Below are 576,716 nucleotides of genomic sequence, written 5' to 3'. Positions count from 1 at the left end.
TGGCTTGCCTTCTTCTAGTTAAGGAGATATTCGTTATTCGGATGGATGTATTCTAAATTCTCCTTCGAAGCTTCAAAGTCCCATCAACGCTAATTTATCAGGTTCTATGGTAATTAATTGATTCTATCTATAATCTATCTGCTTTATACATGGTTTAAACGACTATAATGTGTATGCCTTTTTCTAGTTAAGGATTCGAGCATATTCACTATCCGGTTGGATTTATTCTAAATTCTCCTTCAAAACTTCAAAGTCCCATTAAATTTGGATTTCTATCAACGTGTTTTATCTATAATCTATCTTCATCTCTTCAATGTAGAATATTAGCACGAGTTGGCTCGCCTTCTTCTTTAGTTAAATACTTCAGCTAATTATAGACTAGATTACTTTATCATCCGCTTGGAGAAATATTTATTCTATTTCAAAATCATAGACACATCTCCGTAAATATTTTCATATTGTCCACGTGAGAAATTCGGCTCAGTTATCTCTCATTCTTATATAATTTTATTGTTCATGGGAATATATGCATAGAAAAAAACGTGATGCGACTCTAAAAGAATAGACTGCTTTTTAACGAATAGACAAGATAGTGAATTAAAGCCTTCGCAAATATCTCAGAACTCTATGGTACAGCATTCATTGAATTCACAGAATTAATTGTAAAAAAGATTGCTGGAAACTTCAGTGCAATTCGGTTATTTCAGGCTCATCGATGTATTTGAGCAGGAATATCAGTTGCATTGGTATCTAAATAGAAATTGGTATTTATTTGGTACTTGCTCTGTTATGTAGGCCGACACATTTTATCCTATGAATTCTTTGTATCAAAGAATACTGAGAAATTTGAGAATTTTAATTTATTATCACTACAATCATTATCATCATCATCTTCTTCTTACAAGGATTAGTCTCTCTTGGCCTGTACCGGCATCCATTTCTTTCTTGGTCTTCCTATGCCTCTCTTTCCTTCGGGTTTGTACTCCCATGCTAATATTGGGAGCCTATTGGATGGCATTCTCAATAAATGAGTAGACCAATTTTCCCGATATTCCTTCAGAATATCCAATAGCGGTTCTACATTCAATCCAGCTCGTATGTTGACATTCCTAATTTTATCCAGTCTACTACAACCTTTGACCGCTCGTAAAAATCTCTTTTCAGCAGCTTGCATACGTGATTCAGTTTGTCTGTTTAAAACCCATGCCTCGCTACAGTATGCTATTATCGGTATTGCCATTGTTCTGTAAAACTTCAGCTGCTGGGCATCTTGTCTCGTTCGCCTTCCTCTAGCTCATCTTATAGTGCCGCAGACCGCTCTGAATCTCCACTTTTCACCAACATCTTCATCCTTATCGAATGAAATGCGGCATCCTAAGTAGCTGAAGTCTCTCACTTGATCTCATGCTTCATTGTCTATCACGATTTTCGATCTGACTGGCCACTTTCCTCTGAATGCCATTATCTTGGATTTTTGAGGTGAGATTTTCAAGCCGAAGTCCGACCCAATTTCGTTTAGCTTGAAAAGAGCATATTGTAGTTTATCTTCCGTGTTGAAAATGATCACAGTGTCGTCTGCATATAGTAGAGAATTCATAAAGACATTATTGCAGAGCTCTATCTCTGCGTCAACATAATCGATTCCAAATGTCTAGAATCTCAACAGTGTATTTATATTGAACAGAGTCGGGGACATTGAGCACTCTTGTCTTACACCTCTATCTATTTTTATTTTTCCCGTTTTTCTATTATTGCCGGACGATATTTTTTAATATCAATATTATATATTATATTACAATATTTTTAATATTTCATTTTTTTATAATTTCTTGTTGTCTCTAGTTTTACTAGAAAAAATAGTCTTATTATGAAAGAGGATTACAAATAAAAATATACCGATCCTGATTTTTTTCTTTTGTTGTACGGTTTTGTTGTACATTGTATTGATTCAATGTGAGATGTAAATTTCATAAACTTTATATTCTTCATAAGTTTAATAAGTATTAGGATCTATTTGATAGGAAATATAATTATGTAAAAGTAGAAGCTATTATACTTACTAGTAATGTGATTATGTAGTTGAACAAATACTTTAGTGAATAGCGTGTACGGATTGAATAATATCTTGGTCTGGTAGTTTACTTATCTGAGTTGTTAATACCAACCACAAAGTTTCTGGTTCCATTCACTGCAAAGCATTTCATTTTTCCCACTCCAAACCACCTCTAATTGCATACACATCACTCATAAAATTGCAGACCATTTGTTTGAATTCAACTGTTAAATGATGGAAACATTCGGCTAGTCCTAGTGTGTTACATGAATTGGTTTTTAGCAAGAAATTTATTTTTTTATTATCACAATTATTAAATATTTGGAGCTAATGTCGAACTGTAGAATATTGAAGTAATGTAGTCTAACCTCTGAAGATCATCTGAAATTCGTACACAGTAGTATACTAATGAATATTCAATAAAAAAATCTGGTGTGGCGCACTCACACAACTTTCCTTGCCGTTATGAAAATTGATCAACTGACGCTAGCGTTCCCGCACATATCAAATCTACTATTGTAAGATCTGAGACAGCTGGTGACAGGACAATAGCGCTGCAGACACTCGAAGTCTGCTATCTCTTCATAGTGAATGATTTAATAGAATCAACAGTTGCAAACAGTTTGCAATAATTGAATAATCTTATTTTCTCGCATTTCGAGCTTATTTTCAATTTTAGGTGAAAATGTTACTGAACATAAATTGTAGAGATTTTCATGTAGAGAGATTAGACCTTGAAACGTATAGAAATTTAGAAATTGGGGTACCTTAATTTTTTTCGGAAAGCAATACTTTCCTTACCTATGGTAATAGGGCAAGGAAAGTAAAAAAGAAAACTTGTTCAATGAGCTAACAGTAACACTATAATTCTATATGCATCCTGGAGATACAGACAGGCTACCTTCATTCACTTGAAAGACTAAATAAGGAATAGCCAAATGAACGCCAAACTCTATATATTCTGATTTCTTCAACCAAAGAGTTATTATCAAGAGTATATATTTCTCTATGCACATCGTACCGTATTCTAAAATACGATCAAAGTAGAACTGTATTTGAAAGTGTAATTGAATTTATTGCCGATTCTCAATATGTCAATACAAATATGTATCATTCCATTTAACTTCTGATTATTCCTAGATATAAGATCAATAATACATATTTTTACTCTTAATTATAACAATCTATTTGTCAAAAGTAAAATGAATTTTTTGAAGCTTTCAAATCTTCACAACAGATAATTAAACAAAGGGAGCTGTTCAATACAACCACAGTGTACTGTACTCAATTAAAATTACATGTAATTTATGGGGTAAGTGGGTTGAGTAGGCTATCCATTTGAAATAACTCATCAAATCTCCACTCAGTTTTGAATGAGGTTTTATAATTAATGAGTTCCAACTTAACCTACAACTGATGGTGATCCCATGAGCATTGGGATCTAGGTTGTCTATCAATAAAACCATTCAAGGAGAATATACAACAACTACAGTTTATTTTTCAATTCTTTAATGGATAATGTCCTACAAAATCTATGTGGAACAGTGCTTAGTTTACTTTCAAATAAGTTTGCTATTCATGACAATACGATATTCTTTAATATTCGGCAGTTATCAAGAGTCTTTCCATGCAATAAGTTGAATGACACGTCGAGTCTGTTATCAGTAGGTCTATGATTGTTGTCAGTTGACACATCACTTTCTACAGCGCAGGCGCACTATAGACATGAGACATGATCAGTATCCAATTATTATGAGCGGACCGCAGCGCACTCATGAGTTTCACTTCCTTCTGCAGTCATTTCTTGGCGGTTGGTTGTCACTAGGCACTGAATGCACTTTGCACGGAACATAGTTTGTGGTGTACAATGTATACTATTTGATGCAAAGAGACCACATATAGTTTGAAGACCGATAAGTATTGAGCGATATCTGATTCGAATAAACTGCATATACTTTGATGCAATAAGTAGTGTACAATGTTGTATAAGAATAGGGTATTTGATGTTTAGAGACCTCACGCTGATCCTACGTAGTGCATTCTCGCAGGTCATGCAAAGCATACAATAGATGACAATTTGTTATGGACTGTCAATAAAATATTAGGTGAGAACCTAATCAAATAGGTACTATTTGAGAATCGAAGTCTCAAATTCAGGTGCCATGTAATTCTATATAAACCTATCAATTATTGGAACCAGTTATCTTTAGAATCTTATCGGGAATTCATATTATTATATGAAAAATGTATATTCATATGAATAAACTCTATTCATTCATGAAGACAACAGTGTAGTAGTACGCTATCCTTCATACAAAGAATGATTCTCCAAATTTGGTAATCCACATGGGAGGCATTAAAGAAATATAACATTTTTCAATGCATCACAAAAAAGTGATATGCAAACACGTTAATTTTCCTCTTTAGCAAAGCTACATAATATTCAAGTAAATTACATATATTCGAGACAAAATTCCATGTTTTATTGGGTAAAGCAAGGGTGAATAACAGTAGCAGCATTAAAAAATCAGTGAAGTGATTGATCAAATAAGCAGGAGAAGCAATGACGAAACATTACCAATACTTAATAGCTTCAGTTATAATAATGTAAAATAAATTTCAAGTTTATTGCTGCCATGCATCTAATCCGAAAACTTCTGCTACCTACTATAAACATATTGACAACAGGGAGAATAACTTCTTCTTCTTCTTCTTCTTCTTCTTCTTCTTCTTCTTCTTCTTCTTCTTACTCCTCTTCTTCTTCTTCTTCTTCTTCTTCTTCTTCTTCTTCTGGTGCCTATCCGGTACCGAATGTTGGCGATCATTCTGGCAATTTGTTGACAGCCGCTCTAGAAAGTTCCGGGGTGGGCACTGAAGACCATGTTCTCAAATTCTTCAACCAGGAAATTCGGTTCCTACCAATACCTCTCCTGCCAAAAACTTTACATTTTTTAACAACTGATATTTCCTCAGTTCCATTCCTCATAATGTGTCCCAGATACTCAAATTTTCGACTCTTGACAGGGTACATTATCTCTGTCTTCTTATATATTGAGATGTTGAAGAACCCTGTTGTTGGAAATTTTGTCCATCCATGATAGTTTCAGGATTCGTCTATAGGTCCACATCTCGAACGCTTCAAGTTTCTTTGTTTTTGTTCCAGTCAGGATCCAAGACTCAACTCCATACAACAAAATATATAACAATGGAGGAGTATAATTTTCAGTTCAAGGGTCAAATTATGCGACTTGAATACTTTCTACATGATTTTGAATACCGCTCTTGCCTTTTCAATCCGATGGTCCCACTGCTCATTCAAAACTGTAACCAGTGTATCTGGTTACAAAACTGTAACCAGGGTATCATCAATTTCAATTCAATTCAATTCAATTTATTTTTTATTCACGTATCATACAATTTTAACAACACAATTACAATTATAAAATGAATAAAATATTAGAACCCACATAGACTATTACGTCAGTGTGTGGGAGCAGTTCTTAGGATTAGTTGTGTTACAATAAAAAATATTGGGCTATAAGTATAAGATACATACGGTAAATGAAATAAAAATAGATTATATTTAATATATTTTTAGGATTAATTATATAAAAAAAATCAATTTGAATTTGAGAAGGAAGAAAAGATAGATCCATTGGAAGAAAATTAGACAATCGGTTTGTAATAATACCTATTTTATAATTTATTAATAATTATTATTCTCATCACACCAGAACAGCCGGAATCGCTTTTTGCAAAATGTATTTGGTAAGAAAAACAGATTAAAATTTGAATTTCAAACATAAGGTGATTTGATTAAATTCTCTGCATCCTGCCATCCAACATACATTAAATATTCAGAAATTCTGTGCTTTAACACTACAGTGACTCGGCCCGCCCCAGCCTCAACTATTTCTGGAGGAAGGTTTCTATACAGCCATTGCGAAATGTAAAATGAATTGTGCCTTTGCAAACTGATACTAATAGTAGGATTAAATAAACGTGACATTGTTTGGTTTCTGGTTAGATGACAGTGTTGAATCTCTCTGAAAAAAGTGTCCTTATTATTGAAAATGTAAATTACTAAAGTTTTTATGAAAATCTGCCTAACATTCATTACTGGAAATATATTGAATAGTAGATTGGTGGGAAAACGCTGGTTTTTTTGTAATATTGTTTCAATTATCAACCTCTGGGCGACCGACAGAGGCTCCAAGACCGCCAATGACGCACCTCCCCACGCCAGAATGCCATACTGCAGCAAATACTGCACATACGCAAAGTACACTGTCCTGCAGCGATCCACAGTAAGCACTTGGCCCAGCCCATCATATATGGGTAATATATGTAATATATTTACACATATGAAATATATGTTGGCACTCTCTCCACTACCCTACTATCAATAGTAAATTGCAAATTGTCAACTTTTTCTTTACTAATTATCATTGTCTTTGTTTTGCTAATAACTTCGAGAATATATTTTTTACTAACTTCAGTGACTTCTTCCATTAGCAGTTTGAGTCCTTGCGGGGTGTCGGCAAAAATTACTGTATCATCTGCATTCCTGAAATTGGTGTGAATCCCTGAAATGGTGTGAGTTGGTGTGTGGAGGGAATTCGCATTCCCTAAATCAGTGGTTTTTTGACAATTTCTTAGTCTTTTTCATTCAATATTCCTGAAATTGTTGAATCTTTCTCCATTCAATAGTACGCCGGCCTATTGAGACTAACTAGAAGGAATAATAAGTGCCACTATCCAAAAATAATTATTCAAATTCAAATGTATTTATCCTTAATGATAATTACAAAGTTTAAAACTTAAACTCGAACTTATCAATTTGGAATTTCGTTTAAAATTATCATACATATATTGACAAGCATTTGGATGAATGCAATATCTCTTTTTTCCATCCGTATAGCTGAATATTATAATCCGTGAAAAAATTTTTTCAAGGAAAACCCTTACATTTAGCACAGGAAAAAATGAAACAAGGGAAATCCTTGGATCATGAACCAAAATCGAGTTTACTATTGCGAAAATGAGAGTGAATTAGAGTAGCAACAGGAGCAGCGTAGCATCAGTGGAGTGAATCTGGGACATTGATGAACGCGAGGCGATCAACATGACTGATCCCTCGAGTGACGATCCGGTAAAAAGTGCGACCAACACCAGACTGCCTCACTCACTCCTTACTTCTCACTCCTCTCTGTTACTCCTTACTCCTCACTCTTCACTACTGGCGCTGGACCGTTCCGTTCCACTTGTGCGGAATCGCCTCAGCCACCGCTCATACACTGCTAAGGTGAGACTCACTACAACCTGGCAGAATTAATCCTTATGGATAACATCAATATGCTTCCCATTGCTGTCAGTCTGAAGTGAGTGTCTCTAGAGTAGAGCTGTATATTGTGGTGAAGTGAGTCTCGTTGTAGAACTGTAGGCTGTACAGAGACAGACTACGGTGCAGCAGTGCAGTTATTCAGCAGCTGATCTGATCTTTTTCAGAGGCTGTTGCGTCATTCGTAGATCACCCGCCTCTCTACCACCACCCCTCCCCCTCCGACACTCGCTGACCAACCAGCTCTGTCTGTAGTTAGACGTCAACATTGACCAGTGTAGCCGATTTTACCCCGAATCCAAATAAAACGTATACATTAAATGCTCTAGAACTTTGGACCTGTGTGGAATAAGGGGTTTTCCTTTGGAAACTGAATCATACAGAGTTTTACATTCACCGGGTCGTGAAATTGAAAGTGGAGTTGAATTTATTTGGGAAAAATTGCTTTAATTTCGATTTTTATTCTTTAAAAAATCAAGAATTTATGAAAAGGATCAACACAACTTGTTTCAAATCAAACTGTTCCAGATTGAATACTTCCAGGAGACCTTAATTCTTGCACAGTTTATTTGAAGTCTTCACATTAGTTCATCGCTTAGATAATTTGTCATCTTGTTGTGAGACCGGCACTCCCATTATTTAATCTCATTCTATGTTCAACTTCAACTAAGTTACTCACTCGTATCGTATAGGCCTAGCTTGTAGCACCATCGATTTCATAAACACTGCTTTTTCAATTAATTTGCACTAAAATTTATTTCACAATTTATGAATAGAAACAAATAGATTGAAAATAAAACAGATTATTGACTTTCTAGTCTGTTGCACATTGCTACATAGCTATATCACAATAAATTCGATCAATCTTCATTTAGAAATAAGACATAATTAGGCTATCATTTTCCTGAAATTTGTGTTGAGTTAAGCTCATTCATCTGAATGACCCACTTATCCATGCATGAGGGGATTATTGATTCATAGCCTTAATCTAATTACTTTTCAGGTCTGAATATTTTATGAATATGGGATCGGATTATACAAGATTATAATTAATAAATCGTGGAGGAGAGCTGGTGATGTGGTTGTTATGAGGAAATTCCATCACGGAGTGGTGAGCGAGTTAATTCTATGATTTGTTGAGCTGACAAGAGAAGATGTTAACAAGATAGTTTTTGAATTCAAATAACTGCACGCCAATTAGTTCTGCAGTTCTGAAGTAGCATGGCTCTGTAAATTATGGCTTTGCTATTGTGTTGCCAGCTAACAAACAAATAGTAGGTAGTGAATGAATAATGATTACTTGAAAGTAATCAGTGATTGGACAATTATTAGTTCCGTGAAAGCAAAAGCATAGAGAGGAAATGCTCATACCTTTCTATACACATCTTTCTGTATACCTTTTTACATGGGGAGTATTGTACGGTAATAAGAATATGGAAATACCGGTATTAATAAAAACAATATAAAAACTTGTAGTACCATCTGCTATTAAAAACTTTAAAATATTTTAACGACTACTTGAAAATGACCTATGGTCGAGACTAATCGTTAAAATATTTTAAAGTTTTTATTAATAGAGGGTATTAAAAGTTTTTATATATTTTTTATTAATATGTACAAAAGTAGCCCATATAAGTGAAGTGTTTTAAGAATATGGAATATACCGTATTCACTATATTCACTAAAAGATTATACATTTCAATGAAGATATGGTAACTAATTGATATATATATATATATATATATATATATATATATATATATATATATATTTACTATTTAATTATTTCTAGTGTCTAGAGATATATTGTGCAGAGAGAACTTCAAGATTCTTCCAAAGAATTTTCAGGGATGACTGTGCTAAGAAGTAGTCTCATGTTGAAAAACAAGTTATGTTTGGGTAATGGCGGTGCTACTTTTGAGAATTCCTCTTCTACTGTTTTTCAATGCATTCTTCTAGATTTTTCAAGTAGATTGGAACTTGGAAGGGTGAAATGAGGGTTTGTCCTGAATGTTTGAGATGTAAGTTCTGTGAATGATTTGTTTCAAAGAACTAGACTGAAATACAATAGTTCTCATAGCTTAATCACTTTACGCGGAAAATGATATTCATTTTGAAAATGGACACACATTTTTTCAACCCCAACCTACATAGTAAATATAAACTTTTTCGAGAACTGATAAATAGGAAACGTTCATATTCGGTACAGAGCAAAGACCTTAAAGATGCATAGATATCTCTTTAAGGTCTTTGGTACAGAGGCTCAACAACGGTATAGAAATGTTTTATAGAAAGATAAAACCAAAATCAGCGTTTTGCAACGTTATCCTGCGTGGCCTCAGTCAACTGGTGGTTGAATCGAGCCTAAAAGTCTGTATTTGGCTATTTGACGGAAGGAAGCAAGCCCAAATGGAGAATACAGGCGAGTGAAACGAGTCTTCTTTTCTCATTTGTAGCTGATTCAGCAGGATAAGACGAACGAAGCGAGCCTGCCGGCCAGTAAGCTATAAATGGTTTTAATAATATTTTTCATGACTAATAAGTCTGAAATTAGTAGGCTATTGCCTATTGGTGGGATGAATATGAGAAAAAATAGTGCACAATGAAAAACTTATTTCAATCAAAAACCACTTCATTATTAATTTTCATTACTTTATAGTTTCAATCTGTACTCATCAGCCATTCAAATTCCTTGAGGTGAATACGCTATCAATCTTCAATTTCAGTTCAATAAAATGTTAATAAAAACATAGAATAATTATAATTATTGATAACCGATACATTAATTAGTTATGTTTCCAATCCTTGAGTGCACTTTCACCATCACTGCTCTTGTTGTTAACATGTGCAGAACAAATTGCTAAAGCCTCTCCTGTAGACCACGCATGTGACTCATTCATATAGAACAGGGCTCCATTTTTCTATCACTTATTTCCAAATTATGTAAGGCAAATGGGATTGTGCTCAGTGAGTTAACTTACCTCCACAATCGACCTAGAGCCGTTTTACAAAGTGGTGCAAAAAGTGACACAAGATTTACTAACTCTTGATGCCCTTTCAAATAACGCCAAAGATTCCTCCAAAATCTGCTGTTTTTGAGCGTCTTTACTGCGTTTTCAAGGCTTTTTCAAGAACTAATTGACAGAAAAAGTTCTATTTGGACCAGAAGTTCAGTTAGGGTCTAGAAATGTTATCTTGTAGTCCGGGCGCAAAAAAAATGTCATTCCGTGGTCATTTTTGAGTAACAACCGTGGAAGATGTCTCAATTTCTTCGTTAGGTCTAGCATAATAAGGATCGTGATGATGATAAGTCGAAATCACAGGCAAACACCTCGGAAACAAGAAGACCGCCAAAATTTTCAGGGTTTTGCTATATCGCTTGTATTTCAATAACCGTTCAAGATATTCAACCGTTTTATTAGACGAAAATATTTTAAAAATCTTCCTCTACAATTTATATTCTATAAAATTTTCCTTTAGAAAGCATATTTTTCAGTTATAACCTTCAAAAGCCCAAAAAAAAATTTCTAATTTTTTTCAAAATTCATTCCATTATAACTTTTTTGTGCAAGAAATACAGAGGAATTTTAAATCTATGAAATTTAGAGTGTGTTTTTAACTTTGGAACGATATATCTTCATGCGCTGTACGGCAAAAAATGAGTTCTCCAGCGCCCTCCAAAGAAAACCCTGCATGATTTCGGGTGCGTTTTTCCATACCCATGAGGTAACAAGTTAGAACTATAGAATCGATTTTTCCATGACTACTTCAAGATAGAGACTTGAAAATGGTCTCAATCTCTTCGTTACAACAATACAAATAAGAATATTGATGATGGAAACAATGACAATATTCGACATCATTGAAAAATACAAGATGGCGGTCATTATTGACAAAAATTTTTATATCACTTGTTATTCAGTTATTGTAAGAAATATCGGACACCAAAGTGTTTAGAATTAACCAAACAATGATGTTCAAGAGAATCATCTCATTTCGACCACTCTATCTATTATTTATTCAATTTCAAAAACTTGAAACATACATTTTTCGTGGACAATATTTTACTTTCCACTCTGTATATTATGTGTTCACAGTATTATTGGCACAGTGTTGTAGAGTATTTCCAAAGCTTCAAAATGACATCTGGTTGGAGGCTGTAAGTCCATATTTTACGGCTGGAGCGTAATCGGAAAAAGAGTAACTAAAAAGTACTGTTTGCAGCGGAAAACACGCTTTTTCCACCAAATGCAATTCCAACAATTAGAAAACCGTGTAACTCATGACTCCTTGAAGGTACAGACTTGGGAATGGTATCAATTTCTTTATAATGATGTGTAGGAAGAGAATATTAATGATGGCAATCTTAAAAATGATTGTCATCATGAAAAAAAACAAGATGGCGGCAAAAATAAGTCGATTTTAAAGAGATCGTCTGTAATTCTAATAATGTCGAGGGTATCGGATCAATTCAGGATTACGCCAAATTTATGCCCAAGGTAGGCGGTTTCACTGCGTTTTTCCTAGCGTTTATCCTGCGTTCTCTCAGATTTTTCAAGATCTAGTTGAGAGATTAAGTACATAGGTTCAGCAACGGTATAGAAATGTTTTATAGAAAGATAAAACCAAAATCAGCGTTTTGCAACGTTATCCTGCGTGGCCTCAGTCAATTGGTGGTTGAATCGAGCCTAAAAGTCTGTATTTGGCTATTTGACGGAAGGAAGCAAGCTCAAATGGAGAATACAGGCGAGTGAAACGAGTCTGCTTTTCTCATTTGTAGCTAATTCAGACGGATAAGACGAACGAAGCGAGCCTGCCGGCTAGTAAGCTATAAATGGTTTTAATAATATTTTTCATGACTAATAAGTCTGAAATTAGTAGGCTATTGCCTATTGGTGGGATGAATATGAGAAAAAATAGTGCACAATGGAAAACTTATTTCAATCAAAAACCACTTCATTATTAATTTTCATTACTTTATAGTTTCAATCTGTACTCATCAGCCATTCAAATTAATTAAAGGTGAATACGGTATCAATCTTCAATTTCAGTTCAATAAAATGTTAATAAAAACATAGAATAATTATAATTATTGATAACCGATACATTAATTAGTTATGTTTCCAATCCTTGAGTGCACTTTCACCATCACTGCTCTTGTTGTTAACATGTGCAGAACAAATTGCTAAAGCCTCTCCTGTAGACCACGCATGTGACTCATTCATCTAGAACAGGGCACCGTTTTTCTATCACTTATTTCCAAATTATGTGAGGCAAATGGGATTGTGCTCAGTGAGTTAACTTACCTCCACAATCGACCTAGAGCCGTTTTACAAAGTGGTGCAAAAAGTGACACAAGATTTACTAACTCTTGATGCCCTTTCAACACAGTCACAAATAATGCGTTGCTGTTTTTTTGAGGGGTAATTTTGTGGCAAAACAGAGTAGAGCTATCAAACACCTCTATTAGTAGGCCGGGTCAAAATCAACAATGAACACGGTTTTGTAAGTTTTTGACGGCGAGAAGACCTTGGAACATAAATGTCATTTACGCATTTTGCATTGTTATGAAATCCATTTTTTGCTATAATCTAAACGCAGCTATTAGACTGAAGAAAGTCAGCAGAGCCGCAACTGAATTTATTTGAATGTATATCTATCGGATAAAAATATTGAGAATTGAGTCATGTGACAGCTATTTTCGTAAGCATATTGAAGAGACTGTTATTCAAGAATTGTAATTAGTCCAGTCAACGAAATATTATAGAGGGAAAAGTTTGGAACACAATTTTCGACCCCGCAGCTCTTTTAAGGATAGTAAGATGGTAAACATATCAAAAGTCCTCACTCCTACCCCCTGTGCTAAGGGGGTGGGGGCGGTTTGAAAGTACCATATTTTGGTTTTTCGCACATATCTCGAACAATATGCGTCTTTAGAAAATTTTTGTCGGATACAAAATTAAAGCTTACAAATTAGCCTACAAGTTTTATCCGAAACATTTTCCCATATCGCTCTTAGTTTTCTAGGTATGAGCTCATTTTGAAGAAAAACACTTCCGGCTCCGATTTGTTCATCTTTTTGCCTTATAACTTGTAAACGATTGATTGAACACATCCGTGCTAATCATGAGCTCATAGAGCATCCATCATATTCTCTTCAGTTTAATGTATTATTTCATTTTTTACGCATCTCCCTACGATTGTTTGAGCCGCTATAATGTTGAGAATAGAATTTTCAGTTTAACAACAATACTGTAGATCAATTGACAGGGAAATTTGGAGGGAATGTTTGGAACACAATATTTGACTTCGCAGCTTTGTTTGGACTACTTGGAAGGTAAACATGTCGATAGTAATCACCCCCCCCTGTGCTTAAGGGATGAGAGAGGCAAATTTATCTAGCTTCATTTTTGTTCAGTAAGTCATGTCGCTGAAATGCTCTGTTTCCAAGATACATGCGTGTAAGCCAGAAATGAAAAAACGAAACTTTTAAACCACCCTCATCCCTTAAGCACTAGGGGGGGGGGTGAGTACTATTGATATGTTTACCTTCTAAGCCCAAACAAAGCTATGATTTCTTTCCATATTCAGTCAATGCCTCCTAATATCAGAATTATCAGCAGACTGCGTCCTTGAAATTCTTGAGATATCAAGTCTTGGGGACCCAAAACAAAAACGTCAGCAATTTAAAATGACTACTGACGACCTTTTTTCGAGTTCTCAATTTATGGGAGCGGGGGGCGGTAGGAGTTGAATTTCACTAAATTTATGAGTTCATGGCATTGAGGGGGGTAGGCACCCCTAAATATTGATATTGCATTAGTAGATCTAAGCCATGAGCTTAGAACTTACAAGAAATTATTGTTAAATTTACCATACAAAATTACAGATGGTTCAAGAGAGATAAACCATTGATAGGCCCAATCATTATTTCCCAAGTCCATTGTTTTCCTAGTCAGTCTGTTGCTATTCATTCGTCTTCCGTTTTTCATTCAGTACGGATGGATTGAATTAAATTAACTCAGTTGAAGGTGAAATATGGATAGAATATTATAATAGAATATATTATTATCCGTATTATTTGTAAAAATAGACTAGCCAGTTGAAGAAAAAAATGAAAAGAATCCATTCGGAAGCTCCAAATTTAATTAACATGCATTAAACACCTATTGTAATATTATCTCTACTAAATAAAGATGGATATTTTTTACGGAAATTAATTATTTTTGAAAGATAATTTTTTGATAAGTTTTACTTTGAATAAATTCCTGAATAATTGAATTATCACTTCTCTTAAGCTAATTCTAATGTGTAACATATCTCTTTCAATACGTTCTAACAATATTACACTGCAACCTATGTTTTTAAATACATTAACACAAAAACCAATATTCTTCATGCAGTTGATATAAAAATGTATTATCCATATTCCTCGATTTCTGGGTGATACCATCTCGAAATACTATACAGACCAATAATTGAAATTAATATAGAGCAGACATGTTTGTGATAAATCAATTCACACTCAACATTCTAACAAAAGATTATTACCAAATTGATCCATTCTGGAACCAGTGAAACCAATAATGAAAAACTCTGCTATTTTGATGGGCTTGAAGTGGGTAACAATCATACTAATTTAACGGTGCTCTTGGTGTTATACAGAGTACTGCAGTCTGGCATTGTGTTATCTAATAACACCAAGAGGCTGTAGGCCTATAGTGGTCCATTCAAACCTCATCACACTGTATAGGGCTGCTGTACCGTAAGCCACTCTTTTTCTGCCATTTTCTTCATTTCAACTATTATGTCACTGCTATGTACAACACGCTGCAAGTCGTATTTCAGCGTATTTTGCAATGAACGATTCTTGTACGGATACTGGCAATCATTGATAAAACATTAAAGATATAAGCAGCAGTCACCTTCAAGCTTCACTGCGGCGACTACGATAATCGGGTGGACAATTCAATTCCATTTTAACTCCAATCCATTGAAATTTTTTCTACTCCACATGTGAAACAATAGGAAATGGCGTTAGGAAACAGTGTACACTTTTTTCTAGCCTCAGTAAATGCATGGTTCCGATAGGCAATAGGCATATAATCACACAAATTTGTTTTTTCTGGTCATGTAGAAGTGTTTCACAACAGAATTCCACATCTGATATCTGAACGAGTTCTGGTTCTGGGACAGAAGGTGTTTTTTGTTTTTCGAAGTTGGAAAATTTCTGAGTGATTGAAAATTAATCAGTGATTGATTCATACTATTGCATCACGTACTAAGTGGAAGGAGCATATAACTTGGAAGAAACCCATTGTCTCTGTATATGGACATCTTTGATCTCTGTTTTGGAGAGTACCTATACAGTAGAGACTTCAACACGAAAAGCATGAAACAAACATGAATATTGGTTGTTTTAATTTGGACAACAAAATAATAGAATTTTTCAGTTAATTGATCAAAATTATTTGTTGACAATAACACCATAATTAATTTTTTAAATAGGATATCATGATACCAGCTAGCCAGGAACCTTAGGAACCAGGTTATTTGTAGCACTCACCTAAAATCGCATACCGTTTTTTAACCAATTTTCCATCATCATCCTTTCCACTAACTTCGCTCAATCCTATCACTGATGTAAATGGATTATTTCAAATTTATGCAATTATTAACAATTGAAATCATTTAGTCAATAATTTTAAAGGGTTTCAATGTATATAATAAGATCATTTCATATTTTAGGTCATACTCATGATACATTTTTTACATAAAGTTTATTTTTCCTAAATTTTATTACCTTTCTTACAATATTTTGAGTTTCATAGTTGTAAAAGTTACAATTACTTCATAAAACAATAGTAACTTTCAAGAATACGAATGTTTGATGCATCAAACTCGTAGTTTGTATACTTGAAAAAATCTATAAAACATAAGTTTATTTTTCTTTCGGAGGAGACGATCAGCCGTCGGTCCCGACTAACTAAAAAGTAGTCTCATCTCTCATCATCATCCCTCTCACTCATTACCCTCGCACAAGCCTAAGAGCTTATGTGGGCATCATCCTCAATATTATTATTATTATTTAAAAACGTTAATTTTTATAGAAGCTGGAAGTAGAACTAGTTGGGTTGAGTAAGTGAAGCCTAGCGAAATACTTCCTGGTTTCTTTTATGATGGTCCTCTTATAACACATCCGAACTAGTTGTTCATTTGTTGATGATATGAGATCAAGAAGAGGAAGGTATGTGCAGTCAACTTATTAATCTAGATACTGATCAATCTTGATTCCATGGTCCAGTTACATTTGGCCATAATTAATCAATCACAATTTATGTTATATCATTCATAATTACTTCTTGTATAATAGGAAAAGCTGTAACTGAAAACCCAATCTTATAATCTACAATAATAAGATTCTGGTTCAACCGGTAACAATTGAACCACTATTCACTCTAATTGCATAATCTTAGAATGTCTTAGTTAGTAGTAAACTGTTGTTTGTTGATACAGTTGTACTTTTTTATTGATAATTTCGACAAGTTATATTTCAAACTAAAATCATAATTTTATTTGATTCTTCACTATTTATTTTCACTTCGAAGCATGAAAAAGTGAAAGATAATACTGCGGTACCTATTTGAGCCACAGTGAAAGTGAAAATTTCCAGGATGGCTCTTGAGTTATTGAGTTTACACGGTTTTATTGGCGACAATAATACGGAAGATGGAAATTTAGAAGGAGTAACTGGCACAGTTTATGGACAGCGAGTTGTTCTCAAAGGCAACTAATTCAATAAGATACTTCGGTTTATAACTTCATCTTCTATGAAAACAGCCCGATTTCCAACTATTTAGGGAGTTGGCAATAGTGATGATAATAATAATAATTATACTTCATTAAAATACTAGTTCATTGGATAATACTGTACTATCCATTTCTATTATTTTCACAAGTTTAATTCGTATAGGCCTTCATCGTTTCAATCGTAGTTATAGTTTCAATTCTAACTCACTCCTCTGCACAGGACACTAGTCTACTATCTTGATAAATATAGGATATTAAATAAAATATTATATTTCTAACGAAGTCTGAAATTACCTCTTTTGTTGTAAATGTATGTTTGAATCAATTGAAAAATTAAAGATTGACTTGTCTTTCAGTTCCAGCCATGACTCTGGTATTCAATAAGTAGGCCTACAAATGCTGATACGATTACAGTTGAAAATGTAAATTTGTAGGGGAATCAGTGTACCGCTACAACAGCTACCTACTGTGATTGGTTGAGCTTCAACTAAGTACCTTTTGTTTACAGTTTCAAGTTCATTCTATATTTAAGAAGTATTTATTTGTAGTACTTTTTCGCATTATTAATGAATTATTGTTATTTTTCAATCGTAGAGTCACTTTCAATTTGAAAATATTGATTCCACAGACCATGATACAACTCAAACAAAATCAAAGCTACCTACTACAACACATCAATGTGAAACAACATTTTCATAATAGCAACAATATTTTACAAATCTAGTTGATGATTTTATACATGAAAATTAATATAGTATTTGAAAAATTGTTATTTTGCAGATTACCATAACAATGATGACACAACCGGTAGCGGTACACACGTGTAGCTTGTGGAAACAATTATCACATTGGAAAATCATTTTGAATTTTTAGATAATATTGCATTTAAAGGAGATAGGCTAATAGAAGGGTAGGCCTATATTCAAACAAGGGTAGAAGAAAATTACAAATAAATTGTGTATTGACTCGACTATAGTGACGAATTGAACCTACTCCATAAGAACGGTAGGCTCCTAATACAAGCTACTGTAGAACGTGATTGTTGTGGGACCTAGGGTCAAATTCAACAAATTTAGGTACTTTTATGCTGTATACTTGTTCTGTTTCGGGTCCTAGAGTCATTCTCATTGAAGTTGAGAATGGAACACAGAGTTGAGTAGGCTACCTATGTTAGTAAATTACTCCTATGTTACATTGATGAGGATAAAAATATTCGTATCGCTTATGCATCATAAAAAATCACACAGTGGTTTCAATTGCGCCAGTTTTTATTTCTCTATTTGCGCGTAAGAAGCCTTTCCCACAAGGTGACCAATGAAGCTGAACGCATGAGGCATGAGCTGGTTGGCGTTGGACGCAACTCTCATTCTCTCACTTCCTTAATCACTTATCGATAGATAGGCTGCCGCCACGCAAGACCCAACTCGTCAGTCTCAGCTAGAGCCTAGAGGCCTTCTAATTGGCATTATTTTCAATCAAGCCGATATGCACTACTGTTTACGGCCAACCAACTCATTTATATTAGCCAATTTTATTACCTTGTACTGAGGATGTGAATCAATAAATTGGGGCTTGTGGAAGAGAAGATGAAGTAATATAGCTTATTAAGAAGTTGAAAAAGAAAAAAGTTAAAGAAGTGGAGAAGAAGAAGAACACGATGACAGGAGAGAAGAAATTACGAAAGTTGAATGGAAAGATCGGGAGTAGAAGGATTATTAGAAGAATTGGAAGAAAAAGGAGACGAAAATGAAAGAATTAAGCAGAAAACGCATCTAATAAATGTTTATAAGGCAATGAAGAAAGAGGAGGGCGAGGAGGAATATCAGGAGAAGAAAGACAGGAAATGAAAGAGGATGGGGAGATGAAGGAGGATGAAGAGGAAAAGGAGGAGCAGGAGGAAAGGGGAAGGATGAGGCACGATAGTAATAAAGATGGAATTGTAAAAAAGCACGCGAAATGAGATGAAATTGGGAAGGTTGGATGAAAAAGATGATTCTAGCAGGAATAATCTAGAGAAAGCTAGGCTACATGAGAAGCATGAGAATGAAAAGTTGATTGAGTGTAAGACGTAGAAGAAGTAGAAAAAAGACAAAGAAAATTGAATGAAAAAGATGAGATGATTATAAGAGAATGAATAGGAATAGGAAGAAGGATGAGGAGAAGGATTGCAAGAGGAAAAAGGAGGAGAAAAACGAAAAGAAAAAGATGAAGCTAAAAAAGGAGCATAAGAATCAGGTGAAAAATTAAATGGAGATAAAGATAGAGAATGGAAGGAAAATTAAATAAAAAAGAAGCCAAAGATGAAGGAGAAATAGAAGAAGATGGTGGAGCAGAAGATCATGTGGAAAAAAGCCAGTTCAAGAATGATTTCAAAAGTTGATGAAAAGTGATAAGAAGTTGAGAGTTTCAAGAATTATAATGAAATGGAAAATAGGAAGAAGGAGAATAAAACGAGAATGAAAAGTTCCTCTCACGACATATTTTGCTCGTTCAGCTTTACTGTTTAATATTTGCTTTGACCACTGATAAAAGTACAAGTAATTGTAGCACTCACGAGAAAAAGAAGTAACTGAACTGGATGTGTTGAAGTAATAAAACCTTGGAATGGGTTCTAAAACTACCGTGCTAATTATTATTCTACTACACTTTCGGAATTTCTCAACTGTTCGCTTTTTTCTATTATGGAAGTCGCATGAGCAATACATATTGCTTGAAACACTACTTTTAATAATGTATTGCAAAGAAACCAGTAAACCGATGAAACGTTGCTTTATTGTATTGATTGGATCACCATAAGCAGTTGGTAAACCATTGTAGTAATATTATTAATTGAGATTGATCGAAATGAAGGACGACTAATAATGTCGCGAGTAAATCTGTAGTGTTGTAAGATCTGAATTGAAAGTTCAGGAGAATGCATACTTTGTTCAATAACTCGGTTTTTTAGCTTTTTATGAAGTGGTTCTCCTGACTCTTGGAAAGGGAACTTAGACTATTACGAAATTGGTTATTTTAATAGAAATTATTGTGGAACTTGAAGGTTCCACAGTCGATTAGGTTAATGCGACTATATATAAATCTAAATATTAAAGAGTGTCATCCTATCTTAGGAGATTTGGTACTTTAAATAGCAATCACTCAGCTAAATATCAGTGAATAAGAATCAAAATGTTGAATTGCTAAATATTGGCAGAAACTGAAATAACTAAACTACTGTTTTTGGAGATTTTTTAAAATAATACTTGCTAGTTTAACCATAGGCTATTCAGGTAATAGTATCTTTTAGTAGTTAGTAACCATGTTCCACTTCAAAGTTATTACAAATTGAAAGTAATTCAAATAAAATTCAATTCAAATTGACAGACTATTGTGCATGGTTATTGAAGATTGTTTAAACTATATGCCTAATCAAGATTCATGAGTAGTTTCAAAAGAAAGTAGGCTACAGTTTTATAATTATTCAAATATAATTTGATTTGAATTGACCAACAACATAATCATTGAGAATAATAATTATTGAATAATATTCCAATACTGATTGAATATCACACATTCGTAAGCAACCATTCTATTTCAAAGTTGCTAGGATTGTCGTAAATTGAGACGTGACGCGAGTCTTCCAGATGAGTTAATATCATAATATGGCCATATTATGATGTTCACACATGCTAGCTTCGTCTCATCTAGCAAACTGACGTCATGCCATGTCGTGAAATGTCACTTTTTAATTCAATGATCCAAATTGAAGATATCATAACAGTTTCTCTTCAAGTGTATGCCAATTAAAAAGTTGAACAACATTCGCCAGTACTCTTATCACTAGAAAGTGCACCACCTTGCAATAACAATTAAACATCGGAGCAGCCAGCCATCAACTTATCACCTGCACCAGAAATTCCGAAGAGGAAATTGAGAGCCGCAGAAGGAAAGTGGAGAAGATTGACAGATAGGTAGACGCACGCGCACTCGCCACCCGTCTACGTAACCTATTATATCGGTTTAGCGGCCGGTTATCAATTTACAGACCAAAGAAAATTTCCGGAGATGGGTCCGGCCGGAGAGTCGAGCAGTTTTCATTGCGAGAAGAAAAGCAAGAGTACTATAGTGAGATTCACTTTAATTCGTCAGCATTCCTTGAGAATAACATTATTGCTTCTCGCTCTACCAATGATGACAGTTTGAAGTGAATTTCACAGTAGTAGGAGAAAGAGAAGGGTGAAGTGGATGAAGGAAGAGAAGGGAGCATGGTGTGAAAGAGATGAGAAGTTGGAGGAAGAGAAGGATATGAGGGTGTGAAAGAGATGGAGTGATTGGGAAGGGTGGGAGCGCGACTAAAGAGTAGAAGGCTATAAATGGGTCCGTTGGTCGCGGTCCTCAATCTAGTAACGTTCTCCATGTTCCGCCGTCCAGTGTCTAGTCGCAAGTTATGAAGTGTTTGGTGTACAGTGTAGCGTTTTCTTTTCTCGACAGGCGTGTGCTGTTTACGCCACTCTTGCTGCTAGTGCTGTTTCTCGGGTGCGTTCTGTCGCGTAACGTGGACGCGGTCACCAACAATGCATCTACCACAGTGCTACCAGTGCTCGATATTGATCTCGGCAACCAGTCATCCGCCCAAGACATTGTTAAAAGACCTGAGAAACGTTCTTCAGCCGCTCTATTGCCGCTACCCTCTTCCTCATCAGTGATACTCAAAGACGACGATGTGTCGGCTATGGATCGCATTGAAGTGCCAATCATCTACCACACGGGACCACATCTCGGCAAAAACTTCATCCCCTACAACCATAAACCCGACTACAACCATCAGAACTTCATCAGTATCAACCCTGGATTAAAACCTCTCTATAATTCGCTCTCAGATCAGGGACCCCAAGTGTTCCCTCCTCAAGGAACCCCCTCCAATTTCCCCCACCTCCAACAAGCCTCGTTCTCATCCTTCGCCCCAGCTTCCTTCAATTTCCCTTATGCGACCCTCTCAAACCACCCGGGCGCAACCAATAACCACCCTGTCTTCAGGAACTCAGCCGCATCTCAGAGTGACAGTTTCGATAAGTTGTGTCCGGCTAGCAAACCTTACCCGGTTTACATTGAGAAAAAAGTACCAGTGACTGTGGAAAAACGAGTGCCCTACCCAGTGAAAGTGCCATACCCCGTTCACCACTATCACTACGACAATATCAAGCACAGGAATATTGCAGCACCACCAGGATATGAGCCTGGCAAGACTCCTCCTCCCTCACCACCCCCTGATGATGAGGATGCACCAATTAAGGAGTCTGATGACAGGGTAGTGAAGGGAGTTGGCGGTTTGTTTCTAGGGGGTGATAGTGGCGGATTCAAAGGTGACACAAAGGAGGAACTGTATGAAATGTCAGAGGAAGATCAAGATGAGGATGATTATGAGAGTTACGATCAAGGAAGATTCGATCCACCACCACCGCCTCCACCAAAGCCAAGCAACTACAGGAATGACAGGAGACCTCCCAGACCAAGCCCCCGAGCTCAACAACAACGCGGAAGGGATGCCAGAGGAGGGAGGGACTTCAACAAACGCAACCCCAAGTCAGCCGGACCCGAGGGTGGTTTCTCGAGGAACGCCAACGTCAAAGCTCCACCTCCACTGCCTCAATCTCACCCTGTTCCTCAACAACTGAAACTATCCACCAGGAAACCCCGTCAGGGCACAGCGAGAAAACCAGAACCCGTTCAAACCCCCATACGCCGCCATGATGAAGATATGGACCAGCTGGAAGAAATCAAAATTCAGGCCACCACCCAATCACCAGAGGAACTCATTCTTCTACCAAAACTCAAAAGGCCGGGATCCACTTTGTTGGAAACGAACATCGAAACCAACTCAACAAACGCTACGAGTACAAATAATGACAATAACAACAAAACAGAACAGTGATTTCCTCCAAGTTTTGTGAGTGTGTGTGTGTGTGACGTTGTAATAAGCTACTGTTATTGTCTCTGTTATTTTTCAAATTTGTTGAACTGTTATTGTTATGATGTTGAATGAATGAGCGTTGAGGAATGTATATTTTTGCAATAAAAATAAAATAAATTCGATACTAAAATCAGTGATTTAATAAGTGGAAACTGAATTTCTGGTACTGATAACCAGGGAGAAAGATACTTGTTAAATAATTCTTTATTCATTCATTACTATTATTCGAATATTTTTTCATCAATCAAGAATACAAATTATTGAAAAAATGTATCAAAATATTCTTTTGAGAACGTAAATGAAATTTATTAGTGTACGATTCCCGTGAGAATCTTATTAATACGATTTTGGGCGAGAAAAAAGATCAAAGTTATTACTTTTGTGATTGAAATTTGCATATTAATATTGAAAACTTGTAGCTCAAACCTGTACTAGTACAATTCGAACGGTTCTAATACAGTTCAATATGGTGTTCATTTCAATTGAAAAGTGCCTTATTGAAAGTTAAGAAAACACTATTAAATTCACTGAATAAATCAGTTTGTGTGAAAACATTCAAGTATATTGGTTTCTAGGTAAGAAATTCAGTGTTTCACTTCACCAATTTGTCTGACCTAGAGGGAGATATTTTCAACACGAAAAGTGCATAATTATAATTATAAATGGTAAAATTTGAGTGATTAAATATTCTCCAAAATCATAATCATCCTTTAAAGAGTAACTCAATCCATTTCTATAATGATTGAGGCAAATTGAATCATCATAAGTATTCCAAACATGTTAATCAATTTTACATAAATTTTCTGTCTTGACAGCATCATCCTATTGAAATTCTTTGAATAATGGTACCGTAACATCTAGTCAGTCTACTAAATCAAATTCCTGGGTCATAGGTTCGAATCTCAACATGGTTGTTTAATAATTACTCTAATTTTATTAGCCACGCTACGTAGACTAGCCTTTAAGACCAGCAAAAAATAAAAAGCAATAAATATAGGCTATAATAAAATTGTTATAACCACTAATCATACACAGTTGAAATTCACTCAATTGATTTACTGGATCTGTTATTATATGAATAAAAAGAGAGGTTACTAGAGTTTGATAATGGTGTAACAACCGAAACCGGTATCTCGTTTTTCAATGAATCTGTAGTTAGACAAGATCTGGTCCCGCTTGCACATAAACCTGTCAAATGTTAATCATGATTAAATTCCACGAGAACCAATCAGAGAAGGTTCTTCTGAGAAGAAGGCTTCTCTGATTGGCTCTTGTGGCATTTAATCATGATTAAAAGTTAACAGACTTTTGTGCAACCGGGTGCTAGTCTTTCTATTCAGTATGGATAACTACCACAAAATCACCTTCACAACTACTCAGAACATTTGTCATTATCGATTTGGTATAAAATGGATTCATCTAGTTATATTTTTTGGTAGTCAATGAGGAAAGAATGAGTTGTGAAATTGATCAATCGAAAATAATTTAGTTCACCGTCTTGTGGATGGAATGATTTATTATTGAAATTGAATAAATATAGCTTTTTAAAAATTTTCATATTCTACTTTGAAAAACGCATGTGAAATTTAATATCGATAGTTTTAAAGTTTACATATCATCAGTATTTCAAAAGAGGTAGCCTTACGTTATTTTAATGAGTAAACAGTTAAAGAGAGAAAAATGTAATTTAAAACAATACGTTTCTCGATCGATTTTTATCATTCAATAATTGAAGTTAATTTTGTATGATATTATATGCTTCATATATATTACTGTAACCCGCTTGATTTTTTTCTGCTACGGTTGATGATCGAAACTGATAATGTCATTCATTATTGTTAACTTGCAATCCACATGCCAGTTCTAGCAATCAATTTGTGACTCACTGTATGAAACTTTGTCGCCTTCAACAACTTATCAAGCGAGTTTTGGAACTAATGAGGAGAAGGAACTAATGAGGAGAAGGAACTAATGAGGGCCATAGGAAGATAAGATTACATTTATTGTAATGTGTCACATTCCGGGCTTAAACCAGCAGCTGATCAATTTCCGTTATAGGGCCGATATGCATAGACTAAGTTTAAAGTCAATCTGAAAAACTTGTGATTTAAAATATGGTCGTATTCATTTTAACGTAATAATGTATTTCAGTTCACTACAATTTAGGGCTATTTGAGTGTTCAGTTATAGAAAATAACTAGTAGGTACCTTTCTAATATTTTTTATAATATTTACAAATATTACAAGTGTACGTACTAGATATTTTCTATAATTGATCATTATAATATGTTACATTTAGGCTGGCCACTAACAGTAGGACAAGCATGATAAACATGTCATTATAAATTGTTGTGTCATCACAGCAAAAGGCTTCGAGAAAAATTAGGTTTGTTATCTCAGTTTTTTTGTTGTTCATTTTTTCTTAGCTGCTCTATTTGAGGTTGAAATATTTTTCTGTCATTATAATTTGTCATTTTCCAGTGGTTTATTTATTGTAATTGGCTGATTTTCATTAGAATCCTCTCGGTGATGACAAAACATGCATGATGAAAATGTGTGTGTGCATGATAAACATGCATGTCCTACCGTTAGTGGCCAGCCTTGGCGTTGAACCACCAGGGCCCTGTTGTAAGAACAAATACAAGCTACATCCTACTAGAGAAGGCAATGACTATATAGAAGAGAATATCAACAAGTAGTATTTAGCTGCCGACCGTTTATCCAGGTGCTGTTCTGAAAACTCTCAACTTTATAAGCTGAATTTGATAATTTTTGGCTTATACCGCATCAAATACACTAAGGGCCGGTTTCCGAGCTCGGGATTTGGCTAAGTTCTAGACTTTAAACAGCTGGAGTCAGAGAATTGGCTTTCCGAAACAGGGCGTAGTCGTAGTCATTGTCATAGTAACATTTAAATTAAATTTCGAAAGACTAGAAAATTGAACACAAAATAAAATAAAGAGAAAATATTGTAAAGTTTCAGCTATTTTGAATTATTTAGAAATGTTTAGGAATGTCAAGGAAAAACGTTTCCAATTATAGAAATGAGAAAATTAAAACTGCGACTACGCCCCGTTTTGGAAAGCCAATTTTCTGACTGCAGCTGTTTAAAGTCTAGAACTTGACTAAATCCAGACCCTAAATCACTAGTCACTAATACACTAGTAGTGCATACATACGTAGTAGTGTATACAGTGTATACGTAGTGTATGCTATACAATAATCTTACGGTACTTAACCAGCATTAAATAATTATCGCCATAATACAGAACTTGATAAAAAAGCAGGTGAATCGTTTATTTCTGTACAACATATTTTATTTAAAGCTGAGCTGTAAAATCAATCTCTCAATAGGTTAGAAGATGAGTAAAAACGTTCATACCACAATCCTCTACATACGACTAAAAAATTCAAGTACGTAAATACAAGAAATTTACACTAACGACCGATTAGAAACGACAACAAATAAATACTATAATTTATTAACTTGCAACAATGGTTTTTAATTTCTGCTCTAGGTACTTTACACGTGTAACGAGTTTATCATTGGGATTGAATTCGTAATGCGGTATTGTCATCACTGTGTAATTCGAGTTTGAAATTAACCTCACACATAAACTGGCAAGACCCACCAAGTCCGTTTCACCCTTAGTAAGGTCGTGGAAATCCAGAACTACGACAGCTATCCTGAAAATCACAAGAGAAAACATATTATAATATAAAAACTAAGAATAGTAGAAACATACAAGAATAACGATTTATAGAGAATCGGCATATCCTTGCAGGCACTTCTTAATGCTTCATAAAATTTTCTCCGAAGATATTTTTACAATGAACGTTGACCAACCTTCATCAAAAATTTGACTCACTTTAAGATCCGTATTATGAAATAAATCAATTTTGGATTCCATCATAAACTATGATTATTAATTCACTTAAAAATAAAAGACTATAGTAGCAGTCTATTTTTCGAAACTTTTAGATTTGAAAGTTACTCACTTTGATAACGAGATCTTTCGGCTGAAAGGCCAGAACGGGGTCCTTCGCCGTCAAAGTGAGTAACTTTTAAACCTGAAGTTTCGAAAAATAGACTGCTAGTCTTCAATTTATAAAACTTTCAAGTGAACTATGAAATTGTTTTACAATTTCAAGGAAGTAAGAGTATTCAAAGACAGACTAGAGGAAAAAAATTTGCTTGGAAAATGATAGTCTTTAAATTAAAAAAGAGATGATTGGACCTACTCTGCATAAATTCATATGCAGCTTTTGTTGTAAAAGAAGAATCTGTTTGGAGCAGGAAATAATTTATTTATTCTTCAAGTTTTTATTAATAGAGATCCTTTCGGATGCTCTGCTCGTCGTGATACCCAATGCCGTTTGCTATATATACAAAATTATAGGTTATCTTATATGTAATTATAGGTAATCTTTCCATGACAAGCAAATTGTGAGACCAGGAAATGAAACTTTCATTAAATAAATGAATATCGAGTGACTTGGCTGGCTCTGGTCTGGTGTCAGGATTTTCAGGTTGCACTTGATCAATTTCAGTGCCACTTACATGACTTTACTGTTTTTAGGACCAACTTTTTACGTGTCCACTGGGTTCTTGAATTTTGAAATTAGTGAATTCTGCTCGTTGGTATTGAAGAGACCCGTGCAGTCCCCACCCTTTTTCCTTGCCCAGTGCAGGCATACCAACCTTTTTAAAGATGTTCGACAACTGCAACACCCTCGCTGGACCACACAATTGAGTGCCAACATTTCCTTTCTTCACCCTCCAATTTTTAATTTACCTACTCTTGCAATTATTTCACCGAAATCTACCCGAAGCAGCTACACAAATCTTACAAGTATTAAAATATTGGGCTTTATTTTAAGCAGCAAATACATAAGTATTGTTTTGATAGGAAATAAAAAATAGGATACTTTGAAAGAATAAACAGTACTTCAGGTACAGGAAGTATGGAGACACTCATATAAATATATATGGAGACATGTATATGGATCCTACAAAGTTAAAATCTCACTCATTATGAGTCATTGGTCCTCCCGCAATCATTTTTTTAATGAATGATGTATCATTGAATCATTAAATGAATTGAAAAAATACGCACAATCAACTCAATAGGGAGAGTCACACTTTTAAACTACAGTTAGAAGTCCAAAACTACTTCCTTGCTAATGCTGATGAGTAATAAAAAAGTATGGAATTGTTGGTACTGTTCTGATGATTGTACTAGTTTCAAATGAAGAAAATGTTTTTAATAATACCTTTTTCCCTTCCGCACGTTTCCCTTAGTTCTATCGATTACTTCACCGGATTTCTTATCTACCAACGGTAAAGGATTGAAGTTTGAGTCCATAACGCATTCTCCATCTGGAATTTGAGAAATCTATATAAAAGCGAAATGGCACTGATTCATTCACTCACTCATTCATTCATAATATTAACAGAACTAAAAATCTACAGGACCAAATACGTTCAAATTTGGCATGAATGTTCAGTTGGCCATCTAAGAACGGATTTGAAGAAATTCCAATCATACGCACGAAATCTGCGTTTTCCAGCGTTTTCTCAGCTTTCCAAGAACTAATTGACAAAGAAATGTTCAAACTTGGTATACAGGATCAGCTGAGGTATATAAATGTTTTATTGGTAGTTAAATTCCGCCAAAAGTCAAGATGCCTAAGTTCCGCCCAAGATAAGAGTTTTTTGAGCGTTTTTCGTGTGTTTTCTACACCTTCTCAAGAACTAATTGATAGATCATCTTCAGATTTGGTACAGGAGTTCAGTAAGTGTCTAGAAATTTTGTCTTGAGAGGACTTCAGAATAACGCCCAATGTTACGCCCAAGATGGGCGGTTTTACTGCGTTTTCCTTGCGTTCCCTAGCGTTTTATCACATTTTTCATGAATCAATAAAATTGAGAGAGAATGTTCAAACTTGGTACAGAATTCAGCTAGGGCCTGGGAATTTTGTCTTGAAAGGGCTTCAAAGTTACGCCAAACATAGGCACTTTTACAGCGTTTTTCAAGCGTTCCCCGGCGTTTTTAAAGAGGTTCTTTTCTAAATTTTTTCATTGAATTTTCAATGCATTTTTCTACATTTCTCAAGCAAATTCATACTTGAGAGGGTTAGATGTGGGTGTTTGTCAATGAATGAATGTTTATTGGATAATGTTTTCTCTATTCCAGTCAAATTCGCTCTCCATCATTGCACAATAATATATAAATGATAATATTTCTTTTGAGTTTTTAAATTATTATGAATTCATTCTAGTTTTTCTGCTCTCTTAGTATTTCACTCTTAGTACTTCTTCTTTTGGGATTGAAATTTTTTTTTTCTAGTTTTTCATACATTTCATATGTTTCTTTTTTCTTTATTATATTTTTTCTATTTTCGACTGAATCTCAAGCCACAAAATTAATTTTGGTCAAAATTATAGCCGACTGATTACTCGTTGCCATCGCTCAAACTACTTAGTTTTGCTGGTAACGCCAATGATAATATTATAATCGATTTTTAAATGAAAATATTTTAATTTTTTGTAATGTATTGTATATAAAAAATTTTATATTTTTCACATTTGTAAAGTTTGTTTAATGATTTTGGCAATAAATATTTCTTTCTTTCTTTCAAATCAAAAATAAATGCTCGCGATGCGCAGTAACCTACTAGCACTGACAACAAATGAGTACAGTATATCTGGTGTAAACCCAGCAGGCACTAAACAGCAAACAGCAGTAAACAGCTGCGGCAGCCTTCCTTCAAGAAAAGAGCAGCTACATCTAGCTCTGCTATAGACAAAAATTGACAGATGTAGCTCTGATACATAAAATTAGCGTTAAATCTACTTATAGCAGAGCTACATGTGGCTCAAATTTTATATAGCTGTGCTTTAAAGCAGAGCTATATAGCTCTCCAGCTACATAGTGTAAACGTAGCTTTAGACTGAAATACAATAATTCTCATAATATCCTAACCAAGTCTATAATTGAAAAATAGACTAATACAGAGTGTTTCAGAGAAACGGGAAATTTTGAAAGTTAAACAGGGTGTCCACGTACATTTCACGTTTTCCCGGTTTTCCTCGCTGGTTAAAACACATGATTAATACGTGAAAATGAAGGTAGGGTTGAGGGGGGGGAGGATTAATGAGGTTACTCAGAAGGGGGGACAATTTGGAAAAATATAATATTTTTAAATAAAAATTTCAAAAGTGCACAAGTATGTTTTTCATCAAAATGTAGCACCATTATACGATTATAACTATTTCGAATAACATAAAAAAGGCAATTTAGAAGAAAAACGAAACTCCCTAACCTACCCTTTACCCTTTAAAACATTATAGTCCAGTCACTACCAGTATAAACATTGGTGTTTGCAATATGTATTGTAGTATGATTTTTCAATATATTGTTTGGATACATTAGAGAAGTCTAGAAGCAATTTTTCATGCAAAATTTCCAATATCTTCCAATTCAATATCAAAAGTGATTTTGAATTATACATTTGAATTGTAGCAATCAGAACATATTATTGATTGAAAATTCATTAAAATTTATTGTTTGTTGAAATTTTACTCGTTTTTATAACTCATAACACATTAGATACAAGTGATTCCATTTTATTCCGAATTTTATAATCTAAAAAAGGCAAGAGCAAATTTAACTGTCCGACGACTGGATTTGGTGGAAATAAGCTGAAAACTAGAAAATGTACCGAAAATACCAGGGGTTTGGTATCTAGCAGAAGGAAATTTTGGATGCAAAAATTGGGTTCTGGACTTCTCTTATGTATCCAAACAATATATTGAAAATTCAGAACTACAATATTATATTGAAAGCACACCCCCTTTTTCATGTCTATATTGACTGGACATTTTAGGCTCTGAAAAACCAATGTATGATTTGATTTACTATCAATAATTTCAACATTGATAATACCTACACCAGATACGGAACTATACCTCAAATGGATATAAAGGTATTTACACACATGCCGAACCGAACCTCGAACAGCGTAGCTAAATCATAAAATCCGCTGTGCAGCGAGCATTAGCCATATGTTTCATAATGTTAACACTCAGCTGTTAAACAATCGCCGCGCAGTTCTCCGAACCGTTCGTCGTCCCACTAGCCGCTCTTTTAACCGTTCTCCACGCCGTTCGCTGAACGCTGAACTTTTCAGCCAATCAGAGCCCTCGATTAAAATTTGCCGTGCAGCTTTGGTCCAATTTTGGCTATCTATCACAAGTGGAAAACATGTGAATACTTCCGCGAACATCAATACAGTACAGGCCTCTTCTCATAATCTATATTTTGAATAATTCATTGTCATGAATAATACATTTATTATAGGAATCTATATATAATATTTAATTAAAATATTGTTGACCAAGAACTCAGTATCATGATAATTATTTCCTTTTAAAATTATAATCATTTTGTTATTTTTAAACTAATAATTAATTTTCCCAACTAACCATAAGTTGACTAGTATAGATTCTGTAATTTCCATATCTTATTTATTTTAATGAACTTTTCTTCCTTCCCCCCATTTCTCCCTTCCCTTTTTTCCTCATCACTTCTCTTCTCTTCTTTGCCTGCCTATTACATGGGAAACCACAGTTGGCTAGGTATCTTCCTCTCTTTTTTTCTCTTCTCCAACACACCCAACCACAAAGCCCATGGTTTTTTATATTTGTAACATTTTATTGTGTTTTATTTGTTTCGTAATTCTATGTAATTTTGTTTTGTCTTGTTTTGTGTGTTTTTAATAAATTTAAATTGAAATAAATAAATACTACAGCATATACTAACTCACAAAAAGTGACACCTTTATAAATATTTTCCACTTGCCATCGATTTTTTTTTTGGTAAGAACATTGAGCATTGTTATTTCACGATAAATTGGGAAGAGTTGAATAATTTCCCCCAAAAGGTATCTGGTTTGGTCTATGTTTTGGCAACCCAAAAACACTTACTTAGGTGGATAGGACCTTTTTAAGCTCACCAATCTATACTATAATAGAGTAAAGAACTGGCTTATATTAGTACGGGATAGGAAAATTATGTTTGATGCATCATCACGTCTGAACTACTGAACTGATAAACTTGAAATTTTGCATATAGATTCTTAATTAACCGAGGATGGTTATAGGCCTGTTTTAAATTCTTCAAATTTTCATTACGTCAAGTTTTCAATTTGTCAAGTTTTAAAATAGACCCTTGCAGAGCACGGGTTACCTGCTAGTCAATAATAAAGTTTTAATCAAGGAATAAGGGAGTGTTATTTCCATCTATTTGCAACACTCCACAGCGTTTTCGGCCGACTGTAAAGTGCGTCAGTCAGTCTTATCAGTGACTTGACTTAATGACTTGAATGAGGAAGGGGCTGAAAAAATTATAATTGAATAAAAATATCATAGTGATTTACAAGTTACTGATGCAAATATAAACACATCAAAGAATGCGTTTTTTCGCATTGCGGGTACATAACGGGTACATTGCGGGTTTTCGCATTGGGCGAATGTGCCTGTTGTTTTTACCTAGATTGTATTTGCATATGAATAATTAAAAACAAAAACATTAAGCAGATGAAAACAGTTTATCCAATATGTTGCTTATTTGAAATGACCCTGATCAAAACCGGATAAGCAAGGTGGATAATATTAATTTTTCGTGATTATAGCTACTCCGAATACTTTTGTTACCAAATATATTATAATATCCTAGAGCCTATCGATTAGAAATGGATGATGAATTATTGATTCACAAGAAAGTATGATAAGAGAATCCAAATCAAATAATATTCTAATCATGTTTAGAAAAAGATCAGTGTTAAGGTGAAATAAAAAGATGTTGTCAATTCCACAAAGTTTTTATTTGCGTCCAAACTAGTTTCGATGCACTTGGCATCATCATCAGTGGTAGACTGAGGAAACTGGAAATTTTATAGGGGGAGGAAACTCAGTTCAGGTGTGACAACACAAAATGTGATTCAAATATTAAAACCAAATTGAATTATAAGCTAAATAGACTACTGTAGTATATGTTCTAACATAAATTATGGAATCAGATTTAAGAATATGGAATATAGTTGATATCAAATACAAAAAAAAAAAAAAAAAAAAACTTAACCTAGCTGATTTGATATGTAGGCTATGTGACCAAAATCCTTATTACCTAAATATGACTCTTATATTTAGAGCTATTATCTATAGCCAACCACAATAATTTCGGTGAAATATAATTATTATGAATCTAAACAAAACAGTGTTAATCGAACATCAAAAAAATTATAATAAACCACCAAAACAAACATAACTTATACCTAACTTTTCAAGAATTCACTGTACTGTACATAGCCTGGAGCTATAAGAAAATTGTGTGATCAATCTGTTAATCAAACATAGCCTCCAATGGAAATGAAGTATAAATAAAAATAAACTAAACCTGGAATTGACAACATCTTTTTATTTCACCTTAATATGGAGAAATTCCACAACATCTCTGTGCAAAGTGTTAATTTTATAAAAGATCAGTGATTGGAATATTATTAAGTCTTGAAATTATTTAAGATATGATTGACACTAAGAAAACTGATGATTTGAAGCCGAAATTAGTAGAATAAATTAACAGTACAGATGTTCCATTATTAAAATTGAAAAAGATTCACCATTTGACAGGATTTTATTGTTTGAATTTGCTGAGCGGTTCGCTGCACGGCGCGCTGCGCAGCGAATTGCATGGTTCGCTGCGCAGTTCGAGGTTCGGTTCAGCATGAGTTGACATACCTTAATAATGAATATCGAAAGAAACCTCCTCGCTCCGATAAAACCTATCGTTATATGGCTCAGTCAAGAGGCTGAGTCGAGGGTGGCCGGGCGCCCTAGAGGCAGTTTGGCGTCCCCTCTCTCAGCGAAAGGACCAAACCTCACCACTGCTCAAAGAAGGGCAGTCATTTGGGCAAAACTTCTTGGGAGAGGTGAGGCTTTTGACCCTGCGAAGTTTCGGAGAGGCAAAAAGAAAAACCCAAGAGACCAGAGATGGGTGAAACTTCAGGTACAAATGTGGGTTAAGAGGCTGAGTCAAGGGTGGCCATGCGCCCAAGAGGCAACTTGGCCGCCCCTTTGTTTGTTTGTTTGTTTGTTTGTTTGTTTGTAATAACTTCTCAGAGACTCTTAACAGAGTATGAGAATTGTCAAAAAAAATGCTTGTAAACATTACTTTCAATAAGAAAAAATACACATGACACATACTCACACACATACATACACACAAACACACATACAAACATATCAACACACAAAGGGCCCCTCCCTACACATATTATATTCCTGTGTGGTATAAAATACACCTTCCATCAATAACTCTTTTAACTTCTTTCCGAATAAATTGAGATCTTCAACGTTTTTCATATCATCATGAAGCTTTCTAAAAAATTTAAGACCCATATATGTTGGCTTCTTTTCAAAAAGAGCTGTCCTATGGTAAATGGAAGCAAAGTCTCCTCTATTTCTGGTTTGATACCTGTGGGAATCACTATTTCTAACCGAAGCCTTATTTCTCCTAAAGTACATAATCACCTCATAAATGTAAAGAGAGGGAACGGTGATAATGCCTAGCTCCTTGAAATGATTCCTGCAAGATTCGAGAGGCATAATTCCTTTTATTGACCGTATAGCTTTTTTCTGCAGCCTGAAAATTCTCTCCAAATTCTGACAGGACCCACCCCAAACAACAATGGCATAGCGAATATGTGACATAATTAGGGAATGGAAGACTGCCATTGTCAGTTTGGAATCATTTAACCTTCTAATCTGTCTGAGTGCAAAAACACCTGAGGAGATTCTATTACAAAGCTGATCAATATAGTAATCCCATGATAAATACTGGTCTAAAGCTACCCCTAGGAACTTAACAAAAAGAGGCTTGTCAACATTTGTATTATTTACCTGGACATTAATATTATGTGTTGGCCTAGAGTTATTCTTATGTCTAAACTGTAAGTATTGTGATTTCGATTCATTTATTCCAAGCTTAAGTTGTTGAAGGTAGGCTATGGCATTCATGTTTAAAAAAGTGTCAATTTCTAAAACATTCACATCTTGTGATCCACAAATGTAGGAAGTGTCGTCAGCATATAATAGAACTCTACCCTGTGATATAACCTGTGGTATGTCATTCACATACAAAAGAAACAACAATGGTCCAAGGATACTTCCTTGTGGGACTCCTGCATTTACTGCTAAACTATTCGATAAATGTTTCATCAACTGCCCATCTTCCACCCTTGAAATTTCAACAACTTGAGACCTATTCAGGAGATAGGACCTGAACCACTCTAGCTCAATACCTCTCACACCCACTTTCTCCAACTTCTTCATCAAGATTTCATGGTCCACACAGTCAAAAGCTTTGCTTAAATCCAGGAAAACTCCAACAGTCTTTTTCCCCATGTCCATCATGTCAATTATGTCCTCAAACATAGATTGCCGTCTTCGTGGATTTATCCTTCTGAAAACCATGCTGCTCCTGCGCCAATATTCCATTCTGCACAAGATACTCAACAAGACGAATTAACATGCATTTTTCAAACACCTTGCCAACAGAATTTCCTAAAGTGATCGGTCTAAAATTGTTTGCCACATTTTTGTCACCACCCTTGTGGATAGTTACTATTTTTGCCTCCTTCAATTTATTGGGGAACACACCATTCTTTAGTGACTCATTTACTAGATAAGTGAGTGGAGTTAATAAGTTCTCCTTACAATACTTGATCACCATTGTCGACATTCCATTCAGACCGGTAGACATTTTTCCCTTCAAACCAATCATAATCCTATCCACCTCTTCTTCTGAAAAAGGAGCAGCTATAAACCTGTTAATTGGGTTTACTTGGTCACCTGGAAGAGATGCAGAGGAATTTACACTGTTTAATGGTACAGAGTTATTAATCTTTGTGCCAGCCTCCTGAAAAAACTTATTTAAATAGTTTGAGACCTCAGAACCTCCTGTTAGTACAATTCCCTCATCCGTCACTACTTTTCCTATGTAAATGTTCTCATTTTTTCTCAATGCACCACGCTCCTCATTTATTATCCTCCATACTGAACGATTTAAATTTTTGGACTCTCGTAATGAATCTGCAATAGATTTACCCTTAGCTATTTTAACCTCATTTATATAGACCCTCTTCAAATTCATATAGTGTTGCTCCTTTGCATAGTCTCTACTTTCCATCATGCGTTTGTATGCAGCTTTTAAATCATCCCGCAACTTCAAGAGATTATCGGTGATCCATTTATTTTTAATGTTCCCTCCACTAACTAGGACTTTTTTAATAGGACAGCAAACGTTGTAATGATAATTCAAAGTTTCTGTGAATGCTGAAAATTTTTCATTTAGATTATCTCCACTATAAACATCATCCCATTCTTCCCTAGAAAGATGCACATTTAGACAATTAAGGTTTCCATCACTTACATCTCTCGAGCTTTTTGAGACCACTCGACTTTTCTCTGCAGATCCATACTCATCACTCTGCACCCTTAAAGATTGAAATGTATGGTCTGATAATTCAGAGTTCTTTACTACAACAGTGCTATCTACTATATTTGTTATGATGTTGTCGATAATTGTCCGAGTGTCTCTAGTGATCTCAGTAAATTCACAAACTTTTATTGTGAGGTCATTTTCGGCAAAGAGGTCTCTAAAAGCATCGCTCATTGGGTTCTTTACATGAAGATCAACATTAAAATCTCCTGCTATTACAATTCTATTATACTTCTGTGTTAGGTATTGGAGAACTGTATCCATCTTGTCATAAAAATCATTCCAATCTCAGTTTGGCGATCTATATACTCCAACAATAGCAGTTCTCTCTTTACCCTTTCCTATAACTACAGATGTAATTTCAAAATTCATTTCAGTTGAAAAACGGCTCAAAAATGACAGTTTCTGAGCTCTAATGTTATTCTTTAGCAGTATTCAAACGCCTCCACTCCTATGCAGACTTCTACAATAACTAGCACTTATTTTATAGCCTTCAAAACTCAATTGAGAAAGTTCCGCTTCCTTGAGGCCGTGTTCTGAGAATATTACAACATCTGGATTTTCCACTCTTAGAAAGATATTAATTCTATCTACTTTATTGCTAATGTATTGGATGTTCTGGTGCAGAATGATGCAACCCTCTGACACAGTAAAGTCTCGAATTATATGGGCGTCTCTAAAAAATCATTTCCCAAAAAATTATTCAAAATCGGGATACTAGAGCCAAACATACTAGCATCTCCATTCGTGTTGCAATCATTAGTTACTAATTCATGATCTAGTGTTTGTCTTCTTTCTCTGGCTTCAATTGAAGGAGAAAAACTATCATCCGAAATTGAAGACAATGATAAATCTATTTCTTTTTCTCTGAAAATAGCTGGTTGAACGCACCCCGTTTCCGATTCAACTACTTTTTTAACTCGTTTGTTAACACTTTTTTGCCTATTACATTCATATGCAATCCATGGATTGTGTGGAATCTTCTTGGAAAATTGAACAGCTCAACCAATTTCAAAGAGTAAGTTTTCGCAATATTTCTAATCCCCTCATTGTACAATCTCACTAGTCGGTGTATGCAAGAATCCCTGGGTAGATCATGTCTGAAAGGAATTGTACAAAGGACAATATTAGTGTGACTATTCGTGATTATAGTTTCACCAATCCTTTCAATCATCTTCCGTACTGTATCGCAGTCATCAGAGGCACTGATACTGTTAGTACCAGCCAGGAGAACTATGAAATCGTTGTCTGTGAATGCCTTCACCTCCTGACTAGCACCAACAGCATCCAACACAAAATCCAGAGGAGCCCCCGGATACACATTACCCGACACCAGAAATCCCGATCCCACAGAATTATGTAGCATGGAGGGAACAGACCTTCCATGACTTGCTGAGAACAATAACACCCTCCTCTTCACCGTTCGTGACGATATAGGCGTAACACCCATCTTGATACTGCGTGACAACGTAGAAGACTCATCCCTTCCACTCCGCCTCACCCCATCAATACCCAACACTCGATACCCACCCCTGAAATTAGACCCATCACTCACCAACTCACTCTCACTCATCCTCTTAGTCAGCCCATGATTCACAATTTTTGTTTTTGAGGAGGAATCACTCATTTTAAAATTCTTACTTTTACTTATTTCTGAGATTTCACTGCGCAAGGCTGTATTATCCGCCTCTAAAACCTGTATTGTAGTTTTCATCGAATCAACTTGATCCAGGAGAGATACATTTTCTAATTTTAGCTCGGCAATGGTATTAGTGAGTTCTCCTTTCTGTTTTTCCAACTTTAGCTTTAGTTCATCTACCTCATTAGTTAAAGATTGAACGAAATTGATAAGGTCGTCCCTTTGTTGAAGAAGTTCGACCGACCTTACTTCGAGAATATCGATGTTCGTCTTAGAACCTCTAAGATTAGGAGTATTCACTGCCATATCGCGAACACCCGTATTAAAAGTAAAGTGACTCACATCTCCAGAGCAGGAAGGTGATAAAGGAGTGGGAGACTTGGCAGAAGGAGGGGCGGTAAACCCGTCACTGTTAACCAAAGGTGAAGCCGGTGCAGAGGACTGTCCTTCATTATCAGTTATTACTGAACCCTCATTAATCGAGTCATTAAAAAGCTGATTTAATTTATTTTCAGGTGGAGAATGGTTATGTAAGTTGTTAACATTGATTTCTTCAATCTTCGTAGCATCTTTGTCGGTTTTCAAGGTAGCCTTACAAGACTTAGATAGACAACGCCATTGAGCTAGACCAGATGTATTAAAACCTGTTAGTCTATACGAAAAATCTCTAAATGTGAGTTTAGGATTACCCTTATTAGTTTTACTTAAGATGATATCATCCATTTCCATTCAAAGATCGAGTTTAGACGATTAGTTAGTACCGTACGATACTGTCGCTCAGCAGAAAGTGAATCAAAAGAATGAGTGAGAATAAATTAGTAAATTCTGTAAAATTGATAGAAGGATAAAAGTCTTACGTTTCGAACTTGCAATAAACAATTACTACCGAGTTAGCCCAATAATCAAATAGAGTCCAATCCAAATAGGAAGAGTGAAACAGACTGACATAGGATGTATCTGCTATTAGAGTTAAAAAATGAAATTATGAGAGCAATTTAAAGCGCTTAGAACGCTGCTGAGTCAGAAGAATGAAGTAAAAGCAACAAGATATTGGTACCAGGGGGTATCAAGGTGACTAGATTGAATCTTACAGATAAAGTGTAAGAATATATTTTGAGTGATAAGGAAGTCTACTACGTTTATAAAGATAAAATTCGGGAAGTAATACTTTGAGCTAGAAAGGAGACAATTCAAAACAAGAGACTACACTACTCTATCGCACTGAAACAAACGAATGATTAGATAGTTTGCTTTCTTTTGTATGAAATAAACAGTCAATAATTCAGAAAAATGTATTTCCGAGTTACCGTTAAATAGCTTAGCCCTCCTCTCACTCCAAACAAGTAAGAATAGTTCGTTTCAAGCTAAAGCGGCGCTTGTGAATCCAAATATATACATCGCGCGTATCCCGTCCAGTTCCGGGACAAGCGCGACAGATATCCTGAGCAAGGCCGCACAGGGTTTACAAAATTATTCATCCGTATACGACGCTTACAGGGACAGACTTGGAACACATTGAATTTGTTTGCCAGTTACAAAATAGAAATAATTTATAAAATAAATAATGACTTTATAAAATTGTTCTTTATGAGAAGCAGAGCAAGTAAAAAACGATAAGTGAAAAGACTATTGTGAACTATACAAGAACAGTACGATACTAGTAACAAAATTAGAAAAACAAAACTTGAAAAAATATCTGAGAAAATTTATTTACTGTTATGAAACTGTTTGCATAAGCGAAGAAAAAGAAAAGGCTAATTACGTTGTTTAATTCATTTTGTATTAGAAATTTTCAAAAAATTTCAATTTCAAAAAAGATTTTATTTCAAAGAAACATAATAAAAAACAAATTACAGCTGTACAAAATAATCATACACTTGACAATGAATAAGGTACACTGAAAAGAGTCTTAAATTAAATACAAATTAATATGAATAGGAAATAAAATTTTCGCATAGGCATTGCTGCCTGTGTGCGAAAATGAGTCCAAGGTAGGTATCTTTATTGGTTACTCTTGTACAATATATACTTATTAACTTATCAACTTATTATTTTTTACTCATTTACTAATAACTACAAAAATGATAAAAAATTAAATGAAGGAAAGAAATAAGCCCCAATCCCCAACCGTTCCCTATCAAAAATTGTATTCGTAAATATGTGGTAATTTTACATATATAAATATATATAAAATGGTACAGTAACAATTATATTATATATGTATTAATAAATAAAATGATTATTCATATTTAAGCTGTACTAAAAATGAATCACCTGCCCACTCTATCCCAGTCCCCGATTAACCCCCCAAACCCCGACCCCAGTTGCAGAAGAAGAAACACAGAAAAAACTCGGCGAAACACATTCACACAAACACACACACACACACACACACACACACACACACACACACACACACACACCCATGAAGCCTCAATAGGATTATTTTGAATAAAAAAAAATATTTAAAATATTTTTTAAGATTGTTTAATAACAATTATTATTTTTAAGACTAAACTGAATTCATCTAGATTACAATCTAGAATCTGTACTCCGAAGTGATCAATCTCTCACAGCACTCATCTCTTCCAATACTCGAAATCCACCTTTTGACAGCTATTTTAAATGAAGATATCGTATAGTTGGCGAAATCCGCTGGAGCTATTGGAAGATGTTTCACCAAAACGTGAGCTATATAGTAGGAGTTGGTAATAAATATAGTTCTATTTACTCTAGGCATTTGAATATTATACTGTACTGCTCTCCTAGTTGCATGACTATGTGTAATGGTATTGAATATGCTAGCATGATTCTTGAATATGTACGATGCCAAGGTTCTAACAAATAATTGTCTGACATCAAGCACCTTCATATCCTCAAACACTGCGTTGGATGGGTAATCTCGACGCCTTCCAAGTGCAGATTTTATTATAAGTTTCTGGGTGGTGAATAGTGGGTTCAAAATAGATCTGTATCCTCCTCCATAAGCTAGAATTCCCCCTTCAATAATGGACTGTACAAACGCATAGTAGATTGTTTGGAGTTCATTCCTATTCAGATATTCTCTGAGTTGCCGAAAAACATAAATCATTTTTCTCAGTCTACTGTTCAGATAAGCAACATGTGCAGTCCAATTAAGTCTGTTGTCCAGAATGACACCCAAATACTTGTAAGAGTTCACCCTTCCAACCGATGCACAGGCACAAGAGTCATTTTCAATGTTCCCACATGTATGGAGTTTGATTCCTTCAACTGATGTGTCACTTGAGTCCCGAAGGGAAATCGGCATTATCTTTGTCTTGCTAACATTTAGTGTCAGAACATTATGGTCAAACCATGACTTCAAAGTGGCTAAATCACATTTTGCCCTATGCAGTACAGTTTCCCAATCAGGTCCCCTAACAAGGACAGCAGCATCATCCGCAAAAAGGTAGATCCTACTATTTAAGTTCACTTTTGCAAGGTTATTTACATAGATTAAAAATAATAATGGACCCAAGGTGCTACCCTGGATAACTCCATATTCTACCTCTTTTAACTGACTGTTTACTCCATTTATGACAGTTAACTGCTTGCGGTTACTAAAGTAGGAATTGAACCAATCAAGTGGAACTCCATTTATCCCCATAAGTTCCATCTTTTTAAGCAATTTTCCTCTATCAACGGAATCAAATGCCTTAGCCAAGTCCAAGAATATTAGAGCACTCTTTTCATTGTTACCTATAGCCAAATTCAGGTCTCTAGTTATAGAAAAGAGGGCATCTGAGATATTTTTTGATTTTCTGAACCCATATTGGGAGTTAGTTAGTAATTCATTACTTTCAATGTATCTTGTTAATTGATCTTTTACTATTTTTTCAAGAATTTTAGAAAATATGCTGAGCAGGCTGATTGGACGAAAGTTTGAACTCTCTCTAATATCTCCTGACTTGAACAATGGGACTACTTTTGCTGTTTTTGTAGGATTTACATATGAATTCATCTAGTGTGGAGAAAAACAAATTGCATGATGTATTTATGTCTTGAGAACTAGTAACATTACTCCAAACACACTTGCTGATTAACTCATGAAGAGTTTTTTTGTCAATATATTTATCTTCTTTTTTTGATGAATTGATTCTTGGGAATGAAATTTCTAATACAATACTGAAATGGTCGGTTACATCAGTCATGACTACCGCTGTTTTTAGACTATCACAGGTCTCGTGTCTGACAAAGATATGGTCTATGCATGACTTACTGTTTCCTTGTACCCTCGTATATTTATCAATGCCGCTCATGAAACCATTTTCATACAACATATCAAGATATCTTTCTGTTTTATTATCTGCTTGTAGTATATTGGCATTAATGTCACCCATCAGAATACAGAAGCTATTTATATTGAAAGAGTTATAATAGTTATGCAATGCTTCGGTGAATTCATCCAGATCACTGTCGTGAGTACGATAAACCGAAAGAAGGTTTATATTTTTTCCCTGGAATGATATATCTATACTTAAACCATACACGTGGGCCAGCTCCATCTGTCTACATTCATTCACACTCACTCCCTCCCTCACATACACAAGCACTCCATCATTTCTGTTTCTCCATCCGCTTGTTTTGAAAACCCTGTAACCCTCTAATTGAATACCCGCCGTATCATCCCCCAACCAAGTTTCTCCCAGCATTATCACATCCCATATTACGTTACTTCCTTGTAGATAAGCTATGAAGCTATCGAAGTTTTTATTGAAGCTTCTGATATTCAAGTATATGAACTTTAGGAAATGTTCACCATTGGAAAAAACGTTATTCACCTCAAAAGCTTCAATACTTTTACATTCAATAATACTTTTACATTTAAACCTACTTCTTATAACACGAAGATATAATGCACTATTTATCACAAATTAAATTGAAATTGATTTTAGAAGATGAGGATTCTATTCAATTACGGGAAAGATTGAGTATGAAATTGAAAATAGATTTTTTTATCATGAATTTACTCAGAAATACTTTTTAAACTGTTATTACGACTGTATTAAAAAAATAAATAAATAAAAAATAAATAAATCTGTAACTAAAGTAAGATTAATGGATCCAGTTAAAATAAATTTTAAAATGCGTTTATCAACTATAGAAATTTACGTTAGTACAAGGATTGATAATAATAATTACGGTATTAGACTAACATTTACTAAATGATGTTATTAAGATTGAAAGTTATTTTAATATTTAAAGACGCGAAAAAATTAAGTTATAATTAAGGTTATGAACACAATATTCTACTTCAATTTCTGAAAGCAAGAAACGAAAGGAAACTGGCTATCTTATCTGAGACGGAGCTTCACCAAAAACACAACCGTCCGCTACCACTGACTTCACTGAACTGCCTTCCTCAGTGGAAGGACCTGCAAAGAAGGCCAGGAGTGGAATTCACGTAGGTCACGAGGACTAATCAGTCTGGAGAGACTGCCAAGCATATCACACTGGTTTGCGACAAGCAACCAGGTGATGAATGGGATGTTAGCAAAGGGAAAAACTCCTGGTTCTTGTAAAGGGCACAGATATTGGTTTGCCTAACATTCTACTCGGTTGACGTGTGAGGTTCTTTAAACCTTTGGATCCTTGAATCCATCCCTTAAAAAAAATAGAAATAATGCATCATCCATCACTAATACACCACTCATCCACTGGCTAAATTTCAACTCTGTCCTTGATTAATATTCGATTAGCTAGTTGACGGAAGTGTCAAAAAATTCCAGTATCTCGACAAAATTCTCGTACATTTCCCGCCCAAATGAAATTCACGGACAATTCCCGAAATTCCCGGTTTTCCCGCCGCGTGGACACCTTGTTAAATAATTTCAAGTAAAACAAATGTATAAATAAAGATTTTCATATCATTCAATAGTAAAAATAATGCAATTTTAGAATAAATAATACCGTTAAATTTATTTTTTGAAGATGACACCTTGCAGGTGTATTCCTTTCTACGCAAACATTCCTGTAGTCTCTTCATCACATTGTCCATGCATGGTTTGACGTAACATTACAACTGGAATTCGTGAAATCGCTTCTCGAATTTTGGCTTTCAATTCTGCAACAACGGAAGAATTGGAAGCCAAGATTCGTGAAGCAATTTCAAATTTCAAGTGTAATGTTACGTCAAACCATGCATGGACAATGTGATGAAGAGATTACAGGATTGTTTGCGTAGAAAAGGAATACAGCTGCAAGATGTCATCTTCAAAAAATAAATGTTACGGTATTATTTATTCTAAAATTGCATTATTTTTACTATTGAATGATATGAAAAACTTTAAAGATTTGTTTTTCTTGAAATTATTTAACTTTCAAAATATCCCGTTTCTCTGAAACACCCTGTAGAATAGATAAATATTTATCAATCCTGTTAAAAGTAAAGATTTTGCAACCCTGCATTACATATTTCAAAGAAAACTGGTTATTGAATCAAGCCTGGAAGTCTCTTTTGACTTTTGAATGAAGGAAGAAAGCTCAAATGAAAAATGATCCTATTTCTGGACGAACCAGCCGGGGGTCTAGGGGGCGGAGCCCCCAGGCCAGACGGTTAAGGCGGGCGAAGCGAGCTTGCCGGCTAGTAAAATTATATAATATCTTATTCGAGAATGGCTCTGAAGAAGCAAATTGGAATATTTGTAGATTGATCTAGTAAAACAAAACGTGTATCACCTCAAATCTGTCGCACTAGTGGAACTGTTTTTAAAATTGAATATTTCAAGTTTTATCATTCTAAGCCAATATCTTTGGTGCAAAGATAACATCTTTTAAACAAAGCCTAGTTGAAAAGTGACCGTAGCTCATATGCGTTTTTCATAGTGGAATCATAACTTGATTCTATGATGCATGTTAAACCACCCAAACGCAACATCTTGCCTGATACCTTTAGATCATAGCAAGCATACTGTTCATGTGAAGGTACGCGGCGGTAGGCCTACACCGTACCGGTACCTCTTCACATCTTAAAATAAAAAGTCTAGCCAATTTATCTAAAAAAATTTAGACTATAATTATTCATCTAAAAACTCATACTCATTACTTTACCTTCCATTTTTAAAATAAACTGTTATTAATTGGAGAACTAGTAAAAGTTTTCTTTCCGGTAGTTTTCTTTCAGGACAAATTATAGACTAATTCCTGATTTTCTCCTTGTCCATGTATTTAAAACACTTTTTTGAGGCTAAATTTAAAAAGTTTTCCCGGGGGCGAACCACACTTTTTTGGTGAATATTCACCAATGACCCCCAGGAATATTGCGTACCGGAACCTATATTGTTTCAAAAACAGCAATGGCAAAGAGGATACAATTTCAAATTTCAAGATTTTATTTTTCTATGGTACTAGGTTTGATAATTCATTATTATCATCATCATCTACATTTAAATAAAAAATACAACTTATTGAGTTTTTGTTTGATGATGGAACAACTCTTAGGGCCGGTTTCCGAGCTCGGCATTCAGCCAAGTTCTACACTTTAACTGGCTTTAAATTCTGCAGTCAGAAAATTGGCTTTCCGAGTCAGAGTGTTGACGTAGTCGAGGACTCTAATAGACTCTGGAGTTTAGAGATCACGTTAGATCCTGCAGTTTATAATTTCGCTTTCTGAGTGAAGGTCTTATAAGTCCAGGACTTGAATTAGATTCTCGCCTCTTTCCAAGTCGAGGATTTATCAAAAATCGTTAAGTCCAAAACTTAAAACAGCGTAATTTTAAACCGTCGACTGGGGTAGGGTTTAAATTTAAGTTCTAGACTTAACTGAGCAAACACAATTTAGTTATTGTTTTGGAGTAGATGAAAAGCCAAATAGATGTCATGGAATACCTAAATTATTTGGATTAGTCCATCTAAATTCATAATTTGTAGTTTGCAAGTTTATTTTGCAATAAAATTGTATAAGAATTATGCGTAAAAAACTAACCTTATTTTACAAATGTGACATAACCTAAAAATGTTCAAGAAAAATAAAACAAGGATTGCCTTGGAATTTGAATTACAATCTGAATGTTATTAATAAATGCCATATTCAACATATTATTATAACAATAAAAAAATATTATTTCAGTATTTTTTTCAAAACAAATACGTTTTCAAACTCAATAGCCTAATGAAATTTTTATTCTAAAATCACTGGTTAGGATCAATGATCAATAATAGCATAACGTAAAATTAAATGTTTATTCATTCATCTTTCAAAAGGTTAGGTTTTGTTTTGAATATGCCTACAAAGAAATCGAAACGTATTTTCACAAAATAGTTCGGAGAGCATGCTCATTTGAATTATCCCGCTGCAATCAGCTGTATTCGTTTTGCTATAATGATACAACAGCAAAATATTGTGAGTTTCCCTCATGTTTACTACATTTAAGTTCTGGACTCAAATAAGTCGAGAACTCAATAAACCCCGGAGTTTGGAAGATAAAATCGTGACTCAGAAAGTCGATTTAGACCGAGCGCTTATTTCGGTCCTGGACTCTGTAAGTCCAGAACTTATAGATCCCGAGCTCGGAAACCGGCCCTTAAACATATCTGATTACAGTGTTCAATTAGATAATTCCTAGTATTGGTACTACCATAGAAAAATATGGCATACGAAGATATTTTATGGTATAGGTCGTTTGTGTTCCAAATTTCACTGTTAATTCAAATCGATTATTGTTGACTTTTGTTTATTATTACAGTCTTAAGCGGGTGAGAGTGTATGGGCACAGTATGAGAGACCACCACAAACACATAGTTTCACGAAAAAGAACTACGTGGACATTCGGCTTAAACAAACAGTGAAATTTGGATCATAAACGCCCAATATCTCCTAATGCTACCTTTTCTCTATGGTATTACAATGTGATTCAGAGTTGTATTACTAGTGTAAAATATGATGAATGAGTGTGCAACTTTACTAACCGATCATCAGACCCATGTCAGTCTTGATGTTGGAATTCATGTAGAACGACGAAGGCAGCAGGTTGGTCATTGTGTCGATCACAACTGAGGCGAACATCTGCTTCTCCTTACTCCGAGGCACGTCTACGTTGAAAACGTCCGACTCTGCATCCAGGTAAGGACCTAAGAGCAGCGCAGCAATCATCATAAATTGGAGAACCCTATGTACTATATTCATGGATATCGAAGAAAAACTCTTCTTTAATAAGTTATGTAATTCAAGTATGTAGGTTAGGTTTGCCTTTAAAATTCACCCACCATTTATCACAAAAGTTGACATTTTGAATAAAGAAATTGAAATAAGTATGATTCTCATTTGAACTTACCTTTATACTTGTCAATTAATAACTTGGCAGCTGCATTGAGGTTTAATAATTTCAATTTTACAGCCACACCAATGCCTTCTGTGAAAAAACCAAAGAAATGATAGTGAGTTTGTGTTTTTATTATGATTCCAAATTTTTAAAGTTTAATCAAAGTTTATCAGAATTTCCAACTCATTACTACAGTGGAGTGTTTGAATTTATGTCCTATATTAACATTCTAAATTTTACAAATTTTTTGTTGATTTTTTTTATTATTTTGAGACCAAAAAATGTCTGTTTGAATGTGCTGACGAATCATAACCTCTTTTTGACTATTATTCTCAATCGGAATTCGTGAATGGGATATAAGACTTTCTTATTTCCAATAATTTCATGATTATGAGTTTTTTCGTTATTGAATAAAATAAATAAATTTCAATTAGAAAGTGCTATAAATAGAACAGAAACTGAATTATTATTTCCATGATAAATGATTGAGGATAATTTATAAGACGCCATGGTACATGATTGAGATAATTAACTGTTAAAAGAAATGGTACAATTGATTGATAACAATTTAGAAAAAATAAATTAAATCAAATTTATTCTCTTCAACACTTGTATTGATGTATATTGTACAGTAAATACAGTAGTACTACAGAATAACATAAAATATTAGCATACCATAATAAAAACTATAGTAACAATTATTTTTTGTTCAATATATGATATTAATAAGAAATACCCTTACATAGGGTATGTGTGAGTAAGAGTGAATCTGGACTAATGATTCAGATGAAATTTGTATGAAAAATAACTGTAAAGATGATAAAGAATAGAGAGATTTGACATGTTCTTGAGATCAACACAGAATTTTACCGGAGCTTGGGAACTTCCACTAGTTTGTAGCCTACTTGTTGCATCTTCTAGAATAAATTGGGTATAATAACTCTATAACCTATAAACAGAGCTAATGATATTTTCGGTTTCATCCCTATTTCATTTAACCAAAAATTCACAATTTTTTATACACGTTTGCTGCATCAAATTCTCTGAGTTTGTTGGGAATATTCCTGAAAAGCATATGTACTATGTAATACATTTTTGTGGATGAATTTTTTTATGATAGGTGTTATTATCCCTGAAATTGTTGCTGCTCGGGTGGGATATGTGTGGGTGTTTCCAATGAAAATATCAGTCTGGTGCTTATACATATAAATTAGTGCATTTATCACAAATAATTGCCTGATATCCAAAACATTTAAATCTTTAAACAGGTCATGTAAGTTAATTCTACTGTCACTCTTCAGTGCTACTCTCAAAACAGCTTTCTGTGCTACTTTTAAAAGTTCTAAATTAGTTTTATAGCATCCACCCCATGAGTTTATACCACTCTGTATTAGTGACTGAACATATGCAAAATATATGTTCCTGAGTTCCTTCTGATTCAATATGTTGTTGAGCTTGTAGAACAAGAAACTATAGCCTTACGAACTCTGTTTCTGATGTATGCAATATGTGCTGGCAATTAAAGTTGTCGTCAGACATTAAGAAATGATGAAATTTTAAAAATAATTTATCATTAAAAAATCCCGGTTGTACAACAGCCGGTTAAATTTCAACCGTGATTAATTCCACGAGAACCAATCAGAGAAGGCCTTTTCGATAAGACAGCTTCTCTGATTGGTTCTCATGGAATTAATCACGATTAAAATTTAACCGGCTATTTGCAACCGACAATAAGACTGTATCATGATTAATTTATCAATTCATGTGATTTGATTGTTAATATCAAAAAACCATTTTTGAAATTCATAGAAAATTAATATTTTATGTGCCTTTTTTTATAAGTCTACTGTATAAGAAGCTAATAGAGCTATTCCAATTTCTCAATAGGGTATATTTTCATCTAAGAATTCAATTGGAAACTAATCATCTCCAAAAGGAGTCATCAATTAAAAACTGTTTCAGAACTTGGGAGGAATGGTAAATAGTGCATCAAATCAATGCCAATAGAATAATCAACTAGGCGAAATTCACTAAAATTCTAAAATTAATGAATGGATTTTATCATGATATTTTAATTTATTCACAATATTCCAATTTCAGTTGAATTCAATTGAAATTTGATTCAATTGATTAGTATTCTTATCTCATAAATTATTTGCTAGGTTAGCTGTAATATTCTCGGATGTATTGTGTGAGCAAAGAAGAAATTATTAGACTTGATATATGGAAAAATCTTGAGAGACAATGTGATTCTAACTGAATGAGTACCTGGCCTACAGTTGGTGAGTCTCTGGATGAACGCTGGATCGAGAACTGATGAGATGTGTTTTTCAGTGGCCTTGTTCAGAATTAGTAGGGACCACACCACATCCAACCACAAAAATGGTGTCGATAGGTCAGATGCGTCCAAATGGCTTTCCAACTTCTGTGAGTAAATTGAATAAGTAGATCAGAAAACTTTAAAATACGATTATAAACTCTAAGTGAATGGAAACTATCAAACAACACTAGAAAATCAATGAAATATAGATATGCATTATGACGAAGAGTCATTTGAACTAATTTAATTGATAGATCAAATTGATAAAATACAATTAAACACGTCTGGAAATTTAGTGGAGAATACTTCGATATTTGATTAGTAATTTAGGATTAATAGGAATGAGCTTCAGTGAACAGTGAACAATATTGTATTACAACATTGTACTGTAAAATTGAAATACTTCCAAAAATACAGAACATTAAGTAAACTCATAAAAAACATTGAATTCTATAAAGGTTTGTTTTATAATTGAATGAAAGGCTAATTAGCAAGCATAATATGTATTAATAAAAAAACTTACAGTAAATAAAGCTTCTGCATTGGATGGAGTATGATTCACAGCGCCGAGGGTTAAAAGGAGAGAAACTATGTCTTGTGTTCTACACAAGCCAAAATTGTTCATTGCCCACGAACATAACGAGTCCATGAGTTCTGGAAAATGAAACACAGAAATTACTTTCCAGGTGGAAATATAAATTAAAAATAATAATTGAGAAGATGGTGATAATATTAATATAGTGTGACTTTGCTAGCTTAGGTTTTCAGGTCACGCCTGATCAATCAATGAGGTGAGTGTGAATTCAATGACTAATTGGACAGTGAAAATTTGATAGGTCACGCTACTGCAGATTTTCATTATAGAGGTTGAAACTATAGAATAAATTGGTAGGCAATAGCTAAAATTATATAGCAATAATGGGTTAAGTTATTCTCCTAGTTGAAAACTTCAAAAAATCAAAATTTGATAATATTAATTGAATTTCTTATAGAAACATGGGGCCCCATAAGGAAGAAATAATATAAAATTAGTTTTTTTCAACTCTGTAGTTGAGATACTTTGCCCGTAGCCTATATGGGCGAAAATATCACCTTAGCTTTACTTGATTCATGTTAAATCAGTGTGAACTAACTTGACGATTCGACTTGCCTTGCTAAATACTGGAATGATTTAAATTGGATGGAAAATGTATGTTTTCTTTTTACCTCTGTCTTTATATCGTAGCATTCCTAAACTGGTACAAATCGAACCGAAAACTGCTGATCTTCTGTTCTCGGCAATACATTTACCAAGATCACCACACACTTTTACGAATAATACCTGAAACCAAAGTCATGACAGTAATCAATTTGATACATTGTAAGTTACTGTAAAAATAGGATAATATTGCTTAACATGTGATAGTATTAACGAATCTAGTTCCATTAAATATGTAGTTTGACTATTTTTTACATGAGAATCATGAAGTGAGTTCTCCCCTCAAAATCATATTCGTTGTACCGACATCTTGAAGATTCATCAAGAAATGAACTACAACTCACCTCATCGAAGAAGTTTAGTTGACAACACGCATACAGCACATCAGCTGCTTGTTTGATATTGAGTGGCTCGTCAGTTTTGCCCAAATTGAAGGCAAGCGACCTCAATAGAGGCAAAGACCTCCTGCGTTTCAACGACAGCGATGTGAGCACCTGCAATCAAAAATTCAGATTTATCATTAAATTTATCATGTATCATTAATCAATCATTTATCATTATCAATCATAATCATTATCAATTTATCATTAAATTTAGTTTTTATTAGTGAATTATTATAATACAGTACTCATATGCTATAATGCTTTCCGATAATCCTAACTTACTGAGATGAGTTAATAAGTAAAATTGCAATGCTTTTAGTGAGATTCGCGTTTTAGTCAGTGGATTTCATAGGACAACACACTTATCACGTTTCTTTTTCCACCACCTTCTATAGTATACAGCTGTGATCCAAGTCATCCCTGGTTTATTCTATGTCATATTAACGTTTCTTTTTCCACCACCTTCTATAGTATACAGCTGTGATCCAAGTCATCCCTGGTTTATTCTATGTCATATTAATGTTGATTATTGTTAAAACTGATTAATTCTATCTCAAATGTATTATAAATATTCACCAAGAAAATATATCATTCATGATTAATTAATACATTTCCATAATTGAGATCAAATAATCTATATTGATTTATGAGATATTGATAGTATATTTCTGCATAGCCTACAAAAAATTATGTCAATTCGGCAACGGTGCGAAGTTGGAGAAGGATAGAATTATCTGCTTTGTCTAACGACAGACAAGGATAGCGAACAATGTTAATCAGATGCTGACTGATGTCGAACTTGAATCTCACTGTAGTATTGCTCAAAGCCGTGAAGACATGTCTATTTCCCTAGTGCAAATAATACTATGGATGAAATGCAACTGCAGAAATATATTTCAATTCATATAAATACTATACAGTTAAAGAAATGAATTATTCTCAATTTTGGTATTGAAATGGGTCATCAAAGTACTGTAATTTTCACATAAATAAAACTGAATCTTAATTAAAGACTACGAAGGTATCGCTAAAAGTTGATTCATTCGAATGTTTCATTTCTTGTAATTTTCTATTTTATTGTGTATTCATCAACTTTGTAAAATGCATCGTATAATCAATAATAATGCTTGAGAATGTCTTAATTCAGGGACACAAATTCAACCATGAGAGCAAAGCATTTCTATCCTATTTCATCATGTACATTGATCATCTTTGGCAGTGGAATGAAAATAAAATTGGGAATTATTATTATTTAAGGCGCACATATTTATCCATAAGAAGAATCACTACTATTCTATACCTTAACTATTTATAGTAGTGAAATGTTAAATATATTTTTAAACCGTCATCATTAAGGCAAGTAGCATTGGAATAGGAACAAATTTGCAATTTTTATTATCAAGAAGCTCAGATTCGACCATGAGGAACTAGCATCTCTATTTTATGCCTTGATCATTTGTGGCAGTGAGATGGAAATAATTTGGAAAACATCATTATTATGGAACACAGATTCGACTATGAGAAACTAGCATTTATATTTGATGTTATTTTATACGTTAATATTATTTCAGTATTATGCTATTTTACTATTTACTATTGATTTAATTTCCTATTGAATGTAAATATTGATACCTTGACCATCTGGGGCAGTGAGATGGTGCTAATTAGTTTGGCAGCCTCGTCATCCCCGGCAACACCCAACACGACTCCAAGGTCGTTGAGTCCGCCACCGCCCGAAGAGAGTTTCTTGAGTGCCTTGGCCGACACCTCCTCGGGATCGCCCAGCTGCTGGCACAGCCTAATGAATCTGCTATCGCCTTGAAAGTCAGCTATCTTCATTTTGCCCTGATTGGTCAGTTCGGCCAGCTTTGAGACTATCTGTATCAAAAAGAAAAAGTGGCGCCATTATATTACGAATTAATAATTTATTTATTCAATTAGGTGCAGTTACAGAACTTTCAGGTCCTCCCCATACAGAAAGCTTGTTTTGTTATTTGTTTCTACTCAATATTTTTTCATTATTTTTATTTGTCAGTACTACATTACTTGTTTCTTTATTCATCTATTTATACATCTACTTATTTATTCAATCAATTGGTATATACATTTATTTACATACCTATTATTTAATTAATATAACCAAACGCAATAGGATATTCTCTACCTTATTCTTTTCTTAAGACACAATAAAAAACATGATAGTCTATACATCCCGCCACTCTTGGTGTTATGGATATTAAGAATGTTTGATTAGAAATATGATTAGTTTCATATGAATTAGATTTAAGTAGGAAAATTTAGGTTAAGTAATTTGTTCTATTGCAACCCAGCGAACGCACAGACACATCGATGTCTTTGTTCGCTGATTCCACACATTTCAATATTATCATTGTGAATCTGTTGAATATGATGTTTAGGTTCAAGTAATAGACAGTATTGAAATTGATATGTAATTTATATAATGGATAATAGAATAGAGCTTGATTTGATTTGAATTTAATATACACAATAGGCTTAAATCCAAACTTATAGCAAAAAAGAACGAGAGAAACTGGTGATTAAGGTAGCAGTGTTTTGTCTAGTTTGACAATTGATCCTCAACTCCCTGCCAACAAAACAAGGCAGTGAACCATTTTTTAAAGTATGTTTTGCCGCTTCAAATCAAATTCGTAGATTGAAATAAAATATAGGTTGGCGTATTATCCAATGACTTTTTAAAATGTCAAGGCTCTCATATATTTCATTTGAAAATGTCTCTTATGAGTTGAAACATTTCTTACAGATTTTTCACCGACATGACACGATGTTCTCCGATTAGGCAGGCCATTGTCAGTAATAGAAGTGTGTTTGTGGAAAGGGCTAATCAATCAGATTAAAATAAGATACTACAAAAAAAGGTTAGAACCCATTTACCTACATATAGGTTCCATTTGTATTTTGAAAAATGTTGATTGGGTCAAAGTTATAGAATTATTGAACATTAATGGAGGCGCTACCTTGCAGATCTTTGACAGAACTAATGGACTTGAGTATTAGACAGGGAATTGAATACGGCAGAAGCGAATTCGACCAGACGAAACAGCGCTTTATGCTGTGGGTTCAGTCTAGCTAACGTTCAAAATTACATGATTTTTAATGTTGGAGTATTCGAGAAGATAACAAACATATTAAATTAATAATCATTCATCAGACAAAGAATTGTCAAGTTCCAGTATCTCTGAATTGAAGGGGTTATAATACAAGGGGTCCAAGTGACATATTGTTAGTTTCGAGAAAATTGAGCCCAAAGTTTTCTTACATTAATTAATTCTTCATTCATGAAATGAATATAGAAATAATATTCACATATTCCTATAACTATTCAGTATAATTTTACCAAATCAAACGTACAGTTTCACGTCTCAAATTGCTCTCCTTTCTCAATTATCAGCTTAATAGTGATAAAAAGTATCACTTGTACCCCTTGTTTACCAAACAAAACTCTATTGTCTAGCTACACATAAATCTATCAAATTTACCAGCAATTGAACAATGATTAATGATCTCATTGCAATATTATCCGATTCGCTAATTGGTTCTTGAAGTATCTTTTGCTTGGTGACATGGCTTAATTAAGGTTAAATTTAATTTGATGGATACAAGCAACCGTTGTCCTGTAAACAAGGGATCCAAGTCACTTGGACCCCTTGTTTAATCAAATAAACAACTGTTTGAAAATGAAGTTTAAAAAATTTACACCAGTCAGCACTGATTAGACTTACGCTTATACCTCTTGTATACTGGATTTTTATCACTTTCAGCTATCGATTACTGTAGCTAACTCAAAAAAATGTAAACTGTCATTTGGACCCCTTGTATTCTGACCCCCTCAATTAATTTAAATAGCTATGTCTATTAAAGATATAAATTTAAATACCGAATTCCAGTCACATTATAGCTACTGACATGTCATCATTGATCAACTGAATTATTATTCTACCAAATGTAAAAAAAGTAAGTCAATATTTTAAACCTTGAGTGCATATTTTCTTTGGATTCCGATTGTTTCCGAAGCCGCTAAAAGTTCTTGAGAGGTTGAAGCAGACTCGATCTTCTTTTCGAGTCTCTCATCATCAGAAATATTTTTCAATGTATTGAAAACTGACGTAGTGAGTTTACGATTGATTTGCTTCACTTTTTTCTCGGCGTCTGGTTTTTCTGAATTGCTCTGTGAATCAGAATCTGAAAAAGAAAAACTGTATGAGGTTTGTAAGTATTGATTCACGAAAATGTTTTTTTTTTTCATTGAAATAAGAGATTTGATTGAGTTCCTATTTAATCAAGTTTGAAGGATAAAACGGGCATGTACTTCAGGCTAGTTCAGCTTTATACAACATATTTGAGCTATTATGACTCTATCTATCCTACAAGTGTGGGTAATGGTTAAAGTAGAATGTATTCCACCACAAGTGCTCTGTTGGCCCTAACCAGCAGGATCCAGAGTGTATTTGAGGATGGTGATTCACTTGCTCTTTCAATGTGTGACCTCAGCAAGGCCTTCGATTGTGTGCCTCATGAAATACTCACAAACAAACTTGAGAGATATGGTTTGGGTGGCACAGTGCTGAGGATGATTATCTCCTACCTGGAGAACAGGAAGCAGGTGGTTCAGCTGAGTGGTGCCACATCAAGTATGCAGCATGTCAAGCATGGAGTCCCGCAAGGATCAGTTTTGGGCCCGTTGCTGTTCATATTGCTCATGAACAACTTCACAAGCAGTCAAGGTGCAGTACTCTTTGCGGATGACACCACATTGATTTCCAGGGGCTCCTCGTTGGATCAGGTGGAGGTGGAGTGTTCCAGACTCATTGAAGAAGCAAAGCTGTGGTTTACTGCTAATGGACTGGAGCTCAATGAGGAAAAGACGAATGTACTGATGTGCACATTGAAGAGGCAAGCAGCTGAAGTGGAGCCAGTCAAACTGCTGGGCTTCTGGATAGATAGAAGACTTAGCTGGAATTACCATGTGAACCGGGTATGTGAGAAGCTGTCTAGTGATCAACCTCCTGAGAAGGTTGAGACATGAGGTTGACCGGAGATGCTTGGTGATGGCATACCATGCACAGTTTCAGAGTCACCTCATGTATGGGGTGCTGCTGTGGGGTCATGCTCCAGCTGTACAGAATATCCTACTTCTGCAAAAGAGAGCATTGAGGTTAATGTCGTTTTCAGGCTATAGAGATCATTGTCGTCCCATGTTCAGGAGTTTTGGTGTTCTCACCATCTACAGCCAATACATACTGAGCTCGCTGTTGTATGTCAAGAAAAATCAAGATAAACTACTCAAGCGGAGTGACATACACAGCCACAACACTCGACATGCTGCCAAACTGGAATTACCTCGATGCAGTCTGGCGGGGACCTACAGCAGTTTTCCTGCTCAGGCCATTCGACTTTTCAACACACTGCCGAGGGAGGTGCAAGACATGCATATATGGAGTTCTGTGCTGCAGTAAGAAATGGTCTGCTAGATAGGCCTCTGTATTCCCTACAGGAGTGGAATGCCTCTTTTTGAGGTGGCTGCTCCTCCACTACACGAATGACCATTTTGTGGTTATTACTACTTTTGAAATGACACTGCCGATCTGGAAACCCCAGTCCTGGGCAACGACCTCAAGTATCAAAGTAAGTATTAGAGGTATACAACAATATTCAACTCAAATTATGAATTCAGGATTAAATTGATCTGCTAATAATGGTTTATAATGGTTATCATTTTAAATCATACTTAGATCTAAAATCATCAATAAAATGACTGTGAAAACAAAATATGCTCACCTTTTGTCCCATCAGACGAATTTGAAGTTGCTGATGCCGCTGAAGTTGTAGCAGCAGGATTAATTGCAGTTGAACTTCCATAAGCAGAATGTTGAAGGATCCTCAATGCTCTATTCAAGTTTCTGTAGTGAATCATCATAGTTCTCTGTCGGAACACCAATCTTAAGACAGAGCTACTAGATTCTTTCCTGAACCAAAGAAGAATTAAAATTGGAGAATTAGTTTGATTTTCATAGTGAAAATGAATTTATATTAAAATATAGTAGCCTGCACATGAGCATATCAAGACAATAAGTCTAAATAAACACTAAACCTATGTACATACATAGGCTTATACATCTATTGACAGTATGATGTGGAAGCTTTGCAAATCTTCATTTTTAAAATTCAACATTTTGTACAAAAAAGGTATTTTAAATTACTTAGTATTACTTTGTAAATAATATCACTAAGAAAACCTTAAAGTACATAATTTATGAGAGTAGAATATTTTGTTGACCTAACCTAGTAAAATTACCGGATTAATTTATCTTTTTAATATTGAAGTCAGAATCTTATTTAAGATCTCTATATTACAAGAATTATAATCATACAAAACACAAAATATAATATAATCACCTTTCAATTAAAGAGAAAAATTACATTTTTCCATAATATCAACTGTGAAAGAGGACAGTTCAATGATGGTGTTGGTGAGATTGAGTATTGAGGTTGGAAAACACAGAATCACAAGGATAAAAAACAGCTGTTCAAAAAATCCTTAGAGAATGTTGAAGAATAGAGTACTTAATAATGAGCGACCTTATTACTCAGTTTTATCATCATTTACTGTATAAAATTTAGACAGAAACTTATAAGTAGTAAACTTATATAATCATTTTCAAGTTCATATATATTTTCCAGATAATTCTTTTAAAACTTAAAAGTGAACTGAGTAAAACTTGAGGAGTCGCAGAGAATTGCCAGCCCTCAAACCACCATCACAGAATAGAGAATACCTATTTCTATTATACCCAACGAGCTAAAATAAAATATAGTAAACTATAGAGTGGCTGAGTGGCCGCTATTCCTGTTACGAATTGAACATGGGCAGCCATGACAGAGAAAGGCAAAAGCGGCGGAAAATTTGAATGGCCCTATTGATATAATGGAAACTTGCATAAAAGACAAGGTGAAATCCCGTGCAAATCAGTTATATTTTAATAAATACTACATTGAATTTTCATTGAACATTTTAAATATATGTATTACAGTTGTTATACATCCATACATTTAATTGTCTGAATTGCTTTACTTGAAGCCTTGGTGAAATTAATATAGCCCAAGTTACAGTGTTAATACTGCTTAGACGTACAAGTACTTTACTAAGTTGAAATGCCATACCGTAACTGCAAAATTATGATTTTAGAAATTGGATTATCTTTTATGCTATTTTGAGTGGGGAATTCGAAAAATCTAGTTTATGAAGACGTTTCTTTGATACCAGCTTACGGTACTTATCTACATTACCTCTAAGTTCAAAACAAGAAGGCAAAGTATGAAAGTCAAAAAAATAACAAACTAAGGCGGAAGGCTGGTATTATAGTGAGGTCCATGTTAAAATGACATATTTGATCAACTTTGGTTTTGCTATCCTTGTCTATCATTCGACAAAGACGGTGGTACTATCCTTTTCTAGGTCCACAACAATGACAATTATGTTTTTTACACTGTAGAAATATAATTAGTTAATGCAGAGAATCGGCATCGCTATTCTTCTATCTTCATTCACTGCTATTATAACGTGGACCACACTATAGACGGTAATATTTCTGTCATATGCAGATCATATGAAATGTTGTAGGAAATCATATTTTCATTTTTTTTCATGTTACCGTCTAATACTATTACTATCTAATACCAGCCTAACATGATCATATAATATTAGCTGATGTCTATAGTTCATTCCAGTCAAGTTTGCAATATCATCATCATCGTAAATATAATAATTAGTCATAGAAATCACTTTAATTCACAAAAACACACCTATTCCTGCAGTGGCAGACTGGCAATAGAGGCTCTTCTTGCCTCTCTCTGTCATGGCTGCCCTTAGTTCGCCGTGCATTGATTATAAATAATTATATTCTCTATATCAATGTCGCCGTGTAGCACATTGAGTGCGCTGAAAGCACACCAACAGCCGCTCTATGGTTTACTATATTTTAGCTCGTTGGTTCTATGCTTCTTCACAGCCTTTACGATTTCCATGCACTGTGACTGTGATAATAGACACTAGAATTCTTTTCATTTCCTTTTTAATGGTTCAATGGTTCAACGCTCAATGTTTAATAGTTCATGCTTTACGTGTGGATTAATTTAATATTTGTTTCTCTTTCTTCTGATGTTTTTTTCCAATTGCTATATTGCTAATTCATAAATAATGTAAAAACTTTAGAATGTAGTGGCCGTGTAATTCATTTATTTATTTTTTCTTGTTTCAGGATTTCTCTGAGTAAGAATAAAAAATTGAAAGATGTCAACAAACAACCTATTGACGTAAGTTTATATAGCCAAATTATTTAAATATTTAAATAGGAATTATTAAAATTTGTCTATTATAATACTGGTAATGAACTACAAACTTCTCAAATTTTTGGTTGGGATCGAATTAGGTTGTTATTTTGAGCACAAAATCACTAAAATTAAACGGCGGTCACTATTGTTTTTAAAATAAACTAAGTTCAAAGTAGCACAATTTCACATGCATTTAACCTATAGTTAGCAGCCATAAGCAGCTAAGGTTTGGAAAAGCTTTAGGTTAGAAAAGTTTTGGTTAGGAAAGCTCAGGTTAGGAAAACTTAGATTAGTGATATAATTAATTTGATAAATTCGATAATCAAAATGGCTGCTACGTATAGATTAAATGCATGTAAAATTGTGCTAATTTGAATTCAGTTTATTTTAGTGATTTTGTGCTGATTTTATTTTAGTGATTTTGTGCTGATTTTATTTTAGTGATTTTGTGCTCAAAATAACTTACTAAATCGATCCCAACCAAAAATTTCATGAACGGTATTTTGGCACTAGACGTACACTTACACCCAAAATAATTGTAACTAAATGTATTTTGAAATATACGAGGCGCGAAATCAATGTGTTCAAAAGCTTAGTTTTAATGTGGTTCATTAGAAGACAGAGGTTTTTCTTGATGAAAACTTGGCTGGACTGTAATATTGCCTACAGTTTATATACTATATTTTCACATTATTTGACACAATCTATCCAGGAAGACCTGGAATTAATCACAATAGATATTTGGATACAAGATAATTTAATATCCCTTCTATAAGTAATTTTGTATTGAATTAGGTCCAGTTCATAAATTTGATTTCTGGCTGGGGCGAAGTACCGTATACAGTGTCCTTATTATCATTAATAAAAATATCGAACGCAGCACCATTATGCAATGTCTGTAAGTTATACTGTGTTTTGAAAAATATCAAAATATCATTTTAAAGCAAACCCCCTAAACTACACTTTGGAGACAGTTTCGTATCTAATGTTGTTATTATTATTGATGTTGAAAATATCGAATGTAGCACCATTATACAATATTAACTGTATAATGATCTCAAATAATACTGTAATATTGCCATTTAAAAGCAAAAACCTAATCTTTAAAACATCATTGAAGAGAACCGTTTAGATTTTGAAGAAATGTGTGTTTTGATGTATACTATCCATAATATATGGACACTAGATACGGAATTGTTCCTGATTTCTGATACTTGCTCTCAGATTTCAAAACACCTACCATCAGGTTGATTTTGCTTTCTCACATGTGTTTTTTACATGTTCATGAGTTTCATGACAGATATTATTTAAAATAACTTTAATTATAATTATTGATTATTGTTTTAAAACCATCAAATTGTAAAAAAATATTATACAGTATATTTTGCAAGTATCAAGGCCATTACACACCTAGCATAGTCTAGCTAAAAATACGTCTCCGGAAAACAGTCGTATAATTAACGCTATGCTGGTGTGAAATGAACAGATTGTTTAACATTAGAAGATATGTTGGCTACGTCTTTCGAAAACGTATTTCTAGCCTCACTACGCTGGGTGTGCAATGACCGTTATACACAAATTCAATTCAATTTTCATTCGATCCATGACCAGTCGTCTTTACACTGGATAGATTACGTCATAGAAATTGAAAAAAACATAAACGTTCATAACATATATGTGTTTTTATTCTATTTCAGAGCTGAACAGCTGGTAAACCTTAAATCCAAAACCGACAGAGATCTCCCTCTTATTGGTGAGAAAGAGTTCTCTCCAACCAACTCTTGGCTGGAGAAAAAGCAGATTGAGAATGCTTTACTTGAAAGAAAAGCTCTCATGGAAGAGCAGCGGGTTGAAAAAAGGTAAGCATTCAACAGTAATCATAATACATGAATTTATGTAAACCAGGAAGAATAATGGACCCAGTATTGTCCCCTGGGGTACACTGAAATTCCGTGGCTGGTAGTCTACTTCATCATATTGCCTCCCGTTTGAGAGGTAGTGATCATCCATTGTAGAGCCTTTTCATTGATTTTCAGCAGCACTCCAAGGGTGTCAAAGGCTTTTTTTTGAGGTAGCCTAAATAGATAAACCTGATACAATTTTACATTCTGCTGAACTTATTGCACTGGTAGCCTACTAGAAGTGATACTTTTGATTCCAGTTCACATTCTTTGAGTATCTCGTTTGTGATGTCATCATATCCTGAGAAGCTATTAGATAATTAGATACTGAGATTGAGACTTCTGAGTAGCTGATCTAATTTGTCTTGCTAAATGGTTTGAAACTTGTCAAAAATCTGTGCACAAATTTCTCCACAGATATTATTAGGAGTATCACCTGATGCTGTCTCCGTGGGAGGTTTGGGAAGGCTGCTTTCATGATAGGAGTCGACTATTATTTTATTATTCCTTTAGTAGTGTATCTACCTTTTAGTTTTACTAACTTTTAGTCATTAATTATAACTGGCTGTTTCTGCAGCCAATTATTTGTTTTTCTGCCTATAATATCAACATTTACTCATATCCTTTTTTCAATCTGTATTTTTCTCAATTTAGTTTAATATAATATCAAATTTTCATAATTTAGTTTATCGATTTTAAATTCAGCGAATTACGCCAGGCCCTCACAAACACAGGCTTTTGCCTACATGTGAGTCTCTCATAACGTAAGGGTATATATAAATGTACTGTAACTGTACTGTATTATTTGTAAATTGTGAGAATAAAAATTTGATTTGATTTGATTTGATTTGATTTGATTTTGAGATTCAGTATTCAAACTTTCCTAACTGTCAATTGCAATTCATTATTTTTTTTCAAGCAATAACCTATCTTGTGCTGTATGGATGCCGGAAGTTGCGAAAGCAAAAGTATTAAAAAGAGTGGGAAAGCATTGGGAAACGTTGGGTCATAGCTTGGATGGAAGCACTTGGATTTATCCCGAGGAAGCGCTTCACTTGTTGGAAACAGTGAGTATTACTTTTTCATTTCATTACTGAATATATAATTTGCTGTATTGAGCAGTAACATTTTTGCATCAAGTTGTATAGTGAAATAATAATAATATCGTGTGACCTGGCTGGCTAAGGTCTGGTTTCCGCGTTTTCAGGTCTCACCTCATAAATTTCAAGAGTCTCTTGAACACATGACCTAATGATTGCTTTTACTATCCTTGCTGTATATACTACCATTGGTAAGGAAAGTATTGCTTTCCAAAAATAAGGTTCCCCAAATTCAAGATTTCTATACATATCAAGGTTCGTTCCCCAAGTCTGAAAAGTGTAGGTTTTTTATGTGTGTATATTTATAATATCTGTGAGCACGGTATCTGCAAACCTAATTAACGGGTTGACCCGAAGAAATTCATTGAAATGCAGTAACAATGGCAGAAAAAGGTGGATAATATTAGTAAGAAATTGAGCTTAAAAAGTTTAAAACCAACGTTTCTCTGTCAACTAAAAGCAATAATTTTTACCCATCTTAGAATCTCTTAATGTAATTTATAGTTTAAATAATTCGGTCTCCAATTCAATCTTGGATAAAATGTTGGACACAACCTCCTGATAAGAGGAGGCGAGACAATCAATCAACTGTTATCGATAGCCTATAGTAAAGTGGATTTCTGTAATATGCGCTCAATGTTTTTAGTTTGAAACATTTTATGATGACAATAAAATTGGTGACATAATTCATTTAACCATTAAATGCATGACAAAGGTATAGAGATCTAAGATCCTATAGGTAAAGATATCCTATATACCTTATATAGGTAAAGGATCCTATATAAAGGTCTAGAGATCCTTAGATATATTCTAGATCTAAGGGTGGTGGGATTTATTTTTTCAATTTTGTTGGCAGGAGGAAACGTTATTTCCGGCTTATATGAATCATTTCGGTTTAAGGCTGTCCAAAGGCTAAAAATAAACTTTCTACTAGTGATATTTTTCAAAGTTTTTCGATTTGTATATCATCAAGCTATCAAATTGATAAAGTTTTCTCAGGAAAACATTTTTTTTAGATCATTACTTTTTGAGATATGAGCAACTAAAGTTTAAATTTTTGGGACAGAACATTTCAAATTCGGCAAGAGATAAATTTTTTATGGCATTGTAGATTGAATAAAACAAAAATTATCTAAAAATATCAATTTTTGGGAATGTTATTCAATTTACCAAAAATAACTTATAGTTGAGTAAATTGAATAATCTCAAAAAATGATATTTTCAAATAATTTTTGTTTTATTCAATCAACAATGCCATGAAAAATTTATCCTCCAAATCTCATGGATTTATCTCTTACCGAATTTAAGGTGTTCTGTCCCAAAAATTTAAACTTTAGGCACTCATATCTCAAAAAGTAATGATCGGAAAAAATGTTTTCCTGAGAAAACTTTTTCATTTTGATAGCTCGATGATGTACAAATCAAAAAACTTTGAAAAATATCACCAGTAGAAAGTTGATTTTTAGCTTTTGCACAGTCTTAAACGGATATAGATCAGTAGTTGTTCTTCAAAACCCGGAATCCTAAACCCCGCACACACACATCGATTTTTGTTCGTACAGTATTTTGACGTCATTACAAATTCTATTAGATTGAACAGATTATTGCAAACATATGATGTTTAAAAAATCTGTTGTGGCGCACTCACACAACTTTCCTTGCCGTTATGAAAATGTATCACCTGACGCTAGTGTTCCCGTGCATCTCAAGTCTAGGTCTACTATTCAACGATCTAAGCCAGCTGGTGACAGGACTATAACGCTGGAGACACACGAGGTCTGCTATCTCTTCATAGTGAATGATTTAATAGAATCAACAGTTGCCAACAGTTTGAAATTTAAATAATAACATTTTCTCGAATTTCGAGCTTATTTAAAATTTTAGGTGAAAATGTTACAGAACATGAAATGTAGAGATTTTTATGCTCAATCTTTTCTATTTGGAACTTTTTGTTTTAATTGTATCTGAAGCCTGATAATTGGGAATCTAAAATCAAACTTTACCTAAATGGGGCGGAGCTCCTGAAATTTTTACAGATATGGGACTTGTGGCAGTTGATAGAGCTTAACGATGACTATTTTATGTATGAATTTGATCAAAATCGTTGGAGTCATTTTCGAGAAAATCGCGAAAAACTCTGTTTTTGACAACATTTTCGCCATTTTAGCCGCCATTGCATACTTGAATTGCATTTGATCGAAATTGTTCGTGTCGGATCCTTATAGGGGAAGGACCTTAAGTTCCAAATTTCAAGTTATTCCGTTAATTGGAAGATGAGATATCGTGTACACAGAAGCACATACACTCATACACACACACACACACACACACACACACACACACACACACACACACACACACACACACACACACATATATATAAATACATACATACATACATATCAATACCCAGAAACCACTTTCTTGGGCTCAGGGGACCTCGAAACGTATAGAAATTTACAAATTGGGGTACCTTAATTTTTTCGGAAAGCAATACTTTCCTTACCTATGGTAATAGGACAAGAAAAGTAAAAATGAGTTCCGTCTAACTAATCTGATAGAATTCATAAGGACGGCAAAATATCGTATTAACAAAAATCGATGCGTGTGTGCGGGTCTTAACACGTTATAAACGAGCGTAAATGACTTCCCACTAATTACTAGAGCCTCGAGTCGTTGTCCGTTTGTGGGTTTGTTCGACGATTATTTTCATAGCTTCCATCAATCGACTTCAATTTTTCAACACATATTCATTGAACTATTATACAGATTGAGTTTAAGAACGAAATTGACTCACTTCTTCGCCCAGCAGCTTATGTTTGTCTCAGATACAGAGTATTGGCCAGCAACGGTCACAGTTATCACATAGTTATTCAAAAGTATTCTTTGAGTATCTATAGTGAGGTCCACGTTATAATGGCAGTGTGTGATTTGCAATGGTGTTGCTATCCTTGTGTATCATTCAACAAAGCAGATGGCGCTATCTCTTTCACGCATTGCAAGGTTGCCACATCGTTTATCAACAATGTAGAAATTCAACTAATTGACAAAATAGGGTTAAGGGTTGGGTTTTATTTAGTTTATATTTAATAATGTTTCATAAGGATAGGTTAGGTTTTTGCTTTGAAATTGCAATATGCTAGAAGGGGCTAGGGTCCAGGTAGAGTTATGTTTTTTGTTGTTTCAAAGGTGAAAGGATAGGTTAGAGGGTTAGGAGTTTGTTTTGAAATCCAAAGTATTGAATGTGAAAGGGTTAGGGGTTGGGTTTTTTTAAGTTATATTTAATAATGTTTCATGAGGCTAGGTTAGGTTTTTGCTTAAAAATTGCAATATTCTAGAAAGGGCTAGGGTATAGGTAGAATTATGGTTTTTAATATTTCAAATGTGAAAAGATAGGTTAGGTGGCTAGGATTTTGCTTTGAAATTGGAATATGCTGGAAGGTATTACGGGTTTTTACCAAGATTTATGTTAATTGATGTTTTAAATATAAAAGGTGAGGTTAGGGGGTTGGGTTTTTGCTTTGAAATGACAATATGCTGACTTAGTTGTAGTGTTTTTAACATTAGTTAAATAACTACCGTTATATTTTTTCAATTATATAATTGAAAAGTATTCTTTCTTTTATTAAATGAAATGATGATAATATGTTGATAATATATCGAATTTAATTTATCGATGATAAATCATCATTGGATAATAATATCATCAAAATGGAATGACGGCTCCAGTTACGGTGCTCGGTAACCATCATCACAAAGAACATTACATTCAAAGAACTGACTGAATGGAACGGGAATAAACCGCTACTAACGCATGCGCGATACGGTGCTGTCTGAGACAGAGAGTGGTTTGTCTTCGCCCTTCTTGAGAGTATAAAGAAAAGCGTATTAGAAAGAAAATGTAGTGACTTATCATCCAGCTGACAGCTGATATGTGTTTTGGGAGTATCACACAGGGAAGGCAAATATCGTATTTCAGAAAATCATTCGGTGACGTATAGCCAAATTATATAACATAAACTTGTTCTGACATGCAAGTTTCCTGTTTCTGATTTACAATTATCAAAGCATTTGGATAATACAAGCATTTTGATATTCAAAAGCAAAACCCTAACCCCCTAACCTCCCCTTTCACCTTTCAAACCCTTAAGGTTTCATTATCTTTTACGTCGTGTTTGAATTCTTTACAGTTTGGCTATACGTCACCGTATTATTTTCGGGAATACGATATTTTGCTTTCATCACACAGACTGTCTGTCTTTAATGCACCGACACGTGATTTCAGCTGTCTGTCTTTAAATTATGATTCTGTCTTATTTACCCAAACGGAGTGAACTATGATGTGCTCTGTATAATAAGAGAGAGTAGGGTTGTCTTTGTTCGCATCAAAACAAGTCAACTTGTGGATTGCATACCGAAAAAACGGGAATGATTTAGATCTCCAAATTTTGCACATAGATTTTAAGAATATCAATCTCGTGCACCTCGAAGCCCAAATTTCAATTTTTCCTTCTAATTTTTCCAGAATTAATGTTCAAATTTCATTCATGGAACATGAATTCTATGATAGCTAGTAGATATTTCAATATGTGAATTGAAAGAAAGGTCTGGGCTGAATACTACTCCAAGGTCCTTGAACGACTCCACCTTTTCCAATGGAATGCCATTTATATAGTATACACCTGCATGAGTGGAGGACTGCCGAGTGAAACTCATGAATTTACATTCATTTTTAGTCCATTTTCATCACACCATCTAGACAAACTATCAATATTCCTCTGCAAATCATAGCAATCTCTTTGATAATTGATTTCTTTATATAATATTACATCATCTGCATACAGAAGGCATGAATATTCACTGATGGTAGATGGTAGATCATTAATGAACAAAAGAAAAATAGAAGTGGACCAAGGATAGAGCCCTGAGGAACCCCTGATGTACACTCAAAGCATTCTAATTTGAAATTGTGAATCTTGACATACTGTTTTCTTGCTTCCAGATAACTCAGTAGAAGATTAACCATTGTTACACAAAATCCTAACACTTTGAGTTTCCGTATCCGAAGTCGATGATTTATGGTATCAAACGCTTTTGATAGATCTGTAAAGATAACATCTGTACGACCCTCCATGATCCAAAATTTGTGAAACCTTACTACTAAAAACTATAGGATTGGACACAGTTGAGCGACCAGGCAGAAATCCATGTTGCTCAGGTGCAATAATCCTCTGACCCTGCTTATAAATATCGAATACAGGAGCTTCTCAAAAACTTTCGAAAAACAATTCAAAATTGATATTGGTCTGTAGTTTTTAATATCATTCCTATTCCCAGACTTGAAAACAGGAGTAACTCTTCCATTTTGAAGGAAATCTACCCGACCTTATAGCCAAGTTGAAAATGAATTTTAATGGCTCTAAAAGGACTGCAGCACAGCCCTTGACAATAAAGGTTGGAATCGCATCAGGACCCTCGGAGCAGCCCGACCTCAGCCCATTGATAGCAGACAGAATATCATTGGAAGAAACCATCCCAACTCCCCCCCCCCATCCAACAATGAGCACCCAGACACCTCCGGAATCCCCATTGGCACATCAGGTGCATCAGCCTCATACACAGATTGAAAGTATCTAGAAAAACCATTAACCATATCAGCCCCAGAGTAAGACTCTCCGTCCAGTGTCATGGTTGACTCCACAAAAGAAGTTTTTCTTTTTGAATTAACGTATTTCCAGAAATCTTTTACATTATGTCGTAATCCATTTTGAACTCTAATCAAATACGGCCTCATAAGATAGTGTGCCGTGCTACCAATTTTTCCTTTAAACGGTTGGAATAGCATATAACACCTATCACACTAAGGAAAGTTGTCGGCTCCAATAAAATAGATACTTGATAAACTGTGAATGGATCTATTGCCTATGAATGAGAAATCCAGTTTTCAGAGCAAATTAACTTATAATCTTCAGATGAAAATACACAAAATACATAAAGAGAAAATATGTTAAGACTAATTATTTCAAGTAACTACGAGCTAAAATACTTATCTAGTTTACAGTTGAAACACAGTGGCTATTGGCTTTACTATACAAACAGCAAATTATGCACAAAAATTTATATAAAACTCAATTTAAAACATTAATAAATTTACTTAAACAGACAATAATTCAGAGCACAAAATTATACAAGCAACAGCCAGCCATATATTCAGAAGAAGATCAGAACAGGAAAAGCAAAGTTGAAAGTCACCAAACCAACGCCCTGTTCAATATCGATCTCCACAGACACGTCATCAAAAAATTATAACTTATAAGTTTAGAATTCACATTCTACATCTGTTCTCAATAAAACTTTAATTTGAAAATGTTATTTTAAATTTATATATATATATCATCTCTATTTAACTAAACCATTTATCTTTTTAATTCTGTCAACCCAGCCTCGGTGACACCATGGAACAATGCAACAAACATTTACGATAATAAATTCTCCGTCAAAAAGTTTGTCCGTCTATTGATAACTCTGACATTTACTATAAAGTTCCATAGATCTCGAATTGAAGATTCGATTTAAATCTGAGAAGAAAAATGTAATATTACAAATGTAATTCGATTTTTCAGGGATGCGCGTAAAGTTTTAAATTTATTATCATTTTTCTCTTTCTTGAGCACTTATTTTTTATTTTAAAATCTGATATGATATCAGATGTAAACCAAGGAGGATACTTATTATTTAATATATTCAACCTCCTCCTTGGAATAAATTCATCAAAATTTTTGTGAAGTACTTCATAAAAATTATCTACAGCAGAGTCAACATCACTGCAACAAAAAACAGAGACCCAACTGCAATCGCGGAGTCCGCAATAGAGGCCGAGATAGTCCCCCTTGGAATAGTCATACGAATATTCGGGTGAACGTTTTGAGTGGAGCTCTGACCGGGCTCTCACCGCATATGAGGTTTTTTCTATTAGATTATATATTTATAATATTTAAGTATTATATTATTGTATTAGAATTATCGTAACATTAGAAATTTGACTATGGTCAGTGTGCACTGTAGAAACTCTTTGATGTGCGGTGGTACCGCAGTTTATGTTGACAATAGGTTATACTTGGAAGTTAAACCAATCGACCTTGAAGTTTTTTGTACAGATTCTATTCTTGAATTATCTGCTGTGTCATATCAGCACAAATCAGTCATTGTCTTATCAGTTTATAGACCACCAAGTGGTGATTTAACCATTTTTCTTGACAGGTTGGAACAGTGGCTCAGTTTTCTTTGCCAGTTTCATTGCCAAATAATAATGTGTGGTGATTTCAATATTCACCTTCAGGAAAACAGTCCCACTGAAAACCGTTTCACCATTCTCATGAAAACTTTTGGCATGTTTATAGCAAACATAGCACTAACAAGGAAAGATTCATGTCTGGACTCGATTGTCACAACCTTGAATTCATGGGATTACAACATTGAAGTGGTGGACCCTGTTGTGGCTGATCATCATGCTCTAATCATGAAGGTCTCTGGTCTAAGTTAAGCTGTAAACAATATGCCTGATTGGTTCTCCAAATACAATTCACTCATAAAAAGATTGATGAGTCAAATGTCGCGATCTTAGTCGGAGCACTGAAAAGAGTAATCTGGGAGACTTCTATCGGTGTAAGTGAATCTGCTATGGCTTTCAGTCTGTTCTTCAACAAGTTCATGAGCATATTTGATGATTTCTTTCCTTTGAGATCAAAGCGGCCTTCTGTATTTGTAGGTAGAAAATGTAATTTAAAAGTAAATTCTAGAAATTTGTGGTACACACCGGAATTAGCCAACATTAGAGCTCTTGTTATTGTTGCTAACAGTCTGTTCAAGTCTGCCACGTGTACTGAGATGAAGTCAAGATACTACAATACATATCTCAGAGCCAAGAAAGTTTATCATCAGGAAATTGTTGAAGCCAAGAAATCCAGTATTGATCGAACTATACGGAATTCTTCGAATCCCTGTCAGGCAGCCTGGAATGTCATAAATAAATCAAGAAATAAACAATCTCCACTGACTAAGAGTGCCAATCCAGATGAGTTTAATAACTTCTTTGTCAACTCTGTAAACCAGATCATGGAGGCATTACCAGGATCTGTGGAAATTGCAGTCAACAGAGTCCCATTTCACACCTGCAGGATTTTTGAATGGAAACAAGTAACCGAAATGGATTTGATAAAATTTGTTCAAGGATACAAAAACTCAAATAGTCCTGATGTTTATGGCATATCAACAGCTCTATTAAAGTCCTCAATAGCATCAATAGCTTCTCCTCTAAGTGGTCTGATTAACAGCTGCCTGAAACAGGGTGTTTTTCCAGATTCATTAAAGATCTCCAGGACTGTAGCAGTTTTCAAAAAGGGTAATCCGGAAGAACTGTCAAACTTCAGATCCATATCTATAGTACCGGCATTCTCTAAGATCTATGAGTCGGTAATGTTTACCCAGCTCTCTACCTATTTCGAGGAGAATCTGCTTTTCACAAGAGATCAATTTGGATTTCGCAAAGGAAGATCTACTACAGGCGCCGTTCAGTCCCTGATTGATTCTATACTCAGGGCAATGGAGAACAAGCATTCAGTCGCCATGACCCATTGCGACCTAACCAAAGCATTTGATTGTGTCTCCCATGATATATTGCTTGGAAAACTTGTGATATATGGTGTTGGTGGAGCCACCAGAAAGGATTACCTTTCTGGACGTACCCAGGTGGTTACTCTGGATGGAGCCACATCTGGGGCACTACAAGTGAACCATGGAGTTCCCCTAGGATCTATTCTGGGCCCTCTTCTTTTCCTGATCTTCATAAACGATCTCAGCATGGATGGAAAAGCATTATTGTTTGCGGATGACACCACTCTTGTTGCCCAGGATGAAGATCCCCAATTGGCAATCCTCAGGTCTGCCCAGCTGCTTGAAGAGGCCAGTTCGTGGTTTGGAGCAAATAGACTGTGCATGAACCAGACTAAGACGCAGAACATGTTATGCACTCTGAGACGCAGACCGCCTTCCTTTGGTGAGCCAGAGGTTAAGATGCTTGGTTTTATGATAGACGCCTCACTGTCATGGGACCAGCACATCAACATGGTTTGTAACCGGCTCTCCAAAGTGACTTACCTGATGCGCAAGTTGAGGAGCATTGTGCCAAGAAGCTACCTGGTGACTGCTACCATGCTTTGTTCCACAGTCATATTAAACATGGGATTGTGCTGTGGGGACATGTGGGTTGTGAGAGGATTCTGCTTCTTCAAAAAAAGGTGATCTGCATCATTACATTCTCGTCATACTTGGAACATTGCCGGCCACTGTTCAAAGAACTACGGATCCTCACAGTCTTCAGTCAGTACCTGCTTACCTCGTTATTGCTTCTAAAAGAACAGCTACATAAATTTCAAGTGAGAGGCCAGGCTCATGATTATTCTACTAGAAGACGTGATGATATAGACCTGCCACAATTGCGATTGGCCAGATCACACAACAGTTTTCCAATTCGCACCCTGAAAATATTCAACAGGCTCCCATTGTGTCTCCGTGAATTGGAAGATAAAAAACTTAAAAATGTGCTTCGAGATAAACTCCTCAAACTTCCACTCTATTCCTTGAGTGAAGAGGAGATCAGTCGTCTTATTTGTCTCTTTGACATGCCATCTCGATAGTTTGTGTAAATTTTATGAACGTTTGAGTTTTTAATTTATTTTGACGAAATCTATCCAGTGTAAAGACTGGTCATGGATGGAAAGAAAATTGAATTGCAATGATCTTCTCACTGCGATAAGTACTCCACCCCCCCTGCGACTGCCATCACTCCCTCCTCTATCACTCCGATAGACAGAGTAGCGGTCATCAAAAATTTCACATAAACTTATTTTTAAAACTTAAGAAGTGTCCGTTGTGGACTCTGCAAAGAATGAGGAAATTCGGCCAAAATTTAACTTGGGCGAAAGAAAGGGGTTATTTATTAAAACGGCCAAATAGCTGTTGTTGCTTTTCCTAATGTAAAAATATCTTCCATAGAAGTAAGGCGCTTTTCCCATGAATCAAAAGAATTATTCTTAAACATTGAGATTCTCAAACATTGAGAAAATAGAAGGTAGCTTTCGAAAAAAATATTGGATAATATGCATAACAGCTCGTTGACTGTCAGTATTCCTCATTAATAGCATCAATGCTCCCCATTCAAACAATGCTGACACATTGATGTGCAACTTACTATAATTTGGCTACTTGAGATCAGATGAAGATAATAATGTTGATGATCGCTACTGTTTCAATTTCAATCATGTTTGACATTTTTACTTTTGATGCGAGCTGTTATTATTATGTGAAATAAGCTCTCATTGAATGAAATCATAATCATTGAAGTCAATTTTACTAAGGAAGCAATTTTTGTTCGAATATGTGTGTTTGTGGATATGTATGTATGTATGTCGGACGGATCTCGAAAACGGCTCTAACGATTTTGATTAAATCAGGTATATAGTGGGTTTGCGACAAAAAACATTATTTTGGAACAGGTCTCAACTCTGGGATGATTCGCTGAAGTCCTTGAGAAAGGATTATTGGTCCCTCAAGTAGCAGCTGATCAGAAAAAAGTTTTCCATATTCTGTTGAAAACGTAAGAGGGTCTGAGCAAATGAAAAAGATTATAATAGCTGTAGTTGAGTTACCAAAATTGGTGACCTTATTTTAAAACATTGCAGTATTCTGAACATCTGGAAGAATAGGTTCAGAAAGTGATCGGATGATCGGTCTGTTAATCCATAATCCGGACTAAATACCACGAGAATCAATCAGAGAAGCCTTCTATTAAAAAAAAAACAGTATATTCTCATGAAAATTAATCCTGATTGAAATTGAACAGGCTTTTGTGCTAATTGGCCTGATATTTTCATGTTTCAAAATCAGCTAAAAACTAAATCGAAAAAAACATGATATTCCATCAGCTGCTTCTATTTCCTTTCATTCTTTTGGTTCAAGCTAAGATCAAAGAACAAAATCATATAATGGTAGTTAATAAACAAAGTGATTGAATAAACTCAATTCCGATTTATGCAAATTCACATTATTGATCCCACTTTAATATTTATGATAGTAAAGTTTAGGACATGAGAAATCAGCCACAATAAATGTTATACTAACTATTATGAATGGACTTTTATGTATGGATAGACTTCCATGTAAGAAAGAATCAGTGGATTGGCTGCTTTTACACTTTTGGATAAGTGAAACGAAAAGTAAGCGACAGGCTATGCCAAAAATTCCAGAATAAGCAAGAGATCCATGGATACCAGTGTCATCAAATTCCGAATCAACTCAATTTAGAATTTATTCTTCAATTGCATCAAGCAAAATCATAAATAACATGATCACTGCTAATTTGATAATTGTACTGTTGGATGCAAGAAGGGCTTCAAGTCACTCAAGCCCTTTTTGCGTAAAACGCTTAAAACCAATTCCAGCTGGTTTTCTGTACATGCCTGCTAAATCTCGTTTCTGTATCTTTAAAACTGACTGTTCTATTTAATATTTTCTATTTAATGAGTTACTGTTCAATCAATATTTATTGAATTTTATAGTAATCAGAACAGTTATTGTATGACAATGATGATGATGATGATTTGGACATTCCAAGTGATGAAGAAATAATAATAATAGCACATGAACAAGATTAAGATTTTAAATTATTTCATGACTTGAAATATATGTATTTTCATTTCAGTTGACCATCTAATCAATTTTCCATCTCATAATCAATAAAAATTATTATAAAACACATTTTTTTGTGTTCTTATTTCATTTTATGCAAGAAGGGCCTGAAAAGATCTTTTTAAAATGATAATTACTCATTATTTTACAAATAGAATTCTCAATACAAAAGAAATAATGAATAGAAAAAATATTAAATTTTAATGCAATGGTTACTTAAGTTATACATCTTGACTGAGAATAAAAAATTATTCTGTTCAAAATGTTTCAGTGCATTTTTCTCAAAATCTAATTTTTGGACTCGGGCCCTTCTTGCATCCAACAGTACAATTGTTTTCAGAGTATATATTTTCCTTTGTGTAAATTGTGAAATTCGATGGTTAAAAGTCGTCAAAACAGCTGTTCATATGAAATATCTCGACTATGTGTTCGTTTTATAAACTGCTCTTCCTACCTACCTCATGCACGAGAAGGAGTTTACAAAGTCCATTTCTCAAAGATGGAGTAGACACCATTAGTTTCCAAGGAAAAAGACTCATACCAGTTGATAGAACTGATAAATAACTATACAGGGTATGAATTTGAAATAAATCAGTCAAGTCATTTTTGAGAAAATCGTGAAAAACATGGTTTTTTAGTAACTATCCGCCATTTTTCTCAAGAATATTATGGAGCTCCTGCAATTTTCCCAGAAATGAGACTCATGTCAGTTGATAGGGCTTATAAATAGCTATCCATAGTATATATGTGAAGAAAATCGTTAGAGCCGTTTTTGAGAAAACCGTGAAAAACATGGTTTTTTAGTAATTATCCGCCATTTTTTCCGCCATCTTGAATTGAATTTTTTATTGTCGGGTCCTCATGGTATAAGGACCTTAGGTTTAAAATTTCAAGTCAATCGGTTATTAGGAATGGAGTTATCGTGTTCACAGACATACACACACAGACCAACACCCAAAAATCATGTTTTTGGACTCAGGGGACCTTGAAACGTATAGAAAATTTGAAATTGGGGTACCTTAATTTTTTTTGGAAAGCAATACTTTCCTTACCTATGGTAATAGGGCAAGGAAAGTAATAAAAACAGATACGTGAAATCGAATAATAATACACTCTAGATTTGACACAATTCATTTCCGAAAAACAATATATATTATTTGAGACCTACAATATAGGGAAAATAAAATTAAATCTTTAACAATTGACTGTAGTTGGTACAGCTTTCAAGTCCTTCTCACATCGTACGGTATAGATTGTACCGTTCTCAACAATTCTTATCTTTATTGTACCAGTCTTGTCCACCCAAACATATTTGAAGCCAAATTCCTTTTGAAGTTTTCTAGCTTTGGAGAGAAGTATTTTTCGTGGAGCCGTTGAAGAAAAGTTAATATAAAGTGGGTGGGTGTCACGTTGCATCGCCATGTGCAGCCTTGGTCGACAGCTTGTTTACAGTGCGCTTCTGCTGCATAATCTGGTGCGTCCAACAGTGCGTCTTCACTATGATTGGTGGCGGATTTCGTGAATCAGGTCGCTTTTTAAGACGATGACAGCAGTCAGTCTCTTCTGCACCCATCTGCACACCTACAGCTTGGCAAGTTTGGAGCACCACCTTTGAGACGACCTCCTGATCTGCGACTGGAAAACCGTGTATCTCCAAAGTATTTCAAGTATTTCTCCAAGGTATTTCGTCTTCCATACTGCTCCAGATCGTCGGCTTGCATCGACAGGTCATTAATTTTCTGCTTTAGAGCTTCATTTTCAGTTTGCAGAGTCCTTATTATTTGCTGCTGAGATGCGATCAATTCTCCCTCTCTGTGTAACAAGAATTTCAGCGTTGTTGTCGAGTTTTGCATGACACGAACCGAGGGACTCTTGTCATTTCTCGAAGCTGCTAGTTAACTTAAGCTGGGTTTACACCAGAGTTATTAACAAAATGATAACTTAATCCTTATAGATTCTATTAGATTGAACGGAACTTGACAAACACATGAATGTTCATCATGTATGATAGGATATGTTCGATCTAATAGAATCTACAAGGATTAACCTATTTACACTTTGTTGATAACTTTGGTGTAAAGTACCTTTACAAGTTTCTGTTTTTAAAATCAGTAAAATAGGTTATGATGGAGCTCTCCAGCCCGGGGGGGGGGGCTGTAAATGCGACCGTATAGTCTATAGTCTATGCAAACCGTAGATTGCAGCATTGCTCTTATGGAGTAAAGTGCTGCCACATTTCACACAATCCACAGAGCTAATTGTTTAAAAGATAAAACAAAAAAGAGAGTCCAAGTCTTTTTGATAGAATTAGCATAGAAGCGGCAACAATTTCCTCCTATTGATATAGGCTATACTAAAATGAAATTGGTCATGAAGCCCACTTGCTGCAAACTAATGTTTGCACAAACTATAATAAACCTACATTAGCATTAAACGTGGTTGGTGGACAGGGCCTGAATATCAATTATATATTATACTAGCAGGTAACCTGTGCTTCGCAAGGGTCTTTCTTAAAACTTGACGTAATGAAATCTAGAAGAATTCAAAATAGGCCTATGTACAGTGAGTCAGGCATTCTATCAGGGCTCGAATAATTTTGAAATTTCAATTAATTAAAAATGGAAGAATATAATAGTTTCTTTATGTAAATAACAACACCTTCATAGAAAGACATATTAACTGCATGCGTTTTCATATTGCCGATACAGCATTGATGAAACTGTAGACGTTTATTTAGCACTTTGTCTCAAAAATTGTTCTAGCTGAAAAATTAATAATCCATGCCACGTGTAGGCCTAAACATTTTCATCAGGAAAACGAAGTTTCAAAACTATGTTTTTCAGGTAGAAAGCAATATAGAAACAGATGTTCCTTTTTTAATTTCGATTTGGTGATTTTTTAATGAAATCGAATGTACCATTAATGAAATTTAAACATTAATTCTGAAAAATCTAGAGGAAAATTAAAATTTGGGCTTCCAGGTGCACGAGATTGTAATTTTCAGAATCTATGTGCAAAATGTGGAGATCTAAATCATTCCCGTTTTTCCGGTATGCAATCCACAAGTTGACATGTTTTGATGCGAACAAACGAACACACGAACAAACACAACCCTACTCTCTCTTATTATATAGATTATAAATTCAATTATTATTTATTTAAAGCGATATAAAAATTTAATCAATTATTTAAACATACAAAAATCATACAAATCATCAGACACATGATCTAATGAGATCAGCTTCAATAAGCTTTTATATTAATTCAAGTGATTAAAAAAACTGTTGATTTTCATTACGAACAAAACATTTTATCAGACAAAACATTTTATTTTTTTATTTTAATTGCAAATAATGTATATCTTTTACATATCAAAGTGCTTAATGATATTTTGCTTGTAAGTTCATATCTTATTATAATATAATAATTCAATTGTAAAGATGATAAATAGTTTAAAACAAACTATTAATTTGCAGTTTGTCATGAATAGTGAAGTAGATGAGATAGATAATTGTTTTTTTTATTTATATATATTTTTCTGAAATTAATCATCAGTCAAAATGAAATTTATTCATCCATCTAAAACACGTGTTGAAACCTAGTCTTTGATTGTGCTCTATTTTTCAGAATAGCTTGGAACTGATCCTGTACGAAGTGCCGCTTAGTATTGAAAGAGCATACTCCACCCTCATTAACGACAAAACTGGTTGCAATTTTGACGAATACAGAGTCTACTCACATCTGCTTCGCAATGGCTACCGGCTCTTTAGACACTCGTCCTCAGTCTCGGTGACACGCTACGAGAAAAACATGCAGCTACAACAGCACTCACTCACCGATAAAAGTCTCTACACCGCTGACTGTGATAACAATAAATCAATAGTTGAGAAAGAGGCGGCATCGGTTGTAAATAAGGAACCCGTTTCCTCGTCCAACGTGTCCATGGATAGTGTTGTTGAATATGAAAGTTTATCAGGAACTGTTGAAAACAGCAATATAGCTTGTAAAAAGTTGGTGAGCTCAGTCTCAGATAATCAGCCAGCCGATAAATCATCGTCCGAAACTGGCAATGTTGTCGATCTAGAATTGGATGAGCCAGAGCTATCAGTTGTAGAAACTGAGCCGACTCCTCAGGTTGCAGGCAACGATTATGACAAAAATGAGGTAATAGAATTGAGTAGTAGTGAAGATGAAGAATCGAATAGTAGTGAAAATGAAAGTAATAATAAACATAAAGCAAGTGGTAATGATAAAGGAGAAGAAGAAGAAGATAGCGACAACGATAGTGTTGTAGAAGTTCCTATTAAAGGTAGAGAAATCATATATGCAGAGATATCTTCTGATGAAGAATGTGTTAACGAAACGGAAGATAGAAATCGAATCAGTGAAAAAGTTATTGAAGAAATTGTGAATGAAGAGGAGGAACAAAATGAGGACGAGAATGATGAAGATGAAAGTGAAAGCAACGATGAAGATAACAGTGATTCTAATGATAGTGATGGAGCCAATTGGAAACGGAGATCTCAACAGCCCAGTTCGGCAAAGGGATCATCTCAAGTGGATGCCTCTCCTAGGGGTTCATCTCGAGTAAATATCTCCCTTGCTGGATCATCTCTTGAGAATGCCTCTCCTGCGAATTCATCTCTAGTAAATTCCTCTCTTTCGGAATCATCTCAAGTGAACACCTCTCTTGCGGTTCCGTCTCAAGTGAACGCATCTGTTGCTAGTCAATCTAGCAGCATTTCAACCGTACCACAACAAAATCCCATCCCCGTTCGTACTTCTTTCGTAACAGTCAATGAGTTCTTATTCCCGAGACCTGATAGACCCAAATACAGAGTTGTCATTGACACAGGAAACAATGCATTGAACGAAGAAATGAATCGATTCTATGAAGAAATCGAAGTGATTGACCTTGACAGTGACAAGGAAGACGAATCTGCCCCTGTAGTTGAGGTGCGGTCTCGTAACTATATAATGGACAAGTTTTTTGTGTTGAGAGGAAATTCTATAAAATTTATAGAGCCTAAAAAGTATTTGCCAGTTGGTGCCAAACCGAGCAGGAGTAATTACAGTATCCATTACACATTGAATAATAGGCCTGTCATAATAAGTGAAAATATTCATCAACCAAATAGGCAGAATAGTATGTCCCAAATTAATATACATCGCGAGAGTAGGATGAGGTTGGCTGAAAATGTGATTGTCCGAAAATCAAATCCATCTCATCAACAGTTACTGAACATGAACACACCTTCCAATCGATTTCAACCAATGAATGCCCCTTACAATCCAATGAATACTCATCAGCAAATGAATGCTCACATGACCCCAATGGGAGCACCACCAGCTCCATTCATCAACCATCCTGTTATGGACGAATTCAATAATTTTGCAAACAGCATAAATCAGATGATGACTTGTATAGTGGATGGAACAGTCAAGAATCAGTTCGAGAAGCAGCTTCAAAATGCTTTTCGAAGCCAGCCGATCCATTTTCAACGACAGATACTAGATGTCTTCAGGAAGCATAACATTGAATTTCAACAGCAGGTAAACCAAGCCTTCAACAATCAAGCCATTCAATTCCAAAATCAGATGCAACAGAACTTGAATAACCAACCCACCAGTCTCCTCGGTGCCCCTCCATTCCCACCGCTGATGGCCAATAATGCCAACTTCCCAGTTCATAACAATTTTCCTGGCGTTCATGTCAAAAATGAATACAATTACCAACACAACAGTGGTTTTGGTGGCTCCTCAATCCCACAGAACACCTTCCTACCGCTGATGCACAATAATGCCAACTTTCCAGCTCAGATCAATTTTCCAAGCGTACACGTAAAAAATGAAAGCTACAATAACTCGTCAAATGTCCCAATCCCCATCACTCCTCAGCAAAATGCTAATCAGAATTTCACGCCTGCTGAAACATCAAGCAATTCTTGTCCTTTCAGTAACCCTCAAGATCTATTAAAAAACTTGATGGGTATTCGCGGGAATAAAGGAAAAGTTAATAAAAAAAGACGTCAGTTTATGAAACGTTTGAAACAGTTCATTTCCGTTGCAAAAGGAGATTCAAATTGTGTAGATCTGAACCCTGTTACTGTTAAAAGTGAAAATCTAAACAATAAAGCTAAAAATGATAAAATAACAAAACAACAAATAATTAATTTGTTGGGAGATGATCTTTCATCTCACATAATCTTCGACACAACGGGTGGAGATCCGGCTGTTTTTGTGGAAGATATTCCCCTCGTCACATCGCCACCCAAAGCAAAGACACCAAATCGAGCAACCAGACGTAAGCGGAAACAAGTTTTGCTCAATAAGCAAAAAAACATGGTTTCCAAAAGAATAAAACCTGATCCAGAGTCTGCTGGCGAAGTTACAATAATTTCTGATTCAGGTCAAGAAAGAAACGCGCCGTCGCTGAGGCAAAAGCGAGGTAGGTATTTCGGGCTTAGAAACGGTAGTCTAATGAGACAAATGAGCACTTTCGGTGATAACGACGTAGCCCATGCTGACGTCACTCCAACGATCAAGTCGGAGATCGATGCTGTTATTGTAGACGATGATGCGGTGTGTAAGACTGAGCCTGTTGAAGAGGTTGACCGAAAGCCACAAATTGAGAGCATGGAAATAGTGGAACCGGAAAGTGAGGTGGCCATGATTGATGTGAAACAAGAGCTTGTAGATGCAAACATGGCGGATCAGGTTGACGATCAGACGAGGAGGGATCCAAACTCTTGTGATGATAGTGATGATGCCGACAGTAACGCTGTGGAGGAAACTTGCGACGAAGTATCAGCTGGTGATTGTGTTGAGAGCGTGGATTGTTGGGCGCAGTTGAAGGAGAAGTCGCCCGCACGCGTACTGTTTGAGGTCGACAGTTCGAGTGAAGAAAATACTGGTGAAATTGCGCCACTGCTCAAACCGTCAGATTGCCAGTCTCTGGGTAAGTTGATTGTATTTCTAGAACTTTCAAAACTCGCTTAGTAAAGGTGTGATCTTCTGCATTCCTTATGAATAAAAGGTTTAAACTACTTGAAACATTAATGCCGCATCTACATGTTGGTCCAACGAAGGCCAAAGTCGGTCAGAGCCAATGTTTGGTTTGCCATTGCTGGCCTTCATTTACCTACGTTGAATTACCAGGCTGGGCCTGCGACTGGGCCAACATATTATAGATGCGGCTTTTTAATGAAATATAAATCATAACATATAAACATATGTTACATATTAAATGTAAAAATAATAATATAATCATGATGAATGCTTTCCATCCAACCAATTATGAGAGTTTGAGGTGAATTTCATTCTCATAAGAGACTTTGAGAAGTGAAGTGTTGTTAAAATCTTAAATTTTGACGCAGAGCGAAGATTTACATGCAACTCAAGGATCATTATATTTATTTTATTTATTCAATGATTCATAATTACACAACTTGGGCTGAAACGCCCAAAACTGTTCCAATTCTAATTTATACAACAGTCCAAATGTAGCTAGGTTATGTGTCACTTCAAAATTCTTCAATTACACACTCAATTTACAATTCAAACATACAAAATCATTTTTAATTAAAAAAAATACTTCTGAATTGAATTAAATTAATTGTACAAATAGTTGGAAAACTCAAACATTGATAAAACTTATAAAATTTTGAGACCGAAAAGACAAACACTTGTTGTTGACAAACACAAGACATGATACACTTGCTTTATCAGATCTCTCACCAGTCGGTTCCAATGTAGGTCCAGCCTCTAACCTCTAACCTTACCGTATGCAAAACACTGCGATTCGCATGACGGCGATGGCAGCGACAGAATGTTCTATGTTTTAGCATTTAAACGGTGGTTGAATGCTTGCTTGAAATGGTCGCCTTGATGCGAATCGCAGTGGTGTGCTTTATCCGTCGATCGCCAAGCACCAAATACGGTCATACCAAATTAATGTTTCTTGAACGATGTCAAACGGAAATCGACTAATTTTTTCATCTTCCACTAACTTTACGGTGCAGTTTCAAAAATAACAATTATTGAACAAAGTAAACGGAATTTTTCCGACTGTTGAAAAAATTCAATTTTTCAGTTCCAAAGAAAGTCAGTTCTATTTACTGTTACAGTTCAGTTGATTACAGTTCGCTTTTAAAGTTGTATAGTAGATTCTGTCTTATTCCGTCTATTCCAATTAACTCGATTGTGCTTATCCTAGATGTATCTTAAATTTTCAGAAAGTGTATTGAAAGCGTTGCAAGTTGTTGGAACAGCTTCTTTTGCAACTGACAGCATTGAAAGACTGAAGATTGCTTTTGATGTTTACTTGCCCTCTACTTGTTTCAAGAAGTCGGCTCGTGGTCTACCCAACTACAGGCTAGTGATTAGAAGGTGAGTGCATAACCGGGTGTTTGAAAATGAATGACGGGGTTTCAACATAATAGCCGATTGTATCAAATTCACAGCCACGAATCATGTATATCAAATTATAAACTCAGTTTTACGTAAGTGTTGAATGTGAGCACCATTCTAACATTCAATACTCGGCACACATCAAAACTATATGGGAGTTCTTCCCAAACTTGGATGAGTGTCTCACTAGTAATTGCTGCAATAGCTGTTTCAATTATAGTTGTTGATTCGGTAAGGTCAGATGGCAGTGGAGGCACACACTGGATCATTGATAAACCCCCAAAGATGAAAAAATCATACATCAGATGACCGTGGAGGCCTTGAGAAACAATCCCCGTGATTAGTCTTCTTACGGCCAAACCAGCGTTCGGGTAAAGGTATATTAAATCAATCGTGCACCGCATTATGCCAGTGAGGCGGTGCACCATCTTCTGAAGGATGAAGCTGTCTAGTTCATCCTGTGTCGATTTAGAGAAGAGTCATAGCTATAAAGTATCCACATGAAGTAACAGAAACAGTTTTCTGTCGGGATATGGCACACTAAAAAAGTGATTAAAAGTGCTTAAAAATAAGCACTGATACCTGCAAACAAAAGTGTTTAAGTTTCTCGTTCACTCGATTTATGGCTTGTGGCTGTAAGTTTGATGTAGTAAATTTTATAACATGTTGAAACCCCGTCATTCATTTTGAAACACCCGCTATAATAGAATTATTTATATACGTGCCTTTTTGTTTTCTGTAGAGATGTGAAATTCGATTTCTTAATATGTATATAGGGCCGGTTTCCGAGCTCGGCATCTATAAGTTCTGGACTGTAATGTAGCCGATTAATTGACATGCATTTTCACAATCCGAGAGCATCCATTGTTTAAAAATTAAAAGTGTCGACGACGGTGAAAATTTATGACAAGTAAAATTGGACTGGAAAATGTATGCCTCTTGGCAGTCGGTTACGAGGACGGGACCTGGAACTATCTACAGCAGATAATCGGGCCCGGCTCTACCCCTCTGTTCCGTGACATCATTTTCCTGGTTCAGTGAGTTGCTAATATCATCAATTTCATTATTATATATTATTCATCTTTTTTTATTGAAGGCAAATCCTGTAATTATTCTCTTGTTTGTTTAAAAAGTTTTCTTAATATTATTTTATTTAAGTTTCCAGTTTCATTTTGAGTTACAATTTAATTAAAATAATATTAAGAAAACTTTTTAAACAAACAAGAGAATAATTACAGGATTTGCCTTCAATAAAAAAAGATGAATAATATATAATAATGAAATTGATGATATTAGCAACTCACTGAACCAGGAAAATGATGTCACGGAACAGAGGGGTAGAGCCGGGCCCGATTATCTGCTGTAGATAGTTCCAGGTCCCGTCCTCGTAACCGACTGCCAAGAGGCATACATTTTCCAGTCCAATTTTACTTGTCATAAAATTGACACTAGTTATTATAATTTCCCAACTATTTATCATTAACAAAGTTATTTTCCAGCATGAATGCAATCTGTCCATCGTCAGAAATTTTATAATGTGGATTTTCCACCAAAACATCTTCAGCATTTTGTTCAAATATTATATTAGGCACGCTGGCCAATGAAAACATAAATTCAAAATAAAGGAACTGTAATACAAGCGAATATTATAGTTGATTTTACAAGTGTAAAATTGTTTTTATGAAACATAATTTTACAGGATTGTAAATTTTAATTTATAAGTCCTGTAATACAGGCCCTGTATTACAAGGATTCTATGAAACAGGCCCCAGGACTAAAATAAGCACTCGGGTCTAAATCGACTTTCTGAGTCACGGGTTTCTCTTATAAACTCCAGGGTCTATTAAGTTCTCCACTTATTTGAGTCCAGGGGCCTGTTTCATAAAACCCTTGTAATACAGGGCCTGTATTACAGGACTTATAAATTAAAATTTACAATCCTGTAAAATTACGTTTCATAAAAATAATTCTACACTTGTAAAATCACCTGTAATATTCGCCTGTATTACAGTTCTTTATTTTGAATTGATGTTTCCATTGGCTAGCGAGCCTAATATAATATTTGAACAAAGTGCTACTTAAAATGTTTTGGTAGAAAATCCACATTATAACATTTTTGACGATGGACAGATTGCATTCATGCTGAAAATTACTTTGTTAATGATAAATAGTTGAGAAATTATAATAACTACTCAACTTACATAACTTATTATAACAGTTATGTGAGTAGTAATGTTTCAAAAAAAGTTAATTATCAAATGTTAATAATTGAATGAACGACATTAATTAAATTTGTTTAATAAAAAACATAAAACCTTATGGACGTGCATTTTCTGAATATTTCCAATAACGCTTTATTGAGGACAGCTCAATCTAAACCGTTCATAATATTGATAAGTTTCCTGCATCATATTGTATGAAATTCTGTTCTTGAAAATTCTTGGCCTACGAATAATAACATAGTCATCTTTACCAAAACTAGAACTATTACCTTCTATAATCTACTAAAATCTCTACCTACTACTACCTACTAAAATCTCCAATAATATTCACTCATTTTACAATCTTCATGCATTCAGTAGAAACGATTTTTCAAGTATTCCTGCAATTCATGATTTCCACGAAACATTTGTTGGACTCAAATACATCCATCCCTTAGATTAATGTGAATATATCAGTCTTTATTATACATCAGTACAACATTCTTGAGAAAACACCTTTGAGCTGAGACTGATGTTCTCTTTCAATTGGTAATTAATAATCTTTTTGTGTAGTTGAGAAGTGTATATTGTGGTAATTATTCATATTTTCAAATAAAAAGACTAAGAAACTGTCAAAACCACAGATTTTATTAAAAGTGGAAAGACCGGGTTCAATTGTTACACCATTGTCAATCTCTGATAAACTCTGGTTTAGATTAGGTTAAACTCAGGTTCATCAGAGATTGACAATGGTGTAACAACCGAAACTGGTCTTTCTACTTGAAATAAAATCTGTGGTTTTGACAATTTCTTAGTCTTTTTATTTAATATTTGCAATCCCATGAAGAGCCTTATTGATATAATTGATGCAGTATTATCATAATAAAGGAAACATCAAAAGCTATGAGAGAAAGAACTCACTGCAGTCTGATGTTTAGTGGACCATACTTCATAGTCTCAATATATTTTGTCTCCCATTACTTCAAAAACGTTAACTTATATATTGTTTTAAAATCGCTTCAACAGTGTGGAAATGATCACATTTTTTTGTTAGTTTTTTGTGTGACTTTTGTTTTAAAATTGTTGAAAATGTTCTCTTCAGTCTAAACTTCCCAAAAATATGACACTTTGCTGGTGTGTCGATTTGTGAATAATGACAATTCACTGAATTAAAATCAATACCATGTACGAAAGAAAATATAGTGAAATGATCATAAAAGGACATTTTGCCTTCAAGAAAAAGGCACTATGATTATTAATTCCATTGTGATTTTTAAATTTTTCACATCTTCAATCACTCTTTTATCATGTATAATAATAAATTCATTCTTAGAAACATTCATCATTAAAATGATTGGGATAAGAACAAAAACACAAAAATGTTAAGCTATTCATCTTCCATATATTTAAAGTGAAACTCAACAACATTATCTAATTCAACACTTAAGCTTTCATTTTCATAATAATTATTAGAAATGACAATTATTTTTACGGGTGTATCAGATAGCTCTTCTGACTGATCATTTTTTCCTGCTCATTCAAATAATAAATTCTACCAGGGAAGAAGGAACATAGAGATATAAGCAGTACCTCCTATATCCTACCTATATAGGAAGTCCTGATTAAGTAACTTAACAATTTAATAAAATTATATTATTAATAATAATATTGTGTAAAGGGTTGCCTTTTTTAGAACCTACGCATAACAATAATTCAGCTATCTCTTGGTGTGTTCTGATTCCCTGTTCAAGAACTCTACATTTAAATGTAAGTAAGCTCAAATGTCAAGAAGTAATTTGTTGTTTTGTTCACTAGCATATTAAAAAATAAAATCCAGGGCAGCACAAATTAATATATAAGATAATCACAGCTAATAAATTAAGAATGGGATGTATGAGTTCAATAAATGCAGACGATATGGCAATTGGAAAAAATTTATTTGCATAGAAACCATGATAGAATACAAAATTGTATAAATGGGCAATCAATTCAGTAAAGTGAACTTTTTAATTTTCCTATGCATCAGAAATTTTGATCCAGTATCTTTGGACACACTGGCGTTATACATTGCGATACAAAAGTGAAAAAGGTAGCATGTATCATTTTGATAGTTTCGACAAACATCATACTGCTTCAGTGCCTTCCTATCTCGTAAGAAATTACATGGCCACAAATCCTCGTGCTGTAAACTAAGGTTTGCACAGACTATAATACAGTACTTTTCACATTTATTGAAAAATTATTGGAATGGGATAGGAAATATATCATTGGAAGCGACAAAGAAAAGAGAAATGAAATGGGAATAATACTCAAAGAATATACATGAATTACTCTCCTCAATAACACCAAAACTATTACATAAATATTTTTTAGAGATTATAAACAAAAACGAAACTTCTTATCAGTTTATCAACAAATTCACCATGTTATATGGTTTATTGGACAGTATTTGGAAAATATTGTTTATCACAATTCGGGTTCGGGAGAGACACTCGTGAAGATGTCTCACTGCCTAGTCATTGCTAAAAGTAAGTGCTTTCATTTCAAATTTGTTTTAAATTCAAAGTTAGTAATTCTATACATTCTGTCAATTCTAATAAAACTACAGTAAATTAAATGACATAAAATTTGTCTGGCAATGTGATGCTTGAAACAGTTCAAGACAATAAAAATATAGAATATATTGAAATAGAATACTATAAAAATAAACAGCAGCCTATTGCACTCCCAAATAATTAGAAAACCGATTAAAAATATACGTTGATGCTTTATATCAAAAAGGTTCGTAGACTCTACTTTATGATATAATGAATTATATGAGAAAAATACTGATCAAATTCAAGTCATTTCGTCAATCTGGGTAACTAGAAGAACACTACATATAAAATTGTGACAAATAATTTTGAACAAAATGTTGAAAATCAACATCAAAAACATCATTTGTTCTACTATATTATGGCAATAATTGAGTACTATATATTATTGTGGAAAGAACAAATTGAATTTGGATCGAAATTTGAAGCTTTGTGGAATAAAACAGTATTGAGCTTCTTGTTTCAATTTGGTAAGACCAAAAAGCACTCCTAATCATTATAATCATTAGTTATGATCATTTTAATTACCAGAAGGAATTTCCAGACGAGAAAACATTGTTCTCGTTTACATTGTAAGAGTTTTGAAATACCTTTCTACAGTGGAACATTTTTCATCACAATAGAAATAGCGCAAAAACGCAGCTACCATTGTTATTTTTGTTGATTAAATTTGTAAGAATTAAGTGACTTGTGCACTCTCAAGCCAAGAAACTGGCGAGTTCTCCGATGGTCAATGGATTTAATTGATCCTGTAGAAAAGGAAAACATTCATTAACAGCGGATTAAACGATTTGATTAGGATTTAAACAAGTGGCATTTAGTAATCATGGATCATTGGACTAGAGATGGGCACATTTTATGAAAATGATATGATAACTGTCGCATGTGAATATTTTTACAGCATTGCCACATTTGACGTGAGCATGGGATGAATCAAAATGTTACAAAATATATTGCTATAAGCATAAATGAGTACCAGATCTTGATAGGAACATAACACAGAGTATTTCATAAACAAATATCAATTTGGAGTATTCATAATAAATTATTCAGAGAAGGGAAACAGAGCTTTATTTAGTCTTGTTTTAAAAGAAAACAAGTGTTTGTTCAAATACTTTGTTGGGGCAAAATAGTGTCGTAATAAGCGCTGGCGGTATTTGCGAGTTCACGTTGAAAACGACAGCCTCCTATTTACTATGCTACTGGTTATTTGCTATGGTACTGGTACTACAGCTCATACTAAGCTAAATAAAAAACTTCTATGATGTGATCAAAAAACTATCAATCTCTACTATCGAATAAAAAATCAAAAACGTTACCTTCAATTTTCATAATTCGTCCTTAGTCTTTTCCGATTCATGTAACAATTTTTTGAGGTTGTCTTCTGCATTCTTCATGTATTTCACAAAATCTTTCGCCTGGAACAAAAAAGTTGAATTTTTAAATTCAAGTAGAACATCGAATTAAATTGAATAATACATTTCTGTCATATCATGATTTTGATTGAATGGAATGAGTTAGTGTTGTGTTAGAATTCAGATATATTTCATACAATTTCCAATATCAATATGATAATCTAGAATTATATTGTAATTCAATTGTATAAACAAGTTGGTTTTTATTAATAATCTCATATTTTCAATGTTATTTTCTCAAAGAACTTACGCTTAGGCAATTCGCTAATCGTTGAACGATGAACAATTGCAATGAGTAATAAATTGCAGGGAATCCATGGCCAGTTATTTGCACTATATCTGATCACTTGAATCATTTCAAACCTTTAGCGTGGTTCAAAACTAGTTAGTCCAGTCAAATGGTCGTTTTCAGGAAACAGCCCCGAAAGAATTTTTCTCGACGGTTCTATATGTATTTCGAATCTGAAATTTGCTGACACGCCAGAGGGCGGCTTCATCCCCAAAACCCCCAAAATTTCGGACTTTTTTCAATTTTCCCATTTTATCTCGTAAACCTTGAGTTTCTCAAGAAAAATCATTCTGGACAAAATTAGAAAATAAAATTTCCAATAAACTGAGTGGGCGCGCAGGATTCTACCATTTTTGGTTCCGGAGCTACAAATTTTCAAAAAAGCGGTATTTTTTAAGGGGTTTTCAAAATTATGCAAACCTACCACTTCTACCCTATACAACTTGGATATTTTTCTAGTATAGATGAAAAACCATACATCACGTGAAAGAACAATTCATTATGATCAGGATTCCTTAGGAGATTTCGAATTCAGTAGAGGTGGGAGGGGGAATACACCCAAAAATAGAAAATCATGTCCTACAGCCAAAATACAAATTTTTCATTATAATACCTTTCAAGGCCTTCCTAACAAAAAAATACATATTTAGGCTGGAATCATCTCACTAGGGCTATTTTCTATGAGAATCGCCCGCTAGAAACATTTAATTTCAGTATTTCCTAGTGGGGGGGGGGGTACGTACGTCATAAGGATACGTCAAGGATCAAGACTTTAAACACTTATAACTTTTGACAGAATGATCAGATCTCCTCGTACTACAGCTCATTCTTCTCAGTTCGTCGAGGCGGTTCAATGTATCATAACTGAAATTTGATGGAAAAATCCTCTTTTAGTGTATATTAGCCCCTATTTCTTCTCATCACCAGTGTTGCAAGGAAGGCACTATACAAGAGACATTTCAATCATTTAGCACCAAAATTATATAATCTACTTCCTGAAACTTTAAACAGATTAATCATCCTAGAAAGTTCAGAACAATAGTACACAATTGGTTGATGAGCAAAGGAAGACAGAACATAGAAAACAATATTTCAAATAACAACTAACCACCTAATGACTTACTAAACACTAACTAATTATTAATAATACGCACAAAAAACTAACAAAACCTACTCTAGAACATGGTACGCCATAGTGGAGTAGGTCAATTTCCACACAGAAAAAAGTAAACAAGTAGAGGACACATTATAAGATTTTTTTGTAACCAACTACTATTGTATGTAATATTGTAATTTATCTAATATTTTGTGTAATTGATGTTGTAGTTTTAGTTTTTTTTGGGGGGGGAAATAAACATTTATTTATTTATACACAGAAAAATGGCCAATTTCTATATTCAAAACTGTGTATCTCGGTAAACCGAAATGATAAAAATTAGTACTTGGTCTTGATTTGAAGAACAGTATCTCCTCTTTCATGTGAGGTAAATGAATTTTGTAAACATATGATCGTGAGGTAAGATACGTTTAATTCAAAAAATCGAGAAATTTGCGATATTTTCCTCATTTTTACAGTCTCGACAGTTTTTCGATAATAAACAGTCATGCAAGATGGGTTTAAGACAACGTAACTTATAGAGCATGTAATTCTCTTTAATTTGAGACCAATCGAAGTTTCTATCATGTATCTTACTCGTTTTTACTTTTTCGATTTTCTATCTGAAGTGTTTCACAAGATAAGCAACTTTGAATATGCGAAAAAATTTTGATACGTTAATCATTTCCACAGTCTCGCATATTCAAAGTTGCGTATACTTCAGATAAAAAATCGAAAAAGTAGTCAAGGTTGTAGAAAATTTGTAAAAGGTTGTAGAGGTTGAAAAGTTGTAGAAAATAGCTGAAAACTGGAAAATGAACCGAAAATACGAGGATTTTGGGCCACCCTGTATCTAGCACAAGGGAATTTTGCATGAAGAAATTGGTACTGGACTTCTCTCATGTATCCAAATAATATATTAAAAAATTAGAACTACAATATATATTGCAAGCACACCCCCTTTTTATGTCTATATTGACTGGACTAATAGCATTTTTGTTTGCATCAAGTAAGATCAATTTTAAAGTAATGAAAAACACAGCTGGATTCAAGTTGACCTATGTTTGTGTACATTAATCGACATCAACAGCATCACAAATTTTAGGAGCATTGAAAATTTATACTAGAAGGTGTTCAAACATCATAGCTAGAAAATTAAATTGGTATTAAATCATTATTATGATAAATTATTACAGTATTGGCATTAAAATTAAATTATTTTTTTTTTAAACCAGCTTGAGTGGTGACAGTTATACTACTAGTAGTTCTGTGAACAGTAGACCTCGCGCACAGTATGTTTCATTGACCTGTTGATATGTTTTCTCAAAAATTCATAAATAATTTATGAATTTAAAATGTCTAGAAAAAATCCTAAATAAACATAGAGCTTTCTGTCCTATCGTACCGTGACGTGTCGTCCCGGAATGTGAGTGTGAGCGCTGTTATCAGGTCTGGCTGCCATCGATACGCCAATCAAATCAACCCATCATTCTGTGTTGTCGTGTTAGCGAAAAATCGGTGTGTTGAAATTAACAAAATAAACTACCATAATGCTGATTTCCTACAAACTTCATTTCTCACTTTTCATGATTTTAGGAATCAATTTCTTTTCAATAATATTTGTTGCATTTTTAATCATCAGATTAAAAAAGAAAAATGTAAAAGAAGTTTTCTATCAATAACTCCAAACTAGAATCATGGCCTCAGCTTGTTATGGAAAGACAAAGTTAGTAGACAACACTGTCTACTAACGTTGATGGAAAGATACATTTTCAAGATGTTCGATGTTTTTGAACGGGTAGTATTATAGTTCACTAGACAGCTGATTTATATGATTTATGATGAATAATTCTAAAGTCTGATTTTTACGGTAATATTGACGTTCAAAGGAGACTCCTTTTCCTTTTGTATTATCCTTAGAATGCAAAATTTCCAAAAAAAAAACGTCTGTATACGTCGACGCGAAATTCAAAAAGGAACATACCTGTCAAATTTCGTCAAAATCTATTGCTGCGTTTCGCTGTAAATGCGGAACATAAATATGAACAAAAATATTAACATATAAACATAAAGAGAAATGCAAAACCGTCGACTTGAATCTTAGACCTCACTTCGCTCGTTCAATTATAATTTTCTGTATTTCAAAAGAAGTGTTAAAGGAGATGATGTTACCTACAGTAACTATATAAACACAGTCTGGCCATTGACTGTCATCTAAAGGTATGTACAGACGTATGCGCCACGAACACGCACATTTCACTTATAAACAGCTGTATCAACTATATCTGTACAAATACAGATATAATAAGCATAGCATCAGCTCACGAAAAGTGGAATGCGAGTTTTGTCATTATATTTTGAGTTTTCGTGGCGCATAGGTCTGTACGCATCTTTATATAAATCCCTCGTGCTTTGAGCTTCACGCAAACTAAATCTAAAACATAGTTCCGATAATGTATTTCCTGACAATTCAAATAAATTTACCCTGTTTTGACAATTCGTATAACCTATTTCACTCGAGTTCTCAACACTATGTTCTCTAATATACAAATAAGTAGCCTATGTTATTATTGCAACTGACCGTCCTTCCACCCGAATAGTCAGCGACGGCTTTGTTGAGGTAGTGGAAGTACTTGAACGTGGGATATCCTCTGACGTCATGCGCCTTGCAGAGCGACACCTCCTTGGTGCAGTCGACGGCACCCAGCACCATGCGACCGCTGTCAGACAGCTCGGCCGCCGCACTTACAAACTCCGGCTTTGCGCTCTTGCAGTGGCCGCACCCTGGCAGCATCAAAATTAAAACTACAATCTACACATGGAAATTAATGAGAAATTGAATTTGTTCAAATGCTAATTAATGAATAATTGTTATCAAATGAAAATCCAAATTAAATGCTGTGATCACCCCGAAGACTTCTGCTAGGTACTGCAAATATTTACAACAGGGTTAACAGCTATAGTAAACGCAAATTGGTGAGGCGGGTGATGGTGGCACCATCTCTGACTGAAATTGGTAGATTTCAAGCTTCAAATTATATGTGTTATTCTAAATATTGGAAATGTGTCAATAATATGACAATTTTGCAATTAGGTTTTATTTATGATTTATAGAAAAACAAACAAATACTTATCACTTGTCTAATTACAACGGTTCAGTAAAGGCTTCAATTGGTACTATTCATTTTATCTTTTTGGTATATTTTTTACTTAAATGTGAAAATGTAAAATTTACATGAATATATGACTGAATTTGAAAAATCTTGAATAAAAATATTTTTAATGAGAAGTCAGGTTATGATGACATTTCAAATGTAAACAAACACAAAGCAGACGAACTTTTTTTACTGCTTGAAATTTACCAATTTCACGGAGATGGTGCCACCATCACCCGCCTCTCCAATTTGCGTTTGCTATAGATAGAAATTTAATAAGAGGTACTATTCAAATAATATTTGCCAGCCCGGGAAATATTTCCATCTGTAGACTGGCTGGCCGCTAAGGTTTCGTATAAAATGGGCGCTGCTATTCAGAGATTGTCAGTTTGGTGTAATGGTGAGCACACCTGACTGGCAATTAGGAAATACCGGGTTCAATTCCCGGCCTGGCAAATATTTTTTGGATAGTAGCACTCACATAGTTTCCATCTAGCTATTTACCTTGTTGTCAATATTTGCAATAGCGGAAGTCTTCGGGGTGATTCACAGCATTTAATTTGGATTTTCGTTTGATATGATAATAAATATAAAACTCAAATATCCAAGTTCAAATTAAATCAATATCATATGAAAATAGCCTACTGTTATTTCTTGATGATATGGATTGGATTTTTAATAATAGGTTGACAGATGAGCATAGTGTTTGAATTATGAAAAGTGTGCACAGAATGCGCCTTGGTAGGTTTCTTTATTTTACCGAAATTCTTCAACTACAAGTTACAAAAAGAAAACACTTGAAAAGTATTTTCCTTTTAGAGAGTATTTCAATAACATAATTGGTTGGAAAAAATTGTATTCGCTCAAATAGAATACAAATTGGAACTATACATTGAAATAAACCACAAATATTTCAAACTTTTGGTGTAGTAGTGAAAAAGATATTGAAGAAGATTGCTTCAAGTTGCCACTTGGCAGATCTTTTATATCAATACGAAGAATCAAGTTTACGTTGTTGATCATTAAAAAAAGTTTCAATAAAGGGATTGAAATGCAGTTTTCTAGAAATTTATAATGGTGTAAGTCAAGTAACAACAAAGAACAGTTTCTCGTTACTTCAATAATCGAATAGTTGTGACAACTTTGTATTTCTATTCAATTATTACAAATGCTACAAGAGTATCGAATACAAAGTAAGATGAGATTAACTACTAGAACTAACTAGATAGTTACTATAAGTTTCATATTGATGATTGTAATGACGCGAATTATCGAATCAGTCATTGATCATCTCACAAGTTCTTGTAGTCCAAAAAATGATACCCAGAATTTTATAAGCAATTCTTAGTGATGTAAAATTCCCGGGAATTTAAGGGAAATATTCCCAAAAATTATAAATTCCCGGGAATTTATGGAATCTTGAGGAAATTTATGATTTCTTTCAAAAAAAAAAATGACCGTAAAAGACGTTTTTTGTTACACATGGTCTCAATCACCTGTTATACAACAGATTTATTTAAGAAATATAAGGACGAATAACTTATAAATGGTAGTAAGTTCAAAGAAAACAGTAATTTGAAGCTCATATACTGAAAGGAGAAATAAACACTCAATAAATCATTCAATTGCATCACTATTATTATGCTACTTTCATGTCTTACAAGTTGAATAAGATTTTTTTACTTACGGTACTAATGTTGTATTACCCTTAATACTACCCTTGAAAGAGCTACGGGGTCAAAAATTGTGTTCCAAAATTTTCCCTCTATAATCTTACATTGACTGGGGACTATACGAGTAAAAATACAGTGAGTGAGTGAGTGAGCAAAAACAGGCTCAAAGAATGATGATTATATCAATGTAAAATGTGGCTGAGCTTGATCAATATTGAATAGAATGATGATTTATTGATTATATTGATGTAAAATATGAGTGGGATTGATCAATTTCAATTATTTTTAGAACAATTTTATAAATTCCCTCAAGTTCCCATAAATTCCCTTAAATTCCCAAAATTTCTTTGCCTCGGAAATATTCCCGGAAATATTGCCAAATCATAAGTTCCTTCCCACTGGGAATATTCCGATCCACATCACTAGCAATTCTTGATGTTTATTTTACTCGTAGACTTTTTAAATACAACGTTTCTTTCTCAATGATTCTGTACTGTACTTTCAACAACAGACTGCACTTTTATAGACTCTTTCTCCTTTTAATTCATAATTACATCCCAAAACATCTAGAAAACAGGCAGGAAATGAGTCACAAAACATACAAACATATATAAGTTATATAGCGAATTATTTATTAACTCAGCACACCTCATTCTATTATTGTTGATGCAGCATAGTTGTAGTGGAAGGTAACTTTGTATTTAGTGCGGACATAGCGTACGGTTCTCTATCACAAAATAGAAAATTATTGTAACATGTGATTATCAAACAAATTCATTTTTTAAAAATACTATTTGTTCAATCGCAATCTTAACTTATATAAAATGCACAGATAAAATGTGTAAATTAAAACATTTAAAACTTCGTACAAAAGTAAAGTACTTGAAAAATACTGAAATACTATATAAATCATTTGAAAAATACTGACAAGGCGCATAGAACATGACCAGGGAGTGACGTTTCTTCCTGAGCTCGGGCTTGTAGTTGTCTAGGTTGAGATGGAGTACATCTGACGGCTGGTCGGCCCATTCCTGGTCGGGGGGCGGCGGGGGAGGTGGCTGCTGGGGGCTGCGCATGAATGCCACCAATTTGTCGGCTTCGCGCAGGCTGGGCGTGTCATAGGCGAAGGCCCCCGTCTCAAAGTATTTCATGGTCGGGTAGCCGGTCACCTTGAATTTCGACGCTAGCGACGGCTCTTTGGTGGCGTCTACCGCTGCCAGAACACCCAACTAAAATAAATTGTCTTATAATATTTGTTTTATTTTAGTTTTTTATACAACAGTTTCATATTGAGGGTCTTTAGCGCATGAGTTAGATGTAGACTTAGGCTCAACTCACGCGACTCAGGTCGAGAAGAGACTCGACTCTAGACGAGAGCATGTGTTTCCAAATGGTGACACTCAGACCAGTCTATTCTACTCTCCGCGACGTCACCATTTGAAAACACATGCTCTCGACTATAGTGAGGTCCACGTTATAATGGCAGTGAAGAAAGATAGGAGAACAACGTTGCCAAGTCTCTCCATTTTGCCACTGAGTGTACACATCTGTTACTTAATTCATCCCATTAAATTTGATCTGATAATAATCATCATTTCCTGGATAAAATAATCAATTTAATGTCAAATTAATCAGGGATATAATTTTTTTTCATAATTTGATTCAAAAATTTGCTTCCATAACTGAGATCAGATTTCATTTTCATTCAAACCTGAAATGGCAGCTACTTTAAAAAGCTGTGATACACCAATCTGAATTTTAAAACAACAGAAATAAAGTTATTTGGTACGTATTCTTTTCCAATTTCTTTTAAAAATAATATAATAATAGAAATCCTATTGAAAATAAGTAATTTCAATGGAAATAATTCTGAAATAACATTTCAATATTATTTATACCGGTGCGAGTAGGTCCAACGTGTAGGCTAACTGAAGCATGAATGAAGTCTAGGATGGTTAGTTATCAACTTTTAAAATGTAATTCCAGATATTTTGATTTGTGTTTCTCATACGGTAATGTCTAAAATGGATTTAAATGTTCTAAAAATACATTTTAAATCAATTATACGACTTGTGTAATAAAGTATTTTGATAGAATGAAGAATAAAAATGGCGGCTGAGAATTTTTTGTCTACTTTTGTACAGTCACTGTCAAAAGTAAAGATAAAATATTCTGGAAAACAGACAACATTGCAAAGCTAGAGAGAGATAGCGCTATCTGTTTTGTTGTATGATAGAAAAGGACAGCAACAGTATTGTCAATCATACACTACCATTATAACGTGGACCTCACTATAGAGTCGAGTCCCTTCTCGACCTGAGTCGCCTAAATGTGAGTTGAGCCTTAAACATCTCACGAGTGCTTTAAAGACCTTATAAAACTGTTGTATACACTATTTTTATGTACGACCATTCAAGCAAAGTATCATATTGCTGACTTGTTGTCAGGTTAGATATCAACCTATCAAATCGAATCAATTTATTATAAGAAAATAGGCCTAACAATATAAAGCTACTCAGCGAGAGTGAACAGTAGACTTGTAATACTGCAAACAAGACAAACAAAACATTTCACCAACTAAGAACATGACGTACTGAAAACTTGATGAACTGAAAACTTGAAGTACTGAGAACTTGATAAATTGAAAACTTGACGAACTAATAGCTTGATGGTCTAAAACCCTGACAAATTGAAAACTTGATAAAGTGAGATCTTGACGAATTGAAGACTTGTCTAACTGAAAGCATGATTTAGTGAGAACTTGATAAACTGAAACCTGCTGCCAGCATCAGAAACCGTGTTATAATGTTCAAGACGTTGCATAAAGTGCTCATTATAGTATAGTTTTGTAAATCCATAGCAAAAAGACCCCTGTTAGGGGATTGACTGTGATATTGTAATGTTTATATTGTAACATGGTCGTACAGAAAATATTGTATTGTTTTGTAAGTTGGTGTATTTTCTTGGAAGTGCAGAAGGAAATTCAATTTATAGTAGGTACAGTTTTTAATGATGATCAATTTATATAATTCATGTTTCATTCATGATGTTTGTAAATAATAGAACTGATGATTTTCGAGAATCGGAAAGAAAGGAAACTATTGGAAGACTGACATCTAAATTGATCAAATTAAAATATTTGTGACTTGTATTGTTATAATAATTAATCAATTTTAAAACTCCTTTCATAAATTCTATGATAAATCCAAATTGACAGTCAATTCAATAAATTTATTCGGAACAGTCAGAACTTCTTATTATAAGACGATGTTATTTGAGATGTTATTCTACTGTAAAATATACTCTGATAAGGTATGAAGGGATATAATGAATGTGAAGAACCTATGCTAGTACTATATGATACTGTAATTATATATTATTTATTTTATAAATTAAGTATCTTAGTAAAATAAAATCCTATTCCATTATAATACGACGATTGGCTGTTTCCAAGATTTTTTTTAGAGAAATAAACTTTTTGATAGTACAGTTTACATCAACTTGCATTTACTACAAAAGATTCATAACAATATTTGCAAAACATTGATTTCCTTTGGTAGATCTGAGAAAATAAATGCTTAGGTTACCTTCAACTTCTTGATTGTGGTTGCTGCTTTATCGTATTCTGGCTTCAGTTTCTTACAATGGCCACACCATGGTGCATAGAACATCACCAGAACTGAAGGATTGCTCTGAAATCAAAACAAATACAGTATAATTTCAATAGTAAAGAGTTATACATCATGTATGCCCCCTGTGGGTTGGAGGAGGTTTGAGTCGAACATCATACCCAAGAATGTGTTGAAAACCAGAATTCACCCATAGAATCCCTGCTTGTCGTAGGGACCCCAAGGCAACTCCAGAAGTTGCCTTGCCTTCAAACCTACGGGATCTGCCCCATCAGGGCAGTTTCGGAAGGGCAAAAAGAAAAACCCAAGAGAACAGAGATGGGTGAAACTCCAGGCAATGTGGGTCAAGAGGCTGAATCGAGGGTGACCGGGTGCCCTAGAGGCGATTTGGCGACCCCTCCTTCAGTGGAAGGACCTTCAAAAAAGCCAGGAGTGGAACTCACGTAGGTCACGAGTCTGTGGGTGGAGAGGCCAATACTGCTCAAAGAAGGGCGGCCATTCAGGCGAAACCTCTTGGGAGAGGTGAGCTTTTGACCCTGCAGAGTTTCGAGGAGGGGGGCAAAAAGTAAAACCCAAGAGACCAGAGATGGGTGAAACTCCAGGCACAAATGTGGGTCAATAGGCTGAGTCGAGGGTAGCCGGGCGCCGGGCACACTAGAGGCATTTTGGCGTCTCCTCTCTCATCGGAAGGACGTACAAAAAGGCCAGGAGTGGAACTGCTCAAAGAAGGGCGGCCATTCAGGCAAAACTTCTTGGGAGAGGTGAGGCTTTTTACCTTGCAAAGTTTCGGAGGGGCAAAAAGAAAAAAACCAAGAGACCAGAGATGGGTGAAACTCCAGCCACAAATGTGAGTCAAGAGGCGGAGTCGAGGGTGGCCGGGCGCCGGGCCTCCTCTTATACTGTCCATCAGAGTAAATCCTGTCTGTATGTCGTGTCAGCGAGATATCGGAGTGAAAACGGCTAATGGCTGTTGGGGTTGGTGTATCAAAAATGCTAACATCAAAAGCTAATCTCCTTCAAGACATACTGGCAAACAGGACAGCCCAAGTTCAAAGCAGAGAAAGTTAGAGATTTAATACTATGTTATTTTAGTTATTAATTGCATGCGTTATTGCACGCAATCAATAGTTCATTCATTTATTTATTTATTCACAATGGAGACAACGGGTTTCCCCAAATATGTCTCCTTAACAATAAATAATGTACAGATACAAATGAAAAAAGAAAAATAATGATAAAAATAATACGAACTTATGCAATAATAAATAATACAAACAAGAAAAATACCACCTAATTCAAAAAATGAAAAATACAAAGATTTCAAATACTTATAAAAAAAGTGAAAATAAAACAAATTGAGAATTCAAAATTCCAAAACTTATAAAAATTAAAGATATAATAACAAATAATGAACAAAAAATTTATCAATAGAATAAATAACATTTATAACTGAACGACGTCCCAAGCCATATGCTCATCCACACTGATACACAGACTATTTATTTGATCAGATCATGCTTACACAAGATTTAATATTATCATAATAACACCGGAATATAGCGCGAGAAACCCAGAAGACATCTAGGCGCCCAGACAAGCTGTTATAAGTTCTTTGCATCCTATTTAATAGTACATAAAAATTGCATTCGATGAGGCATGCGTTTTATAGTCTACACTGCTGCTGATGTTTTACCAAGTTACATTGAGATATTGAATTGCATACGTCATTGCATGCGATTTATAATCCAATCGACAGCTGATTTATGATGAATAATTCTATAGTCTGATATTTACTTTAATATTGGCGCATGAAGGAGGCTCCTTTTTCCTTTTATATTATCCTTAAAATGCAAAATTTCCAAAAACCTTGCATATTCGTCGACGCGCAACTTAAAATAGAATAGAATAGAAAAAAACGTTTATTAAATAAATAAGCTACCTTATGCGAGCCTCAAAGAGGCTGCTTGACAAGGTACTATTATACAAAACATGTAAATTCAAATATAAATAAATATACATATATCAGTGAACTTTATTTTTACTTAACAGTTAAATTTACTTACCTGTATGGTCTTAAGTTAAGACCTGTAAGGTCCTTAATAAAAAGGAACATACCTGTCAAATTTCATGAAAATCTATTACCGCGTTTCGCCGTGAATGCGCAACATATAAACATTTAAACATTAAGAGAAATGCCAAACCGTCAACTTAATCTTAGACCTCACTTCGCTTGGTTAACTAACATACAACTTGGGAGCACAATAAGCTTCGGTTGACGTGTGGGGTTCTTTGAACCTTTGGATCCTTGAATCCGTCCCTTCAAAAATAATAATTTCAATTTATTTCATTTAAAATTACATAGTATCATATACATAGTGTTTTGTTGTACAATAATAATAATTTTTTTTTTATTCAAATTTTTCTCACATTACATGAATGATAGGTTTTACAAATTGAATTAAGCATTATACATACAGGGTGATTCATAATTATGGTAAAATAATTCAATACGTGATAGTAGAGGTAAAAATAAGAAAAAAGTTCTTATAAACATATATCCATAAACGCTTCATTAGCGAGCTATACAGGGTGAAAGATTTCGCCGAGAATTCAGTTCCTCTGGTGAAATACACCGATGCTAAATTGTTTGGGGACTAGTTTTTGAATAACTTATGCTATATTCATATGGAAAAATATCTGAAAAATTGAATAAAACTAGTCTGGAAGCTGTAGTGTAAGTAGTTTTTGAGAAAAAAAGTTGAAATATGCAAAAATTCTAAGTAGAAAAACACAGACTTCTACGTTTGATACCCAATAACTTTCTTTAATGACCAGTAAACAAATAATTTTTCGCAATAAAAATTGTAGAGAATTTAATTCTGAAAAGAATCATGTAAGCTGTGTAAACTAAATTTAAATAAAATGTATTCTTATGTAGTACATTACATCACAAAAATTTGTTGTTTTATGAGGAGAGCAGTAATAACTCATAGGTTGTAGCTGATTGCGATAAAACATGGATTTCAATAACAGCTGTTCCAAAACAGCTGATTTATTCTGTTTTAAATAAGAAAATATTTAAAAGAAATTATCAGCTGAAAATTATTTTCAGAAATATTTTAGCTCACTGTTGAACAAAACAACTAACTGTAAGTTAGTACTGTAATCGCGCTGTGTTTTTTGTTTAATCTATTAACCAGTTATTTGTAACCATTTCACTTTGATTTTGAGTTGAGTGTTAACTTTTTAAAAAATGGCATGTAAATTTAGACATTATTCATACTCCGAACTAGCTGACATGCATTTAATGTATGGAATGGGACACTACTGTAATAGTACTAAAGCAAGACGTTTGTATCAAGAGAACTTTCCTAACCGAGTATGTCCAAGATCAAGGTTTTTTGCCACTATTCATCAACGTCTGTCTGAAACAGATTCTTTGATATCCAAAGAGCACATTTATGCAGGCAGACCCCGATCTACTATGACTGTTGAGTTAGAAGAACAAGTTCTTAATGAAATGCATGAACATCCAGAGAAGAGCACGAGAGAATTGTCAGTGCAGTTTAATGTCAATCAATCTATTATTTGGAGGATACTAAAAGAGCAACAATTACATCCATACTACCTCCAGAAAGTTCATACTCTATTGCCACGAGACTGTATTCCCCGTGCTGGTATTTGCCGATGGTTTTTAGTAAAACTTGTTAACCCAAACTTTTCAACAACCGGTTTATTTACCGACGAGGCACACTTGAAAAGAACAGCTATCGTTAACGTCCACAACCTACATCTTTGGGAAGATGAGAATCCTCATGCCATCAATCCTAATCGTCCACAACATCAGTTTTCAGTAAACATTTGGGCAGGAATCATAGGAGATCATCTACTTCTGTTCGAGCTTCCTCCCAGGCTTAATGGCATAATCTACTTAAACTTTTTGAGAGAGGAGCTATTTATCTTACTTGAAGATGTACCTCTTCAGTTGCGCCAGAACATTTGGTTTATGCATGATGGAGCTCCAGCACACTTCAGTGTTGCTGTTCGTGAACACCTGAATCACAGCTTTCCAAATCAATGGATAGGCCGAGGTGGGCCACTACCATGGCCAGCTAGGTCACTAGACTTAAATCCTTTGGATTTTTATCTTTGGGGACACTTGAAAACCTTAGTATGCAATACTCCGATTAATACCATTGAAGAACTCCAATTAAGGATTTTGAACGGAATAGAGATTATAAAGCAGACTCCTGGAATATTTGAACGGGTCCGACAATCGATGAGAAGACATCTGAACATATGCATTCAGAACAACGGAGGTCACTTTGAACATCATCTTTAGTCTTTTGGTATAAGTTTAATGTCATTTAGATAATATGTTACTTTCATATAAAAATGAGACTTCTCATGAAAAACCGAATATTTTATTTGCAATCAGCTAAAACTTATGAGTTATTAGTTCTCTCCTCATAAAACAGCAAATTTTTGTGGTGTAATGTACTACATAAGAATACATTTTATTCAACTTTTATTTAAATTTAGTTTACACAGCTTAAGGGCACGCCACACCAAGCTCGCTACCGCGGCGGTAGCGAAGTTTTAAAAATCGCTAGCCATGTATTCAGGTTGAGCGCGCCACACCGAGTTCGCTACCGCGGCGGTAGTACGGCGCACTACCACCTACGACCGCCTGCTAGGCGATTCAACAAAAGTTCGCTGAGAGGTAGTACGGCGGACAAAGCGAGCTCAGTGTGGCGCGCTCAACCTGAATACATGGCAGGCGATTCGAAGAGGTAGCGCAGTGCTGAGTGCTGTAGTCACGCCCTCCCCCCGCTACTAGACTCACTACTCGGAGACTACCGCTAGCGGACGTTTTTCGGTGTGGCGTGCTCAGCCGAGAAAACTACCACCAGCGGTACTACCTCGGCGGTACTGGCGAGTCCTTTACATGATTCTTTTCAGAATTAAATTCTCTACAATTTTTATTGCGAAAAATTATTCGTTTACTGGTCATTAAAGAAAGTTATTGGTTATTAAACGTAGAAGTCTGTGTTTTTCTACTTAGAATTTGCATATTTCAACTTTTTTCTCAAAAACTACTTACACTACAGCTTCCAGACTAGTTTTATTCAATTTTTCAATATGGATTCCATATGAATCCAGCATAAGTTATTCAAAAACTAGTCCCCAAGCAATTCAGCATCGGTGTATTTCACCAGAGGAACTGAATTCCGGACGAAAACTTTCACCCTGTATAGCTTGCTAATGAAGCGTTTATAGATATATGTTTATAAGAACTTTTTTCTTATTTTTACCTCTACTATCACGTATTGAATTATTTTACCATAATTAAGAATCACCCTGTATATCATCTTATATGTATCATACATGAAGTGAGAATCTATTAAGATTTCCTATTATAATTTTGTGCCTAATTTTAGCTTATATTGGGGCATTGTACATACTCAGAGATATTTTTGCAAGATTTGAATTTATAGATGGAAATGTTTTAGGAAATACGAATTTGTAGATGCGTTTATTTTGTGGTAATAATGTAAGAATTATATTTTTATCTATTGAATTGTGGGGTAGTAATTTTTCATTTCTATTTTTACTTGTTTGTAAGTGTCTAGATGTTGTAGATGATTCGGTAGAACTATTAGAATGCATGGTACAAAATATTCTGCAGCTTTTCCTATTTCAGTGAAGTATTCTTATTGTGTGTGTCTGGTGTTGTATCTGTTTTCATTGATACGTCGATAAGCATTTTCAAAATAGTATTTCAGCAGTATTATATAATTGTACAGGTTTCTGAATGAGAGCAATTTTAAAGTGTTTGTATCCACTCCTTGGAAAAATATCCTTTTGAATCAGCTGACTTACTGGGTTCAATATATAATTGGGTGCATGTCCGTAGACAGTTATACCATATCGTATTTGAGATTCAACCAAGCTGAAGTAGACTGTTCGTTTTGCTTTCAGAGGCAGTAATTCTCTCATTTGGTAACACCTATGTGCTATGTACCACAGTTTTTTTGCCAGCATCTGGGAATGGGTGTGCCACTTCATTTTTGAGTCAAAATTCAGTCCAAGATATTCAACTGTATCTGAGTGTTTAATTTTCTTACAGTTGCATGGATTGGAAGTGGTGAAGCATTTACAGTTAATAATAATAATAATAATAATAATAATAATAATAATAATAATAATAATAATAATAATAATAATATAATAATAATAATAATAATAATAAACATAATGTACAATTACTAAAACTTCGGAATCGACTTATGTCCAAAACTGCATTTAATACATTTTTTTTTGCAAAATTCAATAGCTAGTTCATGTATTACATGATATGATTATAACAAATGCAAGACATTGAAATAATGGTTTCATGGACTTTAGGAATTGAAATATTCTGCTTTAATATTCATAAGACAATACTATGGACCGCATGAATTTAAAGACAATATTCTCATGAACGGAGACCTTTAAATTCATAAGTGAATACTATGTGCCGCATTAATTTATAAACAATACTCAAGAACGAGCTCATCTAATTCAGTTAACTCTGTCCGGCAAGCAAGTACTAAGCTTGATGTGATTATTTGCTGGCAATCATCCAACCAGTCAGAAGCTAGTAGATGCACATGGTTGTTATCAGGCAACAGAATCAAACGTGGCTAAGTTCGTTCTTCAGAATCATAACCGGCCCTGAATCATTGCCGGCCAGGATACCGAGTTGACTAAGGCGTTGCACCCTTCAGTCCGCTACTAATACTACCTAATCGCGGGTTCGAATCCCGCAGAATCCCATTGAATAGGCATAGACGTTTCAACATCTCATCAAATCACCCTCGCACTTCCCATTACCCACGCACAATCAGAAAGCTCATGTGGGCATCATCCGCAATAATAAAAAGAAAAATAATTTAAAAAATCCTACTCCTGCTAATATTGACTATTTCATAGCATAAATTGTTCAATCCAATCGTACTTTTCATCAACATCAAATATTACTTTATGTCTCTCATAAGTTTCATAAGAATATTTAGAGTATATGGTGAATAACTGGATACTGGAATAGTGTTAATGTATTGGAAATTATTACTTCAAACACCAATGGCAACAAAAAGATATGTTCATACGTGCAAGCAAGTAGTAACCTGAAATGAACACCATACTCGATATTCAGTATCCATTTATACCAACATTTTTCAATAAATTGAAACTTTGTCAACTAAATTGACTACTACCTCAATAATTTTGTTGTATTTTTTGGGGAAATAAATTTGATTTGAATATCACCGACTATCACACTAACATGATGTATGAACAAGACCAATAAATAACTATTATTACCTCGATAAATTCACTGAAAGTGTCAGTTTTGAGATGAACGACGTCAGACTCCTCGTCGGCCCACTCGGGAGGGGGCACGACGGGGGGAGGAGGGCGGGGGTCCTTCATGAACGCAACTAGTTTGTCCTTAGTGTTATCTCCCTCGTATACCATCTTCTGTTGCCCGTTTCTGAACAAAAAAAACATTCAATTAACAAATGAACGAATACTAATATTCATGTTCTTGATTCTAAAATAATCTCAGTGGTCATTCATAGTTTATTTGATTTATTAACAAAGTAATGTTAAAACAATGTGAAGAAAATAGCCAATGAAAAAAGATAACTGGGTGATATAATTTGAAATTGTGTTGGTACAACATCTTTGTAACAAAATAATAGCTGAAACAAAATATAAATCACCCTTCTTTCATGTACCAATTTGTTCTGGAAGAATAGAATAGAATTACTTTTTTATTTGTTGACATGGCGAAGTTTGTACAGTAATGTCCACTCTATCACTTGAAGACGTTGTTAGCAGAAAATACAAATACAATACAAAATATACGGAGATAATAAAGAAATAGAAACAAAAATGGCAATTTGAGAGGATTTTATAATACAGTGAATTCATAGCAATATTATAACTTTGGTACTGTTACAATGTTTGATTAAAATTAGGGATTAAAACAGTTTTTGGTTATTCCTGTAAATTCATCCCGTATTTTATTTATTCACAATAGTTGTTTAATGAATGGACCAATCAAACCAACGTCCACTAACACAATATGATTTAATTCATAGATGAATCACTACGTGTTAGACGTGTGTGCGACTCACTCGAAATAGATGAGAGTAGGATATCCAGTGATGTTGTACTTTGTTCTAACAATAGCGTTCTCGGGTCTGTTGATGTCGATGGCTGCCAGCACACCAACCTCCTTGGCTTCAGTGGCGGCCTCCGAGTAGTCCGGCTTCATCTTCTTACAAAATCCGCACCACGGCGCGTAGAACATAATCATCACTCCACGCTTCTCCTTTTTCAATAATCTTTCCAAACTCTGAAATTGAAAAAATGCATTATAATGGCCATGAAATCAATGAAATGAGATTAGATGAATCTCATGGATACTACAAATAAATGAGACTTATTTTCATGAGTAAAGCTACTGCAGCATTCGTGAGAGAATGCGGAACTTGTAAAATTATATATCAAATTGAAGATAATTTGATGCTCTACAAGTTCATAATCAGCATGGATTTTTTCCATTGATTTTTTTAATGTCACATTCAAGATTGGAAACTATAAAAGATACAGAAAAAGTTGTTGGATCAATATTAGCCTATAGGAAATTATTTAAACTTCATTTTTTTATGGAATAGTTATGTCCGTAAGATGCATAGATTTCGAGTTATATGTGAGAAACCAAAAAATAATACCTTTTAACCACCCCACCCACTTAGCACAGGGGTTACGGGTGGGAACTTTTGGTATGTTTACCTCCCAACTACCCTGAACAGAACTGCGGGGTCTAAAATTGTCTTCCGAAGTATTCCCTCTATAACCCTTCGTTGACTGGACTATTATTATGGTAGAAAAGTTTTTATGAAGAGACCTGTAGATTGGGAAGATGCACGACATCAACAGCAGCAGGCTCTTCTTCCCACGGCAGATCTCCTTTCGGATCTCTCATGAAATTGACCAGACTGGCAACGGTCTCCTTGCGATCGTAGTTCTTGTGGAACTCGCCATCCTTGTAGTGACGCATTTCTATCACCTCAGGACTGGCTTTCATCTTTTTGCACAGCTTTTTGCCAGTTCTGCAAAACATTATCACATCAGAATATGGTTTTCCATGAACAAGAGTTGCAAAATTCACAAAAGTTAACAGTGCTTGGAAAGATTCAAGCTCTACATGAATATAGTCCAGGAAATGAATGTTCAAAAAAGGATATAGAGGGAAAAGTTGGGAAGACAATTTTTGACCCCACATTTCTGTTAAGGGTAGTAGAGGAGGTAATCATATCAAAAGTCCCCACCCCCTACCAAGTGTACTAAGGGGGAGGGGGTGGTTTAAAGGTACCATTTTTTGGTTTCTCGCATAAAACTAAAAAACTATGTATCCTAAGGACTTGACTGTCATATAATAAAAAAATCTTACAGAATTTCCTACAATATTCATTCTACAACTTTTTTTATATCTCCTCTAGTTTTCGAGATATCCGCACGTGAAGGTGTGACCATGTGACATTTTTGAAAAAATCACGTTTGCCACCAATTTTTTTATATTTTTGCTCTTATAATTCTTTAAAAAAAGGAATTTGGAGGGAATGTTTTAAACAAAATTTTTGACTTTGCAGCTTTGTTGAGACTGGTTAGGAGGAGAACTTATCAAAAGTCCCCATTCCTAACTCATGTGCTAAGGAGATGGGGGTGGTTTCAAAGTTGCATTTTTCAGCGTTTTGCTTCCACGCTCATATATCTTGAGAACAATGGATTCCACCGACATAACTAACTATTCCAAAATGAAGGTTGATAAATTCTCTACACTTTTTGTTCAGTGGAAGTTTGTGATATTCCCAACAGTTTCCGAGATATTTGCTATTGAAGGTGTGTACAATTCGTATAATAACAGGTTTTTATCCAATGTTTTGATCTTTCAGGACTTATAACTCTCCAACAAGCAACAATGCATCATAAAAAATTATGCTTATCGTAGGTTTGTAGAGCATTAAATTCTCTTTGAAAAGATTTATTATTTCACTATTCCAATGTTTCCTTTCATTGTTACAGCAGCTTCAATGTAGGATGTGAAATGTTAAGCATATTTTTTTATGATGCTCTGTTCAATGGGTTACAAGTTGTGAGAGTTATAAGTCCTGAAAGATCAAAACATTGGATAAAAACCTGTTATTTTACACACCTTCATAAGCAAATATCCCAACATAACTAACTATTCAAAAATGAAGGTTGATAAATTCTCTACACTTTTTGTTCTGTGGAATTTTGTGATATTCCCAAAAGTTCCCGAGATATTCGCTCTTGAAGGTGTGTAATAATTGTGAAATAACAGGTTTTTATTCAATGTTTTGCTCTTTCAGGGCTTATAATTCTCCAACAATGCATCATGAAAACTTTTGCTTATCGTAGGTTTGTAGAGCATTGACTCTTTGAAATGATTTATTATTTTACGATTCCAAGTTTTCCTTTCATTGTTATAGCAGCTACAATGTAGGGGGTGGAGTTTTCATTGCTGCAACAATTGATCGTTTGACAATGACATTTGAAGGGGGTGTCTGTGATACAATTTTTGACTTCGCAGCTTAATTTGGACTAGATAGTAGGTGAACATAGCAAAAGTGCGCATCTTTATTCCTTCTGTTGAAGGTGTGGAACCGCTGAGTTGACACTTGTTGCAGCAATGAACATTTCACCCCCTACAATGTAGCTACTATAACAATCCATTTTTGAATTGTTAGTTATGTCGGTTGAATGCATTGTTCTCAAGACATGAGCGTGGAAGCAAAACGCTGAAAAATGCAACTTGTAAACCACCCTCATCCCCTTAGCACATGAGTTAGGGATGGGGACTTTTGATATGTTCTCCTCCTAACCAGTCTCAACAAAGCTGCAAAGTCAAAAATTTTGTTTAAAACATTCCCTCCAAATTCCTTGGTCAATTTGTCTATTGTTGCAAAAATTGAGATTTCACACTCAACACTAAAGCTGCTGCAAAAGGTGTAGGGAAATTCGTAAAAGTGTGAAATTATACATCAAATTAAAGAGAATTTAATGCTCTATAAGCTCATAATCAGAATGAATTTTCCCCGTCAATTTTTAAAGAATTATCTTCTTCTTCTTCGCCCATTGTGCCGTTTTCACGGTGTTGGAATGTTGCCTCGGACCCACCTCCTCCATTGGTCCCTATCCAAAGCCATTCTCCTGATTTGATTCATGGTCTTGCCTCTAGCTGCTGCAATCCGTGAAACGTTTTTCTCCCAACTTACTCGCGGTCTTCCTATCGGTCTTTTACCTTGCGCCCTGGCCTCCATCTATTGACGAGGCTTTCTTTCTTGAGGCATTCTCACAAGATGACCATGCCAGGAGAGCGTTCTCTCTTCTATAGTTGTCTCTATAGATTTAACTTTCAGCTCCTCCCTAATACAGTCATTCCTCACTCTATCCCTTCTAGTTTTGCCTACTATTCTTCTCAGACATTTCATCTGCACTGCATTTATCTGACTTTTTTCGTTTTTATTTAAGGTCAAGCTTTCGCTTCCATAGAGAAGGATGGGCTCTATGATTGAGACATAGACTCTAGCTTTAACTTCTCTACTCACTTCAGCCTTCCCAAAAATACCTCTGCTGAGTGAGTAGTATGCCTGTATAGCCTCCCGAGTCCTATGCCGTACTTCTTCCCTCAGCTTGCCAGTGCAATTAATATTTGTACCTAGATACTGGAAGTTGTTGGTCTGCTTCAATGGTTGGCCCTCGCATTCAACATGTATTGCCTCTAACTCCTGTTCTGTCCTCCCCACCACCACCATTACCTGACTTTTCAACCTTTTAAAGAATTTTAAGAGCAAAAATAGCGAAATGGCGAAGTAGTGTATTGGTTCCCATCTACAAGGGTAAAGGTGATGTCCAAGAGTGCAATAATTATAGAGGCATAAAGCTAATGTCTCATACAATGAAGGCTTGGTAGAGGATTATTGAGAAGAGACTAAGACAAGAGACCACAATCAGTGAGGAGCAATTTGGATTTATGCCAGGAAGAGGAACAACAGATGCAATATTTGCTCTCAGGCAGCTGTTGGAGAAGGCAAGAGAGCTAAGGTCTCAGCTGCACATGGCATTTGTTGACCTGGAAAAAGCCTACGACAGGGTGCCCAGGCAAGAGATTTGGCGAAGTATAAGACGAAAAGGTGTGCCAGAGAAGTATGTTCGATTGGTGAAGGAGATGTACAAGGGAGCCATCACTCGAGTGAGAACCAGTGTGGGAAGGACCCAACAGTTTCCTGTGCAAGTTGGCCTTCACCAGGGTTTAGCACTTAGCCCATATCTGTTTGATCTGCTCATGGATGTCGTGGGTGCTGCAGTCAAGAGGCCAGCACCATGGTCCATGCTATTTGCAGATGACATCGTGCTCTGTGAACCTACCAAAGATCAGTTGGAAGAAAGGCTGGAAAGCTGGAGGAAGACTTTGGAGGAAAGGAGACTGAAAATTAGCCGATCAAAAACAGAGTACATGGTATTGGGAAACAATGATGGGCTACCCTTACAGCTTGAAGAAAACCAACTCCAACCAGTTGCAAGTTTTAAGTACCTGGGTTCAAGTGTACAGAGAGATGGAGGGCTTGATGTGGAAATACAGCATAGAATAAATTGTGGATGGATAAACTGGAGAAAAATGAGTGGTGTTCTTTGTGATAAGAGAGTGAATTGTCAAATGAAGGGAAAAGTGTATAGATCAGTTGAGAGGCCAGCTATGCTTTATGGAACAGGAACATGACCCATTTCAAAGAAACAGGAACGGAAGATGGAAGTGACTGAGATGAGAATGTTAAGATGGATGTGTGGGGTTACAAGAAGAGATAAAATAAGAAATGAATTGATCAGAGGCACTGTAAAAGTTGGACCACTGGGAAAGAAAATGCAGGAGACAAGGATGAGGTGGTTTGGGCATTTACAGCGACGGGAGGAGGATTATGTTGGACGAAGAGTGCAGGATTTGGTTTTGGATGGTGTGAGAGGATGAGGTAGACCTAGGATGAGGTGGGGAGATAGAATAGCGGCTGACTTGCGGGAGAGTGGTTGGAGGAGAGAGGAAGCATTGGATAGGGCTTTGTGGAGAGGCAGACTAAGAGGAAGGAATGCCGACCCCATTTAAATGGGATAAGGCACAGCCAAAAGAAGAAGAAGATAAGAGCAAAAATAAAAAAAAAAATGGTGGCAAACGTGATTTTTTTCAAAAATGTAACACCTTCAATAGCGGATATCTCGAAAACTAGAGGAGATATAAAAAAAATTGTAGAATGAATATTGTAGGAAATATAATAAAGCTTTAATTTATTATATGACAGTCAAGTCCTTGGGATACATATTTTTTTTAGTTTTATGCGAGAAACCAAAAAATGGTACCTTTAAACCACCCCCATCCCCTTAGCACAGGGGACTTTATAGGTGGGGACTTTTGATATGTTTATCTCCTTACTACCCTAAACAGAACTGTGTGGTCAAAAATTGTCTTCCCAATTTCTCCCTCTATAACCTTTCCTTGTCTGGACTAATAACTGAGTATCATTTTATTTATGATGAGAAAAATGTTTCTCAATTCTTACTTTTGACATACCGTAACTATATACTGCGTACACATATTCGTGCTTTCAACCCGCACCGAGCACGCTCCTCCCTCGTACCGCCTTCGTACCACCATCGAACCACAGTCGGACCGCCCACGCACCCATCATGAACGTTACGGAAGATGTTAGATCTTCTCGCGTTCCCCGGTCGAACTACTCTTGCTCCCCGGTCGATCATCAATCGCTCTGCTGGAGTGACGTTCGGTTGCGGAGCAGAGCGAGAGTCTGTACGCACCTTTAGAACTTACGAAATGCTAATCCGTTGTTTTGTCATACGGGTGTTTACTTCAAGTTCAAGAACCAAACTCCTTTAAATACCATTTAAACACCAAGAATTACCTCCAATTGATCGAGAGTCAGCTATTGGTGAGAGATTAGCTAATTGGAGGACATACTGATTGATGGCCGTTTTCGCACTTAAACGATTTCTCGACGACTCTGCACGACACAAGACAGGAAGCTCTCCGATTGGCTGATTATCAATGAGTCAACATAATCTGCCAATTAGAGAGTTTCTATCCTGCCCTGCCGTCGAGAAATCAGTAAATGTTAAACCGGCCGGCCGCTAAATGTCTGCCAAAGATCGGAAAATGTGAAAACGGCGATGGCAAACTATGAAAGGATTATGGTGATTCACAGTAAGGCTATATACCATACTGCAATTTAATATTTGATAATACCTATCAAAAGAGTCAGAGTAAACAATTTTAACAAAATAATACCTACCCAGAACAATCAACTAAAACCATTGTTCCTTCGCCCCTTACAGTTTCTGCAGCTTCATTCACCACCTTCAAAGATTTCTCGGCTACCTTTGGCGATGAAATAAAAGTCAGTAAAACATTAGTTTTTGTTCTGAGCAGTTGTTTCAACTCCTTATGATCCGACATGTCGATTAATGCTTTCTGTTTCTTTTTTGCGTTGCATCTAAAACTACTGTAAGACACAAGTAGTAAAAATACCTGAAAGTAAAAAAAGGATTAACTTCTAAAAATGCAAGGATTAAAAAATTGTATTTTTCTACAAGAAAACTCAATGCTTTTAATTTCATGAAATATGTTTCTTTTATTAGCAATGTAACAAAGGCAACATGGAGGGTTGTTAAAAATACTCTGGGTAGCGTACTAATAAAAGGTCGAATTAATGTCCTGTACTCAAGATGGGCTCCAGTGTGATCTCTGATCAACAGCAGGTAGCAAACTCATTTAATTAGTATTTTAATACAGCTGCTGAAGAGTATATAAACTTGTCTTCCAAGAACTCTGCAGGTAGAAGATGATATAAAGGGTCTTTGATGCTCCTCATAATGGGTCTAATTCAAAGAGAAAATTGGCTTTCCAATTCACAGAGATAACATGCGTTGAGGTACTCACTATTATTAATAGTTTGAAAAATGGCAGGTCATCAGGGTGGGACGAGATTCCACAATTTGTTTTGAAACGAACTGCTCATCTTATTTCAAAACCACTCTCACATGTTATTAATCTTTCATTCAGAACGGGTGAATTTCCTGATTTGCTAAAATTCTCATGAATAAAGCCAATGTATAAAAAAGGTGATTCACATGAGATGCCCAACTTCAGGCCAATTTCTTAGTGTACTGTGATTTCAAAATTATTTAAGAGAGTAGTTCATATTCAGTTTAATTCTTATTTTGAGGTGAATAATATTTTCTGTGGTTTTCAGTTCGGATTCAGGAAGGGTAGTAGAGATATCGATAATGCTGTGTTTGGACTGAATAATGAAGCTCTTAGTGCTTTGGATGGATCTCAGAGAATACTTGGTATCTTCTTTGATCTGTCTAAGCAAAAGCCTTATAGCGTTAATAGTATGTCAATGAACTCTAGTAAAACTAAGTTAGAGCCTTTTCATGCTCAAAGGACTCAGGGAAATTTCCATGTAAAACTTAGAAGCAGCCACTTTTCTGGGGTTGTTATGAGATAGTTATATGAAGTAGAAGTCACACACTCTCCTGAACTTTTGAAGAAGCTGAGTAGAGCAACTTTTGCAGTTGGAGTAATCTCCACAGTTGTTGATACAAGAACAGCTTTAATTGTGTATCATTCTTATTTTGTATCCCATCTCCGCTTTAGCAATATTTTTTGGGATAAGATATCTGAGTTTGAAGCTATTTTCAGGGCTCAAAAGAAGGGTTTGATGCGAATCCTTGGCCTGACAGATACAGTAAGTGTTTTTGTAGACCCATATTTAGGAAACATTACCTTCTCACAGCGCTAGCTAATTATGTACCGTATTAGAGCTGGCTCTTTTTATGTTAAGAAACAGGGACCGTTTAAGAAACAGGGACTCTCTCTCAGAGAGAGTGCTTCTCCTGGTATATTTAAGAATAAATTGAATGCTTTTCTCATAAGAATATATCCCTATAAAGTTGCTGATTTTTTTGAGAAACTTTCCACTGTAGCTTGCTAATATCAGTATGTTTACTGTTAGTAGGTGCTCATTTTTTATTAAGCTATAGGTTATAATTTATTATTCATATTTTGTTACAATTGTTTCCATTTAGAATAGTTTTGTGATCTTTTAAAAATCACTGGAGCTCTGCTCTGCTATTTATGTAAAATTATTTTAAAAATATATAAACAATTAAGTTATGCTCTAAATCATATCTGTTTTTTTTTCAAGTTCATTAAAAATCTTTAGCCGACTTCAATAATCATCAAACACATCTACAAAAGCCCTACTAACTGCCAATTAGCCTACTAACTGAGAATTAGCGTAAACTGTGAGGTAGAACTCCAATGAATTAAGATATTAACAAGTCTAGTTTGTTAAAACGGTTTTCTGTAGATTACAGAAAATACCAAGTGGTATGCTATAGTTGAAGAATATTTATATTCAAAATGAACGTAATAATAGAATATATATAAATTTGGAAAGTTTTAGTAAATTTGCACAACATAACCAAGAAAACGCCAAAATTGCAGTAATACTCACCAATGGAATAAATAAGCCTTGAGGATAGTTCATATTAATTCTAGGATTAACTGAAGTCACGAGATATTAACATCTCATTAAATAGCACAACATATAATTATTAAATAATTACAGTTTATAAAATCATCAATTAACCATCACGCCGGTTAACGTAAACATGAAAGATGAAAACATTCAACAAAAATCAGAAGGAGAGCGAATCAGAATTCACCACACGCCACAAGACAACCACTGCCACAACGTCTTGCTCGAGTTCTCTTGTCAACAGAAAAGAAAACAATCATGAATTTCTCTCAAATTATCATTATAAACATTTGCATAATTGCAACAAATCATTTTTTCTAATCATTTCAGTTCATTATCATGTTTTTTTAATAAAATTTGAACACTCTCCAACGTTATAATTTTAATAAAATGTAGGTTTTTTTAGGTTTATGTGACTGCCACGTACTTTGGCGGCAAGTTTAAAAATTAAAATCTGATTCAAGGCAACAGCAAAGTTATTCCAAGAGGTATTGGCAGTAGGTATTCCAGACAATGAATGCTCAAAAAGGGTATAGAAGGAGAAGTTTAAAAGACAATTTTTGACCCCGCAGTTCTGTTCAGGATAGTAAGGAGGTAAACATATCAAAACATCAAAAGTCCCATCCCTACCCACTGTGCTGAGGGGATGAGAGTGGTTCAAAGGTAGGTACCATTTTCTATTTTGCCGTATACAACTCGAAAACTATAGATCTTACAGTCATGACGAACCTATACGAAATTGAAGTTACATAGTTTCCTACAATATTGATCTAACCATTTATTCTATAATCTATTCTTTACTCTTCGAGATATCCGCTCTAGAAGGTGTAACATTTTTGAAAAAACACATTTGCCTTAAATTTTTTGCTATTTTGGTACTTATCATTTTTTAAATACCAATGAAAAAAATCCATGCTCATAATGTGCTTATAGAGAGAGCATCAATTTTATGTACCATTTAATTTTAAAGCTTGTTCATTTCCCCACGACTGTTGCAGCAGATTAGTGTTGAGTGTGATAAGAAATATCATCAGTTATGAAATATCCCAATAGAATTGAATTCTCTTCAACTTGTTGCATTATCTCACTATTTCATGTTTCCCTTTCAATGTTATAACAGATTCAATATGAGTGGTGGAATTTTCATTTCTGCAAAAATTTATTATTTTAGACAATGAAATTAGAGGGAAATTCATGCTCCGTAATTTTTGACTTTGCAGCCTTATTAAGACTATTATTAGGAGGTGAACTTAACAAAATTGCACATCTCTTCTAGTCGTTCTGTTAAAGGTATGAAACCGCTACGTTGACACTAGACTTAGTTGCATAGTTGGAAATTCCCCCCCCCCCATATTGAATCTGCTATACCAATGAAAGGAAAAATTAAATAGTAAAATAATATAAAATAGGTATTGAAGAGAATTGAGTGCTCTAGAAACCTACAATAAGCATTCATTTTTACGATGCATTGTTGGAGAATTATAAGCCCTGAAAGAGCAAAAATTGGATGAAAACCTGTTATTTTAACACTGAACAAGAATTTTAGAGAATTTATCAAGCTTCATTTTTGAATAATTGAACGAGCGTTAACGAGTTTTCACTTTTGAATTACTGGACTTGTCTGTTTGTATGTTCTACAATAACTTGAGAAAGAATTGATAAATCAACTTTAAATTTTGAACACATACTCTTCAGACCTTTTTATAAGTAAAGTTCGTTGAAAGAAATGACTCACTCCTTCGTCCTTTTTCAGGATATAACAAATAACATTGAAAGTGCATAAGATAAAACATTGTTTTGATTGATTCATTGATAACATCAGCTGAGGCTATTTGGAAGCTATCATGCACAGACAGACCTTGATGCGCTGACACTTTCAGCTGGTTAATATACAACGTGATTTAAAACGTTAATACATCAACAAACTGATACGGGTTGAGATATCAATGTGCGGTTTCCACCATATATTTTTTCTTGGAACTCTATATCGAAATCATGTATCACATGACCACCTTCTCATTTGAAAAATGAATTTGGATTTATATGAGGAAGATGTTGAAGCTACAGAGTATTTTTTCATTTCAAATAGGATCCTCAATGAAACCTACTGTCAAATTATTCTTGTATAAGAAATATTTAATTATTTCCATGATTTTAATCAACTCTGTATAATTAAAATTTGCGGGTTTCAAAGATTACAATACAACAGTTATTTTTGAGCGAGTTCTCAAACCCAGGGGGTCACTAGTATGTTAATCATGACGGTTGAACGCATTTTTCTCAAGATATAAGTGTGTAAGCAAGCACTTGAAGAATGCAACTTTTAAACCACCCTCATCACTTTAGCAAAAAGGCTAGGCATGGGTACTTCGATTCATGTTCACCCCCTAACTGGTCCCAACAAAGCTGCAGAGTCAAAAATTGTTTTTAAAACATTACTTTGTCAATTGGTCTATTATTGAAAAACTGAAGATATCACACTCAACACTAAAGCTGCTGCAACAGTCGTGGGGTACAATTCAAAATCTCCTTGGGCGTAATAAATTGTGTGCTCTGAAGCTGTGACCAGGTAGAGCGTTCCAACTCATATAGATTCCCAGGTACACCTGATAACATTGCTCCTTGTATTTTAAAAAACACCTCATTTTTAGTCATTATAATCTAAAAAAAGGCGAGAGCGAATTTTTCTGTCTGATGACTGGATTTGGCGGAAATAGCTGAGCATTGGAAAATGAACCGAAAATATGAGGTTTTTAGGTCACGCTGTATCTAGAACAAGTAAATTTTGCTTGCAAAAATTGGTTCTGGAATTTTCTCATATACACAAAAAAATATATTACAGAATAAGAACTACAATATATATTGTAAGCACACCCCCTTTTCTATATAGACTGGACTACAGTTCAAATGTCTTGACCAAGATTAAAATTCGTGTCATGCGCATAAGTGCGAGATAAACCTGTTAAATTTGACCTGTTAAATCATGATTAAATGTCACAAGGACCAATCATAGAAAATTTCTTTGTAAAAAAGGCTTCTCCAATTGGTTCTTGCGGCATTTAATCACGATTAAAATTTTTTAATTTTGACTTTTGTGCAACCGAACCATTGAGTTGGCAATGAACTATTATTATAATACACCCACAACACTGGCTTATAATTTTCTAGGAATATAAACTTATAAACAACTTGATATAAATATTTTTTTATTTTACACAATCTATGAACAGATTATTTCACAGTCAAATTTATCATTATAATTAATACAGAACAATAGAGGTACAAGATCATCAACGCTGTCTTATTGACTCACTCAGGTTCACATTATAATAATTATCAACATTTATGAATCACGCATAAATTATACATTCAAACTAAGTACAATCTAGTTATTCGACAGGATGCTAGGGTGAGAATCAATCAAAAAGCTAGTAGGATATTAAACTTTATCAAAAATAGATTATTAACAAATATGAAAAATGATAAGAGATGGAGTTGATGTAGATACGAAGAGATGATACATTCACAAGTGAGTTCAATAATAAAATGACTAAATTCGTAATGTCTAAGTTTGTTCATGCCAAACAATGTGATCAGCTCATAAGCCCATGATAAATATTTATTAAACGATAATTGATTCTTGAAAAATGTAATTTATAAATAGAGAAAAATGTCTTGAAATTTTGAAATGACTGCTCTTATATATTCTAACTCTCAGCAGTTAAAAACGACAAAAGTATAGAAATATCTTGTAAATTTAAAATAATATTCTGAATAATTGAATTCCATCTTTATTGTAATAAAAAGTGAAGATAATTCATAAATTAAATTGTTTAATTATAGGAAGACGTATGAGCTATTTTGTAGACAATATTGTTTGAATATGTTTGGCATTGTTAAAAGTAATGGTCAGATATAAGAGTGTTATCACAGCTGATATACAATATTAATAAAATATAATAAAGTGTATTATTCTATAAAACTAAGAACTTAACATAGATAAGAGTAAATGAGTTTCTAAAAAGATATGACAAAAATTAGATATATCGTACGGTAGTTGTAGACAAGTTACAATCAACTTGTAATTTCATTGAAATTATCAATTATAATATCAATTTCAGTCCATTGCAATAACTATAACCAAATGCCACAAAAATATTACATTGATTAGAGAGCAAACATCTATTTAAGTTTAAATAACTCGAGTAAGGTTTTTAAATAGAGAACACTTTTTCAAGTAAGTTAAATTCAAGTAAATAGAAGAGAAGTTTAATTCAAAAAAGGATATTCATGTTGAAGGTTTTTCTAGATGTTAATATTAATACCAGCTTCAATAGTATCATTATTCTGTTGTATTTGGCACATTGGATGCATTTGTAACACTATCACAAGAAATATGTAACTCTAAATATTGATCAATCAATTGAATTTTATTCCTATTTTCAGTAGAACACAATATTATATATGAATAGAAAGTATCAATTTTATTCCTATCTTCAGCAAAACATAATATAAAAAAGCAATCTAGAATGAATCGGAAGTTGCCCAGTAGCCTACGAGTAGCTTTAAGCACATGTGATGTAGTTTCAATTAAACGACCAGTGAAGCATTATTGAGTGAAATATGAGGAAATATTTTATAGAGTTATGAGTAAAATAAATTTCAAAATTTACATTTTTCCATCCAGTAACCCCATAATATTGTTAATAGAGTTGATCTTTACTTCCAATATTTTGGAGATTGATGTAGTTAGTTTACGACCCCCAAAGTTCACATGATGATGAAATCAATGCTTAGTTGAGTATATTCATAAATTTTCTTCAAAAAATTAATAAAGGGGAACTGAATATAATTCTATATAAATTATTTAAATTGAATTATTAAAAAAATTGAATTATCCCTAGTCATATTTGGATTTGATTGTTTTACAATCCAATAGGAAAGGTACACCCTTTAGATTGATTACGGCCAGTTCATGAATTTAATATCTGCACTATACAATAATAATAGTGAAAATATATCCATTCATAACCCACAAAATTCCATTTACACTTTGATCAATATGACATTTAGACTTTGGTCAACATGAGTATCAACATATTCTGTATAAAAGATATTTTGAAAATATTTATACTATTTATAATACTTACATAATTATGTCACATGGAATTTTGACAATTATATCAGTATTCTAATTGGAAAATACGACTTGTTTATTATTAATAACCATTCGCACAACACTTTCACCAGCTTACAATAATAAAAACTCTTCACGGTACTGGTGACTTCATTCCAAGTATTAAAATATTGTTCAAATAAGAGGGAAATATCGGATAAATGAAGCAGACGTTCGATTCTGAATAATTATTGAATAATTGAAGAGTTATTGGAATATTTTGTCATAGTTAAACAACAGAATATAAATACAAATATTTTATAGAAGAATGTACAATCATTCATGACAAGATCACCCACAAACTGTCGTTCCATTGATGTTTTTGGCTTTGAAAACTTGTGACATACAACTTTTGAAACTTGGACTCGAAATGAGAGCACTCTAAAGACAGACGTTGTCTTAGCGGTAGTTCACATGGTTGTGAAAATAGGATTTTGCTTTGGAAATGTATTCAAGGGTTAATAATGAATTTCATTAGTAGGTACATGTGAATGTGTTTATAACATTGATATTCGATCTGGACAATGATCGAATCATACAAGCAAAAATAATAAGATTTATCAAATATGTACATATCATTTCATACTCACATGTAAGTTCAACATAATCGGCATTACTGAATACGAATGCCAAAAAATATGGAACGTTAATATATGTACGAATCGTTTTTCGATAGAATAATTACTATAATAATATCAATGTAAGTACAGTAATCGATCACACATTATAAAATATGTTTTTTCTTCAGCCTCGCTGAAGTTTTTACAATAAGAAATTATTGTTAGTTTAGATGAATCTGTCTTACATATTACAAATGCTAAAATGTAATCAAAGCCTAAATGAATAACTATAAAATGAGAATGAACCAGCAGATAAAATAAACAAGAAATCTATTTTTTTTAAATAAATGGAATGTAGAAGTACATAGATAGGACAATTACCTGGTTGAATCAGGTAGGTACAAGAATAAAAATGGAATGTAGCTTAATCTGAAGAAGGTAAACAATAAGAATACCAAAGCGTTTGAGATTATTAAATTATTGAATGAAGAGGAAAATCATCACAGTTGAAAAATATTAGCGAATGATCAAATCGTTGATAAGAGGCGGTTTCTTATTACTGTATTGAGTTACAGTATTGAAGCTACCAATAAAGTAAAAAGAAGGAATCTTGAAAGTGGACGGATGATGTGGAAGTTGTGATTAAATTCAAGAGATTTGTCAAATTGTCACAATTTTCCCTAATCCTTAGATGCAATATCAGTGTAAGCAAGTAGAGTCATTGGAAAGGCCATACAGAGGTATAAGTCAATCAATTCTTCAATTAATAATCATTTCTCTGTTTTCTGCTGTATCTGTAGATAAATTCATAATACTATTGAGTACTCATAAGTATTTTTTCTATTATCAATTCTGTTTGAATCGATTCAGAAATTTACAATTTTGTGAATATCTCTTCACTTTTATTCAATTCAAAAACTTACTTTCATTTCAATCGGGGAAAATCGGGTATCTTCAAAACTTGAAGATCATTCTCTTGGTGATGACAGGACATTCTTTGCTAAAATGAGTCAAATGAGGTGCTGTGATGGAGAAAACTTGTTCATATGTTCAGTCTTAGAAGTTGTTAAGTTTATTTAGGATATAGTACAGAGCGTAGAGATATGATGATACTAGTATGGACCATTCATAATATACTTCCTTCATGCCCTGACTTGGAAATACATCGCCAATGCAGAGCTAACATCAATGTTACCTCATGCAATCTAATCTATATAGTGTTCAAGATTTGATCAATGATTATTACAGACAGCCACCAAGGCAATGTGGTTCCAGTTCAGACATTTCTTCGACTTTGAGATTTAAAACAGAATCAGAACTATACTTGTGAGCAAATAAAGTTAATATCATTAATAATACTAGGTTAAAAAATTGGAATAGCACTCGTTAATGCACTAATAATCACCGGAACGATCACCTAAAGTAAATAACAATTATTAGTAAAAAATCAGTCAGAAAAGAAACCGAATATGTTTTGGCGATTGAGAGCGAGAGAATGAGACAGAGAAGCGTTCGTCACGCGTCGGAGAATAAGTACTCGCTTTCGGAGAGTAGCACCTCGAGATCAGAAGGTACAGTGTGAAGCAGGCCGTCTGCCGCCAGAGTGGCGTCGTCTTCTGTGAACGATGTCCGATTTCTAGCGACGCTTTTCGACGGTATTTTCGTTTTAACCTTGGGAACATCGTTTGTGGACGAAGGCTGAGGAACGGATGGTTCCATGGAGGGAAAACGCATCAGATCAGGCTTATTCAAACGCGACGAGCTTTTCTCTCTGGAATGCTCTCTCTTGGGCCGCTTACCTCTCTCATTGGCCGCCACTTTGGACCGGCTCTGCTGTGACTGACTCCTGCTCATACGACTTACATCCTTGCAATCCTCGGGCTTGATCACGGGGTGTTGTGACTGGTTCTTACACTCCACTGACGTCATTCGGAGAAGATCGACGTTTTTGTCTGTCTTACACACCCCCTCCATCTTGCCCAAATCAACCTCATCACTTTTCACAGCATTAGTGTTCTGGTAGATGGGTTCGTCTCGAGCGGCCTCTTGTGCTGGAATTAACATCACAGTATCCGTGTCTTTTGTCTTCGTCCTAGACTGTTTCTTCTTCTTTTGTTCATCTTCAGCCACAACAAAATCATTGCCACCTTGTTCTGTCATTGACAGTCGTTTCACATCACTACTACTACTACTACACACACCTGCCACATTATCATTACTCTTTTTCTCAGGACTAGCTGCAATTTTAGCATTGCCATGTTGTCTCCTACCATTCACAACATTCTCATTAGATTTATTCTTCTCGTCCCCTTCGCCACTCTTCTCGCCTCCCTTACTCTTCCCCCGCTGATTGTTGTTTCTCCTCCTTTCCTCCTTGACGACCACCACTCCAGCTCGCTGCTGTTGGCGCTGGCAAACCTTCGAATTGATTTCCTTGACAACAGTTGTGGCCACCTGAGACGGCTTCCTCAGTTTCACACTGAACTTGAATGGCGGCTTGTAGACTACTTGCAACTTGACTTGTGGGTCACTGTTCTTAGTTGGGGCACCACTGGTAACATCTAGAGGTGTGGAAGTAGGCTTGCCTGCGTTTTCAGGTACTGCTTTGGTTAGGTTAGGTGGGGCGGACACATCTTTAGGTTTGTGGAGCTTGGGAGCGGGAGCAGGTTGTGAGAAGCCGGCTGGTGATGATTTGGATTTACGGATAGATAGTGTACCAGCTAGGTTATGCGAGTTCATCAACCAGTTACGCACTTTGCCCAAGGGATCGTCTTCAGGAGACTTGTCTGCACTCTGGGCACTGCTGTAATCAATCACTTCCCCACTCTTCTTCTTGCCTATCACTTTCCTTGCCACCTGTCGGTTCTTCTTCTTGTCCTTGGCAATCGCCTGGTTCTTTTTGACGGCTTTCCTCTGCGGTGAGGCGTCCTCCCCCCGTTTTGCCCCCTGTCGTCTCCCCCTCTTCCCCTCGTCCACCCTCCGGTTGAGCGGCAGTTTGCTGCGTACCGCCACTGGATGGATGACCACATTTCCTCCGTTGCCGTCAGTCTCCGGCGGCAGACGCACCGTTTCGGTTGTTGAGCTGTGTATTATCTTCATGCCCTGCAGTTTTGCATCGGTCGTTTTTCCCAAAAGCCTTGTGCTTAATATCTGTAAAACAAAACAATTCAAGTGATTAGTAATTCAAGACAAACTGTTCTTGAATGAAACTTTCAGAATCGGAAAATAGTGCAATGGCTTTATTTCACTTATATTATAGAAAAGTAGAACCATATCTATCTAAAAAATTAAATACGGTAAGTGGATGGGAACTGAGCTAAAACAAAATTGGGTTGAATAAAAACTGAGTTCTGATGATACTTCTGAAATTGGAGACCGATACAGTTGTTAATTCACTTTCATTTTCAACAAAAACAAACAAGATCAACTCCATAGCTTATAATAAAATTTAAATGAGTAAATGGAAAATGAGCTCTAATAAAAACTCTAATAATTTATTATTTTATGCCTTATGTACTGTATGGAGCCGATTCAAAAGGCTAAATGGGAGCCATATCATAGGTTTTGAAAGCAATTCAACTAATTGGCTATTGGGTACAGATTTTCAGCTAATGGGATTACTTTCTAACAGAATATATAGAGAAATTTGGAATCCAAGCAGGATATTATTTGATCTGCAATCTTACTTTAAATAGAATACTTTGATATAGTGCACCCTGCAAAGATACACATCTCATTTTCCTGGTTCAAATACTCGTATTTAATATTGATAATTTTGAGATGACTATAGTTTGTGAGCAATAAGTTGAGACTTGGCCCCCCATCCGAAGAAATTACAGGGTTGTCAAATCGTGTAAAATTGCAAATTTTTAATTTAACCTCAGAATTGGATGAAGAATATCATCCCCGATATCCAGGTTGTGCTGAAAAAGTTTCAGAGTTAAAGGATTAAATGGAAATCCAATTTTTTGATGAAATTGGAAACATCCCTCAAAAATAATATTTTATTTTGAATATCACTTCTAGAATTTTGAAAATTTCATGTTTTCTGATAAAAATTTCTTGATATTGACGAACATAATCATTTACTAAAAATAACTTAAGTTTGGATAAAAATGATCCCAGACACCAATAAAAAGAAGAAATTATTCATTTATCAATTTATTTATACATTGATACATACAATATCATTTTCAATTATGAATATTTTGAATTATGTAAAATTGTCTAATTGTGTAATGGAGATTTTGATATATTTTTTAATAATTTTCAATTATCCCCGTTATTTCGATAGGAAACTCGCACGACATCCCATAATTCTAAAAGAAGCGATATTTAAAAGAAAAACACATTTTTAAGATGTTTTCAATTTAATAAAAAAACTAGATTCACTTTTTATCATTCAACTCTGATACTTTTTCAGCATTACTGGGAAATCGGTGATGATATTCTACATCAAATTCTGGGGTTAAATTAGAAATTTGAGAAAGTTGCAATTTTACACAATTTAGCAGCCCTGTTATTTCTTTGGATAAAGGACCAAGTTTCAAGTTATTTGATACATACTATTGTCATCTCAAAATGGTCAATTACTTACGGAAGTGAATGTTAATTTGATGCTGTATCATGATTAGCTGGTGAGGAGAAATAATAAGGTATAATCTACTTTTATGCATCGATCTTTGAAAATAATCTAAAGGATAGAATGGAAACCACAATAATATAAAGGTTTTCACACATAACATGATTGAACATTATTCTTACAATGACGCAGAGACTAATCCACATGCGAGAAACATCCATGCAAACAGAAGAAAAAAAACAATTAACCATGCATTGCATTGCTATTTTTTCAACATTCTATAAGTATGCAAATAGAAAGTGAATTGCTTGTGAGAGTTGGTGAAATTTTGACAAATCGTATTTATGATGGAAACATAAAAACATGGACATCAAATATTAAAGTTGAGTATTAATAGATCTTAATATAAAATATTGAGTTTATATTGAAGTTATTAATCTCCCTGATACCAATAATCATTGGTATTTTTGACAGAAAGTTCAAATCCATCTCTAGTTGGCTAATTAGAGATTGCCGTAGTTAACTACCTACTATGTAAATCAACTTTTAATTTTTTATACTTGATAAAAATACATAAGGATGATTTGAGAAATGAGTATCTATGAGGGAAATTTCAACTCAGAGTTATATAAGTTGAATTAAGAGCGTTTAATGTATAATCAAAACAGTTTTAAAGATACAGTATTTCAAGACTTTGTTATGTTCATTCTTTAACAAACCCTTGATTCTATAGATTGGTAGAAAATTGTTTCTTGACACGAATGAAATAAAAAAAATTGAATTCAAACTTTTCTCTGAATGTCGAACAATAATCACAGACCTTTCGTTCTTAAATGAATAATTTCAAGTAATAAAAACAATTCTAAACAGATAATCTGCATTAGAAAGTTTATAAAAAAAGGTCGAATCTTGACTCAACTGAATCAGAATACTGAGTATCACAATACAACAAGCTTCCCATTCTTCTGCTGGTTGGTACAAATATAATTAATTATCAATAAGGTAAACCGGGGTGACTTTGTCCCAATTTTGGGAAGTTGAGATTTTAAACAGCTTTTAATCAATACTTAAGTTGAAGCAAATCTCTCGCAATATTTTTTATTGTATTCTGCAATGTTTGAAGAGTATTTTTCATGATAAAAGGTTAGTATTTTTGTCAACTTCAACAAAGATATATATATTTTTTGAATAAGAGACAATGTCAACCAGGGGTTGGGGTGACTTTGTCTCACTTTGAAAAATATGTGGGAAAAAGTTAATTTTCAAGAGTTAGGCAAAGTGAAACCAACTGTTAACCTTTAAAATGAATAATTACATTTAAAACAAATGAAACCCACTTGAAAAATCACAAATTATTTATTGAAAAATATTTCAGTTTCTGCTGTCTAAAAATCTTTTGTAGCGTCGAGGCTTGTTGGCTCCAGCCGCAAAAGCAGCAAAAATGAATATTGAGAACGTATTAATTCAGTTATAATGAATAATTATCATTACCTATGTCCCCCCACAGTTATTATAATTATTTTCATTGACTATATTACGATGAAAACTGTACTGAGTGTCCAAAAAAGTTCAAAATGCTCAATATTTATCAAACTCAAACTCATTATTCACTCAGGGGTATATTCAGGGATAATTACTTGATACTGCAGCTCCAAAAGGTGATTTTTGTATAATGTGTTGCCTGCAGGAGTTCAGTTCCATACCTTGATTATTTTAGAAATATTGAGGCGTTCTGAGATTTTTGGACACCCTGTTTGGAAATGCATTACACTGACATTTATTTACTTATAAATTGTATAGTACAGAAAAAGTTTACTGAGGGTTAGTAATAAGTGTCCTCCTATAAAATATAATATACTGATATTGTAATTTTAAAGTTGACATTTATTTAGAATACTGACCAGAGAAAAGAGGACGGAGAATAGGATGAGGATGAGCAGGTACCACCTTTCTGTGATCCATTTACGGAACGAGGCTATGCTTTCCTCAGACAACAGGAGTTTGCGAAGAGTGGCTAGAGGTCCGGATGGATCAACCTGACAGTAAAATCAAACACATCATGACTTAATCAGAAAAGTAAGCACATCACAATTTATCTTGGAAATCATTTATTGAATACCCATATACTGATCAATATATAATTAAAAGAAGTAATATTCAAAATCAATATGTAATAAAGTAGTAATTGAACACAATATTTTAAGGCAAAGTTAAACCAATGATCTCTAATATTCAAGTATATAGAAGTAATCAATGGTCTAGTGGATAGAGTGCTTGCGTAGCAGCCTAGAGATCCTCGGTTCAAACTATTGCAGTCTCTGTATGGAGACGGCAATGTTCAAACCCGCTCATCACCAAACGTTTTTACCAGGTCACTCCTAAGTTATCATGTGGGCGCGTTAAACTATCGGTCACCAGCCAATCTACTACTTCTGGTTATGAATATTATACTGCTAAAACAATTGTCTGGTAAATGATGTGATGGTTCGACATTTATGTGATAAATATCTCTAATTTGAGTAGCCTATCAATTGGAAGAGAAACTATCTTAATATTACAAACCTCTCTGCATTTTTGGAAAACATCGCAATAGCCGTTATAGTCATTGCAAGGTGTGCCTGGTTTCGAAAACATGTCTGGTATGTCGTAGGGTACATTATTCCATGCAAATGACGATCTGAAATAAACAGCACAATATTAGAATTATGTGAATCTTTTTAATGAATGATGTTTTTAATATAAGATAAAACTTGTGAAAAATCAATTTGAAAGCAAACACAGATGTCATAGTATTTTTCAATAGATTCATCACATTAAAAACGATTTATTTGAATTCAAAAATAGAGTTGATGGTAGTCTTCAAGTCAATAGATTCATCTCATAGGGAACAATAAAAAATGAATATTTTAATCTAAGGCTTTTTCAATGTCATGAAATTCATCAATTGTTATATAATTCATGAGAGGGAAAATAATAATTATTCACTTGATAAAATACGAGTAGCAGTACGTCATTCAATGAAAACAGCATGAGATTTAGTTTTCGGTAATGTTTGAATACTAACAGACAAGGCTGATTTTCTCCAGGCAGTTTGCAGCACAGCTCACAGGCTTTGGTGGGAGGATCATTAGGTCCCGGAAGGCACTGGCAAGACTCCAATCCGTAAGCAAGACAAATAGATCCAGTACATTCCTGAAATTATATATTCATCTATCAGTAAAACATATTGGCTACTAAAATAAATAAGAACAAAATATTCATGTTATCTTCTCTATTCAGTTTCTATTCACATAGAAATAAAGTTTCAATGCTAATAACATCATCAACAGTAAATAAGTTATAGATTTAATTTTTCTCAAATTTTAAACATTGATGAACAAATATCGTACAATTCAGAGAATGAGGGTATTATTTAGAGAACAAACTTGTTAAAAAATTGATAGCCTCCTTTCATGGGAAATAGAGGTGGCAATCAACTAATAATCTAAGTGAAATATTCAAGCGTTGGGTATGAATATGATAATGGATTGAAAATAAGCTCTTGAAATCTTACTGATCATCCAAATCTTAGTTCTATTACCCGATCAAATATATTATTGAAAAATTGTTATCAGATATTTGTTAAATATTGACACTTTATCAAATACTTCGTTTTTTTAATATTTTGACAACACTGTTAAATACTGACACTATCAAATAGTTCGTTTTTAAAATATTTCGACAAAACTACAGTCTAATTTCAAGAGTAGCAATTAGACTTTAGTGCCATAAAAATATTTCAATAACAAATTATTAACTAGCATTTCGACATAGAAAGTGAAATAGATGAATACTATGAAATAAATTCTATAGAATATGTGGCCCCCCAAATCCATGGGACGATCCACTTCTGAACTGATTTAACGAAGCATTGAAATAGTTCTTCATGTGCTAGGAGCATTTAGCTTAGATTTTGAAAATCAAAATGAATTTGGTGTACTGACTCCCATGAAACAGACGAACTCCTCGTTGCAGACAGTCTTGTTGGGTTTGTTGATGGATGGGGGGCAGTACGGCCCCCTGCCGTCGCAGTAGCTGGAGTCACGGCAGCCGTTGTCATCACGGCACCTCTCGCCGAACTTCAGCTGACACGTCGCTGTGCAGCATGGTCCCTGCAAACCAAACCAAAACAATCACATAAAACACTATTAATACATCACATTACGTTTGTAATGGCGGGGAAGAATTGTACCCGGCGCCTCCACCAAATATGTAATGGCAGGGAAGAAAGGAAAATGACTAAAGTGGTCGTTCAAGTTTTTTAATAACAAACAGATTATTATTATTTTAGGATTATGGGTCCGAAAAAATAAAAAATGTACAATTAACTATTATCTTACTTTACCTTGAAAATTGTACCTTGGCCTGATCCTCAAGGTCCGCTTAAACCACTCCCGACTTTAAATAAAAAAATATATTAAAAAAAACTTCTATCAGCTGATTGAATCGAAGCATCAGCTTTCCCTAGAAGATTCAAATCCTGAAAATACAATTATGCAGGTTTAAACTGCCCGAACTGTGACAGCCTGTAATTGAATTCTCAAGACAGAATCCTTCAGGTAACCAATGCCTTAACTCAACAACTAACTTCACAAACGGTTCAAATAATACGGGCCTCGAAAGAAAAATTCAAAATCTATTTATGTGAAAAACACATGCAGCCTTGATTCACAGACCAAAAGTCGACTCACTCTTGTTTGTATAGCATGGAGCTAAAAACCATAATATTGCCTTCACGAAACGTGATAGAACACACGTTTCATCTTTGCACATTGGAGATCTTCTCGCTTTATCAATTACATTTAATAATTAAATCCGCGACCAGATTTCCAACTTACAAAATAATATTTCAATAAAATTGAATGGGTTTTGATGTCATGTATGATAAGTTATAATGCTGCATGTCTATGTATTGGAAAATCTATCAAGTTCCTATTACACGTATTATAACGATGATAATATCATAGTAGACAATAATTCATGTGATATTTTTTATATATAATTCCACACTACACAGGTATCAAGTCACACATTTCTGTTGACTTGGAAAGTATGATATGGTGACTGGGAAAGACTCCACATCTGTCTAAAATGATCCAATATCACTTATTGGAAAAGTGAATATTGAGTGACTTGAGTGGTATGTTCCGTTACCTGAGAAATACTCCACATCTGCCTGCAGTGATATGTTTGTAATATTTTCTTATTAAAGAATCACATAATTAATCCTTATAAAGTATTTTAATAAGGCTACTTGAACTTTTCAATTATTATAGAATCAACTAGTACCCTTTTTATACTTTTTTTACATAAAAACAAACTTTTGACTCTTGAAAAAGACAGAAAGACATGAGTGCTGAAACTAGTTGTGTTCGTGTAAAAAAATATAAAAAGGGTACAATCTATTTCTATAATAGTTACACATATTCCTTGTTAATCGGAGTGGTACCTGAGAAGGACTCCACATCTGTCTACAATGATTCAATATTAGCTTAGAAAGTGATTCATTTCTGTTGTCTGGAGTGGTAGGATTTGGTCTCTGAGAGGGACTCTACATCTGTCTGAGGTGATATAATATTGCCGATTAAAGATTCAAATATTCCTGTTGATTTGAGTAGTATGATTTGGTACCTGAGGACTCGACATTTGTCTACCAATGAACCAATATCACTTGTAAGGAGTGTTACCTGAGAAGGACTGCACATGCTGTTGGGTGTGAGCCGACAGGGCACCTCGTCGGGTGGCGGGTAGAGGCGCTGCGGGTAGCAACAGGCGTCGCGACACTCCTCCTCCCAGCCGCAGTCGCACTGTTCACCCGGGTCCACCACCCCATTGCCGCAGATCGCCGCTTGCGGCTCTGTAACAAACACAAACAACATCCAAACCATAAAATTAAAATATAAGGATTTATTCACCAAAAAATGCATCATTACATTTTTGTATTAATATAATACACAAGTGAAATAGAAGCAAGAAAATTGTAACCATTGAAAAATAATTAAATATAATTTATATATGTATTTATATACCTTTCGAAGCTTGTGGTGTCTCAAGGAAAAAAGAAGAAGGCTACTGGGAATGCTATGATAAAATAATATTATTATCATTATTTAGTGTGCTTCAAGGATACAAAACGCATGTATGATGAGGAACTAGGATTTGTTGAACAACCAACCTGGTTCTAGTTTACCATAATTGATGGTGAATAGGATAAAATCAGTATGAAATAAATAGGCTTAATAAAGTTTTCATTAGAAAACTGATAGATTGATCATCTGTTTCATTAACTGATTTTCAAACTCACTTCATTAAATCATTCTTACTTTCTGAATAAAGAGAAATTAAAGGAGGTCTCAAATAAGAGAACAGTAGTGTGGCTACGAAGAATAATAGCTAGTATGAATGTTATTTCACCTGTGAAGCACCCTTTCGGGCTGCGCGCTTTCACATTGAGCACAGGATTGATGGAATTCAGACTGCACGGAGAAAACTTGTTATTATTCTTCTTGTCTCCAGACGTGGCTCTTGCAAACATTATGAAATTACCATCCTCGCCTCCAGGTGTACAAATTTCAGGATCATGCTGCAACCATAATTTATGTTCAATATCATTATCACAGATATTTGTACAACACTGAGTAAATGAATTGAGGAAATAAACTTTCGCTGACATGCACTCAAGCTAGTTACACACACATCAATATTTGGGAGTTTGTTTTTTTACCGTCTTTATTAAATCTTCCAGATCAAACGGGACTTGGCAAACACATGAACACATCGTCGTCTATTTGCCAAGTTATGTTCAATCTAATACAAATTTATAAGGATGGCAGAAAATCACAGAGAATCATACGTCCAAATACCGATGTGTGTGTAACTAAACACTTATTTGTTGTTGGTTATCCATCTTGTTTCCACTATTATTATCACTATTGAATTTTATAAAACTTTAAAGTGAAAAAGCACTCACATTATTTGATGTGGCGACGTCCGTTTCGTGCTGGTATCGCACATTTTCAAGCCAAACAGGAACTAAAGTGTTTAAGGTTATGAGGGTGAAATTTGGTTGGGGTGGAGGGGAGTTTTGATGGTTAATGGAGGAGTATTTAAATGAGTTTGTCAAACAGGGTGTGGGAGGAAAAGTTGATTTGGTCATTTAGAATATTGTTTGGCTGTTGTTTGTTGTGTTTGTATATTTCAAACTGTTCTAGTACATTTAATTTTCTGTTTTTGTGGGAATAGTGGAGTAATTCGAGGTTGTTGTCTGTCAGGGTGTGTGTGGTCAGTGGAGATAATGTGTTCTACGAAGGAGGAATGGGAGGACGGATGGGTAATGGCTCTTGTGTGTTCTTTGAATCTTATATTGAAATTTCTAGCTGTTTTACCTATGTAGAATTTGCTGCAATCTCTACAATTTGGCTTATAAATTCCTGGTCTATTGTATTGATTTTGAGAGGTGTTGTGTGGGGACAAGAGTTTTTTCAGTGAGTTTTTTGTTCTGTATGCAACCTTGTATTTTATTTTCTTGAATGATGCTGCTATTTTGTAAGTTTTATTGTTGTGGTATGTGAGGGTGACGAATGCTGTATGATTATCAGTGTTGTATTTGTCAGAGTTTTGCGGATTGTTCTTGTTGTTTTTAATTTTTTGTAGTAGTTTGTCAATCATTGAGGGTTTGTATCCATTTTGTTGTGCAATATATTTTATTGTGTGCAGTTCAGTGTTGTAATCTGTGGTTGTCATTAGGATATTTTTTATTAATCTGTATAGCATGTGGTTGTAGGCTGCAAGTTTGTGTTGGATAGGGTGATTTGAAGTGCAATGGATTGTGGTGTCGGTTGTTGTGGGCTTTCTGTATATTTTGAATGTTTTGTGATGGTGATATCCAGGAAATTTATGCTGTTGTTGGTTTTGTGATGGTGATATCCAGGAAATTTATGCTGTTGTTGGTTTCTAATTCAAGTGTGAACGTCAAATTTGGGTGTATGCGGTTGAGGTGGGTGTGTAGTGTTTCAAGTTGTCATTTGTTTCCCCTGTATAGTATTAATATGTCATCTACATATCGGAACCAAGTGAGTATTCTATTGGATTGGATGTGTGATTTGGGATCATGGTTGTGTAGGATGTGTTTTTGTTCTATAAACTTAGTGTGTGAATGAAAATCTCTGCTAGAATGCAAGATATGGGTGATCCCATAGGGAGGCCATGGGGTTGAAAATAAAATTTACTATTGAATTCAAAATAGTTTTGTGAGGTTACAAGTTTGGTTAGAGTTATTATTTCTTGCATAATGTCCTGTGGGGTGTTGTTTGATTGTAGCATATCTTCTAGGTTTTTTATTGTCTCCTGTATAGGTACATTGGTGTACAGATTGGAGATGTCAAATGAAGCCAATGTTGAATTATGTGGAATCTGGATTTTTTGAAGTTTGTTTGTTAGTTCTATGTTGTTTTTTACAGCAGTGTGTTCATGGAATGTTATATGTTGTCTTATTGTTTTATCTAGATGTTTTGCTAGGTTGTGGGCCGGGGCTTGCGTGTGGTTAATTAGAGGTCGAATGGGTACATCAGGTTTGTGGATCTTGGGTAGGGCGTTCAATTTGGGGGCTGATGGGTTTATGTTTTTTAGGTGTTTTTTGTTGGTATGTGGTATAATATGTTGGGTCTGGTTGATGGCATTCTTTATTTGAGCCTGGTATTCGAGAGTGGGGTCATGTTCTAGTTCAATAATGTTGTTTGTGATGAATTGCTCTACTTTTGAGTTTAGATCATCTTGTTTCATTATCACAGTGATTTGTCCTTTGTCAGCTGTAGTTATGACTAGATTATGTTCTTGTTTTTTTGTTGATATTTTTCATTATTTTGTAGTCAGCATTTGAGTGATTTTGTGTTTTGAAAGTGTTTTGGTTTCGGGCTATGTCTTGTCTCAAGTATTCTAAGTAGTCTAAGTATTATTGTTTGTAATGTGAGTGCTTTTTCACTTTAAAGTTTTATAAAATTTAATAGTGATAAACACTTATACTTGCTTAGTCACTTACTTGCTCAGAAGATGATTAATGAAGAAGTAAACTAACAAGAACTATATCTAATTACTAGAAGAATAACATTAAGAATATGAGTGCATTACTAGTTTATCAATATCGATAATTCTGTTCTATTTAGATCTAATATCACTATGTTAATACATTTTTCTAGCAATAGATAAATGAATCGAACTCGGAAATTCAATTAACACAGGCATCAGTACAACCTGTAATTGAGGAGGATTCTCAACAACGCTTTACTGGCTTCTGATTGATCATTGGCGTATTCCATCTAATAGGATTGGCCGTACTATTGTTTATACTGAGAGATCAAACAAGATTAGCGAATAATGGGCGCAGACGGACGTGACGACATCATTAGTAAATGCTAATGCAGCATTAGATGTGACACAGAGGTGAATGGTCATATCAGCCGAGGATTATTGCTGGTCTGTGCTCGAGATACGAACAGCACCTCCCCTATCATCTGACACAATGATATTGATACATTGACAGCAACGGCAGCTCAGTCTCCATTCACAATTCAATTCTTCACACACAATTGAATATTTATTTCTCACTGGCTTAATACAGATGATATGTCTCTGTTTCGAAGATTCAGCTATAGGTCTTTGTGTAAATATCAATTAAATAATGAATGGTATTTTCAAGAGTATCCGTAATGTTTATCTTATCATTGTGATACTCCAACACATCCATCATTATATTCTGTATTTCAGGACTATTGCTTATAATATTTCTCCTGTTTAGCCTTTTGAACACAGAACTTGGTTAATGCAGAACAAGTTTATAATAATCTATCTAGTCATTCAAATATTGTGAGAATTATTGTATTTCATTCCACTATCGATCTGATAATAATTATACAGTACTACAAAAAATTAACTAGGCACTATAATATTATTTCTAATCAGTCTGTAATTCTTCCGCTATAACCATGATTTAATATTAATTAGGCCTATGTTAACCTTATTGTTAATTTTGAAGGTATTGCTAGTGTAAATCTCCCAAAATTTTCAAGAGTCTATTTGAAAGGGTTTCAATGAATCGCATTATCTACTCAATATAAAATCGAGCAAATAGTATTATTTAGAGATGGGACAGGAATAGCATAATAGTTCTATACCTAAAAATAATTAGTATATGGTTATAAATCAGTATGTATTTCTGTATAATTATAATGAAAATAGTATGATATTAACTTACAGGTGAGCCGAAATTGTGACCAATCTCATGTGCCAACGTGACATGTGACACAGCCGGAGGAACGTGTTTGCCATAGTTGAGTAGGGTCACTATACCAGTGTTCAGGCTCTTCATACTACCACGATAGTGCTGCAAATATGACATAGTTTTCATTAGATACAGAGATAATTCTAACCAAATGGTATCAAAATGTTTTCAAATTGAAATTTACGATAATATATTGCACTATTATGCTGATGCACTATGCGTAGAGAGTACGTACGTACTATGGAGTAGTAGAATTAATAATTTCAATGGAGAGATTGTACAAGATGGATTGCAGGTTTGATTGAATCAGAAGGTAATCCTGTAAAATCATTACAGTGAGGAAGACCAATGCAATTTTATGATTTTAATTTAATCTTTTACAGGAAATATTAAATATTCTTTTGGAGAATATTAATATTTTAGTTCAAAATTGGAAATGAACGAATTTTTAGCTGTCGAATGAGCTCGCGGTTATCAAACTTTTTCAACTTGTACTGAAAGTACAAAAAATATTTTTGTTTTCACAACGCTTGTAAGTTGGGTATAGGATGAGTTATATATTTAAATTATATATGCACATAGCCGTAAAGTATGCAGCCATTAAATTATAACTGTAAGATTTATTTACCCATGACTAGGAAACTCTCCGGTGACTTTCGACTTATTTTCAACTTTCAAGTGACTTTTGTGAATTGGGGAAATGCTCCAATAAATAAATGAATGAACCTCAGTTGGAATAACTTGAGCAATATTATTGCATCATTTTTTCATTATTGTAGTGAATAATGAAAACGTGTTTCGGGAGCGCTTCAGTGATTCCAACTAGGTGGTAAACCTCACCTACAAAAAATTGAAATTATTGAATAAGAAAATATGTATATACATTTTACATTTACAATAATACAATAGAAGTAATATCAAACAAATATAATGATCCCCGAGATGATCCATGTGGATAATAAAGAACGGCTTGTTGCTATATCAAGTGAAATTCATATTACCAGTATTTGCATCACAGTTATAAAAGATCAAGGAATTCACAACTTTATTCATAGTATAAAAGAAGTTTAGATTGAACAATTTGGATATTTTTAGAACATCTACTGAGTGAAATAGAAGAAGTGATGGAGTAGGAGGAGAAATGAGGAGAGTGAAAGAGGAGTTGATGATGTGGAAGAGGGAAATTGCAGCGATGAAAAGGAGAAAAAGATAGAGTGTTGGAAAGATTTATTTACTGAACATTCCACATGAACAATACCTGTAGAAGAAGGAATGCAAGCAGATGCAGACCTATACTCAGCGATTTCAGAAAGCATACGACTAAAAAAAGAGTTGTGAGTCATCCATTTCTCATCAAATACTACGGATATAGGTACTCTTTTTCGTAAAAAGTGTTACTCCAGAGTAAATACTGCCGTCAAATTGCACGCTTCGTCGTTCCACACTCTGCTGTCGGTTTCAAATTCACTGCCAATATTTTCTTTCTGAATATAAAATGGCGTCGCCGTTGAAGAATCACTTCGAGCCCCTTCAAAAACAGGACCATGAATATTACATCCAAACACCCTTCAAATCCAAGGGTCGATGAATAATCGCGCCGAACCTATTTCCTCCCTTTCAGAAAAAACGTACCATGCTGAGCAGAGGTGGGGTGAAAATAAATAAATAAATAAGAAGATATACGAGACATTATAGAATTGATGGGAAAACACGCAGGCATCGATATCCAATTAAAATGATCTCTTTCTGAATATGTTTCCTTATGTGAATGACGAAGATGATTAATCTATTGATTTCTAATTCAACTGCAATAAAAGGCTCAATAAAGTATCAATTACTCTGATTAGAAAATATCACTTTCGCGAGCATCTCACATGAATATGAATTTTGTGGGTGAAACGAAACCGAAAGTATTGGATAAAGAACAATAAAGCGGAATATGAAACAAGTTCGCAATAACTTGATTAATGAAGAGCACTTCATCCACTGATCGAATTCCATTTGAGAATATCTTCCATTTATCCCATTCATCATCCTTATATGTAATGTTTTCGAAGTGATTATGAATGGGATGATTCGAAAATTTTTGGATTGCATATTATAGTACGAAATTTGAAAATGGATACTGAATAATTGAAAGAGACAGAATTTGCTGAAACTACAGAAATATTCTTGAGATGAAATTTTAACTGAGATAATTATATTGAATATTAACTATATTTTATTAATTATTATTTTCATTGAATGGTAGTCTCAAGTTCCACCTCACTGCTACAATGAGGTTTCCACTTGAATTCTCAATTATGTAAATTTGTGAAAAAATATAATTATTAATTAGGCCTACACATTTCTGAATAGATGAGAACTACTACAATAAGTAAAGTTTTCGATTTCAACTCACCCCATTCTTTTCGCAAACTCCACCAGCATTCTTCAAGTCTCCAGTCCAGGCCAGCCCCAAAGTTCCCATCTCGAAGTCCCGGTACGTGAACATGTAGGCCAAACAGAATGCATCGTAGTCCTCCTCTGCAAAAAACAACATAATCGATAACGTTTGAACAAAGCTGTGGATTGTGGGGAAACTCAACATAATGAGGTAAATCATAATCATCCTTCAATGTTGTTTTACATCACGAACTGCTTATTATTAAATCATTTTTTGCTATTAGAAAAAACGACCAGCAGTCAGATATTTTACAATAGATGAATTAATCACTCACTGTGACAACGAGATCTTTCGGCAGGTCCTGGCCTGGCGGACCTGCCGAAAGATCTCGTCACAAGGAGTGATTAATTCATTTATTGTAAAATATCTGACTCCTAGTCGTTTTTTCTAATAGCAAAAAGTGATTTCATAATTTTTATTAATCATAATCAACAATTCTGTACCTCAGAGTTTGAAGGGCGTGAGTCTCAATCGGCTGATTTCACAGGAGAGCCTAAAAAGTATTAACTCCCAGCTGAGGCTAAAAGAGCGCAAGTCGAATCAGCATTACACCAACTTGTGAATTATTCGACTTACGTTGTTCACTTTTAATGCTTACTGGACTTACGCTCTTTCAGCTCTGGCTATCTTCAAAACAATCAACTGCAGAGGACTTACGTTATCTTCAATCTATCGAGTTTGAAGACTGAACAAGAGCCACTAAGAACATCATTTTGTCAAAAATAGACTTACGCTAGCTCTGAGATACAGAATGATCATTATTTCATAATCATATCGAAAATGTGTTTCCACGTTCAGAATGAATAGTGGAATTCAGTTCTATATACCATCATTTCATTCACAGCATATTGCAATAGATTCTTTCACATGAACAATCTACTACTACGTCTCAGCAAAACTTCACCAAGACAGCTTCTATGTCAAATAGTTCTCATTGAATAAAACTGCAATTTCATATCAGTTGCTCATTGCTCGATATTGTAATCTAAGTGGGTCGAATCAGATGAAATACTGAGCGATATCATATCTTGAAACGATCATATAGCATTTTGCGTAGGTTGACATTTTTGTAGTAATAGCTGGAAATATTACCAGACTCGACTGCGCCAAAACAGTGTAGCTTGGGTTGGTTCACTGCGGAAGCCAATGGAAATCAAACAGCGAGCGATACGCCACTGGAATTGAGATGAATAGACGTATTTCTAGCAGAAATAAATCGTCAAAAGAGATACACGCTGGCGAGAGATAAGATACGAATGGAGGAAGGCGAGGGCGAGAGGGGTCAGAGGAGAGGAAGAAGTTGGTCTTTCTATGGTTTGCTATCTCCTCCAACGCGAGTTCATTTCCTTTTCACATCGCATCGCTTCTTCGTCTACTGCGCTAAATCGGCGCCCAATATTACTCCCAGTAGCATTTTCTTTCCATTCTATTCCTCTCAAATACAGATCAAGATCGACTACCGTTTCAAGTTCACAGAGAACAAAAACTATTACCGTCAATTGCCTGTCTTTGCCCAACTCATACCGCGCTCCATTGAAGACGTGGTTCCAACTTTTGATCCCCAACTCCCATGAATGAACCATCAAGATAATCGTTCTGCTTACGAGAATCATCAATTCATATATGGAGTCAACTAAAATTCGATACGGATATGAAGAATTTACACTATTTACCCAAAGCCCTGAAGGATAACAGCCACACAGCCACGAAGAGTTTGCTAGGTTAAAAAATTGCTTATTGAGGCTTGTCCTTACTCACTTGCTGACTAAGGATCCTTACATACGAACCGAATTTTCAGCAACCTCCCAAAGCAAATGATTCATATTATTCCAAGAACAACCCGAAAATAGCTTCAAGTAAGTAGTCAGCTCCGCTTTCTGAGGCTCCGCCATTCAACGATTTGCAGTAGACATTAAAATTCGAGTTGCAAGAACAGATATGCTCGTGCACAAACATTTGCGCTCTCTTAAGAAGGCGCAGTCTTATCTTTGCACTAAAGGGTCGCGCATTCATGACAGCGAGATCCACTCCAGACTGTCAGCATTCCTTCCGAATAAGACCAACGTTCCCCATTTAACCAATGCTGACATTAAGAAGTGAATGTGACTATAGCCACTTAAATACACCAAATGCCTTGAGTAAGCGAGAGACTCCGTTAGACCTACGTATCCTTTTGATTTCGTTGTCACAACCAGGCCAACTCACAAGAAAACTTTTGATCGAAATGTCCGGGTCTTTTTCGACGTTTTTCAGCCTCAATCTTCAAATTGCTATCATGGATTGATTGAATGGTTTATTCATGAAGATTACAATATATACTGGCCTGTACACCTATATACAGGGTGATTCTTAATAATGGTAAAGTAATTTAATACGTGATAGTGGAGGTAAAAATAAGAAAAAAGTTCTTATAAACATATATCCATAAACGCTTCATTAGCGAGCTACACAGAGTGAAACATTTCGCCCGGAATTCAGTTCCTCTGGTGAAATACACCGATGCTGAATTGTTTGGGGACTAGTTTTTGAAAAACTTATGCTGGATTCATATGGAAAAATATCTGAAAATTGAATAAAACTATTCTGGAAGCTTTAGTTTGAGTAGTTTTTGAGTAATAGTTGAAATATGCAAAAAAACTAAGTAGAAAAACACAGACTTCTACGTTTGATGCCCAATAACTTTCTTCAATGACCACTAAACGAATAATTCTTCTAGATAAAAATTGTAGAGAGTTTAATTCTGAAAAGAATTATGTAAGCTGTGTAAACTAAATTTAAATAAAAGTTGAATAAAATGTATTCTTATGTAGTACATTACACCACAAAAATTTGCTGTTTTATGAGGAGAGAACTACTAATAACTCATAGGTTGTAGCTGATTGCAAATAAAACATGGATTTAAATAACAGCTGTTCCAAAACTGCTGATTTATTCTGTTTTAAATAGAAAAATATTTAAAAGAAATTATCAGCTGAAAATTATTTTTTGCCACACTGCACAGAAAGCAGCTGTTTATATATATACAGGGTGTTTCAGAAGTAGTGTCGAGAATTTTAGGGTATTGTACCTGGATGCTAGGAGACTACAAATGTCATATTTGAAGTGTCCAAAACTCAGCGGTTATCCTTATAGCTGCCATTTTGTTTTTTTCACTTAAAAATTTTTATCTCAAGAACGAAATGTTGTATTGATCTGAAATTTGGCATGAATATTTATGCTATAAAGACTCAACTATAAAAATAAAAAAAAAATTTCGTTGAAATTTTTCAAAATGGCGGCCATTTTAAATTTTTGATGGCGAATATCTCGAAAACCGTCCATTTTACAGAAAATTTACAAGAGACAAAAAAGTTAGCAAATTTTTTCACGATTCCAATGATACCTAATTTATTAAGATTGGTCGAAGAATAACAGAGAAATTATTTTTTTTCGTACTGCATGCATGACCACTTTTCACCATTTAAAGATCAATATTAATTTTTTTTATAATTTCATGAAAACCGTTCTTATTACAGAAATATACAAGAATAACTTTCCTCCAAATTTTATTTTACATTGAAAAATATTAATTTCACTCAAATCGGTTCACTGATACTAATGCAGCAATTGCTCAAAATGCCGTCCTTCAACTTGATTACACAGTCTGCACCTTTCAATCGTGGACCGTCGAACTGCTATAAAAGCATTTTCATCATCTTGAATGGCACCTGCTGCAGCAACCACTCTTGCCACAAGGTCTTCTTCGTTTTCTACTGGCGTGCTGTAAACAAGGTCTTTCATATGGCCCCAGAAAAAAAAATCTAAAGGGTTGAGGTCAGGTGAACGTGCGGGCCACGGTACTGGTCCACCCCGCCCAATCCACCGCTGACGATAGGTCATGTTCAGAAAGTCCGTAACAACATTTCCGAAATGAGCAGGGGCACCATCATGTTGAAACCAAATATTATATCTGTTTGCAAGAGGCACATCTTCCAAAAGTTCTGGTAGTATGTCTCTTAAAAAAGTAATGTACGTGGGAGAATTCAGACGATTAGGAAGAATGTATGGTCCAATCACACGATTACCTAAGATACCCGCCCAAACATTCAGCAAAAATCTATGCTGATAACCACGCACTTTGACCTCATGAGGATTGTCTAAGGCCCAGACGTGACTGTTGCGAGAGTTGAAGATTCCTTCTCTTGTAAAGCTGGACTCATCGGTAAATAACACATTTTCTAGAAAATTTGGTTGGATAATGTCTTGCTGAAGAAACCAACGGGCACAGTTTACTCTTGGCTCATAGTCACGTTCAACCAATGAGTGAACTTTTTGAAAGCGGAAGGGGTGAAGTCTTTCCTTGTTTAGTACACGCCACACAGAAGAAGCACTTGAATTGATTTGCTTTGCAACTGCTCTCGTACTCGTTCTAGGATTGAAATCGAATTTCTGCAATACTTCCTCTTCAAAAACAACATTTCGAACTGCTCGAGGCCTACCAGCAATTACCCTGTTCCGTTCAAATGAACCAACTTCTCTCAGCCGATTGTGAGTTCTTGTGAACACCTTGTCGGAAGGGAGACGGCGGTTTGGAAATGCAGCTGCATACATTCTTCTTGCTTCGGTCGCATTGCCAAGAGCTGCTCCATACATGAAGTGAATATCGGTGTACTCCAGCGAACTAAATTCCATTACAATAATTAAATATTTGTGTAGAAGCAACGTAAGAAAATATTGAAACTGGAAATTTAAGATAGAAATAAGACCTAGGAAACGTGAGACTAAGAAATAGGAAGCACTACATCTGGTTCTTTACTTTTAATGAAACAACAATACTTTTACAAGACAAACATTATCATCTGAAAACCATTGTAAAATCATCTGTTTGCCCATATGGAGCCATACCGAGTTTCAAAGCTTCATCTTAAATACATCTGGAATTAAAAAATTAATATTGATCTTTAAATGGTGAAAAGTGGTCATGCATGCAGTACGAAAAAAATTAATTTCTCTGTTATTCTTCGACCAATCTTAATAAATTAGGTATCATTGGAATCGTGAAAAAATTTGCTAACTTTTTTGTCTCTTGTAAATTTTCTGTAAAATAAACGGTTTTCGAGATATTCGCCATCAAAAATTTAAAATGGCCGCCATTTTGAAAAATTTCAACGAAATTTTTTTTTTTATTTTTTATAGTTGAGTCTTTATAGCATAAATATTCATGCCAAATTTCAGATCAATACAACATTTCGTTCTTGAGATAAAAATTTTTAAGTGAAAAAAACAAAATGGCAGCTATAAGGATAACCGCTGAGTTTTGGACACTTCAAATATGACATTTGTAGTCTCCTAGCATCCAGGTACAATACCCTAAAATTCTCGACACTACTTCTGAAACACCCTGTATATATATAAACACTTTAGTAAGTGTGTGAAAATAATTATATATATATATATATAACTATATATATATATATATATATATATCGGTTTTCAATCGGTAATTATATATAATTATTAAAACCGATTGAAAACCGAAGGACTTGAAAACCGATTTCGAGCCGGAAAAATCTTATTTTCTGCTCTAGGTGCGAAATATACTATTCAGAAATATTTTAGCTCACTGTTGAACAAAACAACAAACTGTAAATTAGGCCTACTGTAACCGCGCTGTGTTTTTTGTTTTATCTATTAACCAGTTATTTGTAACCATTTCACTTTGCTTTTGTGTTAAGTGTTAACTTTTTAAAAAATGGCAGGTAATTTTAGATATTATTCATACTCCGAATTAGCTGACATGCATTTAATGTATGGAATGGGACACTACTGTAATAGTACTAAAGCAAGACGTTTGTATCAAGAGAACTTTCCTAACCGAGTTTGTCCAAGTTCAAGTTTTTTTGCCACTATTCATCAACGTCTGTCTGAAACAGATTCTTTGATATCCAAAGAGCACATTTATGCAGGCAGACCCCGATCTACTATGACTGTTGAGTAAGAAGAACAAGTTCTTAATGAAATTTATGAACATCCAGAGAAGAGCACGAGAGAATTGTCAGTGCAGTTTAATGTCAATCAATCTATTATTTGGAGGATACTAAAAGAGCATCAATTACATCCATACAACCTCCAGAAAGTTCATACTCTATTGCCACGAGACTGTATTCCCCGTGCTGGTATTTGCCGATGGTTTTTAGAAAAACTTGTTAACCCAAACTTTTTAACAACCGTTTTATTTACCGACGAGGCATACTTTACAAGAGCAGCTATCGTTAACGTCCACAACCAACATATTTGGGCAGATGAGAATCCTCATGCCATCAATCCTAATCGTCCATAACATCAGTTTTCAGTAAACATTTGGGCAGGAATCATAGGAGATCATCTACTTCTGTTCGAGCTTCCTCCCAGGCTTAATGGCATAATCTACTTAAACTTTTTGAGAGAGGAGCTATTTATCTTAATTGAAGATGTACCTCTTCAGTTGCGCCAGAACATTTGGTTTATGCATGATGGAGCTCCAGCACACTTCAGTGTTGCTGTTCGTGAACACCTGAATCACAGCTTTCCAAATCAATGGATAGGCCGAGGTGGGCCAGTACCATGGCCAGCTAGGTCACCAGACTTAAATCCTTAGGATTTTTATCTTTGGGGACACTTGAAAACCTTAGTATACAATACTCCGATTGATACCATTGAAGAACTCCGATTAAGGATTTTGAACAGAATAGAAATGATAAAGCAGACTTCTGGAATATTTGAACAGGTCCGACAATCGATGAGAAGACGTCTGAACATATGCATTCAGAACAACGGAGGTCACTTTGAACATCATCTTTAGTCTTTTGGTATAAGTTTAATGTCATTTAGATAATATGTTACTTTCATATAGAAATGAGACTTCTCATAGAAAATCGAATATTTTATTTGCAATCAGCTACAACCTATGAGTTATTAGATCTCTCCTCATAAAACAGCAAATTTTTGTGGTGTAATGTACTACATAAGAATACATTTTATTCAACTTTTATTTAAATTTAGTTTACACAGCTTACATAATTCTTTTCAGAATTAAATTCTCTACAGTTTTTATTGCGAAAAATTATTTGTTTACTGGTCATTATAGAAAGTTATTGGGTATCAAACGTAGAAGTCTGTGTTTTTCTACTTAGAATTTTTGCATATTTCAACTTTTTTCTCAAAAACTACTCACACTACAGTTTCCAGACTAGTTTTATTCAATTTTCAGATATTTTTCCATATGAATCCAGCATAAGTTTTTCAAAAACTAGTCCCCAAGCAATCCAGCATCGGTGTATTTCACCAGAGGAACTGAATTCCGGACGAAAACTTTAACCCTGTATAGCTCGCTAATGAAGCGTTTATGGATATATGTTTATAAGAACTTTTTTCTTATTTTTACTATCACGTATTGAATTATTTTACCATAATTATGAATAACCCTGTATAATAGCGTACAAAACAGTTGCAATATCATGGTAGATTAGTCGATGTAACACAAACTAACTATCAATTGTCTTCATAGTGTTTACGTTCAATTCATCAATATTGTTAATTGCTGAAAATAATAGTATAGCTAGAATAGTCAGTATTAGGAAAACTAACTTGGTATCTTTTCAGTTGATTTTGAGCCCAGATTTGATGGCTCAATTGCTATAGTTCTCGTTGTTTTTTGAGATAAGACTTGAAAGAGTAAATAGTGAGTATAGAATAGTGTAATAGTGTAGTTGTAAAAACTGTTAAGCAATCTATCAATTGTATTGTGGGATTGAAAAAGCGGGGGGCCAGTATCATGAAAACTATCAATTGCTGTAATTTTTGTTGTTTTTGAGCTCAGACTATGAATTTCTATTAAGATAGAATAATCAGTATAGGTTAGTGTGGTGTTAAAAACAATATAAGCAATCTGAATTGTATAGAACGGTTGAGAGAGAGAGAGAGATTGATTGATTTATTTATCGCATGCCAGGTCTTGAAAGACCTATTGCATTTATAACATTACAACATTGCGAAATTACAAAATGATAATAAATTAATATATGGAAAAATTATTCTGAATGTACAAAAGAAAAAAAAAGGAAACTAAAGAGAGAGAGAGAGTAAATATTTGCAGAGCAGATCTCAAGAATACTAATCGCATGTGAGAAGAAAAACCACTAAAAAAAAGTAACAGGAAAACACTAGCATAACAAAGAATAATAATTGGCAATAGAAGAATGGATGTTGAACTGTGGATAAAGACTTATAACATATTCGTACTTGAATTATCTATAATCACGATTATGTGCAGAAATATAAATTTGCATTAAGAATAAAGAGGTGGAATGCAAATGAGGAGACTCGATGAAAATAACAAATTAGAGAGAAACTAATAAGACGATAAAAAATCAATAAAAAATCAGTCGTAATCAGTCGTTCGAGGCGAGCGGACGTCGATATCACAGCAGAACTCAGATAACGAAATTTTCTTGTTTCATCATCCTAACCTTCAAGTTTAAAACTTTCATTTAAATTATTATTCATTAATTGTGATGGCGCAGTGTTATTATTGCAACAGTTCTCTGCCAGCATCAGGTGACGTCGTTACTTGTTTTGGGTGTAATAATAAATTTCATTTTGGGTGCAGTCTCAAAGAATCTACATATCGTCGTATGTCGGAGGACGAGCGAAAGAAATGGCGTTGTTTCCATGTGTGTAAAAACTCGAAAGGGGCAACAGGGATCGCATCTCCAGGTAATGAAACCCCTAGAGATAATATTAATGATCCGGAAATTCGTACAATACTCCATTCTTTGAACACTAAATTAGCAAGTATTGAAACGACTGTTAATTCTGTACAGGCGAGTCAGGTGTTCATCTCCTCTAAATATGATGAACTTCTCAATGAGATAAAAGTGCTACGTACCGAAAATAAAAGCTTGACTAGTGAGATTGCCAAACTGAACAAACAAATTAGCGCTAAGGATATTATCATTAACGATCTTAGTATGCAGATCAATGAACTCGAACAATACGGTAGAAAAAATAACTTGGAAATTCACTGTCTTGATGCAACTCATAGGTCTCCGCTCGAGGATTTGAAACACATAGCTGAGAAAATAGACTTGAACTTTAGAGAAAGTGATGTGAGTGCTACTCATAGACTACCTGTCCGAAAATCCACCGCAAATTCATCAGAAAATGCTCCTGTGTTGATTGTGCAGTTTGTTTCGAAATTGGTTCGTGCTGAATGGCTTACTAAAGGCCGTGCAGCAAAACTAACTAACAAAATTCTAGGAAACCCGTCAGATAAATCAATATTCTTTAATGAAAATCTCACAGCTTTTAATAAAAGATTGTTTGTGCAAACTAGGAATAAGGCAAGATCTCTTGGTTATAAGTTTGTATGGACCTCTCAGGGTAGAATTCTTGTAAGAAAGGAACCTCAGGCACAAGTAATTCGTATTAAATGCGAATCAGACCTTGACAAAATTATTTAAAGATATTTGTACTCGTAGTGCTTTGTAGTTACATAATTTGTTTTCTTATTCCTGTTATCTGCTATTTCAAATCTCTTTTTATATAATGTGTATTATCACCATATTCTCTGTAATGCATGAACTTACTATCCCAGGTAAACTCAAAATTATAATTACAATCCCATTTTAATTAGTCAACAACTACAATCATGATTGACAATGATTTTCAAATTGAGGAGATGGTTTTGCCATGCAAAACGTTTCCGACAATCGATAGCTGGCTTGCTGATAAGAGCGTCCCTTCCTTGTTAGCTCAACAGATTAGTTATCCGTTCAAAATTATTTACCTTAATATTAGATCATTGCGACAGAATTTTGACGAACTTACTGTATCTATCTATAATGCGAATATCGATATTATTTTGTTATCAGAAATCAATATCGATCCTGACCTAAGTAGCCTTTTTCAAATAAATGGTTATAAAGCTGTATACAAGTGTGCTCCAAGCAGATTTTATCATGGCCTTGTTGCTTTTATAAAAAAAATATTAATTTCAGGGAAGTATCTGTCAATTTCAGTTCAGAAAATCTAGAATATATTATGCTGAATTTCAATGTTAATAACCTGACTCTTAATATAATAAGTTTGTATAGACCACACAGTTTTCATAAAGATAATTTCATTACTGATCTAGAGCAGTTAATTCTTGAGGTTGATAATACAGCTAATCTTATCATTATCGGTGATGCGAACCTAGATATTCTTAAATCCAATGATCAATTTGTACAGTTATATGAATCAATGCTTTTTTCTTATGGTTGCAAAAAAGGTATTTCTGCTGTCACTAGAGAAGAGCTCAGGCAAAGTTTGCTCACTCAAACTTGTATTGATCATTTATTCCTACGTCTAAATAGTAATTTTATTGCTCATACCGGAGTCATCAATGTAAAGATCTCCGATCATTATATCATTGGTTGCAAAATTCATTGCAACCCACAATCGAAACCCAATCATGACCAAAAATTATTCAAAACTATCATAGATAAGAAAAAACGTATATCTTTATTAAAACAAAGTGAATGGAATAGTTGTCAATTACTTTCCTCTCCCAATTTGGTATATGAAATGATTAAATTAAATTTTGATAGTGCAACAAAACAATCTGAGAAAATTATTCGTATTAAAACCAATCATTCCAATGATTTTAAAAATAATTGGATGACATATGAACTATATAATAAGCTTAAAATAAGAGATATCTTATTCAGGCGTTCCAAAAGCAACCCTACGAATACTGTGTACAAAAATGATTATCAAGTTTATAGGAACAAACTCAATAAAGATATCACACTTGCTAAACGAACTTATATAATAAAAAGCTTCAATGATTCAAAAAACAATATCAGGAAGAAATGGAAGTGTATAAATGGTATTTTAGGTCGATCATCTGACGTCTCAGATAATAGAATCCTTAAAGACTTCTCTCACAAATTCTCAAATCCAGACCAAATTTGCTCAGCCTTCGCGGATTCTTTCATAACAAATATTAGAAATACTTCCCATTTATGTCCAATAATTCTTGATGACTCTGTTTCAATCCCACCTAATCACAACTTTTATCTAAGACAAGCTACTATTCAAGACATTAAACAAATAGTTCATGAAATGGATAAAAACAAATCTCCTGGATTTGATGGTATAGGAGTATTGGAATTGCAAATCCTTGAAGACTATCTTTGCACTCCTCTTTGCCGCATGATCAACCTATCTATTCTAAAAGGCATTTTCCCCGACTCCCTGAAAAATTCAATAGTTAAACCAATTCATAAATCTGGTGCACGTGATAACTTCAATAACTACAGACCAATCTCTAAATTGTCAGTACCAGAAAAAATTTTTGAAAAATATTTATTAACACAATTAAATAAATACATACTCCAGAACAATATTATATCTAATTATCAGTATGGATTCCAAAAAGGAAAATGCACTGAATCACTTCTAGTAAATTTTACACATAAAATAAATACTCTCCTGAATGACAGATATCATGTTCTTGCGCTATTCATAGATTATTCAAAAGCATTTGATACACTTAATCATAGGATACTTCTTGAAGAATTACTTAATATTGGAATTACTGGCAATGTATTGAAATTGTTTGAGAGCTATTTGAGTGATAGACACTTCATGGTTAACCTAGGGGGCAATCACAGTGGGTTATATAAATGTGACAATTTTGGAGTTCCGCAGGGAAGCATTTTAGGTCCCATTTTGTACAATATTTATGTGAATTCAATTTCCAAAGTAATCAGACATGGAGAAGTATTGATGTATGCTGACGATACTGCTCTGATTGTTGGACATAAGAATTTAAAAGTGGCTGAACAATTAATACAGTTTGATTACAACAGAATTCTGAAATGGTCCCATGACAGAAATCTTATAATCAACAGGAAAAAAACTGTACTAATGCACTTTAAATCTCCACATCTAAGATGCAACGTAAATCCAACTGTATTAAGCCACGACTGTCATTGCCTTCATGCGAATGTTTCTCAGATCTGCACTTGTCCGCCTCTTACTTTAGTAAATAGTACCCGTTACCTTGGCATTATAATCGATAGCAGCCTGAGATGGTGTCCTCACATAGACTACATTTCAAAAAAACTTCAAGCGCTTAACGCAAAAGTATTTTATTTGCATAAAAATATCACCCCTGATTGCCTATATCTAATTTATAAGTCCTTGATGGAACCAATAATTAGATATGGCATTGAATCATGGGGAAGTGCAGCCGATTATCTTTTATCTAGAGTTGAACGAATACAATCAAGAACATTAAAATGTATAACTACCAGAATTCCGTATGTTAATAATATTGATGTTAATAATGTTAATAATATTGATCCATACAACCCACGTAGCTTACAAAAATTCTATCATACCTTATCGCCCAAACATTTCTACCTTTTCAAAATTGTAATACTCCACAAAGAAAATTTATACTATAGACTCCTTGCTCCTCCCTCACCCTACAATTTAAGATCTCCATCAATATATGTAGTACCCAGATTCAATAATATTTATGGTAGAAGATCCCTACATCATGTAATTCCCTACTTATTTAACAGACTACCTCCAAATATTCGTGATTACTCTAAGAAGGATGTAATGTTGTATCTCAATAATAACAGCACAATCAATTTATAAAACTAATAATATTACAAACGTACACATAATTTTAAGAAACGTCAATTTAAAAAATGACAGCTATATGCTTACATTATTAGAATTTTTCAATTTTTGCTGGCAGAAGTTTTGAAATTTTCCTTTTATTGTCACTGCCGCCTGCCTCAACGATAAAAATGTACTATTACTTGTGTAAAATTTTTTTCCCTTTTCCTTATTATTTCATTCCTCTCTAATAAATTTTCATTTTTCCCTTTTTTTAATTAATTCTGTATCAAAATCTGATGTATATTTCTTATTTTATTTTTTCATTTTGTTTTCTTTCAATTTTTACTTAAAATCTTTGAAGTGTAATATTTATTTTGTCTAAGTTTATTTATCTTTTGTAACTCATTTTTTTCCTGTAACTGGGCACCCGCCGAAAAACCTTTGGGTTTGGCAGGACCCTCAACTGTTTGTATGGTGAATAAAATTTTGATTTGATTTGATTTGATTTGATTTGATTTGATTTGATTTGATTTGATTTGATTTGATTTGATTTGATTTGATTTGATTTGATTTGATTTGATTTGATTTGATTTGATTTGATTTGATTTGATTTGATTTGATTTGATTTGATTTGATTTGATTTGATTTGATTTGATTTGATTTGATTTGATTTGATTTGATTTGATTTGATTTGATTTGATTTGATTTGATTTGATTTGATTTGATTTGATTTGATTTGATTTGATTTGATTTGATTTGATTTGATTTGATTTGATTTGATTTGATTTGATTTGATTTGATTTGATTTGATTTGATTTGATTTGATTTGATTTGATTTGATTTGATTTGATTTGATTTGATTTGATTTGATTTGATTTGATTTGATTTGATTTGATTTGATTTGATTTGATTTGATTTGATTTGATTTGATTTGATTTGATTTGATTTGATTTGATTTGATTTGATTTGATTTGATTTGATTTGATTTGATTTGATTTGATTTGATTTGATTTGATTTGATTTGATTTGATTTGATTTGATTTGATTTGATTTGATTTGATTTGATTTGATTTGATTTGATTTGATTTGATTTGATTTGATTTGATTTGATTTGATTTGATTTGATTTGATTTGATTTGATTTGATTTGATTTGATTTGATTTGATTTGATTTGATTTGATTTGATTTGATTTGATTTGATTTGATTTGATTTGATTTGATTTGATTTGATTTGATTTGATTTGATTTGATTTGATTTGATTTGATTTGATTTGATTTGATTTGATTTGATTTGATTTGATTTGATTTGATTTGATTTGATTTGAAGAGATGGAAGTGGAGAGAGAAAAATGAGAGGAGCAGAGAAATGAGACGAAGGGGAGGCAGGAATAAGATAATGATAGACACTAATAGAAATAAGAGGAGAAGAAGAGAAAGGAGGGAAGAGACAGAACGAGAAAATATGAGAGGATAGGGAAAAAGGAGAAAATAGGAAGAGGATGAAGATGGATGATGAAATGCGGAAAGATGAAAAGGGAAAGGAAGAGTATATAATAAGGGAAAATAATTTGAAAAAGAGGTGATGAAGTTCAGAAATATCAAAATGGAGGAAAAATAAGTGGGATAAGATATTTCAGTAATAAATTGGAAGATGCAGATGTTGGAAAGATGGGTGATGGACAAAGAAGTATGCGGATGAGAAGAAGCTTTCAAAACGATGAAAATGTAGAACGGAATGAGGGTGAGAGGGAATGAATGGAGAAAAAGTTAGAAATATTATAAATAGGAAAAATAATAAACACAGGTCAAGAAGGAAATGAGATGAAAGAGTAAGAAGGAAAGGATTCGATAAGTGGAAGAAAACGAGTGTGAGCAATAAGAGAAGTGAAGGAAGGAGGAGGAAAAGGTAAATGAGCAAGGGCGAAAAATGAAGATGGAAAAAGTAAGAAGCTTCAGGCAAATACGAAGAAGAAGGGAAAAGAGGAAGAAGTAGAGAAGCAAAAAGACTATGAAGAAGAAGAAGAAAAGGAGAGAAAAGGCAATGATGACAGTGGTAGCACCCTACAAGATAAATGAATGAATGGAAGGAAGAAGGGTAGATAGAAGAAGTACACACAGTAGTACAAATAATAATGGAGAGACGAATGGAAGGTTGCCATTAATTTATACGATTGGCGCTGCTTGTTCCTTTCTCAATTCATTCATCACTGTCAACGTGAAAAGCGCTGAATGGCTGAATGTAATGAAATAAATAATAAAACCGCTAATAACGTTTCCTCAACAAATGCAACCACAAATAGGTCAAATTCAAGAGTTCTATAATCTCCTGAAAAGGACATAAAAGAGAGAAAAAATGAGTTCCAGTCCTCATACTACACATTCTTTTCTAGTTGAAATTTTATAGCAAATTTTTATTGTAAGAGCTGTAGTTAACTAATCGACTGTTTCCTGTATTACAGTGAGAAATTTCAAGATACACACTCAATAAAGAACAAAAACTGTCAAAGTTCACAATTTTGTCTATTTCTTCACAAATCGTACTACAGTATCAAGAAACTGTTTGACACTTTGATGGATGATAGTACATAGATTATTGCCGAACGGTTCAAGATGGAAGAGAACTTAGGAAGAAGTTTAATTAATATTTTCAAGGTTTGAGTATTTTGGTATGGATTACTAAAGGAAATTAAAGATTCTACACAATATTGGAATCTTCCATTCATTCCAATATTGAACAGCCTATTGGATTGTCTGAATGGAGTGGAATATGCAGAAACTTGACTCATAAAATATACATAACGAATTATCTTCAATGTAATTCATAAGTTCGCAAGTTATCTGAAATTCTAAAATATACAGGAGGATATATTAAAATTCCAAGTGAAGGGTAGAAAAATAACTAGTACTGCACAGTTATGATTTGTTAACCAATTAGAATTTATTTGAGATCACCTGAAGATATTAAAACAAATTCAGATCTTCTTCAATAAAAACATTTAGACACAGAGTTAATAGAAAGGATTTCATACACATGATTTACAAATTTTTCGATCGGAAACGAACTATATAGGCTACTCGTGTTGAACAATGTGAAATTCAATCGCGTTATTAAAAAAAGCATGGACATGGAATTGGTTCTCTCAGATTTCCCACTGGATTACAGCGCAAGGTCTCCTGACAATTTATTCACGTGGCGGGAGGAAATTGAACTCAGTTTTGAATGATTGGAAAACAATTCATTTATAATAATCATGCTGTGGAATACATCCGGCTGACAATATCATGTAAAATTTATGAATAAAGTTTCAATTTATTGTTACAGAATTGAGCGTAAATCGAGATTGGGGCCTCTGTACATGATTCGGAATGAGTGAGCTATTATTAGTGATGGTTTGGGGGTTGGCGGGTGGTCGGGGAAGGGATGGCCGACGATGTGTTCATGAATTGATGATACCCAGAATACATTCGGGACGTTGGCGAATCATAACAATCGCGCTTTTTTAGATTGCACCGCTCAAACCTAGAGTTCGAATCACAATGGCGAACATATTAATCAAGTTTCGATTTCCACTTGCAGTGACATTAACAGGAAATGAGGTTAGCAATTGGTCATTTATTAGTCATCTGTGAAAGAGTTTTGAAAACTTCAAAAACGTAAGATTCAGTATGGAAATTATTGTAGAAAATGGATACTCCGGGATAATAGTGATTAGAATGATCAGAATAATTCCAAAATATTGATGTGAAAGTGACAATACGTTTTGAATAGAATTAATTTCGAAAAATGATTAACAAAGCTATAATCTGTACTATTTGACACATGAGCTCTCATCTGGCGATAAATTTTTGGGACTTTCATACTCTTCAAATTATTAATATAGTTGACCTACATTAGTTCACATACATATTAGGAAAATCACACTCCCGATATTCTTGGGCATATTTTAATTTTCCACGGAAGGTTGAAGGTCAATTTATTTTAATCAAACTTTAGTGAGATTGTTGAATAAACTGCGCATAATTTATTATTATCCTAAATTTAATGAGAAAAATCACCATTCCTAGAGATGCATACATCTTTCAAACTCTGAACCCGGACTTACAACCTGATTCAATTTCCTATTGGAAGTTCCCATTTTCTCCAGGGAATATCCTCACAATCTGCAGGATTCTGTATTCTGGTTCCAAGTACTCAAACACATTATCTTCATAATATAGCACCATTATTCAATGTATCAAAATGCATAATCCAGTAAACAATAAATCTCGCACATTACAGAAAAACAACTAGGATTCAGTTAATACTGTTTTTCTAACTATGAAATCAATGTCTCGATAATGGAATGATATTGCAGAAAATAATCTGGAATCAGAGATGAAGATTAGCCAGCCACATCGATGGTCTCTTTGTTTTAACTCGCTGTTCGACGGAATTCACGAGCAGTCAAGTGGCCCGAGAGCAAATCAATCGAGTTTGTTAATAATTATTATCTACTTGACCGTTGAGGAGGAGAGGAGGCAGAGGTGAGTGGTGCCTCCTCAATTTCCCCGAATCGACAGCGCGTCGAGAGAAAAACAAATCGGAAAAAGTTTCAACTCGTCGAGAATTTTCAGAGTAAATAATTTACAATCGATGGCCGACCGAACTCGTATCAGCGAAATAGAGGCTTTCCCGCTGAAAACGTTTTCTGTCGGGGTTTCCACCTTTTGCGTCTTCATCATACATTCTCACACATTTTCCCAGTTCTTTACCCTTTCTTCTTAGTACTTTTCCCCTTTTCATCGCTCAATTTCGCTTGAAACTCTACATCTTCTCTCCTCTTCGATATTCCAATCCACAACCTTTCATTCTATTTCACGCTCCTCTTCATCATACTTCCTTCTCAATATTTCCCCAATCTATATTCTTCCATCATAGATTCTCTCTCAACACTCTTCATATTCCCTCCTCTTTGATACTATGAATCGGTCGATTTTCTTTTTTTTATCAAAACGCACATCGTATATGTATACATTTTGTATACCAATTGTGAGGAATAAATGAGGAGCTTGCTTTTTCTTTACCATAAAATGAGTTTTCAAGGAACGATGTTGCTACACGACTAAAACCTGGAAATTGAATGGAATATTTTTTTAAATGTCTGATTTAAAGATTAAGGGAAACAAGTGAGTGACATAAATATCGGAACTGAGGTTTGGCATCATTCTCTGCAGGAGTTCTACGAGTTCAAAAGAATCACGTGACTGGGCAAATTTTGACAAATAAATATGAACAAGCAAATCATTCACAGACATGTGAATAGTTTTCTCATTTCAAGGGATTTTGAAAATAAGGACTCAACCAGTAATATAACTGGAATTCGTGTTTCGGACTAGAAATTAGTTTCTCTAATGAGTTGATTTTGATCAATTCAATTGAAAAAAAGAAAATTGCAAGCTTAGCAGCTTTTGTTGAAAGCATCATATTTCTAAACTGACATTAGCGAAAAACAATATTTGACAACATTATGTTGTAGACAATATGGACATCTTTCAGGTAGCTGTCACATATACTATATTGATAAGCAAATATCACTTTAGATGGACACAAGACATTCCTACAACTTGTAAAAGATGAAAACATTCATCAAAACAATCCTGTAACATTAATTCATTCATGAATTTACGGAGAGCGGACTGAAAATAATTAGTTGTATTATTCAGAAAGAATACACAGTCATATTCTCTATACTTATTCTATGGTTGTAGAAAGTGTTTCATCAACCTACGACTAGTCGCTGTCGGAACAGTAGTCTATACTCAATATTCAACACTGCAACTCAAAGTTGCTTTTGGAATGACTTTAAATCCAGCAAAATAATTAATGAGCTATCAAATTAATTACATGATTTGGTATGAGCAGAGAATAAAAAATCTAGAATCAGACGTTTTATAGTATAGAAGTTATCTAGTAATCTAGTATAGAAGTTTTCTCTGATATGAGGCTTTTACGCCTTTTCAAATTAATATAGTCTAATGATTGTGTATATGACTAAATACAAAAATGAATGAAATCTCCTACTTTTATAACTCTGCACAATATTATTTGACACCTTCCGAGGAGAATTGAGTGACTGATTTTTATTCCATTTTTGCTTTGTCTACATACTGAAGTCTCATTATTCTTTTCATCGATTTATTCCAGTCTCTATGCCTGCTTGCTTGATGTTTCTCCTCTCATTCACCATTTTGAAATATTTATCATCTCTTGTTTCATTGTTTTTTATAATCTCTTATTCCCTCACATTCCATTTTGTGAGCTCGTCCCTTTTACAATTTTTCCTTTTTTCCTCTTCCGCCTATTTTATCTCCAGCCTTCTTCCATTCTCCGTGCTCCACTTCCTTTCACAAATATTCTCCTCTTCTCTCTTCTTTCAACCCTCTTTAGTCCCATTTTGTCAACTCAAGTCCTCTCGATGTCGCTTCAGACTTACACGCACCCGCGTGCGCGCCTAATTTCACTTCAATTTTCGTGAATTGCCCGTCTTCTTTCATTCGCGGAAGTAATTCCCAGTTGTCCGCTTTTACAGAGCACAGCGTTGCCACCGCAACAAGGCTTATTCCTCGTCTCTCTCACACTCTCTCTCCCTATTTGACTCTCCCATTCACAAACTCCCACTCTCTCACTCACTTTAACTCAATCTTCCACTCTTCCTGTCTCTCTAACTCCGCTATCACTTCCCTTCTCTTAACTGGTTGATGGCTTTCTATTCTCTTGCTGATAAGCCACCGACTAGGCAGTCTTAGCAGGCATATTGCTTTGTTCCTCTAACCGGCCAGAAATGTCTCTTTGACTGTGCAAGTAGCAGGACTGTAAATGGTTGGAGTAATCCTGTACTGAATTGTTAGTTAATGAAATTGTTCTTTCTCTTTGAAGAATATTCAACAATAGTCAACAAGGATCCAACCCCTTGTCACCTTCCTCTGCATCATTGTATTCTTCAATTGTATTTATGCTACATCATTTTCTTATTTTCCCAGCTCTTCAAGTATATAATCCTATTCTTTTTATTCCTCTTGTTAGGAGTTTTTGAAACTTGCTCCCATTATTTTTTTCAATAAGGCTTCTGAATATGTATATTCTCATCATATTATATATATATATATATATATTATATATATATATATATATATATATATATATATATATATATATATATATATATATATATATATATATATATATATATATATATATATATATATATATAATATATATATATATATATAATATATATATATATATATATATATATATATATATATATATATAATATATATATATATATATATATATATATATATATATATATATATATATATATATATATATATATATATATATATATATATATATATATATATATATATATATAATATGCAATATATTTGTATGGTGATTATATAAATGTATGTTTATCATAACTTTGTTTCTTGGTCAATAAATAATAATCGGATGAAGTATTTAATCCTTCTTTCAGAACAGTTATACTTAAACGTTTTATAAAATCATTATACATTCTAAAGGTGCGTACAGACTGTCGCTCTGCTCCGCAACCGAACGTCAATCCAGCAGAGCGATTGATGATCGACCGGCGAGCAACAGTGGTTCGACCGGGGAACGCGAGAAGATCTAACATCTTCCGTAACGTTCATGATGGGTGCGTGGGCGGTGCGACTGTGGTTCGATGGTGGTACGAGGGCGGTACGAGGGCGGTACGAGGGAGGAACGTGCTCGGTGCGGGTTGGAAGCACGAATATGTGTACGCAGCTTAAGGTACCGTGCTCCATTTCCAATGTACAGATTGCACCTTGATACCCAAAGCATATCGGATCACCAAGAACAGATACAATAGAGTGAAGGATTAATAATTATAATATCATGAGGGGAAACTCAATTGAATAAGAAGTTAATCAATGAGAATAGGAAACAAGATTGAGTATGAAAATGTTTCAGGAATAAATTAATTTTTCCGTCAAGTTTAGAATGTTGGAGTGATGATGCATTCGAATTTAAAATTGATATACATGTGATGACGTTGAAACCTTCTGCTTGTGATGTGATCATGAATTGAACGTGATTTTCTCCTCGAACCAACGTCATATTTGTAGCTGGAAATTGAAGCCCCAGGCTGTTAGAATTCAAATGAGGTATGAAATATCGTCTCGGAATAGAATTGGGAAACACGTTTGGGAAATAATGTTGAATTTGTGAAATCTTCTACGTGTGTGGCAGTGCCTAAGCAAGGTTCCAGTCACGGCGTATACTGAAATTATTGCTGGAGAATTCTGAATTCCTCCTATTTAAAATTTGGGGAACGGGAGATTGGAGAGAATGGATCAAAGAAGAAAAAGCAAGAAAAAAATTGGGAAGAACATAAGAGAAAGGAAACGTTTAGAAACATGAGAAAAATATGTAACAGGGAATAAGTGGGAATTTAATGGAACCAAGAGATTGAAAATAGTATACGTGATAGAAGGGGAAGAAAGCTTGGTACTTACTTTTATGTGTACATTATAGTCTGAAATGCTCTGAATGATTGATGCTGTTTATTGAATTTTCTAATTTCACAACATTTTCATGCTTTTCAACACATTTCATGATATGTGTTTCAGAAAGGTATTTCTGAAATCTCTCGTTATGAAATAGTTGATCGCTAAGGAATTTCCATGAATTCTTGCTAGAGATTGCATAAGTTAACAATGTGATAATTTCTCCCCCATTTCCTTCCAATACATGGAATGTTGAATGTCTGCTATGTTGGGAAGTGTGTCTCCCTAAAAACTTGAAAAACACATTTCGCCGAATCTAGTGAACCAATTTTATCACGAACATTACATATACTCGAGTATATCAATATATATTATCACGATCAGTAAAGGCGTATAGATCCATTTGTTCCATCAAACAACCAATAACAGCTCTACATTACTTTCAAATGTAGAGAGTCACATATGAATTTCGATTAACATCAATCAATCAATGAGTTTATTCACAGAAAATCTAAACTTTCTCAGACACCTTTGATAAAGCTATTGGTATTATTGAGCCTTGGTAGGATGTTATTTACTTACTTCATTCATTCACCTGTAATCAATAAAATTATAATGATTTTAGTTGTAGTAGGTGACGATTCTATTAGAACTTGCAATAAATTTCTCTAGTTGTCTTGTATTATGTTGCATTGTATTTATTTTTTTAATTTCCTCGTACCAGAATACAAAATTTCAATGTATCTATTCTACTCCAATGTCCACTCATTATTTATTTATTTAGCGTATCTTGGGACAATCAATCAATTGGAATTAAAGTTAAGAGAAGGCCATTAGCCTTGTTTTCTACCGTATGTGATGAACACCTCCAACCTCAGTAGTAACTTGAAACAAGTGAATTAGGAACTTGGGAGTTTACGCACTTGTTATGTTTGCGTACAAAATGCGTATGGGGGAGTAGGTGACACACACATCGGTTTAAGAAGTTTTACGAGAGGTTATAAGCAGTGTTGTGGGTTCGAAACTGGAGCGAGCGAGGGCAGTAATCATATTTTCACCGGCGGTCGCAAATCTTATCTGCTGTCTGTGAGGGCTGAGCTTCAATTTACTCTTTCCATTCGTTTCGTGGTCCATCTTTATTGGTGGGGCGCCATGAATATTCATATCGACCTCAGCCAACTTTCTCATAAACACAGATCTGAACTTTGCCCATACCTCTCTCCCTATTTATCGTCCTTCGTTCTCTCTTTCCCTTTCCCTCTCTCCATTCTCCTTTCAACTGTACCTCAACACGAACCAAGCAAACTACACTATTGAAATAGCACAGAACCGACCAGCCGAGTAGAGTCTGATATATTCATCAGCGTTCCATGTTAACTCGGCGCTGCGTTTACAAGCATTTGCCATTACGCCTTTATCAAGTGGTTTATTCGAGTGACGTGGTGGACTGGTTCAATTGAATCCGTCTCCGACCAACGGCTTCTAGTTGCGGGCTCATTGATTGTGGATTGCATATGTAGATCACGTTGCTTTGTAGAAGGTTGGGCCTGTCTCAATTGATTTCTCGCATTACTCGTGCCTTATTAGTATAAAAGAAATAAAAGAATAAAAGAAAGGTGGGGAAGCCATGGCAGAGTGACAAAATTAATAATAGAAATATGAGGAGGAAGAGAGTTACGGAGAAATGTAAAGGGAAAACGAGAACAAGAAAGCAAATTGTACAGCAGAGGATGAGCTAGTGGTAAATGTGAAGAGAAGTGAGGATTAATACTTACAATGTAGGGAGGAAGGAAGAAGGGAATGCATACAAGGGAATGAGAGAATGGATAAAAAACCATTGATTGGTGGGATAAAATGAGAAGATGGAATAAGGAGATGAACAATAGAGAACCAACGGGCGAGGAAGGAGTAGCTTGGAAACAGAAAAAGTTTACATTGACGAGAGAAATACTGGAGAATAGGTTGAATTGAAATAAAGGATCAGTGTGATACAGAGAAAGAGAAATAAAAATGAAAGAATCGAAAAGAAAATAGGTAAGAGTCCGTAGTGCCCTCTTACCAGAACAGAGTCGACTTGCAAAATTAAAGTTGACACCAAGACAAAGTAGCTTCATCATCATCATCATCATCATCATCATCATCATCATCATCATCATCATCATCATCATCATGATCATAAGCCGCAAAAGCATCAGCATCAGCAGAGATAGCACTTTGTTGGACGGTATTAACGATGCGTGCGGAGGGTGGAGGTCAAAAGGGGGAACATCTCAATTGGATGTTCTGTGGAGCTGGTGGAGGGGGGTGGGGTTGAAAGGGATGTAACATCACTTGGGACATATAAATGGGATGGAGTTACGTATTGACCAAGGCCAACCTGCAAGACACCTTTCATTGCTACTGTAAGAGAAGCTCTTGCAGAGTAGAGATATATTAGACACGAGAAGAAAAGGAGTAAATATCATTCCCTTATTCAAATACGAGAGAAAATTCATTTTGTAACTTTCAACTGACTTGGAAAGAGGAGATGAGTCTTCAATTGCTGCTATGGTATCAATTATTGTCATAGAAATGATATTATATGAGACATATTTTTCATTGGAATAAGGAATAATAATTCATTCGAATGTCCAATGATTTATAAATCATTATTATTATTATTATTATTATTTCAATTTATGTATGACTAATTATTGGGAATTATTATGTCTGAAAACCTGCTTCCTTTATCTATTTGCATTTGTATTTTATAGCTGATAAAACTCTATTTCAAAGGGGCTTAGTGATGTTTGTGAACCTGCTCCTCATTATCTCGTCAAATAATTATAAGGGAAGATTAGAATAAAATAGAAAATGGATATTGAGAGTGAAAAAATATAATTGGATTTCTATTAAAAAATTGAATGAGAACGAACTAGTGGAAGAATAAAATCCACGTTCGCTGGTGAGAGACCTTCATTTTAGTCAAAGTCCATCTTTAGTCGCATTAAAGGTCGTGGTGTGCAGATTAAACTGTTCAGCATGATATAATTTCCAATTATTTTTAGAACGTATAAACATCTACAAAGTTAAGATTTTCACAAACCATGATCTGAATTTATGGAGTTACAAGGAACTGACTCTACATGAAACGTATCTCTATCAATCTGAAAAGATGATTCAAATCGAGTTGATGAAACCTTTATGTTTCTTGATCGAGTCACATGAAAATAAATGAGGAACATGAGTAAAATAATGAAATAAATCATCAATAATTCGGATAAAAATGTGAGCTTTGAAAATGAAGTGTGAATGTGGTTGACATTGATGAATAAGCGAATACTCAAGAGAATAAAAATCCGTGAATTCTGAACTATTTCAATACCTTAATTCTAATACTCTTTAAACTTAATATCAATTTCTAATAACAGGTTACTCCAATAACAAAATTACTAACAACTATTATTCATATTCCAACTAGGATGTTTCATTTTTTCCTTACTATACATTTCCATGCTCTCTATTGCTCATTGCACGATCATCAAAGTTCCGACCAATTTAAAAGGTAACCTTGATGAACGAACTCGACACAAACAAGAAACTCCAGGATCAGTTGAAAACAAAAATAATGATTTTCTCATCAGCGATCGACAAAGAACTGCGGAATAGAAATCAAAGATGTGCAAGCAAGGGGAAGAAGAGAGGGGACCACCGATGCACTAATGAGGTCGAAGAGGTGAATGGGGAGAAACGAAAATGAAGAGGAGAAAATCTTTTCATTCGTCGCTACTCAAGCATACTCGGTTAGATTTGAAGCAAGGTGACAGTAAAAAGAAGAGAGAGGAGTGGTGGTAGAGTTCGAAAAAGAAGAAATAAGGAGGAAGAGAGTGAAGCGGAGGAAATGGAAAAGAAAGGGTGGTAGGATGAGGGGAGTATTTGGATACACTAAAGCTGTCGCCAAAGTATCAACACCCACCTAATAAGATACAATTGAGGAGGCTGTGGGGCGAAGAATTTGAAATTCGAATGGGAGGACCCTGATCGGAAAGAGCGGGCAGAAAGGAGGGGAAGGAGGAAGTGGAGGAGGAATAGAAATAGGTGGAAGGGAGGAGGGGAGGAGAAGGAGAAGGAGGTGGAGAAGAATGAGTTGAAGTGAAAGAATCAGGAGAAAGGATAAAGGAGAAAGAGGAGGGGTAGGGATTGGAAAGGAGGTGAGGCGAAGGAAGAAGAAGGAGAAAAAATGGAGACGAAGAATAGATACTGTTGATGGTGAGATGTTGTGATATCTATCCATAACGAAAACACTGGGATTATTTAATATATATATATATACATATATATATATATATATATATATATATATATATATATATATATATTAAAAAAGTGATATTTTCGACAAAATCCCAGTGTTTACATGAAAAATAAAGAGTAGAATGTGGAAGAGGAAAGAGAAGCTTGATGGTAAATAATTAGCAGAGAAGAGGAAGAAGATGAGTATGAATAGTATGAGAAGAAATGAATATGAAATAGGATGAGAAGAAAAGAGCAAGAGCGAAAAGAATAATCAGATAGATTTTTGTTTAGAATTAATAACGGAAGAATAGGGATTTGAAAGAAGTGTGATAAATTGCCTTATAGATAAGTACAGCGAGATATAGCGCCTAAAGAGATGGTGAGGTGATAGAAGAACACAAGGAAAGAAAAATATGCAGAGAATATAAAAGAAGTGGTACACCAAATACTAAGAGAAATTGTAGGAAGGGACAAAAAGATGTGAGGATTTTGTGAAGTGAACTCAACTACAAGACAACTTATTTCGGACTATGTGTAACCTTATCTGAATTTGAGACAGGAATAGCACAAGGTTACCTTATTTTTTTCTCCCTATCATTTTGATGATGTACTACTTGTATGAATCAATAAAGAATAAAGATGAAAACTTGCAAGTCGGATAAAAGGATGCGAAGAGGTTTGTAATTGATAACAAGAGAGAAGGAGAAGAGTATTGAGAATGGCGATGAACAAGAAACAGAAGAAGGATAAGTAGTGTGAAAATGGGATGGAAGGGGAAAATAAGTGATAATTTATGCGAGGTGAGAGGAAACTAGAGGATATGGAGGAGAGGGGGAAAGAAAGCGTAGGGTTGGGAGAAGGGTGGGTGAAGGGAAAGCAAGCGAGGCAGGAGGGATGAAAGAGACAACAAAGCGAGCGAAATTGGAAAGCCTTTTACATAAGATTGACGAGAAAAGGTGAAATACATGCGAGGGCAACTAGATACAGTGATAAAAGCTCGAAGGGTGACTACTGACTACCCGCTCCCGCTTTGATGTGCAAGCACTAAACGAAGTAGGGACGATTGAAATGCGCGAGGAGGGTGATCGGACCCCCAAAAAGTCCCTTTCACCCCCACCACTGGCACCCGAGGGGGAACTTTTTGAAACGAGTAAATCACCTTGCCACCTAGGGGTTCTGGGATCCCCCAATTCATTCAGTGGTTTTCAACCGCGCACTAACACACAGGTGTCTGCATGAAGCTCCACGTGTCAACTGGCCGATATGCAAATTTTATTTCCAAAATTGGCTCGTCTGAGAAATCATTTACTGTCCAAATGATAGATCATTCCGGTATGGCAGGTTACCGATTTATTACAAATTATGAACAGTATTGAACTAGTGCAGATGGGACGAGAATCCTAATGACAATAAATCACAATCAAGATAATATCAAATGTTACACAAATAAACGTAATAGAACCTTCCATTTCTGTAGTCTTGAACCAGTGTTGGCAGCCACAAAATTCTAATACTGTAAAAGCATAAAGTAAAATTGTTCGTATAGTAAATAAAATCAGTTCGATCGGAATGTTGAGGTGAGAAGACGTGTCGACGAGACTCTGTTATTTTGTTGTATTTTTGAAATAGTTTAAAGTGTGTTTTGGCTGTGAAATTATACAAGTGTAAAGGCTATTGGCACAGGAAGTATTCTACAGTTCAATAATTTCCTATACATTCATAATAATCTCATTCTTTCGATAAATTGTGTTCGATAAATATTTAACAAGGAGCAGCTCTTCCATTATGAAGGGCTCTAAGTCGAAAAGTGGCTGTGGAGATGGTGGGGATGGGAGAGGTTCGGTGCCGGCGAAGGGATGCAGTGGAGCGGATGGCGGTGGGGGTGCAGGAGGTGATAGTCATAATCAATTGTCGCAGCAAACAACTGGTGGTGTTCTCAGTGAAAATTTTAGTTCAAAAATATATATTCTTATCAGAAAAGTTGATACGATTCAGACTGATATAACCACTATTAAGAACGAACAGAAGGACATCATAAAGTCTATTGAACATTTATTATTGAACTGAACAACGATAATGTTGCTGCGATTGAAAAAATAAAGTTGATATTAATGAATGCTGCAAAAATATTGATTCGATTCAAACTTGTAATGTGCAGTTGAATAGAAACTTTCAAAAACTTTCTATTGAGAATAATAATTTAAATCAATATCTCAGAAAAATTGCATTGATTTGCTAGGTGTTCCTTATGATAAAAATGAGAATTTGATTACTATTTTGAATAGAATTTCTCTAGCTGTGGGATTTCAGTTGAAGGACTTAATGATTAACAACTGCCATCAACTTCTAGTTATAAAGGCATAATGCAGCCTCCTATTATAGTCAAGTTCGTTGGTTTTACATACAATAATAAATTCATGAACTGCTTCAAAAATAATAAGGGACTCACTTTGGCTGATCTAGGCTTCGCTGACAAGACTAAGGTGATCTACGTGAATAAAACTATGTCACCTTTGAATCGTAGCCTGTTTAAAACTGCTAAAACAATGCAAAAGGCCGGAAAGTTTTAATACGTTTGGTTTAAGAATGGGCGAATCTACACTAAAAAGGACACCAACTCCAAACCTGTCATTGTGAGCTCAAGTGAAGATCTACAACCATGAATGAATATTATGTAATTGGATTGAACTAAATTATATTTGAACTGAACTTCAATTTTGAACTATCTATTATGAAATGTCTTCATCATGAACAATAATTTGATTTTGTATTAATTATGGTAAGCCTATATGTTATCTGGCTCTTCCTGCTCTCATCTCTTGAAAGTCGTACGTTTTTTCTTCTCTCCTTATTATATAGGTGGCAGGGTCTTATTTTCATTTATTGATTATTATTATTATTATCATTTTTTTTCACTACTTTTGAAAGTATCAAAACAATTTTTTTCGCATTACGAAGATCCTAGATTATATTTTTAATTTCTAATAGTACTTTTTCAATTGTCGGAATACATTGCTGATAATTATTATTTATATCTTTATTCATTTATCTTCTATTAATTTCTATTTGTATGAGTCTCATTGACGTTGAACTCCTTTAGTAAGCGTAATACTTCTTGTCAATGAATTTAATCATATTGAAATGCTTTCATCTTTTCAATTCTATCTCCTGTTCTTTCTTCACTTATATACGTTTCCTTACATATCCCTTCATCTGTTTTCATCTGAGTGCTTGTGGTGTGAATGATGTAACTAGTATGGACCTATTGTTGGTACATGTAAACAATTTTCTTCGGAGCCTATTTCTATTATTTCTTCTAAGTTTATTTGGATCTATAAATGATGGAGGAATGTAAATATTTAATTGACATTACCGAGATAAACTCGTGTTTTGTGACTGATGCCGATAATCTAACGATAATTCACCAAAATATTCGCAGTCTTAATACAAATTTTGATGCATTTATTGCTGGAAATTGAAACCTGACATAATAGTATTGACTGAGACGTGGTTATAGCCACTTGATGACACGTCTCCGTTTAATATTAATGGCTACATTGGCTATTTTGCGGGAAGTAATGTAACACGAGCCTCTGGAATTGCAGTTTTCTTATCAACCAATAAGGGGATTAATTATTGCTCAAGATAAGATATGGAAATTCAGGGTGCTGATTCCATTTTGTTGAAATTCTAAATATCTAACTATTGTTTTAATGTTTTAAGTTTATATAGATGGCAAGCTTTTTGTATTGATACCTTCTTAAATGACCTTGCTGGTGGCTTCTTGGAGAATGACAAAGGCAGCAATAACTCTATAATTTTAGGTGATATTAATATAAATATTAATGACATAAACAATGATAAGGCATTCGAATTTTTGGAAATGCTGAGCTCTAATGGATTCGAATCACTTTTCAACATTGACAATCGAGTGACTAATGTAAGTTCTACCTGTATAGATCATATTTTCTTCAAATCAAAATTCAACACTAATAAAATACATAGCGCGGTAATTGAATCACATATCACTGATCACAGAGCTGTATCAGCTTCATTGTCCCTTATTAAAAACGCAAATGATAATGATATGGTTCCACAAATTAGGAAAAAGTAGATTATAAGAAACTAAATAGTTTACTATTAAAGCATGACTGGAGGCATGTTCTCGCCTATGATAATGTTGATGTAAAATTTTCTGCTTTCATGAATGTGCTTAATTCTTACATAGGCGATACTACTTCTCAATTTTCACAACAATTGCAATCGAAAAAGCATTATAAATTTCTAAAGCCATGGATGATGAAAAGTTTGTGCTCGGAAATAAAGAATCGAGACAAACTCTATAAAGAACTTTCTAAAAACCCTCATAATGTCCAACTTAAAAATGATTTTATAACTTCTAAAAATAAAATAGTCGAATTAATTGAGGAGCAGAAGGTGAAATATTTTTCTAATTTGAAAGCCTGCCTCCCAAGCGACAGTGGGAGATTATTAATAGTTATTGTGGTCAGTCATCCTCTAAGAAAAAGTCAATATCTTTGAATATTGATGACTGTGATTTTGGATGGACAGGTTCTGGCAGATAAATTCAACGATTATTTCATAAGAATATCTGGACAAATTGTGTCATCTATAGCTGATTTAGATGATGCTACAAAAAAATCGTATGAACGCAAATTCAAAACTTATCGTTCCTGTAATTCTTTGTTTTTAAGGCCGGTCACTCCTGACGAACTCTTGTATGAAATAAATTCATTAAAAAAGGGCAAGTCTCCAGGTCCTGACTCAATTTGTTCTGAACTTCTCAAGGCTATATCTACTTCAATAGTTCCGATTCTATGTGATATCTTCAACACTTCTTTCTTGGAGGGTGGATTTCCTGCCGATCTAAAAATTGCCAAGGTGATTCCCATTTTCAAATCTGGATCACATACCGACATTTCTAATTACAGACCAATTTCTTTGCTCCCTATTTTTTCTAAATTACTTGAAAAACTATTTAAGAAGCGATTAATCGGTTTTTCAAGCAATTCAAATTTTTCAATAAGCAACAATATGGGTTTCAGGAGGGTCTGAACACCTTTTATTGTAAAGTGTAAATAAAAGTCATTTATCTATTTATCTATCTAGCACTGAGCTAACTTTACAAAATTTCATGTCTGGAATCTATAATGGGATTAACAAACCGTATAAGAGTAGAACTTCAGGTCTATTCCTAGACATAAAAAAGCCTTTTTTGATATGGTAGATCATTGCATTCTTTTACGCAAATTGCATGAATCTGGTATCCGAGGGGTGGCCTTTGGATGGATCGAGTAAATATATAAATGTATAATCGTAGACAATATATGTCCATTGGTGAATTTAGTAGTGAATTGGCTTTGATCACCTGTGGTGTACCTCAGGGATCGGTATTGGGTCCGATCCTTTTTCGATTTACTTGAATGATCTCTTTTCCCATAACTTTCAAGGCTCTTTAACTTCTTTTGCAGATGATACTGCGTTAGCATATTCTTCTGACAGTGAGATAAAATTGCAAAAAATGATGCAGCTGTATCTTAATGACTTGTGTTGTTGGTTCCAATATACTAAATTAGCACTAAATGCATCTAAAACTAAATATATAAATTTCTCCTTATCAGCTCCTTTCAGTTTTCCAGTTTCTCTAAACTATCATAAAGTTGTAATAGTGTGTCATGTAGCTGTGATGAGATAAATCAATCTGATACAATAAAATACTTAGGTTTGATTCTTGGTTATAAATTAACTTGGGACTCCCACATAAAGAAAATAAAGATGTATTTCATGTTCTTGATAAGACGATTTTATCACTTGAAGCAGTTTTTCCCTAAACATTTTCTATGGATTATGTACTATGCATTTTTTCATTCTAAGCTTGTATACGGAATTTCCTGTTGGGCATCCACTTTTGTTTCTCATTATAAAAGGCTTGTAGTGCTACAGAAGTCTGTAATAAGGATTATACAGGGAGTTAATAGGAGGTCACATACATTTCCAATTTTCAAAGCATTGAATATTCTACCACTGAGACACACTTATGTGCTGAAGGTTCTGTCTTTATTTTATCAATTAAGTAGTAACAGATCTGTTCCAGTATATAACAATGATGATGAAATTTCTATTGTAACACGGCAAACTACTCAAATGATTGTTAGGCTTCCAAAATCGAAGTGTACCATGTTCCAGAGGTGTTTTCTTTTTCTTGCTCCGAAATTTTATAACTTACTACCACCTGATTTGAGAAGAATAAATACCCATAAACACTTCATGGATAGAACTAAGCTTTGGCTATGGCTTCATTCGCCAGTCGAGGTGGAAGGCTTGTTTAAGGTTTTAAGTTAATAAGTTTCAATATATATACACAAACCAAGTCAACCTTGTATTGACTACTACATAGTCCATCAATTTATTCTGTGCGATACGTTTTTGTCTCGATGATGTCAGTAATAACTGTCTTTCTGTTGAATTATACTACACTATGGAATTGATTGATATTTTAATTATATTATTTCTCTGTAGATTGATAGGTATTATCGCTCTTTTTCTACAAATGAGTGTAATTTATAATGGTAAATGATACTAAAAATCTTTGTTTTGTATGAATGTGCGAGCTTGCACTCAATCATTTTCATTTCATCTTCAATACATCATACTTGAATTCTAAATCTTTCTTCTCCACAACTTCTTTTCCTAGACCTACTAAATCTTAAACTATATCAATTTATAAAATAAATAATCTTACTTATTACACTTTGGATCTGACTCCTATTCGCGGACAAAGTCCAGTAACATACTGTACTTTTTGTGAGTAGTATCTTGTTCACTTGTAACTTGTCGTGTTATACTTTTGTCAATATTTTATATGAATTTCGAGTGAATAAAAATTTGATTTGATAAAACATAATTCTACAGTGTGACAACATGAAGATCACATAATAATTCATGTGCCACGATACAAAAGCATAAAATTTTCTGGTGAACATAATAATATACACGAATGAACATACATAATAATGAAATTACTTAGCCAGGTGCTTGAAAGCACAATTTTATTAACCCGGTTACATGAGAACTGATTTTCGTTGAAATTGTATAATAGTTATTTGTATATCTAGAGTGGAAAGTACTGTTTTTTCTCCCTGAGGGAAAAGTTTGAAACCTGAGGCGAAGCCGAGGACAAAATTTTTCTCCTGAGGGAGAACAAACATTTTTCACTCGTGATGTACACAACATTTTTCCTCCACCTACATTTTTATAAAAACTGCAAATAAAATAATTTTTAAAAACTTACGTGACCAGTAAAATGTGTTACAACATAACTTAAAAATTAAACATCTCTCTTGTAATCACACAGTTCAACGCCGACAGCGCTATCTGTCGGCAAAAGTTGTAACAACAATGGCCGCCGACTCGACTACAACACTATGATGAAGTTCCCGTTTCAAATTTGATTAGTTAATAAGGAATATTCGTTGGTTGGTATTTTGAATAACATGGAATATAAAAAAAATATTTATACATTTTTATAGTATACTGATATGAAGTTTGTAATAATTTTAGCATTTCATATATTGATCAGAAGTCTGCTTGGGGTATTGAATTTAGTTGGTTTAATGACTACTCTATATGCTTCCTCATCTGAGCTTAGACTTTCTAACCTGTTTCAAATGTAAGTTTTTAAAATAGAGATGCTTCCCATGTTATTTAAATGGAGTTACTTTTACGCTCTAGGGAGTTTTTCTGTTTTTTCCTACCGAGAGCGAAAAAGTGACACTTCAGTATTATGTTTCAGGGAGTAAAGTAGGCTCTAGTGAAACAGTAGGTGGAGGAAAAAGTACTTTGTACGTCTATGCTACTATTTGTTAGCCAATTCTAAATTCACAGTGAGAGTTCTAATACTTTCAACAAAAGTCGGTAGATAAAATTTGTCACGGTATGTGAACATGAAATTAATGCATATTGTTCTATGTTGCCATATCGTTTCTAGTCTACCAAAACTTGAATATTTCTTCAAATCAGACCCCTGCTACCCTACAATATTCAAACAAGTTTTTTCTCCAAATTAAACTATTGCTCAAAGTTACACACACTCAAGGAAACCAGTTTACTACTATACTGTACATGAAAAGATAAGAACTACACATACCGTATACATCAAACAATACTCTGGATCAGTGACACAAAGATGTAGTGGAAAATTAGTTGTGAATCTAGTTTCTTCATATCCCAAGTCTCTTTCTCATCATGATATAACGACCTGTCATTCTTCCCCTCAGTATTGCACCAGACTTTCTTTAAAATCATCCAGTTTTGAAAACGTCAGACCAGAGAGGGATGTGAAGAAAATAGGATTACCTAAGCCGAACAGAGGCAACAAAAGGAGGCTGCACAACAACACAAGGTACAAAAACATGGCCCAATATTATGAAACTCGGTTGATCTCCGATTTACGCGGTGGTCTCTCGGTGACAGCCGGCTAAGACCGTTTTCGTCGCTTGTTTACGGCGCAAAAACAGAATTTTGATCTCGATGATCGCCGCTTCTACATGCAGGTAAGCCTCCCTCCACACCACTACACATTCACAGCCAGCTTTAGAAGAGATCAAGAGATTGTCAGTGTAGTTCCCCAAAACGTTTCTCAAACCATGCCAAGTTTTCCCAAAAAAGTTTTTATTGGTTACTTAAAAGATGATGGGTTTTGTTGTAATTCAGGGAAAATAAGAATAATGGATGTTTTATATTATTGATATTGCAGTTTGAAGGGAACAGTCGCGTTTTGTTCAGATACACTTCAAGCTATTAGGATGATGGATGCTCAATTCATTAATACTGCGATTTGTAGCACGTGAATTCAATTATTCATTAAGCTATAGGCCCAAGATTATCGTAGAAAATAATATGATATACGATTATTTCGTAGTTGACTAAACATCATCCCAAATCGAACAGCTTTGTTTTTCTGATGAGATTCAAATCTACTATTTTTCATTGAAGTAATTGGAAATTACTATTTGTCATTCCTAACAATGTCATTCAATATTAATGTTGAAATCTAATCTAATTCCGTAAATTGATGAATTTTATCAAAAAACTAAATACTAACAGGAAATTTCCAATGTTTTTTATTAACTCTTATAAAATTTATGATACCCAGCTCACACATCCTTTTCTCTCATTATTTTTTTATCCTACACATCTGATCTTATCTCTTAGTTACTGTGAATAACCAGATAAAATAATCCTTCCTTCGTCTTTCTATATTTTTAGCGAACGTAAGTATTCCATTTTTTCCGACCAGTGCAGCATGTACTTGATACGTTTATGAGGATCTCATATCAAATCTCATCTACAGATCTTGACGTGTAGTTTCAAAAGGTAGACAGTGATATTATGTAAGATGGAAATATTAGTAGAAACACCTCACATTTTTCTGACATGAAACGACGACATGAAGATGTTGCAAAGAACGTCACTGTTTGTCAGATGAAGGGAAATATGAAAACACTGCTCATGAAAAGCGGAGATAAGATGAGTCGGATGATAGAAACGATGTTGTCAAAGAGTCCAGGCAATAGAACGAAAATACGGAATAGATGGAAGTGGAAAGAACCATCATTGGCATCTTACGTTACAGCTTATATATCAGCGGAGAAAATCCAGGTCGAAAATCCCCTAGGGCCAGCCTCTGGCAAGTACTGCTCGTTTGAAAATAACAAATCACACTCCTTCTACTCCTCCTCCTACTCATCCTCCTCCTCCTACACCTCCTTCTCCTTCACATCTCTTTCTAACTCCTCCTCCTTGTCTCCCAACACCTGCACTCATTCTCTGTTCGACAGCTCTTAATAATCCGAGTACGTGATGAACAAAAGACAATAGCGAGCTGCAAAAATGTTGACTAGGTAGAAACCAACGTCTGAAAATGGATTTTCTCTGCTGTGAACATTTTGTTACCACTTTTTTATTAGTCAAATGTGTTGTTGGTTTCAATGTTCACTGGGAAAAGTTTCCAATTTCATAGATTGGACTTTCCACTCTTTCTCCTTCCATTCTGAAAATTCTTTGAAGGCTAATAGAAATATTTTTTCAAAGAGGAAGCTGGAAGAGGTGCTGGGGATTTCGTTTTACCACAATAATTGAAAACTGGAAGTAGTGTATGTTTCAATACGGATCATTGAATTTTTCTTTAAAATTAGGAATAAGGAATAAGAATCGCGTGGATCCCGAATTAATCAATCAAAGTAGGAAATCGATCGTTTTTTAGTTTGAGTTTGGAGACGTATATTTTCGTCAGCGAATCGCTCCTTCCAACACAGTATAGATGCTTCAAGAGATTAGATTATAGTTATTAGTAGGAATTTATTTATTGAAAGTTTGAAAGTAATTGGATCAGGTCAGAGACAGTATTGAACAGAAATCCCAACTTTTCACTCGAATCATTTCATTTCTGTGAATCACTAGATTTGGTTTTACACACCTCTACCACATTATGCAATTTATATTTGAAAGATCACCTCATGAATCGTTGTGAAAAGAACGAGGATTGTACTTTTTGATCAGTTAGAACTATTTCATGTTCCACAAAAGATGAACTGGTTTGATGTAGGAGTATCGCTATTCGATTAATACTCATGCATAAAGCACAACAAATAGCTTACCCTTGGCTAGCGCTTCTCTTACTCATCCTAAAATACAAACGTATTTCAACCTTTCTGACAGAGAACTAGACAGCAAAGCACTGGAGCCTCAAAAGCGTTCATAATGATCCATCTCCAACATGACTACTAAATGCCCAGTTATGAATATTGCAGTGAACCATTCCTATTTTGGATATATGTAACACTTTGACCATAATGGATGGTGGCTCTCACATTCGCTAAAACACGCGAGTCCCTTCTGCATATATTATTAATTTTGAAGTGTCCGTACGATGCACCGTTCATCTGATAATAGCACTGGATTGAATATTCAGAACATTTATAGCATGTATCAATTCCATAACATATTTGTCCGAAATTCTAAAATTGACCTTATACATTAAATTTATCATATGTAACTTTCATATTCTCCTATCAACTACTATTATCTACTAACAAATCGTTTCACAATCTAAGACCTGATCGAAATAAAAGGAATAGGTTTATTATTTGGAGTTTTCAAATGTTCAGATTCTTCCACTCCATAGTTTGAATTACCGTACCTTCTTATCTGATCATAAGTTATAAGAATGCTATATTTTCGATCGATGATAATCTCTGATTGTATAAGTCAAACTACATCCTCCTCATCCCGTCATAACTACTCAATAATATAACATATCAATGAGAGATGAGCCATTAAAAATTCTCATTGTAGTACAAACATTTATGAGACTATTTACTCTATTCAGTTTTAAAATTACTGATTCTACCGCATTCCTACCCCCAAATTTTTTATTATTTTCATGATACGGAACCTAAATTTTCAATCATCAAATAAATCATTTCAACGGACCTTTCAGGAACCAAAAGAGTGAACCTCACTAGAACAAATTTCATACTCACACCTTAGGATTTGTTACTCTGACTTGGACTTGCCCACAAAATACATTTGAAAAACCAAATACCAACACCTATGTGATCAAACATTGCAGAATAGGAAGAGGAAATAACCATTAGAATGTTCATTTCCTGAATTTAGTTGAAGGTTTTATTGTCCAAACTAAGGTTACGGATTATACAGAAACCGATAAATCAGACAATGTACCATTTGCTTCATAACATTAACTTAGTTGAATTAACTGTTCAAAGTGAAGTTGTAACCATAAATAATAAATGAACTGATAATTCAGTAATTGTCCCCTAGCGTGAAATTCCCTAATTCCATCACTATTCCGAAGCCGAACTGTGACTGAATAATCCAGACTAGAGACTACATTCTACATTCTACCAGACACAAATAAATAGGCATCCTTCCTATATATGATATTTTAACAGTATAGATAAAGTTGAACAGTTACGATTTTTAAACAGCATCTTTACTCTATGATTCTACCTACGACACTGTATAGTGAGAATCACTTCAAACTATCAAAATATAAACTTTTAAGCTATCCCACGTATCCCTCATACATATAACATCCCTCCTCAACCATTGCTGACAGTTTAAAGTGAATCTCACTACAGCCACAATAGTGTCATTCATTCTAAAGTGACAGTATCCCTCACAAACAACATTAATATTTCCCAACTAAACCGATGCTGACAGTTGGAAGTGAGTTTTGGCTTAGCTACTAGTGGGCCCTTATATTAGTGAGCGTCTGCGCTACTCCTGCAGTGAGCATTTAGCAACTAGCAAACCGCAATGGCGGTTATCTTCATACAAGCCACATACACACAATCCCCTTCCCCCCCACACACACCACATACCTCCTCAATTAGCAATCCGTCCTTCTGGCATTGCATCTCATTAGAGGCGGATTAGAGCCGGCGGGTCGCTCCATGCATTATGCATTATCGTCCTTCAAATTTGCTCATCGGAAACTGAAGGGACGGCAGCTAGAGTTCGACTTTGGTGGTGACTACAAGATTCCAGTACTTGTGTGACTTACTAGTAGGTTCTTAGTAGGGACCTACTGCCATACTGTACAAGTCCTATACCTACTGTACCTACAGTAGGGACTACTAAGCTTATAGTTCATCTAATCTACTCGTATGGGAAGGATAAGAATAGTTCAACATTATTCAACGGTCACAACATAAGTTTTAAATAGATTATGTATTGATGATACATTAAGTTATAATGAAAAACTGTTGTTCAAATTGAACTTGTCAGAAATAGTATCCATATATTGTGAGTTGTATATGATAGAATTATTCGTTGATATAGTGTATTTTGTTCTTTCCTACTGATGTAAACAATAAAGCCTGATTTGATTTGTGTTTTTCTGATGAATGACGAAAGTTATAAAGCATCTCTTTGGTGAAATCGAATTGAGTAGATTAAAATAATAGATTGTCTTGACATTGATATGATTCAAAATGTTGTTTTGTTGATGATTTGAGTATGTTTAGATTGGTATGATGTCATTGAACATGGTTTGAAAAATCAACTGTAGCCCATCAATGATGGGGGAAAATTGTAGGAGAAATTCATTTGTCGTTCATTACTACTTACAATAGTCTCCGATTTGTAATACTAGTGATCTTGAATCTCACTCTTACCTGTAAAAGAAGAGAAAGTTTTTAAAAAAACGACATGTAATGTGAAACTGCACGATTTGTGAACATTTCTTAGTAAGCTGCAATAGTCTAGATGCAACTTCAGTTGAAGGGGCAAGGTAGGCAACCAGGTGTACACATGCAATGCACCATATCCAAATAGCATTCAGATCTTAGTTCACTTCGAGTTCACTTCAAACTGTCAGCATTTCTTACTGACATTATCAACGTTTCCCGTTCCAACAATGCTGACAAAGTGAATCCCACTTTACAACTATTTTGATAGTCTACTACAGTATCTCTGTTTTGTGATGCGTTTGTTCATTTTGACTGGAATTTATTGTATCATCCTTAAACTCATTAATCAATCATTTTTATCTACAGTATTTGTATCTCTATAAGGACTGACCTCTAGATAATTTCCAATTTCGAAGTATCCATAACTATCCCAATAACTCAAAAAGTAGCTCACACCTGACTCATCATTTGATGTCAACTATACATTTTATCAACCTAATTAGAGTTCTATTCTTTCTAGATTTTTCATCCTTCTTAAACTGTTGATTTACAATCTAATGCATTCTCTCTCCGTATGGAGTTTCCAGGTTTAAGTTCAATATATATCAATTCACGGTGTAGAAGGGCTCAGATCCTTGAAATGCGTCCGCAGTACTAGAACACACAAGTACTAGTGTCACAATATAAATGTGACACTCTACTGCTGTAAATATTAGACACTATTCTATATGGTTGGGCAGGAAGGTATTGATGATTTGAAATAACAGTTACACACTCAATTTTAAAAGAAACTCAAAATCTATTATTTTTATTGTGTACCTATAATGTATAATTAGATATTCATTTCATTTGGAACATTTATCCACCCAAGAATTAATTTAAATTACACATAGTGCTATTACAACAACTAATTTAAAATTCTATCTAATGCTAGTTTAACAGTTGACAAAATGTCATCCGAACATGACGTTATTCGAGCCGCTGCACATGACAGTTAATGCAATTCACTTCAAACTATCAGCATTCCTCATGCAAAACCTCAAAGCTTCCCATACAACCGCTGCTGACAGTCTGAGGTGAATAGTGAGCGACGACAATGACACAAATGTTGTCTCGTAATTATACACCTTCAAAACATTCGAATTATCGTCGTCAGGCGTTTGCTTTGCTTCACTGACACTCGTGTGTCTGCTAAACTGTTCAATAGAATGTGTCTGTCTCCTATACTGGCACCATGTAGTGGGATTTATTTTAAACTGTCAGCATTGATTGAATGAGAAGCATTGATGTCATCTGTATGGAATACTGACAGTTTGGAATGAATCTTACTCAAGTTTGTTTCCTTTGCGGGGTTGAATTGGCTCTGACAGAGTTGAGACTCTGATTGGGTACGCTTTTAGCATACTGAATAATAATAATAATCAGCGTGAGTCATCATCATGAGTACTGCAGTATTCTTCTTCTTGTACTTCGTCTACTCTTCATCCCCTCATTCTTCTTCATCGACATCCTTCCAGTCTAACTTTCCGCACCTACTCTTCCTTCTTCCTCTATTATTTATCATCTTATTCATACAAACGGTGCATTCCTCCTCACCATTCTTCCTCTTCTCCTTTATCAACTTCTTCTTCACATTTTTGTAGATACTGTGAGCTCTGTTCTTCTACTTTTTCACTTCAATCAAATTTTCAATACGCCTGATACTTATCTTCTTCTCCACTGATATTTCTCTTTATTCCTCCTCTCCTGTTCTTTCTCCTCCTCCTCTCAGAGCCTCGTATTTTCTGTTTATTCTTATCAATTATCTCTCCTTTCTTCCTCCTCCACATGAGGTTTTTTTCAACTTCTCCTTTATAATGACCTCAATCAACAATTTTTCTTTGGAATCATGATCATCAATCCAATACGTCAATCTCTTCTCCACCTAGATGACTTCTGTACAAATCGTCTTCTCCCCATCCACATCTATTTATATGAACAATCAATTACCATCAAGATCCAATAATCATCATCATGATCATAATCAACACCAAGATCCTATTACAGTGGCGCAATCAATGACGGATTCGCTACGCTGATGAAGTAAACCGACTCGATGAAATCCAAGGTGAATCCCCTCCCCACCTCTCAACCAGCCACACCAGTTCAACCGCATTTAGTTCAATCCACAGAAAACCAATTCAATAGTATTATTTGCCAATTCCAACCTGTGCCACGTATGCGAGTTGCCTGCATGAGGGTAATCCATTGCATTCACTCTCAACAGGACGGAGTATTCAGCACTAACTGGGTCACACCCGTCTTCACAGCTCATCCACATATCTGATTAGAATTCCATCAACTTAGAGTACTACCCTACTGCTATTTCAAATCCGCTCCATCAAACAGGAGCCTATTAACTCTCAATTTCCATATTACAAATGGTTTGATTGGAGTTCATACTTGATGAATTCGCATTCATTATTATGAATTAAGTATTGTGGAATTTCATTTTCGAACTCATCAAGTATGAACAACAAGTTATAATATATGAATTATAATAGACAACATCTAATCTCACAATGATTGCAATCCACAATTGACATGTTTTGAATCATTCATTTGTACAAGCACTTGTACAAGTCAAAAACATTGAGAAAAGAAACACGTGAACTCTTCACTTTTCCCGCAAAAAATCATAGGGAAACCAATAAGAGTATTAGCGAACTCACTTTTAGTTAGTTTGATTTATTTGAATGAGCAATAGACATCAATGGGTGAAGAGGCAGGGTCCGAGCAAACACTCAAAACACGATAAAAGAGAAGAATGGAAAAAATTGAACTAATAATTATAAATGAGAAAACTATCAAGTAGCCATGTTTAGACATGAAAAATTAGACTGCATATAAGAAATAGACTTCACATAAAGATTAGACTGCATTTCTTATATATGGAATATTATGAGAAAACTTTCAAGTATAGAGATAAATATAAAACTCCAGAGTATGAAATGAACGATGTATTGAATGGGCTATAGAATTCAGCTATACAGCATATTGAATGAAAAGTAGGTAGAATGATCGGTATGCAAATTACATTATAATTAGTTACATCTTGAAGAATTTGAGTAAACATGATTTATGTCGATCTGAAATCAATTCATAGTAAATCCTCAGCCAAGAGTTTGAATTAGATTGAATTGATTTGTTTTTTTTTTAGATTAATTTCTACAGTTATGTAGATTTGATGCCTAGTTTTTTCGGACTTCTTTATAAAACAATGATTGTCAAAAAACCTATCCCCCGTTATTATACTTATTTACCACTTAATAACTAGATGAATATGGCATTGCAAGTACACTTAATTGAATTTGAATGCTCAATAAATTGGGAACGTTTGGTCGTAAAGTAGCAAGTCCTCCAAACTTTCTACTTAGCTTAATTGATTCGTACTTGATGATTGTTTCCAGTGATCGATTTCTGGGAATTGGAGTGCTGGAACTAGAATTGCGGGGAACCAACCTTTCGCGACTCCTCTCAATCCATCCTCTGATATTCCTACTTCTAAATCACAGGAAAAGTCACCAGTTGAACACATTTCATCACAGACTGGACCTTTTCATCATTATACATTTATAGAAAAATCATTTTCTATTTCAATCTCTCATCAATGCACGTCTGATTTATATAATTGAAAACATATATATTGAATAGAATGAAACGTGATTTTAATATGTATTGTATTAAGGGGTAGCCTAATTGAAGTGAATGCTGAACTGTAGAGTAATAGTGTATTCTTGTGAACTGTGAGTAAGTGAGGTCAACGAATAAGCCTCCTTCCCAGAATTGCCTGATTTGATATATATTGCACTTCAATATATAATATTAAATATATTATATATTATATTATATATTATATATTATATATATATATATATTATATATATATATATAGATATATATATATATATATATATATATATATAATATATATATATTATATAGAATATATATTATATTATATATATATATTATATATATATATATATATTATATATATATATATATATATATAGAAGACACTTTAAAGTTTGTCATATAAATTAAAACAGGAGACACGAGATATAAATAGATTGAAAACACTTAAAACTTACATTAGAAATGGCGGAAATTTTTGGAGAAAAATTCTCCTTCCTCAACTGAGTCTCCGTGCGTACTCTGTGGTCACACGACCGTTGGATTCAAAACTAACTGCAGTCTGCTCGGTTGAGAAAGGAGACTCAGTCTCCGAAAATTTGTCAATAAAGGTTGTTTCACTACTACTGCCATAGACATCTCAAAAAATATAATTTCTCGAAAATGGACATGGTAAAAAAAGATATCTCTATATCTACCATAAAAAGCGAAACATTTGGGTTGAACTCGACAATTTTTCAACAAATAATAATAATAATATTAAATTCCAATATCCAATGAGAGTCATATGAATAGAACCAGAGAGAAGTTAGTACTTCCTGATCTTCCCTTATCTTTGATAGAACTTTGAACTTCTGCTACTGCAAATATTGATCGAAGAACTAAATAGCAGAGATAATTCTTTGAATTATTAAAATGTTACACACTATGAGCGTCACACAATTGTTCTCAGAGTATCAAGGCTCGCTAGCAACTTTTGTGAATATCACCTATGTTTATAAAATAATATGAAGGTTGTAGTCGGCACACTAAGAATCACATGAAACACTGTCCAAAGAAATTACACATTGACATTGACATAAAATTTCACATTACACAACGTTAAATATTCTACCCGGCTTGAAATTTGTCACAGTATTCCTATATTCCAGTGTTTGTATGTGAATCCATGTTTTTATGCTTCAGAAATATTAAAAACAATATCACCCTTTTTGTATTCGTAGGAATCCCCAAGTATCCAAAATATAAAACATCTAAGCTTCACTTCGAATTTCGTCACACACCTTCTATTACGAGATCGTCACATCCACGACGACAACATACGCGATCAAACTATCAAATCAACCGATCAACTCAAATTTCATTTCACAGTTCATCTCGCCAATTACTGGGAAAGCTGCGGCATGATACCATCCATTGGCTTTTCGGGGCGGTTGGGCTCATGACCGATGTGTAACTATAGTACGATCCATCTCAAACTGTCAGCTTTGGTTAAACGGGAAGTATTAATGCAATTCATAAGCAATGCTGACAGCTCAAGATCAAATTCAAACTGTCAGCATTGTTTGAATGGAATGTATTGATGCTATTCATAAGCAATGCTGACAGTTTGAAGTGAACATCACTGTAGAAACCGCAGTCAAGCGAGGCCTCGCTACAATTTACGGCCGGAGTAGGCCTACTGTTGCAGTGAGGCCTGTGATGAACTGTTGAATGCTGGCCTGTGACTTTGCATACGGTCACTTCCAAAGTCCCACTACAGTATAGGCCAACTGCACACACTACGACACTGAACCTTAAGTATATGGACTATACATGTACATCAACTGAATATGTATATGTGTATTCCAGTACAGAGAGGTCGAAGCAGTACAAACAACCAGAAACGTGGAATTGTTGGTGGGTGGGGGAAGGTTTGCTGGAGGTATATGAAAACGGGATAAGGGGATGGAAGGGTGACAGTTAGATGATAGGGTAGTGAGGAGGGCATCTTGACTTTAGGTACTACAGAGGAGGGGAGGAGGAGCAGCTATGCGGTTGAAATGTCATCTCATTGGACTGTCTCACACGACTGTGGCTCTCTCCACACATCTGAGAGGTTTGATCGATTGTCGTAGGACAAATGCGCAATGTAGGATGCGGGATAATTGAAGGAGAGATGGTGTGGGTTGGAGAGTAGGGAAAGAGTATACTAGAATTGGATAAGATAGATGAAAAGAGTTTTGATGAGTGCTTAGAAGGGAAAGATAGAAGAATATAGAAAGATGCTTAGATAGATGGATTTATGGATAAGACAGAGGAGAAGCAAACATTGTTGGAATGAGAAGAGACGGAAGTGGATACTATTTGAGAAAGAGTTTTAGAAAGGAGGAAGAAAAGGGTTGGGTAGCCAGATAGAGGGAGAAAAAGTGAAAAGGTTGTTAATATGGGAAGATAAAGACGAGAGAGAAGAAAAGGAAATAGACAAGTTGGTAGTGGATAAAGTTGAGTGCTAAAATAAAAGTTTTTGGATAGTCTTTTTTCTAAGATAGATACTAGATTGAGAAATATAATATAGGGAAATTGGTTGTGGATCGAAGGGTTAGGAAAAGTTAGACTTGGAGAGAGTAGGTGAGAGACAAATAGGATTTCTATGAATGAGGAGATGATGATTGACGATCGAACTGACAGGTCGGCTGGAAAATAAACAATTTTCTGTGAAGCCAACTGGACGTGCGCTGTCCCATGGATGACAGCTTCATTATTACCAATCGATTGCTTATCGTTCATGGCTAAATATACTTTTAGGCCAACTATCTCTCAAATTGGAGATCAAAATAAATTTTGGAGAATGAATTTTGAATTACTCACTACTAGAAAGATACCACTCCTAAATCCCTGAATACGGAATTCTATTGGAAACTCATCCAGTTATTTTCAATATAATGACATCTTCTGTTATAAAAAAACATAGACTGAAGAACAATGTTTCATAGAAATGTTCGATATTCTTGAATTTGTATAGTCTATTTATTGTACATGTTTATTGAAATCGGAACTAAGTTTTAATAATGAATGAACAAAGAAGATTGAAGATTAATGAATATATTAAATTTATCAACAATGAATAATGACATGGAATTAATAATGAATGATTATATCTTATCATGGTAAATACTCACTTTTATTTTTAGGGATATTAGAAGTATTTAAATACCATTGAATATATCAGGAACTCTTCTAACAACACAACTAGATTCAAATCTTCAAGCGCCATTTTCAAGTGTGAAAATCACCTAGTTTTAACAACAGTGTTGAATCTCTTATAACACTTCAACTGAGTTGTGGTCGATGTTGTAGAAACGTTCCATGATGAAATAAAAACACATAGATGTTGTCAGTTTTCTACACTTTAATTTGGTACACGACCATGGTTTCGTGACCACACAGGTCACATTTTCAAGCTGACATATAGTCACTATATTTAATTATGTTAATATGTTAATTTATATTAACATATAGTCAGCTTGAAAATGTGACCTGTGTGGTCACGAAACCATGGTCGTGTACCAAATTAAAGTGTAGAAAACTGACAACATCTATGTGTTTTTATTTCATCTCTTATAACAGTTCCACTCCTATACATCAACGATCTAGGACATTCTAATCAAACATACTAATCATTATAAACTGTCCGTAATTTTACCATTAAAGAATATTGAAACACGGTTGATATCAAGTATCTGTAATTTTATGATTGAAAATGGCTAAAAGTTTAAATTAGTTGTTTTCTGATAAAATAAAGTTGGGTACTAGACATTTATATACAATTGAAATTTTATTATGGTGAGTTATGGACAGTTTATAAATGGGTAGTATGGTTGATTAATATAACCTATATTGTAAATCTATAGGAATGAGACTGTTATAAGAGATACAACATTGTTATAATAACTAGGGCGACTGCTGAATAAGTATGATGAAAGTTTCATTTGAATTAAGTTCAGATAATATGAGAAAAAAATGGAATTCTTGATCAAGCTCCCAAGAAACAATTTGAAAATAAATCAGCAATGAAAATATCTTGTGCTCTTAGATTATATTATCATGAGAATACACTCTACGCATTCGAATACTATTAGCATTCTAACACTTCTACGAAGAATAACGAGCTAAATATGAGAATAATTTCAGTTGGACATCTAATATTACGAATTTCTTCATCTCTCAAAACTGAAAACTCTGAACAATCTCTCAAGAATGAACTCCAACATAAATCAACAATCTTGTGCTTTCAGATTTCATTCTCTATCATCTTCATCATTGTCTTCTTCATTGTTTCTCCACTTAGTGTGACTATAGAGCTCTCCCTCATCCCGCCCATCCAATAGCAGAGAGTAATTGCTTTCCACTTGAATCGAATAAGAGAGAATTTGCCGGCGTTGAGAATATGACTCCAGAGCTATGACAGACAAATCAAATTACCTTTCGACGTCGCACAGCACTCAGTCAACGGTGAACTGAGACGCAACGATGCCAGTTTCAAATTAAAATTTTCGGCAATAGATTCATTCTCCACTCGTCTACATTGCATTCAAGAGATCACACTAAAACAATAGGAGTGTGGAAAGAGAGGGAAAAGAGAAATACAGAATGATAGGGGGTGGAGAACAACAGAAGAAGAAGGGTTGAGTGAAGAGAAAAACAGATATACGAGTAGTAGTATATCGTAAGTCCATGTAGAACAAAAAATGAATAAAGAAGATGACGTTGAGGCAAGAAAGATCAGACGGAAGAGAACGTGAAAAGCAGGAGAAGTATTTGAATAGTTCGGAGGAAAAAGTAATTGCTGAGGAGTGAAGGGAGAGAAAAAGAAGATAATATCATAGAGGAACAATAGCGTAAGTAGATATCCCATGGTATAGGGCGTTTATGTCGCAACTTTTACTGTTATCTCAAGCCGATTACTGTCGACTACTGTCGATTCTTACTGTTTTGAACGAGTAAAATTGTATGAACGGCACAATATGAGAGACTACCAGCGTCACACAGCTTCACGGGAAAGAACTAGGTGGACTATCAGCTTGAGATAACAGTAAAAGTTGCGACATAAACGCGCTATTCCATGGGATATCTACTTATGCTATTGTTTCTCTATGATAATATTGAGAAAACGGCATTTATGAAGGGTATGAGTGTGAGTCTAGGAATAATTGATGAAACAGGAGATGAAAGGTAGAAAGTGTTAAAGAGGAGAATGAATGAGGACGATAGAAAAACAAAATGTGTGAGAGAGAGTGTGATCAGTAAAAAAGTTCCTCTCTGGACGGAGATAGTATGAAAACAGAGAGAAGCTGAAACCAGTGGAATGTTTGAAAATTATATCCACTACTATATATTACTATGTAATATTAATTAAATGCAACAGACAAAATGAGGAAATGAAATGAGAAGATGAGAGACATCCGGAAAAATCGGACTCCAAATTAATAAATGATAAGAGATGGAACAAGAGAGAACAAGATATTTATAAGAAGATAACACTAGACAAACTGCTGGGACCCAAGATTTTAAAGTTGGAAGAAGCAGCAGAATGAATATGGAGGAAAACGATGTGAATATGGGTACGATATGAAAAAATCTGTGTAAACAGGTGAAAAGATTGGACTTGAAGATCTAAGAATTTAATGTAGTAGAATAGGATAATAAAGGAGAGAAGATATGTAAACTGACTCATTAAAATTATAGTACAATAGATAAAAAATTCAGTACATATGAGTGACGAATAAAGATGGAAGATTTGGCGAAAGGAGTATCGAGGAAGGGATTAAGTTGAAACTATAGAGAGCCAAGGATCAAACAAAGAACCGAAGAACACTTGAATACGAGAGAATAAAGTCTTAACTGAAAGAGTAAGAGGAAACCAAAATCATAGAGAGGAAGGATATAAACGGGAGGGAGCGAAAGCAGGAAGAGAACCATAAGACGAAATTGAAGAGAGATCAGAGAGAACACAGACAAGCTTGGTTGGGGCAGCATCAACGGCAGCATCTGATAATCTGTTCATTTCTGAGACCAAGTTGCTCGGCTCCTTCCTTCCTTTGAAATAATAGCTTAACTCGATTACGGCGTTGATTTCTCGAGAGATAGTCTCACACAGTTGTAATTTATACGTATGCAAATTACGCGCACAAAAGTCACAATCGCTTATAGCACAAGGCGAAGACTCTCTTTCAATAACAAGCTGAAATATCTCCATCTCCATCTCAACTTTGGCGCTTCCTCCATTGGCTGACAGTTGATTGGAATTAAAACATGCTCAGCTGATTCTATCTCTCTAAGAATCTTCAAAATTGAATTACATCCCATTTTTCACTCAGAGAACTTTCAAGTGTTCTCAACGAGTTAGAACGAAGGTATGCGATTCACCAGTTATGTAAAGTTAATTAAAATACCTATGATACTTTTATGTTTCAAAGCTTCCATTGAGATTAAATGCAGGTCGATGCAAATCATCCAAGATAGATGATAGGGAACACCTCACCAACCTATGCCTCAAAGTAGTTTCTCGATTTTGGTCGTATAGAGTATCCTTAGATGTAGGCTTAGATGAGTATCCTTATATATCCTTATCCTTAGATGTAGATGTACTTGCAAAACACGAATAATAGAGGAAAAAATCAGGATCTATAAATAAGGATCTCATAGTGATAGCAGAATCTTCTTCCTTTTCCTTTCAAATAAGGGTTTTTTATTATTATTGCAGATTCTTATAATATTAATAGTACTTATAAGGATCTGCAATAGTAATAGCAAAATAATGAAAGTAAATGGATAGAATAAACATGTTTATATTCACCTAGATGGTTTGTGTGAAGATTCCGTCACAATCGAAACTGTCGATTATCAAATTTGTCCTTTTTTCACATTTGTCCTTTACAGTGGAAGGACAAATGATATTCGAACGGTATCTTTACTCTATGACACTTTTCACTTACCAGATCTTTCAGTTCACATTGAAATTAACATCAATTCATAGAGTTACGGAGGTGCATTCTGTGAGCAAGTGTCTTACATCTAATTATGTTCTTCAATAATTTAATGTGATAGAATGATCAAATCTACTCTGTTTTGACTGGTTCATCTGATAATAAGAAATAATCTACAAAATCTACTAACATAAATAAACATAATTATCTTCACATACAGGTCTTTATTTTAATAATTTGCAATATTAAGTAATGTTGAATCTACAGGTCTTTATTTTAATAATTTGTAATATTAAATAATGTTGAATCCACCGATTTCGAGAAAAGATTAGAAACTATCTCTAGTCATAAAGGGATTGCTAGGGAAGTGTAATACATCCCCAGTTTGAGGTCTCTGTTCTGGAACTTCCAGTTCTGGAAACTCCATTCTAATCGAAAAGACGATACATTTTCAGTCTGTGACAACCTCGAGTTCTGGAACTGTTTTCTAATCTACAAGACGAATCTCGAGTAAGTGAACAATGTCCGCCGACAAGCAATATCAATCGGAGACCGCGGCATCATAATCTTCACCAAGACGACACAGCGACACTACCCGGCACTTCCGCATTTTCCCCCTATATCGGAAATTTCCCCTGGGAGACGCGATGAGCGCACAGGCTACCTGTTGAAAAGTCTTCCCCATCACCACTCTCCCTCTTCCCTATCTCTTCCTTACCCCCACCCCCATCACAAGCAAACAGTCATCCGTGCGCGACACCAGCAGTCCATCTTCTTTTATCGTGGAATTAGGGAGGTGCTAGAATGGAAATCCCGTGGGGAAAGCGCGGGAGTAATGGGAATTCCGCCTTAGTGGCTGAGAGCGGAGAGAACTGAAAAATACCATAATTCCTGTCAAAACCTGCAAGTTTGGGAAAGGTCCCATATTTTGGGCGCAGAATCATCTAACTAGAAAACTTGTCTCCATAGCTTCACTACAAACATGAATTGTTTCGCCTTATTAATTGTAGAGTTTATTAAGATTTCCAGAATTTTATTCAACCCTAAACTAATCAAAGTTTCACAAAAATATTATGCTCATATCGGAAATTATCATATTAGTGCTCATATCATAATCATCGTGCTTCATTATTTCCATTAAGCACTTTAATTAAAAAATATAATGTTTTTATCATAATCATCATTCCTCATCCTTTCCATTAAGCACCCTGCACACAGAGAGTATGGTGGCGTCAACTAGAAGCCACATTAGTAGCGAAATGTGATGTCGACATAGAGACATTGTTCGAGCCACTTCTGACAGGGACAATAGTGAACGCCATTATTATCACTGTTTCCACCTGTTCGATGAGAATTTAGAAGACTTATTGTAAAACGGGAACAGCCGACATCATGTATGCAACATTCTATATGCAATGTGCAATAGACATGATATACAAAACATTAGAGCTTATTTAGTTGTTTAACGGAACAGGCTCTGACCAAAGGTGATTTACCTATCCAAGTCAAATCTAAAAGGTTTCTAGAACGATTGACAATCATGAAAGCGTACTTTTTCACATAATTTCGAAATTCACCCAAGTAATTAATTATTTATTACTCCAGTGGACTACTTACATGAACTGTATGATAAATAATATGATATACCTATTCTACAATAGGCGCATTACCCATCATTACCAATTTATAGAATTAATAACACAGCTCTCTGATTTATGAAACTGTAACTAATTGGCAGAGAAGATTAAGAGTGAATGAATCACAGCTACATGAATCAGGAGATAATTCAGATTTCACAAAAATGAAACGATAGAAAAATACTGAGAAATGAGAGAACTGATTTGAGGCAACTGGTAGAAAGCAATGAAAAGCCATGAATGAGAAAGATCCTCAGGAAACCAAGATCGAGCTCTGCTAATGAAAGACTACGAAAACTGAAAAAGACTAATTAAGAGGAAGGCTTACAAGATGATCAAAGACCGCTGCTAGTCAGAAAAAGTCAGAATAGAGGCGACACTCGACATTCGTTTGCTGAGCCACATCACTGCTGCTTTTTCACAAAGGTTACAACAAACCAGCAACGGACATTACACATTATATACACATATTATCATACAGGTTGACAAAGTTCATTATGTAGCACAGAAGTTTTGTCTGAAATGAAATTAATTCCTCTATAGAGGCAAAATAGTAGGGTGTGGAATAGGTACGGCGAGGAGATATTACAACTTTAGCAACTGGACAACAAAGTTTCAACTTGATACAAGGTGAAACTGCTTTGAAAGAGTAAATACTCGGTGATACATTCTTGTAAACTAATGTTATGTGCGATTTGTTTGCATTATTTTGTAACATATGCAGAAATCCTTTTGAACATTTCAGTCTCCTTTGAAATGAATGTTTTAATAATATTAATATTATATATTGTATAATATTGTATAGTATACAATGAGTTTTTACCACCTTCCGTGAAGAGAGTTTTAGATTTTTGTTTGACATGAACATGTTTATAACACTGACATGAGCGGAGAATAATAAAATAGAACTGCCTAGACGAAAATAATTTTCATGTAGAAATGATATAATCATATCAGGTTGGATCCTGAGGTTCGCCGCGACATCTGATATGACTCACGAGCTATGTAACTAACTAATCGCGTCCATTATATGTTTTCATATAATACGATCAATAGGGAATATAGTCCAGTCAACGAAAGATTATAGAGGGAAAAGTTTGGAACACAATTTTCAACTTCACAGCTCTTTTGAGGATGGTTAGAGGATTAACATATCAAAAGTCCTCACCCCTACCACCTGTACGAAAGGGGTGGGGGTGGTTTGAAAGTACCATTTTTTCATTTTTCGCATATATCTCGGAAACTATGCATCTTATGAACATTTATATCTTTTGGAAAATTGAAGCTTACAAAATTACCAACAAGTTTTGTCCTTTACATTTTTTCCATATCTCTCATAGTTTCTGATATACCCGCCCTTGAAGGTGAGACATTTTTTGAAAAAACACTTCTGCCTTCAAGTTTTTCATCTTTTCGGCCTTATAAATTTCGAAGGATTGATGAAAAAAATCCGTGCTGATTATGAGCTGATAGAGCATCAAATTATCTTCAATGTGATGTATATTCTCACTATTTTACGCATTTCCCTACGACTGTTGCAGTAATTTTAGTGTAGAGAGTGAAATTTTCTGTTCAGCAAAAATAGATCAGTTGACAATGAAATTTGAAGGGAATGTTTGGAACACAATTTTCGACTTTGCAGCTTTGTTGAGACTAGATCGGATATCAAAAATCCCAACCCTTCGATTTTGCAAGAGATATAAATGTTCATAAGGTGCATAGTTTCCGAGATATATGCGAAAATGAAAAAATGGTACTTTCAAACCATTAGCACAGGGGGTAGGGTGAGGACTTTTGATATGTTAATCCTCTAACCAACCTCCAAGAGCTGTGGAGTTGAAAATTGTGGTCCAAACTTTTCCCTCTATACCTTTATTTGAGCATTCGTTGCCTGGATTAATACTGGAATCCAACGATTTATTTTTTTATTGGGTAATTATGGGTAAATCCAATTATATCACTCAATTACCATTCGCGAATTGAAAATTCCACTGTTTTTATGGTTGAATATGACGTAGTCTTTAAAAGGAAGCTGTTTTTATTATATGCTTCTGACCATATTATTTTGCAAAAGCGCCAAAAACAATCAAATAACCCATTTATCTGTAGTAATAGTTGTAACACAGATAACAGAAAAAAGAGAATATAATATAATTGATAGACATACAACAGTCCACTCAGTACCCATTCCGGATTACAAACTGCTAAATCTCAATCGGAGTCTGCAACTAGATGTAGTAATTCAATTAGAGTTTCCATTTTATGAGTTAGGTCTTGTTTGGACATCAGCTCACAATAAATAAAACGGAAGCACTAGCACCGAGTTTATCTTATGCTTCATTACTCGCAGCCTTTCTACAAATAGCATTAAAAGCGCTGCATTCAAGACTGACTACACATTTTATTTGTTGTTTTAAAACCTTTAAATTCGTCCGGTCTGCGAGCAGCACATAAAGCAAATGTTCCATGTGTACTTGCAGCCTGCTCCAGCAGGAATTAGATTGCCTCCTTGGATTGGATTATAAATCTTGTCTTCTTTTCATTTCTGTCTTGTTCCTTCCCAACTCACCTCTCCACCCCTCCTCATCACCACACCTTTCTCTACGTCTCAGACGTGTTTTTGTTCTCACAAAGTCTGAAATACCTCTACGTTTCTCTTATCTCTTATTTCTACGCAGCACTATCCATCCCAGCATTGCACAAACAGATCTAGCATCAAATCTCATATTTGAACGTACTCAGGATTTTCCCGTTCTACTGTACTTAGTACGGAGGAAATGTTATTGAAATGGGAGCAGAAAATATTGAAGTTGGGAATATTCAAAGATATTATGCAATCTTCTATACGACAACTTGATCACAGTAGCTCTGACAACTGAAGCAACTGGGAGATAACATTCTAATATTTGTATAGAAATTCTTGCACTAATCTATTTTATAGTACCTATAGTGTTCATGATCATACCTATTTCCTATTAATATTTGCCAGTGTAATCAAGATGAAACGTCCTTTGTTTCTTCTCCCAAGTGATTTCCTAAGCTTAGAGAGAGTTGAACTGATATAATATAATTCTGCAGATTGCCAACAATAAAATACAAAGGATTGAAATCTATTCACCAATTCACTTAATTTTGTATCGTTGAAATCAGAGTCCACACGGATTGCTGACTGCATAATATCGGATTATCAACACACATTAACATCAACATCAACTACTGTATCAAGTATCTACTATGGGAAAAGCTGCATAATAATTTTGAGATCGGAAAACTCCTACACAAACATGAAAAAGTCGACTATACAACATAATCAGTTTGTATTCCGTATACTTCAAACATGTAGAAGAAGTTGACTGTACAAAATAATCAACTGCATGAATTGAAAATTTCGAAGGAGGAAAATATGAAAGCAGAAGATCAAAAGCAGAGTGGATGTGGATAAGGTCGGAGGCAGAGACGATGCATTGAGCAGTTGAGAACTGACAGACAGCTTACTGGCCTTTTGAGAAGTTGCCTTTGAAAACAAGTTGTAGCGTGTCGGAAAAAGTCCGAGTGAATGGCAGGAAGTGGTCGGATAATTTCTGATCAGATATTGGCTTTGCTTGCCAGACGGTAGGCGGATGTTTCCCCTGATTGATAAAGACGGGTAAAAGACGGATAAGACGGTTGGACGGATAAAATACGGATAAAGGTTGGATAAGACTTGAAAGAGCAGAGCAAAATGTGCGTGATGAGGATAGTGAAGGAGAGAAAGGCTACAAAACACGAGGGTTTTCAGTAATCTACAGTGAGTGGCTTCAACGAGAAGATTGAATCAATACTTGGAAGTTTGTTGTGTCTGTTCAGGAAATTTCTATGAAATATACAGATGCGAAAGTTTTATCTTGGAGGTTAACATCTGAACAGGATAGAAGGGATTTGATAGGGGATTTTCCATTGAACTGACGTTGACATGGAGTAGATGGACTTATAAAGATTGAACTTACAGACGGCAAGGTGAGTTTACAATTCATTGTGGCGAAGAAAAATTCAATTCAATTGAATATTTTTTCAAGCTTTGTAACAAAGATTGTTGAGGTAATTTTCTATCAGACAAATGTAGATGGTTAGCATTTGTCAATTTCCTGAGCTAGAAATATGTGAGCTGGAACCTACGAGGACAAATTGAAAAAATAAGTTTGTCTGCATGAATTTAATCTCTAGCTAATTGGTGAACAAGTTCAGAACTTTCACCAATTATATTATTACTACCATAAGTTACTAATTATTGGAACAGAATTGAGGCTTATCTCAGTGATCAGGGCTTTGCAGACTTTTTTAGAAAACTGAGAAGTTTCTCTACAAGAAAAGTTGCTTCAGCTTCAAGATACCTAAACGTGCATATCGCGACTGAAACTGTGATTTTCAATGAAATACATCGTATGATTTTCTCATGTGATGGCATATTTTTGTTATATGTTCAAACATCGGTTACCTCAAAAATAGAAGTTGAATTGTTATCTATAGGTTGAATGTTTTCTATATGTTCTGTTTCATAGTTTATGTCTTAAATTGTTTCAGATGTTTGAAATGCAAAACATGTTGATGTTTTGTTCAGATGGACGAAGAGGATTCATTTTTCATAGAATTTCAAGAATATTGAATTTTTTTGTTTGATGATGAAAATTATTGTTTTCAATCTTACCAGAAAACAGCTCTAGGAACTTTTCCACGCCATAGTTGCCAGGAAAGCGGTATTTGGGATCTTCGACAGCATCGGATGAGTGAACTTTTATCCTTTTTATCATGAAGCTGATGTTGTCTGATCGGCCATCTTGATTGAAATCTGTAAGAAAAAAAGCGAGTAGCATAAATAATAAGTGTCAATAGTAATCAGAAAGTGAAGAATTCGTCACTGTTGAGAAAAATTCTCAATCAAAATATTAGGCATAATTATTGTGAAATTATTGTAATTACGATTAACTTTCAAACAATAAATCACCTTTCGATGATATTAATATCAGCATATTAATAAAAAAATGTAACAAATGAAATGTAAGATGAAGAAAATTAGGGAAATTTTAACATATATATTCTGAATCAGACTTCGTTTCCAGATATGGCAATATTCTCCCGCTTTAAGGCAGGGAGAACTATTATAAATATTGTACAGGTATCAGGATCAATTTATGAAACTTTAAAGGATTACGATTGTTCGACCATAAATGAATAGTATCTCATGGAAGCATTACAAGAAATGACTGAAATAAAAATTAATTAATCTTGTCTAGAGAATGTTGAAAATCATTGTATTCTACTTGCAAATCAGAACAATAATACTTTTGTTAGAGTATCGTGAATCATGTTTGATGTTTTTTTTTGGAAAACTTTCAATTTAGCATAAGCTCCAAACATTACTTCAGCACATGCACTCCACAAAAATATTCTCACATTCATCAAAGTTTGTTATTCATCAACCCTCGCATTTCAAATCATGATAACAAACAATCTAGTCTCAATTTTCATAACGATTCCTACTCTCACATTATCTCATTAGAACAGGCACAAACTTATTTCATCCAGCTCGTACATTTGAGAGAGGGTACATCAGGGAAACAACTGATTGAACATAACGATTTCGATCCCCACTGCACAACTAGTTAGTAGCAACATGATAAAGAGGACTGGAGAACAATCGAGCCCCTCGCGAAAGGACTCAAACATGTAATAAGCCTACTACTCGCGATATTGATAACAGCGGAGGTTCGAGGTTAGGTTGGCGAATGAATTGGCGCCACAACTGAATGGGAAATGATTTACAAGGAAATCGACGACGATAACACATGATGATGCATGAGAGGAGAAGACAAAGAGAAGTGGGAGGTGGTGGGGGAAGAGTGGGCAGGTTGGGGGTGAAGAAAAAAAGAGGTGGAAGAGGGGAAGGATGACGAAGAGGAGGAAAAGAAGAATGAAGATAAGGAAGAAGAGGAGAAGAACACGTAGGAGAAGGAAAAAGAAGGAGAGAAGAAGTAGGAGGAGGAAGGGAAGGAGGAAAAAAAGTCGAAATAGAAGGAAGAGATCATATATTAAGACGAAACATGGCAGAGGAATGAAGAACAGGAAGAGGAGAAGGAAAAATGATGATGATGAGAATAAAAAAGTGAATGATGAAAAAGTAGGTTACATAAAAAGTGGAAGCAGTGTAGGAAAATAGAGAGAAATGGTAGAAGAAGAAGCGGAAGAGAAAAAGGAATAAGATGAAAAATAAAGAAGATGAAAAAAAAGAGAAGAAAAATACTTGGAAAAGAAAAAAATTGAAATACTATAATAAGATGTTTTGAAAATGAATAGACAGAACAAAACATTCTTTACATGAGAATCGACGATGATAATGCAAAGGGGGAAGAAGAAGAATTTGATAATAATGATAAAGAAAAAGGAGAAGAGAGTAGAGGCATTTGAAGAGAGGAAAGAGAAAGACACTGCGATTGGAATACCAATAGAATGATTGTAAATAGGACAGACAAGACGATGTGGTAGCCTCTTCAATACTAGACCAAGAGCAGGGATGAAAAGGGAGCAGTCTATATTGCAGCTACTCAGCCCACTCTTCACGGCTTACCACCACACATGCAGCCTCTTTACACGCACGCACACACGCGCACATGACACAATGTTCAGCTCAAGGCGTTCTGCAAACTCAAATTCCTATTATACTGTTGTCACTGTTCCAAAGTTCCTCTTCTACTAGCAACTAGCAGCATATATGCGGTGTACATCATTCTCTTGTGTGTAACACAAACTCGCAATAAGTTACTGCCAAATATTGCTACGTATGTGCTCTTATCCTCATTCCTCTTTGACTCCCACACACAATCCCTCTCTTTCTCACTCGTTATCTACCTATCTATCTATCTCATACATCTACGTGCCCGGCTCACCATATATTAGTTTGTAGCTGGCTCAACAATGATAGAGTGTATTTGAGATCAATCATTGTGAAGGAGATACAGCTTATCAGATTGCTGATCGATTCGAGAACTACTGTGAAAGCTTATCAGGTTTTAGTGGGGATTACACTGGTGAGACGGAAAGTTTGCTTGTTGGAGATTGTTAAATGCTACTGAAAGATGGATGATGTTGTACAGAACAACTCAACAGATCTTAAGTTTGCTCTCTAAGTCGAATTGATAATACAGTATAAGACTGAACAGAACACTTCAATCAGAGGCTTAATTTTCAAGGGTTGAGTATCTTCATTCCCACCGACACAAATTTTCTCCCCAAAATTTATTTTGCGCGTTACATTTATCGATAAACTACATTGCAAAATGGATTCATATCTGATCTGACTACTGAGATTGAAAAAGTAGAAACTTGTAATTGAAATGACCAATGGTGCCAACCTCACTAAATGTAGGATCTTTAAAACCACTACTCAGTTTGGACAATTTAATCTATATTACATTCTATATTTTCTGACTGAGTACAGTAATTTAATATTGATGCTACCCGAAAACTACTTGAATATTAAGTGAAAAATATCTTAAATATGAAATAAAAATATTAAGTTATAATTAAATCTTGTTATAGCACAAGGTTACCTTCTCTTAGGTTTCTCTCTCTATTATTTTTGATGATGTACTTATTGTATGAATCGATAAAAGAATGAAGAATTCATATAAATGAGTTTATGGTATTTAAATAAGGAGAATTAAGTTGGAGAATTGGGATTTATGAGAATACTCAATGTTATATTCTGATAAGCATTTTAGGTAGCAGCAAATGTAATACGAACCTGTGACCTTGTAGATGGAGTTGACCCTCTGCACATGGCGTGTCATGACTTCGATGCAGGCCTCTTCGGTGCCGTACTTGTGGTAGAAGAGGTGGTCGGCCTGCAGGTAGAGCATGCAGGTGGTCTTGCGCTCATCGACAGCCGCCCGCTTGGAGACCAGCTGTTGTTGCCGGGTCAGCAGCCAGTCATCCTCGGCCAGGCCCTCGTCGCCCGTCCCTACCAGGATCTTTGGAGGCGGTCGCACCAGGTCTGTTGTCTTCGTCGACCGGATTATCGTCGAGTTTGGACCCACCTTCCAACAAAACATATCATATCATCACATGAAGATTGAATAGTGATGAGTAGCTTTCATAGCCCAGTCAATGAAGGTCCAAAAAAGCAGTTTCGATCCGAAAATTAAATAAAAGCTGAATTTCCCACCATCGATAGAACCCTCCCAGAGGGTCATTCTCCCAAAAGTCCCAAAAAATCCCCTTGGAGCTTTCCGCCCCAACCCCCTAACACATGAAAAATGCAGGTAAACACGGGAAATCAATTATGTCTGTAACCATTGATCGGAAACTGTTCTATTATATGCCATTCAATTGGTTACATTATGGACTACAATATTAGTTATATTCATTTTTTCAATAAAATTAACAGTTTTCTTGATAAAATGATATATATGTAAAAATTGAGGGGGTTTGTGATTTGATTTTTTTGTTTTCTCCGATTAACCTCGAAACAAGTAGTTTTAAAGAAAAATGAGCCAAATAATTAATGTAGCCACTCTCATTGCAAATCCATTGGTGTATATTGTTATGTATTTGCGATTCAATTTGACGCTGTGGAAGGGGAAACAGTCGACGCGGAACGGCGCGGCTGACTCTCTTAGCCATAGTAAACAGCAAACTGGAAATCAATTATCTCTGTAACCATTAATCGGAAAAAAATCTATCATATGTCATTCGATTCGTTACATTATGGACTAAAATATTAGTCGTATTCATTTCCTCAATAAATCAAACAGTTTCCTTGATAAAATAATATATACATAAAAATGTAGGGGTTTTTCGATTTGATTTTTGTTTTCTCCGATTAACTTCGAAGCATATAATCTAAAGAAAATTAGACAAATAATTAATGTAGCCACATTCATTGCGAATCCATTGATGTATATTGTTATTCATTTGCGATTCGATTTGACGCTGTGGAAGGGGAAACAGTCGACGCGGTATGGCGTGGCTGACTCTCTTCGCCATAATAAACAGTAAAATACGACAGTAGTAGGCCTACTGCTTTCTAAGTTGCATCTTATTAACACCATGGCGCTCGAAACAATCAATTTTGTCTATTGTTTTGACATGCGATGAAACTAATTTTTCACATTTTAATTCTCTAAATTCTCTAAAATCATTTTGTTGTTATAGATGTGCTAAATCATGCATTCTATGACGGTCAAAGATATTGTTTGCAACCGATAAAATATTCATACTATTACATAATATAATACATATTTAAAATATGCGTGTATGATTATAATTCTATGCTAAAATTTATCATAAGTTTTGTCAAAAACTGAGATAAATCATAGATTACAATAGTGTTAACAGTGGCAATTTCCTGAAAAATCATAGCGTGCAGTCTTAGCTGTTTTCTACAGTTAATATTCTTCAAGCCAGGTTGATAATATACCTTCAGTTGAGCCAAATATTTATGACGGCTGAGGCATAAAAAAAAATATACATTGGGATAGTTGAGTTGAAACTTTCTATGATTCTCTCTGTAAAGTAGCTTATCTTCTGTTCTTACTAGTTGAATCTAGATTATTTAGACAGTTCAATATGAAAATTCAGTAGATTCTAAAGATGAAAGCCATGCAAAAATACAAATTAAGGAAGAGTAAGCATGCATAAAAGGTAGGAAAATCATGAAAGTGTTTCACATTTAACCACAAAGTACCCTACCGTATAAGATTAATTGAAAGACGATTCATCATCTTCTATTATTTTTGTTAACACATCGATTTTTCACCTACACTCGCATCTTGTCATTCACTATACAAGGTTGGCAGAAGCTTTTCTTTATGTCGATTAATGTTGATTGAAATTGATTTTGATTAGGGCACCAAAAGGATAGATCATTTTCTATTTGAAGCATTCAAATTGAATCTATTTACAGATTTAGTTGGGTGAAGCTATTTGAAAAATGTACCTGATTATCAATTCCATGGTTTTTATACCATTCTAGTTCATTGTGATCATTGAAGGGTTGAAGTGATGAGTTAGTTCAAGTGAATTCTAGTACACAAGTATATTGTGCTTATGATGGGCTCTTCTTTATTTTCTATCGATGTTTCGCTCCAGTAGAGAAAATTTAAAATGTTGGTTCCACATTTTATAAGCTTTATAAATAATATAAATTTGATAAGTCCAATATCAAATTAATCGATGTTGACTTTCATTGTATCGCTTTGTATCAATGTTACTTGCACTGTTTGCATTTCATCACTATTCTATCAAGAATTAGTTTTTTATGAATTTCATGATATGAAAATTGAAATTCAAATGCTTTTTGGATGACGTTCACATTCCACTGGTTTTTTTCAATAATTGTTACGTTGAAGAGTGAGGCAAGTCAATCCATTTGGAAGTAAAAGGAAATCACAGTGCGATTTGAACAGTGGATAGTAACTTTGAAATTCAGTTGCTCAATTCATTACGGCTTGATACTATCATTTATAATTATAGTTGATCAGAAATATGGATTGTCTATAATGTTTATATTTCAGTTTGACCAATCTTCTATCACAATCTCGCTTTCATTCATAAACATGATAATCCTAAATACGTTGGTTACCTTAAAGATGTAGCTTATCTTACGTCGAACAATGTACAATATAAACAATTTTCATTAAATTACTATTATGATAATCATTGGAATTTCTGCCTGTGATTGAGAAAAAGTCATTTTATGAGCCTTGAAATTCATACCTAGAAAAAGTTGCATTATTACTAGAAATTTTGTTATTTTTACTATTTATTATAGGTACTGTACATTGATTTCTGTGATTATAGAGATCAACTACTTTATTCTGAATCAGGATAAGGATAAATAGGGAAATTGTGAGATGGAGATAACATCCATAGTTACATAGCATCAATTTGAAAGCTCTGATAATAATGATTTGAACGGAACTGCGATTCTGGCTTGGTATTGCCTCTTCATGTTCAGTGAGAATAGTAAGCTTCAGAATAATTCGTTCTCACTATATGTGATAATATTTGGTAACATTTGTTAATATTTGAACCGAATGTGCAACAAATTGATCTACTTTCAGCTTGAAAATTTTTTGTTTTTTTGTTCTTGAAAATAAATTTTGAATCTTAATTTTTCACAAAATAAGGATAAGATGAAGGAGTCGGACACATAATATATCATGAAACTTTGATGAAAAACATCAATATCTGAAACTAGAGTTATCAAATTGTGTTACCTCTGACTCGTATGGAGAAGGCACACTTCAAATTAATATAATAAATTCTGTGAGAAAACAACGAAATCCTGATTTTTATCATGAGCATGGTTAAATCAAGAAAATTGTAATATTTTTTAAGAGTATTGAAAAGTGAAAATCTATATACAGCGCATGTCAAAACAATAGACAAAATTGATTGTTTCGAGCGCCATACTGTAAAAGAGATGCAATGTAGACAGCAGTATTATTCTGTTTACTATGGTGAAGGGAGTCAGCCGCGTCGGCTGTTTCCCCTTCCACAGCGTCAACTTGAATCGCAAATACATAACAATATACATAAATGGATTCGCAATGAATGTGGCTACAATAATTATTCGTCACATTGTTCTTTAAAACTACTTGCTTCGAAGTTAATCAAAGAAAACAAAAAAATCAAATCGAAAAACCCCTAAATTTTTACATTATATTATTTTATTAAGGAAACTGTTCGATTTATTAAGGAAATTAATTCGACTAATATTGTAGTCCTTAATTTAACGAATCGAATGGCATATGATAGATTTTTTTCCGATTAATGTTTACAGAGATAATTAAATTCCAGTTTGCTGTTTACTATGGCTAAGAGAGTACCCGTTAAGCTACGGTTATGTTTTACAATACAACTTTTCTATCCAATTTGCACTCCAAGAATATCAATTTAGATGAATCGAAAATCTTCATTGGGCATTAAATTCTCTATGATAGAGCTGCTTACAGACTTGAGCGCCACGAACACGCGCATTTCAGTTTTCATCAGCTGATTATATCTGTATCTTAATGTTTCTGAACAAATACAGATATGATAAGCACAGCATCAGCTGATGAAGAATGGAATGAGCGTGTTCGTGGCACTCAAGTCTGTAGGCAGCATCATATTACATTTTTAGATTTTTATATCGTCGCTTGACTACAGGAGTTGTATATTTTGTTCAGCCCATGAGGAAGCTCGGTTACTCGGTTACTAAACTGGATCATGTCCACCGTATCATTCGTATTCAATTGCTTCAAACACTTCTTACAAGTAATGATCTGTACTAATCCTATCTTGTAATAATCTGTTACTCCACCTAATTACTAAATTCATCATTCTTTATTGGGAATAGAGCAATGGATTCAGTCATATAACAGCTTGCTGAGAGGATAAGAATTTCAGCTGGCTGAGAAAAATGAGAAATGCTTCAACATTATTCAGAATATGAAGGGAATATACTATATGATGTATGAAGTACAGATGAAATCCTGTCTCTACTCGTACCATGGGTAGTCTATTACAGTATTTATGGAAACTTGACGGTGATGTACGTGATTTATTGATCATATGAGCAACATAAAGCTGAGTTAATGTCAAAAATTCTCACCTTGACTATTCTTATATTAAGCGTTGAGTCGTGTCTAGGTGGTAGATCTGGGAGCGAGGTTCTATTTGCTAAATGGTAAACTGTGTCTGGTGATGTGATGTTGACCACTGTTTTGGCCGATGACGACACTTCCACGTCATCCAGTACAAGCCATCTCCGGCGGCGTTTCTTCTTCTTTCTTCTGCAAATTCATAGAGAAAACACATTGAATGTGTATAGAAGTGAATTTTTTAAGTGGAGTAGCCTATCCATGACAAGTTCTTACAGACTCATGCGCCACGAAAACACGCATTTTGCTCTTCATCAGTTGATGCTATGTTTATCATTATATCTGTATTTGTTCAGAAACAGTAAGATACAGATATAATCAGCTGACGAAGAGCAAAATGGGAGTGTTCGTGGCATATGAGTATGTACGCACCTTTACATGATAGATGATGCTGATTCACTTCAATTTTTGTATGAAATAATGAGAATTCTGTCAGTTTTCTGAGAGTTTTCCGTGTTTGTCCAAGTATTGGATGAGTCATACTTCTAGAATATTAAAACCTTTGTGAAACCAATGACACTAAATATGAACGTTCATATTGGAAATCAACTCAAGCCGTTTGTACAAAGACAATGGATTAAATCATGCCAATCAGGCCAGATATGAGAAATAAAACATAGTTTTATTTAGCACAAATACTAGACTTTTTGAAAAGAAGATTGTACTTTAAAAAAAGTGATTGTACTCCCACCTCTCGACTATTTCGTCTCTTAAAATACAATAGCATGGTGCTATAGTATGTTCATCGAAAGGAGAGACATCAACATAACGTTAGTTGTCATTTATTCTATACTTGAAGTGCAAAATTTATGTATCCTCTCCTTTCGGACTATAGAATTGATTCTATTAAATATAGTGTCAGCTAGAAACGGTACACAACTTGAATTACGCAAGCGGCGCTTATGCATGTCAACTCAAGTGAGAATAATATTAAATGAATTGTAGACTAACCTGAGATGCAGCCGCTGCGAGGCACATTTAGTGGCGGCAGGCCACCGCACGTCTGAGCCGCGGTAGACGACCGTGTGGAAGGCGGCAGGCGTGGCCGGGAACGCGTCCAGGTAGCGCGACACCGGCTCCACGAAGTAGTCGTCCAGCCGCGTCGATATCGTGCCGTCGAACAGACCGTCACTAGTCACCACCCCCTTCACAACTGCGTCATCCTCATCTGCGACAAACAAACATCGGTCAACTTCAAATTCAATCGTTGATTTTTGAGAGTTGATCACTAAGATTGATAAATATTAATTCATAAGTTACTACAGATAAGTTCATTTACAACCCAGTTCAATTTATACGTTACAGTAATGAGTAACCAACATCCTAAGTAGGTGGAACCACCTACTAGATGGATATAATGGGGACCCATTATATTTATAATTTATCGTACTACCCTAAAGTGCTACAGTTACTATATCAATGATATATTTCTATATAGTAACTGTATACTACTATGTAGATGGGGACCAATTATATCTACCCTTTATTATACTACTCTACATTTCTATATCAAAGATACATTTCTATATATTAACTGTATCCTATACTATTAACCGTATTAACAATTAATTTCTGTTTAGATGTTTGTAAATAAATACAATTTTATTGTCAGCCAGCCAAAAAAGCACAAGACAAAGTCACACAAATAGAACATGAAATAGACAGTCACACATTAAGAGACACATTGTTACTATTACATTGCTAATTAGATTACATTTCCAAATATTACAAATAACAAAGACTATATTACAAAATTAAGCAGCTAGTTCATAGGTGCTAACAATAAGAATTAAGGTATGCTGATTCTGCTCTCGTTAAATTCACTTAATTTATAAAAAGGATTTTTTGCCAGTCAATCATGCACCTTTAATTTGAACAGTTTTAGGGGTGTTTGTTGGAGGTGTAGCGGTAACTTCAATTTTCAATTCAATTCAATTTATTAATGTCAACAAAAATTAATATACAATTCATACTTACAAACATAAAATACAAATTCTTTATAAAATAATGAATATTTACATAAAATATCATATTCTAAATAATATTGTTGCATCCCTCTTTAAGCAAAGCTTGTGATGAGGGATGGTGTATCTCTAGAATGTTGGATAGCACAAGATACTAACATACATCGTAATATTAATAACATAATTAGATTTTATAATTTTACATTACAATATCAAGAAAAAAGAAAAAAGAAAATTCCATTCTCTATGTTATTTTCATACAAATGTTGCTCTTGTAATCAGTATAGGCCTAATTGAGATTCAACTATATGTTCTACATCAATGATAAAGATCACCAATATTTAAAAATAAAACAACAAATTCTGTTCTGCTCTGTTATACTAAGTAAGATATGTATTTGAAGAATAGAATTGAGATTTACAAAACAGATTTGAGAAATAAATCAAAATTAGACTTCATTTTGTCTCCCTAATAATGAGTGTCGAAGATACTGTCTAAAAGTTTTGAAAGTGAAAGAATAATAACAAACTGGTATACATTGGGATGCTCCAGAAACTTCAAGCAACAGACGGTTTAAAAGTCTAGGACCATAATACGATGCATGAGCACTGGCAGCCGCTGTTCTACAAGGTGGTTTTAGCAAAAATCTCTCAGATTGTCTACGAGTAACATAGCCGCCATGAGGGGCTATAGGGAATCTATTGGGCCACGAATAGACAAAGCAGGCTAGGTCAAGATCATACAAGTGCTCAATACTGAGTACATTAAATTCTTTATACAGCAAATTTGTTGGATATCTAACCGGTTTTTTCAAGCATATTTTAATAATTCTCTTATACAATACTATAAGAGGCTTAAGAACGGTAACACCACAACCACCCCAGCCAATGATACCATATCGCACAACTGACTGCACAAGCGCAAAGAAAACCATTTTAATTTGCTCAACTGTAAAAACACTTGCTAACTTATTATACACCTTTTGCCCAACTGCTTCAAAACTGTTTAAAGATTTAGACAATCTTTGGTATTGAATATAGATCTGTCTATTGTTTCTGGTATTAACAGAGTGAACAGTATTTCTTAATTGATAACTATGCAGATTCTCCTTAGTGTATAACAATACAGAATATATGTACTGATTTATTACTGTCAGAATTTTATTATTTATGAATAAAGGCCTACAGTGTTCTAAATAAGGTGATTCCGTGATTATTCGCACGGCTTTTTTTTGTAGCAGGAGAATATGCGCTGAAAATTGAAGCAAATGTGCGCTGAATTTCCCCCATAGAAGAATACCATAAGACATGAGACTGTGAAAGAAAGAAAAGTATGCTGTCCTTAAATATATTTTTGGTACCGTATTAGCAAGGCTTCTCAGCAGATAGATCACTCTACACAGCTTAGTGCTTACATATTTGACATGAGGCTCCCAATTGAGTTTTGGATCTAAATGTACACCAATAAATTTTATACTAGATGCGTTGAGAGTAGCTCCGTATTTCAAATTGAAATTGATTCTTTCTGTCTTATCTGAATTCAATACAAAGCCATTCGCCCAAATATTGTAGCAAACATAGTATATCATTCTAGATGGAATTCATAGTAGGCTATATCTATCTGTAATTCATGATGTATTTGTTTTTTGAAGTGTGAATGAATTTTTATTTTGATGAGTGATAGTAGCTTAACCTAGTTTTGATTTGGACTGTAGTATAAATTTGAAAAGGGACAGTTTTGGGCATAAGCCTGTTGATCTTCCTCATATAACTGTAAAAATAATTGTAAGACTGAGAAAATGAATAAATAAATATAAACTATGGGTTCGATCTTTCGTTACAAATTTTCTATGCTTTTACACTCCAGTGCGAAGCTCAGTCCCCCGATATTACTATCGTCTAGATAGATATAAAGAGAATAAGATTGCTGAATTGAAATGTTTGACGCATTGTGAGTGGTTACAAGACTTCCGTATGCACTTTTCATTCAAATGAGGATAGAGAGAAGTATTGCATTTCATTAGTTCCTTGTTTGAATTTGTTGTTTTGTGAATTCCTTGAAAACTCATACATGGACAAAAACTGATGGAGCTGAAAAATGTTGTAAAGCTCCATCACACATATGAGTTCGAGAAATGAATCAATATTGCTCAGGCTCAGAGACATTCTAGGATTATTTCCAATTTATCGGGAAATGAACTAATACATCTCAAAGAGAACGAGTAGCACTCTAGTATTTTATTCCAGAGAACTATACGGTTAAGGAAAAATTATGGAAAAATCTATTTACTAGTAGTTCTGTGTACAGTAGACCTCACGCAGTATTCTCATCCACAAGTGCCTGATTGAAACTATAGACCTTATGGAAATACAGCAATAGACTTAGTCCAGGCGCTGGCTTACATTGAGCATACATGAGAGAGGCAGAGAATTTGACTTCGGATTATTGTTAGGGGGTCTTTAGTGTATATGAAACTCGATGTCGTCACGTCCCAGGGTGGTCGACAGCTTGGTGGGGAGGGGGGTAAGTTGTGAAAAACGCGCGCTTATAAAATCGCCTGTCCTGCTGTTACTATTCATAGTACAGCTTTCAATTTTTTCTCAATATTATGTACACATAACTGGCTTTCAATGTTGTCCTCTACATTTTTGCGATTAACTGCATAGTTTTTCGGTAAAAAAATAAAATATCTCGAAAAATGTATTTTTTTTATTATGGACTTTTTGTTATTTCTCGAATATTCAAGTCATCAGCCGACTTAGAGGAAAATGCTCCCTATAAACGATGTAGGCCGTTTCTTCCTGAATCCAATGATATATATAGTTTGGGGGTTACGATCATAGATGCGGCAGTGGGAGGGGGATAAGTAGCACTGTTACACTCCGGCCCGGTCCTCCCCCATGATTAAAGCGTGTAATGGCCTGTCTATGGCATCGCTCCTAATAGTCTATGCATGCAAATTATGTATTTCAGGAACGCCATCTTATGTATTTTTGGTCGCTGAACACGATTTTTCAACTCTCAAGTCTCATCATAATATACTAATTATGGTCAAAATTTCGAACTTCATCTCATTCTGCAAGGAAACTAAGAAATGACTGTTTGAAATGAACGAAACTTGGGTTTCAAGAAATATATTAGGATAGAATAATGATAATATTCATATGTTCCCATGTTCTATTGTTTTAATCTCAAATTAATTTATTGTGATGCGCTGCAGGCTAAATTATATTATTAATTGCACACTGGCCACGCTTACTTGATATAGTGGTCAGTTAATTTCCAAGAAATATTTGTGGAATTTCTTAGTTCTTCATGGTGGAAATGGAATTCATCATTCATTCATTATCATAATGATTATGTTTAGTATGAAAATGTTAATCTTTCGTGAATCTTCAGTTTGTAGTGAACTTTTGAGAAATTATATCCAATATAATAATAGATATAATATGTGTCAAATCAAAATGAAATTAAAATTTAAATATTCATTCATATTATTTCTAACAGTATTATAATAATGATATTTCACTAACTTTTGATTGATTCATCCATTATGGTATTCCCGTTCAGACTGTTTTGAAATGGTAACAAGTTATTCAGTATCAAAATTTGGGATTCGAATAGTTTTGGGCCATGCCTGTTATTCTTTCCCAAACATTTTATATGATTTGTAATTTTATCCACAAATGAATGAATGAATGTATGTATTCCTGCACGTAGCTAACGTATGGATTATTCCTTTATAGATTCTTGCATGTCACATTAATAAATCTCTGCCACAGATTTAGAAATCAAGTCTCGATGGTTTGGAGAGCATATTATTGAGTGATTCTTTTACTCTGCTGCATCTAAAATGTTCATTACCTTTATTTGATTTTAGACCATAGACATGAAAAGCTATGTCCACCTATATCACTCCATCTTTATTGAGAATTTTCATAACTCTTCTCATCACAAAGTTTCCATAATCTTGCAGGGTATTGAAGTTTTGAAAAGTGAAGTAGGAGTTGAATTCAGGAGAGCCATGTCATCATTATGCGAATTTGTCAACGATATTTAGGGATTTAGTCAAATCCACAACTAGTTTCACTTACAATTTCATGGGCCAAGTGAGATTAAGAGATTTTTTTTCAAATATTCATCAGATGTTGACAGAGATTGCGGTTATTGTAGAAATGCATGCTGCACTGAAACTTCAATACTGAATTATCTTTAAACAGCTACCTAGTAAAAATACAGAGATCAGAATGATCTTTTTGTTCTAGAATTAACTAAGACTAGGATTTTTGTTTGATTGCATCGTGGAGAATGAAAGAACTCTGTTTCTTTTTATAACTGGCTTCTCCACACATCTGTGTAATCACTTGTCAGCTGATTTATGATGAATAATTCCACGGTGTATTGAAGAAGATGGTAGGTGTCATGCGCATGTTTCTGCTAAATTTCCGGTGAAGCTGACGTCATTTTATATCCAATCATCTGTTTTTAACAAATAAGTTTCATAGATTGCCAACAGGTGTTGAACACCTCGGTTGGTGGCGATGACGTAATGAAGCTGGCTGGCTACTGCGCACACATTTCATGACCCCTACCGTTCTCATCTAATTACCGTGAATAATTCTATAGTCTGATTTTTACTCTAATATTGGCGTATGAAGGAGGCTCCTTTTTCCTTTGATATTATCCTTGAAATGCAAAATTTCCAAAAACCTTGTATATACGTCGACACGCAATTAAAAAAGGAACATACCTGTCAAATTTCATGAAAATCTATTACCGCGTTTTGCCGTAAATGCGCAAAATATAAACATTTAAACATTCAAACATTAAGAGAAATGCCAAATCGTCGACTTGAATCTTAGACCTCACTTCGCTCGGTCAATTAAAAAATAGAAATTTAAATGATTGAATGATTGTGTGAACACTTTATTAATAACTGATCATTGCAATCAGATACAATAAGGATGGAAGAATACGTTTCCCAAAACAAGAACTGAAAATTGGGAAAATTAAACTTTTATTATTGGAATATCAAATCAAAGCGTATGACTTTTTATTATGTTACTCGCGTATACTTTCTGTTTTTAGGTGACTAAACTGACTTTAAGAAACGATTCATTTTTCTACTTGGGTTTTCTCTTCTTTTCGTTTATCTTACTGACGATCGTATCTTAAATACTACAACTGGATTCAAAGTGTGTAAGCATTATAATCATTAGCAATCCAATAAATCAAGTATTCATCGTCAATAGCCCTTATGTAACTCGAACATGAAGTACATGAGCAGATGAAGTCACAATTTCATTCAAAATAACTTAACTATTGTTCCTGGCTTCTATTTCCGATTTTGTCTCTACCCGTCGACCTCTTCTAGAATGGGAATTCCAAGTGAAGATAATTATCGTGACATTCCTTCAACACTTGTTCAACAAGATTCAAGCACTTTTGAACCCCGCGTTTCGCCGTCTGTTTTTACATCTTCAGTCTTGGCACCTCTATTCGCTACTAGCTCGTTGATCAGAGTACACCGATGCCCAGATCTCACTATACTGCTCTCTGAAACTGTAGAGAGGAATTCAACTGATAATAATGTCAGTGCATAATTATGGTTGGTGCCAATTTGGAATTTCATGAAAGATAGTTTAAACAGAGGAGTGGAGAGAAGAAAGTGTGTTATAGTGCGTTATAGAACAGCAACCGGAAAGTGAAGTAAGGTAGAAGATGTCTGGAAGGGAATTATCATTATCATGATAATGAATAGTGAGGGCTCTTTCAATAACTTATACTAGATTATATTTCTTTGACGATGCTCAACTGTTTGTTATATTGTACTGTATGATATACTACAGTATATAGGTTTTCAAGGAAGAAAAGGGAAGCAGCAGCTGGAGAGGGAGTAGACGAAGATTCATAAGGACGGATGCAAGAAGTGAGAATAATGAGGGAAGAGAAGAGAAATATAAGCAGGAAACACTGAGGTTCCAGAGAGAAGGTGTTGGAAAGGAAGAGAACGATTTCCAGATTATTAGAAGAGAAGAGGAGAAGAATAAGTAATGAGAAAAAGAGTCATGCTAAACATAGGAAAGCGATTAAGAATTTTCAAATTCAAGATACATTGACGGTAGAAATAGGAATGGAGCAGCCTAATGATAAAGAATTATGTTGGATAGAATAACGAAGAAACTCAGGAATAAATAACGTAATTAGAGCAGAAACTCTGAATTGAAAAACTTGAAGACTTGAAGAAGGGGAAGATTCAATTGAATGATACAAAATTCCAAATCAGTCGGTTTGAAAAAGGTGGTTATAGAAGACGAATTGATGCAGTTGATGAGTTCTGTGGAATAGAAGTTATTTTCAAGGAAGAAAAGGGAAGCAGCAGCTGGAGAGGGAGTAGACGAAGATTCATAAGGACGGATGCAAAAAGGGAGAGAAAAGAAGAAGAAGAAGAAGAAGAAGAAGAAAAACAGAAGAAGAAGAAGAGGAAAACAAAAACGAAGAAGATCGGAACAACTTCACTTGGAGAAATTAACGAGAGAAAGCAGCTTACTAGCAAGGCGTACAGATAGGGGCTGTGCTTGGGAGCAGATAAAATACGATGAAAAGTTATAACAGATTGTTATTGCGAGCTAGGACGCAACACTCACGCCCAAGAAGTAGGTTAGCCATGAAGGGGTAAGAGAAGGGTTGCTGGGTGAGAGAAGGGATAGTACAGTGGGTAACAAATAGGAAGAAGCAGTCCCATACATCAAGGTCGGCGCCAAAGCACTAAGTCTTTCGATAGGAGGCCAAGTCAAGGTGGAACGGAGATCTCCTCTACCTGCAAAATCCGGATTATCATGGAAGGAAGTATCGAAGATTATGCCTGTTTCCAATAAACTAGCGAAATATCTGACCCAGTATTCGCTTCCCGGAAATATTGAGAGAATCTCGGGAATCCTTGCAATTTCTAGATTAATAAAGCTCAAGCATCTCTGCAATAAATGCTAGTCTGGACTAGAAACCTTAACGCTTCAAGAACAGCTATTATTAGACAACAAGATTTTAGAAAACTTTGAATGACTTTGAAAAAGGAAGAGCTCCACTGGTTAAAACGAGTATTACTGAAAAGAGACAAACATGAACGAACGCAGGGAAAAGCTGATGAGTTGATTTCATAAAACTATAAAGCGATATCCTTAACGTATATCACAAAGCAATTTCCTCATCAAATAACACATTGAGGACGTTATTAAATTTTCTAACTATTTCCATTCCACGATTCCAGAGATGGAACAAATTATAAAAAGAATGCAAACTGCTATTTTCTTCCAAAATATGACTGTTTGTTTATTTGTTATTATTAATCCAATTACAGGAATAAAAAAAATAATAGAAGACGCTTTTTTATTCGTTACTGCGAAACGAGATCAAAATATCTTTTGAACAGCAACGAAAGAAGTGCATTCTGGAAAATGATTCAATGGAAATTTCGAAAGAAAGATAATCTATTAAGAAAGAACTTCCAAGTTTCTCTTCTATTTTTACAGAATTGGTCGTTCATTTCTTATTCGAACTGGATTACTTTCCATCGAGCAGTTCAACTACAACATTTGTTCTTTCATAACTAAGCTGCTCTTCAAACATTGTCACGTTATTCTTTATATTAAAATAACGATTAGCCTCCTGCTTGGCATCAGTCGGTAAAGCATGAGATTTGATATAATTAGGTCGTGGTTTTCTAATAGTATTCAGTCTTATAAATCTTTCTAGGCCTAGATATGGGCTTCTCCTATAACTCTTGTAATTCAATAAATAATAAATATATATATAAATGATACTTATACTATAGAGTTGAGGAATAAAAAATAAATTGCACACCATGAATGTTCATACATATATTACATAAATAATGCAAAGATCAGTCGAGGCAAAAATATATATATAGAGCGATAAAAAAATATAATATAAAAATAGAACAATATTTGAAATCAATAAAAATATCACAGGCTAAACTTTATATTCTAGATTTGTGGCACGAATCATTACCATGTGCCTTTATCTTGAAATCATATGCATTCTTTGGCATGTAGCTGTGACATGTACTTGCTAATACTTGTCTGCTTGGATAATTCAATCAAAAATATGTGCTCTAAGATCAGCTTGATAAATTAGCCACTAATAATCCAAATATATCTATATATTAAAATCTCTAGTATTTAGTAGATTTATTTGTATCGAATATATATTTTTATCTCAGGGTGCAAGATTCGGCACCTGACGGAATAGGTAGAGCCATTCATCTAGTGAATTAGAACTATGATAAATTATCGCAAATTGTATTGCAAAAAATTAAATATTGTATGCATACGTTTGATAGCCTAGATTTCGTACTTCTTTGATTAAATAGAAATTTCTAAAATATTGATCTATATATTTTTCTTTCAATTAAATACCTTTAATACTAATTTTTACTTGCGCAAGTATTACTCTTATTAATTTCTTAATTTATAATAACCCTTTCGGCGAGCTAGCTTTGATCATCAGATTATTTCGAAGCACTAGGGCGCCCATCACTAAATTCAAATTTAAATCACTCACGTGTCGAAAATCTTCTTGTAAGCCGCCGATGTCGATCCAACTCCATGTGGTCCAGGAATATGGTAGCCGGAATCGTCTCCTCCAAGGGGTTATAAATTTAATAAAAATGAAAAATGACTTCTGCTTCACAATAGCATCACGAAGTCTTTTAAGAAATTCAATAATTTACTTTAACTTTAACTTTTACAAAATTATTAATAAGGTACTTCGCTCTAAAATATTTGGGGTCCTCTTATGGTGGCATCTGGCTGGCGAGTGCTGGTTCTTCCTTCTCAAGTTTTACAGATCCTCTTTCCGACTTTCAAATTAGCATAAAATTTAAATATCCCAATCCTCCGCCATTAAATTCAAATAGATCTTACAAAAAATGCCAAAATATTGCTTAGATTATATGATTAATAATTTCTTTGCTTTCGAGCCATATTGATAACATAGATTACACAAATTTTTACACAAAATCTACTACATTTATATAAATATATATAAATATTTTTGAATCGGCCCACAGTTGCCGCCTATTAACTGCCGTTTTACTATTGGTGCATGCAAATTTTATTAGGTATTCATGCGCCTGGTAACTCTTATTTCCTGAATACATTAAATTATTTTTATTTGGTTTTTTATTTATGCTCTTTGCATGCTAGTTAATATTCTATATATTAATATTAATTCCATGCTACCTAATAATTAGCCACGTGGACGGGTGTTTTTTCACATTGCACACCATCCGAATGCAATAAAGCTCTGCCAAGGGGTTTTGGTCAGATTCTACGTTCTTCGGTTTGATCGATCTCTAGGTCACCGATCCGTGAATACATCTACATAACCTCAATCTTCAAATATTTTATAAATAATCTATTTATGAGTAATAAACTTCCTTCAAATCCTTTTTAAGTTCTTGTACCATTTAGCCAGAACAAGCTGATGCTATCTAATCTTGTTTATTATCTGTTTGGCGATATTAGCCAATTACTTTATTTTTAGACCTATTACTATTTCTGTTAGGGTTTTTCATCTACCCAGATTTAAATATGTTACAACATGCAATTGAAACTCAACGAATAACAAAATAGAAATCGGGATCAATTGACCTTTTTTTGAACCATGTGAATCTGATGTAAGATTCATCAGTCTTAGTACAATATTGTCGTACGATCTACACTCGTTATTGAATACGGTTATATAAAATTAATTTCTCTCTGAAACTTGAGAGAAAAAAATTCTTCCTCCTCATAGAATAAACACTCTAATGTTGAAAAAATTGGTCGCTAATATTATAAGAATAAGGAACTCATCGGTTTCAAATTGCAAGGCAATTAAATTAGGGAACGAAGCTAATTTCAGTGACACGGGAAACCATGATAAACTTTGAAATTGACCTTCCAAGCTACCAATGTCATCTTCAGATGATTGCGAAAAGAGTGCAATTGAATAAATATGAAGATGGAAGACCCTAGAAGTAGGAAATGAGATTGGAGAGAGAAAGAATACTGAAGAGGGAGAAGGAGAAGAGAGTGATGGAGGAAAATAAGGGAAAAGGATGCAAGGTGGCACCCACTTATTGGAAAAGCAATATGAAGTTGAACGGGTGTGGCAAAGAGCGACGCCTTTTCACTAGATCAGCATTAATCATGCTCTGACCAAAGTGGGAAGAAATATCGGCAAAAAGGAGGAAAAGGGATGTAAGGAGGAAGAGAGGCGGCGAAATCGTTTGAAGTTCCTCGCAGATCGTAGAACCTACCGATATTCTTACCACGGAAGTGTCAGCATAAACTAGAAAGAATTTCACTCTTTCTTATAAGAGCATATCACCAATCACGGCATTATTTTAGTTTCGTAAAAGATTAGATACATTATCATTTGATAGATGGATATATTATATAACTAGCCATCAGGCTCGCTTCGCTCGCCATATCAGTCTAGCCAGAGGGCTCCGCCCCCTGGACCCCCGACTGGATCGTCCAAAAATGAGATCAGCGGGCTCGCTTCGCTCGCCTGCATTTTTCATTTGAGCTTGCTTCATTCCATCAGAAAGTCAAAGTACTGAGAAAACACAGAAAATCTGAGAAAAACGCTGATTTTGGGCGTATCTTTAATGAAAGTCACCTCATAACAAAATTTTTAGACCCTAGCTAAACCTCTGTACCAAATTTGAACATTTTCTGTCCATTACTTGATGAAAGAACTGAGAAAACGCAAAAAACGCTAATTTTGGGCGTATCTTTGGCGTTATTTAAAATTCCTTCTAACACAACATTATTACACCCAAGCTGAGCTTCTGTAGTAAATTTGAATATTTTCTGTTCATTTGTTCTCGATAAATCTGAGAAAAAGCAAAAAAAACGCTGGAAAAACGCTAATTTTGGGCGTATCTTTGACGTTATTGCAAATTCCTTCTAACACAACATTATTACACCCTAGCTGAGCTTCTGTACTAAATTTGAACATTTTCTGTTCATTTGTTCTCCATAAAGCTGAGAAAACGCTAAAAAAACGCTGGAAAAACGCAGATTTTGGGCGTAACTTTGGAATTTTTTTCAAATCCATTCTTAGTACGCCTCTAAAGGGCCAACTGAACATACCTACCGGATTTGAACGTTTATGGTCCGGTAGATTTTTAGTTCTGCGAGTGAGTGAGTGCCATTTTGCTTTAATATAATATAGATTCAAGTTTTCGAACATAGAATGAACAATATATTCTATCATTTATTAATAGAATTTAGTATCAATTCAACAAGCATATGGTTACAGTTGTGGAATTCGTATGAGTTACATAAATTCTTGGATATTTCAATATAAAATCACTGAGAAAAATTGCATAGACTGAAGTTTACATATAAAAATGGAGCCTCAATCTTCATTTACTAAAATCATTTACAGTCAAATCATGAAGTAATACGAGGAAAAAGATATCGACCACCAAGTTTCGAGGAAATTTCACCTAATTGGACTAGTGGGCGGATTATAATGAAGAAGTCTTCCACTTAATTAGCTACTTAATTATAGCCTTCGTGGTTGCATCCAGCACCAGTATAATATTTAGTTTTAGATTTCAGTTTCTTGACTTGTTTTACAACGAAAATGTCTTGCTGGTAGAACAGGAGAGGAAATTCAGTTTTACAATAGCGTGATGTGGTTGGGACATAGAACTTCATTCAAGATATTGACTGCTAGAGATTCAAAAGAAATTTGTTTTCAATGATTATTTCAATAGACATCATACCTTGTATCGATTCAGATTTGGACACTTGCGGTTCTTTTCAATTCCAGCAATAGTATTTTACGTCACATGGACGGGAAGGGGTCGTTTGCAGGGTTAGAATGATGTTTCACTGAAAATTCATTCGAGCCCTGCAAGAGACATTCACGTCCAAGTAATGTACACTATTTTTTGTCATAATAATCTAAAGAAGAATAATTGGGAAAAAGAAAACATTACCGGCTTGTGCTGAAGTTACTACATGCATTCTACATAACCTAGTTTACAATTTCCGAATCAGGGATTTTGTGATTGTAGTTGACAAAACTTCCACCTAGAAGGCAGAGATGTAGCAGTTTTGCTGTTTCTATTTCGGAACTAGGAAACATACTCGACTGTAAATAATATTTATGATTTCATTACAGTAGAGTAGGCCTATGCATTAATGAGCATTATATGTTTATTTGTTCTACAAACGGTTTGATTTCATGCATGTAAAACAGCTGAAATTGAATTAATATGACAAGAAAATTTAAATTTGACGTGCATTGTGAAATTTGCTTACGTGTGACTGGAAGACACACACTTCTTGAACGCTAAAATTAATTGAGATACCCTGCATCAATTTACTCTGTTCTATTCAGAGTTCACATATAAATTTCTTGTTATCAATCATTTCTGTACTATACCGTATGAAGAACAAGAATTATGCAAATTCCACACTGTTATTCATTTCATGAATATTACAAATCAATGGAGGTAGGTTAACAGATTAAAAAAATCATTAAATAATTTTCATTCCTCAACTAATTTTCAAAACTTTCACTTTGTGAGTCAAAATTAAATGTTTGTCATATTATGTAATCAATAATTCCACAATGTACAAACTAATATCAGCATTATAAGTATGGATCTAGTCTCTAGACTCTATCAAATTAGACTAATGTTCAAGATAAACAGTTCTACGTATACTGTTCCATAACTAACGAGTATTTCTTCTAAAAGTTCTACAAAATCATGACAAAAATAATGATTCCTACACTGAATCTTGTAGTGAAGAAAACAAATTATATAACAATACTCTCATAATTGGAAAGATTGAGTATTTGCCCCATAATGAACATGAAATCAGAGCTGTGTTATCAAATAACGCAGTGATTGATCATAGAGAGCTAATTTCGATAAGAAGCATTGAACTCTGGATATGTATATACTTGCCAATCACTGCTGTAGGGAATTAAAGTTAGTTAAAGTGGAGAGCTCAGTTCATTGAACTTGAATTGAGAGAATCGAAGTTTTCAAGCAGTCAATTCGAGGGGAGTATGAAGTATGAAGTGCATTTGTTGAGATACGGAAGCTAGAAAGGGGGCGAATGAGAAGGATAGGGAGATAGAAAGATAATCTGGGAAAATGGAATTGAGAAATGAGAGCAAATGCAAGAGAGAGAGAGAAAGGGAGAAAGAGAGAGAGAATGAGTAATGGGAATTGGCAGGAGAAACCACAACTCTGGTCTTCAATAGGGTTGTTCGACATATCATTAATTAGGATCCAATTTCCGCTGTCAAAGGCTGTTATATCGTTTTACATTGTTGCTGCAATCCATTTACATGTCTTAGCTCTCAGCCAACCCTAACAACCCCCTTCTAAAGTCAATCCTTCATCCGGGGTATACAAACTAACTGCTTGGTAGAAGTTCAATATCACACAAGGAGCAATAACACTGTTTTTGTACAGGCGAAAATGAAAGATATGCCGGGAAAAGAGTATTCCATGTTGGAAATTATTGATATGCGTATTTTTGGGTAGCAGAGGAGGTAGATGAGGTGGAACATATTGAATACAAATACTTGAAGTTGCTTAAACCTTAGTAGCCTTTCTTGCCTCAGTAGCTTGGCCGAATTTTAGAAAAGTTACGTGAACCTCATCCCGGTTTCCAAAACATTATCAATCAGCATTATCAGAAAATAAAGCCTGTGTTTTCCACTTGATTTGTGCGACATGAAGTCGTTATTTCAAAAGTAGAGTTTCATTTACCTAGAAATTGGAAGAATTTTGAGTCGCATTGTATTATTATTGTCGACAGTGTCAGGGAACTGTTGGGAGATAGTGTTGAAAAACTGTTTCCATTTAATTCATAAGTATCGAAACGTTTCAGTAAGTGGATAGCAATATGTTCATACAGTTCGAATAATGACCGCATAACAACTGAAAAATCACATTATATGTTCTAGAATATACACATTCGGATCTTCTAAGAACGTGGAGAATAAGGGGCCCAGTTGAATTAGAATCATGAGAACAGCGAGACTCATTTACCTAATAATAGATAAGGTTTTCAAAACAGGAGAAAGGTGAACTAATTGAACGACATGGATAAAGAATGAAGAAATAAAATTCAGCAAAATCAAAAAGAAGACAGACCAAACATATTTTGAGTAAGTGAGAGTGTCGAATTTGAGCTTTTGTTCGCTTGAAATTACATTAAGCGCCGTCGAACTTGATCATAACATAAGGCAAAGGCGGATGGATAAAACAAGCATAACATCTCTCTGTCTCACTCCTATCTGAATGGAACCAGAACCCAGTTACTGGGGCCGGCTGTGACACATCCCAGGGGAATATGGCTGCATGTCCTCACACAAACTGCATTATTACGAATTGGATTTGCAATTCAGGGTGTGAGGCTGAAGATTTCATCGATATCCCATCAAAATGTGCTGATCTGCTCCACTTCTGGGGTTCGACGTCATAAATTAAAAACTTCAAAATTGGACCATTTGACTTGGGAAAGTTCAGTTGGACTAGTTTGGCAATGAGAGAGACTGGATTGGACGGAGTTCTATCGAATGTTTGAGATTTGAATAAATTGTACAAGATTGTGGAATTTACTCAGGCTGTGAGTTAATTTGATTATGGAAACGAGATTGTGGAATTGACTTGGAATTTCTTCTTCGGTGTTTGGATAATGTGTGCTTCCAGAGTATTTGTGATATGAAATCTCAAAAATTGCAATATCAGATAAACACTATTGATGAATTATATAGAATGATTTATCGTAAAAAGCTTATAATTCACAAGGTTCGCAAGGAATTGTTACAATGTTGTGGTTCGGTAATAGTGGCAATTTGGAGACTATTCAATATTATGGATATCTGAAAATAATGATTGAATAAAAATAATTCGAATATGATCCATCACAAAAAATCCTCCAATTTTACACAGGAAATATAATATCAATAGTTCTGAGAGATGAAGACATCAATAATTTATAATTCTTGATGCCTTTAGTATCCAAGATTCATCGCTATTTCCATAATATACATACAATTTTATGGAATTTGACAGTCTAATCCAAACAATGGAAATAGAGAATTTTTGAATCTTTGTGTGGAATTACTGACTCAAAATTTCAATTCAGCTTAAAATGAAATTCTACCCATAGTTTGAAATATTCTCATTGTTACACAATGAACTATCGATTAAAAACAAAACTGATGAGCAAAGTGAATAAAATTGTAAAATGCAATGTTCTGCCAGTGATGCCACACTAATGGGAAACCGATATAGCAGAGAAGTAATTGATTCACTCAACTGGACAATATCGAACGAAATATGCATTACTTTGTTGAACAGAACGACCAGATGGAATCGAAATGGATGGATAGCTCACTCATAGACACACAGCTGCTCTATTAGCGAGCAAATCAAACACTTTCTGCTGTTGACTGGATTGAAAGAGTTCTATTTGACGGCGGTGTCGCAGAATTTTCTGTATTGTTCAATTGGAGAAGACTCTGGAATCGGAAAACCAGAAAAGCTTTTTCCCTCCCACCACCGCCGCATCCACCATTTTCTCAACCACGTCCACCCTTTTCCAATAACGGAAAATTCCGGAAAAACGATTATTTGTTAACGCTTCATCGAAGCGCTGTACAAAGTTCGTTTCAACAACGATAAAATTTCAGATGCCGTCGGCTGCGGAATTTATTCTTCTTCAATGGAAAGAAAAATGTTCTTTCCTCTTTCTCCTCCACCTTTACCTCTTATTCTCTTATCCTTATTATTTGTTTTTCACTTTTTTCTTAAAACGTAATGTACTTCAACAATCTACTTCAAAAACAATTGAATTGTCAATAGATAATTGCTAATAGCTTCATTAAACAATCTTGTTGGAACATTCATTTGCAAACATTGTCTTTCAGAAATCTCAACATATTTTTTACAACTCAGCAATCTACCTGAATTAGTTCAGTAGCAGTTACCCGTGGTAAATGTAAACACAACTCCACTATCTCAGTATTTATTCAACAGTACGAAGGTTGAGTCAGTAATAACAAACTAAAATTACTCTGGCATTGTGGATTGCTATTCGAATGGGTTCATGTTTGCGTAGTGCTAAATGTGTTTTCACAAGGAATGATGGAAAATTATTTTTGTTTATCATTTTGGAATAACTTACTGAAGTTTGATTAAAAATCTGAATTTAATAATTGTTTTAAATAAGTGAATCATTTTTTTAATGTGATGCGTATTTTATGAGCCAGAAAATCAGTAGAATTATGTTTAATGTCAGAAAAATGATCAGTGTTAGTTTAATGTCTAGGTTTAAATTTCAAAAAAGTCTTTCAACATACAGAGCAGGGATGAATTACGACAACTTACGACATTTCAGGAAGATACTGTAGAACTTATATATAGAAGAGACTCACTTGAGAAGGTATACTCATTATCATTATCATTAGGTACTGACTTCTTAAAGAATGTTGTTTCTGTAGTCATTTCTTCATCGACTGAGAATTAGTTCAGTTGTCATTCTTATTCTAAATAGTTCTTTATAATGTTTTGAACAACTCGACACGTTTATTTTAGAACTAAGGAGATCATTTTCCGATACTATCAATGTGTCAATTCAACGCATGCAACTAATCTTGCCAATCGGACAAGTTTTGAACAAGTAATTAATTGGAAGTTTTAGTGCATTAGAGATATCTTTGAACTATTGTCGAAAAATTCAAGCTCTAATCAATTATTCTGAATAATATTAATGAGCTATCAGTCGAGATTTGAAGGAAAAGAATATGATGTACGAATTATAATCGATGGAATATTCGTGTGTGTTAGTGGCACTGGCAATCTAGCCGGAAGTCCAATGCCAATAAACGTTTCCGAGCGTTCTTGGCAAGAATCTTGTTCCTATCACCCAACAAAGACTCGTCTCAGCATCGCTCTCACTCACTCACATTACATCAAGCCTGCCTGTTCCTACCCTGTTAATCTCAGAAATTTTTCATCCATCCCTAATTAAACATCCTTCCTTAATAGCTTTTCCCCCTTCTACTTCTGCTGCCTCTTCTTTTTCTGCTTGATCGTCTTCTCCGCTCTTCTGAGTTTTCTCCACTTTTGTCACTTTCATTCTGAGTAAGTTCTCCAACTGTTTCTCCCACCACATCTTCCTCCTTCTTCTCTTCGCCTTTTGTTTTTCATGAAACTGTCCCATTTTCTGTATCGTCTTAATTTGTCTTCCTCTTCTTATTTCACATCTTTTCTTCTCGTTGTATCTCTCTTCTCCTATTTTCTATTATTACTCATATTTTATTAGTTACCGTATCTATTCTGTTATTACTCCTATTCTATTATTACCGTATCTATTCTGTTATTACTCCTCTATTTCTTCCTCTATATCATTTAGATATTATTTTCCTTACCTTTCATTGTCCACTTCTAACTCTCCTTCTACATATTCCACCCTTTTCCTCACTCATTCTCATGATCTAACCCTTTTATTTTTCTCTTTGTAGCTACTGCTACCTCTTTACATTAATCTCGCTATTCTCATAATCTTTTCGATTTGCAGATCCTCCTCTTGGATTCACGAGTTTCTGTTTCTTTCCCTTTCACGTTCCAAGGCTATTTCTCCATCCCCGTTTCTTTATCCCCATCCCACTCCTACTTCCTTCCATAAGCCTCTCTTGCCGTGTTTTGTCTATCACTACCACCACTTCCTCCTACACTTCTCTTTTCCTCCTGTATTTCTCATAATTCATCTTCTCTTCTTCTCCGTCTTTTTCTTATTGCTCTCATCTCCTTTTGCATCTTCTCCCATCCCAACTTCACCCCTCCACTATCAGCAGACTACAAGGAAATAAGGGGTGGAAGACTGTCAGGGATTAACCACTCAGCTTCCTTCCTTGATTCTTCCTCCACCTCCAAGCCTACTTTTCTCCCTCCCACCCTATTTTAATCGCACTCTCCTTCACAGCACAACTTTCCAGTTTTGTCACCGACAACTACCCTTGGGCCTTAAGATCCCCTCCCCATCCCACCCCCACCCCACCATCCAGGCGACCTCATTATCGTTCATTACGGAGTTAAGAGAGCTCATCACTATTTCTTCACAATCTCCGGTCTTGTTACTCAGATTTTGCCGGATTACTGCTCAGATGGCAGCCAAAACGTTCAGACAACGATTACATCACGCAGCGCTCACTACAAACACCGTCTATGTTGAAAAATCGAATCAAAAATGTTTTCGTCATAAGGAACTGGGTGCCTAATATTACACCAATTTTCAGACTCTGTTCAATTTTCTAAAGACACTATTTTTATATCGCTCTGGAAGAAACTATAAGTTATAAATATCAAAATTAACAAAAAAAGGACTGTTAATAATATCACACACACAGTACTATTGTTGGGGCTGCCAACAACCTTATTGATAGATTTTAGGTCATTGGCTCTATATAACTTGCATTTCAGAACATATTTGTAAATAAGGGAGTCTGATTAGAGAAATGTTGTTTTGAAATTGGATGAGTAAAGACCCTTTATTGGCTTAAGATTTGAATAACTTCTAACATAGTAAACAATCAACTATAAAGACAGATACTTATCAAGAAGGGAAATCTCATTGTTAATTCAGTTCGAATACTCCGTCATTTATTTTGCTAGAGTAGTGTTCACAATAAATAGTCAATCACTTATGCATAATCCATCAACTCAACCAGCACCACACGAATGTATTGAAATGTGAGCACGTTGACCTACATAAAATATTTATTGTAATATGGTCAGTCAGTATCGATTCATCGATATCACCCAGATAATTATTGTATTGAAAGGGACTTATCATCAATCAGTTAACGATAAATTATTCGCAGGAATTCAAATCAGAAACAATAATGAAGCTTCATCCCAGATTTTGAACAACGTTGTTGAATCTTCATTGAATCGTATAGAACAAGGGAATTGCAAATAATAATCCAGGTGGAATATGTTGGTAATTGATTCATTATGAAGCACACAGCCAAACGCGTTGTTCCGAGTATATCAGATTTACTGAAGTGTATGATGTGTACCAGATATGCAAATCCTGTTTCACTTCGAAAACGGAGTGCTGTTTAATCCTTCATTTGTATCGTAAATTCCCATAATATGTGAGTTTTTATCTTCATGTGAGTGGAATAAATGATTTTATATTACAAGTGCCTCTGTAGTTGACAATCAATAATAAACAATCAAGGAATATAAATGTTATTGCTTTTCAAAAAAAGAAGTTCGAGATGAACAATAGGAAGCTATTGCTAGATGTCCTTTCACATTTGATCAGGTGGAATTATTAAAACGAATTCAATTTCAACAATTTAGAGATATTGTGAGAATTTTTTAAATCACTATTTTTTCCATTCATTCTTATAATTCTAAATGAAATTGTTATTCCCACTCCTAGTTTTTCAAAATCCTATTTATTTTAAACCCATTAGATATAAGCGTTTCTCAATTTTAAATTCCAGTCTTACCCGATATTTCTTCATATTGCTATACTAAATCGAATGCATTCATCTTCTCTTCTTCTCTCTCTATATCTATAAAAGGCTAAGCCCCGACAGACTGAAATCACACCACAGCCTAAACTACTGAGCCTACAAACTTTAAATTTTGCACAATTGTTTATGATAGCCTCAAAACATCCACTAAGAAAGTATTTTCAGAAATTTGCCCCCCTGAGGGTGCTGGGGCCCCCCAAAAATTTTGTACTTTTTAACCGCTCATTGCACAGCAAAGTCATGAGGAACTTTTTTGTTCAGCTACGAAAAAAACAGATCTATGCAGAAAAAATCCGACCAGGAGCAGAGAGGGGTCCAGGAGAGGGCATTTTTTGGAAATGTTCATGTAAAATCACACTACAGCTCAAACTATTTGGCCTACAGACTTAAAACTCTGCACAAATATTCTTAAAACATGCTAGACGCACACTAAGAACGGATTTTGAGATATTTTGCCTCTAAGGGTTTCAAAGGATGAAAAAGGATCCTATTTAGTAAGGTTATGAATATGGTAAGGTGAATGCCATATGGAACTGATATAATTGACACATGATATTCTAACATATGTTGTAATCATTGGAAAGCTTAAAATAATTTTATCAATCAGCTGATCTAATTTAGTTTTCCGTGGATCGAAAGCGCGAGCATATTGCCACGTGTTTGGTCCATTGTTGTATGCTTGGCCAGTTCGTTTTGCGCCTTCTATCAGCTGTATAATATGGAGTCTCATACATTCCAATTAGAACAGAGCACAGAGATTTTCTTTGGTTAGGAGTTTGTTGATAATTCTTTTTTCAAATTCAAATTTTATTGCAAACAAAAAAAACATTGAAGAATTTCTTAATAGACAACAAGATGTCAAACATAAACCTATATTTATTTGTAGTACGGCCAGAAAAAGACAAACTTGAGTACTACTAGCCGTGAGTTCATTCAATATAGCTTATATTTTTGTGTTAATATTTTGTGAACAAATAGTACGAGTTGATGAGAGATGTGAGTAATCCCTTATATTTGATCTAAATGTTTATTAATATTGTAGTAGTCGGGGTCACTTCAATCAAAGTTTTTTATTTTGTAGCTAATAAATTTCATACGTATTGATTGTCCATAATGTATCCAGTGTCCATAATGGAAGTGATTTAACTACTCAAAATTAATGGCTTACTGGTCCTTCATAGAATTTCTGGTGCTTTTTCATAGTCCTTATAGTATTCCTGGCGTTGACTATTAATAATAAAGCTCCATTTACAACTAGCTTACCTGGCGAACTTCGTACCGCCTAAAAGTCAATGAATGTATCTCATGTCACACTTTACTTTATTTGGTGAATCATGAAATTTATCTGATAATCAATATTTTCATTTACATCTGAATACTCCTATATGCTCAGTCATGCAGCATTCATTATTCCCAAAAACATATTCTTCTCAATCAATTGGTAGCAATATCTAACAGTAAAGTGTTGAATTAAAAAAAAAAATAGGATAAATCAGTGTTTCAAAGATGAATTCAATGTTTTCATAGTTGTTGATTGTCAATAGATGGTCCAGGAAATATGCGATGTACGATGAATCACACAGAATTACATATTCTTTCCATCTTCCATTTTATGATGAATAAGCTACGCTTAATTAAAAAAAAATTCAATTATTCTGCCAATAATGAATGCAATATGAACAACTCTCTTTCATGAGGTGGATAATTTTTTTCCAACATTTTTCGGTTACTCAATGATAGGGGAGTGATAATTATTTGTACAGGTCTTCTAAGGAACCATTATCTACAGCTGGTATTAATCAACTACACTTCAACTCCAAACTACCGTTGTAATATCAGTAGCCTACACAATTTATCATAGGGTGACGGTGTTTATTACAGCTGGTAACTTTAGATGCTAAATCATATTATCTCAATTTGATCTTGAATCATGATCATCTTTCCGTTCTTCAGTAGCCGCTAGGCCGACAATTTCGAAAACATAGGTCTGTAAAATGGATTAATGAATAATCATTATTAGCCACCCTATTAAAATTTTTGGTCAGAAACCATCCCCAATATTCACACAACATATTCCCAATGGTTCATGACGTTATGTCAAGTATTTTTCAAGTCATTGTTTTCCAGCTGTTTGGATAATAGACAAACCCATGGGTAGAGATACAAATTATACACTATCACAAGAAGCAAATAATACACAAACATATTCAAGTACTAAACAAACACATGGAAACAGACACCAATAATCGACACTAACACATGAAACAACGTTCACAGTTCCGAAATTCAAACTACATACGAGCGAATCCGTTGAATCACGTGATTGATGCCAGACAATAAAACAGGACTGGAGCAGAATGTCCCTCCAGCAGACTGCTATCATAGTTTACTACTGCCTCGAACCCTGGATTGCTGTGAACAGGGATTCTGGAACGCTTAAAGCAACTGCCTGTGTTATTGCTAGCAAAAGCCGTGCTCCTTTCTCCTCCCCATTCGATGAATCTCATTTACTCACTCTTTTCTCAGAAGCCCTTCTCTTTTAAACTCAACTCTGTTTTAAATTTTTATAATTCTTTGTCCTAATGCATATTTCTTTAGTTCGATATTCAGTCGAATATTCCATTCTTGTATATTGAATTAATAAATGCCGAATTGATGAATTATAATGAATCAACGTTTATTCGAAATATTGGACAACAAATCCAATATGAATTATCCTGTTATTGAAAACAAATACTGATATATAAATTATAGTTTTTTAACACTTCCTTTTCTTCTCTCGACTCATCTTTATCTGTTTCGGTCTCTATCCTATTCTCTCATTCAATCTACATTTGATCATTTCATCCTCTGTTTTTGTCAACGATATCGGATAGTAAATTGAATGAGAAAATAAGATAGAGCAGTCTGCTCGGTTGAGGAAGGAGACTCAGTCTCCGAAAATTTCCCCCATTTCTAATGTAAATTTTCAAGTGTTTTCAATCTATATCTTGTGCTATATATATATATATATACAATCTTTAGTACAGTGTATATATATATATATATATATATATATATATATATATATATATATTGTACTAAAAGATGAGGGTAGTGAGATTAAGTGATAAGTGATAATTGTATTAAATATCCAATCAATAATTTGCGTACACTCATTGATTGGACTGAGTGTACTACTGAATTTTTTAGTTCCTATCGGCGATGGGCGACGGTAAAATTCTTAGGACACACGAAATGATTTTATAAAAATGGATTCTCAAGATTCCGTTAATATTCGTCTCTGCGTTTGATATCTCTCAACAAAATAATCCTCAGTCTCTCTCATACTATCCCTATCATTATAGATCTCTCTCTTTCACTTGGTCCAATACAATACACCCCTTTCTCTCCCACCCTCTTCTCCATGCCAGCCTAATTTATAGCTGCAGACTCCATCCAAATTCAAAGCCGATTTATAGCAGGGATTTACTGCAAGCCGTAAATGAACTAATTATTATCATTATTGTCCAGCATCAGCTGCTGCAACTTCCTCCACCTCTCCCTCCTAACTCCAGTAGTCCTAATGTGAATTGTTCGACAATTCAACCTCCTCCTTCTCCTCCTTTTCCTTCTCTCCTCACCATCACCTCCAATTAATCTTGTCCACGTCACAATTTAATGCCAACTACTGTACTTACTGTACCATCTGAACACAATCGTGATGAACAATAGTAAAACAATAGTTACGGATTTCGAATGGTGCTGCAATTGTGGAGATTGCGACTTTGACAAGTGACTCGACTGTTGAAATAGGGATATACTAGTATAAATTCAGCGTTGGGAAACAAATTATCCATGAAATCCATAAAATCTGGAGCTTGTTTTGAAAGATAAAATTGAGATCAGTCAAATTGTCTAATTCTATTTCATTTGATCTTCAAGAATAGCATTATATGTCATCTAGACTATATAAATAAAAATGGAGCCTCAAATTTTGACATTCAATAACTTTTTTATGTATGCACCGAAGTTGATTATTTTTTTTAGTTGTGTTCGTTATGTTCAGGACCAGGTCTATGGCCTATTAAATTTATAATTCGACTTCAGGACTCTTTCCTACGGTCCTTCAAAGTTTACATGTAATCCTTATGGGAGAAGATTTTTGAGCTGGCCACACACAGAACTAAAAATCAGCTGTTATAATCATTGCGTCATTCAACAGCCGTCGGTAGATAGTAGACAAGAGTGTGTGCTGTTCCATGACCGCTCATGTATTTTATTCTAAACGCCCCGACTAATAATAAAATGACTGTTCTGTGTGTAACCATCCAGCAGTGCGGCCTCAGGTTAAAGACTTACATGTTTAGATTGAATTGATTTTTAGTTAATTATTCAGTTGCAGTTATTACATGTTTTAGCTATTAGTCATATATATTCAGTTACTTATTCAGACTTATTAATCGATTTGTTTTCCAATTTGCTTTCTACTGATTCATAAAATTTTAATTCTTAATAATGACGCGGTACGAACGACGTCTAAACTTGGGTCATGGAACCCGAAACGTTGTAAATTTAGAATATGCATGGAAAAATCGGCAGCAAGGAGATATACCATTCAATTCCCAGCGGGCTGCATTCAACTATAACTCGGCAATCGAGTACAGTTCACTGTCAATTGTTGCTTTTGACACAGGAACATTGTGTGTCAGTAGTGTGGGGCATATAAGTATAAAAATGAAGCACCCGGATTGTTTTGCGCCAGTGGTCAAGTCAAATTGCTCAATTGACTCCTCCACCAGAACCACTTCATTCATTGGTTTCCAGAAATGGAGCGGATTCCAAACATTTTTTGAAAAATATCCAGCAATACAACAATGCATTGATTGCATCATTCAAGACTGCACTAGACCGCATGCCATCTGATTACCACAAAATAGTCATCAGAGCTGATATGACACCTGCCGGACAACACCCAAGACGTTTCAATGCCCCTACAATTGATGGAGTGTGTGTGAGTGTTTCCATTCAAACCAATAAGCAAGTAGCAATTGGATGCAAAATGCCGCATCGCGCCTGCTCAGGTGTGCATCCAGCTAAAATTTGTCATGAGATGCATTAACTATTTGGCGGTACGAAGTTCGCCGGGCCAGCTAGTACATAGTGAATATGATAACTTGAAAGATATAAAATTATACAAATGTTGTTTGAAAAAATTCCTGAATAATATATATCAGTTCTTATTTTAAAAAGTTTTTCCATAGATCTATCAGATAATTAATCGATTAGGTTCATAGTAGTTCAATGAGATGGTAGTTTAAGAAATGATTGGACATGTCTGCATGAGTGATGAATATGATTGTCCGTATCATATTAAAGGATTCATACATGATAGGAGACAAATTTTAATTTAATTTGAGTTTTTAGATCCGAAAATTTCCGAAAACTTAATTAAATAGTTAGCCATTTGGGCTAACACTCTTTTTTCATTCCGTTTTTGTAATTTATGAAACAATGTATAAATAAATAGTTTATTGGATTTAAGGATGATGATTTAGTGGATGATTTTTATGATGGAATAATGGTTTATGATGCCGTCAGATGTTGAAATAAGATTAGTGAGTGGATACAATGTTCAATATTCATGAAAAACAATTTGGTTGGAGGCATTTGATCTGAAATATGAAAGCTCTATATTAATTTTGAGTAAGATTATGAAATGGAATAAGATGAATAACTAACTACATCTTCATCTGATGAATAATTCGATTGTAGGCATTGAACAAGGAATATGTAAGCGACTGACAAATTGCAAGTTGTGCGTTATGAATGAATATCAGGAGCGACATGAACATGACCCAATTCTGTAGCTGCAATGAACTGAACTCGAAGTGAAGTGAAGAGGAGCAGAGCGCCACTTCATTCGCGACTTCTCCTCCATTATTAATTGCTCACCACTGCACAGCAGCCCCAGCAGCCCCGGCAGCCCCGGCAACCTAGATGCCCAGATGCCTAGATAATAGAGTGAGACGTGACATTCGAATGAGATTACATTCGAAATGCGACGCCAAATTGCACCTTTCCGCGTTTTTGCCTCCAAATTAAAGTGTCAGCAGGTACAAATTGAGGGTTGCTGCTGGAGCTATCCTATGATAATTTCCTCATTTCTTTGTTGTATTTTTTCGTTTATTGTCTTTTATATAGAGCCACCCACCCCCTTCAACCCGTTGCTTCGTTCCAATTAATCATGACATAACTAACCTGCCAAGTCTGCCTTGCTTCATAGTGTGCAACCTTGTTTAATTTTCGTGTCGGCTATTATTTACTCACCCCCATCCACATTTAGCCCTTCCCCCTCCACTCTAACCCTTCCCCCCCACAACAACGTCATCTGCCAGGTCGTTTGCGTACTCTCGCCTTAATTAAACTTTTTTCACAGTGCCTTGCATCTCTATTTATTTTAATGTATTTTTTTAGTGCGCGTACATTGCTGTTTGTTATCAAATTGAACAGGTCGATTTTCATTCAGCTGAGTACCGGTGGTATGTTGTAGTTTAAAGTTGTAGTGAGAAAAAACTTTTCAAATTGTCAGCACTGCAAAAATCGATTCTCCCCATTCAACCAATGCTGACAGTATTCACATTCAGTGAATCTCAATATAGCTATCCTCTAGATCCCTCCATGTTGGTGAAACAGAGCTTTTCATACCGTTCCTCTAGTTGCGATGATTGGCAAATGACTTTTTTTGTATGATATTCTGGTTGTTAGTGTCTCGTTGCTATTGATGATTTAGTTGAATTGAGTGGTGTACTTCAAATTGAGAATACCAATATGCTGCTTCTTCAACCGTTATTTTAATATCAACTAAAAATTACTAATGGAAAATAACTTTAGTTGAATATTATTCTTCGTTTCAATTGAGTGGTGCAATTAAGATTTATAACAACTATACAAATATAAATGTCTCTTCAATCACAATTTTTATCATGTCAATTGTAAATTCACTAGTAAATCTATACTCTACTGGCATACTGTAAGTACTGTGATTTCAAATTTATCTATTTATTGGATAGAACAAACAATACAATAGTCAGAAACAAAAAAACAGGCTATTGCTCAAAAACTTCTTCTATTTCTTAATTTTGTCTTAAATTCTTATATAAATGAAATTCACCATGACCTCGTTTTATGAATTTCAATCCAGAAATGTTTTTATCAATAAATTATTTTTATTGTTTCGAGGTCTCAACCCTCATAATATTCAAAGTTTTCTAAAACTTTGTACGTGAATTTAAAAAAAAAACACATGAAAATGCTTTTCTATTCAATGAATTGGGAAAGTTACGTTGAAAGGGGATAGAGCAGAATTGAGAATGGAAGAAAAAATGTATTAGTAATTTATATAAAAACTAGTAGGAACCCGTGCTTCGCAAGGATATATTTTCAAACTTGTTAATCTGAAAACTTGACGTAATGAAATTTTGAAGAATTGAAAATAGGCCTATAACCATCCTTGGTTAATTAAGAATCTAGCCTATATGCAAAATTTCAAGTTTATTAGTTGAGTAGTTCAGACGTGATGATGCGTCAAACTTAATTTTCCTATCCCTTACGTGTATAAGCCAACTCTTTATTTTATTATAGATATGGTTAACGACTGCAGGAGATAGGAGTGTGGAACAGAATAGTTGTGGAACTATGATAGCGCCAGAAGTGTCTCAAACACAAAAGTACGTACTACATGAACTTTTTGAAAGTGATTTGAAAAAAAATTAAAACAACAGAACTGAAAGTTGTCAACCTTGTCATTATACCTCCATTTAGAGAGGCGTTTGTTTGAGCCGAATGAAATCTTCTATATTTTATATCTAGAAGAGAAATTGGGAGAATACAAACAATTGAAAACATTTCTCTATTTGGAATTTCTAACTGGAATGAATAGAATTAATCGGGATTTTCTCGTACTACTGCTTTCAGGATGAATTATGTTCCTTCTCTAATCAAACAGTTTACAGAAAATGTAATTGAGAGTTATTTGATGACTTGTGATCCTCCGTATTCAATTGGACAAATGTCATCCCACTTATGACTGAAACTATATGAGGAATTGTAAGAGGGAGGAAATGAGAGTTTCAATTTATTCCTAATTCATGAATCTAGAATATTATGTCATGTTCAGTTTCTCAAGTCAAACTACTATAAACCACCAAGCACCAATCTCATCAGATACATACTGATAACTACATCTAATAATTCTCCTCCCAGAATGCAGAATTATCAATATTTGAGAGTAGAGAAAATAAAAGGAAATTGAGAACAGAAAATTTGAAGAAGTAAATCTTACCTGACCTACCTAGATATACATTCACTTGATACTGGATCAGTTGCATCTCCCTGAAAGTCTCGACTTTATACAAACAAATCAGTACAATTTAGAAATAGAGCCCACAGTATGATATGCGTGTAAAGGAGGTCAAGAGTGGACGATGTAATCATCCAAGTCGAGTGGCAACTCAGAATTCTATAACCAGCATCTGCCACATATCAAGTGTCATGAGGCGCTCAGTTGCATAAAGCACTTAGAACAGAGATAACATAGAGAGCATGTCCACGTCCAACAAGAGGACTCTCCATTTCTATTTTGAGTCTTAGCAACATCTCAGATCCTCATCCCTATCATCATTATGAACTTGACATGTATTCACAGAATTGATCAGATTCAGTGCAAGCCGGTGGCACCTGTTGCGTTAACAGTGCTTCTAATGCGGCTAGTAGGCTAATGGCCGAACATTTCAGCTTTATCGTTATGGAGACGTGTAAGAGTGAGTCTCAGTGGATTACGAAATGTTCACTCACTTGATGTTAGCGCCAACCATAGCAAATAAGACGACTGCAGAAAGACGTGCTGAATCCATGCTCCGCAATAACAGCACAATAGTGTTGCATTTGTTGAGTTCCCTTCAAATGTATGTACGTTTTACGAATCGATAATAGGGGTAGTAGATTGTGCCATTAAGGTTAAAGAGTCTTTATTTCTGATATCACTCGAAATGATTGATACCTGAGTTTGTAGAAAGGAATAGTTTTGTCTTAATCCTCTGACTATACATAGAAGAGCGATTAATCAGTGGGGATCTTGGATTAGAATAATTTATAAATTCAATCATGCGTAGTGTTCCTTTAGTTATCTAGTAGATTATACAATACAACTCAGATGCCAGAAATGTGTATTTTCCTAAAAGAAAAAATATTTTGACTGAATTATTTTTCTACTGTGATTATTCAGTACAATGAATAACGCAAAAGTGTTTTGCCAACTAAAAAGTTCTCTACCATAGTAGATAAAGATCTTAAACTGTGATCTTCAAGTACTCTATGACTACTATTGAATTCTTAGATTTTTCAGATCGATTCCTAAAGACTCTTTAGATTTGATATCCGATACCCGATGTTATATCTATGTTTACAAGTGGAAGATGAATATTCTGTGTTGGTGCAAATTGCTATTTGGGTATTAGCATAGACGGTATCTTTTCTCTGAGGCGTATAATTATTGTGATGGAAAATTCCATTAATTGAGAAACACTTATCTCATGCATTAGTATATATATATATATAATATATATATATATATATATTATATATATATATATATATATATTATATATATATATATGCTCTATTATTGAACGATGAATTATTATCGAAATTAAGAAATGCATTCAATTCAAGGATATGATTAAACGTTAGAACGGGATGAATTATTTATTCTCATCATAAAAGACTATTTCCCAAATAGAGAAGATAGTTATAGCAGTATATGATGGTTCTTGCCTATATTGGGGCAAAGTGCGCGCAAGCATTCAATTTATTTGCTAGGCCCAGAGGAGAGGACTGCTCACACGTTTTCAATTATAAATTTATAGGAGCGACGTGATCATTAGAAATATTTCTAGCCCCACTCATGAATATCTCATTCGATAACTATTTCTGCAATAATTTCTCATCACTTCTCTGATAAAGAAATTTCTCGGTGCCCACATGTGCCCTAGACTAGTTTATTGGCGATAAGATTGATAATGATCACGATGTGGAAAGTCTAGAACGAGAATGCCAAACTCACCGGATGTTATTTTGAAGCTTATACCTGTCAATAAAGACAAAAAAGACGAAAAATACCGCTAAAAAGGTAATGATCGATATACCATTGAGGTATTGATGATTGAAGGATCCAAATCCCTTGTGAGCTTGTGAATACTACTATTATTAGATTTCAACAGAGAAAAATGCATCCTTGTAACTTACAAGTATTGTTTGAACAGTATTCAGATATGAGTCGTATAGTAGAGCTCATACGAAAAAGAATAAATTCTTATAATAGTCCAGTGAAGGAAAGGTAGTAGAGGGAAAAGTTGGGAAGACAATTTTTGACCCCGCAGTTCTGTTTAGGGTAGTAAGGAGGTAAACATATCAAAAGTCCCCACCCCTACCCACTGTGTTAAGGGGGTGGGGGTGGTTTGAGGGTAACATTTTTGGGTTTCTTGAATAAAGCTCGAAAACTATGTATTCTAAGGACTTGCCTGTCAGATAACAATATTCATTGTACAACTTTTTCCATATCTCCTCTGATTTTCGAGATACCCGCTATTGAAGGTGTGACATTTTCAACCGAAGGTGTTCAACCGACATAAATAACTATTCAAAAAAAAATCTGGTGTGGTACACTCACACAACTTTCCTTGCTCATTGAACTGTAAGCCACATTCTTAAACGAGAATAATTTAGGGGAATAACATAATGACGATTGGCGGCAACATATTTTGAAACTACGATCAGACTACTTGTTTTCAGAGTACTTTCCCCTTTGTGCAAATTGTGAAATTCGATTATTTTGTTTTAAGTTGTCAAAACAGCTGTTCTACAGATGAAATATCGACTATGTGTTCTTTTTATAAACTGCTCTACCTACCTACCTCATGCACGAGGAGGAGGTTACAAGGTCCATTTCTCAAAGGATGGGGTGTACTCCCCATTTGTTTCCCAGGAAAAAGACTGATGCCAGTTGTTAGAGCTGATAAAAAACTATACAGAGTATGAATTTGAAAAAAATCGGTCAAGTTATTTTTAAGAAAATCGTGAAAAACATGTTTCTTTAGTAATTATCTGCCATTTTTCTCAATAATATTACGGAGCTTCTGCAATTTTCCCAGAAATGAGACTCATGTCAGTTGATAGGGCTTATAAATAGCTATCCATGGTACTCGTATAAATTTGAAAAAAATCGTTAGAGCAGTTTTCGAGAAAATCGTGAAAAACATGGTTTTTTAGTAATCATCCGCAATTTTTACCGCCATCTTGAATTGAATATCTTATTGTCGGATCCTCATGATATAAAGACCTTAAGTTTAAAATTTCAAGTCAATCGGTTGATTAGGATGGAGTGACAGACATACATATACACACACAAACACACACACACACACACCACACACACACACACACACACACACACACACACACACACACACCAACACATAAAAATCATTTATCTCTTTTCTGTATAGGGCTACTTTTTATAGAAATAGAAAGAAAAATAAAAATCTCAGTAGCCTTTATGAATAATTATTTAATAATATTCTGAATCGACACATGTTTCAGACATTGATGCCATTTTCAAGTGATCACTTGAGAGCGAATATTTCGAGAACTGTTGGGAATATCACAAAATTCCACAGAACAAAAAGTGTAGAGAATTTATCAAGCTTAGAAAGTATTGCTTTCCCAAAAAATTAAGGTACCCTAATTTCAAGTTTTCTATACGTTTCAAGGTCCCCTAAGTCCAAAAACATGATTTTTATGGAAATAGATAGAAAAATAAAAATCTCAGTAGCCTTTATGAATTATTTAATCACAACATGTTTCGGACATTGATGCCATTTTCAAGTGATCACTTGAATTCTTTTTAAAATTATGTATTATTTCACTATTCCGTTTTTCCTTCCGTTGTTATAACAGCTTCAATGTGGGGGGGGGTGGAATTTCCATTGCTGCAACAAGTGTCAACTCAGCGGTTCCACACCTTCAACAGAGAGGACAAAGATGCGCACTTTTGCTATGTTCAACTACTAACTAGTCCAAATTAGGCTTCAAAGTAAAAAATTGTGTCACAAACACCCCCTTCAAATGCCATTGTCAAACGATCAATAATTGTTGCAGCAATGGAAATTTCACCCCCTACATTTAAGTTGCTATAACAATGAAAGGAAAACTTGAAATAGTGAAATAATACATAATTTCAAAAAGAATTCAATGCTCTACAAACCTACGATAAGCATCAGTTTTTATGATGAATTATTAAGGTGCGCACCTGTGGAGTTGTGCAGACGATGCAGCACTTAGTTGAAGACTGTCCACTGTATTCCTATGAAGGGGGACTCAGGGGTATTCACCTGGCGGATGAGCGTGCCATGTCATGGCTGGAGGGGACTGTAGGAGAGCTTGGCATTTGACCTACCAAGCCCGACGAGACATATTTATGTTGAATATTATAGACCCTATATGTACGTTTGATTGATTAGTTTGTCTATATGTTGTTGTTTGTGTGTTTTATTAATGAACTGGGCCTGAAAAAAGCATAAGCATATATATATATATATATATATATATATATATATATATATATATATATATATATATATATATATATATATATAAGGTGCGTACAGACTCTCGCTCTGCTCCGCAACCGAACGTCACTCCAGCAGAGCGATTGATGATCTACCGGCGAGCAACAGTGGTTCGACCGGGGAACGCGAGAAGATCTAACATCTTCCGTAACGTTCATGATGGGTGCGTGGGCGGAGCGACTGTGGTTCGATGGTGGTACGAGGGCGGTACGAGGGAGGAGCGTGCTCGGTGCGGGTTGGAAGCGCGAATATGTGTACGCAGCTTTAGAGAGTTATAAGCCCTGAAAGAGCAAAACATTGGATAAAAACCTGTTATTTTAACAATTACACACCTTCAAGAGCGAATATTTCGAGAACTGTTGGGAATATCACAAAATTCCACTCAACAAAAAGTGTAGAGAATTTATCAAGCTTGATTTTTGAATAGATATCAATGTCGGTTGAACGCATTTTTCTCTAGATATGAGCGTGGAAGTAAAACGCTGAAAAATGAAACTTTTAAACCACCCTCATCCCCTTAGCACATGAGTTAGGGATGGGGACTTTCGATATGTTCTCCTCTTAAATAGTCTCAACAAAGCTGCAAAGTCAAAAATTTTGTTAAAAACATTCTCTCCAAATTCCTTTGTCAATTGGTCTATTGTTGCAAAAATGGAGATTTCACACTCAAACTAAAGATGCTGCAAAAGAATCGTAGGAAAATTCGTAAAAGTGTGAAATTATACACCAAATTGAAGAGAATTTAATGCTCTATGAGCTCATATTCAACATCGATTTTTCCAATCGATTTTTAAAAAGTTATAGGAGCAAAAATAGAAAATTGGTTGCAGAAGTGGTTTTTTTCAAAAATGTCACACCTTCAAGAGCGGATATCTCGAAAACTAGAGGAGATATAAAAAAGTTGTGGAATGAATATTGTAGGAAATTATGTAGGCTTTAATTTGTTATATGACAGTCAAGTCCTTAGGATACATAGTTTTCGAGCTTTATGTGAGAAACCAAAAAATGGTACCTTCAAACCACCCCCACCCCCTTAGCACCCCCTTAGCACAGGGGGTGGGAGTGAGGACTTTCGATATGTTTACCTCCTTACTACTCTCAACAGAACTGTGGTGTCAAAAATTGTCTTCCAAACATTTCCCTCTACACCCTTTTTTGAGCATTAATTGCCTGGACTATAATAGATGTTTTGGGAAAAGGAAGAGCTTAATGGAATATTATGCAGGAAAATCAACATTAAAAATCATAAGAATGTTCAAGTGTATTATCTTTCTTGTAATAAATTCCATCTTTGGAGGATAATTCAAGGAAGAGCTTAATTCACAGAAATTTTCCAAGAACTCTCAGTTACACTATCCATTCCCATTCAAGGAATTGCAATTACACTGTCTATTCAAATAAAACTGAACTGCTACCAGTATTTCAATTTCTCCAGTTGAAACATATAATCTGAAATTTATAACGGAAAGCCCTATGAGCACTTTAACAAGAACAAAAAGGGAAATCCCTTGGTTTCACCAGTTTTTAATCAGGATTCCCAGGAGATAACGCTCGCGGAGACTCAAACAACACAGCTAATCTTTTCCTGGTCGAAAAAGTCCATTCTAATCTAGGTTTTTACGAATATTTCTGCATTTCCATCCACAAGCAAATTGTATACCTCTTTCAAAACGAGTTTCGAGAGCAAGACAGGAGATATTATTTCCTAGAGAACATACCTTATCAAAAATTATAGATCTCTGTCACAAATAGGCTGGAAATGTCCCTCTCACATGATAATATCCTTAGACGTTCATGGAAAAAATTTTTTATAAAATAAGATTTTGATTATAATTTTTTTCTTAAGATCAAAATAAATATGGAAACATTCGGAAATGAAAAGGAATTACAAACACCAACTAATGCCGTCACCTTGCTGTAACATCGCTGAACAGCTGGATGAGATTATTCTTCTCACCGAAGGAAAAGCTCTGGAACGAGACACGAGAGAAAGAAAATCCACTCTTCGACGATTTTCCCCAGTGTGCCAATCACTGTTTGTCCCTCAAGCAAGCCGTTTTCCGGGAAATTGTCGAAGATACACTCGATTAGGCCATCGATTTGTTTGTGAGCCGGCTTGGTGCTCTGTGCTCTGTATAGAGGAACATTCTTTTCAAAATCCAACTGATAATGGTCAATCTTCAAGTTGACCCAATTAGTGAAACACTATTGAGGGATTGTAACATTTTCAATGTACTATTCTTTATTCCGTAGTAGAAATCTATTACAGATCTATTTATGTGTAATCTCACTGTAAACAAACACACTCATTCTTATAAAATACTTATTTGCATGGGCCACTTTTTAATTGATAAAACAAAATAGAATCTTATAGCACCCTTTATTTTTATTGTTCAAATATTTCAAAGTTTTTTAAAAATAAAGGGTGCTATAAGATTTTATTTTGTTTTATACACTCATTCTTATATGTTATTTCTACCACCTTATCTTCTTTCCAAGTTGTATATTCCTTCCCATTATTACAAAAAACCACTATCCTCCAATTAACGCATTCCGGCGTTTAATCCCTATACTTTTACTTATCAATCCAATTGACAGCCACATCCAATGGAGCCACACCCTTCCACTTCTTTCATTATTCTATTCTCTCCTATCAATCTTGAAAAAAAAACATTCCACATTCCCTTTTCATAGAAGCATTCTTACTCTTTTATTAAAGATATCAGTAATAATCATAGTTCTCACATCAAAACATCATCGAAATTACTTTCTCATTTCTATACAGTATTATAATTTCTAGTATTACTCTTCATAGTATGGAAGCTTCACTTGAAGAATAACTTTTATTTCATTTTCTTAATCTCTCTAAGAAAATATTCGATTTATTATTAAAGTTTACCACGATTTCACACCCTTCACTACTGTACAAACAAATAAAGTAAATATAAATATAAATATAAATATATATATATATATATATATATATATATATATATATATATATATATATATATATATAAAATAAATAATTATTATTGAATGAAAATCCAATATATTTCGACTATCTCTCTTCTCTTTCAGTTTTCCACCTTCTCTCTACACATTTGTCATTAATAATTTTAATAATTGATTGGTTTTGAAATTTGTTCCAAATAGAGCAATATTTTGAAGCTAAGTTCTGCTTATTAGTGTCGGAATCCAAGATTGAGGGTTCCAAATATTCTCAGCAGTAGTCTAGGATAGAAGTTATAATATTTAACAAACGCTAAAACGGTGTTAAGCATGGATGTAGCCAAGCAGCAAAGCACACATTAGGTGGTGCGCTTCTAATGCAGCTAATCTTGAGTCAGGATGCCATTTCAACTATGGTGAGATCCACTTCAACCTTTCAGAACTTGGTTGAATGGGAAGCTCTGGTGTTACTCAGGAGGAATGCTGACAGCTTCTAGTGAATATCACTTCAGCAAGCAACACCAATAATAAGTTTTTATAGGTTAGGTCGGTCGGGCAGAACAAATCGAAGAACGCCATTTTGGCGGCGGTGGTTGAGGCGCGAGATTCATTTTGCGACATTGCCCGCCTGTCCTGCAGTGGTGGCGTAATTAAGCCCTTTGTCAGGACAAAATCCTCTTTTGCAGGCAATAAAGCTCTCGAAACCAGTCGTCCTTCAGCCCTTTCCCTTCTTGAAAGGGCGCAAAGTTATCGGAGAAACTTCTCGACAAGGGATTTGAAAGGTTTAACGCCTTATACCCGCTAAGAGTTACTGCTTCACCTACCTTCAACAATTGTTCACATCATGCTACTCAAAACCCTTTCTGACACTCCTCTCTTCCTTTCTCTCACCTACCTCTGTCTCACTCCCACAATGCTGATCACAAAAAGTTCACTAATCGGATTAAGTAATGCCATTACAGCAGTGCATGTTGCATTCACTTTCCACGACCTGATCAGAATACTAGGCCTAAAGGTATGACATTATTCAATTGAAAATTGAAATATAATTATTGGATTATTTCTGGAGAGGTATTAGGGTTGCGGTAGGTTGGTGTGGTTTGAATATTGATAAGAGTATTTCAGAAAGGGTGGAATTCCTATGGGGTTCAGCATTGTGGATTTTATTAATTTAGATTACTAGAGAAAGAATTATTCCAAGTATCTTGGACATTCATACCTTGAAGTGGAAATGGAGAAATTGTGCGATGAATGGTGATCAAAGTGAGAGGAAAGTGTGTTTTTATTAATTCTACCATCGCATAAGATTCACTGATTGTTATCTATTGGGAAGATAATTAAATTGGAATAAAATGCAAGGTAATGCCTGTTTCTTGAACATTGTTCTGTATTTGTTTAATCGTTTTTTGTCACTTTCTATCATTGAATAATAACAAGTAGATGTTGTGATTCATTCCAAGTTGATGTTGTGAGATTCTTCAATGGAACAGTTCTACATTTTTGTCGAGTTTAGAGTTTGAGGAAAATAAATATCTTGAGATATAAAAAATGAAATCCGTAGATGAGAAGTAAGAAAGTAAATGTTCCATAACCGTGCCGTGCTTTTAACCGTGAGTAGGTTCTCTGCCAATCGTAACTAACAAAATCACCTCGTAGGCATAAAGTGAAATCGTAACTATTTATAAAAGTCAACTAGACTAAAAGTAAACGAATGATTTGACATTCGTGTCACTTTGAACCTCATCAAGCCATCACAAGTGCACAAGATTTCGCCACACAGCATCAAGCCAGATCCCAGTTTGACCCCAGGTTCCAAAACTCAGTTAGGAGTCACGGTGTCATTGTAATGCAGGGATGGACGCATAGGGACTGTATAATCGCAACCTGACCGGCAGCCGGTGCGAAAACCTCCGTTAACCAGATTGTAGTCAGCCATTGCCGTAAACCCAATTACGGCGGACTCTGAACCCTGGATGCTGGATCCAACATTAACTTGAGCTTTCGCCATATTCCATATTTACCGGCAGTTATTGCTGTTGGAGCCAACTCATAAAACAGCCCTTTTCTCCCACCCCACACAGTTCTCTTTCTCTAATTAAAGCATTCAAACAATTCTCTTTCTTTTACTAACTGCAGCATTCAGTCACATACATTACATAGGCTATGCATTTTACTGTAAGGCATCTATTGTTGTATCGAGGGAAATGTACTTCTGCTATTGTAACTGAACGTAACGGCTTTTTGATACTTTTATCGGCTGCTCTTTTCATGTCTCATTTCGTATCGTTCCGATGCCAAATGATATCGCCGGCTTTCCCAGAGGGAAATTGTTCACTCTATGAAAGCACTCGAATAACTAAGTTAATCCAAGCTGTGAGATTTTATGACCGATTTTACATAGGTGTTTTGTATTGATTGAGTAATTCAAGGATAGCTCAGTTGAAACCCATGCTGTGAGGTTCTATTGCCGATTTTCATTGATACATGTGTGCTTTGTATAAATTACATAATTTTGAATAGGATCATTCATAACTGATGGATATTTACATTTCAGGTGCTTTGGGTAATTTGAAGGGAAATTACTGAATTGAACTATAAAATCCAAATAAACCAGATACCAGGTTTCACATGTCAGATATAATGGAATGATATCTATGAATTGTATAGATGGCGAGACAGTGTTATGAGTGTTATGAGTGTGGTAGTGCCATTAAAGTTAGTTACGGACCACCGTGCAAGTACAGGCATTGTCAGTAATTTCATAAATAGGTATGTGGTTTTCACTTATGGAAAGGTTGTTCTAAAAATTAGTATTTTCAAAGCTTCGAAAGCTCAAGAGATTTCAGGATTGAATCAAGAACCAATTTGATGTAGAGAGATTAAATGAGAGAATGGTCAAAATCATGAGCTATTAATAGAGTACCGTTGAGATTCGTCATGCTAATAGATAATATGATGATTGGTGAATGTATGTTTATTGGCAATGGATTCAGGATTATTGATTATCGACAGGAGTTGTATAAAAGACTCACTATGAAATTGAGGTAAATTATAGTACTGAATAGTAGAAGATTACTGAAAATAAGAAGAACAAGAAGGATTCTAATATTTTAACGTTTCTAAATTAATACATGCTAATTTAAAAGAATCCAATCTTTTGTTTCATGGACTCTGTCGACAGTAATATTTTTGAGAAACAAATCTGATTTTAATCAACAACATTGATACAAGTCCCCTTCAACTGATACAATTTATTTACATGAAAAATACATATTTCTTCTCATATGAGATGAAAACCTTTCTGGAAAATTGTGTCACTCCGGTTTCCCGGCTGCTGAATCCAATTTTCCACTACAAAGCAGATGAGAATGACGTCAGTAGACTGAGAGGCACCATTCATGGGAGGAGGAGGATTAGTGGTGGGAGGAGGAGGAGGAGGAGGAGAAGGAGGAGGAGGAGGCGGAGAAGAAAGAGGAGAAGGAGAAGGAGGAGGACAAACAACGATAAAAAGAGGAACAACAACAAGGAGAAGAAGAACCAGCTGTTAGGATTTACATCGGCCCTGTTTCAAAAAGCGCTTTCATCTGAATAATTAACAACGTCGTTAAGGTAGTAATATCACCTGATTATTATTCATTACAACAACGAGATGAGACAATGTCGCTTTTGTTGTTTGGCACTCAAGAAAGGCAAAATGACACTTTGGCACGGGTAATTTATCACACTCCTGCTTATGAGATTCGGCCATAACCGACGAAAGAACAACATCAACGATTAAAAATTCAACAGCTGTCATAAGGAGTGCTGAATTCTCTTTGGAGTTAAGTAATGCGAAATGTAAAGTAATGCATTTTTATGGAGCCTGGAAGAGTACATCGAATGGAAGAGATGTAGTGTAATTGCTACTTCAAAAATAAACATTCCATCAAAACAGAGCCTGGCAGAATAAAAATAGTGAAACAACTAAATAATGTATAATTATGAATTGCATGTTGATGATAGACCATTTGAATAAGATTCGCCAATGAAGATTTTACAAGACAAGGGTCAAATCAAGAGTGAATTGAGCGGAACTAGTAATTAATGTGAATTAATCTCATGGTGATAAAAGAACTGATGAATTGGAAAAGATAGCTCTCAAAATACGGGTTTTTTAGAGAACCAACTAAAAAATCTGAATAGCGATTGTTCTATAGCTATTTACTGATTGATCTACAGCACTTAGCTTATAAAATTGCTCGAATAGCTAATGAGTCAAATTTGAAAATCATGTATCCTAATATCACGCTTCACTAATAACATGGAAAAACTATCAATATGATACGTCAAGCATGGAACATGGTTGGAAAATAGTGAATAACACTCAATTTCTCCAACAAAACTTGGGAATGGTGGGATGTGTGACTTTATAAGTGAATAACACTCAATTTCTCCAACAAAACTTGGGAATGGTGGGATGGAAGTTGGACTACAATCATGCCGGACCTAACCAGGAATCAGCTCCGTCCCCAAAGTGATCAACCACAAGCCCACAAAGGTCTCCGTCCAATCACCATAAACTAGCCAAATTACACTAGGCTTATGCTAATTTTGTTTGGCCATTCATCAAAGTGAGGAACAAAGCATAGGCCTACAATCAACTCCAACCCACTTTCAATTGCTTCTTGTCATTTTGCTCAATTTCCTCTGGCCATCTGTCCTTTTATCACCGCATTTGCTGCTGGTGCACATCTTCAAGTGCCCGTTACGGCCTTTACAGCTCAAGACAAAAACAAAGTCAACTAAACTGCCGACCCAATGGGCAGAAGAAGACCTCCCCCTCCATTTGATGACACCCCGACCATTAATGGACCCTACACTCAGCATAATGGACCATCTTCGACAACAAAAACACTATACCCATAACATCGGCAGTACTCCGCTTCTATTCAATAGTAATTGATCAATTTCATACTCAATTGAACACTGAATGTGTGCTAAAGGTTCACTGCTAAAATTAGACTAAACAGGAAAGTTTGGGAATCATTTTTCACGCTTTGAGGAATTACCCAGAAACCTATGTAGAACCAATTTTCTAGAACTGGCATGAACTGATGCTTGAAAATGCCACGAATTAAAGTTGAAACAGAATAATAATGACAATCTATGGAAAAGTCGAAATTTATTGTTAGAATTACACGTACAATGACGAATTTGAGTTACACTCTGTTATATTGTTGAATCTAAAATTCTTATTCAGCAGTCATAAGTTTGAGTAATTGGTCAAGAAATTATTATAGTGCAAAATTTCTAAGAATCAATATTTCAAAATTCTGTAGCTAAAAATTTGCGTAATTGCAGTGATTGTGATTCGATATGAAGTGTATTGTTGTCTCAAATATATGCAATAATGCTAAGAAAAGATTCAGGGTCGTGAAGATCAATAGTGCTTAAAATAGGATTTGGTGGAGTATCTATATTGTCTTCATCTAATCATCTATCGAATAGACTGACAACAAAAGAAGAAGACGTTTTCGGCTATTTTATCTATATTTTGTTGGTAGTGTTTGTTCAAGTTCGGGAATTGAATGAACGAGCATAATAATAAACACAACTTCAACAGAGTCCAGAAGAGAACACTGAAACTGCAAGGCATGTGATCTACTTACTGAAGCGATCTAGTACGATTTAGTACGATTTATTTGCAAGCAACCTTGTTAATTTCTATATAGTAACTTTCAGAAATACATGCATACACGTCTATGACGCATAAACAAGATTCCAGATTCTCATCTCTTAGTATATAGATTGTAGTATTTAGGAATATTTATTTATCACATTGTGTACAAATACTCAACATGATGAAAGGCACAACAGGCTCATGCCCAAAACTGTTCCAGAGATCTGAGAGATCTGATTATTTAAATGACGTTGTTTCTCGAATGATGGAATATCTCACTAGGTTTGTATTTGAAGGGTAGAAACAATCATAACTATTTAGAAAAAATACCAACCATTGCAGGAAAAATTGTAATCTGGCTGGAATGTGTATCATTATAGGGGTGGATATTATAATGATTAATCAATGATCAGAAACATCTAACATGTTTGGGTTACTCATTGGACAACGTATTGAATTTTCACAGAGAAAAACTCTCATAAAATGTTGGTGTATTGAATGGTACAAAGTTTCAGAAGTTTGCAGCTGACGACGTTCAGAGCTCGCTTTTCGATCTGTTTCAACTTTTCCTTCAGCAGACAACCAATTACACAGCGACGACGACATGAGCAGAGGCAAACGAAGACGGAGGAAGAAAATACAGAGACAGAGAGAAAAACAGAAAAGAGCGAAATACTAGATAAGGGACAGAAATGAGAATGTTCAGGAGAAGTGTGAAGGGATTGAGAAGAATTGGGGCGGAGAGGACTAAAAGATAAGGAACAAAAAGATGAAAAGAGAGGAGACGGTAGAGGAGACAACAATAAGATTGAGAAGAATGGGAAGTAGAAGGTGATAAGGTAATGGAAAGTAAAAGTGAAAAAGAGCGATTGGGAGTTGAATAGGGAGAAAAGAAAAAGGAGAAGAATGAGAATAGTATAGAGAATGGGAGGATAACATCAAGAAGGGAGAGAGGAGTTGGAAGGTGAAGAGGAAGAATGATGAGAGGAATGTTGATAAATGAGAGGTGGAGGGGTAAGAAGGAAGAATATGAGATGAATGAACAGGGAAGAGTAGGGAAAGAGAAAGATGGAGAACAAGTAGTAAATGAGGAAGAGAGTTAGAAAGAACAATGGTTGGAAGGCAAATGATTATCAGAAGGTGTAGGACAAGAACAAATAACTACATGGAGAAATATGTTTAAGAAAATGGGAGCAATATGGAAGATATGGAAGAGGATGAAGATAAATGTTAGAGAAAATATGCAAATTGTGGAGGAGATGTTGAAGAAAGGACAAGAAAGTAATGTAAGTAATAAATGCAAGACAGGAGAGAGAAGTTGGAAACAAGGAGAAGGATGAGAATGAGAAGGAATAAGAGAAATGTCTGATGCCGCCCCAAGCCGACACTGTCTCTAGATGTTACACAAAGCTGTGTCTGCAATAAATTTCAAGAGTTTGAAAGAATTTTTGGCAGAACGTGCTGCTATGTTATTGCAACATCAAAATACACAGAGAACGGATAAAAATGCTTCAAAAGAGCACACGATGACACTTTCTGAAAACTTTCATCACAAGTTACCGGCGCAAGTTCAACGTTGGGGAGATATAAATAACAAGATCAGATTTATTCCTTATTTTATCACACAAGATTTTCTTCTGGAATGGAATAGTGATTCAAAGTGTGATCGCTATGTCCAAATATCCGGCAAGAGTTAGATTGTGCCAAGCACTATTTTTAATTCAGGCCTTTTCCCAAGTTATAATAGTAAATTTAATACGCAATAGATTAGAGCCATTATTGTGAGTGAGTTAGCGAAATAAATTATTTTCTCTCTCTATTATGAACGGCCATGTCTTCGAGTTTCCCAGGATAGATATTTGAAAATTGTGGCTCCGAGTCGTCGAGGAATGTAGATTATGGAATTATCTCTAAAACTTAGCCTTCCTGTCGCGACATAGAGTGCGATAAGTTGGAAAACAGCAAGGATTACAATTATAACAAACTACCAATTTTGCAGTTACTATTTGGTCCTAAGGCTCTAGAAGCCACGCGACGATTGGTCAAATTGATTCCCTTCGCCCAATAGGATACCTGTTTCTAAATACAGTAGTGAGGCGATTCCCCAGCCGAGAGACCAGATTACGTTTCGGAGGACACTTTGCTAGGAGCACTACGAGAGTAAAGATGTAGTCATTATGTTTCGCCCTTTTTGGGCAAGTTTATAATATTAGACTATTAATTAATGTAGGAGCTAGTTTTATTTTTATTAAAGTTTAAATTTTCTAGTAGTGCCATGTCCTGAAAAGTTTAATTGTGTTTCTTCATCATGTATGAATAATTGTTTCTTCAAATTAACCGCTAAGGTACGTAAAATAAGGTTAAAATATAATTTAGGGAATTTAATTCATTGAAACTTCCATCAGAGTATTGTATCAACAAAGCCTGTTATTGTTCAAGTTAATAATTTTCATTGAGAATAGTTCTTTTGTTTTTATTAGTAATGGAAGATAATTATAATTTTTTCTAAAGAAGTATCGGTATAGAAATAATTGTTTATATAAAAACAATATATTATGGTGAAGAATTGCTGAAAGTCATTAAGATAGTCACTAAACTGGAATGTAATTTTGAATATTATGTCAAGTAATATTTTACAAGTAAAATATTTATCAAGTACTATTATGTCAGGTTTTATATTTTTCTGACTGTGTTTTCTCATGGAGTTAAGGCTTTTAACTGAACACTAATTTATTAAATTATACCAGAACTTTTGAATAATCTGTGAAGGAAGATCCATTAATTCTGATACAAAGAATCAGTAGTTTAAAGATAAAAATCTATAAAAAATGAGGATTCAAATACAATGAGAGAATTTAAATAATCTGTAATAAATGAAATTAATTAATCTGTAATGAGAGAAATTAATGCTGTAATATATTTATTTACAGCGGTTCATGTGTGACCTCAAACCAACTTCATGTTTCACCCCTTCAAAATCCAGCTTTAAGACACTTCATACCATCATGGACTCCACGAGCAAGACATGTCGTAAGAGATCCGGAGGATGATACCTGACCAGAATTGACGTAAGGCCGTTTCGGGAGACGGAGGATCAGCATCGCAAGATGACTTCCCGACATCATCAACTCAATTCTTAGAAGAAAACGCCGAAATAACAAAATAACACCGAAAGGAAACACGACGGAAACCATCAACAAAGTGCAGTCAATCAAAGTGCGGATTTGAAATTGGTGTATGGGTTCTTTGGATTTTTCTGTTTTGAGTTTTGTTCTGAAATTAATATTTGCAACTGATATTATTTGGTTTGGTGACGTATTAATATCTAACGTAAGGATAGTAATGCGCCCCCAGATCAGAGGATAAAGGTAATGTAACGTGTTAAATTTAATATGATTCTTATTCTCTTTCGTGTCAGTATTGTTGATATTTTGTTTGTTTCAAAATATTGTAGTGTTAAAATAGTGAACGGCGATTAAATCTGGCATGGCAAAAACTTATTGTAGTTTTCCTGACTCTAACCCGTTCGCCTGCATGAATTGAAATAGTATAGACTCAGATTCATTTTCTATATGTGCCGGCCTACTTTAAAATTCTAAAAATTTTCTTTAAATTATTTTCATTTTATTACCTTCATAAAGGTTAGGCACACAAGATGAATTCAAAAATTCTAGTTTTGACTATTCTACATGCAAGAAGGTTGATGTTGAAAGAGAAATTCAACAATTCTTACTTATTCTAGAACCCTGCGTTTTTAGTAGACCTTAGTGAAGCTACTAGTTGTAATTTTTTTCAACTATTTCTCGATGAGGGAGAGGTAATGCAACAATAAGACATGGGCAAAGAGAACACGGACCGACCAATCATTCACAATATGCTTGAAGCAACGCTGATAAATTCTAATGTTGAAGTTTGTTTCCACAACTCTGCCGGTAGATAACACTACTGGGTGATGTCGATCATGTGATAACGTTGAAGACACACCTAGAAGATGTGCCTACTCGCTCTTCATTGGTAGAAGATTGCATTTTTGATCTCTGTCTATAGATGGCAGAAGGTACTGGGTGAGTCAACTTTTTTGGATCCTTCATGTAGATGAACTAGAATCGTTTGAATTTTCAACAAAAGTTTAGTTACTTCGGAGAGTGAACTACATAGAAAGGTTTAAGATTATCTGAAACCTACATACCACAATATTGGACACAAATCCTACATTAACAGAAAACAAACAACTTCCAAATAAACTTGTCAAAATCCTAAATAATGTCGCTTATTCCCCAACGTCAGATCCATAACAATATTAGAATCATTTTTTCAGTAAGTGTGATTTAGTTGAATAAAATATTATGAATTCACAATACCTTGAATAATTTAGATTTATATTTATCATGATGATTCATTATCGATGATTGAATAATAAAATTTATTGAAATTCATTTTATTCCCCTTAATCCATGTGGACATGAGTTGTATTGAGACTACATTATTCTGTCCTAAATCGGTTTCCTGGTTCAAATCAATGTAAGCTAGGTTGATGACTGTCAGAGAGATGTTATGTGTGCACATGAAGCCTACACTCTTGACAAGCCCTCAGAGCACATGCACTGCACTGTCACAAGTTGAGCTGAGCGCTGGCAGACATAACATTGAAAGTGGACTAGTTGAGTTTGTTTGACGCGGCAAGTATGTGTGTAAGTGACTTATTGATGTGTTTCCTGTTTCCCATTAAACTTATCCACTTTTCCACCACAACAAGACTAACTTCACTTTTCACCGCTTCTCTTCTCCTTCTCATCATCATCCTCCTCCTCCTTATTTTCCCTCTTCTTCTTCTTCTTCTTCTTCTTCTTGATTCCCTCCTCATTCCCTTTCTTTCTTCTAGACCGCAAACTTTGAATAACGGCTAAAAGTTTTCGGTCACGCTAGTCGTCAGGTTGTCAGTCAAGAACTTCGTTCATATCATGGTTATATGGCAGTGTTGATTATTGTTAAACGTGTTATATTATATTCATCTACGAGTATTCAAAAATGCTTACATGCAATATTCTTCTGTCTATTCTGGTTTCTGGATGTTTTTTTTCTATGTCTTTGATTCATATATTGATGATAATTATATTCTTTATTCTTTGTACAAATATATTTGTCTAATACGTAATATAGTACACTAATCTTGAAAAATTCTCGTCCGTGACATGTACAGTAATAAGAGAAAACATATAACGTATTTTATGTGAGTATCAGCATAACATCAAGCATTTGTATAGAATTATTTTGTATTGTTAATAGTGAAATATGGATAAGTCTAATGTACTAATATTCTAACGTGAAGATTGTCCAAGCTGATAATTCTAGTCTCACAGCACATAATAGAGTCTAATGATTTTAAAATAAAATACGGAATGAAATTGTATTTATTATCATGCTTTTGTCGATTCTTCCTGACTTATCAGGAAATTGTGAAATACTGTGAAATACAGAGGCCAGTTAGCGACTAAATACATTCAGAAAGCTTTCCATAATTTGATGTGTTGGAGAAGCTATCATTTCTTGCAATTTATACAAAATGACGTTCCATCCAGGTGAATCAGAGAGCAGTCAGTGATCGAATGCACTCAAAATACCATCAAGCGTTGAAAAGGATTAATAAAATTTCCTTTTCCCTTGACCCATCAAAACTCAGGCGGTCTCTCTTCATCAACCATTCTCTTCACATAATTCTTCTTCCTCTCTTACATTCTTCCTCTCGAGACCTCTTCACTCTCCACTTTATTAAAAATGCAACAGCTTTAGAACGAGAGGTGGATAATGAAATGCTTATTCCCAACGGTCGCAGTAGTACAGCGAGTACAGATTTATAAAGCTTGGCTTAAAAAAGAAGAGTCCAGCTGTCACATTTCCCGAGCCAGTTTACGAATTTTTTATCCCAATTTTTTCGAGCAGGGATTATTTCGAGTACCAAGTCACTGGGTGGTTTCTCATCCGTAATGAACGGAATTTATGAGTTCACGAACAATTCTGTAAATAAAATAAACGTTGGAATGATATCCTCAGACCGTAAACTGTGAACCGATTAGTAAAACCCAGTTAACGAATTTTTATTAGATTTCATTACAGTATGTTGTCAATTTTCATGTAAGGCTGAACACAATAAACCAGGTCACTTGTTCAAAATATCACCATTGTACTTCTCTCAACAAAATATCCCTCTCTCACAGCGGTATCGTTGTACTTTCCCTAACACTTCGTGATGCAACTAAACATGCGTTGACAATGAAAATCGTGTTAGCAAAGAAAGGGAAAGCAAGACATTCATAAAATTGGATTTGAAAGTTGCAAAGTTACCGCTAATTTTTGTCACTTCTACGTTCTCTTTTACTTTTCTGCGGAGATAGTGGATGCAATTGGCTACTTTTTCCAAATAAAAGAATCACTACAAAAGGTCCCTTGATTCAACAAACACGTGAAAGAAAAAGTGAAAATATTGTTCTCTTTGATTGGCAGAGATGACATTGAAATACTAGAGGTCGGTCACGACCGTGAAAATCAAAACAAGGTGAAACATTCAAGGTTTGGTCCGTATTATTCAATCCAGTTGTTAGCTTCACAAAGACTCTTGTCATCTACGTTTTTTCAGATGTTTGATTAATCGTTTCTTCCGATATGATACTGACAGAACAAGTCCTAGATCAAACAAAGTATTTTGCTTGTATCAATCTGGTAGAAAGTGTAAGTTAGATGTAATCTGTTGGAAACAAATTTCAGTCAGAAAATAATTGGAAAAATGTCTCTTTATGTTAAACATTTAGAAACCATTGTTGAATAGTAGAATAGATCATGATTACAACAAATAAATTTCTATGAGAAACTATATAATATGGGAATTATTATTCGTAGATCGGCACTGAAATTCATACACCCACATGAAACTGACAAGTACTGATAATGGAATGTATTATTTTGTATATTATTTCGCACCATTCAATTTGAATTCTGTATCCTTTATTCTTAATTTTGTACTCCGTATCTCAAATACTGCATCTTGTATTATTCTCCATTTTTTACGTGGATGATGCCCACATGAACTTGTTCAGCTTGTGCACGAGCAATGGGAAGTGTTCCAGTGATTTGATGAGATTTGAAACGTTCATGTTCATGTCGTCGCGCCTAACATGGTATTATATTTTGATCCGATATTATAATATTCAATATTATTTAAGGTATGAATCATTTTGCTACATCGACAATTGTCAGGGAGAAAATAATTTATATGAAATTATAAGTTATAAAATAATGGAAATATGAATGTGTAGTGTAGTGTGACTGACCTTGTAGTGTGCCATGGTAAGCTCTGCTGATGTCAAAATGGATGGCTCGGCCTTTGCCATCCTCGAACTCCACGTCATCGCAGAACACATCGTTGTCTGGCCACAGCAGTAGTCGGAAGTCTCTGAAAATTACAAATAATCAAACTTATTCATAGTCACTCTTATTATAACGTTCTAACTGATATATTGAGATTCTCTGTAGACTCAAAGTTAGTAGATACTAACGTTGCTATAGACTGACGTATTCTTGAGTGTATCATAATGATTGTTATTATAACAAAATACGCTTATAACACCTTTTTAACTGTTATAGTAAGATTCTCTGGGACTGTTAGTATAACTCATTTAACTGATATAGTAAGATTATTTATGTAGACTTCTTGAGTCGCCGGAGTTCCGCCTGCCATGAAAACCGCCACTCACCAAAAAAATGGTCAGTTTTTACGGACGCTACCAAAGTGGAACAGTGAAAGACAAACTGGGTCTATTCCTATTTTACATCAGCTATCATTTTTTTGGCAGTTCTGAACCTGTATTCTCTGTTTGTAGAAAGGCTGAATTAGAAAGGCTGAAAAGTAAATAGGCCTATTGAATGTGTTCATTATAGGAGTTATCATTAATTTTAGTAATATTCTTAAATTGGGGAATTCCATCATATTCAGGGAATCAAATTTATGAAAACATACTATCATTATATGATATATCATTTTTTCTTAAATCGCCTTCTAGTATCTAACTTTATTGGAAACAAAACTAAGATATTTATAGGCTAAGATATAATATGCTCAGATCAGAGAAGGTGGTCATTTTGCATTATCTATTTTATAGGTTAGTAATTCTAATTATTATTAATGATCATCATCCTGGCTCTACTCAACAGAAAACTTCTATTGACTGAACTCGAAATTGATAGTTGAATATGATGAATAAAATGGAATACTATTTATTACTTATACAAATGTTATTATCATATTGAAATAAAATATTATTATTATTCATATTAGTAATTTTTTGAAAAAGTATGGATATTTTAATAAATTGAGCATTTATATACCAGCGAGTTTCTCGCTGGTATATAAATCAGTACCACAAACAATAACAAGAAAACATGTGGACTGTGCATGTGGAGTACGTGGAGTGTTGTTTTAGCCTCGAGACGCGTGCAAGGAATCGTACCTTCAGTTTCAAATTAAATACAGAATACTGTGATTTTTCTTTTGTTTAAGAGTTAGTACTTATAATGTGGGTACTATTTCTAATCAAGTTTGTGCTCATTCTGTGTTATTTTTATTGGTTGGAGCTGTTGTTTAATTATGAATTGAGGTTAATTTCGTTCAATGTTGTGTATGTTATTCAACTTTATTTGTTCATTCATTTACAAGAGTTACAGAACAGAGTTTACACTCTTATCACTCTATTCCGCGAGTAAACCAAGCTTGTCGCGTCCGTGAAGCGATAAGCTGGATCGAAGAAAAGACCTAGTTTGTCGTCGTCCCAGTTTGACGACATAGCCCAATTTGTCTTCTTTTTTTTTTTGGTTGTGGTGGTTTTAAGGGCTGGTGATTCTCTGCGACCCCGACTACTTGCATCCGTTACAAATAACAGCAAAGCTACCTATCTAGCCAATGCTGACATTAAAAGGGAGTGTCATTATATAATACTGCATATCATGCATGATTTTCGTCTACGAATAGCAATAATTTCATATTTTTATTACTCCACAAGTAGTGTTGAGAAGGCTATGATTCCAATAAACGAAACATTCAAGTAGCCATGTAGAAAAAACTTATAATACATTATTTTTCCATGATATCACATAAACTACGACAAATCTTATCACACAACCCATTGTACCCATTGTTATATTTGGAGCCAAGCAAATCTTTTCCAGTAGCGAACGGCTGCGCTGCAAGCGGAATAATCTGTGCTACACTGAGATTCATTTTAAACTGTCAGCATTCCTCCTGAATAGCACCAGTGCTTTCCAGCCAACCTAAGCTGATAGTTCGAAGTGAATCTGAGTATAGTACAAATAACCGAAAGTGACGTTTGTTGAAAGGCAAGGCGTTGGCTGGAAGCAATTGGAAGCAGCTCTGAGGGAAGTAATTCGAAATGGCCTTTGAGGTCGGCTTGACTGGGTGACTGGGCTCAAGTGCACAGGTCCAAAGGATGGCTGCTGCTGTCGGAGAGCGCGAATAGTTCAGTCGGTCTTATAACACACAAAAGCCCTACCCCCACCTCTCTGCTGCAGCTAGGCTGCCAACTATAAATACCAACACACACACAATGGCTGAGAGGAGCAGTGTGTCAAACTCAAAGGATGCTCCTCTCGCTCGACCCAAAGATTTCCACTCTTACAAGTCAAACTCGACTAATCCAAAGAAATGTGCAGACTCTCAACTGTTCACCAGACGAAGGTACTACGCCTATTATCCAATTTGATGTTCAAGGAACTTGAAGATATGTACTCTTCATAAAATTGAATACCTGGATGTGTTCAGATATTCATTAGAATGAATGGAAGTCGTGGAGCATAGGTACCATGACAAAGTAATGTTTGATGTATATTATATGTATATTATAAACTTGTTTATTTGTTTTTGTTATGCATGTATTCTACATTTTCTTGTATTAAGCTTATTGAGAATAAAGCTTCATCCATTCATGTTAATAATTTTCAGTTGATACATTTTTTAAACTTGAAATTGTGTGTGAATCATGAACTCTACATACTCGTAGCATCCAGACTGTGCATTTTAAATTAAGGTTTAAAGGGCCCTACACACCTACGGATTTGGCCTGTGTTGGCTCGTGTCCTTGAACCACTCGGAGCAAAATCACTACACACTAGTAGTAAGCAACGGGAGCCCGGCCTGCCCTACTTTTCAACGCTATCCTCTCCACCAAAATCTAAATCGCCAAGGAAAAATCAATGGCGAAAACCGCATATCAATATCTCAATCCGTTCAGAAGATATTCACATTATTAATCAATATCATGCATATCAGATATGAAATGCATAAGTGGTATTTATTGATAATGTGAATATCTCCTGAACGGTTTGAGATATCGATGTGCGGCTTTCACCATCACCGAAATCATGTATCGCATGACAACCTTCTCATTATAGTTGCATTCAATATGGCGGAACCAAGATGGCGGACCAGATTTTTGAAGTCATAGTAAAGTAGTATTTTCAATTTAAGAAGGATCCCCAATCACACCCACCATCAAATTACCTTTGTGTATGAGATATTTAGCCGTTCTCGGACGTTTCACCCACCCTGTATATTTTGTAATGCTGTTTTTGTGCAATGAGTCTGTCAATACTTAGCTCACAAATCAATAAAATAGCACTTATCAATAAAATCAATCAATCAATCAATCTCTATCTCTCTTTCTCACACAGACACACACCAACTCTTAATTCACACAGCGTAGCAGTGGATAGAGAATTGAACCTCTATACTTAATACTGTAAAGCCTCAACCAACTCCCAATAAGTACGGTATAGAACTTTTTACATCTAGTGTAATATAGTATTTAAAATACTATGACAATATTCATTGATTGAAAAAGGTTGTCATACTCGATATTATCCTGTAAAAATAGAGACAAAAGAAATTGTGATTTAATTTCAGCTTTCTCAATAAAATTTCACACAAGACAAAAATAGACAAAAATAATATAAAAATAAGTTCATTTTTATTGAATAAAAAATTGAAATATGTTTATTCTACAGCTAATACATTTTTTTGGGAAACACTGGTATTATTATTTTACAGTACTAGTACTTTCTTGCTATAAGTTCAACCAAATTCTCCATAGAAATAGAATTCTTCATTAATAACATTAAAGTGCTCACAGACTTTTTATTTTCGACTATTTTAGAGTTTCCGCGAACCATTTTACTAATTCGAGGGCGCTTAATCCGAATCTGAAATCAAAATTTTGCTATCTCGATTTTTAGATTTTTGGTAACTACACGCGCCCGGTCGGGAGAGCCTACACACTCACGGATTCGCCCGAGCCGAGCCGAGTCGCGTCAGTAGCCCTGGACGGATTTGGCTCGGCTCGGCTCGGCCTGGCTCGGTTCGCAATAAAATCGCCTACACACTCACGGATTTCTCCCGAGCCGAGCCAAGACAGGCCAAATCCGTACGTGTGTAGGGCCCTTAAAGAAGTTATGGACGTTATAAACAATGCTGGATATCCATTCTTATGGAGTTTTAATTCCAGTATAAATAATTGAAGTTGTAAATTTGAAGAAAATTGCTGTTGAGAATAGGCTGTAGATTTAGAGAAGTGATTGTGATGCTACGATATTGGTGATAATTAATGTTATAAGAATACAGTTGAAGATAGAGGGGATACAGTTCAAGCAAACATTGAGTGATTTAATAAAATAATAACTAATTCGATGAATGCTAATTCTAATCATCCATACTAATTCGAATCTTTGACATTTCTTTGATATGTGTTTTCAAATACCTGGAAGAATATGAACAATACAATAACATGTTGAAAAACTGATACTGTAGTTATCAAACAGTAACATAATTCCATGATTTAAAAACTATGAATGCAATTATTATCAATGGAATCATTAGACCTATCAACATAATTATTATTGAGAAAAAAATCATTGACCGAAATTACTCGTAAAAAATATATATTCTCCCCAACACTCACTGAATTGTCGGAATCGTTGCACGACAAATTTGGAAACAAACCCTAGAAATTGTTATGTTGTAGATCCCTAGCTCAGCCTACAGAAGAGCCAACTTATTTCAGTTGCTTTATCCTTTGGCTGGCTTCAATTTCTTCCTGTCCTAATCAGTTGATCCTCAGCATATAGCTGCCTCAACCACAAACTCTTCTCTCTCTTTCGCTCTTCATTCCTTCTCTCTCTTTCGCCCTTTTCCCTCGTGCGCGAGATTTCAGTCAAGGGATGAGCGGCTTGCAGAAACGTTTAAAAAGCTATAGAGCGCCACAAACTTTTCCGCCAATCCCCACTTCTCTTCCGTTAAATGTTTCTAAAACGAGACGAGATAAAAAGGATTGAACAACTCGAATTTGAACGCAACTCGGAGCGCAAGAATAATAACAACAGCACGTAATTAAAAGAGGAAACTATTAAAAGTGTACCGAGAGGGAGAGGAAGAATCTTCTCAACTCTGGCACCTCGGTCATCAACTGTTATCAGTCCACCTCTGATTAAGTTCCTACTTGATAAAACTCCTTAAAGATTTTCTTACTCATCTTTCTTCAAGTCAATTTTCCCCTAATTTTATACTCTTTCTTTGTTTAACGTCCCTTTCTCCCTTTGGATAATCAACCTTCCTCTACTTGTTTTTCTCGTACATTTTCTCATTCATTCCTCTTGAACCAATGTAACCTATTTTTTGAACATCTGTATTTTCTCCTACGTTCGCTTGTCTTCTTTTCAATTTCCTCCAACTCCAACAACTCTTCTGTCTCTGCTTCTTATATGAAGTTTTAAAATCATACTAACTTCTTCTTCATCCAATTTCTACTTCCACATCTCCATTTTTTTCACTCGATTTCTAAAAATTCCTTTCCGCTTTCATTTTTGTCTTGTTTTCCTAAATTTCCTTATTTTATCCCCCATGAAAACTTTTTTCTATCCCCCTTGATTCCATGCCTCCCTATTATTTCTCAAATTCTATTCCCTTATCTATATTTCTATTGTTCTATACTTCTTCCTAACACAAAGTTTACTTCTTTACTCCAATCATTAATTTCACATACTTTCTATTTGTTTCACTATGTCCAATAATTGTTTTCGTAATTCGATTCTCTCTGTATTTTTCGATTTTTCTAGCACTTACCATTCCTACTACCACATATTTTCCTCCTCAATAAAAACATGAACTTCCTGTTCTCCCGCTCCTATCTTATAAGGAGACAAAATAGGATTCCTCTTCTTATTGTAATCTACATAATTAAAGTACTCAATCAATCAATCTTATCCTTTTCCCCCACTTTGTCCATAACATGTTCTATTCTCTCATCTATTCTCTCCCTCTATTTGCTCTCATCCTATCACCATTCTCAGTTCTACCAGCTTCCTTGTCCTTATCCCATTTCCTCTACTCAGTCAAATTAAAAAGAAAACCGCTCAAGCTTTGGTCGGCGTCTTGTAGCGGGAGCGCGCAATCGTGGGGAGCAGAGTGGCCGCCTTTAATACACGGCACAGCTTAGCCAAGATAATGCAACTTAATTAAGCCCACTTCTTATCGGGTCAAACTAAGTTTGTGCTGCTTAGCACCCATACCATTCAAGAAAAAAAGAAGGGTGGATGGAGAAGAAGAAGAAGAGGAATTAGAAGAAGAAGAATAAAAAAAGAAGAAAAGGTAGAAAAGAAGGGGGAGGAGACGAAACGAGTCCCTCAGCTCTTTGATTCCACCATGGTTGGGTGGAGTCACTCCTCGGCGACATCAAAAATCTTCAAATTAAAACTACGTTCTCCTAGCGAACCAAACATTTCAAGTTTGCTTTTTTAATGAACCAAATATTCCCTTCTGGTAGCCTAGAATGTAATGAAAAACGTTCAAGTGTGTCTTTGAAATTGGATGAACCGAATTGTTTTAGGAGTGGAGAAAAACTATGACAAAGTAGCATTCCAAAGTATACAATAGGAGAATACTGGTGCTTGGTAGTGGATACTATTAATTTTCAAGAAGTAAAATCAAAGGTGATTAATTACATAAGCACGGTTCATTATATACATCCAAACGTCAAATTAGAAGATTTGACCATATTTAGTGACACAATGGAAACCAAGACACTGAGGCTACGATTTGAGAGTCAAAAATACATTCATTCTATTGGTCATTTATCCAAATAGTGGATACGTGAAGTGAAGTGGGAACCCTGCAAAAGTTTATGCGATATAATAGCGGAGGAAGAAATTTATTAGTGTCATTTCATTTTACACAGATTTTTTGAAGAAAATCCAGGAGTGAAAAAAGATGTATTCAATGCATATATAACACAAATCGACAATCGAATGAGAATACCACCTAGTAATGTGCTTCAAATCTATTTTTTTGTTAAAGAGATAATAAATGTCATGGTTTTTATTAAATTATTGCTCTTTGTTCTAAAACATGAATGGTTCGATTATACTCTCTGTTTCGTCATTTTTTACAGCTTGAACCTCGGGTCGAAGAAATAAAAATGAAATTTTTCTTTTGATACAATGAGTATTATCCGTTATCCATGAAAGTATACGTGAAAAATAGCCTTAAAAATTTAAAAAAATTATAGCTAGGAACTCAAAATTGTCCAGTCAAATTCGATTCCACTATTTCAACAAAGGTAAGGAGCTCTTAGAACCCTACACCTTTTAGTTTTAATCCCTGAGAGTGTTACCAAGATACGTTCAAACAGGAGACAAATTACGAGTAGGTGTTGTTTGCACATGCGATAGGGACGACACTGCGAAACAGAGATAGAGTAGCAGAATAAGACAAATAGAGATAGAGTGAAGAGAATCGAGTCCGAGGGGAATGTGACAGATGACAGGAGGAGTTTTAATGGCAGGGAGGCTGATTGGAGGGTGGATGGATGCACCATTGACTCGAAATCAATAAGGCGGTGGACGTCTTCTCCCCTGGAGAATGCAATGACAGACAAGCACTGAATGCTGAAGTAAAGACTTATGACAAAATAATAGATGAAAAGGAAGATCTGTGAATAGCAGGGAGAAAGAGTGATTGAAAATTAGAAAGAACTCTGAAAATAGTAGAAAAAAGTACTTGGTAGAAATTGTAAAATATCAGAGTGCACAGCTTGAAAATGATGGTTATCTTAGAATAGTGATAGATGAAGTAGAGCGAAGAGGGTTATTATATAGATACTGTAAAGAGAATGAACAGTGGTGCAAGAGCTCTGAAAGACGTAACCCATGAGTGGAGTTGACGATTAATTCAAATTAAAATTCTCATTGAGCTTTCTTATTGATAGAACTAACATGGAAACAAGAACTGTTCTAAGGTGGCACATCATATACGTAGTTTAATAGTTGAATGTTGAGGATAAACTGGAAGGCTTCAACCGATTTTTGATGCCGAATGAAATATAGAAGAGTAGATGGAAATTGAACGATTACAAAAGAAAAATTATTGAAACTATAGCTTGAAGTGGGTTTGGTTCCATCGACAGTGATTTTGAAGCTTGTAGCTGTTACTGTATTTAGTAGTGTTTATCTCTGACATGAATATTCAGAAACCTACATATTCCCTGTAGATGAAACATGATCACCAATCATGTTCTTGATTATCTTGATGATAATCCATCTCAATTATAATTGATATGTAACATGATAATCACAGTAACTATTAACTACTACGATGTAGACACACGATGAACTGCCTGCAATGTGATACATCAGTATTGACTAACATACATTGAGCAGTCCAAAATATATCAGATTATGAACTAAAACTCGTATCAATTATTGTTGGAACGGAGATTGGATGAATCAAGCCAACTCTATTAATGTGGTTTATTATTCAATTTTCTGATAATAATGAGCTAAGATAATCATACATTTTTAATAAGCATTATTTTCGAAAACCAATCAAAATAACAATTTTTCAGTTAGTCAACCTACTTTATTCATTAACTTAGTTCTCCAACTACAACTGTACTATGCCTGTCATTATAAAATTAGGCCTAGACTAAAGGCCGCGTTTACACCAAAGTTATTAACAAAATGTTTATTTCTCCGTCCTTATAGATTTTATTAGATTGAACTTAACTTATCATACACATGATGAGCATATGTGTTTGTCAAGTTCCGTCCAATCTAATAGGATCTACAGAGTGATTCATAATTATGGTAAAATAATTTAATACGTAATAGTAGAGGTAAAAATAAGAAAAAAAAGTTCCTTTTTAAACATATATCCATAAACGCTTCATTAGCGAGCTATACAGGGTGAAAGATTTAGCCCGGAATTCAGTTCCTCTGGTGAAATACACCGATGCTGAATTGTTTGGGGACTGGTTTTTGAAAAACTTATGCTGGATTTATATGAAAAGATATCTGAAAAATTGAATAAAACTAGTCTGGAAGCTGTAGTGTGAGTATTTTTTGAGAAAAAAGTTGAAATATGCAAAAAATCTAGGTAGAAAAACACAGACTTCTACGTTTGATGCCCAATAACTTTCTTTAATGACCAGTTAACAAATAATTTTTCGCGTTAAAAATAGTAGAGAATTCAATTCTGAAAAAAATGATGTAAGCTGTGTTAACTAATTTTGAATAAAAGTTTAATAAAATTTATTCTTATGTAGTACATTACACCACAAAATTTGCTGTTTTATGAGGGGAGAACTAATAACTCATAGGTTGTAGCTGATTGCAAATAGAACATTGATTTTAAAAACAGCTGTTTTTTTTGTTTTGAATAAAGAAAATATTTGAAAGAAATTATCAGCAGAAAATTATTTTCAGAAATGTTTTAGCTCACTGTTGAACAAAAAAACAAACTGTAAGCTAGGCCTACTGTAGCCATGCTGTGTTTTTTGTAACCATTTCACTTTGCTTTTGTGTTAAGAGTCAACTTTCTAAAAAATGGCAGGTAATTTTAGACATCATTCATACTCCGAATTAGCTGACATGCATTTAATGTATGGAATAGGACACTACTGTAATAGTACTCAAGCGAGACGTTTGTATCAAGAGAACTTTCCTAACCGAGTATGTCCAAATTCAAGGTTTTTTGCCACTATTCATCAACGTCTGTCTGAAACAGATTCTTTGATATCCAAAGAGCACATTTATGCAGGCAGACCCCGATCTACTAAGACTGTTGAGTTAGAAGAACAAGTTCTTAATGAAATTTATGAACATCCCGAGAAGAACACGAGAGAATTGTCAGTGCAGTTTAATATCAATCAATCTATTATTTGGAGGATACTAAAAGAGCAACAATTACATCCATACCATCTTCAGAAAGTTCATACTCTATTCCCATGAGACTGTATTCCCCGTGCTGGTATTTGCCGATGGTTTTTAGTAAAACTTGTTTACCCAAACTTTTTAACAACCGTTTTATTTACCGGCGAGGCACACTCTACAAGAACAGCTATCGTTAACGTCCACAACTAACATATTTGGGCAGCTGAGAATCCTCATGCCATCAATCCTAATCTTCCACAACATCAGTTTTCAGTAAGCATTTGGGCAGGAATCATAGGAGATCATCTATTTCTGTTCGAGCTTCCTCCCAGGCTTAATGGCATAATCTACCAGTCTTTTGGTATAAGTTTGATGTTATTTAGATATGCTACTTTCATTTAAAAAAAAACTTTTCATAAAAAACCGAATATTTTATTTGCAATCAGCTACAACTTATGAGTTATTAGTTCTCTCCTCATAAAACAGCAAATTTTTGTGGTGTAATGTACTACATAAGAATACATTTTATCCAACTTTTATTCAAATTTAGTTTACACAACTTACATCATTCTTTTCAGAATTAAATTCTCTACAATTTTTATTGCGAAAAATTATTTGTTTACTGGTCATTAAAGAAAGTTATTGGGCAACAAACGTAGAAGTCTGTGTTTTTCTACTTGATTTTTTGCATATTTCAACTTTTTTCTCAAAAACTACTCACACTACAGCTTCCAGACTAGTTTTATTCAATTTTTCAGATATTTTTCCATATGAATCCAGCATAAGTTTTTCAAAAACCAGTCCCCAAAAAATTCAGCATCGGTGTATTTCACCAGAGGAACTGAATTCCGGGCGAAATCTTTCACTCTGTATAGCTCGCTAATGAAGCGTTTATGGATATATGTTTAAAAAGGAACTTTTTTTCTTATTTTTACCTCTACTATCACGTATTAAATTATTTTACCATAATTATGAATAACCCTGTATAAGGACGGAAAAATAAACATTTTGTTAATAACTTTGGTGTAGGCGCAGCTTAGCTCGTAATCCTATAGTTTTTATTGATATCCTAGCTCCTATTTACTACATTGTCTCGTGGAATTAGTTGACAGCTAAGCCCTTGGCTGGCGAAATATTTTGAACATTCGAACTCATCAATAATTATATAGTTGAACTATATTATATTGGTAGATATATACATATCACTTTCACAATTTTCACACATTGTACAAAAATCGAGAGTTCATGGTTCACGATGAATGTTTATTGGAATTGTAAGCTTATTTTTTCTTACACTATAGCTCAACAGAAGGATATCAACTTAGAGGTAGTTGATGATGATATCAACTCAGCGTCACAAGATCATCATCATTATTGAAGAGTTGATAACAGGACATTCGTCTCAGAAACCAATTCCCCGGCTTAGAAATAGACTGCTCAATAATGACACACAACATCAGCCCCGAGGTCTAAGGGGAGGGTCAGTCGGAAGGGTCACAAGGAGGAGGAGGAGGAGGAGGAGGAGGGGAGGAGGAGGAGGAGGAGGAGAAGGAGAAGGAGGAGGAGGAGAGGAGGAGGAGGAGGAGGGGAGGAGGAGGAGGAGGAGGAGGATGAGAAGGAGGAGGAGGATGACGAAGAGAAGTAGGTGAAGCTGACAAAGTAGCAATGGTCACATACAACTGAGAAGACCGGGAAGAAAGGAGAGTGATGAAAAAATCAAGTTACACCCGAAGGAACATATCATGGTTCTCAAGAAGCTGAGAGAGCTGGGACACCGGGGTTTTATGGGGGAAGGAAATGAATTGAAGCTGATAAATCAGGGCATGATAGATGTGTGAGTGTGTGGAAAAGAGACGGGAGGAGAGAGAGAGGAAACGAGTGAGTGAGTCGACATCCCCCACACGAGAAATGCCATCAGATCAGAGAGACTAGTGACTGTACACACAGTTAACAAGTTTATCTCGTGGTTGGTGAAGAAGAGACTCTGATTGGGTTGAATTTGATGTAGCAGCAAAAAGAACCTGCAGGGGAGAGAACAGAGAGAGAAAGAGAGAGTGAGTGCATGGAGAAAAGGCACAGTCCAGAACACACTGATGACAACAAAAACCATGAAAAAGTGACATGAATAGAAGGGAAAAAGTTAAGCGCATGCGAGAACATACGCGTGCGTCTGTGCGTCTGGATGAATTTAACGAACTTCGAGCACAAGTGGTCAGAAAAGTATTCGAAACGCGGCTCGATTCTGATTTTTGGCCAGAAATTCACCTACGATACGTTCATTTTTTTCAAATTCAGCCCTTGGAACCCATCCAGGTGAAACTGTTAAATTGCATATGGATGTAGTAGAGGGGGGAACCAGGAGTGACTGTTTGTTCAGCAGACCGAATATATCATGGAATATCTGCAAAAAGAGTTGGAATTGGCAAGCTGATAAGCAATCGGTGGGTAGGCCTACAGCCCACCAATGGTACAGTTTACCATTCAAAGAGTGATCTTCAACATGTTCTCGTTCCAAAAAAAACTCGAATTGAACCTCAAACCAGGGATAACAAACAGTAATTTCAAGATAATGCATTAAAATTAGGTTCTCGTATTTCAAATGTCTATTTACATATTCAAACTGGACGAATAATTTCAAGTTCTGGTTCATCACTAGAAATGACAGTATGCATCATACACAAAGGATTGATAATTGATTGAAAAGGTAGCCAAAAGGAGTACCAAGTAATCAAAGTTGAAAATATTATAAAACATTTGAAACATCTACCATTTAGGATTACTTCACTTATTGATATTCCTGAACACGTTTCACGTACGGACTTGTCCTACTGCTTAAATCTCCAACCAAGCTAAATTAATATTCTTAATATTAATATTGTGATGTAATGATGAGTCAGTCCATACTGGATATTATTTATTTCTTATTTTCATCTTTTCTATTTTTTATCATGTTATTACAATAGTATCTGCAATTGAATAAATTCTAAAGCGGACGATTTCTTTCTGAAAATCTTATATGATTTCTTATAAGTTACTAAGTTACTAAGTTTCTTATAAGATACTCTTTACTCTAAATATTAATATATCATTATGATTACTCTTTATCACCATTTTATAACAAAATAAAATCTATTAATATATTTCTCGTTATCCATTGAAGGAAGTCTTCCCTCCAAAGTACATTAATCTCAAATTGACTTCAATATTCAATGAAAACTACCTTCACTGCTGCTTCCATGATGTTCAGTATTTAATTACCAAACAAACATTAATTACTTTAAACAATATATAGTTCTTTGAAACACATGGTAAGTTAGAAAACTATATTTTATGGAAAATACTAGATTATTCATCACGGCACATCAAATACATTAAATATTTTAGACTTCGTATGCGAACTCCGTAAACACTATGAAAAAACTCTGAAAAGTGCACATATCATTAGAGACCGCCCAGTAATTTCCATAGCGCTAAGACAATAATAGGCCAGCAACAATGATAAATTCCCCTATAATCCATAAAACTTTCCGGCTGAAAAAACAGGCCAGCTCTGCGCTCTCGAAAGTATGTTTATGGCATTGTTATCGAGCGTGGCTGAGGTGATGGTGAGGGGGAGGGGGAGGGAGAGGAGAAGGAAAGAGAGCCTCACTAATTACACCTGTGAATAACATTGTCGGAATTTGCGCTTTTTTCCTTCTCTTGCCACCTCATTTCCCTCCACCATTCCGCTTTACTTACTTCCCTACAACTCTTTTCCGAAATTCTCTTTATCTACTCCTCACTCTCCAAACTCCTTTACCTATAAACTCACTCTCCATGTTTCAATCTTCTTCCAACCAATTTCTAAAACTGTCTTTTGATTTCCTCTAAACCTACACCTCTACACACAGACTCTCTTTGACAGATTCTCTCTCTGATACAGCTATTTTTCCTTCTCAACTATCCATCTCCTGTTTCTGATTTTTTGCCCATCTTGTACTTTTTCCACTTCTGTTCTCTAAATCGTTTCATTCTCTCTCATTTCCTCTTCACCCATCCACTACGTAACTTACAACCTTCTTCCTCAATTCGCGATTGCTCTTCACTCATCATCCCACTCTTTCATTCCCTCTTTCCTCATAATTTCACATTGTATTTTCATCTTTTAATTCGCTCTTCTGTACATCCTTACTTCACTTACAATACTCTCTCTCTCTCTCCCCCACTCTTTTCTCATTTTTCCCTCTATCTCTTCTATTCATCACCTCACGCTCTTTCCTAGTCCATTAAAACTCTTTTTCCTCTTCATCTATCAACTCTTTTCCTTCTACCCTCTTATCTTCTTGATTTTTCAATCTCTTCATCTTCCCTATCTTTTCTGCTATAACAATCCAATTTTTTCGTCTCTGAATCTTTTCCTCTTATGTCTCCTCTTAATCACTCCTCTTCATGTCTTCATACCCTCATCATATTCCCACTCTATAATTATACTTCTTTTTTGCTCTTTCACTAGGCACTCTCTTCTTGTTAATAACTCCACCTCTCTTATTAACACTCTTCTCTTCATTTAACCACTCTTCCATTCTCGATCTATGCACTATCCTACTCTTCGTTTTTTACCTCTCCATCTTCCCACATTATACTATTCCTCTCTTCGTTTTTTTACCTCTCCATCTTCCCACATTACACTATTCCTCTCTTCGTTTTTTTACCTCTCAATCTTCCCACATTACACTATTCCTCTCTTCGTTTTTTTACCTCTCCATCTTCCCACATTACACTATTCCTCTCTTCGTTTTTTTACCTCTCAATCTTCCCACATTACACTATTCCTCTCTTCGTTTTTTTACCTCTCCATCTTCACAGGTTTCACTATTCCTCTCTTAGTTTTTTTACCTCTCCATCTAACCACATTACACTATTCTTCTCTTCGTTTTTTTACCTCTCCATCTTCCCACATTACACTATTCCTCTCTTCGTTTTTTTACCTCTCCATCTTCCCAGGTTTCACTATTCCTCTCTTCGTTTTTTTTACCTCTCCATCTTCCCAGGTTTCACTATTCCTCTCTTCTATCCCCTTTCCCCATTCGCCTCTTCTCATCTTCAATAGACTCTCCTCGAGGCAGAAACACAGCGAAAAAGAGTATATTGTAAAAGTGTCGGAGGTGACTCATTTTGCAAGGACCTGTGATGGCCGATGGCCGACCCACGTGAACGTGAACACAGCGAGAACAACAAACGACCCCGGACTTCACAATGTGATCAATTCTGGGGCAGACTGCGGGAACCCTGACAGGCCCCCCACCCCCTCTGAATCCCTCCTCCACCCAGAACCCTTCCTTACACCGCAACAATGCAATAGGCTGGTAGTAGTGTTTTTACGAGCTACGAGGATTGACCAAAAGTCCCCCCCCCCGACCACCAACAACCCCCCTCCCCCATCAAGATCCCCCCCCAACACATTAACCCCTTGACGACTAATGCTGGCGGCAACCACCTTACCCAACATCCCAGCCAACCCACAATAGCTGAACACTGCCCACTGCCACCAAGCAGTTTCTCGATTACATTGCAAAAAATTCACTGTTTTCCACCTCATACGTTCTCATACATTATTTTCTCTTCCACTTGTCAGTAACATTCTTGCAGCATCTGTTCAAATTAATCCATTCGAGAATGATTGAATTTCCTTCACGGTGAAAGGAATAATATTTTAAAGGGATCTTACTATTTCTCACAAACTCAAACTAAATTACGTACGATAGATCTAGACCTCAGAATCAAACATATTCTATATCATGAAAAATCAGGGACCAGATTATTAAAAAGACTAGTGGGTACAATGCAGGAATAGTAGAATTCAAGATACCAAATACATACAACATTCTTTTCATAAACCATTCACCAGACATTCAGATTTGAGTCAAAATCATTCTAAAACGATATGATATTTTTGAATGATATCGCAAGCTTTCAATAAGTAACTGAGACAGCCAGGTCACTCGATATTATTATCATTATTTGGTTTTTTCACTTACCGTTTATTATTATTACACTTTGGTTGAATTGTATTGTCATGTTGAGCTTTGTTTGATTTATGTATATGTATTTATGAGTGTGGAATAAAATAAAATTATTATCATAAGTGAAATGAAATTCCATTCGTAGCATTTCATACGAATCCCTAATCAATCTCCGATTATTAGATGATGTGGAATGTGAAAGGCATCTCTCAAGTTTAACATGCAATCACAAAGTCCTCACACAGGTAAACTACTAATTGCAGTGATCCTTCATCTTTTCGCACGGTCAAACACCATTGGAGCCAAGTGAACAAGCGACAGCAGCACTAACAATCTCAAATTTGAAATAATTGATGAGTTTTGGGAGGAACCCGTTCCACTCGAGTTAGGGTAGCCGGTGCCGAATTAATCCATTAAATTGGTTGCCGATCGATCGTCTCAATTTGTTTTGAGGCAAAGTAATTGGGAAACTTGTGGCCTAGCATCACGTGCCTCACCTCACCCCCACCTCAGACCTATTGACTTTTCATTAAAAGTATTCAGCTATTCCACTATCACACTCCCAGCGATACAACTTTGCCCACAACTTTTTGTTCAAGCTCCGCCGTTCCCCAAACTTCTTCTTTGCTTAAACAACAGTCAAAATAGAAACGATATTCATTGCTCCGTCGTAGGCAATCATCGTTTTTCAGCTGTTTCATTCAGAAGTTGGTCTGTTTGTATTTCGCCAACATAATTGAATGGAATACTAGGTCGTTGCTAGAACTAACTTGTTCATTACATGAGCGCACACTGTTTTCGTTCATTCAGAATTCTGTTCGGATTTCATTCAGAACTTTTCTACAACTATAATAAGGAATTGTTATCATAGTGGGTAACTTTGAGATTCAGCATGATAATTGAATGGGATACTAGGTCGTAGCTAAGACAGAACTAACTTGCAGTACTACATGAGCGAACACTGTTCACGTTCGTTTAGAATTCCGTTTAGATTTCATTTAGAGCTATTCTTATCTACAACCTACTGGGAATAATGGATTGTTAACAATGAAAGTATTCTTTGGAGTATGAAATCTTAATTGATGGATCCAACTGCTTAATTATATACAAATAAGAAAGAGAAATTTCGAGTACTTCATTATTATTTCTGCACAAATCTGATTCAAACTACAAACGTCAAGTTCAAAGTTCGAATCGTGTATGAGGTACTTCAATTATTCCAGATTAAAACATAGGAAGGCACTCTATCAGAAATCTGTTGGCTTTTATAACATAATAATAATAATGAAAGTTTGTTCCTGCAGATGAGAAACAGCTATATGTTGACTTGTGATGAAGTTGAATTCAGCTCGACACAAGCTCATTGATTTTAATATGCTTCGAAATAGTTCGCTTCGAAATGCAGTATATGAGTGAATCATTGTAGAATGGAATAAATAGGAAGTATACAAACTTTACTTTATTTCTGATTCTAGATGATTCTCCTCTATCGAACAATAAAGAACAGTCTATCCACTCACAAATCTGATTCCAATCAAAGCTCCAAGTCGTACCTAGCATCAATTTTCACCAAGACAACAATCAAATCTTGCCTAAAATAAGACAATCAATTGGAAACTTCATGTCTTAACTATACATTTCCTTCAATTTGAGCTGAGAATACCCAGTAAGCTCATCACGATTCAGCTATTCATTTTTACTCGACGTTTTCTACTGTAGACGATCAGCTATTGCAGGACATCAACCACTTTGCTTTAGGAAATGAATTAAAAGTTCACCTTCTAAGTATATTTAGCTCACATTTTCTCCAATTGAAACTAGAAACTTAAAATTTTCACTGAAAAAGAAAAAGAGAACAGTCATTGCAATAGGGCTCTGTATTTAAACTCCAAATTTCTGAATTAACAAGATTTTAACCAAGATCAACTGCCTCACCAATGGCAGCCAGCAGCAGAGTATAGTTACTCTCCAATCTGATCTAAGACTATGTTCCTTCTTCACTTCTTCAGTCAATCATGATAATCAAGCTTTGTATTCCTACGTCAAATTTTCCTACTTACGGAGTTTTGAACAGATATTAAGATTAGCATACTGATTAGGAGGAGGTGGGAATATATTAAAGTTTATCGACCTGCTCTCTTAACCGCAATTTCGTTCTTTACAACATCAGTTCTCCGTTGAATTAAAGAATATTTCCTTTAAACTCAATAACTCAATTTGAATGAATACATCAACTCATACAATCAATACCTACATTACTCATATGAATCAAGACAATAACTCAATATAAACCAATTAATCCTATCAATTAGGCTATTCCTGTATTTCTCCTTCAATCTGCAGACTTCACACAGATTTGAACAAAGATCGACACTTTTGGCCACTGATTGGCAGGAGACAGGAATAGACGGAAGTGGATCGATCCTGGCAGAGTTGGCAGGAGACTCACGACACGTTGAAATCGTGTGGCTTACAACAAGCCGCCAAGATAGATGGGAAAACATGCCCGCAAAACTGCCAACTTGACTGAAAGACGAGATGAAAATCCTCACACCGCGGAAAGCCAGCGCGTGAAAAAGTTGCACGTTCAATGCGGAAAAGCAACAGTTTCACAAAGTAAATCAACATACACGAACACACGTGTAAACGCAAACATATATACACACACATACACGCTCACGCTTCCTGGCTCTCTTTGGGATAGATATACGGGTCTGACAGGTGTTATATATACACTTCAACCAATACATGCTGTACACAAACACAACATAGATACAGTGAGAGCATACTGCATCAAACCAAGTTTTTTCCCTGAGGTGGGCCGCTAGTTCTTTGTATGATATTATTTATTAGCGTGTGATCCCAAATATTCAACAGGATGGTATATGATGGGTTTGGTAGTATATTGAATACGATACATCAGGCTCCATATTGAGTTTAATCAGGAAATCACAGTTAATTATAAGAACCTATAAGCGTAGATTTTATTAACCCCTAGATGTATCTTCATAACTCGAGTTCAGTGATTTGGAGAGTTTATTTTCTGGGTTATTTCGTAAACTGCGAAGGTGATTTTTATAAAAAAATTGATATCTATTGGATACTGATAAAATGGTGAATGTAACGTTTATAGAAAGATGGAAATTACTAAAATGTTGCAATTATTCAAATGCTAATGAATAAAAAAATCTTATTAAACGAAAATCCAAATTAGATTATGTAAATCACCCCGAAGACTTCTGCTACTGCAAATATTGACAACAGTTTCACAAAATTCTTTTAAATTATTTTCGAATAGTAGAGCACATCGAATTTCCAACTAGCTGTTTACCCTGTTGTCAATATTTGCAGTAGCAAAAGTGATTTACTGCATTTAGGATTTTCGTTTAGTAAGAATTATTTATAAAATGAATTCAACTTTATAATAATAAAAAAACTGAATGAAGAAAAAGTTTTTCATGTACTGTAGTTTGAATGAAACCTACACAGTAAACAAATATAACATTTTTATCCAAATAAAAACTATTCTATAAACTATAATTATAACTAGCACATTCTCAAGTATCTTTCCACAGACGCCCCAATTTTTATGATCGATAGCCAATAATTTGTTTGCTTATTTATCTGTTTTGCCTATAATTCTATTATGAAATGAATAGAATGGTAGTATTGAATACATGAAAAATATTGAGTAGCCCTGGAAGATACTGTACATCTAATATGATGGCAACTCATTTCAAAGTATGTCAAAATCTGATTTCGCCAATATTGTTGTCACTTTGATGCGAGTAATTCCTGTCATTCAATCATGAGACAAAAGGGAAAAATTCTACTGACAAAATAATTTTCAAAAGAGGGACTTGAACTCAAACTGAAATGTCTAGTGCAAAAAACTCATAACCTTTGCTCAAGTACTTCATACACTCCATACGCATGATCCCCGCAATGGAGATATATTCGAAAAACAATGCAACATGGTAGGCGAGTTTGACACGTGTGTGAGGGAGTTTGTTGGCTGGAAAAATAAAACCGCACCCTTTAAATCAAACGCCCCAAAGCAATAAATCAACAGCGATGCAAAGTTCATGGTAGATGTCAATGTACTGTGTGTTACGATAAGGTGCAGTAGTTGACAACGGGTTATGAAAGGGGATCCTTATGGTTCAGAAATAATCTGTATAAAGCAGGAGGAAATACAGAGATAGGAATATATAGAAACTCTGAAATTATAAAAAATGCATGACAACTCAAAAAAAAAATGCATGAGTCTGTAATTGATGACACTCACGCATTATATTGGAAAGCAATAATGTTGTATTCAGCTCTGAAAAGTCGATTCCTTGATTGGAAATTGATTCTAATTATCGAGGTGACAGAAAAGTTACTTTTTAAAAATTAATTAATGATCAGTTTGATTTTTGAAGCGTTTTTCATATGTCATATCATGCTTTTCCTTAGCATTATCTCATTCATTGTATTGATTGACTCGGGAGTCCAGGTCACACAGCATTATTTCGTGAATAAATTGGAATCCGGAGTTTTTCAATTACAATCATGTACATAGACTGGTACAAACCAATAATACACATACAGTAATTATTCTTGAACGTGTAATGATGTAGTGAGTGAAATATGAGAATGCAATGGAATGGAATATGTAATCGTATTAAGTTGAATTTATTCGTTCTAATGAGAAAATAGAGCACACATTGAATGAGTATTGAACTTTGAAGAGTGATAAAGAGCCCTATAAATTCACCATGAACGAAAGTTGAAATTATTATCACTGATTGAATCTATGATCCAAAAACTATCACTGTATTATTAAATTTACAAATTTGACTACAAAAATCATCATCAAAAACAGAAGATTGTGAACTTATAGAAACATGGAAAATATCACAATCCAAGTTTGTTTATTTGCATCATAATTACATTGATCGTTTTTAACAATCACAGTGAATTTATAAGAAAGATTTCAAATAATCTACTGGATTTGAAGCGGGATGGGCTGAGTTAATTGCATTATAACAATATAAAAAGAAATAAATCATATCTATAATAATTGAATTAGTTGTTTTCTATAATTTACGAGAAATGTATGGCGCCAGGAATAAACATTGGAGAAGGCCGGGTATTATGGTGAACATTGAAAACCAGTTGATGAAGGAAGATTTTACATGAATGTGAGTGTACGTACCAGTCCACATGAAGCTTTCCTCTTTATTTCTTATTCGACATTTTACTAGGCGTATCCAATACACCGCGAGGGAAAAAACGCTGAGCTGTGCACTCGAAACTTTCATTACCTACATCACGAAAAAACGTCAGAACAGGGATGACAGGAGAAGAAAAAACAAACAAGAAATAAAGAGACTCGTTCGTTCACGATTTACAATCGACGCTGATTCAGTGGTCCAACGTCGGCAAACGAAAAGTAGAAAAGGAAGTGAAAATTGGGGATAAGGGGTGGAAGGGGAAGGCGCTGAGAGAGAATGAACATGGTCAAATGAGCGAGAGAACATGAGAAAGGTATAGTGAGAGTTAGAGGAAGTGATAGAGTGAGAGAGTTCTTGATACACGGTGAGAAGGGATACATTTATCTTCCCAGATGAAATACATGCTTTTCATTTGGACGCCCCTCCTCCGCTTGTCAACCGATCATAGACAAAAATAACTAGTTAAGAGTAAAACGAGGAGACACAAGTGTATCAACAAAGGACGAATTGAAGAGGCATGATTTTAGACAGGTCTAGAAAAACTGAATCATATAAGAAAATGATGGAATGATGGAGAAGATTGATATGTGAAGTTCAAAATGAAGTACCTATGAAGAATAATGTTGAATGAATCATCTTATGTATAAGAAATAGGAATAATGGATAAGATAGGAGAATCAAAAAGGAAAAAGTCATGAGAATATTGTAGCAACGGGAAAAGCACAATTGATGCTACTGTATCATATATGTAAGAAATGCCAGAAAAGTAATATGTTAGAAACAAAAAGTCAATAAAGATTGCGGGAGAAAGGTCGAAAAATGATAAAACGTAGAGTGAATTATTCAACCAAAAAACTGAAAAAAATCTTGTCTTTGAAATCTCTTCATGAAAAATTTATTTCCAAAACAAATGTTTTGTTCTTAAAGGTATAATAATGAAATGGTTTGATGGAGATAATGAAGGAAGACTATACTTGGAAGAGGAGGTAAAAGAGGAGGAGAAAGAAGTGATGGAAGATGGGGAGGGGAACTAGGAAGTGGGGTAGCAGAGTGAGAACCAGAAATAGCATTTTAAAAATGTTGATGGGAGCAAGAAGAAGGCAAAGAAGTAGCAGGAAAAAAAGAAGCAAAGGAAGAAGGTGAAGAAATAGAGTAGGTTGAGAAAAGACAAGAAAGAAATGACCGAATACTAGAAAGTAAGCGTGAAAAATACGTTGAATGAGACAAAAACGGATTAGGAGGTGGAAGAGGAGGAGGAGGAGGAGGAGGAGGAGAAGGAGGAGGAGGAGGAGGAGGAGGAGGAGGAGGAGGAGGAGGAGGAGGAGGACGAGGAGGATAAGGAGCAGGAGGAGAAGGAGGAGGGAGAGAGGAAGTAAGAGGAGGAGCAGGTTAATAAGGAGGAAGAGGTTGAGGATGAGAAGGAAAAAAATGGAAGGACAAGAACGAGGAATCGAAAGACATGTAGGGGTAGAACAAAACAAAACAAGAAAAGATGTACACGCCACACGATAGAGTCTTCCCTCTAAACGAACGCCCTAGTGTCATGCTGAGAGGGTGATGTCATGTCGAGAGATCTCTGGCGTTGGATTGCGTTGCGTGGCCAAATCTCACATTTCTCATCAGCAATCACAACGCCAGACGATGTTTTGCGGGTTGCCTACTGTACACGTGTGCAGGCGCCCCTTCACTAAGAACATTTTTAAACAATCTTCCACGACTCATAAAAAGTCAGTGGCTGGAAAATTGAGTTCTTCATCACGAATAAGTCTGGTATTCTATAGACTTAGAACTGAACAGTTCAGTTAGATTTGCATCAACCAAGAGTTTTATTGTAACCAAGTGATCATTGTGACACGTGATTAAATATACTTCACAGATTCCCTTATTCTTTGAATCTTCTTGAAGTTCTCCCACTTACTACACTCATTGAAAACAATGATTTTCCAAGTCTTCGGCAGGAGAAAGTTGGTTACGAAAGTAGAGTTTAGTTTTTACGACAGTTCACTTTCACAGTTTCTCTACGACAGAAGTAATATTTACGCTTTCCAAAATTCCTAAATAATAGTTATAAGTTCAATACAGGAATCATAAAACTAAAGAAAAGATGATTTGATAAAAAATTTATTTATTCAGACTTTCAGTTTTCAATTGAATGCATGAATAAGTGATGAGAGAATAGAAATAAAGAATACCAATAAGGAAATAGGAATAAAGAATATATTGTAGGCCAATAAGGAAAAAAAGAAGCGCTCAATAAAATTGACGACCTCTTAATAATTTTATTTATTTAACCTTTCAATCAACTTTTCCAATTCGAGCTATGAAAGTGGATCATTGAAGCATGCACAAAATGTTGTTCATCCATGAACAAATCAGATCAGTTTTCCTCGTTACAATCTCTCAATACAAAATCGGAATCACCGCAAGCAGGGGAACTCATTTCTCAAAAAATCCAATCCAGTTTCACGAAAATAGAAATGATCGTTGCGTACAGATAGACATCTCTAAATAAACAATTCGTGCATTGTAACTGATATTTACCACTGGTACAACAAACTGTTAATTCTTTGCAGCAGCACTGTGTATTTGGAGAGAGAACCCCTCACACCATTCGAACTCTAGCTGCGATAAATAATAAAAGTACACATGCCGCATCGCATGCATACAGTATTTTGTTATTAATACATGCAGCTGGCCAGTGTACAAACGAGAGACCGCTCAACTTTATTGTATGAGCAAACTTGATTATTGTCGCTTTGTTTGTTGCTATCAGGCTGCCTGCCCCTTTCCAGCTAAACTGTCTTTATGAGGGTGCTAGCATGTTTATTGCATCTGACCTAGAAAATAGTTGACTGAAGTCGAACTGCTTTCAACCAATCACCTCTTCTATTTATCCAGTATCTATCGACTATTTATATCTACATTTTCACTCACTCTCTTCATCTTGTTGAATGATGACTCTATCATTGCTTCTCGAAATCTTGTTATCTTCCTCTTCATAAATCTTGTCTCTAATACTTTTAAGACGCTACTCTGTTCCAATATTCGAAAACAAATTCTCTATTACATTTCTTAATTTGTTGGGTTGTTTTTCTTCTGCTCCTCTCACCATGCCATCCATTCTCTTGACCTACTTTACTTATTATCTTGCTTCTCGACCCTCTTGTACACTATTTTGTTCTCCAATGATTAATAATTACTTATCAATTCATTTCACCTATTCAAAATAATATTATCATCTGTTATTCTTCGTCATTTCTCCTAATAAACATATTCTCCTCCTCTCAACACTTTTCTCTATAATATCTCGATCTTGATAACATCTGGATCTCCTTGTCCAGAGCAATTCACTTCATCATCTGACTTCTCATTATCTCTCTTTTATTGTTTAAATTTCTTCTATTACTTCATCCCCTTTTTTCTTGATAATTCTCCACTTCTGACCATTCTCTCTGTTTCTTTTCCTAACCCCTCGCACACTATTTTGTCCTTCTGCAATCCACTCATCATTTCAGCTAACTTACGATTCTCACAAGTTACGACTCTTTCCTTGTGCACCTGGAGTCGTTCTATGATGAGTTTTATCATTATCAAGAAATAAAACCTTTCAACCTCTTTGTATACATTTCTGTCTTCTTCCCTTTCTCCAAACTTAATCATTCCTCACCCATTATTTATTCGAACTCCTCTTCCTTATTACGATTTTTATAACTCACAAACTCTCCCTCCCATCCTAGTCACTCTTTAAAAAATTGTCTTTCTTATTTTCCCTCTCTTCTATTTCATTCTTGCAATCTTCCTCACTCATCTTCCTTCCAATCATACCCATTTATATTTTCCTCTCTCAATCTTTACCTTCTGTTCAATTCAATGTCTACTTCTATCTGCCTTTTCCTTTCTCTTTTATTCACATTCAACCCATAACGGTTTATTTCTCTTTCTTCCTTTCTCTCTCTCGCTAGCTCGATTTCTCTCTCTTCCTTTCAAAGTGCTATTTTTCTTCTAAAAACGCTCATTTCCTCTTTTGTCTTACCTTGAATTCAAGCACCTTACTATACCTTTACCTTTACTATTGTACCTTTATTAAGGTATTACCTTTTACTGTTTAAGGTGGATTACTTTATCCTACAATACAGTAGGTTACTGAGCATTATGTTTCCTCTCTATTTCACATTGACAATGATCTGAGATTTCATTCCACAACCACAAAAACACATGAATAGTTGTTTCTATCATTTGAGTAATATGAATACTTCAAATCATGTAATGTATAGAATCATATAGAGTTCATCAATATTATAGTTACAGTTCCATGCTGGAGTTACATGTTGTATGGAAGAGTGTAAACTTGTCAGTTAGTGGACTCGTTCAATGTCACTGTATCCTACCAAAACGTTTCTAATTCAATTTTTCAAGTCAATAAACACTCCAAGGGTGCCTACTTACACAAGGGTTTACTTTAAGGGTTGCAGATCCAACTTACACAATAGAAGCAGATGGAATACATGCACTACTCACATATCTTGATATTGGGACATCCGTGTGAAACATTGAACTAACCTGTAAAAAAATATTTATATTAGAATAAGCTTAACAGGAAAGCAGTTCAGTTCTAAAAGAAAGTTTCCATACGTGAACTATTCCTTGTGAGAAGTTAATACACAGACATACACAATACGATAATTATGGGTTATTAAATATTGTTGGAACTTTTAAGCTGCGTTAACATCGAAGTTATTAACAAAATAATATTAACTTAATCCTTACAGATTCTATTATATTGAATATAACTTATCATACACATGATGAACATATGTGTTTGTAAAGTTCCGTTCAATCAAATAGAATCTATAAGTTTATTTAGAAGTTTAATTGGTGTAAACCCAGCTTTAGAAGGATTCCTAGCCCAATTACTATTATATGGAAAAACAATGAACAATCGAACAGACTGAAAGTATCACGCTGATGAGAAAAAAATTCAAAAGTTGACAAACATTACAACCAAATCTCAATAAACCAAAACAAAAATGTAAAATCTCGCGAATCCTGCTGATCGTAAAAATATGTTGTGAATTCTGTCGACTTGCATTTGGGACCAAAATTGCGAAATCAACGCTATTGATAGCAAACAATGTATGTAGCGTTGGCATGGAAAAATGCGCAATTTGTGGTTGTTTTTGGTGACAACGGTTGTGATGTGCTTTGTTTGTATTGGGGCCAACAGTTCCCCAAACATGTGACATCCATCGCCGTCCCATGCTAATCAATCTATTCGCATGCAATATGCGCCAATGCTGACAATGCTGGCCAAAAACAAACACCAATGCGTGTGACGGCGTTTTATGTGTGAAATTCCCTGAAACCAAGTATCGTATGGTGACTGTTCACTGTTTGTTTGCTGTATAGTACCTTAAGCTATATTTTCAGATACTTTATGTTAGCTTTCCTCTATGATATTGAAATTTAAAACACTGACGATTCAAAAAGTTAATAGAAGTGAGAGAATACATCAATAACAGCAACACATCCATTGCAAATAAATATGACAGGTCGAATTTGTTGGAAAAAATAATTCCGAATCTACAGAGATGTTCTGGAGGAGAAGTGGAAAGGATTGGGACTAGGTTTTCAGATTTCAAGTTTGTTAGTGTCCGACTATGTTCGTTGAACAGGACCCATGTGTTCGGAGATAATCTCGTTTTCTCAGTTTCAAATCTCAAATAAGAGTTGTAGATACATAATAGGAAATAATTTATTGATATTGGTATAGAGTCAACTGATCAATAGAAATCTTACTTTTTGAACGGTGGAGCCAAAGTGATTCTTCCAGTGAAGAATTGTTCGTTTATTGTAACAGTTGGAAAAAATATCACTAATATTAGGAGAACCGCATCAGTATAAAAGTTCCATAAATTGTAATTTTATATATTCTTATCAATCTCTCTATACGATTATTGACCGAGCGTAGTGAGGTCTATGTTTTAACTCGAATTTTCATTAGGCTGTCTGTATGTAACGCGATTACGGCCAAACGCGTTGATAGAATTCGATGAGATTTGGCAGGAATATTCCTTTTTCAACTGCGCGTCGATGCATACACAAGGTTTTTATGAAATTTTGCATTTTAAGGATAATATGAAAAGAAAAGTAATTCCTTCATACTCTGATATCACTTTTTATATAATTTACTCTGAAGATAGGATTAATCATACTATAGAATTATTCATAATCAATCAGCTGAAAAGTAGATTACACAGATGTTCTGGAGAAGCCATGTCTATTTCTACTAGTAGTTCTTTGGAAAGTAGACCTCGCGCTTAGTAAGTTGTAATGACCTGCTGTTATGTTTTCTCAAAAATTAATAAATAATTTATCAATTTAAAATGTCTAGAAAAAATCCTAAATAAACATAGAGCTTCCTGTCCTATAGTACCGTGACGTGCCGTCCCGGAATGTGAGTGTGAACGCTGTTATCAGGTCTGGCTGCCATCGATTCTCCAATCCAATCAACCCATCAGAGAACATTCTGTGTTGTCGTGTTGGCGAAAAATCGGTGTGTTAAAATTAACAAAATAAACTACCATAATGCTGATTTCCTACAAACTTCATTTCTCACTTTTCATGATTTTAGAAATTAATTTATTTTCAATAATATTTGTTAATTTTAACAATTTTAATCATCAGATTAAAAAATGTTTTCTATCAATTTCAAACTCCAAAACAGAATCATGGCCTCTAGTCCAGGCAATGAATGCTCAAAAAAGGGTATAGGGGGAAAAGTTTGGAAGACAATTTTTGACCCCACAGTTCTGTTAAGGGTGGTAGGGAGGTGAACATATCATAAGTCCCCACCCCTACCCCCTTAGATAAGGGGGTGGGGGTGGTTCAAAGGTACCATTTTTGCAGCAGCTTTAGTGTTGATTGTGAAATCTCCATTTTTGCAACAATAGACAGATTGCATTCAACCGACATAACTAACTATTCCAAAATAAAAATTCTCTACACTTTATGTTGAGTGGAATTTTGTGATATTCCCAACAGTTCCCGAGATATTCGCTCTTGAAGATGTGTAATATTGTTAAAATAACAGGTTTTTATCCAATGTTTTGATCTTTCAGGGCTCATCTATTTCTTATCAGGAATTTCCCTATTCCAAGTTTTCCTTTCTTGTTATAGCAGCTTCAGTTTGGGGGGTGAAATTTTCATTGCTGCAACAATTTATCGTTTGACAATGGCATTTGAAGGGGTGTATGTGGAACAATTATTGACTTCCCAGCTTAATTTGGACTAGTTAGTAGGTGAACATACCAAAAGTACGCATCTTTATTCCCTTTTTTGAAGGTGTGGGACCGCTGAGTTGACACCTGTTGCAGCAATGAAAATTTCACCCCCCCCCCCCAATTGAAGCTGCTATAACAATGAAAGGAAAACTTGGAATAGTGAAATAATACATAATTTCTAAGAGAATTCAATGCTCTACAAACCTTCGATAAGCATGAATTTTTACGATGCATTGTTGGAGAGTTATAAGCCCTGAAAGAGCAAAACATTGGATACCCTGAAAGAGCAAAACATTGGATAAAAACCTGCCATTTTGACAACTATACACCTTCAAGAGCGAATATCTCGGGAACTGTTGGGAATATCACAAAATTCCACTGAACAAATGTGTAGTGAATTTATACCGCTTCATTTTTGAATAGTTATTTCGTTTGAACGATTTTTTTTTCAAGATATGAGCGTGGGAGCAAAACACTGAAAAATGCAACATTCAAACCACCCTCATCCCCTTAACACATGAGTTACGAATGGGGACTTTTGATATGTTCTTCTCCTAACTAGTCTTAACAAAGCTGCAAAGTCAAAAATTGTTTTTAAAACATTCCCTACAAATTCCTTTGTCAATTTGTCTATTGTTGCAAAAATGGAGATTTCACAATCAACACTAAAGCTGCTGTAAAAAATTTATTTTCATGAGATGGAAAGATTATCATGCAACTGGATGAATTATCATATGGAATATAAATTCAAACGTGAACTGAGTTTGTTAACATTATTTTAAAACAGGTGACATCGGATACTCATGGATGAGAAAACTGCGTGAGGTCTACTGTTCACAGAGCTACTAGTATCAAAAGCAAACATTTTTATTCCAACACTCATCAATGCTAAATTTAGGATGCCTAACAATAGTGACAACTTGAAAGAGACTAAACCAAGGTCATTTGGTATAAAGATATCAGTTAACAATTCCTTCATGATGAAATAAATAATAACATTTCTCTTACAGGGAGTGAATTACCAAACATTTGAACTCCAATCGCCAGTAACAGCACAAAATCTCCAGATTTGTAGGGAGCCAACGAAAACTACCCCATAATAAACTTCAAAACTTTTACTTCCAACATTGGAGCACACACTCGCTGTTACAGCGCTCCCGTGTCAGTTTCCAGAACTAACTTGGAGGTCACCGTCCATGTACTGCGGGCTGGTATAACCAATATTTTGAAGGCACTGTTGAAAATTTAATTGTAGAACATGGCGAATGGTGGAACTCCTGGCGGCAGACTTAATTACTCAGTAAATTGCTATAACCACTCTCGGTCGATTCGGCCTGAGGCTCTTTCCGGCCGAGACAAGAACAAGAGCAACGAAATTCGAGCCACATTTAACGGGCTAATGCACACTCCGATGGCAGCCCAACCAAACTTCCAATCAAATTTTCCGATTGTACGATAATGGATTTGATTTTCGCGGAGAATAGAGATTCTATTTTGAGATTATTTATTTCCTCTTTTAATCACGTCCGCTTCTTCTCCATCAACTTTCTTGCAAACGAGAAGAGTTGTCACTCACTTCCCATCTGATCTAGCTTTTCACATTTTTTCGTGTTTTTCTCCTTCTATTTTTCAACTCTCCTTTGAAGTATTCTGGTAACCCTCATAGTGATGTATACAGGGCCAAAAACTGTTCCTTTCCCATTATAGGTTTCTATAAATTGAGTCAATTCAAGTAATTGAGTAAAAAGGCTCGCTTTATGAAACATGGAACATAAATCCTTCCATTCTTCATTCTACGCTCATTATATTATATATTTGAAGCTTTTTCTCTAATTCTCAAATATAAGTATTAAGTTTTAATATTTATATGCCATATAAATATTTCATAAGTCATTTAAACTATTCTCGAATCCCCTACTTATTCTTCGCTATTCCTCACTCACTTCTCTCGTCACTATTAGTACCACTCGGCCCCTCACTACCTCCTGGTCGATGGTCATGTCTTTCCTTCTATGTATTTTCGTTACTATTTCAAAAACCATCTGCACCTCTTATCATGTCGTATCATTGTAAGAGACATTTCCCATCTCTTTTATTACCACACACAATTGCTCCCTCACCTCTTTCTCCCACCCTCACACCTCCATCCCTTCTCTCAATCCGTCTGTCTCCTCACTCATGTTCATTCTGTCTCCTTTTCATTATCGCTCTCTCAATCACTCACTCACACACTTACTCACTCTGTGACCAACTCACTAACTCAGTCATTCTCTCTTATTTTCTCAATCCCTCTTCTCTTTCTCTCTCTTTCTCTCTCTCTCGATCTCAATGTGCCGGTCTTCTCTTTGTTCAATCAGCAGCCACCTTCACAAACAGAAGTCGTCCACGTGACTGGAATGTTGGCCAGCCTGACTGAGAAGGAGGCAAATGTGGCAGCAGCGTTTTGTTAAGCTTTATCAAGTCAGCCTTCAGCTGAATCGCCACTAAACGAAAACTTGTTGATGTTGTTTGTTCAATCGGGAAATGTCTCGTTAATTGGATCAGAAAAGCTGACCATTCTACAACCGCTCCAGACGGTTTCTAACATTTCTCATCACATTGACTCTTTGATTTTTGTATTACATTCAAATTTGTTTTGATCAAAATTCAATACTGATTCAGATAAGTTGTAAACGTGATTCATAACGACGAAAGATCACAGGAAGCTGAATTTATTATTAGTCTAATTAGACAGTTACATTCATGGAAAGACTTCTGATGTGCAGTTGAATCAATCTTAATATAGTATAAAAAACGTTCTTGTTCGAGTCTTGTGGAATGGATATGATTTTTGTCCTCAACTTATGAATTTGAGAGCCATGAGGTCAGATTTCAAGAGAGTTGAAGTATCAAAGGAAAAAGATGGTGACTAATTTTATGGTTAGAATAGAAAGGATAATTGTGGAATGGTCTGTGGAATGGATATGATTTTTGTCCTCAACTTATGAATTTGAGAGCCATGAGGTCAGATTTCAAGAGAGTTGAAGTATCAAAGGAAAAAGATGGTGACTAATTTTATGGTTAGAATAGAAGGGATAATTGATAAACTATGGAAATGAATAAATAGAAGAAATATGATCGGGAAAGGATATTACGAGTATGAATAAAAATACGGAAAAATTAAGAATAAAAACTAAAACTAAAGCATTCGTGAGATGAGGATGAAAATAGTTTGAAATGAAATTCAAGATACAAGGTGTGAAAAATATGTGAATTACGTGATGAGAAAAAAATAATGAGGTACGTAGAGACTGATGAGGTACGTAGAGACTTATATGCCAGAAACACGCTCATTCCACTGTTAATCAGCTGATGCTATGCTTATTATATCTGTATTTGTACAGGTACAGTGAGATACAGTCACAGATATAATAAGAATGGCATCAGCTGATGTAAAAGTGGATTATACATGCTCGTGGCGCCAGAAAACCGCGTGTTTGTGCGCACCTATAAAGAAGAGAGGAAGAAAGTACATACAGCGGTGAGATTAGGGGAAGAAAAGAAAGAACAATCAAGAAAGAAAAATAAGAGGAGAAGAACAAGGAAAAGAACGCAGAATAGATGAAGGGACAGAAATATAATGATGAAAATTAGAAACTAGAATGAGATGAGAAAATTGAAGAGAGAAAATGATACGGATGCATAAAAGGAATAAGATGAGGAACAGGACGAGAAAATAGAGAAACGAAGGAAGAGGAGAGAATGGGAATGAAAAGTAGATAGGAACAGTATAGTGAGCAAGAAAGAGAGAATGAGAGAGAGCAAGACGGAGTGATAGCTACAGAATTAGAGTGACAAAGGAGATTCAAATGAAAGAGATTGTAAAAAGATGAACATGTCACGTGGATAGCTGTTCGCTTTGAAAGGCGTCACGTCGCGACACGCGTCGACGTCACAATGTGCGTCGATTGCTACACAAATGACGGCCAATCCGAACCATGAATACGCCAACAGTTCGTATGAACGGGCGGGGGGGGGGTGTCGGTCGACATCTGTTCGGATTACCTACGTTTCTTTGCCTTCGGATTTCGGTCTTTCGAGTGACAGCCGGACTATCGCCAGCATTTCGACGGTCCCCAATTTTCACCGATTGCCAGAAATGAAATGCAACGGACGGCGTCGATGTTTTCTTCTTTATTTGCAATTGATATAAATGATGTCAACGGAAATTTCGCTCTATACCTCCAACATTTCTTTTTCAACAGTTCTATGGAAGTGCTGAGTGACATAGTGAGACATATTTATCAAGAAATAAAAAAATGAAGTACCCTTCATTGAAAACTTTCATTCACAACATGTTTCATCATATTAAAGCCATTTTAACTCACTTATAAATGTCATTGATATGTTGGAACATGTTGTGAATGAAAGTTTCTAATAAACGATGGACTTACTTGGATTTTTATTTGCTGATAGATAAGAGTAGCCCTCACTAAAAAGTTATCATTGAGATATATTTCTATATTGAAAGTAATATAAAAATTATTCATAACATTATTGCTAATCAATTATCATGATAAATAACGAAACGACTTTTCCGAAATATAAAATTTTCTCAGTTTTCAAAGTTCTACTCAAACGTCAATTTCAACTCTAGATAGTAAACAACTCTAGATGTATTATATTATTTATTGTCACAGACAATACAAAAATCATGGAAGCACTTGATTGAAGAGAATAAACTCAAACGATATAAACCGACGTCCAGAAAAAGAAAGAAGGGTGATGCTTTCGCAATTATTGTTATTTTTTTGATATCCAAGGACTAGAAAAATGATAAAAGGCTTCGATTCACTGGAATTTGAGGAAAATAAGTAGGGAGAGGATATGATAGAGGAAGAAAAAAGTCCAATTGGCTCAATCCTCTTTGAAATTGAATTGTTTGATTAGGAAGAATCCCATGAATCATGAATCTCAAAATCTGTACTGATTGAAGGTATTAATGAACAAACAATGAATAGAACCCATAAAATTACTGGGCTTGCAATATTCAGAAGATGTCACCCATAAGAATTCATCCAGTAAATCTACGATGCTCCAATTTAGTTATGAAATTGTAGAATTCTAGAATTATTAGTGCGGAAGCGTTGCTCCCTTGATGTAGTTTCATATGACTAACAAGTAAAGTAGAAATCGCACCAATGAAACGTGAAGCTCCATTGCACCATTTCGACGAGAGGAAAAATGTCTCCACAAACGATGTTGTCCTTATCTCTATGCGTGAAGTTTCCGAAACAGCACCTAATGTTGCCCACGAGTAATTTCAAAGAAAAGTTGATGTGAGAAGGATCGTCATTTAACGTCATTCCCGCACTGAAACATGCGTTATCATTTTCAAGCAAATTCCAATGCTGTTACATACGGAAATACATTATTTGAAGATGTAATATTGATTATGAAAGAATGACTCAACGTATGTGAATCAGATTTCCTTTTAAACGTGAACATTCAACTGTAATCAGACACTATAGTTGCTGATCACTACTGGGATCATACTTGACTACTATATACTATTTTATACTAAAGCTGCTTAATCAAGATACCATTCATGTTTTATGAGAGAAATATTTTATTTATTTAGTGTATTACTTTCAGCTTTTACTATTACGAAGTCTGTGAATTGAGTATGAATTTGGACATAACCATAATTTGTGATGGTTAACATAATGGTTTGTAATGGTCTCTAACATAAGAGAAGTTTCAGGAGATTCCCTGTTTTACTCTTGTTGCATTGTACTTCTTCATAATCTGATCCAATACTTTTTACTCTATGTACTCCACTACTCCAAATCTTGAACATGAAAATAGACAAAAGACAGCTTGAAAACTCCAGTAACTTTTCTTATTGGCCTAGGCCTGATTATTAGGAATGATTATTAGACTCAACAACATCAACATTAAATGAAATATAAGATGGTAGTAGAATGTTCCATTTACTGAGTTAATTAAGTGATGAATTATTATTTTATTATTATTATTTAAAATGCAAATGACACTAATGTAATAACATTGAAAGATAAAATAATAAGATAGTCCCCTTGTGCTATTTTTCTTCCAAATTTATAAGTGACAAAGTCCAAGATAAGGTTAGAATTTCACGTGAACAATTTTTATGAAATTTTAGTCCAAAATAAACATTGAAACTATAAATTTTGAATTTAGATGGTTTGAATTCAAATTTTGTTTTGAAATTCTTAAATACGTGAGTTCTGGCATGAAAGTCAATTTGAATTTTCACCTCTCCTTGAGAAGAATTTTCTTCCCAGTTATGAAAAATCCACTCAGACCAGAAGCCTGCATCGAGGTGTTTTCCAGAGACACAGCAACGAATGACTGATCAGCAAACTTCTTCCAAAGATAAGCAGAAGATTCTCAAGACGGAGCGCAGCACTCCAATTTGCCTGCCATACACAAGTTGTGAGTGAGCAAGCAGTGAGTGAAGAATTAGATTTGGGCCAGACCAGGCCAGGCCAAACCATGCAGGCCAGCCAACAACACACTGCATTAACATAATAAACGAGCACAATGCAAATAACACCTGAAACATCAACTTGCTGCTTCTGCTTCTGCTAGGTACCAGTAATTTGCACAAAGAGCAGAGAACTTCACAATCGGGATTAGCTTCCTTCGATGCTACTTAAACCCCTAGTGTTTATTCTTCTTCTTATTTCTCGTCTTTCTCTACTTTTTCTTCTTCTTCCTCTTCCTCTTCTTCTTCTTCTTTTTCATCTCCATCTTTATATCTTCTTCATCTCCATCTTCATCTCCTGCTTCATTTTCATCTCAATCTTTTTGCAACTTATTTTTATCTCTAGCTGTTGCTACTGAAGCTTGGTGTTTAACTGCTTCGGTTGAGTGGCTGTAATTCTCTATTCTAGAATACATTTAGAGACATACATCTGCATATTCTATCTGCCTCTCATCCACTTGTACAAAGCCTTGAATTTGGAAACAGAATGTGCACTAACAGAATTATATTTTCAATAATTCACCAGTTGGTGCTCCTCTTCAACGATGAGGCTAGGGCAAGTTGAGTGGACGATTATTTGAACTGGAGTCAGATAATTTGATCATTTGAGTGGAGTGATCAAAGAGTAATAATATTTGAAGGATAAATTCAATGAATTTAGGTAAAAGTGAATGGAGTATGGTTTTTGACATTAATGAATTTTGGAAGTAATTTAACTTTTTGTTGCATTCAATGTACCTAACGATAGAACAAAATTTATAAGAAATGTGACATTTGTACTAATTGAATGATCCTCAAAGAATCACTTTGAGGAGTGTTTTAGAGCATTCATGTAACTCCATTCTTGAAATGACATGTTGTGTGCCACTTGAGCACTGCTCAGAATGTGTGGCTTCACACAAAAAAAATATAATAATAATAAAATTTCAAATAGTCACTAGATATTCTAATAGTAATTTGATTCACTGTAATCTAATAGTTGAATGAAAAGACAAATAGATATACTTTACAACTAGTAAATTACATTTCATACTCTAAAGATACATTTGAATTCATTTTAAGGATTGGCAGATACAGCCGCATTTTACTCAAAAGATACCTCTCTACAGAGAAAGGTAGCTCTTGCTTTGAACAAAGAGTTCAACCCACATTCAAAGCACACTGCATTCACACAATAATACAAACTCTAATGTACTTTGGAAGAATGGTAAAAAGTCGATCCTACACATGATTCGCAACCACCTACACATGCATTCAGTTGCCCAATCACACACACGGCTCCCAACTGCTTGCAAACTTTACCCTAATTACACATAGGAACATGTGTGTGTGTACGACCAAGAAGGCATACAAGTTGCAGCTTCAAAGTTGAAGCCTCCAGCATCCAACTGCCGGCAGCTAAGAAGCCACTCTATGCTCTTCACTACTCTGAGCTCCTCTCACCACCGTTGGCCCTCTACTCTCTCGCGCATCGTTAGTGCAGCCGCCTTTTGCACGTGACGCCTGTAGAGGCAGCACAACCTTCTGGCTTAATTAAGCAGCGAAATTGAAATTAACCCAAACATTAGGCCTATGCATCTTGGCCCTAATTTCTCTCAGGAGCCGTGTTTGTGGCCGATTTGCTTCTTCTCTCTCCCTCTATCACGCTCTCTCTTTCTCTCTAACATTCTCAACACACGATATCCATCTAGAATATGAAACCAACATCGTATATACACAATGTGTTCCAAAACAACGTGGCTTGATAGAAGAATACATATTATGCCCTAATATTAATACAGAAGGCGAGTGTACCTTCAGAAAGGTCAAGTGTAATGTTTAGGGAGGCCAAACTAAGGGTTATGAAAAGGGTTTGCGGAGCATCCCAAAGCAAGAGAGCATCGTATTACGATTGCTGGTTGAAGTGCCTCCTATTCGTATGCCTGTAATGATGATATATGTGAGTGTGCTGTAGATTAGGAGCAACAGTATTAATTGAACAAAATCATTTCCAGAATTTGTAGAGTTGATACTACTGATAACTGGTTGAAGATTTGGATGCACATTCAATGAATAATACACATCTTACTGGTCAAACTCCAAGACACTGCATTTGAACATCTCCAATAGACTGAATTATTTATTTAACTATGGATACAATTACAAATCATATGAATATGATCGGGAAAAAAACTATAGGATTGACCCAAATATATTGTATTGATATTGTAGTTTGATAATGAATAACATGTCCAATTTATTATCAACTATTAATCCTTCTTTTTTTAAATTGATTTCATAAAAATTTAGAAACAGATCATGAGGACTCCTTCATATTGTATATCGTGCTGTTGTAAAGATGTCATTTTTATGTATTGAAATTCTTCTACAAAACTAATCACCATAATATTGGGTTAGGAAGTATAATGAATTCTTGTAGAACAACTTGCGATAACACACAGATATTTTAGAAGTTCTCAAATAAGATACATCAGCCATATTTGTCAGTTGGGCATAGCGGTTCTCGAACATGACAGTTGAGATATATAAAAAGTATAGTAAAACTACTTATACTAGAGTGTAGTAAGTATAAAAAAATAAAAAAAGCTTAGTAAAAGCTATAGTAACACTTTTTCATGCAGACTCAGTCAAGTATACAAGTCGTGAATATTAGTACAAATAATACGTAAAAAGTAATATTATATAATAATAGTGCAGATATTATTCAATTTGTTTGGAGGAGTTTTAGACGAAGATGATACAGTTGAAACAACCCCAGCGAGAACACAGCAGTTCACAAGTAAGTTTCTCATTACAAATCGTTTTATTGCATGCAACTGAATGAAATGAAACGCGGTGGCCCCATAAACAAGTCAGGCGCATTTTCAAACAGCTAGCTCATTTTCCATTGCATTTCTTATTGCTTCGTTTATGACGAACGACGTGAAAACGTGAAGTAATAAGCGTGTGGAAAGTTCTTAACAACTACGCAGACACGCATGGAAAGCTCTCAAACCATAGAAAAACTATAAGGTTCATATTCTATTCAACAATATTACGAATCGTCGCTCCATTCATCAAATTGAAATATTAATTTCATACTCCAGAAGTTATATTGTTCACAATGAAGTCTAATGTATTAATTTATAGTTCAACAAAGGAAATTCATGTTCTCAAGAGTTGTTTTCCATTATAAGTTCTCAGTTTTTCGCAAAGCAGCACAAGTTCAAATTGATTGAAGGCTATGTCGACGTTACAAAGATATCATTTTATAAATTTATAGTATGAAAATGTACTTATTTTTCAAATTTGAATGGAATCATTTCTGGATTACACAAGTATCGATTCAATTCATGGAATCGAACAACGTTATTATTCTCTCAGTTCTCAGAACTGATAGAGAGCTACAATATTGTAGAATTTCATCTGCTCAAAAATCGTTCATCCTTAGTTTCTTGCAATTCCATCCATATTGTAAATATTCATATAGCGTTCTATCCGATCGCAAGCAATTGAATGCGATTTGAATGGAATCTATGCGATGAATTGAACACAATTCCTAGATTTCAGAAATCTGGCACAGTCTCTATTTAAAAGCTTTCTTTCAGGTACTATAATATTGTCCATCTCTGTTACACAGAATTCAGAAATAAGAATCCTCCATGTAACGTTTTTCTACTCAACCAGTGATCAAAGCTTTTGAACAATATTGTTTCACAGTGTGTAGGAGTACATTGTAACGTATTGTTTCCATTTACTCAAAGCATCACATTATCTGCCTTTCTGTTGAATCAAATTCAATGAAACTTGTAACATCATTATTCACTCAAAAAAGCAGAGCATTCAACAATGCCAGTGATTTGAATTCCAAGAAGTGTTATTTGTCATTAAGTTATCAGGAAAAGATCAAAATTATTCCCATGTTCGTGGATAAAATTAATCCGGTTCGTGGAAACAAATTTCTAGTTCTAATGAAACATAATATTTCCCTCAGATTCACAAAGTCTGTTGAATTCGAAAGCCTACTCAAATTTCCCGAATTGAATTACTAGTAGAACGATTCTTGATAGCTATACAGCATCCCCGATTGTCTGAGTTATAATAGGATAATAATATTACATGATTAATAACATTCTGCATGAATATTATTACAGGATACAACAGTGAAGAGATTTTCGAAGAAGTAACAACCTGGTACTTGTCAAAATCATGATAGGTTGATATTGCGTTTATCATTATTTCCACAAACTGTACTCTTCACTGGGTTAAATGATAGAATTACAATGCATTATTATTTAATATTGTTCGTGAGAGTCTGCTTTGTAATTATTGCTACTTGGAATTTCACTGAAACATCCAAGGGAAAACATATATTGTTTACTAACTTCTATGATACAGTTATTACAATTATTCGATCGAGAAATTATATGAGATTTTTGTTCTAGGAAGACTTGACATCAATCTTCATTGTCTAACACCCTAGTAAACCGTTTTTACTTTCCTTGCCCTATTACCATAGGTAAGGAAAATATTGCTTTCCGAAAAAAATTAAGGTACCCCAATTTCTAAATTTCTATATGTTTCTAGGTCCCCTGAGTCCAAAAAAGTGGTTTTTGGGTATTGGTCTGTATGTGTGTGTGTGTGTGTGTGTGTGTGTGTGTGTGTGTGTGTGTGTGTGTGTGTGTGTGTGTGTGTGTGTGTGTGTGTGTGTGTGTGTGTGTGTGTGTGTGTGTGTGTGTGTGTGTGTGTGTGTGTGTGTGTGTGTGTGTGTGTGAGTGTATGTGCGTCTGTGTACACGATATCCCATCTCCCAATTAACGGAATGACTTGAAATTTGGAACTTGAAGTCCTTACAATATAAGGATCCGACACGAACAATTTCGATCAAATGCAATTCAAGATGGCGGCTAAAATGGCGAAAATGTTGTCAAAAACAAGGTTTTTGGCGGTTTTCTCAAAAACGGCTCCAACGATTTTGATCAAATTTATATCTCAAATAGTCATTGATAAGCTCTATCAACTGCCACAAGTCGCATATCTGTAAAAATTCCAGGAGCTCCGCCCCATCTATGCAAAGTTTGATTTTAGATTTCCAATTATCAGGTCTCAGATATAATTTAAACAAAAAAAATCGAGTGAAAAATATTGAGCATGAAAATCTCTTCAATTTATGTCCAGTAACATTTTCACCTAAAATTGAAAATAAACTTGAAATTTGAGAAAATGTGATTATCCAATTGCAAACTGTTGGCAACTGTTGATTCTATTAAATCATTCACTATGAAGAGATAGCAGATCTCGTGTGTATCTAGCGTTATTGTCCTGTCACCAGCTGGCTCGGATCTTTGAATAGTAGACTTGTGATGCGCAGGTACACTAGCGTCAGGTGATCAATTTTCATAACGGCAAGGAAAGTTGTGTGAGTGCGCCACACCAGATTTTTATAAAGAGCAAAAACGTAGAAGTTATGAGTGATTCCTACATAATGTAGTAAAGTACTTGATAGCGTCGAGTGAAGGCTGATACATAGGCCTATGTATTGTGAGTAGATTAACACTTTTAAATAGAATTTCAATTTATCTTTGTGATTGCAATATATTGTTGATATCTTGTTGATGTGAACGAGAAGCCACAGAAGCAATGCTAAACATTCACAGTTACATTACTATTTCAAAATGAGGACTCATCACAAGCCATTATTGACGTTTTCTTAATTCTAACATTTCTCACAAAAATTCCCAAAGAAAAACCTTAATTTAGAGAACTCTCTTTGAAAGTGATAAGATAGGCTGTCACCTTGATTCTTTAACATCATAAATTCAACTAAATGATCTGATCATAGAATCAATTGAACTATATAAAAATATATAAATGTGATTTTTCATTCCTAATTATTAAATTTTCGTTCTCAGTTTAGCTAACACAATCCCGATTCCCAACAGTAAATAATAATTCCTGTTGGTAACTTGAGCTGAACCCTGCAAGACCTCTCATTAGTCATCAAGTATACACACACATTCCAGTGCACATTCTGTACGAAAGTAAGATGGGAAAATAGGATGCTGCGTAGTAATACCTGTGGGGTGGCCTAGGCTTGGCATAAATTATATTAAGCACATTAAGGCGCAACTCCAGCAAGTAGGGATTAGACTGCAAGAGTAATAAACCAGGTGTATGAACATCTACAAAGCAAGCTCTAACAGAGAATTAGGAGAGAAGAAGAGTTAAGAGGATGAGGAGAACCTCTCTCTACATAGGAATAAGAAGAGGTTTGAGAATTCGTATAGAATATGTTTTAACTACAACACATAGGTGTTAATCATGTGTATAGTGAGATTCACTACAAACTGTCAGCTTTCCACATAAACAATATCAATGATCCTCATTCACCCAATGCTGCAAGTTTTGAAAGATTCTCACTATACAGAGTGAGTCATATGTATGGGAACCCTTCAATAAATTGGAGACTGTTGTAGACCTAATACTGTAACTTTCAGGATAAGTTATTGGTCAAATACTCTACCTTTTGACGTACAACTGAATCTCAACCCCTAATAAGGAGGTGACTTAGGGATTGTAACTCAAAAATTTATAAGTAAACACCCATTGTTTTGTGAATCATTTTAAAGGCCTTTTAAAAACAAGAAAGATGGCATCGATAAAAATGTTCTATGATACTTGTATCCAAAATGGCGGCTGATTGAAGTTTTAGTTTTTAAGAAAATGAGGGGTTGTAGCTCAAATATTTCAAATATTAACACCCATTGACTGGTACATCATTTTTAAGGCATTTCTAAAACGAGTAAGATGACATCGATAAAAATGTTCTATGATACTTTTATCCGATATGGTGGAATATCCTCTTTCTCGTTTTGAATGACGTGTCCTACAATGGGTGTTTTAATTCAAAATATTCGAGTTACAACCCCCTCATCTCTTTAAAAACTAAAACTTCAATCAGCCGCCATTTTGGATACAAGTATCATAGAACATTTTAATCGATGCCATCATCTATCTTGCTTTAAAAAGGCATTTAAAATGATGTACCACGCAATGGGTGTTTACATTTAAAATATTCGAGTTACAATCTCTAAGTCACTCCCTTATGAGGGTTTGAAATTCAGTTGTACGTCAAAAGGTAGAGTATTTGACCAATTACTTGACCTGAAAGTTACAGTATTATATCTACAACAGTCTCCAACTTATTGAAGGGTTCCCATACTCTGTATGATAAGTACTTTGTTGTATGCTATTACAGTACGGGTCCTGTAGCTTTGCCTATCGGCGTAGAGCAACTAGACTACAATACTACCCGTTCAAAAACATGAAACATCTGTAGGGAGCTTCCTCCATCTAGGGATATAGATACTCTGGAGCGTATGTTTTTTTTAAAGTAGGAATAACACCCCGCGAGCAATACCTTGCATATACTTTGTATATAGTTTCAAAGTCAGGGAGGCAAAGCTACGGGACGCGTGCTATACCTATGTGACTTCGCTAGTTTAAGACTACCTTTCTCAGTCGTTCTATGAATGGTCTGTTCTATAGTTCTAATGCATTCAAGGAACAAATCGGAGTATAATATCTTTGGAATTGACTGTCAATAGTGAGAGATGGCTACTCCAAATGTTTTCATTAGTAGTCTAACTTTTGGATTCTATAGCTTTACAGCTTCTTTTTAGAGAAAATGAGAAATCATACCATAGGTGTTGACTCTTTGACACTTTAAAATGCAATATTCTCATTGCTGATATACTTTATTGATGCGTCTTGATCGACATTGCTTCAATATTGTTAGTATACCGAGTAGAGATAGCTGATAGTTGTTGATAGTGAATAAAATATTGTTAATAGTCACCTTATAGTGTATCTTGTATTCACCGTTTGAGCGATAGTGTTAGATAAGAGTCAAATGACAAGTTCAATGACAAGGGGTCTCTTTCAAGATGGCCACCTCTATTGGTTACTCTACTGTGTTGCCTACTGAAGGCCTACTTTATCGTGTTCTACAGATATTCCCCAATTCAGTAGTATTCCTCTATAGTGAGATTAACTTGAAATGACAATATAGGTTCGATGGAAGCATTGATGCTATTTGAAAGGAATGCTAACACTTTAAAGTGAATCTTATTGAAGTAAATAGTGTCTTGTAGTCCTACCCTAGAATTTGCTCTTCACTCCACCCATTGTCTCTTGTCACTAAAGTGTTGAAACAGTGCAATGTATATAGAGGTGAATGTAAACATAATGAGTGTACAAAGGTCAAAAAAGAAGGTCCAAATGAAAAAGTGAGAATGCCAAGGAATGAAAGAGTGAATAAGGAAGATCCAGAACAAACGTACTATAGTTACCAGTATACTCTAAAGAGCATACTTACCACGGTACATGTCCGGGGAATCCCTAGCTTAATTAAAGCCGCCTCAACATGGCACTAATAGGAGGCAATTCGGATGAACCGTTTATTTTTGCTAATGCCTGTAACACGATGAGGGTCTCAATGTTACGTTTATTGCTCAATATCAGCCGCTGTCCATGATGTTTGGATATTGAAGGGGGGGGGGCATGGACATTCCCTTTATTAGGGCCTGCTGAAGTACCATAACGTCTCTGCAGTAACAACTCATATACATGGCAACCAATTATTTCTGTTTCTGCATTTTTAACTTTATTAAGGAGCGTATTTTTCAGGCAGATGGATACAAATATTCTAAGAGTTGATTCAGCATAACTTAATGGTACCACATTAATCTCATAAATTCCCAAAATGTCATTCTAGTTAACCTCTGAATACTTCAAAATCTGAATAATTCTCTGTATAATAAATTTGTGAATTTCCTTGAAATTTTTTAAAAGAATATGGAAGGAATAGAGGGTTATCCATTCCACTCTTGGAGATATCTAATCTAATCTAATTCAATATTCAATTAAAGGTTCAAATTATTGTTAATGATTTATTATTATTTATTCTCTTGAAGATAAGTTGTTTATTTAAAGGTATTCATTGTTGTTACATGTAATGCATGGAATAATCATTTTTATGTTCAACAAGGAAATCAAATTCTCATTGGACAATAGAGTCTGATTCTCAATAGTGGTATACGCCCACTCTGAATCAAAACATTCTACACAAGAAAATTGGAGAAAACATTGATGCGGATCTGTACTATTCATGAAATAGCTTCTTATTCATTTTAGTAATTAAAAAATTTACTATTTTTTCAATTTTTTTAAATGTATTCGTTTGAATGAATTCAAGGAGTCTGAAAGTCAAAGATTTTTCATTCGGAATTATATTTGATGAATTTTTAACGTGAACAATATTTGTTAAAAACTTTCTAATTTAAATTTAAAATATCATCCCTCTTTGAAGTAATTGAAAGTTGGTTACTAGAGAGAGCTGATTGTAAAAGGAGGTGCATCTGATTCAAATTAACTTAATGAAAAACACACCACAACTTAAATGTCAAATGTATTTGATATACCAGTATCAACTAGCAACAACCTTTTAGGCAACCCTCATAGTATTGAAGTTGTTCACTTTTTAAATGTATGGAACAAATAGCAATTAGCTCACTAAATTACCGTACCAGCACGGTATCATCTTTAATTCATGGATTAAAACATATTTTGTGGTATTCTAAAAAGCGAACCACTTGAGCTAAAATATGCAACACATTGAAAATTGATGAACGGGAAAACTTGTTCAATTTAAAATCGTTTTATGAAGTTATAGAGCGAACATAGCGAGAGTTTAACGGGTGGAATCACATCAATTATGAATTTCTGGGAGATCTTGGAGGGCTGAAGACTCGGATAAAAATAGGGGAATGTGCGAGGGGTAAAAAGAGGAAAGGAATAAAAGGTAAGAAGGGAAGGGAAAGGAGAGAGAGGAGAGAAAAGAAGACCATTATAAATGATCAAAAATGGCACTGAAAAGTTCTAGATGTAGTTTTAATTTTGGGCTGCGTTCCTTCTTGTAATGATGGGCACACTGATGGTGGGGGTGGGGGTAGGGTGGTTAAATGGCAGTAGAGTAGAATTTGAAACAGCAATCAAGGAGTTGAGCCAACCCTTGTAACAGCTATTAATTTCTTATTCAAGATCTTCAGTTTTCTTCTTCCTTTCTCTCCTCTGAAGGGAAAAAACAAATTGGCACAGCAAAAAATTCATTTCACTTCTTTCTTCTGCTCCATTGGATGATATTCTCTGGTTTTGGAGCCGCACTTTTCAAATTATATGGGCAAAATTTATGGGACTTTCTGCTACTAATTGGAATGCTTTGCTATTCAAATTGAAAAATAACATCAATTAATGAAGATCCCATATAAAGTGCATGGTAATAATGAATGAATTGAATGAATTGGTCAATTGAGCGAATAGTAAGAAATCAAAGAGGAAAACTAATTTTAAAACGTTTCATGCTATTCTATGCACAGTAGTTTACTTATCCATCACTGCAGTTGAAATTATCCCACTGAATATCTATGTTATATTTGAAGGATCTAATTAGTGGAGAGGATATTTCAACCCATTTACAAGATACGTTGTCTTCCTCTTTCTCTTTCAAATCCCTACATTCTCTGATGTTCTGAATTATCAAAAATACCCTTCTCACTCGTCCCTACTAACTTACCAATATGCTTTTCGCAGAGGTGTATAAAAACGTGAATAATATTATGTATTTCATTGTTTGTAAAAGTATTTAATGTAGAGAATTTCGTGTTAAATATACAGTTTATTCTATCGGATATTGTTCTAACTTTTAACATTGACGACATGTTGTGAAATGCCCTCATGTCAATAAATGAATTTTTATTTATACTGTATTCTCAATCACGGCTATCACTACTATCATTATTTACATTGAACAATCTACCATCCCATTTAACCTTGACCATTCATGTTATTCGATAGATTTCTATTCTGCTTTACAGCTAAATTTAGCTCAACCCATGTTGGCATTGCATTCTTCACCACCAAATTCAGCTCTATGTTAATATTGACTTTCTATCTCTATTCCTATTAGACAACTCTGTTATCTCTTCCCTGCCCATATTTCCTCATCCACCTTTCTCCTGTCATAGCAAAAACCCACAGTGAACTCCTGAACCAGTTTCAGGTGCTTAGATTAGTCTCACGATGACAATTATTCACCAACCGCTATCATTAGCCGGCTTCTTGCAATAAGATGCGCCAATCTGTCAACAAAGCGAGTAATTTGCGCATGCGCTTTAGACAAGCCGCGTTCAATCCGTCTCCACTTCACAGAAACGCGGCTCAGAAATGTCAGCCTGACGCGACGTTTCTAAGCGCAGCAGCATTGAGCGACAGAAAGAAGTCGACTTGTTTGTGAAATGTTGCGCTTCGATAAGCAGAATAAACAGTGTCACACTCACTAGCTCAGCCGTGAGCTTGAGTATGAGTAGAGAAGTGACTCAGAATACACCTCAGTCATGTTCTGCTATGAGTGCCGTATAGTCTTTGATAAACACTGCAAAGTAGAGGCCTCTAAACTGTGAAGTCGAATCCGTTACATGTAAACTGTCTGTGAGTAATCGTCATTCTAGTAAATTAGAGACTACTGAAAGTATAGCTTTCACAGAGACTGTAGTTGAGGAAAACCGCGGAAATTAGAATAGCTCCTACACTAACTAGTTCTTGATGTCAACTGACCTAGAAAGTACCTAATCTATTTATTTTAATCATGTATTAAGCGTATTTATATTAACTTCAGGAGACGTACAACAGGTTTAGAACAAGAGTAGAACAGTAGTCAAACAGTACAACAGAAGGAAAACTTATCCTTCTTCTAGTTCATACTGTATGTTGTAGTCAACTTGTTGATTTATATTTCTAAACGTGTTACTAAATTGTGACAATAAATTTATTGTTTACTCGCAAATGATACGGTTTTCTCAACACTAATTTCAAGTATAATACACAAAAATTGAGAACTTTTTTAGTTGTTTTCTGTCTATGGAAAGATCTATTGCAAATCAATGCACTTGAAACTCACCTACAATATTCTAATGAAATAGGTGAATCGTGAAATTTGAAAATTTGGGCTATGCAAAGCATTGGAAGGAAAACGTATTTGCAAATTGATACTCCTTGACTTCTCTCACAAATTGGCTGTTATAACATTCTGGTCTGACGAGCTCAAATGTTACCTGCCATCACATATCCAATGAAGAGTGAATCAAATGGAATAGATTCATGAAATCGCTATTGAAATCTTCCTCTCTTCTAAATTTGAGCGTAACAATTATAAGAATTGTATCATTCAATTTTGGAACATTCTTATTAAAGTATCCACAAAAAGTGTCGAAAGAAGTATCCCAAAATATCCTCCAAATTCTGATTGAAACTCATATAATTATGTTACCGGGAGTCTCTTTTGATTTGAACTCTAGTTTGTACACTACGGATCGCTTCCTACTCTGAACCCTCATTCAAATAAACAAAGATATTAACAATATTAACACTAAGCAATAGCAATCAGATAGATAGTACACGGTACGGTTTGTGATAAAATTGTCACCATTCTAAATTTTCGAGTTCAAATAATAAAGAAATTTTCAAGTTCAATAAAGAACATTTCCGTCTCAAGGCATTTCGTTTTAGACGCAGTTCCATTTGAAATTTAAGTTTTGACTGGTAGGAAACCCGTGCACCGCGAGGGTCTAATTAAAATCTTGACAAACTGAAATCTTGAACAATTGAAAATAGGCCTATATACATTCTCGGTAAATTAAAATCTATATGCAAAATTTCAATTTAATCAGTTCAGTAGGTCAGACGTGATGATGCGTCATTCGTGAATTTCCTATGCCCTACATGTATAAGCCGATTCTTTCTTCTAATTATAGAATATCCTTCTTTTTCGTCTTTAGATAAGAATCTTTAATACAATAATTGTTCTACAGTCCTATATACATTTCCTTTTTTCTGCTTTCGTAATTTTGGCTTTCCACGGAATCTTTTCATCTATAATAATTATAATAAAGGGTAGAACACGTATGGGATAGCAAACTCACGAATGACGCATCATCACGTCTGAACTAATGGACTGATTAACTTTAAATTTTGCGCTATTTACCGAGGATGGTTATAGGTCTATTTTGAATTCTTCGAGATTTCAGTAGGTCAAGTTTTTAATTAGACCCTTGCCGAGCACGGGTTACCTGCTTATATAATATAAAATTAGCTTTTGATAAGTAATCTCTCTAAGAGAGAGTAGATAGACTCTACTAATTTGTAATTTCCAACATTGAATTATTCTCCTATTTCTTGGGAATTAACTTCTGTTATGAGTTCAATCCAAACTTTAGATGATATTATTGAGAACAATTTTGAGCGTTGCCTGTAATCCTCGAACACTTGTATTTAATGCTCCAAATAGGCATTTTCTCCCTGTACATTTTTCTTCAAATTCCTGTATTTCCCTGGCTACATACTAAAACCAGACTGACCAACTCCAATAACCCGATAGTACACAGTTCACAACGAGACAGGCAGCAGTCGCACTAAGACAAGGAGGAGACAATTAGTTAGTGCTTACCTGTGGTGCGAGGTGAAATTGATGCGAAGTGGCTGCTGGAGGGCGGATGTGGCGGAGGCCGAGCGCCTGAATCGATGGTGTTGAGCGAGCGTCTCACTGGTCTCGAACTTGGCTGGCTCCCAGTGTTTGATGAATTCGTTCAGCACGAAACCTGCCAACCACACAATCAATTATTGACACCGCAACTTGCAATCAACTAAACATGAAACCGTTGAGCGAATTAATTCATCTTTCACAAATACACAGTGCTAGGAATTTTGATGATTGGAACAGACTCCGACAGTTTCCATAAATTAAAGTATGAATTATAATAATTTCTTTATGAAGATTTCAATCAAGAAAATTTATGTTTTAATCAGTTCAATTCAAATTTATTGGATGAAAAACCACACTCTTTATATTTTGAATAATACATAAAAAGTAATATGAAATAAATATAATGAGTCTCAAGATGACTCATATTATATCAGATATAGCCTATATATACCGGAATAACTGGAATCATAGTTATCCAAAATCTAAATCTGTCGTAACAGGAAATTGGCAACTCTGTTGTCCTATCATTCCCACTGACATACAGGAAATAGGCAATCATGTAGGCCTATCAATTCCACTCACTTTATACCGTGAATCTCACTGTAGCATGTTGAAATGCAATTGTTGTAAAATTTCTGGTATCGTAAAATTGATAGAGTTGATGAATAGAAATCAGTTCAATTTATGTTCGAGTGATTCTAGTCCTTATAAGAACAATTTTCCTACTATTCTACATTGATGGTGGTTGACTTCATCGATTTTGGAACCCACGTCTCAGGAATAAAATAATGATCAAATTGAACTACTTTTTGCATTGTGTTGTAACATGTACTATAGTATTCTCATACAGAGAATTCATTTGATGAGTTGTTCAGGAAAATAAATTTACACACAAGATAAATAATATGATCTTGATGAGCAGCATGCGCGATGTGTTACGAAGAGAAAAATCATCAGAATGCTCGTAAGAAGTAAGCTCTGAGCTCAGTGTGTGGGCTTTTGACGTGACGTGAGACGCTGAATAAATATAAATAGCATGGTTGAAGGAAAATTTTCATAAGGTTGAAATGCGTTGATAACAGTGATGTGGGTGCTCACGAGCAAGATGAGCCTTCGAGAGATGGATGCTCGCTACATTCGAGATTCGACATAGCAGCAGCGTATCGGATGACTGCCATGCATGGAGGTCGGGTTAATGAGCTCGTTGCTCGTTATACAGAGATCGCAATTCCGTAAACGCGTCCGATTTCAAAACAATCAGTCAGACCGGATGAAATATTGTCAGGGTCGACCCTATTCGTACTTTGATCCTACTAGTACGATGGTGAAGAGAAGAGGAGTAGGAGGAGGAAAAGAAGTAGGAGGAGGAGGAGGAGTAGAAGGTGCAGGAGGAAAAGGAATTGGGAAAGAGGGAGACGGAGAAGGGATGAAAAAGGCGAACGAGGAGACTGAAGTCTATCTGAGTTGCAATCTATTACTCATACCACCTTGTAGCCTAAATTCAAGCCCATTTCCCTAATACTTGACCCTTTACGTGGTGATGATAGGAAGGATATGGTGAGGTATCCTTTTCAAATAATGATGGACATTTATGTTCTCAAATTCAGTTTCATGAGAATGAATAAAAATTGGTTATTTGTAATGGATGTTGCCAGAGTATAGATTTTTTGAAGAGGAAGACGAGGAAGAGGGAGAGAAGGAGTAGCAGGAGAAAGAGGTGAAAGGAGTAAGCAAGAGAAAGAGGTGGAGTATTTAGTATTAGGAGGTCGGGAAGGACGAGAATGACAAAATAAGTGGGGGAGGAAGCAGTGTTGTTGAGAGAAGTAGTAAGTAGGTGAGGTAATGGAAATAGATGTCGATAAAGAGATGAAAATGGAAAAGGGGGAAAATGCCGGGAATGGAGTAAGAGAAAAAAAGGATATAGAGAATTTGGAGTGGAGGAAGATCTTATTAGATTAAATAATTCATCCATAGAAATTACATTCAAATTCTCATCATAACAATCAGCAATGAACTCTAAGGATTTGAATATAGAAAAATATTCAACAAAATGAAGATGATATACAATTCGAAAAATAAATACAGTAGTGTATTTAAGTTGTTTTGTTTTTTTAATTTTCTTATGTTTTAAATTTGATTTCCATTATCGAATTATCTCTAAGGTATTGATAGAATGCTTTTATACTTTATGTATTATGAAATGTTAACATGTATTAATTTTGGCAAAAAATTATTATTATTGAGAAAAATCTATGATAGAATATGGTAGTTGTCTTGAAAACAAAACAGAAAAACTAACAACATGACAATGCCCATTTTCGGTCAAGTATGCTTAGATTAGCTTCCCATAAAAACTTAACCGGCAGGAGAGTGAGGAGGAAGAGAGAGATGAGTCGGAAAATGAGAAAAAGGATGAGTAAAGAAAGGGAGGAGGAAGAGCAGATGAGTAGGAAACTGGTATAAAGATGAGTGTAGAAAGAAAGGAAGAGAATAGAAAAGGCAGGAGGAGAATAAATATTATATAAAATAAGGAGTACGAAATCAAGGAGGAAAAGAAAGGAAGCGGGAGGAAATTGAAAATTATATTATGAAATGATATTATATTATTATAATATGATGTAATATATGAATATTATGATATTATAATATAATTATATTATATTATGGAATGAGAAGGAGTAGGAGGAAATGGAGGAAGAAATTTGCAGGAGGATGAAAAGTGAATATGAGTAACAATAATGAAGGGACGGAATATGGTGAGGAGGAGAAGTAGAAGGAGATTGAAGAAGAAGAGAAGAAGAGGAGAAGAGGAGAAGGGGGAGGAGGAGAAGGAAGAGGAGGATGGTAAATGTAACAGAACAAGAGTAAGAGTGAGGGAGATGTCATACAATGGCAGCATACTCGTGAATCACAAATCATGATTTGGGTGTTATTCACGAGGTTCACTTGAATAGTTGATGATGATATTGACGAGAAGGGTGAAGTGGGACACAATGGATGCGAGTTGCCAGGCATTTGGCCGAATTCATCCATCAATCCACCAGTGATGTTTGAAATGTTACCTTGATTATTCTTCTGCTTGTCAGGATTGGAGTTCCATAGGATTGGAGTACGAAAATTGTGATGTTCTAAATTTACTCCCATCGGCTGATTACCACAGTATGAATGGTATTAGATGCGACACCACTCATAACAACATTATTAGCAGCAAACTGGTATCCTAAGTAACGTGTTGCTTCATTATATTGGAGAATAAGTAATTTTCTTAAAGCTCGAGTTTATAAAGTGGTATACCAAAATTCTTGTAGACGGATTGGACAGATCTATGAGTAGTGAATTCCCATCTTCAAATTATTATCATTAAATATGAAACGAATTGAGTGAAAAGTGAGCAGTCTAGGCGAAGTAAACCTCTAAAAAAATAACCATATGTCATAAAAGTATCAGAAAAGTTCTTATGATGAAATGGGTAAATTCATATGATGGAATGAGTGAGTAGAGAGGGGGATCTGAATGGCCTATAGGGATATGTTTCGAAAAAAAGACTGCCGAAGGACTATAATTACAACAAATTAAATGTAGGAGCCATATTGGACAAATGAAGGAAATAGACGAGAGGGGGGAGAGAGAGGAATAAGAAAACATGAAGATTATCATGAGGAGCGAGAAAGAGAGAGCGCGAGAGGGATAAGAGCAACTGGAGATTATTATGAGGAGGGAGAGAAAGAGAAAAAGTAGCAGAATTGGAAGGAAGAGAGGAAATAGCAAGAAGAGTAGTAGACAGTGGAAAGAGAGAATTAACAGAAAGAGGATAAGGGGAGGAGACAAACTAGCAGAAAGATAAGAAGTGGAATGAAGTAGTGGAGCCGAATCCAGAATCAGACTAGGCAAGAGGACAAGAAAAGCTGTTAGTTGTTTAATAATGCGCATAATTCTGTGTGTGATCCTCAACCATCCACCAGCCGTGGTGACATCATCAGCATCGACATCAGCAGCATCATAGGCGATCGGATGCGTTCAACATGAATATTCGTCGCTCATCTAACCCCCCCCCCCATTCCAACCCCACCACTATACCCCAACACGCGCCTAATTTGAATGCGATTAGGCGAGATTTCCAGCCGAACGCGGTGGTCTCGAGGGGGAGGGGGAGCTTGGTTTCATCACGTGACTGAAATACATTCGGAAAATCGTGCTCTGCTAGTCAAGTGGCAGCCACCGCCAACTAACAACCTGCCAATGAGGGTCAACTTGCTAGTTCTCTAACTGATTTGTGCTACCTGACAATTGTTCCATTCAGACAAAAAGAGGTGTTATTCTGAATGTGTTACATCAAAAGGTTGATTTCAGTTTTAAAGGTAGATTTAAAATAGCTCTTAAACAAAATTCGAAAGGAGTCTACAAATTTAAAGAATTATAACTACCTTCTCTTTCCTTGGAAACATTGGGGTGTTAACTATTTCTAGCACATTTAATAGAAAATTAATTCAACTGTGTAGGATGGAGGTAGATGATTTAACGAGCGTAGCGAGTTCTTACTTTTGACTTGAGGTTCGAGTCGTTATCCGTTAGTAGGTTTGTGTGTATGTTCGACAGTAACTTTCGATTGTTTTCATCAATCAACTTTAAATTTTCAACACATATTCTCTGAATCATTATATAAGTCGAGTCCGTTGATACATAAAATTGATAATCTCCTTTGTCATTTATTAGACGAGAAAGGATACGTGCTCAATATCACTATATATAATCACTAATCACGAGATGAGAAGAGTGAAAAAGTTCAAGTGTAACTCATTTTGAGCAAGTTCTCCAGCCCACTAGTGAGTTATCAATATTGATTCAAAAGACGTGAACTTCAAAAGTATTTCTAGTCAATATTTATGTATTTGATAGCACTGCCAAAGAATGAAGAGAATCTGCATTTTTTGGAACATGCGAACACTTTCCTACACTAGCCTTTAAAACTCCTAATTTATAAGTTTTAGAAGGTGATCAATTTGGAAGAGAAATTTGATGTGGTGAGGTAGAAATGTATGAGATTAGATTAGCGATAACATAAAAATTCATAAAACATCTATTCTTGACTCTATCCAAAACTAAGAACGATTCTTCAATTCTATTATAGCCCATTACTCTCCAGAATGAGCTTATTTTGAAAGTCTACAGATTGAAACAAATTAGAAATTGCATCTTGATGAAAATTCCATCTATCTGTTAACCCTGTTGTCAATATTAGCAGAAGGATTAGTCTTCGAAGTGATTTACATCATTTAATTGAATAATTTTGAAAGCATATGCGCTGCACAACATGTTTAGTAAACACCCTTTTTAGGTGACTCCTCTCAACTATTCCCAAAACTGTGGACTACTACCGTGCTCCGACTACTAAGTACTCCACAAATAAAGCCGAAACTGCACTCAACTACTTAATGGAAATTAAACATAGTAGCTCCTAGCTTTCGCAAGGTTTTGTATATCGAATGAGGTCAACATTCCACAAGTCACACTGAAAAACCTTACATTTTCACATAATTGCGTCGTACGTTGCAAACTAGGTGCTAATGAAAGCATTTACATCCTCTCTTTTCGTTTTTACTTCCTAAATATCTTTAGCTCGTTTTTTCTCTCTTTTGTGTACCGAGGAGGAGCGTCCTGTTTTATTCTTTTTATATCGTAGAGTGAATGTATATATACTGTCAGCATTAAAAGGCGCATCACCTCATAAATATTAATTGAGTTTGTCCCATAGATGTGAACGACAAAAGAACGAGCGATTATGGTAAACCTGGTAAACACATCAGGAAGTGAGAAGAAGAGACCAGACAAAATGAAGATGGATTACTTGATGTCGGGTATCATCGAATTTTGAATTTTGCAGCCAATATTAGGTTTGACAATAGAATGATCGATTGCACGATTAGTGAGATTGATGAGTACTTGAAATTAAAGATATTACCATGAATTTATTATGAGGAGAGAAAATAATGGCACAGGAATTGTAAAACAAAGGCTAATATCACAAAGAGAGATGATTTCTTACGGATTAGAGTAGATGATTTTGATGAGAAAACACTAATAATATTGTATTTTTGGTCCAGTTTTTCAAATGGCTAATCTTCCAACCGAGCCTTCCAAACTTGTAGGAGAATAATATTCTCCGAGCTGTAAGCACTCAATGATTAACTACTGTACAACTTGGAAAAGATTCAAACATTGGAACTAGAAAATAACAGTTCATTCCATATCACTGGTTTCACCTTAATTGAAATATAAACGAAACAAAAAATTGAAACAGCACACTCGTGTAGTTTTAGAGATGAGTTCAAAGTTCATCTCTTATCAGTGGTTTTCCAGAAAAACCCGAATTGCAACACACAGAATAACATGCAGTTATAAAAGGAAGTTCAAAGTTCATTTTGTATCAGTCGCAACAAACTCTTTTCAAAAACAAGATTGAACCATTCTGTAGCATACAACTGATAAAAAGCCAGTGGACCATGCGTGTCTCCTTGTTTTCAATTGAACCTGAATGAATGGAGAGTCCAGCATCACTAGCAACTGTTGTTGTCTGATACGGCGAGAGCCATTGCAATTGGTGAGTGAGGGTGGCTAAAAAAGAGAGGAAATTGAAATGCGCGCCACACACAGAAAGAGTTCTCTAGTCCATTGATAGTTTCAAAGCTCTTTTGAGAGCAGAACTGGAGCTGCGGAAATTTGTATGGAATGTGCGATTTATCTACGCAATGACGATGATGATGATGATGTTGAAGATGATGATGATCATGACCATGTTGTTACTACAGCTGCTATTGGTGATGATCATGATATACGGTGCAAGTGGTTGTTGTTGATGATTATGACGATGATGGCGACGATGAGCTTCTGCTGAAAATGATGATTTTTATGATGGTCATAATCATTACATTTAAAAGATCAGTTGTTGATCTGCTGCTTCTTATAATGAATTTGACTCGCATAATGGAGATGTACTATGATTTTCATAGTATCATGTTGCTGCTCCTAATGATTTCATTGAGGATGATAAATTTGATAACGAAAATGCTTTTTACTAATGATATTTGGGATGATTATGTTGATGGTGATATGATTATGATGATTTTTTTGATGTGATTGATGATGAATGTTGATGAAGATGATGATAATAATGATGGAAACATAATGTATTGATGACAAACATTATGTTCGACAACGAGTGAAATAAGCGCAAATTCGAGATTTGTGTGTGTGTGTGTGTTGTGTGTGTGTGTGTGTGTGTGTGTGTGTGTGTGGTGTGTGTGTGTGTGTGTGTGTGTGTGTGTGTGTGTGTGTGTTTGAGTGTCGGCTATTCAACATTGTGCTAGTGATAGGACGGCGCCAGACATTGCAGGGAGGATGATCGCCTATTCGCATTCATTCCAATAAAAGCACCCCCACCGTTATCTCTCTTTAGAAATAGACCTATCATACAGCTATGATTAACAACAATGTTTGGTTGAGAGGAATTGAATGGGGTTTGAATTGAATCAGCCGGAGATTAAAGCGAGTGAGTCCAGAAAACTGAAGCTAATGCGCTCGTAATGAATTGATGGAGTTGAATGAGTTTTTGAACTCAATATTCAAGCAAGCAATAAGTTGCAAAGAAAGGATCATCTACTCACACATCTGACCTTTTAGTTCAACTGGAAAAAAATTGTTCATTATTCGTATACACTTTCCACTTTTCATGGACACATGAGCACTATATGTGTGGAAGATTAATGGAGGTATAAAAAAGGATAATAAGAGAAGCATGAATCAGCTATATACAATTCCCTCAATAAAGTTCATTAATAAAACACATAAGTGAAAGGATAGAAAATTTTCACATTTATAACCAATAATTGAACTCTATAATTATTTTGCTCATAAAGCGAAAATGATAGGAGTTATTCTCGATTCAAGAATGAGAAGGAGTTATTCACGATTCAAGAATGAGAAAGTTAAACAGTGTAAAATATTGTAATGAAAATATAGTGTTGGACAGAGGGTAAAACTACTAATTGATAATTCATCAAGTTGGAGATTTCACTCTTCTATATTTTAAGGCTAATACGACGAATAATAGCATTTTTCTTTTAATAACATACATACACATAATAATCAAGAGACAAATAGAGTCTAGAGTGTTCCTTCATTCCTTTTTGCATGGAATGAGTTGAAATATCTTAGGAATTTGAAAATTTATCATGAATGAAAATAGATTAAGTTCATTTAATGAAAATTTGACGGAAAAGAACCGGGCTCCGTCGCTGATTGGATTCTTATTAATTACTTAGAAAACAATTACTCAATTAAGCAATCAAATAGTCTAACTTGATATTATTTCGTATTTCATGTTGAATCTAGGTAGAATAATTTGATATCAAAGTTCAGGTAACATTGAGAAGAAACGACCGATTCAGAAAAGTATTGGTTCGATGAGAAATTATTAGGATCTTGATAACACAAAACGATTTGCCATGAGAATTTGTCATGAGAACCGCTTACAAGATCCAATAATAATGGAATTAGGCTGATAAAAGAGTTAGAGCTCACGAGCCAGCCAGCCTTCCTGTTACTAGGGTAGCAAACGGAAACAAGAAGGGTTGCTGGATGCCAAGAAACGGGGAAACAATGGAAATAAAAGGGAACAATGTGCCACTGCTCTAGATGCTCTCCCTCCTCTAACACCTTGTGCACAAATAACTAATGCCACGGACTAGACCTGCAACTTGTTTGTTTTTTGTTTAAAGAGGAAGAAGGAAGTAATTGAAGAAGAAATAATCGAAAGATGTAGAATAATTTTTGTAATTCTTTTATAATATAAAAAAGGTTTTCTCTGAATTAAGAGTAGGAAAAGTAGTGTCAAGTAGAATAGCATTCTGAAACTATCATTGTTGGCTATTTGTACTGGTGAACTATAGAATTTAATAATAGAAGAAAGCTATAAAGCATTGTCGAATCATTTGAAAGATCTTCGAATCGCTTCTTAACTATTTCAATAGTATTCTCAAATTCTTCTGTTAGAACTTTGGTTCATGTTTAATATGAGATACTCTTTAATGTTTGATCAAGATTTGAAGTAGAGCTACATGATTTATGAACACTTTTGTTTGATGTTACTTAACTGTACAGACAGCTTAAGTAAAGAATAAGAATATGAAACAATACGGAAATTGTACATTGTACAGGATTGACTAACAGTTTGATGGACTGACTACATCATAAACCTCAAGTCAAAAAACATTTCTCTTCATTAAAAAGCATTTACATCATCATTTAAATCCATGAATGAAGGACAATGATGTAAAATCAGATTATTATGAAATCGTCAACATTAAATGACGAAATATTTATATCTAAATTTGAAATATAAAGCTAGGGGAAGAACAATAATTGCTTGATTAATTTTTTATTGATTAGTATTGCTTGATTGAATAAGGAAATTTCTATCAGAATTCTCGATCGTAAGCTGGTGAAAATCAATTATTGCTTTCCAATATAGTTCAAGATCAAATGTATTTCCTTCATCGGAAAAATAGTGCTATTAGGCTTGGCACACACCAGTTAGTCAAGACAAGACAAGACATTATCAGACACGTTCAGTCACAATACTTCTAATGGTTGCTCATGAAAACATGTCTAATAGCAATGACTAATCAGTGTGAGTTGCGTCATAAGCAACAATGTGAAGTATTGTGACCAAACGTGTCTCATGTCTGATCATGTCTTGTCTTGTCTTGGCCAACTGGTGTGTGCCCAGCCTTCTCTATACTACTTTTCAACAACTTCAATGGAGTTCAATGTACATGTTTCATGAATTTGATTTATAGTACAATGAAAGTTTATTCATTTTGATTCAGTGAATTAATGCTGGAACGCTGCTGCATGTATCTAACTAAACAAGAAAAACTATACAATTTGGGTACAAGTCTTCTGAAAAGAAATGATCAATTCGATACCTAGACAGACATTCTTTGAAATATGCTCGTCAAACTTTGTTAGTTTTCCCTTGAAATCGGAATATTCCTTCTTATCCTGCAAACAACGAATAAATAGAAGGATAAACTATGAAAAAGAGGGCTGACTAAGAAAGAAGAGATTCGGGAATACCGTTCAAAGGCAGATATAGGTTAGGTTTACCTTTCTCAAGCACAAGCTTCTCAGCGATTTTCATTTTTACTTCTTCCACCCTTACCACTCCATCTTTTTCCTTTCTCTTCACCATCTAGTGTGAGTATATATATATATATATATATTATATATATATATATATATATATGATTTTGTCTCCCTCTTCACGCTGCATATGTATATGACAGTCTGACAAAGAAGGCATGCTTGAATGCGATCAGAAAATATGAGGAACGCTCAAAGAAGAATGCCTAGGTATTACAAGAATTTCATTTTCCCTAAACCTATTCTTTAACCCTGTTCTGATATTTTCGTCTGGTATTTGAGTGAGCAGAGCGACGGATGGTTTTTGCAAAGGTTGCGATAAGCAGGCCGTATGGGAAAATGTAAGGTATTTGTCGACGATCTCTATCAATATTGTACAACATGGGATGCAGATAGTGGAAGGGAATAGCATTCTCATACGTTACGGCCGGCATCAGAGAAATTGGTTAGATTAGGCATTCATCCCTTGCAAGCCCCCAGTCCCTTATCCAATCACTTTCTCATTCCCTTCTCTGTTTCTCCCTCTGACCAGCAGCTTCCCTTTTCCTTTAGCTTTAAAGTCTTCCCTATGAAATCAGGAATAGTATTCGATATCGGCCACAGAGTTTTATTGGAATTAGAATTATGCATTACCGTTTTATATTGAAATTGAAAAAACTTGAATTTCATATATATATATAGAATAGTGACGAAAAAGACAATTTATTTTTATTTATTCTCTCCCTATCATTCCGATGATGTACTTATTGTATGAATCAATAATATGAAGAATACAGAATAAATTATAGTTACTGTGATAAAAATAACATTGCATTATTACTTTCAAATTGTATAATTCGGATCAAAAAGAAAGCATACAGTTTATTGGATACTGTAAAGTGATTTTGTAATGACTCCAATATTCATATGCTTTTTACAGAAAACGATATCAACTAGATTTTACTGATGATGATGATGCCCTGTGAGTGTTTGTAAAGTAATATAGTGTACTAGCAAGAACCCGTGCTTCGCAAGGATCTATTTTTAAACTTGACGTAATGAAATTTTGAAGAATTGAAAATAGGCCTATTACCATCCTTGGTTAATCAAGAATCTATTAGCAAAATTTCAAGTTAATTAGTCCAGTAGTTCAGACGTGATGATGCGTCAAACATAATTTTCCTATCCCGTACGTGCATAAGCCAGCTCTTTACTTATTATACTTTACTTTAATTATTATAGATATAGTTTACGACTGCAAGAGATAGGACTGTGGACCAGAATAGTGGTGAAACTATGATAGCGCCAGAAGTGTCTCAAACACAATAGTAGGTACTACATGAACTTTTTGAAAGTGATTTGAAAAAATGTTAAAACAACAGAACTGAATCCTTATCATTCTACCTTCATTTAGAGAGGCTTTTGTTTGAGCCGAATGGAAATCTATTTATAAAAAAATGAATGTCTGTTTGTGTGTTTGTTTGTATGTTTGTTTGTTCCCTGTAGATTTGAAAAATACTTGACATAAAGGCATGAAACTTTGGGGATATGTTGTGTGAATATTGGAGATGGTTTCTGAACAGAAATTTTAATAGGGGGGCTAATAATAAGAATAAGAATAAGAATATTTATCTGCCATTAAATACAACACTGTACAATAGGCATCGTCATTTTGTTTGAAAAAGAACAAAATACAATATATACACATATAATCTATGCTGTCATTGATTGTCACTAGGCATGTCAGTGTAGTTCATAATATTCATTTAAATCATAAAATGCTTTTTCTTTCAGCCACTTGAAAATAACTGCCTTATATCTTGGTTCCGGTAGTTGTCTAATTCTCTGGGGCATCTTATTGAAGATTCGGAACTGCTGGAACTTGTGACTCATGAAGGTATTGTTGAGACGAATATGAGGTGTTGTCAGGAACGAACGCTGTCTTGTTGCGTAGCTGTGAATCTCCTCTTGTCGTATGAAGTTGGTTTCATTTTCTCTCATGTGCATCAGATTACAAAATATGTACATGCATGGCAGTGTCATTATCTGAAGTTCTGGGAAGGCTTGTCTGCATTATTCATCATTCCTCAGACCAACGATGCATCTGATTGCCTTTTTCTGCCATACAAAAACCCTCTTCATACCACTGCAGTTCCCCCATAGGCGAAGTCCATAGCTCCAGTGAGAATGAAATGAACCGTAATAGGCTGATATCAGCACTTCTTTACTGACACAAAGCCTCAGTCTCTTCAGAGCGTATAAGCTGCGGGATAGTTTTTTGCAAAGGAAATCAATTTGATTGGCCCAGCACAGCTTACTGTCTAACATGACTCCTAAAAATTTCACAGCGTTCATATAATTCTCACACAGTTCACTAGATGTATTTCTCAATGAGAATATTATATTTTCACATTTTCTCTCATTCAATGCCAAGTGATTGGCTGTGTACCATCGCTTTGAACTCTCTAAAGCATTGTTGAGTTGACTTAAAACAACGTTCTCATTCTTATCAATGCTCAGAACGGTGGTATCGTCAGCATACCACCAGCATAAGATGGGACATTCACACTGTAGTCATTGATATAGACAATGAACAAAAACGGGCCCAGTACAGATCCTCGCGGAACGCCTGCTTTTGTGAATCTAGGAGCTGAATAATTATTATCGACTCTGACTATTTGGATTCTATCTTTCAAGTAGCATTTGATCAAGTTCAATTCAGAGCCCTCAATTCCATAATATTCAAGTTTCTTGCATAGAATTGAGTGTGACACAGTGTCGAAAGCCTTGCTCAGATCCAGCAGGCCACCACCAATAACTGAACCTCTCTCAAATCCCTCAAGTATAAACTCCACAATTTTCTCTAAAGCCATAGTAGTGGAGCATTTGTTTCGAAAGCCAAATTGATTATTATTGAGCAATTTATTAGTAGTGAAATGTTCAGTAAGTGGTATTAATAAACAAGTTTCAATCACTTTACTGATAATTGGTCCTATCGCAACAGGTCTGAAATTTTCAGGTTGGTTCTTATCACCCTTTTTGTGAGTGGGGTTGACTACTGATTGTTTCAAACAGTCGGGGAAAACACCAGATTTAAAAATAGAATTTATTATGAATACCAATGAATGAATCAATGAATATTATGAATATTATGATTGAATCATAGATGTTCTTCAGTAAGAAATTTGAAATTCCAAAGACATCTTCACTACGTGATGAGCTCATTTTTTTACAATTTTCATTATTATATTCGTGTCTACATTAATCCAGGAAAACTTACATGCAGTTTCGTTGTCATTCCTTCGTATACCTTTGTTGGTTCTTAGAAAATCTGAATAGGTAAGTGGGTTTTGACAGCTCTGCTGATGGCCAATGACATTATCAGGAACGTCTACAAAGAAATCGTTAAATTCGTCCGGTGAAATCTTCACATCAGTTAGTAAAGGTGTTGTAGTGTCCTTAATAGAATTTATTATTTTCCATGCAGTTTTGCATTTGTTTTTTGACTCCAAAATCAATTTATTATTTGCGGCAACTTGTGCTAGTGTCAATGCCTTTCTATACTTTTTCTTGTAATTTATTAATAGAATTATATAAATCTAAAGTGTAGGTCATATCTAAATTCACAAAGAGTTCGATTCTTGTTGGCAAGATAGATGTTATTCAATGCAGAAATCATTGTTATTTTACTAAAAGATAGGATAAAATGAATAGTTCTCTTTCAGGGGGAGTTTTGACAACCCACAAAACTCATTTTCATTTGAAGAAATAATATCAAAAAGGTGCATAGGACCTTACTTTTTTGTTCAGCTTGCCAAAATACCCCTCATTTCAATATTAAAATTTTCGACTGACTGTACAGTGAGTCAATCATTCTATCAAGGCTTGAATAATTTTGAAATTTTAATTTAATAAAAATGGTAGAGAATAATTATCATGTAGATATCAACACCTTTATTTAAAGACATATTAAATAAAGTCATATTGCATATTGCCGATACAGCATTGATGAAACTGTAGACGTTTATTTAGCAGTCTCAAAAAACTGTTCTAGCTGAAAAATTAATAATACATGCCACGTGTAGGCTTATACATTGCATCAGGAAAACGAAGTTCAAAACTATGGTTTTCCTAAACATATGTTTTTGAGATAATTTCTTTGATGCAGCTGTTTCACATTCACCATTATAAATTATACAGAGTTTGTAAAAATAAAAATATTTATTGATTACCAAAACAATACTATTATTATATCAATAATAATAATTAATTATTAAAACAATACTTTTGTTATATCAATGATAATAATTAATTATTAAAACAATACTTTTATTATATCAATAATAATAATAATATTATTAAACTTATTTATCAATTATCAGAACAATATTATTGAGGTTGAGTGGAATCAGGTAGAAAGCAATAATAGAACACAACATGTTCTATTTTGAATTTCTATCATATTATTTTGTTATTTCCAATGGTTACAACATAAATGTTAGGATATCACATGTCAATAAATAAATTATCTCATTTCCATATGGCACTCACCTTACCATGTTCATAACCTTACTTAATAGGATCATTTTTCATCCTTTGAAACCCTTAGAGGCAAAATATCTCAAAATCCGTTCTTAGTGCGCGTCTAGCATGTTTGAAGAATATTTGTGCAAAGTTTCAAGTCTGTAGGACAATTAGTTTGAGCTGTAGTGTGATTTTACATCAACATTTTCGAAAAATGCCCTCTCCTGGACCCCCCTGTGCTCCCGATCGAAATTTTTCTGCATAGATCTAATTTTTTTTTTGTAGCTGAACAAAAAAGTTCCTCATGACTTTGCTGTGCAATGAGCGGTTATAAAGTACAAAATTTTGGGGGGGCCAGCTCCCTCAGGGGGGCAAATTTCTGAAAATCCTTTCTTAGTGGATGTTTTCAGGCTACCATAAACAATCGTGCAAAATTTCAAGTTTTTAGGCTCAGTAGTTTGGGCTGTGGTGTGATTTCAGTCTGTCGGGGCTTAGCCTTTTATAAGTATAAGAGAAGAGAAGAGAAGAGAAGAGAAGAGAAGAGAAGAGCAGAGAAGAAGAGAAGAAGAAGATAAAGTGTATAGTGTGTATAATAGTGTATAAAGTAATACAGTGTTTGTAAAGTAACATAAAATTTTTTATTGAATCTTTTATTAACATAGACTTTGCTATATTTATAGCATAAACTTTGTATCATTCAATCAATAAACGAATACTCAATAAATAGTTCTCATTAGAACTGTTTCAGCGTTCTCTCAATTCATTGAGCAGTACTATGTTCTCAGTACAAAACAAATTAAACATAAACTATTAAAATATGAATAAAAATTACTAAGATACTGAAACAAATTCTTGAAAATTTAATGAAAATTTCAATTTTTAATTGTAACGTGAACGGGGAGAACTGGAGTATCGTACTCAGACTGAAATATTTACTATACAAATAAACCTCAATGTCTGTAATAGTGTTACATAACAGACTGTTGAAGCCACAATGTTTGTAATACGAATTGAATAAATGTTTATATTTATTAAATGAGTGTTTGATTGAAGTATGTGGTTCATGTTGATTGGATCGTTCTTCTATTCAATTAGTAAAGTGTACACGTGGAGACCAATCAAAATTCTACCGATTCTCATAAATCGATAACGAGTTTAATTACGGTGTGTTGTCCTAACTGTGGTGAACACAGGCTTCATAGAAGAGCAGCAGAGGAGTAGTTCCACATTTAAAATAGTGGAATTTGTGCCTAACCTCAAAAGAGCTTGTGATGAATTTTTTAAATAGACCTCATGAGAAGAGAGAAAAATTGTGATTACCTTTTAAAATGAAAGAATTTGCTAAAGGAATAGTTAGCGACCGAGCGATAAAGCTTACTTATCAGTAACTGTATATTAGATAAGAGTACCGTTCTGTACTGAACATTTTCTAGAAAAATTATTCAATAAAATTATAATTATTCTGCAAATAAAGCACAAATTATTTACGAATTGCTCATTGAATTTGAGGTTACACTTTGTTTACTATCGATCAGATGTTTTAAAGCAGCCTGAACACAGCTGACTGATTCAAAGTATTGTCAAATGTCATGCCGGTTTTCATGCAAGGTATAATATCATTCCTAAAAATTATAAAACTATCAATAAAGGACCAAGAATTTCGAATAAAAAAATAAAATGTATGTATTATCGATGAAATTATTTATTATTTAAGAAATTATATTATATGTCAGGTCTTATTGTAACTAACTAGGTCATAGCATGAACAGTATATTATTGATAAAACGGCAGAAATTAATTATAACAGTCTCAAACATAATAAAAATTGTATAGAATATTAATTTATTAATGATTAATTCAACTGAACCACATGGTAATTAAATCTCTTTGGCAAGCCTAAGCCAATCATAGTGCATAGAAATAGCACCAAAAAGGTGATCGTTTGAAAGCAACACATGTTAATCTACTATCAGACAACAAACCTGCCTTATCATATACGCTAGCACATGTACATTGTATGAGAGGAACTATGTCTAGAAGATTAAGCAGTTTTAAGAATTACATAAATTGAGTTATTATTGTAATTAAAGGAATTATATTCTACTGCCTGCCACTGACGTCACGTCTACGTCACAATCGTTCTACCAATGGCAAATTTTTCATGCAAATTATTACATCGAGATTCTCAGAAGAAAGGTCTAGCCAAGAAGCTGAGAGAAAAGACAGCACTTCCCTTTTGAAATCCTCACCGTTCAGATCTCTTTATAGTTACCAAGACCTATTCGTAAAAAATTCTTGTTCGATTTTATATGTTTTATTTGTGAGCCAATATTTTAGGCCAATCTATTTGTTATCCGTAAATCTATGTTCAGCAATCGATAAATTTAAAAGTTTAAAGTTAAATCATCCCTTAATTAATTTGGTGAAGGAAATATTAAATTAAAATTCCCCACGTGCTGAAATCGAAGCCAGGACCTGCTGCCGATCAAACGATTTTTGATCTAAAGAAGAAAACCACGACCGCCAAGGAATTTCACGTGAGTTATAAGTTTAAAGGGGCCCCAATCTACGCTTCGAAAAATATTTCAGTGCAGAAAGATATAAAATTTTCTTCGTAAAATTATTGGCCATGCCGACAAGCGCTTTAGCATTTAAGAGCCCAGAATTTATTCACGTAGAATTTCTAAGAACTTGTAGTTGATTAGCTATCCTCCGCTGCCAGAACCACGACCCCGAGCATTTTAAAAATATTTTTTATAATTCATTTTTCACTATTTTTTCAAAACTGTTCAACTTTATCAATTGTAAAATTCTGTCGAATCACGCATGGTATCATGCAAGCACAAGAACATTTTTAACTCTTTTTGTCAATACTAAATTATTATCAATCTGTAAATCAAATTCTGAATCTGCACTGTATGATCATATATTTTATTATAATATATTCCAGTTTTGTTAATTCGTTTTCTGAGTTCGATTATTTCTTAAGCCTGTCAATTATTGTGTCTGATACGTTCTATATCATCAAGAACCGATCGAATACGGTCATTGGAATAATTGAATTAGGCTGAATATTGGAACAGGTCTAAGTGGATGTAGTGAGTGGGGTCAGATCGAGATATTTATTCTTTGTCCTTACCTGCTCATATATCAGCTTTTATCTGTTACCAACCTCGACTTAGGAGCGAACACATCAATTGTACAGCAGATGCAGCCAGAGATCATATAAATTCCTACAATAGAGCTTAAAACCCGACAAGACTCTGTTCTCGAAGTATATTCTGAACGATATTTGGTCCAAATACCGTATTTTAATCCTTCAGAACTTATTAGAGACGCAGTCCCGTAAATTATCTACATCGGGATTTTTGCTCGACCTGTATGATTTTGTATGCTCATTCTTCACAGGTAATAATTTTAAAGTATCCGTATTCAGTGTTTAGCGATCGCTACACTGCTTATAAAAATTTCATCATTATACAATCTGTCATTAGAAGAATCAAGGGTGAGCGAGCGTTTAGGCCTCCCGCGATTCCGACAATTGTATTGAATCTTGTAGTGAATCAATCAGTCTGGTGTACACTCAGCGTCCACACACGCAATTGCAAAATTTATAGCCTCTACACCATTGATTCAGTACAAGATTCACCCTACATATGTGAAGCCGTTCAAAAACGCTTTACAAGCTTTAACCAGAAATCATAAATTTCATTGAAACCAATAATTGCAGTAAGTAAATGATACTTGAAGATTGAAAGAAGTTTGGCATTTGCTAAGTTAATTGTTTGCCAGCATGAGCAGGAAGGAGTGTTATCGAAGGCAATCACCCAATATTAGAGAATAATTTATAACGCTTTCTAAGTGGAAGTACAATATTATTATGATGCTTCTATGACAATACTCAACTCAGGCATTGATGTACTTCAATTCTAGATATAGTATTTATTATGGATATAGATTGTAGCTTCAACTGATCTATATATTATCTCCAATTACTTCCACTTAGCTCTAATCACATCATATAATCTCTCTCGAATTTTGTAAGCCTATTTATTTCAAAAGTGACTTGCGGAGACTCTTTCAATGAATCATCAACTGGATATGTAACCATACTACTAAGTATTGTTGAACGAATTAAGCCACTTCACTTCGCCAACTCATAGTTCGCCTAATCACTCTTCAAACCAAACTAGAAGTAGATTCACTCTCATCTGTCAACATTCGCCATGAATAACATCAATGCTTCTCATTCAACCAATGCTGACATTTCAAAGTGAATTTCACTGGGGACACTTGAACAGCCGCCGTCTCACATGCATGTGCTCTGCTCTGCTCTGTGCTGCTAACTTGCATCAGCTAGTTGGCCTAGTGGAGAGGGTGGTGTTCTACTCATTAAGGCCTCAGGTGGAGTTTACTACACAATATATATCACTCCACTGAGAGATATTATGCCGACATAATCTCTATATTTAGTGGCGAACTATGTTTGAATGAGCGGCGCACAGCACGGAGTAGGCGGCTAATACCCGGCTAATTGGTCCGGCTCAATTTCAGCACATTGCTGCTAGATTTGTGCGCAGAAATGAATTTGCAGAAAATCATTCGCTTCAAGTGGCGCAGTTAGCCGTTTCTATGAGAGGCTACACCTCTCGTGTTTCCACCACTATTTTAGTCTGTAAAATGGTGAAACCATTACCTCTTTCCATAGAGTAAAGAAACTATAATTTGATAATAATTTAGTTCTAAGCTCAAAAATGGTATATACGAGTATATACAAGCTCAAGGATGGCCTATACACTATTCATGTTCCAAGCTATCCTTGCAACACTCTTTTCTTCTTTTACTACTTCTTTTCCTCTTTACTTTCAACGCAATCTGTCTCTCTCTAACCATCCACTCATAGCCTCCAATGTTTCTATAATACACGCCATCTCCATTTGTTTATTACTCCAATTTCAATCATTCTTCCATCCTCTATTCCTGTAATATTCACTCTTTCCCTTTTGAATGAAAAAGACTAAGAAATTGTCAAAAAACCACAGATTTATTGATACTTAGAAAGACCGGTTTCGGTTATTATACCATTGTCAATCTCTGATAAACACAATTTCTTAGTCTTTTTCATTCAATATGAATAATTACCACAATATCAACTTCTCAACTACACAAAAAGAACCTTTCTCTTTTCTTTCAATCTTTCATCATCCCTCAAGCTTTCATTCAGTATTTGTCTTGGGATTATCACAATTTGTACACTCTCTACCTCTACTCTGTCTTTCCTCCTTTTTTCTACTCTAAAGCTTTTTTCCATTTTTTTGTCTCGATTCCTGCTTACTACTTTCTCATTCATTATTATTCTAATGTCTCTGTTATTCATCCAAATGTATTGTCTTCTTGTCTCTCGAATTACCCCTCTTTCAACTCAAATTAGTTTTTCCTACCTTTCTTTAATGATCCTTTTCTTCTATCCCCTATACCTCAAGCATTCCACTTCTAATATATTCTCTCTTTCCACTTCTCTCATTATTCCCTCTCATTCTTTCATCTTCTCTCTTTCTTGTCCTGTAATCACCTCTAATCACTTAACTATCTTCTCTATTACCTTTCCTGTCTTCTTCTTTCTTGACCAAACTATAATCTAACTTTCTCAAGCCTCCACAATTTCACCCTTTTCTTCTGTTCCTCTTCCATTCATTCTTCATCCTCATTCTCAACATTCACTCCTCACTTATCCTTCTTTGCTCCACCATTTTTACCTCATTCCCGCATTTTAATTTCCCTCTCTCTTCTTTCCCGTCACATAACCAATTCTTATTCTCTCCTCCTCCAACTTCCCACACCACCATCCCTCACCCTTCCCTTTCACCCCACCAGTCCATCCTCACTAAACTCCTCTGAACCTCACGCAACCACAATCTATCAAGTTTAAACCCAAGTTTTACGCCCAATTACTTCACCTCCTCGCACCCCCCACCCACACTCCCGGCCGCAAATGCACGAAAACAAGACCGTGACCTACAATTTCACCTTCAACTCTTTACACTGATTAATGTGAGCGCCACTCGATTTTCCTGCATCGGTAAGAATGTATTTGTGCGGAAACAACGGCTCATAAATCATTGCTATCAGTACTATTCAATTTCTGAGAGATTTCAGATCTAAATTACCGAGCAAATCTCACGAATAATTCAATCTAGTTCACAAATATGTTGTCTGTTAGTATACATGTTACTCATGAAAGTGTAGTTTGACTCGAACCTGAGCAAAGTAGGCAAAGATGGTTAAAATTTATTGTAGAATCTCGATAGTCGAAGGGCATTATTATAACACATCAGCAAAAAAAGTCGAAAACATTCAGCACAATACAATATCTATACCATTGGTTGTATTGTGCTAAATGGTTTGAAGGTATTTAACTCAAGCGTATCACTGTGCTTTGTGAAAAGTTCAGATTTTATAGATATAATGACCCATTAACCGATGAGTAAATGTTGATTAGTATCTGATGATATGAGAAATTTTGAGATTATGAGAGATGGTGAATGAGAAATTTCAGAAAAGAATGAAAATGAGAAATTCTGATCCTGATTAGGCCTATTCTACATCATCATTTAAAAACTGAGAATGAATATAGCCTAATTATCAACATGAGAATTATTATCGGGACTGAGAAACTGTCGTGGCTTAGAATTGTAGAAGAAACTCTTCTGTCTTATTCGGGGGGATTCATATGAAGAAGAAACAAAAGGTGATAATAAAAGTCTAAAGTGAAAACAAGTCAAATAAGACAAAAGTGAATAAGACCATGATGAAGGAAGAGAGGGAAGATGAAACAAAATATAGGGAATTAAAAGGCACAGTAATGAGAGCCCATAAGAAAGGGAAAATTGGGAAAACGTGGCTAAGAGAACAGCGCCGTCAGATTTATAAGGCTAAGATTCCGTTCTTATTCCCTGCAAGCAAACAAAAGGCTTGTTGTACAGCAAAGAGACACAGCACCAAAACAAAGACTATTAGGGAAATGTTCGAATCCCCTTGCACGAGCAAATCAGGCTTTCCCTTCTCAACTGGCCAAGGTAGCTCATATTTGCCATCCGTTCAGGGAAGTCTTTGGTCCCTACCTTTTCAGCTAACAATCCCTGCTTGCCTGCTAAACATTGTACTTCCCTGCGAATTTGAAACCGAGAAGGAAGTCAAGGTACAACTGTGTTTCTGTTTGTCATTTGCAATGAGTCTTGAGGAAATAATTAGGACAGAGGGGGAACATCTTCAGAAACTATAATACAACTTTTTGGGTTGAATGGATGGATAAATAAATTACCAGTATCATATAAAAAATGCAAAATAGTTATTAATAAGTTACCATCGTAATGAGTCAGCATGAAGTAGCATACAAAAAAAAGTAATGAAGCTAATTGAAAACAACAAATTATTCAGTTGTTCTTTGAATGTGATGAAAGGTTCTATTACAAAATACAAATAGCCCAGTCAATAAAGGTTTTTTCGATCCGAAAATTAAATAAAAGCTGAATCTTTTACCATCGATAGAACCCTCCCAGAGGGTCATTCTCCCAAAAGTCCCAAGAAATCCCCTCGGAGCTTTCCCCCCTAGCCACCCTCAAAGTTGAAAAATGCAGGTAATCACAGAAAATCAATTATCTCTGTACCCATTGATCGAAAACAGTTCTATTATATGTCATTCGATTCGTTACATTATGGACTACAATATTAGTTCTATTCATTTTTTTCAATTAAATCAACAGTTTTCTTGATAAAATAATATATATGTAAAAATTTAGGGGGTTTGCGATTTGATTTTTTTGTTTTCTTCGGTTAACTTCAAAGCAAGTAGTTTTAAAGAGAAAATGAGCCGAATAATTAATGTAGCCACTCTCATTGCAAATCCATTGATGTATATTGTTATGTATTTGCGATTCGATTTGACGCCGTGGAAGGGGAAACAGTCGACGCGGAACGGCGCGGCTGACTCTCTTAGCCATAGTAAAAAGCAAACTGGAAATCAATTATCTCTGTAACCAAAAGTCGGAATAAAATCTATCATATGTCATTCGATTCGTTAAATTAAGGACTACAATATTAGTCGGATTCATTTACTCAATAAATCGAACAGTTTCCTTGATAAAATAATATAATATAAAAATTTAGGGGTTTTTCGATTTGATTTTTTTGTTTTCTCCGATTAACTTCGAAGCAAGTAATTTTAAAGAGCAATGTGACGGATAATTATTGTAGCCACATTCATTGCGAATCCATTGATGTATATTATTGTTATTTATTTGCGATTCAAGTTGACGCTGTGGAAGGGGAAACAGCCGACGCGGCTGACTCCCTTCACCATATAGTAAACAGAATAATACTGCTGTCTACATTGCATCTCATTTACACTATGAATGGCGCTAGAAACAATTAATTTTGTCTATTGTTTTGACATGCGCTGTATATAGATTTTCACTTTTCAATACTCTAAAAAAATATTACAATTTTCTTGATTTAACCATGCTCATGATAAAAATCAGTATTTCGTTGTTTGCTCACAGAATTTATTATATTAATTTGAAGTGTGCCTTCTCCATACGAGTCAGAGGTAACACAATTTGATAACTCTAGTTTCAGATATTGATGTTTTTCAACGAAGTTTCACGATATATTATGTGTCCGACTTCTTCATCTTATCCTTATTTTGTGAAAAATGAAGATTCAGAATTTCTTTTCAAAGCTTTTCTTGTGTTTTATCTTGTTTCATCACTCTTTATAATTTAAACACTTGATAATGGAATGAATATCATCAGATCACGTGAACAAAAAAAAAAAAAAAAGGATGGGCCTACCTGAGATACTATATGATAACATTGTACTCATGATAAGTTGAAAATTTTCAAGCTGAAAGTAGATTAATTTGTTGCACATTCGGTTCAAATATTAACAAATGTTACCAAATATTACCAATATTATCACATATAGTGAGAACGAATTACTCTGAAGCTTTCTATTCTCACTGAACATGAAGAGGCAATACCAAGCCAGAATCTCAGTTCCGTTCAAATCATTATTATCTGAGCTTTCAAATTGATGCTATTTAACTATGGATGTTATCCCCATCTCACAATTTCCCTATTTATCCTTATCCTGATTCAGAATAAAGTAGTTGATCTCTATAATCACAAAAATCAATGTACAGTACCTATCATAAATAGTAAAAATAACAAAATTTCCAGCAATAATGCAACTTTTTCTAGGTACGAACTTCAAGGCTCATAAAATGACTTTTTCTCAATCACAGGCAGAAATTCCAATGATCATCATAATAGTAATTTAATGAAAATTGTTTGTATTGTACATTGTTCGACGTAATATAAGCTACATCTTTAAGGTAATCAACGTATTTGGGATTATCATGTTTATGAATGAAAGCGAGACTGTGATAGAAGATTGGTCAAACTGAAATATAAACATTATATACAATGCATATTTCTGATCAACTATAATTACAAATGATAGTATCAAGCCGTGATGAATTGAGCAACTGAATTTCAAAGTTACTATCCACTGTTCAAATCGTACTGTGATTTCCTTTTACTTCCAAATGGATTGAATTGCCTCACTCTTCAACGTAACAATTATTGTAAAAAAAACAGTGTAATGTGAACGTCATCCAAATAGCATTTGAATTTCAATTTTCAGATCATGAAATTAATAAAAAACTAATTCTTGAGAGAATAATGATGAATTGCAAACAGTGCAAGTAACATTGATACAAAGCGATACAATGAAAATCAACATCGATTAATTCAATACTGGACTTATCAAATTTATATTACCGTTAATTTATATTATTTATAAAGCTTATAAAATGTAAAACAACATTTTAAATTTTCTCTACTGGAGCAAAACATCGATAGAAAATAAAGAAGAGCCCATTATAAGCACAATATACTTGTGTACTAGAATTCACTTGAACTAACTCATCACTTCAACCCTTCAATGATCACAATGAACTAGAATGGTATAAAACCATGAATTGATAATCAGGTAAATTTTTCAAGTAGCTTCACCCAACTAAATCTGTGAATGCTAAGTCATAAGAAATCATGTTCATAGATTTAATTTGAATGCTTCAAATAGAAAATGATCTATTCTTTTGGTGCCCTAATCAAAATCAATTTCAATCAACATTAATCGACATAAAGAAAAGCTTCTGCCAACCTTGTGTAATGAATGACAAGATGCGAGTGGAGGTGAAAAATCGATATGTTAACAAAAATAATAGAAGATGATGAATCATCTTTCAATTAATCTTATACGGTAGGGTACTTTGTGGTTAAATGTGAAACACTTTCATGATTTTTCTACCTTTTATGCATGCTTACTCTTCCTTAATTTGTATGTTTGCATGGCTTTCATCTTTAGAATCTACTGAATTTTCATATTGGACTGTCTAAATAATGTAGATTCAACTAGTAAGAACGGAAGATAAGCTACTTTACAGAGAGAATCATAGAAAGTTTCAACTCAACAAGCCCAATGTATGAATTTTTTTATGCCTCAGCCGTCATATATATTTGGCTCAACTGAAGGTATATTATCAACCTGGCTTGGAGAATATTAACTGCAGCTAACAATCCCTGCTTGCCTGCTAAACATTGTACTTCCCTGCGAATTTGAAACCGAGAAGGAAGTCAAGGTACAACTGTGTTTCTGTTTGTCATTTGCAATGAGTCTTGAGGAAATAATTAGGACAGAGGGGGAACATCTTCAGAAACTATAATACAACTTTTTGGGTTGAATGAATGGATAAATAAATTACCAGTATCATATAAAAAATGCAAAATAGTTATTAATAAGTTACCATCGTAATGAGTCAACATGAAGTAGCATACAAAAAAAGTAATGAAGCTAATTGAAAACAACAAATTATTCAGTTGTTCTTTGAATGTGATGAAAGGTTCTATTACAAAATACAAATGAACATTATTATGTTCTGTTAAATTATGAGAATTTTTAATAATGTTTTTTGGAGATGAGTGTGAATAGAAAGAATCTTAGGAACTATTTTAAAGAAATTTGAGAAAACAAGATGAGCTTACGCTTTGTTAACTCCATTATTCTTTAATTATTTACTAAAAACTAAATCAAATCATATTAACACATTAAATGAGGTGTATGGATTCGATAATGGAGTTATTGATCATCTCAATGAAAAATAATTAATTCTCCCACTCCTTGTAATCCAATCAAATTATCCAAACACAATTTCCAAGCCAGTATGTATTCTCAGAAATAGCTATACATATCCTGATTCCCAGAAGCTTTTACTGGCATCTCTGTTTACAGAAGAGTGCCCATCACAGTTTCCGATATTGGTGAAAAACGTATTCAGAGCTGAATCAATATGCTTAATTTCTTCACACGCTTCCATTCTCACAACCAACATAAATATAGCCCACCACCGTTATAAAACACAATACAGGTATATACTAACTATCCAAAAAGGAGGGTCCAATGTCATTTGAAAAAAAATGCCCCGATATTCTTCGCAGGATTCAGGGCGAGGCAGGATATAGCCATAGATAATAAATGTATTCGGCTGAATTTTTTCCATTATCATTTCCTGGTGGACCTGGATAGAAGGTGGTGGTAGGAGGAGGATGATGGGTGGAGGGAGGGAGAGGAGGAGGAGAAGGTATTGAAAAAAATGAAGAGGGGAAATTCGACGTAGTCCAGAACTAACCATGATTTATCGAGACCCCTCTTCTTGTCCATAACAACATATCCATGCTTGGAGCCCGGACTAGAATTTCCTGAAGGGGAACGTTTTGAAGAATCGCCATTACCTCCACCCTGCAGTCCCCCCCCCCCTAATGGTGGGCAGCGCTCTTCCTATTTTGTGGCCTGCAAGTAGCTCATTCAAATTGATTTTTCATCCCCTTTCTCCTACCCCCTTTGCCACACCACAGTTGTAATCCCACCCAACAACTGATTTTACCACCCTAATAAATTATTATACCTATGGCACCCATTGCACCCTCCTGGCGGGTGCCATCCTCCTTTCCGGTTGCATGCGGCACGGCTCGTGCAACCGCCCTGCAACTTACTTGCAACTATCGTGCAGCTTTCTGACGATGAATCAATTTTCTATAAGTAGATATTTCACTTTGGAGTATTAATAATTGTAATTGGAGTAATTTGTGGTTGCCGCTGGAATTTCCAACGATTAATCTTCTAAACGATTATTGTAAGTGATCAATTCTCAACACACAAATTATCTACCGAAATACCTAAGGCTTTATAGAATAAGGTTAAAGCTTGGTTCATACCTCATTTTCCGATTCTTGTTTTTAAGAGAGTTGAGTATATATATACATAAATAGTATTTGATTCTGAGATGAATCTGAGTTCACATTAAAGACTCAAGAAGTAAAAATGGGTTGAAAAAAGATTGTTTAAGCTGAAGAACAGCTGCAGAACACTAACCGATTCAAACGTGTGAATACAAAATACATATACACAAAAAAATATATGTGCTATAATAACATTACGAATACTTGAAATATGGAAGGAATTTAGAGCAGTAATACATACAAAATTAAAAAACTTAATTATTATAATATACATTTAGTGACATACTGGAATACGATATTGCAATCTAACCAAATTGGTGGAAATCTATTCAGGTTACAAATAATGTCGGATAAATTTTTAGCGCATCCACATTCTCAACACTGAATCCAATCAAACAGTGATTCATAATTCACTAATCATATTATATCAAAATAATAAATATGTCTGGAAGACTTGCGTTGATACTTCTCTATTGAACCACCCTGACTTCATTTTCATTGCTAAATTCAATAGATAACCAACTCCTTGACTTTGAATCGAGTTTCGCTTGAATCTTGTATCAATGTTTGTTGAGGCCACGTGTTTCTAGAAGTTAGTTTTGTGTGTTACCGGGATCGGCAGCAGCAGTGCACCTCTTTTCTTCACTTGTAAATAAAACAAGAAACAATTGTTGTTTGTAGGCAGTTGTTGTGGGCGCCTACAAAGTTGGTCGGTCTTCTCACCTTCTATTCGTTTCACTCACTTATTCAATCCCTTTCCACTTTCTTCGTCCACTTCCCTCTCTCTTTCTCCACTCTTCTGACCAAGTTGAGCGTTGTTTGTGAGGTGGGTGGAGTGGGGGGAAACCGAGAACTTCGGCAACACACGTTCAGACCATCCCATTAACATTTCACATTTCATTACACCCATCACACGATAGTTCACCAAATGAAAATATTAGTTTCTTTTCTCATTTAGTTCAGAGGCTCAACATTTCTACAATTTTGTAGACAGCTTTTCGGTTTCCCTAAAAATGTTTTACACATTATGTATTACGTTAATGTAAAGTGAAGAATAGTAGTACACTTGTATGTTATAATGACTTCCATCAATAAATTCAATTGGATATCAAGTACCCATAAAAGAACTTTTAGAAAGTTTCTAAGCATTGCATTCACTTGAAATTAATTAATTCACCTTTATTGTGAAGTGTGAGCAGAAACGTTTATACCACATGGGAAACTTTGATTGTGCCAAATACTACTCTGATCACACTAACAAAGTTCTACGAGCATTATTATTATTCTACTGCTAGTTCAAGCCATCCACATGAAAGTTTTCCTCGAGGGATACGATTTTCTACTCATGCCAGCCAAATCAAGAAACCTTCATCTATCATTTTCATTCATTTAATTTCATACATATTTTCATCAGCTTCATTAACTTAAAATCAACAGCGCTACAATTCATTTGCATAGTCTAAAATTCATCAATGGTCGACAGCTGGAGAGGAAATTGAAGAGCTTCCGTGAAAACGAAAATCTCTAATTATGTGGTAGGATATTCATTCTCAGTGTTAGGTTAGATTGTTATACTTCTTATAAGCATTATAGTTGTGTTGAATTGTTGAAAAGAATAATTAGTTTTAATATCTAGTGCTACATTATTATCCACAATAGACTTCAGTCTATCCGTATTGACAGAATCTAGGACAGGTTCCAAGATAGGTATTACGGTTGTAGCATTGGTGACATGGATCGATGGCTGCACTCAATATGCAAATAAGATCTGTGGCCAATCTTGGCGGAGTTGTCTGTCTATTGGCAGGGCTGAGCGACTTGATTTTATTAGGTAGCGCCAGTAATTCAGTTTCCCGGAATCGGCTGGAAACAAGAACTTCTCCCATCTTGCAACTTGACGATGTCTTACGCGATAAAGCCCATGACTTTGATCGTCTTCCTTTCATCCCTTCATCCCTTCCCAACAAAATCCCCTTTCAATTCAATCGTTCTCCTTCCTTCCTTCCGCCTCACGTCCACCCCTCCTTGCATCCTTAGCACGCCGCCTATCACAATTCTTCGTCCATCATCCTATTCATAAGTTAATTCACCCTCATGTCTTATTTTTCGCAAACTTCAAAATATCAATATATTTCCATCCTCTACTTATTTTTGTACTGCCCTTTTCTACCTCTTGATTTTTCCCTTCACCTGCTTCTTGTCTTCACATGAGCCTATTTACGAAATCATCATTTTTCCTTTTCACTTTTTACTCATTTTCCCTTATATTTCATATTTTTTATTGTTTCAGAGTCTTGTTCCAGTTCCCATTTTTCACCTCCCTCTTCTTCACGTTCCTTTCTCTTCTTTCCTCCTTAAATGTTCCATTTGTTACAGCTTTATTCATTTTTCCTCTGAATATTCGTCTTATCGTTATTATTTTCCTTGATTTCCAAGTTGTCGTTTCAGTCTTCACATTACCTCTTCTTATCCAAGCCCACTATTTTCTAATCCTAGTCACTATTTTCCTTCTTTCTTTTTCTTCTTAGTCCTGTCTTTTTCATCCCACATTTTACCTATATTTTTTGGTTATCTATTCTTTATTATTATCATATTTTACTGTTTCTTATCTTTGATCCTAATACCTAGTCTCTCTCTTGTTCGATCTCAACCTTCTTTCGGGTTTCCCTCTTCACAATATCCTTTACCTTCTTTTCTCCTTTGCCATCTAGTGTTTTTGATTCAACTAACTCTACATTACTTCATAGCTATTTTCTCCCTATTCTTCTCACTCCACTTCTTTTCCTCCTCACATTTGATCTTCTCATTACTTTTTCCTCATCCTCTTTTTTGTTTCCCTTAGGGATCCTCTTCTTCTCTTTTCTCCTATTCGATCTTTTTTATATTCTTCGTCTCTTTGTAACTCTACTCAATCTTCTGCTTCCTTACTTTTATCAAACAATCTGTATCTCTAATCTTCATCATCTTATTCTAGCTCCTGTTTTTATTTGCTATTGATTCTTCTTTGCCCTCTTTGTCTCCTCGTCCTTCTCCCATTCTTCTTCTTCTTCTTCTTTTCCTCTTCCATCTTCCCCTCTTCTGAAGCCGACATCACTCATAAGTGTAAGCTTTGAAGGGCCAGGTAGGAACCGCCGATCGTCCGCAAATAGATTTCCCATCACTATTATATTCTCATCTCTCATCTTGCTCCATCACAACTCCCAACCACCAACTCCCAACCGCTTCTCGCAAAATATTCCATTATGCTGCTTTCAATACACTCATAAATCTTCAATTTTCCTCCTCAGTGTCCCAAAATGGACGGAGACAAGTTACACACCATCCAAGTGGAGAGGCTCTGCGGTGGAGTGCACGTTATGAAGACGAATCGAATTTAATTTTTACGCGTTTTGTTGTCTGGAAATAATAATCGGCTGAGATGCTATTGAGGGGTGATGGGGGGGGGGACATTTTGTGTACGGTACGGTGCTGACAGTTATTGAGATTGTTACAATGAGAATGAATTGTGAACGGTTAATGATTTTTCAGGTTGAAATGAAATCTGGGACCTGTTTTATTAAGACTTAAAGTGCGTACAGACTTTCGCTCTGCTCCGCAACCGAACGTCACTCCAGCAGAGCGATTGATGAACGACCGGGGAGCAAGAGTGGTTCAACCGGGGAACGCGAGAAGATCTAACATCTTCTGTAACGTTCATGATGGGTGCGTGGGCGAAGCGACTGTGGTTCGATGGAGGAACGAGGGCGGTACGACGGCGTTACGAGGGCGGAGCGTGCTCGGTGCGGGTTAGAAGCGCGTATATGTGTACGCAGATATAGATGTCCTGTAATATAGATAGATATGGTTACCTGGAGGAAATTAGGCCACAGTATGTCGAGCAACGTGATAACTAACTACATTTTTATAGTTCCTTGGAGTATTTTTCCTACTTTATAAAACATCCCCTTTTTAAAGAGAAATTACTGTATTCAATAAGGATGACATCAATAACAGAGACAAATAACACAAGAGACAAACAAAAGACAAATTCAAAGGTATCTTTGTGGTTTTCTTTATGCCAATACTCTTGTGATAAGTAATATGTGATAATTATTTATTCAAGTTTCTTACGAAAAGTTAACCATATCTATATAGTCATCAGACATCTTTTGGTCAGATTTACCTGTTTGAGCAACCAATAATGAAAGTTGAAATACCAATGTTATAGCCTAATTTATTAAAGATATATTTTTCCCAGGATAAAAATTTAGGTTTCTAACATGAGCCTAGTATAAGTTTGAACATGGATAAGTTGATTGTATTCCAATTTCTTAGAAATAAAGAACTTACATATTGAGGTGATTCAGTTGATTGTAGGAGTCCTTCATATGTTGAAGTATTCATAATTTTAATGTGAGATCATAATATCTAAACTTAAAAAACTTAAAAAATAGTGAACCTCCGGCACGTGTTTCTTCAATAAAATAAAGACTCATTATTCATGATAAGTATTTGTACACAATGTAATCAATGAATGGATGAATGAATATACAACTGATTAATTCTACTGAATATTGGCTATTCTGTTATTATATCCCGATCCCAGTGTGAATTGAATATCCCTTAATAACAACTACGTACTTTAAAATCTGATCCAATAAATTAGATTCAGATACCCAAGTGATGTTTTCTGTTCTCAATCCCAGTTGAAAACATGCACATTTCTTGAACGACGAATGAGTATTTCTCGTTAACTGAATATTGGTACCATTTATTTCACTCTTCATCGTGATTACACTCTATCAACTTGAGTTGCGAGCTTCTGTATTTACCAGAGTAATAAACCAATCAACACACCACACAAACCACTTTATTCTAAACAGGTTTTAGTGACGTACGACAACGACAGCTCCTCAATGGTTGCGATTCATAGAAATTTCCGAGATAACATCACACCTCGACCTACCATCATAAAATAATGAGTAAGGGAATCCAATTCCACTCGCACCTGTAAACTACTAAAATAAAGCCCAAGTTTGAAGCAGGGACTTGAATTTTACGCCTCTTCAAACTGCAAGCGGCGGTTAATCCTTATGGCGCGCGATCCTGGTTTACGATTCCAACTGTTGAAAAACTCGTTACGTCCGACACCGTTATAAACTTTCGTTATTAAATCTCGACCATTGCAAACTGCACTACAATTCATTGAGTGGGCAAAAGTTATAAAACGTTTATCGGGCTCGGAATTATTTCAACAATAAGAGTTTATTCGCCGAGCCCTGAATGAGATAACCAACATACAGCCAGTTTCATTGTCGCACTTTAATCGGGGGAAGTTTTAAACGGGGTTCAAAGTGAAGTGCATTTTCAACAGGAACGGTAAGCAAGAAATTAAATACAATGTTTTTCTTTTAACTAGCATCACAATATTTTATGACACTAATAGAACCCTACTTTAACTTCAATTTATGGATTAGATCATAACTGATTATAATTCATTGGATGAGCGTCATGATTAAATTTCAAATTTCATGTCAACTCAGTTGAAGTAGAGGAGATTACCCTGATTATTGAACATGAATTATCACGAAAATTATTCTCTGAAATCAAACTAAATATAATTTAATTATTGTATTCCCACATAATTTGCTCAGATGTTGTGATAAGGAGCAGTGGAAAAGTCAATTATGGAAACAGTATTTTTTCAAAATTGTGATATTGATAACGATTTGATATGTTGAGCATTCCGTTAGAATGTTCAATTATGAGATATTATTATTTTCATTTGCCAATCACTAAATTGCTTTAACTGGGGATTCCACGAGTCAATCAATGCCTATTCATTAGATCACAGATAAATCAACCAATTCTATAGAATAACAATGTTAGCATTATTTCATTTATTTTATAGGAAATTCGGCATGAATTTCACTCCACTAGGTTCAAAACTTTCCATTGTCATAGCATATTCATAAACATTTTGGAAGTGGTCGGACAGTGACGCAGCCAGAAAAAAATTTCGGGGGGAGTTCATAACATTGGAGTAGAAAGCATTTAAACTTTGAGAGAGCACCGGCGGGTGTGGAGGGTAAGGAACACCCCCCACAAAATAGGGGCCCTCCCCCGGGAAATTTTGAAAATAAACCTTCAATTTGGTGCGATTTTACGCAATTACCCCTTGAAAACAAACACTCCATTCAAGTTTTTTTGGTGATTAGTAGGCCACTTATCATTTCGATATCCCTTGAAAATTTCATAGGCCTATTGGTTTTAGATTAAATAACAAATGGAATGGAATGGAGTGGAATTTTATTTGTGATTCAACTGTTTAAATAAATAGTGATTTTGTAGAAGGCCTACTATAGTAAAAGTACTCATTATTATTCTGATAACAAGCTAGAATGCATAATTTTGGCTCCAATAAAGCACTATTTCAACCAACTTTATAGGCTTGGTTTCAATTTGATTAACATTTTTCTTTCAAATTTACTTGACTTTCACTTGAGTATTCAAACTTACATTTTTTGGGGGGGATGAAACTTTTTTTTCATATATTAGAGGGGTGTGACCCTCCTGTCCACCGTAGAAACTACGCCCGTTCATCATGCATGAAACGGAATAAACTAAATACTTTTAACCCCTCATCACTGCCTACAAGAGAATAGCTCATTATTTTTATCATTGCTATTGCAGTGCTATTCTATCATCCCTTATATATTTCTCGACTTACGTAGTACAATATAATAAAAATATTGGATTAAATAATGCTAATAATTTTTGTGGCTGCTCCAGCCACAAAAAATTCATGTTCTATTTCGGGGGGGATACATCCCCATATACTCCTGGATACTCCAGTGTGGTCGGATGGCGCCGAAATTTTACTGTTCTATAAAGAAAAAAGTAATTGAATTTGGATTTATAAAATTAATTATACTCCGACGAAATCTCTCAAGAAAGTTGAACAGGAAGAAAATAGTGTATTATTTGAAAACAATGAGACAGATAATGATTTGGATGACTCGAATAGAATTATTAATAATAGATTATTAATCAACCGATTTTTAAGAAACACTATTGAATCTCCCCAATCATCTCAACAAAATTTCAATTCAACAATATTTTGAATACAAGGCCCCAATTAGGACAAGCATTCCACACAAGTGAGCCCATTAGCCCACTAATAAAGCTTGCTACAATTGTTGATAAATCAGCGTGTCCGAGTTCCGAAACAATACCAAGCCGGCAACATATACAGAGTGTCGTCCACTGCCACGCTATTTATCTATTCATTACATCATAATACCGTGTGCCATATCCATTACAAGAGATGTACCACGGCATTGCATCACAATCCTTGCATAATAAAATAGTCAGCAGTCAGCAGTGGACGATCCTCTACTCTACACATATATATGAATATTCTATTGAGCTATTCACATTTTAATGTCAGCATTGCATGAATGGAACTCGCTGTTGCTATTCATAGGCAATGCAGACAGTATCAAGTGAACCTCACTATATGTAGATGCATTCCTGAGCACGCATTCTATACATGTATATGTTGTGTTCTATAGACGTGAATCACGGCCCTTGATGATTAGTACTGCTTTCAACGCATGCATGCATTCAGAGCAGAGAACCGCACCAAGTCTGTCCTATTCCTGCCTGCTTCTCTCCAAACATTATAATCATTGCCAAGCCTCATATTATGCTGACGTGTTTCTGCTTTCTAACATGTTTCTCAATCTCTCTCACAGTAATTTCCTATAACCTTCGTTTTTTCGAAGACAATTTGGATTCTATGTAAAAGTGTGTATTGATTGTACGTGCTTAGATGAAGTTATTTTATTTGATAAGTAGCCGGTAATCCGTGCTCCGCAAGTGTCTCATTAAAAACTTGACCTACTGAAACGTTAAAAATTTGAAATGGGCCTATAACCATCATCGGTAAATTAAGAATCTATTTGCAAAATTTCAAGTTAATCAGTCACTGAGTCACTTATCAGTCTTGACAAAGTGAAGAGGTATAGAAGATAAACATCAACAATACAGATTTGATCTTGGAAAATCATGGTTGAATCATCAATATGGATTTTGGACTAGGCTACCTCAAGTCACCATGCCATGTCAAATAAAATTCATTGTCCAGAAATTGACCAGATGTGACCTGAAGAACTATCATCAATAATTTGTTATCACAGAACGCAAACTCCGAATCCATTACATTTTTTTTTTTTTTTTTAGTTGGATATCGCTAGTAATACGTATGAATTGATGAATGAAAAGGGAGGTAAAACACCTGAGCAACACAATACCCATTTACAAGTCGTATACAAATCACGTGAATTGTAAAAGGTACAAAATTCGACACGAGGAAAATGCAGTTTACTCCGCTGCATGCTATAAAACACTGAAATGTTTTCATCTTCGTCGACAATACACGTATGACTTTTCACCTGTGACATTACGGAATCCAAAAAAAAAATGTTGGGAAATATTCTCTCAACGGAATATTATTGCCTCATAAAATGCACTGCACTCCAAAATTATCAATACTTTCAACGTATCTAGTTAATTACTTCCCTCTCCACCTAAAATTGGTAGCCTTCGACTTTCCCAACGACCTCTACATGTTCTCTCTACATGTTCTCTCCAAATTTGCTCACAAATTCATCACTATTCTACCGAATTCTCTGCAATCTCGTGTTCTATCAGTTTTGCTTGATCCAATAAATAGAATGATTTTTTCAATGTTTTACCTCATCACAGTCATGTTTTTCCAATTCTCTAGCTTTTCTCTCTCTTACTCGTTCCCCCTTCAACTCTATCACCAATCACTTCCTCTTCTCCTCTAATTTCCCCAACTTTAACCCATACTATCCACACTATCTAACTCACTCTGGAAATTATGATGTCTCCCTTTGAACTCCTCTCACTTCTGCCACCCACTACCACACAGTCCCCTCGTTTCTCCATCATCCTACTTCCTCTCATTATATCTTCACTCTCTCACTAACCCTCCATCCATCTCTCACACCCAATCAATCGCCGAGCCTTTCCAATTAGCAGTAGCTGAACGATAAACAAATTTGTCCGCTCTGAGCGCGCAGTGACCCCCCACTCCCCCACTCAGTAACCATCACTATTCCTGTTTATGCTGACATGCATCGTTGAAGGCGGTGGCGGTGTAGCGGCAAGCATCCTCCCTCCAATCAGATGTCAGCTAATCCAAACCATGCAGCCACGTTACGCGCTCAGCATATAGTAACATTCACTTCAAACTGTCAGCATTGTGTGAATAGGAAGCCTTCATGCTATTCACAAGGAATGCTGACAGTACAAAGTGAATGTTACTGTAGTAAGATGCACTTGCAAATGTCAGCATTCCTTGTAAATAACACCAACACGTCAAATTTGACCAATGCTGACAGTGGACCTCAAATTGGACCTCACTATAGGGGTGGGCGATTTTCAGTCAAGCGTTGATGCAAACAATTTACTGAAAATAAACAATAAAATAATATAACCAATGGTGGTGGAATTTCAAATACGAAAAAATATTTTTTTGCACTAATCAAGAGGAATGATGAAAAAGAGTTGGACAAACAATTTACAAAACATTTCACAAACAAACATAATACAGCCAATGGTGGGAAACGGAATTGAAATTCAGTATTGAAAATCAAATAATCGTTGATTTCTTCAAGAGGAATGATACAGTAACTGGGTTGAAGTACACAATTCACAATGGAATGGGCATTGTGAATAGTATGCATTAGAATAGGACATCAAATAACCCTTGCTCCAATCAAGAAGGATGATGCAACAAATGAGATGAATATTTCTAAAGAATTAATTTACAATTAACATTGAATAGTCATTGTTTCCGAGAAGAAAAAAATGCTGAACAATGTAGATTGAAGTTCAATATGGGCAAACGATAATTTGGAAAGTTGTGAGACCAGACTCCCCAATACTTGCTGCATTCATCCCAATTCACTGCACAAGTGTAAATAATAATGATTAATATTCTTGTTTGTTTTGAAACATAATGGGTATTACCGGTGACAAGAAGGATGTTTGAAGGACTGTTTTTGTTAGAATATATTCCATTAATAATAATCATTATTGAATACACAATGATTGTAATGTTAGTAATAATTAATTTCATGAATTGGATTGAGTCTAATAGGAAAAATTGATCCACTTTTTACCCAGCCACCTGAGAAGCAATAACTATATTTTTGTACAATAGTTCTACAGATTTTTACAAGCCATCAATTTTCCAGAAAAATCTTCAAACAGTTTAGCTGAAAATTTTCCTTCATTGAGCCAGTTTACTTGGAATGTGAACAGCTTCTAGGATGTATCGAAAGCCTTTCGAATTTCAAGTATGTCAACATTGTCAAATTCTATCATAATGTTATTTCTCAGTTATACACTATTTAAACTTCATTGCTGCAAAAGTTTCGTTTAATTGAAGCAAAAGCCAGTTCAGAATATTGAGAAAACAAGAAGCTATTGAATCTCTAGCTCCTTAAATAACTAGAAATGATCAATAAACGATTAATTATTAATTCTCTCAATTTTATTATTCAGGAATCTTTCACTTTCAAGAGAAATTTGAATAAAATTTTGAGGAGTGCTGTTTACTAGATGGAGCTAAAGTAGAGGTAATTCCTCAGCTCCCACCATTCTAGAACTTGTCTAAAAAGTTACTCCACTTTTTCATTTCTCGGATTCTTTCATCCTTTAATACTCTTCTACAATAATTCTTACACTTTCTAACCCTTATATATTATTCTCTTTCATCCTCTTCGTCGCTGGGTACACTAACTTCAAATGGAACTTGAAACTTGCTCGACCTCCATTAAAAAGGGTTCAAGTTACTTCAAAGTTATGAGGTTCTACATAAATATTTCTCGGAGAGAAGGAATTCGAAAGAATGCTAGCTTCAGCCTACTTTATACCTTTATCACCTTTGCCAATATCTTTAAACAGTAAACGCTTGAAATACCAACAATATTGTAATACACAATGAAAGCTATTACTTGAGATAAATATCACATTTTCACTTTTTTACCTGTTCCTTGTCATCAATCAATTAGTTGTATATCAATCTTCTCAACCATTTTCCAAAAATTTACCTGTAACAAAGGAAAAAATCATCAGTTAGAACACGTAATTAGTTCATCAATCGAGACAAAGAACGATAAAATCAGAAATTTGAGGTAGAAAAGTCTGAACAATTTGAAACAAGCTCTTCCACAGGCATCTTTTCAACAAAAACTTCCCTTTGAAACGTACGTAAATCCTAGTTACAATAGAGTTTTGAGGCATAATTTTCAACAGAGTAAGCAATCGCCTCTACTGGGAAATCAAGTCGAGACTGAAATTTATCTGCGGGAAAATTGCAACAACGGTGTATGCAAAAATTGGATTTCTCGTGCGACGTTTCAAGGATCAGTGATGGAAAATGTGCTCTGAAAACGAGTGACTTAAATTTCCATCAGAAAAATATCTTTTTTCTCAAAAAAGTTAATATTTTCTTAAAACAGTATAAAATGCTCCTTTTTGAGACATTTTAATGAAGATTTAGATTATTCCCAGAGTTTAGAGGTATATAAATGATGCATTTGGATAGTAACTTGTTCATGCCAACTAAAAATGCTATTGTACCAGTTTCCAAGTAACATCATTTCAGAATTCTGTATTCATTAGCACGATAAGATTCCTATGAATGAAGAAAATGAGATAATGAATCAAAATAGTTGGTCCTATATAATTGCAGAAAAACAATATTTGGAGGCATGATTACATGATTTCCCAAAAATAACTGAAAATGGTTAATAAATGATTTAAGATTTGATTACTGAAATCAAGAGTGGCGTAGGAATTTGAGAACTTATGTAGTCAATTTATTGTTATGAGATATAAATCGTGGATTGCGAGTTCTATCTTGTATGTTAAAACTTAATTTTTCTCCCGAATTATATCATTCTTAAATTAATTTCGTTAAAATACAAATGGATATATCATAAAATGTATCCTACTAAGAGAAGTTTAGTAACTCATTCAATTACTTCTTTATTCTTGTAGTTTATTCTCCACTTTTATCTTGAACATCAACTTAATTCTTAATTAAACCTTAACAAATTATTTCAGGAATTATATTTATATAAGTAGCTAGTTACTATCAATACATCACTCGCCGAACAAACGTATATATGAATACTGTAGTAGCCTGAAATGAACATCAAAAACTTCTATATTTTCGTTCATACCGTAACTAATGAAGCAACAACTTACTTCTTATCTCATTGTAATGGAATATTCATGTAGGAAGAAACATCCCCTTGGTAAACAAAGGTATATGTAAGGGTTGAAATCTACAGAAGTCACAAGAGGGCTGCAAATATTACAAACAAGGAAACTCCTGACAAGTCACGTGACATGTTGGGAATCAAACTTCCTTCATACATAGAAGGTAAATGTCCCCGACAGCACAACATGAAAACAGCCAGCTATTTCCGGAATAAAAATGGCCGCCAGTCGTACATATATGTTCCAACATAATATACATATATAACATGGAACCATTAAGGTCGACATAAACTCATAACGTTTCCCTTTCCTGTGGCGAACATACCCTACTCCCTCCCACTCTTCCCCCTTCCACCCTAATCAGGGCTAGATGCAAATTTCATTCACTTCAAACTGATGTCACGTTTCACTATATAAACCTACTCCATTCTTTCATTTTCATGCCTCTTCATTTTTCATTCTAGAAAACTTTAGTGCGTTTTGAAATGGAAATATCTTCCATGAGAGGGACGTCTCCTACTCTCTTGTATGTATGAGATAGATTCAAGCATTGCAACCCAATGCAATCCGGCATAATAAGTTTATGAGAATATTTAGGAGGGAAATTATTATGGTTCTGATAGTGGAATGAAGCTCAGCATATGAAAATGTTTATGGGCGTTATTCAATCTTGGAGTTGGGAGAAAATTGAGGAGGGTAGTTTTCTGCAAAATTTTTATGCAGATTAATGAAAAGGCGAGAGGTAGACATTTTCATAGTTCAAGTGTATGTTTTGAATTGGTGATGTTTTAGAAGGGTGAATTTTATCGTAAGAACCGCATAAACGGAACCCTCGTTTAATAACATTCCTCACTAGCAAAATCAAAATTCTAATCTACATACTTATAATTTTTTCATCAAAAATGAGATAATAGAGCATCAATATTCCTCGGAATATTATCTCCCTTCCTTTGCTGGGTCTAGCAGTACCATAGAGAAAATTCAGCATAGGAATTATGCATTATGCTATATTTTCTCTATGGCAGTACGAACCAGTACAATATACGAGTATGATATTAATTTTTCATTTTTTCTGATGATGTTGCCAACATAAGTTTGAAACCTGTGAAACTGGATTGATGACAAACTGAAGGAAGACTGATAATTCCCTTCCATTTCAAATTTTGGCCAGTGTTTTCAATTTTACAATGTCCATTTAACAAGACAGCGTCTGTGCTTTATTTGAATGGAGTATGATATAAATTGCCGGCCAGGTCAGCGGAGACGATTTGGGTGGTAAAAATTGTACGTCCAAAAATCGATGTTCGTGTAACAATACGTTGCACCCTTCAGTCTGTAAGCGCTATCTGGTCGTGAGTTCGAATCCTGCCGGTTGGTATGGACATTTTATCATCTCATCAAATCACCCACGCGCTTTCCATTACGTAAAAGTTGAAAAAGGTTATGTGGATAATATCCGCAGTAAAACAATTATTACTTTGATTGTTTATTAGGGACGTTAATAAAGTTCGAGAATGATAGAATAATCCATTCCCAGCAAAGTATCACTTATTATTTATTTATTTGAGCAATATTGCTCATTCTAAGAATTCATTCGAATGAATTGTCCAAATTACAATTTTTTAAAAACGCCAAATCACAACAAATAATATTGAACAACCCTTGCAGTAATTGAAAACAACAATTCAATTCAATTTATGGAATAGGATAATACTATACAGAAATACTGTTCTATGATGAAAAGTACTAGAATAAAACAGAGTAAGGCGAGAGTCTAAATTTAATTGACCGAAGCGAAGCTGAGGTCTTAGTTTTGACTCGATCGGCTTTTGTCTGTTTGTTTGTTTGTTCGTACCGCAGTTACAGTCGCAGTTATTGTCCGATTTTGATGAAATTTGGTATGCAAGTTCTTTGAAACAAGGCGCAGAAACGTATGTGTAACGATTTTTGGTAAGACCTCCGGTTTTTTTGTAATATTTAAAAAACCGTAGAATAACCTCAAAAGTTACTTTTACGTAACTTTGAAGATACAGCATTTCATGTTCCTACTTTTTCGCATCCACTTTCAACCTCTTTACACCGGCATGGTGTTCAAGTCGGTTAGAGCGTAGTTTATCACACTGTGCGACCCAGGTTCAAATCTCGTTCCGACCAGATCTTTTTTGCTGACGATACTAATATTGTTTTATCTTATTCTAATAATATATCATTTAATCAAATGATATATTATTAATGATAATCAAATTAATTGGATAAATTATTTTTAAAAATTATATATATATATATATATATATATATATATATATATTGTAAAGCTTTTATTTTACACGCCTCACATACGTATAATAAATCTGATGTGGAGTACAAATAGCCCCATGTTACTAGCCAAATCATGTAAAGCTTTTACATATATTTATATATATATATATATATATATATATATATATATATATATATATATATTGTAAAGCTTTTATTTTGCACGCCTCACATAAGTATAATAAATCTGATGTGGAGTACAAATAGCCCCATGTTACTAGCCAAATCATGTAAAGCTTTTCCTGGGGGAGTCACTCTCATCTCCAAGGATAGGTCGATGCATGTATAATGAATCTTGTACTGAGTCACCAGTATTGAGGTTATAAATTTTGAAAAAGCGTACGTGGACGCTAAGTGAGTACCAGACTGATCGATTCACTACAAGATTCGATACAATTGTCTGAATCGCGGGAGGCATAACACTCGCTCACCCTTGATTCTTCTTATGACAGATTGTATAGTGATAAAAATTTTTTATAAGCACGGTTGCTAGATACTGAATACGGACATCTTAAAGCTATTACCTGTGATGAAAACAACATATAAAATCATACAGGTCGAGTAAAAATCCCGATGTAGATAATTTACGGGACTGCGTCTCTAATAAGTTCCGAAGGATTAAGATAGGGTACTAGGACCAGATATCGTTCGGAATATATTTCGAGAACAGAGTCTTGTCGGGTTTTAAGCTCTATTGTAGGAAATTATATGGTCTCCAGCTGCATCTGCTATACAGTTGACGAATTCGCTCCTAAGTCGAGGTTGGTAACAGATAAAAGCTGATATATGAGCAGGTAAGGACAGAGAATAAATAATCCCGATCTGACCCCACACACTACATCCACTTAGATCTGTTCCAATATCCAGCTTAATTCAATTATTTCAATGATCGTATTCGATCGGTTCTTGATGATATAGAACGTATCAGACACAATAATTGACAGGCTTAAGAAATAATCGAAGTCAGAAGACGAATTAACAAAATTGAAATATAATATAGTAAAATATATGATTTGACAGTGCAGATTCAGAGCTTGATTTACAGATCGATAATAATTTAACATTAACAAAAATGATTAGAAGTATTCTTGTACTTGCATGACACCATGCATGATTCGACAGAATTTTACAATTGATAAAATTAACAGTTTGTGAAAAATGGTGAAAATAAATTATAAAATATTTTAAAAATGCTCGGGGTCGTGGTTCTGGCAGCGGAGGATAGTTAATCAACTACAAGTTCTTATAAATTCTATACCAAATAAATTCTAGGATCTTAATAATTAATAAGCGCTTGACGGCGTGGCCATTAATTTAACGAAGAAAAAATTTATATTTTCTGCACTGTAATATTTTTCGAAGCGTAGATTGGGGCCCCTTTTAAATTTTAAGACTCACGTGAAACTCCTTGGCGGTCGTGGTTCTTTCTTTGGATCAAATTCGTTTGATCGGCGGCGGTCCAGGCTTCGGTCTCAGCACGTGTGGAATTTTTATTTAAAATATCTCCTTCACCAATTAAATCAGGGAGTAATTGAACTTTAAACTCTTGAATTATCGATTGATGAAACAAATTTACAAATAACAAATAAAATAGCCTAAGATATTGGCTCACAGATAAAACATATAAAAATCGAACAAAATTTCACAAATAGGTCTTGGTAACTTTAACGAGGTCTCACTGGTGAGGATTTCAAAAGGAAGGTGACTGTCTTTTTCTAGGCCTTTTGGCTAGAACCTTTTCTCTGAGAATCTCTGTGTAATTAATTTGCATGAAAATTTGCCATTGGTAGGATGATTATGACGTAGGCATGACGTCAGTGGCAAGCAGTAAAATATAATTCCTTTAATTACAATAATAACTTAATTTGTATAATTCTTTAAACTACTTAATTCTCTAGATAGAGTTCCTCTATACAGTGTACATGCGCTAGCATATATGATAAGGCAGGTTTGTTGTCTGATAACAGATTAACATATGATGTTTTCAAACGATCACCCTTTTGGTGCTATTTCTATGCAATATGATTGGCTTAGACTTGCCAAAGAGATTCATTCACCATGTGGTTCAGTTGAAACAATAATTAATAATTTAATATTCCTATACAATTTGTATTATGTTCGAAACTGCTATAATTAATTTCTGCTGCTCTTATCAGTAATATAATGTTCATGCTATGACCTAGTTAGTTACAATAATACTTGATATTATAATACAATTTCTTGAATAATAAATAATTTCAACAATAATACATATATTTTATTTTTTATTCGAAATTCTTGGTCCTTTATCGATAGTTCTTAATTTTAGAAATAATATTACAGCTTGCATGAAATCCTGGCATGACATTTTATGATATTTTGAATCAGTCAGCTGTGTTTGAGCTGCTCCAAAACATCTGATCAATAGTAAACAAAGTGTAACCTCAAAATTCAGTGAGCAATTCATAAACGATTCGTACTCAATTTGCAAAATAATTATAATTTTATTAAATAATTCTCTAGAAAAATGTGTAGTACAGAACGGTACTTTTATCTGATACTCAGTTGTTGATAAGGAAGCTTTATCGCTCGGTCGCTAACTATTCCTTTAGCAGATTCTTTCATTTTATAAGGGTAATTACAATTTTTCTGGTTGATTCTCTCTTCTCATGAGATTTATTTAAAAGTTTCATCACAATATATATATATATATATATATATATATATATATATTATATATATATATATATATATATATAAAAGCGAAATGGCACTCACTCGCAGAACTAAAAATCTACCGGACCAAAAACGTTCAAATTTGGTAGGTATGTTCAGTTGGCCCTATAGAGGCGCACTAAGAAATCTTTTGGGTGGTTTTTAAGGGTTTAAAGTTCGTCTTTTAGCATGTATATTCTTCTTATTCCGATATCTTAAAATTATAATTGAAATGTCCATACCATATGTTAATACAGAACTATAATCTCTTCGAAACAGTTGTTCTGGTAACTAAATTAAAAATTTTGTCAGGTTGGCATTAAGTTGAGTTGACTTTGTTAGGTTGGCACCAAGTTGAAGATTGAAATGCATTTATCCAGGACCTCCTAAAAACCAGTAAATAGAGGCGCAATAAGAACGGATTTGGAAAAATTTCCAAAGATACGCATTAAGTTGAGTTGACTTTGTTAGGTTGGATATGGCGAGCGAAGCGAGCCTGATGGCTAGTACAGGTATAAAGTTAAATTAATTCAATAATTATTTACAGTATTGCAGGACTGTACAGCTAATTCCAAGCACTCAACAACTCTGCCACCATGTTTAATTAATTAAGTAAGTAGCTGAGCTCATTACCCGTCAACATGCTTTGCATCTTCGCATGAGCCACCAACATCACCGAGTTTTCAAGAGATGAGACGACAAGCAGTCATCAGGCCAGAATGAGAAGCTTTGCAGGAAATCACCTTAAACTGTCAGCATACCTCATACAAGATACTAAATGCTCCTTATCCATCCAATCCTGACAGGAGTGAATCTCACTATAGCTGTACTTTTTCATGCAGCAATAACGCTCCAATAATTCAAGGCAACTAAATCGTTTACACCGTTGTTTTCAAGTGCGGGCTCGGAAACGAGCGAATTTAGGTAACTTGCCGGCAACAAACTACAGAGAAAGGAAGGAAAAGGAGGAAAGAGATAGGATTTAGTGTAGGAAATGAGTGCGAGGAAACGCCACTTCTACAGCCAGTTTAATTTACCCGGATTAGTTGAAGAATCCACTTTGAACAGGCAGAGTGCTTAACATACTTTTATTCGGCGGAATTTATTTGCTCGCCAGGAACGCAATCCGGCAATCCGCTCCCAGCCACTAAGCGCTTTTCATCATCGGCCACTGCCACTCACAACACAACACAACGCTAAGTGACACTGCTGTGTGAAACACGCTTTTCTTTAATTCAGGAAAAGCTTTCATCATAGTAGCGGTTAATAAATTGCACATATACAGTTCTGTAGTAATAGAATTAACAAACAGCAAGGAAGAAGTATGAGCCGATTAGTAGGGGGATTATAAGTATTATTATTCACTTACTGAGTGGTTGTGTGGGTGATATTGTGGCTAATTTATAAGGTTTAAAATAGATAATATCAAGTGTTTTATTCAGTATTATTATTCAAATGAATCGATTGAATAGTGAATTCTGGATATGAGATTCACTGCAACTCAAAAAAGAATTAAACATAAGAAGTCTCAGATCCCAATGAAGTTCACTCACATGACTCAAAAGGAGCTTGTGAAATTGAAAATCTATACGATAATAAAGGAAAGAATTGGCTTACACGTACAGGATAGGAAAAAGATGAATGACGCATCATCACGTCTGAGCTAGTTAAGTTTGAAATTTTGCATACAGATTTTTGATTTACCGAGGATGGTTATAAGCAAAGATAGTAGACAGAAGGTTGGTCACTCATCTATAGTATTTAATTTGACATGCAATTGGAGTGGGGGAACTGCAGCCGTGACGTAGGCTGTAGTGCAAAGTAGGCAAAATATCGCATTCTTGAAAATCATACGGTGACGTATAGTCAAATTATATGACATAAACATGTTCTGACATACAAGCTTTCTCTGTTTACTAACGTTGGTTTATAGGCTTATTTTAAATTCTTTAAGATTTCAGAAGGTCAAGTTTTCAGTTTGTCAAGCTTCAATTAGACCCTTGCGGAGCACGGGTCATCTGCTAGTAATTAATACAAGGGAAGAGAAAATATGGAACAGATGCAATGGTTCAATTGTATTTGCAGATCAAACACTCATGAAAGTTTTGGATTGAACTTGTTTCTTTCATTTTTGTAGTTTATGTTATAAAAGATTAATGAAAGCTGCAATATATCTATTGGCGACTCTGTAACCGGGCATTTTCTTTCCGACCATTCTACTCCTCATCAACCTCAAAAAATAATTGATTATTCAACACTCAACTTTACAGCATACTTCCGCCACACAACAATATACAGTTTCAAAACACTTTCAAGCAAACAACCCGAGCAAACTTTTGATTAACACGCTTGTAACAACAATACCCGAATTCAGCTCATTCTCAACATACAATGAGGTTTCCAATGTGGTCAAGAGTACGACAAGGTTTTCCACTGCGGTTCACCACAGTGCCATATAATAACTACACTATATATAATAGTGAACTCTATATAAATATCTATGAAATAAGGTGCCCCGTCTTCGCATAATAGCGTTACGCAATCCTCTCCTACAATCAGATACAGCAAAGTTTATACCGTCAGCATTCCTTATAAACAACTCCAATGCTTCCTATTCAATCAATGCTGACAGTTTGAATTGAATGTAGCAGTAATCAAGCCGTTGAACCAAATAGCGGTGGAGAATGACACGTAGCGTGAATTGAATGGACTCGATTGATATGCTCCAAGATTTCGAGCGGAGAATACAATACTGAATGAAAGGAAAACTCTTCACGGTATGCACGTGAGCTGATGACGTCACCAGAGGAAGGGCACACAGCTGGAGCTAATCTACATGCTTTCGTGAGACTCATTTTGAACTGGCAGCATTTCTTACAAATAACATCAACACTTCCTATTCAAAAAAGGCTGACAGTTTAAAGTCAATCTCACTGAAGAAAATTCTGAATTAATGTAATATGGCAGGGTCATAAGACTGTGAAAACCGTGTTAACAGATCATACAAATGTGCCCCTGTAAGAACACTGCATATACAAAAATTCGTTCTTGCATTATAAGTTCATTTATTCAAGTTTTTCAAATTGGAAATTAGTAAGTTTACTAAATATTTCAAGCTGAAAATACAATACTGAATGAAAGAAAAACTCTTCACGGTTCGGACATTAGATGACGTCATGTCAAAGCAGATACCAGAACCTAATCTACATACTACAAAAATGGAAATGCATGCATTATCATAGTGATACGCATAAATAATATCATTCATCAAGAAGGTTACGATTACGTATCACGTTATCATAACAAAAGCTGAAGAGTGGGAGAAAGCATGCACTGACTTCGAGAGAGGATTTCCGTTCAAGCTTTTCCTGTCGGTTTGGAAAATTAATTCAACTGCTCCTCGCTTTCCCGAATTGGAACAGGCACTTGAGAATCGCTTCACTTATTTTGCGAAACTTCAACAACAGCCCAAACAATATTATTGTGCAAATCAAGATTCTTGACTTGAAGGAAAATACTCTCAACATGGTTTTGTTTGTCTGACATTGTTTGAAACATACGTCGTATTTTTATTTCGCTCACTTTCGGTAGAACGGCTTCATTCAGCAGGGATCAAATTTGAGTTGCATTCAAACAGGAATTAGCAATGCTAAGTTGTGTTGTAGAGTCGAAGCTGTTTTATATGCAACATGAACAATATGATTGGTGAATTTGAATGTGTGTTATGTCAGAACACAACATCTATTTGAAAGGGGATGAAAATGAGTTGAATCGCATTTAACAAGGAATTGAGATGAAAATGAGACACCAGCAACATACAGAGATAAGAACAAATTTAATATATAGTAATATGTACTTCTTTCCATTTTGGCAATTCTTTCTCAGGGTTTTCAAAAGAGAAGATGAAACTGAAACTGAAGAGAAAAAACTGAAAACTGAGAAAGGTTTACACTGCATGTATTTCCTTACAAAAATTAATCATATTATTATTGTTTTGATAAATTCAGGCTTAATTCCCGAATATGATTCAGAATGTTCAGAATATGATTTAGTCTTTGCTGGCAATGAGGATAACTAGACTAGTGAAACTTCAGTAAAATTTCATCTGCATTTCTTGAAAAATTTGATATACTAAATTCACATTCATAATACAATTTCCTTCGAAAGAAGTATGATTAACTCTCCCTGTTTCCATATTTTACAAATAATATTACAAATTTTCGAAGTAACGTATAATGAAATGGATCACTATTATATCTTTGAGGGAATCATTGGAGAGGAATAACAACTTTATCAACATCATTTTTATCAACTTTTCAATTGATAAAAAGTTAGTAGGTTTAAGCTATTTCAAGTACTTGGAGCAAATTTCCACTTCTAGTCAATATGAATTGCATTTGTATAATGAGTATAGAAAATTGAATAGAAAAGTTCAATCTTCACCGAAAAAAGTGCGAAAAGTCTGTTGAAGACATTATGGCCAATGAAAAGAACCAAGGCAGTCCAACTGGGAAGCGTTCGAATTCCAAACGGACTTTGAAAAGGCGTTTCACCCAATGAAAATGGAAACGAAGCTTAACTTACTTATCTTGATCAAACTGAGAAGTTCATCGTACTTATTTCTGAAGCTGAAAGAAAGAAACAGTCTTCCAGATGAAAGTGTCGTAGATAAAGTGCAGACGGGAAAGATCTAATGAGAAAATATGGAATTCGATTCACACCCCGACACGACACAAAAAGCTTTCCTTCCGATTCTTCCACAGTTTCGATTTCTTTCAGCATAATTGAAAAGTTTGCACCAACAAGAAGAGTGAGTTTAACGGAGGGAGGAGGGAACAAGAATAAAAAGAAAAAGAGAAAGAAGAAAAACAAGAAGGTGGAGGACGAGGAGGTAATGATAAAGCAGAAGAAGAAGAAATCAGATAGGGAGGATGAGTAGGATGAGGGGGAGGAGGAGTAGGAGAGGAAATCAGATGAGGTAGAGGACAATAAGAAAAATAACATCAACAAGTTGAAGAAACAAGAAGATAAGAATAAGACGAAGAACAAGAGAAGGGATAAAGGATAAAAAGAGTAATAGAGAGAAAAGTCTGACAGTTGAAGAAACCTTTCCAGCATCGCTCTAGTTACAATCGTGCTCCTTCAATCAAGAAAAAGTTTCAAATAACAATCCCGAAATTGCTTTTCACGTTTGAACTCTTTATTTGCAACAGCCTCTTCACTTTGTACATTGTTCTTCGAGGCCTGCCCAACGAATGCCGGCGAATGCAATAGAGTGCCTAAAGAATGGAACCAGCTCGAGTGTACTTGACACCTCCACACGTTATTTCAATTCTATTCCATTAGAAAATTGTTCCCTATGCCTTCAACTCGCATCACTTTGTCAATTCTATTCGAGCTTAGTTCCTTTCCCCAATTATAAATTTCGTGGAAAACAGACAAGTGTTACAGAATTTCTCACAAAATTAACAAGAAAGCAAACACTCCACCGTGTTCCAGGAAAATATTTTGAGATTTACTTTGACAGTGTCTGTTTCAGAATTTCCTTGTATCAAAATACGAGTCGAGTTGTTGGAATGTTAATTACCTAATGTATTTTTTGAGACATGATTAATGTAAATGTTCTTCATAGAACAAATGATAAATTTCCGGAATTGCCAGTAAGTTATTAGAGGTGAATGTTAAAACAGGAGCATTCCAGCGTATTTCAATTGAAGCATTTCCCATATCAAAATTACTCATGAACACGTTCTTAATTTCTTATAGCCTACTGTATTACACTACTTCTAATATATTTCACTATGATGCCTGATGAATGCCTTCTTATGCACTGATGAATATCCTCTGGGAGACATCAATCTTCATTTGGAGCATTATCCTTGCTTTTTCACTTTCATTCACTTGTCTCCATTACTATAATGAATGTACAGTAATAGTATTCCATCGAAAGTTATGATGAATTTTACATTCAAATCCTAGTCAGGCTGAAACGTCGTTTGGATGGATTTTATCTTTGAAGCTAAATTAGAACATGTGTCCCTTTGAATACCTTTATATACAAATTATTGTTCTGATACTGGAAACTTCATTCGGAGCCTCTTCCAATGAGGATTAAATTTTTTATTTGTTGAGGAATTTTGTTATGTTTGAAAAAAAAACTTTATTAGCTTAGTTGATAATATTCAAAATGAAACTTTGAGCTAAAGTTGGATTTGAAACCAGATTTCAAAATGAATATAATTCTTTATAATAAATTGATTTTTCTTCTTCTCTACCTTACTAAGACAAGATGCACCTAAAATGAAAAGGGGACAAAAACTTGATATCCGATATACAGAATGACAGTGACTTAAAAATCCTATCTAGATAAAAGTTTGACGAATATCAACAAAATGAAGTTCCCTTATTCTAATTTGAGTTTGGAGCTTGTTTCCGAACAAAGTAGTTGGCTCATACTTCATTTGGGTTCAAGAACACAACAGAGAGAAATAATAAGAAAGTCTTGAATGGTGTCTTCTTCTTCCACTAATACTACGACTCCTTCATCTTGTTCTTCGTTGGCCAAAGTTTGTCCAAAAGGAACTTGGAATCCTACAAAGCCATTTAGGGGCTTCGTTAACTTACCTACGGACTTACCTGGGATCGTGACGCACTTAGGAGGCTGCAGATCACAACAGCAGCAAGAGTTTGAAAAGTACAACTTTTGAGCTCCACTACACTTTTCCTACTCGCAGTCTTGTTTCAAGCGGTGCTTTTCACTAGCCAACTTACACAGCACACACCAGTCAACAGACACAACCAATAGCCTGCAGTTGATTTTATCTCTTGGCTTTATTGTTAAGAAAGCAGCTGTTACTTCAATAACTTATTATTTCCATAGCAAACTTTCTAGTGAACTAATAATTTTTGGTTTAGATCCATTGTATCTATTCAATACTAGTGATACATTTTACTGAGGTTAAATTATTCAACTGATTACTGATAAATTATTCAGTGGATGATCAATGAAACACAAGGTATAATATTAACATCTATATTTATAACATCAAGGTATAATATTAACAGATGTATTTCTTCTCTTTGTCGTTAAGGCTGTGCAAAGGCTAAAAATAAACTTTCTACTCGTGATATTTTTCAAAGTTTTTCGATTTGTATATAATCAAGCTATCAAAGTGAAAATTTTTTCTCAGGAAAACATTTTTTTTCTAATCATTACTTTTTGAGATATGAGCGCCTAAAATTTAAATTTTTGGGACAGAACATTTCAAATCCGGTAAGAGATAAATCCATGAGATTCAGAGGATAGATTCTTCATGGTATTGTTGATCTGGTAAAACAAAAATTTTCTGAAAATATCAATTTTTAAGATAGTTATTCATCATCATCTTCTTACAAGGATTAAGCTCTATTGGCCTGTACCGGCATCCATTTCTTCGTTGGTCTTCCTATGCCTCGCTTTCCTTCGGGTTTGTACTCCCATGCTAATATTGGGAGCCTATTGGATGGCATTCTGAATAAATGAGTAGACCAATTTTCCCGATATTTCTTCAGAATATCCAATAGCGGTTCTACATTCAATTCAGCTCTTATGTTGTCATTCCTTATTTTATCCATTGTACTACAACCTTTGACCGCTCGTAAAAATTTCATTTCAGCAGCTTGTATACGAGATTCAGTTTGTTTAAAATCCATGCCTCGCTACCGTATGTTATTAACGGTATCGCCATTGTTCTGTAAAACTTCAGCTGGGTATCTTGTCTCGTTCGCCTTCCTATAGCTCGTCTTATAGTGCCACAGACCGCACTGAATTTCGTCACTTTTTCACCAACATCTTCATCCTTATCGAATGAAATGCGGCATCCCAAGTAGCTGAAGTCTCTCACTTGATCTAATGCTTAATTGTCTATCACGATTTTTGATGTAACTGGCCACTTTCCCCTGAATGCCATTATCTTGGATTTTTGAGGTGAGATTTTCATGCCAAAGTCCAACCCAATTTCGTTTAACTTGAAAAGAGCATATTGTAGTTCATCTTCCGTGTTGAAAATGATCACAGTGTCATCAGCATATAGTAGAGAATTCATAAAAACATTATTGCAGAGCTCTATCCCTGCGTCAACATATCGATTCCAAATTTCCAGAATCTCGTCAGTGTATAATATTGAAGAGAGTAGGCGACATTGGGCACCCTTGTCTTACACCTTCATTTATTTTAATTTTTCCCGTTTTTCTATTATTGCCGGACGTGATAACGATATCTGTATTTGTGTATGCACCCGCAATCGCAGCAACAAGATGTTTGGGATATCCTTTTACGAGTATTATGTCCCACAATTTGGACCTTGAAACGTTATCAAATGCTTTCTGCCAATCAATAAACGCCATGTGAGTTTCAAAATTTTATTCACGATTCTTCTCAATGATCTGCTTTAAGGTGAATACAGTATCCATACATGATCTTCCTCGGCGAAACCCCATCTGCTCTTCTCCTATCAGTGTTTCTGCAATAACTCTCAGGCGTCTGTTCAGGATGTCAACATATAACTTGTATGCAGTGTTCAAGAGGCTTATTCCACGATAATTCTCTGGGTTAGCTCTATCCTTTTTCTTGTGTATCGACACCACATTTGAGGTTTCCCACTCTGTAGGGATCCTGTGAGTTTTCCAGCACATATTGAACAAAGCTTATAGTCTCAAATGCAAGAAAATACCTCCATATTTCACAAGTTCCATATTTATTCCATCCAGACCACTTGCTTTCCTGTTCCTTGACAGTTTAATCACTAGCAACAACTCATCAATGGTGATATTGTCAACTTGACATTCAGCACACTGTATTGTTACACTGTTGAGCACTGTTTCATCAAACCATAAATCCTTATAATGTCTTATCCATTCCACTTCAGAGATGCAATCAATTTTCACATTCTCCTTCCTTGATTTTCCCATCGATTGTTATTCAATTTACTAAAAATAACCAAAAATAGCTTTTAGTTGAGTTATTTTTGGGTATTTTTGGTAAATTGTATAACTTTCTCAAAAATTGATATTTTCAGAAAATTTTTCTTTTACTAGATCAACAATACCATGAAAAAAAAGTATTTTACTTCGGTAAATCAAGTATTTATATGCAAAGTTTCAAGTTTATCAATCCATATAGGCCTATAACCATCTATCCTCTAAATTTCATGGATTTATCTCTTACCGAATTTGAAATGTTCTGTTTCATTCTGGAAACATTCAATTGGATTTTTTTAATTCATTGCAATTGAATCATTGTCAAGCAGTTGAAAATCTGTTCTTGGTGCGAAAGTATAGAGGTTTACAGTAGATTAATACTGTATATGATTTGTTAAATAACATAAAGTTATAATTTAGAATTTCCTTTAGTAGTTGCTAGAAGGTAACCCGTGCTCCGCAAGGGTCTAATAAAAAAGTTGACAAACTGAAATCATGAAAAATTTAAAATAGGCCTATAACCATCTTCGGTAAATCAAGTATTTATATGCAAAGTTTCAAGTTTATCAGTCCAGTAGTTGAGACGTGATGACGCGTCATTCATGAATTTCCTAGCCCCCACATGTATAAGCAGATTCTTCCCTTTATATATTATAGATTATCGATGAATGTGAGCCTAATCCTATTTCCAGAGCCCAGGATACTTCAAAGAACATGAACTCATTGCATTGATTCTAATACTATTACAATTGCTTGATTGCTTGGAGACAATTTATAATATTCATTCCGCATTTGCTTGAGAAAGGGAACAACATACTTCACAAAAGAATTTCAAATTTGTTCAATTGATATTTAACATTAATTTACAATACTCCACCAGATTTTACTTTAGAAAGACAACAGCTAGTTGGAACATAACTCACGAAATTTCAGAACATAATAGTTTAGAGTCAGACATCAGAGTCATAATAGTTTATTAAGCTGCTTGCGTTACCATTATCAGATGTATTGTGCCTCTTTGTTACGTCATAGAACATGTTTCAGAAGCATGTTTGATGTTTTTACATGAACCAAAATTTTAGTACTCGTTCGTTAAAACACAATTTCGTCATTCTGACTAACTTTTCTATAGCTCTGAATAACTCTTGCTCTAGCTCTGATAGAACTTTTGAAATATCTAGATAATTTTCTAATAAAATATCTGAGAAATCTTTACGAATTAGAAGAGTTGAAACACGTGATACGATGACTCTATCAGTATGCAACAGGCGTTGTGAATTTGATGTAGATGAGTGGGGAAGCGGGGGGTGACGCTTAAGATTAGGGGATCGAGCGGTCGTGAGGGGGGGTTAGGCGACTCCATAGCTGTCATAAAAGCAGGCTGTCATAAAACAGAATTGAATCGACTAGCGTTTGATGGGCCGGCGAATGAAATGAAATTGAATTCAAGTGAAGAGAAGGGAAATACCGAAAGGCATAAACCGAAAATAGATGATAAGGGTGAGAGGGAAAATGAAAATTTGTGATCCGTTGTAACAGATGTTTTAGCAAAGAAGGGGAACAGGAGATTTTCCATGACGATTTGGGGTGGACGAGTAGTGGATGAGGGGGCAAACAGGAATATTATAAGTAGAGAGATAGAGGAGGAGTTTGAGAATGGATTGGTGTAGGAGGAAAGGAGTAGTAAGATGGAGAAAGAGTGCGTAAGAAAACTACATAAATTCTTAGATGAAATTAAGACATACGGAGATGATTATGATACTTATGAAAAAATATAAGGAGAGTGAGAGTACAAGAAAGAAAGAGAGAGAGAGATAAAGAGGAGATGGAAAACGAGGCAGAATTTAATCATTACATCAACATGGATTCCGAATGTATTTGAAAGGTTTATAATCTATTTGTGACCATTAATTTACAATCCAGGTATTATTCAAAATATTTCACAAACCATAACTGTAGAACTATGAGAATAAGATGCAATGAGATACCAAAGTACGTGTTGTATTTACTTGTGGATATGGAAAACATGAAGTTCCTTTTTTGGAGAGTTATCAATTGAAATTCAACTTGACTAATAGCAGAAAACTGAAAAAATACATAATTCATGATAGTGACATCGAACGGTGAAAGAAAGTTATGGGAATGAAGAAATATGTGCTTTCAGAATAAGATATTATCAACATATCTCACGTCAATCTAAGATATTTCAATTCGATTTGCCAATCGACCAAGATATAAAAATACTGTGATGGGAACTATCATGACGAAACAATCAATCGACTGTTTATCAATGGTAAACAAGAAATAGAGGGAGAGGGAGAGCATGGAAGACTGTAGGTGAGAGTGAGAAGGTATTGAGAGAGAAATAGAACGGAAATATGTGATAGGAGGTGAAGTGATGAGTGAAAAAGATGTGAAGGTCGGTAAGAGAAAGGACGAGAATGGGGCAAAAGAGATGAATAGGAGTGAGGTTCAAGAAGGAGTGAGAGGGAACACAGGGAGATGCATAGAAAAAGAAAGAAATAATAATAAGAGAAAGGGGAGGAACTGTACAGGGAAATGATATGAATTTGTTACTTGGATAAATATGAGGTACAGAAAAGGTCTTAATTTGAAAAAGTTTTTTCTCCGATTTACCCGCTGGAGCGAATGAAAATGATATCTAAACAGAGAACGACAGTGACGCTGGCTTTTCCGAGGAAGCAAACAAAAAATGGACTTGGCGAAATTCGGACATGTTCCTAGTGGCTCTCTCTTCCGGACGGCCGGAAAACAGATTGATTCCACTACATCTTCTTGGCTGCGCTTTTATTGTGAAGTTGATGGTCATCAGCTCTGAGAGAGAACGTTGGATCGCCAAGAAAAGCTCCAGCTTTTATGATGACTGGCGTTTCTTCTATTTGTGTGATGAAAACTGAAGCAATGCCCGGTCCACAAACAAAAGGCCCACCTAATGGCCCACCTTCTGTTCTGTAGTGAGATCCACTTCAAACTGTCAGCAACGGTTGAATGAGGAGCATTCATGTTATTTATGACAAATGCTGACAGTTAAAATTGAATCTCACTATAATCGATTCTGCTTTTCATTTACAGGCATTTTCCAATTGTTCCACCAACACATGCTTTTACAAACTTTCACACTATCACAATGATGGCTGGATGGTTTGAGAGTTTTTTTTGGCATTTCTCCTACTAGATTTATGTCATTGAACTTGTTTTGAAATGTCTTGTTCAAATGGAAGTTGGGGTTTCAATGCATTCTCTCTTCATCCAACTCCAACATTTTCTTCATTTTCTTGTCTTACAACAGGTTTTATTGAATGTGTCTTCAATGTTCTTTGTTTAGGTTGAATCTGGATATTTTTTTCCAATGCCTGAACAGCAATAAGATTCCTTTCAATCTTTCCAGAGAAGAATCTTCCAGGAAGCTAAAAATAGTCTTCACCCTCATAAAGTTTTACTAATCCAAAAAATTTTGTGGCTAGTAGATATCAAACTATAACGATGAATTTAAATTTTTACTTAATCACGTCAACCAAACCAGATACGTAACGATTTTCAATTATTTATTTATTTATTCATTTATTGTATGAAACACTATAATCATAATATAATCATGACCTTGGAGACAAAAACTAGGCTGAGCCTGTACTATTTCTCTCCAAAAATGTTGATAAAATTTAAATGTTGTCCAAAGGTATAAAGGTCCAAAGTATTTTACTTTTCATTGATTTTTCACTATCAGTACTTGAAATCTTTCAAGTTATTCGAAAAATAATTTTTTAATAATTGTAAAAAAAATTCAGGAATCATTTCATTTATATCAACAATGGCTCTATCAGATGATTTCATTAAAAATAACCCTAATTACCCTGTTATATCACAAATATTAAAGATACCTCCTCGTGATCATCTGACAACAATAATTAATACTATCCGCACGACAGGAGGTCAACGTTTTTCAGGTAAATTGATTAATGGAGTCTCTTTCATATAATAAACAACTGATTTCATGACAAGTCTCTACTCATTAACGTTGTGGTTTCGCTACCATATTCACAGTCTAATGACTACAGCTTCTTTTCACAAACTATGCGGTTCCGGTTCCCTGGAAGGTCATGAGTTTTCCTCGTGCAATTTCCAAGAATGTCCTTGATTGTCTGACAAAATTTAGTAACGGTCAAGTGGTTAGATTTTTCCATGGATTATAAGACAGAGGTTTGAAATCTTCAAGTTTTAAATGTTCCAAATGCGAAAGGTGTTCCAAATTATCAATATTGAGAATCCATGGTACTTGATAACATTCAATTTATTAGAGCAATCGTGTTCGAGTCGATATCGTGGAGAGTTGAATATGAAGTTCATCAAATACAACAGTTCTAAACAGTTCAATCCTGTATTGTTTCGTCATGGACGTCTTAACGTAAATGCAGATTGGCCGGTAATTGTGGAGAAAAAGCTCAAGAATTCAAGGAACATTGGAAGGAAATCAAGTACAATTAGAGGAATAAGAAGGAGATTTGGAAGACAGTCGACAGATTGATGGTAAAATCAGAATCTAGCAATATCAGAAGCAATAGTTCAGATTTTTTGGTTAGTTGAGAAGTTGATATTGTGTTAATTATTCATATTGAATGAAAAAGACTAAGAAATTGTCAAAAAACCATAGATTTATTGATACTTAGAAAGACCGGTTTCGGTTATTACACCGTTTTCAATCTCTGATAAACTCTATCCGATGGAGTTTATCAGAGATTGACAATGGTGTAATTAACCGAAACCGGTCTTTCTAAGTATCAATAAATCTGTGGTTTTTTGACAATTTCTTAGTCTTTTTCATTCAATAGTTCAGATCTGTCACGGGAAAATTCGAGAGAAACAAGATTTATGGAGTTGGTAGTAGTAATAAAGATAGTTGGTAGTAATAAAGATACAAGGTAATATAACTGAGGTAGCTCAGTTTTACTTTTTAATTTTTAAATGTTTAATAAACATAATATCAAAAATCGTGGTTTTTTTAATATAAATTCCAAACTTTGAAGTCAATTCCCTACAAAACAAAATTTCCAAACTGTCAATACTATGAATGAAAAACAGAAGAATTGCCACGAATAATTAAATTGGGCCAATTATGAATGCAGTACTAGCAACTTTTTAGTCAACACGATGTTTATCGCTTGGCAGAGAAATTCATGAATTCTATACTTCATGAATGGAAAGAAAAATGGTAAAGGACTTTCTCAAAAGATGTTGAGCGAAGAAAAAGACGAGGAAACTGACATTGGAGTGATTGGAGGAGGTAGAGAGAAGTATGACGAGAGGAAAATATAGGATGAAGAGGAGGAGGAGGATGAGAACGAGGAAGGAAGAAGAAGAAGAAAAAGAAGAAGAAAGAGGAGAAGGAAGAAGAAGAAGAAGAAGAAGAAAAAGAAGAAAAAAAAAGAAGAAGAAGAAGAAAAAGAAAAGTCTGACGAGAAGGAAAGATAGAAAGAAAAGTTTTTGCAGGAGGAACAAGAAGAGGAAAGAAGGAGAAAGATGTGGGAGGGTTGGACAAGAAGAAGAAAATTATACAGAGATAGAGGGAAAAAAGAAAGATGAGAAAGAGAAATTCAAGAAGAATACGTTAAAAAAGAAGAGGAATATGAAGAAGGACGGATCCTAATTCTGCAGTAGCTGTAATGTAGTCACTCTGAAGCTGTTGCAATGGAAATTATTCAATTGTAAGGCTTTCCGTCCGTCAGGTCTTAACAGGGCCGCATCTCCTGCCATCAACCCCCCCCCCATTCATCACCATTCAGCAAAAGGAGAGAAACGAAACGCTAATGAATTCCTTTGAAATTGGAATGTCATGAATTTTTGTTTCGAAAATGAGACAACCCTTCCACCTTCCCGCTCACCCGGTCAACAGTCATCATATACTACGAGAGCGTTGATTTGTCAACTCCCATTCATTTTTCCACAGAAAAACACCTTCTGCTATCCTACAAATAGCTGCTACGCAGCAAGAATCTTTCTATTCATATTTTTCATTAATCATCCCAATCTGTGTGAATTCATAAACTGAAGCTTAGTTTCATACAATCAAATTATACCCAACATTCGCAATGATTAGTGTGCAAAAAACACATTAGGACTAGTGTACATTAGGATTAATAAATCTTCGTTTCAAAATCATTCATTATGAATTTTCATTTCATTATAAATGAAATTAACATATTACAAACCAAACATTTTAAAGAAAACAATGTCTTACCAATCATCTTCATAATGATGGATCTGAGGTAAAAGAGATTATTTGACATTAATGAACCCTATTTGATTTAAATGATAAGTGAAATTCTTTAATTTGGCACTGATGCATTCATTGTTTATATAGTAAGTATTTGATTTGCTTAAAAATTCTATTATCGCCTATTAAACTGGCATTCCGATGTTCTAAGCAAGCTTATGAGTAGCATACAAGCTATATGAACAATAAACTCTTTCTATGGCCATATTCATAGATACTGGTTCCACAAATAAAAAATGCATTTAGGCCTACCTTGAATCATGATAAAAGAATTCAAATGTCTAGACAAGACCTATCTCTCAATAAAGAGTGTTTGTGTCTTCATAGAAGACATACGAAGACATGAGACTCCTACAATGAATCAATGCAGTACAATAAAAATGATTTCCAATATAATAATTTATCCCACAATGACGACGCAAAATATTGAATTTTGTTTTGTTGAGACATCATAAGTTATTAATCATTTTGAATAGACATTATGAGACATGTATTAGAATTTTTAAAATACTCAGATTCAATGACTCTTACACATGCAATTCTTACATGTTCGCCTACTAGGTGAACCACGCCTCTATATTTCAATTCTCAAGGTAAGCTAGAACCACGGATATGCTTTCCTCGCTATGTAACTGCAGTAATATGAATAAGTTCTCAAATAGAAATATTAAATTAACAGGCTATTCTTACACTTCTCAGTAACAATATCCAGACTAACAGAGTATGACGTGAGACAATCTAAGTTGTTCTAAAATTTAATATCAAAGGTAATGCCTGAGAATACATTGAATTATAATATAGTGAATTATATATAAAATTATATATAGTGAATTATAAGTAAAGTTGGCTCTGCAAAACAGAAATAAAGCTCAGATTGGAATCATTTTATGTCAATTTGCCGAGGTAACAAATAGAGATGGTTGGAACAGTTATTTGAAGTGATGATTCAAAGGCACAGTAATAACATAATTTACTAGACTTTTGTATAACTGTTGCAAGAGATGATCAACTTGTTTCTCTTCTTCAACATTAAGCCTTGATGAAGCTGTTTACCGTTGTTTTTCCAAGTATTAATTGAGCAATCAGCTTGATTGAAAACCAGTTTTGATTAGAGATCTCCCGATTTGAGCGATCACAGAGAACAAAAACTACGAGTTATTAATGATTACAAAAGAGTATAGAGGATTAAAAGAGTATTAAAAGGATGGTTTCAGATGAGGTGGATCATTATTATTTATACCATCTATTTCTAGATGTACGTTGCAATTTGTATACTTTACATTGTCACAACGACATTAGTTTTCAAGATTGAGGCTGGAAGATCACCTACCTATTGTAAAGAAACATCTTGGAAGAGGGTCATTTTGTCCCAGACCCCTATAGGTCATCTACCTTGAGCGAGTCTAGAATACTAGAATCTATGATTGATTATACATTTTCTAGGAACAAACTATAAACATCAAAGCAGTATTTAAAAATTCTTCAAACTTATGCTTCTTTATTATTCATACAAACGGATTTCATTTTCAATAAATTCATTTGTATAATATTTTGTCTCTATTCCCATTCATAAGTAGTAAGCCTATATTCATTTTTCAATTTCAATTTTATTGATGCCATGCATTGTACAATAATACAATATTCACACAAGTCAAAATTGATACATAGTCATAGTTACATTTACATAGTTACATTACATCGAGTTAAAAATATTGAGATATAAAAATGACAAAAAATAACTCAATTCGATGACATGATGACAAGAATCACATAAAAAATTTTTTTTTCCAAAAAAAAAAAACATAATAATACAACACTTTACAGCATAGAGAAACACTAAAGAGATTTATAAACAGTGTATATAGAAAAAATACATAATAATAAATGTTAATCTATGCAAAAAGTACAGAACACTCAAAAGGAAAATATTAATACCTGCATAGGCGTTGAACCTGTGCGCAGATATGAGTCCTAAATATAGAATTCAATACGGTAGTAGTTAAAATTGAAATTGGGAAAAACCAACAACTCAGAATTAGCGGTTAAAAATATTAATTGAGAGGAAAAGAAGAAAAATACTAAGAGAGAGACAGGTTAATCAAGAAATTTTGATGTTTTTTTTTTTTAATATTGCATCTAATAAATTAGATATTTTTATTCAATACATCAGACAGATCACAGCGTAATCTGATTAAGTATTTTAGGATATGGGTCACTCGAGTTTTAAATGGTCGAAATATAAATATATCGACGTAAAATGAAAAGGAGACAATACGGATATTTATATTAAGTAACGTTACTGGAATAGTTTCTCATCAAGCTTGTAATCTAATATGTTTTTATCTATAATCTTGCTTAAATTGTATTGCTAATCTTGTAAAAAGTATTTGCAATATCTAGTACCTCACCAGGAAGAAAACTGACCAATTTATTTGCTACAAATACAAATTGTCTACAGCATACATCGAGAGCAGTACGGTCAAAGTTGTAGGTTATACTAGATGTTCTTTAATTATATTGAGTCACACGGGGATGAAATTTGTGTTTATTTTTTATTATGTAAAGGATAAGGCTTTTTGAATACAGCTGTCTGACGGTTAAAGCCTTGAAATCGGTAAAGAGATCGTTAGTTGGGTACAGTCTGGGTTTGGAAGATATAGCTTTGATTAAAAATTTATGTGTGACAAACAATTTATTGAAATGGACATTTCTGGCTCCCCCCCAGGCGATGATTCCATACTGAAGGACTGATTGGCCATAAGCATAATACACCAATCGAGCAATATCTCTATCTTTCAGCAAGCCGATGTTGTAAAATTTATAAATTACGAATCTTAGCCTACGACATAAGTTATTGATGTGTGCATCCCACCTCAAGTGTTGGTCAAGGATAATACCTAGGAACTTTGTATTTTTTCACTTTTTATGCTAGGGCAGTCACAGGTTCCATTGACGTTAAGCAAACAGGAATGAATTTTTAGGTCATTAAGATTTCCAGGGAGACCCGACTTATTAGGTGAGAAAGTTGAATAAATACTTTTCTTTGAGTTCAAAGTTAAGGTGTGTTCATCCAGATAGTTTTTTATTTTTCTCAGACCATTTTCACAGATGACCTTCATGTCTTCCCAGGAATCAGCCGAAAAAACAAGTGTAGTATCATCTGCATAGGACAAAATTTCACAGTTTTTGACTCCCATTCTAAACATCATTTTAAAAACCTCTATTTTCAAAGTTCCATTACACTGTAAAAGGATTTTCGAACAGCAAATTCTCCGACTTACTCTTCAACAAAACTTCTGAGTCAATCTCAGATATGATAGGTGAGAGAGTGTTCAATATTTTCCTTCTCATGTGATTAGGACTACCTTGAAAAAAGATGTTCTATGAGCATCTATAGTGAGGTCCACGTTATAATGACAGTGGATGAAAATAGAAGAATAGCGATGCCGATTCTCTGCATTAATTAATTATATTTCTACTGTCAAAAACATAATTGGCATCGTTGTGGACCTAGAAAAGGATAGTACCACCAGCTTTGTCGAATGATTGACAATGATACCAAAACCAAAGTTGATCAAATACTGTCATTATAGCATGGAACTCACTATAGTCTTAGAGCATTCCTAGACCTTGTGATGTACCCGTATATTATATCTGATCCACTAGCCCAGGAAGCTCTATGTTTGAGTCCATGTAGTGCAGCCTCGAGTATGTATAGACAGGGAAGGGGCAGCATTGGAACAGTGGCATGCAAGGGGTTCTGGGAGGTTTCCCCAGCATCATCCTGACCACTCGCTCCTGTGCCTTGAACACTCTGACAATTCCAGTTAATGAGTCCCCGAAGATTAAGCCGTATGTCAGTAGAGATTGAAAGTCGCTATAAAAAGCTGAGAATACTACTTTCTTGTTCAGATTCTTGTTCTTTATTTATTTGTTCCTTTATTGGAATTTTTTTATTGAATATGTATTCCTTTTGTGTTGATACTCGCTGTCAGCACGCAACCTTCGGTTTTTTAGACAGCGCTTAATCTGTTATTTTAATTTACAAAGTTAATCGTTTTCATTTAAGGATTGATTATTATTTTGCTTAAGAAATAAAGATTTTTCAATTTGTATCAATAACTAGCAGGTAAGCCGTCCTCAAGGGTCCAAATGAAAACTTTACCTCTCTGTAAGTTAAGAATCTATATGCAAAACTTCAACTTGTCCGGTAGTTCAGACGTGATGATGCGTCATTTATGAATTTCCGATCTCGGACGTGTATAAACCAGTTCTTTACTTTCTTATATTATAGATTATCCAATAAAGTTTATGAATTATGCTCTATAACGCTCTCGATAAATTCATTCGCCTTCCAGTGTTGACCCCAACCACTACTCCTGAACACAATTTCCCACACTATTAATATTTTCATTGATATTGATATTTCCCATCCACATAAACTTAGCAACATTGATTCCTACATCTTCCACACAGCCAACCTAATTCGAAACCAACTAAGTTCTATGAGTAAGCTTATCTAAATTTGGGACAGGGATAGGTTACATTATTTTTACTTTCCTTGCCCTATTACCATGGGTAAGGAAAGTATTGCTTTCCGAAAAAAATTAATGTACCCTAATTTCTAAATTTCTATACGTTTCATTATTGGTATTGTATATATATGTGTGTGTATAGGTATTGGTCTGTATATATGTGTGTGTGTGTGTGTGTGTGTGTGTACACGATATCTCATCTCCCAATTAACGGAATCACTTGAAATATTGAACTTAATGTCCTCACACTATCAGGATCCGACACGAACAATTTCGATTAATTTAGCGGCTGAAATGGCGAAAATGTTGTCAAAAATAGGGTTTTTTGCGATTTTATCCAAAAATGGCTTCAACGATTTTGATAAAATTTATACCTAGTCATTGATAAGTTATATCAACTGCCACAAGTCTCATTCAGGAGCTCCGATCATCTATGCAAAGTTTGATTTTATATGACCAATTATCAGGTCTCGAATATAATTTAAACGAAAAGTTTCGAGTAAAAATCAGACTTTGAAATTATTCATCATAAATCAGCTATCTAGTGTACTATAATACTACCCGTTCAAAAACATCGAACATTTTGAAAATGTATCTTTCCAACAACGTTGTATACAATTGCAGCCAGACCTGATAACAGCGCTCACACTCACATTCCGGGACGACACGTCACGGTACGATAGGACAGAAAACTCTATGTTTATTTGGGATTTTTTCTAGATATTTTAAATTAATAAATTATTTATTGATTTTTGAGAAAACATAACAACAGGTCAATGTAACTTACTGAGCGCGAAGTCTACTGTTCACAGAACTACTAGTTGTATGAATGAATAAAGAATGAATGAATGTTCTTTTCCAGTAATGTTGATTGCTACTTGGACATTTGCGGTTATGACAACGCTGATAACTGCACTACAAAGAGCGATGCGACTGTGGATGATCACAGAACACAACGCACAAAGCGCTCAGACGATACCAACCAAACAAGAAGAATTTGTTCTCTTTACTTGCATGGCCGACGGTACAACGGCTCTAAAAAGAGCAGTAAATAATCATACGTTGGACGTGAATTACGACCATGGAGTACGCGCAGACACACACAATAAAGGAAGGAGCTCGCCAAAGCCAGACATGGAAATCCCTTGAGCCGAGGCAACACCTGGAGCACTGAGACTGAGCACTATAAGCAAAGACTGGCAAAGTGCGCTCTGCTAAACAAAACAGCTACGAACTGTTCGCTTCTCTAGGCTCATTGTTCACTTTCGTTATTGATTGCCTACTGACAGTGCTTATTAGGGAATCAGCCAATTGCATCCAGGAAGTGATCGGTTCTTGTTGGTGGAGCTGGAATGTTTTCTTAAATCCATAGAAAGTCGAATGTGTTGTATCGTGTAAATTGATTAAATAGTGACGGTGAAGCCCAGAGATTGTGACACAAAGAGTATTGAATGTAATTACATACAAATCGATTTTTGGAAGATTTTTTGGAGTCCTTGAAAATACTATTAGATTGAACACATGATGTTTGTCAAGTTCCGTCGAATCTGATAGAATTCTTAAGAAGGAAAAAAATCGAACGTTCAGAAATTGATGGGTGTAATTACATCGTGTGTGTGTGTGTGCAACTGGGTTTAGTCACATTTCGGAGCACGAAAATATTCATAGTAGTTCGATCAATATTAAACATGTTAATGTTGTACTTGACACACGTTCCAAACATGAAATTTGTTACGTCTCATCATTTTTTTACTGTTTTGCACTGTGCATATTGTGTACTATAAAGCCAGAGACATATTATTTGTCATGCACCTTTGCGATTCGACTTATGTTTTATGATTTTTCTGTTGAATGGATAGAATATGTGATTTAACGAACAGGTCAGGATTGCCGCATTCGTTTGTTATATATTTCGCTGTCTTACAATTGTCCGCCTGTATGAACAGAGTGGGATCGAAAAGCTGCAAGGCAAGTATGTTCTCGGCTCAAGTAATTGGCAATAATTGTTCAGGAATTGATTATATTCTATTGATCTCCATGACTAGAGTTGAGAAGTCTTTTTATTACCTTGTGTGGTGGGAATGCTATTGAATGAGGTGAACACATCTTCTTCTTCTTTCAATCAGGGATTAGGCTTGCCTGTTCCGACTCATATTCAGCTTGTAATTAGAATAAAAAAATAAAATCTATAAATTAATAACATCAATATAATCTAATCTAATATCATCATAAGCATCACTACAATCTACTGTTTTTATTTTATAATAAATATAATGATCATTGCCATCTTTTTCGTGGCCTGCCTATGTCTCTTTTGCCTACCGGTTTATATTTGAAAATTCTGTGAGGAAGCCTATCAGCTGACATTCGTTCCACATGCTCTTTCCATTGCTGACGATAAGATGCAACTCTCTCATTCAGGCAGAAGATATTCAGCTATTTCCGTATATCCTCATTCCTGATGTGATCTCTTCTGTCACAGCACTTAGTTCTGCGAAGAAATCTCATCTCAGCTGCCTGCACTTTACTCTCAAGTGGCTTTGATGTTACCCACGATTCACTACCATAGAGTAATAGTGGAGCTGCCATTGTCTTATAAAATTTCATTATCATGCTTGTGGTAGCTTTCTTTCCCAATGTCCTACTGATACTTCCACAAATCATTTGGAACCTTCCTACCTTCTTCTCTACTTCCAATTCATCTTTATAACTAATTTCACAACCCAGATATGTGAACTGAGACACCTGCTCCAATACCTTGTTGTCTATCACAATCTTTGATCTTATTGGGTACTTTCCTTTAAAAGCCATGATTTTTACAAATTTCATGCAGGATATGAACTGATTTTTGGAGGTCATTTTCGTTTTCCTGTACTACACACAAATCGTCTGAAAACAACAGAGCATTCAGGTACACACCTTCACCAATATCAATTCCTAAATCTACTTCACATTTCCATTTTCGGAAAATGTGGTCCACATATATATTAAATAAAGTAGGCGATAGACTACACCCTTGTCTAACACCTTGGTTGATGGTGATTTCATCTAACCGATGATCACCTGTATTTACTATTATTTGAGTATTGTGGTAGAGAGATCTTATTGCGTTTACAAGATGTAAAGGATATCCTCTTTCAATCAGAATTCTCCACATAAGACTTCTATTCACTCTATCGAATGCTTTTTCAAAATCAATAAAAACTATATCAAGGTTGAACTTTCTTCTTTTCTCTATCAGTCTTTTAACTGAGAAAATGTTGTCTGAGCATGAACGACCTTTTCTGAACCCACACTGCTCTTCATTTAAAACTGCTTCAGCGATACTCTTCACTCTTGAATTGATTATTTTCGAGTATATTTTATATCCTGCATTCAAGAGACTAATACCTCTATAATTTTTGCAGTCATTGCGTTTGCCTTTTTTGAAAAGAGAGATTACTTCTGCTTTACACCACTCTTTCGGAATTTGTCATTTCATCCAGCATTCATTAATCAGATGTAAGAATCCCAAATCTAGTAACAAACCACCGTACTTGAAAAGCTCACCATTAATTCCATCTAAACCTGATGCTTTTCGGTTTTTAATGTTATTTAGTGCTTGTTAATTCAGCCATTGTTAATGGATCCAATGAATTGGAGTTGAATAGGTGAACACATTATTGGAATAAACAAGAATGATTTCCAAACTCGGAGAAATGGAATCGCATAACAAATGAAGCGTCCCTCTTCGATATATTGTTAATTTCATTTTGAATTGTCTTTTATGATTCAACCACAGTTATTGATCAAGTTGTGAAAACGGTTGATTTGAGATAGCTACACAAACAGAAAATGGACAGATCATGGGCCCAGGAAACGCAGATGCTGCAGCGATCAATGAGTAATCGTCAACACAGATTTCATGAGTGTATTCGTTCAGGAAGAAGCCATCTTAAAGGAGTAATTGTCAAAAAGTGATAGATGTTATTAATAATTCTGAAATGCAAGTCTTGAACTTTACATTAGTTGGAATAAAATCATTTTTGCCCTTCCCACTAATGTTTTATGACGTTTTTAAAAGTTTCCTTTATTCTGTGTCACTCTGTATTTATAAAGTTTACCCTTAGTAGTATTTAAACTCACCACAAAGACCAGCCAAAGAAGGCCCAGGTATGAAAGAAATGCTAGTTGACTCACCTGTAAAAAATAGAAAGATCATTAGATCACTCTTGTAATGGATCATAAATTAATATAATGAAGAAACAAAAAAATATAAATGGAACGCATTGATAAGCACTGGACGTGGTTTGGATTATTAGATTAGATAAACAACGTAAGACATATAATGATGTATGTACCTTTAACTCAACTATTTGATACACCATATATAATCCCAGTCTCTCTATGAGCCATGTTCTCTTCAAGAACGTTTGTCTCTTTATTCCGGTGAGATTTACAGTAGTTTGAAAACTGGACGCTGCAAAATTCCCATCTCTACTCAGACTGCAAGTTGAAGTTGTCCAATGAATATAAATTAGGTTATACCGAGCGAAGGAAGAGGAAATGGGAAAAATAAGCGGAAGAGAAACAACAAACGTTGGATGCATATTAGAAATAGGAGAAAAATAAGTTTAAGAAGAAGAAGTTTAAGAAAAATAAGAAAGAAGAAGAAGAAGAAGAAGAAGAAGAAAAACAAGAAGAACAAGAACAAGAGCAAGTAGATGAAGGAAGAGGGATGTTTCTGTCACCGGGATCCAGTTGACCCAAATCCGAGACACTCCTGGGGGTCGCATTGCAGGTTTGGCCAAGTGAAACAGGACAGCCAACCTTGGGCCACAGCCTCAGTCCTAATCCGATTATTATTTTGAACGGTGATGAGCTGGCACAAGCAATTCATTCGTTGCATGGCTGATAAGAGCAGCCCAACTGCCCACAGCCCTCTCCTCTCCTTCAAACCACTCATTCTTACACAAACACTGCAATCATTCATTTTTCGCCTGTCTACTAATAACATTTATAGTTAAACTTGTAAGACAAGTTTCAATTTATTTCTATCATGATAATTACTTTTGCAACTCCCTAACGCATATTATCGTATTATAATGGGGTATCATAATTAGGACTAAGTTTATTATCAGCAAGTTCGTTTGTATTTGTATCATAATTATGATGTATATGTATTTGTAAATAAACCTCTCTGGTTGCAACTTATTGGCAATCAAGAGTAATTATTACAATAATAGAAATATAGAAATCCACTATATTTTGCCCTTGAAATTCATCGAATGAGTTAAAACGTGTCTTCCTTTTTAAAAGTAAACTGAAGGTTTCTAGTTGATTTCTTTGCAAACTCTTGAATAACCCTAAGGAAATTGATCACAAATCATCGAATATAGCGCCTACACCAACCAGCATAAAGTTGATAATATTGGGGGGATCTTGATTTTATTGTATTCAAGGGTGTACACATCATCTCACTTACGGAAACGGTAGATGAATAATGTAATTCATATGATGTAATAAAACAACATTAGTGAGATGAAAGAACGCAGTATTTATATTTCTTCCACTATCCAACTTATTTGTAAGATAAGCCCATTTAACAGCTTCTATACCCTCATAATTGGTCGACAGTACTAAACGTAACTAACTTTGATTTCTATTATCAGTTAGCAGTAGTTGTTGCGTTAGGAACTAATTATTCTTAAGATAGAGAAGTGATTCTTTCAAAAATGGATTCCTTAGGGACTCCCAGGTTGCATAACATATTATGTGCACTCCGATATTGGATTCACATAATATAATTCACATTTCAGTTTCATTTTTAGAGCTCATATTGATAAATATTATGGAATCTTGCGACAATTCAAAAATTGTTATTAATTGAATAATACGTTCAAATTCAGTTGAAAATAATCCAAGTTTGGAATATGAAACTAGTAACTGCTGTGGTGATACCCACTCCAAACTGTCTCTATTCCCTATAAATAGCAACAATGCTTCTTATTCAATCAATGAAACAGTTTGAAGATAGTTTTACTATATCACCATTTACGAGCGAGATAACGAGGAAGATCTTAGTTGTCTCATTTTTATGGTTGTGGATCTTTCAGTACAGCCGCAGATTTATTGAAGTAGAGCCAACAACATAATCCTGTGACTCACATGTATTAAATAAAATACAACAAAATGTATTGAAAATTAAATAATATATTAAATTAGATTCAACGGTTCGGGAAATTCCATTCTATCAAATCCCTATCGGCACAATAGTTGTATTTAAATGTATTGAGTTAATACAACTACATCCCAGATATGATTCCATACCTAATTTGTCCCAAATTAGAATGTTGACAACTCAAGAAAGGGTACAGAAAGTATAAATGAATTGTCCGTTCAAACAAATTTCAAATTGATGGAACAAGAACTCCAAGTAACAAATATCGTGGAATATCATCTTTCAAACGATAAATAGCACAAAAATAGCAAACAGGGCTGGAAAACTCGTTGAACGGCTGGGAAATCATATCAGCTTGAACGCAGTTTAGGAAAAGAGAATTGGAGAACAGAGCAAGGTGACCCAAAATTGAGGAGGAAGAAGAGAGAGAATTGCGTTTGGGATGCCGAAAAACACCCAGAGGACTGGTTTGAAGAGTGGGGGCCTGGCAATGTGTATATAATATACACGTACTGTATATGTATATTTGGAAGAAGCAGGCATATAGTGACGCACGGCTGGGTAAGGATAAGCAGGCAGTCAGTATAAGCAACTCTCAGGAGGCAAAATAAATTCCATCAGAAAAGTCATCTTTCTAGCTTGAGTTTGGGAATTGAGACACCCAACCATCTTCACTAAAACTTATCATTACTTAAAACAAGCATTTAATAAGTATAGTATATAGTGAATATAGTATAGTTCCATACCGTATTGATGACTAGTTGTGAGATGAGAGAATATTGGGTATATTTTTGTATCTCACGAACATATAAGGAAAGAAAATTCATTGTAAAGAATATGGAAATAATTGGAATGGTTGAGGATCTTATAATAATTACATTGAATAATTGAATTCAAAAAATGTCTAAACATCTTGATTTAATTAGATTAGACGGTTTGGGGAGCTCTATTCTATCAAAACCAAATGGGCACAATGGATGGCACTTAAAAATTATATTGACTCTATATGCAAATGAGGAACAATCTTCCAGGGGAACATCAATCCTTATATGGTTAATAATTTTATAAATATGTTCATATACTAGATACTATTTCATAAATCTGTTCGAATACTAGATTTTTGTTACTTTGAGAAGAGACAAAGGGGAACACTTTTTGTTTGATAGATGATGCAGTATTATATTTGTAAGAATGTTTCTCGTAAGATGTAAAGCTGCGAAATCAAGGGACAAGAGCAGAACAGATCTAGTTTTGATAGAACAGAATAAGGTCAACAATGTTACCAGTTTTCAGATTGCATATACAGTATTACTAGCAAGCTTTTGTTATATTTAGAACAACAGCTATCTCTGATAGGTCAATAAATTTGTAAATTTGAATAGAATGTTAGTAAATTATGCTTACATAGGACGTGAATGTTGGTTTTCGAGGGGGACAAAGTACACGCTTAGTGCCTTGTAATACTTGGGGGGTGCAACAGAAAAACATGATAACTGGCAAACTGCCCTGTGATCCTCCGAAAACAACCCTACTTCTTTTATTTTTTCTTGGAGATTTTTTGGGTAGCTTCCAAGCTACTAGTCCAAAGAATAGCTGGTGGAATCCCTCCATCGATCCAATCTCGGACATTTTTGCTCTCAACAAGAGATTTACAAAGTGTTTTATTTTGTCCGCTGGTGTTTGATGCGGGGGTGACTTTTGAGAAAAGGAGGATGGAGAATGGTTGGAGAAAGAGCAAGGACTGGGAAGAGTAGTGTGTGGAAGAGTGAAAGAGATAGAGGAGAGGAATAGGGAATAAGGGACGTGACAAGATTCTTGGAGCCTGCGTCCCGTTTGATTGAGAAGGGCACCACCAAAGAAAAGAGTTCTGCCAAAAAGTGTGGAACAGTTTCACTGCTTCAGTATCAAATCTGTCTCTGATTCCTTCTCTCACTCGCTCTCGGTTTCTTGCCCTTTTCTACTACTTTTCCCAGTCCTCTTGGCAGTCCACCATCTCCTTCCTCAGCCCCTCCATTTTATTCTCCTTCCGCATATTAATAATCACATTCATGGTGCATGTGGTTCTCCTTCCGAGCTGTACTATTATGTTTGCTTTTTCCTCCAAATGTTTTCTTAACTATTTTTTCCTTTCAATTTCAGTTTTCTTACCAAATTCTTATCTTCATTTCTTACTTTTTGGTGCGTTGTCGTTCTTCCACACCATCTTTGTTCATTTTCTTCTCATTCAGTCTCACCCTTATCCACTTTCTATTTGGTCTTTTTCATCTTCCCCTTCTTCTTCTTGCTATTTTTGTTCGCATTTTTCTTCACCTACCTTATTGTGCTAGTAACAATTATTTTCTTATTTGCTTTTCTTTGATTAAGAATACTTTCCTTCTTTATTCAATTTACCTTTTTTGTTGATAACCTAATTTAATGCTTTTGGGTCTTCTTCCTATCTGCTTTCGTCTTTTCGTTTCTCTTTTCCATTTTCTCCGTCCAAACTTCTTGATATTTTCCTTTTCTCCTATTATACCCATTGTTCTCCTTGTTATTCCTCTTCATCTTCCTCTTTTCTTTTGTTGAACCTCATACATCTATCCGTTTAACTGCATTCTACACTTTCCTCAACTTTCCCAATACGTTTCTCTTCCTGTTCGTATTTGATATTCCTCTAGTTTTTCGATTCTTCTCCCTCCTCCAACTTCAATATTCCTCTTCACATTCTTCCCCTTCTTCTCTTTCGTCGTCTACCTCTTCTCCGTCTTCTACTTCTCCCTCCACTACGTATTTTTCTTCTCCATCCCTTCATTTCAACCCTTCAAGTCATCCTCTAAACCCACTCTTGGGGGACGTTGAAATTTTTGGAAACTTACCAAATTCCACCCGCTCCACACTAACAACTCACCCCCTTCCCACGCTTAAGGCTATCTGTGCCGATTGAGGAAACTTGTAGTCGGCTTAAGTGGAGTTCCTTTAAAACTTTATTAACTTGCTTTTGACTGTTGTTGAAACAAGGGGAGCAATTGACTAGCAAATTAACAACAACGAAGCGTGTTTGAATATTTTAAGTCAAACTGCACTTTTACAGTGGTTTCATGCTTATGAATCATTGATTGATTAATTGTATTTCCAACGAGTACAGCAATTTTCCTTTTTGGGTCACTCGTTTTTAATTCAAAAGCCACATTATTAGTGATAATAGATAAAAATCAATTAAAATATATCAATCAGTCCAATATTATTTTCCTACTTCCCTTTGAAATTTTACACAAATTGCCTTGATATTTTTTACCTTTTCTTATGTAGGTATAGTACGTTAACATTACAAATTACTAATTTTCCAGAGCCATTGATTACCTCTGATTGAAGATAGAACAATTAATATTGATTAATTAATATTGTTATTGCGAGAAACAGTACATACAATTTATTATAATCGATGCAAATGAAGAAAATACTTTATTTTTAATATATCTTGAAGAATTTATTACCATCTTCAGAGTTTTTTGCTGAGCCTGTACCGAACATTGGACATGAAATTTCAAATTGTATGAGAAATGGACCTAGAGTGTGTTAGAATGAAGTGATTAAGCAAAAAATGAAGAATGAAGAAACTAAAGAATGCAGTACATATGAATTCCACTGAAATAATGAATAATAGACCTATTAAAAACTATGTTTATTGCTCTGATAACGGAATTCACCCAACAGATCTATTCCAGTCCGATTCTATTCATATTTTACGATCTCCACGAGCCTAGTGCTCTCGTTAGGCGTGTAGACGTTGAGTCATTGCGGTCGGCAACGAAAAACAATGACGACCGTGGGTTAGGTTAGGTTACGTTACGTTTTGTTGTTGTATTCTTCACAGCAGGATCAATCAGGAAAATCGTCGGCAGAGAGAAAAGAGAGGATAGAGGTGGAGAAAGAGAGAGATAGAAGAGGAGAGGAGTGCTGCTCGTGGGAGTCGAAAGAGGTCCTGTCCTTAACGGGAGAGACCTGACCTCTTGGGGCCACCAACCTATCATTGTAACAACAGCTATCACTATCATCATCATAGTAGAGTATCGATGGATCATCATCATCATCATCGTTGTCAGTACAGTATCGTTGAATCATTATCATCATCATCAGTAAAGTATCACTGGATCATCATCATCATCATCATCATCATCAACATCATCATCTTCGTCTCAGCAGTAACATTGGTCCTCGGAATCATTAGAATAGTCATGGGAATGCCAGAAACATTCCTTCCAATTTCCCTCTAGCTTCACTATATCCTGTGGATGATTTCAATAACTGGAAGCGTGCTGTAATGTAAATTGTTCATTGTTACAGTATCAATTTTATTGTTTGGTACACATTGAATTCATGTGAATTGTTTGTATCAGATTGGATTCTATAGAAATAGATCCACAAATTCATGGAAAGAGAAATGGAGTGGAAATCTGAACAGAATGAGACTAGAAAATCTGTGGCATAGATTAATTCATAAAATGAATAGGATGCTACATACTACTATAGTGAGGTCCACGTTATAATGGCAGTGTACGATTGTCAATACTGTTGCTGCCCTTTTCTATCATACAACAAAACAGATAGCGCTATCTCTATCTCGCTTTGCAATGTTGCCCCTTTGCCAGAATATTTCATTTTTACTTTTGATAGTGACTGTACAAAAGTAAACAAACAATTCTCAGCCGCCATTATTTTTCTTCATTCTATCAAAATATTTGAGTACACAAGTCGTATAATTGATTTAAAATGTATTTTTGAAACAATGAAATGATTTTTAGACATTACCGTATGAGAAACACAAATTAAAATATCTGAAATGACATTTTAAAAGTTGATAACTGAGCAACCTAGACTTCATCCATGCTTCAGTTAGCCTACACGTACCGGTAAAATTGAAAGGTTATTTCAGAATTATTTCCATTGAAATTACTTTTTTTAAATAGGATTTCTATTTTTCTATTATTTTTGAAAGAAGTTGGAATAGAATACCTACCAAAAAACTTAATTTTTGTTGTTTTGAAATTCAGATTGTTGTATCACAGCTTTTTAAATTAGCCGCCATTTCAGGTTTGTATAAAAATAAAAATTTGATCTCAGTTATGAAAGCTAATTCTCGAATCAAATTTTGAAAAAATATATTTTTTTGATTAATTTGACATTGAATTGATTATTTTATCAAGGAAATGATAATTATTATTGAATCAAATTTAATGGGATGAATTGAGTAACAGCTGTGTACACTCAGTGGCAAAATGGAGAGACTTGGCAACGTTTTTCTCCTATTTTTCTTCACTGCCATTATAACGTGGACCTCACTATAGATAGTGATTCGTTTCAATATTCCAGAATTCCAGTTGTAGTGATTCCACTGATTTTGATTCGACACTCACTACTTGTGAAATCTACAATGTATTTTAATCAAAGGGGGTTTCAATAAGTGTACCTTCCACGTTCAATGTAGATGAGTTTTTTCACAAGTGAAAATATATGAGAACACGATGTAAACAGGCACAAAAAAGATTGCACAAACATTGCACAGACAACAAAATGAGTTCAGCGCTCTAAATAATTCGAGGTTCAGGGATTCCATCCATTCTCCACCGCATATGATAAAATAAACCACCAATACAGCACAATAGACGCCTAATACCAACGCCAAAAAAAGCAGCGAAATTCCATCAAGGGTTTGATTTCAGAGGCATTATTTACAGCCAACCGAATAATGTGTGTAGTTTGGCAACTTCAAAGGGGGTACGTAAACAGTGCTCCAATCATCAAACATGGGAGATAGAGATAATCAAGGGGGAGAGAGAGAGAGAGAGAGAGTGATAAGTGATAATGGAAATGGGTGGAAGAGAAAAAAGTAGGAGTAAGCGAAACATGATTGATATTATAATTTTGATTCAAAAGGAGTAAGATAAAAACACAGATACAAAGATAAAAACAAGAGGGAGAGAGAAACAGTGAGCAAGATAAACGAGTAAGAGAAAAAAGTTGAAGTTAGAGAAAGAGAGAGTTCAAAGAGCGAATGAAATAAGAACGAGACAGAGAGAGTGAGGAGACAAAGCAAATAGAGAACTAAATAGAAGAGCATTGTGGAGCCAATGTGGTCACAAACTGTTATATAACAAATTTTAGGGGGTGAGTTATTCCGTATACATTGAGCCACCAGAATGTGATCGGTTCGTTTCATAGAGACGGCATTGCGCATTATTATTTAAACATTTTCCATTCCACTAACCGTACAAAATGATTGAACGCACACATGACAAACTTGAAACGGATATGTGCAGCAGGCAGTGGCAGTACACTTGCATCTCCATTCGACTGTGAACATACAGCCATAATTAATTGAGCGCCGGTCGCCGGTCAAGTATGGCTATGAATTCGAAATGAGAGTGAGTGTGCATGTGCGTGCGAGCGACAGTTTTCGCTTTTTCTTTGCGTTTAGGGAGCATTTTCGAATATGCTAATCGACCGATCAATTGAAACGCTTTCAACCGGAAGCGCTCAGTCATCGTATTCGAATTATAGTGATGTTCACTTCAAACCGTCAACATAGTTTGAATTGGAAGCATAGGTGTTATACATAAGAAATACTGACAGTTGAAACTACGATGTGTTTATTGCGTACGCCAATAGAACAATGCAACACACAAACATCACACTACACTATCGACTATAAAACAGTCGATATCAACTATCGAATAATTGGTCAGGGCCTCCTCTACTTGCGCAAATTACGAGGTCATTATTTATTTATTCCTGTTAAATGAACCTGTGTATAGAACTTGAATAAATAGCACTGAAACAGAGAATTGTTTGATGGAATCATTAGTGGAACTACACTATTTCGATTATGACGATTCCTGTACGGTACTCTATGCATCAGTTTGTGGATAGTAGTCACCATGATAAAAATAGAAAATGATCAAGAGCTACACTATAGATAAGAATAAGGATAAGAATAATTTGCCATTAAACAAACAAATATTACAATAGGCTTCGTCATAAGGTCACAAGCATAATCAACATTGATACAGTAATACAATATCCATAAATATAATAATACTGTTGATAATATATTATATAAATGATAATATTATATTGAATGAGAAAACATTTTTCCATATTACTTATTTATTTATTCATTGGATGAAGAATTACAATATCGGAATGAAAAAATCTGGTGTGGTACACTCACACAACTTTCCTTGCTCATATTTGAAACTACGATCAGACTTCTGTATATGTGTATATATAATTGTTTTCAGAGTACTTTTTCCTTTGTGTAAATTTTGAAATTCGATGACTTTTCTTAGTCGTCATTTTTTTAAAGTCGTCAAAACAGCTGTTCTACAGATGAAATAACTCGACTATGTGTTCTTTTTATGAACTGAGCTACCTTACCTACCTCATACACGAGAAGGAGGTTACTAAGTTCATTTCTTAAGAATGGGGTGGACTCCACATTAGTTTCCCAGGAAGGAGACTCATGCCAGTAGATAGAGCTGATAAATAACTATACAGAGTATGAAGTTATTTTTGATAAAATCGTGAAAACCATGGTTTTTTAGTAATTATCCGCCATTTTTCTCAAGAATATTATGGAGCTCCTGCAATTTTTCCAAAAATGAGAGACGTGTCAGTTGATAGGGCTTATGAATAGCTATCCATGGTATAAATTTGAAGAAAATCGTTTCAGCCGTTTTCGAGAAAACCGTGAATAACATGGGTTTTTAGTCATTATCCGCCATTTTTCTCAAGAATATTACGGAGCTACTGAAATTTTCCCAGAAATGAGATTCATTTCGGTTGATAGGGCTTATAAATAGCTATCCATGGTATAAATTTGAAGAAAATGAGATCTTTCAGAACTCTCTATCTCCAATGATAACTGAGTTATGATTTTTCGAAAATGAGTAAAATTCAAAGAAAAAATCAATTTTGATGAATTTCAGTTTTTGATCAACAATATCTTCCGATTTTTACCATTTAGATGTATAATATTCAAAATATCTCCATATTTTTGTGCTCTACAATCTGAGATCAGGTAGAGAGATAGAGAGATAGATCGCTCTATCGCTCTAGAGATAGATAGATCGCTCTATCTCATATAGATTTCCAGGTACACCTGACAACAATGCTCCTAGTATTGTGAAAAAAAATGTGAAGAGCAATTTTTTCTGTCCGATTACTGGATTTGGTAGAAATAGCTGAAAACTGGAAAATGAACGGAAATATACGAGGTTTTTGGGCCACCCTGTATCTAGCAGAAGGAAATTTTGCATAAAGAAATTGGTTATGGACTTCTCTCATGTATCCAAATAATATATTAGCAAATCAGAACTACAATATAAATTGCAAGCTCAGCTCAGCCCTTTTTTTGTCTATATTGACTGGACTATGAAGCGATCTTCTCTAGTGGGTCATGTCTAGATTATGACTGCTGCAATGCGTCACATCCAAAAAATATAGAAACAACTTATTACTTTTCAGAACTTAGTTGATTGTAATCAGAGAATTCTTTCTTGTTTCTTTCTGAGAGGCCTACTAATAACTAAAAGCAGAGAAAAGAATAGAGAGAGCAGAATACTTCGTTCTATTTTATGTTAATAATGAGTTGAAATCTATATGTCTCATAGAAATACAGAAAATTATCTTAGTCCTGAATTTGTCACATCCAAGATGTTTTAAATTCCCAAAATGTTACTGTAATATCATTTCAATCTTGTTGGCTATAATTTTCCATGAAATACGTTTCATACATTACCTTCAACTTTCACACTCATAATAATTTAACTTTGCTTTCTATAGTGAAATGATTGAATTCATTCAAAAATCATTGAATCAACAAAAGAATAAAAGAATTTCCAATACCTTGGATCATTATAGCTTTGCATCTAATGAAGTCAGAATCAGCACAGTAGTTGAGAAACTATGCAGAAGGCTCATGATTAAATCTATCAAAGCAGTGTTAAGATAAATCTTCCTTATTTAGACAAATCTGGAAAAATGTTTATTTCGCAGATAATACTTGCACATCCAAGGTCAGGCAACGATGATCACAGATGAGTCAGCGCGAAATAAAGAAGACGTAGCCTTGCAGCAGCGCGCATGTAAAAGATGGAGAAAAATACGAGATAATAAAAGAGGAAAAAAGTGCGCACGATGAAGAAATAGGAGAAAAGTTGCCAGCTAAGTTGAGTCGGAATGTGTGCGAAGCTGATAGTCATTTAGGGCGTAAATTCGACGGAAAGAGACAGAGTTCAATTTTCATTTTCTTCAACGGCAGTGAAATTGCCCGCGCAACGCCTGGACAAAAAACCGACATTTCCTCCCACCCCAACCTGTCATCAGGGGCTTCTCACACAAATATCTACTATTTCTCTTTCTCTTCCACACACATCGTTCTCAATCTCCTTTCTCTCTCATACTCTCACACATTTCTTACTCTCTTTAAGATACCCACTCTCACAAATTATCTATTTTTCTATATTATATTTTTTCTCTCACAAATCCTTCCTCATTCTATCAGTATCTCTTTCTCTCTCTTGTACACACTCACACTCTCTAGTCATCTGTTTCTCTGTCTTCAACACTATAACTATCTCTCAAAAGCTCACTTACTTTCTCCCACTCTCTCATTCACTCTCTATATCTCCCTTTGTCTATTTTTCATCCTATACCTTTGTAACTGAGAATCTGCATAATACCTATCTTTCTATTATCTGAGTTTCTAGTCGAATTTCTTTCTCCCACTTCAACACACATAATCTAATCCGCTATCTCTGTTTTTATTTTTCACTCTGTCTCTCTTTTTCTGTATCTATCACCCTCTCTCTGTGTTACACTCTCTCACCCACTCCCTTTTACCATTTCCCCCCCTTCCGCTTTTCCTTCCCTTTTTTAAGCGTATTCCCTCACGCGGAAGTTAGCAGATCTCCTCTTCTTTCAGTCGCGGAGAAAGCTCATTTTCATGTCAATTTAGACCCCGGTAACAGAGATTATTTTCCATGGCTCAAGAATATTGTAGTTTATTGGATCTCGAGAAGGGCGAAGAGATCAAGAAGTCAGCTGCCTGCTCTCCTCAGCACATAGAGAGCACAAAAACTTTTTTCGAATTAAAATTTTACCCTAACTTCACAAGCGAGACCCCCGCCAAGTTGGGAAATGAATTGCTGAAGGTGTTATGTGGTGGAGTGCAATTTGAATAGAATGATCCATGAGACGGAAAATCTGAGGAGTAGAGAGAAAAATAATATGGAATCAGTAAGATATCCTCGAGATGTTACATCAAATTGAATAGAAATTTCAAGCCTAACATTAAATAATTTGATGAGGCAGAGACGAAAGATCCGAGAATGGTATTAAAGCTTGTCATAGTTGATTAGAAAAAAATGAAATTTAATTTCATAAATCATATGGAAATTTTTCCGGAATTAAAATTATCACATAACGTATTCATATACATAATAAATCATACACTGTAAATACGTACATCCAAATAATTATTTGGTGGTTGATCATTTTTGGGCGAAGAAATAAATAAGTTTGAGTTCGTTCTTATATATATTTGGAGGTAACAAATAAAAATAAACTGCAATCCAATGGTTAGATTCTATCTTATAAAAATATGTATAGGAGAGTATACCAATGCTCAGAGTAATGTCAGAGAAAAAAGCTGAAGGATTAATCCGCATTTCAGATTGAGATATGTCTAAAAAAACATGGAAATTAAGTGAAGAATCAATTGAGCATCAAGTTATGTATAGTGGTCTTCCAGATAATAGTGAACAGGGATCACAATAAATAAGTAATAAAACAGTACAACAATATGGCACAATCAGAGAAAGACAAATGAAGCTAGAAAGAATGCTACAAGGAATAATGATGAAGAGAATAATCATTTCGTCAAACAAAGCATCATAATATTTATATCTCAAGCTCGAGACCTACTTCTCATAATGATTAGTGCACTTTTTATGAACCCATACCAACAGATGATTGTTAGCTTCTTCTAGAGGGAACAGAGAGGTAAGGCTATTTGTAGGACAATCTTATCGTGTTAAAATTATTAAGAAATAAATTCTGTAAGGAAAGAACAAATTCAGGGAGAGACCGGATTCTTGGTGGGATAATTAAAGGCAATCATCGCTAAGAATCGGTTTTGAGGAATCAGATTGCTAGCTGGAGTTAGAGACTTTCAAGGGAAGCAAGTGACTCATGGAAAAGGAAACTGAATGGATTATATTTTTTATTTTTATTACTTGGTAACATAACGTTACTGTTGTCATATTTATCACAAAAAATGTCATAATAAATATAAAAAGCTACAAATCAATTATATTTGTAGCTCCATGTTAATTTATAAACATGATGATTATTATTGAGCATGAAATTATTCAGTGAAATATATTATACATTCATTATATTTATAGAATTACATAGTATGATAATAAATTATATTATATGAGTATACAAGTATACATTTTTTGTGGTTACACGAAATGTAACTTCAAAAGTGATGACCAGCTATGTTATCATATAATGTGACTTCATGAGAAAAATGTTCTCTAATACCGATTGCTTGAATAGTCCTCACAGAATACATAACTTGGTATTCGGTACTTCCACTTTGTATGTCACTAAAAACTGTACTTCCCATTTATTAAAGAGACTAGGAGACAAAGTATTTGAATAATCCATCTACAGAGAGGAAGAAGTAACAAGCCCTATTGGGAAAGCGGCGAAGAAAAGTTACCAGAAAAAGAAAAACGTTTCAGTAGGAATTAGGGGAGTGACTCTAAGAGTAGAAGCGAACTGGAATGCAGAAGGGGAATAGAAGAAGAAGAAGGCGGAGGAGGAGAAGAAAGAAAAGGATAAGAAGAAGAATATCTTTTTCAAAGAAAAGTATGCAGAATGCGGGTTGCGGAAAAGTGATGGAAAGTAGGCGAAAGTACAAGCTAGCGAGTGGAGTAAGCTTTCAGCATGTGAAAGGGCTGGTTGGCTGGGAAGAAGGCCTATATTGGAATTTTTTGCTCCTCCTTTATATTTGCAGCGAGGATTTGTGTCTTAAGAACGTCGTGTCTGTGTACACTTCCACTCTTACGAATACAAGAATGGAGGGAGAAGAAGGTAGAAATGAGAAATAGAAGAGAAGTTTCATTTATCATAAGTGACAAGATTCGAGTCGACCATATCAGCCGACAACCAACAAAATTTGCATGATCTTGCCGATTATTCCAATGCATCATAGTTCAAGTCTCGTGTTGGGATTCACATGCATAGGAGTAATTCTGAAATATCTTCCAATCAAAATAGAATATAAGAGTATGAGTATAAGTAAAGCTTCCTTCAATACACTATATTTTTATCAAGGTTCTTATGCATCAATGAGATTTCTTTCAATTAAAATTTAACATGCAATACACGCTATAAGTCTTCCTTTATTTCATCTATGATCTTCCAACACAGCCTATATATCTCACTTCTATGAAATCTATATTAGTCCAATAAATGAAAGATTGTAGAAGGAAAAGATTGGAACACAATTTTTGACCCCGCAGCTCTTTTGAGGATAGTAAGGGGGTTAACATATCAAAAGTCCTCACTCCTACCCCCTGTGATAAGGGGGTGAGAGTGGTTGGAAAGTACTATATTTTGGTTTTTTGCACATATCTCGAACAATATGCGTCTTTCCGGAATTTTTGTCAATTACAAAATTGAAGCTTACAAATTAGCCTACAAGTTTCATCTGTAACATTTTTCCATATCTCTTTCAGTTTTCTAGGTATGAGTTCTCGAAGATGTCACAATTTAAGAAAAATCCTTCCGGCTCCAATTTTTCATCGTGTTGGCCTTCTATCTTTTTAACGATTGATTGAAAAAATCCGTGCTAATCATGAGCTTATAGATCATCATATTGTCTTCAATTTCACGTATTATATCATTATTTTACGCATCTCCCTACGATTGTTGCAACCGTTATAATAGTGTTGAGTGTAAAATTTTCAGTTCAACAACAATAGATCAATTGACAGGGAAATTTGTAGGGAAAGTTTTGAACACAATATTTGTTTTGGCAGCTTTGTTTGGACTAGTTAGAATGTAAACATATCAAAAGTCCTCATTCCTACCCTTGTCACAGAATAGGTAAAGAATGGAAACTGTCAATCAAACGCCTATCTAACCAATGCTTTTTACATGGCACAAATACTAGACACGTCACGTGACCTTAGGAAGTTCCAATCCTGGTCTTCTGATTGGCTCGCGGCAGTGAACGAGATCAATTGATCCGGATCAGTAAAGTAATCCGAAACTCCCATTAATACTATTACAATGCGGAACTTCCTAACAAGATGGCGGATTTTTGCGTCAGGGTACTAGCCGAGTTTCCATACTGTATGTATACTGTGCCCTTGTGATTAAGGGATGAGGGTGGTTTTAAAGTTTAGTTTTTTCATTTCTGGCTTACATGCATATATCTAGGAAACAATGCATTACAGCGACATTAATAATTGAACAAAAATGAAGCTAAATACCTGTAAATTTCCTACAAGTTTTGTTCAGTAGAGTTTTGTGGTATCTACTTTGGTTCTCGAGATATGCACTTTTAAAAGTGTAAAATCTTTGAAAAGATTTTCTTTTCTTCCAACATTTTGCACTTCAAGGGTTTATTACTCAACGACAATGCGTCAAGCATAGATATAGATAGGTTCTACGTATATGCTTCTTCAAGCTGCAGTACATTGATTGTTTTTTGATTATTTTTGGTACATCTTCAAAATTATATCTTTAATAAGTGAAATTTCTTATTTTAGTGATAATAATGTGAAATATTCCTTCTGTTTGGTTTTTAAGCATCTTAATTTGAAAATCTACTTTGATAAAATAATTGAGGACTGAAAATTTTGTGAAGTGAAGAACTAAAAGACTTAACCTATTTCGGACTATGTGTACTTATTGAATGAATGGATAAAGAATAAAGAATGAAGTACATTATTATTTTGAACTTTATGATTACTCTTCTTAATTTTTTTCTCGTTTTGACTTGTGTGGAATTGTTTGGAGTGTGCCAATAGCATGAGGAATAACTTTTAGTTGTGGTTATTGGTATAGAGACCACTTTTTCCAGGACACCCTTTAATGAGGTACTACCAATGACATGACTAATCACCAACACATAATCCGAATGGGATGCAAAGCAATCGAATTATCGATTAATTTGAGTTATGGAGGCCACAATCGCACATTTCCATGTGCAGTAATATTCAGCTAAACTAGGTTAGAAGAACACATTACTTCCTTTCGCGTTGAAATCGGATTACAACAGAACGGAGCAGGGCTTCTACGGTGAGATTCACTTCAAACAGACAGCATTCATAATGTTATAACACCAATGCTTCCCATTCAACTAATGCTGACAGTGTGAAGTATACAAGCGAGCGGTGAGATGCACTTTGAACTGTCAGTATTCCTCGCATATAACATCGATGCTCCCCCATTAAACCAATGCTGACATATTTGAGGTAACAAGCGAGCAGGTCATCACTTGCTGATGTTAACCCGTTTAGTCACCAGCCTTGCAGCCTAGTCTAATTAGCAGTTGGATTTATGACGTGCATATTGCTATTCTTGTCCTAGCCACAAGTTCACCAGCTTTCATCACTCGATATCATTCCATCTCTCGCTCACTGCAGCTCTCTTTTGTCACTTTTTCTTATTTGCTGGCAGTTGCAACACACATTGAACATAGAATGAGTGCAACAAAACTACAAAAATACATTTTTCTCATCCGTTCGTCGCTGGTTGAGTGCATTGGAAATTAGCAAAAATACTCTGAGTGTTATTTGCAAAAATATTTATGATCAGAGTAACTTTTGTCGCAAATTGAGACGTGACATGCCATAACGTGAGTCTTCTAAATGAGTCAATATCAAATGAACATATTATAATGTTCACATTGTGACGAAGCTAGCACGTGTTATTACTTGATCAAATGATGTTAACTCATCTCACGTCACGTCGCGTCTCAAATTTGCGACAACTTTATGAAATAAAAATGTTAAACATGGTTTATTACTAGGGGAATGAAACTATCACTTTTACTGTATAAATGTTGCTATTACTCCATATAATACTTGAATGATACATCTTATGTAATAAAATAATATGATACCAAAACTAATACTCGAACTTCCATTGAGTGATTTTTCTGAACAACTAAATATATTTCCGAACTTAATCGTTGCAACGTTGCAACATTGAACACTTTTGATGAAATAGCTTTATGAAACAAGAATGTTCAATTAAATACAGCATATTATGAGTATAGCCAGGACCTGCTATGAAGGAGGTCCTGGAATAGCCAGTAGTTATTAAATACGGCTCCATTCCTTCAAAAGTTACTTCATATAATTCCAAGACCCCCAGGGTGAATTATATTAGAAAATGTCTTAGATCAAAGAACCTCAAGACTTCCTCCTCATATCAAATAATTGCATAATTGAATTTGCTCTCTCGACTGTTCCGAATTGAATGCAATTTTATTAGCTACATTGAAATGAAACAAGACAGAGCCTCAGACATCGATCTAGTCAGCACTGTATCCATCCACTCCCTTATTACTTTGTTCCACCCCTCTGACAACCACAGACCTCCATGATTTAAAACGATGTAGCCACCCTCTATCTTCCTACTTTGCAAAGTTGGGAAAACTATTTTCATGAAAAAAGTACAACCCTTCTTCATCATCAAGGTTAGGGGTAGTTCCCCTGCATTTAACTAATGAAGGGGCCATGACATATCTTCCACTTCATCCTCCTAGTGGTGGGGAACTGAAAGGGTTACATAAATTCTGCACGTGTATTGAGTTTAACTTAACTTTCCGCTTTCCTATAAGCTCGTATGATTTCACGTTCTGCGATGCAGATAAAAGTCTGGTGGAAAAGCAGACGTTTAGAGATTTTCCTTGACATCACCACAAGGGATCACAGTTCTTAAGACATGTGTGAGTGAGCGGTGTAGAGGAAGGAGGAAAGGGAAGAATGAGGAAGGAAGACAACGGAGAAAAAGAAAAATGATGGACGAGAAAATGTGAGTGTGAAGAGAAGAAAATGGAAATGAGAGGAAGAGAGAGAAAGATTGATCGAAAAACGGACAGATAGATTGAGAAGAAAATCAGTAAAAGAGTTGAAATCGATGAGAACAGAACAGAAGAGCAGTGAGGAAGAAGAATACAACAATGAGAGAGATTGATTGATCGATTATATGCCTTTATTAGGGCGGAGTTGGGACTCCTCTTCCTCTCTGCCACACAACCCATAAAGAGAGAGACAGAGAGAAATGGAGTGTAGACTAGAAAGTGAGGGTGATAATCGGATGGAGAGAAGAAACAGTGGAAGAGTGCAAGACTGGAGAAGCAATGGAGAAGAAGAAGAAAAAATAAAGAGAAGGAATTGAAATGTACAGGAATTGAAGTACATATGGAAGAAAGTTGCAAATTCAAGAGAGAAAGAGAGTAAATTCAAGAAAAGATATCAAGAGGCAGACAGATTTAAGGAGTGAAAGAAGAATGATACTGAGAAAATGAAATAGCACAAAGGATAAGTACAATAAAAGGGAGAGAAACGGAAAGGAAGGAAGAGAAACATCTATATAGAAAGAGATGGAAGGAGATGGATAGATAGAACGAATAGAGAAAAAGAGTGATAGAGGAAGAAAATACAACATTTAGAGAGATTGTGATGGAGAGAGGATAGCCCAAGAAGAGAACTTGCCCTGATCTTAAGCAATTTTGTGACCAGAGTTCTTGAGTTTGAGAAATGCAGTTGGTTTGTATTGTGTGGGTTTGCGCCTGTGTGGGTGTGTAGATGGGTGGATTTGAGTGTGTGTGAGTGACATTCGTATGCAAGCACAGATAGACCAAGGGACAATACAAATTCAAGACCTTGCTCCCTATCTCATCTCAATATTGGATTGCCATCAAAGCGCTGCACAATCCACTACATTCACGTTTCACACATTTATTTTTGTTATATATGGTTGCCCTAGCTGTGACTTATACTAATTCAAGCAATAGCTTTATTTGCTATGGAATATTTCATTCATTGAGAATTCTGATTATTATATTTTGAATTTTTATCATGCAAACAATGATAAGATGAATTTAGAATATTCTGAACCTCAATTTGGAATCTAGGAAAGTCTTGTTGGATGAGTAATAACTGGAAGCTATTTAGAATTTTATTGATAGTTTATTTCAAGTGGTCGATGCAATATTTATATGATGCAATATTCTATATGAGTGACATTAAACACTTTTTCCATCAATATTATAATTTATACTATGAAATAACTTTTTTATCTTGACACTTGATGAAAGGATTTTTAAGGTAAGTTTAAAGGAACTTGATTATTGCAATTATACTATTGCTTATAGATTGATTGTTTAGCGGTGTTTTTGTGTAGTGTCGTTTATTGACAATATATCAGCTATTAAATATGTTGTAAATATTTGCAGTTGTAAAAATATCCAAAATCAGTATTTACGGTCAATCAACAGTTATAAATTATAAGAATTTTGTCAAGAAGTTATATCTAAATTTTTAAGCACGATTTGCAAAAAAAGTGTTTGACTAATTGAATAACTCCAGTGATGTGCAATTACAAGTTATTCATGGCTTTAGTTGTTGCAAAATACAATTGAAGTGATAGATTCAAGTGCAAGGTTCTTCAAGTTATCCAGGTGGATAATACAAAAGGTACAATTTAGAGAATACATCTACTCCAGTATTTTAGAATAGTGTTGTGAATTTGGTGCCATTGAGAATCAACTAGAATTTCCTCTTCCAACAGTAGATAATCAATTCCTATCGATTTGAGTAATCCACTCCCACATATATTTCAGAGTCAATAAAAATTGTAAGACTACTTTAGTGAATAATTTATCCAAGGAAATATTTTGGTAATAATTAATTTATTGTTATAATTGTATTTTATCAACGATATTTTATTGTCTAATTACAGAAAAAACCATCTCATCAGAAGAATTACTGGAACGTAAATTTGATATTAAGATTGAGAAATGATCGGTTGAAATAACTTTCTTTGTAAAAAATCTATTGTTTCAGCATCACACTAGTATGTTTTAGATTTGTTAAGGCAAAAGTTCAACCAATTCACAGTTCAAACTATTATTCAGGGTATTATACACGTTCACACTCAATACCAAATGCACGTATGTTCGTTTCTCACGCCCCACCCTTACAACAACAAAGCAATAACCGAATTAATTAATTCAGGCAAACACCCATAACTAGCAGCGAAATAATTAGTGGCAGTATTTCGATCAAAATTCGCGTGATATGAATGGCAGACAGCCATGCCATTGTCAAAAGGACGAGTGCAATTACGTATTGTTGTACATGCAACGAAATGATGGTAGACTAGACAAAGGCGAACACCTAAAATCCAGCATCACGCTGCAGTACCATTCCTATCACAATCCTGGAATATTTACTATAGATTACACTATACACATACCATACTCTATACAGACATCACATAGATATTTACTTACTACAGCTACCGCCATGATGACAATATTGCTCCTCTCCCATTGGATAGCTTGTGATTGGTTGGATTCTCACTCACTTGACTCTCATTGGCTGTTACTGGCGATTAAATCTTTGCTCTTTCATTGGTGAGCTAGAAGATGGTTGTATTCTCTCATACTCTTTTATGATTATATTATTTTTACTTTCCTTGCCCTACTACCATAGGTAAGGAAAGTATTGTGTGTATGTCTGTGAACACGATAACTCCATTCTTAATTAACCGATTGACTTGAAATTTTAAACTTAAGGTCCTTATACCATGAGGACCTGACAATAAGAAATTCAGTAAAATAAAATCCAAGATGGCGGAAGAAATGGCGGATAATTATTAAAAAACCATGTTTTTCACGATTTTTTCAAAAACGGCTCTAACGATTTTCTTCAAATTTATACCATTGATAGCTATTTATAAGCCCTATCAACTGACATGAGTCTCATTTCTGGGAAAATTGCAGGAGCTACGTAATATTCTTGAGAAAAATGGCGGATAATTACTAAAAAACCATGTTTTTCACGGTTTTCTCGAAAACGGCTCTAACGATTTTCTTTAAATTCATAGCATGGATAGCTATTTATAAGCCCTATCAACTGACATGAGTCTCATTCCTGGGAAAATTGCAGGAGCTCCGTAATATGCTTGAGAAAAATGGCGGATAATTTCTAAAAAACCATGTATTTTCACGGTTTTCTCAAAAACGGCTCTAACGATTTTCTTCAAATTTATAGCTGGATAGCTATTTATAAGCCCTATGAACTGACATGAGTCTCAGTTGTGGGAAAATTGCAGGAGCTCCTTAATATTCTTGAGAAAAATGGCGGATAGTTACTAAAAAACCATGTTTTTCACGATTTTCTTAAAAATGACTTGACCGATTTATTTCAAATTCATACCCTCTACACTTATTTATCAGCTCCATCAACTGGCATGATACTTTTTTCTGGGAAACTAATGGAGTCCACTCCATCCTTGAGAAATGGACTTTTTAACCTCCTTCTCGTGCATGAGGTAGGTAGGTAGAGCAGTTTATAAAAAGAACACATAGTCGAGATATTTCATTTGTAGAACAGCTGTTTTGACGACTTTTAAAAAAATCACAATTTACACAAAAGAAAAAGTACTCTGAAAACAATTATATATACACATATACAGTAGTCTGATCGTAGTTTCAAATATGTTGCCGCCAATCGTCATTATGTTATTCCCTAAATTATTCTCGTTTAAGAATGAGGCTTACAGTTCAATGAGCAAGGAAAGTTGTGTGAGTGTACCACACCAGATTTTTTTGTCTCTCTTGAATAAATGAATAAAATACTTATCAGCGTTTGGCTGTCGCCATAATAAACGTTCACTCCTTCACTCTTATTGGTCGGTTTGTCATTGGTTAATGTTATTTTATAGTAAACTCCTATTGGTTATCGCCATGACCATGACAACGAAGGTGCTAATCTTTCATTGGTCAGATTATGATTGGTTATCGTTAGGACGAAGATACAGACCGGAATTTCTTTCAAATTCAAGTTTGCTAGAATTTGAATTCTTCACTCAACCATTGATTAGTTTATGATCAGTTGAATTCTATCCTACTCAAATGCAATTAGAGGTTACCATGGCAACAGACTGAAATACTACCCTCTCATTAGTGATTATCAATATTTGAATTCTCATTTGTCAGCTTGTGATTGATTCAATCCTCTTTCATTCAAAAATCACTCTTGAAAGAAAAAACTGTTCAAGAAATATATCTTGTATTGTTGTGATACGGAAACTTCCCAGATCACCTTCATACTTAAAGAATTCTGCTTCAAAGATTTTGTCTGGGAGTGGCGCTTGCCAACTCAATTCGTTGAAGTTTTTGAGGTTCTCATGTTAAACATGTCTTTCCATGAATTGGGTATTACATAATTGTAGACGTATATCATAATCATGATGTTCATAATAAGACTTGATAAAGCTTCATAGGTACATATTCTTTGATTACAACCATGGGTAGTATACTCAAGTATTCTACTATACAGTCATATCCCTAGACGACGGTACGTATATTCATTTAGTACCTCTACATTGTACACGTATGTATAATATACGTTACACAAATCTCTCTATCCATAGAGCCAATGTATACCTATGTTGGTGGAGTGCCTATATACGGGCGTTCGCCATTCTATTGAAAGGCAGGCCGGAAAGGAGCAGGGCTAGCCCGGTTATAATTAATTTCACAGACGATCTAACATGGTTGGTGACCGCCAACAACACACCACGCCACGCCACGCATTGCTATATTGCTATTTCTCTGCTTGCAAGGCTGAACCACTCTCTTTTTCTAGTCTTTTCAACTGCTCTCTGTTCTCTAGAAGTGTTTCCTCTCGGTCTCGGAGATGATGCTTGAAAACATTGTTTGCCACAGATGGAAATTTGGATTTTCGTTTAATAATGGTTATTGTTTGCCATCTTGGTGTGTTGACAGTTAAGTCTCAAGAACTCCCTTTTCTCAAAAAGAGAATTTTTTCCCTGGAAATCAAGTGGACTATCCACCGTATTGCTGAGTTATTCAGTCAATTCATCTCCTTTCAGCTTGAATGTTGCTTGTGAGTTTCGGTTACCAACGCCATATTCTGGAATTTGGGAGTCTCATAGACTCATGGAGTTTTCTATAGAAATCAAATATTCTAATCAAAGTATTACTAAGTTATTTGTACAATCTTAGCTGTAGAATCTTATTTGTAGCATCTTTGTTGATGTTGTTGGACAATGTGATTAATTAGATATTGTCTATCTTGTATGACGAACAAAAAGTGGAGTTGACAATAATCGAGTGTTTTTATTTACAAGAGGTGTTGTTTGAGTTTTGGTTGCCAACCTCGTATATTGGAGTTTTGGAGTCATGTTTCCAATTAGAATGAAGAATTTTTAATAGACATCATGTAGTCTGATCAACTTATTAATGAATTATTTACTCAATATTCATTATACTTATTATTATATACTCATTCGATATGAATACTCTAAACACCAGAGGTTTTTATAGTTTTCATTTGTATTTTTTATCAGTTTTGGTGTTTCAGAATCTCATGTATCTGTGAAAAAATGGCTTTACTAATTTGAATAAAACTAAATGAGGTTTTATTCTATTGGGGCAGGATACTCAGAAAACAAATTTAGGATATTTCACCAGAGGAAAGAGTAGTTTTTGTTCAAAAGTTTGAAAGTTACATACATTACTCAATGAAACTATTCTGCTAATGTTATTAATTTCATTTTCCAAATGAGTTAATAATCACAGTTCATGATGAAATTAAAAATCCAAATATGAATATTTTTCTTTCTTTCGAGTTTAACTCATGCAGTCATGCACATGGCAACTTTTGACAATAATCCTTGACAGAAAATGAAAAAAAAACACGAAAAATCAATGCCATGACCCATTTCAAGTCCCTCACGAAGAACAACAATACAGGCTGTATTATGAGTATTGTAGCAACCATTCTCATTCCATCCAAAGCCAGAAAAGCAGTGGAGCGGCTTGAAATTTAATGTCAAAGAGTGGATAAAGTTTCGCATCAGCCTCAGATTAGTTTTCAATGAGCTTCGCAAATGCCTGTATCAGTTGCGATATGGGAATTCCATGGTACACAATAGATTAGATTAATTGTAATATCTAATGTCTTGTCATTCTATGACAAGGGGGATAACACCCTTCTCAGCCCTCCCCACGCCACAATACCCGCACATTAATTGAATTGATTGCTGATTTCATTGCTATTTACACTGTCAACATATACAATACAGCAACCGCGAAAACAGATTACATCAGAATTGTCTGCTTATGATACTGATAAGGGATTCCGCCATAAATCAGGCCACTGCGAATTAATCTGCATACTTTCATGGATGGAACTTGATTTCACATTTGTTTGAATAACAAATTCAGTTTGTTTTAGATGGGAGAGTATCATGTGTGGAAATTCTATAATGAATAGTAGTTAATTAAGGATAACACAAAGAAGATTATGATGGTTATCGTATGATTTCATAATGAATATATATTATATCAATCTCCAATAATTAATTATCTTGTATAAATGAATAAATAGAAATGCAGAACATTTGGCTTTGGTTAGAATGAGTATTGATATACTGAACCTTCTGTAATATGAAATATTCATCATCATGACTCAACAAATAATTATAATCTTCTAATTGAAAATCGAACTGTGGAACAGTATATTATATTTATATTGGTAACAATATATTAGATGATACGTTACTAAATTAAGCAAGTAGTTGCAGAGTTGTGTATTTGCATGAAAGAGAATAGAAGAGAATGAGAACAATTATAAACAGATTCCATTTTGGGGATGAGGGTTAGGTTAATGATGAGGATTGGGATTGGATTAGAGCTCTTTATTTATGTATGTGACAATATATACTGACATACACTTATTTACATTGAACGACAGTAATGCTCTTCATTCAACGAATTTTACAAAGTATGAAAAATTAACTAATGAGAATTAATTAATTGATTGAATTCAATTTGAACAACGATTGTATAATATTGTGATGTAACTACATGAATCGGCTGTGTTTCAACAAATAATTGTCGACTCTGAACAGGATATCAAATAATATCCTTCCCATTAACACACAACCGAAAAAAAGAAGAGGAAACCGAAGCTGGAGAAGTTTGATCACAGGCAAAAAGAGTATGTCAGCAGATGATAAACTTTAAAGATAAGAGGAAAAGAGAGAATATTTTGGAGAGAAAGGGAAATGAAGGAGAAAAGCATCACTTTAAGAGAAAGAGGATAGTAGCGGTACTTTTGAAAGTAAACGAATGCATGTAAAAGGAAGATGATTTCGCAATGTGATAGTGAAGAACACTGAAAATGAATAAAATATGAGTGTGCCCACGATGAAGGAGGGGGAAAATAATAGGAGAGAGAGGAGAAACTCCCAGTTGGTAAATTTTTATTTATTCATTACATTTGATGACAAAAAAAACTCAGTGGGAGAAAAAACAGGCATAGCCCTTACAATGTCTAACACAATTTTGAAAAATACAGTCAAAATTTTGATTATAGATGAGAAAGTAGATTAGTTGATGAGAATTTATTGAAATGAAAAGGAGAGAGTATGAGGGATCGTAGGTAAAGAAAATATAAAAGTGTGTAGATTGTATAAGTATAAGAGTAAGTGAGTTTAGGAATAAGAAGTATAGAAAAAGAGAGAGAAAGGGAGAAGGAAAGAAAATCGCGATGAGAGAAGCGATGGTGTTAACGCAGCGAGAGTTGAACTTTGATATGTCATTTCTGAGACGTTTGGTTAACAGGTCGGGGCGCGACAACAAGAGCTGATGGAGATTGGAGAAAAATTGCAATGGAGAATTGGGCGCTCGGCGCGGCGGCAAAATATTGTCGGTGCAGGAAAGCGATCCTGGAATTGAATTTCGAAAAAGTATCAGCGCTGTGAGTTACACTGCCACAAATACATTCTGACAACGTAATCGGCGAGAGGCTTTAGCCAGTGAGGAGGAACAGAACGGAACAGAAAAGGAAGATTTTGAAGAAGGACGGGGAAATTAGAAGCTCAAGGGTAAATGCATGTAACTAGAGGGAAGAGAACAGTGAGAAAGAGGAAGAATCACGAAGAAAATGCGAATGGAAAAGAGATAGTGAAGAGGAGAGAAAAGAAAGTTGGAGAATAGAATAAGAGAAAGAGAAAGTAAGGAAAGTGAGTTAGTAAGGGAAAAGAAGATAAAATGAGGAGGTTGAGAAACAGGAAGTAAAGTGAGAGGGAGTGGGTGAAAAAGAAAGGGAACAGAACGAAACACAGATGGAAAAATAAAAATGAATTTAGTAATATAAACAGGAGCATGGAAAATATAGAAAGAGAACAGGGATGAGAGGTAAGAATCGAGAAGGGGAAGAGCAAGGGTACAGAAAGTAGGAGAGAAACAGGAATAACCATGAGTGTGAGTGGATTTAGAAGAATGGAAAGATATCAAAAAGGAGGTGAAATGATGAGAAGCAGAAAGGAACATGATAACAAAAACTTGAAATAGGAAACAAGAAGAGCAGAGGGAAAGAGCTCAAAAAAAGTGGACGGAAATCATGAAAGTCAGGGGAAAGAAAAATGAAAGAAACGTAAAGGGGAGGTAGACGACGAGGAAGAAAGAAAAGGAATAGAAAGCAAGGGGGGAGTGAAACAGGGTAATCAAAAGCATCAAAAAGGATGGGAAAATACAAATAGCAAGAGGGGAAAGAGAGAGGAAGGAATATGAGAGAAATAGCATGGAGAACAGAGGGAAGAGAACTGAAATCAGCAGGGAAGGAGGCAGAAAGAAACGTGAGATGACAGTATAAAAAGAGGAAAATAGTTTACATGTTAGGAACGCCAGGAAGAAATGCAAGAGGAAGAGCATTGAATAGAAATGGGAAGAAAGCATTGAAGGATGATACTAGAGGGAGGAAAAAGAAATGGAGGCGGAAAATAGAATGAAAAAAAAAACAGGGAGTATAAACAGAATGGAATTGCTGTGTGCCACACCTGAGCTGTAAAAGTGCTTATGCAAATTAGTTGTACAATTTGAGAGTGGGGGACTGAAAGCTGAAGGTGGCCTGCTATGCTGTGCTATGCTTACACGTTATGTTTGTTATGTAGATTGAGAAAAAGTCTAGCACCGCTAGTCGCTAGTTGAGTAGTTGTAATCATTCTGCAGAGAGAGAAAAAAGGTGAAATGAAGTGCAATCGACACTATTCTGTTTGTTTGTCAGTTTTTCAATTACTAAAAGAGTTTGCATAGCGAATGAAGTGGTAGATTGCGAGGAGAGAGACAAATATATGACAAATTCGCAGTAGAACAGCAATCTTGTAATTTGAAAAGTGTATAAAGGTAGTCAACTATTATCTGTCCACCAATAGACACAATATCTTCCTCTTCAGAAGAGAAGTTTCTGCATGTCGAGGACAAATCAATAAGAGATTGAAATATTTCAAAAGCAATCAATGTCATTGCTATATCCAATCTAAATCAACTGGTATCTCAATATCATGTTTATTGTGATTACCGAGAATAATAAGAAAATGAATATGCACAAACCCTGCACTGTCTACATTCTAGAGAGAAATGTCCACCAAAGCCTGATAGCTGATACACTATAGCCCATGAAAACTGTAAGGCCGGGATTACACGGTCAAATGTTTTATGAAAGATCTTTTATAAAATATATTTGACAAACATATTTGATAGTCTAATAGGCCATATTTTATAAAAGATTTCTTTTATCAAAGATAATAGGTTGTATTATCTTTTATAAAAGTTGAGATTCTGAATTTCAGGTGATGTTAATTTGACTGAGGTTAGTTTTATTTCAGGTTAGTTTTTAATTTGAATGAAATGTCTTCGAAGGACACTTGGTGTGTTGAAACCACTAAGCTCCTTATTTCCGAATATGAAAATCATGAAAGTCTATTTAATCCTAAACATCAAGATTATAAAAATAGACTATTAAGACATCAATTTATGAAAGAATTGCCGAAAATATAAACCTTGACCTGGATTACACATGATGACATCAAGAAGAAAATAAATGGTCTTAGAAGCCAATTTCTGTCAGAAAAAATGAAGGTAAACACGACGATTACGACGACGTTGTCTTTTTTCAGGATAAGTGATATTGACACGACAGCACTAAGTATACTTGCACAGGAATAGAATTCTTCATCATCCATTGTTTTGCTACAACAATTGAAATAAAAAGTTTATACTTGATAAGTTGAATTAAAAAATACAAAGATCTCTTGACAGTGTAATACGGGTCCGAAATGTTTTATAAAAGAATCAGTATTCAAATCTTTTATAAAAGATGGTCATCATCATTTATAAAAGATCTTTTATAAAACATTTGACCGTGTAATCCCGGCCTAAAGTGAACCATTTATTCTAAAATTATTTAGGATCGGTTCCCTACTCACTAAACAGCCTCACTAACTGTAGTATAGAAATTATGGCATGTGGTGGTGAGAAAGATTTAGAAAACAATTCCATTTGGCAGAATTTCGGGAACCAAGAAAAAAGAGGGTAAGATTTTTGATTTTCTTTTAAATTCATGATTAGGATCATACATAATTACACAGTACAGAACCTGTAAAGCCCTGCAAATATAAAAGCTATGCTAGATATTTACTATAAACTATACCAATCTATTCATGAGATAAGTGAAAAGAGAGAGAGAAAGCCCTAACACAGTGAAATATTTCACTTTACGCTAAGCCCTCACACTGCACAAGAATGACAAGATTTAGAAAAAGTATAGAAAACTATACTATAACCCTGCATATATAAATGGTATATGAGCTATATACTATTAACAACCTATTCACGATATGGGTGGAGGAATAGAGAGAAAATGCTCTCACACTATGCAATACCACTATTATACTAAACCCTCACACTTCACAAGAAAGCGAGAATGACAGAAGATGCATAGTGGTCATATGGAGGAAAAGGATAACAAACTACCTCCCTTCTGCGTATTACAGAGATCTTGTAAGAAGTGTTTCAGTGGCGGCAGCGACGCTAAAAGCTTTTATCAGCTACGGCGGCAATGTCCGCTCCTCCGTTCCGTCTTCATAACGGAGCAATGTCACTCAAGACGCCGACTTTATCACGAAACTGCGTTATAATCCTGAGTTATTGGCTACGCCCTTCTTAATTCGCGACAACAGCTGCTTCTAGCATGTCTTTCCAACCCCCATCCCTTCCACCACTCAACCATCCCCCTTGCTAACACCTAGACTATATACAAGAAAACTCCTTGCAGACGGAAAAATAACTTTTCACCGTAGTGAACCACTTCACGGATTTGTTAGTCGCAAAAGAGTGACGAAGTACAGGATTTCAGTTTTATTCTCTCAATGCACGCTGTGAAGTAAATTTGGACTTAACCCTAATTTGATTGTTATATTAATTTACTTTATGTAAATGTTGGTGATAATTGTTGTCTTATCTCTTAAGGATTGTCTGTTCTAGATTTTATCTATAGGAGAAACTTCAATTCATCCTCAATTCCATTCAATAGAATTCACTGACATGATACTAAACAAAATGACAAAAGTAAGTCTCTCTTCTACCGGCAGGTCCTTGATTTTTCACTTCCATTTTAAACTTCAAACTGTTGTATTTATACAAATTTTTATTGTACCTTGTAATCAGGGTTTGAATGCCAGTATGCTTAACCAGTACAGTACCAAACTGTCGATGAGTGAAGAATGATAACTGACCTGTAACAGAAAAAAAATAGAGTCAAGGATTGAAAATAAATAGTAATGAAAAAGATAAAATGTTTTTGCTGTACATTTTCAATGCGTCATAAGAATAGTGAACTGTAAACAGACAAATCTTCTCAAAGACATAAGTCACGAATAACATAAAACATTCAATAAATATTTGACTGATGAATTTAAAAGACAAAGACTGTCCAGTAGTTCTATGAGAATGTCATAGATTTATTAAAGCCCAACACGTATGGGCTTTCTATTTTGTCAGGTTTATATTGCCGGACGGGTTGGCCCAGTGGTAAAGAGCGTTACAAGTTTCGGTCTGCTATCACCACCCACGTTCGTGGGTTCGAGTCCCGCTGATAGCATGGAACTTTCCATTACAAGCAAAAAGCTCAAGTGGACATCATCCGCAATAAATATATACATCCTGAATCTACTGGTTTACACATGAAAAACCAATCATGAGCAACATAAGAGATTCTTCAAAATATCTAGGAAAATGCATACATAAATTAAATTTATGATTGAATTTCAACCAAATCGCTGTTGAAAATGTTTCTCTTTTCTTTCAATGATGTGGGTTATTTTGGTTATTGAAGTAGTTGCAAAACTAAAATTTTATAAAAATTGTACACGTGAAATTCTAACCTTATCTTGGACTTTGTCATCTATAAATTTGGAAGAAAAATAGCACAAGGACTACCTTATTATTTTATCTTTCAATGTTATTACTTTAGTGTTATTTGCATTGTAAATAAATAAATGAAAATAATAATAAATAAAACTCCGGACGTAATACAGTACATGGTTTCTATGCCGGATATGCCACTATTAAAATCTTTCTCTTGTAGTTCTATGATGTGGGTCCTTCTAGCCTATCAGTGATAAGTTTCAAAACACCTGACAAATTAACGGGACCTATGTTACTATTACCTCTTTCAGTACACAATAGTATGCAAATTTTCCAAAACTGATCACAGATATTTTTATCTTGTGGCAGTACAAGATAATTGAATTATTAAGCCATATTTGTATTACCTAAAAATGCATGTTTATGAACACATAAAACTAATGTTTTATTATATTTGATAAAATATAAAGGGTTGATGATTTTCGTTTTATTTCAATAATAGTAGCCCTATAAAGAAAAAGTGTATATTGTATTATCTCATTAATAAGCGCAAAAAGTGTCATTCTAACAAACACTTGGAATCAATAAAAAATCATTTCTAATTATGAGTTTTTACAAATAAATCATTCAATCCTATTTACTTAATCTTATCACACAAATATTCTACCATTCTAGCTCATACAATATTCACAGATACCAATCAAAACATTGTGGTCCAGCCTATGCAATATTCACCAATAGGTCTGCAATCAAAACCAATATAGCAGTATCTGTCTGCCGATGATTTTGCACTAGCTTTAGACACTCGCCTACTCGTTAGTCAAAGACTGGTGATGGCTGATGGCTGATGGCGAACCACCAACTTTTCCATTAGATCAGTCAAGAAGTTGTTGGCTGAATGTTTGATCTGTCGGCGGCGGCGTATTCATGTTCATGTTGAAAGCAGCCGAAGCAAGTTGGTCGTCAGTCGGATGGTGATAGGTGGCGGAGGAGGAGTTGGCGAAGGAGGAGGACGATGAGGAGGTGATAGAGGTGGAAGATGAGGAGGAGCAGGGATGGGAGGAGTGAAAGAGGAAGAGGGGAAGGTGAAGGGTTGGAGGAGGTGGTCGTGGAGTTGGAGGAGGATGAGGAGGAGAGGGTTGACCGAAGTCATTTGAAATGCAAAGCCTCAATTTCCTGTACGAGATGAATATTTGAGGACCGAGACGGATGACGAGTGACGTCTGCGGCGAGGATGACGGCTGAGTGTTGGTGACGCGACGCTTACTCTCCGTCAATCGCTCCTGTAGACGCCATGAGATAAATAAAGAGAAAAGGATGGAATGGAAGGATAGAGACTAGGATATGTGAGATTTTTTTTGTTTTATATGGTGAAAATAAAACTCATTATTAATTCTTCGTTTATAGGTATATGAAAGAAAAAATAAAGTTCATATATGAAAATGAACTAGTAGATGTGAAGAGTTGATAGTAATCAAATGAGATAACTGAGTAGGGAAAGAGACTAGGTAGAATGCCTGGCAGTGGTGCAAGAAAATATTAGAAAGAATAGACAGAACCATGATCAGAGGAAAATGAGTAGACGGTAGCACGCCAATACAAAATAACAGCTAAAATAGATAGATATAAGAGGAAGAAGAGCAGAGAACGAGAGATGGGAAGGAAAGGTTGAAGAAAGAAAATATAATTTGAAGGATAAAAATTGAAGAGCAAGAATGGGAAGTTATAAAAAAACAGAGGAAGGATAGAAGATAACAGGAGGAGAATGAAGGACCTTGACGAAAAAATATGAGAAAGTTAAATAAGATAATAAGGAAACCCAAAAGAGTGATGAGGAATGAAGAAAAGAGAGAAACCAAAGTTGAGATGTGAGAGTGAATGAGCTCAGAATAGAGAATACAGAGAACAAAGCAGAGAAAAAAAATGCAGAAGAAAAGGGAGTATCAACTAATTGCCAACTAGCTCTTAATGTGAAGTGAATGTGAATCAAAATAATCAAATAAGAAGTAATTGAATAAATTCAATAAAAATAATTTGCCAATAATATGGCTTCAGTATGGGCGCAACCCGGTCTTTTCGAACTGGGAAAATAATGGTTTATTAATAATCACCAGTAACATCAATAAGATAATCTATTAACAGCAAAATACAAATTTTATTGGATGTTGAATAGTAGAACAGCTCATACTATTAACCATCCAAGTACAGTTAATTCTTTCAAGCTGTTTAATTCTTTCAAACTCTCGTCATAAAAGTTTGTTTTATGAAAAATTAAAATTATCTATACTCCCAGGCTTTTACATTAGCTCTGATTGAAGCTCAATTTATTTGTTCTCGATAAATGCATTTTAATTAGTTCTTCAATTTGGTGCCAACCTAATAAAGTCAAATCAACTTAATGCCAACCTGATAAAATTATTAATTTAGTTGCCAGTTAACAACTGTTTCGAAGAGGTATTCCCTCTAGCTCTAGATTAAAGTTCTATAGTAACATATGATATGGACATTTCAATTATAATTAAGAGATTGGGAGAAGAAGAATATACATGCTAAAAGACGAACTTTAAACCCTTGAGAACCACCCTTAGAGTTGAAATATCGCCGAAACATTTCTTAGTGAGCACCTAGGACATATAAGGAAGCTATATTCCAAGTTTAGTTGCAATACATTCAGTAGTTTTCCAGAGATCGTGATCAGTGAGTGAGTCAGTGAGATAATTTTATAAGTATAGAAGACTAGCCGTCAGGCTCGCTTCGCTCGCCATACCCGTCTAGCCAGGGGGCGGTCGTTCAAAAATGAGTTCAGCGGGCTCGCTTCGCTCGCCTGCATGTAGGCCTCAGCGGAACCTCTGTACCGAATTTGAACGTATTATGTCAATTTGATCTCAAAAAACACCTGTTACTATATCGGCGTATCTTTGGCGAACAAAATTCTTCCACCTCAGCTAAACCTGTGTACTGAATTTTTCAAAATATATTTCTATCAATTATTGAAAAAGGTGAGGAAACGCAGAAAAGCTGAGAAAACGCTAATTTTGGGCGTATTTCTGGCGTTATTTCAAATTCCTTCTAACACAACATTCTTGCACCCCAGCTGAGCTTCTGTAGTGAATTTGAACATTTTCTGTTCATTTGTTCTCAATAAAGCTGAGAAAACCCTAAAAAACGCAGATTTTGGGCGTATCTTTGGAAATTTTTCCAAATCCGTTCTTATTGCGCCTCTAAAGGGCCAACTGAACACACCTACCAAATTTGAAATGTTATGTCATATTTTTATCATTATGTTAGGACGATCCAGTCGGGGGTCCAGACTGAACGTCTGGCTAAACGGATATGGCGATATTATAGTAATATAATATTCCCAGGAATAGCTCTGATTGGAGTAGCAGTACCCAATCAATTTTTCCTCGATAAATCAGGACCTCCTAAATAGGTATTTAGGAGGTACTGGATAAATTGGTATTTATGAGGTACTGGATAAATTGGTATTTAGGAGGTCCTGGATAAATGCATTTCAATCTTCATTTTGGTGCCAACCTAACAAAGTCAACTCAATTAATGCCAACCTGACAAAATTTTTAATTTAGTTACCAGAACAACTGTTTCGAAGAGGTACTCTCTCTAGATTATAGTTCTATATTAACATATGGTATGGACATTTCAGTAATTATAATTTTAAGATATTGGAATGAGAAGAATATACATGCTAAAAGACGAACTTTAAACTCTTAAAAACCACCCTTAGAGTTAACATATCGCCAAAAGATTTCTTAGTGCGCCTCTAAAGGGCCAACTGAACATACCTACAAAATTTGAACGTTTTGGGTCCGGTAGATTTTTAGTCCTGCGAGTGAGTGAGTGAGTGAGTGAGTCAGTCAGTCAGTCAGTCAGAGAGTGAGTGCCATTTCGATTTTATATAATATATAGATACAAAACTTGAGGAAGGTTCCTCACATGGGCAAAGCCTGAGCGAGGAACGAGTTCTCTACAATTCCATATACTTAAATATACAATGATAAAACGCAATTCAAGAACAAAACAATTTCAACCAATAATGAGCACTAAACCATAACATATTACCAACACAAAAGAAACAGAGCAATACTAATTATTAATTACAAGATATATTATTTACAGACGTGGAATGATAATTAATGGTATTCGGGTACTACAAGTAATTAAACCTAATTAATCCCTCAACACACCGTACACATTAAATTTCGTATAAATTCATTTGAACTTCCTTATTTATATTTTCATTTTATTTTGATTCATATTCTATATTAATTTTTAATATTATTGTAAGCTATACTTGCGATCTTATCACACTACTCGACCACTATCGATCAGGATAAATTGATACCATATAATTATCCATTTCCTCACGATTCACACTGAGTATCCATTTGTTGACTATTTGCTTGAGATGACTTATTTTATTATTTTCCGGATTTTTCATAAATTCTGGTAGCTTAGGGAAAAGCATACTGATTAATGCGAGGATGTCGTTGTGAATGTTTTAAGTAGTCTAGGAGTGATGATACCTGTGTTCAGAGCAGTTCTTGTTTGGTATTTTTTCTGATTTGTTGCTCTTGATTTTATGTACTTTTTCATAATTATTGCTCTTATAAAAATGTTAATTGAATCTGAAAGAGAGTAGAGAAAATTTCAATTATTGAATCCTATTTTATTAAGGCTGTGCAAAGGCTAAAAATAAACTTTCTAATCGTGATAATTTTCTAAGTTTTTTGATTTGTATATCATCAAGCTTTCAAAATGAAAAAGTTTTTCAGGACAACATTTTTATTCTGATCATTTCTTTTAGAGATATGATCGCCTGAATTTTTGGGACAGAACATTTCAAATTCGGTGAGAGATAAATCCATGAGATTTAGAGGATAGATTCTTCATGGTATTGTTTATCTATTAAAACAAAAATTCTCTGAAAATATCAATTTTTAAGATAGTTATTCAATTTACTAAAAGTAACCAAAAATAACTTTTAGTTGAGTTATTTTTGGTAAATTGAATAACTTTTCCAAAAATTGATATATTCAGAAAATTTTTGTTTAACTAGATCAAATTGTATCTCATGGTACCACCCTCTAAATCTCATGGATTTATATCGTACCGAATTTGAAATGTTCTGTCCCAAAAATTTAAATTTTAGGCGCTCATATCTCAAAAAGTAATGATCAGAAAAAAATGTTTTCCTGAGAAAACTTTTTCATTTTGATAGCTTGATGATATACAAATCAAAAAACGATGAAGAATATCACGAGTGAAAAGTTTATTTTTAGCCTTTGCACAGCCATAAGCGAGGTATTTCTGTATATCTTTTTATATTTTTATATCTGGTTATTTATGTCCAACGGATCTCGAAAACGGCTCTAACGATTTTCACGAAATTTGGAACATAGTAGGTTTATGATATAAAAATTCGATTGCACTAGGTCTGATCCCTGGAAAAACTCGCTGAAGGACATGTAAAGGATAACAATTATTCATCCTTGGAAAAACAGATGATAATTTCGTCGTCTGTCGAAACAGAAGATGCGTGTGTGAGAGAAAAACAGAATTATTTCCAGCTGTGTAATCAATCAGCGAGAAATATTATCTAGAAATTTTAATCGACTTGATCAAAATAATCTGATTTGTTGACATGACATGATAATCATTCTAAACTGGAGTGTTATTTTGTTATTCTATTTGGTTTGTAAATAATCTTTATTAGAACGTTTTTGTTTTTAAATGTTTGGACTGAAAATTGTACCTGAATATTCAAGTGTATGAAACATAACCTACTGTCTGGACTATTTATAGTCTAAAAAAATCAAGATTCGGGGAAGAAACAGTTTTGGGCTGTGCCTGTTAGTCCTTCCCCAATCATTTTAAAGAATTGTGTTCTGTTTATCAATAGTTTATAAATAAATAACGAGCGAATCTCAGTGCCCCAATATTGTAAATAAAACAATTTCATAGCTGAGAGTCAGGGAAAATAATTTTTTTTTTGAATGAGCTTCATTTTTTTAAGTACAAACTTTTGATCATTCCTCTGAAAGAAAACTGTGAGTAATCAATCAAGTATGAAAGTAGAGTAAGAATAAATTCAATGAGTGTGACATCTAACATTTTAGAGAAGGCGGTAAGGCTCCAGCTGGAGAATTACATTTCCTCAAACAAAATTCTATATCAAAATAAGTTTGATGGGTATAGAAAAGATGAGAACATTAATGATGACCTCTACCTATTAAACAAACAGATTCATGAATGAATTAAGTGTGATAAAAAGGTCCTCCTTGTATTTATAGATTTGGCTAAAGCCTTTGATTCAATTGATCGTGACATTCTCCTGAAAAAAACTTGAGTATATTGGAGTTCAAGGATTAGCATTGAGGTGGTTTGAAAACTATTTCAATAATAGAACACAGGTGGTCTCTATCTATTACGCATATATCGAATCAACATTGCTGTTGAATTATTGCTTGGGGTGGTGCATACAAGACTATACTTTCCCCTTTATCAGTCATGCAAAGAATTATCATGAAAACTGCATTCGTCAGCCTCAACAATATCCCATATGTACATCATTTAACCAATTTCAAGTTCTTAACATTACTCAACTCTATGCCAACACCCTGTTTTCTTTATTAACTAATAGCAAATAAGAACAAATACATAAAATCAAATTTAAATGTGACATAGCAACATAAAAAGTCAATTACATGAAGTATTAAGACATTGTAGCATTAATCATTGAAACATTGTATTCATTTCAACATTGTATACCTGTCTTTATATCTGTAGAACTATCACTACCCTATACTACAAGAATAAAAAACAGCTCACCTAATACTCATGAGTAAATAATGTGGATTACCGGTATCCAAATCTACAAAATACATTAGGCCTACTAATTAATTTTCTAAGTTACCAATGATACCATCTCATCGATCATTATTCACATCAGTCATGATATATTTTATTATTTATTCTATTACAAAAAGTTTTTTTTTTTACAAGAAGTTGGAACTTGAATTGAGATTGTTCCAACTCGGTCACGGCATCGACCTCTGTACAATTCAGTTTGGTCACACGGTGGTCAAAATCCTTAATTAGCACAGCTTTGCCAGTTAAATTAACCTTGCATGAAAAGTACATGTCGTCATTCTACGAAACATACATTCAAACTATCCATTCTCGATTATCCATTCAAGCATGCATCTACGAATAATGGGGGCCTGTCCTTTCTGATCTTCATCCTTGACCAAAATATCTGGAAACATTGAACACTGCGAAATATTATTATTTAAAATTGAGAAGAAAACTTGGAAATTAGGCCTAATGACCATCCTGAAGCTGAATAATGGAGAGGTCATTCACCCACGGTAGGGTAGCATATTTGATGCAAGTAAGAGGAGAGTGGATGAAGAGAAGAGCTAAAAGAAGCATCGGATTACAGAGAATCGTAGGTGGGAAGGTAAGTTAGGTCAAAAAGGAGAAGAAAAACTTAGTAATAGAGAAGCGGGGGATGAGAACCAGCTGAAATGATAGAAGTACTGAAAAAGATAGAATAGAGAGTCAAAATTGAACATAAAGAGAAGATATCGACAATAGCGATCAAGCAACCGGCAGAGGTAAAGAGGAGGAAATGAGAGAGACTAGGAATGAATGCAGTGGAAGATGAATAAGATGAATGGTGGGAGTACGGTAAGAGGTAGAGGACCAGGAGGACCAAGGAACCCCGGTTGACACTTAGTTCCGCACTGTTGACTGGGAGTAGGCAGACTCCCCAAATTCATCCATCCAAGGGGCTCCTATCCTCATGCTTCTTCGTCTTCTTCTTCTTCGTCTTCTTCTCCTTTCTCCTCCTCCTCCTCCATCACCATATTTTGTTGGCAATCGGACATATCATATTGAAATCCAAGTGATCGTCGGTCGTTTCACGGAAATAATTTGGTCCAATTCTCGGTGCATTTTCCAGGTCCATTTCAATGACCATGAACCTCATCTCTAGACAATAATTGACTGTATCGGAAATTTCAAACTAAGGTTGTATTCCCAGATGCTCGGTTGAAAAATAAGCGAAATAGGTGAGCTCATTCAATTCTCAATCATCTGAAGAGGCATGAATTGATAGTATTCATGAACAGAGTGCATTCTTTCATGACTTACAAAGCGCAAAGATTTGTGTTCTTTCATCTAAGGCAGAGGTTATGACTCCCACAAGTTGATTGGAATTTCAAAAATGCGTTTGCAATCACTACCGTAACTTTTGATAAAAAAGCATCTAAAATTGTCTTCCAGGTGAAAGAAGAACCTGTAATATGAATCATTCATGAGAAAAACTATCAGCCTTTTCTGTTTTTATATCACCCCCACTATTTACTCAGTTTTCAGATCAACCTAACTATTCTCTAACTATTTTTGCTGACACTGGCACGAACAAGCAAGAACATAATTTACAGCGATTTGAGCTGAATGGAGTTATTATATACTAATCCTTCCAAGGTAGTAGGCTGTCTCAAGTTTAGTTTGATATGAATGAATCATTTATCCATTTAATCTCTCCACAACAATCCAACTGAATAGATAGTGTTACAAAGAGCCGCCAATATAATTGCAAGCGAATTAAAGTTTCGAGTGACCAGACTGAATGGCGATGAGGGGTGAATCAGTGAACCGACAGTCAGGTCTCAACAGTCGTTCAAAGTGATTAGACTTACGAATGGTTGTTCAATTTTCGTCTCCAATTCGGCCAAAGTTCATCACCGCAAAAAGCCAATGGATCAGTTCGGTCTATCGTCAACTTACTCCTCTAACTCTCTTACTCCACCCACTACTTCCTCTTCGTCGATTCACTTTCACCGTTCATTTTCCCTAAACCCTCAACTTAATCCTTCTCTCCTTCTTCCCCTCCAAACTCTCTATCCTCTCTTTGCCACCGTTCCTTTTCTGTTCGTCCTCAAATCTTCCTCATCTCCTCACCCGCTTAGTACTCTTCTCTCTCTTACTCCGCTTCATCATATTCTTCAGTACTTCTCGTTTTATCCTTCTCAATTCCTCTCCTCCTCATTCTTCTGTTCCGTATCTCTCACTTCTTTATTCAGCTTCATCTTCTGGTTCTTCAGCCCTCGTCGCTTTCACATTTCTATGTCACCGTTTCGTTTCTCTGTTATTCTTTTTCATCCCACTGGCTTACTATTACTTCTTTCTCTTCATCACCTTCTTATTCTCCATCCCTTATTCTTGAAAGAAAGCAATTCTTCATCACTCATCGCTTTCCCTTCATTCATTTTCACTTTTTCTGTTTGCTCTTCATCTCCATTGACACTCTTTCGCCATCTACGTTCATCTTCTCTTTGTTTCTATTCCTCATCTCTCAGATTCACTAACTTGTTTCCCTCTTTCTCTCAGATTCACTAACTTGTTTCCCTCTTTCTCTTGCATATATTACTACTACTCTTCACTCTTTTGAATGAGACTGAGAATGAGGGAAAATGGATTTAAATGGGAGAGAGAATGAGAAGGAATGACGGTGATGGGAATAACCCTTCATTCACTCACCACCTTCATTCCTTCTCCTATGTGTCTCCATTTTCCGTTAATTCCTATTTCACTTTCACTACCTCTTCCTGACCATGTTTCGTCTAACACGCTCGCCTCTTTCTCACACACGATTAACTTTTCTTACTCTTTCTTTTCTCATCATCTTCATTCCTTCTCATTCTCTTTCCTCTCTGCCTTTCATCATTCACTTTCACAGCCTCTTCCTTACGATGTTTGGTAGTTTTGTTGAGCAGCCGTCTGCTCTCGCTCGAGATGTCGGAAATTCGTTATCTGCAGTTGGCAAAGTGAGTGAGTGAGTGAGTGAGTGAGCACTCGGTACTTGGTCTGCGTAATAATAGGATCAAGTCCCCAATAAATCCCGGCCACCCTCAAAGTGGCACGCAGTTGGCGCGCGTGCGTGGCTGTGCGTGCATGCGTGCGTTTGCAAATGCGCGCCAAATCTCAACAATAAGTCTCGGACCATTGAGACGACAACAGGAAGGAAGTGCGGAGAGGGCTTAACTCATTAATAAAGTTCAGAGAAGCACCTAGGGTATACCCCCACAATCCCCCCCCCCAACCAAAAGCAGCTGTTACAAGCCCGCGTTTGGTTACCATGGCAACGCCCCGCTGCTAGTATACACACTACACGACGACCGACTACTGTTATTATCGATAGGGTACTTACCGGATTGTTGACGCTATGTACAAGTGCAAGAAGAAGCTGCAAAGATAACGTGTTGTCGCCCCTGGGCCAGAGGGGGCTGGCAATTCAACCGCAATAACTCTTGCAAGGTGTCGGCCCGCTACATGGAGGAATGCCCCTACACTAACATTCACTTCAAACTGGCAGCATTAGTTAAATGAGTGTTTATTCATAAGAAATGCTGACAATTTAAGGTGAATCCCACTACAGCAGGGGTGAGCATTCCTCCCCGGAACGGGCAACCACGTACGCAAATGCAGATTTAGAAGGCGTTAACACTACTTGGAATTGATTTTGTGAAAGTGTCTCTTCCAGACCTAGACACAATGGACCCTTCTTGAACTTGCCATCTTTCCCTGGAAACATGTGTAGTTATTCCACATTACATAGGAAGACGGAAAGCTGGCTGGAGGGAAAGCGGCCTGGGGAGCTTTCTGAATTCCAAGTTTCCTCACTTGTCGACCAGTATTTGAAAACCTACACTGAGTAAGAATTTATTGATTTTTGTTTGTACATTTTTCATCACTAAGGGCCATATTTACTCACTAATTGAGTTCAACCAAAATCTAGGACTATGATAACAATTTGTTACATTCAGAGTTTGAACCAAAATCCAATTTGAACATTATTTATCTCCGTTTAGACTGAGGTGGTAGGCCTACAAATAGCCCTGGAAACAGTGATCACTTCGATTATGATCTATAATTGTGATTTATTATTGAAATTCATTACCTAGTTGATTGTAATTCACTGTTATGACGAACTCAAAAGATCCTGTTAAATGTAGAAGGAAAAATAAAAAGTTATTTTATTGCATAAAGTTGTGTCAAAACAGAACTGTCTAAACTCACTCATAACCTGTTTCGTAATAAATTATTTGAAGATATTTGAGCAAAATTAAAGTTTAGCAAACCTTAAATAACATTGTAGTTTCATGATTGAAACGTTTATTTGCTTTTATTTAATGGAAGTAAACATTCAAAATTGTAAACATTAATTTATACTTCAAAACGGGAACACTTTGATATGTGTGATGATGATGGAAATTACCTCAGTGTAGTTTCTATAATGTTCTTACTGACTGACCCATGGGATTATGATTTTTGCAGAGCTGTGAAAGGCCAAGTAGGAATTTTTGAATCCAAATTTTAAGGAAGCTCTTCGGATACGATTTTTTTTCAGGCCAGTTCTCAACTGGAAATTATTGTCCAACTGAAGTTCACTTACTCAAGACAAATTTTAATTGTCTCGGAATATTGGCAAAAATGTTTCTTTTGCTTATTACACATGAATATATTATGATCAAACCTGTTATTGGTAGCGAGCACAATCATGTTCAATTATGTATAGTTAATCATTCTAGTCATATTAAATTTATGAAGTTTTCCTTCAAAATGTACAAAAACGACTGACGACAACTAAGACAATCAATCATTTCTATAACCATTTTTAACCTCAAATATGGTCTGAAGCATATTGATGTGAACGAAGTAAACTAAGAGCACCAAGGTTATAGATTGATAGATCTTTGTGTGGGTGTGAAACTAACCATTCTTAATGAAAATGTCATTAGCACATCGATGACAGGTAGTGAATTGCAATCAGGTGGGCTGTGGGTGGACAGTAAATGACCGCAATCTAATTGTTATCAGTTGTTTGGGTCGACGGGTCTCCTGTCTGCTCAGTTCAATTGACATAACTCAGTTAACCACTTGACGACATGACAGACTCACGCTTGCCCATGTCATTCACCATATTGATATTAATGTCTCAAATACATCGATCTATCATAATTATTGGAAATACTGCTTTCAATCTGCTGCCTATATGAGGAAGAGCGGAGATTCAATACTCAATGCTCTCACGGTTGAGTGATTTGCTCAAACAATCTATTGTCCAACTGTATCCAACAAATGATAATTTATTGTTCTCAGTACAAGAAAATCGTAGAATAAAACAATAATATTCTTTTATTTACCTTCATAAACTTACCTTCATTTACTTTTATTTACTTTCATCGTTTTGATATTCTCTTATCTACACTCTGCTCTTTATGATTGTGTATGTTTATAGGATTTTATAAAGTTGAATTATTTTATCATAGGACTCATTTATTTCCTTAGAGAGCAAAGTGTTGAATAACTCTTGTGACACTCTTTATTTTTATTCTCAATTTTTATAACAAGCACATTATTAAAATCAATTGTTCGAATCAGCATTTTATTGTTCAACTATTCTTTTAGTACCGAATCAATTATTCAGTAGGTGTATTATATGTTTTACTCTTATCCTGTGACGCATCAAGCAAGATCAATCTTGAGAAGGTATGAGTCAAGAGAAATTTATCCTGGTCGGCATTTATAGTAGAATAGTAAAACCTGATATGATTCAACCATGTTTTAACCAGGAATTAACACTCTAGAATGGGAGTATTGAAAAAGATGTTAAGATTTTGACTATTCATGTTGTAATGGCAGCATTTGATTGACATTGGTGTTGCTGTACCTGTCTATCATTCGACAAAACAGATAGCAGAATTGATGGTGATGTTGTGAAATCTCTCCATAATAAGAAAACAAAGATATTGTCAAATTTCACTAAAAAAAAAAATAAAATTTTTAGTGAAATTTGACAATATCTGTGTTTTTTTATTAAAACAGATAGCTCTATCCTTTACTAGCTCCGCAACGTTGCCAGATAGTTTTAAACAAAATGTAAATATCATTGATTGAAAAAATATTTTTTCTCAATTATGAAAACTTATTATTATTTGATTGGAAAATATATTTTTTGGACGTAAAAAATAAAATAGATAATTCCTTACAAGGATGAACAATTAATATTGGATCAAATATAGGCCTACCGGTATCAGATATATTCTATTTATAGAGGCGGTGAAAAGGCAGATAATCGGCAAAACTGTTGTCCTATATTTTCTACTGACAATTATAAAGTGGACCTTACTATGAATTTGGAAATCCTCTTCACTTACATAATAATCAATGGAAATCAGTAGTCATAAGATATAAATAATAATTATAAAAATATGACTGTAGTAGTCTAAAGGTAGGCGCACACAGATCGTCATCGGACGGACGGCACGCATCGGACGGATCGGACGATTAGATTTGATGCATTATTTTCAATTGGAGTGTGCATACCTATACGATGCGGATCAAATCTAATCGTCCGATGACATTCTGTGTGCGCTAACCATTATTAGGAACTTAATTTGAATGAAGAGGCCAGCGTCGTACCTCTTGAGCTGTTAACATGCCGTTAACCTGTACAATACAAAACATATACAATGTAGAACCTTTCAGAAGATTTCACAAACTTCTGTAATGGTTGTTTTGCAAAATGAATAGGTATTGATAGTAAATGGGTTATTGTTGTCTCCACAATTCCGAAGTTTCCAGAAACTTCCAAGCGTTCAGTTACAAAACAAACAAAGAGACATGAGTGAAAGGGTGGAGGTGTGAGCGAGAGAGCGAATGAGTAACCACGTGCTACCATACCGTAACCTATATTGTATTATGTATGTATTAATAACCGCATGTCTGGGGTGAAATATAGATACAGATTTTTGTACATATCAACAAGTAACTATTCAGAATTAACTATAGTGTGAGTATGAATGTATGAGAGGCCTGATGAAGGTATTGAACAATGTTCTTTTGGATAAATGCAATATGTGGATAAATAAAGAGTAAAAATAAATAAATATCTAATAATGATAGTATGATAGAATATTCTCCAAATTGATTTGCAATAATAAATCATCAATGTACTATTCGAAATTCGAACTGGATATCTGTAGTAACGTAATGATTCAAGTATAACTAGTACCTGTGAATAACTGAATATACAATGTAAATATTAAGAGTAATTAGTAGATAGTAAACATAATAATGTAACATAAACGTATCTCTATTCTGAGTAAATTTGTACTTCAATGACTATCATTTGTAAAGCCATGTTTAGATTCTATTATTAATTAGTTGATGTTTATAATGCAACAATCAAACATTGATGTTGTTTTAAATTATATTTGAAGATTTGATTTATTGAATCAAAGATATTTCAAACTTTCTGTATACTTTATAAATTGAAGTATATTGTAATATTATATTATCAACTAATTGAATATGTTTGTGGGGAGCCTGAAAATGAAAATGAATACTAATCTCATTAGTATATTTTAAATAAATAATTTAGGAAGTTTTCTATTGCAAGGATCCGACCACCACGTGGTTATAGCCACATGGTGATGAGAGGGTTTTGTAGAGGGGTGGTAGAATGATAAAAAAGCTGTTCAGTTTAGAAGCTCTCTCTCTCTCTCTCTCTTGCATTTTGTGAAACATCCTGCATTATTTATAATTATAATTACTAATTTTTCTATCACAGAAACCCCTACTAAAACCCCGTGATAGCTGGTCAAGATTATTAAATAATATTGTTTAGAATTGCAAGTTTTCATAAATATCAATTTTAAGTGTATATTACATTCTCAAAATAGCCAAATACTCCATACAGTTTTATCTTGTTATTTTGTGATATCATACAGTGATATCTTTTTAATTTTTACTACACCCACCAAAAATATAATCTGAGAGGCTCTCCATCCATACATTAAATCCAATTGACGCCCTGTAATCAAAGTTGATTTTCCAATATTGTTTCGTTCCCATATAATCTATTCTTGAATTAGAGTAACTTGATCGTTGTAAACTTTATTTATTGTGACTTATGATGAAGTTTAACTCGTTTTTATTGATTCCACTATTGATTGTATTATAACCTGTTCATAATCTATTCAAGTTCAGAGTTACTGAAAATTTGTATCACAAGTACTTTCATACACATACTGCATAAAAATACACCCACAAAAGGGAAAATGTTGTATCCATGAATAAAACCATAGCCACCGGAATCCGTATCACATTAAGCACTTCCATCGTCAATATTACCAATGGAAGGAATGTTATATTCAAGCAAGTTTGAATTTTACAGTGCAGTCCGTTGTTTTGCTGTCAGCTTTTAGCTTTGCTGTGTGCTGTGACAGTTGAAAGTTGTGAAAGAATGCGCGCGATGAGGCTCATCATTTTATTCTCTATGAAACCGGCAGCAGTTGACATTTGAAGCTGAGCGTTGTTTGCCTGCAAATGCCAGTCTCAATGGATATAGGCAACAGAAAGGTCGCATACTATACTCGTTCACAGCTCTTCTGCCTCTTCTATTCTAACTAGCTCACAACAAGGCAGTTTGGAATTTATTAGAAACAGTGTTGATGATATTCAATTATTATATTGATGTGAGGGTTTTCAGATGGATGAACATTCCTGGTTTTGAATATTTTGCAGAGTTTACCAAATAACTTTAATGAAATGAACATTCCCAACGTATTGATGTTATTTTCACTGTTTCAAACGTTCTCCAAAAACGTTGTTATATAAATAGAAATAAAAATCTCCGTAACCTTTTTGGAATTATTTTATCACAACATGCTTCAACATTCATGCCAATTTATTTCTATTTCTATTACAAGTAGCCCTAAACAGAAAAGACACGTTGTTATATACTATGTGCACCATATATGCTACCCTACCGTGGGTGAATGACCTCTCCATCATTCAGCTTCAGGATGATCATTAGGCCTATTTCCAAGTTTTCTCCTTAATTTTGAATAATAATATTTTGCAGTATCAGTGTAAACAGGTATTTTGGTGGAGGATGAGGATCAGTAAGGACAGGCCCATTATTCGTAGATGCATGCTTGAATGGATAATTGTGAATGGATAGTTTGAGTGGTATGTGGTGTATTTTTAGTAGAATGACAAGTACTTTTCATGCATGGTTCATTCAACTGGGAATTTTGGAAAGCTGTGCTAATTAAGGATATTGACGACGGTGTGACCAAGCTCAATTTGACAGAGGTCGATGATCATGAGAAGCAACAATCTCAATTGAAATTCCAATTGCTTGTAAAAAAGCTTTTTCTAATAGAATAAATAATAAAATATATCATTACTGATGTAAATAATGATCCATAAAAGGTGCCATTGGTTATTTAGGAAATTAATTAGTAGGCCTAATTTATATTGTAGATATTGATACTGGTAATCCACATTGTTTACTCATGAGTATTAGGTGGGCTGTTTTTTTTATTCTTGTAGTATAGGGTAGCAGATTTAAAGACAGGTATATAATGTCACAATTATTATTACTGTAGGCTACAATGTCTTAATAATTTTTTTTTGACTTTTTATGTAACTATTTCACATTTAAATTTGATTTTATGTATTTGTTCTCATTTATTGCTTTTGATGTATGATTGCTCTTGTTGATTTGTTGCTCTTGATTTCATGTATTTATTGCTCTCATGAAAATGTTAATTGAATCTGAAAGAGAGCAGAGAAAATTCTTATTATTGTATGTACATAAATCGATTTCATAGCTGAGAGTCAGGGAGAAAAAATTTGTATTATAGAATGAGCTTCATTTTTTCTAGTGCAAACTCTTGATTATTCTAAAAGAAAACTGTGAGTAATCAATAAAATATGAAAGTAGAGTCCCCAATATAGTTTAATACTGGAAAAGATAAATATTGCTATTGGCAAATAGTGGTGGAAGTCATAGATCCCTTACAAAGATGAACCCCGCATACGAGCAACAGATCGACAAAGTAGAAATTTTTGATCGAGAACGTCCCAAGAGACCCAAGCCCAGTCTTGAATAATCGTTGATTAAGACATGTCAAGTGTCCTGTGTTGAGATATTCTCTGGGATTAGCAGATCAGCATCAGATAATTCATAGGAGAGTGATGTGATCGAGCTAGTAAGTCATATCCTCAATTTTATCAACAACACATTCATTTGATTTTCATTTGATTTGTGGCTACTTGCCAGGAATAGTAAATTCTTTCCAGTCTCCTTTTATCAAGGAGGGTTTAATTAATTATTAATTTCAGAGTAAAAGTTGTTTATTTAATTTTTTTAGATTCCAAATTTATTTTGAAAACATACTTTTGAATTTTAGTTTTTGAACATTTTTTTAGAGTTATGCGTTTTAATGATAGTTGGTATATACAGATTTTAATTCCTTTTTATCAACAATATTTTAGTAATTTTTGAGATTTTATCATTTTTTCAAATTCATTACATATTTTTGATTCAATTCAGTTTTTGAAGCTCTTTTCATATTTCATTTTATTTCATTTGTGAGGCTTCTCAGCATTATTTCATTTTCATTTATTTGAAGTCTCAATATAATTCAGCAATGACTGATTGATTTCTTGTTTTTATTCAACAAATCCCGAACTTACGAGCCAGAGAAAGAGTTTTAGGTAGTATTTATTTATCTTTTAACAGCTTGAAAGAATTAATTGTACTTGGGTGGTGAATAGTTTGAGTTCTACTATTCAACATCCAATACAATTTGGATTTTGCTGTTGTCTTATTCATTATTATTTATACTTGAATTATAATTAACACAGCTTTCATCATTATTTTATTTGTTGTCCTATTCATTCTATTATTTTGTCTTATTCAGTGATCTTATTGATCTTTCTGGTGTTTATTCTTAAACTATTATTTTCCCAGTTGAAAAGGACTGGGTGGCGCCAATACTTAAGCCATATTATTGGAAAGTTATTTATTGAATTTATTTATTGACTCTTAGTATTTGATTATTATTTTTTAATTCACATTTACTTTACACAAAGAGCTAGTTGGCAATTAGTTCAAATGTATCATCTATTCAACATTCGTCTGTTATCTACAATTCTCTACACATCATCTCTTCATCAAATTTTGTGAAAAACCCAACTATGTACAAGCAGTATTCATCTATGCGTTTCTTTCCATAAGCGTTGTTTTTAATAAGATAGCACCTATAGTCCATACAAAATTAGTTTTTATTTGGAGGGATAAGCGAAGCAGAGAAAAGTAGGTATTCAGATGCGGCGATGTTGCCGTGCTGAAAAGCGTAGTGAGTATTCAACTGCTCATGATAAGGATACGATGTTTGCTCTCTAAAAGCACTGAGTCGAAGAATTGGCAACTGCGCTTCTTTCTATGACTCTATCCATCATTGTAACTGGCTGATCTTCCTCCGTTTCTCTGCTCCGCATATCCCTTCAAGTTAAAACAAATTTTGTATGGACTATGGATACATTTGTAGTACATATTTTGTTTTTATTTGTATGGACACATTTATAGTAGCATTCGTAAGGACTAGAACTCGGAAAAGAGTGAATTCCATTAAATCTCTTCAAAATAATATTTCAAATGGAATGCTTCAATTTTCATTCATCAATTAATTATTTATAAATATATTCCTGTGTGAAATGGGAGGCTAGTTAATGAGATGGTTGTGAGCGAATGGCTGTTTTGACACTTTTTGGATACTCAATAAGTATAATTATTAAGGGTGATACTCACATAAGCTCTTAGGCTAGTCCGTGGGTAATGAGTGAGAGGGATGATATGATGATGAGAGATAACGACTACTTTTTAGGTATTCGCGACTGACGGCTTATCGTCTCCTCCGAAAGACAGGGTGGTCGTAGTTGTGTGATTGTGCTGTGGTCAAAAGCTTCTGCCCCGGTCGAGATTCGAACTCGGGTTCTCTTGATTATTAGACCGGCGCGATATCACTTACTCCAACGAGCCACCCGTTGAAAACAGTAATTGAAAACTAGTATGAAAACTATCATTGTCGTACCTAATTAACAAGGTCCTAATATTTTATCTAGAATTATGTGTTATTTATTTATTGAACAACAATGACAAAACAACTTAATCATAAAATGATTGGAAACGAAAAAACAGGCTTATAGCCCTTACTATTCCAATCCCGAATTTAGTCCAAAAGAGGTTATGATTCTTCAGCAGTTTTAAACACATACATTTTGATCCCAAAATGTTCGATAATTGGATTAATACTTCAAATAAATAGACCTGCTTTGAAACAGAAATTGAAATCATATCATCCTTCAAAGACCTGTAACAGAAATACGTTCATTTTCACCACTAAGTAATCACGTTCTCATGTTTTAACGTACAGTTCAGGCAGAATAATTTCTAGAAAAAAACTTTTACTGTCGAAAATATGCACGCAGAATAATCAGCAACCAAAATGCACGATGTGATTCACGAGCGACGGCCGCGAAAAAAATAAACTGACGAAACGACAGAAAAACGCGGCCAGAATTCAAAATTCCTCAACTCGCAGATCACAAGACAAGGATCACCAAATTGAGTTTTCGAACTCATTAGTAATGCAAATTCTTTCCCCGTTTCGTCAGATGAGGGAAGAGGAGGAAATGACAAAAAGAAGGGAGAAGAAAGAGAAGGGTTGTTAGGTTGCATAATAAGAACTACCAACTCCCGGCAAGAAAAATTAATAACTCTTTTCCCCTCTTTCTCTCCCCCTTCCCATTGGGGATGTCAACTGTAATAATTAGTTATTTCTTTCACGTAGGGTAAAAATCCTGATAATAATTACAGTCTTGATATTTAAATGAATTAACGAGGACTGTTATTTTTGGAAAAAGTTGATCTTTCAGCTGTATTTCTTCCATCGCTCAAAACGTGATAAGGATAAATGAGTCCACTTTTTCGATTTGCTATAAGCAATGATTAACTTTTTTTTATATATTTACGGAATTCACATTTGAAGTTAGAGATGGACCACTTTTACCCTTGATCACATAATAAGACTAATTTGACTAACTCATCAACTTGTTAATTTAGAAAAAAAATTCAAAATTCAAAATTCAAATTTATTTCATCAAAATGGAAACAATACAACGAATACAATGTATTAATCATAAAAATAATAGAAATACATGATAAAATTTATTAGTATTTTTCCATTTTACCAAAATATATGTTTGACGTTGGATGAATTTAAGATCCCAAGTCTCACTTTTGTAGTGTAGGCTATCACTAAAGCGGTCATTGATTCATAACGTTTTATTTAGTGAATGATGCCCTCATAAGCTATTGGTGTAGTGAGAAGCTTGAGTAATGTAATTACTCATTCACATTACACATTCTTTGTGTAATAAGAAGAGATGATCGAACAACCATGCATTTCACGGGTTTTGAACCATGGACCTGGCGCAGCGATGGTATACTGAAGTTAAGACGCTACATACTAAATGCATGAGTGTTTCCTATACAATAAGATGTATTCCATATCAAAAGTAATAAAATTCCCATCATTCAAAAGCAATGTCATTTATTTTAATAAGCAGAGGAATAGAATATAAATATACTGGAAGGTCAATAATGCGAGAGGCGAAAAGTAAATTCTATTCCCAAGCGAACCATTCAACTCACGGGGGGCTGTCACAACCAATGAAGTATTGGAAGATTGTACCAGAGTAATAGAAGGAGAGAGAGAGAGCGAGTCACCATAACTCAGGGGGAAATAGAGAAGATGAAGAAGAAGAGGCAAATACTTGAGTATTGGGGAGAGAGATAACAATTGAGAAAAAGAAAGTACAAGAGATCGGGGAATACATTTGAAATTTGGGAGGGAGGAATAATTTAAAATTTTTTTTTAGAAATTCAGTGGTGAGAGTACAGCTCAGAGAGTAAAAAACCGGGAATGACTGATAAAAGAAGGAAATTTTGTGGAAGAGAGAAAACAGCTACATAATAAACCACAATAATGTATTTTTTCCAGAGTAAATCTCAATAACCTGGTTTTCTATTTCAGATAAAAGACATGAGGATTTCAAGATATCAGGACGAAAAGAGCTTATTCAAGACTAATAATAGTGGAGGATGAAGAAAGAGTGAATTGAGAAGGTAGATCAGAGTAAAGTAGACCTCAGATTGGGAAGGTTGTAGCGCTGCAAGTATACATCAGGCCTTGTTAAACGCGAATTAGTTCAAACCGGTGTAGTCATATGGAATCAATCTAGCTTAGCCTGCAACTGATTCGAAACAACACACGTGATAAAGAAGACTGGTGAACAGACTCCAAACAGAAGAGAATCTCACGATAAGGAGAGATTGAATAGGGCGTGAGAAGGAGTAAAGAAGAAAATCGAGTAGACGCAGTTTGAGGATTGAGATAAGATGAAGATGAGGAGAGAATGAAAGAAGGTAGTTTGGAGAGGGAGAATAGGTGGAGTGTGTATTAGGAGGAGGCAGAAAGAAGTTGAACGAAGAGAATGTAAAAAAAAGGAACAAAGATCAAAGAATATAAGGTCGGAAAAAAAGAATTTAAAAAATTGAAAAGGAGGAATGAGAGAGTGTGAGGAGAGAAGAAAAGACAGCAAAGAAGGGTACGGAAAGATTGATAGGAGAAGCAGGATAAGTCAGAGAAGAGACAAAACAAATGAGAAAGAGGAGGGGAATAAGGTTGGTAGAAAAGTGAGGTGGGAGAAGAAATAGAGGAATAGAGCTGAAGAATAAGATGGAAAAATAAGTGAATAATGAAAATAAAGTGATGAATTAGGTGAAGTAGAGAGAGAGAGAGAGTGAGAGAACAGGAGGAGATAAGGAACAAGAGGATGGGTAGAAGAAGAAGAATTTAAGTTGTTGTTGATGATGATTATGATAATGATAAAAATATGAAGATACATTAAAAAGGACACGGCAAAAAGCTAAGGAATTTAAGAAAGGACACGAAATGGCAGAGTGAGATGGTAGAGGTGAATTCGTTGAAGAAGGTAAAAATTAGAAACATAAGAAGAGGAGAAATAGTTGGAGAACAGAAGAAAATGTTCACGAGATAACAAAGAACAAAATATTATGGAGGAAGTACGAAGAATAAAGAATGAAGAATGAAGATGAGACGAGGTAGAAAGGTGAAGAATAAATAAAACATGGAAAAGCAATAAAGGGTGAGGAAGGCGAAGAAGGAATGAAAGATGTAAGAAGAATGAAGGCTGCTGGAAAAGTACGATCAAACCTATCAGTCCGATCAAGAAGGCTGTACCGAAGGAGAAGGAGTGAGCCACTTTCTCCCAGCCTTCTATATTATGTAAGATACAGTACCACAGCTGCTGCGGCTGCTGCTATATACCTATAGATGCAGTTGTGTATAGAAGCCTACGGTGTGTTATACCGAACACAGGACTCAGACAAGTAATTACCACTGGCCAATCGATATCATTTCTTTCTTTCTTTTTTCCTTGCTTTTGAAAACAACTTCATCGGGTACGAAGCGAGCAGCTGGAACAGAAATCCAGGTGGAAGAAGGAAGATGATGAAGAGGGAGAAGGAGTAGGGACTTGGTACAAAGTTGTTCGCCTACTTTTTTCACATTTCTTTCTGTCTCTAGGTGAGCGCACCCAGTTCGCTTCAGAGATATCTTTCTGCTGAGCAGAGCTAACCAACTAAATTCTCCTGGAAGTGTGGTTTGTTTCCTTTCAAAGATATCCGAGGAGAGCTTCCATGTATAATTCCAGTGTACCCCCCACAACTGCACTACCTATAAATTGAATTGAGTAATGGAGCTAAACTACTCACAATGAGATCAAGTTTGTAACTCGAATTGAGTTACTATTCAAAAAATGAATAATGATTTTTCTATTAATTGATATTCTGAGAAATATTTATGTCATTGATAAACAATGCCTATAATATGAACATATATTCTCTATAATCTATGTATTAATATATCTTCCAAAGTTCATGAATTTATTAGATACCAATTTTGAAATGACTGATTTGAAAATTTCAACTTTGAAATAACTATCTTCAGATCACAAAAACTTATTATTATAGAAAACACTTGGAAATTTATTTAAGTTTGTATATTATCCAAATCGAAAAGATATGAAAAATGTCACCAGTGAAAAGTTTCCAAAAATCTGATGAACAACCTCAAGATCCATCAACTTCATCTGGACTGGAAACAATACCTTATCTATCGCCTTAAGCCACTACCACAGAGATAATTTTTATATTTTCACCATTTTCTCTACACAGTACATCAATTCATTGCAATCAAAATAATACCACCTCAAGTCAAGCCACATACATACTGGACAGCACATACAGCCAGTACAGCAAAATACAGAATTTCCATTGTTCAGTGCAGTTACTGATCTGGAAAATCAGAAATTCTTTAATGGCGAAATTTTCCCGACTAACAGCTGGTCTTCGGTCTGCACGTAGCTGTAATGAATTTATCCTTGGCTCACTTCTCACACAATACAGTATAGAAATACATACATAATAAACTAAGCAGTATATATGCGTTGTGCAGTAAGGCTACCTTCACACGGCACACTAACGCCCACTGCACTAAATCGTACGGACCGAAATGGAAACACGCGTCACGCACTTGACAGTGTGTAGAACAATGGCTGAGCAAGTACAGACATTCATTCATAAGTGGATATGTGCGCTGATAAACTTGAATGATACGATGAGAAAACGCTAATAGGTTAATAACTCGCAAACAATGGATTTATTGCAGTTTGTTGTACGGTAATGAAATAATTGGGAAACATACTGTAACAAAACTGTTCATTTTTGATAACTCGACTATTACTACATGAGCATGTATCAGTATATGACATAATTATGCAGTTTGTAACGGTAATGTCGGTTAAAATGAATATAGCCTACGCTACGACAGTGGGGTTATTTACATGTAAAAACATATTAAGCTCCCCATTACAACAGAGAGCATCACAGGTACAAAATCCTTCAGGACACAAACTTTGGAAGGAAGATCGCAATGTTCCATCATCTTGTGATACACATCCAACATAGCAAACCAACTCATCATATGACTATGATTTGACAAAAATTAAAGAATTCGCAGATAAGGGATTTGAGCGATGATAGTTGTAAAAATGTTAATAGGTGCTTGGTTTAAAGAAATGCATTGAAGGTTTTCGGAGTGCTTAAAGATATTTTGATAGAATGATGAATGAATGAATTCCACAGTAACTGATTTACTCAAGTTTCAGTATAGTATCTGGGTATCATTCAAGAACAGTAAAGTATTCAGTTCATGAAAACCGGAATAATCTCAATTAATACTATTTATTATCTTTATCCATGATGCCATGCAAACTTCAAAGTATAGTCAATGCAAGAAGAATTAGAGTTCATCAGATTTATTCCATCCTTTAAATCATTTATTAATAATACAATTTATCACTATACAATCATTTGATGATGGAAATACTACAGTGGATAATTTTGAATTGTTTGTTCAGATTAGATTGGTTTCTAATGGTTAGCAGATTTGACGTCTAGTGAAATCGGACTCGACAAAGTGAATTATAAATTATTGTAATAAAAAATAGATCGATCACATGCATTATCAGATAACAAATTACATTTAACTTATATTTTATAAGGGCGTTTTCACTTTGTTTTGTGTTTCGATAATCAGGTAGTGAAATGTATAAAATTAATAGTATTATACTGTATAATATATTGATAATAGAAGAGAGAGTGGTACGTGTGCAATTGAAATACACTCCAAAATATCATGGAGCTGCATCAACAACAATCCCAAGTACTCACTAATTCCAAATTATCGACTTTACAGAGCATTTCAACTTGATTTTCCATTCATTGTTACAACAATTAAACTATCCTTAGGAACAGAAAATGTAAGCTTATTTGCTGTGAACCTGACGGCTCAATTGCCTTAGAGCCAGCAACCAGCAACCCAACTGAAAATCACATACAGACAGGTCGAGATTCACGGAGTACACACTCGAGTGAACAACGAGGAAGCAGCAGCCGAGAGAGAGTGAGACAGATAATGAGGCGAACGAGCTGGTTGGCGAACCTGAGAGCGAATAAATCGTCCAACTTTGGCTCCTAGAAACGCCGAGCAGATTTACGTCACTTAATTCGGCCTAAAATATTATAGGAGGGTGGAATTAATTCGCTGCCGAACGAGAGAAGGTTTATTCTGTTATCTAAATTCAAGAAAGTTTAGTCATGTGCATGAGCGTATGTGTGAAAGAGAGGCCGATAGTAATAGATGAAGAGGAGTGAGAGTGAGAGAGAGAGAGAAAGGAGAGAGTAAATACTTGTGCCATGTGCCTGTTTTTGAGAGTAAGCATACGTCTATGCGTTTGAGAGGAGATTACAATATGGAACTTGGCTTCATAATTAAGAGCATCGCATTGAAAAGCTCGTATGTTACAGAATTAAATAGCTGTTCACTAAGAGAACAATGTTCTCTTTTAAAAGTGATACAAATACGGTCAAGTATTAGATTTGAAGTAAATCAAATAATATTACTTTAAATGTTATAATCGCCTACAAAGTCTTCATTAATCAACTTATGGTTCAACTTCACATTGAAGTCAATTGGCAATATCATCCACATTCTTCGTAAACTGGATGGAACCTAGAATATATCAACAATTCATCGAAGGAATGCTGAAATACCAGATATTGCAGTAGGCCTAGCTAGTTGCAACACATGATATGCCCTCAATGTCTGTGAAATGGTCTAACTTCTAGACATCAACCAGTTTTGAGGATGAAAATGTAAAGCCTGCAGATTGAACATGAATAATATCAATCAAGTTGAGAACATCAACATGAACTTTATTGGTAGTGTTTTGAACGTAAGTAATGTTACAACGTTTCAATAAATCAAGTATTTTCGACATTTCCAAGTAAAAATGTTTACTAATGTGAGAATGAGAATGATTCCATAACAATAATTTAAATTCATAATTCCCAAATGCAGGTCGGTAATTCCCATTTTATCGGTATCAGTGAGTATAGAATGTGATTCTATACATTATATATGTAATTGATTATTAATGTAATTCTTACATTCCATACCGGAACATCAAGCAACAATTGAATACATTTTATTGATAGAAAAATAACCATTTAGTAGTATAAAAAAGTTTTAACCAGTTGATAGAAGGAGTTGTGAACTTCATTCAACCCTTGAAACCCATTTTATCGCTGCATATTATCAGTCAAAATCTTTATTTTGGAGAAAATAAATAAAACGTTATTTATTGTACTACTATCCATGACATACTTCAAGCAGTGTATCCACCAATAGAAAACTATTATTGAATGGAAAAATGTGGAACTTTTGCATTTAATAGATCCTAAACTAATAACAGTTGATGCATTGTCATGCAAGAAGATCAAGCCTTTGAATTAAATGATTCTTGACACAATGCATGCAAACAAAACACGTTGCATGTTGCATGGCAAGTGCAGCTACTAGCCACAGTTATATCCTCAGCCAAACGAATTTCAATCAGATTTGCATCAGTAAAGAACGTTTTGCTATTTAGAAATAAATGAGACTGATTGTTGTAGTTTGTAGCACACAATCATCAGCTTAGAATTATTTCAACAAATAGGAAAACTACTATCGATTTCAACTTGAATTAACAGCATGAAGTCATGGAATCACTTTCGAAAGGATATTTTCTCACCAGATCATTAATCGTATGAATACATTTATCAAGATTTAGCTTATAAAAACAAATGTTGATAGTGTTTGAAAACGCAATGAGAATCAATAATCAGTATAATATATTGAAAATGAACATTGTAAGAATCTATGAATACTGATGTAACAATGTATCACTAATATAATTATTTTATTTTCTTCTAGTACAAATAACAACACTTCATATCTCTGCAAAATTAAATCAGCCAATAGCAGACTTCCACCTTCACAGATCAGCCTCCTAATTATAATGTTCAATTCACAATTAACTACAGTATATTCATATTCTGCTCCTCCACAATTGAGTATTATTATTTATTGAATTTAAATATTCTCTAGAATGATGGTGGTGTGACACCGAATACTACATTCTAAGTTTCTAAAAGATCTGTTTCTCATAAATTTGAGTATTTTTAATCAAGATACAAAGATTACTCAATATAATGTTCCTTTCTCTGTTCTGAGTAGTGGAACACGTTGTTTTTTGTATAAAATTCAAACTTTTTAATAAGTTTTGAGTTGCAACCAAAAATTACAACATTCCACTAAATATATTAATATATAAATATATCAGTAGCGATCATCAACATTCTTAATAAATTTATAGCTGTGCTTAGTGAAAGAAGTTGTGTGTATTTTTGCGTTCAAAATTTTATAAAATAACTTGACTAATTCAATATGAAGTGATAATTGAGTGTTATATTTAAATATAGTTTGGTGTTTTAATTTTTCTAAATTCAAAATTTTTAGCTTATATATACTTTTGGACGAAAATTGAACTTGAACGTTTTACAGTAGAAACATAACCTATTTTTTGGAAATTTAATTAATTTATCAAAATTTGGGAATGGAATAGATTTGGGCCAAGCCTGTTGTTCCTTCCTAATCATATTTATATGATTTGTGATTCTGTCCACGAATAAATAAATATTAATATCCTATCAAAAGGTCTATTTTTATACTTTTGTAAGTAAGGAACATTCATAAAAATATATAGGTAAAAGATAAATATAATGTATATGATATAAATATAATGAAGGGTAAAATAAAAATAAATAAGTAGGGTGGACTGAAATAGTAAATGATGGAGATGAAAATGTCGAATGATACACGTGGAGATGGAGATGCTGGTAGTCTCTACATCAGTGCTTGACATTTTGATAATTAGGAAAACCTGGATGTGTCTCAAACAAGAATTTGGATTTGAGTGGGTGATCTAATGGATAAAGAGAGGTGATGATGAAAGGGAGATCAAATTTTCGGAAGCAGAACTGACGTAAGGGTTGATAAACCGTAGTAATCAAGTCGACCGGACAATTCAGAATTCACAACTCAGTCAACACACAATGTAAACAGAGCTGCAACTGAGCTCTGAAGTTCGGCCTCTACATTTCTACCCTCTTTCTTTACTTTTCAACTCTCTTTAAACCTTTATATTAAACATAAAATATTGTAGTGATCCATTTTAATCAAGTGGAAAGGGTGAATTGCTCTCCATACAAAAATGCAGATTACTATAAAAAAGTATTGAGATTTTATATAAAATTTTTGCAATTGAATATAATTTTTAGTTACACTATAAAATTTATTGGAGGTTTGAATGATGAGACTGATGAAATTAAAATCAAATCAAATTTCACTAATTTTGTTACTGATAACAACACAGAAATTTACAAGATATTCAAAAAAACGCAATATTTTCAGCTTGAATGAGGAATTAGTGAATGGTCGTAAACAAATGCAGGAGCAGTCAAGAGAATTTTAGCTATAGGAACTCATTGGATGTAAGAAGATAAAGAATATTTTTTATTTATTTACTCACATATTATCATCACTATCATAAATTAATATGCAATCATTGAAGTTGTCTTCTAGTGGTCTTCTTCATAGTGAGTTGGAATACATTCAGGAAAGTTCTGTATGTATTAAGGCTGCACTGTATTCAAGTATCCTATTCATATCATCATATATTATTCAACGTTTAAACAATGTCACCTTTTTAAAATTTTGTATCAAGTTTATTAATATTTGGTATGGTGTATTTAACTTAAATTCAATGGAAGCTTTTTCGAATCTCGTATCACATTATTATATCAGAGGCACATGAATAACAATTGATTATAATCATATAACAATCAATAGCTCATCACCATAATCCCATCATCGAAAGATTGAAAATCAATGGACAATAGCTAAATAACGTCTATAGTGAAAACGGTTTATTGGAGCAGCAATAAGTGAACAATGAACGACAAAGTTTTGTGTCAGTTAAAGCAGAATGATAGTGAAAGCAGCAAGCAGCATTCATTCAATGAATAGAGAGGTCAAACGCAAATGCATGTCAGACTAACCGTAAGTTTAAATTTAATTTGAGAGCGCTCGAATGGAATCAACCCCTTTCCACTCAACTCTCCTCATTCCACTTTCTACTCAACCTCCTCCTCCTCCTCCTCGTCCTCACTCTACTAAAAATTATCTTCCTCTCCTATGACTCTCCCACTTTATTTTTCTCCATTATCCTATGAATCCTACACCCAGTTAACAATTCAAACCCCTTCCTACCCTTCTTATTCTATTCCAGTTTTGTATTTATTCTTGCATTTATTTGTCATCTGAGGCTCAGTTCAGCCCTTCTCTCCCGTTTCATAATAGAGTAATTCTAACCTTCTACTTCTATTCCACTCTATTCTTATATCCCTGATTTCCCAACCATTCATTCCTTTCTTTTCTATCTACTTCTTTCTTCTGTTTTCTAATTTACTCTAATACCACACATTAAACAGACAACTTTTCTTCTCATACAAATACTTTCTCCAATTCCTCTTACTTCGCTTCCGGTTCCCTCTGTCCATCATCTTCTTTCGCACATCCTCTGCCTCTCCCTCATTGATCACCAATTCCTCTATTTCAACTAGGCCTACTGCCTGCCTCACTCTATTACGTACTTTTGCACTTTGACCTGACCTTGTTTTCTTACCGTCATTCGATTTCTCCTGCACCCTGACTTCCCTATCTACATATTTTTCCAGAACTACTTTCTCATTCCCTCCTCTTCCTCTCCATTCACCTTCTCACAATTCTAGTACTAAATTCCACTTTTCATCTTTCTTATCTATTTTATTCATTTCTCTTCTTATTCTCATTCTTCTACTCCTTCTGTTCGTCTTACTAATGTATTTCATAGTTGGACTACAACTCCTTTATCAATTGTCAATTATCCTTTGTCAATCGTCCTTTATCAATTTATTGTCTCTTATCAATAATTTATCCTAATCTCCTACTTCTTCTCCTCGTCATCAATTTTCTCTTCCTCCAACTTGCTGTCTTCAAAATTTTTCTCCTTTCATTCATCTCTTCTCCTCCTGTACCTCTTCCATCATACCTACTCTTTTCTACTCCCCCTGCTCCTCATCTCATCATCTATTCCCCTCCCTGTCTTTCCTGTCTATCCCCTTTTATCTTAGTCTTCCCTGTCTATTCCCTTACATCTTCTTCTTCCCTGTGTATCCCCTTTTATCCTAGTCTTCTCTGTCTATTCCCTTACATCTTATTCTTTCCTGTTTATTCCCTTTTATCTTATTCTTCCTTATCTATTTCCTTTCATCAATCACCTTCTTCCACCCCACTTTCCTGCCTCCTCCCATTCCATACCCACCACAAACCCCCATCAACCAGCACAGCACCAATGTTTTGTTAGTGCCTTTGGGTGGACGGAGGAGTCCCGGGGCCGGCTCACATGGACAAAGCCCGCACAACAACATGTGTCTCTCCAACAGCAAACATAACGAAACGGTCCGCCTCCAACAAAAACTGAATGTTGTCACACATGTATATGAAGTATATGCGAAAAGAAAATGTTTACATACATACTGTATATAACAGCTCAATGTCGTCATATATACTTGTTATGTATGTAAACAATTTATACGAAACTAAATGCTGTCTATATAGCTGACCTAAGGCCGGTATACAGCAATGCCACAATTTATTTATCATTTCATGGATTAGCGTTGTTGCAATTTGAAATGGTTCTCTCGACAGAATCTCAGTTATTGTTCATTAGCTGAAATTGTGTTATCAAGGATTTAGGGAATACTAGCTGAATTTTCTAGTACTGAGGACAAACTTTTGTAGTGGAAGTTCATCCAGAATAATACATTATTTTTGGGTAAATATTCATAACACTTCTGTAATTCAATTTTGACAGCGTTCTCTCTATTCTGCATGACAAGAGAGTTTGATTTGAAATGTCAACTCCTATTCTGAATTTTACTAATGTTCGAATCAATTTCAGTTTCAATTAGTTGTGAATCATTTGAATAATGGAATATTAAGTCAAAATTTTCAGTAAGGAATTGGATTTCAAGAACATTTTTTTATCTCTCCATTAAGTTTGTGTTCAAGTCCCCAACTTTCTTTTTATTCCGTAATAATTCCTGACAAGATTTTTTTCTTTGAAAGCATTTTTAACGGTAACTCTATATTTTTCTGTTATACTTCCCATCAACCATATAACATATATCAACCAATTGTACATTGTTCAACTAATAAATAAATGCTCCTTTTTTCAATTTCTATTCTCAATAATTATAGAATAAATGCATTTTATGTCAACATCTTCATTAAAAGATCAATATTTCATTCCGCAAATAATGTAAAATTTTGTCAAAATGTTCAACCAAGCCTTCAGTAGACTTCCAAGTTGGTTCATTATCAACTACTTTACTTGGAATGACACAAGTTTATTGTAATGAATGTACTTCACTGTTTCCAATAAGCGACTCTCCATCACTAATTAATTGGATCCAATCTAAATTGATTTCAACTGATCCATTGTACTTCCTCAACAAAAAACTCTTAATTTAAAACATCCTATCCTTTCCGTACAAACTATTGACTCAAATTAGCATCGGTCTCTCTTGAGGCCAAGCTATTCATTCATTCTTTTGAGAATTTGTTTTAAAAGCTGTGGAGCGGTATTTGATGGCTTCACACATGTAGGGTGAATCTTGTACTGAGTCAATGGTGTAGAGGCTATAAATTTTGCAATGCGTGTGTGGACGCTGAGTGAACACCAGACTGATTGATTCACTACAAGATTCATACAATTGTCGGAATCGCGGGAGGCCTAAACGCTCGCTCACCCTTGATTCTTCTAATGACAGATTGTATAATGATGAAACTTTTATAAGTAGTGTAGCGTACGCTAAACACTGAATACGGATACCTTAAAATTATTACCTGTGAAGAATGAGCATACAAAATCATACAGGTCGAGCAAAAATCCCGATGTAGCTAATTTACGGGACTGCGTCTCTAATAAGTTCTGAAGGATTAAAAAATACGGTATTTGAACCAAATATCGTTCAGAATATATTTCGAGAACAGAGTCTTGTCGGGTTTTAAGCTCTATTGTAGGAATTTATATGATCTATGGCTGCCTCTGCTGTACAATTGATGCATTCGTTCCCAAGTCGAGGTAGGTAACAGATAAAAGCTGATGTATGAGCAGGTAAGGACAAAGAATAAATATCTCGATCTGACCCCACTCGCTACATCCACTTAGACCTGTTCCAATATCCAGCTTGATTCAATTATTCTAATGATCGTATTCGATCGGTTCTTGATGATATAGAACGTATCAGACACAATAATTGACAGGCTTAAGAAATAATCGAACTCAGAAAGCGAATTAACAAAACTGAAATATATTACAATAAAATATGTACTCATACAGTGCAGATTCAGAATTTGATTTACAGGTTGATAATAATTTAGCATTAACAAAAGGAGTTAAAAATGTTCTTGTGCTTGCATGATACCATGCGTGATTCGACAGAATTTTACAATTGATAAAATTTAACAGTTTGAAAAAATAGTGAAAAATGAATTATAGAAAATATTTTTTAAAATGTTCGGGGTCGTGGTTCAGGCAGCGGAGGATAGCTAATCAACTACAATTTCTTATAAATTTGATATGAATAAATTCTAGGCTCTTAAATGCTAAAGCGCTTGTCGGCGTGGCCAATAATTTAACGAAGAAAAATTTATGTTTTTCTGCACTGAAATATTTTCGAAGCGTAGATTGGGGCCCCTTTTAAAACTTATAACTCACGTGAATTTCCTTGGCGGTCGTGGTTTTCTTCTTTAGATCAAAAATCGTTTGATCGGCGGCAATCCAGACTTCGGTTTCAGCACGTGGGGAATTTTAATTTAAATATCTCCTTCACCGAATTAATTAAGGGATAATTTACTTTAAGCTTTTAAATTTATCGATTGGCGAAAACAGAAATTTACAAATAACAAATAAATTGGCCTAAAAATATCGGCTCACAAATAGAACATTTAAAATCGAACAAGAAATTTTCACAAATAGGTCTTTGGTAACTATAAAAAGAGATCTACACGGTAAGGATTTCAAAAGGGAAGTGCTGCTCTTTTCTCTAAGCTTTTAGGCTAGACCTTGCTTCTCAGAATCTCAATGTAATAATTTGCATAAAAATTTGCCATTGGTAGAACGCTTGTGACGTAAACATGACGTCAGTGGCAAGTAGTAGAATACAATTCCTTTAATTACAATAATAATTTAATTTATGTAATTCTTAAAACTGCTTAATCTTCTAGACATAGTTCCTCTCATACAATGTACACGTGCTAGTGTAACTGATAAGGCAGGGTTGGTGTCTGATAATAGATTAACATGTGTTGCTTTCAAACGATCACCGTCTTGGTGCTATTTCTATGCACTGTGATTGGCTTAGACCTGCCATAGAGATTTAATTACCATGTGGTTCAGTTGAATTAAATTATTAATAAATTAATACTCTTGTACAATTTTTATTAGGTTTGAGATTGTTATAATTAATTTCTGTCGTTTTATCAATAATATAATTTCATGCTATGACCTATTTAGTTACAATAAGACCTGACATATAATATAATTTCTTAAATAATAAATAATTTCAACTATAATACATACATTTTATTTTTTTATTTGAAATTCTTGATCCTTTATGGATAGTTTTGATTTTTAGAGATGGTATTATATCTTATGTGAAGCCAGCGTGACATTTGACAATACTTTGAATCAGTCAGCTGCGTTCGAACTGTTTTAAAAACATCTGATCGATAGTAAACAAAGTGTAACCTCAAAATCAATGAGCAATTCGTAAATAATTTGTGCTTTATTTGCAAAATAATTATAATTTTATTGAATAATTTTCCTAGAAAAATATTCAGTACAGAACGGTACTCTTATCAAATATACAGTTACTGATAAGTAAGCTTTATCGCTCGGTCGCTAACTATTCCTTTAGCAAATTCTTTCATTTTAAAAGGTAATCACAACTTTTTCTCTCTTCTCATGAGACCTATTTGAAAGATTCATCACACAAAAGCCCCCAGGATATTTTAAATAGGTAATTGGGAGACGAGTCGAAACAATGACTATTTGAAAAATCCGATATTGTGATGAATACACTATTTCATCTCCTTACTTCTACGAAAACTCCACACTTAACACTAAAAACAATATATCGTGCACTTTTGGCTACGAGAAAATAAATAATTGATTGTTCCTTTCATTGGATACAATCGAAATACAATAATTAATGAGGTCTCTTTGGATCCTTCATTAAAACAACTCCACAACTTCCATTCACGGGTGGCTTATGAGCAGACCCATAACTATAACAAATATACAAGATTTCACATATTACTTCTTAAGATTTGAACAGTATTTGCAACAAATATAGATTTTCATCATTTTTTCATGGTTATTACAAGTTTCGACTCTTTGGTTTGGCTTTTACATAAATTGGGTGAGAGTGTGATTTTACTTCGGTGACTTGACAATCGTCCACCGTTTGACTCGAGCAATTCCTTATTTGCGCTTAGTACGTTGCGTACAAACAGGGTTACACTTGAAATGGCTTTCTTGATTTTTATCAATGTTGGTTACAAATATTAAGTCTTACATTTATCAATTTGAATTTCAATTCATGATCTTTTGATGCAACAGTGATAAATTTCACATTTGAAGGTAAGAATTTCATTTTCTTTGGAGGTTTTTAGAGATACATTCATATATGACATAGAACATGCGCATTTCGTGCAAATTAACATAAATATATATTTTTGGTTGCATTTTTTACTTATAATTTCACATTAAATAACAGGTTACAATAATTAAATAACGATATTGCTTTGATTCTATACATTGACTCTAGGATTTCGCACACATTGGTTGGTGGGACGAAGAAAATTATCGAACAGGCTTTGGTTCTGAGTAGATTTTTCTATTGATTCTGTATTTCAAGGTTAGATTTACACATTTTTTTTCAAATAAACTTTGTTTATTTTCTTTCCTCCTATTCGCTACTAATTTCATGTTATTTCTAATTTATAATTATTTTCTGTGGATAATCCAATTTTTGTTTTTGTTTTCCAGTTGGGCAGATATAACTAGGCGATTGTTTCTGTGATGACTATGACATGACGCGGATGGCTTGATTAGGTTGGTAAATTTTTAAAGTTGTTTCGTAGTTTTATTTTCTTCTGTTATTAAAGTTGATAATAATTTCTTCATTTGAAGTGGATTGTTGTTTATTAGATGATATGCGGCGAAGTTTAGGTTATGTTGATTATTAGGCTGTAGTAGAAATATGCTGGTCTGCAAAGATGTGATTCGGTGGGTAGGCTGTGACCATGAAGTGTTTGATAATTGGTGTATTCCACAAATGCAATTTTTCAGTTAATCCGAAATTATTTCTTAAGCCCCCATCTAAATTTGATTTCGGTATCCTCCAAGGTCCAATTCCGATTTGTGACTATCCATTTTATTAAATTTGGCTTAAAACGAATGTGCCTGTGGTGTAGATCATTTCCTACAAATTCGTTTCCTCTTGGTCGGCCGGTGACATGCAGTTTGATATCCTTAAATCTGACATGCCGGTGGTGTCTGTGTGTCTTTCCAAATAATCCTTTTCTTTTCTGCATGGTGGTGTACAGTTGGCTTGATTTTAACCGGACATGACTGCGGTGGTTGTAGGCCTTTCTTGAGACTACTTTCCTTTTTTCTTGCATGCTGGTAGGAAGCTTGATGTACGATTTCAGCCTAACATGACGGCGGTGTAGATAGGTTCTTCTTGACATTATTTTTCTTTTCCGTGGAGCTGCTATTTCACTTGTGTGTTGTTTTGATTTAGAGGTTTTTATTTTCAGTTGTGATTTCAATTTGTTGTGGGTTTCTGTTTCATTTCTATTGTTTAGTGGGCGATCTTCATGAGTACCAGGTTTATCTGTTGTAGATGCTGTCTTCGGTGGATGGACGGTGATGTGGGCGGTCGGCGGTCCGGGCTGCTCTTCAACGTGGTCGGCAACGTCCTTGGACTCCTGGTGTCCGGCGCGCGGTGGTACGGGCTGTCCCTCTATGCCACGAATGATGTCCTCGGCTTGGCTGGTGATGTCGTCCAGTCCCTCTCGGCGTTCGGCGGGGTGCGGCGCGACTTCAGTCTTGACACTCTCGGTAGGTTGGTCTTCCATATATGTGTCACGTTCGTTTGTCTGTTTTATGACCTCTCCTTCGAGTGTGTTTACTTCCGCATGCGTGGGTTCAGTCTCTGGTCCAATATTGATTTCCTTTGCATGACACTTCTCCTCAATTTGCCGTCCTAATATCTTGCTTTCTTCCGCTGCTTCCTTCAACCTTTGTTCTGATTTTTCAAAATCTTGTTCACTTGCCTTCTCCATCTGTTGGATTTCCCTCTTTAATTCTTCTCTTGCTTGTTTGTCGGCTTCCCTTGCCTGTCTGATTTCTTCCCTCCACTGTTGGGTTTTCTTACTCAGATTGTTTATTGCTTCATTTGTTTTCTTCGATGCTTCTTTTATTTGTTTGTTGTCTTCCTTTAATTCTTCTTTTGTTTGGTCGCATTTTTTATTTAAATCGTCCATCATCTTGGTTATTGCTTTCAGGAGGGTGTCCGTATCCAGTGCGGGAGCGGGCATACATCTAACGGTCATCTGCTGGTTTTTCATCCGAGCAACGGTGCGAGAAATGGGAGTTCCTGCTTCTGGGGCGTCGTCGTCCGTATGCTCTCCCGATGTTTCGTCCTCCAGCTCTTGGGCGGCCGATGGATCTTCCACTAGAATGCAACTCTCCTCCACCTGCGTCGAAGATAAATCATCCAGTACATTGGGATGGAAATCGGCGGATGCGGTGGCAGATGCGGATGGCGGCGAACAATCGGGTGAGATGTCTTCGGTGTCCGACAGACTTGGATTGACCTGGTCGTTTCCTGCCATGGTTTGTGAGAAAATAATGCGACGAACGTGTGCGGTGAATAAAAAACGTGAAAGTGTTGATGTGATATACAAAATAATTAATAAGAAATCCAATAGAAATTGCTATAGCTTCGTAGTGAGTGAAATACAGAAAAAGTGGTTTAGCAATGTGTTCAGTGATAAAATGAGTCAAGTTAGCAATATCGTTAACATAAAAATGACAAGGACATACAGGATACACAGTGAACACTTATGCGGCAATACAGGTACGCCTCTTATAATTTATTATTACTATTATTATAAATATTTTATTCTTATAATTTCTTGCCGCAATTATATATAGGGCTAGTATTCTTCGCAAAATTTTATATAAAAGCAGTGATACTCTGCTTAAATTATTCCACAATATATCCGTGATTTAATTTTACTTCCCTCTTTATGTTTTAAAAACTTTTAAAAATGTAAATAACTTCAATCCTCTTTTCTGTAAATTTTTATAAACTGTTTCAATATAGACCTAATGTTCTTCAAATAATATGACCTTTCTTATGATATCTCTTATACCTATGACTTATAGTATGACCAATTTTCGAATAACACAATAATAAAATTCTGAGTTCGATTTTTTCTCTAAAAATTCATCAATCGATAAATTTCTTTTCCGTTCAAAAATTGGGTATGGTACTTCTTGTTATTTTATATAACAGTGAACAGTTAATATTAAATTCGAAAAAATTCACAACCATGAATTTTTCAAAAAAAAATTCCCGTTGTCAGCGCTATAGTATACTGAGCAACTAAATAATCCTCGCAGTCGATTATCCACCTCTTCAATGCCTATCACTGTTGGGCGCCAAATCATGTGGAGCGGTATTTGATGGCTTCACACATGTAGGGTGAATCTTGTACTGAGTCAATGGTGTAGAGGCTATAAATTTTGCAATGCGTGTGTGGACGCTGAGTGAACACCAGACTGATTGATTCACTACAAGATTCATACAATTGTCGGAATCGCGGGAGGCCTAAACGCTCGCTCACCCTTGATTCTTCTAATGACAGATTGTATAATGATGAAACTTTTATAAGTAGTGTAGCGTACGCTAAACACTGAATACGGATACCTTAAAATTATTACCTGTGAAGAATGAGCATACAAAATCATACAGGTCGAGCAAAAATCCCGATGTAGCTAATTTACGGGACTGCGTCTCTAATAAGTTCTGAAGGATTAAAAAATACGGTATTTGAACCAAATATCGTTCAGAATATATTTCGAGAACAGAGTCTTGTCGGGTTTTAAGCTCTATTGTAGGAATTTATATGATCTATGGCTGCCTCTGCTGTACAATTGATGCATTCGTTCCCAAGTCGAGGTAGGTAACAGATAAAAGCTGATGTATGAGCAGGTAAGGACAAAGAATAAATATCTCGATCTGACCCCACTCGCTACATCCACTTAGACCTGTTCCAATATCCAGCTTGATTCAATTATTCTAATGATCGTATTCGATCGGTTCTTGATGATATAGAACGTATCAGACACAATAATTGACAGGCTTAAGAAATAATCGAACTCAGAAAGCGAATTAACAAAACTGAAATATATTACAATAAAATATGTACTCATACAGTGCAGATTCAGAATTTGATTTACAGGTTGATAATAATTTAGCATTAACAAAAGGAGTTAAAAATGTTCTTGTGCTTACATGATACCATGCGTGATTCGACAGAATTTTACAATTGATAAAATTTAACAGTTTGAAAAAATAGTGAAAAATGAATTATAGAAAATATTTTTTAAAATGTTCGGGGTCGTGGTTCAGGCAGCGGAGGATAGCTAATCAACTACAATTTCTTATAAATTTGATATGAATAAATTCTAGGCTCTTAAATGCTAAAGCGCTTGTCGGCGTGGCCAATAATTTAACGAAGAAAAATTTATGTTTTTCTGCACTGAAATATTTTCGAAGCGTAGATTGGGGCCCCTTTTAAAACTTATAACTCACGTGAATTTCCTTGGCGGTCGTGGTTTTCTTCTTTAGATCAAAAATCGTTTGATCGGCGGCAATCCAGACTTCGGTTTCAGCACGTGGGGAATTTTAATTTAAATATCTCCTTCACCGAATTAATTAAGGGATAATTTACTTTAAGCTTTTAAATTTATCGATTGGCGAAAACAGAAATTTACAAATAACAAATAAATTGGCCTAAAAATATCGGCTCACAAATAGAACATTTAAAATCGAACAAGAAATTTTCACAAATAGGTCTTTGGTAACTATAAAAAGAGATCTACACGGTAAGGATTTCAAAAGGGAAGTGCTGCTCTTTTCTCTAAGCTTTTAGGCTAGACCTTGCTTCTCAGAATCTCAATGTAATAATTTGCATAAAAATTTGCCATTGGTAGAACGCTTGTGACGTAAACATGACGTCAGTGGCAAGTAGTAGAATACAATTCCTTTAATTACAATAATAATTTAATTTATGTAATTCTTAAAACTGCTTAATCTTCTAGACATAGTTCCTCTCATACAATGTACACGTGCTAGTGTAACTGATAAGGCAGGGTTGGTGTCTGATAATAGATTAACATGTGTTGCTTTCAAACGATCACCGTCTTGGTGCTATTTCTATGCACTGTGATTGGCTTAGACCTGCCATAGAGATTTAATTACCATGTGGTTCAGTTGAATTAAATTATTAATAAATTAATACTCTTGTACAATTTTTATTAGGTTTGAGATTGTTATAATTAATTTCTGTCGTTTTATCAATAATATAATTTCATGCTATGACCTATTTAGTTACAATAAGACCTGACATATAATATAATTTCTTAAATAATAAATAATTTCAACTATAATACATACATTTTATTTTTTTATTTGAAATTCTTGATCCTTTATGGATAGTTTTGATTTTTAGAGATGGTATTATATCTTACGTGAAGCCAGCGTGACATTTGACAATACTTTGAATCAGTCAGCTGCGTTCGAACTGTTTTAAAAACATCTGATCGATAGTAAACAAAGTGTAACCTCAAAATCAATGAGCAATTCGTAAATAATTTGTGCTTTATTTGCAAAATAATTATAATTTTATTGAATAATTTTCCTAGAAAAATATTCAGTACAGAACGGTACTCTTATCAAATATACAGTTACTGATAAGTAAGCTTTATCGCTCGGTCGCTAACTATTCCTTTAGCAAATTCTTTCATTTTAAAAGGTAATCACAACTTTTTCTCTCTTCTCATGAGACCTATTTGAAAGATTCATCACAAAGCGTATTGTGTAATAATCATGAATTGCTGGCAACTCGATTGACAATCACTCACTCAAAAAACTCACACCAAATTTTTCTCCTCTTCCATTTAGAACGTACAAAGCTGTCAATCACATTTATTGAATTGAAACTTACGAATAAATAAACCAACAAAGTTTAGAAGAGATGAATTTGTAAATTTAGAATATATGTATAATCCTGTCAAATAGGATAATCGTTACAAACTTATGAGACTGTGAAATTACATAGTACGAATTCACGTGTACAGTATATTTTTATGAATTCAATAATCAAGCTATTTCTGGGATAATCAAGATTTTTCTTAAGAGTATTTTTCTACATAGAGTAAATTCTAGAGTAACATTAGAGTAAATTTCCACAAGAGTAATTTCTACATTAAAAGCAAAATACAAATATAAAAACTGAACACGACTAAACTTCCTGAACAAAATATATCAAGACTGACAATTTCATACAATATACTGTGATTCCAGGAGTCTGAAACATACCGCATTACAAGTAGTATAATGTTAAATCTAGAAGCATCCAACAAACCTTTAACTTCAACACTTCCTTAACAAAATACTCCCATAAAAATCGACTATTTGCCAATATTCATGAATAATTACGCTACCAAACAACAGGTATCGTCCAAAATTATATTACAACATTACAAGTTGCATTATTGACCTGAAATATTCTCACCAAAACTTCCTAACAAATACAATCCTTAAACCTGATATTTTTCCTGGATTGATTGAATGAGTACTTTATTCATGTAGATTACAACAATATATACTGGCTTATATACTTATATACAATAGCTTACAATACAGCAAAATTATAGATGAATTTACATACTATAGACTAAGAAAATTATTATTGAACTGTATATGATATGAAAAAAGCAATTTGTGATAACTATAGATAATATTGTTATGCATCTACATAAATTGGCGGAGCTTTGGACATATCAATGTCCATTCTTCGGAAAGAATATTAAAAATATCCTTCCCACTAACTCTCTACCAAAACATTAATTTCTCGTTGGATAAGATATTTCTCAACCTATGCTACATTATACTAATGGCATACCTATACCTATAATGATCCTAAACACAAACTCCTAAAATCAGATCATTATATTCCAAAAGTAATGCAACCTGACAAAAAATGTCCTCACCAAAACCGTAGTTATAGCAGACTTCCACAGTACTACTTGATGGCCTTCAATGCACTTTTAAAGACAAACCACTAAAGCAACAACAATCAAATCCCATTTATTTAAAAGAGGAAACACACACTAGTCGATCCATTTAAAAAGCAACTGCTACTTCGAGTTTCGAGACATTGCATCCTACGTCTGCTATAATGAAATTCACTTCAAAATATTTCAGCATTGATTAAATGGGTAGCATTGCTGTTAATTATAAGTAATGCTGACAGTTAGAATTGAATCACACTTGAAGTAACAAAGGCCATGCACAAGACGTACGATGCAAGACTGCGTTTTGTCTGTACAGTACCTATTCTATGTTGAAACATATCTATGTTTCTAAATTCACAAGTCCATGTAAAGCATACCTATAGATCAGTAAATACTTGTATGTGTCAGTCTATAGATCTGTCTACCTTTACAGCTGCAAGCCAACAGGAAATACATATCGAGAGAATGAAACAAGCGAGAGTGAGTGAGAGAGAGAGAGGATAAAAAAGAGAAAGAGTGAGAGAACATGACTGGCAGGCCTTGAACTCTATTGAGTCACACGTTGGTAGGCAACGTCTAGAGTCAGCTACACTCTGTGGGAAGTGGTAGGCAAAGAACTAGATATCTATATAGTAGAGTTCTATGTCGGTAGGCCCGTCTGAACGCAAAGTAGCTGGAATCTCCCATGGAATACTTGAAGAACCAATGGGAAATGACAAAGAACAACAAAAAAATAAACCAAATTATATCTACTTGAATTATAAGTTGATCAACCGATAGGTAGACAGGAATCGTCAGTCCTAACTTTACAGTCTGCTATTTTTTTCATTACATGACTGAGAATCCATTTATCCTATTTTCGGTGAAATATTCGTCTTGTTTATTGATATTGAATGAATAATGATGAATTGACTAACAATTTTTTTTATCACTCAACATAAATTCATTATCCTATTTCCTATTTTCGATAAATGAAGGAATAGATAAATTAATCACCAGACCAAACGTGTTTGATTTAATAATATTTGCAACAATGGAGGTAAAATCGAACTAAGAATTTGCTTTGGTAGAGCTGAAGCTTGCTTCTAAATGATTAGCGTTACCGGTTACCCAACTACTGCTATTGGTTGAATGTTCATTATCCTCCCAGAACACGTCATGAATGTAGTACCATAGAAAAACGAAAACTTAATGCAATATATGTTTTTCGTTCATCTCTGGTAGTACACACATTTAATAATTATTGATTCAAATTATTCAATCTGGCAAATTTCAATAACATTATGTACATGTTCAGTGATGCATTCAAGATGATATTTGATTATTCCAGTGAAGCAGTTATTCAAAGTCCAACATCAAAATGTAAGTTGTTACATTATTACAGTAATACGCAAAATATCATCAGGTGAACATAATAACACCATGTAATAAGTAGACAGCAATACAAGTCATCCAAACGAATGAAATCAATAACAGCATACAGATATGCGATATGTAATATTCGTGCAGTAGCACACAAGCGATTGTTGATCCTGATTATGCAATTGAATAAACAGCAAAGAATGCATAAGTAAACTGCAATACGAAGTGGAATTCACACATAAGTTATTTTGTTGATTCCAATAATCTAATTAGGTAAACTCCATACAAACAAAAAAAAATTCGCTCGAAATGATTACCGCAGACGAAATAGCAGATGAAATTTCTAATTAGTTCGGCTCCAGCCCGAAGCCTGCAGTGAAGAAGCCGAGTGCGTTCAATTAATTTAATGTAAAATTAATTAGCGGGGTTTAGCACGACGACTGCTGAACAATTGCGCCGGATGATGGCTCTTTCTTTTCACATCAAACCCCTAAACCCTGTCGGTGAGGATCCGGCAGATTGGAAAGGTGTGAATGGGATAGAGCAATGGGAGAAGAGGTGGAGAGAGAAGGATAAGATGACAAAGTGAGGAGAAGTGGAGTAGAGAAAACCCGAAGCATCTTAGACGAAGGCGGCACTGAGAGAAGGTCGAAAATGCGGAAGACGTGGAGAGAAGAGTGACAAGCGAAGTGAAGATGAAGTGACAATAGGATGGAGATGATAAGCTCAGTAATACAATGCAAAAAATGATGGATAAAAGGGAGAGATGAACCTGGAAACTGAGGAGAGATGAATATAAATAAAAAAGGAGAGGAGGATGTAGTGGAGAAGGAGGATGACAAAAAAGTGAGAGGACAGCGAAGACAAAAAAGTGCAAAGGAGAGAATCGAATGAAGAAGAGAAAATTCAATAGATTTCAAACAAAGAAGCAAGGAGGAGAGAGAATAGATTCAGATACAAGAAGATTCAGAAAATGGTAATCAAAATAAGAACAATATAGAGGCGATAAGAATAGGTTGAGCTATGTGATTGTGGAAAGTGATAAATAGAGATGAGAAGAAGATAGTATGGGGAAAGGATAAAAAGAGGAAACACAGTACATAATGTGGAATAGAAGAGAAATACAATAAAAAGAGAAGAGAGAGATAAAAGAGAATGAAATGAGAGAGTGTAGAAACATACATAATACTCGTACATAATCGGAAGAAAAGAGGCACACACAGGAATGGTTTTTAAATGAATAAATCAACAATGAAGATAGAGATAATAAGACGAAGATAATGAAAAGAGATAAGAGACGTAGAGAGTGGTATGTAGAGAGTGAAAATGATTGAAGAGAAGAAGAAAGTGAGAATGAGCATAAAGACAGGGTGCACAAGAAGAGGTGGCAAGAGTTGAAGAAGAAAGTTAATCCGTCAAGAGAGCTCGAGTTGTGTGATGTATTACGGGTCGGGGGAGGGTGGGGGGTTAACAAAGAAATTGTCAACGAGATCGTGACAAAGCCTTGGGCGGAAGACGTTGGCAGCAGAATAGAGAACGAAATTGAATTATTAAAACGGCGGATTAATTATCAGCCACTGAGAGAAATGCGCTGCAAAGAGAGTTACTCGAAATCAGCACCACAACTCTATTCTCATTGGCTGTTGCACCTCTCCCAAATATCTACCGACTTCTCGATCACGAAGCCCCTCTTCCCTGTCCTCTCTCTCACGCCATCCTGTTAATATCGGCAGCACGCAACGCAACTCTCCCGAAAACCACAGAGCACACACACACACACACACACACACACACACACACACACACACACTCACACCCTCACACCTCTCCTGTGGGAAATAAGCCTCCTTCAATCTAACGGTAAGTTTTCTGCTGCAACAGGAATGGTCACTGGTCAGTGGGAATGGTTGCTCGCACCATAAATGGAGATTCGATTAAACGAAGTCTAGTTCGCTGTAATAGGTATGAAAAATGCTATACGGGATCGGTTTTTAAATCAGTATAATGATTACGGATTTTCAAGTGCTATTCGATCGGTTTTTTAAGAATAATCAAGTACTCTTAATAATAATATTAATATCGGGGGACCGAGCTTTGCTCTGGAGTGTAAAAACATAGAAAATTTGTAACGAAAAATTGAATTTATAGTTTACATTTATTTATTCATTTTCTCAGTCGTACAATTATTTTTACAGTTATATGAGGAGGCACAACAGGCTTATGCCCAAAACTGTCCCTTTTCAAATTTATACTACAGTCCAAATCAAAATCTAGGTTAACCTGCTATCACTCATCAAAATAAAAATTTATTCACACTTCAAAAAAACAAATACATCATCAATTATTACAAATATAATTATATACTATGAATTCGATTTAGAATGATATACTATGTTTGCTACAATATTTGTTAATATACTTTGTATCACTAACAGCATCTAGTTACTATTTTGGACTTTCTGAAGTAAACATGTTTTCTAAAAAAAAGAGAAATGAACGAAAATAAGTTTCTCTTGCTGAATTTTTCTTCTCGTGAGATCAGCTGGATGATCCCACACACATGCACTCGTTCACTCTCTTCCATTACGGTATCGTCAGACGACAAAATTTCCAGCTGTTTTTCCAAGGACACATTTATCCGTTTAATGTCCTTCAGCGAGTTATCCAAGGTTTGAGACCTAGTGCAATCGAATCTTCATATCATAAACCTACTTTGTTCCAAATTTCGTGAAAATCGTTAGAGCCGATTTCGAGATCCGTTGTACATAAATGTATAACCATATAACCACATAACCATACAATATATACATATATACAGAAATTGCTCGTTTAATATAATAGGATATTCTTGACTTCATCAAGTCGTAAGACTTTCAACGCTAACTACACAATAAGGTAAATGAAGTGAATAAAAATTATCGAAGCACTTGCATGGATCATAAGCGGTTTTTTAAGAATACGTGATGTAAGAACTTGAAACACTAATGTGGAGTTAATAACAGTTGTAGAAGTGTTATTGAGAAGTTATAGGTCTATTATATGCTTTCAGTATTGAATTATAGATATTGAGCTAAAAATAGCTGGTACCATATTCCAGGGGTTGAAGAACGAACATTTATAACTTCAAGAATTCAATAAATGAATAGAACAATGACATAAATAGTCATAAATAACATTTTTTTTTATAAATCATCGTGTGGAATGGGTGTAGTTTATAACATAAGAATATGGTTGAGCCTATATAAATAGCCATAAATGTTTGTTTTTTTTTAAATCATCGTGTGGAATGGGTGGAATAGTTTTGTAGAGTAGTAAATTGAGAACAAAATTAACTAAAATCATAAATGTTGCAATGGATTTTGTGTAAACTGGGAAAATAATATGTTTCCAGTATCATGTAGTGTTTTAGTGTACATGACAGACTTCAACGAGCTCTAATATTTCGTCTCATATGGACAAACGACAATATACGATTGAGGAATCAGAAAAAATGTAGATGAACAAATACCACAAACGGAGCTTAGGTCTACAAGAAACGGATATTACGAAACTCTATCAAGAAAACTAGAAATATAGTTCCAGCAATATTTTATGCAGACCACAAGACAAGTATTCGTGTTCTGTTCTAATAAATAGTTAGCCAGAGGTTAGAGGGTGGGTGGGTGAGTGAGAGAAGTCTCCAATAAATGTGCAAAGTACATCAGTTCAAAGAGTTGGATGGTAAGGTTAGGTTTCCAAAAGAGGGAAGGAATATTGGTAGGTAGTTGGTTTGCAAGCGAGAAAGCGTATCAAGCCATGCCCGTAGAAAAACACTCGGTGGTATATCACTTGTATTGTGAACAACGGAGAAGAAAAAATGTGAAGGAGAAAAAGAAGAAGAACACAACAGCAAAGTTTGAGTAACTCACTTTTTGCTTATTTCAATTTCTTCTGGCTTTCTTAGTGCTGATATCGGAAAAACTTCCTTTTCCCCACAGCGCTATGGTTCTATTCCCATACGACTGACTGGCCCACTTCACAGATGCGAATAGAATAAGCCAAATGTAATGCAAAATAAATGTAACTTTCATAACGCAGCTTGTGGAATAATAAATGGATTGGTTATTAATTTGGAAGTTCTTCAAATTCAAATTGTATAAATAATTCATTATACAGTTGTACTACGGACAACCTTCTTCTTGCACCTTGATAACAACTTATATTGATATTTATCATATTTCATTTTTTTTTGTATTTTTCAATTGTTAAATAATTCCCGAGCTGACAAATAATAATTTTTGAATAGTAGCACTCATCGAATTTCCATCTAGCTGTCAATATTTGCAGTAGCAGAAGTCTTCGGGGTGAATTACAGCAATTCATTAATTACATTAATCTGGATTTTCGTTTAATAATAATAATTAATTCATTAGCATTTGAATAATTGCAATATCTCAGTAATTTCCATCTGTGAATAAGATTATTTCTGTGATCTCTGGTAGTACGGTAACAAAACTTTCCCATTTACAAAGTGAATAAACATCTATGAATGATTCTAAGAATACTGAGCATCAAATCATAATCCAACTTTGTAACACAACATTCATTGCCAACATGATACATCGTTGAAATTGATATGAAAGCCAGTTTGAAAATGCAACAGTTGCTTCCCTAGTTTGTTTCAGTTTTTGCTTCGCGAGCTCATTGTACAGTATTCGCACACGTTTCGTTAACTCCAGGAAATACTGATAAAAAGGACGAGTTTTTGGGAGGAGGTCAGGTCCTGAGGGAGGATCTCCCACACCTCTCTCCCTCAAATGCCTGATGTACACTCTCTCTTCGGGGAACCCTATATCATTCCAACTTTGCTCTTTTCCCTCACTGTGCTACGATGATTTTCATTTCCTCTCTTTCCAGTTTGAATAGAGAGGGAGAAGAAGAAAATAGAGAGAGAAGCAGTGGCGTGTAAATGAGGCATAATTACAATTTAATGCACCATGTGAGTCGAGCGAGTTCATTCTCAACTTGGAAACTAATGCCTGGGTATAAATAACCAATTATGGACTCAACGATGCACTGAGCTTATTGCACACCAAGGGACAGAACACCAACATTCTAGTAAGTCGATTATTAAAATTCGTCTATCCAAAATTCAATCTTATTAATAAAAAATTATAGCGTATATATTTGTTGATAAACTGTATTATATATTCATACAACAGTAAATTGTTGGCTATGAATGCCAGCTAGTCAGATGGATTTGAGAGAAATAATAACAATAATTGAGACAAATTTACGATTATTACTTTGTAATGAAAGTTTGATTCGTGTGATGATTAAAACATAAAGGGGAATTATTCTTGTTTCATTTGTTATTGGTTTGAGATCCCAAATTAATTATTTCGTTCACACTCGTAGTACAACCACAGTCACAGCATATACTAATTTCCAGCCAGCAAAATTTAATAACATGCCATCAATCAGTGGCAATTTAATTTAATCAAGAGAATTTCAAATCTTTTTTATCAATATGCACTCAAACTTAGTACGTAATTGAATCAAACAGGTTTTTGATAACTAGTTGACAATCGTTTGCTAAAGATACTTGAACTTAATACCAAAATGATATTTCAGGATTAAAAAAATCAGGTCTGAATTTTCGACATTCTGACAAGGAAATTCTAAAAATCATGTTTTTACTGGACAGTAGAGTAAGTTATTCTTTGATACATACTTTGGTAATTTTATTCGATCTGTTATTGACAGGAAACTGGTTTAGTTTGTGTTGATAGGATAGAGTTTAGAACCTGTATATGTTCCTCACCAGTGACAATGATACATCACCGATCAAACATATAATAATTATGATATTGATCGCAGCACACAAAGATGTTATTATTGATAGCTGGATGACTATCTGATTAAAACAATGTTGTCCTCAATAATTTGGAATGAATGAGGTGTTCTACTTTCTATTGAGATGGTGTGAGTGAGAGTGGAAGTGTTTTGAAAATTATCCACTGTCCTTCCATCGATATGTTTACAAGACTGTAGAGAGAAAGTGGACATACAATTGATAAATAAAATAATTATGAATTTTCATATTTTGAAGTTTCACCAGAGAAGCTTCCTCTCAGAAAGTAGGATACCTTGTGTTCATGGTGAATAACTTACTAATGCCAAAGAAAATATGTCACTTCAGAAAAAATAAAAAAGGAATTGAAAAAATTAATTTACGTGTTAAAACTTACATTAAAAAATTAACTTCTATAAAAAAGAACTTTTTCAATGAAGCTATTATGATAAATTTCTTTTATAAAGTTAACAAATGTTTAAAGGGAATTCATTGTATTCCACGTACCGGTATTTGATACGGTACTCAACCCAATTTATGAAGTTGAGACAGATTGAAAACCTATTCAATATGATGGAAAATAATACCAAGAATAATGAACAAGAAAAAATTAATTCCGTTTTAAATAATAATACTGAGGGTGATGCCCACTGCCCACATAAGCTTTTAGGCTTGTGCGTGGGTAATGAATGAGAGGGATGATGATGAGAGATGACGACTACTTTTAAGGTAGTCGGGACCTACGGGTTTTATCGTCTCCTCCGAAAGACGGGGTGGCCATATCTATGTGATTGGGCTGTGGTCAAAAACTTACAAACTTGAAACGTACAAATGTGTCAAATTACTTCTACATAAAATTAATTGACAACTTTGAAAAATAAAAAATATTCATTCTATGTTTCTTTTTTGGGTTGAGGTTTGTTGGTTTCGGTACTAGCTAGGCCGTTATCGAGCATTCGCAATAACAATACCTTATTAGTAGAATATTATTAGTAGCCCACAGTCTACAGCCGCCCTAATTCAAATTCGCCTCTACTTCTTCAATTGAATACTCTATCGAGCACTTCAACCCAAGAGGTTCGATGAAAAGGACGTGAGAATTCTACCAGCCTTATATCCTTTGAAACCGGAACAGGTGTGTACCTAATCCTGGAAATAAGAAGAAGAGAACACCTCAATTTTCCCACTTACTTTCCGTTAAAGATTTTTTTCAAAATACAATAATATTAAAATCTGCAGATTTGAGGCTGCTATCATTTCTTTTCGTACAAACAACAAATAATCTGCGGACAGTTTGATGGTATTCTAGAATGGGTCTTTTATCTTTCTTGAAAAAAAAAACACTATTCGAAAGTATTATTGTTAGTACAAGACCTGTTACTATGACTGGTTTATTACGGTTATAAATTTATTGACCGAGCGAAGTGAGGTCTGAGATTCAAGTCGACGGTTTGGCATTTCTCTTAATGTTTAAATGTTTTTATGTTGCGCATTTAAGGCGAAACGCGGTAATAGATTTTCATGAAATTTGACAGGTATTCCTTTTTAAATTGCGCGTCGACGTATATACAAGGTTTTTTTGAAATTTTGTATTTCAAGGATAATATAAAAGGAAAAAGGAGCCTCCTTCATACGCCAATATTAGAGTAAAAATCAGACTATAGAATTATTCATCATGAATCAGATGACAAGTGATCACACAGATGTGTGGAGAAGCCAGTCTTGCTGTATTTCCATAAGGTCTATAGTTTCAATCAGGTACTTGTGGATGAGAATACTGCGTGAGGTCTACTGTTCACAGAGCTACTAGTTACAGTTTGATAAATTACCTACTAAAAAGTAGTGTATTTCAAGGTATTAATGTTTTGTGATACCGGTAGGTCTAGTAATATGTAGCCTACAGCATCTTTCAATATGGTACCGTATTATTTCATATTAAGTTTTATCTGATTTACTTTATAGTTAGTTTATTCTTGTTGCAAATCATGATTTAGCTTACTTTATTGTTTTTGTGCCGTAATCTTTAGTTAACTAACATATAAACTATTTATCGCTGTAATAATTATTATTTTTATTTTAATGAAGACTGTCTTGTGTTTTGCCCTTTGCCTGTTGTCCTCGTAAACTCTTGAAATAAATGAATAATGAATATACTAAATTAATTTCATAAAATAATTACGTGTTTACAGTGGTACCACATTATTTTACTATACAATAATGTATAAGGACAATACAATTATTATTAGGAATAATTCAGTCTGATTTGGAGTCTCAAATACAACATGGGAAAACAGATAGAAGCCTCACGTCCAGTGAGGTGAATTACTGTAGGTGATATTTTAAACCTACGATGGTGACCAGTGCCGCGATCACCAATGTTTTCAGTGTACTTCTGGTTGTCATTGTGAACAAATTTTCTTGAAAAAATAATACACAGAGAAAAGTAAAAATATTGATGAAAATAATCATCCGTACTCACTGTCAACCGAGGGCGTGACATTTTATGTTGACCAACGTTGGGTCAACTAATGTAGGCTATTTTTATTTCTATCCAATAGATGGCCATAAAGGCCATGAAGGTGTATTTTTATCCCGAATTCATATTCGGGATTTTTATCACGAAAGTCATAGATTAATGACTTTTCAACTTTTTTTTCAATTTCTATATTAAATGCTGAACATGTTTATAAAATGGCATTTCAACATTGTTACAACTGTAACATTCAAGCCTTAGATATTATACAAAATTCCTTGATTGGTGACTTTACCACTTTCATATTTTTCAATTTCTATCAACTGATGACCATGATATTTGTTTGAAAATACAAGCTCCGAAGAATATCACAAATTCCTTGATTAATGACATTTAAACTTTTATCAATTACAACTCATATTGATGACCATGATGGAAGAGAATAATACACGCAGTAACCTTTTCAGCTGATGACGGCTTGCTGTTAACCGAAAATCATGGCCTTGTACACATTCTACTCTATAATAGAAATAGGTAGGAGACCGACCAAAGGCTATGAGAGTCAATTGCAAATTGCAATCTTATTACAACAATCCTGATCCAAGTGTTGTTGATAGACCATTGTTGAGAGATAATGAGAGCCTTGAAAATTGTTTACTTCGTATTGTAGATGTAGCCATGTATATTTTTGCCTCTATACTTTAGATTAGCTTTATGCTATATTGAAGCGTATTGGTACTTTGTGAAATTCATTTGCGATTATTAATTTGGAAAGTTCAGTGACTAGCCCCAGGACAGCGCTAGTAGTTAAAACGATAAAAATAGTATTCTGTTAATAAATAAATATTTATTTAGAAATTAGTTTGCCATATACAAAAAATGTTTTCCCAACTGCCCAACATCATAATTCTGAAAATGCACATAATTCAATATATCTGGTAACTAAATCAACGTAAACTAGTCCTTCACAAGAACTTATGAAGGTTGTATTGATTTTTTTTCCAAAACTCAATTTAAAAGAAGTATTTCAAATGACTAGCCTATTTTTATTTTACTAAAAATTGAGGTATCCAATCAATGACATAGAAAGAGTTTGTTTCATAAATCAATTGCCTTTATTAGAGGAAATATTATTTTATTACATACATCAATAAACATTTTAAAATATTATATTGTGTACTGTAAGCTTAAAAAAAATTGAATGTATAGGTATCCTACCTAAAGTTATAATATCTCCTGTAGAAATAAGAAATTGGGTAATGTAAGTTTTTAATACTTAATGTCAATTTTCATTAAAAATTTACTAGAATAATGAACAATATTATTATTGGCTATCGCAGTTGAAAAAAATAGAAAGTTCAAATGGGTGAGTCGTTTACCGTTTGAAACGTCAAAACATGCGCACGTGATTCATGTTGACATAGGTACTTGTGAATTTGCTAGAAATTAAAAAAAAATTGTAGAGGAAGTATGAGGTGTTTACCTTGTTTAAATGGAGGCAGCGGAGTGGGCAGAGTTAATTCAACCAGGTGAGAGAGGACAATGACTGCGACAATCACTGACTGCCGTGAGTCGCCAGCAAGTAGAGCCATTTGCTATTGGCGCTGGCTTTTTTAAAACAAATTAATTCACTACTATCTCACATCATAACCGCACCATTTTAAACGCACAGGGTATATGGTTTTCTCAACACTACACCACTCACTATTCAGCAAACAATTAGCTATCATTAGCCACAACTTGAAATACTCTCGCACGTCATTTTAAACTACTTGCTACTGGACAAACACCACATCACATCACAGCTTCACTAAGCTTACTGAAGATTTCAACTAAACAAGAATAGGCATGTCAGATGGACAGATGATCTGAGTATAAAATTTCCCTGGCTTCGTCACAGTTCATTGAAACATTATAAATGAAGTGTTATAACTGAGTATTTACCCAAACAATATACTTAAGAGTGAAATGTGTCATAAAAATGAAGCATTGATAAATGTATAACCTATTTCAATGCTTGGAAAAATCTTCAAAATTATATCTTCAACTACGGTAGAAAGAAGAGAAATTTTGTTCCTTGTAGGTTGTAGTGCTTGCAATGATTCACCAACGCAAACCGTTGAGTATGGAAAACCTTATTGTCTTATTAAATTGTGTAAAATTATTTTTCAAATGAAGCAGATGAATACAAAATCTATTGGAAAAAATTGAAATCACACAGTAAAATAATCAACTGTGTGAATCACGAATCAAACTTCACGGTAACCGCCATTACGTATATAACCTAGACAAGTGACCTCATTTTACATCAATAAAATGAAATAATTACTATCTATTTATTTTTTTAAGGAGGAAAATGTATTTCTATAATTATATATGTAAGAGATATTTTTATATACCATGTTGATTGCAACAAGGTTTGGGGAATCCAATCCACGAAGCTGTGCTACCATGTTGGCAGCACTCAATTACGGGTTTACGCTTACTTCATGTATTGTAAATATAACCTCATCTTTTAAGGAAAAAATTGACTGAAATCTAATTTACTACTTATTATAAACGTAAAGTATTACTGTATTTATTATATTATAATATGGTAGTACATTTAACATTATTGGTGTCGTGAAATGTGAGTAAATAAATGTGTTCTACAGTGGCACTACAATGCCATTTGTAGTCCACGCATCGCTATTTTCATTTTAATAGAGTTATAGTTTTTAGAATAATTTAGGTAATTTAAACTATCTCAGTTTATTGATAATTATTTTTTTACTGTGTCAATGGTATATCATACCTGTTTTATCGATTCCCAGCCAAAAAGCATTATAAGTGTCCTTGTGTTCCCGATTCTACTCAATGTTATTTCCTTGTTATAATAGCATGTTCTAAGATTTAAAACTTTTCAAATTTTTACTTCAACTAGGTTCTGTCATGACCTATTAGAAAATAAACCTGTTAAAGAGAACCAATTTGTGTAATTATGCTATTTTTATCAACACCTTATTGCGTGGTATGGGTCAATAAAATTTTATGAAAGTTTCATTTTTCTATGATGTTTTACCAAAAATTTAGTTATTATTTTATTCACCTCTATGTTTAAGTATCAAATAATATGTTTTGCATGTTTAATCTTCAAAACTATAAAGTTTTTCTGTTATAAAACAAAAGCATTATAGGTTATGTTAACCTAGCCTAATATTAGGTTATAGACTAAACGTTTTCTACTAAACAACACACTTTCTTTTTAGAATTTTCTTTCCGTTACTATTTATTCTCAATATTCACACAAGATTTCATGCAATATTAAACATCTTGAATTGTTTGAAAATATTTCTAAAGCATTGAATGTAGGTTATGATTAACAAAAATGTATTTTCTTTTATCACAAACTATGAGAATATTGGAAATTAATTTTGTTATATTCATGCTCAGGTTTCATTAATTGAGTTTTTCCAACTCAATTGAAAATCATGATTTAATATTAAATATTTATTAAAGCATATTTTGACATTAATAAATCAAATTTATTCATATTTACCGTTTTAATTTAACTTGTATCATCATCAAATCACTAGAAAACACATCTTAGTATCAACGGTAATAGGCTACTTATTGAAAATCATTGCTATGAAACAACGGGATGTAACATGAAATTCATCATCAAAGTATTCTTTCCAAACAAATCAGTATAGATAAAAAAGAATCCTACCTGCATAACACTGTTTAACTCTTATCTTGGTGATAGATTTCTTAATCGTGTACCTAACAATGCAAAATCATATAATACATCAAATACTGATTTAAATATATAAAAGTTATAAATCATAAGTTCTCTAAAAGTTTAATTAAATAAAATAACATAAATCTTCTGACGGCATTCATTTTATATTGAGTTAAAAACTGCGACAACTATCTTCACTAATAAGTTATATATTAAGTAAGTCAATTGAACATTTTTCAATTACCGGTAATATTGTAATGAGTAAATTGTTATAGAATTTTCTACAACTAATACCTTTGTTTCAAACTATAACTCTCTTTTTCATATATGAATTAGACTTTAATGAACTAAACAAAGTATTTAATCAATATCCATTTCTACATGCAATTTCACTTAATTCAATAATTCCTCTTCCCAATCCATATATTAAACTGGAAAACAACTTTATTTCAGTAACAATTTATAAACCCATGCCAAACTCAATAGATATTCATTATTTACTTGTGGATTTTGGTTACAGTACTAGAAACATGGAATTTTACCTGACAATCCAGCATTTTATGCTAATTGGTGGGGAATTACATGTGTAGGTGGTGGGGGAATCACGTAAGCCTATGGGGTGTCATTTTACATTGGGTATTACAGGTGTAAGACTATTCAACCGTGAACATTCCAATCGACCAATGGTAGTATTGGAACTATAGTTGCAGTGGTAAACCTGGGATGCACTTCACATTCTCACAGTGGTGTTTCTGCTTTGTGGAGTCAGTGGTGTGATAGTTTATCAGCTCTGTGACTGCATTCTCTAACTTTCTGAAACAGTATTGCCTAAATAATTATTCGAGCTCTTTTATAACTCTACTGCTTTAATACTATTGTTCTCAGCTTTTTATACTTCGGTAATAGTTTTTATTGAAGTAATTCCCATAGAATCTGAAAAAGTACGCGCAGTGAACAAGCCTGTCTTACACACGTGGGTAAATGTCATACTTCATTTTCTAGTTAAATATTACAAAATACTTTTAGCTTTTATTAAATATTGGAGCTTTTATTACATATTAATTTTCATTATTTAGAAGTTACTTTGGCTTTTTGTGAAATCCTTGATTGTGGGTATAACTTGACCCCGTTATCGCATTTGTAGAAAGACGCTTTCTCCCAAATTAGGCTGTACATTTCCGTGTTTGCTAAATTTTGTTTTTGTATTTCTATATTTGAGGTAATTACAATAATTTTAAATTAAATTCAGGTAACATTTTGTTCATTTTCAAGTTTGATTTGTTTTTGATTGATCAATAATTTTGAAACAACAAAATACAAACTTGCCTACGTCATAACATCTAGCTTCCTTCTTTTACTGAAAGCCTAAAGCCTTCCTTCAACTATAACTTTGTGTTCAGTATAGTTGCATTTCTGTTTGGTCCCATATTTATTAAGACTACACAAATACTCTGCCATTAGAATAGTCTCTTGGATTTGAATATGTCAAGTTGTTAACTAAATTGTTCAAGTAGGCTACCATTATCCACCGGTGTTTGATTATCTAGATTTTCTAATTAAAAACAAATAAATTAATTATCTCTGGGTTTTATTATTTATAAGTTAATTATTTATTATTTGTAATTTGCCTTTAATATGAATTGGATGGATAGTTATTCAAGATTTGCTATTTCACATCCTATATGCTTGTTGTCAATTACGCTTGTTTTCAACAGCATTCTCAGATAATATATTCAGAACTGTGTGTCTCAATTCTGTTTAAACTTGTTTACGGTTCAAGTTATAGAAATATTTCTGATATTTTTTACATTGTTCAACACAATCTTCTTTCACTCATGTCTCTGGTACTAGTGTTTTGCAAGGTAACAACTCTGTTGTTAGATTATACTTTTGCTAATCATATGACCAAACTAAATCATGAAGGTTATGATTTTATAAAGGTCTAACATATGAAGAGAAAAATTTGAGTTATTAACTTTCCGTCGACCAAATATTGTTGATTCGGTCGAAACTGAGAATTTCTCATGCAAAACCATGTTACTGGATATATTCAATGTGAAAGCTCAAATTTTTTGACTGATATGGGCATTTTTAATTTGGATTTGCGTACTATTACATTGATCAGTTTAGTTTTCAGGCCCTGCTTTCCAATGAATTTCTGATCTGTTGTTGAAAAAAATGCAATAGTTCTTGAGGGAATATTATTATATTTTTAGTCTGCTAATGTAAGAGCCCTCCGTAATAGCTAATGCTATCATCTTTCTACCTAGCAGAACTTGAAATCTATTAGAATGTAAAGCTTCTATTAAAGGGTGTAGCCTACCAACCCAATGATGAATTTAATGAAATTGTAGTGTAGATTTTGAAGGCTTTGTTGGCGTTATTCTAGTACCCTAACCTTATTTGAAAGTGGTTATGTCCACAAAATGTAAAGTAGTCCTTGTGACTGATTGTTAATGGAAATCGGTTTTGACCAAATGACATCCGAGTAACCTACCAGCTTGATGGTATTTATAGCTTTGTAGTTGTATTATTGTAAATTTCTGTCATTAAGTAAACCTTGATTTGATTTGCAATACTATCAATATTGATGCTAAATTGATTATGACGGATGATATCAGTCAATTACTTATATATGCGTTTTACATTGAATTATTATGGATTCTTTTATAATAGAATTTTGTATAAATAGGAAAAGCAATTTTGGGCTTGAGCCTGTTGATCCTTACACTTATTGTGTATTTGGTACTGTTAGCAAGTGTTAAGCATACGTATTGTAAAAATGAATAAGCTGTGTTTGGTGTGATGTTAATGGGTTGTGTGGTTTGTTTGCAGGCCCCGCAACGCTAATGATCGAAGCTGTCGCTGTATCGCCCAGCAGCCATTGCCTTGCCGCAGTCGCGGAGCAGTCGCCGAAGCGCCGAGCAGTCGCCAGCCGCAGTCCAGATGTCGCGCCCGTCGCCCGAGGACCGCTGGTACTTCACGAAGGAGCAGCTCAACAACACTCCCAGCATTCGGCTCGGCTACTCGCCCGACAAGGAGCTCTCCAGCCGTCAGCAGGCCGCCAACTTCATACAGGATATGGGACAGCGCTTGCAGGTAGCCCACTTATCATTTACTATTACAAATTCATTGAATAATAGTCAATGAGGGTTCCATTGAACATGTAATTCATTGTCTTTCAATTCATTGAATAAGGTTATTCAAAATCTTTGACTAATAGTATAGTAACATACCGTTGTAAATGTATTTTTAAAACATCACTTATAATTAAAATGACATAGTGAGAAAATAAAAACAGGAGATATTACTCCCAAATTAAGATTGATAATAGAATAAGTCACTGTTCACTCCACATCACGATTTTCTGCTCTATAGATAATGGGTCTAATTACACAATTAGTAGTAGATGCAATTACACACCATCCAGCAACGGCCATATTTAATCGACTTGAAGTTGAAGCCTCAATCTATTTTATTCAGACTATAAAATACTAACTTAGTGTTGACTCGACATAGCAGTAGTATATTATTACTGAAAAAAGAAATCAACAGCTGATGAAGAAGAAAACGCAGGTTTGAGACCCTAACTCCAGTAAAAACGGCGGTCATTCTTTTCCAATTTCTATACCTAACTTCCAGTTTTTCATACCAAATCTAAGGTTATAATCAGCAATTTACATTAGTTCCCGTTCGGAACGGTATTGTAATTAACTGGTAACGGTTTTTCAGTACTAGTAACTGTTGCTGTTGGTGTTGTAAGTTGCTGTGTTCACCACACCAACTTATCAAATAACAGTTGAGCTTGTTAACACAACATTGTGAATGCCCTACTAATAGTCGTCTATATTTTACCAAGGATATATCCTGTCACTAAATAGTCGAAATTTATGAATCATCATCATTTATTAATTATATTCATAGAACAATGTCCTATAAACTGCAGTACATTCTTTAGAGCTCTTAGGTTCTTCAACAGATGTCAAATAACTTGGAAAATCAACTATGTATCAAATTTAATTAATGAACTAAGAACGTTACTAAGGCCAGCCAAGTTTAATCGTACATTTTTCACTGTCTAGCAACGAAAAATATTGTTGCAATTTCGATACAGCAGGGACTAACATCAGGTTTCGTTGCTTTGCAGTGGAAAATGTGCGGTGAAGCATTAAGTTTGTGACTGTCCTGAATAACGAGACTTTCGTTGCCATTAGATTCATAGATCAACAAACAACGAACAACATATCGTACAATTGAGCACTTACATTTTTACAAGTTTCCAAATAATTTGAAAAATCAGCTACTAGTCGAGTGAAGAAAAAAGGAAATGCGAGAATTTACAGTTTGACAAGTTATTGGCATTTTTCAATTAGAATCTTCAATATTTTGAGATGAGGAGTTTAGTTTTATGAATATAATTCAATTCTTTTATCCAATGGAATCGCATTTATGTCTAAAAATGGATGTATGACAGTATTTAGCATGATGTTTTTGAAATTTGCAGGTGACTCAGCTGTGCATAAATACAGCGATTGTGTACATGCACCGGTTCTATATGTTCCACTCGTTTACACACTTTCATCGCTCGTCTGTGTCAGCGGCTGCCTTATTTCTTGCAGCTAAGGTGACTGCTGATTACATTTAGACTTATCTTTAGACTGGAATTGATAACACTTCTTTCTGCCCGACAGTTATTGCACGCAAAACTATTGTCTTGCATGACTGACTGATAAGCATGGGTGCTCCAATTTGCACAAAATTGGGAAGTGTTCCATTTCTCGTTGAATTTGGAATGCTACTCCAATTTTCAAAAAATTGTTGAGTTCCACCGATTTCCAAAAGATTCTTCCAATTTTTAACAAATTGGATTCTACATCAATTCGGATAGTTTACCAATATTCAACATTTGGAAAACTTGCTTAAACAAAAGGACAGCTGCTGTTGCTTTAAATCCTTCTTCATCTTGGGTATAAAAGGTCACGGTCCAACTTCCCTCACAGGTAGGTAATATTATATAACACACATATCCCGTTACTCTTACATTTTTTTAAGTACAGGGACAATGAAAATTTAGACTATGTAATTTTCTTATTCAATAATATTCTCAGTTATTGATAATTACTTCATCAAGGCAGTTCGTAGGGCAAACGAGACTTGCCCATCATTCGTCATGAGATCTGTCTGGAGTACATTTTATTAAGAGTGAGAAATGTACTTTCTGAAACTAGGCTCTGTCAAATTATCTTCATTTGTCGTTTGAACATATGCATGATAACTGCTACAACAGTCATTAGCTAAAATGTCTTTTTGTGGAGCAGACTCAGAGGTTGTCCATACAAATAAGAAAGTCAAGTACTACTCTCTTAATATTTATGAGATCAATACTATCACGATTTTCAGTGGTATTATTGTTGTCATTAGTTGCATATCTTCAATTTTATATAAAATGCACAACATTTATTTAGTTTTCTACTGCCTGCATTTAGTATTTGTAGTACTCCATCAATTGCCTGTTTACATTTACTCTAATTTGGTGACTTGATTTTTTTTCTCAAAACAACTAAATTACTTTACTAATCTGGCCATGAAAATTTAAACTTACTGTAGTTCATTGCTTGCCTTAGCGGGAGCATTCGTATTGGTTTGAGGAAATCAACCTATTTATTATTCCTTATGAATCATATTTCCAATAACATAAGGACAATATTATGACTTGATCACATATTTATTCTATATAATAAAAACAAGATGAAAACATTTAATACCCATTTTATTAAAAACTTTAAAATATTTTAACGACTAGTTACTTGAAAATGACCTATGGTCGAAACTAGTCGTTAAAATATTTCAAGTTTTTAATAAAATGGGTACTACAAGTTTTTATATTGTTTTATTAATTTGAATAAAGTAGCCCATATAAGTGAAGTGATTTTATTCTATTTATTATGAACATAGAATCATTCACAAGTTTACGTCTGATCAATACAATATGATTGATGTTATGGTTTTGGATTAATTTTATTTCCTATCAAAATGAAGATTTGAATATTATGACTTGTTCGCATTATTCTATATACTGTAAACATAGTAGAATCATTAACAAATGACGTCTGATCAATATCTGATTTTGGATTAATCATTCCTATAAACATAAAGACTTGAATTCTATAACTTTTTCGCATTTATACTGCATACTGTAAACATAGAATACATAATATCATATCATTCTCACAAATTGACGTGTGATCAATATGATGAATAATATGGTGATGTGTTGCGTTGCGGGTTAGGTGGAAGAACAGCCGCGCAAACTGGAGTACGTGATCAAGGTGGCGCACATGTGCCTACACCGCGACCAGCACCAGCACCTCGACACCAAATCGGAGCAATACCTGGAGCTGGCTCAGGACCTGGTGGTCAACGAGAACGTGCTGCTGCAGACGCTCGGCTTCGACGTGGCCATCGACCACCCGCACACCCACGTCGTGCAGTGTTGTCGGCTCGTCAAGGCCAGCAAGGACCTGGCACAGACCTCCTACTTCATGGCATCCAACAGTCTCCACCTCACCACCATGTGTCTCCAGTACAAGCCCACGCTCGTCGCCTGTTTCTGCATACATCTCGCTGTCAGGTACGCAAACTATTCAAATTCATATTCACCCGCAAATTGTGAAAAAACTATCTACTTTACAAAATTGAATACAAGCTATGAAACCAGTGACATGAGATATCTTCTTAGCCAGTGTAGGGTAGGACACGGTTTCTAGGACTCTTATGAAATCCAATTGATTTTTTGTGTAGTTGAGAAGTTGATATTGTGGTAATTATTCATATTGAATGAAAAAGACTAAGAAATTGTCAAAAAACACAGATTTATTGATACTTAGACCGGTTTCGGTTATTACACCATTGTCAATCTCTGTGACAATGAAGACCGAAACCGGTCTTTCTAAGTATCAATAAATCTGTAGCTTTTTGACAATTTCTTAGTCTTTTTCATTCAATTCTAATTGACTTGATATTTCATTAAATTGGTTTAATATTTCATTGGTTTAATCTATAGGTCTAATGCAGGGTAGGTGCCGGTTTATGGGATACTTATGAAATATAATTGACCAACAAATCTATAGGTTTTAATGTTTGATAGGTTTAATCTATGGATTTCATGTAGCGTAGGACCCGGTTTCTAGGACACTTATATAATTGACCATTAAATCTATAGGTTATATACAGGGTAGGACCTGGTTTATGGGACACTTATGAAATCTAATTGACCATTAAATCTATCGGTTTAATTTTCAATTAAATCCAGAAACCGGTCTAGGAGAAAGAAAATAATCTCAATAGCACCATTGAATAGAATTACGATTCAAGAATTCAAAATTTAATATAATTGATAAAAACAATGCAATAGTAAAAATTGAATATTTATTTATAACTTCATTCTCTACATCACATTTCAAGCATTCTAACTTGAATCTGTATCGAACTACATTATTTATTACGAAGGAAATAATTCATATGAAATCAGCTGGTTCATGTATTTGCTGTACAGTACAAACTAACATTTGGGTAAGCTTGTTTAATCGTTTTAGAGCGCGATGTTTGAACATAATTCTTCAAGATATGTCCTCAACTTGATCGTTAGTTTGTACTGTACAGCAATAGATCTATATCATTAATCAGTGTAGCCCAGTAAGTATGGATTGCTAAAACAATACAGGGTCTTTCTAAATGATGGACCCATTTTTCAAAGATTGATATTTATTAAAGTAAAAATGCAAAATGGACAACCTTTATAGGCTTCTAATGGACAGAGAATGTTTCAAAGTTTTTTTAATACCTCACAAGTGTTAAATGTGCTCTCCGGCTACTGCACGGCAAACATCTACGCAGAAGCCAAACTCGTCCCACACGTGAGAAAGCGAGGGTCTTTCTAAATGATGGACCTATTTTCAAAAATAGGTATTTATTAAAGTAAAAATATGAAGGTTGTCATTTTGCATTTTTACTTTAATAAATACCAATTTTTGAAAATGGGTCCATCATTTAGAAAGACCCTGTATGTATACGGTAATTGATGAATTGATTGTTGATGTAGGTGGTCGAACTGGGAGATCCCCGAGAGCAACGAGGGCCGTCCCTGGTTCTACTACGTGGACTCGTCGGTGACGCAAGAGGCGCTCGAGCGACTCACCGGTGAATTCCTGCTCATCTTCGACAAGTGTCCCTCGAGGCTCAAGCGCAAGATACGAGCCATGTCCAACCAGAACCAGAACCCCATTCCGCAGCACAGCTACGGCGCACCCAGCTCACAGGAGATCGAGAAGAAGCACACGACCAAGTTGGATGCCCAAGCCCAGCAGCCGAGCACCTCTGGTTTCAGCCAACAGATGCAGCGCAGCATGCATGGCTCGTCACAAGGGACGTCTGCTCCGGACGCCACCGACAAGAATGCAGCAGCCATGCAGCACTCGGCCATGATGCGTCACTACAAGAAGCCGCCCGGAGGCGGCTCCTCAGTGCCCCATGCGCATGCGCACCACTCGTCACGTGGCAGCAGCCATCATCCTCCGACAGGAGGGGCGGGGGCGCCGCCAAAGAAGAGCAACACCTTCCCGCCTCCGATTCGGATCGGCGACTACCCGGCGGCCACCACCTCAGCAACAACTACCTCATCATCCAGACCTGGCAAGCCTGAGTCGGCCACGCACTACAAGCAGCCGGGCAGCCACCCCCACTCCTCCTCATCCAACCATCATCATGGTCACCACAATCGACACCACAACCCCACCTCCTCCTCATCCTCCTCCCACCATCACCACCACTCCTCCTCCTACTCTTCGCACCACTCACAATACCCCCCACCTCCCCACTCCTCCTCTGCTCCCCCCACTACGACCGTTGGCAGCAGTACTTACAACAAGCAAAAGCAACCCTTCGAAGTGCCTCCTAGACATAGTAGTAATAGTAGCGTTGAACTTGCCTCTAGTTACAATGCCACCACGCCAATCAAACAAGAACTGCTGGCCGCATTTGAACAAAATCATAAATACGACACTGTCGACACGACTCTGATCAAGCAAGAGCCGCCGCCGCCGCCCCATTACAACAACCGCTACGACAGCAGCAGTCACGCCCCTGTCGTCAAACAGGAGCCACGATTCGACAACAACTGCTCCTACAACAGTTCAATGCCTGCCAATGTTGTAGTCAAGCAAGAGCCCAACATCAGACCTGGTGCTATTGAACACCAAAGCAAAGTTGACTTTTCTACGTTAGGACAATTAGTGAAACAAGAGAACAATGACCATAATCACCGCATGCTGAATGCCAGTGGCAGCGATGGCCATGACGCGAGGACATTGCCGCCACCCACCACATTCAAGCAGACCTCGCAATTCGCCCCCAATGACCAACGATCAATATTCGACAGCAACAGCAATAACCACCATCATCATCAGAACGACATTGACTTCAAACCGAATCCCAATCTGTTGGCACCAGTTGCCTCCTCTCAACATCGCAAAGAAACTCCGTCCGATAGTGTGAATGTGTTTGGTGTAAACAAAGCCTCACACAAGCCCTACTCACAGCAGCCAACCACCACCGCATCTACAACCGTTCCTAACTCATCATCATCATCTTCATCCACCAATAGCAACCACAAGACCGTCAAAGCGCCCTCGATATTCTCGCCGACACCCAAACAGCCCAGTCCCACGCCTATTCCAGTCACAACAATCACTGCCACTGCAAATGTCCAGTCATCGATATTCTCGCCTCCCAAGCAGACTCCTGTCGTTTCCAACAGTGGAAAGTTCAAGCGAAAAAGAACTGATAGCTCAAATAATGACCTGGATGACAGTGTATTGCAAGCACCAAAGCGTCAGCAAGAATCAGTAGCTGAACCGATTGTCAGGATTGAGGATATCTTTCGACTTGACAGTGGACACGTCAAGGAGGAAAAGAACAATATTTCTAGGAATAGTGCAGAAGTGTTGAATGTGTCTCACGACAAAGCAGTGGTGACAACGGCGCCCGTCACAGTGATTCCGTCAACCACGGTCACCACCGCCAGTAGTTTGGACGCGGTCGACGTCGGAGCCACCATAGAAATAACCCAAGTCCTGCACAAAAAGCATAAAGAAGGCCGCGAGCACAAAAAGAAGAAGAAACACAAAGAACACAAGGAGCATAAGGACCGTGACAAGTCGCACAAGCATAAGGAGAAGCATAAAAGCAAAGACAAGAACAGGGATCGGGAGGCGGCTAGCTCTTCGAATGCGATAGCACCGGTGGCGGCGACGCCGGTGGATGCGGGGGGTGGTGGAGACTCGGGTCTCAAGATCAAGATCCCCAAGGAGAAGGTGAAGCTGGTGCAGGCTCTGCCTGGATTCAAGTTCCGCATCAGCAAGGAGGTGTTGCAGGGTGCTCATCCTCCCAGCAACAACGGCAGTGCTGGCGTCGGCGATCCGGCCCACTGACTAATGCAGGTCAGTACACCACACTCAATTATTGCCCTCTAAGTTCAAACACTCTTCACCAAATACTTTAACACATTCTATAGTGAGATTTAATTCAAACTTGCAGCATTTATTGAATGGTTAACTTTGATATTATTTAAAAAGAGTTCTGACACTTTAAAACGGATCTCACTGTAGGTATTATCGCAGAGACAAGATAGCATAAGAAGATATCCCATGATGTAGGTCGTTTCTGTTCAAATTGGCAAGTATATTTTTGTTAACTCAAGCCGATTACTGTCGACTACTGTCTATTATAACTGTTTTGGCCAGGTGAGAGGGTAAGAACGGCACAGTAAGAGAGACTACCAGTGTTACATGGCTTCATCAAAAATAACTAGGACTTACTAAAAAAATACTAAGACTATCGGCTTGAGTTGACAGTCAAATTTGGAACATAAACGCCCTTTACCATGGAATATTTTCTTATACCACCTTTTCTCTATAATATTGTAAAATCGTTTATTGACAATATGCAATACGAATATGACACGATACAACACGCTTAAAACAGCTTCACTCTCGCATTTAAAGCCAACAACTATTAATATCGAAGCTATTCCTCTTGTTTTCAAGTTTGTTCACGAATTACGAATAATACTATTGTTTCGTGCAGGTGTGGGCAAGTTGAGTAGCCGTGGCAGAAAGTGTATTTAATTTTATTTATTGCAATTGAGAAATATAGTCAGTAAAAATTCTACTGCAGTACAGTCATACATGTATTCAGAGGTGTTGTCTTCTATCAGAGATGTTTTAGAATATTGTTCAGTCATGAAGTTTAAGCATGGTTGTTAGTATTTTTGCTTGGGTAGTTTTATTCACAGAAAAATAGAGATCATTGATAGTCATGGGATCATCATATTTTTGTTAGAACTGAAGAATTAATTTAAATCATTAGTGCTCAAACTCACGATCTACGATCCTAATAGTATCAACGTCAGACCTATGTGGAGTTAGACCTATTAGAACTCAACTAGATGGTTTTAACAAATAGATTTTAACTCAACGCAACAAAGTGAATCAGATGACCGTTTTCAGAATTTTTAAAATTTATGACGTGAACAAAAAAAATGAATTCTGGAACTCATGACTGAAGTCTTGAATACAGGATATGCTAATGTTTAACGTCTCATATTTTAATCAGTTTATTTTTAATTTAAAATGAAGAAATGTGTATTGTTTGATTTGCAGACATGCTATGATGAAGGCTGTGTAGTGATTCACTTCTCTCTGTCTGGCCCCACGTTGTCTGATGATCGTCACCTATGTTGCTCGTTGGCAGCAGTGCTACAATCCATCACCGTTGTCTGCCTGCACTCCTGATGTCTGATGTCATCGTAACAGCGCGCCTCAGAGAACATCATCGATTAGTTTTGTGTTTTCAATATGCTCGTTTTTTATATTGAACTTCGAAAGAAGAGAGTCAGTCATTTGAACTCTTATCGATAAATCATCATTTTTCTGTTAATTTTATTGTAATAAAATCGGATTTGTTTAGTATAATCGAAAATTTTAGTTTAATTTATCATCGTTGTCTCTCTCCAGAAAGTCATATTTTATACTTGATTAATTATTTATTGCAATATTAAGGCAGCAGTCCAAAATGATCGAATTGTTGATGTTTTCTTGAATAGTTCAACATAAATTTCTTAACGCTTTCACTTAGAAAACAATCTACTCTACAATTCTATCATTTTTCCTGATGCAAATGAAATAAAACGTAAACAATTGTACTCGCTATCAAAACTTGCATGCTGCATAATATTTAGTAAAATTGAAAAGTTACATGATAAAGGGACAAATTATCAATCTTCGAAATTATCAATAATTATCTAGTGAATAGTTTATTTCTCGGTTTCATTTCATTTTTAGATTAAATTATTTAAGGCAAATTCATAAATTATTTGTAAGACGATTTTTTAAGCAGTTACTCTGTTTTTAGTTGTTGAAAAATATTGTTGGTGAATAAAAATTGAAAACTCTACATTCATTAAATTTTCTGATCAGTCCTCAAAATCAGTTTTACTTGATGTGAATTAATTTATCTTGTATTTTCACTACAATACTTGAAATCTGAAATAATTGTTTTGTCTTAGTATTAAAAATGAATTTTCGTACTTGAACTGACTGAAAGTGGAAAGGATACACTTCGTAGAATTTTTCCACTTCAAGTTACTTCAATTTAAAATCAATTTTACTTCACATCAAGTATAAAATGAATCAAATTTTTTTATGGATGTTGAATCAAGAAATAACGCAATAGGTTATCTCATTAGGCCCCAACTATACGGGCGTCTTGGACGCTGAATTTATTTCGCATGTCTTCAGAATGCATAGCTTCTTTTGAAGAGCGTTTATTTCGCTCGTATAGTTTACTCCATAAGAGACAATGCATCCGATTAAAGAGCAAAAAAAAAATAGTGGGTCTATAAGCCCGTATATTTAGGGCCTTACTTGGATAGCATTATTGGTAAAAAGTGATTTGCTATCGTATTGTATAAATTACTGTATAAAATCAGTTTATACACACACCAAGTTTTGTATTATCATACTGAAACTATCCAAATAGAACAAGGGATGTGAAATTTGAATTCACTAATTTAATAATTCAATTTCGAACATTTAGAAAAAATGCACAATGCTTATTCTATTATATAATCGAGAGAATACTATCAGTCTGTTGGTCTGCTGATGGCATAGGCAACTTTATTATGGTCGTGATTGTTTGCGTGGCAAAGATATAAAGTCAATTTTCCTGATGAATTTCATCAAACGTGATTAATGTTATCCTCTCACTCCATAATTATTATTCTACAACTGTCCTGAGAAATTCGTATTTCTTAACTATCAGCCTATATAGAGCACAGTAGTGTTGTGTCACTTTTCTGTTTGGTAGTGAATAGAACATCACCAGAGAAACAAATAGCATTGAAATATTAGTTTTCAGTGAGGGAAATGGCGGTGCATTGACATCCGAAAGAAACTGGATGATCTTGATGCGTGAACGAGTTGCTCTCTCAAAACAAAGATTAATTGTTGAGTGGTTTTCATCGCATAGAGAATAGATAGCAATATTAGCGAAAGAAGAGAAATTACTAAAATATCCAGCGCATTGCCATCGCCTAGCTGCTGTCTTTATGTTGCAAGCAGCGTTTAGAGAATTCCTACCTATAGCTCTGCAAACTGTACTCTTTTAAATTTCTCAACAAATTCTGGTTGATCATCTCACATGAAATTAAACATAATAGAGATTATTAATATAGTCTGGTATTTGTTATGTATTATTTATTAAGAAAAATGAATGGAAAGTTTTATTGTAGCTCATTTTATTACAAATCGAATGGTGTAGGTACCGTAACTGCCGAAATAATCGGACGACGGATAGGTACCACAGCATCGATTAGTTGGTAGCTTGAAAATCATGGAATCTAACCATTAGACTAATTTCATGACACAAATAGCAAAAATCAATGTTATTACTGAAATCAACAATTAGTCTATCGGTACCATAATTTAATATTAATTTAACTGAAATAGGTGGTAAACTTTTTTCTCATCTTTATGTTAGAATATAATTCGAATTTTATTTTATTTCAAATTTATTTATTCCACACTCATGAATACATATACATAAATCAAACAAAGCTCAACATGACAATACAGTCCAACCAAAGTGTAATAATAATAAACGGTAAGTGAAAAAGCCACTGGCATAAGATGACTCTTGTTCGCCAGTGGGAGTAGGAGATGAAAATTATAATACGCTTAACCTGATTTAAATTGATTTAGCACAGAAGCAATTATTTATACAGAATAGTAAACTACGAAACGAAGAATCGAAACAAAATTCCCCCAAAAATTCTCTCTAGTAACTAATATACTATATAACTATGGTACTCTCTTATTCAGAAATATAGTGACCCATAAATACAGTGTAAACAGGGAAAATAGAACGCATTCCATGGTAAATGGAAAGAGGGAAAAATCATAATATTCTTATAAAAACAAAAAAATCACAAAATATTTAAATTGAAAATAAGAAATCTAACTTTCTAGTTTTCTAGAATATTTCAATAGTTTATGTTTCAAGTATCCCCGATTATATTTTATTCATTCAATCTATAAATGTAAATATTTATTATTAAAATCATACCATAACATTACATATATGGAAGTTTCAACAAGTTTTATGAAAATAAAATTAGTAGAAGAGAGCAAGTAAGTAGCCGAAATAGTACCTTCAATATTTCAAATTTTGTCCCGCGCCTACAATAACCAATAAGAGATCACCAAATTTTCTTATCGAGTATCGAGCTTTTAGTTATCGACCTAAATTTTAAAAATCGAGAATCGAATTGACTTGAAAAACAGATTCATAACCTTCAATTTGCTCTATCACTATTATCATAGTCACTATTATTTACTCGCTAAACGATTACAGTAATTTTTATGTTTTACCTGTTTTAATCATTTTTCATCAACATTAAAAATATATCCAATATTTTTTGAAAAAATTCATTGTACAAAGTTTGTGTTACATTATAAGAGCGACTGGTTTTTATTATGCAATGTCAATAGATTACTCTCTCCAATTTGGAATGAGATTTCTAAACTGGTTTTTTATTTAAGATTTGACAGTTTTTCAATGAGAACCACTAATGAAGTTACCTGAAATTCGTTAATCTTAGGAAAATTAAAAGACACAATATTCAACATGACAAATTGGGAAACTTTTTATTCAAAATATGCACCTCCACCAAAATATGAAACAATTTTGAAAAATGTGACAAAATTCAGTCAGTCAAATGAACACCGGAGGATTGTTTTAGTCACGGTAAGTTCATTTCAATGACATTATTTACTTATTTATTAGCCTAATTACATATAATTCTGTCTATAGTGTCTATTCTTAATTTAAAATTCTTATTAGAGAGCAGTCTTGAAGTTATTTGCAAATTTTGTATGAAAAATAATTTCCCAAGAGGCAAAAACTCAGAGCGCATTCGGTTTCCTGTCAATTTATCTAAAAAACTTTCAACTTCCAATAGGATACCTTACTAACTTCTTAACATTTTATTGCAATTTTTTCCAAGTTCACTATCAATCTATTAAAAGCGTTATTATTTTTCCAAGAACTAATAAATGATCGTAAATGAGTAAATGAACCCTCTGGAAAGCTGTTAATTAATCTGAAAGTGGTAAAAATGCTTCTTTCATTTATTAATGTCTTATTATTGTACTAAGATGGCAATTCCTTGTTTTTTAAACAATTTTTCATGTTTTTTATTGCAGTCAGGAGGAACAACTGTGCCATTGGAACATAATACTGTGCGCTTTGTGGACAATTTCAGTGCAGGAACAAGAGGCTCAGCATCAACAGAATATTTTCTGCAGGAAGGATATGCTGTAATTTTTATGCACAGGTAAATTACCGTGTGATAGCATACTTCAGAATATTGATTTTTAAAATTAGTTATCATTAGTTAATAGTAGTTAAAAATAGTTATCATCCAGGTCACAAAAACAGTTGACTAAAAGGGGAAAGGGATCCACGTATCTAATATCATGATCAAAGACCAGGCTTCCCCGGATATATCGTGACAAAAATATTTAAAAACTCAATTCACTTAGATGGCGGCGTTAGAAACCAGCAAAATCATCATAAAAAATCTTCAAGCAATAGAAGCTCTTCCCAATAAGCCACCTTGATAGAGTGTTCCTGAATGCAGTAGGTGAGCGCCCTCTCACCCCTCTCGATTTTAAGCACTGTTGTGGTGAGAGGAATAAAACATTTTTATTTGATATTTAATTAATTTTCTTTAAAAGTACCGTGAATAAATCGATGCTTGAAAAAATTTAATATCCTACTTTGCCAAAATATTGGAGAGGGGTTGTATAGCCTGCCACATTGGTTGACTCAAGGTATTAAGAAGGCAGAATGTAACTTCCCCCTTGAAATCGGCTCCAATGTGCTATTTTACCAATGTTTACTTATTATGTTTGCAGGATCAACTCTCTGGAGCCCTTCGTAAGACACTTCCAAGGCCATGATCTACTCAACATGCTTGAAATGAAAGACAATGAAGGTGGAGACACCTCAATATCTGGTAATACAGCTTATCAGCAAAATCTCTGATGTTTATTTATCAAACATATAGGTACTTATAGTTTGCTTTCTCAAACTCAGTTCACTGCTTCACATCAGAATAGAATATTAATCATTCTTGTAGTAATCCTATTTAGATGTTTGACGATTCCCATTGTTAGCATTACCACTTTTGTACATTTGTTCTCTTGCTCTCTCACTTAATTTTTTGTATTCTCTTGTTCCCAAGATATACAAACCCAGCACATATCGGTGATATTGATGAGTCTTGAAATACATTTTGTATGTTATACAATAATTGTATGTAGCCTATATTCAATTTTGGTATCATTAGAAATGTAAGTTATAACTTGACTTTACAATCTGGTGTCTTTTAAAGAAAAGGCTTCTCTCTCAAAACAGAGTTGTCCACCTCTCTTACAACTCTCTGAGTTTGAGCTCTACTTAGCCAGTCCACGTGTACCATAGGCTATTCATCGATGAAACTCGAATATCACTATTCCACTTTATTAGAATTAGCCAACATTCCAAAGCCATTTTCAACAATTTTACTATAATCATCAATTGAATTTGATTTTCATATTATATTGACTTTTACTGTACTTCAAACCTCTCTTGATACCTACTTGATAGTTGTTTTCATCCCACTGGAAACGCGGTCGCGTCTCGTCATTCTGTAGAAATTCCTGCACAGAGTAGAATGGCCTGGTTATCAGGGCTTTCTAGAATGTGTCCTGTCCCTCTATGTGTCGAATGGTAGCTGGAACTTTGTTGAATATTTTTGTGCTCAAGAATTAGGCCCATTCCTGGCTAAAGTTGATGTCACCTGCGCTACTCGGATCATACTTTTCTGTCGGGTGTTATATTGACGAATTTCATCGTATCTTGTAAACATTTCAGGCTTCCTCTTCATAAATGGATTATTCCAGGATAAACATTGCTGGTAGAGTCAAAATATTTAGTTGTTGAAACAGCGGTCTACGATGTACTATGTTTGGTACTTTACAAATTGATCGCACAATACGCTTCTGCAATAAGAAAATTCTGTTAGCCAATGCGCTTCCACCCCACATTGTTATGCCATAGCTCATAATGCTGCTGAAACATCCTTAGTAGACCTTCATTAAAATAGACCTTCATCCCTGTTTACAATATGCTAAAGCCTGAGAATAATATAACAAATTGAAGTCAATCTTGCTGAAACATTTTCAGTGTGCTGGTGCCATCGAAGGTTACTACTCGTATTTATAGTGATTCCAAGATATTTTGTAGATTCGCTTACTGAAATACTGCAGTTGTCCAGTCTGAGCAGTGGTTCGTTCGTGCGTGTCAGGTGATAGGTGATGAAATGCCTAAAATGAAATAAAAATCCACTGTTTTAACAGCTTCGTCATTAAATTCAAAGAGGTCTTGTCGAGTGCATGCTGGTGCAAGACAGCATTTCAGGAGGTGGTCATCTGACTGGATATCGCCACAGTCGCAGTACGGGTCCTCAATCTGCCTCCAAGTTGTGCGATTTTCTTCTGTGCAGGCACACTCTGCTCTGAGGCGGTTCAGAGTTCTCCATTTGCCATATGACAGCTCTGCTCCTGTTGGAAGTTGCTCCCTCAACACCAAGTCAGTGGCGTCTGTACTCTCATGCCATAATCTAATTCTTTCCTGTGGAGCCGAGGAGCCCAGCTCCTGTGTCTCTGTCAGAAAGCTGCGTCGGGACTTCAGCCGGTGATTTGCAGGGGTGTGGCCGAACATTGGGTGTCTGTTGTCGTTAACCTGTCGAGTACGCTCAGTCCTACCAGCTATTTCTCTTCGGATTGATGGAGGGGCTATCCCACTGAGTTGATACAGGTAGTGAGTTTTCGTTGGTTTCAGACAACCTGTCACAATTCTGCAGCTCTCATTGAGGGCTACATCTACCTTCTTAGCGTGGGCTGATCGGCTCCACACAGGACAGGCATATTCCGCAGTGGAGAAACACAGGGCTAAGGCTGTTGTACACAGAGTATGAGCATCAGCACCCCAGGCAGAGCCAGTCAGTTTGCGTAGAAGTGCATTTCTGGAGTTGACCTTCTTTTTTGTTTTTTCACAGTGACCTTTGAATGTCAAGCTTCTGTCCAATTGCACACCAAGGTAAGTTGGGTTCGCTACATGTGTCAATTGTTGGCCAGACCAAAAGATTTTAAGCTCCCTATTGGCTTCTCTATTTTTGAGGTGGAAAGCACTGACTACAGTCTTTGTAGTGTTCACCTTCAGGAGGTCAGCTTTGTAGTAGGCATCTAACTCTGGGGGGATAAAACGGTTAAGCTTGTCCTCAACTTCTTCAAATGTTTCTCCTCTGGCTGCTACTGCCAGGTCATCAGCATGAATGAAATGCTTTGTGCTGTCTCCAATTGGTTGGTCATTCACAAAAACATCGAATAGTGCAGGAGCTAAGACACTTCCTTGTGGTAGACAATTCTTTTGCTTGTACCACTTGCTACAGTTGTTTCTTATGTGTACTTGGAAACATCTATCTGTTAGCATCAACCGGATTACCTTTATGAAGCCGTGATCATATGTCATATTATACAGTTTTTGAAGGAGTTGTCTATGGTTGATTGTATCGTATGCTGCTGACAAATCAACCAGAACCATGCCACTGACCTTCCTCTCCTGGAAACCATCCTCAATGTACTTAGTCAGGTTCAGTACTTGGCCTGTACATGATTTTCCTGAGCGGAACCCAGCTTGTTGAGGAATTATTTTGCTTTCTAGAAGAAAGGATATTCTGTTGAGAATAACTGTCTCAAAAAGTTTATACACATTGGACAGAAGTGAGATTGGGCGGCAAGATTTTGGACACTCAGGGTCTTTTCCAGGTTTGCAAACTGCAATCATCTTTGATTTCTTCCAAATTGCAGGAATGCGCTCGTGGACAATTATGTTGTTAAATAAGTCTGTGATCCACTTTCTTGCTATGGGACCAAGGTGGAGGAGATGTTCATTGAAAACTTCATCCATGCCTGGTGACTTACAAGTCATCAGTGATATTATTGCGGTATCAATTTCGTCTATCCTTAATGGATCCTGAAAGGTGCTGGTCTCTCTATTTGGACATCTTATGATTTTCTTCTGTCTGATTCTACTTACGGGTTTACCATTCTCAATCAGGACCTGAGCCACCTGCTTTGGAGAAACATTGGTATGGAGGCTTTTTGGTTGACTCTCACAATTCAGTTTCCGAATAAGTTGCCAAGCTTTGTAGCTATTTCTCTTCATGTCCACTTCCTCAAGCACCTTGCACCAAGTTTGCCTTCTGCAGTCTGCAATACTTGAATTTAGCTCTACTCCTAGTTTGTGAGTGTCATCTGAAAAAGGGTTAGCATTGAAGGATTTCATGTAGTCGTTGTACAGTTGCTGGAGTTCGTTGGAGAATCCTGGAATATATTGTTGTCTACAGCCCCGGGGTAAGCTGCTATAAGGTGTAGTTTTTAGCAGATTCAAAAAGTCTCCATAGTCTGCTGGATGTGGCTGAAGATTTACCACTCCGGTTTCCATCTGGGTTGTGAAGGAGTTCCAATTTGCTTTTTTAAAGTTGAATCTCCTTTTCAGAGGGATCTTTTTCACCCTGATTGATGGAACCACCTCCAGTATAAGAGGCCTGTGTTGGGTGTTGGGAATAGTATGCTTGTCACATGAAACTCTAAATTTCTCTGTAATGAAAATATTGTCTGGGTTAGTACCTGACTTCCACCTTTTGCTATTGAAGGATGCGCTCTGCTTAGGGTCAAACAGAAGTGAGAGACCATTATTCATTGCCCATTGTTCCACTCTTTCTCCATCTGGGTTTGTCGTAGGGTAACCCCATTTCTCACTGTGACTATTGAAATCGCCCACTACAATTTTGCACTCCTTCTTGTTGAAGTTTGGGGTGCTGCAGAAATCAAAGTCAACTCCTGGAGGTTTATAAACTGATGTGACTGTGCAGTTAGATAACTCAACCGTAATTATTTCAATGTTATTATTATTCATTGTATAAGAGGACATTACTTTCAGGTTATCTCTGACGAAAATGCAGCTGCCGTATTGCCTGTGGGGGATCTCCGAAACCAGTTCCATCCCATGTATTTTGGGTCTGCTTTGAGCATCAGTTCTATGTGTCTCTTGAATGCACAGCACATCACATCGACGTGTCTTGCAAATATTACCAAGTATTTCTAATTCAAATTCAAAATTAAAATTCATTTTATTGAGCCAAAAAAGAACATACAGGCCAAGTCAAAACATAAAAATAGACAGAATAACAATGTAAAATAAAAAATACAAGCATATAACAATGGTAAGAATACATTTACAATACAACAGCAGAGTTCAAGTGTCATCATTCAGAAATTCATCTACACTATAGTAAGCCCTATTCACTAAGTATGCATAGAGTTCTCTTTTAAAATTTATTGATGGGGCATATAAACATTTTGGTAACTTTTTAAACAGTCTCAAACCAATTACACTAGGACTTTTGTCAGAGAATCTCAATCTGTGGTGATTAACAAATGGGTCCCCATTGCCACGAGTAGAATAACCATGAACATCACAATTCTTTTTCAATGATTTAATCTTATTAGCAATGTATAATACTACTCTGTAAATATAAATACATGGAAAAGTGAGTAATTGTAGTTCTTTAAATGCATTCCTGCACGATTGATTGTAATCCAGGTTTGTCAAGTACCTCACTGCACGTTTTTGTAAAATGAATAATTTTTGACAGTTTAAACCAGACGTACTTCCCCAAAGTTCTACGCCATATACCAGGTGAGTGTAAATGAGAGAGAAATTCTTCCTTTATACTAGATAAGCCCTCAATATTAATTGAGATTGTCACGAGAGGAGGCCCTGAAAAGGGCTGTTTTGAGGCATTTCTATTTATATCACCTGTATTGGCTGCAATCTGTTCTCCAACTGCCAAGTTAAATCTTTGGTGAAACTCTTTGAGAGCGCTATTATCCATTTTCGAAAACGTTTGTATCGTTTGCAGTTGGTCCAGGGGCACCACATGGAGGAACAGCCTTACCCCCTGAGCAGTGGTGATTTGACAGGCTTCTTGCGATTGTAGAATTTCACTATATTTGTCTTGCTTCGATTCAATAACAGATGTTTTCTTGTGCTCCATTTTTGCATTTCTTTCAACCCTTTTTGAGTTTTATTTCTCAATTCAATAAGTTGGAAACTGTTGTAGATATAATACTGTGACTTTCAGGATAAGTTATTGGTCGAATACTCCACCTTTTGACGTACAACTAAATTTCATTCCCTCATAAGGGGGTAACTTGGGGGTTGTAACTCGAATATTTCAAATGTAAACACCCATTGTGTGGTACATAATTCTAAAGTCCTTTTTAAAGCAAGAAAGATGGCATCGATAAAAATGCTCTATGATACATGTATCCAAAATGGCGGCTGATTGAACTTTATCAATATTATTTCTTTAAAAACTAAAACTTTAATAATTCGTTCAACTCTTTTACTCGACTCTTCATACAACTCCATCATGATAGTAAGCACAAGTACGCTTAATGTTAGAAGTATGTTCCGACATATGCACAAGTATGCTCCGACAACAGTGGTGGTAAAATATTTGTATTATATTCATGCTCTTGGAAGTCTGTGATGAAACTAATAGTCTAATTTTCTTTTCCCTCTTGTGATATACTTAGCGGTAAAATGCAATCCATGAGCCAATTACATCGCATAGGTACTCTCTCTGCCAACTTTCCGTGTAGTTATCTACATTCTATTCTCCTTATAACACAAGCGGGGCGGGAAATCGTAACTGCCTTTCATCAGACAATAACTCATCTGATAGCTATAGGAACTCCACAAAGGTGTTTGAATTTGGTGGTCTGTAAACACTTATCAACAGAAAATATTTCTCTTGCAATTCACAATGACACCAAAGGTCTCCATTACTCCATCAGGAGAGATGTCTTTCACTTTATTTATTGGATGTATCTTGAATTTAGAATTTCAACTTGTACCAAAAATAGCTACACCACCATCACCAGTTTTATCTTCTCTAACATATTCCGCTATTTTTTGTGTATCAACTTATTTTTAGATATTCAATATTATGATCATCTAGGCAAGTCTCCTGCTAGGCATACTATCTTACTAGGAGCTCTCAGCGCTCAATTCACTCCAGTCCAATCCTCTCAATTAGAATTGAGACTTTTGGAATATTCCAAAATTATTTTTTGTTGCAGTTAAAAGCGATTGTCTTCCGAAATTGGCGCCGTTGCTGAGGTTGTACAAGAAGGCAATAGCCGAGAACAGATTGATGAAGGTTGGATTCACGAGCCTCTCGGACTACCTGTGGCTGCTACGGGGTGTGGCTGGTATATTGTCTTCGGCGGGGTCCAGGGCTATGCTATATCTAGCAGCAGCCGTGTCAGATTTCTATATACCTGCCGATCAAATGGTTAGTAGGTCTACTCTACAGTAGTTATAAAAAAGATGTTTGAAGATAATTCTAGATCAGAAGCAATATTCAGTTGCTGTCTCTTGAATCTTCTTAAATCATATCTTCAAATTATTATGTTTCAGTAAATATTTTTTTGGAGTTAAGAAAGTGCTGAGGATGATGCTACATAAGTTCCAGGCTTGTACCAGGCCTACGTTGTTTATGAGAAATTATGAAATTGGGCTTTTGCCAATTATAAACTATAAATGAATCATGATTGTTTGTTTCTTGGTCTATTCCGAGCTGTGATGTATTAACACAAGGTTTTGATGTTTTGTACAACAAAGTCCATTTTCAACAGTACTCCAGTCAGTAAGTAAACATAATTGCCTATTTACTTAAAGAATTGACTGCAAGTCGTTGAAAAAATATCAAAACAGTGTTTAGAAATTAATGAGTTGAATCTTTAATAGTGAAGACACAAACTTATTTTGGACTAAGATATTCATCTAAAGAATTGACTGCAAGTGGTTGAAATAAGCATCAAAACAGTGTGTAGAAATTAATGAGTTGAATCTTTAATAGTGAAGACACAAACTTATTTTGGACTAAGATATTCATCTAAAGAATTGACTGCAAGTGGTTGAAATAAGCATCAAAACAGTGTGTAGAAATTAATGAGTTGAATCTTTAATAGTCAAGACACAAACTTATTTTGGACTAAGATATTCATCTAAAATTGAAAAATATAGCTCTTTTTTGCCTGTTCTCCATTTTCAATAATTCTACTGTGTAAAATCTTGTATAATTATTTGCAGGTGAAAAATTTTAGTACATCTCTGTTTTTTTGTGAATGTGAAATCTTTCTGCTGAGTGGACCGAGATTTACAAATCTATGAGCATCTCATCTCTCTTTTGATAAAAAAGAACTCCTTAATATATTTAAAATATTATGATAAAAAAGGACCAAAAATAAATATTTATTGATGATTTTTCAAAACTATGTTTTTATTTATTTATAGGCTAAAGTTTGAAATACAATGTGAAAGAAATAAAAACAGTCTTATGTATGGGGTTTCTATGTATTCCAGCCAGAACACAAAATACAATCAAAGGAAGGTGCACCCGTAATCAGCCTATGGCTGGTGCCTAAAATCCTGCAGCCTCTTGTCAGTCTGTGGGTGCCTGATGCTTTCGTCATTTCATTTAAATTGGAGACTGATGACTCAATTCTCATTTCAAAAGCACACGATGCGCTCGATAAGTACAAACACAAGGTGAGTTCAATTTTATTGACATCCATAATAATTAAATAACTTGATAACCTTCAAAAAAATGATTTACCAGCATGATTGTTAAAAAATGTTTGGTGAGAATGCAGTAATCTTGAATCGCTCCAAACTTTCATTGATTGAAAAAATACGGCACTGTCCGTTACGTGTAGATGAAATGTTAATTAACATCTGTTTGTATAATTTGTTTGTTTTGTAGTGCGCTCAAGCGATAGATAGAAATTATTATTGTAATTGTATACTCGAGGTGACTTTCATGTTTGGCTTTGACTGATAGTTTATCTATACCCCAAAATTATATTTTTCGGAAAGCTCGTTTGATAGGACTAATAGTAAGGTACGTCTGATCTAGTGAAGAGGATAGGCTTGTTTTTTATAATACAGTTTTTTCTGTCGCAGTTCGGGCAGTTTAAAAAAGAATTGTATTATTGTAGAAGACAGGTTTGAACCGATTCATTAGTTCAGATAATTTTATATTTTATCTTAATTTGTAAAGACGCGTTCATCAGTGGGTTCCAAACTGAGGGGCATCTCGAAAGGTAGTTGTTGTTTTTTCTCGAAAGGCTTGTTTTTTTATAATACAGTCTTTTCTGTCGTAGTTCGGGAAGTTTAAAAAAGAATTGTATTATTGTAGAAGGCAGTTCTGAACCGATTCATTAGTTCAGATAATTTGATCTTTTATCAAATTAATTTGTAAATTCGCGTCTATCAGTGGATTCCAAACTGAGGGGCATCTCGGTAGTGGCAAAGGTAGTGGTTTTTTCTTAAGATCCATTTCATTTATTTACCACAAAAATAGAATTCTTGATGCCAAGCGAGTAACGTTTATATTTTTTCTGATGAAATCATATTTCTCTATTTAAGAATCTGAAAAGTTAGTTTTATGTGCTATTGATTTTTTAGATAAATATATTCTTCATTTGAAATAGCCCAATGTTATCATTATATTAAGGGCCGTTTGCACAGTGTAAGTTTAAGTTAAAGCTTGAACCAAATCTGGATTTTTTTTTGGTTTAAACTAAAATTCCGTTTGCGCAGTATCAGTTTAAACTCTGTATTGAGTTTAAACTCTGGGAAAGTTTAAACCTCCAAAACAGGAGGTTTAAACCAAATAATTTGGATTAACTAGACATCTGTAAGATTTGATGGAGAAACAAATAGTAAATTATTTTTCGATGGTTGTTTTTAATGCTTCTGTAGACGATAATAATTATTTAGGTTATAGAGAATCATTATTTGAATGTAAAAATAATTATAATGGAGGAATTGATACAAGTTTTTAATGCGATTGATAAAGATGACTGCTAAGAAATTTTGGAACTGAGAAAAATTGGGCAAAAAACAAATCATTCAAATTTCTGGGATGATAGAGAATTTTTTTAACGGTTTTGCTTGAGTAAAGCAAGTGCCAATTTAGTATTTGATTAAATAAACCACTTGATAAAAAATAAGACAATTTTTATCAGTGGTCTTTGATTATAAAACATGTTTTTAATAACACATAACTGAGATATTTTGCTTTCGAGATATTTCTAATAAACGAGGAAGACCGTAGTAGATTTAAGTAGATTTTTATAACGAAATAAGGTTTTATCTTACATTCTAGATTAAATTTTTTGTTGCCACTAAATATAAGTTTGTTTCTAATAGTAATATAGCATTTCATAATTTTTTGAAAAATTTCTTGATCGCTTTTCACTTTTATTACCGTACAGCTTACAGCTTTGTGGATTTTGAACCAGGAAATAGTAGCTACATAACCTCAATTTACTGATGGTTTGTAAACAAATAGCAAATTTCCTGTAAAAATTACCCTTCCTGATATTATAAACTATGACATTCTATTTCCAACTTAACGCTAAACTAGTTTAACTTAAACTGGATTAGTAAATGCACTGAGAAAACCGATTCAAGTTTAAACTTTCAGATTAACTTGAACTCGATTAACTTAATCGAGTTCAGCAATCTATACTGTGCAAACGGCCCTAAAACTGTTAAATATTTTTTTCTATCATTTTGTTATCATTACATCCACCAAAACTCTTAGTTACATCTCTATTCTTCCTCGTCGTTTCAATATACTGCTTTGGTGAAAAATCATATTGTATTGAATGAAAGAGATGAATAACTTCTGTGTAGTAGTGAAAGTGATATTCTTTTCAATAACTACAGATTGTTCAGGATGTACATTGAATAAAACAACTTGTAATCGTCAATATTTCCAAAAACAACGAGAGCTACTCACTAGTAGGTTACCTACTTCTTTAGTAGTCACTAAATTCTGATTCTACTAAACATTTTTTATTAATGGTACATCATCAAAAACTAGCTTCTCTTTATTTTTCATTCCAAATAAGTATGCCATATATTTATAAAACCATAGCCAATTGAAGAATTTCTAGGCTATAATGAAACCAATGGAATAAAATCTTGGAACTATTGAATTCTAAATAGCATTAAAAATATGTGGTGCACAATGTTTCTGATAAGGAATGTAAAAAATGCTCTTTTCACTTGCTCTATTCCAACGAAATATTCCTTTCTGGAAAATGTTTCTAAAATAGACAAAAATATCCCTTTTATATTCAAATCATTGCATCTATTTGGATTCGTATGAGATAACTCTTTGAAAATTGCTGACCAAAATTAATAATGAACTTTATAATAATATAGGCCTAAAGAGGTAAATTTCTATGAAGTTATCAAGCTGATAATAATAATTTTTGTTCACTTCAAACTTATAAAAATACATTAGTAATAATATTAGTGAAAACAAGATGGATAACCAACAACGAATAATAAATGAGTAATCCTCTTTGAAAGTTTTTTTTTGGAATTTGATTTGCTTATTTGAAATGTTTGTTTCAGCTTGTGATCGGCAACCTACTCCAAACCCGTAAACACCACGTGGTCCTTGTCTCGGCCACTGAAGAGACTGAACTCAATTTGACGCCCGAAGAAATACAATCAGGTGTCGAAATTGAAAAGAGACTTGTTGCAAAACTTATAGAAAAGCATGGCTCATTCATGGAAGGAAATCTATTGTAGTCTACATTTCAGTATACGTTTTCGTGAATTATATTTATATGGTAATAGGAAAATGTTTTTAAATAAATTCATAGATGTTTAAGAGAATAAATTTTTCATGTGGAAAATTGAACGTATTTTCGTATTTTCATTTTTGTAGATATATCGTAGTTACTGGGATTGTACGCAGTCGAAATGTCAAATTTGAGTCGAGTTCATTTAAATAGTATTAACACACATTATTTTGATAATTTTATAATTTCACATTTGAAGATATCAATAAATCATACAAAAATGACAGAGTGCATAGATAATCTAAAAAAATCTGAAATGTCAAATTTCTCTTTTCAAGTGAAGTATACACTACACATTTACTCACATATTTAGCACTTTGAAGAGAAAAGTACCTGTCAGATTTTTATTTGCTCATAATAATAATTATGAAATGAAATTATTTCAGTTTTTTATTATTATTTGGTAACTTATCTTTAAATGTGAAAAGCTTTGAAACGCTGTGAGTTATTGATGTGCGGTTTTCGCCAATCATTTTCTCTTGAGATTCTGTATCAAAATCATTATTACACCTTTGCATTTAAAAAGTGAAGTTAGATTCGAAATGGCGGCTCCAAGATGGCAATCCAAAATTTTGAAGCGACAGAAAAGTAGCTTATTTTTTAATTCTAATAGGATCTCCAATGAAACCTACTGCCAAATTATCTTTGTGAAATAAAATAATTGCCATAGGTAAGGAAAGTATTGCTTTCCGAAAAAAATTAAGGTACCAGATTTCTAAATTTCTATACGTTTCAAGGTCCCCTGAGTCCAAAAAAGTGGTTTTTGGGTATTGGTCTATATGTGTATGTGTGTCTGTGTACACGATATCTCATCTCCCAATGAACGGAATGACTTGAAATTTGGAACTTAAGGTCCTTACACTATAAGGATCCGACACGAACAATTTCGATCAAATGCAATTCAAGATGGCGGCGAAAATAATGTCAAAAACTGTTTTTTTGCGATTTTCTCAAAAACGGCTCCAACGATTTTGATCAAATTAATACCTAAAATAGTCATTGATAAGCTCTATCAACTGCTACAAGTCCCATATTGTAAAAATTTCAGGAGCTCCGCCCCATCTATGCAAAGTTTGATTTTAGATTCCCAATTATCAGACTTCAGATACAATTTAAACAAAAAATTTAAAGTGGAAAAGATTGAGCATGAATATCTCTAACAATTATTAATGTTCAGTAACATTTTCATCCAAAATTGAAAATAAGCTCCAAATTCGAGAAAATGTGATTAGGTCTTCAATTGCAAACTGTTGGCAACTGTTGATTCTATTAAATCATTCACTGTGAAGAGATAGCAGACCTCGTGTGTCTCCAGCGTTATTGCTGTCCTTTCACCAGCTGGCTCATATCTTTGAATAGTAGACTTGAGATGCGTTTGAACACTAGCGTCAGGTGATCAATTTTCATAACGGCAAGGAAAGTTGTGTGAGTACGCCACACCAGATTTTTTCATTTTAGTTTCATTCTTATAGTTGGCCTTGGTCCCTCAAGGTCAAAGCTTGCTCTTGACTCCACCACCCGTCTCTACCAACACTGTTGCCACTTTGTACTAAGGGTGGCTAGTAAGAGAGAAAGTGAATGTGTGTGTGAGAGAGGATGTGATAGTGAACTATTGTTATTGGAGTATTGTTTGTCTTCTCTGTCCAAAGCCTGGATAAAGTGTGATGGGAATCATATGAAAATTCATGCAAATTGAAAAATGCAGAGTGAAGTGGGCACTACAAGAATATTGAATACTAAAATAAATAAAATTACATCACTCCACTTCCAATTGATTATTATAAAAGTCTTCAAGTAACCTTTATGAAGTAATAGCTCAGTTTATAAATAGTTGCATTTATAAAGTTGCATTTAAAAAATCTAATCATCATTATAAAATTGGATTTCTTGATGTCATGACTCAAGAAAGAGTTATACATTATACATAACAATATTCTTTCCTTCATTGCATGATGTTGAAGAATATAGCGGATGATGGGAGGAGGTAACGGGGGATGTTATTGTTCTAACTTCAAAGAAAGACACAACAGAACTTTTGAACCTGACTTGATCAAAAGAATTTGTGACAGGTAGTGACGGAAAAGATGAAGAGGGAAGGTATGAGAAGGAAAGAGTTATGTTCAGGGTGTAGAAATATAGTCAATGTATATAGACTGGTCGAGTGAGGGGTGGCCACCAGTGGCAACATTGCAGTGCCTTGAGAGACCCATTTTCGCTTGGTCAACTATAGTAATTAGGTAGTGCAATGCAGCCTCTAACTGCAGAATATAATATACGTACTGCTGAATGTAGAATGTATTTTCTCATATATGTAATATAATCACCATCCAGTATTAGACCCCAACTATACAAGCGCAATATTATACGCACAGAATTTATTCTGCGCGTCTACAGAATGCATGGCTTTTTAAAGAGATAATAAAAGCCATATGAGGCATGTTTCTGATGAGTAGGCAGGGCAGTTTCGATTGGGTTGCCGTTTGGGATTTCGGGAATCAGCTGATAATCATAGCTGATCGGAGTCGAGCTTCCAGCCCTGCCTACTCTTCTGAAAACGCCTCATGTGGCTTGACCCTTACTTTATATTTTTGTAGTCTATATAAATATGTCGATTATAGAAGCTAGGTATATCTTCTCCATGAAGCGCTAGTGTTCTATAAGTCAAAATTTTGTTCTATAAGTCAAAATAGTTCATACAAAAATAGATAATTTTTAATTCAAAACTAGGCGCTCAGCCTCTATTAGATTTTCAACTTCTAGGAGCGCTAGTTCCAACTTCTGATCAGTAATTGAAAAAAAAAACAATAAATTTGAATAGTTTCCGACTATATTGTTTCAGGTTGATGCAGTAGTATTTGAAATTTAACAATAATTAGCAAGTTTTGAATTTTACAATATTAATTCTGATTGTGTTAAAAAAATGTTGAGTTGGTAAGCCTGTATAACTAAACTGTGTCGTGGATGTCGTGGACCGGTCTACGTTTGATGGTTGCAAATGTAGAAATTTGTTAGCTTGTTATTATTATCCAGTAATTTTCATTATTCTTATTAAGCCCTTGTTAGTTAATAAGCCTTCAAAATGATTCAAGGAGCGTTTGATGAATTGAAGCGCATGAACAAACGACAGGTAAGAATAACAAAAGACAATATATATTTTATAACCTATACGGCACAATCGTAATTGTTTATTCTATGTTTTAGGAAATTTCTATTCCAAAATTTATTTATCTTCTAAAACGTTTGTCATCCTCTCATTCTTATCAAATTGAATTTCTTATTTTTGCTTTTACATCCCCCATAATTTTAATTTTTAATTATATTAGGTTATGTGTTTGCAATACATTACCCTATCCTTATGGCATAAGACGCTAGTAGTATTCTATTCTCAAAATAAGAAACCTACCATTGTAACTTATAAATTTGAATAGAGTCTCAATAAAACTTACCATTTAATATTGTTTGCAATGTGTTTATTTATTTAATATGACGGGTTTATTAAGTATAAAGTATTGCGAGCTGAATGTTTAGCTCGACTAAGAAGATGAGTTACTGCAGATTTGACTGTAAGTTATTATTTCTGATTTAAAAAGGAATAATTGATATCAAATTTAGCCTCAATTGATCTGATTATTTTTGTTCTCCATTGCAGTTTATATACCAAGTATTAAGCTTTGGTATGATCGTGTCATCAGCGCTTATGATCTGGAAAGGATTAATGGTTGTTACTGGCAGTGAAAGCCCAATTGTGGTTGTGCTAAGGTAAACTAAAAATATTATTCATGTAAATCATTAATTTGATTACAAATTATTGACATTAAATTACGTACCGTAGACACCATAAATTGTGATTTTAATCTGATGAACATTCAATTTGTACGGTGACAATTCATGAAATAATTTTGATTAGATTCATATTTATGTTTTACAATGTGCTGAGTAACTTTGTGGATGCTCCGTGGTATGTTAGAAACAGATATTTTTAAGAAACTTGGTGTCCATCAAGATCCAGAGACATGTGGAGAAGCCCAAGGGGCGACTATTCCAACATGAAATGATCAAGCTGCTGACAATGGAGGGTTGTTGCGGAGTCTCGAAAGGAGAAAACCGTTTGAACTAGTGCAGTGCTTATTACTGACTGCACTAAAAGCCAGATTCTACTCAATCACCACTCTGCTCCTTCACTGGACATTACTTGAACAAGCACTACACTAGTCAAACGGTTTTCTCCTCTCGAGCCTCCGCATCTCCGCAACAACCCTCCATTGTCAGCAGTTGGATCATTTCATGTTGGAATAGTCGCCCCTCGGGCTTCTCCACATGTCTCTGGATCTTGATGGACACCAAGGCTCTTAAAGATATCTGTTTCTAACATACCACGGAACATCCACAAAGTTACTCAGCACATTGTAAAACAAAAATATAAATCTAATCAAAATTATTTCATAAATTGTCACCGTACAAACTGGATGTTCATCAGATTAAAATCGCAATTTATGGTGTCTACGGTATGCACATATATTGCACATAGGCTATCAATTTAACAATACCAGTAAGATTTTTATGAAAAATTCGCTTTTTCATTTTTCAAGTAGCCTAATATTTTAGGGTTCAATAAAATTGGTTTACATTAATTTATCTACGTTTTTATTATTGAAGTATTGAAACCTTTTTATATCTTTAAAATATTAAAAAATGGTATCCGACAAGTGAAAAAGAGTTGTTTAATTTCGGTGGGACGGTTTCAATTTCAATTTATTCACCAAAATTAATCGTTGACAAAAACTCTAGCCTAATATATGTTTCTATTACAGTGGAAGTATGGAGCCAGCATTCCACAGAGGTGACTTACTGTTCCTGACCAATTACCAGGAGGAGCCCGTCAGGGTCGGTGAAATTGTTGTCTTCAAAGTTGAAGGCAGAGATATTCCTATTGTACATAGAGTTCTCAAGCTCCACGAAAAGTAATTTCAATATATTTGTTACTTAATAAAATTCAAAATTAAATAAAAGTAAACATAATAATAATAGGCCCTTACAAAAAGGTCTCACTTAGCTTGAATAATTCAATTCTTCAATGGGCTCACGACTTTAAGGCTATACTTCAACCGGGACTGTAAGTTTGACGCGAAATTAAGTTAACTTGATACTTTTTTGATACTTGAGTTCGTTGCCAAGGAATGGGATTTCCTGATAGGCAGTTTCAAAAATTTCCAAATACAATAAAATAACCTGCATGGTTATTCGCGGAGACTCCCAAGTAGATATTTTAAATCTCATGAATAGAGTGGCCTCTCCAGGAGTTTATTTTACCGTGATGTAAAACCAGGAGTCCCGTTTGTCCTGTAGTTCTCTAGGAAGCCTGTTGAAAAGTCGTATTGCCTATAATGAGAAGCTGTTGTAAGTCCCTGCCAGCCGGCTTCGGGTCCTTCCAATTTGATGGTGTGTCTCCATCATCATCATCATAGGCTTAACTATTCAGTCAAATGGTCGTTTTCCAGGAAACAGCCCCGAAAGAATTTTTCTCGACGGTTCGATGTGTGATTTGGGGCGCTGAATTCGAATCTGAAATTTGCTGACACGCCAGAGGGCGGCTTCACCCCCAAAAAACCCTAAAATCTCGGACTTTTTTTAATTTTTCTATTTAATCTCGAAAACTTCGAGTTTTTGGAGAAAAATCATTCTCTACAAAATTAAAGATAATAAAATTTCCAATAAATTGAGTAGTCGCGCAGGATTCTACCATCTTTAGTTCTGGAGCTACGAATTTTCAAAAAAGGGGTTTTCAAAAGTATGCAAACCTACCACTTTTACCCTATACAACTTGGATATTTTTCTAGTATAGTCAAAAACCACACATCACGTGAAAGAACAATTAATTCTGAACAGGATTCCTTAAGAATTTTTGAATTTATTAGTGGGGGGAGGGGGAATACACCCAAAAATAGAAAATCATGTCCTACAGCCAGAATACAAATCTTTCATTATAATACCTTTTCAAGGCCTTCCTAACAAAAAAAAATACATATTTCGGCTGAAATCATCTTACAATCGCAGAAAAAATGAGAGAATAAAAATAATCACTTTTTCAATTGACTGTAACTTTTGAACGGTATTAAAATCAGAAAAAAACGATTTATTGGAGCGAAAAGAGGAGAAAATTCTACCTTGACTGCTTTTTGGATTTTTTATCTGAAGTGTTTCACACAATAAGCAACTTTGAATATGAGAGACTGTGAAAATGATTAACATAACACAAATTTCACGCATATTCAAAGTTGCGTATCGTGTGAAACACTTCAGATAAAAAATCCAAAAAGTAGTCAAGGTTGTAGAGAACTCCTCTTTTCGCTCCAATAAATCGTTTTTTTCTGATTTTAATACCGTTCAAAAGTTACAGTTAATTGAAAAAGTGATTATTTTTATTCTCTCATTTTTTCTGCGATTTTACTGTTATTTAAGAGTCTCCATAACGAGTAAGATACATGATAGAAACTTGCGATTGGTCTCAAATGAGAGAGAATTACATGCTCTATAAGCTGCGTTGCCTGTAATCCATCTTGCATGACTGTTTATTATTGAAAAACTGTCGAGACTGTGAAAATGAGGAAATTATCGCAAATTTCTTGATTTTTCAAACAAACTTATCTTACTTCACAATTATATTTTTACAAAAATCATTTACCTCACATGAGAGAGGAGATTCTGTTCTTCAAATCAAGACCAAGTACCACTTTTAATCGTTTCGGGTTACTGAGGTACACAGTTTTGAATAGATGAATTGGCAATTTTTCTGTGCATTTAAATAGGGGCTATTAAAATATAGGCTATTTTAAATATTGTGCAATTTAATGCACATCATGATTATTTAATTTTCATCCATTTTTTACTTTCCTTGCCCTATTACCATAGGTAAGGAAAGTATTGCTTTCCGAAAAAATTAAGGTACCCAAATTTCTAAATTTCTATACGTTTCAAGGTCCCCTGAGTCCAAAAAAGTGGTTTTTGGGTATTGGTCTGTATGTGTGTGTGTGTGTGTGTGTATGAGTGTATGTGCGTCTGTGTACACGATATCTCATCTCCCAATTAACGGAATGACTTGAAATTTGGAACTTAAGGTCCTTTCACTAATCCGACACGAATAATTTCGATCAAATGCAATTCAAGATGGCGGCGAAAATAATGTCAAAAACTGTTTTTTTGCGATTTTCTCGGAAACGGCTCCAACGATTTTGATCAAATTCATACCTAAAATAGTCATTGATAAGCTCTATCAACTGCCACAAGTCCCATATCTGTAAAAATTTCAGGAGCTCCGCCCCATCAATGCAAAGTTCGATTTTAGATTCCCAATTATCAGCCTTCAGATACAATTTAAACAAAAAAAATCAAGTGGAGTAGATTGAGCATGAAAATCTCTACAATTAATGTTCAGTAACATTTTCACCTAAAATTGAAAATAAGCTTTAAATTCGAGAAAATGTGATTATTCATTTGCAAATTATTGTTGATTCTATTAAATCATTCACTATGAAGAGATAGCAGACCTCATGTGTGTCTCCAGCGTTATTACCCTGTCACCAGCTGGCTCAAATCTTTGAATAGTAGACTTGAGATGTACGGGAACACTAGCGTCAGGTATCAATTTTCATAACGGCAAGGAAAGTTGTGTGAGTGCGCCACACCAGACTTTTCAACTTTATTTTATTTTTCACATGTGACTCACACACTTGAAAATGACATTATAAGTCAAAACATGTTGTGAGAAAAAATCAAGTTGAAAAATCTGGTGTGGCGCACTCACACAACTTTCCTTGCCGTTATGAAAATTGATACCCTGACGCTCGTGTACACGCGCATCTCAAGTATACTATTCAAAGATCTGAGCCAGCTGGTCACAGGACAATAACGCTGGAGACACACAATGTCTGCTATCTTTTCATAGAGAATGATTTAATAGAATCAACAGTTGCCAACAGTTTCCATTTGAATAATCACATTTTCTCGAATTTCGAGCTTTTTTTCAATTTGAGGTGAAAATGTTACTGAACATTAATTTTAGAGATTTTTAGGCTCAATCATTTCTACTTGAATTTTTTTGTTTAAATTGTATCTGAAGCCTGATAATTGGGAATCTAAAATCAAACTTTGCATAGATGGGGCGGAGCTCCAGAAAAAAACACTTTTTGGACTCAGGGACCTTGAAACGGATAGAAATTTAGAAATTTGGGTACCTTAATTTTTTGGGAAAGCAATACTTTTCTCACTCTTATGGTAATAGGGCAAGAAAAGTAAAAAAGGGTACTCTGATTTTTCAATGCTCACATTAATATGATTAGCTCTTATCTTACCAAGAAAGTGATTATAATATAATAATTGTTGAATCAGGGAGAACGGCACGGTTAAATTCCTGACGAAAGGTGACAATAACAACGTGGACGACAGAGGCCTGTACGCACCCGGCCAGCTGTGGCTCACCAAGAAGGACGTGGTAGGGAGGGCCAGGGGCTTCCTGCCCTATGTCGGCATGGTCACCATCTACATGAACGAGTATCCCAAATTCAAGGTCAGTCATCTTTCTAACTATCCACCAAATAGGGATGCCTCCCTATTATTGGAAAGAAACACTAGTAAATATTTCTTCATGTGCAAAACTGAAATTATACAGAGTAATCTACTCATCTTTCCTATAATTCATCATACCCTACTTCTATTAGCTTGCTTTCATAAATATTTTTTACTTATTTCAATTCGAAAGTATCTTGATAGGGCTACTTGAATGTTCAATTACAAAGAATCACTAGTACCTACCCTTATTATGTTCTATTCTGTATTTGAATGGCACGGTTAAACTCTTGACGAAAGGTGACAATAACAATTTAGGGTATTAAAGTTGCACTAGAGTTCAAACAAAATTTTCAAATAGCATTTTCGTAGACAGACACTGGAAACTCCAGTTTAAGTTAAAGGAGTAGGTTATAGTCTTCAAGTGGATGTACGGTATTCGTGATTCTTTGTAATAAAACATTCATGTAATAAACATTCAGCATTCAAGTTAACATATCAAAATACTTGGAATTGTGATGGAAATATAAAAACCAGCCAATTAGGAATAGTTATTCCTAAGCTAATTACTCTTGGAAGTAGTTTTTATACTCTTGGAAGTGTTTGACAAAAAAGTTTGTAAAAGGGTACTATTTAGTTATTTCTATATCAACTATTCAACTAGCCCTATTAAAATACTTGATAAACCAGATAATAAGAGTTGGGTAGGCCTATGAGAAATTATAAGGAGAGATGAGGAGATTAATCTGAAATTATATTTAACTTAACAATGAGGAGCTTACTCTGTATATTTTTAGTTTTGCACGTGAAGAACTATTTGCTAAATTACTTGATAATTTAATTTATTTAAACTACTTGAGAATTGAATACCTGTAGCCTAAATCAAGACATTGTTTGCTTTCGCAATTCTACTTTTGTGGCTGAAGACTGTGTTTATGGAGTTAACATTGTAATTGAATGAATGTAATGAAAAATCATATTCATATCTGGGTATTTCTATTTTTATCGTGGTACAGGACAAGATTTAATATTAGAAATGTGATACATTCTGGAAAGTACGTAACCGACTCCTAACAAAAGATATTCATTTGTTGCTCGTTGATATAAAAACATATTTAATTTCCCAGAAAAATTGATTCACCTAAAGTGAATTAACTCTGAATTATTGTATTTGAAATGTTTGAAAATAGACTGTAAGTCGTTTTTTAATGTAACGTATTTCAAGTTTTCTGAATTGATAATCTTAGTTTGGCCAAATTTAATTTAACATGAATTCTTCAACATTTGAATGCTCTCTATTCAGTCGAACATTTCGACCAATAATATATTTATTTTAACTATTTCTATTTTGTATCCACTGTCGATAATATAATAATTGATTGGCAGGCAAGATGTCAATCAATCTGAGACTCATTTCTCACTTATTCTGAACGAAAAGGATACATCTTTCAAAATACATGTACTTTATTATGTAAATCAGAAAGCTAGTATTAGTTTTCCCGCTGTATTTTTCAATGAAACCACGAAAAATGTCTTTATTTTGCAGTATGCTGTGTTGTGTTGCCTTGGATTCTACGTGCTCATACACCGCGAGTGAGAATTGAGTGAGTGATGAAAGGAGATGAAAACTCTTTTTTGTGCTCGGTCGCGCACAATATTTGACATTATCACAACATTTAATCAAGTGTTCCAATTCTTGGCCCAACTGTACTTGTAATTGTTAGTTTGCATTGCGAACGATGCAATCAATGATCTGTTGTTTGAAATGTAGCTAATCAACAAGAACTGGTGTAACTATGTTTCCATTATTTTTCTACGTTTTATTTTTGTGAATGGTATGATTCTTTGATTGATCTCGCAATGTAGTTTGATGTGTATTTATATGTTTAATGTTTTGAAAAACATTCTTTTCTCAAATTTAATTTGAATGAATGCCCATACTACTTCTCAATTCAATTTATTTTAATGTATACAACCACTATAAGCAATTGAATTTTATCAGCACAATAACATTTTAAAAATAGTTGGATATGGGTAGAATCAGTTTGATAAAAATTAACTTTTCAACTGCTTGGAGGTAGATTTCAATCCTTTTTTGAAGATAATATTATTTTGATTGAATTTAAGAGCATAATAATATTATGTTTGAATTCCGATTACGATGACCAAAAGAAATCGGACTAGTACTGAGTAGAGCTCAACTTTTCATTCTCTTTACATATTACAGTATTGGTTTTTTATCATTTTTTCCAAATAAGAGGTAATTTTTCTTATTCCTGATGAACCTTGTGTTATCATCATGGAACGAACAGTTCAAAATAAGATATAATAATAAAGTGAAATGAGTTTATAAAATAAATTCTGCCTGGTCTGATAATAGTGTTTCATTCATTGTTCACCCTTACCTTCATTATTGTACACTATTCTCCTAGACTAGTTTCATCTAGTTTGTATAATTACAATTAAAATATAAAAAATCACACTATCATTAGAAACAATAGAATTGCTTAGTTTATTCGCAAATTACTTTATTTACAAATCACAAATACTTTTTGAAAGGGCTTTGACTCCTTAGTGACATGGCCAGCTCAACAATAAGGTATTCTATTTAAAACTAATGGAATTTTAGTAGTAATAATAATAATACCGTATCGAGTGACCTGACTGGCTATCGATTTCAGGGTCTCTGACATGACCTAACTTCTTTTAGTTATTTCACAAGCTTCAAACCTCTGTTTTTCCCGGTATAAATTGATATTGAATGCCTTGGAGAGAATAACAAGCTGGGAAATAGAATAAGACTGGTCTCGCTCACATACGAAAACGTTTTACTATTCGAGGTTTGTTGAAAATTATTTGAGAAATACAGTATTGCTGTTTCATACAGATGAGGCCGGGACACACATAACCGCACCGAGCTCGCGCCGACGTACGGCCGAGTGTCGGACGTACTACGGCGAGTGACAAAACAAAGGCTTTCAAACGTGTAGGGACACATACTACCGCATCGCGCCAGCACCGTCGCCGTGTTTGTTCCCCGCGCCGACACCAACTAGTTCAGTTTACTTTTTGACGGTGACGGTGCTGCCTTGTGATAGATACGGTATTTTCCAGTTTTGTACGATTAAAGTGACGAGAAATATGGTTGAACGGAAAAATAAGTTAAAGTAAAAGTAGAACCAAATAGCCCAAGTTAAGCCAAAGGTATAATAAGCATAATAAAATAAACAACAAAAAATATAAAAGAAGGAACCCCTAACTGTGTCTTAAATTTTAAACTAATTACGTGCACACGCAGAAGGCAAAAATTTTATTGCTGATATATATTTCCGATACATGACTGATGATGGTATTGTTATCACCGAAATACAGTATATACTAGCACTTTAATTCTCATCTTCTGTGTCAACAGGTAATTAGTTTAAAATTGAAAAATGTAAATTTAAATCGGATGTAACAAGCTTTTAATAGTGTTATTATTATTAACAATAGTTTTACACATTCAGAGATCAGACCACACAGAACTGAGTCAGTAGCACTACAGAACTGAGACACTGCTGTCGCACGGATATGTGTGTTCTACCACCATCACTTCATTTGAATACTTTCAAATTACCACCATTATTTTTGAATTCTTTCAAATTAGTTTCAGTTTTCAACTCGTTTTTCAAAGAATTATATAGTTTTATGCCTGAGGCTCCCTTCCCATAGGCGGTAAGTCTGTAGGCCTACTTGGGCAAAAAAAGATTGTTGTTACGCTGAGGAAACCTGTGAATGGGGTGGTTGTCAGCAATTATCTCATTTTTTTTTATGTACATTAAAATGTCAACCATATAATATATGACCCCAATATATTCATTATAAAGCCGGAAGTGTTGAAAGGTTGAGTCTGCGAAATATGGGCCTGCAAGAGTACTCCTCCCAGAGTGAGTTAGATTCCTAAGCACTCTTTTTTGGATTTTAAAAATGTTCAATGCGCCAGTGAAGGAGCCTCAAAAAACGTATGCCGTACCTTATAATCGAAAGGAAGTATCCATGGTATAATAAAAGCCCTGTCTTTAAATTTGTGATAGCTAAAACTGTGGATGGCGTAAGCAGCACGTCATAGTCTTTGCTGTAATTTCTGTAAGTAGCCTTCCCATTCCAAATAATGTTGCACAAGCAAGCCAAGAAACTTAGCTGAGTCTACAATTTCAACCTCATCACCCCAATCAGCGTGTTACACTATTGCTATCATTCCTTCTTATCCTAAAGTGATCAATTTTTGTTTTCACAGGGTTCAAAACCAAACCATTATTTCTAAACCAGATATTTAATTTCTCCTCAATTCCTTGTAATATGAGCTCAGCAGTGAAACAATTCTTCTCTCTGACAATAATTGTGATATCATTTGCATAGAGTATAGATTTCTCCTGTATGAATTTCGGTAGTTCATATTAATAAATATATTGAACAGAAGGGGCCCAAGAACAGATAGATCCCTGTGGCACTCCGCAATGAGGGGCTTTCTACCAGTTCGAAAAATGCACACCAGTTTCCATATTCATACGCACTCGCTGATATCTACAAATCAAATAGGATTTAAACCAACTTATTTCAGTGACCCATAAAACCCATAAAAACGAAGCTACTGCACTAACAATTGATGATTCACGCAGTCGAAGGCTCATGACAAATCACAGAACATTCCGAATGCAGATTGAGAGCCATCAAGGCCCCTTAGAACCTCCTCAATACACTCAAATATGGCATTCTTTGTCGACCTACCTCTTATAAAACCACAATGTTCATTGCAGAATAAATTATATACATTTTTGTTCAAACTGCTTTTTCGAAAATTATTGACACAATAGGAGGTATATTAATAGGTCTGAAATTAGCCATGAAATACTGATAAGCTCTATGAACAGACTCATTCGATTTCTGGACAAATTTTGACGATGCTTAATGCTTTTTTGTAAGGTTTTGGAGCATATAAGATACTTGATTCTTGAAATAAAAAAGCACTATTTCATGACCGTACATCCCTTTAGAAATTCAACGGATCTGAAGTATAAAGCCGTTCCATAACGTCAAAATGTGAAGGCATCTAGAGAAATATGTGGAGAATCAAATGAAAATAGTTTGGAGCATAATACTATGACAAATTTTCTATACTTGGTGAACATTCCCGAAAAGTCGTGGTTTTTTAGACTTTGTTTTACGATTTTCAAAATTATCACTGAACTGCTTTAGATACCTACACGCTTAAAACCAACCTAGCTCAATTTTCATAAAATAGAACTAATTTGACATTTTCAAACTCTTTATAATCATTGGTAAAAATGATTAAAAAGGTCGTCTTCTGTGTCCATATATCAGATTATGATTCTCACCAAGAATATTTCATGAAAGATCTAGTAAAGGAGAATCAACCAAGTATTAATGAAGGGCGATGAAATGACGGTTGGACAAAATACTTGCCTACTGAATCAATAAATGCAAAAATTATTCAGTAGCAAACAGAAAAAAAAACAACCACAAACAATGAAATACAGAGGGTAGCAAGTATTTTCCAGATTCTTTCTAAAACTAACTACTTCTGCAACTGAATAATATTATTGAAGAAATTTTCAAATGAATACATTAATTTTCATATAAATGGAAAATTAAATAACTTTGAACAAAACATTGAAGATGGAAAATTATTTATTTATAAAAGATTTCACAATAATCAAAAATGAATACAATCTGACACATTGAAAATAAATCATCCAAATACCATTACATTTCGTGGATTTGTTGATTCCTATTATAGTAGTCAAGTTACAAGATAATTCACATTTTTAAAGTATGCCAATTCCAATTCCTCATAGATTGTAGAAGGAACCGCATTCAATCTTGTTAAAATATCACCAAAATGTTCACAAATCACTCAAATATTTGTGCAAATAAATAAGTCTTTGAATAATTATGATGATTGGAATAATGATTTTATCACATCAACTTTAAGAATTAATGAAATCTCACAAACTGCCTTTTACAAAATAATACCCTTGAAGTAACAAATTTTTCAACTCAACTTTTTAAATTGAGTATAGCAATATTGAGGTTATTGCAACAATAAAGTGTTCACTATATCTAAAAACAAAAACTAAAAATGAATTATTGCAAGTTGAAGTTTATTTTAATAAAGTTTTATGATGGTAACTAAAATAAAAATACTTCTGAACAAGAAACGATTTGAATATCTAAGCGTATAATGTATAATCTAAAAATGTGCTCTTTCAAGAGGGGAGGTTGATTACCGGTACAAACGTTCATATCATTGTCTTATTGCACTATTATATCAATGGTATAAGGTTCGAGTAACTATTATTGTGAATTATCTCCAAAACAATATGTGACGTATAAAGATTTCTAGAATACTGAACTATCACATTCTGAGTGAGAAATGAAATAATATTTGAAAAATGGATATTATAGTACATGGATAGATAGATGGTAATTATTCAACTTAACTTTTTGTATAGTATATTTTATTGTTTAAAATTATTAAAAATATATATGAATTGAAAATGCATTAAGAGGGTAGAAGGTATTTCCCAGATTCTTTGTAAAATGATTTAACTTTTCATGAAAATTTTCATTAATAATAATTATAATAATATTCGTATGGCTTTTATTGGTGGGGAGTCCCTGACGGAAGTTTCACCTCGCCTAAGTAAATAATTTAAGCCATCAATGGGCCTTGAAACTGTTATATATACTTCAGCCGGGACCGAAAATTTAACGTGCCCATCCTATAACACTATAATTATAATTTCATCTATAATTTCCAAAGTATTAATATCTGAGCTCAAATTTTTTTAGAGCATGTTTAAGTTCCCCCTAATTCCTCTAAAATAGATTTAAATCTTCTAATATTACATCAATAATAAACTGGGGTATCTAATAGTAATCTGTAACCCAACAAATAGTATAGTTTTTATTGGAATAACACTTTTTTCATAGATTTTACTATTGGATGTATAATAGTTCATCATGTTATGGTTTTAATATATTTAAGTGCTAATATGCTATCAGTTACTTTAGAAATAAATGCAATAGTTTTGTATGGAGTATAAACAATTCCGTCATTCTTAACAACCCTTTCAGAAAATAAATTACAATTAACTGGGGGAGGAAAAATCATCGAATCAAATCCAACAAATTATCTTAATTCAGAAATAATTTACGGTGTTCATGAATCATTCTATTAAATGGAAAAAATATTCTATTGTTTCACTTTATCACATAATTTAATCAAGTTTTCTAAAAAAATATAATTTTGTTTACAATCCTTGCCCAATGTTACATTCTGGTCCCAAGAAATAATTTATTATTCAAGATTTTTCTTGATTAATCGATAAATTATTATGAGGATAACTACAAAAAATTAATAAATTAGCACTTCATCTAACCAAATGCCTTAAACATATCACAAACTAGTCACAACGTAAATTATAACTTGAAATAGATGGATTGCATCACAACTAAATTTTTAAATGAAATCAAATTTTTAAATGAAAATTATATTCAAATCGTATAAACTAATGCGATAGGTGGAAATGAAGGAACAATGATCATTAATTGACGCTAAAACAATCTAAAGGGAATATAGTATACTAAATTATAGTAATTCAGTGATTAAATTAGTTGGAATAAATTCACGTTACCTTACCTAATTGAGAAATAATCTAAATTGACATAGAATTAAAAATGTGTTTACGTAAAACCAATTCACACATACTTATACACCAAATACTGAGACGCCAAACATACAAATATTAAGACATTTATTTTAGCTACAAGGACAGCAATCTCCACGTAATTATAACAATGACACATTTAAAATGTATAATAAAATATAGCGATCATATTCAGAGATAATTGAGAAATTACTATAGAAGACATACAGAGTTTCAAACATGTTTTTTTAAAAATTTATTTGGATAAATAAAATTTTAGTAGGCTAACTTGTTCCTGTTTGAAATAAATTACAAAACAATAAACTACAAGAATCAATCACTGAATACCGAATTGGAATGTTATCCAAAGTATTACCATGCAAACAAATGGAATTGATTGGCAGATTCACGTCATAAAGCCATCATTTCCCCAAGAACGACATGAAAAATTCTGAAGTAATTCTCTATTAAATAAATTTGGGTTTGACAATCAAATTAATTTTCAAGTTGAGTAAACATAAAAATTAAACTCTTAAATCGAATATTTGAACTTTAATGTTTTCTGTGAAGCGAATTCGATAATTCATGACTAATTAGATAATTGATGACTTGAAAAATTGATCAATTTTCTGAAATTTATGCTTTCGATAACTAGGAACAATATAAACCCTATTTCCAATGTGTTCATGATTGATGATTTTATCCCTCAGTATTCATCTTTTGAATAATCCTTTAATTGAATTTCAACTGACATGTCAAAAGGAAGATTACAAAGGAAGATCGAGATTAGAACAAGTGAATGCAAGGATGAAATTAAAAGATACGAGATCAAAATTAATATATGATAATGATTTACTGAGTAATTTTACTATGTAAATATTTGTTAACAAAAATGTGTTATACCTTTAAAAATAGAATGAAATGAACAATTCAATTCATTGTCTTAAGATGTACCTAATAGGCCTATTAAATATTATTATTTGTGAAGTCACTCAAATGGTTTATATATTTGAAAACATTCAATAAGATTAGCAACATCAAATTCTTGGAAAATCATCTGTTTGAAGGAGCACTGCCTTCATTTGAACATGATTAAAAAGGTGGAAAACTTATTTGTGATTAAAGTAGATGCCAGAATACGGATTTCCCTGGTACCTTTCAGCTTAGCTTATCATTACACATAGTTCGATATATAGGCTATTGGGATGAGGTGTAACATTGTATAGTTATATAATAATACTTCTAACCTAATACATAGAATACACATTAACGAAAAGTCATTGCACGAGATAAAATTCAAACGAACGAAACAGAACTAATATAGAAATCCATTAAACTCCATCAGTTGAACTGATTGACGAAGTTTTAAAATATTTTCAAAATAGTCAACAAAACAATAAAGATACTCTCACATATTAAAAACATACATTACACTTTTACAACATCACTACATATATCACAACTGACACATCACATTAAGGCATTTCAATATTATTCCATGAGAAATTCGTAACATGTATTTCAATATTAGCAACAATGGAATTACCTGTATTTATAGCAATTCACAAATGTATAGAAATGTTCAACAATGGTTTAAAGAGTATAGATAAACGGTAATATCCAGTTAATTTTTATGTGACTCAATAATGTGTATTAAATATTTTTAATACTTTCTGAGTTGATCAGAATTTTAATAGATTTTTATAGTGTAAGATCATACTGTAACTCAAGGGGACTAGTTTTTCAAAACAAGAACAGTGTAAAACTATAAGAAGTGTAAACATGTCATTCTAATCCATTCGACTGCATTGTAATCTATTCTACTGTATTAAACTTGTGTATGAAACTCGACATAAACTCGATCTAAACCAGTTCAGATCTATTGTCTCATTTTGTTAGAATTAATTTTCCACTAATCACACTTACGTATAGGCTACTCCTTTCTAGCGAGATAGTCACTGGAATCCTAAATCAAAACTTATCGATCGAATTTAGAACAGTTGAGTGACAAAGGCCAACACACATCCAATTATCAAGAGAAGATTGAGTGGGTAATGTCAGTATTTGTCTTTTACAAGGATTAGTCAAATGAGTAAAATTATTTTCAACTGTTAATCAATCAATATGTTTAGATGATTTCCAAATCAACCAATATTTGAAAAAAATATTTGTCACATAAAATAGCCAAGATAGATGCTACAGTTAACGCACGATGGGCCTTAAACAAACAGACTGGCGGGCAATTGAAACAAAGAAAACCAGGGGCCATCTTGCCGTGCTCTACTTATAGTAAGAACTAATTTTATTGAATACATGACATAAAAAGGGATACATTTCTTCATTTTGAAATGAAGTTCTGATTAGAGAAGAATAAACTTTTTTTTAAATAGTTACTCAAGCACAAATTCACGTACCGTACGCATCATAATTCTTCAAAAAATAGAATATAAATCTGATTTTTTATGAAAATAGAATAATTTTAGCAACTGAATTAAATTAGAACATTAGAGAAATAATGATTGTCAGATCGATCAATGATGTTAGATGGATTATTATTAGATTATTGTCAGATAGATTTATGCATAGGATTTTTCCTTTTATTCTTTTGTACAATGAGAATTCGAATTTTCTTTTTATAAAAATCGCTCGATATCAATTAGTACAACTTGTTTTTTTTAATTCTTCTAAATTCGAATTAGTCAAAAAACAAAGAAGTTTTTAAAAAAGGTTCAAAGAAAGGATCATACTTATCGTTGAATCAAAACGAAGATAACTTGAAAAATTTAGTTAATACTGTCAAGATTGAAAACGTCAATGATATTAGCATTAATTTAATAAGTTGCAGCGATTTAAAATTCGAAAACAAGATTTTTACTGAATGCATAAAATAGCCTAATTAACCAAATACTGACACTCCCTCTTCCAAACACCAACTTTCTTTACATTTATAATTAATTTTCGACGGTTCAAGTAGTAGAGAATATGAGAAGGACGTATAACAATATTTACACGAAGGACGTATATAAGATAGAGAAATGCAGATACCTCACGAAACGGCTGGATTTTACATGCATAATTAGGACAAAGTTACCAATAGGTGTTTAGGCTGCAAGTAGCTTCGATGTGATAAGAGTGATAACAACATCAATAACAACAACAATATTATCTTGGATTAACAACAAAGTTAGACTTGTTCCAATCAGCTGGGCAGCTCAGTATTCATCACAGGTATTATCAGGTCATCCATGTTCGGCAGGACAAGGATTTTCTGCAAAAATAAAATTATTACTATGGGGTAAATTATAAACAAGATTAAAGTGAGTAGTTAGAACATGAGCTGGTAGTTTTTTCTTATTATGCTTAGCTTATATGACGAAAATACGTTTTTTTTTAATTCTCAACATAATATATTCAAGAAATTCAAACAGAGACAACAGGATCAATCAATACTTTAAATATTACAGTACCTGAAATGAAAGATCAAATTCATAAATTACAATAGTTTTAAATTTTTCGAAATTCTATAATAAATATTTAAAATTAATACATGAGAAAGAAAAAAGGAAATTAACGAAGGGATGATAAACCCAAGGAGGAATAAACTGGTTTTGTTCATTTATTTTATTCATTTATTGTACAAAATACTACAATCATAATATAGTTATGACTTTGAAGGAAAAACTAGGCTGAGCCTGTACTATTTCTCTCCAAAAGTTTTAATAAAAAGTTAATGTTGTCCACAGGTTGAGGTTATGATATCACACACTGCTTCGTCACTTGATTTTTGGTCCAGGAATAATGATTTGAAGATTTTGAATCTTAAAGGTTGGCATAATACTTCAAATGAATCACAGAATGAATCACAATGAATGAAAGACTTGGGAAATATTGCACTTATTGTTGTTGTTGAACATTGAATGGCATTTTACTTATTAGTCGAAATTGTTGAAAACTTATAAAAATCATGAGTTTCAATGATCGGTGAATTTCTGTATAGATTGTGGGTGATATTGAGTGGAATAATATCTCATGTAATATATAACAACATTTATCCAATATTTTCAAGGCTATAATAAAAGATGACTACTCAGTTTTGGTTATTTGGTTGCTTAAATGACGTTTATGGTTCGATAGACAATGTTGACAAATACTTAAATTTTTTATTTCTATTGAAGAAAAAATAGCTATTAATAATTCATACTGTAATAAAATATATTACTTGAAAATACGATTTAAACACTCCCTAAATTGAACATAATTATCAGACATGTTGTAAATGTTTGTAATAGTTTCACCTTTCTTACATTCTCATGTGTAATTATTTTATTTTACACAAGTTTAACAATTTAAAGGAGTTTTTAGGTAGCAGCACTCCGAAGATCATCATTCATCTTTTCAAGTAATAAAACTAAATTGATGCTAGGAAATTTGACTTTATGATTTTAACTTTAAATTTCCTTTATTTCATTATTGAACTTTGATTTTTACGTTATTTCCAAAAGGTTCTAAGCATTGGTATCGAGATCCATGAGTTTATATGTATTTCCAAACGTATTTGAATTTGAATAATTGGAAATTTGGAGAAATTTAAAGGGTTTTCAAATAAATTTTAAAATACTTCTTATAGTGCACTTGATACTCACTTGAAACTCTTTGACCAGTCTCTTTTCAATCCAACTAGTTATATGCAGCATTGTTACCATCCTTTCTCCTACTTTAGGCTGGGCTGATATTGATACTTTGGGATTGCCGCGGAAACCATACCTGGAAAGCAATAAACATAATGAAAATATGTGTCATACGATAAAATAGTTTTTAGCCTCTACTAATGAAGAGCCATAATAGCAGCAGCAAATGGAAGAAGAGTTCCTAGGAATTTAGTTGTAGACAGGAATGAAATAGAGGGAGTAGCATCATTCAGTATCTCGGAGCAACACTAAATAAGAGAAACGAAATGAGTGAGACAATCTGTAAAAGAATCCAAGCTAGAAATAGAAAATTTTAGGCAAATGCAAGCTTATTCAGGAGCCGCCTGATTAGCAGACAGGCCAAATTAAAATTATACCTCAGCTTAGTACGCCCTGTAGTGACCTATGGTTCGGAGACGTGGAAAATGACAGAAAAGGATAAAAACGAGCTCCATGAGTTTGAAAGAAGAGTACTACGGAAAATGTATGGCCCAGTACGACGGCAGTTGGATAGCGAATCCGTTACAACACGGAATTGGAAGACTTGAGGGAAGGTCAGACCATAGTGAGATTTATAAAAGCTCAAAAAATCAGGTGGTTGGACCGTAATGAAGATACTCAGTGCAATGTATGAAATAAAACTTATTACCAACAAGTAATATAACAGTAGTCAATATGAGTGTTAAACGATGATAGATTTCTAGTTTTTACGAATGGAAATGGAATGGAACAAATCCTGAGTTGCGAATGAATACATGAAATACATAAAAAAACAATAAAAATAACTTTTACCAATTCTTCAAGTAAATTTTGGGAACTGAAAGAGAATTTTGCCAATTACAAATGTAATTTTTAGTACATTTTCAATGAATCAGAGATTTGATTTTGAATAGAAGATATCGTGAATTCCTTACAGTTTTTTGAGAATAATTTGTAAAAGTTGACTCACCAAAGTCGGTCTGATGGTGGAGGAGGAAAGTTCAAAACCAGAGTTCCAGATAAACCTTTCACTTCGACAACAAGAGCGATGTTCGTGTTTGATACTCCTTCCATTGCGCGTTTTATGAATTTATTGTCAGTCACCTGAAAAAGAAACAATTTCATTTAGATACATGCAGAAAATTCATTTCTCAACCAAATAACTGGAATGATTTTACACTATTAATGCTGCTTCACTCATTCGAGTACTAATGCTGAAATGTGAATGGTTTTCATATCAGTAGGCCTAGGCTATTGTTTATTAAGGCTTTATTTATTTATTTGTATTACCTGTTGGAAATACTTGGATGCAGCGATCTTGTCGACCATCCTGAGCATCTTGCTGCTGCCACCTCCGCTAGGCGATGCTGGGGTCGAGGCGGCAAGGTCGATGATGGTCGAGCCAGGCCGAATGCTCGAGTCGGCCTCCTCACTCGATGACTCTGCACTGTCCTCCACGTCACTATCGAACATCGCCGACTTCTGCTGCAGTCTGAAATTAAAATCAAATACAAATGCCAAGCTTTTCCATTAAACTTCATCTTCTGTGTATTTTGCAATGTATTCCATTGATTGATAACAATTGTCAAAAGAAACAAGGGATAAACACCTGATTTCCAGTGAATTAACAGGTGATAGTGACATAGCCTGAAGTTTGATTTGGACTGTAGTATAAATTTGAAAAGGGACAGTGTCAGGTATCAGCCTGTTGTGCTTTTTTCATAAGCATAATTTTACATGATTCAATAAATGCATAGATAATCATGAATATATATATATATATAAAAATTTAATGTATTGTAAGCAGAGCTATTTTTTCTCTTATGGGAGAGTTCACATCTTACAATTTTGTTTCTTTCACTTCCAATAAAGCAGAACAGAAATTCATTGGAAAGAAGGGTTTGAACCCATTTGTGTTTCCTGAACTGGAAAAAAGAAAATGGAACGGGAACCAAAACAGAGCACAAATAAATCTCTTGAAATAAACTGCACATCGAAAACAAAAGTTATTGAAACTATGAGAAAATATCGATAGTGTTCAGAATCTACATTGAGAAGCTTTAATGTATCTATATAAGCTCTATATAAGTGCTCTATATATGTGCTCTATAATAATATATGCTCTATATAAGTACTTTCATAGAGCTACTTGAAAGTTTAATTACAAAGCATTACTACACCTTTTCCAATTGTATCTGAGAAAGTATCAATTGTATTTGAAAATAGCTACTTATAATTGAGAGAATGCCAGATGTAGATCAGAATAGTCAATAATTGTATTTGGGAAGTCATCATATGTAATTGAGAGTAGTGAATTGTATTTGAGAAATCGTCAAATAAAAATGAGAAGATATCAATTGAAAATGAGAAAATTTTCCAATTGACATGTTGTGGCTCTTCTTTAGCCTACAGTACAGGTTTGATTTGAGCAGGAAAGGATACTGTACTACCGTACATAGTATTCCAATTACTACCATAGGCTTTGCATGGGGGCAAATTAACATTTTCAATGGTGAAAGTATTCCCCTGTTCTGTTTACGAATGAATTATGAGTATTATTGCTATGTACGTATTGGCAACGCGACATTCGTCTCCAAACATTTTGTGAAATATTGCACTTGATTTTGGGGCTTGAAAATAATTATTTTTCAAAAACTAAACGTTTTATTGGAATACTAAGGTCGTTTCAATGCAACGTTAGTAGACAAAAGCAGAGAAAACTCCTATAATTCTGTGACAAAAGGTTGATCACTCACAGGTGTATGATTCAAAGTGGTGGGGGGAACGCCAGCGTGACGTCACGTGTAGTAAAAATGTTCTAGAGTAACCATACTGAGCATACAGTTTATTCACTGTATCTTCAAATATATTTTCGTTTAATCTCCTCAAGATTGACCTAGAACTTTAAAATTCTCCATACTTATAGCGAATGAATCACCGATTCTAATGATGTTGTTAAATATTTCAAGTTCATTCAACTTTTATGAATAAAATGAAGTTGAAAGTTTTTCATGAATCTAAAAACGTGACACGAAAAAGTTAATAAGCTGGAAAAGCGTTAGTAGACAATGTTATACTATTATAATTTCAGATTAACCCTTAAAAAATCTTGATAAACCAATGCATCGCAATAAACCGATCCCGATAAATCCGATGAATTTCATTCATTGTAAATGCACTGAACACATGCTGGTATCGAGCACATGTTCTACGAGAATCAAAATATCTCATCCCCGAAATTCACAAGCTGATGAATAGCCAAACTACAAAATATAAACACGACCTAGAAGATGGAGAAACCTTAAGGGTTTGAAAGGGAAGGTTAGGAGGTGGGGTTTTTGCTTTTATATGGAAAAATGCTTGTATTATTAAAATGTTTTAATAATTATTGTAAAGCAGAAACAGAAAGCTTGTATGTCAGAAAATGTTTGTTATATAATTGACTATACGACACCATAAATGATTTTCAAGAATGCGATATTCTGCCTACTCTGTACTACAGCCTACGTCACGGCTGCAGTTCCCCCACTCCAATTGCATTTCAACGAAAATACTATAGATGAGTGACCAACCTTCTGTCTAATAACTTTGGTTTCAATGTACACTGCTCATCTATAATAACCAAATACAAAGGTGTCAGAGAAGTAATGCTACATGTTTTGAGAAACGCTCGCTCGGATTCTTGGGATAGCAAAATAAAACTGTTTGAAGCAGTAGTCCTTCCGACGGCGGTGTATGGGGCGGAATTATGGGGCTTGGCCTGTGCTGAGCAAGTAGAGAAAGTTCAACTCTGGTTTCTTAAGACTATTGTTTTTAGGCTCACGTACACCGAGCTGGGTATTAAGTTTGGAGACAGGAAGAGTAAAAATTGTTAATTTGATCATCTTCAAAATTTTAACATGGTTGATAAAAATATTAAACATGCCAGAAGACAGGTACCCAAAGATTTGCCTTAGAAAACTTATGAATTTGTCGGGAAGTCAGTTCTATCAAAACAGAAATAGTCTCAACTGGGTGAATTTGGTAAAGTATCAATTAGATTTAGCCTCTTTCAATACTGATTGGAACCAACAAGGAAATTTGGTAGCATCACTTAGTAGGATGAAATGGGATACCAACAAGGAAATTTGGTAGCATCACTTAGTAGGATGAAGTGGGATATAGTAAGAAGGATATGGTTTAGCATTGTACGAAGCAGACAAACAGCAAACATTTAATTCAATTTCTTTCCCATTTTACAAGGTTTTGAATCCCAATTTTGTTCTGGGCGACCAGCTTCGAATGAGGACACCATTCAAATATATAAGATGTTTTACACAGCTACGAACGGCTTCAAAATTTGGTTTTTACCTATATCTAGAGAACCGTGGAATTTACATAGATAGTACTGAGTACTGCCCGCTTTGTAACATGCGGGAGTACGAAACACCCATTCATGTTCTTGTACGCTGCCCAATGTATGTAGAAATAAGACAACAGTTTCTGAATAAATATGTAGCAAACATAGTTAATTATGAAGATAAGCTCTACACCTTTTCCACTTTTATTTGAGAAAGTATCAATTGTATTTGAGAATACGATTTAAACACTCCCTAAATTGAACATAATTATCAGACATGTTGTAAATGTTTGTAATAGTTTCACCTTTCTTACATTCTCATGTGTAATTATTTTATTTTACACAAGTTTAACAATTTAAAGGAGTTTTTAGGTAGCAGCACTCCGAAGATCATCATTCATCTTTTCAAGTAATAAAACTAAATTGATGCTAGGAAATTTGACTTTATGATTTTAACTTTAAATTTCCTTTATTTCATTATTGAACTTTGATTTTTACGTTATTTCCAAAAGGTTCTAAGCATTGGTATCGAGATCCATGAGTTTATAAAACGTATTTGAATTTGAATAATTGGAAATTTGGAGAAATTTAAAGGGTTTTCAAATAAATTTTAAAATACTTCTTATAGTGCACTTGATACTCACTTGAAACTCTTTGACCAGTCTCTTTTCAATCCAACTAGTTATATGCAGCATTGTTACCATCCTTTCTCCTACTTTAGGCTGGGCTGATATTGATACTTTGGGATTGCCGCGGAAACCATACCTGGAAAGCAATAAACATAATGAAAATATGTGTCATACGATAAAATAGTTTTTAGCCTCTACTAATGAAGAGCCATAATAGCAGCAGCAAATGGAAGAAGAGTTCCTAGGAATTTAGTTGTAGACAGGAATGAAATAGAGGGAGTAGCATCATTCAGTATCTCGGAGCAACACTAAATAAGAGAAACGAAATGAGTGAGACAATCTGTAAAAGAATCCAAGCTAGAAATAGAAAATTTTAGGCAAATGCAAGCTTATTCAGGAGCCGCCTGATTAGCAGACAGGCCAAATTAAAATTATACCTCAGCTTAGTACGCCCTGTAGTGACCTATGGTTCGGAGACGTGGAAAATGACAGAAAAGGATAAAAACGAGCTCCATGAGTTTGAAAGAAGAGTACTACGGAAAATGTATGGCCCAGTACGACGGCAGTTGGGATAGCGAATCCGTTACAACACGGAATTGGAAGACTTGAGGGAAGGTCAGACCATAGTGAGATTTATAAAAGCTCAAAAAATCAGGTGGTTGGACCGTAATGAAGATACTCAGTGCAATGTATGAAATAAAACTTATTACCAACAAGTAATATAACAGTAGTCAATATGAGTGTTAAACGATGATAGATTTCTAGTTTTTACGAATGGAAATGGAATGGAACAAATCCTGAGTTGCGAATGAATACATGAAATACATAAAAAAACAATAAAAATAACTTTTACCAATTCTTCAAGTAAATTTTGGGAACTGAAAGAGAATTTTGCCAATTACAAATGTAATTTTTAGTACATTTTCAATGAATCAGAGATTTGATTTTGAATAGAAGATATCGTGAATTCCTTACAGTTTTTTGAGAATAATTTGTAAAAGTTGACTCACCAAAGTCGGTCTGATGGTGGAGGAGGAAAGTTCAAAACCAGAGTTCCAGATAAACCTTTCACTTCGACAACAAGAGCGATGTTCGTGTTTGATACTCCTTCCATTGCGCGTTTTATGAATTTATTGTCAGTCACCTGAAAAAGAAACAATTTCATTTAGATACATGCAGAAAATTCATTTCTCAACCAAATAACTGGAATGATTTTACACTATTAATGCTGCTTCACTCATTCGAGTACTAATGCTGAAATGTGAATGGTTTTCATATCAGTAGGCCTAGGCTATTGTTTATTAAGGCTTTATTTATTTATTTGTATTACCTGTTGGAAATACTTGGATGCAGCGATCTTGTCGACCATCCTGAGCATCTTGCTGCTGCCACCTCCGCTAGGCGATGCTGGGGTCGAGGCGGCAAGGTCGATGATGGTCGAGCCAGGCCGAATGCTCGAGTCGGCCTCCTCACTCGATGACTCTGCACTGTCCTCCACGTCACTATCGAACATCGCCGACTTCTGCTGCAGTCTGAAATTAAAATCAAATACAAATGCCAAGCTTTTCCATTAAACTTCATCTTCTGTGTATTTTGCAATGTATTCCATTGATTGATAACAATTGTCAAAAGAAACAAGGGATAAACACCTGATTTCCAGTGAATTAACAGGTGATAGTGACATAGCCTGAAGTTTGATTTGGACTGTAGTATAAATTTGAAAAGGGACAGTGTCAGGTATCAGCCTGTTGTGCTTTTTTCATAAGCATAATTTTACATGATTCAATAAATGCATAGATAAATCATACGTATATATATAAAATTTCATGTATTATAAGCAGAGCTATTTTTTCTCTTATGGGAGAGTTCACATCTTACAATTTTGTTTCTTTCACTTCCAATAAAGCAGAACAGAAATTCATTGGAAAGAAGGGTTTGAACCCATTTGTGTTTCCTGAACTGGAAAAAAGAAAATGGAACGGGAACCAAAACAGAGCACAAATAAATCTCTTGAAATAAACTGCACATCAAAAACAAAAGTTATTGAAACTATGAGAAAATATCGATAGTGTTCAAAATCTACATTGAGAAGCTTTAATGTATCTATATAAGCTCTATATAAGTGCTCTATATATGTGCTCTATAATATATGCTCTATATAAGTACTTTCATAGAGCTACTTGAAAGTTTAATTACAAAGCATTACTACACCTTTTCCAATTGTATCTGAGAAAGTATCAATTGTATTTGAAAATAGCTACTTATAATTGAGAGAATGCCAGATGTAGATCAGAATAGTCAATAATTGTATTTGGGAAGTCATCATATGTAATTGAGAGTAGTGAATTGTATTTGAGAAATCGTCAAATAAAAATGAGAAGATATCAATTGAAAATGAGAAAATTTTCCAATTGACATGTTGTGGCTCTTCTTTAGCCTACAGTACAGGTTTGATTTGAGCAGGAAAGGATACTGTACTACCGTACATAGTATTCCAATTACTACCATAGGCTTTGCATGGGGGCAAATTAACATTTTCAATGGTGAAAGTATTCCCCTGTTCTGTTTACGAATGAATTATGAGTATTATTGCTATGTACGTATTGGCAACGCGACATTCGTCTCCAAACATTTTGTGAAATATTGCACTTGATTTTGGGGCTTGAAAATAATTATTTTTCAAAAACTAAACGTTTTATTGGAATACTAAGGTCGTTTCAATGCAACGTTAGTAGACAAAAGCAGAGAAAACTCCTATAATTCTGTGACAAAAGGTTGATCACTCACAGGTGTATGATTCAAAGTGGTGGGGGGAACGCCAGCGTGACGTCACGTGTAGTAAAAATGTTCTAGAGTAACCATACTGAGCATACAGTTTATTCACTGTATCTTCAAATATATTTTCGTTTAATCTCCTCAAGATTGACCTAGAACTTTAAAATTCTCCATACTTATAGCGAATGAATCACCGATTCTAATGATGTTGTTAAATATTTCAAGTTCATTCAACTTTTATGAATAAAATGAAGTTGAAAGTTTTTCATGAATCTAAAAACGTGACACGAAAAAGTTAATAAGCTGGAAAAGCGTTAGTAGACAATGTTATACTATTATAATTTCAGATTAACCCTTAAAAAATCTTGATAAACCAATGCATCGCAATAAACCGATCCCGATAAATCCGATGAATTTCATTCATTGTAAATGCACTGAACACATGCTGGTATCGAGCACATGTTCTACGAGAATCAAAATATCTCATCCCCGAAATTCACAAGCTGATGAATAGCCAAACTACAAAATATAAACACGACCTAGAAGATGGAGAAACCTTAAGGGTTTGAAAGGGAAGGTTAGGAGGTGGGGTTTTTGCTTTTATATGGAAAAATGCTTGTATTATTCAAATGTTTTAATAATTATTGTAAAGCAGAAACAGAAAGCTTGTATGTCAGAAAATGTTTGTTATATAATTTGACTATACGACACCATAAATGATTTTCAAGAATGCGATATTCTGCCTACTCTGTACTACAGCCTACGTCACGGCTGCAGTTCCCCCACTCCAATTGCATTTCAACGAAAATACTATAGATGAGTGACCAACCTTCTGTCTAATAACTTTGGTTTCAATGTACACTGCTCATCTATAATAACCAAATACAAAGGTGTCAGAGAAGTAATGCTACATGTTTTGAGAAACGCTCGCTCGGATTCTTGGGATAGCAAAATAAAACTGTTTGAAGCAGTAGTCCTTCCGACGGCGGTGTATGGGGCGGAATTATGGGGCTTGGCCTGTGCTGAGCAAGTAGAGAAAGTTCAACTCTGGTTTCTTAAGACTATTGTTTTTAGGCTCACGTACACCGAGCTGGGTATTAAGTTTGGAGACAGGAAGAGTAAAAATTGTTAATTTGATCATCTTCAAAATTTTAACATGGTTGATAAAAATATTAAACATGCCAGAAGACAGGTACCCAAAGATTTGCCTTAGAAAACTTATGAATTTGTCGGGAAGTCAGTTCTATCAAAACAGAAATAGTCTCAACTGGGTGAATTTGGTAAAGTATCAATTAGATTTAGCCTCTTTCAATACTGATTGGAACCAACAAGGAAATTTGGTAGCATCACTTAGTAGGATGAAATGGGATACCAACAAGGAAATTTGGTAGCATCACTTAGTAGGATGAAGTGGGATATAGTAAGAAGGATATGGTTTAGCATTGTACGAAGCAGACAAACAGCAAACATTTAATTCAATTTCTTTCCCATTTTACAAGGTTTTGAATCCCAATTTTGTTCTGGGCGACCAGCTTCGAATGAGGACACCATTCAAATATATAAGATGTTTTACACAGCTACGAACGGCTTCAAAATTTGGTTTTTACCTATATCTAGAGAACCGTGGAATTTACATAGATAGTACTGAGTACTGCCCGCTTTGTAACATGCGGGAGTACGAAACACCCATTCATGTTCTTGTACGCTGCCCAATGTATGTAGAAATAAGACAACAGTTTCTGAATAAATATGTAGCAAACATAGTTAATTATGAAGATAAAGCTCTACACCTTTTCCACTTTTATTTGAGAAAGTATCAATTGTATTTGAGAATAGTCACTTGGAATTAAGAGAATGTCAGATGTAGATGAGAATAGTCAATTGTATTTGAGAAGTCATCACATGTAATAATTAAGAATAGTGAATTGTATTTGAGAAATCGTCAAATGTAAATGAGAAGATATCAATTGAAAATGAGAAAATTTTCTAATTGACATGTCGTGACTCTTCTGTAGCCTACAGTACAGGTTTTATTTGAGCAGGAAAGGATACGGTACACATTATTCTAATTACTATCATAGGCTTTGCATGGGGGAAAATAAATATTTTCAATGATGAAAGCTGAAAGTATTTCCCCTGTACTGTTTACGAATGATTAATGAGAATTATTTCTATGTATGTATTGGCAACGCGACTTTTGTCTCCAAACATTTTGTGAAACATTGCACTTGATGAAGATCGAATTCTCTACGTTTACGGCGCAATTTATTGAACTTTATCATCAATCAATTGAATCTCTTGAACAAACAATTCGGCAATTCTTCAATGAATTTTGGGGCTTGAAAATGATGTTTTATACAAAAACTAAACGTTTTATTGCAATATTAAATATATTGTCATATTATTTTATATGAGTACAGTTATGAAAAATATAAGTTATGGAAGTACTGGTTTTTTAAAATCTTTTCCCAATTACAACTGACAACTTCTCGATTTCAAATCGTATGTTCTAGATTGAAATGATATTTTCTCAAATAAAATTCACTATTCTCAATTACAAGTGATGAGTTCTCAAATACAATTACACCCCCATTCCAAATTTAATTGTATTACTACTACACCTGCTCTAGAACATGGGTTTCCCATAGTTGAGTAGGTTAATTTCCAAAAAAATGCAATTTATTTATATTTGTAGTAAATTTCATATATTGTATTTTTGAATATTATGTACATTTTATTGATTAGATTGTTTATTTGTATATTAATGGAAATAAAATTTATTTGTATTGTATTGTATTGTACAATTGACTATTTTCATTTACATCTGACGTTTTCTCAAGTACAGATGACTATTCTCAATTACAATTGATACTTTCTCAAATAAAGTTGAAAAAGGTGTAGTCAATATTCAAATCTGGAAGATCGTCTATTGTTTTACTAGTACAGTTTTTTTATGTCACGGTGACATGTAAAATTACTCTTAATTGACATGTAAAGTGTTCTTGTTATTTTTAAGGAGTCTACATCAAACTATTTCATTTCAATAGTGTTATCCAAAATTCGAAGAGGAGTTGATCAATGTGATGATGCTGTAATTGTAATTTTTGTATTGTTATTGTGCAACTCTTTGTATGGGGCATGGCCCTTATGACAAATAAAGCTTATTTATTATTATTTATTTATTGGAATATTAAATATATTATCATATTATTTTATAATAATATTTTAGACCGTCGGTCCCGGCTGCCTAAAAAGCAGTCGTTAGGTCATGTCAGAGGCCCTGAAATTGATCAGTTGCGACCTGAAAACTCTGACACTAGACCTGAGCCAGCCAGGTCACTCGATATTATTATTATTTTTATTTTATATGAGTACAGTTATGAAAAATATGAGTACTGGGAGTACTGGTTTTTTAAAATCATTTCCCAATTACAACTGATAACGTCTCGATTTCAAATCGTATGTTCTCAAATCGAAATTATATTTTCTCAAATAAAATTCACTATTCTCAATTACAATTGATACTTTCTCAAATACAGTTGGAAAAGGTACCCTCATTTCATGTTAGACACAAGTATCGTCTCAACTTGCCATTATCAAGTAGGGCCAAAACATTTTGACTAGTAAGTCCAGTTTCAAGATTCAAATATAATTACCACCAGGCTGGGACACCAAAAGCCGAGCGAATCGCAGGGTGTCAGCTTTTATTGCGCTCATTATACTGGGGGAACAAACGGGACACTACACCTTTTCCAACTGTATTTGAGAAAGTATCAATTGTAATTGAGAATAGTTATTTGTATTTGAGAAAACGTCAAATGTAAATGGGAATAGTCAATTGTATTTGAGAACTCATCACTTTTAATTGAGAAAAGTGAATTTTATTTGAGAAAGTATCATTTCAATTTGAGAACATACGATTTGAAATCGAGAAGTTGTCAGTTGTAATTGGGAAATGATTAAAAAAAAAATACCAGTAATTCAAGTACTTGTATTTTTCATTACTGTACTCATATAAAATAATATGATAATATATTTAATATTGCAATAAAACGTTTAGTTTTTGAATAAAACATTAATTTCAAGCCCCAAAATCAATTGAAGAATTGCCGAATTGATTGATCAAGAGATTCAATTGATTGATGATGAAGTTCAATTGCGCCGTAAACATAGAGACTTTGATCTTCATCAAGTGCAATGTTTCACAAAATGTTTGGAAACAAAAGTCGTGTTGCCAATACATACATAGAAATAATAGTCATTAATAATTGATGATTATTCGTAAACAGTACAGGGGAAATACTTTCACCATTGATAATATTAATTTGCCCCCATGCAAAGCCTATGGTAGTAAATGGAATACTGTGTACGTAGTACAGTATCCTTTCCTCACTTACTTACTTACTCCTCGGCTCTACAACCCATTGAGGGTCTTGGCCTCCCGCAATATGCCTCTCCATTCGTCCCGATTTTGAGCTTGCTTTCCTTCTCCATCCTCTGATACCCATCTGCTTCAAGTCATTCTCCACGTTGTCAATCCAACGCATTCTTGGTCTTCCCCTCAGTCTTCTTCCTCCAGGATTCATTCTGTGGACTTTCTTTGCGCTCCTTGAGTCATCCCATGCGCTCCACATGTCCTAACCAACCTAGACGTCTCATTTTTATTTCAACTACAATGTCTGGGATGTTGTAGAGCTCTCGCAACTCTTGGTTAGTGCGGATCCTCCACTCTCCATCACTATAGGTGGGTCCGTAGATTTTTCGGTGGATCTTTCTTTCCCAGACATCGGGTATGGTCTCTTCCCTCTGAGTAAGTACCCAGGTTTCTGCACCATATAGTACGGCTGGTCTTATGACAGTGTTGTAAACTTTCACTTTTAGCCTTCTTGAGATAAGTCGGGAATTGATAAAAGTTTTTAAAGCATAATAACATGTATTCCCAGCTGATACTTTAGCTTTGATATCTATTGGGACTTCGTTTTTTTGTGTTATTACAGCTCCAGCTGTAATTATTACAACTGACAGCTCCCAGATAATTGAATTCCTCAACCTTCTCAAAACTACTGTCTCCAAATACAAAACGTCTTTCATTCCCTTGGGTATTTTTTCTACTATTGTGCATATATTTTGTCTTATTATTATTAATTTTGAGACCTGTTTGCTCAGATCCAGTCTTAAGTTGGTCAAATCCATTGGTCTAAGTCCATTACTTGCCAAGAAACTGTTGGACAGGCTTCCCTGGATCTTCACTCGGTACTTTGTACCTTTCAAAGTCATTCTCACTAATCTTGTAAGTTTGCCAGGTATACCGAATTCAATCATAGTTGCTAACAGACTATTCCTGACAGTATCCTTTCCTGCTCAAATCAAACCTGTACTGTAAGCTACAGAAGAGCCATGTCATGTCAATTGGAAAATTTTCTCATTTTCAATTGATATCTTCTCATTTACATTTGACGATTTCTCAAATACAATTCACTACTCTCAATTACATGTGATGACTTCGCAAATACAATTGACTATTCTCATCTACATCTGAAATTCTCTCAGTTACAAGTGATTATTCTCAAATACAATTGATACTTTCTCAAATTAACTTGATACTTTCTCAAATAAAATTGGAAAAGGTGTAGATTTGTGTCCAGACATCCGTTTTTGGAGTCCGGATGGTGTCTAAATCGGGACACCATCCCGGAAACTGCTCAGACACCATTGCATCTCACTGGTGTCCCAGTTTGAGCTGCTCACGGACACCATTGCATCTCACTGGTGTCCTAGTTTGAGCTACATACGAACACAACTTGTGTCCCAACCTGGTGTCCTAATGTAATGCTGGTCAAAAAGCAAAAGCCTATGAATATTATTTATAATAGCTGATATTACTGGTGCTCCAGTCTGGTGTCCTGATGTAGTACAGGTTGAAAAACAAAATATCATAAATATTTATAATATTTATAAGTTTCATAAATATTATAAGTTATCATAAATATTTATAAGTTTCTAATTAGTCACAAATTATAGTGTATGTGAAAACTTACTGTGGCGAAGACGACACTGGATCGAAAGTGGCAGCCGTTTCGGAGCCCAATCCGGCAGAACCCAGTGACGGAACAGACGAAGCCGTACTAATGCCCGACGAACTCGAAGGGTACAAGTCCTTCTTCAACTTCATCAAGTTAATCTTCGTATCGATGGTCATCCGGAAACTGCCCTCATAGGTCACATCCAAATCGACCCAGATGCCATCCTCGTCAATCACCGGCCGGGAGGTGTTCTGCACAACCGGAATCGTCTCCCCAAAACTCAGATCACTTATGACAAGATCCTCCATGAAAACGGGCAGTTTAATGGCGGCCAGTTTTTTCTGGAACTTTTCTTGAATCTTTGCCAACCACACATCGTTGGACAACACGTCGTAGAGAATCCTGCCTGAAAATGCGTTCACCCACATCACTTTCTCACAAGCAGATGGACCCTCGTCTTTGCCTTTCGTCACTTCTTTCGACCAACAACTTTGTGGTGGTTTAGTAACTTTCACCTGTGCCAAGGAGTTCATGTACTCCAAATACTTCTTCTCCCTATTCTTTCGTACCAATTGAGGCGAATCCTTTGCTCCTCCTTTCACCTGCTCTTTATCCGGCTTCTCTTTCTGCTTCTCTTTGTCTTGGTCAACTGGAAGAGAACTGTCAAGATTTGCATTGTCAACCAGCAGCGAGGTCTCAGCAATCGAAGGATCAGTAGCACTTTGCTCAGAAACCGGCTGCAATGCAGGTGGTGAGTGTGTTATCGATGAAGCGGCCACTAATCTCCGGTACCTGCCAACAAACATCTACATTCAAAAAACACTCCTCACCTTTACCAAATCCTACAAAGCAGAAATATTTACTGAATCACCACACAATTACCAAATTAGACATTGATTAAATTTCAGATTTGGTACTCCTAGAGCTACTTTAGCTTCAGCAAATAACACCCCATTCCACGTTGTGCACCATCTCTACCGAAATTTGCCTACGTAAATCCAGGAGGCTGAGGGGCGCAGTGTAACTGTTTATAAAAGAAAAATAGTCCAATGGCTATTCACCATTGGCAGGGATGCTTCGGAGGCCCTTGTGAATTCACCTTACACCTAGGTTTCGTCTTAGATATTCGTCTACAGATATTCCCATTTTTCATTTTGCTAATAAGCCATTAGTTTTTCCTTGTTTCGTTATTTCTTCTTTTTTTTCTCTCTACTTTCTTGTGTTTAGTTTCTTGTTTTTGATGCAGCGCTCTATTGACTCTTTCGACCTTATAGCACTAACCTATATTAGTGATAGATTTAACTTGTTTTATTTTTTACATTTGAAGTTATTGTTCAATTAAAGTTTATTTTTTATGTTTAAAAAAAAAGTAAAATTTATAAGTTTTTCAAGAAATGAATTTGATTATATTGTATTTCTCAAGACTTTTCTAGATAGGAATTCTTTCCCCACACACGGATTTATAGTCTAAGTGGGGAAATATATTTCCTTGATTTGTTTTTGTATAACTATTATTGAATATGTATATGATTTTTTGTGGAAATAAAAATGAATTGAATTGAACTCTCAACAACTGAAAGTATATTATAGAAAGTGTGTGACTTCAAGTGCTGTTTGCACAGTTTCAGTTTTACCTTAATTTCATTCTAAACTGGATTAAATCCATAACAAGTTCCGTGGTTAATTTGTGGTATAATGTGGTTCATTTCGAGTTTGAGCCACAAGCTGATTAAATTCAGTTAAGCTTTGACTGTACGAAAGGCCCTGAAGACTAGGTTTCTCTGAGCCACGCAGCGTCACTGCGTGATGCGGGATGCGCGATGACGTAATCACGCAAAAGTCTGCTGCAGCTATTGCTACTGCAGCTGGCTGTGGTTCATAATTGCGCGAGGTTTACTATTCACAGAATAGTTCATCATAAAACAAAATGTGCTGAAAGCCTAAAATATTCCCTAAACTTGGTTTCATTTTCCAACGGATACCTGGAAATCAAAATTGTAAGAAACCCTTTTTCCTCTCTGTCAATAAAAAGTTCAAAGGGTTTTCATTTACAAAATCCATTAGTAGATTTTCTTCATTATCCTCTTCGTCCAGCATCAAAGCTACAGCAACGTGTCAGATATCTATGTTGTCTATGACTGAAAATATAATCGCGCTTTGCGAGGTTGGTGCAAGAGAAAACACCCGCTTTTTTAACACGAACGCGTAGTTTCCGCGTATCACTGATGACGGATCACGCAATAACGCTGCGTGGTTCAGAGAAACCTAAGCTAAGATAGATAAGATATAAGCTAAGATATATAAGCTTTAAGAGAAATAGATAATGCGTTTGTACTAGAGTAGAACGATCCAAATGTCTGTAAATATGGATTCCACAACAGAATAAGTTTGATTTTAACTTAATTTACCTATAGAATCAGCAATACACTGTTAAGTTGATTGGTAAAAACGACAAAAAAATCCTGACTCCGTAAAATAAACGATATTTTAATTCTATCGCATAATAGGGCACATTGCACCAAGAACAAAGTTCAATATTTCTCATTTTGATAATTTTATAAATAATCATATGGTCCGAGAGATATTAGTTTTCAACAAGAATAGGGGAATCCAGTTTCTCCTTGCACAGTTTGTAGCATGGACAGAGTAGTGGAGCAGTGGAGTAAGCATGCTGCACACAATTGGATGCTGACACAAAAGTAGGGAGAATGCTGTTAGATAGTCGGAGTGATTAGTGTATAAAAGTAATATCTCTCTGACTATAGTGGATGTCACGGAAGAAGCCATACTAAATTCTTCAAGATCAACTTAAGAGTCAATTTGATGGATTTTTTTAAATATTAAAGCTTTGACTTTCCCAAGCAGATACAAGGAAAGCTTTGAAATACAGTATTATTGATTTTAGTTATTTAATTTTCCAAAGTTTTCAATAAATTTGCATTCAACAAAAAAGGATGATCTATTTGATGGATCCTTGACACACATGGATGTGATTGAAGCCTCAGACTACTACTACTACTAAATGAAGGGGGCGCTAGATTAAAATGATTATAATTTATTCATAATCATTACTAATATGTATAACATTATTAAAGAATCGTTGAAAAGATAAACGATCACATAAAACTCTAATTATTGATTGATGAGTTGAATTAACAATTTTATTTCGCTTGTTTGTTACTTTCTAAAATGTTGAGAAGCATGCCTAATCAACCTCTATATTATTTAGAAAAAGTCATGTAATATATATGTAAGATCTATTTCTCACCAGATTTCTTTCTGCCGGTCACTGCGAGCGAAAAAGAACAGATTGAACTCATGAAGCAGCGAGGGAGAGATTCTGACAAAGTCATCGTCGTCGCCCTCCACATCAGGAGTCGACGACTGATTTTCAACAATCTTCAACACTTCGGCGTCTTCAGGAGGTTTGGCGTCTTTTTGGGGGGCATCTGACTTTGGTGTTTCCTTGCTGTCCGCACTCTCAACGTCTTCGAAGTCATCTTCGTCTCTATTGTTGAAGGCTGTCAACACAACAACATTAATATAAAAGTATGATAAACAGAGATTAATATTTAAATAATGAATTCAATTATACCACATGGGGCATAATGGACTGCACAGTTTCAAACAATCACTAGAGAGCGTACATTTGAGATAGGGTGCGTGGAAACTATGACATTTCAAGTTATCAACATGCAATGGTTCGGTGATCATCAAGATTATGTCCCAGAAACAAAATTAAAAAGTAAGGATAGTGAAGTGGCGGCTCAGCCTTTTTTTAGCGATTTAATTCTAAAATAATTAGGATATAGATTGCTAGTCTGATCTGTACTTCGTAAGTAACTAGTTGGGCATCCCAAATAAAATGTGAGGACACCTGAAAATGTTGTTGCAGTTAAAACTCTATCATGAAGAGTCAAACCAAACTACAAAGATCTAAATCACGTCACGACTCACTACCACCTAGATTCAGGTAAATTTAGGTGGTAGTAAAATTACCTAAATCTAGGACCAACCACTACACTATCATCTCTTTGAAGACAAAAATGACAAAATCATGGCATGCATGGCGATGATTACAACATCAGGATGATTTGACAACATATGACATGATTTTCTCCCCCTATCGCCAATAGTAGGTACCACTCCGCTATGTAACATGTGTGCTCTTTATTACAATAAGTCTAATCAATTCCGAAAAGAATTAGGAGGCTGAAGCCCAAAACTGTACCTGTTCCGAATGCTCTTCAGTGATTGTTTAAGAATATCTAGTATCACACATGTTTCACAATGTCCCAGCACAATAGAGGTGTGGTAGTATTAGGCTTATATGGCTAATGGGGTTATAGGCTAGTGTGGTAATAATATGGTATGGTAATAATAATAAACCTTACCAAACATTTGGTATTCCTTCAAATACATCTAGTTTGAATATAGGACCCGCGAACTTTTCAAACATACTACCTCTTTATTCATTTATCTATAATAAAATTATCTATAAAGGAAATGATTGGCTTATACACGTACGAGATTCACGAAAGAAGGACCATCACGTCTGAACTACTAGACTGATTAATTTAAAATGTTGCATATAAATTCTTAATTCGCCGAGGATGGTTATAGGCCTATTTTAAATTCTTCGAGCTCCCAGTAGGTCAAGTTTTCAGTTTGTCAAGTTTTTAATTAGACCCTTGCGGAGCACAGGTTACCTGCTAGTTTATAATACATTTTTAGAACTTCTTGTTTCACAATGTCCCTTAACAATAGAGGATAGAAAACACGATATTTTCATTGAATGCTCTTGTCGAATGCTAAGAAAGTTGACTTACTCTTGAATTGTGGAGTGAGCTGCTCATCTGAAGGTGTGGGAGTCTTGTCATCCAATTCCGGATCGAGCCACGGTGCATCATCTTCAATTGTTATCTTTCCTTTCGTCCTATATCTCACTCCAATCTTGGACATTTTCAACAGCGTTATGCAGATAGGATACTTCTTACTCCAGATTCTATGGAAAGAGGAAATAAAATCGCATTGTCACCACACTGACCTTTAATGAAGCAAAATTATGTGTATTTTTTATGCCCTATTTAGTAGGTATCGTGAATTCTTCAAAACAGATGCATTGCATAAATTATTCATATATAGAAACGATTGTGTGACAAAAAATATGCGTAAGAAATCATATAGCTCGGCAAATCAGAAAAAGTTTCAAAAAATCTTTCAAAATTATAATAAATCTTATTAATGATTTATTAAAATGGTGATGATTTATTTAAAGTAGGATATTAAGCCAACCTTCAAAATTCCAAATCTTCAAATCATTATTCCTAAACCAAAAATCAAGTGACGAAGCAGTGTGTGATTTCATAAACGTAGCCTTTGGACAACATAAACATTCTTTCAAAATTTTTGGAGAGAAATAGTACAAGCTCAGACTAGTTTTTCCTCTAATGTCATAACTATATTATGATTATTAAGTTGAAGGCAGTTTTCAGTAGTCTCTACCTGCTCACATAGATATTAAAAATTATAACTTCGTTGACTAGCCTATTATCTCCATATCACACATTTTGAAAATGTACTTCGCCGGTACGATAAGCGATGATACTGAGGTTATATGTTATTTTATAACATAAAACGATACCATCTTGTGAATAAGTAATATAATGCTCATTTGAAAAACATTCGCTTCCTGTATGTCATCCTGAAGGATTGACTAATTGAAATCATAAAAATAAATTACACAAATGAAGAAATTACCTACAGCAGAATAATCACCTTTTATGAATGAGACCAACAGGCAACAGCTGCACCTTACAACCGGCGATATCATACAACCGCTGTCTATTGAACAGTTTCTTGTGCTCTGGTTCGTTCCAATATGCGCGCTTCGGTATTTTAGTGCTAGGACTCGAGATTCTCAACGTGGATCCTTCCAAACGGATGTGAACGGTTTCAGTCAGCGAGATGTGATAGGTGTCCGGGGAGTACTCCTGGGGAAACTCATTGATCCAGCCCTCATGTACGCATTTCTCGGGATCCTCACCGGGCAGGTGGTCACAGTGAGAGAAAATTGGGAACAAATTCGCACCCGACAGGGATTTCGAGTCGAAGGTGTTGTTCAGCGCACTGTCTTTAAAGCCCAGCAGAATCTCGATTCGGTCCAAGGTGCGGTACAGTATTACAGTCGTTACAACTCCAACAAGAAACCCAAAAAAGTAGCCAGTATCTATCAATTTGTGCGCACAAGCTAGGGCGAGAACGAAGATCGGCACTTTCCAATTCCATAACAGCTGCTTCAGGCGAGACATTGCTGACAAAGTAACAGCTGTTCCTAGAGGACGTGCCATTTCTGAACTGATCACTGAAATGAGGGAAGGTCGTTTGGCAGTTGACACGACACCAAGCGCTTCATCAGCCTCAGTTCCAAACTCAACCGACAGAATCTCATCCTCTTCGCTGTCCTCATTTTTCAACGAGGAAAACGTCATCGAAACCTCCGCACTTTTCTTCTCAGTCGTACGACTAAATCGGTCACTAAAAAATTTCGTCGTTCTTTTCTTATCTTTCTTCAAATTCAGTCCTGTCGGCGTCATCGTCTCATCCTCTTCCTTCTTCTCTTCCTCTTCATCACACTTCTTCTTGCCACCACTAGTCTCCACCGCTACCTTCACCTCTTTTTTCTTCTTAAACAACCCACAAATCTCGTCGAACTTCTCATCCTTCGCTTTCTCCTTATCATCGCCCCCTTTCTTTGTTGCTCGATCTTCATCCTTCTCACTACTCGAACCAGTTGATGCCACTTTCTTATCACTACTCACACTCACATTATCACTCAATCTATCGACATTCTTCACTTCCACACTTTCTTTGGCATCCTTCTCCTTGCCCTCGCCATCCACAGACGGTGTTTCCGACTTGACTGATGTCGATCCTTCAGACTGATCTTCAGAATCACTGATACTCGAGTTCTCCAGTCTCGAACCCAGTTTAGGATGTTGACGTTGTTTATTCTTCAGTCGATCACTTTTGATTTCTTCCAGTTTTTCTTCGACAGTTTTCGTTATACGTCCTCGGAAGTCTTTGAATAGCCGCCAGGCGTCCCCTGAGCTGTTGTCCGATGGAGAGGCCGACTCGAGGCTTGCGGATCGCTTGCTCAGGCGAGTCAGGTAGCCCTGCGAGTCTCCACCCGTTGATGTGGGTGTTGATAGTTGCGATGACGACACAGAACTGCTTTCCTCTTCAACGATTTCTGGAAACAAATAGACAGGTTAAGTCTACTATAAGTTGACGTAACACTAACTCAGTTTTCTTAAAAGTCAAAATGTTTTTGTAATTTTAAAACGTCCTTCGCTTTTTGGTGACGATTCCTTATTAGGAATATTGAAAACAACTCAGTTTATCACGAGTCAGTGTTAACACGACTATAGTTTCTCTTCACATATTTTGTATTCTTTCAAATCATGATCCAGAAGAGGTGATATTTTCTGCATTTGTAACAATGCACTCAAAGCCATAGACTACTAACTTTGTTACTCCCCAGTCCATGTGAATAAGTAGAAGAGAATACAAGTATCATAAAGGATGACAATCTTTTTTTGGACTATGTTTTAATTAGCCTAATTCAGGATGGAAATAGCTTTTTCTTCAGTCTCTTGTCACTCTTTTAATAATTTTAAAGAAATATCTATTATATCAGTTTTACTAACAGGCTACAGCAGAAAAATGTTTGGGAAGAGCATGTAAATTATAGTCAAAATATACAACTAATTATGTTTGAGTTTGCCGGTTTTCAGTATAGTAACTACTTAAATTTTTAAGCACCTAACTGAATCTACTGAATTGTATCGACTTGGTAATTCACACTTCTTTTTACAATGTGTTAATTCATTGTTTCTTTAATCAAAGAGTCTGGGCTTATAGAAGTTTATAACTGCGAATAAAACTGTAATTAGTATATATTAACGACTCTATAAAATCGGATACGGAAGTTAAAGGTATTATTTGGTAAACTGCAATAACTGACCATTTTTGCACATCACTTCATATCTATCTCTCATAATAATTTCAGGAATAAGGATGAGGTCGAACGAAATATAAAAAGAATTGACTTTATTGGTTTAAACTCTGATTTAGAAAACGAGAATTGGGATCATATACTTGAGAAAAATAATTATATTGAAAAGACTGTAGAATTATTTTAAAAAAGGTTCAACGAACTAGTAGAAAATAAAACATCAATATTAAAGTCTCATAAATAAGACCACTAAAGAAATGGATCACACAAAGTATTTTACGTTCAATGAGAAACAGAGATAAGATGTACAAACAACTCATTAAACAGCCGTTCAATGTAGAATTAAAAGAGAAATACAGAAAATACCTAAATGCTCTAATTAATATAATAAAAAAAGATATTTCAATGACAAACTAGAGAAAAATAAAAATAATACAAGGAAAACTTGGGATTGTATAAATGAGCTTTTATACAAGAAAAAGGTACATAAAGAACCATTAATTAAAGCCGATTAACTAAATTATCATTTTGTACAGGTTGGTGCGACCTATGCAAAAATATTATAGAAAATGATAGTCAAAACCCCGAAATCAATAATATTAGACCTAACGTACTGGCAAACAATCCTACCATTAATATATTTTTCATTCAACCAACAAATGAACAGGAAATCATAGCAACCATTTACAAATTAAAAAGCAGTTCATCTCCCGGCCATGATGATATATCATCAACATGTCTGAAAAAGTGGCACTCAACATCGCTAAAACTTTAACCAATTTAATAAATAGATGCTTCTCGGAAAGCTATTTCCCAAAATAATTTAAGTTAACAGAGTTAAAGGCATTACATAAAGGTGAAGACCCAAACGATCCCAATAATTATCGTCCAATTAGTCTTCTTTCGAACCTTTCCAAAATTATAGAGAAATTAATAAAAGCCAGGCTCGCAAATTTCTTAGGCAAAAATAGTTTTATAAACAAAAGACAATATGGTTTCCAAAGAAATAAATCCACAACAGATGCAATTGTAGAACTAACAAAAATGGTTGATGATTCTATTGATAATTAAAAAAGCCTAAACAAATCAATTTATAATACGATTCTCCAGACTCTCAGTAAGCAGATGGCAATTTGATCACAACTGCAATATTCTCATAAATAAAATTCCTAGAAATTTGTCAACACATAAAATAAAAACTTTATTACTCTAATCGATGACTGGGTTAAATCTAATTTTTTTTTTTAAATATCGTTTTAATTTTGTGATTAAGTAATGTACAAAATTTTTTTAGCAATTTAAATGAAATTGTTTATAGAAAACTAATATAATAAAGATGAATCGTGCTGTTCTGCTTTTCTGTGTTGTGTTGTGTTGACTCTGTAAGTGTGTGCGTAGAAGCTAGGATCCTAGGAATAACATCAATTTTCCTGGAGCAACAGTCTAGTTCATGAACCTTGCTTTTTGCGTTGTGTAGTGTCGACTCTATAGGTGTGTGTGTAGAAGTTGTGGGAAGATCAACATTTTTCCTAGAATATAAGTCTGGTTCACGACCTTATAAGGTAAGGAATTTATAGCTGCCTAGGAAAAATAGCTGTCACTTGGTGGGAGAATGTATCTTAAATTGTAGTTGTAACGTCCCTTTCTATTGGTGGAAATTTTTCTAGAGAATAGTAACTGCCAATCACAGTTGGTGTTGGTTAGATCTATTTAGTATGGCCGATCTCACAGCTGTCCACCTCAAGACGAGAAAAGCGAAGTGGCTTCACTCAGCGTCTGTCCTCCGACATAAGCAGTACTAAATAATGTAATCTGTTCAGAACTTGGTATTAATCTTGGCTTCCATGCCAGCTTTAGGCTTTTTTTAGTATTTGGCTCTGGAACCTTTTGTTCCAGCAGCATTTTTAGTCTTTTGCCTATGTAGTCGCTTTAATTAAGAGAGAGAGAGAGTATCAAATTGTAACCTCACAATGGAGATTTTTCTCCTATAACCGCTACTAAAGGTACGTCATAGATTTATAATATTATTAAGGAAAATATCTTCAAAGAAAGCTTCCATCAAAGTATTTATTGTAATGTAAGAAAATTAACGATATATGTTTGGTAGAAATTTAGAATACCTATTAGTAGGAATTAAGATATTTGTTTGATTTAAACTATTTTTGAAGAGGAAGCTATTAACCTAAATTTCAATTACTGTTGTTTACACAGATGTACACAGACTGTGTTGACTGATGTTTACAGTATATTATTCTATCAGTATTTTTTGGTTATAGATTTTATTTGTCTTTTGATGCTTAGGAAAAGCTTTCATGATTATTTAGGAAACATCTATCATGTAATTTATTCTTTTAAATTACACCATAAATGTGATTTATGTAAGAGAACTGACTAAACTAACAACAATACTCGAAATACCTTATTATGAAGTAATTCAATCAACTTGTGAATTATGTAGGCCTATTATGGAATACTATGTACTCATCGCTTTGTGTATAGGGCGTAACCCTTATTACAAATAAATTCTATTCTCTTATATCAAGAGATTGAAGTAGGTAATGCCTACTTATGTTTTAAAGTAATAATCTTGTTTTGAGTTTATATAACCTAAAATAGGTTGATTTTATTATATAACTGATGTTAGGTTAATTGGTTTTATCCTAGTTTATTTTTATTCTAACAGCGGTGTAAGTACGGGGATCAACGTACGAATCCATCATTTCATGGGTTCATGAACGTGTGTCTTTAAGCCGCTGAGACGCCTCTGAATCGATGGCCGTCCTAGCTTGGGGTATGCTGTCTCCTGTCCATCTGGACGTGTAGAGCTCGATCACCGAGCCTAGATTCAATTTGAAGAAACAGCTATGAGGTAACAATTTTTTTCCAAATTAAACGAACGTCCCAGGAACTCCGGATGTGACAAAATGGGTTTTAGTGACAACAGACTTTCAATCAATTAAAACGTGCGGAATTAGACTTTTGTTAAATCATAATTTTGAGATATTATTGGGGATAGATAGATTATTAATTTTATTAATTTGGTTTGAGTAATAGATTTTCGGTTGTATCTTTACATTGAAAAGTGAGGCCATATTTTCTCTGTAAGGATCCAGCTGGGAATTTCAGTTTTCTTTAAATTTATAAATAATTATAATCTTCTAAACTACTAAAAGTTGAATGAGTACATGAATTTTTAAATGTCCCTTATTGATTAAATTTAATGTTTTAAAATAATTCTCATCTTAAAGTTGTAAAGGATCAAATGAAGTTTCAAGGACCCTAACCTTTCCTAAATTTGTTTTGATGACATATATTTTTGAATAGTTTTTTTTAAGGTAGTATACCATGATGTGATACTTGAGGAATGTTTGTCCTTGCAGCGTTCATGATATAAAGATACAGAATAGTTATTATTGGGGGGATCATTAATATTTGATAATGTTTTGATAGTGTTTTAAAGTTTCCAAGTGTGTTCAAAATTTAATGTTCTAAGAATTTTATGAATTTTATGTGGATCTTTTCTTAACATATGTATGGTTATTTATGATTAACTTCTGAGACATATCGATGATAATTTTCAATAATTGCTCTTTTGAAATTAGAGTCCTTTAAGCTTTTATGATTCAATCTAAAACGTTTTCAAATGTAGAGCATACGGAGTAGGTTATTACCGTATTAACTATTTCAGAGATAACTTTTAATTTTAGTAATTTTATGTTCGGTTTTCAAATGTAACTTCCTTTTGTTTTATTAATTGTTGAATTTAACTGTAAGAGGTGACAATATAATTGATACCTTCTCTCTATTTCGTTGTCTCTCTTGTCATTTCTGGTTTCCCGTTCTCTAGCACTAGGTATGTTTATCAAGCATCCCTTTTATTAAGTTATATTGTGTGTGCTTCTAAATTCTAAATTCAAAATTAACTTTTAAATTCATAGCACGGCACAATTCGCTGCGCTACTCTGCTGTTTTTTGCTCTTTTTATTGACTTATTATGTTAATTTCAAATCAGTTTATTCATAAAATAAACATTCTTATGGCTAATGAATGCTTGATTCCAGAAATGAGTATTGAAGTTTGGAGCAGCATACAAATGCTGAAGATAAACTAATTGAAGTTGAATTTTTTATTATTTTATTAATGTGATTAATATTTTCCCTGTCTGTGTTTCCATTTAGCTTGAGCTAGGGCACTCAAGGCATTATACTGGTGTAGGGACAATTCTATTTTTTGAGATTCTTATAGAAAATGACATGTTAGGGACAGTCAGAAATTTAGTAGAAGCTATGATATGTCAGAAGACTGTAGTGACAGTAGCACTTCAGATTGTAGCCTGGATAATTGAGAATCAAGTTGAAGGAAGGTTAGATTTGAGGAGTATAGCAGAAAAATAATAATTAATTGATTGATTTAGTTGAATTTATTTTGTTTGTTTGAGTTTTGAAACTAGTCCTTGCATCTTCTAATGAAAACCTAATTTCAGTGTTGCATCGAAGACCACCAAGTCTTGTGAATGGCGATTTTGCGTTTGATTGAGCTGATAGACGATGGCTGCAGTGTTGAGTCTTGATGTTGTCCGTGATGCTGATCTTCAATAGCGGGTCTGGTGAGCCAACATACTGTAAGGTTGGTGCCGAGACAAACATTGTCTATCCTTTATTATATTGTTTGAGATGTTCGTCTATCAAAATTTAGTTATCTGATTAGTCCTGGAATTTCAGTTGTTCAATAATATTTCATTGGTAGGGTCAGTAATGTGGTATAAAAATATAGGGTGTATTTTGTGGTCTGGCATTGTGAAAAGAGTTGTCAGACGTGATAGGGTTTGTTAACGTTTCCTTTAGGCTGTGGTAATTTTTTTTTTGAGCTTAGATAGATAGATGTGGGAAATCTTATCTGTTGAAGTTGTAGTTTTGTTTGATGAATTAAGTATCTGGAGTGAGTGTCGCCAGTTGTAAGGGGCACTACTCAGATGAGGTCCATATGACAAATCAAGGTTAATAGCTGGGACTATCCTTGTTGTATTTGTGGAATGGAAGATAGAATTTTAGCAAAAGGTACTCAGAGTAGTATGAGCTAAAATTGGGTTATTCTGTTGAATGGTGTGGTTCCTTTCTGAAGATTTATGGGGGTCTGAAGAAAATAGATGGAATGCTAACCAAGATCAGGATTTTTTTTTTGAAATTTTAGGGTAAGCCTCAGTCGAAAGGTTTGTTAGATTGATAGCTGGGAATGGCCACAATACACTGTCAAAATTTATTATCTAATTTCTTGGGATAAAATTTATCTAAATAATGTGGGTAGTGAAAATCTAAAGTTTTATTTAATAGGAAAAAAGGTTATATTATTAATAAGTCAATGTGAATTTGAAATAAGTATAATCAATGACAACAAAGTTTAGAAAATTTTATAGAGTTTAATTGGGATTTTGTAATAATAAATAGTATACTGCTATAGTTAATTTGGTGATGCAGACAGTGGAAAGTAATTTATTTCAATACAGAGAAATTGGGGAAATTAAAAATAAATAAATAATTTTTGAATTGTATGGTGATAATTGATTATAAGAATTAATTTTACTTGGTGATAGGATAATTGATTATTTTTTGTTGCTGTATTGTGAGGATAAATTAGGGAGATTCAATAAATTATAGTGTTGGTTTAGTATCTTGTGACCTTGAATTTCTAGGAATCTTTTATGATGGGTAATAATAAAGTGAAGAATGATTGAATAAGATAGACAGGATATAGAATCATGTCCCATAATAATTGTAGCAAAAGTGATTAATATTAAAAGGGGGAAGAAACGGGAAATGTAGAAAAATAGGAAAAGTAGTTCTTTAATATAACATAAACGTGGAAAAATGATTGAATAAAAAAAAAAAAAATAGAAAATAGGAAACGGGAAGAAAATCTAGGTAACTCAATTTTTCACAACTTTTGTGATAAAAAAAAAGGGGAATATGTAACGGGAAATGGAACAGGTTTCAGTACTATAGAATATGGAACTATTTTTTTATTAATCTTGAGAAAATGCTTATTTTGTTTGCTTCAGCTTGTCTTTGTCAATGGAATTCTTAAAATAAAGGTTTGAGTTTCTGAAGGTTCTTCTTTGAGTGTGGTAGGCAGTATAAAATTTTGTTCAAATATTTTTTTGTGGAGCTTAGTTCAGTTATGTACTAGTCGATAGTGGAAAATTTTCTTTATGATATGGTTCAGTGTCTGTTATCATTATCATTGGCCTAGGCGTTTGTACTGTCATATTTCTTCAGGTGCTGGAGAAATGAGTTTGAGTATACAAGGAGAAGATAGTAAGTAGTAATTTGATGTGTTGAGAGAATATTGTAATCAGTTTTTTTTTGAGTTGCCAAGGTCCATTAGTTGTGATACTGTGGTTGTACCAAGGTGATAGGGAGCACAAATAGTAGGTATACTGGTGTATGTATATTGTCCTCAAATGTTGCTGTCCCAAGTGAGTAATGAGTAACGGAAATTAAGTGGTAGTGATGTACTGAATAATTGTATCTCTGTTGGTGAAACAGTGAAGATCTTAGTCTTTTCCAAAAGGGAAAATTCAGAATTGTAGCGTAGGTGTTGCTAGGTAATTGTGGGACAATTCGCGATGTCCTTTATCTTCAGCTGTAACCGACGTTATTTTGTTGCACAAGGTGCAAGGAACGGGAAACGAGTAGAGAGAGTAGTATAAATGGGTGACATGAGTTTTGCTGCTAAGTTGATACGTGTATCAAGGTCAACGTGTATCATGATACGTAAGCTGCTAACATCGTTGCATGTGAGTTAACTCTGTGTAGTTATTGGCTTCATGACATTGAAAAGCGGTTGCATACGTAGGTCAGGGTTGCTTTGACATGAGGCGGCCGTCAGCTGTTTCAGTGGTGAGATGCGTCAAATGTCAGTTGCTCGATTTTAACAACTTGTCGAGTTATGAGGGTCTGGTCATATGATTGTGATAATTTGATAATTTTTTTTAATTTGGTGTTTCTATTTTGATTTTTTTTGTTGAGGTTAACTATGGGATAATCTGATTATGAACTTAACAGCAGAGGATTGATTGGAGAGTCTCTTTAAATATTTTGTCACTGTTTATTGATGTCTATTACTGGTTGTTTAGCTTCATATGAGACAGGGCCCGTCTAGATGTGGAGTTTGGCAGCCGGTTTTGCGCAATTTCTAGTTGACTTTACAAAATTTTTTGGTGTCTTATGTTGCAAAATTTTACGAGTTTTCCACAAGGTTTTCTTAGATATCTTGATTATTCCAGATTAGTTGATTACCTTCATGGTGATTTGTCTTAACTTTTATGAGATCGAAATTTGTTGCTAGTCCACTTAGTTAAAAAATTGTGAACTTAGTTATTTTGCTTGTTCCTCCTGATGTTTATGGCTAGTTCTTTGAAATGCATTAAAAATTTTTGTTGCTTTCACATGATTGTAGTTCGAGTTTGATTAGTCTGAGATTCATTATTAGTATTTTATTTGAAATTTTGAGGTGAATAATTCCTTTTGTAGTTATTGGTCTTATACAGGGTGTTACCGATGGCATTGTCATGTTGTTTTCTGCCAAATTTTTTTACGACTTAACCCGGTGTTCCACACTCAAGAAGGGGGAGTATTGTAGCAATATTTATTGTTACAATTGTGAGCGATGAGAATTATGCAAATTAGCCTGAGAAGTTAGCCTGTTATAAAAATGGATCGTGCTGTTCTGCTTTTCTGTGTTGTGTTGTGTTGACTCTGTAAGTGTGTGCGTAGAAGCTAGGATCCTAGGAATAACATCAATTTTCCTGGAGCAACAGTCTAGTTCATGAACCTTGCTTTTTGCGTTGTGTAGTGTCGACTCTATAGGTGTGTGTGTAGAAGTTGTGGGAAGATCAACATTTTTCCTAGAATATAAGTCTGGTTCACGACCTTATAAGGTAAGGAATTTATAGCTGCCTAGGAAAAATAGCTGTCACTTGGTGGGAGAATGTATCTTAAATTGTAGTTGTAACGTCCCTTTCTATTGGTGGAAATTTTTCTAGAGAATAGTAACTGCCAATCACAGTTGGTGTTGGTTAGATCTATTTAGTATGGCCGATCTCACAGCTGTCCACCTCAAGACGAGAAAAGCGAAGTGGCTTCACTCAGCGTCTGTCCTCCGACATAAGCAGTACTAAATAATGTAATCTGTTCAGAACTTGGTATTAATCTTGGCTTCCATGCCAGCTTTAGGCTTTTTTTAGTATTTGGCTCTGGAACCTTTTGTTCCAGCAGCATTTTTAGTCTTTTGCCTATGTAGTCGCTTTAATTAAGAGAGAGAGAGAGTATCAAATTGTAACCTCACAATGGAGATTTTTCTCCTATAACCGCTACTAAAGGTACGTCATAGATTTATAATATTATTAAGGAAAATATCTTCAAAGAAAGCTTCCATCAAAGTATTTATTGTAATGTAAGAAAATTAACGATATATGTTTGGTAGAAATTTAGAATACCTATTAGTAGGAATTAAGATATTTGTTTGATTTAAACTATTTTTGAAGAGGAAGCTATTAACCTAAATTTCAATTACTGTTGTTTACACAGATGTACACAGACTGTGTTGACTGATGTTTACAGTATATTATTCTATCAGTATTTTTTGGTTATAGATTTTATTTGTCTTTTGATGCTTAGGAAAAGCTTTCATGATTATTTAGGAAACATCTATCATGTAATTTATTCTTTTAAATTACACCATAAATGTGATTTATGTAAGAGAACTGACTAAACTAACAACAATACTCGAAATACCTTATTATGAAGTAATTCAATCAACTTGTGAATTATGTAGGCCTATTATGGAATACTATGTACTCATCGCTTTGTGTATAGGGCGTAACCCTTATTACAAATAAATTCTATTCTCTTATATCAAGAGATTGAAGTAGGTAATGCCTACTTATGTTTTAAAGTAATAATCTTGTTTTGAGTTTATATAACCTAAAATAGGTTGATTTTATTATATAACTGATGTTAGGTTAATTGGTTTTATCCTAGTTTATTTTTATTCTAACAGCGGTGTAAGTACGGGGATCAACGTACGAATCCATCATTTCATGGGTTCATGAACGTGTGTCTTTAAGCCGCTGAGACGCCTCTGAATCGATGGCCGTCCTAGCTTGGGGTATGCTGTCTCCTGTCCATCTGGACGTGTAGAGCTCGATCACCGAGCCTAGATTCAATTTGAAGAAACAGCTATGAGGTAACAATTTTTTTCCAAATTAAACGAACGTCCCAGGAACTCCGGATGTGACAAAATGGGTTTTAGTGACAACAGACTTTCAATCAATTAAAACGTGCGGAATTAGACTTTTGTTAAATCATAATTTTGAGATATTATTGGGGATAGATAGATTATTAATTTTTATTAATTTGGTTTGAGTAATAGATTTTCGGTTGTATCTTTACATTGAAAAGTGAGGCCATATTTTCTCTGTAAGGATCCAGCTGGGAATTTCAGTTTTCTTTAAATTTATAAATAATTATAATCTTCTAAACTACTAAAAGTTGAATGAGTACATGAATTTTTAAATGTCCCTTATTGATTAAATTTAATGTTTTAAAATAATTCTCATCTTAAAGTTGTAAAGGATCAAATGAAGTTTCAAGGACCCTAACCTTTCCTAAATTTGTTTTGATGACATATATTTTTGAATAGTTTTTTTTAAGGTAGTATACCATGATGTGATACTTGAGGAATGTTTGTCCTTGCAGCGTTCATGATATAAAGATACAGAATAGTTATTATTGGGGGGATCATTAATATTTGATAATGTTTTGATAGTGTTTTAAAGTTTCCAAGTGTGTTCAAAATTTAATGTTCTAAGAATTTTATGAATTTTATGTGGATCTTTTCTTAACATATGTATGGTTATTTATGATTAACTTCTGAGACATATCGATGATAATTTTCAATAATTGCTCTTTTGAAATTAGAGTCCTTTAAGCTTTTATGATTCAATCTAAAACGTTTTCAAATGTAGAGCATACGGAGTAGGTTATTACCGTATTAACTATTTCAGAGATAACTTTTAATTTTAGTAATTTTATGTTCGGTTTTCAAATGTAACTTCCTTTTGTTTTATTAATTGTTGAATTTAACTGTAAGAGGTGACAATATAATTGATACCTTCTCTCTATTTCGTTGTCTCTCTTGTCATTTCTGGTTTCCCGTTCTCTAGCACTAGGTATGTTTATCAAGCATCCCTTTTATTAAGTTATATTGTGTGTGCTTCTAAATTCTAAATTCAAAATTAACTTTTAAATTCATAGCACGGCACATTGTGCTGGCGCTGTTGGGTGAGTGAAATTCCAGGAATGTTGTCTTGTTTTGGTGACAATGGTGCTGTAGCGGGTTTCATTGTACCAGGTACTGGGCGTTTGGTATTCAAAATTAACTTCCATAAGGGAGACACGTTGAGGCTGTCGTCTCTTTTATTTAGAGAGCCTTGCTTTTCGATTTCCAACGCCTCTCTCACAATCCTGACTTGAAAATTTCGAATGCTGGCTATTTGTTTGGAATTCACGAAATTTATTGAATGACCAGTATTTTTCACATGGTTATATAGGGCTGAGGTTGATTGTTGATTTTTTATGCTTAATTTATGTTCATCTATTCTAGCAGAGATTCTCCTATTTGTTTGGCCTACATATTGCTTGTCACAGTTCAGGCAGGGGATACTGTAGACTCCTTGGTTTTCTAGCTCCAGTCTGTTGATGGGTTTTTTTAAGATTTGGGAAATGAGTAGATGGGGTTTGAATAATGGTTTGATTTTGTGGGAGGGGGTAGGAGGTATGCTCTTCGACCCCGAAAGAATACCTAGGACTCAGTGTGGATTTCGACGCCACCCTCAGAAGATGTCGTCTGCGATGGCGACGAAACGTCAGACTCAAGTAAGTCAAAACAAACGGATGTACCCGGTTAATTCTTTTACATATAATATATCCATCCGCGAAACACTCAAATGTAATATATATATATATATATATATATAATATATATATATATATATATATATATACTCATTTATTTTTTGTATTTTGTTTTTTGGCAAATAAAATTTTTCATTCATTCAGTATCTTTGTAAGCAAGTAAAATTTATAACACTGTTTTTTCTTTTTTTGATCTATGTTTACTATGCAGAACATTATTTTGCGAAAACGTCTTTCAATATAAACGTCTTTCAGTAAAAATGTTAGATAGTATATAAAATAAAAATTAGAAACAAAAAAAAAATCGTACATTTAAAACCTCATATTATAAAAAAATGAAAACTGAACAAAATTTTTCTAATAAAAATTTGATTTCTAGTAAATCTTTAAATTAAAAGTATGTAAGAATAGAAAGAAAATTAAGAAATCTTAGTTGTAAAATACTAGCTTTTGATTTATTTGACAAGATGATCCTAAATGAAGTATGGAGTTTTCATATGAATATTTGAGGAGATAATATAGTTTGATAATTATAAAAGCATTTTTAAGGAATAAACCTAAAAAAAGGATGAAAAGCAGACGATAAGGGAAAAATCCAAATTTAAAAAATATTACCACCTTTGTGATGTCTGAAATAGTTTGAGATTTGTGCTTACATACTGGTGCATAAGATAATGCAAGATGAAGGAGCCTAGTGTTCATGGAATGTTCTAAACGAACAAACAGAAAGTTTACCAGATAATACTAAAAATCAGAGGTTCTAATTCAAGAAATTAGTCGACTAATTTCCTAATTATCACTTAACAGAAAAGATTGTATGGCAGCTGGAGATTTAGAGGATTTCTAACGAGTTAAAATAAATCCAACATTTGAATGTGAACATTTTTTCTAAAAAAATTGATTTTTACCTGGTTGAGTCTGTTTGTCAGCTGTAGTAGCAGGCTCTGATTGGACGACTTCTTCGATCTCCTCATCATCAGCATGAAATCTGATTGCTATACTTGAGATCGATGATGAGGCTGATTTTCCTGAAATGCAATAGCAAATTTTAATTTAATTTATTTATTTAAGAACATTTAAAAGATTTTATTGAAAAATCATCATTTCTCATAATTTTATATTTGAAGGCATGGAATCGAATCACATAAACTACATGAAGTTTTAATATATGATGAATTGCGACAAATGGAGATGCTACAAAAACGTTACAAGATCAAGGGGAATCACACAATTTTGCCATAGAACTCCTCAATGATTATTGGAAATTCATAAAACTATAATCAACTATTTCAAATTCTACATAAGATAACCTACAAGAAGGTCAATTTATAATTGATATCACAACGTAAAAGAGCATATAAGTTGTACTAATTTATTAGAAATTGTACACAAGACATTCAATGCAACAGGCATGAAGCTAAAATAAAACAATACATAAATTAGCTTCATTTGATGAAAAAATTAATAACACAGTAAAGTTATTACTTATTACTATTTGCAGTTACTGATTACAAGCAAATTTACGCAAGTAAATTTAGAGAAAGTACAGCGTTAAGATTTTACCAATTATAAAAAGTTGTGAGAAATTGTAAAGTAGCTATTCAAATTAAACGAGCGACAGGTCTAAAATTAGTGATAGAGTGACTAGTGATACAAATTATATAGCTCAATGTCGTACAAACAGAGGTGTCATTTGCACTTGAGTGCAAAATTCTACAGAACAAAAATAGATTTTGAATATTTATAGCAATCAAGAATAAACTACTAACTAATGTACCAGAAAAACAAGCTCATGTTACAACTGGAGCTCTCGCACTTTATAAGATATTTGTTTTTGTGAGTTCAACAATATTGATTAATATTACTTTCCATAACGAGCTGTTAGTTAATAATTCTTTTTCAACCATTATTTTGACAGCACTACTGTCTAATTTTTTGAATAATAGTTATCAAAAATACATGAGTGTGAAGAATGAATGTGAAAAGCACTCAAAACGTTTTAATAACTATTATTAAAAAAAGAATACAGTGTAGTCAAAAAAGTTTAAAAAGAATTATTAATATTGTTCTTAATACATATAATGCTTGATTATTAAACAATTTTTGATTTGTGAACGCAAAAATTACAATAGTGGAGAGTGTACGTGCAAAATTACAAAATTAGCTCAAAGTATTTAAAACAAAGCAAATCATCCACTGATGCTTAACGTTTTCAAAAACAAAAAATTCTAGCAATCAGTTATTTGAATTTCGAGTACCTTTGGTCACCATCCCAAGTGTTACTCTATTGGGACTTCTTCGCCTGGCACTCATTATAAAGACCTATTATAAATCTCTCATGAAAAGCAGAAACGAGTCCCGAGTTTGGAAAAATTGAAAAGTGGATGCACTGAATGCTTCCAACTTCTCAAAAAGCGGCTGGTTCATCACCAAGGGATGGCAATTATTTGCTGTAAATACAATTTACAATAGCAATGGTATAATTTCCAAGCTAATGTAGCGATAACTACAGCCTCAAATTAATATACATAGCTGTTGGAATAACACAGGTTCAAAAGTACGGGTAAATTAGTCAAGATATCTACATAATTATTTGTTAATAATTGTTTGTTGCTCAATTTTATACACCATGGAAAAGTCTTCCGATAAATACCTGAAAAACATAATCAATCTACGAAAATATAGCACAAATTCTAATGACAAAGACTTACATTGAAAAAGTAGATGGTCAATTCAGGAATCAAGATAAGGAAATAGTGATATTAAGAAATTAATCATAGTTTCAATTGTCCTACTTAAGAGTATGCAAGGATAATGAATGTAGATAGATAAATAAGATAAAATCGATAAAATGAACATACCGACTATCTTTAAGGATGATATACTAAACTGCATAAGTAGTAGTTATCAATTATTATATTTTAATCAAATTAAGGTGGATATTTAAATAAAATTCAGGGTACCTTGATTTTTTTTAGTTAGAATGTGTTATATTTTCAGATTAAATTATATAGAGGAGAATCCAGATTTAGAAGGCAACCAGACAAACATGTTGCAGGATTCCTCCACAATAAAAGCAATGTTGAAGATTCTACCATATAATAGAGGTCTAACCTTCTGCAGAAATATTCAATATTACTGCTCAATTGCAATAAGTTCAAAATTCATGACACTATAGCGTTGCAACATTTTCCTAAACTCAATTCATATTATTTGCCATGTTAAATACATGTATACTATTATTATTTAGAGTTTATACAATCTCCAGGGTTTCTGAACAAGAAAACAATGAACCTTCATCAGGGAGCATTTTTCCAATGAATTTAGAGAATGGAAGCGAAGAATAACACGAAAGTGGCCAATTAATATTAAAACATTATTCAACATTTACGCTCCAAGGTCAAAGACCTCTATGAATAAGTGTATTGCATGTCTTGGCCATTCTCATGTCTCATTAAAACACCCCCAACTTAAATAAAAAAGCACAACAAACTTCATAAATGACGCGTTTTTTAGTTGACTCAATCCTACTTTTGGCTTACATTCTTGAAACGAAATTGACAAAGCAATTCAATTTGTTAGTGTTCTCTTTTGTAATTCAGATTTTTTTATCTTCTTAATACTATACTGTTCAAGCTCACGATCAGAAAATAGTGAGCTCAAAGTTATTTTGTAGAATCAATTGATAATTTTATTTTTGTATATAATATGCGATTGTATGTATTAATTTGTACAAGGAACAAATAAATTTGAATTTTGATTTGAATTTGTTTAGACATTTTAATCAAATTTAGTATATATCAAAAACTGCCTCATCTACCTTGACTATAGATTTTTGTAATTGAAAGTACTTTGGTATTAGAAGTACCATTTGCATGAATGTAAATTTCGAGTAATCTAATCTAGATAATTAATGACCTTGTATAATTCAGACTAATGGGCATTGATCAATAGTTGCTGTTGGGCAATGGAGAATGGATGATCTGGTAAAGCTGTTACTCATTTTTGAACAAAACTCCTGAATTATTTTCCAGTATGTACCTTAAATGTTGCCATTTCGATATCATAAGGAGTTGAAAAAATTAGGAACATTTATTAAGTACGGATACAGAAAATAACATCGCTTAGATGGCGTCCGTTTTTGTCCATAGTAAACGTTGTAAGATGTCCCCCTGATCAATATTCCTCTGAAGCGCTGCGCGTGCTATTGCTCAAATGTTTTGTGTTGCCTCACTCAGGGTTCCAAGTGTACGTGGTTTGTTGATGTATACACGAGCTTGGAGGTAGCTCTATAAAAAATGGTCACAAGGTGACAGGTCCAGGAACGATGAGGCCTGTCCACATCTCCATGCAATGAAATGAGGCGTCCAGGGAAATTCTGCCTTAGAAACTTAATAGTTTCTCCTGATGTGTGGCATGTTGGAACCATACAGTATTCATTCTTTATTGATTCATACAATAAGTATATCATCAAAATGATAGGGAGAGAAAAAATAAGATAACCTTGTGCAATTCCTCCCCCAAATTTAGATAAGGTTACACATAATCCGAAATAGGTTCGTAATAGGTTCGTAAATGTAAGTCTTGTAGTTATTCACTTCACAAAATGTTCAGTCCTTAATTAATTTTCTCAAAGTAGATTTTTAAATTTAGATGCTTCAAGATCAAACATAGTATAAAATTCAAAGATAGTTGTAAATGATTGTTGATATTTCAAATGAAGAATAGGAGCTTATGGCAAAACAAATTACGCAGCACTGTTGGATATCTATCTGAATTGACAGTGATGTTTTCTCAAAAAAGTAAGGGCCAATAAAAAAATTTCGACTGATGCCATAACAGTCAATTATTCGCCATTGAAATGAAACAGTAGTTACAAACAAAAAACTTCAATCTTTATCCACCACCGTTTCCTCCATGGCAGATAAGGCAAGGATATCTTCTGCGGCTCTCGGTCATCAACTTCTCAAGACTCCAGGAGAGTTTGGTCAAAAACAGACGCCATTTCACAAATGCTGTTTTCCTTACATAAGTTTCAATTTATTTTCCCTCTATAATTATAAAAATGGCAACATCCAAGATACATACTGGAAAAAGAAAATTTGAGTATCGTTCAAAATTTAGATATTCCAAATCCTTCATAATTCATTACCCAACCCTGTAGAAGCCAATCTGCTCTTTATAGAATAAGTAAAGTACTGTGAACACTTAATTTATTACAGTTGTATAGAACAAAAACATATTGTCAATTTCTTTGAACCTTGAGGAACAATGGGACATTATTTATGAACAATAACATTTTTTAAACAAAATGAATTTTATATCAACAGCTCAACAGCTGAAAAGCCACCTACAGTACTATGTGAAGTGTATTATACTATACACAACTACAATAGTTTTAGTAGTAAGAGAAACTCCTGGTTTTTGAATCTAATACGTACGCAGAAATCTGCCTAAAAAGTATTGAGAATAGGAAGAGTTTCGTGTTTTTTTATTCATTACCAATTTATTGCTAATTTATTGTAATTGAATGATCGAAAATATAATGAGGATAAAATGCTTCTTAGATGAACGATTTTGTTGTCATTGTTTACTGATGATGGATGAAATAATGAATTGTAGGATATATGTTTTAAATAATCGAAGAGCTCTATCACAGTTATTATATACTATATTAATATTTATAAACGCCACAAAACTCCAGTAAAATCAATTAATTAATTTAAATTAATGCAATAAAAAAAAAATGTTGTAATAACGCAATAGAAAATTTCTATCGTAATCAAGAAAAGTTTCTAAGTTACTTTCAAATTATATTATTTAATCAAGGGAATAATTGAGTCTATTTGCATAGATAAATGCATAATATGCATTGTCACAAGGCACACAACTGAAACTATCTTTTCATAAATACAACTTATATAATAATTGCTCTCCCTCTTTCAAATGTCAATAGCCTAATAACTTTGAAGAGTCTCGTTCTCCAATTACACATTGAAGTTCAATGTAAATTTAATGTAATGTAAGTTACTGTATTATTGGAAATTATATTAAAAGTATTTTACAAATGATTGATGGATGTATTTTAAGTTCATTTATTCATGCTTCTAAACTTCGAGCTACATAATTTCAATTATTTTTTTAAGTGTGACAGAAGTTTTCTATTGGTGAATTGCATTGTCAAATAATTTTTTACTGTAGCCTATTAGATACAATTAAAACTCCCAAGGTTCTTCTGTAATTATTTCAGAGCAATATACGGTTTTTATAAAAATTTGTCCTTAGAAATGAATCTATATTACCTTTGTTTTGCTTTGGGTTAGAATCCATCTTAGGAAATTTGATGTCGATGTGAATTATTCCAGTTTACTTTCTACATGATGTTATCCTGCAGAAGAAGAAAAAACTTAAATACTGGATATAAAAATTCAAAGTTTTTAAAAATGTTCAGATTATCATGAGGAATACTAAGGAATACCTATAGTTAAGTCGATTCAACAGATATCTTTCAACTGATTCAAGATTCAAGTAGGTATTCTATATTTTGTTCTATGCTATTAAATTAACACTAATTAAAACAAAAATTGTAAATAATAATAGAATATAGAATAGTATTCCAGCGGTTAATATTATGAAAAAAAATTTCTCACATACACTTGCACTCAGAGAAAAAGTAAAAAAAGTGTAATAATAATGCAAATAATTAGTTCTTAAACTTTCCGATTCTATGTTACAGTACAGTAAAGAATCTTTAGCTAAATATAGGTAAGGCACAAAAATGATATAGGCCTATTTAGAAACTGCAATGAAAAGCAACATAATAAACTTTACATAATCTCTTCAAACAGTCACAAAGGGTGTAACGCAGGGATCAATACTGGGCCTCCTGCTCTTCCTAATTTACATCAACGACTTTCCCAACGAAATGAAATCTGAAAAATGATGTATAATATTTGCTGACGTTACAACAATAATGATGACCACAAAAATGAATACATCTAGAAAACATGTAATTGACTCCACATTCGATCAAATCGAATAGATCTGCTATGGAATAAACCTCACTACAAATGTAAAGAAAACAGTCTGTCTGACATTCACATCTAATGGCAATCAATATTGTGAACCTGGATGGGAAAATAATAGAAGCAGACTCAAAAAAGTTCCTAGGTATTGTGGTAGACAAGAATCTAATCTGACAGAAGCAAACAGATCTTCTTTGGAAAAACTCTTGACCGAAGTATATATTTGATTCGCCGAATTCCTAAAAATAACTGACGAGAAGACTGCCTACACTGACATTTACCGCCTACCACTTCCTATTTGCATTTTATCTCAGATATGGAATCGTCACCTGGGTTCAATTTTAATAGCAAACCTTGATAGGCCACATACAGGAAAGAGCCATCCAAAAAATCATAAGAAGAAGTATGTTGGAAGACTGCAGGGGGCTCTTTGTACACGTCTATTTGCTGAGGAAGTTGACACAGTTGGTGAGCAGACCCTACTTGCTGGTGGTGTACCATACTCTTTCCCATAGCTATGGACTGCTGCTGTGGGGTCACGCTTCTGCATGTGGAGTTTTGTTTAAGTTGCAAAAGAGGGCCATCCGTATTATTACCTTCAGTGGCTTCCAGATCATTGTAGGACTCTCTTCCAGTCCACAGGTGTAATGAAAATCTACAGTCATTACATATAATTAATTGTGTTTTGTGTGTCATGTTTGTGCGAGCAAATCTTGGAAAGTTCAACACAAGAAGTGACTTCTATGGTCACAACACTAGAAGTCGAGGTCTTATAGATGAGCCATGCTGCCATCTAGATAGTTGTAATGTGAAGGTGATAAATTATAACTCGTCTTGACGCAACCCATCCGGGCTTGATGGTATTGTTGAAGAGGAAGGTAATTCAATACAATATCCTGACGGTTATATCTCTATATTTAATGGAAACAATCATAGTGGCTCTGAAGAAAAATCCTTAAATGCGAACTGCATACACACAACACCCGAAATAGCAGAAATATTGATCTACCACAGCATCGTCTAACAAATAGTCTACCTCAAAATTCCACCCTACAATGGGGCTTTCTTCTTTCTTCTGTCAAATGACCTGAAGAATATAGCTACCGTCAATCGGGGTGAAGATGACCAACGGGGTGAAGATGAACAAAAACTAAGAAATCGTTAAATTTCATTCCTATCTTAAACTCATGAACTTATTGTAAATCAAGAATTTTTGTATGCTTGCCCAAGCCTAGGGATATTGATTTATGTTGTTATTTGGCCTCTATGAAACGTTTAAAATGCTAAAAAAATATATATCTAAAAGTTATTTTTTACATGAAAAATTTTTGCTTACAACTTTGGTGTGTGGAAGAATAACCTTTGGGATTTATAAGTAAAATATTTTACCAGAGCTACTTTGGAGCCTTGTAATGAAGTTTTGATGGTTAAAATTGTTTTCAAACAAGTACTTTTTCATTTTTCTCAATTTGTATTTGTCATTATACTTTTTTTTGGTTTTTGGGGGTGAAGATGAACAGCCTCTATTCAGGGGGTGAACCTGAACACTATGCGCCTCCATCACTCAGTTGGTGGTTTTTTTTCCTTTGTTTCAGGTCATTCTTGTTTGAGAGATAAAAAGTACAGTTGTGTTATGGCCTAAGAACTTCTATTAGTGACTCAAGAACTTCCATTAGTGACCAAAGAAATTTTTCAAAATGCCAAGAACGTATAAGTGGACTGTTGGTTCAAAGGTGATAAAGAACTATTCACGTGAAACACTTTTGCAAGCTGTTCAAGAAATAAAAGAAAAACAGATATCTTTAAACAAAGCCAGTGAAAAGTATGGTATTCCAAAAGGAACACTGAGTTTGAATGTGAAAAAACATGAAGTATTGAAAAATTATGGTGGGCAAAAAGTTTTCAGTGATGCTGAAGAGCTAATGCTGTGTAATGTGTTAATAAAAACTACGGAGTGGGGGTTTCCATTGTCGTACGACGATTTAAGACATATCACAAGAGGATATCTTCAGAGAAAGGGTAGGGTTGTACCAAAATTTAAAAACAACATCCCTGGTCCTGATTGAGCATCTTCTTTTTTCAAGAGAAATAATAATAAGTTGACAGTTCGAAAATGTACCGACATCACACCAAAAAGAGGTGCCGTTGACCAGGAAATTGTCAACTGTTATTTTGATAATATTGAGAAAGAGTTGGAGGGAATTCCTCCTCCAAATGTGTTCAATTTTGACGAGACTAATGTTTCTGATATTCCTGGAACAAAGAAGTGTGTATTCAAAAGAGGTGTAAAATACCCTGAAAGATTAATGGGCCACTCAAAAACGTCAATTTCTCTTATGTTCTGTGGTTCGGCTGCAGGTAATCTTCTCCCAATCTACACAGTCTATAAGGGTGAAAACCTATGGTCGACATGGGCAGAAGGAGGGCCCCCCAATGCCCGGTACAACCGAACTTCACATGGGTGGTTTGATGAGGTAACATTTACTGACTGGTTTAAATCAACTTTCCTCCCTGTGGCACAAAAACTAGAGGGTACTAAATTGCTGCTGGGAGACAATTTAGCCAGTCACTTTTCAATGGAAGTGATCAAATGTGTGAGGATAATAATATAAAATTTGTTTTTTGCCTCCCAGTTTAACTCATTTAATGCAGCCTCTTGATGTGGCTTTCTTTGCCCCTTTGAGGAAATCCTGGCGCCAAATACTAACAGAATACAAAAGTAAGTGCCCCAGCAACTTACAGACTGGAATAAGAAAAGCTGAGTTCCCAAGTTTGTTGTTGAAGCTCTGGGGTGCACTCCATGAAAACAATGCTGCAAACCAAAATCTAAAGTCTGCTTTCAGTACAACAGGGTTGGTACCTTTAGATAGACAAAAGGTGTTGGAAAAATTACCAAGTCTTCGAACTGATGAAAATCAATCCCAAATGATGATGAATGATTCTGTTCTGGAGTTCCTCCAGAAAATCAGAAATCCTGGATGTGCGAAAACAGGACGCAAAAAGAAAAAACTTGATGTTCCACCAGGAAAGAGAGTCACCAGTGCTGACCTCTATCTTGATCAACCAGGTACCAGTACTAGTACAAGTCAACCGAAAAAGAAACAAACGATCAAAAGAAAGAAAAAATAATTTCAAAAGACAGTGAGTCAGAAGATGAACCTGAACAGAAGGAAGACAGGAAGAGAAAAGATGATTCTGACAGCGATTCACAAACAGAATTATTTTTCCAAGAATCAGATGAAATAACACTTGAGATGATGGCTGCAGAGATGGTTGAGCAGGAAGAAGAAGAGGAGAAAGAAGAAGATAGAGTTGCAAAAGTTGGTGCATGGGTGTTGGTCACATTTTCCACCAAAAAAGTGTAAAGCACTACATTGGACAGATCTTGAAAGTCAATCAGGAGAGTGATGACTACCTCGTCAAGTTTGTTCACAAGTGTGACAACAGTTTTGTGTGGCCAGAGAAGGAGGACTTGTCCGTAGTGCCAAGTAACGACGTTGTCATTGTTCTCCCAGAGCCCCAGATAGACAGGAGAGGGGGAAAAGTATTTTTCAAATTGAAGTTCGATGGTTACCATGTGCGATAACAAACTTTATCTTGTTACTAACTTTATCTTATTAGGTACAAACTTTATCTTATAACTTTAATATTTATGCCTTATTGAACATTATTATGACTTAGGAACCTATTTATGCATTATTGGACATTTATATTTAATATTACAAACTTTATCTTATTACTGTACTAACTTTATCTTATTAGGTACAAACTTTATCTTCTTTCAAATATTTATGCCTTATTGGACATTAATTTAGCAATATTACAAACTTTTTTTATTTAGTTCTCAGGTGCTCAGTTTGATGTTTTCCCACATTTAATTTCATAACTCTCTTATCTTTCAAGTTGAAAAATTGAAAAATATTCCAATAAAACTTGAAATTATGGAGAATTTTTTGATGAGATCTTATCTGCATTATTATCAACAAAAACTCCTTTAATATTTGTCGAAATATAAAAATAAAGTTTTCCGCAATCGGAAAATATTTTTTTTACCCAAAAAACAAATTTAAAACCAGTTCTTTTAGTATCAAAATGTTCAGTTTTTTACACAGTTTCATGATATGGGGTCAACATGTACATGGCTTATTCACTGCTTACTTTATATGGGAAATCAGCTTGGTGTTCATCTTGACCCCAAACCCGGGGTTAAGATGAACAGTCAGTAAACTTTTTTTCCAAGATATTTGGACAGCTAAAAACATTTTTAGCACATAAAAGCTTTCATAAGTATCCCATATAATAGTAGAATATTAATTAGGCCTAATAGAATTTAATAAGAAATAGAAAAGTTATGTTAAAAATTACCAAAAAAAATGTTCATCTTCACCCCGGTTGACGGTACTGAAAAGACATTCTCAAGAAGCTTCAAGAACTACCTCACAAGACCCTACTACTCGATATCTGATTAGACCTATATCAAGTATTGAGTAACCTGGGCTAACCAGGAGCCCAACCAATATGACGACTCCTCGGACACAGGACCATCAGGAGGAACGAAGAAGTAAAGACAGTATTAATTCTATTTTACAATATTAAGACAGTATAGAATAATATTTTGACAGTATTAAGTATTAATTCTATTTTATTGATACCGGTACTATTTCAAGTGAAATGGTTTTAAGGTTTTAAAACAACTGGTGCAACATGTAAAAACATGATTAGAAAGGCTACTATCATCAAAATAACAAAGGGCTCATAAAAATAACCATTAATGAGCTGAAAATTTGTTTCATCAAATTTGGCAATAACTCAAGTTGAAAAATCATAGCACATCAATGAATATATATATTTTTTTTAATTTTAATGATTTAGTATTTATAAGTTGGATAGAAATTATAACCATTTATGAGATATATTTAATAGACATGGAATACTATCATCAAAATAACAAAGCTCATGAAAAACAAAATATTTGTTTCATCAAATTTGGCAATAGCTAAAGCATAAAAATCATAGTAATTCAATAAACTTAACTACAAATAAATATTTTTCAAATTTTGAAGAATTGATATTTATAAGTTGGATAGAAATTATGAACATTCAGGAGAGATAAATTGATATGGAAAAAAAACATGATGTCTCAATTTACAAGTCTAAAAAAACATGGCTTTTTAATAATATTATTATTAATGCACTGGGAATATTATTGTTTTGAACCGACAAAGTAACGAGTTAAATATAGGACTAGACTCAATTGAGACACAAACAAAGAAATGTTTTTACTTTTATAAATACTGAAGCAGAATAAAAGATTCTGGAAATTACAAAAGATCTAAAGTGCAAGTGTAATAATTATTATAAGTTGAATGAAGTATTAATTATTAAATTTTATTCAAGGCTGGTTCTAATGCCGAATAAAATTGATGCAATATAAAGTGAATCACCCACTACACTGCTGTATCAACATTGAAAAGGCATTGTTTGAAACATTTCCTCCAATCTTGTGTAAAAACTAAGCGTCATCAATGTCAAAAAGCCGGTATTAGTACTGCGGTATGTGATTTAGAAAATTCATTATTATTAATAAATTAAATAAAATGATCATAATTAGATAATATTAGTAAATAAACTATGTTAATACTGTTGATAAAAATAATACTTACAATAACGAATTGTGTAAATCATTGCGCACATGAACCACCAATTACAATTTGCATTAGAGTTTGCACTTCATACTTTCACCTAAACATTCTTATCATTTTAAATGCATCCGTAAACAAAATACGTTTCAATTTTATAGTAATTTAAAAACGATTTGACAGGAAATTTTGGTTATCCACTGTCCAGATTCAACATTCAACTTCGAGAAGCAAAGCAATCCAATAGCAAACAATCAGCTGTTCTAACACCGTAGAGTCAGTGTAAAGTATTTTATACTTTGACCACTAGAGCGCTCTAGCCCAAGTCAAGTTTTGGCTCCAAATTTGTTTGATTTGGCTGATTAGTTTAATTTGAAAACGATTGCATCTCACAAAAATTTATGAACAATATAGGTATTTTTATGTTATTTTATGAACATACATTCGTATTCTATTGAAATTCAAAAGATAATAATCAATGATTAACTTATTAATAAGATTCGAATCTTATATGATAATTAACTATTCTCAGTCTCGGTTGCATAAATGCCATAAGAATTAAGAATCCTCTTCTCTGAAAAAGCCTATTCTGATTAGTTCTCGTAGCATTTAATGATTTAATATTTAACAGACTTCTGTGTAACCGGCTCTTAACCGCTTAAACTAGATATTATTTTTATAGATCACAAAAATTATTTCGAAATGAAACAAAACTAGTTTAGAAACAGAAAAGTTAGTCCCTACTCCAAGGTTCATTTTTCTCAATGGTTTTAAAAAAAAAATATTTTCTTAATAATATGGTAAACGGCCAAACACTACTTTTATGTAATTATTGGAGCTAGTTTTGGAAAAATATACACTTCGTTTAGTACCGGTAGGCCTACTGCTCTGAATAAAATATTCAATAAATAATATTGATGAGTTTCATTTATGCTATTATTTCTATCAACTATTTGTTCACTTTGAAATTCCTGATGAGAATCTATTCAAGAGTCTATTATAACTTAACTATATTAGGCTATTATTTTTCCAATCATTATTATCTAAAACTATCAATAATTACTATAAATAAGTAAATTGATAATATGATAATAATATAGGTATTAATTTCGAATGATTAGGCCTTCAACAATATTGAAGAAATCTAGTTCATAAGCTTAAAGTTTTTATACTTTGATATACAAACAAACTTTTTTGAATTAAATTATAAGACACGAAATAATTTTTTTCCTTGACAAGTCAATCATTAATAAAAAATCAACAACAATAAATATTTATAATTGAAATACTATCACTGAAATACATATACATATAATTGAAATATTGAATTATTTTTTTTTGAAATACCGTGTTCCTAGCCTAATTGAGTCTCATTTTACCTATTTCAATAGAGATTTGCACCAAACAGTGGCTTAGGTGAATATAGTGGTAAGTAGCCTATTGCTGTACACAAACTTGAAAATTAATTCAGTCATAATATAGCCTACTGTACCATTTCGAATTTATTTTAAAACGCATTACACAGAATTCAACTTCTACAAACATGAGAAAGAAGAAATAAAAAATTCATAATACAAGATAGTATTATACAATAATTTATCATAATTTTTTCAATAAATGGGAATTTTGGAAAATTCATTCGTATATTTCCATTCATTTTCAACAATGCATTCCTCAAAATTTAATTAATTTTTGAGAGTTCAGTGGATGAATGTAGGCGCTCCTTCAAATCAACAATCTTCTTTTTCTGTTGATGATAAATTTGCATAATATCGTTGAACTGATTTTTGGCTGCTTCCAGATCCAACTCGGTCTGTCTGAAACTAGTGACCAGCTTCGGTTTAGTAAGCAGTCCCGCATCTTGTCTCATTTTCCGAGTTTCTACTGTGATTCTTTGTCTTTTCTGCTTTTTGTTATTCACATCCTCTCTGGCCTGTAAAATAAGTACCTAATGTAGATAGATCTACTGTAAAAATGAATATTACACTGACATATGTAAGTTATATTGGAAAAACTTTAGGAACTTCATGACCGATATTGAAAATTGAATAACACTCAATAACAATAATCTTTAGCAAAACAATAATATACGGTATTATTATAATTTGTAGAAGAAGAAAATCTTCAAGTAGTATACTGTTTCATTGTAATAAAAATATAATTGAATGAGAAAACAGTAGAATATTGGAACATTTTGAATTTAAAATAATAGCATTTCGGAAGATGGAAGATCATACTGAATTATATTATCTGAGAAAAACTATCCATTGAGTTTATTAGGTACCTTCCTAATTATTACTTGCCAATTTTATTTGGGTATCAAGCTCTTCAAGTGTGGCATGATAATCTCTGTTCTCTTCACCGACAATTTTCGCTCTCTCACGTACATGGGCCAGTTTTTGTGTGTCTGTTTCAATTTTTTTCCTCAGCCGCAACAACTCCAAATCTCTGTAATCGGATTACATGATAACTGTAACGGCAAACTGCTAAAGTATCAATATTCAGGAGAAATCAGCTTCCAGCGGCTAGTATTTATTTCTTTTACCATGAAGATTGATTAAAAATAATTTGAATAATCAGCTTGACTATATGCAATATTGGTGTCGTTGTGAAAATGGTTCTGTCTACCATACGAAACGTGTGTTTTTGAAATAAACACATTATTATAAAATATAGTTACGGGATGAAGACTTATGGCTTATCTATTTATCGGACTCCAAGAGCTATCCACTTTAATTATTATTAATATGTTAATTTAAATATGAACAAATACATGAATTATAAATTAAAATAATTAGTTACTAGTACGAGTAGTACCTAGTACGGTACCCTTATTATATTTCATTTCAGACACAATAATTAATTTCGGCTAAACTTGCCATTATTATAAAGTGTCAAAAGAATTTCCATTTTGAAATTTGAGTGAACAATTATTATCAATTTTTTGCAGCTAAAGGGTACTAGCAATTCTTTTGTAATTGAAAATTCAATAAAAATAGCTTTATAGAAAATAATCAACTTAGCTTGAATTATAGTTATTTCAAAGAGCCGCTTGATGAGTCTGCTAATCAAGTACATTATGAGTTTTATATAGGCCTATTATAAGTCAATATTGATAGAGATTGTAATACACTCTGTGAAGTCTACCTGTCCCATCATAATAAAAGTCAAGTGTCAAGTTATCTACACAAGATGAAGTAATCTTTATCAATGTTGTCTATTTCTCCCCTGATTCTGGTCTTCTTGATTACTGTGACTCCTTTGATTTTATTGAAAGTGATAATGATATTTTTTAACATGATTTATTAATATTGGGTGACTTTAATCTGAATGAAATAAATGGTTCAAGTTTTAATTTTGTTGGTGGTCCTAGTAAATATGCCAGACTGATGAATTGCATGTGTTTATTCAACTTAGTATCCTTTAATAATGTTTTAAATGCCAATGCCAAAACTCTTGATCTAGTGCTGAGTAATCTACCTCTGATTGTTTTGCACGAAACAAGCCCTCTGCTTGCTGAATATCCACATCATCCAAGCTTAGATATTAGTTTTTTGATTAAAAAGAGCCTCTTGCATCCCCCTTTGAGTATTGAGTATTACAATTTAAAAAAAGTAAACTACTATGAATTTTATCTCACACTTAGAGATTCAGATTGGCATAGACTTTATGAATTCAACGATGTCGATCTCGCTGTAGACTATTTTTACGATTTATTAAATTATGCTTTCGCTCCGCATGTGCCCAAAAATAAAAATATTATTAAATCGAAGTATCCGGTTTGGTTTACTAGAAGCATTATCCAGATGATTAAATTAAAAAAGAAATGTGCAAGGAAAAAATCTTTTTCGGGATATTATTTGAACAAATTCAAGGAATTGAGAGCTGCAATAAAAAGTGAAATCAACATAGCACAACAAAATTATATAGAATCTCTACAAAATAACATAAATTCAAACGTTAAACACTTCTGGAACTATGTTGCGAGTAAAAAAGAGTCTAGATCGAAGTGTTTTGAGTGGAATGGGTGCAGGTATACCGATCGGGAAGTACCGCAGGCTTTTGCTGATTATTTCTCATCTGTTTACAATAACAGCAACAACCGTAATAACATCCAACATAATAATGATAATGAATCATATGACAGCATTTCCTCATCTCCTCATCTTGACATATTACAAGTTTCATATATTTCTGAAAATGAAGTAAATTCAGCTATAAATAAACTTAAAGCAACTAGATCTTGTGGGCCTGACGGTGTACCAGCATACATTATAAAAGGTTGTAGAGATATTCTTATTCAACCTTTACAATTTATCTTCAATTTGTCCTTGAGATCGAATAAATATCCTAAAAAATGGAAAGCTGCAAGGGTGACACCTATTCATAAGACTGGTGGAAAGAATATAATCTCGAATTTTCGTCCCATTACTATCCTCAATTCTCCAAGTAAGGTCTTTGAATATATTTTATATAGCAAAGTTTTCAACCATGTAAGACCCGCAATTTCCTCATTCCAACATGGTTTTATGCCATCGCGCTCAACTATAACTAATCTGTTGCAGTTCACCCAATCTGTCTCTTCGCAGCTAGACATGCATGGTCGTATGGATGTTATCTATTTAGATTACAAAAAAGCCTTTGATTCGGTGGATTTTGGGATTCTGTTGAAAAAATTGAAATGGTTTTGCCTGTCTGATAGTTTGATTGCATTTTTTGAGAGTTATCTAACCGATAGGATGTCTTATGTGGTTTTTAATAATCACAGATCTCTTTACTTTACCAATTCTTCTGGGGTTCCACAGGGATCAAACCTTGGTCCCTTGTTGTTCGTCCTACTCATGAATGATCTGCCTGACCATATAAAAGAATCTAGTATTTTGCTTTTTGCAGACGATGTAAAACTTTTCAGACCTATTTCTAGTCTGGAGGATTGCTCTCTCTTGCAGCGGGATCTGAATGCGATTCATGACTGGTGTTTGAGAAATAGATTGGAAATAAATATATCAAAAACAAAATACATGATATTCACACGTCAGAAAAATCCTTTTCATTACAATTACAATATTAATAATGCAATCCTCGATTGTGTTATCCGTATAAAGGACCTGGGCGTCATAATGGACCCTACTCTTGAGTTTAAGGAACACCTAACACATGTTATGAATGGTGCTAATAGGTCGCTAGGGTTTTTATTTCGAAATTGTAGGCCTTTTACAGCATGTGATGTTGTTTTGAAATTGTATTATGCTACAGTGAGGAGTAAACTTGAATATGCTGCTTTAGTTTGGGCTCCATTTCACAGCAGCGCTATTCTTGATTTAGAAAAAATTTTTAAGGTATCTTTATTTTAAAAAGTTCAACGCATTCTGTCCGATAGCTTTTTCAACAGACAATCTACATAAGGTTGATATTCAATGTTCAAAGATTGGAAGAAAGGAGATCTGTCAGTTCCCTCTTGCTATTATATAATATCCTAAACAATCAAGTATTCATGCCAGAATTTATAAGTATGTTGCAACTTCATGTCCCGTTTAATAGACCAAGACCAAATATTCTGTTTCACATGCCATTTATCAGAACGACTCATCATTGCAATTCTTACATATACAGAACTTTACGTTTGTACAATAGAATAAGCCAATGCATTGATCCGTTTGCTGACCGTTTCCAAACCTTTAAGAAATCCTGTGAACTAGCATATCGCTCTATAGCTGACTCATAATTGATAAATAATTATACTATAAACTCCCTCATTTTTTTCTCTCTCTTCTAAAGCCCTATTTTTCCTCTATTCTCTATTTTATTCTTTATTTTATTTTTCTTATTATTTTTATTTCATTCTTCTTCATTTTCTATTATCATTGGTTTATTTTATTTTTTCATTTCGCCTCTTCTTATCTTATTAGTATTCAAAAATTGTGTTTACAATTTTATTTCATTTTTCATTCTTATTTTGCATCAAATATTATGTATCTAAACTAATTGATGTCAATAAGGCTCTTCATGGATTTATTCTGTGAGCTTTTGTATGTAAATAAATAAATAAATAATTAAATAGGTAACACGTTTTGAAAATAAAAAACTGAATTCTGCAATCACTGAATTCGACATCCAAAGATTCAAGTGATCCTTGAAAAATAAAAAACAGAGTTGAAAAAGTTGGAATTGAGATTCCAAAAAAAATAGCTGTTTACCGCATACAAATGTATATTGATTGATGCTTCTCGAACGATTACTGATTGGATGGTGTTGTTTTATTGATTGATTGATTGATCTATTTGAACCTTTAAATGGCTTAGTAGCAAATTATTTAAATTTATGTAAATTTGCAAGTCGGAAATGAAAATTGTGGAAATAAAAGTAGAACCTGCCCACTTGCCTGCGAGACACCACTATGGAAGGACACTAAAATTTGTAGAGCACAAAACCCTTTATTATATTGTACTTTTTTAAGACTTAAAGTTTAAATCTATTTATTAATTTTCTATAAGACTTAGTGATGCTGCATTAAAGCGAAAGTCATTTAAATATTTATTTTAATCCCTTGGAGAAGACGACTTCGGCCACCAAAAATCCAGGACTACCAGGAAATTCGGATCGCCGCCAACAGCTTATAAAAATTCAGCACGTGAGTGATAAATAGTCGAAATATATAAAGTTAGGGCGCCCTCAGTGCTCAGTGAAATAAATATAAAAGCTAGCTCGTCGGAAAGATTATAAATATTAAGAAATTAATATAAAAAACTTGCGCAAGTCTTAAGAAGGTATGAGAAATATTTTATTAAATAAGAATAAGTCAATTTACAGGTCCAAGGTACACAAATTAAAGGGATATTAAATTCTAATCTTGTAATATTAACGCCACTCAATCATTGATTCTATATAATAATTGTAATAATATAATGTAGCTCTTGTTCACTGGATAAATTGATTTATCTATTTCCATCAGAGGCCGAACCTTCTGCCCTGATATATACATATATATATATATATATATATATATATATATATATATATATAATATATATATATATATATTATATATATATATATATTAAGAAATATACTGAAAATTACAGAAAATAATATATTTATATACTTTGATTTATCGATTTATTATTCTATGATTTTTTGGAATAAGATATAAAGTGAGATTGCCTAAATCGACAAGCAACAGCAAGTCGACACCATAAGCTGCATACAAATAAATGTGTATTATCAATGAATTAAAAAAGCACATGGTTATATTTCGTGCTAAAGAGCTATAGAATAGTGTACTAGTCTGTGATATTTTATCTTGATATATTTATTCTTATTTTGTTGTATATGTTTTGTTGCTCTATATATTTTCCATATGATCTGACTTTAATATTATTCGTACAATATATGTATCAAATTTGTTATGGTGTACCATTTATTTTATTCCCTAATACCACTCAGGACAAATCTCATATCTATTTATTAATTATCAGTATTAAATTATTAAGGGAGTTACCATCCAATTTTATCAGTAATGGAATAAGCTGGTTTACACAACAGTATATTGCATTGTTAATTAAATTCTTTGGAAACAATACTGTGTATTCCAAAGATTTCTATAAATTGTCGAAGAATAATGAATTGCAGGAGCTCCTGAGCGAGCCTATAAGGATTTATCGAAATTGTATTCTAGAAAACCACGACCAGACTTATATAATTTAACTCTCATGCTTTACCGATTGCAGCCAAGCCGAGGCAAATCGTTATTCATTAAAAAAAAATAACGTCAGATAAACATGGCTTAGTTCTTACCTCTCAGCAATTGTTTCAATTAGATGCTGATTGTGCATTTTGAGTTTTTCATAATCGATCAAATGAAGACCACCTCCCCGATCATCCAGACTTTTGAGTTGAGCCTCCTTTTCTGCCAGGTGATTTTGCAGTTTTATCATTTTCAATCTCATCTTGCTCACATTTGCTAAAGCTGTTTGGATTCTGGGTGTTGGCTGGATGATGGTCTAGAAATTAACCAATAATAAACATAGAAGAAAATCTTAATGGCTAAATGAAAGATTCAATTTACCACATATTGATAATGGTGAATGGTGTAACAACCGGTACCGGTCTTCCTACTTTTAATAAAATCTGTGGTTTTGAACATTTTTTAGTATTTTCGTTTAATATGAATAATTATCCAATATCAACTTCACAACTACCTACACAGAAAGTGAAAGATTCAAGTCACATTCAAGAATCTTCAATTGATTTCGAGCTCAATATAGAATTACTGAAAATTTGACAATCCTGAAACAATAATCAATTTTGAGAAATGAAAAATATATTTTGTTGAAGAATATATGAAATACATAAATAGATAACTGGCGTTTTATGAACTTCACAAAAAATTACAAGTGTATAGTAGGTGTAGTTGAATATCTTTCACTTATCTAACAGATGCTCAGAACATAAGTGAAGTATTTGAGTCAATATTTGAGGAAAAAGGGAAATAATTTGTTGTAATAATGATTGAATGAGAAAAAAAGTTCAAATAGTATTGCAACAAGACAGTATTTTATTCTTTCATCAACCGCTGCAGCACATTCAGTACCATATGGAAAATTGCGACAGCTAGACTTGGATCTTAAAAATCTACGCTCTTAAAAATTATAATATTTCTATGTAACTCTGGTTTCGGTGAATTATTCATAGTAATATCACTAACATTCGATACCGTATTAACAATACTGTATTGTAGGTAACCATATAAGTTAAATTGCTTTCTGTGTAACGTTACACTCACACACCATTCATGAATAGAGAAATATATTGCAGTTGACATTTTTCACTCATTGAACATTTTTGGATTGGAATTTGAAATAGTCTCGTTTTCAAAAATTGATGCTCACCTTTTCTGAAGCTGAGCTGCCAAAATTTGAATCAAGTCTCTTGTAAGCATCAGCCACTTTCTGGAGAAAATCTTCTTGTGCTGCGTCATACATCTCTCCTGCACTTTTAGAGCTTTCTCTTAGAGACTCGACCTGTGTTATATTTTTGAAAACCATTACAACAGTTATTGGAATTTGGAGATAGATCTTGCTGACATTCAAATAGAATTCTACCTGTAATGCCGTATTCCTCTAAACATGACAGTGTACTTACTTTCCCTAAATTTGGAGAAGAAATAGTACAAGGAATCCTTCGTTTTTCCCCCGATCCGTGTTTTTTTGTAAAAAATGAATAAATAAAAAATAAATACATTTTTCAGAAGATATTACAAAATCAGTTCATAACAAGATAATTTGAATATTTATAAATCAGTGTCTCATATGCAGTTATTTGATTATGATCCCAATTCACATGCAAAATCACTAATTATTAGACATGTAATTTTTTGTGACAATTTTGTCGAATATAGGGTATGTCATTTGGCATAGAGTAAATATAATCATTTTTAAATGTTTGAATAAGGTGCTTCAATCATCTTTAGCCGCTTGTGTTTTTCCAAAAGCTGCATCAGTCCTATTGAACTTAACATTGCTCTATACATAAAATTGATCTGCATAAGAATGACAATAAATTATTATTTTTCAATCAATTTATTATTAATCAAAGCCTCTCCACGCTTTGTATTCTCCTGAAAACATCAGGTTCTATTGGATTTCCATCTTATTTGAGTCAGATAAGATGAAACCTTGTATGGTAGTCTAAATAATAATGATGCACAATTAATAATTCGCATACGGTATGGTATTTATGACACCGTACTTTACAATTGCACACTATCATTCATTCGTTAGCTCTGAATGGAATCATGCATGTTTAAAAAGTATCAATGATGTTGTAATGAAAGTGCAAAAATTAGATGAACTTCAAACTAGCGTTAAACGTAGCCTACAGTATTTAAATATTGAATTGTATTCCAACTATATAATACCTGGTCAGCTATCTTTTTCATTTCGTTTTGTATAGAAAACTTGATTTTTTCAAAATGAACAAGTTTTTTCAAATATCCCTCAGTTAATTTGGAATCTCCCGTATCGATATCAGCCTGAAATATATAAAGTAAATTTTCAAAGAAGATTAAATCGTTGAAATTCTCGATGTATTACAATTCATTAAACTGCTATCAAATATCAATGCTTCCGTGGATCGCAATACTCGAATATACAATGCATTGTATTTAGTGTTAGCATGATGTATTTGTGTAACTTGCTGAATAATTCTATTGTGACCAGTGAGATTTTCTATAGCATTAATTGTTATGCCACAAGGAGATGAAAATATTCTTATGTATACTCATTCAGGTAGTTACTGATAGTTTTCATAGTGTGAGAATACGGTAGATATTTAAATTAAGAACAAAAGCTTGTAACAAAACAGAGGTATACTGTATTGTGCTCTTTTATCTCTTATATGAAGTTGACCCAATGCCCAATACATGTTGACTTAAAATGATTCGAAATTCAATTAACATTAATCATCCTTGCCTTATCACAATTCACTAAACATTTTAAATAATTCAGAGTACCAACAATTCTTGAAATATAACAATTTAATATTAGGGTACTGTAGTTGAAATATCCTATTGTTGATTGTTGCTGCTGTTGCTATAATAAATTATTGAACTGAGAACGACGAACATTTCCAGAGTGAATGAAACATGTTAATTTTATATTATAATTCTATTGTATGTTTAATTCTATCATATAAGAAGGATTAAATTATATAAGAGCATTATCTTATGTGAGATGATTAGTGAGCGGTACCTTTATTTCGTGATACCTTATAATCCAAATAAATCAGATCCTTTGATGCCATGTTTACAGCAGTGGGTGACCATATTTAACAACATCAACACTATCAGAATATATATATTATTTTGAACAGAATTGAGGAAAAATCTATCAATTTCAAAACTTGAAGAGTTTTCTTCAAAACTTTACCTTTTTTCCTCGAATATCGACAACAGCTTTTGTTAGAAATCTGTTCTTTCGGTTAACATAGGAAAGTTCGAAGTTGATTTGTTTCAGTCGTTCAGTGAGTTTTTCATGTTCAAATGAAGATGATACTGACTCTCCTTTCCTGAGACATGTGAAAAATGACGATAAACGTTTTGAATTCAATTGAACTATAGCAGAATTTTTTACAAACTGATAACTTTCATAAGTTCTATCATAAATATCATAAGTTTTATCATGAATAATAATATATTATTCATAAGACTTTGTACCTAGGTTCATATTTAATCGTTTTTCAAAGTTTGGAATTTTAAGTTAAAACTATTTGCACTGTAATTAATTTAATTCAATTTAAAACTTTTTTTAATTTAAAAATGATTAGTGTGTGATAAATTATGTGTGTTGAATTGTGAATTGAAGAATTTTGAAGTGATACATAATCTAATTACATCTTGACTGTTGTATAAATTAGAATTGGAATCGTTTTGGGCGTAAGTTAGCCTGTGGTACTTTTCTGTAAGTTGTGTAATTCTGAATGATTGAATAAATAAATAAATAAAAAAGACGAATCGTATTCAAGGGAAGTAATGTGGTTGGCAACACAAGGTTTTTGAAATTCACACATAACAGTACATAACAGTAGTTATTAGGACATCTGTAACTCAGTAATTGAGATGATTCTATACAAATTATCAATTGAATTTAAATCAATTTGAGCTTTGAAGCTTCTCAACATCGAACAGATTCTCTTTTAAAAATTGCAAACCAAGTGTACACTTTCATATACAGGTATTGTGTAGCCTATATAATATACATGAAATGTGCTTTCATATATACTGGTACCTAGGTATTATGTGATTACTATCAACATAAGCAAATAAGCTTTGTGATATTATAAATATCAATATTACTGTACAGTATCTATACTTCAACTAGGTACTAGAAAGAAATCTACTCACAATCCAATGTCTGCCGATCCCAATCCGAAAGACACAACGTCATCTGTTCTCGCACTTTGTATAGCTCTTGTCATTATCTCTTGCACCAATTCATCTTCCTTCTCTTCGTCCTTGTCTTCTTCCTCTCCCGCTTTTTCATCTTCTCCACCAATCCTCAATTTTTTTTCTTCTTCATTCTCCATCTGTTCCTTCTCCTCATCTTTTTCTCGACTCTCTTGTTCAACATCTCCTGATTCTTTTTGTTGGGCACCTTCTTCTGATTGTGTTACTCCTGATTCTTCTTCCTTCGTCTCGTCGCCTTCTTCTTTATCTTGCCCTTTTTCCGGTTGTTCTCCTTTATCTTGTCCTTCATCCGATATTTCTCCTTTATCTTGCTCTTCTTCTGATATTTCTCCTTTATCTTGCCCTTCTTCCGATTTTTCTCCTTCATCTACCAATTGTCCTTGTTCGTTATCTACTACGTCTTCTCCATCACCAATTTTCTCTTGTTCATCACCTGCTTTTTCTTCCACATCAAAAGCCCTATCTCCTTCCTCCACATTCTCCCTTCTTCCATCTTCCGGTATTGCACCTCCGTCTTCAACATTTTCTCCTGAATTGTCAGTTTCTCTTTCTTCACCACTAGCTCCCTCTTCTTCATTCCCTGGTTTTTCCCCTGAACCATCTTCTTTTCCTTCTTCTCCTTCTTCAGCTTTCGGTTCATCTTTCACATTCTCTTCCTTTTCTCCACCATCCCCAGTTCTTCCTTCTCCATCTCCTTCTAAAGTTTCTCCTCCGTCTTCTACTCTTCCTTCAACATATTCTCTGGTCTCTGTGGAACTTTCTGTGCCATCTTCTGTTAATTCCTCTTCGTCTCCAATGAATCTATCTTCATCATACAGACTAGGTCTAAAACTGCCTAGAAAAAAGAGAAAAAAACGAAATAGCAAATTATATGTGTAGTGAATAATAATTATGCTGAGTCATTCATATCATATTTTGAAATTTGTATAATGTTTAAAAATAATTAATTGTGTCATTTGGATTTATAAGTTTAGAAAACGTGATAAGCAAATTTTTAGATTAGCCTAGATTTCTTAAGTTAAGAATATTGATCTAATTTTAGAATAAAAACTTATTTTGGCTGAGCAGGGGTGCCTCCCTAAGCCCACGGACACACCTCCTTCAATTTAGGAAAAAAAATTAGTTCCTATCCCCCCATAAACAAAAAAGGTAGTCGGTAGTCATTTTAACACTGAAAAATTTCCGACCCTTTTTTGAGCCTCCCCCACCAAGAACTTCAAGGATGCAGTCTGCATCAAAACTCCCTCTGTAGGCCTCTCTGAGTTGAAATATTTGAAATAAGTGAAAAATTTAAATTCTGTAGGCTACACCAAAAAGCAAGTTGAAGGCAACACAACATAATTTTATAATATTGTGTAAATTATTTTATAATAATTTTATAAATATTATATTTATAATACTTTATTCTGGTATTCTAGGCTATTTTTAGTATTTTAGTAACTTAAATTGAATAAATCTTATTCATCCACTAAAATACATTCATGAAATGAATTATCCACTAAGATAGAGAACACATCTGATTTTGGTTGGAATAAAATACAGTAAATTAGCTGTCTAAAGGTAGGCGCACACAGATCGTCATCGGACGGACGGCACGCATCGGACGGATCGGACGATTAGATTTGATGCATTATTTTCAATTGGAGTGAAAACTGAAAACAATAATGCATCAAATCTGATCGTCCGATCCGTGCCGTCCGTCCGATGACGATCTGTGTGCGCCTACCTTTATACGGTACATTATATATTTAGTTCTCTCAACAAATAAATTTTATGATTAGTTGCACATAAGAACTATAGATTTGTATAATTCATCATTATATTAACCCAACGGCTTCAATGTTATATCCCACAATCTTGTGATTTAGTTTTAAAATCAAATTATGAATAGGCCTAATGCGATTGTTGTCATTATTTGAATACTTTGGATTTAGACATGTAGGTAAATGAATTCATTGATTTATTTTGTTGAAAATTGACTATTTGATGTTAAATTCACCAAAATCACCTTTTTCTCTATCCTGTTGAATGATTTCACCACTAGGAGTGACGTGAAGAGAGTCCTCCTTGTCTGAGGCGATGGTCGGCTGAGTGACGAGTGACGAGTCGCGTTGAATGCTCCCAAAATTTGTGGCCACAATTGATATTCTCGCCTCATCAACCTGTCTATGAACAAATTCACGGAACGAATTTCCTTTTCTATGAGATACAATGTTACTCAGGTCTGATGATGATTGAAGCATTTCTCTACTGAGCGTTCCCTGCAAATACAATGGAAAATGTAAAAAAATATATTAAAATTTTTATTCTTAATATTATACATTTCAATAAAAAAAGGACCTAAAGAATGTACACTATGTAATAAGGATTCTAATAACATCCATAAAATTATGTAAGGGGTCTGGAAAGATAACCTATTATTCCAACTTGATATGAATCTGGTGAATATTGAACAAATCGTAACTAAGATGCTTTACAAAACGAATTTTAATGTTTAAAAATATGAGGTGAAGGTAAGGTTATATAAGAATATAACATACAGATATTATTGGATCAATAAACATACAACATTTTATAACTCTAATAATTTGAACAAATGTATTTTTAAATAATTTATTTTTTTGGGGGGTGGGGGGCTTAAGAATTCGAACTACTCGCTTAAGGCACAACTAATAATTACTGTGATTTTTATTATCTTATTGTGACATCCTTCAAGGTTTTCAAACAGTTTGGCAGATCCCTTTACTTAGCCCTTTTTGAGAGCAGGACCTCTACCTTTCTAAAGGACAAATTTCCCGTCAACACAATTTTAGACCAACTAAACAATTGGTTTATGTTGGCGGAGACTATGCCTAATTTCCAGTACGGTAGAGATCAAACTCTCAAAAATGTTTGGCACACTCTAATGAAAAAACCACTATGGTCTAAGTATTTTTCTAAAACTGACAATGTGCCTCACCAGAGAGGCATTCGAATACCTCAATACAAGGGCAAATCAGACTGAGTTTGATTATTGTTATGCATCTAATAAACAGAAGTGTATTGCATTTCATAATACATCACGTAGGCTACCTACCAAGAAGAACATAAACATAATCAAATATTTCACCTTAAGTGTTTAAAACATGTATTGTTCACAACAGCCAAATTAGGAGCATCTAGTGTTGTTGTTAGAAATAGTATTGATTTCAACCAATTGAATACAGTTTAATCCCGCAGTCTTGTCCTTTTTTTATAGACACGACTTGTTCCGATTACAAAGCCATCATGAAGAGTGACAAATAAGTTAATAAGGATAAGGATATTTTGCTTGAGTTTTACATTTATTCTATTTAATGAATGACACTGTTCGCTAATTTCAACCATTTAGTATGAATTGTAACATTTATAAGTGCTATTAGAATATATCTTATTTAAAATTCGATTAAATAAAATACTATTAATAGATTGGCTCACTTTTAATCTATTTTATTGTGATGGCATTTTTCAATTCCTATAGGCATATCCAAGAACGAAACTACAAATAATTATACAATTTTCTAATATAGGTACCGTTGAATCATCCTTTTAAAAATTAAATTTTTGACCGAACGTAGTGAGGTCTATGTTTCAACTCGATTTCCTTTTATCTGTCTGTATGTAACAAGATTTCGGCCAAACGCCTTGATAGAATTCGATGAGATTTGGCAGGAATATTCCTTTTTTAACTGCGCGTCGATGTATCTGTACAAGGTATTTTGAAAATTTGCATTCTAAGGATGATATGAAAAGAAAAAGAATTCCTCCATACTCTGATATCTATATATCTATATCATCTACTATATAATATCACATCTATCTATATATATCATCTACTTTGAAGATTGGATCAATCAGACTATAGAATTATTTCATAATCAATCAGCTGACAAGTGGATTATTCATTACATGCATTATACAGATGTCTGGCCGTGTCTATTTCTATAAGGTAGGGTTTCAATATTTTTTACTGCCCATCAGTATCAATATTCCCACATTTGAAAAACAAATATTTGATAGGTGATTAGAAATAAAATAAAAAGTGATTAAATAAACTGAATTATGCCGAAGAAATTATTATATTCTTGATTTAAAAAAATAATTTAAAAATAGTTGAGAAATATTTTTATCAGATGGAAATATTATCACGAAACTGGATAAATCATTATATGAAATAAAAATTCAAACGTAAACTGAGTTTATTAACATAAGTGAACTTTTGATCTTGGAGAAAACAAATAACAGTTTTTAAGAGTAAATTATGATTCAACTGTTAATTGTGATTCAACTGAATCAACTAGAACAGTTGACATCAGATACTTGTGGATGAGAAAACTGCGTGAGGTCTACTGTTCACAGAACTACTAGTAATGGAAGAATTGATATTGAATTTCACAACAGACTTGAATATACAATTTAAAACAATATTTTAAACTTATATCATAATCATCGGATAGAAACTGCACTAAAAATAAGTAAGTGGTCCTGAATTTATATATTTTGTACAAGCAGAAAAATTAAGGGAAAAGTTTAGGGCTAAAATAGAAGAAAATTTAATATCATGCAAAAAACTGTAAAATATCCATACGGTACCTTAGTATAACTTGCCATATTAAACTGGCAAGACACTTTTCAAGTTTTTTAGAAAATTATGAATTTACGTATACAAGATTGAATTGCATTAGTCTAAATCACCAAAAAATTTGATTTGGTGACTTTTAGTAGGTACCGGTATTGTAATTTCTAATCAGGTTATGAACACGGCGGTAGAAGCCATTGCTCTTTACTCTTAAAGAGAAGATGTCTTATCAGTAATTTTAGATTGTTTACTAGTTACCATGACAAAGTTCAGTAGGGTAGTAGGCAAAATCTTACAACCCTTCCCCTATAGAAATAAAGCATGAATCCAGCCCTCAACGAGGGCCTTTTACCGCCAAAAAAAGTAATGCAATAATTGTTTATTGTAAAAACTTACTCCGGCTCAATTTACCACTAGCAAATTCCAAAAGCAATTCTATTGTAGTAGACCTATCAGGGAATCTTCTAACGATTTATGAAAATTGACAAACAAATCAATATATGAATTAATAGTGTAGTGGAAAAAATGTGATGAGAAATTTGAATTTGACATTTCCATCTCTTCAACTACTCTTTTATAGTTGTTTGATAATACAATCTACTTGAAAATTGTACTATCCGGTTAAAAGCAAAAACATATTTTCAAACAGTTTGTTTAAACTCTCTCAGCCTAAATTTCCAGTTATTGAATGACGATACAATTCAGTCGAATGCAGTACTTGAATAGAATCAATCAACTCTATTAATCCCGTTCTTTTACAACGGAACCCTAAGTACAGACGTCATTGAGTTCAAACTCGAAGTACCGTGAATAGCGCTAGTTTTAATAAAGCTATTGTCTTATGAAAGGTCTATCAACTCTTTCTGGACTCATGCTGGACTTAGGTCTCTCTCAGCATCAAGACTGCTTTTCAAAGATACAACCCCAAGAGTTTCATTAATATTTAATCATTTAATAATTGAATGAATCATTAAAAGAGTTATAAAAAATAAAAAAATAAACAATAAAAATTATCATTCTTATTTCATCATTAAAAGAGTTTCATTTTCATCAATTTCATTGACTGCTGTTGATTTTTCCAAAACTGATACCCAACTAACTTGGAGCCTATACTTTGCACCATTTAATTTCACCAAATATCCAATATAAAAAGACTCTCATCAATTAATTTGTATCTTAAGTTAATTTGTATGAAAAACTTAAAAAATAGTTATTGATAATATAAGGTTCCTGGGTGATGCTAATGCTGTTGCTTTGTAAGTTTTGATAGATTTCTCTATTTTTTTGCTCACAAATATTATTATCAATAAGAGTAGGCCTACTCTGGACATATTTAATAATTAGAATGTTCAATAATGAGAAATCTTACCTCTAGATCACAAAAACCATTGGTTGCTCTAGCTATTCTTGTTCTCAGCTTTTCACTTTTAGTTTTTGATATAATCATCATATCAAGTACATGATTTCAGTTTTATGGAAGGGAAGCTTTCTTTAGATCCTTTCGCTATTCTCTAGAAATATATTAATCACTTATTTTATTGGATAGTTTGTAGAAAATTATATTTTCATGGTATAGTGCATTTTTATTTTCAAATAGGGCCCTATTGCGGGTGAATAATTTGAATTAAATCGAATATGAATAATACAGTGATTATATTGGGTACCTATATTATTAATTTTATAAAACTTGATAATGTATTGCAACGAATACATTAATATTTCAATTGAAGATTCCATCCTTTTTCCATTTTATTTATAAAATTCAAAATTCATTTGATTGATAAATTAACCGTGATATATAAACTTTTCCTTCATTTTTACAGTAGATTTTTATTTTATTTCCTCGATTCCGAAAAATCAAATTTCGGTAAACTCAACGATGTATGAAGAGGGTGTTGAAACATTGTATACTATATGGTGTGATATGATGGAGTGGTTCTCAAAATATTCTTTCTCCCTCAAGTCATCTGGTCAACGACGAATATCGTGTTACACAGACGTCTCAGATTTTCTAGAACCCTTTTCTAGTCTAAAGTCTGTTCATTTTCTATTCGGATGCATATTGACCTTCCAAAAAACAAAGGAGCTACTAATGCATGGCGCCTCTTTTTGACATTCTTTTTCTCTCGAATTGGCCTCTAATTATTACCGATTTTTTGTCAAGGAGAAGAATGTCAACGCTTGTTACCTGCCTACTGTCGTTGAATCTCCACAGTTTCTCATCATAATATAATAATGGAGAATAGAATCTACACTTGTTTTATCTTTGATATAAGTCAACTCAACAATAAGTTGGTTGGTTGTGGTCAGAGAAAAATCTTCCAAACAATGATTCCTTGATTTTTATCGCTGCAATCTGTTTTCAATTCACCTCCAAATTATAATGAACTAATAAATACATTGTTGTGGTCTAATTAGGGTGAGATTCAACTTGTACAATCTTGGAAATCTTTCCATTGTCAACTTAGATTAGCTTATACATCCCACACATTTTTTTCAAGTCTGCTCTTGAAGGAACTACAATACACCCAAATTACCTGGGACACAGTTGAACTGATCGCAGACATCTTTGACAATGTCAAGACAGTCACAATAACCATATGACACACAATACCGTAACAATTGATCAATGCAGTGATTTACACTTGAATGAATATTAGTAGCCTATGTTCAGAACAGTTTCTTTTTTTGTAAATTTAGTTGAACAATCAAATAATTGTTATTTATAATAAATATTGTGATAGTGTGAATTGTTTGGTAAAAATGAATTTATAAGTACGCTACAGTACGAGAACAATGAATATTTCACAATTATAAATTCCTGCTAATATCTTTCAACATATATGTGGAAATTATTTTCTTAATTTTTGAAGTGAATTGGATTGTCTTTGGTTCTTCTACTTGAATATTTCAAACGCACGTATAATTCCTTTATACACAAAAAGTGTGAGATGGACTGTATTGTATAGAACGGGGTATGATGTATGGATTAGTATATTTTTTTATTTCTTTAGCGCCCTAAAAAGGAAGAGATTTAGATAAGGCAAAAGGCAATCCATCGAACAGGTATTTTAAGTGGATTTTTTATCCCTGGGGGTAGAAAAATAGTCTGGCTTTACTGGCTTACAGCCGAAATGGAACCAGAATAGGTGCGGGGGTAGATAGTATGGTAGGTGTAGTTGGTAGTGGGTAGGGGGTAGATGGCTGATGATGCTCAAAAATCTTTCTAACCGATCATCAATCTTCGACTTATGAAAATCAGTCATACCAACCTACCTGGCAACCTCCCAAAATTCCCTGCCGAAACAGGAATTGACAATTAGTCACACACGTCTCGACTGAAAAAGGATAGCTGGAAGCTAACGAAAATAATGGAATGAAAGGAGAAAAAACTGTGATAATGTGATGAGAGATAATGAGAAAGAAGAGAGGTTACTGAAATAATTTATGGAGAGTGAATAAAACTATGAGGGTTTAAAAATTATGAAGAATTGGATGGATAATCATATTCTAACTGTTAACTTGAAAAAAACAAAGTATATCACCTTTTCTCCGACACTAGCAGGTCAACCTGAGGACTCATTGCATTTGAAAATGCACTCTGATCCTCACTGCTTGAATGATGGGTTGAACGGTTTGTGCCAACAAATTGAAAAAGTTAATTCTATAAAATATTTGGGAGTGATGGTGGATAGATATTTGAAATGGGATACTCATATGAATTACCTATCTTCTAAACTTAAATTTCTTATTTATAGTTTCTACAAAGTAAATCAATTGAAAGACCTGGGTGTAAAAAGATCAATTTATTTTGCGTATGCCCACTCGCTGTTTCAATATGCGATTGAAGCTTGGGGTGGTGCATATGATTGTCACTTTAATAAAGTCTTCACACTACAAAAGCATCTTATAAGGGCAGCACTGGGTAAACCAAGACGATACCCAAGCAAGAAACTTTTTGAAGAATTAAGCGTTCATACACTAAGACAGATGTATGTAACTAGGATTGTTTTGCACTTAAATAAGAATAGAAGTAATCTAGAAATTAGAAATATACCGTACCAAACTCGTTCATTAGCATTAAATAATTTCAATATCAACTTAGACCTAATAAAACTAGTAGTTTGTCGACACCAATTCACCTATCTTTGCAATATATTTTCAAACAAAATTCCGATAAAACTAATTAATTCAAAAATTACTAAAGCACTTATCAAGGAAATAAATGTATGGGTTGAGCAGAATATATATTTTACAATGCCTAAATGTTAATAAATCTATTCATGATTCTTTTGAGTTTTGAATGTATTTCTATCTTTTGTATTATTTATGAAAATTGATTAAGCACTGGGATGTGCTCACAACTGAAAATTTCATTTTTTATTGTTTTCTTCTTCATTAGTTTGCATTTAGAAGATTTAAATGTAGGCTGTATGACTTGTTTTTGGTTATCACCTGTATAATTGGTTTTAACACGAAATTATTCAATTCTTATCATTGAATTATTTATAAGAAGCATTACTATAATATTTATTATATAGGTATATATTTTTTTCCATTTTTCAGTATTGCTATAGGCTACTTCGTACTGTTTGCTTTATGAACTCACAGCTAGCGCACAAGTTGAACTTTGCTGGCTGTGCCAAATCATTTAGATCTACTATAATTTACATTTTTATTATGCATTTTGTATGTATCATTCATGTTTTGTAACTATGTAATTTTGGCGAAATAAACATTCTTATTCTTATATTTGGATGAGCTCCAATTCCCAACAATAAAAATGACTATGATGAGTGGTTGGGCCTGTGTATAGTTCGGAATTTAAGCCGCCAGGTATGATTCAGGAACATTAACATGATTATGATTTTCCAAGTGATATGAAAAAGTGTAATGGTACAGTATTCTGCTCTAGAATAATTTCCGGCTATAGAAGTACCTAACATTAATTCCCAAATAGCATCATTAGTGGCTCATAGGCCCGGTTGCACAAAAGCTGGTTAAATTTTAATCGTGATTCAATTCACGAGAACCAATCATAAAGGCTTTTTCGAAAATAAGGCTTCTCTGATTGGTTCTCGTAGAATAAATCACGATTCAACCGGCTTTGGGGAAACCGGCACTTGATACTATTCATCATGCACACCTGCAAACCTACACACCCTTCATGTAGACTATATATAGAATCAGGAAATAATAATAAAATATGAAACAAACTTAATCTATAATCTAAGTATATCTCCCAATCTCAGCCCACAAAGATTCTTCAAAATTAATATATTTCATTACTTGCTCAATATCATGATTGCTAATATTGATAGTAGTTAGAAAATACAGTGATACAAAACCAATTCAAAAATTTGATGAAGTATTTGGTTTAATGGTAGATTGGTAGATCCACCCGAAGAAGAGTTCTAGAAGAGTTGCATCCTTTAATGTAGCAATTCTTGAAAATAATACAGGCGGTGTTGGTTGATTGGTACTCATTATTTAATTATTTCAAAACATAATGGAAATAATTTTTATTTTCACATTCCGGCGGTATGTGAAAATGGAACACAACTATTCTTAATAATTATTAATGAAAATGTCCTATGGAATATATGAATTATAATGGGATGGAGCTCGCCCCAAGCAATGATAAATAATAATTATTATGGAAATGACAATACTTAATATTATACAAAATCTCACATTAAAAAAATTAAAAACATACTTGATTGAAATCCTTCAAAGCTCTGGATTTAATATCACATTACGACTTAGTGAATAGCTTTTTTACTGCATAATGCGGCCAACAAATAAGCAGGCTAGTTAAAATTTAAATCAACTGGATAAATAATGCTCTCTTAATGATTAGGTACACTTTGGCCCGGGGTGTATAGCATAGCACATTTTTTTTACTGAATTCTTTAAATTTACTAAAGGTGGATTGAAATAAAACGAGCGACTTGCTTGTCCCGCGGCTTGCGGCCAACAAAACGAGCAAAAAAGTCATAAATTACTGTCGACTGGTAGCCAATCATGTTTTGTCAAGCTTTTAAAACAAGTTCATTGCGCTTGATTTTAATTTCGCTCGATCAAATTGACATAGCAATGAAATTTTGTACGATTTATAGCCGCTGAGTGCTGGAACAGAAGGTGATTTGTAAATGGTGGTACGGTAGTCTTCTCTCACCAATTGACCAAAATGGCACACTCATCAATTCTTCCACTAAACGTCCATATATAACAAGTTTTAGCATCCAAAGGCCATCTCAAGTTTGGAGCCGGAATTTGGAAACATAATACGCTATAAACCAGCTGCGTGACTGTAAAGATTTATCGTCTGCCTCCTCTCTGTTGCAAACCGAAATCGGCAATCGACCGGCAAGTTGTAATTCATTCGTGAAAATATCAAGATTTGCTTAGCTGGCTCCAAGTTGGGAAAATATCATTCCATGATTTGGAAGAAATTTACAGACATTAACACCTCAAAAACAGTGCTGAACGTTCCTACCTGCTCATCACTTCATTTACTTACAATAATGCACTTAATTGTTGCTCTTCAATGGATTCTACAATTATAATTATTTCAATTGATAATAAATATTAATAATAATATTTAATAATAAATATTTTTATTGCATAAAAAAAGCTGTACAATTACAGATATGGCAAACGTCAATTATTATAAAAACAAATAAAATACATGAAAATGATCAATGTCACAAAGTACAAAAAACAAAAGTACAATAAGTTATCAACCACAGCTATTAATTGATAAGTACACAATATTATTGAAATGTATCCACTAATTATCCATGTATTCCTTTATGGAATAGAAGCCACCATTCAATAAATATTTCTTTAATTGGGCTTTAAATACATTTTTATTTGTTTTAATAGATTTTATTTCATTTGGGAGCCTATTGTAAAAAATTATTCCTTGATAAAATGGATACTTCTTTGCTATAGCTAAATTAACATTAGGTAAATGATAGTTATTAGCAGTTTTTGTTCTATGACTGTGGATATTGCTATTAGTGGGTAGAAAATTATCATCAACGGTGCTAAGGATAGTCTTGTATATGAACAAAGATGGAAATAATTTTAAAATACTCTCGACAGGACTGATATCTCGTCAGTTTACACATACATCTTATGGCTTTTTTTTGTAAAGTAAATATTTTTCTTACATTTCTTTCAGAAGAATTGCCCCAAACTGTTACTCCATATCTCAGATTACATTCAAATAAAGCAAAGTATATATATGCATTTAAGTATATTGAAAGTACAAAAGCGGGATAGTGTTCTTAAAATAAAAATCACTGAACTTAGTTTAGAACAAGTAGGCCTATGATCCACATGAGATTGCCAGTTAAGACTAGAATCGAGATGAATACCTAAACATTTACACACTTCAACCTCTGAAACGAACTCATCATCCAGCAATAAACCAATACAACATACACTATTTGAGAAGGTCATTCTAACAGTTTTACTAACATTAAGATGCGGATTGATGCTGTTGAACCACTGACAAATGTTATTGACTGATACATAAGCATTCAACTCCAGCCGCTCACAGTCATTCTCAGCATTTAGGATGCTAGTGTCATCCGCATATAAAGTAACTAGCCGTCAGGCTCGCTTCGCTCGCCATATACGTCTAGCCAGGGGGCTCCGCCCCCTGGACCCCCGACTGGATCGTCCAAGAATGAGATCAGCAGGCTCGCTTCGCTCGCCAGCATTTTTATTTGAGCATTTTTATCATATGTTAGGACAATCCAGTCGGGGGTCCAGACTAAACTTCTGGCTAAACGGATATGGCGAGCTAAGCGAGCCTGAAGGCTAGTAATATAATATTCCCAGGATTGAAGTAGGCAGTGCCCAATCAATTTTTCCGCGATAAATGCATTTAAATCTCCAACTTGGTGCCAACCTAACAAAGTCAACTCAACTTAATGCCAACCTGACAAAATTATTAATTTAGTTGCCAGTTAGCAACTGTTTCGAAGAGGTATTCTATCTAGATTATAGTTCTATAGTAACATATGATATGGAAATTTCAATTATAATATTAAGAGATTGGGAGAAGAAGAATATACATGCTAAAAGACGAACTTTAAACCCTTAAAAACCACCCTTACAGTTAAAATATTGCCAAAAGATTTCTTAGTGCGACTCTAAAGGGCCAACTGAACATACCTACCAAATTTGAACGTTTTTGGTCCGGTAGATTTTTAGTTCTGCGAGTGAGTGAGTGAGTGAGTGAGTGAGTGAGTGAGCCAGTCAGTCAGTCAGTCAGTGAGTGAGTGCCATTTCGCTTCTAATTATATAATATAGAAATCAGCTCCTAATCCACTGCCCTTTATATAATTTATGTAGATGTTAAGGAGAAGCGGTCCTAGCACCGATCCTTACGAGGGATTCCAAATTTGACTTCTCTTAACTTAGATTTAAAATTGCCATTGCTGTTTTTTATTTCAACATATCTGTTAAGTAGGTATGACTCAAGTAATTTCAGTGCAAGCCCTCTAACGCCAATTGATTGAATAAATCATTGCAGCATCTTGTTTGTAACTGATGTTCATGATTTCTCAAGATATTGGCAAATGGAACCGATGACTTCCTTTAGATGATAGGTGAAAACTATCAAACCTTTTTGGACAATATTGGTAGCTCGGCACTTTATAGTGCTTTTAACAGGGCCCTTTTTATTAAATCAATGAATACCATTGAACTATTATGTGTCAAAATGTGTCACTACTGTTATTACCTATTCTGGACTTTATTTGCACTCTGTAAAGTCATCATAGTCAAAACTTTCTGATTGTGACGATTGAGGTTGATAATATTGTGAAAAGAATATGAGAACATTTTTTATGTTCTATTTTCAGTAACTGAACTCATGAGAAAATGGAGGAATGTGAGAGTGAACTACAAACGAGAGAAGAGGCAGGAAAAGTATCAGGATAAAAGAAGGAAATACATCCACAGTGAAATACTGACGTTCTTGGATACTGCGTGCCAAAATAATAGGCATTCGAAAAACAATGTTGACCATCAAAATGACTCCAAAGACTGTCCATCCATTCCTGATGTGGATACCAATAGTCTTCTACAATTGGACCTCGAAGAAGTTGACTTCAAGGACGAATTTTCTTCGGAAGTGTCTGAGAATAAATTTCAAATCGATTCAGTTTCTCTGCAAAATACTCCTGCTGAAGACTTAAAGACGACAGCGAGCAGAGAGTTTCTTCTGTCATTGTTACCTGATGTGATGTCGCTGAATGAGAGACAGAACATGCAATTTAGATTGGATGTTTCGAATCTTATAAACGATTTGAGATTCAGTAACAAATTCCAGAATTAAACTCCTCAATATTCAGATGAAAATGTGTGTGAAGACAGTAAAAATATTAGATTAGACCTATATTTTCCATCATTTTGAATCAAGATCAGACCTATATTTTCCATCATTTCGAATGAATTACTTAATATTACGTACTCTAAGTGCTTGTAATATAATTTTCCCTCAATGATCACCATAAAAATTTTGCTTCACCTTGAGTATTTTCACTTGAAAAGTGATGTGTGATCATCAGAGAATTGTTCATATATAATAGATAACTATAAATAAGAGATGACGAGCATAAATTAACCGTTATGAATTTGAAATCTCCTCTATGTAAGGGTGACTAGTTTAACGTATTTCACGTTCTTATGGACCATGCTTTTTCATGAGTATTGGTGTTTATACGGTATATCTACAAGCCATTCCATTTTTTCAAGGACATTGCACGATTCATCTGTCTTTCCCTGGGAATTGATGATGAAAAGAATTCTATGTTTGTATTGTAAGTATAAAGTGCAAGAAAAAGAGCATTAATCAAAAACCTATTCATGAATTTTTCTTCAGATTCTTACTGAAACAAAACCGCATAGTTTCCCTAACTATTAATTTAGCACCCCTGCTGTATAATGATCAGTAAACCTGCAGGAACAGCTCAAACATCAATCTCACAAACAAAGCAAGTCACAAATATGGGGTAAGATAAGTTGGTGATTAACTAATATCACAAATGGTTTCCTGAAAATGAAATGAACCCAGCCAGGATATTGGCTTGAAATTTTGCCATAATGTTTCTTAACAGTTTATCAAAACGGTAAACATGTGGATACCCAAAGCCAAGTAATCAATCATAGCTTTGGTGCATGCGTGTGAGTAACTTTTTAAGTGTGTTGTGTTAAGAATGAGGAGCGACATGCACTCAGGGATTTTAGCTTGCCGCTTATGCAAAGCCGTGTCGCTTCTTATATGGGATCTCTTTTGATTGCGATTGAGTGCAAGATGGATTGAAGAGCCGAAAGAAATCTCTCTCATACAATTTACCGACAGTGAATAATGAATTGTGGCTGAATGCTGAATGTCAAACGAAGAAAATAAATGGCCTCACCAGCTCACCTATTGCGGCTTGGGCATCCCAATCAAGAAAGAGACCACATCCGCAGTGATCTCTCTCCGCTTTGGGTCATTTGTTTATCCTCCTGTCTCACTCCCACCTTTCTCCATCTTCTCTTATTCTCTTCTCCACTTCAACACACACTAAACCAATACGCTTCTCTCTCCAGAGATTTGGAATATTTGATAATGTACTAGAATATTGGATCTCTAGAAAGCTAGAAACAATACTGGATCATTTTTTATAAGTTGTTAATGCTCATCATAAGTTGATTTTTTGTTCCATAATAGATTCAATAAGTTAAAAAATTATAATTTCCGTTGCTGTTATGCAACTTATGAGAAAGTAGATGTTTCCAATTCATTATAAGTATACTTTCAAGTATTTATAATTGGAAATTACTGAGATATTGCTATTATTTTTCAAATCCTAATGAATAAATAATTATTATTAAACGAAAATCCAAATTAAATGCTGAAAAATCAGCATTAGATGATTTAGCATTACCAATATTCATATTAATATTATTAATTCATTAGCATTTACATAATTGCAATATATCAGTAATTTCCATCTAGGCCTATAGACTGGCTGGCCGCTATGACTTCGTATAAAATGAGCGCGCTATCTAGAGATTGTCAGTTTGGAGTAAGGGTAAGCATTCCTGACCGGCAATTAGGAGGTACCGGGTTCTATTCCCGGGCTGAATAGTAGCGCTCATCGAATTTCCATCTAGCTGTTTACCCTGTTGTCAATATTTGCAGTAGCAGAAGTCTTCGGGGTGATTCACAGCAATTAATTTGGATTTTCGTTTAATAATAATTAATTATATTCATTTAAGATATCGTAATTCTCTTGAAAAAATTTTAACTGACTAAATAGTCATGCTTGGAATTTATATTTTTGGTGATTGTGTTCGTACTATCCATTGGATAGGCCTATACTATTCAACCAGAAAGAAGTGTAAAGCTAT

General features: G+C 34.4%; 12 protein-coding genes across 18 annotated transcripts; 6 read left to right on the top strand and 6 right to left on the bottom strand.

Annotated features, from left to right (window-relative positions):
• Positions 1 to 26,426: 26,426 nt before the first annotated feature.
• Positions 26,427 to 58,392, bottom strand: LOC111054137 (FAST kinase domain-containing protein 4). Its single transcript, XM_022341105.2, has 12 exons — positions 57,973 to 58,392; positions 57,355 to 57,542; positions 55,550 to 55,758; positions 53,170 to 53,415; positions 51,499 to 51,648; positions 51,163 to 51,277; positions 50,480 to 50,610; positions 49,905 to 50,061; positions 47,649 to 47,726; positions 47,284 to 47,445; positions 28,429 to 28,534; positions 26,427 to 26,841 (listed from the first exon to the last, which is right to left on the bottom strand). The coding sequence occupies exons 2-12, from the start codon at positions 57,491 to 57,493 to the stop codon at positions 26,637 to 26,639; spliced, it is 1,698 nt and encodes a 565-aa protein (XP_022196797.2). The 5' UTR covers positions 57,494 to 57,542; positions 57,973 to 58,392; the 3' UTR covers positions 26,427 to 26,636.
• Positions 58,393 to 59,633: 1,241 nt separating this feature from the next.
• Positions 59,634 to 83,080, top strand: LOC111054138. Of its 2 annotated transcripts, XM_039434387.1 has the most exons (6): positions 59,634 to 59,697; positions 59,835 to 59,889; positions 61,605 to 61,766; positions 62,728 to 62,875; positions 78,281 to 81,611; positions 82,888 to 83,079. In XM_039434387.1, exons 2-6 carry the CDS (start codon positions 59,867 to 59,869, stop codon positions 83,043 to 83,045), a joined length of 3,822 nt encoding a protein of 1,273 aa, XP_039290321.1. In that variant the 5' UTR covers positions 59,634 to 59,697; positions 59,835 to 59,866; the 3' UTR covers positions 83,046 to 83,079. The 2 variants fall into 2 exon arrangements, with proteins under 2 accessions (XP_039290321.1, XP_039290322.1); XM_039434388.1 differs by having other exon boundaries at positions 59,659 to 59,889; positions 78,286 to 81,611; positions 82,888 to 83,080.
• Positions 83,081 to 87,181: 4,101 nt separating this feature from the next.
• LOC111054139 (protein disulfide-isomerase A5) lies at positions 87,182 to 116,031 on the bottom strand. The gene is made up of 10 exons (XM_039434386.1): positions 115,776 to 116,031; positions 113,547 to 113,782; positions 108,074 to 108,278; positions 107,298 to 107,518; positions 106,480 to 106,648; positions 99,073 to 99,177; positions 96,414 to 96,714; positions 93,239 to 93,441; positions 89,177 to 89,275; positions 87,182 to 88,606 (listed from the first exon to the last, which is right to left on the bottom strand). The coding sequence occupies exons 1-9, from the start codon at positions 115,806 to 115,808 to the stop codon at positions 89,186 to 89,188; spliced, it is 1,563 nt and encodes a 520-aa protein (XP_039290320.1). The 5' UTR covers positions 115,809 to 116,031; the 3' UTR covers positions 87,182 to 88,606; positions 89,177 to 89,185.
• Positions 116,032 to 118,988: 2,957 nt separating this feature from the next.
• LOC111054136 (disintegrin and metalloproteinase domain-containing protein 10) lies at positions 118,989 to 453,023 on the bottom strand. Of its 2 annotated transcripts, XM_039434382.1 has the most exons (17): positions 452,680 to 453,023; positions 301,173 to 301,323; positions 252,690 to 252,811; positions 203,474 to 203,690; positions 202,474 to 202,654; positions 197,620 to 197,911; positions 194,527 to 194,667; positions 138,834 to 138,958; positions 136,406 to 136,534; positions 132,571 to 132,739; positions 131,844 to 132,013; positions 130,101 to 130,268; positions 129,182 to 129,309; positions 128,680 to 128,794; positions 128,019 to 128,153; positions 126,300 to 126,312; positions 118,989 to 124,685 (listed from the first exon to the last, which is right to left on the bottom strand). In XM_039434382.1, exons 1-17 carry the CDS (start codon positions 452,786 to 452,788, stop codon positions 124,579 to 124,581), a joined length of 2,472 nt encoding a protein of 823 aa, XP_039290316.1. In that variant the 5' UTR covers positions 452,789 to 453,023; the 3' UTR covers positions 118,989 to 124,578. The 2 variants fall into 2 exon arrangements, with proteins under 2 accessions (XP_039290316.1, XP_039290315.1); XM_039434381.1 differs by lacking the exon at positions 126,300 to 126,312.
• Positions 435,205 to 437,030, top strand: LOC120352680. The gene is made up of 2 exons (XM_039434385.1): positions 435,205 to 435,267; positions 436,061 to 437,030. Exon 2 carries the CDS (start codon positions 436,077 to 436,079, stop codon positions 436,425 to 436,427), a length of 351 nt encoding a protein of 116 aa, XP_039290319.1. The 5' UTR covers positions 435,205 to 435,267; positions 436,061 to 436,076; the 3' UTR covers positions 436,428 to 437,030.
• Positions 453,024 to 453,617: 594 nt separating the features above from the next.
• On the top strand, positions 453,618 to 467,427 carry LOC111047111 (cyclin-T2). 2 transcript variants are annotated; one of them, XM_039434384.1, is made up of 6 exons: positions 453,618 to 453,757; positions 457,753 to 458,016; positions 459,422 to 459,541; positions 461,208 to 461,548; positions 463,019 to 465,413; positions 466,635 to 467,427. In XM_039434384.1, exons 2-5 carry the CDS (start codon positions 457,864 to 457,866, stop codon positions 465,402 to 465,404), a joined length of 3,000 nt encoding a protein of 999 aa, XP_039290318.1. In that variant the 5' UTR covers positions 453,618 to 453,757; positions 457,753 to 457,863; the 3' UTR covers positions 465,405 to 465,413; positions 466,635 to 467,427. The 2 variants fall into 2 exon arrangements, with proteins under 2 accessions (XP_039290318.1, XP_039290317.1); XM_039434383.1 differs by having other exon boundaries at positions 453,661 to 453,825.
• A 2,354-nt stretch (positions 467,428 to 469,781) lies between these two features.
• LOC111047123 (phosphopantothenate--cysteine ligase) lies at positions 469,782 to 482,441 on the top strand. Its single transcript, XM_022332794.2, has 6 exons — positions 469,782 to 470,277; positions 470,736 to 470,866; positions 471,450 to 471,550; positions 477,789 to 478,003; positions 479,077 to 479,262; positions 482,146 to 482,441. The coding sequence occupies exons 1-6, from the start codon at positions 470,158 to 470,160 to the stop codon at positions 482,323 to 482,325; spliced, it is 933 nt and encodes a 310-aa protein (XP_022188486.2). The 5' UTR covers positions 469,782 to 470,157; the 3' UTR covers positions 482,326 to 482,441.
• A 2,867-nt stretch (positions 482,442 to 485,308) lies between these two features.
• LOC111047122 (signal peptidase complex catalytic subunit SEC11A) lies at positions 485,309 to 493,317 on the top strand. Its single transcript, XM_022332793.2, has 5 exons — positions 485,309 to 485,505; positions 486,028 to 486,137; positions 487,190 to 487,339; positions 490,764 to 490,941; positions 492,487 to 493,317. The coding sequence occupies exons 1-5, from the start codon at positions 485,458 to 485,460 to the stop codon at positions 492,535 to 492,537; spliced, it is 537 nt and encodes a 178-aa protein (XP_022188485.1). The 5' UTR covers positions 485,309 to 485,457; the 3' UTR covers positions 492,538 to 493,317.
• Positions 493,318 to 497,777: 4,460 nt separating this feature from the next.
• On the bottom strand, positions 497,778 to 504,831 carry LOC120352678 (testis-expressed protein 2-like). Its single transcript, XM_039434377.1, has 4 exons — positions 504,607 to 504,831; positions 504,287 to 504,420; positions 503,293 to 503,413; positions 497,778 to 501,917 (listed from the first exon to the last, which is right to left on the bottom strand). Exons 1-4 carry the CDS (start codon positions 504,787 to 504,789, stop codon positions 501,849 to 501,851), a joined length of 507 nt encoding a protein of 168 aa, XP_039290311.1. The 5' UTR covers positions 504,790 to 504,831; the 3' UTR covers positions 497,778 to 501,848.
• A 3,408-nt stretch (positions 504,832 to 508,239) lies between these two features.
• Positions 508,240 to 548,996, bottom strand: LOC111047121. 2 transcript variants are annotated; one of them, XM_039434375.1, is made up of 11 exons: positions 548,761 to 548,968; positions 542,375 to 542,460; positions 538,331 to 538,522; positions 536,981 to 537,100; positions 522,861 to 524,334; positions 521,912 to 522,087; positions 520,351 to 520,603; positions 517,098 to 517,874; positions 509,615 to 509,816; positions 509,295 to 509,428; positions 508,240 to 508,420 (listed from the first exon to the last, which is right to left on the bottom strand). In XM_039434375.1, exons 3-11 carry the CDS (start codon positions 538,383 to 538,385, stop codon positions 508,255 to 508,257), a joined length of 3,357 nt encoding a protein of 1,118 aa, XP_039290309.1. In that variant the 5' UTR covers positions 538,386 to 538,522; positions 542,375 to 542,460; positions 548,761 to 548,968; the 3' UTR covers positions 508,240 to 508,254. The 2 variants fall into 2 exon arrangements, with proteins under 2 accessions (XP_039290309.1, XP_022188484.2); XM_022332792.2 differs by lacking the exon at positions 538,331 to 538,522 and having other exon boundaries at positions 548,761 to 548,996.
• Positions 548,253 to 575,080, top strand: LOC120352679. Of its 2 annotated transcripts, none has more exons than XM_039434378.1 (2): positions 548,253 to 548,650; positions 574,178 to 575,080. In XM_039434378.1, exon 2 carries the CDS (start codon positions 574,189 to 574,191, stop codon positions 574,651 to 574,653), a length of 465 nt encoding a protein of 154 aa, XP_039290312.1. In that variant the 5' UTR covers positions 548,253 to 548,650; positions 574,178 to 574,188; the 3' UTR covers positions 574,654 to 575,080. The 2 variants fall into 2 exon arrangements, with proteins under 2 accessions (XP_039290312.1, XP_039290314.1); XM_039434380.1 differs by lacking the exon at positions 548,253 to 548,650 and adding an exon at positions 565,101 to 565,191.
• Positions 549,049 to 565,544, bottom strand: LOC111047110 (coiled-coil domain-containing protein 96). Of its 2 annotated transcripts, none has more exons than XM_022332777.2 (9): positions 565,310 to 565,544; positions 562,707 to 562,959; positions 560,636 to 561,533; positions 559,662 to 559,800; positions 558,653 to 558,766; positions 557,625 to 557,756; positions 556,531 to 556,736; positions 551,040 to 551,184; positions 549,049 to 550,669 (listed from the first exon to the last, which is right to left on the bottom strand). In XM_022332777.2, the coding sequence occupies exons 1-9, from the start codon at positions 565,325 to 565,327 to the stop codon at positions 550,418 to 550,420; spliced, it is 2,157 nt and encodes a 718-aa protein (XP_022188469.2). In that variant the 5' UTR covers positions 565,328 to 565,544; the 3' UTR covers positions 549,049 to 550,417. The 2 variants fall into 2 exon arrangements, with proteins under 2 accessions (XP_022188469.2, XP_039290310.1); XM_039434376.1 differs by having other exon boundaries at positions 550,591 to 550,669; positions 551,021 to 551,184.
• Positions 575,081 to 576,716: the final 1,636 nt, after the last annotated feature.

Source organism: Nilaparvata lugens, chromosome 8 (assembly GCF_014356525.2).
Source record: "Nilaparvata lugens isolate BPH chromosome 8, ASM1435652v1, whole genome shotgun sequence".
Lineage (NCBI taxonomy): Eukaryota > Metazoa > Arthropoda > Insecta > Hemiptera > Delphacidae > Nilaparvata > Nilaparvata lugens.
The sequence above is the reverse complement of the archived record's forward strand: the minus strand, read 5'-3'. Positions and strand labels throughout refer to the sequence as shown.

What these genes read in the sequence shown, in the direction of transcription:
- LOC111054138 (XM_039434387.1), top strand. Translation starts at nt 59,867, where the DNA reads ATGTCAACAAACAACCTATTGAC. An exon ending in TCAACAAACAACCTATTGAC is followed by an intron (nt 59,890 to 61,604) that starts GTAAGTTTATAT and finishes ATTCTATTTCAG; the next exon opens with AGCTGAACAGCTGGTAAACC. An exon ending in CGCTTCACTTGTTGGAAACA is followed by an intron (nt 62,876 to 78,280) that starts GTGAGTATTACT and finishes TCTATTTTTCAG; the next exon opens with AATAGCTTGGAACTGATCCT.
- LOC111054136 (XM_039434381.1), bottom strand. Translation starts at nt 452,788, where the DNA reads ATGGCTCTACTTGCTGGCGACTCACGGCAGTCAGTGATTGTCGCAGTC. An exon ending in TCGCAGCGGCTGCATCTCAG is followed by an intron (nt 202,655 to 203,473) that starts GTTAGTCTACAA and finishes ATGAATTTGCAG; the next exon opens with AAGAAAGAAGAAGAAACGCC. An exon ending in GTTCCTAGAGCTGTTTTCTG is followed by an intron (nt 138,959 to 194,526) that starts GTAAGATTGAAA and finishes TGTTTTTTGCAG; the next exon opens with AGGAGGACTACGATGCATTC.
- LOC111047110 (XM_022332777.2), bottom strand. An exon ending in ATTGAAACAATTGCTGAGAG is followed by an intron (nt 551,185 to 556,530) that starts GTAAGAACTAAG and finishes ATCCGATTACAG; the next exon opens with AGATTTGGAGTTGTTGCGGC. An exon ending in TTGATACCCAAATAAAATTG is followed by an intron (nt 550,670 to 551,039) that starts GCAAGTAATAAT and finishes CTTATTTTACAG; the next exon opens with GCCAGAGAGGATGTGAATAA.
- LOC120352678 (XM_039434377.1), bottom strand. Translation starts at nt 504,789, where the DNA reads ATGTTCGATAGTGACGTGGAGGACAGTGCAGAGTCATCGAGTGAGGAG. An exon ending in CCACCATCAGACCGACTTTG is followed by an intron (nt 503,414 to 504,286) that starts GTGAGTCAACTT and finishes ATTGCTTTCCAG; the next exon opens with GTATGGTTTCCGCGGCAATC. An exon ending in GACTGGTCAAAGAGTTTCAA is followed by an intron (nt 501,918 to 503,292) that starts GTGAGTATCAAG and finishes TTATTTTTGCAG; the next exon opens with AAAATCCTTGTCCTGCCGAA.
- LOC111047121 (XM_039434375.1), bottom strand. Translation starts at nt 538,385, where the DNA reads ATGAGTGCCAGGCGAAGAAGTCCCAATAGAGTAACACTTGGGATGGTG. An exon ending in ACTTGGGATGGTGACCAAAG is followed by an intron (nt 537,101 to 538,330) that starts GTACTCGAAATT and finishes ATTGCATTTCAG; the next exon opens with GAAAATCAGCCTCATCATCG. An exon ending in TGACAAACAGACTCAACCAG is followed by an intron (nt 524,335 to 536,980) that starts GTAAAAATCAAT and finishes ATTTGTTTCCAG; the next exon opens with AAATCGTTGAAGAGGAAAGC.
- LOC111054139 (XM_039434386.1), bottom strand. Translation starts at nt 115,808, where the DNA reads ATGAACTATCCTCAAGGCTTATTTATTCCATTG. An exon ending in CCACAATCAAGAAGTTGAAG is followed by an intron (nt 96,715 to 99,072) that starts GTAACCTAAGCA and finishes AATTTATTTTAG; the next exon opens with TTGGGTGTTCTGGCAGCGGT. An exon ending in ACTATTCGGGTGGAAGGACG is followed by an intron (nt 89,276 to 93,238) that starts GTCAGTTGCAAT and finishes TTTTTGTTCCAG; the next exon opens with GCGAAAGATTTTGTGAAATA.
- LOC111047122 (XM_022332793.2), top strand. Translation starts at nt 485,458, where the DNA reads ATGATTCAAGGAGCGTTTGATGAATTGAAGCGCATGAACAAACGACAG. An exon ending in CCAATTGTGGTTGTGCTAAG is followed by an intron (nt 486,138 to 487,189) that starts GTAAACTAAAAA and finishes TTTCTATTACAG; the next exon opens with TGGAAGTATGGAGCCAGCAT. An exon ending in ACGAGTATCCCAAATTCAAG is followed by an intron (nt 490,942 to 492,486) that starts GTCAGTCATCTT and finishes TTTATTTTGCAG; the next exon opens with TATGCTGTGTTGTGTTGCCT.
- LOC111047123 (XM_022332794.2), top strand. Translation starts at nt 470,158, where the DNA reads ATGACAAATTGGGAAACTTTTTATTCAAAATATGCACCTCCACCAAAA. An exon ending in GGAGGATTGTTTTAGTCACG is followed by an intron (nt 470,278 to 470,735) that starts GTAAGTTCATTT and finishes TTTTTATTGCAG; the next exon opens with TCAGGAGGAACAACTGTGCC. An exon ending in GCTGTAATTTTTATGCACAG is followed by an intron (nt 470,867 to 471,449) that starts GTAAATTACCGT and finishes TTATGTTTGCAG; the next exon opens with GATCAACTCTCTGGAGCCCT.
- LOC120352679 (XM_039434378.1), top strand. Translation starts at nt 574,189, where the DNA reads ATGAGAAAATGGAGGAATGTGAGAGTGAACTACAAACGAGAGAAGAGG.
- LOC111054137 (XM_022341105.2), bottom strand. Translation starts at nt 57,493, where the DNA reads ATGATGATTCACTACAGAAACTTGAATAGAGCATTGAGGATCCTTCAA. An exon ending in CACTGCCCCAGATGGTCAAG is followed by an intron (nt 51,649 to 53,169) that starts GTATCAATATTT and finishes TTTTGATTGCAG; the next exon opens with GTGCTCACATCGCTGTCGTT. An exon ending in ACTCACCAACTGTAGGCCAG is followed by an intron (nt 47,727 to 49,904) that starts GTACTCATTCAG and finishes GTTTTTTCACAG; the next exon opens with AAGGCATTGGTGTGGCTGTA.
- LOC120352680 (XM_039434385.1), top strand. Translation starts at nt 436,077, where the DNA reads ATGGACGGTGATGTGGGCGGTCGGCGGTCCGGGCTGCTCTTCAACGTG.
- LOC111047111 (XM_039434384.1), top strand. Translation starts at nt 457,864, where the DNA reads ATGTCGCGCCCGTCGCCCGAGGACCGCTGGTACTTCACGAAGGAGCAG. An exon ending in CCTTATTTCTTGCAGCTAAG is followed by an intron (nt 459,542 to 461,207) that starts GTGACTGCTGAT and finishes GTTGCGGGTTAG; the next exon opens with GTGGAAGAACAGCCGCGCAA. An exon ending in TGCATACATCTCGCTGTCAG is followed by an intron (nt 461,549 to 463,018) that starts GTACGCAAACTA and finishes TTGTTGATGTAG; the next exon opens with GTGGTCGAACTGGGAGATCC.